At 46.3% G+C, this 570,644-nt stretch overlaps 15 protein-coding genes and 3 long non-coding RNA genes across 49 annotated transcripts in view; 9 read left to right on the top strand and 9 right to left on the bottom strand.

The window, feature by feature from the left end:
• PLEKHG4 (pleckstrin homology and RhoGEF domain containing G4) overlaps positions 1-12,084 on the top strand; it is a 36,550-nt gene extending 24,466 nt beyond the window's left edge. The window contains exons 12-21 of the mRNA XM_081016772.1: positions 4,212-4,984; positions 5,485-5,734; positions 6,223-6,312; positions 6,427-6,651; positions 7,007-7,177; positions 7,721-7,898; positions 8,604-8,720; positions 8,829-9,077; positions 9,644-9,843; positions 10,327-12,084. Of these exons, the coding sequence (XP_080872898.1) occupies positions 4,212-4,984; positions 5,485-5,734; positions 6,223-6,312; positions 6,427-6,651; positions 7,007-7,177; positions 7,721-7,898; positions 8,604-8,720; positions 8,829-9,077; positions 9,644-9,843; positions 10,327-10,332 (2,259 nt within the window). The 3' untranslated portion in view covers positions 10,333-12,084. The remainder of the gene's footprint in view (positions 1-4,211; positions 4,985-5,484; positions 5,735-6,222; positions 6,313-6,426; positions 6,652-7,006; positions 7,178-7,720; positions 7,899-8,603; positions 8,721-8,828; positions 9,078-9,643; positions 9,844-10,326) is intronic.
• Positions 12,085-14,118: 2,034 nt separating this feature from the next.
• KCTD19 (potassium channel tetramerization domain containing 19) lies at positions 14,119-41,260 on the bottom strand (the record flags this gene model as incomplete). The annotated part of the gene is made up of 16 exons (XM_081016886.1): positions 14,119-14,267; positions 16,230-16,331; positions 16,693-16,847; positions 24,026-24,220; positions 26,415-27,015; positions 27,632-27,737; positions 28,999-29,082; positions 29,856-29,998; positions 31,229-31,326; positions 33,329-33,489; positions 34,056-34,278; positions 34,450-34,581; positions 35,020-35,211; positions 37,709-37,859; positions 40,394-40,699; positions 41,069-41,260. The coding sequence occupies 16 exons, from the start codon at positions 41,258-41,260 to the stop codon at positions 14,154-14,156; spliced, it is 2,955 nt and encodes a 984-aa protein (XP_080873012.1). The 3' UTR covers positions 14,119-14,153.
• LRRC36 (leucine rich repeat containing 36) lies at positions 41,220-64,804 on the top strand. Of its 5 annotated transcripts, XM_081016899.1 has the most exons (13): positions 41,220-41,328; positions 42,968-43,090; positions 51,609-51,702; positions 51,809-51,894; positions 54,134-54,258; positions 55,001-55,052; positions 55,892-56,368; positions 58,249-58,472; positions 59,687-59,849; positions 61,507-61,685; positions 62,550-62,661; positions 63,587-63,701; positions 64,511-64,804. In XM_081016899.1, the coding sequence occupies exons 4-13, from the start codon at positions 51,819-51,821 to the stop codon at positions 64,710-64,712; spliced, it is 1,725 nt and encodes a 574-aa protein (XP_080873025.1). In that variant the 5' UTR covers positions 41,220-41,328; positions 42,968-43,090; positions 51,609-51,702; positions 51,809-51,818; the 3' UTR covers positions 64,713-64,804. The 5 variants fall into 5 exon arrangements, with proteins under 5 accessions (XP_080873025.1, XP_080873023.1, XP_080873026.1 ...); XM_081016897.1 differs by lacking the exons at positions 41,220-41,328; positions 42,968-43,090 and adding an exon at positions 48,541-48,682; XM_081016900.1 differs by lacking the exons at positions 41,220-41,328; positions 42,968-43,090 and adding an exon at positions 48,589-48,678.
• A 1,793-nt stretch (positions 64,805-66,597) lies between these two features.
• LOC308483262 (C-signal-like) lies at positions 66,598-73,409 on the bottom strand. The gene is made up of 6 exons (XM_081016944.1): positions 73,168-73,409; positions 71,562-71,613; positions 69,585-69,772; positions 68,831-68,992; positions 68,006-68,116; positions 66,598-66,820 (listed from the first exon to the last, which is right to left on the bottom strand). The coding sequence occupies exons 1-6, from the start codon at positions 73,312-73,314 to the stop codon at positions 66,707-66,709; spliced, it is 774 nt and encodes a 257-aa protein (XP_080873070.1). The 5' UTR covers positions 73,315-73,409; the 3' UTR covers positions 66,598-66,706.
• Positions 73,410-79,808: 6,399 nt separating this feature from the next.
• LOC308483257 (C-signal-like) lies at positions 79,809-105,875 on the bottom strand. 13 transcript variants are annotated; one of them, XM_081016930.1, is made up of 9 exons: positions 105,736-105,875; positions 93,656-93,779; positions 91,210-91,294; positions 89,787-90,625; positions 89,314-89,365; positions 88,568-88,758; positions 81,856-82,014; positions 80,847-80,957; positions 79,809-80,019 (listed from the first exon to the last, which is right to left on the bottom strand). In XM_081016930.1, the coding sequence occupies exons 4-9, from the start codon at positions 90,066-90,068 to the stop codon at positions 79,906-79,908; spliced, it is 909 nt and encodes a 302-aa protein (XP_080873056.1). In that variant the 5' UTR covers positions 90,069-90,625; positions 91,210-91,294; positions 93,656-93,779; positions 105,736-105,875; the 3' UTR covers positions 79,809-79,905. The 13 variants fall into 13 exon arrangements, with proteins under 13 accessions (XP_080873056.1, XP_080873059.1, XP_080873062.1 ...); XM_081016933.1 differs by having other exon boundaries at positions 89,787-89,991; XM_081016936.1 differs by having other exon boundaries at positions 89,787-89,982.
• On the top strand, positions 98,937-110,673 carry LOC308483261 (C-signal-like). Its single transcript, XM_081016943.1, has 6 exons — positions 98,937-99,435; positions 101,410-101,470; positions 105,875-106,062; positions 106,302-106,460; positions 108,662-108,772; positions 110,416-110,673. The coding sequence occupies exons 1-6, from the start codon at positions 99,289-99,291 to the stop codon at positions 110,527-110,529; spliced, it is 780 nt and encodes a 259-aa protein (XP_080873069.1). The 5' UTR covers positions 98,937-99,288; the 3' UTR covers positions 110,530-110,673.
• Positions 110,674-114,083: 3,410 nt separating this feature from the next.
• Positions 114,084-149,160, bottom strand: ST3GAL2 (ST3 beta-galactoside alpha-2,3-sialyltransferase 2). 3 transcript variants are annotated; one of them, XM_081016921.1, is made up of 7 exons: positions 148,885-149,160; positions 129,458-130,728; positions 123,927-124,120; positions 122,007-122,186; positions 121,372-121,417; positions 120,726-120,845; positions 114,084-119,492 (listed from the first exon to the last, which is right to left on the bottom strand). In XM_081016921.1, the coding sequence occupies exons 2-7, from the start codon at positions 129,794-129,796 to the stop codon at positions 119,319-119,321; spliced, it is 1,053 nt and encodes a 350-aa protein (XP_080873047.1). In that variant the 5' UTR covers positions 129,797-130,728; positions 148,885-149,160; the 3' UTR covers positions 114,084-119,318. The 3 variants fall into 3 exon arrangements, with proteins under 3 accessions (XP_080873047.1, XP_080873048.1, XP_080873049.1); XM_081016922.1 differs by lacking the exon at positions 148,885-149,160 and adding an exon at positions 146,931-147,044; XM_081016923.1 differs by lacking the exon at positions 148,885-149,160 and adding an exon at positions 141,200-141,322.
• Positions 149,161-154,777: 5,617 nt separating this feature from the next.
• FCSK (fucose kinase) lies at positions 154,778-177,469 on the top strand. Of its 2 annotated transcripts, XM_081016885.1 has the most exons (24): positions 154,778-154,900; positions 156,752-156,870; positions 157,536-157,687; positions 158,127-158,177; positions 158,408-158,533; positions 158,695-158,767; positions 159,005-159,102; positions 159,710-159,790; positions 160,413-160,532; positions 163,547-163,721; positions 164,352-164,479; positions 164,980-165,081; positions 165,837-166,007; positions 166,260-166,330; positions 167,207-167,583; positions 168,187-168,397; positions 169,585-169,751; positions 170,245-170,472; positions 171,176-171,319; positions 172,259-172,378; positions 174,062-174,249; positions 174,909-175,008; positions 175,981-176,204; positions 176,797-177,469. In XM_081016885.1, the coding sequence occupies exons 2-24, from the start codon at positions 156,792-156,794 to the stop codon at positions 176,881-176,883; spliced, it is 3,273 nt and encodes a 1,090-aa protein (XP_080873011.1). In that variant the 5' UTR covers positions 154,778-154,900; positions 156,752-156,791; the 3' UTR covers positions 176,884-177,469. The 2 variants fall into 2 exon arrangements, 1 of the variants encoding a protein (XP_080873011.1); XR_013989621.1 differs by lacking the exons at positions 175,981-176,204; positions 176,797-177,469 and adding an exon at positions 172,658-172,725.
• COG4 (component of oligomeric golgi complex 4) lies at positions 177,125-196,224 on the bottom strand. 2 transcript variants are annotated; one of them, XM_081016892.1, is made up of 19 exons: positions 195,924-196,220; positions 194,076-194,158; positions 193,810-193,924; positions 190,310-190,484; positions 189,507-189,700; positions 188,997-189,102; positions 188,440-188,597; positions 187,296-187,354; positions 185,908-186,041; positions 184,887-185,005; positions 183,881-184,047; positions 182,974-183,139; positions 182,311-182,373; positions 181,483-181,599; positions 180,656-180,748; positions 179,801-179,884; positions 179,506-179,607; positions 178,722-178,850; positions 177,125-177,895 (listed from the first exon to the last, which is right to left on the bottom strand). In XM_081016892.1, the coding sequence occupies exons 1-19, from the start codon at positions 196,083-196,085 to the stop codon at positions 177,761-177,763; spliced, it is 2,361 nt and encodes a 786-aa protein (XP_080873018.1). In that variant the 5' UTR covers positions 196,086-196,220; the 3' UTR covers positions 177,125-177,760. The 2 variants fall into 2 exon arrangements, with proteins under 2 accessions (XP_080873018.1, XP_080873019.1); XM_081016893.1 differs by lacking the exons at positions 177,125-177,895; positions 178,722-178,850 and having other exon boundaries at positions 179,528-179,650; positions 195,924-196,224.
• A 1,022-nt stretch (positions 196,225-197,246) lies between these two features.
• Positions 197,247-230,716, top strand: SF3B3 (splicing factor 3b subunit 3). 4 transcript variants are annotated; one of them, XM_081016878.1, is made up of 26 exons: positions 197,247-197,369; positions 198,500-198,605; positions 199,173-199,499; positions 200,657-200,829; positions 202,326-202,467; positions 203,392-203,504; positions 205,376-205,513; positions 205,692-205,795; positions 206,584-206,749; positions 208,309-208,404; positions 208,969-209,041; positions 214,888-215,039; positions 215,851-216,006; positions 216,436-216,591; positions 217,998-218,141; positions 218,734-218,856; positions 219,567-219,721; positions 220,659-220,833; positions 221,338-221,543; positions 223,686-223,842; positions 224,644-224,769; positions 225,659-225,871; positions 226,553-226,651; positions 227,763-227,906; positions 229,373-229,477; positions 229,999-230,716. In XM_081016878.1, the coding sequence occupies exons 2-26, from the start codon at positions 198,536-198,538 to the stop codon at positions 230,137-230,139; spliced, it is 3,654 nt and encodes a 1,217-aa protein (XP_080873004.1). In that variant the 5' UTR covers positions 197,247-197,369; positions 198,500-198,535; the 3' UTR covers positions 230,140-230,716. The 4 variants fall into 4 exon arrangements, with proteins under 4 accessions (XP_080873004.1, XP_080873005.1, XP_080873006.1 ...); XM_081016879.1 differs by having other exon boundaries at positions 197,261-197,369; positions 198,503-198,605; XM_081016880.1 differs by lacking the exon at positions 197,247-197,369 and adding an exon at positions 197,412-197,542.
• Positions 230,717-232,744: 2,028 nt separating this feature from the next.
• MTSS2 (MTSS I-BAR domain containing 2) lies at positions 232,745-297,535 on the bottom strand. 5 transcript variants are annotated; one of them, XM_081016887.1, is made up of 16 exons: positions 297,057-297,535; positions 278,762-278,823; positions 270,850-270,923; positions 260,576-260,660; positions 260,163-260,254; positions 259,837-259,911; positions 258,215-258,223; positions 252,825-252,982; positions 251,653-251,760; positions 250,721-250,818; positions 249,636-249,762; positions 241,371-241,445; positions 240,833-240,898; positions 239,375-239,551; positions 238,214-238,379; positions 232,745-237,518 (listed from the first exon to the last, which is right to left on the bottom strand). In XM_081016887.1, exons 1-16 carry the CDS (start codon positions 297,123-297,125, stop codon positions 236,755-236,757), a joined length of 2,205 nt encoding a protein of 734 aa, XP_080873013.1. In that variant the 5' UTR covers positions 297,126-297,535; the 3' UTR covers positions 232,745-236,754. The 5 variants fall into 5 exon arrangements, with proteins under 5 accessions (XP_080873013.1, XP_080873015.1, XP_080873016.1 ...); XM_081016889.1 differs by lacking the exon at positions 240,833-240,898; XM_081016890.1 differs by lacking the exon at positions 241,371-241,445 and having other exon boundaries at positions 297,057-297,534.
• Positions 296,332-304,508, top strand: LOC308483270. Its single transcript, XR_013989628.1, has 2 exons — positions 296,332-296,630; positions 303,728-304,508. It is a non-coding gene; the product is annotated as an uncharacterized lncRNA (long non-coding RNA).
• VAC14 (VAC14 component of PIKFYVE complex) lies at positions 299,175-380,671 on the bottom strand. Its single transcript, XM_081016894.1, has 19 exons — positions 380,427-380,671; positions 379,574-379,724; positions 378,409-378,576; positions 377,822-377,884; positions 375,339-375,446; positions 373,650-373,759; positions 373,054-373,160; positions 372,660-372,794; positions 371,520-371,678; positions 370,741-370,801; positions 367,159-367,303; positions 365,719-365,784; positions 355,744-355,900; positions 337,881-338,013; positions 318,923-319,097; positions 318,385-318,503; positions 316,510-316,589; positions 313,481-313,631; positions 299,175-300,073 (listed from the first exon to the last, which is right to left on the bottom strand). The coding sequence occupies exons 1-19, from the start codon at positions 380,528-380,530 to the stop codon at positions 299,905-299,907; spliced, it is 2,361 nt and encodes a 786-aa protein (XP_080873020.1). The 5' UTR covers positions 380,531-380,671; the 3' UTR covers positions 299,175-299,904.
• A 1,570-nt stretch (positions 380,672-382,241) lies between these two features.
• HYDIN (HYDIN axonemal central pair apparatus protein) lies at positions 382,242-516,106 on the bottom strand. 3 transcript variants are annotated; one of them, XM_081016868.1, is made up of 87 exons: positions 515,963-516,084; positions 514,126-514,212; positions 512,449-512,591; positions 510,659-510,784; positions 509,370-509,489; positions 504,881-505,015; positions 503,518-503,717; positions 502,179-502,303; positions 500,052-500,253; positions 494,931-495,114; positions 490,113-490,212; positions 486,830-486,948; positions 486,234-486,457; positions 485,700-485,767; positions 482,297-482,532; positions 479,983-480,083; positions 478,469-478,604; positions 477,946-478,110; positions 476,096-476,248; positions 470,298-470,536; positions 467,996-468,236; positions 466,331-466,474; positions 464,150-464,293; positions 463,618-463,931; positions 453,745-453,855; positions 452,373-452,481; positions 451,839-451,958; positions 450,792-451,001; positions 446,893-447,030; positions 445,606-445,783; positions 445,388-445,515; positions 444,761-444,894; positions 443,696-443,832; positions 442,747-442,874; positions 441,250-441,441; positions 440,390-440,539; positions 438,728-438,967; positions 438,321-438,471; positions 436,845-437,039; positions 435,540-435,710; positions 434,656-434,829; positions 433,548-433,771; positions 431,808-431,945; positions 430,548-430,731; positions 429,643-429,784; positions 428,509-428,683; positions 427,139-427,780; positions 426,375-426,590; positions 424,761-424,954; positions 424,334-424,516; positions 423,212-423,331; positions 422,596-422,755; positions 422,334-422,506; positions 421,681-421,879; positions 419,930-420,029; positions 418,868-418,967; positions 417,640-417,808; positions 416,378-416,616; positions 415,660-415,780; positions 414,450-414,654; positions 413,965-414,200; positions 412,645-412,796; positions 412,357-412,546; positions 411,197-411,308; positions 410,683-410,934; positions 408,380-408,522; positions 407,754-407,972; positions 406,731-406,891; positions 406,329-406,453; positions 405,128-405,353; positions 404,145-404,357; positions 402,872-403,007; positions 401,697-401,862; positions 401,058-401,205; positions 399,837-400,044; positions 398,120-398,341; positions 397,732-397,901; positions 395,971-396,169; positions 394,803-394,961; positions 392,677-392,957; positions 391,760-391,979; positions 390,375-390,587; positions 389,469-389,632; positions 387,850-388,000; positions 386,793-387,023; positions 385,199-385,423; positions 382,242-383,559 (listed from the first exon to the last, which is right to left on the bottom strand). In XM_081016868.1, the coding sequence occupies exons 3-87, from the start codon at positions 512,566-512,568 to the stop codon at positions 383,071-383,073; spliced, it is 15,357 nt and encodes a 5,118-aa protein (XP_080872994.1). In that variant the 5' UTR covers positions 512,569-512,591; positions 514,126-514,212; positions 515,963-516,084; the 3' UTR covers positions 382,242-383,070. The 3 variants fall into 3 exon arrangements, with proteins under 3 accessions (XP_080872994.1, XP_080872993.1, XP_080872995.1); XM_081016867.1 differs by lacking the exon at positions 514,126-514,212 and having other exon boundaries at positions 515,963-516,106; XM_081016869.1 differs by lacking the exon at positions 514,126-514,212 and having other exon boundaries at positions 515,967-516,081.
• LOC308483267 lies at positions 487,628-504,425 on the top strand. Of its 3 annotated transcripts, none has more exons than XR_013989623.1 (5): positions 487,628-488,207; positions 500,258-500,459; positions 501,725-501,837; positions 502,553-502,710; positions 503,690-504,425. It is a non-coding gene; the product is annotated as an uncharacterized lncRNA (long non-coding RNA). The 3 variants fall into 3 exon arrangements; XR_013989624.1 differs by having other exon boundaries at positions 500,091-500,459; XR_013989625.1 differs by lacking the exon at positions 487,628-488,207 and adding an exon at positions 498,300-498,450 and having other exon boundaries at positions 500,091-500,459.
• A 10,330-nt stretch (positions 516,107-526,436) lies between the features above and the next one.
• On the top strand, positions 526,437-553,377 carry CALB2 (calbindin 2). Its single transcript, XM_081016942.1, has 11 exons — positions 526,437-526,634; positions 542,586-542,662; positions 543,500-543,589; positions 545,110-545,190; positions 546,270-546,326; positions 547,999-548,076; positions 549,355-549,410; positions 550,384-550,423; positions 550,917-550,970; positions 551,415-551,486; positions 552,833-553,377. Exons 1-11 carry the CDS (start codon positions 526,544-526,546, stop codon positions 552,947-552,949), a joined length of 813 nt encoding a protein of 270 aa, XP_080873068.1. The 5' UTR covers positions 526,437-526,543; the 3' UTR covers positions 552,950-553,377.
• Positions 553,378-559,052: 5,675 nt separating this feature from the next.
• On the bottom strand, positions 559,053-563,068 carry LOC308483269. The gene is made up of 2 exons (XR_013989627.1): positions 559,759-563,068; positions 559,053-559,337 (listed from the first exon to the last, which is right to left on the bottom strand). It is a non-coding gene; the product is annotated as an uncharacterized lncRNA (long non-coding RNA).
• On the top strand, positions 559,534-570,382 carry GOT2 (glutamic-oxaloacetic transaminase 2). The gene is made up of 10 exons (XM_081016909.1): positions 559,534-559,708; positions 563,076-563,232; positions 564,028-564,156; positions 565,316-565,375; positions 565,513-565,674; positions 566,518-566,622; positions 566,940-567,090; positions 567,977-568,142; positions 568,603-568,753; positions 569,365-570,382. Exons 1-10 carry the CDS (start codon positions 559,623-559,625, stop codon positions 569,485-569,487), a joined length of 1,290 nt encoding a protein of 429 aa, XP_080873035.1. The 5' UTR covers positions 559,534-559,622; the 3' UTR covers positions 569,488-570,382.
• Positions 570,383-570,644: the final 262 nt, after the last annotated feature.

The following is a 570,644-nucleotide window of genomic DNA, read 5'->3' as shown; positions in this document are numbered from 1 at the left end:
TCTGCACATTGCTGTTTGTTCCAATTTTGTGCGAAAGAGCGGGTTTTCCAGGGGAATGAGGCAGGACAAAGGCAAACAGCTAGGACCTGTACCTAGAAAGCTGAAGACAATCAGAAAATCATTCAGACTTTCTAGACACAGGACAAGCAGAAGTGTGGACGAACCCATACCCATGCCATCTTACTGGCCTTAATACAAGCTTAATACAAGCATCCCAGCACTTCCAACAGGTTCAACAAAAGTCAGGCAGCTGACACCCCTTCCCTGCTTCAAAAGAGATTTGGGACAAGAGGTCATATTCTGTGTCTTGGCAAGTGGCTGGGCGGCGTTGAGGCTGCTCAGAAAACAGTCCTACTTTCTGTACTTAAAAAAGAAAAAGCAAGATTCTTTGCCAAAGAATCACAGGTTACATTCTGTAGTTCCTAATTCCAGTCATGGAAACGCATATGTCACTCAAGGCTGAATGTGTGAACTGCCTTTGTTGAAAATGATGGCATTTGAGTCCTGCCAGTAAAGTTTGATCTGTGACAATTCATTCACCTGTACAAGCCACCACTGGTCAGCAAGTAGTTCAAATGCCTCAGGTTGGGGGTAGGTTATAATAGTAGTCATTCTAATTTCCTGGAAAGAATGGGAGACTGTGTATCTCCTATAAGCAAGGACAAAAGAGCACCAGGCACCCCTGAGAGGAGGTGGGGTGGGGGGGTGTTTGGGTTGTTTTGCTGCCTGTCTCTGTAAGAGCTTTTTTGCTTAGGCACAGTAATGGAGTGCTGTCCCTCACAGGCCCTGGAGCCTCTCCTCCTCCCCGCACTCTTGCGCTGACTCCAACCCTTCTCTCCAGCACCCCCACCTGCCCCCTTCTTCCATCTGGCACTTCAGCAGGGAGCATTTGCCTGTGAATAGGCTGGCTCTTTAGCCGGAGCCCCCTCATTGGTTACTTTTGGGACTGGGTTTGGCTTTGGCTGCAGAGGAGGCAAGAGCGGGATCTCCATTGGGCTTTGCGCTTTTGGTGGTTCACCCTGTGCTACGGAGCCTTTTGGCAGAAGGATGAAGGTATGCTGGAGCTTCTTTCCTTTGTCTTGCAGGGGGTTCATTTCTGAGGGGATACCATTTTTCTCTCTATCTGCTTGCGGGTGTCAGTAGGAGAAGAAAAGAAAGGAGACGCAGCCTCCCATGCAAAGTTAACCCAAACAGGAAGCAGAGGGGCTTGTTGTCTTGGGGGGAGTGTAGAGTTCACCCAGGATGTGGGAAGGCCTCCCCCCACTTTTTTTTCCCAAACTCTTGCCTTTTTTCTTGGCTGGTCAATTTCTTGTCTGTGATGAGGGAAGGCAAAGAGGGAGAGGCAGCTGGCACCCAGGAACAATCATCCCAACTTTGACTGATAGAAAATGCTCTCCCTTGAAATTAGGGGTGGGGAACTTGTGACCTTCCAGATGTTGCATGGCCAATGATCAGAGATGGCGGTGGGGCCTGCAGCCCAACAACTTCTGGAGGTCCACAGGTGTTCCCTCTGTCTCAACATGAAAGGCTCAGGGCAGGCTATCTGCGCTTTCTTTTGCACCAAGTATATAGATACTAAAAATATTTCCTAGCCAAGCATTGTCTTTGTTAATAAGTAAAAATATAAGGAGGCCTTTGGGTGAAGTATCAGTGTGGAACTCTGTTTGCTGGTGTATCTGCATGAGTAAAAGGAGAGGATGGGGACCACAAAAACTTCCTAGGCTGTCCTTGTGCTGACCTGTTGATCCTGCTTCTGTGTTAAACTGCTACTCTAAGGGCTGCTGACCTCACATCCTCTTCACCTTCCTCCTCCCAACTAAACATTAGGAAAAATGGTCTAACAGTAAGAGTTGTCCAACAGAAACAGGCTGCCTCGGATGGTAGACTCTCCTTCACTGGAGCTTTTTAAACAGAGGTTGGGTGGCCGTCTGTCAGGAATTATCTAGCTGTGATTACTGCATTGCAGTGGGTTGGATTTGATGACCCTCAGGATCCCTTCCAACTCTGTGATTCTATCTCTTTTGTGCCACGGAAACTGGAGACAGGGAGCATCAGAGTTGCAGATGCAGCCTGGGCTTGCAGATGATTTTCCAGGCCCAGCCGGAAATGCATGTCTAATGAGGGAGCCTGGACACATCCCCTGCTCAGCCTGCTCTGTTCAAAGTGGCAGACACCAGACTCTTGGCATCTGCTCTTCTTTTCAGCCCACAGGCTGGCCTTGGAGTTCTCTGCATGTCTGCGGTGGGACCAGTATTGTGAGCACAGGACTGGACATACCAAGGATATGCAGAGTTCTTTCATGAAGACACTTTCTCTTGTAGGCCATGTTTTATTAGTCCCTTGTGTGGGATGCTGTCTCAGGCTGTAAAGGCCAGCCACTGGCTGGGAGATTATGGACCCCCCCCTCCCCACTGCATCCTTTAAGCTCTACATTTATGAGCTCTATTGTGTTCAGGGTGGGGGCGGGGCGGTATATACATCACACTTTCAGTGCTGTTTGCTCCTGCTAAAGTTTTGAAGTGGGCAGACTGCTCAGTATGCCCTGTAGCTTCCTGTGGAAATCTTGTGACACAAATGTTCTGGGTGGGGGCGTTTCTGATCTACTTTTGCAGTGCTGCCCTCTAGACAACAATACCAAAGCAACACTTGGGAAAGCGTTACAGAACAATTAATAAAGTGGAATAATACGTGGACTCTCCACATATGCTACAGAATGCACTCCCATCCTCCCAAAATACCCACTACAGTCTGGCAACCAAGATGGCATTCATGAGGACCTAAGCCCTGCTCAGCACTCCTTACTTTGTTTCTGGCAGGCTTTGGCCGCACTGTGCTCTGTTTCCATCTCCCACTTACATTTATTCAGAATCTGGTCCAGACTAGAACCAACCAGGCCTAACCTGGGAGAGGGGGTGAGGAACAACGAAGCCAATCATTTGAATGGACGTGGGAGAGGCCGCACTGAAGCAGAAGAGACAGCCATAGGCTACTGCATTTCTCACCATCATGAGCCTCCAAAAGCCTTTCTTGGAAATTGACAAAAGGGGGTCACTTTTACTGGGATGTGAGGCAATGTTCTGTACTAGCTCTCACTTCGGAGTTGGTTGCAGGAGCAATCTTTGTTCCAATGCAGTTATGTCCAAATTGCGGCGTGCAGGGGGTCATGTTCTGCATTCACAGCTTGCCCACTTGTGCCATTCCTTCAGGCTGCATCCCTCCTTTGGCTTAGCCTTAGCCCTACTCCAGATCTGCCAGAGCTCTCCACATTCCCTCTGGGGACAGTTGTTTTCAGTTTGGGGCTGAGGCAGGGGTAGGCAACCTAAGGCCCATGGGCCAGATGCAGCCCACTCGCCTTCTAAATCTGGCCCGCGGATGATCCAGGAATCAGCATGTTTTGACATGAGTAGAATGTGTGCTTTTATTTAAAATGCATTTCTGGGTTATTTGTGGGGCATAGGAATGCGTTCATCCCCCCCCCCCCATATAGTCTGGCCCACCAGCCCACGGCTGAAAAAGGTTGCTGACCCCTGGGAGGATTCTATACACACAAGGCGCCCTCTGGTGGCTCCCTCTGACTACACCCCCCCAACACATACTGCTTTCTTGGTGGTGGTGGTGGTGGAAGAGGGGGATACCTCTCTGGAATAACTCCCCACAAATCTATTGTTGGGCAGAGTATTGGTGGGTGTGGGGCATTTTGGGACTGATCCCGTCACATTGATCTTCCCACTACAGGCAGCAGGCCAATGCATCCCCAGCACTCTGCTTGAGGGCCTTTTCCAGTCTTGTGTCTTTGCTGTCTACGAGTCAGCCAATGCCCCAGTCCTAGCCGTCCATGTGATACTTGACACACATGATTGTGCACACAAGATTCTAGAGAAAAAGATGAAAATGGAGCAGGAGAGAAAAGGTGGGGTGGGGGGCAAAGGAAGGCACATGGAAAAGCTTGATGTGGCTTGCAGACTGTGGACAAAGGAGAGGAGGGCCTTCCCCAGACAGCTCCAAGCGCCGCCTTTCCTGGGAAGGGCCTGAGCAAGCCAAGCTGCTGCAGCCTCCATCGCAGCCTGGCAGCCGTGCTTGGCAGTCAGTCAGGCTGGTGACAGGGCCTAGCCTCAGATAGAGAGCCTCTTGTTGTGGCCTAGCTGCAGAGGCCTGTGGACCCCACCCACCCTCCCTCCACTGATCGCTTTTTCCTTGTCCCACCCCTACAGGCCTACGAATGGGCCTTGGAGGGCATGCGCCACCTTTCCAGCATCAGCACAGAGGAGGGCAGCTCCCTTGAGGATTGTGCTTCGGCTCTCAGGAGCCTGGAGAGCTACAAGAGACAGCACCCAGAAATCAGTAGTGCCAGATTCCAGGAGATGAAGGAGCTGGCATGCCAGCTGAAGAGCAGCCATGCCCTGAAGCAATGGCAGCTAGCCTGGTCCAAGTGCCAGGAGACCATGCTGAGCTTTGAGATGAAGCTGGAAGCTGCCCTGAGGACCAAGAGTTCTCTGTGCCCTCCTGACTTGAAGCCATCGCCTGAGGGAGAGCTCAGCCAGGAGGGCAGGCTGCCTTTGGAGGGGCCACTCCCCTTCCGTCTCCCTGGGTGGACTGGGGAGCAGGTTGTGCTCCCAAGCCAGGTCATTCCAGAGGCTTCTAAGAAGGAGAAGGTCACCCTGGAGAGCATTGTGGAAGTCCTGGAGGCAGGAACCTCCCGCCCCTCCACCCCAGCCTCTGGCCAGCAGCCATTCCCCAAAAGGCCCCTGAGGAAGGCCCAGAGTTTTGACCTGCCCTGCACAGAGGGACTGCGCTCTGGCTGCCAGCGGACTCTGAGTGAGCCAGCCCGTTACGGCAACACCGGCGTCTTCATCAAGGGGCTGGAAGTGAGCAGTACTGAGCATGTGGCCCGGCAACACCTCGGCCCAACCAGTTGGGCACCTGGCGGCTTGCAAGCGGAGCAGAGGAGCAGCCTCTCCATACCAGAGGCAAAGAGCTTGGGCAGGTAGGTATGGATGAGGTTGGAGTATCACCTGCTAACAAGTGGGGCTGTGGACAGATCCAGTCAGAAGCCTGTTTAACAGCCAGTCCCTTTGGGACTCCTCATTCAGGGAGGTGGGTGTTCTCAGCTTGTCAACAATCTACAGCCAGGCAGTTAAAGTGGAGTAGCACCAGCATATGTTTGTAGTGTAGATGTTACCTGTTATTTAATTCTGGGGAGGGAGAATGGTCCAGCAGGGAGAGTCAGCTGGCAGAGCAGTTGGCAGCTTAAGCATGGAGCACTGTTTAAAAAGGCAAGAAGAAACTGGTGGGGCTGGAGAGACGTCTTTTTGGGCAGTTGCAGATTAAAAATGCTTCAGGGATGTGTTTTTATCTGCAGCTGTTGGGGAAGAGCTTGTTTTTCCAAGCAAGCTGGTAGGCTCTCCCTCTGGCCCCACCGACCTTGAAGAATCAAGGCCTCTTCTCACCATCCTCCAACTTTGCTCCTGGCTTCCTCTCTTGCAGCAAACTGCGGCACATCATTGAGGAGATGGTGATGACTGAGCAGGAGTACGTCCGGTCCTTGCGCTACATCATTGAGAGCTACTTCCCTGAGATGGAGCGGCTGGACCTGCCCCAAGACCTGCGGGGGAAGCGGAGTGTCATTTTTGGGAACCTGGAGAAGCTCTATGACTTCCATAGCCAGTACTTCCTGCGGGAACTGGAGAACTGCTGTAACCACCCGCTGCGAGTCAGCCACTGCTTCCTGAGACATGTAAGGGGCCTGGAGAAACTTGGGCAGGGCTGGGGAGGGGCTGGTTGCAGGGAACTTTGGTAGGTGGGCAGGCAGGCCTCAGGGTAAGGATTAGGGCTCCCGAGGGGAAATGCCCGTCCACAGCACCAGTGTTTCTGGCTCTAGGCCCAAGGACCACTGCAGGAGCGGGAGGGAGAGGTGGTCAGGCAGACAAACAAGGCCTGCTGAGAGGATTTTGCAAAGGGGAACAGGATAAAGGAGAGTCAGCAGGAGCACAAGCTGAAGGCCTCCAGGATGGGGCCTCCACTGTCTTCTCTGGACATGGCCTAGCCTGGGCCTGCCATCACCTTTGGAAGCATGAAGGTCTGCAGGCTTTTGTAGTGGCAGCGCTCTACTCTCCTTGAGGCCCAAGCTCTGTATTTTGTGCCTGTGTGCTTGTGGCCAATCCCTTGACAGAGTCTGTGGCCTCCCTTTGTGGGGGGCCTGTGTGCTTCTAACCCTTTTTGCAGAAAGATCAGTTTGGGATGTATGCTCTCTACAGCAAAAACAAGCCCAAGTCTGACTCGCTCCTGGCCAGCCATGGGAACTCTTTTTTCAGGGTAAGTCCTGCCCCCTCCCAGCAACCCCTTCCAGGCGTTGGACTAGAGTGGAGTGGCCCTTGGTCTTTCTCTGGCTCCAGCCACTCAGCTCCGCTCTCCCGCTCTGGCCTCCAGCTCAAGCAGATGCAGCTGGGGGACAAGATGGACCTGGCCTCCTACCTGCTGAAGCCCATCCAGCGCATGAGCAAGTACGCCCTCCTCCTGAAGGACCTGATCAAGCAGTGTGGGGAGGCTCAGGAGCAGGAGCTGGCCTACCTGCAAGCCGCCGAGGAGATGGTGCGCTTCCAGCTGCGTCACGGCAACGACCTCCTGGCCATGGATGCCATCCGGGACTGTGATGTGAGTGGGCTGGGAGGAGAAGGGGCAGGGGAGGGGAGCGGATTCCTGCCAGGAACAGCACCAGCTGAGCTCCTGGCTGCCTCTGCATCTCCTTGATCCCATGAAAAGGGATCTCGGTGCAGCAGCCTCACATCCTGGAGTGCAAGGCAGGCTAGAAACTGACTGCTCTGGGATGGAGCAAGAGGGACTCTGGCATCAGAGGCCTGTCAGGCTGCCCTTGGCGACAGGGCACCTGCTGCTTGTCCCCGTGGCCCGCAATCCTCTACTCCCGTGTACAACTGACATCATTCCCCACCCCCCAGAATGTTGCCAGTCCAGACCTTTTTGCAAATGAATGAATGGTTTCTGTGCCCAGGTGAACCTCAAGGAGCAGGGGCAGCTCGTGCGCCAGGATGAGTTCAGCGTCTGTCTGGGCCGCAGGAAGTGCCAGCGCCATGTCTTTCTCTTTGAAGACCTGATCCTTTTCAGCAAGCCCAAGCGGGTTGAGGGGGGGCTGGATGTCTACATCTACAAGCGCTCCTTTAAGGTAAGGCTGCCCACTGCTGCTTGCGAGTGCTGCTGCCTCTCCAAGAAGCTAAAATGGCACCAGATAGGGAGGGGGATGCCTTCTTCACAGGCTGTGCAAGAGAAAACTTGGGGGAAGCACGATGTCACACATTCAGGCAGCCAGTTTTATCAGCTGCCTCAGGCAGACCTGCACGATTTTTGATACATCAAGGTGTGTGCATGCATTGCAACCAGATGCTCAGCTAGCCAGTAGGCAGTGGCACTAGGGTTTTTCTGGAGCCCACGTGCGGCTTGTGGGCTGTGTGAGTTGGAGGGCAGGGCTTTCACACCTTCATGTTCCCAAGTGCATCTTACGTCACCTTCCCTGTCAAGCTTACCAAGGCTGAACTTTTCAGAGTGAACCTCTTTCCCATTTGTAAGCACTAAATCACACCACACCACTGAAGTGGATCATCATGGCAGCAGCTCAGGAGCCGCCTCTGCCTCACCATGTATGCCCTCAGCCCAGCATGTGACCCCAATTGCCTCCTGGCTTGCTGACTCACTTGCTCTGTCCCTGCAGACAGCAGACATTGGCCTGACTGAGAACTCCGGCGAGAGTGGGCTGCGCTTTGAGATCTGGTTTAGAAGGCGGAAATCGAGTGACACCTACGTCCTGCAGGCCAGTAGCCCCGAGACCAAGCTGGCCTGGACCAGTGACATTACCAAGATCCTGTGGGAGCAGGCTGCCCGCAATAAAGGTTGGCATCAGTAAAGCCCAGGCACCCTCTTCTCTGTGGGACCATTGAATCCTTTCTGTCAGAATGAGTGGCTCATGGAAGCAACAGCAGGGCGGCACAGGCAGCTTGTTGGATAGGGCCTCCAGGTTGTTCTCTGGGCATGGCAGTTGCAGAAATAAAGTGGGTCATTGGTTCCTGGGATTCTCCATGGAAGCCCCCACTCCCTCTAGAGTGACTGGTCACACGAAATAGAGGTGCTCTGTCTGGTGTCTGAGAGAGAGGGGGCAGTTTGTCGTGCTATATGCAGAAGGGAGGAGAGCTGCAAGTGCCAGCTAGGCAAGGCCCAGGAGCCCTGGACTTCACTGCACCAGGTGACCCTCCCCAATACTACCAGTTGTTTTTTCCCTGGCTAACATGTAATACCTGGGAGATGCCAGCAAGATGACTCTCTTGGGAGAGATTAACTAGAGCATTGACAACTGCCTGGGACAAGCTTCTTGGTCTGGCGGTTGCTTTGTCCTTTAGGACTCCTTGTGCCCAGAGCTGCTTCTCCAGAGGCAGCCAAGCTATGTGACCTGTTCCACCAAGTTTGATCTAAGTTGCCCATTCTACCAGAAATCTGCTTGTCTTGCCAGAGACCGAGGCTGGGCTTGGTGGCCCTGAGAACTCACAGAGCTGCTTTTTTGTGAGGCTAGGCATGTTCCTCATGGTTGTTGTCACCCCCAGAGATCCGCATGCAGGAGATGGTATCCATGGGTGTGGGGAACAAGCCTTTCCTGGACATCAAGCCGAGTGAAGCTGCCATCCATGACCGTGCCATTGATTACATCATGAAAGGCAGGGGTAAGTCTACCCAACCCTCTCACACCCCAGCCCCCCTCAAGGACCCACGCAGCTGCTATCCAGCTCTTCATGACTTGCTCCCCCCCCCCTTTCTTTGCTCTGTGGCAGGAGCCAGGACTCGGGCTTCTATTGCCGTCTCTCTGTTTGACCACGCCAACCCTTACAAGAGGTCGCAAACACCACTGCCTGCGGGCAGCCCATCCTCCTCCTGCACAGTGCTTGGGCCTCTCAACTTGCACATGTACCTGAACCAGTCTCTCCTGCCCAGCATGCTCTCGACCAGCCACTCCTTGGATGCGGGCACATGCGTAGAGGAGGATGAAATGGAGAACGAGACCAGCAGCCAGCCTTCCATGAGTACGTATGACCTGTCTGTCTCAGCCCCAGTTCAGAAACCATCCTTGTTCTCTGGGAGCAGTTTCTAAAACCATTGTGTGTTGCAGATGGCTGCTTGGCTTGGCAGAATGGGGGGAGAGAGATTCTAGACTCTCACTTTCAGTCCATGGCTGCATCACTCACTCAAACTATGAGCAACTTTACTTTCTGGCCCTCTTGCAAGCTATCCTCCCCCTGTGCACTTACTTGCTGTTTTGTGATGGTTCCCCAGTTCCAGCTGCTGTAGTTCCTAAGGACACTGAGCAGAAAGGGAGGGCTCTATAAACCTTAGAAATGGGGGCAAGCAGTCCAAGAGGAGAGCCTGGTATAGATCATAAGCTAGTCATTGAGCATGGGATGGACAGTCAGAATGTGGCCTAAACTAGGACGTGGAAAGGTTGGAAGAGTTTAGAGCATTGCTATGTCTGCTCCCCAGAAGCTGAGTGGGTTCTTTGGGGCTGCAGTTTCTTACACATCTGGCTGGGATATACTTCTACCCCTGATGGACTCTTTTGTCTAGTGGCTGAATTTCTTCTTTTTGTCCCCAGCGACTGAGAGCTCAGAATCCTCCTCCCAATGCATGTCCAGAAGCGGCTCCAGTGGCTCCGACAGTGGCTGCGTATCCAGCGCTCCCCAGGAGAGCTTCTGTGAAGACCTTGGCTCACCCCTCCCCATCCCCGAAGGCTCTGTTTTTCCCTCCCCGACAGAGCAGAAAACCTGTTTTCCCAAAAGCCAGTATGTTTCAGCGGTAAGTGGACAGGACCTTGCCAATGTGCCCAAGGGATCCAGGCCATAGAATCACTAGTCCTCCTTGCCTTGCTCAGGGAACCTCAGCCCTGTCTGTGGCCTTGGCACTCTATTCTTCCAACAGACCATAGGAAGCCAACTCGAGCCATTTCAGTAAAACAAAATGTGTGAGGCCCCACTTTAGAAATCAGCAGCTGGGGTTGGGAGACGGGGAGTTTTCCTTAATGGAATACAGGTGGCCCTTGGGATGGCGCTGAACTACCAGTTCTCATCATTCTTGGCTGGAGTTGATGGGAGGTGGATCCAGCCCCTGGGAAGGGTGGGGTGGGCAGGATCCTTGGTTTGCAGGTGCTTGTGGCACATGCTGCTCCTCTGGCCCACACTAAGCTGGATTTGGTGGGGGGAGAGCCAGTCCTGTCTTTCACCATGGATCTACATTCGAATCTCCCAGAGTCCCCTGATCATGGATGATGCTGTGTTGCAGGTCTAAACGCTGGTTTCCGTGATGTTTCTCAGGAGACAAGAAGAAGAAACCTGTGTATGTCCCCACACAGCACCCAGGAGCCCATAATAGTAGTGGAGAATACTGAGCAGTTAACTAGACTGGGCCACAGCACTGGACATGAAAATGCCTTTGTTTGTGTGACTGAATTGTGGAGTGGGTTGAGTGCCCCCAGTGCAGGTGTGAGTTCCTGCTGCCTTCTGCTGCTGTTTCACAAGGCAGCCCAGGGACTGGGGCTGGGTAGCCACAGTGAGCAGCAGCAGTGAAAGGTTTGGGTGCCATTGTTGAGGGAGGAGGTTTAGGGAGACAGTTGTCAAGTTTTGGTGGTCCTGATGTGGCTATGGATAGTGAAACAGCTGTACGTTGAGGGTATGGATCAGAGAGATAGATGTTGGCTGGTCACTTGTCTTTTTTACAGTTGACTTTGCTTTGTTCCACAAGCTGCACATTTAGGAAAAAAACTTTTTCAAAGGGCAGAATAAAGAAACAAAGTATTTATTTTTTGAAAAAAGAGTAACCTCCTTTGTTATCCAGGCCAGTTCTTTGTATAGGTTTGCCTGGTCTTGAGATAATTTATTTCCTTGTTCTTACCACTAATTGCTTCATTAGCAGATTCCACAGGTGCCTCAGAGCCAAGTTGTCACTAGAAGAGTTGTTTCTTTCTGTTCACTGTTAGGAAACTAAATTAATCCATGGGGCAGCACTTACAGGGGGTGGGGGTATGAATATGCAGTGGAATGAGGGGGTGAAATCCAGAGGCATCAGAATGGGCAATGACATTGCAGAGGGCAAGTAAGAGAAAAACATTTTAACATTTATTGAATTTTGCACAAAAAATAGTCCATGAACATAGAAAGCTAGCACAGCAGATAAGAACCTAATCATAGAGTTTTCTTCCTGGTGTGCTAGTTTTTAACCCACAGGGAGCTTTCCCATTGGGGGAGCATTCTAAAATGGGAGTTCTCATTTGCTATCTGAAGTGTTATATCTTATTCTGCTTCATGTGTAGACCAAGCTGTTAAGCATTTCTGAACCTCCAGCTGGGATTCGACCCAAGGGACAGTGGTCAGCCTCCTTTGACTTCCTAAGGGGAAAGAATGCACTTGAGTTCACAGTGATCTGCCTGCCAAGGCAAGTCAGGAACAGGTTATTGCCAGTAGAGGCAGTTCTGACTCTAAGCCATTTCTGCCAACCTAGCTGAGGAAGTATTGGCAATTTTCTGAACCTCAAGCATCTGGAAGCCAGGCAGTACTGGAATTGTGTGCCATACAGTTCTCTGCTGTTGTGCTTCTGCTTCTGGCTATAGTCCACAAGTGCCTCTCCCTTGCCTCCCATTTACTACCCATATTCCCATTTCATTCTAAAACCCATGAGCTGTAAATATAACCCTTATTTTACATTTATTTAATGAACTGAATTTCTTCAGCCCACTCCCTACAAAGAATGGAATACCAGAGCTCTTTGGTATAATATCACCTGCAGCACAGCTGGAAAGGGATGACTTTAGAAACTTCCAAGTAATGTTTCTTGGTTAATATAACTTTGACTTTTATAAACAAAGCATTTCCCAGAAAACTGGAGGAAGCCTGGGATCAATTTTGGATGAATCAGTATCTGGAATTACTTGTGCTGGGCAGTTTTTTCATTGCTGGAAAAAAATCCTTAATGTATGCCTGCCTGGCACCAATGTTATGTTCAAAGTTTGACTGAATTACTTAATAAAAGTTGTTTCTTCCAGTATATTTTAGCTTGATTGCATGTGATCATTTCTAAGAGCTTTTGACTATTGTCATCACAAGATCTGACTAATTTTGGTTTTGCAATTCCATATGGGTAGAGATGTTTTGACATTATGAAAGCACCTGTACAATAGAGGAAGAACAGCATTTTAAACTTAACTCTTTATTTTTTATGTGAACTGAAAGGAAAGTGAAGTGGCTTTGCTCAAGTTTTAAGTAGTTTTGAGTCTGCTGGCATGTGATATAAAAATTAATTTAGCCCAATAAGGCTGATGGCTGTTCATCAACACACACGAAAGACTGGGCAAAACTATTTCCCCTCCCTAAGTTTTCAAAAACAAAATGGGAAAGAGAGCGAGAGGAAAATATTTTGAAACATCCTTCCCTGCCTTGATCCTGCTCCTCAGTACTTCAAACCCAGGTTGACTGGGCAGCAGCAAAAATAGGCATCACAGGTTGGCTGTAGGGAGGCTTCTCTGAAAATGTAATTATTATTATGAAACATCTTCTTTATTATATTATCATATTTAAACTGCAAATGATAAATGCAGTGTTAAAAAAAATACCATAGCCCTGCCTGGACCGTTCCTTTCAGTTGATTCTCTAATCCCCTTACGAAACCATCTATGGAAATAGCTTATGCAGCAGGAGCCAGGATTTCTGCCAGTGGGTGGCTTGGGTTTGACTGATGTTCAGGGGTGCGGGGAAGAGAGAGAAGAAAAGGCACACCTATCCACTCTGAGAAGAAGCTTCAGCTGCAACCCTTACGTACACACTGGGAGTAAGTCCCATTACAGTCAGCTGAACTTACTTCCGAGTAAGTTCCTTTCACTTCCTTTTCCAACAAGCCTTTCAAGAGAACATTTTTATCCCAGTCTGCATATGCATTGGACCTGAACTTGTTTCTTATATAGGTATTTATGGGTGGTGTTTTTATTGTTCAATCATTTCAGGAGTGATCCATTAACGAAATAAATAAAGACACTGAACACAGCAAGCTAGCAAATTCATTACAAAGCCATGTGTATGCCCTATAAAAGTGAAAGGGAAATTCCAGAGTAAAGCCCTTGCGTGAAAAGTGTGTATGTATCGTCATCAGTCCAGCTAGAAAGACACCCAAACAGGTGGCCAGTTGTGACATCAGGCCAAGTGTGCTGCAGCTCTGCCCTGTAAGACCGTCAAGGGGACAGGCCAGAGCAGGGATGTTGAAAGAGACTCCACCATGAGGCCCTACCTGTGCCTTGGAAGGCTCCCATGAAGCAGGAGAAGCCAGATACAGTGGTGCCCCGCAAGACGAATGCCTCGCAAGACGGAAAACCCGCTAGACGAAAGGGTTTTCCGTTTTGGAGGTGCTTCGCAAAACGAATTTCCTATGGGCTTGCTTCGCAAGACGAAAATGTCTTGCGAGTTCCTGTGGGGTTTTTTTCCTTTTCCTCCCCCCTTTTCCCCAAGCCGCTTATCAGCTGATCCGCTAAGCCGCTTAACAGCTGATCTGTTAAGCCACTAAGCCGCTTATCAGCTGATCCGCTAAGCCGCTTATCAGCTGATCCGCTAAGCCGCTAATAGCGCTAATCCGCTAAACCACTAATGGGCTTGCTTCGCAAGACGAAAAAACCGCAAGACGAAGAGACTCGCGGAACGGATTCTTTTCGTCTTGCGAGGCACCACTGTAGGTGCAGGTGGCCTCTTTGCAGCAGGCTCACCCAGGCAAGAGAGCAAGCTGCCCCTTTTTGAGGAAATATGGGACTTGGGGGCTTGCTGGAGGGATGCTGTCTGCCCTACATCTTGCTGCAAGTAGGAGGGGAGAACTTATACGCTGTCTCTTTTGGGCCCCTTTCACACATTACACAGAGCAACTCACTAAGGTAGAATTCAGAACGGTATCACTTCAGACAGCAGCGCAGGCAAATGAAGGCCCCTGCTCTGTGGGCAGAGAATTTAGCTCTTCTCCCTGTGTGCCACTTTAATACCCCCACTAAGTTTCTACATGGCTCCTGTTGCCAGTTAAATAGATACACATGAAGGGAGCAGCCGATTTATCTGGACGGAGGAAACAGGATTTCAGTTTTATTAAGGTTTCTGTAAATATTTCCCTATGACAAAATGAGAGAGTGATTGAAAGTAACCTTTTTTTATCAGCAGGTCAATGCAGCAACTGTACTTCCAGGCAAATGGCAGAGTAAACTGAAAGGGAAAAACAAATAGGCTAGCAACAGCTCAAGGGGTGGCAATGACATTCTCCCTTCAGGGTTAAGTTGTTGAACCAGCTGCCAAACACTCAGAGCTGAAGCAGAGGTGCTTTTAGGGTAGCACAACCAGTTCATCCATGCTGCAGGGGGCGCCACAACAATGCTGTAGAACAGAGCGTGTGAGGTGGGGGGGGTGTCAGCGATTTTTAGTGTCACACAGGGTGCCACTGAAATTTGAGGGCGCAAAGTCCATCACTGGCTGAAGTGTGTGTGTCCAGATAGAAGGCCACCCAAACGCCTCAGGAGACACATATTTAAAATTTAGAAGTTACTCCCTCCAATGCAGGTCAGGATTAAAGATGGACTCGGGCATGAAAAGGTTGAATGCAATTTAGTAATTGTGCGCAAACATCTTCAAAGAGGCACAAGTCCAAGAGGCACAAATCCCATCCAACTAATCTGATACATTTTGTACCTCAACGTCTGCAAAAATGGGAAATGCTAGAGAGGTTGGAGGGGTGAGGGAGAGGAGTCGATATGCAGTTCTGTTTTGAATTGGGAAACGCTTTTACTGGAGCTATTTTTTACTTCCAATCACAAATGCTGTTGGGAGGGTCACAGAAGAAACAGATCTCAAGCTGTTTCTCTGCTCTTTGTGGCTGGCTTTGGCAGCATTCAAGGGCCCTGTGGCTCCAAGAACAGCTTGAGGATCACAACTAACAGGGAGATGGTGTCCGTCCCCACTTCCTGAACCAATGTCTGCCCTCCACAGCATCTCCCCAGGAACACTGGTTAGTGGACAAGAGAGGTGTACCTAGGATAGCTTGGGCCAGGTCCTCCTGACACCCCTGGATGTGGATGGTCCAGGAGAACACAGCGGCGTAGCGTGGGTTGTCAGCACCCGGGGCAAGGCAAGTAATTTGCGCCCCCTAACCCGGGGCAAGGCAAGTAATTTGCGCCCTCTAATCCCTAACCTGCCGCCGCTGCCAGCTTCTTCTTGCTGCTGCCTGGGCTGGTCTGGTGTGGTTCTCTCCCGCGCTCAGCGCTGCGCTGGGCAGCCGCTGCACTGTCCCTCCCCCAGATAGTCCCTCGCTCTCTCTCCGCACCGCACGCCTGGCACCCACCCCCTCCACAGTGGGCGGCGACCCAGCGGCTCGGATCGGATTCGCACAGCCAGCACTGCAGTGAGAGAGAGTGAGTGAGCCAGGTAGGGGCAGAGAGCTGCGAGTGCGAGCGCGCGCCCCCCAGATGTTGCGCCCGGTGCGGCTGGCCCCCCTGCACCCCCCACGCTACGCCACTGGCAGAACAACAGGCTTACTGGCCACCTTCTCCACCTGTTCCACTAGCTAGTGCACGGTGGTCCAACACGCGGCCCTTGAGGCTTTTTTTGGTGGCCCTCAGCAACATTTGACACACACCCCAGCCCTCATGCCACCTTCCCAAAACCAGGTAAGCAAGGCACTGGGCTTTGAGAAGGAGGTGTGAGGGCCCCATAGGCTAAAGGGATCCTTAAAAAAAGAAACTTTACAGGTTCCCCTTGCCAAAATAAAAAACCCTGCACCCATTTACCTGACATTTAGACTTTCAAATTTCATCCAATTCTTCTAAGAAATAAAAGTGACATACATTTGTTGATGCTGTCTTTTAAAGAACACTCACAGTAGAAAGTAAGCACTCAGTAAAAGTGAAATCCTGAACCAATTTGGCAGAGTTCATACCCTCAGAATGAGCTCCTATGCCCGCAAATTTCACTCAGCTCTGCTCAAACATTAACCTGTTATCCAAGCTGACACTGTGGGTTCTGAGGCTCTCCCTCCTCCCTCCCCCCCCCCACAGCCCTTCTGTTCAATCAAATGGAGGAAGTCACAAAGCAAGCAGCGAGAGCCTGGTCTTTCTGGGTCAGCAGCAGTCCCTGTCCTCCACTACAAAAGGAAGCAAATCAATAGTTCGCACTTACTTCAATCCATTTCAGTAACTTCTCACAAGCATGACTATCTGCTTTAAAGGGCGCCACATTCAGCAAGTCAGCCACAAACTCCTTAGCTGTGATCTCTAGGCTCTGCAAGAAATGAGGGCACACAGCAACCATTTTCCAGAGCCAACTGCGTAGAAGAGCAGTTAGAAGGATTGTGAGGAAGGGGGGGAGGTGAAGGACCAGGACCAGGAAGGCAGGAATGGCTGCAGGATTCTCTTCCGCAGAAGCCTTAGAAGAAGGGAGACATGAGGGTGGGGCAAGGCTTATTGCCTTTTGGTGGTCTCCAAATATTCCCAGAGCTCGCAGTCAAGCTGTTAGACTAGGAAGGAGGTCTCAGCAGGTGATATGCCCTAGGCGAGCAGAGCTTGTGCCAATAGCCCACATGGTTTCGGGATTGGCACCCAAGACCTCTATAAGCCCAAGAGCAGCCATGTTGTATTCTTACCCACAGCCTCTGCACAAGCAGCTCGACTTTGGCAGTCATTTTCTTGGGGTCCTTCTGCCTTATGGAATCCAAGATGATATCGGTGAGAAAGCAGTGGCACTTTCGGGCATAAAAAATCTCCTCTTGTGACAATGGAAAGCTCAGAAAGACAATATCTATAAGCGGAAAGAATTAGGGAGTGCCATCAACACCCATTTCTTTGCCAGACCTTCAGTGTCTCCCTCATCACACTCTCTTGAGTACAAAAATAGCACCGCCTACACTGGATCTTGGTTTGGCTTTGGGGCATTTTGTTTCTGACTTGGTGGCACCACCTCCCATGGTTCCTGCCTGGCCCTGTAACTCAGTGTGGCCAAGGAGTCACATCCTTGGTTCACCACAGGTCCAGCTAGTCACAGCACAACCCACAAGTATCCTAGTGCCATTGCAAAACCACCCAAGGCAAGTTGGAAACATGAGGAAGAGGGGATCCAGTCAATTTTTATTTCTCTCAGTTTCTCAGTTTTCCAGTTTTAAATTTGGTTCTCTATATTTCCTTAGCTGTTTGTAAAAAAATAAAATAAAAATAAAATAAATAGAAATTAAACAGCATTGTAGTTTGAATTTCTCCCAATGCATACATTTCCCCCTAATATTTTTGCAAAGCAATTTTCCCTACGATAAAGCATGTTTCTATATTACTTTCATTTTTAACCAAAATATGCATTTAGGGAGCCATTTCTCGTTTTTTTAGTCAAATCTTTGCATGGTGCTGCTACTGTTGTGTTCCTCCTTAAATCAAACCACAGCTCCTGACCCACTGGTTGAAGACCGTTAATCTAGCATAATCTGCCTGAAGACAAAGCTGTCTTATTCAGCAACCCACACTGCCGACTGATGCCAACAATCCAACCACGTGGGCCTCTAGAAGAGAGCAGCTGCAGCATCATGAGAAGCCTAGCAGAGCAGGTCACGCTCAAGGACTTAAGCAAGATGCAAGTTCCATGACATTCACTAACCAAACTGCCCAAGAAGAAAATCCCAGATACACTGAATAGTCTCACCAAATTGTATTATTGGACACAACTCTATACAGCTCAGAGCTAGTCTCTACTTGTGGCATTATTTGATGTTCAGGAAGCACCATTACCCCACTGAAATACAATAGAAAAGGCCTTCACAATATAACCATTTTTTTCTTGAACTCAACAGGGCAAGATCTTTGTTACGGGAATGGTTACAAGAGGGAGCTTCTTGCCAAAATATACAGTAATTTCTCATTTTGCAGGGAGAAATAGTGAAGATTCTGGGTACAGAATTGGGGGGTTCCGAAAGGAAGCCTTTTTTGAGGCTTCAGAAGGGAGCGGGGGAGAAGCGCGGTGCTGCGAGCGGATCGCTGCTTTCACTGAGCGAAGCCGTGTTGCCGTTGCTGGAGAGTGCTGACTTATTCCTGGGACATTTGGACTTAAAATTTAACCGTGAGTAGAAGAATTGGATAAAAGTGCATTATTTGGATTAATTGGACTATTTGTGAAAAAGCGGAAAAGTTTTAAAACGTCTGAATTGGCTACCGCGGTGGAAGCGTAAACAGGAAGTCCGCTTCCCTGCACTGTATATGGAATAAAGCATAGAGATTTGGAGCTAAACGTGGGAAAACTGAATTGAAATAAGTGTTTCTTTCTGACCTGAGAACTTTGGAGGGATCTACCCTTTGGAGGGATAAGGGAAAGACTCTTGATTCTACCGGACTGTTTAAATTGAAGGATTTAATGAGTGACCTGTCAGTGAGACGTCTCAGCTGTCAAAGCTGTTAAAGCTGCTTGTGGGTTGTAAAGGAGATACATTGTGGCCAACTTCATTGGGAAAAGATTGGAAAGGACTGAAAAGCTACACTGTGTTCTCTATTTTTGCCTTTCTACTTAGTATCTTTCTCCTGTTATTTCAAAAGGACAGTAACTTGCTAGGTGGTAACAGTGTCCATCTAGTGGGACTCCCTGTAATTACAGGAAAGGAAAGGAATTTTCCACTTATAAACAGGAGCATCAGACGTGGGAAAGGAATTTGACCTTCACTTTGTTATGGCTGATGGTCAAAAAGACCAGTCAACTTTGAGATCAGGGAAACCTTGGACACATAGAAGGCAATCATCTGCTGGTTTGCCCGCATCGGCAATACAATCTAAGTCTGGTGGAATGTCTGAGCCAGTGCTCTGACTAAGATTAATGAATCAATACAGCAATTAAGTACAAAAGTGGGAGAGACGAATAGGAAGGTGGAAGAGACGAACCAGAAAGTGGATATTGCAAACAGGAAAATTGACTTAAACACAGAAACATTAGGCAATTTGGAGAAAAAAGTAAATAGCAATACGGAATCTATTCAGAAACTACTGCAAGACTCAAAGTCTATACAGGAAAAAACTGCTGCTGTAGAATTTAAATTGGGGCAATTGGAAACTGAAAAAGTACCAGACTTGCAGAAAGAGACTGCAGAACATAAGTTAACGTTGTCTATGATTGACCTTAAAGACAAACAAACGAATCTTAGAATTAGAGCTGTTCCTGAGTTGGAGAAAGGTACCTTGATAGACTTTTTGACACAAGAATTTTTGGACTTTTGGAAATCGGAATTGAAACAAGAGGATTTTAAGATTGTGAGGGCCTTTCGACTGGGGAAAGGAGGAAGAAAGATCAAAATAAGGGACTGTTTGATTACCCTCCGATCCAAAGAAGAAAGGGACAAAATTTTGGGCTTGCATTACGAAAAACCTTTGACAATTATACAATCAAAAGTGGAAATCTTCAAAGATATACCAAAACATCTTCTTGATTTAAGAAAGGACTTTGGAGATTTGGTGGACTTGTTGAGAAAAAATAAAATCCTTTTTAGGTGGGAATTTCCCCAAGGTCTATCCTTTAGCTTCAAAGGAAGAAAGACCAAGATTAGATCAGTGGAGGAAAAGAACAAGTTTCTGAGTGCATACGAAGAAGATCTACAGAAAGGATTGGGAAAAGACATTGCGATACTGGATAAGGGTCTGCAAAAAAAAGTGAAACCAACGCCACCGGCAGATATAGACAATCTTCTTGGGGCTGTTGGAGGAGAAGGAGAGTAACTACAAAATGACGCTACAAATTTTAAGTTGGAATATTAACGGTCTAAATTCGTCGGCAAAAAGGGGGAGAGTATTTCATACATTGAAAAAAGAACATTTGGACTTGATTTGCCTACAAGAGACTCATGTGACAAGGCTACATCGGAAAATTTTGATAAATAAAAGATTGGGAGAGGAATTTATCTCATCGGATAATGTAAAAAAAAGAGGGGTAGTACTTTATGCGAAGGAAAGCCTGTCACCAAAATTTATATTTAAAGATGATCAAGGAAGATATATAGCAATTGAAATTCAATTTCAAGGACAGAAATTTTTGATAATAGGCGTATATGCACCAAATGAGGGAAAATCAGAATTCTTTAAGAAACTGCATGAAACTCTCCTGGATTATTTGGATTACAACATTATTTTGATGGGAGATATGAATGGAGTAGTGTCTACAAATATGGATAAAGCCCAAAGACAAACAGTGACAAAAGATGGAAGACTGCCAAGGACATTTTTTGAAATGACTGACAATATGGATCTTGTGGATATTTGGCGAATAAAGAACCCCCTGGAAAGAGAAGGAACCTTCTTCTCTGAAGCAAATATGACATGGACAAGAATAGACCACATCTGGATAACTAGAGGACTGGCTCCTAAAATTAAAAAAGCGGTGATTTGCCCGAAAATTTGCTCCGATCACAATCCAGTAAAGATTGAAATGATATCAACGCCAATTGGGGCCTTTAGATGGAGGATGAATGACTCCTTATTTAGGAATGAGGAAATTATTAAAAAGGCTCAGAAGAACTTGAGAGACTACTTTGAAATAAATTTGAATACTACGACAGAAAAAAGAGTGATTTGGGATGCCAGTAAAGCGGTGATGAGAGGATTTTTGATACAACAAAATGCAATTAGGAAAAGATATCAAAATGAGAAGAGAGGAAAAATTTTGGAGAAAATTAAGGATGGAGAAAAAAGACTGAGAGCGAAACCGAACTCACAGGAGATTTTAAATGAGATAAAGCTATACCAAGTACAATATATGAAATTGATGAACCAGGAGATAGAATGGAAGATCAAACAGATGAAACAAAAGACTTTCGAATCGGCAAATAAATGTGGGAAATTATTGGCCTGGCAAATGAAAAAAAGACAAAAGCTGAACACGATTACGAACTTGGTTGTAGAAGGGAAGAATATACAGAATCCTGGAGAGATTCGGAAGTGCTTTCAGAATTATTTTAAACAGTTATATACGCAGGAGACTCAGAAAGAATTAGACATTGACCGATTTTTGGAAAACAATGGATTACAAAAAGTATCTCAAGAGAGTAAATCAATATTAAACTCTACAATATCTGATCAAGAGGTGGAAGGAGCCATTCAGAATATGAAATTGGGCAAATCTCCAGGGCCGGATGGACTAACTGCAAAGTACTACAAAACTTTGAAAGAATGGTTATTGCAACCGTTGAAAGAACTTTGTAATGAAATACTACGGGGAGGAAAAGCACCCGAGTCGTGGAAAGAAGCATACATTACACTTATACCAAAAACCGAAGTGGAGAAGACACAGTTGAAGAACTACCGTCCCATATCCCTATTAAATGTGGATTACAAAATTTTTGCTGAAATTATGGCTAAAAGATTAAAAAATGTATTAGTAAAAGAGATTCATAAAGACCAGGCGGGCTTTCTCCCTGGGAGACATTTGTCAGACAATACTAGGAATATTATTAATATTTTGGAAAAATTGCAAGTTAATATCAATACTAAAGCTGTTTTAATATTTGTAGATGCAGAGAAAGCGTTTGATAATATTTCTTGGAGTTTTATGAAGAAAAATTTGCAGGGGATGGGGGTAGGCCAAAGTTTCGAAAATGGTATAAGTGCAATTTATTCGGAACAAAAAGCTAAGCTTATTGTGAACAATGTAGTTACAGAAGAATTTAAGATAGAGAAAGGAACAAGACAGGGTTGCCCAATCTCCCCATTGCTTTTTATATCGGTCCTGGAGGTTTTGCTCAATATGATTAGAAAAGACCAATTGGTTAAAGGTATACAACTCGGAGCTAAACAGTACAAACTGAAAGCTTTTGCCGATGACTTAGTTTTGACATTACAGGAGCCAGAAGCTAGCACAAAAAGAGTGTTACAATCAATCCAAGAATTTGGTCAAGTAGCAGGTTTTAAATTAAACAAGATGAAAACTAAGGTATTAGAGAAAAATCTTACAGAGATAGAGAAGGAGAGGTTTCAGAAAGAGACAGGATTAACAATTGTTAATAAAGTGAAATATCTAGGGGTGAATATGACTGCCAAAAATGTGAATCTGTTTAAAGATAATTACGAAAAATGTTGGTCAGAGGTGAAGAAGGATTTAGAAATCTGGTCAAAATTGAAGTTATCATTGTTGGGCCGAATTGCAGCGATAAAGATGAATGTATTGCCTAGAATGTTGTTTTTGTTTCAAACATTACAAATTGTGGATAAAATGGACTGTTTCAAGAGGTGGCAAAGAGATATTTCCAAATTTATCTGGCAGGGCAAAAAGCCCAGAATAAAATTTAAGATACTAACAGATGCGAAGGAAAGAGGGGGATTTGCCCTACCAGATCTTAAACTTTACTATGAATCAGCCGCTTTTTGTTGGCTGAAAGATTGGCTACTTCTTGAAAATGTGGACATTTTAGATCTAGAAGGTTTCGATAATGTGTTTGGGTGGCATGCATATTTATGGTATGACAAAGTCAAAGCGCATAAGGCCTTCAAGAATCATATTGTCAGGAAAGCATTATTCAATGTTTGGGTGAGATATAAGGATTTGTTGGAAAGTAAAACACCAAGGTGGCTGTCACCAATGGAGGCTAAGGCTCTGAAAAAAACAAACATGGAGACAAACTGGCCAAAATATTGTGAAATTTTAGAACAAGTTGGAGATAAATTAAAATTGCAGAGCTTTGACAAATTAAAAACTAAAGTTCGAGATTGGCTGCATTACTATCAAATAAGGGAGGTTTTTAACTTAGATAAAAAGATTGGTTTCCAGGAGGAAAAATCTAAACTGGAAACGGAATTGTTAGAACCTAAAACTAAAAATATGTCAAGAATGTATAATCTGCTGTTGAAATGGAATACACAGGATGAAATGGTTAAATCTGCTATGATTAAATGGGCACAAGATGTTGGGCATAATATCATGTTTGCTGACTGGGAACGGTTATGGACCACAGGTATGAAATTTACGGCTTGTAATGCCTTAAGAGAAAACATAATGAAAATGATTTATAGGTGGTACTTAACCCCAGTCAAGCTAGCAAAAATTTATCATTTGCCTGATAATAAATGTTGGAAATGTAAAGAAAATGAAGGTACTTTTTTTCACCTTTGGTGGACGTGCCCAAAGATCAAGGCCTTCTGGGAAATGATATATAATGAACTAAAAAAGGTATTGAAATATACTTTCTTGAAGAAACCAGAGGCCTTCCTCTTGGGCATGGTCGGCCAATTGGTGCGAAGGGAAGACAGGAATTTTTTTATGTATGCGACAGCAGCGGCAAGAATACTTATTGGGAAATACTGGAAGACACAAGAATTGCCTACCCGAGAAGAATGGCAGAGGAAAGTGATAGATTATATGGAACTGGCTGAGATGACCGGCAGAATACGAGATCAGGAAGAAGGGTCGATGGAAGAAGACTGGAAAAAAATTAAAATATATCTTCAAAAATACTGTAATATAAAAGAATGTTAGAAAAGGTTAGAGAAGAATATTAGACCGTATTGGCAGACAGAGTATAATAGAATAAGTAAATATGAAGTGTAAAACAAAGATAGAGGAGAATTAAATACTTTCGAATGTTAAAATAAGTAAATGAAAAGAAGGTTAGAAGGATTTGCTGGAGATACGATTTAAATTAGAATACAAAGCAGAGAGGTGAGAGGAAGTCATGGAAATAAGTAAATGGGAAGATGGTTCTAATGGTTTAATTTGATTTTTTGTTACTTTTTTATTGTGATTTTTTGTTTTTTGTATTTTTCTTTGTACTGTTTGTTTATTTTTGTAAGATGTATGTGATTTGTTTTTCTTTTTCTACTTTTTTCTTTCTCTGTAATTTTAAAACTGCAATAAATATTCTAAAAAAAAACAACACAGAATTGGAGGGTTCTATTTTTTGAGGGTGGAGTCCCTCCCCCCCCTTCCCTTCAGCCCTGCCCTTCTTTATATATGCTTCCCATGCCCAGTACCTTTGGCCATGGGGTGTGCTAGACCACTGGCTACTTTCATGTCCTCCAGGTGTGTGCTGTAGAGAATGCTGCTTTCATGAGATGAGCAGGAACCATCACAAGCCACAATCGGAGGATGCTCCACTTTAATAATCAAGCCAGTGTCCCCATGGGGCTCATCCATGATAGCACTGCTGCTTTGTTCAGGGAATGTCCCTGGGCAGAAATGGGTAAAAATTGTTAACATGATATATGTATTGGCATATAAAGAGTTAGCAGATGTTGCATCCTGACTTGCCTCTATCAATGGAATTTAGGAAGTCGTATGGGACATGGAATGCAAAGAGGCACCATTCTGTGGCCAGTTCTACACCCCATGTATGCCACAGCATGTGCACACCTCTTTTCATTCTGTCTTCTTCACTTTTTCCCAAATTAAAAAGTGCCAGGTGTTGTAACCCTTCTCATAGGACAGTTGCTCCATCCCTTTTACCTTTTTGGTACCTTTCCCAGTGCTTTAATATACTTTTTGAGGTGTGACCAGAACTATACACACTAAACCCATGGTGGTTTCACCATGAAATTGTACAATGGCATTATGATATTTGGTAGTTTTATTCTCAATCCCTTTCCTTATCATCATGGAATTTGCCTTTTTCCACAGCTGCTATACACTGAATCAACACCTTCATCAAGCTGTCCACTACAACCTCAAGGTCTCATTCTTCATCAGTGACCCCCAGTTTTGGTTCTATTTAAGCATAAGTAAAATTAAAGTGGGGGTGTTGATCCCACATGCATCAATTTACATTTGTTTTTAATTTCATTTGCCATTTTACTGCCCATTCACTCAGTTTTAGGGTTAGGCTAAGCTTATTTATGAATTGGTTTCCTTTTACAGCTCCTCTCAATCCTCTTCTATTCTAACCCTTTGAACAATTTGGTATCATCAGCAAACTTGGCAACCTCACTGTTCATCCCTAACTCTAGAGTGAAGAAAGTAAAACACACAACCCCCCGTTACAATCCTTGGTGGAGCCCATTTTCTACATCCCTCCATTGGGAGACCTATCCATTTAGTCTTCCTCTCAGCTTCCTATTTCTTAACCAGTTACTGATCCATAAGAGGAGCTCTCTTTGGGAACAGCTGACTTGAGAGACCATCTTGCCCCTCATAGCGGCCCAGCATAGAGGCACTATGAAGGGTTCCACATGATGTTTTCACAGGGAACTCAGTGTGTCTGCACCTTGGCCTGGAGCTCCTTGCCTATTCATCGTAAGCAGGCATTATCAGTAGTTTCTTTCAATTGCCTACTTAAGGCACACCTGTTCACACAGGCCTTTATTTATGCTTCACCATCCAACTCTTGACTCTTTTTATGCTGTTTGATGGGTGTGTTACGTTCTTCATTGTATGAGATATAAGCCCCTAAAATAAATAAATATGAAGCTATTCAGATATGAATAACCCAGTCCTGAACAATTCAAGCAACTTTTCACGGCAAAGTATCAGCTAAATAAGCCCTCTATAGCAACCGTGGAGTTTGCCTGAACTTGCAGAAGCCTGGGAACAAGCAGAAGAACAACTGATGAAATAACTAACCTTCCTCTTTCTGCATACAAATGCTAGAGACTTAATCCCTTAAAGATCCCTGCAACCAGTTCATGGAACTCCATAAGCAATTAAAGAACAGATCCTGCCCAAGTGGATTTTCGAAACAGCAACATCACAGAGGCAGCTGACTTGCAGCTTCTACCTCTAATTGTTAAACACAGAGCAACAATCATGAAGATTTTCCCCTTAGATGCTCCTTGCAGGAGGAGAAGTTAATCACCGTTTTCCTCTTTCATTTTTTCTTTTTATAGCACTGATTTCTGTCACTTGTATTCCAGTCTTCATCCAGCCTACTTCATCAACCACAGCTCTTCAGTACCAGGGAGTGGTCTCCACGGTGCCAAAGAGGACCTTTTGGAACAATTGTGTCAAAGGCCCCAGTCATCTCACTGTTCCACAATGAAACAAGAGCCTCAATAGGATCACTTGCTCTACCCAATGAAAAATCCCCTAAAGCCATCAACCTCCAAGGGTGGACCAGCAGAGGTCCCCCACCGCTGAAGACAGGAGTAATCATTGCAAGACCAAACTTCACCAGGAAGTGGCCTGATCATGACAATGAGATAATATCCACCCCACCTGCTTCTACACCAACCCCTCTCTATCATGAATAAAGAGGTGATTGATCACTAATCCCACATCTCTGTGAACAAGAAGCCATTATGTATAGGCAGAAGGGGCAAGGAGAAAGGAAAGGTCCCAGCAACCCCTGCTTTGGGGGGGGGGAGAAAAAGAGGAGGGCACTCCTTGTTCCTGACATCCTCAGAGAGCGCAAATTACAAGCAGCAAATTCACCTTTCTCTCTCTCTTTCTGGCCACTCTGTTCCTTGGCTGCAATATTTTCAGCCACTGAAGAAACCTCCTCAGAAATGCTTTGTCTTCCAATCTTGACAAGCCACGCCTCAGATGCCGGGATGCCCAGCAGGCACTGCCCAGCTTTCGGCAGCTGCCCATTACTTGTGAGCTCAGGATTGGTGACCCCAAAGCAAGTGGCTGGTGGGAAATTGCAAGGCACTTTCCTTTCGGGCTCTTCAGCCACTTTGACACCATTGGATGTTGCCACCTGCTGGGCTTCACTGCACCGATAGTTCGCCATATCCCATTCCTGCACTAGGGAAATGAGCTTCTGGATGGGAGTGTCTCTGTTTTCAGGTTTTTTGCTTAAATTGCCTTTTGCTCCTCTTTTCCTTTCAGGCTGTCTGAAACAGCAGGAACTGTCCCACCCATCTGTGGACTGGCTATATCCTTCCCAGTTATTTCTTCGCTTTGATCCCTTGGTTGGGGAAATGTGGGGGGACTTTTCATTCACTTTGTCTCTTTCTTCCAGGTCTTGTGTATTTCTAGATATATTCCAGCTATTGGCACATTGATCTAAATCCACAGCAATATAGGAGTGCTAAAAAAGAAAAGAAAGGGAAAGGGAAAATTTCCATTAAAATTCTAAGACAGAGTGTAATTTGGCAGCGTCAATGTATCCTGTTTTCCAACTGCTTTAAGTTCCCTGCTTTTGAGTTCCCTTAGAAGCAATATAACAGGATTCTGTTATAATTTTATGAGGTGTGGCAGCTGCTTTTGTATCTTTGGAGGGTGAATAATAAATTGGGCTCTTTGAGAAATGCTGAGGATTATAGAACCTTCCAGAAATGATTGGGAGAAAGTTAAGACAGTTAAACATTAGAGGTTTGTAAGGTAGATTCATTCTAAACCACAGGGATGACTGCCAACTTGGACGGCCTTAAAAGAGGGTTAGACATGGAGGGTAAGGCTATCAATGGCTACTAGCCACAATGGTCATGCTCTGCCTCGTGGAGGTAGGTTTGTTTCTGAATGCCAGTTACTGGAAACCATTGGAGGGGCGAGTGCTCTTGTACTTGGGTCCTGCTTGTGGGTTTCTTACAGGCATCTGGTTGGCCACAGTGGGAGCAGGAAGCCAGACTAGATGGGTCAGTGGCCAGATCCAGCAGGCTCTTCTTATGTTCTTAATGATAACATTGAGTGAAGAATAACCTTACATTTTGAGGCTCTTCACCAGACTCTTGTTCTTTCTCTGGCACTGCAATCTCAAGACTTCTAAATGGAAAAGCTGCTCTTTGAGCTTCCTGTTGTTGCACCCATAACCTGTAAATAAAACATTTCACATTACAAGAATCATCTGTGAAGTCAGCCATGGCTCTGGAGGTAGTGTGCCTGCCTCCGTATTTAAGAATATTGCCTGCATCTTCAAAATGTATTAAGATGTATACACTGAAAAAATGGAGGGGGGGGGAGTAGAAATTTCAAGCAGTTTGTGAGCAAAAGCTAGAGGAAGAGGAGGAAGCGTTGGCTGTATCAATTCATGGAAAAATGAGACCTTGAGAACTTAGTGGATAGTTTGATGAAGATGTTGACCTAGTGTGCTTCAGCTGTGAAAAGAATGTATTCCATGCTAGGAATAATCAGGAAAGGATTTGGAAATAAAAGTGCTGATATTTTAATGCCATTATGTAAATCTCAAAATAACCTCAAAAAAGTTATTGCAAAGTTGAGAAAGGGGTGCAGCATTACTCTCCTATGAGGCAAGGTTGTCATGTTTAGGACTTTTTAGTTTAGAGAAAAGGTGAGTAAGAGGCAACATAATAGAAGTTTATAAAATTAAGGCATGTCATGAAAGTACAGTGGTACCTTGGGTTAAGTACTTAATTCGTTCCGGAGGTCCATTCTTAACCTGAAACTGTTCTTAACCTAAAGCACCACTTTAGCTAATGGGGCCTCCTGCTGCCACCGCGCCGTCAGAGCACGATTTCTGTTCTCATCCTGAAGCAAAGTTCTTAACCTGAAGCACTATTTCTGGGTTAGCAGAGTCTGTAACCTGAAGCGTATGTAACCTGAAGCGTATGTAACCCGAAGTACCACTGTATTGTGTCAATGCTGTGTATTTTTAGCAGTATTTGTTTTAATTTGTACTGTGAGCTGCCTTGGGTCCTATACTGCAAAAAGGTAGAATATGAGTTACATAGATAAAGAAATCTCTCCTCCGAAACCTCCTCATTGTACTGATGCCTTCTCATTCTTAAAAGCAGGGTTTTTTGCGCCTGACAGTGCTGATGCCACAAACATCCCATTCAGGAACAAAGGGCAACGAGGTTGGCCAGGGGTGTTGGATAAAAGACTGTTTCCTACCAAACTCCCCACCCCAGCCCTGCTTAAAACTGCCTCCCAGCTGTTTAGCATGAAGAGGGCATTCAGGGACAAACAACTACAGGGGAGGGGCTTGTAGATGTGCTTTGGATTTCTGTAATTCTGGCCTATTGTCCACCCAGAGGGAGTTCTCATGCCCCCTGAACATCACTGGTTGATACGTGATTTTTTAAAAGATAAAGGAGAAAGAAACTGAGGATACCTGTATGTGTCATATTGATGAAGAGCCTCGACAAGAGAAGGGATCTGATACGCGGCCACTTCCTGGCACAGCAGAGACCATTCTCTGACAATTAGAAACAAAACTCAAGGCTTGTTTATGCAAATCAAGTGCGCAGAGAGCCCTGTCAAACTTTGTAAAAACATTATTGGCAATAAACAAGACTGTGCAACTCAAATACAGGTGCTCTAAAAAGCATGTTGAAGCTCATGTCTCATCTTAAAATATCAGGGTGGCACATGTTCCCTCAAGAGCTAACAGGTTTCTCCTCCTTACACTCTGCTGCAAACTCATACCAAATCTTGGGTGTGAGTCAAAATGGAACATTGGCTATATACTGTGAAAGTCTGCACTGGCCCAGTGTGTTGTTATATCTTCCACCCACTATCCAGATCAGGCGGGATCACATGATACAGCTGAAGAGACTTGAGCAAACAGAGGAGGCTCCACCTCAGTTCCTTTGTAGTGCCAAGCTGGAAGCAGAGTAGATGGAAACTGGCACCTCCACAGGACAGCACTACATGTATCCCTCACACAGCACCAGAATATGGACTTTTATGAGAAGTAGCCAGCATTCCACTCTCTGTCTAATAGGAAGGAGGCATCCAGATGGGACATGCCTAGGCCAATTTCCCTTGATGGGTGGCACTGAATAGTGGCTGTGAGTTTAAGATTGCCGGAGGACTTGCTGCAGCCCCTCCACCCAAAGACCACTTCTGCCAAAGCATAAACTTCCAATTGACAAAGCCCATGTGGCTGTCCTGCATTGGTTGAGAAGGCTGCATTAATCATGACCTGACCATGTTAGGAACACAGGAAATGGCAACCATATCACTTACTTAAATTCAGAAGGCAAGAAGAGTTTACCAAATCTAAGGAAGTTAAGGATGTGTCGAAAAATTTGTCCATCTCCATGGATGAGGAGAGCCTGACCATAAGTAATCCAATACACCTTTTTGCTATTTGACAGCAGCTCTGGAAACTGGCAAAAAAACAAACAAACCAATGTCATAAAGAAGCACAACTTGTTTAAAAGAGAAAGCAGCCCTCTTTTGCCCACACTCACCCACAATGAAACAACCCTTACAACTTTTCTACTCCACAAGGAAAATGTATTATTATAGGTTCTGGGTGCCAGAGTTTGTGAGCCACTCATAACTCTTGGATTTAGTAAAAGTTATAATTAATCAAAGTTTGACTAAACTGGGCCAAACACAGGAAACCCTGGATTTAGTTAGGCTAATGAGTCAAGCTGAGCCATTAATCCATTAAGAAGGCCAATAACACACACACTCTGGGCCCGACAGAAAATGGTGAAAGCCTCTCCTTGAGGCGAGATATAGCAGAGACAAAAGTCCAGAGTTTCAGGAGGGAGGGGCAGAAATGCTGTGAGCAATGAGGTAAGTGAACAGGAAAAGTGTCCCTTTTGCAAGCTGAGGCAGCAGGGATGGGTAGGCTAGAGCATGAGGCAAGCAGTCCATTTTATGCTGCAAAGAAGGTCAGACAGGATGTTGGAGTCTCTTGGAATATGCGGCTGCAGCAATGGGAAGAACAGGAACCTCTTGGGATATGAATGTTCTGTGCTCTCTCGGTCTAGACACAGGTTGTATATATGTGTAAATAAAGCATGTACTGTAGAGGTGTGAATTACCTTCAGTTTGTGTGCTAGTCTGTAACACTATTATCAAGTATTCCTGCAAAGTCCCAGGTTTAATCTCCAGCATATCCAGTTAAGGATTATTTGTATGCCATGAAGCTTTCTTCCTTGTAGCTTTCTCTGGCTGTCTCTCCAGAACTATCTCAGGCAGAGAAGAGTCTTCTCTCATCACCAGTTAATTAACCCTTTAAACTGAAGACGGTGGAGACTAAACCTGAAGCACTGGAAAGCTGCTGGGAAAGTAAAGAGCACCAAGCCAAGCAGGCCAATGATCTGACTTGGGATAAGGCAGCTTCAGGTGTTCATATGAACTATTCCACTAGGATGTAGGGAGGGGGACATGTTAAAAGATGCCCATAGAAAGCAAGCGTGTGACAAGGTGAGCTCAGAACCTTTCATGCCAAAACGCTAGCAGAAATGAAGTTTAGTGCCACCTCCCACAAGTATGCTGATACAGTTCAGTGCAAGCACCTCAGTGCTTTTAGGAAATTGGCCTGAAGGTTCAGACTATCAAAAGGCAAGAAAGGCAATGTCACACGTTCTTAAGAACTGTACCTTCAGTAATGTTTGCAAGTAAGTTGCGTACCAGTGACTTCCAACATACACTTTGACAATATGATGGAGTGAAAAGACTGTTAGTCCTGCTGCCCAGCCTGCATGTGAAAGAGAAACAGAATGCAATTTTAAAGGCATTGCTGCTTTTGTCAATGTGGTGAACACCCTTGATCCACAAAATCCCTCCCTATTGCAAGCTCATATACAAATGTTTTGCCCATGCAAGGAGCTGCAGATAATCTACTGAACTCGAAAAGCAAGTTTTCAAGCAAGTTTCCCCACCATTTGCCCTTAGAGCAGGGCAGTTTTCAGCTGGCCCATGGGCAATGACAGCCATACCAACCTACAGCTCAGCATTCATGCACATATTGCCAATTACTCAACATAATGTCATTTTTTGCTCACTTCTATTAATGCTTACAAAGACTCCTTTGCAGTTGCAGGTCAAAATTTGCTCTAGTCTTACTTCAGTACACTGTGGCAGAAAGTTTATAACTAGATTGCGGAATTAGATCTAGCCAGTGGGCCTGATTCCCAATTCTACCACTGTGGACCAATTTTGACAGCAGTAAATCACCTGACATTAGGTGTCTGCCACCTGCCAAAGTTCAAAGAAGGTCACTGTAACCACCAATCAGCTGTGAGAATGCATTCAGAGGGGCTCGCTGTAATCACTGATCAGTAGTTACAGGGAGCCTCTTTGAACAAATCCAAATGGAACATTTTTTCCTCTGCTTGTGGGCTTCCAAGAAGCATCTACTTGCCCATTGCGAGAAAAAGATGTGAGATTATATGCATCTTTGGTCTGATCCAGCAGGGTTCTTATGTGTAGAAAGTTGCTGCATATATATGCAGAATAACTTCAGTTTAATCATCACAGTTGCCAGCTATCACTTACATCACTTGCAGACAGTGGCGGAGCTTCAAGCTCCGGCAAGGCGGGCGGTGGAGAGCAGGTGGGGGGCATGGCTGGCGCGCGACCCGGGGGTATGGCGCCCAGCACAGGGAGGGGGCAGCCACGATGGCACCCTGCCGGGATCGTGCCACCAGGGGTGGTGCACTCCCCCCGCACCCCTGTTCCTCCGCCAGTGCTTACAGACAGTCCACTAAAGTCCCTACTTAGGTTGCTGTTTTTTGCAGATTATCTGAGGTTACTTGTACACTGCAATAATCTGATTATGCTGAAGTGTGCATGTTCTTGGATATAATGCATATTGCTCAGAGAATGTATAATAGCTCTCAAGATATGCACAACGGTTTCTAGCAGTAATGGTTAAAAGAATTGGAAAAATTGGGTTTTAATAGGTAAAAATTTAATGCTATAATACATCAAGATTAAAGATCAGGATTAAAAAGGAGGGAAAGGAATTGCTGGACTAACAAACTGAATTGGAATACAAAAGAGGGAGGTATGAGGAGGTCCGGGAAACAAGTAAACGTAAAAGAAGTGATGAAAAGATGGAATTGTTTTTAACTGTTTTTTCTTTTTCTTTTTCTTTTTTGTATTTTGTATTTTTCTTTTTATTGTTAATTTTCTTATTAATGTGATCTCTTTTCTGTGAAATTTTAATAAATATCATTAAAAAAAAAAGATATGCACAAAACATGCAGTGTACACAATTCTGCTAAAATATGCACTTTCTTTGATGTGTCTTGGAGGTTATGATATCACCTGGAGGATGTGCCAAATGCTGACAAGATACACATATTCCCCGAGGCCTCTTGGAGAATATGCAGTGGTTTATTTTTAAGCATTGGGGTGTGCCTGAGCACACCTGGCAGACTGCCTTCACATCCCTACAGTTACATGCAGTTATATACTTTTGTGTGGAATTCTGATTGAGCTGCTATAATTGTAAATCAGAGTATTATGGACATAAAATGCAACGATATTCCTTATAAAGTAATTTGCAATGTTAGTGACAATAAACACATTGTGGGGAATGACTACTTATTTTGTAACAACCATTGGTTCAAACTTAACGTTTCATATTCTGCTCTTTTATAGCTTTAATATTCCATGTTGTTCATTACTAAAAAGACATTGTTCCCGCCCTTAAAACTCAGTAAGACGGGTCAAATTAGTAACAGCTGACTTACCTTTTCCCACGGTTTCTAAAGGTGCCTTTTGTTTTAGAAAAGTTTTCAAGGCATCCTTCATTGGCTCATATATGATATCCATTTGATCCAAATAGGCACAGAGTTCAGGAAGCTCAGACATCTTCCGTATAAGTGGGAGTCTGCAAGTGCCTAACCAATTCCTTTGGATAAAAGGGGGAATAGACTTAGAAGAAATTACTTTATCTATTTTTGCATTTTTTAAAAAGATATCCATTTGATTTCTTTCCTACTATTTTGGCTACACATGGATTCTTTCCACCACCACCCCAACTCCCAATTTTATTTAAATCAGATTCATTAGACAACTAAGAAAAACTTCAGTGTGCCTAAAACCTTCAATTGCAATTGTGCACCTGAAGAACAGTAATTAAGGCTGGTGGAATGCAAACATGGTCAAGAATCATATAAATTAACCATCAAACAAACAATGCCATCAAAGTACACGAAAGTAAAACCAAATAGGTGTATGGTCAAATGTATTAAGATCAAAGCATTTCCCTACATATTTTGAAGCCACCAATGATTCCCTTTTTTTCTAGGGGCACAGCAATTGCTCAAAGACCCAGTCATGCTCTTTTCAATTTCAATTGAGAAGCTCCTCTCTTTTGAGTTTGAGCATAGTGCAAGGTCAATTATCCCACCTCACCCCAGTGGTCTTAGGCACACTAACAGCTAATTGGTTCTGCTTTGGTGCAAAAAGACATACATGACATGTTGAAAGAGAACTCCGTTCCCGGATATATAGAGCTTGTTCCCATCCAGGGTACTCTCCATGTGAAGCTGCCCCAGAGCAGAGTCAGGATATTTGACCAAGAGACCAAGCGCCATTGGGAACAAAGGGAGACTTGCTGCTTCCTGAACAGCTTGCGGCTTCTTCATGGTGCTTTTCACAACGCCTTGAAGGTCAGCTGTTCCCTCTGAGTAGATTCCTAAAAGGGAAATGTACAAATGAGAAATGAACAATTAAGAATCCTGATTATATTTTATACCTCTCTTGACTTTCTAATCCAGTGAAAGTCCCATGGCCCAATCCCCATTTTATTTTGAAATCTATTAATATAGAGATGAGTTACACTGAAAGATGCAATTAAGAACCACACCAGGGTTCCTCTTGTAGGTCTTCACTGCTTCTGTGACTTCGGGGATCCCCAGTGCCTCAGCCTCAGCCTCCAGAGCATCCATGTTGGAAAAGTTGTCGGGCAAAAGCATCTTCTCTGAGCGAAGAAAATTAGCTAGAAATTATAAAATGAAAAACACAAAGATGAGCCCAGAGTGTAGCAAGACCTCAACCCGATTCTCTGAACCTGCTCCCATAGGTACTAGCAGAACACAGTGCCACCCACCCCAGTTCATAGAGTTGGTCCAGGAGGATACTGTGGCCAACAATAATTGAAAGCCGCTGAAAGTTCTAGCAAAAGCAACAGGGTTGCACTCCCATTCACCACTCTCTTGAAGGTGACCCATCAGGGCACCAAGACCAAAACCAAACCTGAACCCACATCCTACTCCCACATATTCCACTTGCCCCAACATGACCTGTGGTTCTGAAACTGCCTCTGGTAGCATATTAGTAGTAGAAAGGGTGTTATAATAATTTAAAAAATGAAATAGAAGGAAATGTTTATTTGTTGCCTACTGCTGCTGCTGTCTTCCTCAAGGAAAAGGCTTACCTATGAAGCGAAACTCGCTGCCTTCACATTCTATCAGCACAGCATTGTCAGACAGCCACAGCAAGTTGTCATCATTGACCAAGGAAGGATATTTTTCAACCATGTCTAGTGGCACAAAGCAGTAATGCACTTCTTCTTCAGTATCTAGCAACGGAGTGTCCATTAGTCCTAGGGGGACTTTCTCATGTAATCCTAATAGGGAGAAAAAGTGAATGTCAGCAAGGAGCTAGGAAGACCAGAGACAGCAGATAAAGGACTAGAAATCTGAATCCAGAGCCTGGGGTCACACACACCATACACTGAAAGGACATGGCTTCCCCCAAAGAATCCTAGGAATTTTAGGTTACCCTTCATGGAGCTAAAATTCCCAGCACCCTTTAGCAAACGAGTTTCCAGGATTCTTTGGGGGAAGCAATGAGTTTTCAGTGTTTGATGTACCGTAAGTGTGACCCCAGTCTACACACAACATCCCATGCAAATAGCACCAGCTGTTGCAGCTGATAATCACTAGGAATCCCAGCAGGCTAGGAAGCAAGCTTAACCTTTTTTCCTTGCTGTAGTCCTGTGGGAAAATCCTCATCTGGAGCTGGTATTTGTAACTGAGAAGAAATTCTCCACTGGTGCAAGCAGGGGAGCAAAAATTCCAAGCTCATGATCATCTGTGCTGGCTAATGCTATCTGCATTTTTTTTAGACCCGACAAATTAAATACAAAGAAATAGTTGACCTCACATGGTTGTTGATCTTCAGCAAGCTTTGGGATTATCTATGCCAAAAGATTAGCCTGGGTCATTGTTAATTAATTAATTTATTTAATAAAATTTATACACCATTTGATTTAAACAAAATCCATAATACAGTTTACAAATCTGAAGTATATTTAATGGGTATAAACTCAATAAAGGGAATAGTAAAATCTTAGTAAATGTGACAAAGGAATTAAAAATGAAGGGAAATAAAGCTCTGGCACCTCTCAGAAGGGAACCACTGCCATTCTAAGAGAACAAGGCAGAAGTTCATTGTGAGCTCCAGCACCTCTTTTTCTAGAAAAATAGCACTGGTTATTATAATCTCATTCATATATATATATATATATATATATATATATATATATCACACACATTTTCTCTCTCCTTTCTTATTACCAAAGTACCCAGGATGATGTACCCAGCTCGGTAAAATGTAGTAAAAATAATATATAATATATAATATAAAAAAACAGATTGAAAACAATTAAGAAAAGAAAGGCAATTAGTAGTAACAATTCAGCTGAAAAGACATCTGGGTAAATAAAACACTTGACTTTGCTCAATTACAGGAATATGTGCCAGTGACTCTAAGGCAGTATCTGTATAACAGACCCAACTCTCTGTTGTCAATGAGCACCAACTTTCAGTTCAGCCTCCTACCTCTAGGGGACAAAATGAATCTGGTCTTGTGCCTTGCTGCCTTTTATCACGCCTCTGGGACCAAAAGTGACAGGAACTTGGTTTCCGTTTGGTTTCTCAGGGGATGTTTCTCACAAAATTATACAAATTTGTATTAAGAGTTTTCTCACAAACAACTTAGCAGTGTGCATAAGTTCAACTGCTAATTTCTCTCCAGAGGACTTAAAAAACAAACACACCACATTCAGCGCCTTCACGGGCATGCTACTTATCCTGTCATAACCCAGACGAGTGAAAAATAAAGCAAGCCTCATTCTAGAGCAAATGACCCAAGGGGCAGCACTCTAATTAATGTCAGGCAAAAGTTTATTAGGAGGAAGAACAGTGATTTGGAATGCAGCCAAACAATTAAACATCAACATCAACTCGTTTTATAATCCTACTGAGATATGTGATTGTAACTGAAAGTGAATGACTGTAATCTGCTCACCTAGCCACCTGGGGTTGCTTCTGAAGGTTTGGGAATACAGCTGCTAGGCTTAATTGGAATGAGTCATTGCAAGCATCTTGCACCACTAGTCCTCTCCTGTAAAGCCCTTCTTGACGTAGGGCCAGGGTACTTGAATGATGGCCTGTCCCCTCACCTGCCGCTACACTTACATCTGCATTGGAGTTCCTTCACTGGGTTCCCCCATCATCTGAGATATGGCCAGTTGCTATGAGCAAATGGGCTGTTTCAGCAATGGCGCCTGGTTTTGTTTTTAATTTTACTGAAGATTTTCTTGGGTAACAAAAGTACATACAGTGTTTCAGCTTTCAGTTCATAGAGTCCTTTCTATGGATCAGTTACATTCGATGTGAAACACTAATAATGTTATAGACATTATGAACTGGTCTCTCCCCCCCCCCCAGAGGCTCACTTGGTGACCACTCTGAAGTTGTTGTGCCACCAGGCAAAGGCTTCTTTGTTTTCCTAGGTGTTTATGCTTTTTGGCTGATGGTTTTATAGGGCTGCTGCTTTAAGCTTATATTAATGTATTCATGTGATGTGTTATTAAATATTATATTTTAGGTAGTCCTGTTAATGTATCTGAGGGATGGGGAGATATAAATAAGCAATGACTGAGTTTGCTTGGAGTCCACGTCTCCTGGGCTTAACCCGCACTCCATCCATGGCATCATGTGGGCTGAAAGAAGCCAGGGGAAGTTTATAAAAATTATCCAAGATGTTTGCTTATGATCACTACAATTGTCATTTTGGTCCTGTCTAACCTTAAGTAGTTGCTTACAATGGACTTTTACCAGTAAATGCTGGACTTTTAAGAGGAAATTCGGAAGGCTTGCTGATACATTTTCGTGTTCTCCAGTAATTCATAGATGCTCTTTCAGCTATTGGTATATCCGCAGGACGGACACGTAAATTATGTTTTCCTTCCTTCAAATTGTCTAAGGTCTGTTAAGACAGGCAAACATCTCTTAAGCATGCATTTTCATTATATTTAAACAAAATCACAGGAGCGTTAAAAGAGGAGGGCTGCAATACGGCATGGCGCGCATAGGATACTGTCCTTCGGCACTGCCCTCAATGTTGATTGCTTCAGGACAAAGTAAGAGTTCCTAAGCAATGCAAAGCTTAAAGTTTTTAATAAGCCCGTGGTCATCATCATCAATGTAAGCGCTATTCTAAGCTATATGATGCTATTTTCAGGCTCATAAAGATGCTTCCCTTTGGCAAACCTTTTATGTGCTTCTGTTCCCTCATTAAGGAGGGACTAAGGAGGAAGAGGGAAGGTAGCTTCTCTCCCTTTTCCTGAGGTGGCATCTGGAGAGGCTCAGCTAGGGAGGCTTCAGAAAAACACAAGAGCCTTGCAGCTGGCTCAGCCCAGAGGGCTAGCACCCTATTTCCATAGTGGCCAATCAGATGCCCCTATAGGGAGTCTGCAAGCAGAACCTGAGCTCAACAGCACTGCTCTCCCCACTTATGACTCCCAGCAACAACTCAGGTCCTGCTTAGTTGTCCACTCCTCTTGTCATCCAAGTTGGTGGCCATCACCGCATCTTGTGGGAGCGAGTTCCATAGTTTAACAATGCACTGTGTGAAGAAGGGAGTGATTGCAACAAACAGCATAACTGCTTATAGGCTCAGCAATGTAGGCCGTGGAACCAACTTATTTTTCTGTCTTCAGGAGAAGCCTAGGAGGAATCTGCCATAGATGTTTTTAATAAAGGGCAAGTCAGACCTGTGAAACCTAGCAAATAAAACCTGTATCCTATTCAGGAGTGTAAATTACTGTCAACTCAGACAGTTCATGGCTGACCCATTATAACCTGTCATAAGGCTCATCCAGACTTCCTTTTGCACTGTGCATTCCAGGCACAGGTCCACACTTTAAAACACTGTGTCAGAACAGTTTATTTTAGTCCCAGCGCTTTATCTGGGAACACTCGCATTTTACCACTGAATTGGAGCAAATGGCAATACAGTATGTGGAAAACCTGATTGCTGTTTGTTCCAATTCAGCGGTAAAACATGGGTTTTCCTGGGAACAAAAAACAACAGCGCTCAGACATGCAGCTTTAAAGTCCAGACCTGTGCCTAGAAACACAGCACAAAGGCAGTCTGGATGAGTCCTTAATGAGGGTACTGAGTAATTTAAGAAGGTGATGAATCGGTGTTGCTGTCCAATTCATTGTGCCTTGTAGGAAAAAAACAGCTTTAAGTAGCCCTGAAGCTCTTCATCAACCAGCTTGCACCCACATGTCTATGTGACAGGTCCCACCCACACCTGTTGATAGGCATCCTTCCCTCTCTATGTTCTCCGTGATGCCTCATCTGAGAACAAAGCCAACCTTTGGTCTTGGTGCCCTCCGTTTCATTGTCTGAAAGTGAGACAGGCAAGCAGCTGAAGACTGAGATGGGTCTTGTAAATCCTCATCACCTAGGTTTGGTTTAAAACACTGACACAGGAGGCACAATCCACTGAGAACTTTTCCTGCCCAGTCTATCCCCTTGAATGAAATGGAACTTATCTCTTGCTTAGAGGATGTAGAGCTAGAAGTGGAAAACTCAGGATGGGGAGGGATCATGCTCCATAGTACACTTAGGACTTGCAGGGTCCTCTTCAGAGTCAGCAGGAAAGTGGGGAGGGTGATCCCACAACAGTCCCATTAGTGAAGCAGGCATAAAGATGCCTCCAGATGGGCCAAGCCAGGTATAAATAGCTTCTGCTTTGGCTTCTGCCTAGACAAGAGAATAACTCCCAGTTTACTGTTCTCTTGGGCTTTTGTTTCCCTGGACTTCAGGCTCCTCAATCTAATTGCCTTTGCTCCATCTGCCTCAGTGCTTTGATTGCCAGCTTGAATACATAACTCAGATGTAACACTGAACCATGGCTTGGCATGAGGGAGGCCTCTCTCCTCTTGCATGCAGATTCCTTCCTTTGTATTCTGCTTGTCATTCACCACACACTACCCAGACATGCAAATTGGCAAACCCAGTTAACACTAGCCACCTAACCAGGGTGTACAAACTCACATTGGGATTCAAATCATGAATGTGAAGAAAATTATTAGCTGTAGCTTGCCAGTCCAGAAGCCACAGCAGCTTATGGCTGGCAAAAAACAGGTAGTGGGAAAGAACCCAGTTGTAAGATGAAGCTGGGAGCACATGAGTTCTCATGGAGCTCCCACATTCTAAGCCCATGTTTAAGCCTAACTTGAGTTGTTGCCTGCTTTGGCTTCTAATTCTGCCAAGGTTTCTGTACAACTAACACAGGCACTTGCTTTCCCAGCCAGCCAGAGCTGCACAACCATCCCTATAAACTGTTCCACAGTCCAAAAAGGACAGTTCCAGGGGAGCCAGAGAAGAAACTACTGTTGTGAAAGTTGTCCCATTAAACTGGGCTCTAACTTATCAGCCTTTTGACAGCTTACATCTTATTTGGGCAACAGAGCATGTTTTCAACCCACAGCCAGGAAAGGCAGTACCTGCAATAGTGGGGTCAGCTGCAAAAGCATGGCCTGCTCGTACAGCAAATTCAGTTCAGCACAGCTGGAGAAGGACAGCTTGGAGGTGTGCAGGTAATAGTGGACGTGCCTGAAGGTGTAACCATCTCTGTCAATGAACAGACGAACATTTTCATTCTGAGTCAAAGCCGAAACCTCTTTCCAGATCAGAGAGTCTGGAAACTGGGCAATTTTGCTTTTGGGAACTGAGAAGCACCAGCCTCCGACATTCAGGTGAATCAGCTCTTCCTCAGAAGATTCAGCTTCAGAAACGATTTCTGATTCTTCCTAATTGAAAGGTGGGGGAGAAATCAGTACAAGCTCAGAGCAGATCCTAAGCCTTTAAAATAAGCACACCCGGGAATTCCCCTCCCCCACCCACTCTTTTTAAATCTATGTTAAAAAGAAGCCTCTCCGATAATGCTTCGGATCCGAGGATGCTGTCGAGTACGGGGCAAGGAAGGATGCATGCTCCCCAGCTGCACATGCTCAGAGACGCTCTTTCCTGGCGCTGAAAAAAAGGCGGAGAGCGCGCTCCGGGGGGGGGGGGCGTGTGTAGAGGAAGACCTCCCCCGCCCCCGGTTCCAGCCCCGCACAGGGGGCCCATTTGGGGTTTCCGCTCTCTCTGCCCTGCTCTCCTGAGGGGATCCCCTTTACCATGTTGCTGGGCAGGCGGAGGGAGGGGCGGAGGACCATCCTGAGGGGACGGGGCAGAGCGCCCAGCCGGGCAAAGCAAAGGCCGGGCGACGGCGGCCGCTCAACTGCCTCCTTGGCTCGCGGCCTTCCGCCGCCGCCGCCGCCGCCGCGCGGTGTTTGCCCGGGTTGCCAGGCAACGCGCGGCGGCCTCATGGCGGTGGCGGTGCCGCTGAGCGAGGCCTGGATTCGCCGGCAGCCGGCTCTGCGGGGGCTACAGCCAGGTACTGACCGCCAGCTAGCGAGAGGGCTGGCCGGGGGCGCGCGCGAAGGGGCCTCCTCGCTCGGTCTCCCCAAGGAGCGCCCCCCCCCAGCGCCGCCATGGGGCAGCCTCCCCGGCCGGGCGACCACGGCTACTTAGGCCCAGCCAAGCTCAAGCCTACTTCCAAGCCTCGCTGCTTCCAAAGTTAAGGGACCCTTCGGTCACCGGGTGTGGGCATTCTGCACATGCTCAGGGGCGCTCCTTTTCATAGTCTGGCACCGTCCACGACTTCATGAGAGCATTCGGACGTTTCCAGGGAAGGCTGGCCGGTCGGGAGGGTAGTGTGGGGTAGGAGGCATGTGTGAAACAGAACTAATTCCCCTGAACTTTTGTTCCATGCGGAACGGCTCCCTTTTTTCTTCTGGCTTCTTCTCTTGTTCCCCCGCCCTGGCGAAACTACTCGCTATAAGTGCGCGGAGGAGAGGGGCAAGTACTCCGCGGTGGGGCCTCAAGAGGAGGACTCAGAGGGGGACTGAGTGGGGAGGGGCTTCTTTCGGGGACGGTGCTGGTCCTTGGGACAGGGCAGCCAAAGTACCTTGCTGAGTGCATGAGGCCACTTCAGGGATTTTTGCTGCAACTCAGGTGCACTGAAGCAAAACCAGGCTAGGGTGAAGCAATAGCTTTGTTTTGTTGTGAGGGGATCTTACATAAAAAGGGAGATCCCACGAGCCTTCTACAGCTTTCTGCCCTTGGGACCAGGTTGAGGAATTTAATATTGTTAAACCTATAGCAGCAAATTCAGTGCTTCCTTAAGCCCACTCAATGTGTTGGGCAGATTGCCTGCCTCCCTTTTTATGTTTTTAATACTATTTATAACACACTCTTCTCTCTCAAAGCAGCCAGTCAAAGCAGCTAATAAAAGTACAGTATTAAAAAGAAAACAAAGATAAATCGTTTTTTTAAAGAAAGAAACAAAGAAAGAAAGAAAATGCTAGATAGTTTGTGTTTGCACTCAAGAGAGTGGAATGTGATTTGAAAGAATTGCTTCTCATTTTCTAAATGCTCATCAGAGGCAGATTTAGGTGAGTTTGACCAGTTCGTTCACACAGTGCAGAGCCTAGGGGGCGCTGCAACTATTGTTTCAAATGGTGCGGAGGAGGTGCTAAATTAAATATTGAGACCCCAAGGTCCTCCGCTGTTCTCATCCAAACCATCTTTGCCTCTAGATAAACTGGTTCTGCAGGTTTTGAATGGTTACAAAAAGCTGTTTGATTAGAGGCAACAGTGCATAAAAAGAAATGTTAGTACACCATGGGAGCTCTTCTAAAAGTATTTTCTCTATCGTAAGAGATCCTCCTTTGAATGCTGCTTATGACTTGTGTCTCTTGAGAGTTATTTCTTTAATTTTTTTCAGTTTAGTGCCAGTTTGTACTATTGTTTTCTACCACAGTGGGGTTTACGGGTTGCAGCTTACTAGGACTCATACTTGTGGATGACAGCAACATATTTTACATCTAACACACACCCCACACACACAGTCAGAATATACAAAGCTAAAAGAAATCAGATAAACAAATTTTCTGATATGTAAAAAACTGCAGTTTAAGAACTGTAGGAAAGACCAAAACACATTTACAAATTGCCATTTTTTTCCAGAACAGGTGGAGTCCATCTCTCTGCAGGGAACCCATGCAGCCAAAATTGTCTCTCTTGGAGATGGCTTGAAAGCCTTTAAAAACCTTCAGTCTTTAGATTTGTCAAAGAACCTGCTTGCTTGTCTAGAGGTGAGTTCTGCGGCCTTTCATGGTTGCTGCAGGATAGTCTATTGAGAGATTAGATCTTCTTTCCCAAAAGCCAGAGCCTGGGATACTCCTGAACTGCGAAGCCGGTAATTGTGGTGATGAATGATTCTTGTTTCCCAAGTGGAGGAGCTTGGTATTAGTAAGAGGCATCTCACCCATATCCTTTCCTGCCTTCACATGTCTAATATGGTGCGCTAGCAGCTCAGTCTCGGAAGTGATATACACCTAAACTGTAGGCTGCAATCCTAAACCTGCTTACCTGGGAGTAAGACCCAATGAATTTAGTGGGCCTTATGGCTGCATAGACATGGTTAGGATTGTGTTCTTTCTGCCCTGGATGGGCAGCATTTAGACTTATAAAACTTTTTCAATTGCCCTGTGGAAACTCTGGCTCTTCCTCTCTTACCTGTTGCATGGCTGTGGCCATGGAAACAGGGGTTCTCTCCCAGCCATTCTCTCTGAAGATTTTGCAGTCAGGTATGGGATACTGTTATAAAATTAGATAGAAACCTATTTAACATTTAATAAAGTATGTACCTACACCTATCCTCTATATAATGAGTTATGTATCAATGTATGCTTTTATTTCTTTGATATTTTGAGTTCTATGCTATGTGGACTTCTTTGCCCCTTGCCTTTCTTTTTTCTTTTTTAAATTTTATTTATAGTTTTCATTTGTATACATTTCAATAATTTTACAAAAATCCTAACATTTCAAACAATTTGACTTCCTTCTTCTTTCTGCGGTTCCTTAAATTTGTCTTATCATTTCCTGCATATTTTAAATTAACTTAACTTATGCTTTAATTCTATATTCTTTTTAAAACTGCAGGTTATAATAATAATCCTGCCAATGTCTTTACCTGTTTACAAGTTGTTTGTAAATATTCAATCAACCATGTCCATTGTATTTCGACCCCCTGTCTTTCTAAGTGCTGTTTGCATAGTTTAGGAGCAGAATGTTTATGTGCAAGGCATTTTTTACCTTAAATCTAGGAAGCTATAGGGATGGGATGATAAGGACTATTTTGAAGGTCTGGTTGTCAATAAAACAACAGTAAGTAGGTGAAGCAGAAGTCCTGAGGCTCCAGAGTATTGTGGTACACGAGATAATAGAGACAAGAAGATAATGAAGTGGAGCAAGACAGTTTTTAACTCCTTGATCTGTGACCTCCCTTTATTCTATGAGCTAATGCTTGTACAAGAAGATCAAACGTATCCATTCTTAAGGAAATCAGCCCTGAGTGCTCACTGGAAGAACAGATCGTGAAGTTGAGGCTCCAATACTTTGGCCACCTCATGAGAAGAGAAGACTCCCTGGAAAAGACCCTGATGTTGGGAAAGATGGAGGACAAAAGGAGAAGGGGACGACAGAGGATGAGATGGTTGGACAGTGTTCTCGAAGCTACAAACATGAGCCTAATCAAACTGCGGGAGGCAGTGTGGCGGAAATGACTGGCAGAATCCGTGACCAGGGAGAAGAGTCGGTGGAGGAAGATTGGAAGAAATTCAAAGATTATCTTCAGAAACACTGCAAAATTAAAGAATGTTAGAGTGATGTTGGATCGAAAATAAGTGGTTTCCAGTTGTACAGGTTAAAGTTATTGATAGACTAAGATTAAAGATTAGGATTAAAGATGTTTAAGGAAATGGAAATTTGGTACTTAAGAGGTAAAATTTTAATGCTATATTACATTAAGATTAAAGATTAGGATAAAAGAAGTTTAAGTGTTATATATTATATTAAGATTAAAGATTGGGATTAAAAAAGTGGAAAAGAAATTGATGGACAAACAATTTGGACTGGAATACAAAAGAGGGAGGTATGAGGAAGTCCAGAAAATAAGTAAATTCAAAAACGGAAATGGAAAAGTGATATTGTTTTTAATTGTTCTGGTTTTTTTTGGGTTTTTTTTGTATTTTGTTTTCTGTGTTTTCCTTCTCTGTTTGGATTATGTATTGTGTATTTTTCTACTTCTATTTTTATGTTTTTCTGTCTAACTTTTTATTGAAACCTTAATAAAAATCATTTAAAAAAAAAAAAAACCTGCGGGAGGCAGTGGAAGACAGGAGTGCCTGGCGTGCTCTGGTCCATGGGGTCACGAAGAGTCGGACACGACTAAACGACTAAACAACAAAAATGCTTGTACAACTTAAACTCACACAGGGACAAGCAAAGGAGGACGCCTTCACGCCAGTGTGGCTCCCCTTTATCACATATACAGCCCCACAAGACAGTGTCCTATCCCACCACACCCCACAACAACATACAAATCAATATGGCTAATCTGACCCAACAACACCCCCCCACACATGCAAACATACCACATTGCAATCAACAGAACACAACCAACCAAGCTCTGGATCCGCTAATATTTTGTACCACCACCAAAAATAGATATATAAATAAATAACTCACATGACGCTGACACAAAAACCCTAAACAAACACTATGCAACAGAATGAAAAATCATTTTCTCCCCATCTCTCTCTCCCCCCCTTCCCCCCCAGCCACATAATGTCTATGTTAACAGTGTCGCATACTGAATGTAAATGAACTCTGAAAAAGACTCTCTGAATTGAAAGTGGAGACACCATATGTTCTTTTGCGTTGCACAATAAAATCTTTAATAAAAATATAATTTAAGCAAAGAAACAAAAAAAAACTTTGTAAAAATGTGCTTTGGAGCAGTTCTCCTAACTTCTGGTTTGGAGTAACTGTCAGTATGGCAATAGTTTCTTTGAATAAACTGGGTTCCTACCAGGAAGCTCAGCTTGCATATCTGTCTTGGATTTCTTTCTTTAAGGTTTTATTCCCTCACCTGGGCATGAACCATTGGGAGGTGGTTTAGAAGCAAATCTCTAGTACAATGCTAAGAACAGAGATGCAGCTCTATGCTGGCTTCCTTGTGTTTTCCAGCACAATTCACGATTGTACCAACCTTTTACAGTTATTTGAGAATGTTGACAATATGTGGAAATATAAAGGCAATTGTGCAGATATTATATATTTTGAAGGAAGGGCCACCTTCGTGGCAGAGCAGCTGTTTTGCATGCAGAAGGTCTCAGGTTCAATTCATGGCATCTCCAGGTAGGGCTGGGAATGTTCCTTGCCTGAAACCCTGAAACACTTCTGACAAGAGTCTTTCTCTTAAGCCAATTTACCAGTTGCAGAATTGTGTGTTCTCTTATGGATCAATAACTGGTTTAATACCAGGAAGCAGATTGTAGGAAAACGTTTATCTTTTGCACAATAGTGCAATATTTGAAATTTTTTAAGGCAAAAATAATATGCAAATGTTCATAAATAAATAAAAGCATGCAACGTGGCTCCTGAAGGCTGGGGCTGGTGCCTGTGATGAGGCTGGAGTTAAGGCTATAGTTTGGCTGTCCGTGTATTGTGAACTGCCTTCAGATTTTTGGATGAAGGGCAGTATATAAATTTAATAAATAATAAAATAAATTTGGACTGAAAGGTGGGTGTACAGCGGTAGTAGTGGGTTTGCAATAAGAGTTTTCTGAGCCACAGAAAAAGCCAGAGGTGGAGGTGGGTGGGCAAGTCAAGAGAGAAGGCAAAAGACAGGCATCTCCAAGGAAGAGTGTGAGGCACTAATGTGATGGAGGGATAAACCTGCACTGGAGGCTGTTAGGTCCAGGAGCAAGGGACAAAGAGTGGTGCTGAGCCCTGACTGCCCTCTGGCACAAGAGGGGTCTAAGAATACTCTGGAGGGTTTGTTCCTGTGGAGAGTACCACAGGGCTATTTAATTTATTCACAAATAATCTGGAGGTACAGGAGGCTTACTTTCCACATTAAGTGACAGTGTGTATGAGCTCATAGTCATTTAGAATGACGAAAATGCAAGCAGATTGTGAGAAACACCAAAAGAGCTCTCCAAACCAGTGTTTCCCAACCGGGGACATATGGCCCTCTGGGCCCCTCTACGATATTTCAAGGGGCCCACGGGTGAAAATTGCGTAAATGGGGTGGCCACAGAGGGAAGTGAGAAGTGAAGGAATATATATATCTACTTGAACAATCACAAGAGGGTAAGAGGGCATCTCACCAGGGCTTAGCACTCTTTTTTGCCATATGCATTTTCTTGGAGCAGTCCTGGTTTGTTTCCCACAGGAGAGGGCGATCGCTGAGGCTCCTGTTTTGACTGGTAGAGCCAGCGATCCAGAACCCCCAGGTCAGTGCTGGGTTAGGGTGGCAATGGGTAGGGCTGGGAGATCTGGAGCTGCTTGTTGCTGTCACCACTGCTAGGCCCAGTGGCAGTCTGGGCCTGACTCTGCAAGGTGCAGGGTGCAATCAACTCAAGCACCTAGTGGATTAGGGCTTTCAGATGTTGCCAAGAGGCACAGGGCCTGTTGGCAGCATAGGCCCGGCTCTGCAAGGTGTGGGGTGAAATCCACTCAGTGCTTAGGCGAGCAGGGTCATCTGGTGCTGCTGACTTGCATCTAGTAAATAGCTAAGTACGGTATTTACTCAGAAGAAGGCTGCACTGAGTTCAGTGGGCCTTACTTCCAGGTAAGGGTTTGTGGGGGCTGTAGTGTTTTATCTAGGCAGCCAGGGCTCCTTGAGATGACAAGAGCTTTTTTTTTTAATTCTCCCATATATACAGAACTCCCTATGTGCATTTTGGATTGTATTTGTAGGTTTCCCCCTCTGTGTCAAATAATTGGGGTCAAACAAATGTTGTTTACTTTTTTATAATACTTGGAAGATGGCTCTCCCTCTGAAGGTTCTGAACTCTCCTTCCTTGGAGGTTTCTAAGTGAAGGTTGAATGCTGGTCTCGCAGGGCCCACCTTTCTCATTGTTTCCTCACACTGGTCTGGCCTAATATATTGCCCATCTCTAGCACCACACTGGAATGCTGTGTGTCCTTGATAAAGGATAGCAAAGAGTTGGAAAAGATCAACCAATTTTGTTCAGGCAGATAAAGTATATTCTCAAGAGGAAAGCCTTAAGCATTTGGAGCCATTTAGTGTCAAAAAAGGTAACTGTGATAGACCTGATGGAGGTTTATAAAACTATGCATGTTATGGAGAAAATGCACGCTCTCCCCCACTTCCAATGTATTACTCGCTCAGTTGGTGAGATCAAGTTCAGTGCTTAAAGAAACATTTTATTTTCAAATTGCAACCTTGTCTTTTTCTCCATGCAGGGTCTTGAGTATTTACAATTGTTACAACATCTGAATTTGTACTATAATCATGTTTCATCCTTGCTGGAAGTTGCCCGCCTTCAAGCGTTGCCTCTCCTTAGAGAGCTGGACCTGCGTCTCAACCCTGTAACCAGGAAGGAATCTGATTATAGACTGTTCACTGTGTACAGATTACAAGCTCTGGAGATGCTAGGTGAGAGATGAAGCAAGGAGGGACAGTAGAGGTCATTTCTATGATGCTGGCATAAGGGCAAAGCTTGTCACTGTTCCAATTGTTTACTCAAACATTGCAGTCATGGCTTCAGCCAGTAACTACAAGTAGCTCTGTCCCCCAGTCTCATGGGGAGCTACGTCGATGGTCAGGATACCAATCCCAAATTCTCTTTCCTGACCAACAGATGAGGCAGGTGAGAGTGCATTGCCCCCATAAATTTAAAGTAGATGGGGAACTCTCTCTCTCTCTCTCTCACACACACACACACACACACACCGCACCACTGCTTGTGGATCCTATCTGCCTCTAAAACATTGCCTAGACACCCACCCCTCCATGGTCTGACACCATAGTTTGAGAACCTCTGCTTAATATTATTCAGCAGTCCTAGAACTGAGCCTTCCCCCTTTTCTTCATGACCCTGTGCACTGTTTCTAGGGAGTGTGCCCATGAAAGGGCGTGTGTTTGTGGCTGTACTGTGTACTAAGGGCTTTGCCTTCTGTTGCTATGGAGAAGCATATTATGCTGTCACAAATCTTTGCCTCACTGAATCTTCCATTTTACTTGTGCTCACTTTGGATAGCTAGATTAGTCAGTAGTCTGATGTTTTTGAATGAAAACTGCAGGTCCCTAGAGTTTAAGATTAGACTGAACTGCTGCTATAGACCATTTGTTTTCCTCCAGATGCTACCTGTCATGCATGGTGTATCTTCTTGAAGAACAACCAATCTTGATACAAAGACTGGAAGGTGTGGTGGAGTAAGTTTGGAGAGAGAGAACGGGGAAATGGTGACATATAGCCAACTGTTGCTTCTATATAATGAACTTAGAAAGCAAATTGGGAGCATAAACCATATTCTGTACCTTTAACCGTAGCAAAATTCCAGTAAATGTTTGAGTTTTGATTCAGTGAATACCATGCCTTATTTCTAGTTTGCATCCATCTACCTTGAAATTGTCCTGCATCCTTCTTTGCAGTATTCTCAAGCATAGAATAGGGCTGGACAGAGCTGTACCTAGGAGTTGGTGAAACCGGCCTCCGCCGGGGGCGGGGTGTGTGTGGAAGCCGTTTGGGTGTGTGGGAAAAATCACCATTGGAGATTGACTGGGAGATGAAGTGGCACTAGCCCGCTTTTGGATCCTGCAGCACAGGGCAAGAGAGGAGAAGGGAGAGAGGGCTTTCAAAATATGTCTACCCCCACCCTGCAGTAACTGCCTTTCAGTCAAACCTAGTGAGTTGGCAAAGCTCAGCAGTCACAGATCAGGACAGGCTGCTGCAATGATGAGCCCTAACAGCAGCCACTTCCTTTTGCTAGGAAGGTGTCAGACCAACTCTGTGAAATATATATGCCTGAGTAGAGTTGCAAATTTAGGCAGCAATATGAGAGTAAATCCTATTGAACTGAATGGGGCTTATTTCTGAGTAGGCCTGCAGAGAAATGTGCTGCTTGTCAGTTTTTTTGGCATCAGAGATACAAATCTTACTGTATTAAACAACATGTTCAACAACATGCTGAATATATAGATTTGGGCTCATGTTGGGGAGGGACACATTACTTTGTCAGTATTTTGCACTGACGCTCACTGGAACATTTGCTTTTAAAAATAAACTGCACCCCAAAATAGTTCAGTTAGCAAAGGATCTGGCCTGTGCTCCAGTCTATAAGGCTTACCAGGATTTCGAGTACTTGGGCTGTGTAAAATATAGTAATTTCTAATGTGGCTATTGCAGTAAAGTATTTTTTATTCCTGAGGAGGATGTAATACAGCTCCTTGCTGAGGATACAAGGGGCCCTAGGGCATCTCTGTGGTCAGATGCCCTGAGTGTTGTCAATGTATTTCATGAACAATACTAGAATGCCGCTTATGAAAAGAGGCACAGAAGTGAGCAGAGATTGCCCTCGCATGTGGCATTCTAAACGAATGTTAGGCAATATGGTGCCTAAAACTGTGGCCTAGTTCATGTGTAGTGTTTATCCATGGTTTATTAAACTGTGGTTTATTTGATCACCCAAACCCTGGCCAGCAGCGTAACCATGGCTTGTTAACCACAAACCAACCACATTCATAAGCCATGGTTTGTTGTTGGATTACAAACCTTAGTTTATGCTAACTATTGCTTAAACATTGCATGTACGGTAGGAAAGACCTCTATGTCTGTTCAACTTGCACATTTCACATTTGGAAGTTAGCCGTTAGATGGAAAACAACACTCAATTCATCAGGACTGACACAGAGCACAGAACATAAAACATACATAGTTTTATAGTTACATCAAAATAAAAAAAATAGCACATTACAGCAATCTTTCTGCATTTTGGAGGTGTGTGTGTGTGTCAGATATACAGAAACAGTCTTCATTCCATGCTTCTTCCTTCTTCCTTGGAATTGGTGGGTTTATGAGGGGCCTGTTAGAGATTTCTGTATTTACTTGCAAGATCACAACTCCAAGGATTGGGTGAAATATGACTTTCTGGTGTTGTGAGCCAGTAGGGTGTAAAGCAGGGGTGCCCAATTTTTTTTCAAAGAGGGCCAGATTTGATGAAGTGAACATTCGTGAGTTTTTTTTTAGGCTTGGAGGATTGAAGTTTTGAGCTATTTAAAGGATTTAACCCCAAAGTTTTTGAGCTTTTTGGGGGATTGAAGTTGGTGAGCTTTTCTTAGGATTTTAACCCAGGACATATACTGACACGTGGGCCAGATTAAATTGACCATCGGGCCGGATTAGGCCCCCGAAACAGACTTTGGACATGCCAGGTGTAAAGCATAGGGAGACATGAGAGACCCAACTTGGGCATGGTTCATTGCTGATGTGATGCTGTAAAGTGGGATATTAGTATTCTAAACAAATGACACCAAGCCTACAGGCAGAAAAATGGCTGTCTGCCTCCATAATTTCTAGTGCTGCTGCTGCCCTTTATTTCTGACACTTTGGTCCAGGAGTGGAGAATTGTTATGGCTCTGTGGGCCAGATCTTTATCTGGCTCCACCTCTGCAGGCTAATTCTAACAGATTGGTAGGGTAGCCCATCTGTCAATCACATGGCACCATTATGATTTCACATGATTGCTACCGTTCTTTGAAGCCAGTCATTGATCCTGCATTTTTTTTCTTCATAGATGAAAGAACTATTAGGAAGCGTGAGAGAAAAGCTGCCCACCTGCATTTTAACCTCAGGAGCAAAGAGGACCCATTGGAAAAAGACGAGTCAAGGTATGGAAGTGGCCTGCTGAAAAGTAACACTTTGGATGGGAAAGGAGGTGCTTGATAATGAAGGTTACCTTAATTCTAACATCGCTGTTGTTAAATTTACCTCTAGGGAAATTACAATGAGGAGTGAAGTGCTGGACCAAGAGAGCTTTGCAACATCCAGTATGAATACAGAGAGCAACAGGACACGTACTGGTAGGTTTTATGAGACAATCACACTGGGATTGGAAAACCTCAATATGCTTAGCCTGAATATTTGATTGTGCTCATGTACATTGTGTGGTGCTGCCCTTGTATCTGGTCTGGAAGCTGCCATTGTCCCTGACTGTTGACTCTGCCGACCCAGCATGCCCCTCTGCCAGAAGCCACAACAGAAGAGAGCTTTTGCCTCTATGTCCTGCTTCTTCATGGAGGCTGCTGTGGAAAACAGAATGCTGGATTGGATGGGCCACTGGCCTGATCCAGTTGGGCTCTGATGAGTGACTGACTCTCCATGAGACATGCTTGGATATTGGCTGCTTTGAGCTTTACAAGGCATTCTTGCAATTATGAGTGTGTCCACACTTTCCTCTTTCTAGGCACAGTTCTGCGCTCTAAAGCTCAGTGTTTGGGCAGTCTTCTTTTAGCCCCCCAGCTTTCCCTGTGAAAACACATGCTTTAAAGCTGACATGCAACAAATGGCTATTCAGGTTTTCACGGATTGCCAAAAGTAGGTTTTCATAGGGAAAACTCTGGAGTAAAAAAATGGTGCTTGGACAAAGAGCTTTAAAGCGTGGATCATACTTGATCTCTCCTTTCTATAGCTAGTCTGTAAGTCCATATCCAGTGGGACGCGGATGGCGCTGTGGGTTAAACCACAGAGCCTAGGACTTGCCGATCAGGAGGTCGGCGGTTCGAATGCCCACGGTGGGGTGAGCTCCCGTTGCTCGGTCTCTGCTCCTGCCAACCTAGCAGTTCGAAAGCACGTCAAAGTGCAAGTAGATAAATAGGTGGCGGGAAGGTAAACGGCGTTTCTGTGCGCTGCTCTGGTTCGCCAGAAGCGGCTTAGTCATGCTGGCCACATGACCCGGAAGCTGTACGCCGGCTCCCTCGGCCAGTAAAGCGAGATGAGCGCCGCAACCCCAGAGTCAGTCACGACTGGACCTAATGGTCAGGGGTCCCTTTACCTTTTTTAAAACTCCATATCTGACCTTTATTTCACTCAGACTCTTGACTTGCCTTCCCTCCTTCTTTCCTAAGGAGGAAATGTGTGTGGCTGCAATTTGCTGGTGTTTGTTTCACCACAGATCCTAACCATCCCTTTTCCCTGAGGGGCAAAACTGTATATTGCTACAATGCCTTGAAGCAAAGATACCCTCAAGTGGGTAATCCCTTTATGTCATCTTCTCAAAGAAATCCTTTCAAATGCATTTAGGGTCTTCAGATGGGGTTATCAGAAAGCTTTTCTTACAGTGTTGCACAATTTATATTCTGTTTAAAGGTCAGGGAGAAGGGATTTAGATTTCTCACCCAAACTTACTCCCTGGTATTTTAAATCTTCTCATATTGTGTATGATATGGCCCGCCTTCAACTATTTTAACAGCTAGTAAGATACACACACACACACACACACACACACACACACGGTACAAAGGCCCCCATGTGTTTGCCCTACAATCTCCCTGGGTGATGTTGTCACTCCCAGGAGGAACTATGGTAGGATTATAAATGTGTGTGGCAGAGGAGCAGTGTGCATTAGCCACTTCAGATAGCTAGAACCTGTAAAAAAAGGTGGGGAGAGAAGACAGCCCCCAGACTATTTTGTGAGCATTTTAAAGAAGTCCTGCATTCATGTGGATTCTAGAAAATCCTCACAGAAATGGGATGAAACTAATTTCCTGGTCAACACATGTAACATGGAAATGAACTGGTATAATTAAGACTGTTCCATCCATCCCTAATTTGAACCAATGTTTTCTTTGTTTATTCCTTTGACTGTAATACTGTGTGGGGGTTTTTTAAATAACAAAACCTTATATTTGTGGGGTGGTGTTCTGATCTTTGATAGAACCCTTGGTTTTGGGGAATTGGGTTGGCAGATTTTTGAAGCCAGCAGAGTTGTGACACTATTCCCCACTTAGATTTATCTCTCTCCCCAGATTATACTTGATTTTTTTCTCTCTAACTCAGGAAGGTATTGCAGTTATTTATTTTGGGGGTATTTTATGGTACATCTGAGCTCAGTGGTATATCTGGGAGCTATAAATGGGTTTAGTGCCCCACTGGGCTGCCAAGGTAAGGAAATGGATAAATGCCCCCTGAGGAGCTTCCTGTAAGAGCAAAACAAAAGGATGGGCCTCAGCAGTCTGGAACACGTGGGTGTGTTTCATTCTGATTCTTCTGCAAACGAACAGTGGGTGCTCATCATTATTTCTCCTTATGAAACGAAACCAGGTACAAAGTATTCATCTCCTCGCCATATGTCATGCCATGATGAGAGAGACTCATTTCTAAAGACATCGCCTGTTTCTGTGTTGCCAACCAGCAAATTAACTAAAGGAAACAAGGACCAGATCCTGGTAAGTGGGCTTGATGAAGTCAAACAGAGGCAGGCGGCTTCTGCTGCTGTTTTGGGCAGCGCTTTGCTATGTTAAACTTCTGTGTCCTCTAACTGTACAGTTGCATCAGTGTCAGCTGTAGAAAGTTTTTAGGTGTCATATGCATTGAGAGGGAGGCCTTTCCTTTTCAAAATTGTGGCAATCCCCCTGTTTATGTCCTTTCTTATACATAAAGCATGATAATGCCAAACCTACTCTTTTTGTCCATCCCATTTGTATCGGTTCATTAAATGACTAGAACATGTGTTCACATTTTGGGTTATACAGTACAACTAAGTGAAGTCAGTAAACTCCAGGCTAGTTCACAGACTAGAAGGAGAGAAACAGTAGGCCTATATGACAGTTCATTGTCCTACGCCTCATATCACATGGTGCTTCCAGGGACAGTGGCATGATGGTTAGTTTTATGAGTGTTTGCTACCACTTGCCTGTTGAAATGCCTACTGGTAATTCTGCCCCTAGATCCATTTATGGCCTCTTAATTGAAACACTCAGAAACATTTCGTGGGGGGGGGGGGAGGGCCAAAATGAAAACCAGATGTGCTTCCACCCCCAGGCCTGGAGAAAGCAACTGAAATGCAAAATACTTAAAACTCTTATATGGTAAAGCAATGCCAAAAGTTAAGGTAAAAGACTGATTTTTCTGAAACAAATGAGTAACTCTTGCTATTGGACAGAATATTGACTTTGTAATATCTTCCAGCTAGACAATGCAAATGCAAGACAGTTTCTGAGTCACAACTGTTTGGACAGAGGTGAGTGTTTTCCTTTTCCAACCTCATAAAAATCTGTGTGCATTCTCAGCCTTTAGGGGTCAGATGACTCTCCTGATTCTGATGTTTCTCTAAGGCCAGTTCTCACAAAAAAGCAGACAGAAAGTAGTAAAATCTATCCAGATTCTGCTGCTTGAGCCTGAATATTTCATCAGTACGTTAAAAAACACACCTTGCATGTCAAGGTGAAGAAGGCTGCTACCTCTGAGGTCCCCCCCCCCATGGGGACCCATATTCCATCATGTAAGTGTCCACTTGCAGTCTCACGTGGAACAGTCCAAATATGGGCCTACCACCTACCTGCTCTTTCTGAATACTAGGCCTAAATCTAGATGAAAACGTGACTATTTGAAGATATGGGTGTTTCTTACAAGGATTTATTTCAACTTATTGAGATGTTTTTCAGTTTGGTACAAAAATATAATTTACAGGATAAGTTTTGAGTGATTGATGGGTTTTCTTTTTGCAACCATCAATATAAATGGCAGGTATATTGCTAATATGCTTCTCAACCACTAGAGCTCCAGTTTTTTGGCTCACTCAGCCTTTGCCTCAGAGCATGAAATAAACATCTGTCAACCCACATAATTTAATTTATAAATGGAACCTTATCTTAAGTGTGACTAAATTCACATCTTTCTTCCCAGCAAAGTTTATTAACTATGATTATCTTGTGATAAATGGAAACAACTCCTGATAGGAATTTATGTAAACCACATAGAGGGGTTTTTTTGAGCCATCTGTGCTTCTTGTTGAATAAAAATATATTTAATGAATGAACAAGTGAATTGTAATGTCCTCCCTCTGCTTGTTGCTTGCAGAACAGAAACTCCGGTCTCCCACTGCCCTGCAGGCACAGACTTCCCTGCCCTCCCAGATGAAAAGCAGAGCTGTGTCTGGTAAGGGGAAGTTTCACGTGTCCTTTTCTGAAGGCTCATCTCTAGACTTCCTCTGTCCAGCAAAAAGAGAAATGGGAAATAGGAAAGTGGACATTCTTGACCTTGGCCGGGCTGCTTCTCCAACTAGGAGGCTGAGTCTGAGTGATGATGCAGGGAAGACCAACCTCAGGCCAGAGAGTTATGAGCACCTGTACCTCCCATCCTCTGCGAATCGCAGGGAGCTGGTGAAGAGGCTTCATGATGAGAGGAATGAGAAGACGGCAGCCGATGATGTTTGTAATTACACCTCACAGTTTGCTAACGAAGTCCTGGCTCCTGCCCGGTCCTCATGTGGAGATTTCCTGGGACAGCACTCAGAAGCGGATGCAGACCATGCAAGTCCCTTAAAGCTCAGCTCAGGTAAAGGCCGGCTTTATTGTCTTAGTTTTCAAGATGTAACTTCTTCAGTCTTTCCTAACCTTTCTGAATGAGAGGAAATCTTTGTTTGGTTCTCTCCTGGTGACGCAAAATGTCAACTTTCTGCCACTATTAATAATATTTCTTAGCCTTCTCCTTTTGCAAAATACAGGTGGTCAACAGTATAATGAGCAGCCAGCTTCTGTTCACAAATTTCAGCTTCAAAGAAAGAGGCATGAAGGCAAAAACACTGAGCAATGGGCCTTCTCCTAAATTTCAGAATTCAGTGTACAGTGGTACCTCGGGTTAAGTACTTAATTCGTTCCAGAGGTCCGTTCTTAACCTGAAACTGTTCTTAACCTGAAGCACCACTTTAGCTAATGGGGCCTCCTGCTGCCGCCGCGCCGCCGGAGCACGATTTCTGTTCTCATCCTGAAGCAAAGTTCTTAACCCCAGGTACTATTTCTGGGTTAGTGGAGTCTGTTACCTGAAGCATATGTAACCCAAGGTGCCACTGTATTGTCAATAGTCAATAGCCGTAGAAGAGAAGATCATTACTCTATCTCTTCCACTTAGCTTAAAAGAGGCAGGCCTAAAGTGAGACTAGGAATGGGGGAGCAATTTGATTCCATTCTCAAACTTTATAAAGTACATTTTCTTGAAAACTAATAATTACAGCAAAGATTCTTGTTCCTCTATCTATTGAGTACGTAACTGAATGTAGTTATGAGACTGATACTCAAATCTGGGAGTTAGGAGAAATACCCACAAAAGGGCGGAAAAACAGGGCACAAATGAATAGAGAGAACAAAGTTGATCCTCACAACTGTTTCTGCTGTGTTTAGCCCGTTACCATGCTCCATTGGTAAAAGTATCCTGAGCTTCTCCATTGGAAAATGATTTTACAGCTCTTGTCACCACACATGCTTGGATTGAACCCACTCTTCCAAAGAATTTTCACACATGGGTGATGGTGTACTCTTTCTACCTGTAGGAGCATTTGGAAGGACTACTTTGTTACACCAAAGTTGCATGATGAACAGGCCTGTGCACAGCTTGTCTGAGACCTGGAGTGGGAGTCTTGTTAGAATAAAATTATTAGCATGACAGTGTTAAGTCCTAGCAGGGGGCCCCAGCCGGCTTAGCCCTCCGAGGCCCGGGGCAAGTATACTTGGTTGCCCCCTCCCCTGCACAGGTCTGATTGTGAACCATAGAAAGCATGGAGAATTTGGGCATGGCTACCAGAATTTTTGGAATTTGGTTGGCCTAAATTTTACTTTGGTTTCATTTGTTTTCGAGAGTTGGCCACAAGTGTAGAATTGATGGCCGCTTGCTTTCAGTCTTGGGGGGAAATGGAAAAGAGGAGCTCACAGTGGGTGAGAAATAAAATTATGGGCATGCATGCCAGTGAACTTGGCTCAACAGCCTAACTTGCTACCTTGTCCCCAGTGCTTTGGGTAAGCTAATTACCTTTTAAACAAATGCTGGATTAGTATTTATCTATTTGTTTTGACACCTTAAAAAAAGTGTAAACTATCTGAGGAATTATGACACCAAGGGCATCAGTGAAGCAGTACTGTGTACAGTGACCTGCAGACTTGCAGGATTTATTTTTTCAGACATCAACTCTGGAGAGATCATGCATTTAGATCAAGAGTGGGGAAGACAGGGTGTCTTCACTGTTATTCTTTGCTCTGTTACAGTGCTTGGATGCTTAGCCGCTATGAAAATAATTCAGGCCCTTTTTGGGCTGGTGGAGGATAGAACTGGACTAATAGCCCACCTTCAAGATGGCTGGGAATTAAAGATGCCTTGTGACAAGTGTAAGCCTTTCTTTCCCATCTGCTAACCAAACAGTTCCTTTCTTTCATTATTCAATTCAGCTTCTACAAGCTTTGGAGATTTCCTGTCGAAGCATCGTTCTTTGTTAAGTGAGGTGTCTCTTGGGAATTCACAATCGGCTACAGCCTTAACATCCACATCCAGGAAAGGGCGAGACCCGCCAGCCTGCCGATCTCTCAGTCCTTCAAGAATGGAGTTTAAGCATACCAGCAGCCAGCACACTCCAGTAACCCCCAAGCACTGTTTTAAAGAGCCAGTAACGGAGGTGAGTGCTTTGTTCTGGATCCTCTTTGTGGAGCAGGGGAAGGATCATGGGGTGGTATGCTGCCTAATGAAGCATGTGTGGTATCTGTTCTTTAGCATGGCTGTGAGACATTTATGGGCATGCCTCAGATTGTTCTGAGTGACATTCATTTGCCCTTTCATCTGTTCCTCCCAGCCCCATTCTGCAGCAGTTGATTTCTTCAGCACAGTATAAACTTGCCATTGTATCTCAGGGTGTTTCCAGACTCTCAGTATTTTGTGAGAGATATTCAAACTCTTACTGGAACTTTAGGTTTGAGGAGCTAAAATGAGTCAGAATACTCTGTTGCCCTAGCCTAGTGCAACAAACCCACTTTAGAAAAACAACTCTTTCAAAAGTGTGTGGTTAATGAATGTTAAACAAGAAGCTTGCTCCCAGTGCCAGTCAGTTGGTTGGCATGAACAGTGCATCATCAAAGGTAATCACTGCAACCACTGGTCTGCCATTACAGCAACCTCCTTTGATCTTAGACTGGTACCAGTCACCTGACAACATTATGACATCAGGTGATTGACAAGTGAGCAGTTCTGCCAACCTGTCAGAGTTGGCCTGGGAGTGGGAGACTTAGGCATCCAGCCCCGGATCCCGTTCCCCACTCTTACATACCTCATTACGGTATAAGGCCTTTCAAAAGGGACGTCAAACAGTGGTTCCAGTTGTACCTTTCCCTCATCCTCAGGATCATGGGCTGTCAAAGTGATGCTGATCCTGAATTGAACCTTTGCCCTGCTCTTGTGATTTCAAACAAGGACATAGCTCAGTGGCAAAGGATAGACACCAGATTCATATACTGAGGAGAGAGCCTAGATTAGCTAAACTTCAGTTATAAATACTGGGGGCGGGACAAACCCAGTTTGATAAAAATTGGCAATGAGGCACGGCATACAGCTAGTTAGCAAGGCTGAGGGCTAGGCCAGGAGCAGACCAGTATCAGCCTCTTTGTTGTCTATGTTGTGTTAATTACTTAGTAATAATAATATAAAAATTCTAAGCTACAAAAACAACTGAAAAAACCAAGAAATTGCATGATTTATTTGAGAAACAAGTTGTCAGAAATTCTCTCCTACCCTCGAACTTTAATCCACCTCTTTAAATGTGCATAAATAAATTTTAGATGTTTGTCAGAATGCCTCCATATGTCCAGATGTGACAAATGTTACTTATGTGTTTTGTAGCTTCACTCCAGAGAGCATAGCAATATCCCTCTCCAGACAGCAAGTATTGTCAGCAGCACTGAGAAACCATGTCTTCTTGTCACTGTCCTGCAGCAACTCCTGGATTTAGTGGATCGTTATTGGAATGGCTCTGGCTCCCTTTTTATCAATAAGGATTTCCTTGGTATGCTGTTCTAGGCTCAGGCTATGTGCCTAAAACTCCCACCACCCCCTTCTTTTCAGAGAAGGGAAGCAGACCACATGCCAAGCATGTCACCAGGCAATATTCAGTGTCCTTGTTTGCTGTGCACATCACCAGACTATTTGCATCAGGGGTCACAAAGAATTCTATGCAATTCTTGTATTCTATGCAAGGCTGTGATCATGGGGCCTTTGAAACAGGAAGAATACCTCTGAGGATGTGCAGAATGACTTTCCCTCACAACACAGTAATGATAACCAGGTCACATACACCTGGGCATTGGGGTAAACACTTTTAGGTAAACAGGATAACTCCCAGGCTAGCTAAAGGCTCAGCACCTCTTGTCTTTACTACCTCTAACCCTGAACTTGACTGGTGAGTGCCAACAGCATAGTAGCCAAAATTGGACCATGTAGGATCAAACGGAAATTTTGGCTTTGTTTGGCCTGCTTAACTTGTTCTAATCTTCTCTCTTTTTTTGCATTCTTGTGACCATCATACCTCCTATCAGATGGATCTGCTTATTTTTCTTACTGTATTTACTTAAGTCTAATGTGCCATCAAATCTAATGGGCACCTCAATTTTGAGAACCTTGAAACCAAAATAAGTATTTGCTGGCAAATGTAAATGTGCCATTGAATCTAATGTGCACCTTAATTTTTGCAAAATGTGCACCTTAATTTGGCCAAAGAAAGGTGAGCATTAGATTTGAGTAAATAAAGTAATATTTCAAATTTAACTGTAGGGCAGATTCTTTCATCTTTAATGACTCAGCAACTCCTAGCCTAGTTACTAATCTCTAGGCAAGACCAGCTCTGTTGATTTTTCTTTTTGCCCGAAGCAAATCCATGCAAGATGTTACAGCACCCAATGTCTTTCTTACCTAAAGTAAACACTATGTAGATTACAGCAGTAATAGGTAGAGAGCACACCACCCAGATACTTTACTCCACAGAAAAATGCAGCTCTTCATGGTTATGAGATGACCAGCCACTCTTATCTGAAAAACGCTGTGTTATGCAATACTCCCTTTACAGGCAAGTCTGAATTCATTAAAAATATAATGTAATTGCCCTGCATGAAGGACTCTGCAACTTGAAAACAGACACTGAATGTACTTTTGTTACTCATTAAAAATCTTTTAATAAAAATGTACTTTTAAAAAGAAAAACCAGACCTCCAAGCAGATAAAATCCAGACTTATGTCCTCTGGTCACCACTCTGTAAAATACAGTATTGATAAGGCGAGTTAAAACCAATTAATACAAAATTAAAACTAAATTAAAGCTAACTTTAAAAGCTGAAAGCTACAGAGCAACCAGGATATACCAACATATTTTTGGGGATCCTGAAATTTGCAATAGTACAGAAAACCTTTAGAAGGGGAAAAAACACAAATGGAACGACAGCAACAATATCCAAAGCAGGTCACTGGGGACTGAGTATGCGCAGTAGCCAAAGAATGTGAAGGACAGGGTCAGGAGAGATGGGGTGGGGTGGGGCTGACGGGGTTATCCTGAGACAGGGCAGGGCTGGTTGGCTGGAACCCTGATCAGGAGCAATATCCACACTGCAACATTTGGCTGCAGGTCCCACTTACCATGTTTTAATCTGGTTTGTGCTTTTATTGTCCTGCAGCTCCAGCACGCGATTTGCTTGCATACTTGATGGCGGCTGCCCGTTCACAGCAGGACGTTTGCTCAGCCCGCAAAGCCGTGCTAGGCCCTAGCTCCTCGGGGTTCAGTTGCCAGCTTCCCAGGGAACAACCAAAGTATTCTCAGCAGAACTGCAGCAGTGCCATCGACAAGGCTAGGAGGGTACGTGCTGTTCACCATTGCTTCCCTCTTCCTTCCTCAGTAAAGTGGAAGCAAACCTAGTTCTGTTTTATGAGAGAATCTTTAATGTTTTATAATTAAGATAACTTACTGTCCAGGTATCTGATAAGCCATGTGCGCAAGTCCGTGCTGCTGCTCTGAATTATGGAGCCATCCAGCCCAGAGCCTGTGACTTATGTGGATCACCATGTGCCAGTGGTCAGGCAGTGGCTGAGAGCCCCCATGGACTCAGAAGGTCCCCTCCCTGACCCAGCCTGTCTGCGCCAGCACTTGCCACCCTCCATGCCAGCCCCCTCGGCTGCTATGCCACCTCCGAATTACAGAACAAGAAATGTCCACAGACCCCCAACACACTGGGGCCTCCTGCCATCTGACACTGGGCCTGAGCGCTTTGTATTTTTCTTTAAACACCAGAATGTGATGCAAAACCCACACAGCACAGCTTCCCTCTGGGTATCTGGGTAGCCTCCCACGGCCACACACTCTCATAAACAGTACCCTACAGCCTCTGGATTTCTCTCCCAGGAAACACAGGCCCTTACAGCACCTTCTTTGCAACCCAGTATTCTCAAAACCTCTATACTCTCTTCATAGTCATGGGGGTTTTATGTTGCGGTTTCATTACATGCATTGCATCTGAATGCCAAAAAACAAACATTGCTTTATTTAGAAGGTCCTGGGCTGATTGGTGACGGGATGGTGTTGTCTTCAGAAATCTCTAACCCAGCCTAAAGAAGAAACCTTCTTGATCTCACATGTGTGGCCACATATTTATGTCAGACCAACAGAGTCGCCTTTCCCCCTTGTTGAACTACCCTACCAACTCTTTCCTTCCCTCCCCAACAGAAGGTGGAAGAGAGTCAGAGCCCACCTTTCAAAGAACGAGGTGTGGAAGGTGCTGCTGCTGCCGCCGCCACCTCCAGTTCCAGCTCCCACGGAATATATTCTCTCTCTTATGGTAAGTTCACTGGTTAAATACCAGATGGATGTCTGACTGGACTTGTCAATGCTAGGACTTTCATATCTTTTCTACACTTGTGTTGAGGGAGGCTTTCACATAATCAGTCAGCCTAACTGCTGTTTCTACATGCTCCAGATGAATGAGAGATTGACTACCTCTCCTGCTCGAGTCAAGACTTAGGCTGGCATTGAAGATCACAGGCACAAGCCCCAGCCCCAGTAAAAGAAACAATGTCCCCCATAGGATGTTTCATTGTGCCATTTCCACTACCAGTGCCCATTGCTACAGAGCTTGCCTGGGAGAACTTCCTCTCAGCTGGGGAAGGCAGATTTATACCACAACATCCAGCCACGGGGGAGGGGCTTGGGGTGAAGCCAGAGAGATGCAAGATGACATAGAAGGATGGACAGGGTGACAAAGGAGCTGAACCAGATTTTGAACCCTGCTGATAGCCATTAAGTTTACTGCACCTCCTTGGGCCAATCACAAGGATAAAATAGGGGGCAGGAGGAGTGAGGACATGAGTTTATTGGAGGAAGGGCAGGCTATAAATAAAATAGTGGTGTTTTTTAAAAAAAGGTTAAAAGTGTTGATAACAATTTAAGGCAGTTTGCAACAAACTAAGCAGCAGTAGCAGCATCTCAACAATACAAAAGTACATTTGAAGTCTACAATACAGGTGGTAAAACAAAGTCTCTGAAGGGGTGCATGTTCCAGTTCAGTTTTCATACTATCTCTGTTCTTCTGCTGCACCTAGATTCAGAATAAAATGGATACCCCAAAAAGCCATTTGAAAGACTTCAAATGATCATAGTTAGAATAATAGGTGGGGTTCCATGGGTCACTTTGCTCTGTACCTTTTCCCATGCCTTTGATCAAGCACAACTCTAGGTTTGCTCATCTGCTGATATTTTTCTCCTAGATGAGTTGTTAAGTAGAAATGAGCAGCTGAATGCGCAGGTGGACATCTTAACTTTTGAATTAAAGCAGCTTAAAAAGCAACAGGACACCATCAGTTTGCTGAAGGAGAGCCAAAGGTAAATTAAGTTTGGCAGTTTCATTTAGGGGAGGGAACATAGGGCTATCATTCAATTTTTATCCCTCCTTCCTAAAAGTAGCTCACATGGCATTCATGGTGCCCCCCCACACTTTTGTCATCACAACATCGCTGTGAGGTGGGCTAATCTGAAAAAGTGACTAGTTGAAAGAGTCACAGTCCATCTTTATCATGACACATAATTGACAAGCAGGTTGTCCCTCCCACCTGTCAAAAGCTCTTGCATGGGGATTGCAAATTTGATGTAGAGGGGAAGAAGAAAAGAGCATTGATAGCAGATCCTGTCCTTTGCTGATGCTTGTGATAGACACCTTTTGGAGGGGAGAAAGAAAGCTGCTTTTTGTAAGCAAGTGCAGCAGGCACGACTTCTCCTGTGCTCTGCCGATGCTCACAAAAAGCACCTTTTATTTCTTCTTGCCTTGGCTGCTGTGCAGGGAAAACGCAAGAGGCAAAATCCTGGTTTGGCTGCAAGTACCTGTTTGCAAACCCAAGACAGGATTGAACCATGCCCTCCTGTCCATTAACTAATGCCATGAGCAATGTGACCTGGTTTATAGGGGGACATGGGTTATGGGACAATTAAACCCTCTGGTTAGGGTCAGGATTAGTCCCTATGCCACATGTCCAGTGATTGAAAATATCAAGTTGGAGACTTACAGGTTGGCAACTAATGAAACTCCTGTTTGAAGTAGCTTTTCTTGTTGGTTTGAAAGTCCAAGAAAGCTAACTCATTCAGAGATGCTGGGCTCAGTCAAGGGTGGTTCCTCTTCATTGTTTCCTTCTTGCCAGGTCTCTTGTTTCCACAAACAACTTCCTTCTGCAGCAGCTGAATAAAGAACAAGACCCTTCCGTAGGCAAAACAGGCCGTCTTTCGGAGAAGATCCCTGATGCTCCTTGTCATGCCTCTTGCCTTGCGAGGACGTCCCATCGTGCTTCCCTCACCTCTCCCATTGCTTGGAATCCAGAAATGTTAAGCGGCTGTCCTCTCTGACAGAAAGCACAGAATCACTTTCTTCCCATGGTGACTGTCATACAAATTATGCTTCATTTTCACATAACCAATCAATCAATCTCTTTATTACAGGCAGTGACCAGTATTCTTCATTTTCACATAAGTATAGTATGAAAGCCTGTTGGCAGGTGTGCCTACTCTTTACTGCTTTTATTGGTACTATTTCTTTGACTCCTCATGGCCCTAGGAGGGACTCACTGGCGTGTCCAGATGTGCTCTGAGGACATCCCAAAACAGAAGCACCCACAAACATACTTATTTCACACACTCCAAGGCCAGGAAGAGAGTCCACAGCCTCCCTGCTCTACCTTTTTTCCTCAGGGACATTGGCTTCAGCCCCCATCTCCCAGTTTGTCCTCCATGCCTGAACCAAAGTCCAGCTTTCCAGTGGCCATCCTACAGTGCCTATGGTTAACTCCCATCTCCTTTTCCCTATTCAAAAACACCCTTCTGCTGTTCTCTTCCACACATGCCCCTCAGTCCTTTCCCTGGGCCCAGAAGGCTTCCTTTCTTCAGAGCTTTATAGAGTGGCCAAGGCTTCATCGTCTCACAGTATCCAGATGGAAATGGTTTGATGTGGTGGTTTGATGCAGTAACACAATGTATTAATGCTGAGTATAATCCTTAGCTAGTGGGATTACACACCAGAGTGTGCAAAAGGGGAAATTGTAGGTGTTGTTAAAATGATAATTGAATTCAAGATGTACCGTCTCTGATAACAACAGCTTGAAAGTATGTAGCTAACACTAAGCTTGAATTGAGAGGTATCACCCATTTATCCTGGCCCATCATCATGCATTTGTGCAGCTCTAAACTGTGATCTGGACTTGCTGCAAGGCAAACCCACAAAATCATCTTGCAGCCATAGGGAGAGAAGCGGAGGTCTTCTGGCCAATTGCTCTGGTTTTGGCCTGACCTGGCCAACTTCTCTCTCCACCCAACCCAGACGAGTAATAAGATGGAAGCTTATTATGGAATTGGTGCTGCTTGTACAAATAAGCGTTTTTGCAGCATCCATATATTGCATCATCAGAATGACAGGCCACACTTTCTTCTGCACTTTAATCTGAATTTCCCTTTACTGTGGAAAATCTGGCAAGTAGAAAGAGCCCAGGATGCAGCTGCAGGTGCTTCTTTTGTGAAAGGCTCATGGCACATTTCTATGATGAGTGATTTGTGGGGTGTGGTGATGTTTTTAGTGGGCAGCAATTCATGCCACTCCCCTCCTTCCATTTGCTTCCAGCCATGTTGATGACACTCCTGTGCCTATTTTCACCACTTTCTGCACACGGGAGGCATGCAGATTTCAACAATCCACTATGTGTGGAGAATTGCCTTCAAGGCTGTGATAAGAAAAGTACCAACTACAGAGGTCTAGCACAAGATCTCTTTATCACTCGTGCACAAGAAAGACTTCAGTATTTTAAAAAATCTTAACAATTTTGCCAGTGCCATATCTCACATACAAAGTACCTTTTTTATTTCCGATACCTAGTCTTCTTGTGTCACAGCACTTACAGTGCTCAAAAGAGCAGTCCTAGTCTAAAAATTGAGCCCTAAGGACACATGACTGCAGAGGTGGCCAGCTCACTCCAAGTTGCCTCCTAATTTGAGAAACCTTGTGATGTACTGGTGAAGGCAAAACTGCCAGCAGCCTTTTGAGGTTGGGTTCACCAGTGCTCTGTTTTGCCTTAATTATAAATTGGCTTCTGCGAGGGAGAGCAAGTAGGATATAAATGGGTGCATGTTTCATTGAGGGAGGCGTGTCAGTAACCCAGGGCTGGTGAGTGGAAATAGGGCTGGGAATGGAATCCCATTTCTTTACATGTCACATTTTGGGACAGAAGACAAGAGACCCAAGAGATGCCGCTTCAATTTTTATTCAAAAGACTCATGATATAAAGCTTTAGAAAGCCTCAGGCTGCTCCATCCTCATTATGTCTTGGCCCTTCCTTTGGTTCCTTCCGAGGCTCTCACCATGGCAAAACATTCCCTTCCCAAGTCACCAGCACCCCGTGTTGCTTTTCAGAGAGGTTGCAAAGCACTTTCATAATGCCAGACACACTTTCTTCAACAGTCAGGTCAGCCTGCAAGGTACAAACCATGGTTAGATAGTGATTCTGCAGAGGCACAAGAAAATCTGCAGTGATGGATGAGAGCTCAGCCAACCACATGAGTGATGGTTTTGCCTATCTAGCTACCAAAGGATTGGCCAGAAGGGAGGGATGGGATAAGTTTGTCCTTGGTTGTAATTTTAGTGTGGGCCTGACTGAATATTCACTTCTCCAAACAATAAGCAAAACTATATGCAGCTATTCTTGGAAATTGGCACACCCCAAAAATCTGTAATGCAATTCTCCCACCAAAAATGTGATCAGCAGTGTATTTATTACAGGCAAGTGTGAATAAAAATGCATCCATTAGTGAGCTCTTGGCTTCCAGGTTGATGTATATATGAATGAATACCGTGGAAAAAGTGGATAGAGGAAAGTTTTTCTCTTAGCACTAGACTAGAATTCGTGAAAATCCAGTGAAGCAGAATGTTGGGAGATTTAGGACAGACAAAAGAAAGTTAAACATGGAACTCACTTCCACAGGAGGCAGTGATGGCTGCCAACTTAGATGGCTTTAAAAGAGGATTTGACAAATTCGTGGAGAATAAAGCTATCAATGGCTACTAGCCATCATGACAACAGTGCTCTGCTTCCACTGCCAAAGACACCCCAACAACCGGCGGCTTCCTTAACTCAGATTTTAGTGGCCAACTCCTTGGGGTGGGCAAGGAAGGTCAATGCTTGGGTCTGCCAGGAGGAGCCTCTTCCCTTGGGTGTGCACAATATTAGTAAGACCTTCAGCAAGAGAACTGGTGAGGCTTAGGCTCAGCCAGACTTCCTTTTGTGCTACATTTCTAGGCACAGATCCAGGATTTCCAGGTCTGTGTCCTCCGAGTGTGGGGTTTTGTTTTTGTTTTTTTGCCCTGCCACTTTCCCCAGGAAACCCTGTGTTTTACTGCTAAATCAGAGCACATAGCAGTTTGTGGAAAAGCTGATTGCCATTTGCTCCAATTCAGAAGTAAAAACACTGGTTTTTGTGAGGAAAGTGGCAGGGCAATATTCTATCTCTCTCTCTGCCTGGACCTGAAAATCCCAGACACGTGCCCAGAAATGTGGCCCAAAAGGAAGTGTGGATGAGCCATTAGTATGTGTGTATAGTTCTGATTTAGAATGAAGTAATGCAGAGAGTTCTTAAGAAGAAATCCTTAGCTGACTCACCTGCTCACTTCCCAGCTCTGTTTTCACCCAGCCAGGATGAACAGCAGTGCACAGGATCCCATCATCTTTGTAGCCCATTGATTGGCACTTGGTGAGCATGTTCAAAGCAGCCTGGGGATGGACGAAGACATGAGCAGACCCCAATCATAGATGCACAGAGAGCAGAAAGGTCAACTAGGCTACTGGCTCAATATAAATTGAGGTTATAAGACCACTCACTTTGGACCCAAAGTCTCCCTGCTGTTCACATAACCAACATTGATTGGGCAGACACCGAAGCTGAATACTCCTAAATTCTGGGACAGTTTTGCTACTGAGACACGGAATATACTATGCTAAAAAGATGATGATGTCTCTGCCATGGCCATAAGGTGTAGTTGCAGTTGCCACATCACTTGTAACTGGTCCAAAAACTTCCCCCACCAACTCTAACATCTCTAGGAGGTAACAACCACTGGCATGGAAACTGCAACAGGTACCAGAATTATATAATGTAGCCTTACCCAACCTAGTGCCCTCCAGATGTTTTGGACCTCAACTCCCATCAGTCTCAGCCAGCATGGCCACTACATGACTTTTGGAAGAATTCTTACTGTGGAATTCAGGTGCACAAAGCAATTTTATCCACTCGTAAGACAGAACAATTTCAGTATGGACAAAACGTCCAACTTGGAGAGGGAGAAAGCTGGTGGGTGTTACACAAGGCATTTCAGTAGCACATCACTCACTAGGCCAGCCATTGTTGGGTACATAGAAAAACTTTCTCAAGGAAGGCAATGGACAGAAATGCCAGATTTGACCCATGTCCCACAGGAGAAGCCTGACCTTGCTGCAGCGATAGGAGACGACTGGGAAAGCGAAATAATGCTCTGGTGTTTTCTCAATGGATCCTAGAACAGTGGACATGTTGATGATGGCTGCTTTCCCGCAGCTCATGCCTTTCTGATTGGATCCGTGGGCAGCCTTCTTCAGCAACGGCAATAATTCCTAAAGAGAGGCAAAAGCTCTGCAGCTGTACAAAACTGGTCTGCATAAAGATCTGCTAGTAAATGGGCACAAGATTGCAAAGACCAACTACCTCTGGCCTTGTTTCTTACACCTCTCAGTTTCTACCCCACAACATCCTAGTTGGTTTTTTCAAAACGGAAGGTATTAAGACTCAGCTCTGTTTGGGAGTAATGGAGGGTAGATGCTGTCACAGAGCTGGGCTGATCTTGCAGAACTTTCTCTTACCAACTCAGCCTGTGAATTCACCTAGCCAGAGGCTATTCTCCAGGGGCCTTTTGAAGATAGGAGGAGTGACCTCCCTAACTCAAATCCAGGTGTCACCATTTACAGCCCACTGACCAAGCCCACAAGCCCCATTCTTTTCTCTTAATAATTTTGACCCTCAACAATGAAGCAGTCTGCATATGCAAAGAGGAAAGGCTGCTGTATTGCCCTTTGCTGTCTCCGGCCAGCTGTGCTGCCAGGAGCTGGCCTGGGAGGGGCAAGTCCTAATCCACTCTGTGTCAAGGGGGCCTGCTTCCCACCCTGTAGTCCAAGAAGGGGTTGCTCTTCTTGTGCAGAAAAAACTGACCTTGGTCACTAACATTGGGCCCACAAGGTTGATGGTGTAGACGTCCAGCATGTCTTTAGCAGTGGCTGACTCCAAAGTACAGGGCGGCATGACCCCAGCATTGTTGATCACCACGTTCAGCCCAGCGCCTCCCAGGCGGGCCTCAACCTTCTTGGCAGCTGCCTTGACACTTGCCTCATCAGTGGTTTCTACAAAGAAGAAGAGACAAGACTGTTTTGTGTAGGACTTGACTGCATTCTCACCTGTCTTGCTTGTGTCACCTATTCACAATAGGTGGGATTATTGGCATGTTCATTCACGTAGGAGAAATGCAGGGAGAGCAGGATTGCATCTTGTGGCTCTGCTTCCAACTTCAGTGTCTTCATCTGAACACTTGTAAGCTATGTAAGGTCACATGTTTGGATGTGTACATGGAGGTTGGTGGGGGCATCTCTCTCTCTCTCTCTCTCTCTCTCTCTCTCTCTCTCTCACACACACACACACACACACACACACACACCACTCCATCCGAGCCAGGCGGATCTCTGGAGGGAATACCATCCCTAAGAGGGCTTGGCTCTCATTCTCGCTCAGCCATTCATGGCGATAGAGAGGAGGGCATCTGAGGCACAGCTTCAAAGCCTGGGCTAGTTAATACAGGTGCAGATGGCTCTTGAGGTGACCAGGCCCAATACCTTTTAAAGCTCAATTTAAAAAAAAATAAAAATAGTTAAGCGAGGTGATACTGGGGCCCACTGTCAAGAGCACTTTGGAGAAAGCATCCCTTTCAATCATACTTCCTTACTCCTCTGCAAACTTCTGTTTCTTTAAGGGGCAGTCATGCAGTTTTGCTCTGTATAGCCAGGGGGGGAGCTGGGTGGGGCAAGGAGGAGTGAGGATTAGAGTTGAAATGCCATCAAGAGGTGCCTATCTTATTTCCTTCATAAGCAAATAGAAGCTTGCCTTTTGAAAAAGCCTTGGGCACTTGTCAGTATTTGGGAGGGGCATCAAAAGCAAGCAGAACACCTAATCTCTGCTGAGGGATGCCCTCATTCAGCTTTACAGAGGAGCTGCACACACCCATTCCATTGCCATGGCAGCTGGATCCGATCATTGGGGCCTATTGCTATCAAATGTTGCTGGGTGGGGGCCATTTATTGGCTCAGCGCACCACTGCTAATCTCTGCACACATGCCAAGCCTTCCTAGTACCTTATAAGCCATTATCTTTTGGCTACTCTCAGTGATTTCTTGACTTATTACCACATGTTTCGTCTTTCTTTGCAATGCAAGCAGTTACAACAGCAAGGCATGGTCATTTGGTCATTTTGATCTACTGGAAAGTAATTCACGAACCCGGATGGCATTCTCAGCCCTCCAAAACTATGTGTCTAATGCCTGTTATGAAATTAGAGCTAAATGTGCTGCCTCTCTCAAAGGTTTGGGTGGGTATCACAACCCTCCAACATTTCTCTGATGAAAATGATAATGTCTTATAAGGTACTAGGAAGGTTTGTGGGTGACTTAGAACCACAAGGGGAAATGGAGGAGAACAGTTAGAAAACTATTGTGCATGCTTAAAAAGGCTATGAATATTAGTCAAACTGCCCAGTTGGAGCTAGAGCTAATCAGCATGATCATGGGATGTATGTAGCGAAGGGGGTACATATCAAGGGGAAAATATGAAATAAGTGGACCAGGAAGTCTGTAAACTGCAGTCTCCTAACCAATAGGACAATGTAGGAGGGAAATTTGGACGGATTACTTAGGGCAAATTTGTCCAACAGATTCTGACTTGTAGTGCTTGTTTTGGGGCACATTAAGGGAGGGGAGAGGGCTTGTTAAAGATCCTCTATCTAGTACATGGTCTAGAGGAGCATCTAAATACAGCCAGTGCCTTAAGAAATGACCAGATACAACAGGGAGAAGAAGCTGCCAAGGCTCAAATTAAGAAGCAACAGCCTTGCTGCTGTTTGCTGAAAGAGCGGAGAGGGCTTACCGAGTTGCAGAATTGCCAGATTGGGGTGCTTGGATGCCAGGTGCCTCAGCTCCTGTAGGAAACAAAAGAAAACAAGTTATATCATGTTGTAATGTGTCCGAAGTTCCCCCACATACATTACCACAGAGTCGTTATAACTATCTTGTAAGTAGGCCAGTCTTAGCCCCATTGTGCAGGTGGCATCCTGAGGCTTCCATACTATCTCCCACAAGGGCATTGTGGGACTGAACTCGAACAACATCAAGAAAGAACTCAAGAATGGCTGGTGAGAGCCATGTGGTGGAGCTGGAGCAACAAGTTCAAACCTCTTCACATCTAAAGTTCACATGCAGACTGAAGGAGAACAATATACTTAATTACCCATTTCCTCCCAAGGTGAGCTAAACCTGGCAGGACAGCTTACTCTATGGCATTAACCCCTTCATGCATTAATTAGACTTAAGCAGGTTGGTTATATGAGGCAGTTTATCCCACAATAGGTGAGTTCTGGGTCTGAAAAGGTTGGAAATTTATGCCCTATGGGAATAGTCTTGGTGATGCAACTAACTGACCAAAAGAGCCAAGTGAGGGGCCATCTGCCCCTGAGAAATTGTGCAGCTATTCCAAAGTTTTTAAAAAGCTAAATTTTCTGTGCTCAGAAAACAACAGCTGGAAGCTGAAGAGGGGGAGCATTAGAGGGGAATGTTTTCACATTGTGCAGGTGCCTTGAACAAAGGTGTGGTTGTTCCATAGTAAATGCCCAGCTTAACTTTTAACATGCCCTGGAGCTAGTTGAACATGGCTGCTACCACTGTGAAAGCTCCAAAGTATTCAATATAGGCTGACTTCACCATGTTAAAACGAGGTCATGTGCTAAGGAGTTTCTTTGCAAACCACATCAGTAGACTCTTTTTTCTCTTATTGGAACAATAAGTGTCATTCTAATATTCAGCCTCATGTTTATTTCTCTTTGCTACAAACTCAGTTTGCCTCCAGCAACACTCAACTTCCGCATTTGTAAATAAATCCAAGCCTCCCTGTTCTCTCCTCCAAATGGAGAGGCCCCTAAATTAGGGAAGTCTAGAGCATGCAACTCCACAAACAAAAAAATCAACCAACTAACCAGAGTTCTCAAACAAGGCTTTGCAAACTTGCCTATCTCCTGTTTTAAATTCCCTGGCTGAGACGAGCCTCTTGCTTATATAACAACTTGGAAACTTTTTAGCACAGATTCTGAAAAGGGCTCTTGCATGCAACACTGACTTATGGAAGTCAGAGTAACACAATCTGGCAGCAGGGAAGGAGAAGTTCCAGCTGGAAAGGATGGAGTGTGGATGGATGCCTGACAGTTGCTTCAGGGGAGGGAAAAAAGTGGATCTTTCTCTTGCATGCACACCCAGGAATTGAAATCCCTAAACTGGAGGAAAGAAGATATTTCTGCTTATAAACAATGTGCAGGGGTTGGGGAGACAATGGGATTTGCAGAAAGAAGCCTGTCTCAGACACATCAGCTTTGCAGAGAGAAAGTGTTTGTCCTCCTATCGTCGAGGGGAGTGTGTGTGTGTGTGTGTCCTGAGAGGGAGACTTTCTGCCTTCAAAGTCAGCTAAAGAGAGTCTAACAACTCACCTGTGCTCTGGCCCCTTCTGGATCCCGGCAGGTTGCGAACACTACTTGGGGAGGGTTTGGTTTCTCAAGGAAACATTTCACCAGCTGCAGCCCGATGCCTCGGTTGGATCCTGTCACCAAGACACTGCGAATGTGACCTGATGCCATCCTGTTCTCACAGAAGCCGTTACTCCTTTCTGCAGCTCCTCTGTGCCTTGCCCCAAGTTTTCTTTCCAGTGGGCTGGGCGTGTGTCATTTCCTGCCGTGACTGGGGCACCCGCCTTCCTTCCCACTGGCTGGCTGCAGAAGAATATCAGGTTCCGTGTAGGCAAGCTCAGACTGCTCTTTGCTCAGAACCAATGGGCAGAAGGGATATGGTCAAGCATGAGGAAGTTTTTACAAGTTTTGCAGGCTTTTGGACTTAAAAATAAATAAGCCTCCAAGTCCTGTGAAATAAATGGGTGTGTGTGCACCAGTGCTTCTCAAGTATTTTAGATTGAATTGGGACCCACCTGTAAAAATTTCCACTTGACCTATGCTTTCTAGGCATGGGTCTGAGTGGTTCCCCCCCCCCCTTCCAAGGAAAAAACTGTTCTTTAGTGACAGATCAGAAGAAATGGCAATCCAGGGGAAACCCAAATTGCTGTTTGCCCCGGTTGAGCGCTAAAGATTTGTTTTCCCAGGGAAAACAGCAGGGCAATAGGAAGTGTGGATAAGCTGTAAATTCTCCTTTCAAATCCCATCATCCTTCCTGAAACAGTCCATACAAGTAAGGACAAATTCCAATTCCTTCACATCTTCAACAGTATTTACTCATGGCACAGAGCAGAAGTGGGGGACATGTCATGCTCTTTCTGGGGTAGTTTGTCCACCTTTTGTCGCCCCCCCCCACTCAGCTCTTACCTGTGGCTCCTAGAAGCTGTCAGCATGCAACAGTGGCCACACCCTGGGAAACAGCTTCGACTGGCTGGCTAAACCAGGTGAGAGTAGCCGATTACAACCCAGGGAGGTAGACTAGTATTTCCTTTTCCTTTCCTTTCTTTTTTTACAATCAAGTAGTATTTATATTTTAGGGGGGGGGGGAATAAAATAAATAATTTTCAGAAAACTAGAAGGGATGTTGGGAGTGCAGTGGCAGCAACTGTGAGAGGTCTCTGACTTGCACCAAGCTCAGGACTATCAGAAACTAGCCCAGGCCAGAAGAAAACCAGGCTGGCAATAATACTATTAGTAATAGCATGTATGCATAGAGGTGGTAGCCTGTTTCCTTTAGGAGGTATGCTAAAAGAAAAAAAATACCTCTAATTCCCTTATGGGGTATATAGAGCTCGTATAGAGTCCTTAGATGGAGTTCCCTATCGGTCGGAGAGAAAAAGCAGAGGACAAGAAGTGTATATTGAAAAGCAAAGCAGCTTTATTAAAGAGAAAATAAACTGTTGCAACAGGGTCCCCACTCACCACACGCAGGAGGGAGGAGAACCCCAAACAAAAGAAAAACAGAAGTTTATACCTTCCAATCCACAGGTGGACCTTCCCACAACCTATCCAGCCAGAGCGTCAGTCATACATCAGAAATACGTTATAGAAGGGAGGTACATCAGTTACAGATAAGTTTCACAGGATGCAGCTAAGTCTTTGACACCTCACTGAGCACTCAGTACAGTGATACCTCGGGTTACAGACACTTCAGGTTACAGACTCCGCTAACCCAGAAATAGTACTTCGAGTTAAGAACTTTTGCTTCAGGATGAGAACAGAAATCGCACGGAAGACTTCCGGGTTAGTGCCTCTGGCAATGGCGGATTTCCTCTGACCGGGAGGAATCCGCTTCGTGAAACTAGGGTCTGGACCGCCACGGCGAGGTGGAGACCCATTAAAAACCACAGGCGGGAGAAGCCTGTGGACGTGGGATTCGGCCGGCACCTTTAGCGCCTCCCCTACTCGCGGGGAAACCCGGTTTCGGGGATCTGGAGCAACGTGGGGTGAGCGGCACGGTGCTTTGAATCGACTGCTCTTTTCACGGAGTGAAGCCGCATTGCTGTTGCCGGAGAGCGCTGACTTTTTCCTGTGGACAATTGGACTTTAAACAACTACCCGTGAGTAGAACGGAAAATTGGATTATGAAACATCTTAATTTGGCACCGAAGCGGGAAGGTCTAAACAGGAAGTCCGCCTTCCGCTTTTGTAAATAGATTGAAGCAAAGACATTGCAAGCTAAAGTCTGGAAAGTCGCTTCTAAAGGACTAAATTTCCATCAGTTAAAACTACCAAACCCCCCTTGGAAGCAGGAGAAGAGGGGGGAAATCTTAGACTGTTTAAACCTGCAGGAGAGAGAGTAAAGAAAGATAAATTTCCACCGTCTTGAACCTGGGAACAGGGTGTCAGAGACAGACGTTTGGGGGAAGTTCATTGACTGTGAAGAAAACGCTTTTTTGACAGATAGTTAAAAAAGAGAAACATATTGATTCCAATGTTTCCTTTTGCACTTAAAAGGAACAAAATATCTGAAAAACCAAAGGAATTTTGTTGCTGGATCTGCTTTTAAAAGACAGATACAAACAGAAATTGTTTCCTCTAGAGGGAGCTTGTGAAACTGTTGCTGGAGTCGATCTGGGGAATTCTACAGCTGTGGAGATTAAAGATCGTGAGAACCAGACATTTGACCTTGAATAAGAATGTGCCCAGAAGAAGTTTTAGTGCTTGCTTTTTGCAAGACAAGTGCTTTACTGGAACAGCTACATGAGAAGATGGATTTGATGACTGTTGCAGTTAGCAATTTTGGACAAACAGTGAATACCTATATAGAAACCACGCAGGAAACAATCCAGGAATTTGCTTTGACAGGGAAAGTTGTGCAGGAGACAAAGGAGGAGGTTGTGGCTGAACCTCAAGTAACAGAAATGGAGAGAGTCGGGGCCTTGCAGGAACATAAGTTGTTGTCTCTGACGACTGAACCTGGAGAAAGTCAGATTTGGAGAGATGGAGTACTGTTTGGTTTGGAGATGGGAAGCTGGATAGATCCGCCTATGCAGGGATGTTTTCACTTTTGGGATCTGGTTTTGGGCCAGGGGGAGTTTGGAGTTGTGGGGGCCCTTAACCTTGGAGGGACTTTGAAATATGCCTTCAAATATCTTTTGGATTTCAGTGCTGACTATGGAGAATGGGCTGACCTGTCGAGAAGGAATAAAGATACTGTCAAGTTGGAGTCTCCCCGAGATCTACCCCTCAGTGAGAAAGGAAGGAAATTAAGAATAAGATCAGCAGAAGACAAAGTAAAGTGCAGGTATAAATATGAAGAAGACCTGCAGAAGGGACATGGAAAAGACTTAAGAGCCTCAGATAGAAGGTCACCAGGTTGATGGACTAGATGGAAGGGATAGAAAGGACTGACAAAACCCGAGACCAGGAAGAAGAGACGATGGATGAAGATTAGAAGAAAGTTTAAAAATTCATTTAGAAAATTTTTGTAAAATTAATGAGTGTTAGAAAAAATGTTGGAATGAAACTATTTGGCTTTAGTAGAAATGCTTTAAGGAATTATGTATAAATAAGTTTTAAGTTTTAAGCTTTAGGGCTTTTTATGGTAAGATAAGGTTAAAATAAATTAAGGTAATTTAATGACAGAATATAGTGAAAGATGGAAAGGATTTGCTGAGATAATTAATAACTAGAATACAAAAAAGGGAGGCGTGAGGAGGTCGATGAAACAAGTTAATGAAAGATAAAGATTTGGGAATATTGGATTTGGTTTTTAAATTTTTTGTCTGCTTTTGTTTTTGGTTTTGATGTATTGTGTGTTTTGTTTTTTCCCTTTTTTCTTTTTATTGACTTGTATTGTTGAATTCCTTTTTTTTATTCTGTTTTTTATTTTTTTGATGTATTGTAACTCTTTATTGTCTCTTTTTCCCCGCTTTTTTTGTAATTGTTAAACTTTTAATAAATATCATTTAAAAAAAAAGAGAGAACAGAAATCGCACGGCGGCAGCAGGAGGCCCCATTAGCTAAAGTGGTACCTCAGATTAAGAACAGTTTCAGGTTAAGAATGGACCTCCAGAACGAATTAAGTTCTTAACCCGAGGTCCCACTGTATTTAACATTTATATGTGGGGGACACACCCTTAGGAATGTGAAGAGGAAGTATTGAAAGAGCAACAAAGGGAATCTAGTGCTTGGGGTTTTGGCTTAACAGCGTATAGACTTAACTCGTTCCCTTACCCTTTGTCTGAATAATAAACCTTATTGTTTTATCAGTTTTTGTCTCTCTCTATATACAGTGGTGCCTTGCAAGACGAAATTAATCCGTTCCGCGAGTGTCTTTGTCTAGCGGTTTTTTCGTCTTGCGAAGCAACCCTATTAGCGGCTTAGTGGATTAGCGCTATTAGCGGTTTAGCGGCTATTAAAGGCTTAGCGGCTTAGAAAAAGGGGGGGAAGCGAAAAAAAATCTCAAGACTCGCAAGACATTTTCGTCTTGCGAAGCAAGCCCATAGGGAAATTCGTCCTGCGAAGCAACTCAAAAACGGAAAACCCTTTCGTCTAGCGGGTTTTCCGTCTTGCGAGGCATTCGTCTTGCGGGGCACCACTGTACTGTGTAAATCACATAAGGCATTATGTGATGTACCGTATATGGAAAACACTACTTGAAGGTTCCTGAATGAGCTTCCACCATCCATTGAATAAATGGCTTGACATTTGTGGATTGGTGTTATTCATTATAGACAGTTTCTGTATTCTTATAATAGGTGTGAATGCCATTACTTCAACGCAGGGGAGATTTCTGAGCAAGGCTGAACTTCAACCCAGAGGCTAAAACAGCTGTGCCCCCAAAGGACGGCTTGCCCCGGACAGCCTATTCAGGATGAGTGTGCAGTTGCTACTCTTGATGGGTAGAAAATCTGCAGCCACCAAGAGCAGCTGGATGAAGAGAAAGGGAACCCTGTGTTGAATGGTTTCTTTAAATGTAAAGGTTCATCATTGTTCCACCCGATGTGTATGTCTTTAAGGGGCCAGAGCAAAATAACGAGACTGCTGAGTTGAATTGATTAAGCTGTGTCAGCAATTGGGTAGAGTATGTAAGAAGCAGCACCTAGCTCTCCCATCACCCTGGGGGATGGGTTGGTGGTTGGGTCTGGCTTGTTGTTGATGTATTTAGTGTATAAGGAGTTTTTGTTTTTGTAATTAAAACCTTGTCTAAGTTATTTTTGAGTCCCTTTTTAATGCATGGTCTCCCCAGCAAGCTCTCCGCAGCGCTACCATACTGCAAATAGCCAACATCCTGCACCTCCTCTGCGGGACAACAAGGTCTTCTCCTTTGATAATGATGGCTGGCTGGTAACAGTTATGGACCACAGGTATGAAGTTTACGGCATGTAATGCCTTAAGAGAGAATATTATGAAAATGATATACAGGTGGTACATGACCCCAGTCAAGCTTGCAAAAATCTATCATTTGCCCGATAATAAATGTTGGAAATGTAAAGAAACTGAAGGTACATTCTTTCACCTTTGGTGGACATGCCCAAGGATTAAGGCTTTCTGGGATATGATCTATAATGAAATGAAAAAGGTATATAAATATACCTTCCTGAAGAAACCAGAGGCCTTTCTCCTGGGCATGGTCGGCCAATTGGTGCCAAAGAAGGACAGAACTTTCTTTATGTATGCCACAACAGCAGCAAGAATACTTATTGCAAAGTATTGGAAGACACAAGATTTACCCACTCTAGAAGAATGGCAGATGAAGGTGATGGAGAAGAAGAAGAAGAATATCTTTATTGTCATTGCCCCCTTCGGGGACAACGAAATTACTTGACTGCTCCATAAAAACACTAATTAATCAATACAGTATAATACAGCAAGGGAGATTAGATGACTTTCAGAGTCCGGGCTTCCCATTCAGGGCCGAGATCACTCTGGAGAAGAAGCTGTTCTTAAGACGGCTCGTTCTTGTCTTCATCGTCTATATATATGGACTATATATATATGGACTATATGGAACTGGCGGAAATGACTGGCAGAATCCGAGACCAGGGAGAAGAGTTGGTGGAAGAAGATTGGAAGAAATTTAAAGACTATCTACAGAAATACTGCAAAATTAATGAATGTTAGAATGATGTCAGAATGAAGTTAAGTGGTTTTAGCAGCAATGTTATTAAGGTGTATGTAAAAATGGATTGTTAACAGGTGAAAATCTAAAGTTATAATATATTAAGTTAAAGGATTAAGATAAAAACAAAGAGGGAAAGGAATTGCTGAATTAATTAATAGAACTGGAATACAAAAAAGGGAGGTGTGAGGAGGTCAGGGAAGCAAGGAAATGAAATGTAAGGCATGGAAAGATTGATGTGTTTTTTAAGTGTTTTTTATCTTTTTTCTGTATTTTGTATTTTCTTTTCTTTTTTATTTCTTTCTTTTTTCTTTTTTTAATGTAATCTTTTCTTTGAAACTTTAATAAATATCATTTAAAAAAAAACCAAGGTCTTCTCCTTTGAAGAAGGAGCAAGTGGAGGTGGGGCTGTGTTGCCAAGTCGATTCTTTCCCTCCACCAAACTGAAAACCAAAACAACTTGCAAACTTGAAATGGGATCTATCAGTTGGCATCAACAGGCATTTCGGGATACAGCAGAAACAAGCAAGCAAGCGAGAAAGAAATGGAAGCGGGCAACTCAGGAAGTTCACATAGCTTTATCTGTGTTTTATTGCCATCACAGACTTCATGGAGCGGATGGATGGATGGAGGCCCATGATTTGTGACTCGTTTTCTCACCAAGGAACAACACGCCCTTTCCAGTCAATGAAAGACCCTGAGTCTTTGTCAGTGACAGCAGAAAGCACTTTCAAGATCCCACTGCAACTCTCACTCACTGTAGTTGGGACCTATGAAATTGAGAGGGAACAGTTAGAAACGCCACAGGAATTACTAGGGAATCTGCCTTTCCCCTGGTTGACAGGGGTGACTACCTGCTCCCTTCTATCAGTCTCTTACCCTCATGAGCACAGGGACAGACCTTGTCATAATCTGCCACACAACGGAATGCATGAACATGTGCAAGTGAGAAGGCCTTGGCATCTCCTCTCCAATCCCAGAGCTGCTCACCAGCGCCACCTGCTGCTGTGCCTGCTTCCAGCTTTTGTATTATACTATTTTATTGAAATTTTTGTTTTTGTTTTAGATATGTACCAATGACCCCCAATTGTTTGCGCCTCCTATTTACCTCTTTCTCACTTCCTTAAGAAATTATCTATATTTTAAAGTATCATACAGATGTTTCCCAATGCATAGGTTGAATTAACCAAGTTTATACCCTCTCCATCTTTCACAAGGAACATGCTGTTGGGGTTCATTGACTGAGCTGGAGTCCCTCCCCAGGAGCCTGGCCTTTTGCAGTCTAAAAGAGGGCATTCTTCCAATTCAAGGTATTATTATTAATTATTGAATTTATACACACTCGCAGGTCTTAGGGCAGTTTACAGAAGTACAACCAGACTAAGGTGTAGTTGGAGCTCAAAGTGAGTGTTACACCTGCCCAAGAAAGACCTCAGCAGTGGATTTGAGGCTGCTCCTTATGCAGCAAATGTGGAGCCCCCAGGAAGACTCCCTGATACTCCCTGGCCTTCCATTACAGAGACTTCCTCAAAGGGGAAAATCACTAAAATGCCTGACCATCCAAGGCATTTTAATGGGTGGATCTGGCCTCACTTACCAGACATGTCCCCATGGAAGTTTTCACCCAGCCAGGGTGGATGGAGATGCAAAGGATCCCCAACGGACCATACTCCAAGGACTGGCACCTGGTCAGCATGTTCACAGCAGCCTGAGGGCAAGAGGTGCCATGAGAAGAGGGCACATCAGGTGTGAGGTGTTCCAGGCAGAGGGCCCTTAAAGACTCAGGAGCACCAGGGTCCAGTTGCCCTGATAATTACACAAAAAGGTGGTGTCCAAGGTCTGGTTGCCCCCCCAAGTGTTTAGGATTAGGGAGGATGCACACACAGGGCACCTGTGCTGCCTGGAGAAGTTCATAGCATATCCAGCTTAAAAGCAGCACTCAGGCAGCAGCAGCAGCAGCAGCAGCAGGAGAAGGAGGAGCTGGCCACTCTCTGGCAGCCAGAGCACAGAAGGCTGAGTGGTTAAATGCTGAACCTCTGAGTGTGGCCAAGAAGTGGTGAGTTCACCATTCAGAATTATTATTTCATTTATTTAAACAAGGCCATCATTATCAATGACATTGCATTTTTCGTTTGGGTGATGTAATGGTGGTGCAATTGATAACGACTGTATATGATTTTATCATATCACCATTACCATTACGTCACCCAAATAAATAATGAAAGGTAGATGACACGGTATATCTACACAAACATAAATTTTATGCTGTTTCTGGGCATTATAATTCCTGTTGCCACTAAAAATTCAGGCCTTGAGGAGCTACCCCAGTGGACTGTTGTCATGAGGGTGAAGTCGCATGAAAACCCTGGTGCAGAATAAGTTTAAAAGTGGATCTCATCAACGTCACATTTTCCAACACATCCACTAGGCTCTGACGTTTACCCTACATAAGAACTCGAAATTTCATAACTTGGCTAATTCACAAACCACTTGGAATCTGGTGCTTCCTTTAGACTAACTGGTGTGGGCTGCTGTTTTGGACTAGCTGCATCTTCCACATCTTAATCATACTTCAAACATTAGGAGCACACAGCCTTGAGAGGTACCTTGCTGCAGCGGTAGGAGATGACTTGAGAGAGGCCCCATCCAGCCATTTTCTCGAGAGAGCCAAAGTCACTGGCTAAGTTGACGATGCTTGCCTTGCTGCAGCTCAGCCCTTCTTGGAGGCTTCTTTGGGCAGCAACCTTCAGCAAGGGCAAGAAGGCCTGGGAGAAACCAGCACAACTGGGCTCATTAGCTGGAAGGAAGATCCCAGGCGCTGGACAGCCACTCAGAGAAGCCATTTCTAGTGGCAGGAAAGTAGCGAAGTGTTATGTACTGAGTTGCATAGGATCCAAACTGTAGCAGTCTGATTGGTCCTAGAACAATAGGATCCAAAAGGCAGCAGTCTGATTGGTCCTAGAACAATAGGATTCAGAATGCAGCAGTCTGATTGGTCCTAGAACAATGCAGCAGTATGATTGGTTGGCAGGAACCACCCAATCCTGCTCCAGATAGAAGTGAATCCACAACCTGATTGGCTTACAGTAGAATTCCAGAATTAGCCAATCATGTGCAGCCCATTGTGTAAATAATGTATATAAAGCAGATACTGTGAGGGGACATTTATTCATTCCTCCTCACCACTATGAGCTGAATAAAGAGCATGAAATCACTTTGCGACTCTGAGTATATTTCACTGGCGACGAAGGTGGGATCCCGCTGAGCTGACTGCCACACACAGCACCGCAGCACCGCCAACTGCCGCACCGCTGCCTCGCACCGTGTATCCAGGCTTCAGCTCCGGGGCACAAGGAACTCAGAATGGCAGCCAACAGCAGCTTCTCGCCATTCAACCCAGCATCTGGAGACTGGGAAGCGTACGCCTCCCGTTTCACCTTCCTCCTAGAAGCCAAAGGGGTCACCGACGAAGAAGACGCCAAGAAGAGGGCGATATTCTTCAGCGTCTGCGGAGAGGAGACGTTTGAAATCGCCCGGGCTCTCCTTGCGCCTGAAGACGTCGCTACTGTTCCATACAAAACAATAATGGAACAGCTGAAGGGGCACTTTTCGCCGCAGCCCTCAGTGGTGGCTCGTCGAAATGCCTTCTACGCAAAGCGGCAAGCCCCTGGGGAAACCATAACTGGGTTTGTGACCTCTCTCCGCCAAGCCGCCCGGTTCTGCAACTTCTCAGAGCTGGAGAACATGCTTCGTGACCGCCTCGTCGGTGGCCTGAAGGATGAGAAGCTGCAACGGCGCCTCTACGCTAAGAAGGACCTAACGTTCCAGGTCGCTCTGGAGGAGGCCCTGGCAACAGAAGCTGCCGAGAGGTCGACCCAAGAGGCACGGCCGAGCCTGCCATCCCAACCGAGGGTCCACCATGAAGACCTCACCGACGACTCAGGATCCGACAGGGAGGAGGTGCACCGAGTACAGCAGCGCACTCAAGCAGCGCACAGACCACAGCTGCCTCGACGAGAAGGAGGGAACTGCGCAAGCTGCGGGGAGAGTCACGAGAGGAGGACCTGCCGTTTCCGCAACGCAGAGTGCAGGCAGTGCAGAAAATCGGGACACATCGCCCGGGTGTGTCGGGCTCGGCCCACCCGACACCAGGCATCAGATGACCAATCCAAGAGCCCCAGGTCCCGGGGCCCAACGCACCAAGGCAACTCGACGGAGCTCACGGACTTCCAGGTATACCAGTTGCCCCACCCCAACGTAGAGAAAATTTATGTAGAGGTACAGATAGAGGGGGCCCCATGCCGCATGGAGCTTGACACGGGTTCAACTCTATCCATAATCTCGGCAAGGACCTTAAGGAAACTGTGTCCCACTGGGGGTCCCAAACTCAGGCCGGCCCCATTCACCCTCCGGGACTTCCAGAAACGTAAGGTCCCCACAATGGGGGTGGGGACCTTCAGGGTGCAATACCGAGGGCGGACGCGGCAACTGGACTTGCTTGTGGTCAAGGGCCCCTACATAAGCTTACTGGGATTGGCATGGTTTGGACCACTGGGGCTAGCTGTCACCGGGGTGAACCACACTAGCTTACAAGTGGACGTGGACGCCATATGCAAGGAATTTCCAGGGGTTTTCGATGGGAAATTGGGACAGTATACGGGCCCCCCCATTGCGCTACAGCTTGACCCCGCAGTACGACCGGTCAGGCTCAAGGCCCGCCGGGTCCCGTTCGCCTTGAAACCCCGTATAGACGAGGAATTGGACCGACTCGTAGAGCAAGGAGTGCTGGAGCCGGTGCCTAATGCTCCCTGGGAAACCCCAATCGTCACACCCGTCAAGCCTAATGGTTCGGTCCGCATCTGCGCAGACTACAAATGTACCATAAACAAGGCCCTCACGGCCCACGCATACCCAGTGCCAGTGGTCAGCCATGTCCTGGCCACCCTGGCTGGGTCGAAAATTTTTGGCAAGCTGGACTTGGCCCAAGCATATCAACAGCTGCCAGTAGATGAGGCCACAGCAGAGGCACAGACGATTGTGACGCACAGAGGAGCGTTCAGGGTAAAGCGGCTGCAATTCGGTGTCAGCGTGGCACCAGGCATATTCCAGAATATAATGGACTCTCTCCTTAAAGGGATTCCTGGCGTCACCCCCTTCTTCGATGATGTGTTGATTGCCGGCCCCACACCAGAGGAGTTTGAGGACCGCCTCCGCACCGTTCTGCACCGTTTCCAGACGGCGGGTCTCAAGGTGAAGCGGGAAAAATGTCTACTAGGAGTGCCTCAGGTGGACTTTCTGGGATTTATGGTGGACGCAGAAGGGGTCCACCCGACTGGGGACAAGGTACGGGCCATTTGTGATGCCCCAGCGCCCAAGAGCAAGACTGAACTTCAGGCCTTCTTGGGACTATTGAACTTTTACCATTCCTTCCTTCCCCACAAGGCGGCGGTAGCGGAGCCCCTACACAGACTCCTGGACAAGCGGGCCCCTTGGGTGTGGGGCCAGCGCCAGGAGGCCGCATTCCAGGCAGTCAAGGACTTGCTTGTCTCAAACTCGGTCTTGGCACACTTCGACGAGAGGCTGCCGGTGGTGCTAGCATGCGACGCCTCACCCTATGGCATTGGAGCTGTCCTGGGGCACCAACTCCCGGATGGAAGAGAGGTACCGGTGGCGTACTTTTCCCAGACACTCAACACAACCGAGCGGAACTACTCGCAAATCGACAAGGAGGGTCTGGCAATCGTAAAGGGAGTAAAAAAATTCCATGATTTCTTGTACGGGCGGCCCTTCACCGTGGTGACTGACCACAAGCCGTTGCTTGGCTTGTTTGCCCCCGAAAAGCAGACCCCCCAAGTGCTGTCTCCTCGCGTCCTCAGGTGGTCAATTTTCCTTGCCAGCTACCAGTATGCACTGATTCACCGACCTGGGAAGGCGATGGGCCATGCGGACGCCCTCAGCAGGCTACCACTACCGGAAACAGGCCCTGACCCAGCACCTGCACAAGAGGTTATGAGCCTGGAGCTGCTTCCCGACCGCCCCATTCAGGCACAAGAAGTTGCACACCATTCCAAGAAAGATAGGGTCATCTCCCGGGTCCTGGACTGGGTGTGGAGGGGATGGCCCAGCAGCAGCCCCGGGCCAGAATTCGCCGGCTACACAACCCGCAAACATGAACTGTCGGCCCACAAGGGGTGCCTGTTATGGGGAAGCAGAGTCGTTGTTCCCCAGCCCCTCTGCAAAAGGGTCCTCACAGCCCTACACGAGACACATGCAGGGGTAGTAAGAATGAAGGCCCTTGCCAGGAGTTATGTGTGGTGGCCGGGGATCGATGGAGAGATAGAGGCCTGGGTCAAACACTGCCAGGCCTGCCAAGAATCCCGCCCAGATCCCCCAAGGGCCCCAGTCCAGTCCTGGGAGTCCGCCCGAGCACCATGGTCACGCCTGCATGTGGATTTCGCTGGCCCCTTTCAGGGGAAAACATTCTTCATAGTGGTGGACTCCTACACCAAATGGCTGGAAGTCGCACTGGTACCGTCCACTTCCACGTCCGCAGCCATCCGGGTACTACGCAGGCTGTTTGCAACCCACGGGCTCCCTGACACTCTCGTCTCAGACAACGGGACTGCATTTACGTCAGGAGAATTCCAAACCTTCACAGCGCAGAACGCCATCCGCCACATCCGTTCGGCGCCGTTCCACCCTGCCACCAATGGCCAAGCAGAACGCATGGTGCGGACCACCAATGACACCCTTCGCCGCATGACGCAAGGGGACTGGGAGTACCGCCTTGCCACATTCCTTCTAGCACAGCACAGCACCCCCAGCTCAACGACTGGCCGGAGCCCCGCTGAACTACTAATGGGTCGGCGCCTTGCAATCAGATTGGACCGCCTTCACCCCGATAGAGCTCAGGATGAGATAGTGGTGGGGGAAGGCAGGAACCCCCGGACCTTCGAGGCCCAGGACCCAGTGTACGCAAAGAATTTTGGGGCAGGCCCAGCATGGGTACCCGCCACAATCACCAGGGTCACTGGCCCCGTGTCGTACGAGGTGCTAACGGATGAGGGGCAATGCTGGCGCCGCCACTGCGACCAGATACGGCGACGATTCCCGGGAGAAAACCAGGAGGAGGACAGGTCAGAGGAGTCCCAAGGGAACAGCGGGGCAGTGAGGCCCATAGAGCAGGAGGGGCCAGCAGGAGAGGCAGAATCAGTAAATACAGAGAGGACCCGTGAGGCCGAAAGGACACCGGAACCAGAACCACGACTGAGCGAGCCGGTTGCACCAGACCAAACAGCCGCATCACAGCCAGCATCCTTGGAACACGAGCCAGAACCCGGAGCCCGGACCAGGGAACACCCCAGGCCACAACGCACACGTAGGCCGCCGGCATACCTTGAGGACTATGAATGCGACCTCCCGGGCAGGACTGGAACTTAGAGGGGAGGGGTGTTATGTACTGAGTTGAATAGGATCCAAACTGTAGCAGTCTGATTGGTCCTAGAACAATAGGATCCAAAAGGCAGCAGTCTGATTGGTCCTAGAACAATAGGATTCAGAATGCAGCAGTCTGATTGGTCCTAGAACAATGCAGCAGTATGATTGGTTGGCAGGAACCACCCAATCCTGCTCCAGATAGAAGTGAATCCACAACCTGATTGGCTTACAGTAGAATTCCAGAATTAGCCAATCATGTGCAGCCCATTGTGTAAATAATGTATATAAAGCAGATACTGTGAGGGGACATTTATTCATTCCTCCTCACCACTATGAGCTGAATAAAGAGCATGAAATCACTTTGCGACTCTGAGTATATTTCACGAAGGAAGGACTGGAAAGGGGGAAGTGTGGAAATGAATGGGCTAAACTGCAGGAGGAGAAGGGGCAGAACAGCAGCCTTGACATCTCTGAGTTTGGGCTCGTCTTTCTCCTTGCATGCTTTCATCTTCCTGTTTAGGGTCACTGTCAGACAACCCATCACATTGTCGTAACTATTGTCTCATTCACACAAACAGGAACACAGGAAGCTGTCTTCTATTGAGTCAGACCATTGGTTCATCTAACTCAGTACTGTCTACACTGTCTGGCAGCAGTTCTCCAGGGTTTCAGATAGGAGTCTCTCTTTAGCCTTCCCTGGAGATGCCAAATGATTGAACCTGGGAATTCTGCATGCAAGGCAGATACTCCATCACTGAGCTGCAGCCCTTAATGTTAATAATAATAATAATAATAATAATGCCATTAATATATTATATAATTTTAATTTTAACATTATTTGCACACACACATATAGTGTATATGCATATATATTTTCCTTAAAAAAAAACTTATTTAGAAAATAACTCTTTGGTACAAGCCCCTATCTGATGTTTAAAAATGGACCTCATCAATGTCTTTTTTTATTTTATTATTATTATTTTTTTTAATTTTATTTTATAACACCATACAAACAAAGAAGACAAACACAACACATTCACACAAAAAAAACCTAAATAAAGAAAAATATATATATATATATATAAAATATATATATACTCCTGACATAAGACAACAACAAATTAACTACATTAACTACATAGCACACAACACTGACTGACTTCCCTTCATCTCGGTTTCGGAATGTGTTATAAAATTTTTCTATCTGCAGTTTCTTTTCCTCAAAAAAAAATTCTTTACATCACAAGTGTTATATCACACCTACTGTGTTTTTTGGTTTTTTTTACCTCTGTTTCCATGTATGCCATGAATTTATTCCAATCTTTATTAAACTTTGTGTCTTTTTGATTTCTTATTTTCTGTGTCATTTTTGCCAATTCTAGATAGTCGAGTAGTAAAAATGGACCTCATCAATGTCAACAAACTTCCCTTGTCAGATCCTAGGAAGACACTTGCAGGGTTTGAGGGGCGGCGGCGTTGTAATAAAGTACCCTTCTCCAATGATCCATTGAAACCTCACGTTCCCTCAGTCCTTGCCTGGTTGTTTTATCCCCATAGTCCAGAACAGACTTAACCTAAATCAAATCCACCTCAGCACCACTGCCCTATTGCCACCAAAGTCCAAGTGTCTTCCTTGTGACCAGGATCCTGGGCCCATCTGACCTGAGCAGACTCTTGGGGCCATGCTTGCCTTGAGCAGACATGGTCTAAGATGAAGAAGTCTCACATATCTGTCACTAGAACTTCTGTGGCTCTTGGGAGAGGTAACAGCTTCACAGGACCGTTTCCTTCCTGCACCTGCTCTCACTCTCATCATGTAACTTCTGCAAGGTTCCAGAGAAATGAAGAGTTTGCCCCCCCCCCAACCTGACACATCCTCACCTGACTGACTTGCAAGGTTCCCACAGTGTTTGTGTTGTACAGGTTGGACATGTTCTTGGCTGTTTCATTAGCCAAGTGGGTAAACTTGACCAAAATGGCAGCATTGTTAATTAGCAATGTCAGGCCATTTTCTTTGACGTGCTCCTCGACTCTCTGCACAGCAGCCTCAATGCTCTTCAGATCTCGGATATCTGCTTGAAGAAAAGGGATAGCGATGAGCAAGCCCTGTTGATTGATTTAGCTAACTAGCCCTGTGTTAGCAGCAGTGGCTGTCCAAGTTTTAGAAGATACCTGAGACCAACTTGGGACCTTCTGCAGGCAAAGTAGATGTTCTCATCTTGAGCTATGGCTCCTCAGTTTAGCACACTACACTATGCTTTGCCTGCTTGATGAAGCCATCAGATGACCATTTCACCACAAATTCACCACAGGATCAGACTGGCTGGACCAATGGTTGGAGCTGGTAGAAGGAAGTTTCTTAAGTTCCTGTCTTTAAGCTCTCAGCCAATTTCTGGGAGGCTTGCACTCATGCATCAGCCACAAGAGCAGTAGAGCATTCTGGCAAGTTTTTATTTCTGGCTTGTGTTCCACAGTGCCAGTGCTCCCTGGGAACACCTTTATTCAGGTGGGGATGAAACTATATGTGATGCCAACAACAAGATGAAGACAGTAAGTGAGAATTTGCAGGGGAAATGTGTAAAATTTTGCATCCATCAGCAGTGTTAGCAGGATGAAAACATACATACCTAACTGTAGCACCACCAGGTTTGGATGTTGCAGAGCCAGCTTTTTCAACTTCTTAAAAAAGGAAAAAAGGAAAAAAGGAAAAAAGCATTTATGAAACCCCCTTTTTTACACCAAAATGATGAGACCCAGTGGAGGATATTAGTGCAGAAGTGGCCACATCCCAAGCATCCAAAGTTCCCCTTGCTATGTCATCTATTCCTCCATAATCTGCCATCCTAATGTGACCTAATATTTTGGACTACAATTCCCAGATGACAACTGCAGTCCTAAACAGCTGGAATACTCTGGGCAGGGGATGCCTCATTCTGTATCTCTTTGGAGCAATTGCTTCTCCTGTGCAAATGGAATTGCACAGAATTGGAACTATGTGACAGCCCCTGTGAAATTGCGTGAGGCTTCCAGTGGCTTCTTTCCTCTCCTTGATATTACTGCCCCATATTTCTGCTTGTGCAATGGATAGGACCAGCCTTACCTTCCCATTAGGTCCTTCAGGATCCAGACTGGTGGCAAACACCCACTCTGGCGGGTTTGGCTTCATCAGCAACTGGCTGACAAGTCCCAGGCCAATCCCCTGATTGGATCCTGTCACTAGAACACTCTGGACATGAAATTTATCCATGGCTGTTGGTTTGCAGGCTTCAGAATTCTTCTTATATAGCACCTGTGTTCTAGGATGACTCAAAAGAATGCACAACATTTTAACACAGCAGTGTGTACATTTGAACTGCCTTACAAGAAAATTCTCAGGAAGCATCTTCCTCAGTGACTCATGAAAGATGCTTTCCAATTAAATATAACTGGTAGGCTTTGTGAAGAAGCTTTGAAGTTAACCTGAGCAAGGCCCAGCCCGGTGTGTGCAAAGTCCAATATTTATGTGACCTGAGATTTGTAAGACAGATGATACGATACTATACGATGCGATGCGACAATACAATACAATACAATACAATACAATACAATACAATACAATACAATACAATACTCTTTATTGTCATTGTCCCATACAGAACAACGAAATTGAAAAAAAATCTACATAAGACATTAAAAAACCAACAAGCCTGCTACCCCAGCCATCCCAACCCCGTTAGCCCCCTAAAAACTCCGATACCCCATTTTAAAATACAATATACTTCCACAGAGACTCCTTACACAGCGTTTAAAATCAAAATCGCATTTGGATAGAAACTATTTCTCAGGCAGCTAGTCCTAGTCTTTATAACCCTGTACCTTCTTCCAGAAGGCAGAAGCTGAAAGAGATCATTTCCAGGACGTGCACTATCCTGCGCTATCTCTGCAGCTTTCTTATGGCACCTGGAAGCATAGATTTGATCCAATGTAGGAAGAGTGCACCCAATTTATTCTCTCCGCAGTCTTTACAACCCTGGACAGCATTGTTTTTTCTCTGACTGTGCAGCTCCCAAACCACACACACAGACCATAAGTTAATACACTCTCAACAGTACAATGGTAAAATGCCATCAACAGGTCCTTTGAGAGATTGTTTTTCCAGAGGTTTCTCAGAAAATATAACCTCTGCTGTGCTCTCTTCATCAGGTCTTTGCTGTTTTTGCCCCAGGTTAGGTCATCTCTCAACTCCATTCCCAGAAATCGAAACACCAAGACCTGTTCCATGCACTTCCCCTCAATAATAAGTGGCTGAATATTCCATTTACAAAATAATCTCTTTTGTTTTCTTTCAGTTAAGGAGTAAGTTGTTTTTCCTGCACCACTCCCCCAACTGCTCAACTTCCTTCCTATAGGCTGCCTCCCCCTCTCCAGCCATGATTAAACCAACCACCATTGTATCATCTGCAAACTTAATGATCTTATTACTGGGGTATTTGGGGGCACAGTCAGTTGTATAGAGCGTATATAAAAGTGGACTCAACACGCACCTCTGCGGCATCCCCGTATTCATGCTGAGATTGGCAGAGATGCAGGAACCCATCTTGACCCGTTGGGAACGGTTTGATAGAAAATCTAATGAGTAAGACAGATAAGAAAAGGGGCATGTCAAGGAAATGGGGCAGTGTCTACTAAAATGCTATGTTAGGAATGTACGGTAATCACCAATAAGAGCATATGAACTGAACAAGCTCATACTTCTGTGAAATGTAACCAATCAATTTAAAATTCTTTGTCTCAGAGTGCTCAGAAAGGGTATAAAAGATTTTGGTACTGTGCCATTTGCATCTCATGACCCGCACCATACCTTGGAAAGACCAGGGGATCCTAATGCAGCAGTGAAATAAGTATCAACCTCCTGGGTGCTTTTGCTTTATGGAAGTGGTCTCTGTCTATTCGTATTAGTCCCACCTGGAGACGGACAAGGCGGTGTGGAGTTTTTCCACAGCATCAGGTTCCTTCAGTATTCAAGCACAGTTTCTCCAAACACAGTAAGAACTAAGTCAAGGCTGACTACCCAAATAACTTCAAGTTTCTAGGCCACAACTCAAGACCAAACTCTGCAAGTATTCTTAGCTCAGAACTGGAGTGCTTTAGGGACTGAATAATGGAATCCTTTCAAGTCCTTTCCCGACCCTTGGGCTGAGTGGATGTCATCTAATTACCCTGCTAGCCTGCTTAGATGGTTGGTGAGCAATCCAGGGGTTGGCATTGTTTAATTCTGCTCACTGCACAGCTTCCATTGTGAAGGGCAAAACACCAAGCCAGGCATAAAGCCCCAAAATGCTTTTTTTGGTACCATTATTAAGCATCCCTGAAGTTGCATCACTGACTGCCACCCACTTTTATTCACCTTTACTTGGAAATCAACCAATGAGCACAAAGGGAGTTGCCCCAAGTCACTTTGACAGGCAGGACTGGCGCCTTAGTTGGCACCCATTTATTACTCTGCGGCTGCTATAAAGCTTTTAAAAAGGCTATTCTGGTTGCTAGTGAAAAGGACTAAAAGCTTAGAGTTGTGTGTGTGTGTTGTAGGCCATCTAGGAATCCAGCCCCTAGCCTGATGCAGGAAGTCTCCATTGGGTATTTGTCCTCTTCTCTGTGACTGTTCCATTCACCCTTTGGAGAGGACTTTCAGATTCCCCCCTCTGCCTTCTCTTCTCCAGAGAAGAGCATTCCAACTTCCTTCCGCCTCTCCTCATGAGACATGTCTGCAATCTCGTTTGGGGAAAAGGTGACTATTGGAATACAAAACATCCCAAGGGCACAATAAATTCTTCCAGCTGGTGAGTGACTGGCACATGCCCATTATCTAGTATTGATTGGACAACAGATGAGTGAGCTTGCAAATGCAGCAGCTTCACTATCCTGGCTAAAGGATACATGCTCTGGTTACCACTGGCAAGGCAGATAGGATCTCAGCCGCCATACTAGATGGAGCTGGTAGACAGCTGCCCTGTGGCTCCTAGAAGCGGCCACATCCTTGGAATGGCTTCTACTGGCTGGCTAAACCAAGTTAGTGTATAGCCGAGGGGTCTTAAACTCGGTGAGTTAGGGACTTCCTCTGTGTGGAAAGAAAGGCGGACTGAACAGATGAGACTAATAGTGGGTCCACCTACACAATAAACCCTACAGAATCTGGAGTGGAGTCCCTAAGATGGTTGGATGGTACCTTGTACACCTCCTTCTGGCAACTCCTGCAGCCAAGCCAATGCCAAACATATTGCTCTGCTTTCCTTTGGACCACATCAGTGAGACCAAGGACCTCCATACACACTACCCAGGCTTGCTCCTCAGGGAGGTCACTTTGGCGCTGCTAACACAGAGATTTGACTCCACCCCCGGAGGTGCACTCCATTGACTCTCAAGACAGACAAATGTCAACAATCAACAACACCAATATTAGATATCTTACTGGTGCAGGAGATCTCCAGATTAACCAAGAGGCACCAGACTATGGAACAAATGAGGCTCAGACTGCTGAGCCTTTGGTCATTTTGATTTGATTTGATGCTGGGGATTATTACTGGTAACTGATGTGGCGATTTTATAAAGCCTGGGAAGGAAGAGTGAGAAAAGACAAAAGACGAAATACCAGGAAGGTGAGTAAAAACAAACAAACCCAAGAGCCAATGAGCCCAGTTTAAGGGAGTCCCACTCTACTTGGAAATCCTTTGGAAAAAAAGTCCTAAGTAGTTTAAGATACAAGAGGAAAAAGTGGTAAGAGAAAATCTGCCAGTGGCAGGTGATACTTAAATTCAAAACAAAGAGACAGTGAGAACAAAGGAGCAGCGCTGCCTAGTTGTAGGAGAGGAAATGACTTGATATGTGGTTGGGACTTACAACATCTTCCCTTTATGGCTGTATAGACTGTATGTCATTAGCTGCCCTGGCTTCTTTGCAATGGTATTTTTTTAATTACATAAAATTGCTTACCTGCGTTAACTTACTAACCTGGGGCCAGACACTTTGATGCACTAGAGCAGACTGTCTGGGGACAGAGATACAGGCGGGGTGCCCCTAGGTAGGAGGAAGATTGCCCAATGCAGGAGACAAACCCCTGGAGGAACATGGCACAAAAAAGCAGGACTGTCAGCAGCCATGCTGTGTCTCTGGAGCTACAAAATTGATTCCATGCAAGTACAGCGGTTGCAGACCTCAGAAAACACCAAGGTGGCAGTGGAAGGTACAGTGCAGAGAACGATTCCTGCCACTCTCCAGAGAAGGAAAAGACATGTGGTGATGACAGGTGACTCCCTACGGAGGGGGACAGAGGCAGGAGTGGAACTCTAACACTGCCAGGAATGTAAGATCCAACCAATTCCTCCATTGACTCACTGACAATTTCATTTCCCAGAAGGTGGAATAAACAACAAAGGGGTCATCTCTCGTGGATCTGGTCTTCATCAGAAGGGAGAAACTGACGAGGTGAAAGTATAGGGAACCTTGGGAGGAAGTGATCATGCCCTCTTGGGTTTCATTATACACAGGCAAAGGAAAGCTGCTAAAATGTGGGCTGGGTGAGGTAACTGTTAGATGGATTTGTAGCTGGTTGACTGACTGAACCCAAAGTGTACTCATTAATGGTTCCTCATCATCCTGGGGGGAAAGTGACAAGTGGGGTTCTGCCCTGGGACAGTTGTTGTGTCTTTATAAATGACTTGAATGAAGGAATTGAGGGAATGCTTAACAATCATCATCATAATTTATTTATACCCCATCCATCTGGCTGGGTTTCCCCGGTCACTCTGGGCAGCTTCCAACAAAAGATTAAAAATACATTAAAACATCAGACCTTAAAAACTTCCCTAAGCAGGGCTGCCTTCAGATGTCTTTTAAACATCAGATAGTTATTTATTTCTTTGGCATCTGACTGGAGGGCATTCCACAGGGTGGGCGCCACTACTGAGAAGGCCCTCTGCCTGCTTATAAAATTGCAGGTGATGCCAAACTGGAAGGGGTAGCCAATGCCTCAGAAGACAGAAATAGGAGTTAAGATTACCTTAACAGATTGGAAAACTGGGCCTAAACTAACAGAATGAATTTCAGTAGGGTCAAATGTTAGGGTCAAATTCAGTAGGGTCTACACTTAGACAGGAATAACCAGCTGCACAAATATAAGATGGGGAACACCTGCCTTACTAGTAGTACACGTGAAAAGGATCTAGGGATCTTAGTAAATCACAAGTTTAACACAAGTCAATTGTGTGATGCAGCAGCAAAACAAAATCTAATGTTATTCTAGGCTGCATCAACAGATCATACTACACCTGGAATACTGTGTCCTGTTCTGGACACCATAATTTAAGAAGATTATTGACAAGCTGGAACATGTGCAGAGGAGGGCAACAATGATGATTAAGGGTTGGGAAACCAAGCCTTATGAGGAACAGTTTAGGGAGCTGGGTATGTTTAATCTGGAAAAGAGCACACTGAGAGGACATATGATAGCCATCCTCAGATCTGAAGGGCTGTCACATGGAGGATGCAGCAAGCTTGTTTTCTCTTGCTCCAGAATGTAGGACTCTAGCCAATGGCTTCAAGTTACAAGAAAGGAGATTCTAACTGAACATCAGGAAGAACTTTCTGACAGTAAGAGCTGTTTGACAGTGGAACAGACTCGCTCGTGAGGCCATGGACTTCCTTGGATGTTTTTAAGCAGAGACTGGATGGACATCTGTCATAGATACTGTAGTTGAGATTCCAACATTGTAGGGGTTTGGACTAGATGACCCTTAGGATCCCTTCCAGTTCTATGATTCTATGAGCTGCAGCTCCGACCATAATGCTGTCAAGATGGAAATGAAACTAACACCAACTGGCTCCTTTAGATGGAGGATGAATGACACCCTATTTAGAGATGAAGAAGTGCTTAAGAAGGCCCAAAAAACCTTGAGAGACTATTTTGAGATAAATATGAGCACCAATGTGGAAAAAAGAGTAATCTGGGACGCAAGCAAAGCTGTTATGAGAGGGTTCTTGATACAACAGAATGCATTAAAGAAGAGAATCCAAAATGAGAAGAAGGATAAAATATTGGAGAAAATAAAGGAAAGTGAAAAGAAATTGAGAGCAAAACCAAAGTTGCAAGAGATTTTGAGAGAAATAAAGTTATATCAAGTACAATACATGAAAATGATGAATCAGGAGATAGAATGGAAAATTAAACAAATGAGACAAAAGACATTCGAGTCGGCTAATAAATGTGGGAAATTGTTGGCTTGGCAAATGAAAAAAAGACAAAAATTAAATACAGTTACAAATTTAGAAGTGGAAGGAAGGAATATACAGAACCCAGCTGAGATTAGAAATTGTTTCCAGAGGTACTTTAAACAACTATATACACAAGGGCCACTGAAAGAAACTGATCTAGATCAATTTTTGAAAACAAATGGATTACAAAAAATCTCTCAAGAAAATAAATTAATGTTGAACTATAAAATAACTGAACAGGAGATAGAAGGTGCCATTCAAAACATGCAATTGGGTAAATCTCCAGGACCGGATGGATTGACTTCTAGATATTACAGATCCTTGAAAGAATGGCTAGTACAACCTTTGAAAGAGGTCTGTAATGAAATAATGGAGGGGAAAAGGGCACCAGAGTCGTGGAAAGCTTATATTACACTTGTACCGAAAACAGAGTCTGAAAAGACGCAGCTTAAGAACTACCGCCCCATATCATTACTTAATGTGGATTACAAAATTTTTGCAGACATTTTGGCTAAGAGACTGAAAAAAGTGTTGATGGAAGAGATTCATAAAGACCAAGCGGGCTTTCTCCCGGGAAGACACTTGTCTGACAATTTGAGGAATATAATTGATATTTTGGAAAAACTAGAAGTGAACATAAATACTAAAGCAGTTATGATATTTGTGGACGCGGAGAAAGCTTTTGACAATATTTCTTGGAGTTTTATGAAGAAGAACCTACAGGGTATGGGGGTAGGCCAAGGCTTTGAAAACGGTATAAGTGCAATTTATTCCGAACAAAAGGCTAAATTAAATGTAAATAATGTGGTGACGGAAGAATTTAAGATAGAAAAAGGGACACGACAAGGTTGCCCAATTTCCCCACTGCTTTTAATTTCGGTCCTGGAGGTTTTGTTGAACATGATTAGAAGGGACCAGTTGGTTAAAGGTATACAGGTCGGAGCCAAACAGTACAAATTAAGAGCATTTGCAGATGACTTAGTACTGACGTTACAGGAGCCAGAATCTAGTACCAAAAGGGTTTTAGAATTGATTCAAGAATTTGGTCAAGTTGCAGGGTTTAAATTGAATAAGTTAAAAACTAAGGTTTTAGAGAAAAAATTAACACCAATGGAGAGAGAGAGGTTTCAGAATGTGACAGGTTTAACAGTGGTTAAGAAAGTTAAATACCTGGGGATTAACATGACAGCAAAAAATGGGAATTTATTTAAAGATAACTATGAAAAATGTTGGGCTGAAGTGAAAAAAGATTTAGAAATTTGGTCAAATTTGAAGCTTTCACTGCTGGGCCGTATTGCTGCGGTTAAAATGAATGTATTGCCTAGAATGTTGTTTTTGTTTCAAACATTGCAAATTGTGGACAAAATGGACTGTTTCAAGAGGTGGCAGAGAGATATTTCTAGATTTGTCTGGCAGGGCAAGAAGCCCAGAATAAAATTTAAAATACTAACAGATGCAAAGGAAAGAGGTGGATTTGCCCTGCCAGACCTTAAACTTTATTATGAATCAGCAGCTTTTTGCTGGCTGAAAGAATGGCTGCTTCTTGAAAACACTGACATTTTGGATCTAGAAGGTTTTAACAATGTATTTGGATGGCATGCATATCTGTGGTATGATAAGGTCAAAGCACATAAAGCATTTAAAAATCATATTGTCAGGAAAGCTTTGTTTAATGTTTGGATAAGATATAAGGACTTATTGGAAAATAAAACCCCAAGGTGGCTATCACTGATGGAAGTAAAAGCCCTGAAAAAGCTCAATATGGAGGTCAAATGGCCGAAATATTGGGAAATTTTAGAACAAGATGGAGATAGATTGAAACTGCAGAGTTTTGAAAAACTAAAAAATAAAGTGCGAGACTGGCTTCATTATTATCAGATAAGGGAGGCATACAATTTGGACAAGAAAATTGGCTTCCAGGTGGAAAAATCAAAATTAGAAACAGAACTGTTAGAACCCAAAACTAAGAATTTGTCAAGAATGTATAACTTGCTGCTGAAATGGAATACTCAGGATGAAACGGTGAAATCTGCTATGATTAAATGGGCACAAGATGTTGGACATAATATTATGTTTGCTGACTGGGAACAGTTATGGACCACAGGTACGAAGTTTACGGCATGTAATGCCCTAAGAGAGAATATTATGAAAATGATATACAGGTGGTACATAACCCCAGTCAAGCTTGCAAAAATCTGCCATTTGCCCGATAATAAATGTTGGAAATGTAAAGAAACTGAAGGTACATTCTTTCACCTTTGGTGGACGTGCCCAAGGATTAAGGTTTTCTGGGAGATGATTTATAATGAATTAAAAAGGGTATTTAAATATACCTTCTTGAAGAAACCAGAGGCATTCCTCCTGGGCATAGTCGACCAATCGGTGTTAAAGAAGGACAGAACTTTCTTTATGTATGCTATAACAGCAGCAAGAATACTTATTGCAAAGCATTGGAAGACACAAGATCTACCCACACTGGAGGAATGGCAGATGAAAATGATGGACTATATGGAATTGGCGGAAATGACTGGCAGAATCCGAGACCAGGGAGAAGAGTCAGTGGAAGAAGATTGGAATAAATTTAAAGACTATTTACAGAAATATTTCAAAATTAATGAATGTTAGAATGATGTTGGATTGAAGTTAAGTGGTTTCTAGCTGTAATGGTATAAAAGAATATGGAAAAATTGGTTTTTAATATCTAAAAATTTAATGTTATAATATATCAGGATTAAAGATCAGGATTAAAAAGGAGGGAAAGGAATCGCTGGATTAACAAATTGAATTGGAATACAAAAGAGGGAGGTATGAGGAGGTCTGGGAAACAAGTAAATGTAAAAGAAGTGATGAAAAGATGGAATTGTTTTTAATTGGTTTTTCTTTTTTGTATTTTGTATTTTTTCTTTTTACTGTTAATTTTCTTTTTAATGTAATCTTTTCCTTTTGAAATTTTAATAAATATCATTAAAAAAAAAAATGAGCTGCAGCAAGACCTCTCCAAACTGATCATATCGTCATCAACATCATCATCAAACACCCACTGCTAATGCTTTTCAGGGAAGATGGTGTGATCAGACCTGTTTTTCAAATGCCTCAACATCATTCAGGCCACGCCTGATCTTGACACATCTGGGTGATGCATCATTTTAAATAGTTTCTTGTTGCTGAAATTAAAGCTGCTCATGTGTGATTACTCTGGTGCTGAGACAACTTAATTTACATTTTGCAAACTTGCATAACCATGGATATCAGCTGAAGATGGGCAGTGTCTCTTATGGCCCAGATATCTCCACTCCACCCAAGTTCCTCCAGTCAGAGGAGAGAGACACACACAGAGAGACAGACGGACAGACAACATGGAAGGTTTCAGAATTCGGAGCATATTGTTGACAGGAAGCGACCGGGGGATTGGCCTGGGCTTGGTGGAGCAATTTCTCCAGCTGCCATATCCACCTCAGCTCATCTTTGCCACCTGCCGGCATCCAGATGGACCTGAAGGACAGGTAAGCACCTGAAAATTGGGATGAAACAGTTGGACATTGGCCAATCCACTGGCTAAAATATCCATCCATTATACCTCTTGAGTATCTGGGTAAGAATACAGAGAAGGCAAGATGGGAGCCAACCTTACTCCAATTGGCACCAGCTAAAACAGGGAGGGCCAAGAGCCAGGAGATTTCAGAAGGCTCCTTCAATAGATGACTTGTTTACACAGGGGAGGAAATTAATGAAATCAGGGTTCAAGCAGGCAGAGTGTTCCATTATTTGGAACGGCTACACTGAAGGAGCTAATGAGAAATGAGCAACATGGGAAGCTGCCTGACCCTGAAAGACCTATTGATCCATCTAGCTCAGTGCTGTTTACAATGCCAGTAATGGCTCTCCTGAGTTTCAGGCTTGGGAGTCTCTTCCAGCTCTTCCAGGAGATGACATTGGGAACTGAACCTGGGACTTTCTGCATGCAAACCAGTGGCTCTAACCACTGAACTCTGGGCATTTTTGAATGGAATGGTTTTGAAATCTTCCAATGGGTGGGTGTTGCATGTGCATTCTTGAAGATATACCAAATAATCATTTTCCTGCGTTGCATTCATGTTGTACAAGATTACACTGCAACAATAGGGATTCTGTTAATTAATATATACAACATTTATCTGCATTTGGTTCAAAAGCAGTTTGTGCTGGCTAAGCTAAGTACTGAAGTGTTTTGGGTTGTTTTGGTTAAAAGTTAGAAGTTAAAATGGAGCCAGTGATGGGTGCAGTTGTAAAGCAGCAAAGCCACCGTCCCTTTCCATTCCAAAACTCTGCAAATTTGTAGTAGAAAGTGGCTAGTCACAGCTGCCACCTGTGACCCCATGCAGAACCTTCTCTGCGACGGAGTGAGCTCCCGTTGCTCTGTCCCAGCTCCTGCCAACCTAGCAGTTTGAAAGCACGCCAAAAAGTGCAAGTAGATAAATAGGTACCGCTCCAGCGGGAAGGTAATTGGTGTTTCCGTGTGCTGCTGTGCTGGTCCCGGGGGTAAGGTACCGTGAGTGTAGCAGAGTCCACACGAAGAGGGGTGAGGTCCGATGCAGAGAGCCGGGCGGGGAACAGGAACGCTGGAACAGAAGGCCGAGCAGGGAACAGGAGTACCGGATAGTCAGGAACAGGAAGCCGAGCAGGGATCAGGAACACAGGAAGGTCCGAAGCCAACAACGACGTTGCTCCCGCAACCTGGGGCCGGGCTGACTGGGCTTTTATCCTCTTCTAAGGCCAGGGGCGGTCCCGGTCCCCAGGAGCCCCGCCTCCTCTGGCCTTAAGGCGAGCACTCCTCCTGGGGGCAACCAGTTCCCTTCGCCTCTCTGCCCTAAGCCTCTGCAGATCAGGAGAGGCCGAAGGGTTACTGGGCCCTGGAGGAGGCTCACCTGTGGCCACTGAGTCATCAAGCCCCTCTGGGGCCAGAAGGGCTTCACCTGGGGCCAGCTCCTGATGCACTGCCCCAGGTGCAGGCTCTTCAGCATCTAGGCCTTGCCCCAGTTCAGCCGGCCCTGGAGGCGGGGACTCCTGTGCAGGCTGGGATTCCTCTGTTTCATCCTCCGAATCGGAATCCCAGGCCATCACAGCTGCTCTGGTTTCAGTGTTCCATTGCGCCAGAAGCAGCTTAGTCATGCTGGCCACATGACCTGGAAAAACTGTCTGCAGACAAATGCCAGCTCCCTTGGCCTGTAAAGCCAATAAAATAATAATAATAATAATAGTAATAATAATAATAATATGAAAGCTGGGACAAAGGGTAGGAGAAAATGTGACTTTGAAACTGGGCCTGATATAACAGGTGCCTGCTCCACTCCTTACACAAATGGAATGTGTAGGGATTCCATTTATATCTTTCCCCCCCAAGACATAGCCCAGTTGCTTTTGAATTTTGGAGCAAGCACTTACTAGGGACTAGCATGTAAAACTTGCCTGTTTTCTCAAACTGATTTCTCTTTCTCCAGGTATTAAAGGAACTGGCTCGCAGGTATTCAAATGTCTCAACTCTTGTTCTACTTCAACTGGGTATGTACCTACCATGAACTATAATAGTCTTACACTGCCCTTCCCACTGGCAACCCATTTCTTGTTGCTCCTTGTCTTTCCAAACTCCTCCACCTCTTCCAAAGAACGCAGTGAGCAGATAACAATTCTCATCTTTATTCTTCACAATGCTCTGAGGCAGGCTAGCATAAGGTAAAAAAAGGTAAAGGACCGCTGGACGGTTACGTCCAGTCAAAGGCGACAATGGGGTGAGGCGCTCATCTTGCGTTCAGGCCGAGGGAGCTGGCGTTTGTCCACAGACAACTTTCTGGGTCATGCAGCCAGCATGTCTAAACCACTTCTGGCACAACGGAACACTGTGACGGAAGCCAGAGCGCACGGAAATGCCGTTTACCTTCCCACTGCAGCGGCACCCATTTATCTACTTGCACTGGCATGCTTTCAAACTGCTAGGTTGGCAGGAGCTGGGACAGAGCAACGGGAGCTCACCTGGTCACAGGAATTCCGCTTTGCTGGTGAGTCTTGGGGAGGACCGCTCCCCCTTGAAACCCATTTTCCACCTTGGGCTTGGGGGCAGGCCCCATACTCCACCACAGCATATAAGGCTCCAAGGAGGCCTCGGGTGTGTGGGGTGGGTGTTTACTTGGATGTGGGAATTTGTTTACTTTACTTTACTTTAATTTAATTTAATTATGTTGTGTTTGTAACTTTCTCTGTTTTTTGTTTTTATTGTTTTATTGTTCTGTTGGTTTGTTTTTTGTATAGGTTTTATTTTGATTTTAAGGGGTGGGGTCAGGACTGCCTGGGAGTGGGTCCCAGCAATCAAAATGGCTGGGGCAGGTTCCACAGGGGGGATGCACTGGGACAATCGATCTCAGTGATCACGGGTAGGAGGAGGAGTTTCACTAAGACCAGACCATGTCATTACCGAGGAAGCAGGCTTAGTCGTTGCTTGAGGACTATCCCTGCCTCCAGGGCTGGCCCTGACCAGACGGATACTGGAATCAGCAAGGGATACCCACACGACCTGAAGGTGCTGCTGTGCGATGCCAGGTCAATCCACATGCAGCTGCTGGGTGACCTTGGGCCAGTCACACTTCTTTGAAGTCTCTCAGCCCCACTCACCCCACAGAGTGTTTGTTGTGGGGGAGGAAGGGAAAGGAGAATGTTAGCCGCTTTGAGACTCCTTAAAGGGAGTGAAAGGCGGGATATCAAATCCAAACTCTTCTTCTTCTTCTTCTTCTTCAATGATCCATAAAACCACTGTGATCCATGACTTGATTGTGGATGGAGGATTTGACCTGGCATGTGTGACAGAGACTTGGTTGGAGGAAGCAGATGGGCCTGTCCATGCTGCTGCTTGTCCACCAGGTTTCTCTTACGCACAGCAAGCCAGGCCTTGTGGGCAGGGAGGGGGGTTGCAGTGATTTTTAGGAAGTCATTAGTTTGCACCAGGTGTCCTATTGGCAAAACCAAGTTTTCTGAGTGCATGTTCTGGAAGTTGGGCAATAGGGGCAGTACAGGATTCCTATTGGTGTACCGACCTCTCCGCTTCACCAAGGATTCCCTGCCCGAGCTGCTTCAGGTCGTGGCGGATGTTCTCCTGGAGATACCTAGTTTGGTTGTCCTAGGGGATTTTAACATCCATGCCAACACGACCTTACAAGGGGCTGCTCGGGACTTCGTGGAAAGCATGGCCTCCATGGGGCTGTCCCTGAATAAGTCTGGCCCAACCCATAGCCGCGGACATGCCTTGGACCTGGTGTTTACCTCTATGAATGTTGGTGGTCTGACACTAAGTAAAAGCGAAACAAAAGAAGTGCCATGGTCAGATCACTTCCTGATGCAACTGGACTTCTCTGTGACCCTTCCCCTCTGCAGGGAGGTGGGACCGATTCAGATGGTCCGCCCCCGCCACTTAATGGATCCAAATGGTTTCCAGAGAGTGGTAGGGGATGTTTTATCCCATGTTGATGGCCTTTCAGCTGATTCCCTGGTGGCCCGCTGGAATGTGGAGTTAACCAGGGCTATTGACTGTTTGGCTCCGAAGCGCCCTCTCCGATTGCATGGAGCCTGGACAGCCCCGTGGTTTTCCACGGATCTGAGGGCAATGAAACAATCGTTAAGACGGCTAGAGCACCGGTGGCGGATAACCCATTCTGAATCTGACCGGACACGGGTTAGAGCTCAATGTCGAGCCTACCAAGTGGCGATAGCGACGGCGAAGAAGACTTTCTTCACCGCCTCTATTGCATCTGCGGAAAACAGCAGCAGGAGACTCTTTCAGGTGGTTCGCAATTTAGCGGAACCACCTGCTCCATCAGGGCCCAATATGGGCCACATGATCTCCTGCAATGATTTTGCAAAGTTTTTTGCAGATAAAGTCGCTCAGATTCGAGAAGAGGTAGACTCCACCGTGGGAGCAGGGCCGGGGCGGGAGAGTGCTAGAGTCCTGTCTAGTCAAGTTGTGTGGGATCAATTCCAATCTGTTACCCCCGAGGATGTGGACAGGCTGCTTGGACGAGTGAAACCAACCACTTGTCTCCTTGATCCTTGCCCATCCTGGCTTATAAAAGCTAGCCGGGAAGGACTGGGCGATGGGCTTCGTGGGGTGGTGAATGCTTCCCTCCGTGAGGGAGCCTTCCCAGACCCGCTGAAAGAGGCGGTTATTAAACCGCTTCTTAAAAAACCAACTTTAGATGTGGCCACGATAGCCAACTATCGCCCAGTCTCAAATCTTCCATTCTTGGGCAAGGTGATTGAGCGAGTGGTTGCTGAACAACTCCAGGCACACCTGGAAGAAGCGGACCATTTGGATCCCTTCCAGTTGGGATTCAGGCCTCATCATGGGACTGAAACTGCCTTGGTCGCACTGGTTGATGATCTCCGGCGGGCTAGGGACAAAGGTGAGAGCTGTTTCCTAGTTCTGCTGGATCTCTCAGCGGCGTTTGATACCATCGGCCATAACATCCTTCTGGACCGTCTTGAGGGGCTGGGAGCTGGGGGCACTGTCATACAGTGGTTCTGCTCCTTTCTCCTGGGCCGTGTTCAGAAAGTGGTGGTGGGGGATGAGTGTTCAGATCCCTGGGCTCTCACTTGTGGGGTGCCTCAGGGTTCTGTCCTCTCCCCCATGCTTTTTAACATCTATATGCAGCCGCTGGGAGAGATCATCAGGGGGTTTGGGCTGGGTGTTCATCAGTATGCAGATGATACCCAGCTCTACCTCTCTTTCAAATCAGAACCAGTTAAGGGGTGAAGGTCCTGTGTGAGTGCCTGGAGGCGGTTGGAGGTTGGATGGCGGCTAACAGATTGAGGTTGAATCCTCACAAGACAGAAGTACTGTTCTTGGGGGACAGGAGGCGGGCAGGTGTGGAGGATTCCCTGGTCCTGAATGGGGTAACTGTGCCCCTGAAGGACCAGGTGCACAGCCTGGGAGTCATTTTGGACTCGCAGCTGTCCATGGAGGCACAAGTCAAATCTATTTCCAGGGCAGCTGTTTACCAGCTCCATCTCGTACGCAGGCTGAGACCCTATCTGCCTGCGGACTGCCTCGCCAGAGTGGTGCATGCTCTGGTTATCTCCCGCTTGGCCTACTGCAATGCGCTGTACGTGGGGCTACCTTTGAAGGTGACCCGGAAACTACAACTAATCCAGAATGCGGCAGCTAGACTGGTGACTGGGAGCGGCCGCCGAGACCACATAACACCGGTCTTAAAAGACCTACATTGGCTCCCAGTACGTTTCCGAGTACAATTCAAAGTATTGGTGCTGACCTTTAAAGCCCTAAATGGCTTCGGTCCTGTATACCTGAAGGAGCGTCTCCACCCCCATCATTCTACCCGGACACTGAGGTCCAGCTCTGAGGGCCTTCTGGTAGTTCCCTCACTGCGAGAAGCCAAGTTACAGGGAACCAGGCAGAGGGCCTTCTCGGTAGTGGCGCCCTCCCTGTGGAACGCCCTCCCACCAGATGTCAAAGAGAACAACAACTACCAGACTTTTAGAAGACATCTGAAGGCAGCCCTGTTCAGGGAAGCTTTTAATGTTTGATGTATTAGAGTATTTTAAATTATTTTTTTTTTGGAAGCCGCCCAGAGTGGCTTCGGAAGCCCAGCCAGATGGGCGGGGTACAAATAAATTATTATTATTATTATTATTATTATTATTATTATTATTCAAACCATCAACCTTCCAATCAGCAAGCCCAAGAGGCTCAGTGGTCTAGACCACAGCGCCACCTGCTAGGGTAAGAGACAGTGGCCAAAGAGAGATTTGAATTCAGTTCTTACCTTTATACCTTTGCCATTCTCCTTAACCCTATCCTGGTTCTCCACAACTGCAGAATTACTACAGCAATATTTTGCTTTTTGCCACGGGAAGGAGCAGAGTGGCAGCAGCTGGCAAACTTATTAAATTCTGTTGATTTAGATGTCACAGATCCTCACAGCATCAAGGAAGCTACCAAGAAAGTGGAAGAGCGTGTGGCAGGCTGTGGTCTCAACCTGCTCATAAATAATGCTGCCATTGCTTGTGAAACAACTCTGAGCTCTGAGAACGCCCAGAATATGATGTCCCTATACGCCACGAACACGATTGGGCCCATGCTGGTGTGTCAGGTGAGGAAAGAGTTGGCTAAAAGCCTTGCAAGGCCACTGATCCTACCCATAAGCCAGTTCTCCAGCTCTGGGCCTCTTCCCACTCAGAGGAAGCAGCAGGAAGCGGGTCTCCAGCTAATTTGAAAAGAATGGAGGAAAGAATTGAGGCTTCTTAGCAGGAGAGAGAATGAGAGGGGTGGGGGGCTGTAGGGTGAAGCACAACAATGGATGATGGGTGCTGCTTCTCTCTCCCTTTACAGGCCTTCTTGCCTTTGCTCAAAATGGCGGCTCAGCAAAGCAGGCACAGCGGGATGAGCTGCAGCAAAGCCGCCGTGGTCAACATGTCCAGCAGCTACGGCTCCATCTCACTCGTTGACGGGTGGGAGTGGAGGCAAGACGTCAGCTACCGCTGCAGCAAGGTGGGAAAGAAGGGGGAGAGGCTGGACTCCTGCCAAGGAACCTGAAGTACCACTTCTGGAGGATGTGGGGAGGAGAGAGAGAGCGGGGGGGGGGGTGTCTTTAGGCCAAGTGAAAGATGATTGGGGCACAGGGTGAATCTGAGGCACACTGTACTGTCTATGAGGACACATAGGTTTGTTTATTTAATGTATTTATAGGTGCCTAAGGTAGATTACAATTTCAAAACACTAAAGCAAATAAATGATATAAAATGCAGAGAATGGCAGAGGCCTCTCAGGCCGACTGGGAGCTAATGAGATGGGTGCTCCGTGGGCCTGGGATCCATCAGTTCTACCTTTGCTCAGGGCACACAGGGTTTTCTTTAGCAGCCCCATGAGAGGCAAAGAGCTTGCTAGGTTTTATTAGGTAGATGATGGGCTAAAATTAACTATATTTTATCCCTCTACATACCTACAGGGGGCGGTGTTAACAGACAATAGGTTCAGCTTACCACTTGTGCTTAAAAGTGCAGGGCTGAACAGACTTTAAATCCCATCTTATGCCGTTTAATTGAAAGCATTAGGCTGATCTTCCCCCTTTATTATTGGATAGTAAAGATAGAGATTTTTAGTTGCTGCGGTTAGTTCGCCCACTACACGTGTTTCCTTAATTCCCCATTTTCTCTCTCATGCTCACTTCTGCATGCGCTGTTCCTGGCAATCCTGGGATCTCTTGACTGGTTGTTTAAGGCTGGCCCAATCGAGCTTTGCTTCCTCTGGTTAGACCCACTGGAACTCGTTATTTCCGGATCCTGGGATCACTGGAGGACTGGTGACTCCTCTTGGCAAATGGCCTGGTGCGCGCTGGATCACCAGTCCTTCCTCGCCCCCAGAATCTGGGCAACTGAAACTCCTGCCTGGCTCACCAAATTGTTATAAGAAAAAACGGCTCCTTTTTCCTTATGGGGTACCCAAGAGCCCATATAGAGACCTTTTGTAGGTTCTCTATTGGTAGGAGAAAATAACAGAGGCCAACCAGAGACTATTGAGAAGCAAAGCAGCTAGTAAGCCTGATCTTTATTAACTGTTGCAACAGGGTGCTCACAACCACATGCTGGAGGCAGGAGGGACCAAGAACTCCTACTTTTGAAATTCCCCACCCTGGAGCTCAAGACCACCCCCAGAAACATCATAGATACATCACAGGAAGGGTGTAGCCCAAGACCAAACCCAATACGTCATAGAGAAGGTGCCGGCAGGAAACCTGTTGATGGGTTTACCTGGCTGCTAATGGGTTTACCTGGAGAGCCTGGCTATTCTTTTGTGATGATAGCTACTTAATTCCTGAATCCAGGTCACAAGCTCACCCTATTCATGTCTTAAATATGCCCTTAAGAGAGGATTTGTGAGCAAATAGACAATGGGGAGGTTTCCCATTTCCTTTGACCTTGCAGAGAAATATCTGAGGTCAATTTGGGAGGGACAAAATGGTTTCATGACTTTTTCTGTGGGCTTCAGACATGTGGTGTGTGTGTTTGCTTGGTACATTTATGAACATTTATTTTATATATGTAAGACCTTAAAATTCTTATAACAGTTACCACGTTTATCAAAGAAACTGGCTACAGACTGAAAAGGCAGTTTGAAACATATTTTACTCACAGTCAAGCATTCATCCATAGCAGCAAAAGCATTAGAACCAAAGGCAGGTAAAATACTTGTGTTTACAGCCTCAGGAGTGATCAGAGACAGGTCCCCCTTCATGGCTGGTTGAAGAGAGAGTGAGTGGGGAGGGGGAGAGGACAGAAAATACTTCTTTTGCTTCTTCCCTCCTAGGAGAGGAGAGGAAATGACACAACAGAGAGTCTTCTCTACCAATTATGTTTCTATGGTCTGAGTTGGATTATCAGCAATACAGCTCTATGGTCTTAACCCCTCCCCATGCAAACCAGCAAGCATATGTATTATTGGATTTGACTACAAATCTCCTCCAGAGCTGCCCAACCGCCCTTCCAGGCCATGGATGGTTCTGTCAGGCACTGATGGGATAGGCGCTCCATGGCCTGAGAGCCACAAGATGCTTGTAGATGGCTGGAACCAGCCAGGGCATGAAAGCAGGCAACAATGTAACCCCCTCTTGCAGCCTCACACTTGGCTAGGCATCCTTGAACCAATAGGTCCCAACTCTCCTGCCCCAACTGACTGTGCTTCTGCTTCTGCAGGCGGCTCTGAACATGCTGACACGCTGCCAGTCTCTCGGGTATGGCCCCTATGGGATCCTGTGTGTCTCTATCCACCCTGGAGGAGTGAAGACCCACCTTGGAGTAGAGCAGGTAGGCACCAGCCCAAGTGATAATGGAATGGGGGGGGGGCACATGGCACTGTGGATTTCAGCCTGACCACCTCCAAAGAAGAATCCTCAGGGCCCACTTCTGAGCAACGATATAGGGTGGATTTTGATGTGCCTGCAGGGAGGTCAGACCCTCCTGGACTTCGCTACCTTAGTCACATAGAGGATGCACAGAAAGGGGAGGGGAGTGAATTCTACAACCCTCAGGGGAAGCCTTGTGTACCCATGGGATGAAAAAGGCACAAGCTTTCACATACAGACCAGTTAAGCTGTTGTGGGAGCTTGGAAAGAGGCACTTAGGGAATATTAAATAAGCGAGAGCAGCACCCACACATGATCATCCTTACTTTCCTGGACTGCACAGTCACTGGCAGGAGGTCACAGATGAGGTCAGCCTCATCCAGGTCAACGGCAGCAGGGGAAACGCAGTCTGCAAGGTTTTCATGCAGCAGTTCCCTCTGAGCACCTTTTGAGTGGACCTCCCCCCCCCCAATGACAGCGTTTTGGGGCCTGCTGGTCAGATTCCAAGATGCAAATGTCTCCATGGGATGAGGCTGAGGTGAGAGTTGAACAAAAATTCAGGTTCATCATTAATGCAATCAAGGAGCTGGAGCCCCTGGTTTCCTTGGTGTGTTCCTTCACATCATCTGTAGCTGCTGTTGACACCTATGGATGGGCTAAGAAATGCTGCCCAACCAGAAGCATCTGGTTAACACCCATAGGCAGCATAAACCAGGGGAGGGTGGAGGCATCCCATGACTCAGGAAGGAGGCAAGTAGGAGGGGGTTTCCTTGTTGAAGGCCACTTTCCCATAGAGTCATCTGTCAGGAGCCAGTGGGTGGTACTGGGCAGAGCCAGAACCAGGAGTAGGTGGGGCTTTTCCTTTCCACATGAAACAAGGCCAAAAGGGCTGCCGGTTGCCCTCTTCCTCTGCCCCACCAGGAACACAAGCAGGGAACCATGTAGAGTTGGGCTGTTTTGCGAGAGCTCTGGGAGCCATTGTGACCAAGGGGAGCTGGGCTGGGCTGCAGCCCCATGGAAATGTACGGCAGGGTCTCTCCCAGCCCCACTAGGCAAGTTCATGTATCAGAGGAAGGAGCTGTAAGAGCCAAGGGTGAAACATAGCTTCTTCTTTCTGAGAAGCAGTGGTGCGGCACGGCCTCCTACCAGTTCCCAAGCAGAGAGAGGGAGGCTGAAATTGTGAAATTGGGCTCATTTTATACCTTGAAGCAAAGTTTAGCTTGCATTTTTGGGGGGAGGGGGGCACACCACAATTTCCCAAGGCGCCTCCTTCCACCTGTCTCAATAATTCCATGCCCTCCACCCAGGCTGGTGTGGTGCCACACCCCAGCCTTCAGCTCCCCCCCCCAAATCCCATTTGCAGCCCTTCACCCCCACATCCTTTGCCTCGTCCCTTGCCTGGCAAGGCTACTTCAGCATGCACAGGGCAATGGGCTGGCACTCCTGAAGGAAGGCTGCTTTGTCAGATTCTTGCAGCAGGCATGTCCCCAGGAGGTGCCAGCCTTGCTTCTGCGAATGCCAGGAACCTCTGTGGAGCTGCTGGTAGAACAGATGGCAGCTTTTGGCCACTTAATAATGCAGCATGATGTCGCTTTTTTGTTCCAGGGAGTCTTGAGTGTGGCCTCCAGCACAAGAGGGATCATCCAAGTGCTTTCCCGCCTCTCTGACCAGGACAACGGAACCTTTTTAGACTGGGAAGGACAAACTGTCCCTTGGTGAGGAAGAGGATACAAAGGCAGAAGATGAGGGCCTTCCAGAAGTCCTGAGGGGGGTGCCAGATTCACACAGGAGATGGGAAGAGCCACAGTTTGGGGTCTTCAGCTACTCAGGGTGCAAAGCAATAAAAGGAGCTCTTGGATTAGACTTTGGTAGTAGTTTGTTGACCTTCTGGGTGCTGTCTCCTTCACTAGCAAATTGCTAAAGCCAGCTACAAAACTGCCCAACCTCTCATCTATAGAAAGGGTCCCCCCAAAACTGGTAAAATCTTGACCTAGACCAGAGACGGCTGAAGTTCTTAAGCCTTAAAGCCAGGTAACTATATCTAATTCTGAAAACAATTTTTAAAAGTCCCATTCATACATGCTAGAACACCAAGAAGTGCACAATAATGTTAAATACACACCCTAAATAGAATCTTGTGGCACCTGAAACTCAGGAAGATTTATTGTGGTGGAAGAAATGTGTTATTCTTCAAAGGCTCCTCTTTTGTCCAGGGACCTCTCAGAGCATCATTCAAAAATTTCACCTGAGGCAGGAGAAACTAAGCCTAGAAAACCCCCATTGTGTGGAGGGAAAGTGGCACCCCGACTCTCAACGAGAACAGGGGGGTTGTCTCATCAGTGAGACCCTGTCCTTGGCACTGTATGCCCACAGAAGGCCTGAGGTGGTAAATGCATCTATGAAGAATATGCCAATCCTTGGTGGCAACTGTAGGGCTCTCTTGAAGAGGCTGCAGGGTCTTCCCAGGGTGCTCTGGGAACTGTACCTCTGGGAGGGGACTAGGGGTTTCCTTGCAACCGTCAGCGCCCTTAACAAACTCCAGTTCCCAGGATTCTTTGGGGGAAGCTAGGATTGTTTGAAGTGGCAGCATAGTGCTTTAAATGTGTAGTGCAAATGAGGCCCAAGTGTGGGTGGGGGGGGCTCATTATACCAAACCATTGGAGCCAAACAAGAGCTGAGATTGCAGAATTACATTCTGTGTTTCAATATAAAAGTCAGTTCAAATTTAAGGAAAATACATGAAATAAGCCAATTCTAATACTTCTTATATCTCTGGATCCAGCAGTATCTATTAAGAGACAATTTTGGAATGCAGTTCCAAGATTAGGAAATGTGTGGGGGTTTTTTTAATGACTTCTGCTCCACCATCACCACCTTCATCCATGAAGATGAATGTCAGCTCACCAAGTGCAACCTGAGAGGCTGCCTGGCTGCTCCCTACCCCCAGGTGATGGTTGATAACCTGTAGTGGTCACGTGGGATTGCTATGAGGAATTATGAAAAAATGAAGCAAGCCATTGTGTCAGCGATGAAAGCATTGCTTTGACTGGGCTAGAATCAGTTCACATTAAGAAATAATCCGACAAGCCTCTGCATCTCTGCCCCATTTTCTCTAGGCTTGACAAATCTGTACACAGACCAGTTGCTTCACCAGGCGTCCTGGTCATAATGATAAGGAGGCAGCTTTGATATAGCTTTTGTTAATCTTTAGATAGATCTTAATGGCCAGGAACAGAGTATACCTGGGGATGGTAAGGGTTTCCTAAATGCATTCCTCCTTGGTTCTTGTTCATTTAGCTTAACCATGTATGCATGCTCAAGTAGGAAATAATTTCTTTGTAGTTAAAAGGATTTCTCTCATCTGACTTTGTCCCACATGGGGGTTTTTTGAAATGCTCAGAGGAAATCTGATTGGTTCTTACAAATGCTGTGTTAAAAGTTCTTTTGTTAATAAAAGGGACCTGGGCCAGGGTGTGGCAGATTATTATGTGCCTTTCCTCCCAGAGTCTTGCTGGCCAAGTCCTTCCTTTACCTTCAGAATGCAACAATAACCTGGGTTGGGAGATGCTTAGGGGGCCAGAAACACAAACACAGAAAGGAAAAGAAAAAAGCTCCACCCACACAGCCACTGCAGAAATCAGCAGAAGGAAAAAGGTACAGATTTTATTTTGTACAACAGAACACAAAATAAATCCAGTTTCTTCCAACTGTGGCATGTGAAGTCAAAAAGTACAAACGGAGGCAGCAGAAGTGCATGTAATACTGATAAAGTGAAGTGTAGGCTAGAAAAGGAGGGTAAACAGCTTTGGATCCATAATTTCCTTAGTTTATAAGTAGCTGCTTATAAGAGATTTGTCTACAGAGGCAGCCCAAGGCAGAAGGGATGGGGAGGCAGGCAGAACTTTCATTCAGAGGAGGAGAAAGGAAGTCTTGGGGCTTGGACCATGGGCGGGAGCTGATGGTCCAGGCCTCCAAGTCTACCCCAGTCTGTGGAGCTCAGGAAGCAGAAGGGGGAGTTAAGCAGGAGTCCTTCTGATCACTCTGGGGAAAGCACAAGACCTCCTCCAGACTTTTCCTTCCCTTGAGACACATGGGGCACACCTCTCACACCTGCAATCTCTATTCAGACCATTTTGCTGGTTTGAGAAATCGTCCTGGGGTTTGCCAGCAGCCACCGCATACGTCGTCCAACTCAGCCACTGGCAACTCTGAAAGGGCAGAGGTTTGTTCCATGCAGTTCTAAAGTTCCACCCCCCCCAAGTGTGGGTGGGGGGGGCTCATTATACCAAACCATTGGAGCCAAACAAGAGCTGAGATTGCAGAATTACATTCTGTGTTTCAATATAAAAGTCAGTTCAAATTTAAGGAAAATACATGAAATAAGCCAATTCTAATACTTCTTATATCTCTGGATCCAGCAGTATCTATTAAGAGACAATTTTGGAATGCAGTTCCAAGATTAGGAAATGTGTGGGGGTTTTTTTAATGACTTCTGCTCCACCATCACCACCTTCATCCATGAAGATGAATGTCAGCTCACCAAGTGCAACCTGAGAGGCTGCCTGGCTGCTCCCTACCCCCAGGTGATGGTTGATAACCTGTAGTGGTCACGTGGGATTGCTATGAGGAATTATGAAAAAATGAAGCAAGCCATTGTGTCAGCGATGAAAGCATTGCTTTGACTGGGCTAGAATCAGTTCACATTAAGAAATAATCCGACAAGCCTCTGCATCTCTGCCCCATTTTCTCTAGGCTTGACAAATCTGTACACAGACCAGTTGCTTCACCAGGCGTCCTGGTCATAATGATAAGGAGGCAGCTTTGATATAGCTTTTGTTAATCTTTAGATAGATCTTAATGGCCAGGAACAGAGTATACCTGGGGATGGTAAGGGTTTCCTAAATGCATTCCTCCTTGGTTCTTGTTCATTTAGCTTAACCATGTATGCATGCTCAAGTAGGAAATAATTTCTTTGTAGTTAAAAGGATTTCTCTCATCTGACTTTGTCCCACATGGGGGTTTTTTGAAATGCTCAGAGGAAATCTGATTGGTTCTTACAAATGCTGTGTTAAAAGTTCTTTTGTTAATAAAAGGGACCTGGGCCAGGGTGTGGCAGATTATTATGTGCCTTTCCTCCCAGAGTCTTGCTGGCCAAGTCCTTCCTTTACCTTCAGAATGCAACAATAACCTGGGTTGGGAGATGCTTAGGGGGCCAGAAACACAAACACAGAAAGGAAAAGAAAAAAGCTCCACCCACACAGCCACTGCAGAAATCAGCAGAAGGAAAAAGGTACAGATTTTATTTTGTACAACAGAACACAAAATAAATCCAGTTTCTTCCAACTGTGGCATGTGAAGTCAAAAAGTACAAACGGAGGCAGCAGAAGTGCATGTAATACTGATAAAGTGAAGTGTAGGCTAGAAAAGGAGGGTAAACAGCTTTGGATCCATAATTTCCTTAGTTTATAAGTAGCTGCTTATAAGAGATTTGTCTACAGAGGCAGCCCAAGGCAGAAGGGATGGGGAGGCAGGCAGAACTTTCATTCAGAGGAGGAGAAAGGAAGTCTTGGGGCTTGGACCATGGGCGGGAGCTGATGGTCCAGGCCTCCAAGTCTACCCCAGTCTGTGGAGCTCAGGAAGCAGAAGGGGGAGTTAAGCAGGAGTCCTTCTGATCACTCTGGGGAAAGCACAAGACCTCCTCCAGACTTTTCCTTCCCTTGAGACACATGGGGCACACCTCTCACACCTGCAATCTCTATTCAGACCATTTTGCTGGTTTGAGAAATCGTCCTGGGGTTTGCCAGCAGCCACCGCATACGTCGTCCAACTCAGCCACTGGCAACTCTGAAAGGGCAGAGGTTTGTTCCATGCAGTTCTAAAGTTCCACCCCCCCCCCCCCCAGTTATTCAGCAAAATTGCTGGCTGGGGACTGAAGGTCAGCTACTGTGGAGAAAGGAATCATGTCACAGCAGCAGTGAGAAGCTCCCTTGCAAATGATCCACCAGGAACAACCATTTGCCTTATCCTATGGATGGGCTGGCCATGTGTCCAGCTGGCAGCTCATTTGTAGGAGCCAGGGGAGGGTGGCTCAGAGATGCAGGACTCTTTGACCAGGTGGCAAAACCAAAGTCAAGTGGAAATTACCTCACTGAAGGTGTGTGTGTGTGGGGGGGGGAGAAACCTGGGTTCAGCCAACAGAGATGCCCAGCAAGAGCATCTTAAAGAATCTTTGCAAACTGAGAACATTCATTTGGCCACTTACACAACCAGAACTCTGTTCCTGCCAGTCCGCAGCTCACTGTCGGCAATGTAGGATGCAGAGCCCTCCCTAGGGAGGAGCTTTTCTCTTTGGAACAGAGATGGTCCCAAGGAGAAGGCAGGCGGTAAGACAGAATCTGGCCAAGGTTGCACAACATAGCCACTTCCGGCCTGCCCAGGAGGTGGGGTTGCGGGCTTCACGCCCACCCCCTTGTGAGCGGGGGCTGGTTTCAGCCCCCGCGAAAACAGGCGAATCCCGGCCGGGTCTGCTCCCCCAGCCAGCCAATCGGCTGGCTGGGGGGGGGTGGCCTGCCCTATTTAGGGCCGGCGCAGAGGGGGCTCGCCCTCTTTTCGCCGGCTAGCACTCACGTTTTCCCACCCTCCCTCCCTTTAGGTAGGCTTTAGGTAGGTCTTTGACTTTGCTATGGACTTCGGTCTGTCGCCGCAAGGGGCATGGTAGGAATTTTTCCCAATTGGCAACTTGTAGCCTTTTGGTTTTTCGCCTACCTCGTAGCAACTCGTCACAACTCTTCGGCATTGGCGGTAGGCATTGGTAAGAAGGGGTTAAGAGGATGTGTGGGCGGTAGGCATTGGTAAGAAGGGGTTAAGAGGATGTGTGGGCGGTAGGCATTGGTAAGAAGGGGTTAAGAGGATGTGGGGGGGGAGGAACGCCATCACCTCCCCCCAGTGAGCGAAGGGTGGTCCGTTAAAGGACTCCGGGGGGCGTGGCCCTGTCCGAAGCCTATGGAGGTGTGGGCCAAAGGCACACCCCTGAGCGGTGACCTGGGGGAGCTCCTAGTCGACGTGCCTCGGCAGGAGACTCCCCCGATATAGTGTTAACCCTTCCCCGTGTCTCCAGCAAATGGGCTGGAGCCGGATAGTCGATAGGACCAATGCCTAAGCCAATGCCTCTCATTCCTGAATTCAATAAAGTTGTGGCCTAATTTGCCCAATTAACCTTAAATTATGGTGTCTCGTGTCTTTATTTGTCCTGGTGGGGGGCGGGAACTCGCCACACAATTCATGCTCTGCCGTACAAGTTCTACCTGGATATAGTCACCCATCACAACCTACCAGATATGTCTCCTGCAGGCATTAAGTGACCAGGCTGCTGAAGAGGCAGAAGAGATTCTTTCAAGCCATTCAGCAGGAATAATTGCAACCCATTTACAAAAGAGGCAGAGGGGAGGGGTGGGGAAGATTTCCATTTCCAAGTGACAGAGTGAGATAAGGAATATTTGCTGCTCTGAAGGCCCAGGGGTGGAGTGGCCTGGAAAGATTGTCCCATCACCCCCAGCAGAAAGCAGCCATGCAGGTGCTGCTGAGAGCCAGGCAGGGGCCAGCCTTGTTCCAAGCTGGCTCTTTCGCTCAGGCAAAACCTCTCCACACATACACAGAACAGCAGGAAGGGAGAGACAGAGGGAAAAAGGCAAGCACATAGCAGACAAAACCACCAGGGAGTGGAAAGAGTCCAAGGGAGCCAGCAGGGCAAGTCAAGGCACTCTTTGATGCTCAAAATTTATCCCCCACCCCACCTGCCAAAAAAAGTGCCCAGAGATTTTAGGAAAGTATTGGAAAGAAGAAAAAAGAACAGGTGGACCACCTGCTCCTTCAGCCAGCTGGCAGGAGGGAGGCTCCAGATGCCCAACCAGATGTGCCTTCCAGGGGTTTTGGACTCTCAGCCACAGCAGCATGAGGCAGTATTGGCTTGGAGGAGTCTCAAACCCCTAGAGGGTGGTGCTTGGATGGCTGCCCCCTAGAAGTACATGCCTGGTCGATGCTCTTCTAGAGACAGACTCGCTCCCTTCTACTCTGACCATACACAGCAGCTGGGAGGCTGCACAGTGAGCCTGGCCAGTCCTGCTGCCTCTCAGCATCCAGATGGCAGCAGAAGCTCATTAACAGAAAACTTTGCGGTTCAAACAAAGAACATCTCTCTGGTCTCTAATGTGCTCTACTCCCTCAACACACACAACCCTCTAGAGAGGCATGTAAACAGGGTGGGGGAGGTACAGGAGGAAAGAGAAGAAACAGGGTTTTCTAGGCTGTGCAGTTAAGTCACTGTTGCCACAAGGAGTCAGGATTGGTCCCCTTTAGGGCTGCTCCCTCCTACACAATTCATCTTTTTTCTTTTTAAAGAAATACTTATTCAATACTGTTTGGCATGATTGCAGTTTTGAAGGGCAGAGAAAAGGGAGGGCTGGTGCCTGGGGTCTTGGCCTGCATACCCACAAATGCCTGATGCCCAAACAAGAGGGAAGTCCTTTAGCTTTGCCTTCGCCCCTGCTCTCCTCCCTTCCAAGGTCAAGAAATGTAATGTAGCCCAACTTCCTAAGCCTCCTGCCCCCAACTAAAAGGCGAGGCCAGTGCAAACCCATGGACAGTGCGAAGTGAGGATGCCACAGGGCTCGTTTCAAAGGACAAGTCTGCCTGCTCCTTTCAGTGGTTATAAAACATTTCAGCAGAACTCACCCACGGCCCAACAGCAAAACATTAAATAATACCTGTGTGCAATACCTGTGTTGGTTAAATCCTGGAAGCCTTCAGGAATGGAAAACATTAGGTCTAGAGGGCTGACAAGTTGACAGCCAGTCCTCTTCAATTGCCCAAAGGCAGCTGACGCAAACACCAGATTCCTTTCTTGAAGGACATGTTCCTGAGTAGCATGGCTCACCCGCCCCCTGACTTTCTGCTCACCAGCAGGAACCCCTGCTGCATCTGAATATGATTCTGAGAAAAGGGAAACAAACAAACCCTAAAACTAGGCAGCTCTCCACATGCTACATTGCTTTCCACCAGCCTAGCTTCTAGGGCAAGTGAGCAAACTCAACAAGAAGGAAATTAGCTCCTCCTACTCTGCCCTCAGCTAGCTTGCTACCCTCCAACAATGCAGCCTGGTGCTCTTCCACCCTTCCAAACCACCTCTCTCCCTCCCTCCCTCTCTCTGCTGCAAGGGACTTAGGTACACAAATCAGTCCAATGGCAGGGAGACTTGGTGGAGTTTTGGGCAGCAAGCAGTTCTTTCAGTCAAGGTCCGGACTATCTGGAGGCAGCTGGCCAGTCCTTTCAGACTGGGGGCCACCTCCTTGGCTCCCCCCCCCCCCGGTCATTGAAACAATTTGAGTAAAAGGGTGGGGCAGAAAGGTGGAGGTAGAGTAGGCAAACACATGCAGGCACCCTGCTCTGAGATCACAAGAAACGGTTTGCCATGAGAGGGAACCTCCTGCTCACCCAAACCCAAGATGGCGGCCAACTTGATTACAGACATGAATGGTAGAGAAAGGTAGAAGTCACCGGGTCTGAAACTCGGGTGGCTTTGGCATGGGTTCCCCTTAGTTTCTAGCACAAGGGGGCGGTGCCTGTCCCAAGTGGCACCGGCTCCCTGAAAACCGCCTGTGTCCATAACCACCTGCCAGAGTCAGGGTGCTGAACGACAGAGTCTTCCGTAGGCGCCGCACCTCCCAGACTTGGCTTCCGCAAGCAAAATCTTCCAGAGTTTACTTGATTGTAACAACAACAAATACAATCCAGCTGCTCTCTGCATTTTAAACCTGATTGTACAAAATGAAGACACACAAAAAAGGATCTTCCCTGGACAAAAGTGGGAAGCGAGAAGTGCCATTTAGCAAAGGAAAGTTGATTGTTCATTTGCTTTTAAAAAAAATAACAACAGCGGAGTCTCTCTGGATTGTAAAGGCTTCTTCCAGTTGCAGCTTCAAAGGCAGCCTTGCAGTGCCTCGCTCTTAGCAACCAGTCAGTGTCCATGCTTCCCAGCAGACTCAGAAGGGCAGACCTCTGAGAACTGGTCAAAGAGCAACCAAACCTGGCCAGCCACCAGGTAGATTTCCTCCTCCATTGGCTGCTTTTGTGCATCCCTTCCTACTTCATTCAAAGAAAGAAAATGTGCAGCAATGTATCTCCTTTTAGCCACCAGGTGGAAAGCCTGTGCTACATCCTCAAAACTTGATTTGTTCTATTTGAAAATCCTCTTGATTTGAGGGGAGAGGACCAACAAAACACACACACTTCCTTCACTCCCCTTTGAGAGTATCTTTCTGCTGCAATTGCTTTCAGAAACAGTGTACCTCATTTGCTCGCTGGGGCCTCCCTGGGGAAAAGGTTTCCCAAGGTCCATCTTGAGGGGTTCAGGGGAAACCCAGTGCTCTGCCCAGGCCCAACAGGTAGCTGGCCACACTACCTGGCCCATCATCCCCTGCAGGCCAGTGCTGGAACACAGCAGCCTGGAGGGGTCAGTTGCCACGATAAACATCAATCTTGTTTGTCTTCTCCAGAATATCAAGGATATGGGCTTCAAAATCAGCATCATGCACCCCAGTTTTCCGGAACTCTCCTGCATAGCGATTGTTTTCCCAGTAATGGTGCCAGTTGCCACGGCTGTCTGCCCCAAACCCAAAAACGTTCACCTACAGCCAGGGAAAGAAAAGAGAGGGGCCTTGTCAGCAAGGGAAACATCCACTGAAGTGAAACTCAGTGGGATTACCCACTAAGAGACAATGGAATGGCAGGGGGCACTGTAGGTGTAAATGACTACCAGACTTTGCAAAGCTGGCTTCACCGTATCATTATACACCTTTAGGTGCCAGGCAAAGATGTTCCTTTTCAATCAGGCCTTTGGTTAATCTGATTTACATCCTATGCCCTTTTAAAGTGTGGTTTTTTGGGGAGGGGCAATTGGGTTGTTTTCTTGTGTGTGTGTTTTGTGGTTTTATGTTTTGATTTTATTCTGTGAAATGCCCTGAGACCTCCGGGTATAGGGCAGTATATAAATTCAAATAATAATAATACAGTAGTAATAATAATAATGGGAGGAGAGGAAGTGGTAGGCCTTTCATGGGAGAGGCTCCACACACTTGCACAGCTTGGAGCCAAATGGGCACATTCGTTTTTTCACTGCTCTTTTGTGCAAATCTGGCATATTAGGAAACTTGTATTTCAACAATAAATTGATTCCCCCCCCACACTCTTTATGATTACCTGTGCACACGCCCACAATGGGCCTCATGTTTACAGAACATTAGGTGGGAGAGGACTGCAACATGGAGCATAAATACTATCCATCAACATTGTCAACTAGTGTGGATGGGAAATACTAATACAGATTTTGGACACATAAATTTAAATGCGTTCATGTGTGGATGAAGTTGCACAGATGCACACATGGAAAGAGCAACCCACATACACACAGACGTCCCAGTGTGGACACAGCCATAGAAGACACCTGGCATTGTTGGTCCCCATCAGGTTGTTTGGTTATAATCTCTTCTATCTCTCAATTTACAGCATATTTTATTATTATGTCCAAAAGTGTGTGTGTGTGTGTTAATTAATGTACTACCGTATAATTAAGTAAAACTAGCAGACCTGTCCATGGTCCTGCCTTGTGTTGAATCTCTGTGCTGAGTGGTCGGGAACTGTGATCCACCTTTTTACATTCTGTCTCCCTCGCCTCCCCTTTAAAACACACACAGGCACACGTGCGCGCGCACACACACACACACACACACACACACACACTTGCATCCAGCCTGTTAAATCGACTAGAGGAGCCTGCCAAATTCCTAGGTGCTGGCCCTCTCTCTGCAACATGAAATCTCTCTTTACAGGCTGGAAGCCTCTTCAGCTACTTAAGAACCCACCTCATCACAAACGTGCAAGGCAAAGAACAGGACCAGCATCCCCGTGGAAGGGTAGCGTCCGTGGTGCTCTGTCCATCGGTCATGGATGTATTTGAAGAAAGCTGGGTTGTAGATTTGAACCTAAGGACACAAATCACGGAAGACAACATCACAACAGGCAGGGCTTTCTCTGTGGGAAGCCCCTCCACATGGCCATTGAGTATTTCAGTCTCAGTCCACACAGCCCAGAGGAAAAAACTGAGGCTCTGTTAGTGGGTGGTTCCCTGGACCGGGTGGCTGGGAAGTTGCCTGCTCTTGATGGGGTTACACACCCTCTGAAGGAGTGCATAAGCAGCTTGGGGGTAATCCTGGACTCATTGCTGTTGCTTGATGCTCAGTTGCCCTTCATGGTGCAGAGCGACTTCCATTTTAAAAAATGTATCTGATTGCCTTAGGAAACCTGGAGTGTGTATGTTTATAGTAATGCATATAGTATTCAAGAACTGATTGTATTTTTAGCAGAACCAACCAACCCAAAAAAACCAAAAAACTTGCTTCTCAAGTTATCTTAAGAGAGATGAGAATTTAGAAAATAGCCATGCAGATGAAGCCAACATGGTTATTTTCAGAGCATCCCTTCCCTCTCCTCCATGAGGGCCAGACTTACCTTGTCTTTGTCCACCCGAAGGAAAGGCTTCACGGGCGCATAAGTGCTATGAAAGAAGCAGAAGGGAGAAAGAATGAGAATGAGATGCTCCTTGCCCCCCTCTTGCTAAAAAGATGTTCTGCTCAATTGCTCCCTCTGCCCTCCCTTCCCTCTTTCTGTCACTTCTCCCTATTAACTCTTAAAGGAAGAGGGGGGCATGGAGGGGCCAACAGACACAAGGAACACCACCGTGAAAATCTGGGGGCTGGACCAACCTGAAATTGAACCAAGCAGCTCTGGCATTTACCTTTATGTATGTTACACCCCTCATTTTGTGTACAACATTCAAGTGTGGACTGTCTATTCTGCTTACACCCTGGAAGCAACTTTTTGCTTTCAAACATTTAGCCATACACTGAAAAATAATAATGGGTGGGACCAGCATGCTACCCAAGACAGCAATCTTTTGGAAAAGGTCCAGAAAGGGTTGAAGGCACAGGAATGGGAATTACTCATCCCCAGGCAATGACACGGTGCCTGTTGGCCAGGGCTGTCCTTCTTTGCCTCACTGGGTGGGATAGAATCATGGAATTGTGGAGGTGGAAGGTATCCAAAGGGTCTTCCAAGCTTAACCCCCTGCAATGCAGGATACATACAATCGGATCTGGCCCGTCGACAAGGCGCTTGCCATCCACAGCAGGTCCAGGGCTTTGAAGGGCACGAGAACAAAGCTAACGTTGGCCGGCAGGTTCTTGGCACTTTCTGGGTACATGAAGTGATGGGTAGTCCTACTCCCAACATCTGCCTCAAAGCCCACTGTAGGGGCCTGGTTCATTCTGCAAGGAAAGAATAGGGGATCAGGGAGAATCATTTGCTGAAGTTGTGGTCTGGAGCATTTCATTATTACAAAAAGGTGTGTGTGTGTGTGTGTGTGTGTGTGTGTGTGTGTGTGTGTTGCAGCTCAACCTAGCCTCTGAACACAAAAATATTCTTTTGAGGGTGGGGGGTACTTGCACAGTTTTTACACTGCAGTGATAACAGCATACAGTGTAGAATCACAGTGCCTTTATAACTATTTATAACTATAAATGGTGGCTCCTTTGCATCGCCTTGAAGCCCAAATATTCTGCAACAGCAGATGCAGCTACCGGTTATCCTACCCATCCCAATAGCTGCAGCCCTATAGTTTGGGGCAATTCTGATGAAAACAGCCACACTGTTGACTCTAGCTCTCCTCAAATGCAAACAGTGACAGAACTCAGCCTCACCCATTTCCGACAAACACTGGAGGGAGCAAAGTTTTTCAGCTCAGTCCTGGATCACCCACCAGTTGCCAAGTTAGGCAAAATCACAACATTAGGCCCAGTTATAGTAACCAAGAAGCAAGACCCCTGGGTTTTGCTTCACTGAGAAAGGAGAGGCTGCATTGTTTCACAGGAGGCAGCCAAGTCCCATCCAGGATGCGATTCCAGAGCAGGCAGCTGGCAACCCTGTCCATCCAGGAACCTGCAGCATGCTTCACCTCAAGCTGCCTTTTGAGAGATCTGCCACTAGATGGCAGCAAGGTGATGAAGGATGAAGCTCTTATAGTGACAAAAAAGGATCCAGAAAGGGGTGCTGTGGTGGGGCAGACACTGCACAGTCAGCTGGATTCAGAATGAGAACTCTGGTTCCCCACACCACTTATGTGTTATTTGCAAAAGCATCTCATATGTGCTAGGTGCTGTACAAGAACACAAGAGCCCCCTACCTACAGGGCTACAACTGCAGGAAGCCATGAGATGAAAGGAGCGGGGAGTTGGAGGGAAAGCGGGAGAGAAGAGGTGGAGGAACGAATACGATTAAGCAAGTGTCCACTTAACAACACCATCCAAATGCCATATTGACCTGCAGCCAAACACCTGAACTGACTCTGCACTGCAGGCAATCCTGTCAGAGTGATAGAAGGTCATCCCACCTCATGCATTCAAGGGAAAACTACCCAGTTCAGGGGACTCAAGAGCAGCCACCAGAAACAATGACGAGGAGTCAAGACACTAACAAAGTTGGGGTCCAAGCTTGTCCAAGTTCATCAATGTTTATTTTATTTTTTTTGCTTCCAGTTGAAATGCCAACTTTCCAGGCCTTTCTCTGGGACACAGTTTCAGCCACTTTAGGCCTGTTTTGAGCCAACTCAGATACAAGTTCATATTATTTCAAATTGCAAAGCAATGTCTGCAGAGTGACAGACCCCAAATGCCGGCAGAGCTTCTGGAAACTTTCAGGCAGCAGCAACTAAACGCAAGCACAGGTATCTGTTCCTTGGAGAGCTGGTGGGGTAGCTGAAGGTGACCAACAGAGAATCGCCAAGAAGTCAGATGGCAACTTGGCCAGGCAAGAGAGGCTGGGAGTCAAACCTCCTTCCTCAGCAGGGAGAGAAACTGGAGTGGAAGAGGCAGGCAGCGCCAGCTGTTGCTGCTGATTTTTCGTCCCCAATGTTTGCCAGGCTGCTGTTCTCTGATGCAAGAGCCAGCTCAGCAATGATGGAGAGAAGACAGCCCAAGAGACAGAGGGATCTGGCCCTCCCAGTCACTCACCTCATGATGAAGTCATGCCCATTGATTTCCCTGCCATAACCAGAGCCTTGCAAGTTGCCCGAGTTGCCAACCACAGCACAGCGGCGGCACGGCTGAGAGTTCTGGGAGCTGTATGGGTTCTCTCCAGGGACAATCTGGAAGAGCTTCCCCAAGACTTCATTCAGGTTGTGGGACTTGAACTGTGGCTGTAGCATCTGCAGGGAAAAGAGAGGGCAACATGAGGCCAAAGTGAACACCCCACAGACACCAAGCAGCCAGCTGTTAGTTAGTGTGGTATACTAAATCCTTCACACATGGGAGTAGGAGAAGGACATGCTGCTCTTTGTCTACATTTACAGCTTGCTCTGAAACTGGACTCGGACCAGCTTAACACCAAAGCTTCCCCAAAACATATCCTAAGGAGCTGAAGACTTGAGAGAGAGCAGAGATCCCTTTACAATAATATTATTCGCTTCTTGTGATACAAATTGTATTGGATTAGGCAGAGGTGATTGATAGTTTGGCCTGGTATTCAGTGCTGTTATCACTGTGTCCCTGATATGAAATATGCTTCTGTGATTTTCTTTTATGAATTTCAGATATATATTGTATTGCTTTTTTTATTCTGACAAAATGAAATTTGATGGGGCTACGATTGATGTGAGCTGCTGCACTAGCTCAAGCATATTTGGGAAAAAGCAACATACAAATATAACATAAAGATCCAATCCAGGGTATTAACAAGCCTCTTTCCCCAGGAGTCAAGGTGTGTTGCAATATGTGGTGTGAATGCATACCTGTTTTCCAATTATTTTGGAAATTAGTCTTTGAAGAAGTTTCTTCTATTACAGGACAGGTGATACAACCTGATCCAAGGCTATCTGTTTACAGATGACCATAAGAATTAATTATTTAAGAACCTACTACTAATCTTTTTCATGTCTGCAGCTAGAAATACAGTTAGACAATATTAGAAAACAGTTACTAACTTAACTCTGGAGGCATGGTGGTATAGACTATGGGATATAGCCTTCATGGAGAAACATCTTAGAGTGCTCAGGAAGACAAAGACAAGAGGAACTGTAAGGTGGATGTTTAATCCAGTACAGCGGAAAGGACAATGTTGTCCACCCACCACCAGCTACCCATGCCTTACTCTGTAACAATCTGTTAAAACAGAGAGTAGAAGACCCTTAACTGCCATAATCAACCATGAACTATTGTACTAACCTGCTTATTGTTTGACTGTAGCATTTACTTTGTATATTCACGGAATGTTTCTTGGGGGTTATATGGGGATTGCTTGTTATATGTGTTTTTTGAAACTGAAAAATAAAGAAATGGGGAGTGGGGGAGATGTGTTACAAGAGATGGGAGGCTGAAAAGCAGAGTGTGAGATGGCATTTCCTGCTGCTGTATATTCAGAAATATGCAGAAGCCAAAGAAGAATATGAAGCACTGTGTACTTCTTGGTCCTGGGAATTCTGCCCTGCATGTCCACACTCTGCTGGACAAAAGAAACAGTGGGGCGGAATGGTTGGGGGCCAGCCTTTCCTGCAGCAGGCCCTAAGAAAGTTCTCCACTAAATCTTTGGAGAACTGACTTTGGTTAAAAACAAGAAATGAAAGACTATTCCCAGGACTGGCGACATATCTCTGGAGGTCAACAAATGGTGAGATATGGTTTCGACTCCCTTGATGACATAAGAATAGGTTGCGTTGTTGCTCTGTTCTGTTTGGTTGGTTGTTTACCTGCAAAACATTAAATTCAAAAAGAAGAATGTTCTCCTCTGCAGAGGTGGCCGAAGGGGGACAGACCAAACTATACAGCAAGAACCAGCTATCATATTGAGAGCCAGTGTGGTGTAGTGGTTAAGAGCAGTAGACTCGTAATCTGGTGAACCAGGTTCGAGTTTCCGCTCCTCCACATGCAGCTGCTGGGTGACCTTGGGCTAGTCACACTTCTTTGAAGTCTCTAATCCCCACTCACCTCACAGAGTGTTTGTTGTGGGGGAGGAAGGGAAAGGAGAATGTTAGCTGCTTTGAGACTACTTCTGGTAGTGATAAAGCGGGATATCAAATCCAATCTCTTCTAATCTTCTTCATCATATCCTCAGGAAGGCAGAAAGTGGTTCTTGCATATGGCCTCTTCCTCTTCCCAGTGTCAGAGATGCTAAGAGGATGGATGGTGCCTTCCCCCCAGGTATCCTCACCTGGCTCCTCAGAATCCACAGTTAAAAGGTAGCAGGACTAGGAAAAGCCCTTCTCTGCTGAGGACCCTGGAGAGCTACTCCTGGCAGGAGCAAACCAGCCACCTCCAGTCTGGTGCCTCCCCACCCCCACCTAGATGCTTTGGGCTACGTCTCCCATCAGCCTCAGCCAGCAAAGCCATGCTGGTAGAAACTGTAGAACCATAGAATTGTAGAGCTGGAAGGGACCACAAGGGCCATCTAGTCCAACCCCTGCAATGCAGGAATATTTTGCTCAATATGGGGCTCAAACCCATGGCCCTAGCTCCACCGACTGAGCTAGTCTGACAAATGGATGACACTAGGCTGGGGAAGGGTGAAGGAAACATTCCTGGAAGAGATAGATGGCAAGGCAAGAGGCAAGGAACAGCTGGCCTGATGCTTCCTTATTCTTCTTCGCAGTTACACAAAGAGAGCACCAATCTGGGCCTTTTAAGGAAGGTGAGAAGTTCAGCCCCTGCAGCAAATCCAGCCTCAGTCACTCAGCAAAAAACTCTGCAGCTTTCATCAAACAGATGGTGCTGCTGGATGGGCAAAAGGAGAGGAGAGGAGAGGAGAGGAAGAAGCAGGCTATCCCAGGCAGAGGCTGGAGCTGGTTGCTGCTTCCCAACACCCAAACTAAGAACACATCTGGAGAGGCACAAACCTTGGTTCTGCCCAAACAGCAGAGGGAAGCAAAAGCCAAGCAACCTACACATGCATGAGTCATGGCTCTGTTTAGACTGCAGGTTTCTGCTTCTCCTCCCCTTGCACTAAAGGGAAAACTCCTGCAGAGGAGAAAAGCAAACCAAAGCAGCTTTCAATGAAATGGTGCCTGTACCATCTTTGTCACTTGACCCTGTATTGCAGTGGATTAGGCAGAGGTGATTGATAGTTTGGCCTGGTATTCAGTGCTGTTATCACTGTGTCCCTGATATGAAATATGCTTCTGTGATTTTCTTTTATGAATCCACTGTATTGCAAGGCATTGTCTGCAGATGCTGAAGAATAGATATTTAAGATTTGCAGGCAAGATAACAACCCACACGTCTAGGAAGCCCTATTGCCATGTACAACTGACAAAAAGCGCTCTTGGTCAGCTGCTACTTGAGCACACACTATTAGTTCGATTATTCCATTTTTAGCCCACCTTTCCACCCAAAGGAGCCCAAGGCAGCCAACTGCTAGCCACACAATGGCCCTGGTACCAGAAGAAGGGCTTTTGGATGATGTCATGACATGGAAAATGTGGAATGGACAGAATTTGATGGTGCATTAGAGGTGCTTAAAAGGAAGAATCAACAAAAAATCCCAGGATTTTTTATTTTTGGGGTGGTGGAGGGGTGCCGGGAGGTAAATCACTCTTAAAACTTCAGAGATCTAGGGAGAGGCTTTAATGTGACTTTTAGTCATCCCTTCACTAAGACAACCCAGGAACTGCATTCCATCTGGCCTTTGGGGAGAGAAGCCCTGCTATACAGTGATCATATCTAGGCACTTCACCTGGGTTAATCACAGCACTGTAAATTATACCAGTAGTAGTACCAGAGAGCTTGATGGGAACCACTAAGCAACTTGTTAATTTTTTGAACTGCATTATAATCTTTTTTTAAAAAACTCCAAACTGAATTTGGAGTGGAGGGGTATTGTTTTGGCTTGTTATTACAGGTGAAGGGTGGCAAAGAAAAGTTTAATAGTAACAACAAGAACAACAAGAACAAGAACAAGAACAACAACTCATCTCCACTATGGTTCTCAAACAAACATCAAGGATACAATTTGATAATATTTGAACAGCAAAGGGTTATAACCATTCCAAGAATATTTAATTTTGACATAAGATAGAATTCTGATTTTGGGCAATTTGGATTTTGGAAATGAAACAGAATACACACACATAAACTGTGACTTGTTGGGAAGCGATGGAACTCAGTTGTAGATAGATCTACACCACTGAAGCAAATAGAGATTCAGATGCACTTAATTTTATGCTGAACTTGTCCTGTACTCACAGAACATAAAGTCAGAGCCTTGGTTTGTTCAGCCCACTATACTGCATCCACTGACTGGCAATGGTAGCTTTCCAGGGTTTCAGGGCAGGGATCTCTCCCAGACACACCTGGAGGTGGTGGAGATTGAACCTAGGACTTTCTGCATGCAAAGCAGATGCTTTCCCACTGAGCTATGGCCCCTCCTTAACATTTGATATTGAACAAACCACAGGGAGATAAGGAGAAAGAAAAGATTTTGAAAAGACTGAGGAAAACAATAAGCACCTGCTTTTTAATATAGAAAAGATATTGGCACAGTATGAATGCAAAACAAGCAGGTTAAAGAGTTGAAAGCACAACTGGGCTCCAGACCTCAGCAATAAGATTCAAATGCAGGTCTGGGAGTATTTATGGTGAACAGGGGATGACCTTCTCTTGTGCATAAGAGAATTTTGAAATCAGTTTCAAAACAATGGTAAGGTGGTGCAGTAGTGATGGAAACCTCAAAGTAAGAGAAGACTTGTAGTAAAAATGTGAACTATGGGTTGACAAAGGATTTATAAAAATAGAGTTATGAAAGAGATGCGAAGGGGGAAATCATTACATTAAGATCCACAATTTGGGGGGGGGGAGTCAAAAGGGATTATACGTTTATTTAATTCATTCATTCATTTATGTAAAATAGAAAATGCAAAAATAAAATTTATTAAAGAAAAGAAAACCACATTGCCTTGGCAAGCTATAGGATGACAGCTACAAGGATCCTATATGGCAAGGACTGAAAACCTTAGTGGTGCCTACTTTAAAAGAACAGATGAAAAATATGTGGGGGTTTGCTCCAGCCATCCAACTGGCTTGTTATGTTAAGGGTTAAGGAAAACAGGAAAAAACAGAATAGTTTTATGAGCAGCTGGTCATTATTCATACATTAGTGTAAACTTTTAAAGTTTATTTTCAAATCTGCAGCTTTGTTTCAAGATTATGAAAGTCAGCTTATGACTCAAAGATATAAACATGTGTTCAGATCTACATTCATAATATACCAGTAAGTAAAGACAGATTTTGAAGAATGCACACCAAGAGCTGCCAAATTCGTCCAAAAATGCTTAAGAATCATTGTGCAAAATAAGGAACTGTGCCTCATCTAGTTAAGACAGTATCTCCCAGCCTAATTTCCCTTGCCAGGATATAGACTAAGCAGCTTGGAGGCTGGGAGTTTTGTTGTACGGTGCTTAGACTTAGCAGGCTGCCCTGGTCTTGCTGCCCTAAGTGGTTGTAATAGGAGTGGGAATGTCAAACCCCACCCCTCGGTCCCTGGTCCCAAAAAAACTCACCATCCACCACCTCTGGACATCCAGCGGCAAGTCCATGTTCTCTTTGGTCCACACTGGGGAGATGTTACTGTCATAGCGGGTGTCGAACCACTCTGAGTCACTCACGTCCACCATGCACCTGTGACAGGTGCAGCTTCGCACAAAGAGCCCCTCCTTGCTGAGGCGCTGCATACCAGCATAGCCTGGAACAAGCTTCACCCGGTGGATGCCATTCAGCCCATTGGGGTCTAGGTAGGCGATGCTGTGGTGGGAGTAGGTGAAAAGGAGGGACATGATGAAGACGAGCAGGAAAGCTGTGGAGAGGAACCAGAAGCGCAGCGAAAACTTCATGGTGGGCATGGGAGGGGAGGGGAGGCCAGGAAGGGTCACTTGGCCTGTGTCTCTCTTGCAACAGAAAAAAAGGCAGGGGGGAAAGCTGGCAGAGAAAGTGTTTGGCTTCTCAAAAGCTTCCTCTGGGAACCCTCACAGTTCTCCAGGTGCTGCAGAGACCAACTTAGTCATGAAAACGCAGGCAGGTGTTTGGAACAGACCATCCCAGGTAGCCTCTCTTTGGGTTCTTCTTACATCAGTCACAACCTCTATGGCACCGCCCAAGCCTTTTGCATACAGAATTTGGGCCACAGAAGAGCAAAATAAGAGCAACCTGTGCCCTCGTCCACTGCTTGACTCAAGAGAGAGCCGTTTCCACAGGTTATCCCAGCAAACTAGGTCCCCAACTCTGCCTGAGTACTTTTCCTTCCTGACAGGAGGGGGAGAGCCTGTCCTAATACAAAGGAGAACGCCATGGTCCCGTCTGCTCCTGGACACACATTTCAAGGCTCTGCATCCCAGCCGGAGAAAGAGAAAGCAGCTGTTTGCCGAGTATCAGAGCAGCTCCATCCTTGGGGTTAATGAGCCACGTTCCCTCAGCACCACCACTCCAGCAGACGGGAAGCTCCTGCCAGTTCCCATCCCAGGACCTCGCCTCTGAGCTGGCAGCTGCACATCTGGATCAGCGCTGCCTGGGGACAGACACCGCTTGGGTGGCCCAGGCGCTCTCTCCGCCCTCCGCTGCCGCCACACACGCTCAGTCTGCAGACGCAGCTCCCGCTCAGCCCTGCAACTTCCTCTCCAATTTGGCATCTGGCAGACGTGGAAGTGCAGTGTCCCCGTGGCTCATCCTCCTCCTCCTCCTCCTCCTCAGCTGCTTAGGCTTTTAAATAATCCCTTGGCAATCTTTCCCTCTCCACTTGCTGGCCCAGAAAAGGTTCTGCTGCAACGAAGCCCTGAAACTGGAGAGAAAGAGGAGGATTTTAAAATGATACATATGTAAAAGAAGAATTGTCAAAGGTCAGCAAGAGGGAGGAAGCCTCAGGTCAAGGGTGCCTGGTGGAAGGGACCCCCCCTGCCCCCCAATATGCTCCAACAGCCCTCAGAGAAGGCAAATTCTTGGTTGCAACATCTGATCAATGCAAATCCCCTTTCCCTCCTGTAAGAAACAGGGAACTTGTGTGAAATAGTCCTCTCCTGCAGGATAGACAATGAAGGGTCGCTACGCATGGCTCAAGCCAGTCACACCCCAGGGTATCACAATAAGAAAAAGAGCAGACTGCTATCCACGGGCTTCTTCTCTCCCTTTGTATCAATTGTGCCATGAACAGAAATCCACTATAAATCTTTGTAGTCAAAGCCTCAGATTCATAAACATCCCTTTTACAAGGAGGCAGGAAGGAAGCAGTGACTGGTAACCTCAAACTGCCCAATGGCATCCAAAACAATATGACCCACAGCCGTATTCCAAGCCCACCTCCCTGAAACACTTCTCCAAAGAATCACAGAATCCTAGAATCTAGTCCAAATCCCTGCAATGCAGGAATCTCAACTAAAGCATCCATGGCAGACATCCACCCAGTGGCGTAGCGTGGGGGGTGCAGGGGGGGCCGGCCGCACCGGGCGCAACATCTGGGGGTTAGGGTTAGGGGGCGCAAATCCACAGGTTAGGGGGCGCAAATCCACGGGTTAGGGGGCGCAAATTACTTGCCTTGCCCCAGGTGCTAACAACCCACGCTACGCCACTGCATCCACCCTTTCCAAGGTAGTCCATTTCACTGTCAAACAGCTCTTACCATCAGAAAATTCTTCATGATGTTTAGTCAGAATCTCCTTTCTTGTAATTTGAATCCTTTGGTTTGGGTCCTACCTTCTAGAGCAGGAGTAAACAAGCTTGCTCCATCTTCCATGTGACAGCCCTTGAGATATTTGAAGATGCCTATCATATTTCTTCTTAAGTCTCCTCTTTTCCAGGCTAAACATGCCCATCTGCTTCAACATTTCCTCACAAAGCTTGGCTTCCAGACCTTTTACCAGCTTAGTCACCCTCCCTCACACATGTCCCAGCTTGTCCATATCCTTTTTAAATTGTGGTGCCCAGAACTGGACACAGTACAACAGGTGGGATCTGACCAAGACAGAATAGAGCAGTACTATTCCTTAGGGACGTGGGTGGTGCTGTGGTCTAAACCACAGAGCCTAGGACTTGCTGATCAGAAGGTTGGCGATTCGAATCCCTGCGACGGGATGAGCTCCCATTGTTCGGTCGCAGCTCCTGCCAACCTAGCAGTTCGAAAGCATGTCAAAATGCAAGTAGATGCATAGGTACTGCTCTGGCGGGAAGGTAAACGCTGTTTCCGTGCGCTGCTCTGGTTCGCCAGGAGCGCCTAAGTCATGCTGGCCACATGACCCAGAAGCTGTCTGTGGACAAACGCCGGCTCCCTCAGCATACAGAGCGAGATGAATGCACAACCCCAAAGTCTTCCGTGACTGGAGCTAACGGTCAAGTCAGGGGTACCTTTACCTTTTATTCCTTCCCTTGATGTGGACACAATGCTTCTGTTGGTGCAGCCTAGAATAGCTAGGGAGAACCTCTCCAGGCAGATGTGGAAAAACCCAGAAGTTAAGACGCAATGACATTTCCATACTGGGATGAGCACTACATACTCAGCTGATCACCAATTGCACAACAGTCTCCAGAACACAGTTAGCACCTTAAATTTGAGAGGGGGGGGGGGGGAAACCTGAGAACAATTCATTTGAGCAAACATAAATTAGAATTACAAAGTAGTCCTTAAGCTCCAGGTCCCAAGAGGATGCTAACTCCTAAAATCACCCTCCAATGAGGTGCCAATTTATGTTACAAAAGTACCAGTGAGAGGGTCAAATCATCAGGCTGTTATATATGAGGCTGAGAGGCCCCACAACTCTGTTAGGGGAGGAGGGGAGGACTCCTAATAAGAATCTGTTTAATTTACTGCAATAGGAAAAGACACAGATTCTTTTCTTCCCTAAAACAAAGGAAGTCTTCCTCTGGCTAAAACAGAAAACTCACAGAGAGGATTCACTGGCAAGACTTCAAGGCCGACTTTGTCAATAGAAGGACAAGAGCCTCTGCATTGCATTGTCCGCCCCACTTACATGCAAACACACAGTATGTCCATTATTCTGACCAGTGGTCTATTCATTCTGCAGCAAGCATGTTGCTTTTCACAAGATTCAATCCCTGATGAAGCTGCCCCTTACTTAAGTCCGTGAGTGCTCCTGGTGCATTATTTTTAATATAGTCACTGTTATGAGACCAACTTGATTCAAATTATGGCAGCTGAAATTCTAGGCATACAAAGAGATTTGAGCAGCTTGAGTCATAACCATAAGCCTAGTGGAGAAGCATCTACAACACTGTCTCAGCCCCCACACCTGTGGCTCCTTTTGAATTGCTTGTTAAATTGAAAAACCAAGTCCCCCACTTAGAAGCAACAGAAAAGGATGGTTGCAACTCAGGTTGATTTTACCCTTTCTTTTGTTGGACCAAGGCCTTTAACCAAGGAAACAACAATCTCTGAATCCAGGGAGTTTGAGTAGACAGGAAAAAATGGATTGCAAGTCTTTGCTTCTATTTACATCACGAAGCCCTTATCTTGGGCATAAAAACAACTGCTTTTTGCCTCAGCAGCTGGGAACCTTTGGAAAAGAAACCTCACTCATTTCACAAACAACAACATTCTATGTGGAAACCCTTTCTTGTCTCTTCTCAGCCCCACCACCAAGTCGTCATCTTTGCAGAAGTAAGGCAAAAGATAAGGTAAAGGGCCCCTGGATGGTTAAGCCCAGTCCAAGGCAACTATGGGGAGTGGTGCTCATCTCCCATTTGTCCACAGACAGCTTTCCAGGTCATGTGGCCAGCATGACTAAACCGCTTCTGGCGCAATGGGACACTGTGATGAATGCCAGAGTGCATGGACCATTAGCTGGCCAAATTCTATATTTTCCCTCTTGCCTCCAATCTCTCCCCTACAGGACTACCAGCTTTCGCTCACTCTCAGCCCCCCTTTCCCCAATCTTGCTTTCGGAGATCTGCTCTTTGCTTTGCCCTTTTCTCCTTCCTCATCTGCACTTCTGCTTTTTTGCTGGTATATAACTTGCCCATTCGCCAGCCATGCCCCCCAAGTCTCCCACAGCTTTCTTTCCATTCTTGCCCGAACCTTACCTAATGCCTATGCCTCACAAAGTCAATACCCAAAAGCCTTCTTCCTCCTCTGGAAACTTCTGTTTCTCTTCTGGCAGCAAACAGCCCCAGTCACCATCCATTTCATCTCCTCACCTCACCTGTTACTCCTCCTTGCTTCAAGTTTCTTTCTCCAACTTGCCCAATTTTACCCCATCTAGGTCTGGCTTTGCATTTCTGCCTCTGCTTTTAGAACTGGCAAGTTTGGCCTGTAAGCTTCCACACTTTCAAAACTGAGCTACTGCTCTTTATGAAAGTCTGTGTCAATTGTTTCTGTATAAAACACACACGTGCACACAAACACACACAGACACAGACACAGAGGTACCTTGGTTTACAAACTTAATCTGTTCTGGAAGTCCATTCTTAAACCAAAACCATTCTTAAACCAAGGCAAGCTTTCCCTAGTGAGGCCTACCGCCGCTGGTGCCCTTCCACCGTTCGGATTCCGTTCTTAGACCGAGGTAAAGTGCTCAAACCACGACACTATTTCTGGTTTTGTGGAGTTTGTAAACCAAATCGTTCTTAAACCGGACTGTTCTTAAACTGAGGTACCACTGTATATGCGAATTATTTTATAGTACAATAAATTGGTTGAATGATATTCAGTGGCATAAAAGTGACAGCTTCAGGATGCACTCAGGTCTCAAAGTCAAAAGATTCCGAGAGGAGAACCAAAGGTCTCCTATTGTTCACTCTGGACTTCAACTGCAGACCAGCTGCCTTGCTTCCCAGACATTCCTGCGACCTCCGATATTAAAAATTCTTCACCTTGTCTGCCTTCCTCAGATTAACAAATGACCTTTATACAAAATGTGTGCCCTTTGTGATTTGTTGGAAGTGTTGCAAGGGTTGTTTATGTGTTTTGCCTTGTTTTTATCTTGCTTGAGCCCTGCAGCCTCTCACCCCTCCTGATTCCTCCTCTGGCTGTGCAGTTTTGGTTGTTTCAAACAATAAGCTAACATTAACCACAGCGTGCAACCACAGCGTGCCTGTCGAAGACAACAGTTCCTACAGTAAACAGGGCTCATAACTACAAAGGTTATCATACATTTACAGAATGCTAGATGCTAGTCCTGGTAGATCTTAAAGTTAGCTTTAAGACTGAGACACAATTCACAGAACTGTAGAGTTTAGAGGGACCTCTGAGAGTCATCTAGTCCAACCCCCTACAATGCAGGAATCTCAACTAAAGCACCCATTATAGATGGTCATACAACCTCCACTTAAAAGCCTCCAGTGAAGGAGAGTCCTGGCTACAGGTGATAAAATTACTAGCTGAGAAACTGAGGTATTTCATGGAAAACAACTGATTGGTCAGGACTGCTTGGAACTTGCCGTTTCCTGGGATTCATGCTAAGAACCCAGCACTTTGGCCTGATTCAGCAGGGCACTCCTAAAGTTCTTAAGCAACAAGAATGACTTGGGCACTCAGGTTCAATGAACAAAGGTAAGTTATGTCTTCACTCTTAAGAAAGCCCAAACACACAAATTTGCTAAATAGCTTCATACACACCTGGGGTGGGGTGGGGTGGGGTGGGGGAGGTGTCTAAATATGGAAGTGACAGCAATATGTTTTGTAAATTCTGCTAAGATACTTTGATACCTAATAGGAACGGATCCTAGAATTACCTTGTTATCTGAAATAGTCAATGAAATCAATATATTTTAGTTTGGCTAGAAATATTGGCTACCAAAATACCATTGCATGCCTCATAATAGTAGGAAAAAACCACAATTATTTATTTCTTTTTATAGGAATTTATACCTCACCTGTCAATAAAATTTCCAAGGCTGCTTACAATAATTAATACATATCAATTAAAATATACAAAAATATTCTAGGTACAATAAAACCATTATGAGTAACCTGGTCGACTTCCAACCTAGTCCTAGTGTTATGAAAGAGGGAGAAAAACTTAGCTCTATCTGCTTTCTCCAAGCCATGAATAATTTTATGAACTTTCATCATGTTGCCTCTTACTCACCTTTTCCCTAAAACTAAAAAGACTCAAATGCCAAAACATTTCTTCATAGGGGAGTCACGCCCATCCTCTTGATCATTTTGGTTTCCCTTTGCTGAACCTTTTCCCAACCCTACAATATCCTTTTTGAGGTGAGACAACCAGAACCGTACATAGCATTCCAAATGTGATCACACCATAGATTTGTATACTGCAGTGGCATGATGATATTGGCAGTTTAATTTAATGATCCCTAGCATAGAATATGCCTTTTCCACAAATGTTGTACACTGGGGTGACATCTTCATTGAGTTATGTACTGTGACCCCAAGGTTTCATTCCTGGTCAGTCACCACCCTGGGAGCGTAGCTGTGAAATCAATATCTTTTTGCCCCAACGTGCATCACTTCACAGTTGTTACACCGAACTGCACTTGCCATTTTGCTGCTCATTCTCCATCTGGAGCTCCTCACAATCCCTTCTTCTGAGTTGCAGTCCAAAATATCAAGAGGGCATCAGGCTGGGGGAAGCTGCCCTGCCCCACAAAGCTGTATGCTCCCTTTATTTATTCCAACGCAACCCTGCCTGTAATGTATTTAAATGCAAGGTTGTTTTTCTTCTTAAGGACATGTGAGTCAACCACTATGCCCTAGAATCAGGAGGTTTATCAACCAATTCAGCAGACGAACTGGCAAAAAGCACCTCCGGTGGAGTTTCCGTGTGGAGCCAGCACACATTTACCTACACATGCAATAGGCAAAATGGATCCCCTCCCCCACCCAGAGATTTAAATGCTGCAGCGCCTGGAAAGTGATCTGAATCCTAAAGGATGTCAAGCTGGTCAAGCAACTCACTAACTGAATAGCTTAACAAGGCATGGCCAAAAGGCAAAAATAAGCTCAATGATTTAGCTCCACAACAGGAAATAATTGGAATGTATGCAGAAAAAGAGCAAGAGAAAGTATGGTCCAGGATCTGGCCCATAATAGTTTACATGTGCCACCCAAAGAAATGCAGTCCTTAACATGAAAATGCTCTCCTCTCCTGGCTCAGGGGTGTTAGGCTTTTGCTGTTTCCCACTGACCTGTGATGACCCTTCAAGGGCTCCCCTTCACCAGCACATTTTGTATTTCGAGGCTGAAGAGGACAACTCTCAGTTTCCTCTTCTCAGCATCTCATGTCCTCCTGTCCTCCTTCCTCCTCCTCCTCTTCCTCCAGCAGGTCACTCTGATGCTCACCCAACAGCCATCAATTGCTCCAGCTTGTATCAATGACACCCTCTCCCTCCCCCTGCCTGGATTTAGCCCCTCCCCTTACATTATCTGCCAAGAGGCAAAGCAAGCTCTTCTCTCTATGGGCTCTTTCTTAAAACAGCAGCTGGAGGAATCCAGGGTAATCCCTGCAATGGGAGAGAGATTTGCTGCAAAAGCAGCTCTGGCACAGCTGGAAGCAGTTAGGGATTTGCACTTCCCACCCCTCAGCAAAATCCCCAGAGCGGCTTACAAAAGGGGGACTTGGGGCAAGAAAGCTCACTTGAAGCATCTCTCCCCACCCACTCTCTGCACCTCAAAAGCTATGTATGCCGCCACCACCAACCGCATCTGGCTATGGATTATGAATATTTAAATAGCTCAGATAGGCAGCACCTTCTTGAAGTTGGTTCTGCAGTACTGGCAAAGAGACCAAAAACACAACACAGCCACCATGCATATACAAAAGCTAGCATGGCAGGTCATGCCTCAACATGCCAGCTTTCTCTGTGGTGGGAGTTTGTTAAGGCGGCATCAAGTCCTCTAGATCTAGATTGAAGGTGGGCAGAAGGATCTAGGCAATGCTTTTTTACTCCCATATGTTTAACAATATTAGCCATCCCACTCCCACAAAGTATATTGCAGTAATGGAGAACGCTTGTGATCACCACAGTGGATTTTTACATGGAAGGACTGTGCAGTCCATCCAGTTTTAGTACTCAGGAGAAAATCTTGGGCTCATAATTCTTTAATGCTATTTCTTTTGCAACAGTCTGAAGCCTGATTCATATCTTGGGGTTCTTTTAAAAAGAAGATAGCAATGACTGATAGAGAATGTGACTGGCTCCTACGTACAGTCATGGTGGCTAACAGGCTCTTATTCCAGGACTGGAAAGAACAGCCACCCTCTGCCCTGTTCAATAGTGCAATGGCTGGAGGATGTGACTTGACTGTGCTGCATATGAGGAAGCAGCTTTCCAAAAATTAAGACAAGATGGAAAGGTCTCAGGTGTATCAATCTCATATATGGACATGTTTCCTTAAGGCTGTATGAAGGACATTCTGGAAGTCGTGTCAAGTGACTGTGCACACCCTCCTCAACATTTTTTTTTTAATCTGTCCCCCCCAGCACCCAAAGGGTTACCTGTATAAAACATCAAAAAGAAAAACTTGAAATGAATTTTTAAAAAGAGGGCGTTGGCCAAATAGAGTGAGCCCAGAAGAGGAAGACCAGGATGGTGGCCAGGGACCCCTCTGAGGAACAGTGGAAAGAGCTGGGCTATGGTTAGCCTAGCAAAGAGGGGTTTCCGAGGGGGCTGGAGATCCCATGAGAGCTGCCTAGAACCAAGTGGCAGATATTGCATGGAAGCAGGTTTCAGCTATGCTAATGGGAAAAGCTATTTTTCAATAGGGGAACAGGCTGTCTGTGGCTGGCTGGGCCACCTGCCAGGGAGTCTTCACTTGGATCCTGCATTGCAGATCTGGCAAACAGCATGGGGTAGGGCCAGAGAACCTCCAAGGCCGATTCCAACTCTTATTTTATTACCCCAATCTGCTATGAACAACATTCTCTATTTACAAAAGACTTGGTGCTAACAGCAGCGAAAGTGGAGATGCCTAAGTACTGGAAAAGTGCCTTGGGCTACGCAATGCAAAGCTGGATCTTGCAACTTTGGCAGGGTGTGTCAGCTGAAAAACCAAATTAACATGATGTTTCCACAAGCAAGACAATTAAAAAATAATAATGGTTCCAATCCGTCTCATGCATAAATAGCTGGATGCAGAACCTCTTTTCCCCCATCAGCAATCTGTCTTTCGGGAAACTCCTTACATAGCACATAGGATAACCACATTTCTTTTGACACTTCCAAAAGTAACTCCTGATTCCACAGAGCATGTTAAACGACATTCTAAGATTAGCTGAATCCCTTTTGCATGTTTTGTACAGGTGTTGTGTTTGTTTACAAATACTTATTTTCAGTGGAGCAGGCGGAGAACAGAGGAAGATCCAGGAAGCTACTTTGATATTGAGGAAGATCCCCGATAACATCGAGGAACACTGGACCAAGCTAAAAAATCCATTATTGCAGCCTGTGAACAAACTATTGGATACCAAACCAAGAAACTGGTTTGATGAGAATGACAGTAAGAGATTGACAAGAAAAGGAAGGCCTTTCAAATCTGGCAAAGATATAGAAACTGTGCCACTAAGAAAAAAACCCTATGCCAACACTAATGCTGAGGTTCAAAGAAGAACCAGAGAACTAAAGAACACGAAGTTGATTAAAAAAAAAAAAGTTCAAGAAATCCGGCACTTAGATGACACTCATGATGCACAGAGTTTCTTTAAGGCCACAAAGACCTTCTATGGGCCAAAAAATCATGGCATATGCCCCCTACGCTCAACAGACAGTACCACACTTCTAAAAGAAAAGAAGCTATTGCACTGCACTGTAAAGAACATTGTCAGCATCTCCTTAGCTGCAACTCCCCTGTAGCTGCTGAGGTCCTCTCACAAATTCTCAAAAACAAATTAGAGATGAGCTTGCGGTATCTCCAAAACCATTAACCAAATGAAAAACAACAAAGCCAGCAGACCTGATGGGATACCTGCCATAGTCTTCAAAGTGGACAGAATTGTGCTTACACAACAACTTCGCAAGCTCATCAGAAAAATCTGGGAGAAAGAGGAGATCCCAGCAGACTTTAGGCATACCAAAATTATCAATCTCTTTTTTTTTAAAAAAAGGTGATAGAATGGATTGCGGAAACTATAGAGGCATCTTTTTATTAGCTGCAGCTAGCAAAATTCTTGCAAGGATCTTAGCAAACCATCTCCTAACAATATCCAAAGCTACCCTTCCTGAATCCCAAAATGAGTTTTTGACCTTCTAGGGGGACAGGTGGACATAGAATCATAGAATCATAGAATCATAGAGTTGGAAGAGACCACAAGGGCCATCGAGTCCAACCCCCTGCCAAGCAGGAAACACCACCAGAGCACTCCTGACATATGGTTGTCAAGCCTCTGCTTAAAGACCTCCAAAGAAGGAGACTCCACCACACTCCTTGGCAGCAAATTCCACTGTCGAACAGCTCTTACTGTCAGGAAGTTCTTCCTAATGTTTAGGTGGAATCTTCTTTCTTGTAGTTTGGATCCATTGCTCCGTGTCCGCTTCTCTGGAGCAGCAGAAAACAACCTTTCTCCCTCCTCTATGTGACATCCTTTTATATATTTGAACATGGCTATCATATCACCCCTTAACCTCCTCTTCTCCAGGCTAAACATGCCCAGCTCCCTTAGCCGTTCCTCATAAGGCATCGTTTCCAGGCCTTTGACCATTTTGGTTGCCCTCCTCTGGACACGTTCCAGTTTGTCAGTGTCCTTCTTGAACTGTGGTGCCCAGAACTGGACACAGTACTCCAGGTGAGGTCTGACCAGAGCAGAATACAGTGGCACTATTACTTCCCTTGATCTAGATGCTATACTCCTATTGATGCAGCCCAGAATTGCATTGGCTTTTTTAGCTGCCACGTCACACTGTTGGCTCATGTCAAGTTTGTGGTCAACCAAGACTCCTAGATCCTTTTCACATGTACTGCTCTCAAGCCAGGTGTCCCCCATCTTGTATTTGTGCCTCTCATTTTTTTTGCCCAAGTGCAATACTTTACATTTCTCCCTGTTAAAATTCATCTTGTTTGTTTTGGCCCAGTTCTCTAATCTGTCAAGGTCGTTTTGAAGTGTGATCCTGTCCTCTGGGGTGTTAGCCACCCCTCCCAGTTTGGTGTCATCTGCAAATTTGATCAGGATGCCCTTGAGTCCATCATCCAAGTCGTTGATAAAGATGTTGAATAAGACCGGGCCCAAGACAGAACCCTGTGGCACCCCACTAGTCACTCTTCTCCAGGATGAAGAGGAACCATTGATGAGCACCCTTTGGGTTCGGTCAGTCATGATTTTCACAGCTTGACAGCTTCAAGAAGAATGCACCCGTTGTTCCGATTCAGCACTAAACCATGTGTTTTCCTGGGGGAAAGCAGTGGGGCAAACGGAGGTGTAGATGAGCCCAGAGTCTGAGCCTGTTGTCAAGAGAGATGCACTCTTGGTCGCCCTCCATTCAAATGAGAGCTGGAGCAAAAGAAAAGAGGTTAAGAAAGGAAGTGGCCTTCAAAAAAGGAAAAGGAAAAATTGGGCCTGGTCTTACTGCCTTCTAAACAGCCACCTTATCAGACCAACTACAGGCGTTTCCTGCCCTGGAATGCAGGGGTCCTGTTGACGGCTGATGACCAGAGTCAGCTGCACTTGGTACTCTCAGTTCTTTTGCTTCCTGAAGGCTCAATCCAGCCTCCAGCATGGAACAAGCTTATGGTGATTGCAATGCAACTTTTCTGCTCTTCTCCATCACTTTCATGAAGAATCCTGGGGGCTAAAACTTGCTCTTAATGCAATCTGATGCATTCTGGGCCTGCTGCTTCATCAATTTGCCCTGCCTGTCATTCCATATGCTGGACACTAGGTGCAAATGAACTGTCACCTCATGCAGACTGGATGATCTGGCCTCGCTGCCCTGGACTTCCTTCTTCTGTCCAACCAGAACAGAGGGGATGGCTCCTTTGGGGCCAAATAATTTTGCTGGGTGCCAAAAGGGAAGCCCTTCTTCAATTTTCATTTGGAAAACATGTGTTTCCCCAATATAAGCACTGAGCTTGGACATCTGGTAGGGAAGGGGTGGTGGAAGATCACGGAGGGTCGGCAGCCTATAACAGTTTCTGCAGAAATAGTCACCTTCTCCAGAGGGCCCATGCTGCATATTGAATCCATTGTGCCATCACCTAAGAGGATGTTCCTCCTTTTTCTCATAACAGTTGCTGCAGAAAAGCAACACTAGACTTGAGTGTGCATCTGGCACACTTTCTGGGAGGAGGAGGAACCCCACCTCCTTTTCATGGTGCTGCACTGCAGCAAGAAGCAGCTCTGCTGGAGCCGTTGAAACCCTTCCATTGGCTGGATATCGGCCTGCAGACTCCACCAGGTGGAAAGGAAACTGCCAATTGAGGGGGAATTTGAGCCAACCACAGATAAATCCGAGGCAGCTTGGCAAGGCCTTGGCCCAGGGAGAGAGAGAGGGCAAGGTGGGGGGGGGCAGTCAGAAAGAGTGTCTACCAAGAGGGATGGGAGGCTGACCTAGAAGGACCTCTGGTCAAATCCAGCTGCAGGGCTCTTCTTATAGGATGTGATACAATATGCAGATTGGCACAACGATAAAATGGAAGAGATGGAGGGAAGCAAGTTCTTTACCTTCTTAGAGAAAGGGTGAGCTATAGAATAAAATGTATCATTAGGATTATGAGTAATTAATTTTTTTATACTGCCCTTCATCTGTAGATCACAGGGTGGTTTACAACTTAAATAAAGGTTATGCTGAAACAAACCCCGACATTTCATTTGCATGGAGTTCCTACACTGAGTGGGGACCGGCAAACAGATTGAGATGTGGTGCTGGCCAGAAGGAACTTCACACACCAAGTCACTTTAGAATTGGAACAGAGTCATTCTAAGAGAAGATCACACTCTGGTAATGTTTTCAGCTCCCTCTTTACTTAAAACACTCTCTGATTGGGGGCAGGAGTTACAGTGCAAGTAAGGGGTTTGAAGTAACCGCTGGTATTTAAACTTTCCAATGAAGTCACTTTTGCCACATGATTCAGGCTTACTCCACATCCTCCTGTGTAGATGAACAAGGCTTGGCTGCTCACAGGAGCAGGAGGCAGTGGCGGTGGTAGCCAAACAGAGCCAAGAGCCTACTCTCTATCCACAGGAAAATCAGGAGACCGAAGAGAGGCTGCATGAATAGCAAAACCGCAAACCTCACAGTACCTGAAGGAAAGTGGCTGCTAAATGGGCAGGAACCTTTCCCATGTGCCCCCCTCATTCCTCAGTTCTCTGTGCTCTTGAAAGGGCTCCTCTTCCTCTTAAGTCTGTGTGTGCCAATGAAACCAATAATGAAACCCTTTTAAAAGGTATCTGGACAGAGAGTGGGTGCCTGGGGATTTTCATACATATTGAGAAGTTTCAGAAATCTGGGCCATACATAGTAACACTGCCTGAGTATAGATTTCTCCAGCTCATTTTAGATGATGATGATGATAATAATAATGATGATGATGATGATGATGATAATAATAATAATAATAATAATAATAATAGTGTTGTTAAGTGAGTTGAAGTATCCAACTGGATTATCCTTCAAGGTTAACTGTTACAATTATATTTAACTGCCCACTATATCACACTGGGCACCACAGAACAGAGATTCAGTTGTACAGTTTAAAGTACAGTGGTACCTTGGGTTAAGTACTTAATTCGTTCCGGAGGTCTATTCTTAACCTGAAACTGTTCTTAACCTGAAGCACCACTTTAGCTAATGGGGCCTGCTGCTGCTGCTGCGCCGCTGGAGCACGATTTCTGTTCTCATCCTGAAGCAAGTTCTTAACCAGAGGTACTATTTCTGGGTTAGCGGAGTCTGTAACCTGAAGCGTATGTAACCTGAAGCGTATGTAACCCGAGGTACCACTGTACTTTATGCAGGTGGAATGTGTGGCTGCTGCTGTCCAGCGTGAGCCTTTAACATTTTCATTGTCTCCTCCTCTGGAGCTCTGGCACACAGATCTAGAAAAGGATAGGGGGGAAAGGCACCTATACAGTCAGACCTAAAGACCCCCGCAAGAATCTGCTGCTAAAAAACGATGACTTTGTGTTGTGCTGAAGTTAACTAAGATGGCTCTTGTGCCATCCAGCTCTCTACAAAAGCACTGCACATAAACAGATCTGAGTGCAATGCAGATCACACACTTGTCCATCGGGAGCCCTAGAAGCATTGTCTCTCACACACATACAAAGAGCAAGGAGGCCTCTTAACTGCCACAGTTACTGAAAAGACAAAATACGAATTTGGCCATCAACTGTCTTCTCGAGAACCTGACCTCTGGTTTTGCAGGCCACGCTCCAAAGGCTAGAAGTACATTTTGCACTTTTGCTATTGGCTTCCTTGCACTCCGTGCAGATGTAAGATTTGCAATTTAGATGTCACATAGAAAATAAAGAGGCAATTAAAGTGAGGAAAAACTTTGAACTCTTTTCTTTTCTCCTCTCAGGTAAGAACCCTAGGCAAACTTTTACTGCACCTCAGCTAGCCTGTGAAACTGCCTTGGGGCTGGATCTACGAACTTAGCCATCCATGAATGGTTTAAATTGTTTATTTTAAAATATGTATTTACTGCTTTCTGACATGGGTTCAAGGCAACTGCAAACAACTGATGAACCACAATTTTTTTTAAAAAAAAAACCTTAGCTAGAAGATGTTCTCAGCCATTCAGAAAAAACTCCCAAGGAGAAATCCTAGAGCAGCCTTCCCCCATCTGGTGCCCTCCAGATGTTTTAGACCACAACTGCCATCCGCCCCAGCATCATACACCTGTGCTGGTGAGAACTGATGTGAGTTGTAGTCCAAAAGATCCAGAGGGAACCAGACTGGGATAGGCTGTGCTATAAGCAGGCAAGTAAAAGTTGTGACAGTCCTTTCAAATTATAAGAAGAACAAATCCTCAGTTCCAGAGGGAGAGAGTGCCGTCCTAGCAACAGATGCTCTAATGAAGCAGGATCTAGTTGGGTAAACAAAGAAAGCAATAGAGATGACTTGTGTCAGAGGCATCTGCGTACCAGACTATGGGAATCTTTATAGGTTAAGCACAAGCACCTTGAACTGGGCCAATGAGCTGTGGTGCCAACCCCTCCTCTGGAACTGAAGGAGGAAAAGATGCTTCTTCGCTCTGACATTTAACAGATGGGCTGCAGAATTTTGCATCTCCCATGTCATCATCAAGGGCAGCCCCACATGAAGCATACCAAAGCAGTCAAGCTCAGCAGTTGCAAAAGTATGGGTCAAAGTGGCAGGCCCCATCATCTAAGAGGAGGTGCAGTGTGCACAGATGCTCTAGAAACAACAAAAATCCAGAGACAATTCAGAAAATTCCTGAGCAGCCTCAAGCTGGCTGCTGCCCCTCAGTGCAGGTTTGGTTTGCAGCCCTTGGTATCGTCAGGAGCACAGCAGGCTCCAGATGACCCCACGGCTGCCAGTCTATATTGATGGAGCAACAGCCAGCTTGGTGTTACACAGTAACTTTTCTCACACTCTCTAAAATGTCTTTGCCTTTGCCTTTTACATCTTGTAACAGTAGGTTTCAACCAGGACTTTAATTAAAAGAAACCACCAGGCTTGTTACTCTGCCATGTATGCTTTTGTGCCTGGGATCTTGCAGATTTTATCATGCAGTGACTTCAGGGGTTTTGGTAACGTGATGTGTGTTGCATTGCCCACAAACTAAAACAAGTGTGCTCATCAACTTGCTTATTTTCAACTGCAAGTCTGAACTGGCTCCTGAGTCTAAGATGGGAGCCAACTGGGTGCTAATATTTTTTCATTAAAACCCTTCCAGCCCAATCCTTGAACCTGCAGTCCGAGAAACTCGACAAGGTTGGACCCCCAACTCTTTGCAAAGCCACACAAACACAACAAGTGGGAGGCTATGCCAACAGTGCAGATATGTCAATAAAAGAATATTTTATACTGTGGTGTTTTGAAAGCAGTGATGGGCACAGAAGTGTTTCCTTCACTAAGCACTTCTGTTCTGGGCCCACATCCATCACAGAAGCATCACATAAACTATGCTCAGGGATTAGGATGCAGTTGCCTCACAGCTTTGACTCCAACCATCTTATTGGGTGCTATCCGATGCAGCTCCTGGGCAGTCACAGAACCTGCTGTCTTGCACAGAATTTGGCATCCTGGAAAAACCTGAGCTTTAATTTATAGGTCTCCAGCCACATGTTTTATGAAAATATCAGGCCGCTCCCCCTGGACCCTCCTAATTTCATTAACCCTTTCCTTGGTTTCCCTCAATATCCATTTAGGAAATCTGAATCATGGAGCACTACAGGAAACTGTTAAGTGTCAGCACAGGAAAAACTTTCTGGGAGCAGTAGCAAGCACAGCATGATCAAATTCAACATGTCTGCGAGTGAAAGAATATCTAGAAAGTCTTACTCAAGTCGTATTTAATTTCAGGACAGAGAATTACTCAACAATGAAGGATCAGTAAAAGAGATGTTACATGGAAGAATTAAAATCCATTAAGGAAACTTGGAGGTTCTTTTGAAACAATTATAGTAGAGGCTCAGATAGTATGTATCACAGAGGAACAAGAGTTCAGCATACTGCATAATGAAGCATTTTGTCTATATATTCATTTGATTTAAGATCCTCTTCATCAAATAATTCAGTGTTGCTTTTAATTGAACATTAATAATATTATCATGGACTAGATATGCTTCATTCACTCACTTTTTAACTGGTCTTTAACTAACTTATGCAAAGCCTTTGGGGGGGGGGGAAGGAAATATTTGTGCAATACAAATACAAGAAGGTGCAAATTTAAAAATATACAAGCTGCCATTCTACTGCATCTACTTACTGTCAACTGCAACTCTGCCTGGGGTTATGGAAGTCATAAGAATGGGGGGGGGGGGAGTGCAAAGCATATTGCCCCTGAATGAGAACAAAAAGGAACACAAACCCTGAGCAGACAAGTGCATACTGCAAACAGCAAATGAAGACATTTGAAGTGTTATTTCCTAAAGGCATAAAGACAAACAATTTAAATACCTCAGGAAATGGAAGCCAGCCAAGGCCATGATGGCAAAGGGCTGCTGGAGAGCTGAAATTGCAGGGAGAAGCTGTGTCAACTCTTTCTATCCATCTTCACTGTGCAAAATGCTGGAGAGAGAAACCCATCGGAACCAGCTTTAAATAGCAAGCCTAGTCGCTATAGGCAACAAGGAATTCCATGCAGGCAAGTGAGTGGGCTGGTGGGGAGAGAGATCACTGCATGGCTTGGTTTTTGTTGTAGACACAGAGGAGAGGGAAGCCAAAACAGAAACACAACAACAGGCTAGCAGAGGAGCAGATCCAAGCCCACTTGCTTTCTGTGCTGAGCTGTGAAGGAAGGTCAGTTCCCTTGTGGCTACCAGCACAGAAAGCAAATGGATTGGCCCAATGCTCAAGGGCAGCAGAATGATCTCTTCCTCCCTCCTCCCCCAGTCTGCTTACTAGACAGCCGAGAATCCACCAGGGCAGGCTGTTAGCAGTCTCTTAAGCAGACTAGAGACTTTTGTGGGCTCATTTACAAGGCTGACCTGAAACACAGGTTTCGGTGGTGCTCTATATCAAGATGCAAAAATTTGATACATAGGATGTCACACAGTTAAGAAGTCGGAGCTCTTTTAAAAACTAGGCCTCAGGGTCATGCAATGAAGTTTACTGACAACAGATTGTTAAGTAAGGATAAAAGTCCATTCAGTCACGCAAAACAAACCATCAGCTTATGGGCATCCCCTCACCTCAAGGGACAGTGAATGCCACTGACTTAGGCCTTCCCTCTATAGGTTTGTTTAACATCACAGTTAAATGCAACCTCTACATCCAGAGGCAGTCTACATCTGGACAGCAGGTGCTGAGAGCATGCAGTGTTGCCATCATGTCCTGTTTGTGGGGCTTCTCTTTGAGACTCCTGGCTGACCAGTGCTGGGAACCCCCAGTCTGGGTGGACCCCCAGTCTGGTGCCCTCCAGATGTTTCTGACCAAAACTCCTCTCACCCAGCACAGCTGTAGGATGCTGGGGTCAAGTGCAGCCCAAAACCTCTGGAAGGCAGGTAGTTGGGGAAGGCTGCCGTCAGACTATGGATCCATCTTGTCCTGTACTGCCTACACGGACTGGCAGCAGCTCTTCCAGGGCTGGACCCGGGGTCTTCCGCTCCAGCACTCTCTGCCACTGAAGTGCCCTCAGGAGGCAATCCGACCCCTTTTCAAACTCTTGGGCACCAACGCAAAACAACGAGAGAGGTGCTGCCTCTAACTGCTCTCAGCTGCGGCAGGCAGTCCACTCTGCACATGCCCAGAAGCAACCGATTGCAGAGGGAACAGCCGTGGCAAGGTAACACGCCGGTTACAGACCGAACTTTACCGATTTCGGGGCTGAGGAAGACTTCGTAGGGGGCAGCTGGCAAGAGGCCCGGCCGGAGGCAGCCCCTCTTCCAAGCCAGGAGCTGGAGGGATCCCGGAGGCACAAGCCACCCGGCTCTCCGCGTTGGAGAGGCGAGGGACCCAGGATCATCCCCGGCCCCCCTGCCAGAATAGAGATCCCGGCTTGGCTCGGCCTCCCGGCAAAAACAGGTCGGAACCTGGGACCCCTCACAGGCAGCAGCGGCAGAGCTCCGCTGGGCTGCAGAGGGGCGCGCAGAACCCAAGGCGGCGGCGCCCTCCCGAGAGGGAAAAGCCCCTGAAAGCGCGGCGGCGACCGAGCGCCCCTTCGCCTCGCGGAGCAGGAGAAACGAGAAGGGAGCAGTAGTAGCCCCCGACCGGGCCCTCCCTCGGCCTCTGCCACAGCTCAGCAGCCCCTCGCGACGCTGCGGCAGGCAGGCAGGCGGTCCGCCCCACTGGGCTGCGCTGCGGGCCGGGTCCACTCCCCCAGAGGGCCGGAGAGACAAAGGCGGCGGAAGGAGCTGCTCGCTGCCCAGCCCCGCGCAGGCCTCCTCTTCGTCGTCGTCGTCCTGCCCCTTACCTGCTTCTGCGGCCGGCGGCTGCCGCGGGCCCCATCCATGGTGGGCGTTGGGGGGATTCAGCGGCAGCGGGCGGGCGGGCGGGCGGACTAGCGACACCGGGCCCAGCTCAGCTCAGCCCCGCTTCACCAGGCGGCGGCAGCGGCCTCCTCAGCAGCAGCGGCAGCGTCGTTGTCCTGCCGCGGGGCTCCTGGCTGCTGCCTCCGCAGGCGCCCCGCCGCCCCATCCTCAGCGCCGCTCCGCCGGCCGAGCTGCGCGCGGGAAGGAGGGAGCGAGGCCGGCCGTCGGAGGGGAGGGGCGGAGACTCTGCGGAGGGGCGGGGGGCTCCCAGCTGCCTCGGCCCCCCGGGCGGGAAGAAAAGACCGCCTCTTCGGCCTCTCGCCAGCTTCGCCTCGGCGGTGGGAAAGCGGAGGGAGGGGGCTGCCGTTGCCTCTGTGACCGGGTGGGCGCCGCTGCGTAGCTAGTCCTAGCCCTGCGGGACGCGTCCCCGGCGCTTTCCGAGATCTCTGCCCCAAGGCATCTAGCAAGGGCACCGGGAGGAGCGCGCGCTCGTTCAGGGCATCCGCGCGCAGCAGGTCTTGTCGCCTCCGATGCGCTACCCGTGGCCAAGAAAGCCAGGCTGGGAGCTTCCTTGCAAGGCGGCGTAAACCGACCTCCGAAGAGAGCGGATAGAGATAAGGAAACTGGGGTGCGGGGAGCTCGGTGGTTGTGTTTGCTAAAGGGACAGCTCCTCTAAAAGGTGGGGAAGCTTTGAGCCACTATTGGTAAAACTCACCCCCCCACCCCGGGGGTTGGCTGTTTATTGAACTATACTGATTTGTTTGCGAGGAAGAGCATTTTCCCGGCACTTTCCTTAACCCAAAAGTCTCAAAAACCCGAACTCGATCTTGGGGGGGGGGGGATTGGTTTAATGTGCAAAACCTCCTAACCTGCAGCAATTGTGAGGCCCGAATTTGCCAGTGCCTGATTGAGTTAGCGACAGTCTAGAAGCGTACTGCCTTCATCACGTACTGCCAAACTCAGGTGAAGTTGTTGCAAAGCTGCGTGCTTCCCCAAACGAACAGCAATAAAAAGAATGGGGGGGGGGTTTGCAAGCAAATCAATGAGCAGGTTGTTGCCTGGCAGCACCCATAGTTGATCTGGGAGTTCTTGAGCAATCAGCAGACTCCCCCGCCCCCAAATGCCCACTACCCACAAATGTTCAGATTGTCCCATCTTATGGAGCAATAGCCAAGCTTGCTGCCGCGAGGAGGGATGTCATTCATTATTTGTCTCTCAACTCTTTGGACAGCTCCTCCAGCACATGGTTAGCACAAGGGCTTCCGACACTTCTTTCCCCACCTGCACTAACACATCTCCTGTATTACATTTCCTGTTTCCAGAGTGGGTTCAAACATCAATTATTCTTGATGACTTAGTATTGACTTTACAGGAGCCAGAATCAAGTACGAAAAGAGTATTAGAATTGATTCAAGAATTTGGTCAGGTAGCAGGTTTTAAGCTGAATAAGACGAAAACTAAAGTTTTGGAGAAAAATCTAAATGTGATTGAGAGAGAGAAGTTTCAGAAGGAGACAGGTCTGACATTGGTTAAGAAAGTGAAATATTTAGGGGTCTATATGACTGCTAAGAATGTGAATTTATTTAAGGATAACTATGAAAAATGTTGGACTGAAGTGAAAAAAGACTTAGAAATATGGTCAAATTTGAAGCTATCGTTGCTAGGCCGAATTGCTGTGATAAAAATGAATGCATTGCCAAGAATGTTGTTTCTGTTTCAATCACTGCAAATTTTGGACAAAATGGACTGTTTCAAGAAGTGGCAGAGAGATATTTCCAGATTTGTCTGGCAGGGCATATATAAATTTAAGATTTTAACTGATGCTAAAGAAAGAGGTGGATTTGCCCTGCCAGACTTAAAACTTTACTATGAATCAGCCGCTTTTTGTTGGCTGAGAGAATGGATGCTTCTTGAAAATACGGATGTTTTGGATTTGGAAGGCTTCAATAATGTATTTGGTTGGCATGCATATTTGTGGTATGATAAGGTCAAAGCACACAAAGCGTTCAAAAACCATATTGTAAGAAAAGCACTGTTTAATGTCTGGATAAGATATAAGGATTTGTTAGAAAATAAAACCCCAAGATGGCTGTCACCTATGGAGGCAAAGGCCCAGGAAAAACTCAATATGGAGGCCAAATGGCCGAAGTATTGGGAAATTTTGGAACAAGAGAGTGACAGATTAAAATTACAGAGCTTTGAAAAATTAAAAAACAGAGTGCGAGATTGGCTCTATTATTATCAAATAATGGAGGCATATAATCAGGATAAAAAACTAGGTTTTCAGGTGGAAAAATCAAAGCTGGAAACAGAATTGTTAGACCCTAAAGTTAAGAATTTGTCAAGAATGTATAACTTGCTGTTGAAATGGAATACTCAGGATGAAATGGTGAAATCTGCTATGATTAAATGGGCACAGGATGTTGGACATAATATTATGATGGCTGACTGGGAACAGTTATGGACCACTGGTATGAAGTTTATGGCATGCAATGCCTTAAAAGAGAATTTAATGAAAATGATCTACAGGTGGTACATAACACCAGTCAAGCTTGCAAAAATTTATCATTTGCCCGATAATAAATGCTGGAAATGTAATGAAATTGAAGGTACATTTTTTCACCTTTGGTGGACATGCCCAAAGATTAAGGCATTCTGGGAGATGATCTATAATGAAATGAAAAAGGTATTTAAATATACCTTTTTAAAGAAACCAGAGGCCTTTCTCCTGGGCATGGTGGGCCAATTGGTGCTAAAGAAGGACAGAGTTTTTTTCATGTATGCCACAACAGCAGCAAGAATACTCATCGCAAAGCACTGGAAGACACAAGACCTACCTACCAGGGAAGAATGGCAGATGAAGCTGATGGATTACATGGAACTGGCAGAAATGACTGGCAGAATCCGAGACCAGGGAGAAGAGTCGGTGGAAGAAGATTGGAAAAAATTTAAAGTATATTTACAGAAATATTCTAAAATTAATGAATTTTAGAAGGATGCTGGAAAGAAGCTACATGACTTTAGTAGAAATACTATAAAGAATTAAGTATGAATAGATTGACATTGGGTAAAGGTGTAAATTTAAGGCTAAATTGCGTTAAGATAAATTATGGAACTAAATTTGAGAAAGAGGGAAAGAACTTGCTGGAATAATTAATTGAACTAGAATACAAAAAAGGAGGTGTGAGGAAGTCGAGGAAATAAGCAAATGAAAGATAAGGATATGAAAATACGGGGTCCTTTTTATTTTTGTTTGTTCTTTTTTGGGTTTTTTTAAAAATGTTTTTGTTTTTTTCTTTTTGCCTTTTTTGTATTGTTGATGTTTTGTATTACTGTATTTATTTTTGTTTTTGAGGTTTTGTAATTGTTTATTGCTTGTATTTTTCTTTTGTTTTTCTTTTCTTTTCTTTTTTTGGGAATGTTTAAACTTTAATAAATATCTTATAAAAAAACAAACAAAAAAAAAACATCAATTATTCTTCCCAAGGAACTCTGGGAATTGCAGCTCCGGGGAGGGGAGCTCTCCTAACAACTCCCAGTACCTTTATAACACAACAGTTCCCAGAAATCTTTGTGGGAAGCCATGGTTTTCCAAGTAGTGATGTATGGAAGTGAGAGCTGGACCATAAAGAAGGTTGATCGCTGAAGAATTGATGCTTTTGAATTATGGTGCTGGAGGAGACTCTTGAGAGTCCCATTGCCTGCAAGAAGATCAAACCTATCCATTCTGAAGGAAATCAGCCCTGAGTGCTCACTGGAAGGACAGATCCTGAAGCTGAGTCTCCAATACTTTGGCCACCTCATGAGAAGAGAAGGGCACAAGGAGAAGGGCGAGAGGACGAGATGGTTAGACAGTGTTCTCGAAGCTACCAGCATGAGTTTGACCAAACTGCGGGAGGCAGGAGTGCCTGGTGTGCTCTGGTCCATGGGGTCACGAAGAGTCGGAAACAACTAAAGGACTAAACAACAACAATGACCATTTAAAGTAGCAAGATGCTGTTTTAAATGTCCCGTATAGTGCAGATGGGACCTGAGAATCATAGCCCAGAACCTACACACTCCCACAGGTCCACAAACAGTCTGCTCTGTCCCCCTGAGCAAGCTAAGGGGACCCATGAAGAGCACAGGCTTCAGCTCGGTGGCAGAGCACCTGATTTGCAAGTAAAAGGTCCCAGGTGCAACTCCTGGTTCAACTCCTTCAGGCAAGGCTGAGAAAGCCTCCTGGTTGAAGACTTTTGGGCTGTACTACTCAAGGCACAGGGATGGCTGCCAGGAGGGGAACAGAGCATAACACAAAATTAGAACAAGTACAGTCATAGTGAGGCTTTTTAATACCAGAAAAGTCTTAACCTGTTGAAATTCTGCCTGCCATGCAACTGTTTGAGGTACAAAAAAACCGGTTTTCCCTAGCGCCAACCTAAAGCGCAAACCAAAACCTAGGCTGTCATCTTATACTCGCTTACCTGGGAGTAAACCCTCTTAAACACAAAGAGACTTTCTTTTGAATAGACATATATTATGGTGCTGCAAGCTAACAATACAGTAAATTCTTAAGGAGTGCCTGGTGTTCAGCTGCAGCACACCAGGAAACGTGCCTAAGATGTTTTCAAGTTTGCAGAGGGGGCGGGGGAGAGAGGGGCTTTCTCTTTAACATCCGCCTGCACATACTATGTTGTAGCATTTGCAGAAAATGACTTTCTTTAGAGATTACCTAATCTCAGAAGAAGCCTTTTAGGGACCACTTTTCTGAGAAGAAAAATGCATACAGTATTGCTGCCTGGGAGTAAAGTGGAAACGGTGGAGATTCCAAGGTCTAGAAAATGAGGAGGATGCAGGGAAAGCACACTAAATGGGAGGAGGAAACGTCCGCTTTTAAGACTCTGGGGATTATTTTCTCCTGGTGTTGGAACAACATGCTCGTCGTCAATCATAACTCTGACTTTGCTGTTTAGCTAGGAAGAGTGGCAGGCCGCAGGCGGGAAAAGCATTTGGCTCCTTCAGAAAGGCACTCTCACAGTTTGCTTAGAAAGGTACCCTCATTGTTTGCTTCCTAAATTTCTTTCTCGGAGGTCCAGACACTTACTTTTTAATATTTAAGTTGTTAAGTTGTGGGTGAACATATCAGACGACACAGCGATTCTTCAGACAGCTCTTGTTTATTCACAGGCCAGAACTGAACTGAACTGAAGGGTTCAGCCAACCTGCTTATACAGAGGTCCACTACAAAGCATCAGTAGCAACTTTCTGTAACTATCCAATCACTGAACGTCACTTTCAATTCCTTATTTGCATATGTGGACCTGAGTGAAAACTATCTACAGTATCCCCCTGCTGGCCCAGGGTGAGAACTTCAGTACATAACATAAGTGAAAGCTCAGGGTCTGGGGCATCCACCCAAGGGCACCAATGAAGGTCTTAGGGGCTCATTCCTAGTAGCATAGGATCCGGCTGAACATCTAGTTGAGAGTTAACGCCTGCTGAACTCAGAGGGCTTTCCTTCAAAGTAAGGCGTATAGGACCACTGGGTGCGCAAACGCAAGCACACACATACTGTATAAAACTTCCAAGTAATTAGCATTGCAAGGTGGTGCTGACTCAAATCCTGCAATATCGCCGCCGCCGCAAGCGCTGCTTAGGAGGCACCCATGTGAGCGAAGGAGGGCCTGCACCTTTAAATAAGGAAGAGCAGCCCGCCCTCCCGGCTCGAAGCATAACGCCTCCTGGGAAGTGTAGTTCTACGGGCAGATGGACCTTCCCCTGCTTGTGAGTGAATGGATTACATTTCCCAGAGTGCAAATCTCGGGGTGGGGTGGGGATCGGGGGGGGGGGGAGAGGGCTCAGTTAAAGCGCCAGTGCAAGAGGAGGAAGTTGTCGTGGCGTGTTAAGGAGGGGCTGATTAATCCGATATTATTAAGGGGCTTGCAGCCTCAGCGTGCTCTGCTGCACGTCTACTCGGAAGTAAGTCGTTTTGGCTCCCCTGGGACTTACTCCCATGTAAGCGTGTCATGCACTTTCGGGCTGCAGCAGCTTCGCTACCTGCAAAGTGGGCCTCACGGAAGGAAGCCCCGTGAAAGGGCCGAAAAGTGGAGGGGAAGCCTGGCTCCTATGAGGGAGGGAATGTCCGTCCTCCCCCATGGGCAGCCTCAAGGGCAGCTGAATGGCCATGTGGTGTGTAGTGCTGGTCTCCCAAGGGCTTGGCAGACCTGGGTTCAAAACTCCGTTCAGTCATGGCAGTCTCTCTCTCTCTCTCTCTCTCTCTCTCTCAGCTTAACCTACCTCACAGGGTTGATGTGAGGATAAAAATGAGGAGGTGAGGGGAGAACCATCTACACCTCCATGAGCTCTTTGTAGGAAAGGTAGTGGGATAGAAATGTAACAATAATGACAAAAAAGTAAAACATGTAAAAGCTTAGTAAGAATTCTTCAGATGCTGAGTCCTCTGGGGTGAGACTGTGGGGTGGGTTTTTCCCCTCTCTAAACAATGGAACTGGGAAAGGATAAAATTTCAGGGATGCTGTTGGCAGGGAGCCCATTAGGAAGGCCTTGGTGTTGGCACTGGGTGTTGGCTGCACACATGCCTGTCAAAAATGCAAATATTTGAGAGGGGAGGACTATGACAAGTTCCCACAAACTCTTTGTTTCACTGTGGTACAAAATAGGGTCACCTACTTGGGCGGGGGGGGGGGGGGCAGGATGCCAATGCCAAGTAGTCCTGGCGCAATTTGTTTTGTTTTCCCTGCCCAAGTTAATGCCCAGGACTGTTTTTACGCCGGGCTGTGCTGATTAAAACACTTATGTCTATGTTCGGTGGCATTAGAGAAAAACAAATTTTGCAGCTGGTATAAATCATGCTAATTTTGCATGTTTTATATTTATATATTCAGCTTAATTTGTTCAGCTTGTGAAAGAAGGAATGATGCCCAACTCATTTGGGATGGGAGGGCTTCGCAAAAGAGCTGAAAGAGCAGGATCTTCACAACTGCTTTGCTGCCAGAGTGGTGGGAAGTGACCACAAAAGCCAGAGACCCAAAGCTCCCCACAGACCTATCAAGGATCCCTTGCCTTCTGGGGAAGTTTGAGACCAAAAAACTTTATCAGCATAAATAAACTTTATGCAGGAGGAAGTGAACATGAATCAATCTCTTTTTGAGTGAAGTATGATAAATGCAATGCCCTTTGGTGATATGCAGTAACCTTTCTATTATTTATTTTTACATATAACATCATCCATGATGTTCCTGGTGTTTATAGAGTGCACCAGAGGAGAGCTGCCACTGCCCTACCCACCCTTTTTCCCGCAAGGAGCATTCAATGTATATTTGAGATTGCATGGGCAGGAGGAGGGAAGTGGGAAAGAACAGTGTACCCATTAGGGAAGTTATACCCACTTAGGTTTACCTACAGGCAGGCACAGGGTCCAGTGAGACAGCAGGTAGCTCACATTCATCAGCCAGCAAGATTCATAAGGAGACAGTAATTGGAACACTGATCCCCCTGCTCTCTTCACCCACTGCACCCATATGGTGTCCCCCAGAAATTGTTGGATTCCATCTCCCATCAGCAATAGTCAAAAATGACCCAGTGTTCAGTGGTGATAGGAGTTGTAGTCCAACAAAAAAACATGTTGGCTCTTCAGTAGACCCAAGAACTGCATGGCTGGGCTGACATATGCCACCCCCCTTTTCCATGTTCACTAATAGATACTGGAGGGGTCCAACCTTGTGATTTGGCAGGACTTGTGTAATTGTGTCACTCAGATCAGTGGCTTTTAAGCTGAGCTTGATTGGCAGGTGGCTCCCTTATTTGCAGGCTCAGCAGTTCGAAAAGCAGAGAGGCCTGTTTTAAACGCATGGCTGGAGGAGAGGTGGACTGGACCGTCATCGTTTTGACATGTCAGCACAAGGACAGTGTCTTTGCCTTCCAAAAAGGTGAGTGAAGGCCTTCCTGTCCACACAGGGATCCGAGCCAACACGTTGCAGGGCAAGGTTAGGGCTGGAGCTGAATTAAAAATGAGGGGGGTGGGGTGGCACTCAGAACAATGAAGTTGGAGTGGAGCTTGTAGGCCACCTCACTCAACCCTTTGTTGAAAATCCAGAGCTATTTTATGATTTTGTAATTTCATTATGCTTTCATGATTTTGTTGAAGAGCACTGTGGTTTTTTTAAAAAATGAGTTGGCATTATGGTATTAATTTTTTCACTGACTACATCTTGTTGATCTTAGACAATACTTTAACTGCTACTCTCGCCCTTTAGGCTAGATTTGATGTCTTTGCGGAGGTGGCAGGCTTAGCAGCTAATTATGAGCTTTTAATATTCTGTTGCCTAACCAAAAGCAAGCCCAAGCAATGTCCTCGGTCACCGTGAAACCTTTTAGTATTTGGGAATCCACCTGCAGGCGTGGCTGGACCAGCATCAGACAAGGGCTGGCAGGACTGAGGGATGCAGGAAAGGCTGGGACCAGCCAGGGAGCCACTGACCCTTCCACTCCTACCTCTGGGGCTTCTCACAAGCTGCAGGGATCCTTCTTCCTTCACCCTCTCTATGCTGTGACCTGTGTTTACTAACTGAGTCTCTATTCATTTGGCTTCCAGAGCTGGAGATCCGCAGGGATCGGGGCTCCTTGGGGCGACAGCCCATCCTGCTCACGGTTGAAGACCCCAAGGGCCAGGTTGGCAGTGGAGGAGCCACTCTCAACGCGCTCCTGGTGGCAGCTGAGCACTTGAGCGCTCGAGCAGGCTACACGGTGAGCAAGGGAGAACACAAGTGCCAATTGACCTCCGCCAGCAGAATCCCCCAACCCTCATGCCTAAGGGCACCTACTGACTGAGCAGGTATGGGAGGGCAATGTTGTGATATCTGCCCTGGTACCATCACAGCACTGCATCAGGCCGAGGCCCCATCCTAGCCCAGCATCCTGTTCTCACAGTGGCTAGCTAGGTGCCAACACCCCTTCTCTATGCATTTATGACATTTATTTATTTCTCTTTAATTTTTTTTTAATCAAACTAATAGAAGATGTAGACATTTATGAAAGCAGTAATTAGAATGGACTCCTAGGATCCCTGACCCCAGGCTGCCTCCTTCTGCCTCCTCTACCCTGCTCATGGCACCTCTTTTGTCTCTCAGCTTCCAGACCATTGTATTTCCTAATCTAAGAGACCCCCCTCTGATGTTCCTTCCAGGTGGTCACATCTGATGTCTTGCAAAAGGCCTGGATCCTCATTCTGCACATGGTGAGCTCTGTAGTGGGGCTGCACTGACCGTGCTTGGGTGCGATCCTCAGAAGAGCAAGAAGGTGGTGCCTTGTTTCTAGTCAGGCACCAAGGAGAAGAGCTTCCACAGCAGGAGACTTCCCTCCTCTCGGTGGGACGACCTGTTCCTAATCCTCAGCCCAAGTACCTGGAGGCTGTGCCTTCGGCCTGCTCCCTCTGCTGCTCTGCTATTCTGCTTTCCTTCTTGCCAGGGCCGGGACTTCCTATTTGATGACTGCAGCCGAGCATTCACCTGCCTCCCCCTGGAGGAGCCTGCGGCCCCCGCTGAGGCACTCACCTGCAACCTGGACAGCCTCCTTGCAACCCTGATGCACCAGGTCAGTGGGGCGGATCCTTGCAGGCTGTCCTGTTTCAGTGCCTTGCTGGGCTTTGCCCTGGCCCTGCTGAGATTGTGGGCAAGCCTTCCACTCATCTCCTCTCAGAGGTGCTGCTCCTGCTCCTACAGGCTCAGATTCCTCCTCCTTGCCTCCATTTCCAGGTGTGCAGAGGCTCTCCACCAGGGGTCTGGGTTTCCAGCACCGATATGCTTCTCACAGTCCCAACCATGACAGGTAAGGTGTATGGGAGGCCGCAAGGACTGGCTGGGAGAGAGTGGTGGTTCTTTGCAAGCCGGAACAGATTGCGTCCTGAGGAATGGCTGAAAAGTGCCTTCTTTCTCCTCCCCTGATTCATTTTGAGGTGTTCCTTTAATTTTGATTTCTATTTTGGGAGGTTGTGGGTGGGTGTTCCTCAATGGGCAAAACTTACCAAATCTGATGTAAAGCTGCATGCCTCCCCTCTCCTCCCAGAGATCGACTGGCATGGATTCCAGGGGGTGAGAGTCATTGCTGTGCCCGGGAGCATCTCCTATGCCAGGCAGCATGGAGTCTACTTCGCTGACACTCAGGTACCTCACCCAAGCCTCTCCCAGCAGCCACCCAGTTGCCCCTATAACCCCCTGCCTGGGACAGGGAGAGGAGCATCCTGGATGACCCTTTTGGCACTTGGGCTGGAAAGCCTCTACAATTCCCAAAAGTAATGGACAACAAGTTTCAGGTCCAGAGTTCTTTTGGGTGTTTTCCCTTTGATGGCATCCTTCTCCTGGGCTGCTTGCTTTCCTCCAGGCATTGCTAGACTCCCATTCCCATCTCCCCTGGCCATTAACCATGCTGCTTGCAGGGTCTGATGGGAGCTACAAACCCAGCAGCATCTGAAGATGCCTCTCCTCAGTTGCCCCACTACTTTCATGGGTCCCGTAAGAAGACATAGTTGTGTATCTTTCCTTCCAGGGCAGATACTGCAGATGTGGTTTGGCAGATGTAGCCCAGATCAGGACTGTGGAGGAGACAAAGGGTGAAAGCCTCAGTCTCCGGGCTACTATAAAAAAATTTAAAAAGCCAACCAAGTGATTAGCACCATGTCTCGTTAGGCCCTCCTCTCACAGATAATTGCTGCCCAAGTGCATTAGCTGTTGACGCTCCTTGGGGTAACTCTGCTCATTCTTGTCCCTCCAGGGGGTGGTGCAAGACATCTTCTACCAAAGCCCCGAAGACCAAATCCGGCAGTGTGTGGGGCCAGACGGGAAGGTCCCACTGGTGAGTTCTGGGCCTGGGCTGGAGTCACAAGAAGATCCCTGCAGCTGGATCAGACCCATCTAGTGCAGCATCCTATTCTCTGTTGAGTTTCTGGATGTGTGCTCAATGTCTCCAAGACATGAGTCACTATAAATTGTCGGGGAAGGCTGTCGGAACCCCCTAGAGCTGCATGCTGATGGGAGGGACAAGCTGGAAACGTTCCTGTCATTTTCCTGGGGGTCATCCCTGCCCCCGGCTGACCTGACATTCTCACCATAGCCAAGCAGATGCCCCCAAGGAAAGGAAGTCCCCAAGCAGGACCTGAGTGAAACTTCACCTTTCCCATTGTTATTCCCCATCATCTGGTATTCAGAGGTAGACTGAACCAGAACAAATGGCAATCCGTGGAAACCCAAATTGCTATGTATTCTGATTCTGCATCAAAGAGCTGGTTTTCCTGTGGAAATTGGGGGTGGGGAGCATGGACCTGTGGCTAGAAAGTGCAGGGCAAAAATTAAGTGTGGGTGAGCCCTCAGTTGCAGGGCAAGCCTGCTGCAGAACCATCTGCCTAAAACTCTTGAAATCTCACTAGTCTGCAGGGCTGAAAACCCTAGAAAAGCTGAGCTTCTTATTACCCCTGCAGGTGTGTGGGGTTGTCTTCTTCTCCTCTGAAGCAGCAGAGCAGCTTCTGGCCACCCATGTCATCCCACCCCTTGATGCCTGCACCTACCTGGGGCTGGACTCAGGAGCCCCCGCCATCCAGGTGAGGCCCTTAAGAAGAGGCAGGTTATGGAAGAGGAATTCACCTGGGTGGCTGCAGATGAATCTGCCCAGGAGTGAATGCAGCTGGTCTGGGGGAAGTCCCGAGTGGCTGGCAGCAAGCCCCTGGCCAGAGACCCCCACAATGGATGGTCGCAGGGTGAAGGCCAGGTGAGTGAGCTGTGGGGCTTTGGGCCCATTGAGTCAGCCTTCAAAAGGCCAGTACAACCTGAGTTTGAGGTCAAAGTGCTCTTGAAGATTGTGTTAAGAGTTGCCAAGTCAAGCTGGGGGGCAGCTGACATGGCATCCTCTTGGAATACAGCTCCCGCCATCTGCAGCCAACACCTGGAGGGCACCAACTGGGGTCTTCCCAGGCCCAGAATGGGCTGCTGCCTCCAGTCAATGCAAGTGATCCAGAGGATGTCCCCAACACCACCTCCTAGCACATCTTCTCCTGGGCAAAGCATTTCCCCTGTTCTCCAACTGCAGCATTGAGTTGTTGGGAGAATGTGCTCCCCCCTCCACTTCTTCACAGTAACAGCTATTGCAGGAAGCAGTGCTGTGAGGATTGTGGGCACACTAGTGTTCTCAGGTCCTATTGCAGCTTTGCAAGCCCTTCAAGGCTTCCCTGCCATGGTGAATTCACCTCCATTTGAGTTTCCTCTTCCTGGTGGGGTTTTTTTGGAAGCTCAGTGCTCCAGCTGCAAAATGTTGGTACGCCCATGTGCACCAAAATATGCTATAACAGAGCTGCAGTTGTGTTGCCCGCTCCCCATCTTCCCCTATGAGGAGGCAGGTGGCATTGAGGCTGGGCTGGCTTTAGCGTTCCGATTACAGTGATGGTTTCTTGGGTATTGGGAAGAATGCCTCAAGCTGCCAAGGACATCATGATCTGACCCTGAGAGGGCTTTTTTGCATAATCTGTCACAAAAGTGTTTTCTTCATATCTCAAGGGTCAAAGAGCTGCCTTGCACCATAGATGGCTGTCCTGCAACTGCAGCTCCAGAGTACTGCTGGCCCCAGAGGTGTCTTTAGCCTGCATTAGAAACCAGGCTTTTAGTATTGCAGCATAAGCTCTCTGGAATGAGTTTCCAACCAAAAACAGTCAGGCACCCCCTGAGATGATGTTTAAGTGCTTATGGAAGTCCTTTTTGTTTAGAGGAAGGCTTTCCCTGAGGTGTAACCTTACCATTTGTGGAAGATCAATTTTGTACCTGATGAAATGTTTTCTTTAGCGTGTGTGTGTGGAAGATCTGAGTTTGTTTAACTGATCTTATTATTGTTCTCAGAGATTTGTGTCTGCATCTTGTTCTGCTTTCATCTTGTATTCGGTGGAATTTATGCCATGATGCAGTCTCAAATAATAATTGCTTGTGGTCTTCCCCCATCATTTCTTTCTACTCCTGAATCCTGGCAGCTTTTTGCAGGGGTGTGTGTTTGTGTGGTGGAGGAGTGGCCTCCCTCCCTCTTCTTGTGACTTATACAAGTGAGGCTGCCTTTGGCCAAGAAGGAAGCAGCCTAAACAGTATTCAGTGTTTCCCCCTGAAGCAGCTATTCCACTTCTCAGTGGGCATTAACAACGACAATAAATGGTTTTTTTTGGGGGGGGGCACTTTGAGAAGCCCCTTCCCTCTCTCTCTCCTCTCCTTTTCCATATGCAATACCCTTTTGGGGGGCGGAATAACACCTCCCTAAGACAGAGACCTCTGGAGCTTGCACAGCTTCCCTCTTTCTGCACCTTGCAGAACAGTGAGTGAGCTTTCGTCTGAGCCCAGCGATCCTCCGCTACTAGCCATGATGGCTATTCTCTGCCTCAAACATTGGCGGTAGTAGCCTTCTGAATACCAGTTGCTAGAAACTGCAGGAGAGAAATGTGCTCTTAAATTTTTTTTTGTTTTTATTAAAGATTTTCTTGTGTAACAAATAAACAAAGAGAAAAAAAGATGGCGCCGGGTCAAGTCTCAACTGAGTCTCTGCTGCATGAGTAGGAGCTCTAATGATCAAATTACCCTGATAAAAAGGCTCAACCTATGAAAATATCTGCCAACTTTTATCAGTAAAAGACTCCAGGAGCTGTCGGGTGGACTTTTAAACCTCCCCTCCCTTTCAAAGCTACTTAAATCAACTTTGAACCACCTCCCTTGAAAGGCCCATAATGCTGTGGGCTGGATAAAATAGCCCCATTTATTTCTGAGTACGAAGATGGTACTTACAAGATAATGTTGCAAAGAATAAACAAAGAAAAGTACATATAGTGTCTCCACTTTCATTTCATAAGAGTCTTTACCACAGTTTGTTTGCATTCGGTATGAAACACTGTTGTCATCTGCATTATGCACTTCGGAGAAAAGAGAAAGGAGAGAGAGATGGGGCGGGGTGGGGAGAGACGGTAGGGATAATGATTTTCTGTTTCGTAATGTTTGTGCAGGGTGTTTGTGTCAGCATCATGTGCTTCGGTCCTCTATCAGAGCTTGGCTGATTGCAATGTGGTTTGCTTGTATGCGTGAGAATGGGGTCGTTGGGTCAGATTAGTCATATTGATTCATATGTTGTTGGGTTGGATAGGTCATTATCTTCTTGGCCTCTATATGTGATAAAGGGGAGCCACACTGGGGTGAAGGTGTCCTCCTTTGTCTGTCCCTGTGCTACTTTAAGTTTGTTGGTGCTCGGTTCCTGCTTGTGGGTTTCTCCCAAGCATCTGGCTGGCCACTGTGAGAGCAGGAGGCTGGACGAGATGGTCCACCGACCTGATCCTGCAGGCTTTCCTTATGCTCTTAAGCCTGCTTCCTTGCAGATCCCCGCAAGCCCCTCTGGGTAGCTTTTAACTTGAGACAGTGTTCCTTCAATCTCTCCCACCCACCCCATTTGTTCCTCCAGTCAGTCCATTGCACAGCTTGGAAACTGTCCCTCCACTTGTCATGATGTGCAAATGCTTTGCTTGGGTGTCTCCTTGTGGAGCCAGATGTTTCCTTGTCCAGAAGACTCATTCACCCCCTCCTTGTTCTTCCCTCATGCCAGCTCTCTCTCTTCTTCGACATCCTGCTCTGCATGGCCCAGGGAGTCAGCGAAGAGGCCTTTGTGAAGGGTCAGAGACCAGGGATGGGCAGCGGCGACAATGTCCAGACGGCAGGGTCAGAGAGAAGTGCCCGTTCCGTGCTGTGGAAAGCTCTCCATGCCGTGCCTCTCACAATGGGTGAGGTTGTGAACTTGCCTCGTCCAATGCCAGCCAGCCTCTCCAGTCTGATGCTTGGTGCTCTCAAGATGTTTTGAACTTTGACCCATCAGCTGTAGCTAGCACAGCTATACAATGCTGGGGCTGATGCGAGTTGTCAGAAACATCTGGTTGGTGAAATCGGCCTCCCTTCCACCATTTGGCGATGCTGGTTTTCTGGGGCAGCGCATCGCTTTCTGTCCTAGGGTGTGGGCAAGGGTACCCAGCGGGGAGGCAAGGGGCACACTGCACACAAAATCCCAATATCTGCCTCCAGGGAAACAAGCTTGCATATCTCTCCATCTCCTCCTCTGCAGTGGCGGGAGGCTGTTTTCCTCTGGCAGGAGGTAGGAGAGGGGCTGCCATCCTGATCCCTGGGGCAGACAAAACACATTGGCTTGTATAGGCAGCTAAGTTCTACTCAGAGCACACCAGAGTCAGCTGTGTCTATTGATTTCAGTGGGTCTACTCTGTGCAGGACTTGAGCTGGCTACATAACACGTTTCTGGCTTCCCTCTTTTGACCTTCCTTCCTGAGGCCTTTGGAGGCCTTGTTGGTGTGGGATACCCTCTGAGGTGCCAATTGTGGCCTCTGGCTCCTCCCTCTTCACAGCGTACATCCCTGAGGGTTGCTATGACTACATGACCATGTCTGCCAGCGACCACATCCGCCACCTCACGCCCCACCCAGGCAATGCCCGCAGCAAGGCCTTCCGCAAAGTGGCACATTCCCATGTGGCTGTGAGTACCACCCCTGGTTGGGGGATGCCTCAGAGGCTCTTGAGTGCCTTGTTTTGGTGGGAGGGTCCCTCACGCCACCCCAGCAGCCCTTCTCTGCAGCACAGTTGTGTGTGTGCTTGGCAGGGTGGGGCAGCAGGTGTGATATGCAACTGGGTGAAGCTGAAGTCTATGTGCATTCTGCTGATGAGACAACTTTCCACAATTAAGATTCCAAAATTCTGGTTTTCTTGTAATTTAGAAGGCGTGGGCACAAACTGATGACGGAAGAAGCAGCTTTTGCCAAAGGGGAAGGGGCAAAGAGCTGCTATGGGCTCATATGGGGCAGTTCCTTCTGCTAAGCTCTACTCTGGGGCCTTGCATTTCACCTGATGCTGCCCCACTTGATTGCATGTTTTGCTCCCCACCCATAAGGACTAGCAGCTTATGTAGGCAGAGTCTACCAAGACTGCCTGGACTTCCCTGCCTCACCATGACCCCTCCTTCTCTTTCTTCCCATGCAGGAGCCTCAGCTGCTGGCTGAGGGCTGCTCTGTCACCAACAGCCTCTTGGAGGGAGCAGTGAAAGTGGGGCCTGGGAGCGTCATCCAGCACTGCCGCTTGAAGGTGGGCCATGCTGGGGATGGGAGTAAGAAGTTTGGCAACTGCCCTTGTTCTCTGCTGAGCGCCAGAAGTTCTCTCTCTGGTGACACAGGGTCATCTTTGGTGGATTTGGAACAGGAACCAATCCCAGAGCTGATATTTAGGCCAAGCCTTGAGGTTTGGCAGGATCAGGCCCAGGGCAGGAGATGATATGAGGAGGACAAGGACCCAAGGTTCAGTGTGGTGTAGGGGTTAAGAGGGTTGAACTAGGACCTGGGAGACCGGGGTTTGAATCTCCCGCTCAGCCCCGAAGCTAACTGGGTGACCTTGGCCCAGTCAGGGCCTCTCAACCAGACCTACCTGACTGGGCTGCTCTGAGGATAAACTGAAGGGGTGGAGAACCACATCCGTCACCTTGAGCTCCTTGGAGGGAAGGAGGGGGGCAGAAATGCTGTAAACAGGCTGCAGGGAGCCAGAGCTGTTGGTGTTTTGCCTATCCTCGTTTGCTTTGAGAGTTCTACTCTCCCCAGCCAGCTAGTTGCCTGACATGCAGGCAGACAGTGTGACAACTGCAGCAACCTTGAGCCAGGATCTCAGGCCTGCTTTCTCCGGGTGGGCTTTGCCCTGGGGCAGTGGGCAATCAGTCTCCCCTCTCTCCCAGCTGTCCTGCCAACTCTACTCAGAGACTCAAAGAACAAGCCCCATGTGGACACTCTGCAGTGGCAGGAGAGCTGAGTGTGTGTTACAAATGCCCAAGTCCCCTTGGTCTTTTTCTCCAGGGTCCTTTGGAGATCCACACTGGCTGCCTCCTCACTGGGCTGGACGTGGCATCCTCCGTGGCCCTCAGGAGCTACCTGCTTCGGGATGTGGTTGTCCAGGGACACACTGTCAGGCTGAGAGGGATCCCTTGCAAGGTCTTCACCCTGAGTGGGCATCATGATGACTGGCAGGTGTGTAACAGGAGTCTGCTTGGCTTGGTGGGAAGGAGTCTGTACAGGTTTGAGGCATCTTGCAAGTCTCTGGGGAATCCCACTCCCCACAGCAACTCTGCTGCTTCCTTCAGAGAGCTGGGGGCGGCAGTTTGTCTTGAGGCAGGTGACCTCAAGAACCCCAGAACTATCTGCCCCATTCCACCCTGCCTCTGTTCTCTTGGTTATTCCTTCTTCTCTGAGACACTCACACCTGCCCTCTTCTTTCTTTAGAGTATGGCAGAAGAAGGCGGCACCTACCTGAACAGGCCCTGGAGTGAGTTTTTCCTCCGCACTGGAATACGGTACGTGTGCAGGTCCCAGCCCATTCTCTTGAGGGCCCCACACATCAGCCACCCCACCCCCACCCTGTGCTGTGGAGCTGCTGCTCTGCCTCCATTTATTTTATTTATGTACTGCTTATCTACAATTGCCCCTGAACAGTGGATGAAAAGTATAACACAAACCACTGTGCCGCTTGGACTTGCCGATCGAAAGGTCGGCAGTTAGAATCCCAGCAATGGGGTGAGCTCCCGTTGTTCAGTCCCAGCTCCTGCCAACCTAGCAGTTCGAAAGCACACAGTGCAAGTAGATAAATAGGTACTGCTCCGGGGGGAAGGGTAAACAGCGTTTTCATGCACTGCTCTGGTTCTGCCAGAAGCAGCTTAGTCATGCTGGCCACATGACCCGGAAAATTTGTCTGTGGAAGCGGAAAAACGCCGGCTCCTGTGGCCTTTAAAGCGAGATGAGCACTGCAACCCCAGAGTCGTTCGTGACTGGACTTAATTGTCAGGGGTCCCTTTACCTTTACCTGTATAAATTAAAAATGCCTCCTTGGACACGAGTTCTAGGTGCTGGGGCTCATCATTAACTAATTAAGACAAGATTTCAATTTGTGCAACTGATACTCATTCAAGAGACACTTTCAGGGTGTATTTCATATTCAATGTACAATCTGTGTTGCAAGTTTGGATTTTTGTTCCTTACAGTCCCGTTAAAAATGAGGGACAAAGCAGCCTTTTTGTTCATCATTTGAAGTGGGGGACTTTACTGGTTTGTGGCCTTGTAGCGGGGAGGGCTGGCTGGGGGCTGCCACCTTCCTTCCTTGTGGGGTTGAGGCTGCTTTTCCATGCTTGGCTGGGTGGTAGTGACTGACGTGCCACCATCCTTGCCCTGCCCAGGAGTCACGACCTTTGGAGCCCAGACATCCCTTCCAGCCGCCGCTGCCTGCTGAATGCCCGCCTGTTCCCCGTGCTGCATGCCTCCGAGCCCCTGGGAGTCGGGGACGTCCTCTGGCTCTTGGGCTCCCCGCTTTCTCCTCCAGGGGCTGAGCAGCTGCAGCGCTGGCGGACTTCCTGGTGCATGTCCTGGGAGGAGCTGAAGGGGAGCCTGGACCAGGAGGCGGAGCTGGCTGCCCGCAGGGCCACCTTCTTCTTGCAGGCCCAGAGCAAGACCAAGAGGGTCCTGATGGAGCACAGCAACTGCAGCCTCCTACCGCTGATCCGTTCCGCAGCCCTGGAGGGCTACCACAAGGCCATGCTGGAGACACTGGACCAGGGTGAGACATACTGGCAGGGTGTGTGTGTTTGTGTGTCCGGGGCAGCATTTTGCCCTTTTAATTGCAGGGTGCCTATATATGGGAGTGGAAGGAAGGAAGGAAGTGGGGGGCTCCTACCCAATGCCTGCCAACAGCTGGGTGAGAATTCCACCTTGGTTCCTTCTGGCTGCAGCTGGATTGCCTATCCCCCAGTCTGGGGAAGCGGGCAGCTCTGCTTTAGCTATTCCCAGAGTTCCCTGGGAGTCTGGCAGCTCCACCCACCAGCACCTCAGTGAGCAGCTCTGCCATTGCCCAGCCTGGCTGGTTTCAAAGATGGCGGACTGGCCTTGCCCATGTGGGTGAAGGTCTTCCTAGAAAGGGTTCTTTCCCCTCCACTCTTCTTGGCTCCAGGGACACTTGTGTTGTGAATCCACACAGGCTTTGTGGAGACGTTTCCTCCCAGCCCTCCCATGGACCACTGGCTCTGGGGAGTTCTTGCAGACCATTTTGACATCCATTAAAACCTCCCAATGTTCCCAGGTGTAGCCATTCCCAGGACCAGCCCAGTTTCAAGCCAAAGAGCCACTTTTCAGGCTCTGAGGACACTTCTTGTTTGCCTCCTAGTTGCCTCCATGGCCAAAGACCCTGGTGTTGCTGCTCGATCCCTGGCTTGCATTGCTGACCTCCTGGGCTGCCTGGCCAAAGGGGAAGGGGGCTTACGGAGCGGCCCGGCAGCCAACGCAGCTTGGGCCCAGGCCTTCCAGCACCTTGAGAAGGGGGACATCCTTGAGGGTGTCAAGGAGCTGGCCAAGGAGAGGAAGAAGTGGCTGGACAGGTACTGCAAGTGTGTGTTTGTGTGTGTGTAGTGATAAGGCTGTATTCCCGCTGGCCCCACCTGTCCATCTGCCTGGCAAAGGCAAGTTCTCTGTGCAAAGCTCAGTCTGCACATGACCAGGAACACTTTGCCATCACTGCTCAAGGCCATGCTGTTTCCTGCACTCACCGGGAGCATGGAGGGAAGGAACATGCTCAACGTGTCCCCCTTTCAGCTGCTTCAGGTGGGCTGGCGTTGTCTTCTGAGGCCCCAGGGGAAGGGCAGGTGTGCAGTGGCAAAGCACCTGAGCCAAGCTCAAATCCTGGCATCAGATGATGGGAGGCCTTTTTCCACCTGGCCTGGTTGGGCAGGTCCCTGACTGACTCCAGCTACAAAAGCTGAGGCTCTTGAACAGGCTCTTGGGCTGGGATGTTGTTGGGGGGCAGGGACAGTTGTTACCGTTGTTGATAATAATTTTATGTATATTTATTTTTATATCTCGTTATGATTTAATGTGGGAATTGTTAAATTGGTTGTGCAGCTTCTGGTGTGTTCTATTTACTGTTTATGGCTGTTTTTGTTATATTTCTAATTAAGTATGTTTTTCATGTTGTAAGCTGCTTTGAGCATGGTTTTAACTATGGAAAGGGGGCATACAAATAAAACGCTGCATGTATGGGAGGGACCCTCCTCCGCCAAGGTGCTGGAGAGCTGCTGCCAGTCAGAGACCAAGGTTTTGATTCTGCTTCTGATGTCCATGGGGTACTGCAGAGCAGATGCCTTGGCCCATGGGGGCCTTTGGAGTTGTGTAAGGGACAGAGGCTCACAAGTGGCCCTCCAGAGCAAGCCTATGGTGGCAGACAGAGGACGGGAGAAGAATCTGGGGGCCTGCATGAGAGAGCTGCCTCTGTCCTGGAATGCCTCTGAGTGGAACTCACCCCACTGAAAAAATGGGAAGGAGAGTTTCCTTCAGGATGGCCTCTGTGTGGGCAAACATAACTGAGACGGAAAAGCACTTGGCCAATCAAGCAGCCTTCGCCAGCCTGGGACTACAACTCTCATCTGTCCCTGCATAATCTATGACCATGCTGACTCACAGCATCTCATGCTGATGGAAGTATTGGACCACTGCAGGGCACCCAGTTGGAGAAGGCTGTTGGCAGAAGCAGCCCAAGCAACCAGAGACTCCCTTTTCTCCTTCCTTGCAGGCCTGTCCTCCTTGTCCGCGCTGCTCGACACTATGAGGGTGCCGAGCAGATCCTTGTCCGCCAGGCTGTGATGTCCTCCTGCCAGTTCATCAGCCTCAGGCTGGCCACACTGCCTCCCATGGGCCGCTGGCTGAGAGCAGCCTGCCCAGCCAGAATAGACCTCTCTGGTAAATAGACCTCTGGGCCTGGGCTTGTCAAGTTGCCCTTTCTGGAGCCAGGTAGCCGCTTGCCTCTTTTGACCCCAGGTGCCTTGTGCCCAGAGGGCCAAGCTGGCAAGCCTGGGGAGGCTTGGCAGGGGCCCTTGTCCTTCTGCTCCGCAGAACACGACTCAGTGTGGTCTTGAATGGAGGGAGGGAGCTTGTGCAGGGGGGATTTGATAGGGAAGGGGCTGTGAGTGACGCTTGGCTCCTGCCTTGAGTGCCGGGGGATCCTTCCCCTGCAAGGCAGAAGCAAGCCCTGGGTTCACTGAGGAGCAGAAGCATGATGTGCAGGGTCTCATGCAAGGGCACAGAGGATGAGTTGGGTGCAAGCAGCACCCAGCATCCTTTGCAGCATTGCAAGGTCTCCTGGGGAGAGTCCCACTCTTTGGTTATGGGCTTGGGTGGGTGGTTGGGCAGGAGGCGGTTTCTTATGTGACTCCCTTTGGGCTAATTTTTGCAGGAGGCTGGAGCGACACCCCTCCCATCACGTATGAACACGGAGGCGCAGTGGTGGACCTGGCCGTCCTGGTGGATGGGCACAGGCCCATTGGTGCACAGGCCCGGCGCATTGCCGAGCCAGAGCTGCGGCTCATTAGCCGCAGCGGGAGGCTGGAGGGAGAGGTGGTGGTGGAGCTGGTCTGCAGAGACCTGGAAGACCTGCGGGATTACTGCCAGCCTCACGCACCCGGTAAGAGCCCCTTTTCCTGGAGCGGGAAGGGAGCAACTTTACCAAAGCAGCTTACTTGCTTGCTGTGAGGAGACCCTGTGAGAGACTTATCAGGTGGCAGTAGGGAGCCCTGTACTGGCTGGGCTGTAGCTCAGTGGTAGAATAGCTGCTTTGCATGCAGAAGGTTCCTGGTTCAATCCCCGGCAGCATCTCCAGGTAGGACTGCCTGAAATCCTGGAGAACTGCCCCCTGTCAGTGTAGACAATACTGAGCTAAATGGTCCCAACGTTTGATGTTACAAGGAAGCTTCCTATGATTCTAGGCAGAGTTGCATTTGCTATAAAATGTGCCTTTTGTTTTCACATGTCTGTCGGAGGCCTGAGAGTAGCCGGCCTCTTGCTCCTCTTTTAATGGGCCTCAGGACCAGCTACTCACCTGCTAGATCACAGTGCTTTGGAATGAGGCCTGTTTCTCTGCAATGCCATCTTGACTCTTGCTGTGAATTGTGCCCGCCCTCCAGCGTCACTTCTGCTGAATTTTGAAGTGCTTCCCTTCCTGATCTCCCCACCATGGCCTGTTAGGCTTCATTGCATTCCCACTCCCGAGTTCAGATCCTAACTGCAACCCCACCAGCCCCTTCCCGAGTCCAGGTCTCATTTCTTTCCACTGTGGGCCAGAAAGGGGCTGTCCTGGCTTCCACCCCCATCTTTTTTCTTCTTCTTAGGAGCTTTGTTGAAAGCAGCCTTGATTTGCACCCACATTGTGGACCTTGCTTCTCAGAATTCCTTGCGGGACCAGCTGATGGAACACTTTGGAGGCGGCTTTGAGCTCCGCACCTGGTCACGTCTTCCTCACGGATCAGGACTGGGTATGCCTGGCATTGCTCAAGGGGAGCTAGCAAAAACCTCAGGTCCACTCTGGCAGCATTTCTCTTGTTGATGTTAGAGGGGCTTCGTGTATCCTGCCCTGCCCCAAAAGCATGAGATGAGAACCCCATCCACCTCTCCTTCCTTTCCTCCATTCAACTTCAGTACTTTTTTATATACTTCAACAAACACCCCTATTGCCTGAACCATCTTTTGAACACAACACACACGTAACTAGCTGTAAAGTAACATAACGTGATATGTAATAAAACTGTAATTTTAATCATCATATCAAAAAGCACAGTTCCTGATGGCAACATATCTTATCTTCTATATATATTGGTATCGTAAAGTCCAAGGATTGTCAGGTCCAAAGATTACAATGCAGCTCCTGTTGGCAATGCCATTTCATTGCCAACAGGAACTGCATTGTAATCTTTGGACTTGACAATCCTTGGACTAATCCAATATATATAGAAGATATGATGCATTGCCATCAGGAACTGTGCTTTTTGATATGATGATTAAAATTACAGTTTTATTACATATCATGTTACTTTACAGCTAGTTATGTGTGTGGTGTTGTTTTTATATACTTCTGCAGACCTTGTGCTCCTTCCCTTGAGTTTTCCAATACCTCTCTCTTGTTTGCCACTGTTGCTCTTTCGGCTGCAGAAGAACGGAAATAGAAATAGAATATGAGATGTTAGGTGTATGGAACCTCCAGTTTCCAGGCACTCTACCATTGACTAGTACCAGCTACCAGGGAGCAACAGCTGGAGATGGCTGTTGTAGGGCTTCTCAGAGGCATCTACATGGCCAGAGAGGCCTTTGGTCCGGGCCTAGTCTGGCTCTTCTCATGACAAGGTTCTGATCTGGTGCTGTGGCCTCTACCCCCCACCCCCGCTAGCCATGTTGTGCTCACTTGCTCTCTCCTATAGGCACCAGCAGCATCCTTGCAGGGGCTGTGATGGCTTCTTTATACCAGGCATCTGGGCACTCCACCAGCGTTGAGTCCCTCATCCATGCCGTGCTGCATTTGGAGCAGGTTCTCACCACAGGTAAGACCTTTTATTTGTTCCGCTGCACATGCCAAAGAAACCAAAAATCCGCAGAAAGGGAGATGTCTAACTCAGTGCCATCTTGTCCTCCTTTTCTTGAAGTTAGCCTCAAATATAGCATTAGCAGGGCCTTGAAGGCATTTCTTCATCTGCCTTGGTAGCTCAGTCGGTACAGCATGACACTCTTAATCTCAGGGCTGTGTATTTGAGCCCCATGTTGGGCAAAAGATTCCTGCATTGCAGGGGGTTGAACGAGATTACCCTTGTGGTCCCTTCCAGCTCTACAATTCTGTGATCAAGACTTGGCTGAAATCTCTCCAGCTTATTTGACTGCTGTGATTTCAAAGGTGCTGTTGGCTGTTTTCCTCCAGAAGATATTTTGGGGTGTTTCTGTCACTTGCACAAAACTGTTCCCTCTTCTCCACAGTCCTGGCCATGTATGATTCCCATTTCTGTATGTTTCATTGGATGAATGTTTTTCTTCCTTCTATGCTGCTCCCTTTAAAATGTCATATCCTGCCCTTCGGCCAAGCAGCTAAGTCAGTGACGTCCTCCTTGTTTTGCAGACTTTTGCCCTCCACTTGAGTAACACATAAACAGGTCTTACGCCAGTCTGGATTCTGGTGCCTTCCAAGCAACTGGGCCAGTCCAGTAGCTTCTGCCCTTTGGTTGTGTTTTTGACTTTGCCCTGAAGGAATGTGCATAATAAAAGGCAGAGCCCCCACCAACAGCCCTGCCCCAGACTTGTTAGGAAGACAGGAGAACTAGCCTTGTGATGAAAGGATTCTTGTGCAGTGAAAGAGTTTTTCAGAGGCAGCTTTTCAGAGTTGTGATCTGGGCCTGTGCCAAAAGTGATTAGAAGCAAGCAGGGTTCTAGGTCAAAGAGGAAAAGGCAGTGGGTGGGATGCATGAGAGTGAGGGTGAAGGCAGAGCAGCCCTTTCAGGCCAAACGGAAGGGCTAGGTTGATGGCAGGGGGATCCTCATTTGCATCTCTTAGATATGCAATGGAATGCATAGGAGGGGGGTCTTTACCGTTTCTCAGTGTCGTTTTCTTTTGATAATTACATTCAGTGCTGCTTTGCCACTGGGGCAGAGCATTCACATTCAGATAAACCAATGTGGGTGTATCTATATTGGCTGAAGCAAGGATCTATTTTTTGTATTCTGCTTCTTACTCCTACTTCCTAATATTGTTGAGGATGAGACATCATGGAAAGGTGCTCAATCTGACGGGGAAAATCACTTTTGATTAACCCCTCTCCATGGCACGCTTCCTACTCAAAGGGTGCCCAGGATAGCTTACAACATAGAACGGGATAAAACCAACAGCAAAATACAATAATTAAATGGCCATCATCATTCTGCAGGCCTGGACAAATAAAAGGACTTCAAGTGATGTTAATAATGTGAATTCTATCCCATGCTTTATCATGTCTGATTATACATTTTTAAACTATAAAAACATGGTGTAATAATTGAAACCGGATTAAACCAAAGCAGGGTCCTTTTGTCCTTTCCCACATCAGCAATTTTACTGCTTCAGAAAGGAAGAGGGTTCCCAACTATAGATAAGTCTTCTCTCCATTGGATCAGAGACCCCTCCTGCCTCCCACAAGGGATTCACCTGGCAACTGGTAAACAAGCAGGATCTCTTCCTCAACACTTGTTCTTGTTCCTTGCAGGTGGAGGTTGGCAGGACCAAGTGGGTGGGCTGGTGCCAGGCCTCAAGATTGGGCGTTCAAAGCCTCAGCTGCCACTAAAGGTAGAAGTGGAGCAAATCACCGTCCCGGAGGGCTTCATACACACCCTGAATGAGCACCTGCTCCTGCTGTACACAGGCAAGACCCGCCTGGCCCGCAACCTGCTCCAGGTACGGAAGGTGCTTGGAGGTGCCAGTTGTGGCCTGAGGTCCACAGCTCTGACGTACCTTAGAGCAGAGAATTGTACCTGTCCTACAACAGGTGTACCTTTCTCCCTGTGCTGTTGGCATGATGCATTTCACCCTTGAGTTTTGGTCTACACAGGTAGGATGACTCACCTGGTAGGGTTGCATGTATTCTTATTAATAGTTTTCTTATTGTTTTATTACCCCCCCCCCTTTCACCCTAAGGTCCTAGGGTCATGTAAAATGCAATTTATTTTATTATTTCAATTATATCCCACCTTTTCCTCCAAGGAGCTTGAGGTGGCCTACAGGGTTCTCTCCCTCCTCAATTTAATCTCCATTAACAACCCTGTGAAGTAGGTTAGACTGAGGCACTGACTGGCCCCCAAGGTCACTCAGTGAGTTTCATGGTCATGTGGGGATTTGAACCCTGGTCTCCCAGGTTCTAGTCCAGCGTTCTAACCAATGACACCAGGATGGCTCTCAATTAAAACACAATGTTAAAAAGAGTATTTTTACACTGGCACTTTCCCCAAGGTGCAGGAGGGTGGTTGTAGAGGGGGAATTTGCTAAGCCTTTCTTCCTCTAAGCACTCTTGAGCATCAGGAACGGAGGCAATTTTTAATTGCTTCCTTTTCTTTCAGGATGTTCTAAGGAACTGGTATGCCCGGCTACCCACCATTGTGCAGAATGCCAGCGCACTGGTGAACAATGCAGAGGAGTGTGCCCAGGCCCTTCGGCAAGGTACTGCAGTTTGTTCCTTGGGCATCTGTACAGCTCATTACCCAGGGCAGAGGCTACAGTGCCTCTGCTCAAAACTCCTTGCGCAGAAACCATCTCCTATGTTGAACAGGCTCTCATTTTGCAGGAGCTACTAGGATAGTTGTGTGCGTATGTGTGCTTCAGAGCAATTACCCCAGGCAACAACCAATGGGAGTAGGAGGGGGGCATCTTTTAAGATGTCATAATGGACTTTAAAGGTAAAGGTAAAGGTACCCCTGACCATCAGGTCCAGTCGTGACTGACTCTGGGGTTGCGCACTCATCTCGCTTTATTGGCCAAAGGAGCCGGCATACAGCTTCCGGGTCACGTGGCCAGCGTGACTAAGCCGCTTCTGGCGAGCCAGAGCAGCACACGGAAACGCTGTTTACCTTCCCGCCGGGGAGGAGTCCCTATTTATCTACTTGCACTTTGCGGTGCTTTCGAACTGCTAGGTTGACAGGAGCTGGGACCGAGCAACGGGAGCTCACCCCGTCGCGGGGATTCGAACCGCCGACCTTCCGATTGGCAAGTCCTAGGCTCCGTGGTTTAACCCACAGCGCTACCCGCGTCCCCATCATGGACTTTAGCCTTCCCCAAATTGCTGTAGCCCAAAACATCTGGAGGGCAAGCCCCATCAGCCCCAGCCAGCACTCACTGGTTTGGGGAAAGCAATTCTATCTAGCTGGATCTTGTAGCACTCTTCTTGCTAGATTGAAAGCAGCAGAGAAGCAGCAGGGAAGAGCAGCCAGAGCTACTATCTTCCCACTTCTGTGGTGGGCAGCCCAGGTGTCAGATTTCCCCAGAAGGAAGAAGGCTGACATGCACACCATGTGATTGGAGCCAAGAGCACTGTCTGGCTGTATCTGACAGGGAAAGGAGACCTAGCAAATTTGCTCTAAAATGGGCTAATCGTTCAATGCCAGAGTGTCCTGTAACTCCTCCTTCTCACCCCAGGCAACCTGGCTCTCTTGGGCAAGTGTATGAATCATTACTGGCTGCAGAAGAAGAATATGGCCCCTGGGTGTGAGCCTTTGGCTGTCCGGCGCATGATGGAGTTGCTCCAGCCTCATGTTTATGGGCAGAGCATGGCTGGCGCTGGAGGAGGTGGCTTTCTCTATGTCTTAACTAAAGAGCCCAGGAACCAAGAAGCCTTGCAAAGGATCTTGATGGAAACAGAGGTGAGTGGAGCCAGCTCCCAAGTGCCTATCAACTGGTGTCTCCCTGCAGAAATTTCAGCAGGGCACATTTTGCAGGTTTGGGGTCCAGGAGCACACCCTCTCCCAAGGAAATTTGGAGAGGGGAAATTCAGTGATGGGTGGGTACCATGTAGTTGCAGGGAGGGGGAGCCTCACACTTGGTAGCTGAGTTTGGCCCTCCAGGCCTCTCTAACAGGCCCTTGAGATTCTAGCCAGGGTTAGGCCACACCCCTTGCCAAGGCTGCACTTCTCACCAACACTGCTTGGCATAATCTTTGAGTGCTTTGGCTGGGCTGTTCAGTTGTGATGATGCCTCTTTGCTTGGGCAGATGGAGACATGTGGCTGTGTGTAGAAACCTAATTTTTCAGAGCTAGAATGTAGCCTCCTGGCCAAAGAGAAGAGTGGCCTCTGCACTGGCCTGTGACCTTCCAGGGCATGTAGCCCTGATGTCAGGTCAGGAGTTGGAGTCGACCCCCCTGTAGTGTTGAAGTTCCACCAGGCTGCAGAACAAAATATTCTGACTTAAATATTTTGTAGTGAAGATTTCACTCACCCTGCATGCCTTCCTTTCAGGGCCTGGGGAATTTCAGCATCCACACTGTGGAGGTGGACACAGCTGGGTTCCAAATACAGCTTCTGGAGGAGGATTGGGAACCATAGGCACTGCAGGGTTTCCTGCCCACATCCTACAGCTGTGCAAGATCTATGGACGAATGACTCAGTGGCTGAATTTGGTTTAGTATTTCTTTGGAAGATTCATGCACTCCTTCACTGCAGATGGGGCGAAAACAGCACCTGCCCCACCCAAGTGAAAAACAATACTTAGTTGTGAATTAGTAGGGCCTGGCAGTCAGATCTGCAGCATTCTTCAGGAAATTACGTGAAGTAATCAATGAAAAACTTTTTTATTTCCTTGCTGATGTAAATCTCCTTTATTTAAATCAACCCACCCTCCACACAGCATATGATGAACACATTAAGGGATCTTAAATGAATTCAGACCATTGATTGGTGGAGCTCAGCACTGTTGACTCTGACTGGAGGCAGCTATCCAGGGTCACAGTCAGGCATCTTGTCTCTGTTTCTAAAGAGCCTTTTCACTGGAGACACCAAGGACAGAATGCAGAATCTACTGGCATAGAAGACATGTCTACATTCCCCAAAGCACCATCTTGTTCCTATGACTTAGTTGATCTGTGGTCTTAGCCCCACTTGCTAACTAAAATTTACAATAATTGCTTGGCAATTTCAGTTGCTATTTAACTTGAATTTGTGTAGAAATGTTTGTGCATTATGATAAAGATGTAGAAACAGGTGAGCTGTACCAACTTGCAGAAAAACGAGAGAAATCTCTGAAGGAGGAACTAAGGTTTTGAAGTTTACCCAACATTACACTGAGGTGGTTGTTCTTTCAGCTTCAGAGATCCCACTGGGAAAGGGACTCGCATTTCCCTCCGGTCTTAAGAACATAGCAAGGCCTTCTTAGAAGAGGGCACCAGTGATCTCCACTAGCAGGAGTAGGTTGTTGCAAAGACAGCTAGAGGCGAAGCCGCTTGATGTCTTCACTGCGAAAATCCATCCGGAGGGCCAGCACTTGACGGACCTCAGCGGGGGTTAAGCGCCATGTCAGTGGGCCTGAGTTTGGCCCCCAGTAATCCAAAATCTCTGCTACCTGAACGGAAGAGGGAAAGCAAAGTGATTCACCAGGCAGAAGAACAGAGTGACAGTCCATCCAAAAAGCAGTTGGGCAGCTTGGAACACAATAGCTGTGCCTGTCCTCAGCAGTGAGACTGATATGTTGCTGGGTTGGATGCTAAGCTCTATGTGGAGGAAGAGAAGCATGTACCCAACATGGGCCCGCAAGTGCTCTCCTCTCTAGCCAGCGTATGACGTGGGAGAATTCCAGCTGCAAGGCTCAACACCACCACCTGAACAGAAGAGACTGAGGCATACTATTTTTAGTCTATGCTATATTTGCTCTAGTCATCAGTTTTCTGAACTTCTAAAGGTGAGACTAAGCAAATCAAGTGAGTCAGCCATCCAGCCCTCTGCTCCTGTCTGTGCATCTGCTCTGCCTGCCTTGCTCTCCTGCTGCTGATTGCCCTTTACCCAGTGGGGGAGGGGAGAGACATTCTGCACTTGTTCAAAGGAGCCTGTTTTGAACGCTGGGAGCCTGGCCAGGCATCTTGGACCCTTTCTATAAAGCCAGGTGGAAGAAGCAGCAGTAGCTTTCATATGCCTGTGCTCTCCACAGTCCTGAGTGGATGGGATGCTGCTAGAGTGAGAAAGCAAGGCCTGTGACTTGCTGTCTACTGCACTGTCTTGTTGCCAGCTGGGAACATTAATAACAATTACTCTGATCCTGACTCAGAGCACAGCAAATCCAAGGAGAGCTGGTGGGTTGTGGTGAGTGGAACAAATGGGTCAGAGCCCACCCTGGAACATACATATCTTGTCATTGCTTCCTGCTCCCTCCCCACTCCCAAAAGCCTGCTCACCCTTTCCAAGTTGAGGATGGTTGCCATCTGGGAGAGCCGGGCAAACTTGTCACGGATGGTCCAGGTGGTCACTGTGGTGAGGTAGGCAATTAGGGAGCGCAGCTCTTTGTCAAACTGCAGCCCACCCAGCTGAAGAAGCCAAAGGAGAGCAATAAAATTCGTTAATTTTATAACGAATGATTTTAGACTGTTGTTTATGCTGTACTTTTGTACTGTTTTATTGTTGTTAGCCGCCCTGAGCCCGGCTTCAGCTGGGGAGGGCGGGATATAAATAAAATTTATTATTATTATTATTATTACAGGGTGATGGAGAACATTCGGTCTCAGGTAATAAAGCCAAACCAAAGTGAAAATAAACAACACTGATAAAGCCCAGATGAGGCATGGCTTGGTGCAGCATAAATGGGCAGGGTCCCAGAAAGAAGGGGGCAGCTGCTTTGCTCTTCTTTTGATTCTGCTGCTGTGGGCTATTTTGAAGGTGAAGCCATAGACTATACCTCAAACCATGGCTTAGTCCACAGCAGCAGGACCAGAAGAGAAGCAAAGCAGATGCAATCTTCTCTCCAGGAATCTGCAATAGTTTAGATTCACATTGCCATGTCTCTTGTCAGCATTTGCTTTGCTTACAAGATTCAGCTTCTCAGACTGAAGCTGCTGCCTTTCACTGTGAGAAACCCAGCTCCAACGAGAGAAGAGCAATGGGTCAAGAATTCTGAGGAGTGGCAAGAAGGGAGCAGTCGGCCTGCTTGCTCTTTGGCCCTTCCTGCTTAAGGTCTCTCCTTACCCTACTGAAAGTAGACTTGAGAACAACCTTCTCCAGTTCAACAGCAATGAGGGTGGTCATCAGGCTGGTCAGGCTGTCGTAGATCACCGGTGACAATCCTGCCTACAGACAGAAAACAAGGGCTGCATCTCACAGGGCAATGTTACTGGAAAACAAATGAGAGGGAAGAGTTGAGGAGGCCACTAATGGCCCCCTCTGTGGTGGTACATCCACTTGCTTGTGATGTATCGTCAGGGCCACAGGCAAGCTGGGTTACAAAAGAGTACATAACACCTGCTCAGGGCCCCAAACACACCTTGAACTCTGCCATCTGCTGCTCCAGATTGAGGATGAATTGCTGGACCCAGGGGTCGTTGGCCTCATAGTCATTGAACTCTTCCTACAATGGGAGAAGGATACAGATTGGGCCTCCCATCATTCCAGCACAAGCCCATGAATTTTTTAAAAGCTTCCCCCCCCCCAATATACCAAAGAAAAAAAAGGAGGGAAACCCATATTAGTTTCAGTTAACAAGAATAATCCATCAAAAAGGATAAGAATAACCTATCGAATTTAATTTAAACATATACATTAAAGCAAGCTATCCATATGCCCAAATAGGTGTTCAAGCAATATTGTAAGATATATATTCAAATGTGAAAAGGGCAGTAAGATCTTCAAACCCCCGAATCTCAGGTGGGCATTTATCCTTCCAACCTCTTTGTAGCTAGAAGGGCTCACAGGATCCCCTTCAACTGCCCTGGCATTTTTAACCAAAGCATCTTAATCAGCACCTGGCAGGTTTCCCTGCAGTGTCACATGCAATTCTTCACTTCCTTTTAAGAGGGTGTTGCTTCAGCAGGCCTGAAGGCTTGAGGATACACCCCCTGAGGATGGATTTTTAAAATACGTATCCTGCCGCTCTCCAAGTGCTTGAGATGGTGCAAGATATAGTAAAAATAACATTGAAGGTTATTTTCTTTAAAACCCACAAGAGTACTTAAAACTAACAGCAGCATAAAAGAGAGCTGTACCAGTCGGTTTTAGCCCAGCCATTCTCTAGCTTACAGTTTTGGTTGTATTTCTCTGGTGGAAAGTAGGAGGAGTTCGTTCCAACAGCCCCTTCTCTGTACCATCTGAGCAGTTCAAATGGGCAGGCGGTAGGACTCACCTCTTCAATGTTATGGGAGACTGACAGGAAGAGGTTGATCCAAGGTTTCACCTGTGGCTTGATAGCTGAGTTAGTGAGCTCATTCAACCCTTCCTGTGGGGAAGCAGGTGGAGAAAAAGAGAAAACCTCTGTCAATCTACTAACATATTAAAAAAACCAGGTACCAGAGAGCTGTTCTTAGTCATTGCTGGCCTATACCAACTTTGCTCAGGAGAGCAGCTCCTGACAAAGGTGCAAATGAAACACGGGACTCCTCTGCCTCCAAAAGACAGAGGGAGATTGCTTGCAGTTGCAGCAACCAAGGAGTGTGATAACACTGGGTAGCAGGCTTATGGCCACAGGTATATATGCCTGAGTCTGAGTGACTCCTGCAGTGGATGAAGGGGTTGCCTCCCAACCATGGAGCCACAGCATGGCCACCTGCAATTTGAAGTGGCAAAGTCCTGGGAAGCCCCAGAGACAAGACACAGGTGCTTAAGGATGGGAAGGGGTGTCACAGCAACCTGTCAGGTACTGGCCTGGTCTTATATTGCTCTAGGTAGGTGCTGCCCCAGGCAGTCCCTCAAAAGGCTTCCCACTCTGTAACATCATAGCCCGTGTTCTGGATTCCACTTTAAGCATCAGCCAAAAAGATGTCTCTCCCTTTACAGTGAAGGTTCTCATGCCTCAGAGGCTGAATGCCTCATGCAGGGCCCAGGCTTGTTGATTTCTGGAAATCAGAGGCAGCCTGCTGAGCAAACCATCACTAGGCAATTTTGTAAGACAGTCCTTGGGATTTATCTGCTGAACGGAGCTAAGAGGCCATGTTCAAACATTGGAAAGCTTACCTGCAACAGATCTCGAAACTTGTTGGACATGGCAGCCATGTCTGAAAGACAGCTGTCAATCTTGGGTTGTGCTTGTTCACCCCCAAACCCCTGGCTAAGCAGTTTGGCACAGTCACTCTGTGTGAAAGCACAAAAGAACCTGAGGCACAGGAAGAGCCTTGTTTGTTACCAGGAGCAAAGGAGAAATATGACTGGTGATTGTGAGAGAGAACATAGTTAAAGAGAAGTCAAAGAAATGGCCTTTGAAGCTAGACTGGCAAGCAGGAAACAGTGGGCTCATACATTAGTGTAAATAAACACAGAAGAATCCTCTGCTCACTAACCCTCAGGAAGAAAACAATTGGGGGAGGGGGCTGGCCTTAGAAATAGGTGGGAAGACACGCTGCCACAACCCCCTGTTTTGTGGGCTCAACACAGTATGCAAAGGGTAACATTTTAAAGGGCAAAGGAAAAAGGCAAGAGCTGAGGTGGGAGAGGACTTCACTGACAGCCTCTACCTCTTCACACCATGCAAACCATCACAGCTAGGGCTAAGCAGGCAGTGGGCAGTTTAAACCCAGTAGCTTATTTTAACAGACATCTTATTGAGAAGTTTTATTAGTCTGATTTAAGTGTGTTTACCACCCTAAACAGCTGGGATGAGCCAGTTAAAAAGTTTAAGAAAATGAATCAATCTAGATAAAAGCTCCCAACTGCAGATTTGAGTCAGGCCAACAGGCAGCCTCCCAAGAGCAAAGAGTGTAGACTAACAACGCTAACAACAGATAAGAGAAAGATGCCCTAAAGACCTTTCTTGGTAATCAGTGGTGGAAGGTCTGCTGACAGTACCTCCAGGGTCTTCTTTAGTGTCATGATGTTTTCACTGCAGATCTCCACATTGTTTAATGTCACCTAAAGAATGGGAGGAGGCAGAGAGGAAAGGGGGATCAGAATCTTGTGAAATTTGCTACTCCTGGGAAGATCCTTGCTGTGGGCACAATTAGGATTGGGCACGAAGAAGGACATAGCCAGATGCTCTCTTGAGACTTGCCACTGCTTGCTTGGCTAGTGGGTTAAGACAACCCACCTGTTTGTTTGGTTGGCTGCCTCCCTCCCTCCCTCTGGACAGAGAATACAGAACACCGTGACCGACCTCACCACTCCCTCTCCATCCTATTCACCTGGATGTAAGTACAACTCTCTTCATTGCAAATACAAAACCTTATTATACTTGACATTCATTCTTGGAGCCCATCACACTGACTTCTACTTGGTGACATCCATCCTTTCTCACCCAGTTGCACTGCTCTGACACCATAGCTTAATCTTCCAGATCCTGGCTAATGCTTTAATAATAATAATAATAATAATAATAATAATAATAATAGAATTTATATACCGCCCTATACACAGAGGTCTCAGGGCGGTTCATAGAAAAGATCACAATGCTTGCTCCTATTCCTTCCCTATGTCTCCCACCTGTATTGCAGGTGTTTAAAGCTGCACACCCACCAGAAAGGACTGCTTGGCCTCATCTGTACTTTCAATGCCTTTGGTGTCAAACTTGCCCTGCTGAAGGCTGCTGTGCATGATGCTCACTGCGCTGGTCACACCTCTCTGGAAGTCCTGGAATGTGGTGGCTGGGAAACCCATCTTGAGTTTGTTGCACAAGACCTCCCTGGAAAGGGCAAGAGAGGAGATGGTAGTTGCCAAGATGTCCTGTGAGATCTGACCGCTTCCAAGTCACTGTCATACCACGCTGGGCAAAGGGGACAAAGGCAGTGAACTCCAAGGATTTCCTTCCTCCCAATTCTTCCAATCATTGCCTGCCACCCTCCTACTCACCACCTTTATTTAGAACCAGCTTCTATTTCAGCTGCTCATCAGCACATGGAAGTGACATACACAGTTCTCAAGAGGGCTTAGATAATAAATATTCTGCTCTCTTGCCCAGGAATATTCACTGCATGCCAATGAAGTGCCCCTAAAGTCACAGCCCTTCTTGTGCGCAATAATGGCCAGGAATCTGGAAGGCTGCAGTATGAAGAAGCCAAGGAATTTTGCATGTAACATTTGCCATTGTGGAACTAGACATGATGTGACCCCTGTGTCAAATTCAGAATTTCACTCTCTGCTCAAAGAAGAAGCTAGCCTGCTCCTCTCTGCTGATCCTCTTGAAGCCTTTCACAAAAAAGAGGCTGGAAGTTGACTACCCTTTCAAAGGGGGAGACAAAAGCTTAGGAATCTTGGAGCAGATACCTACAAGGCAGGTAGGAACCTGCACCTCATGGCGCCATCTGGTGGAGACCAAGGAGGCCAAAAACCTATGTGCTGAAAATCTGTAACCGTAAGTGCTATATTAGGTGAACTGCCTGGACCACTGCAGTCTAGGAGGGCCAAAAAGCTTCACACCACACACCTGAAATCTGACTCCAGCTCCGTGATGGAGTGATTGATCATAGCACAGAGACAGTCAATGCTGGAGCTGGAAAGAGCCCGCCCAATGCACTTCTTCACGATATAGAAGACATCATCCACCATACTGGAGGTCAGCTGACCCTTCTCACATGTGTCCATAGCAACAGCCTGGCAAAGAAATCAACACAACATCAATGACTTCCACAGAACACCTATATTGGTGCAGCTGCACTGGCTACCTGCATGTTTCCTGGCCTAATTCAAAGTGCCTGTTTTCACCTATATGATTCAGGACCTCGCTGGAGTCATTGATCTTCATCTGAGCCATTCTCTGGGTGCACTCTTTGAGGGAGATTCAGAGAGAAGGAACAAGGGAGAGCATGGCTTTTCAGCTCTGGTTCCCAGTCTGTGGAAGGCTGTCCCCAGTGAGGTCTGTCTGGCACGGTCAACAACATCCTTCAGGTGCCAGGTTAAAACTTGTCTCTTCTACCAGGGATATGACCTAGTATGACACCTATTTGATTGCATGCTCTTCTTGCTGATGTTTTTGGTTTTTCTGCTGGACTTGATTACAGGTTAGTGGAAAGGTTTTACTGAAATGTATTGCCTTATATGTTATGTCGTTCAACCTTTAGTAAGTCACTTAGAGTAAGACAAGTAAATAAGGAGGGCCAACAAGACTCTTCACAACCTGCAAAGCCAGCTGATCATGAACTGCTCTGGCAGGCAGGTGCGCCCTCCAGACATGGGCCTTCCAGAATTTGCTGTGCCTGAAGAATAGAGGATATTTTTTAATTTATGAAGAGAATTTCAAAGGGGTCTCAAAACCGTAACAGTCCTTTCTGGTGCTCACACTATAGGCAATTCAGAAATCCCCAACATTACACCCCACAGGAATTTTCAGAGCTCAGTCAATCAGAAGGGCCTCAATCCACTATGATGCACTCAGTACCCTAAGATTCAACTCAATATCCCCCCATCCTGAAAAGGAGGGCAGCTTCCCCTACCTTGTTGACAGTCTCCCTCATGAAATACTCCTCCATGGTAATATAATAGCCAATCAGCTCCTGCATGGCGCAGCTCAGTAAGCAGTTGTTCAGCAGCTTGTCCAGGCACTTCTGATGCTCTGTGGAGTACAAGCAGAGAAGCAGGCCATGGGCTGCAGTAACAGGACACCAGTCCAACTCCTTCTGAGCAACTGCAATTTCCTGCACACAACATTCCCCATCCCTGGTAAGTCACCCACTTTGTATTGCAATCAATAGCCTATTTAGGAGGAAAACAAGAACAGTGGAATGATGCTCACACAAGACTTGGGCCAGGGGGAAAAATGCACTCAGAATGAATTAGGCAGCAGGTTTTTGGAAGGCTTCCTTAGATCCTGAGGCAGGAGTAGGAGCTATGGACTGCAAGCTCTGACTCTTTCCCAATATCAACACCAAGCAGCTTGTAAGCCATTTCCACACCCTCCTTGGTAACCACAGCGCAAGGGAACACAACCTTCTTGGCAGGACTGAAGTTGCAGAGGTGAGGGGGTGGGGTGAGCAATTCCTTAGTCCTGCTCTGTACCTTCCTAAAATGTTAATGCCTCTTGCCTGCCTGGATGGAGGCTTGAGACAGATATGTCTGAGTGTGTGCCTGGAGACATCTTGCGCTGTTTGTTGCATGGCTGGAATTCAGCCAGATGTACAAAGGTGAGAGTCATTGTTACTCTGCCCACTTCCATCCCAACCCTACCCACATTGGCACATGAATCTTGGGAAATCCTGCCTGATCCAGAGCCCACAAAGCATGGCCAAGGAATCCTAATAGTGCAATCTTAACCATACCTACTCAGAAGCAAGTCCAACTGAATTCAATGGGGCTTACTCCCAGTAAGTGGAGTTAGTAATGCAGCATAATTTGTTAACTTATTATTTCTGTTGTGAAATCTTGCCCATTACACAAGTTCATCTGGTAAGCCAAACCAGCCACAAGTTAAAGAGCATCTCAGATTTGGTTTTGTGCAAGGAGCACTTAAGTTTTCACCTTGCTTCACATCCTCTGAAGCCATGGAATCTCCCACCTCAAAGTCGGAGATGATGCGCCTTCTAATGAATCTCAGATACAGCTCACTCCGTGCATTCATCAAGGTAACCTCTGTTAAAATGGGGTCAAGTTCCCTGTGAGAAGAAAAGTGACAGTCAATAGCAGAACCACTGAGAAAGCAGGCATTTCACAACAAGATGAGGTGGTAGAACAAAGTCCTAAGACAGCTCTGGACAGCCAGCAAGCTCATGTTGGAATCCTGAAATTGCCACATGTGAAACAATGCTTCCAGTCAACAAACAAATGTTTGCAGATGTAGAAATGTAGTGCCATGAGCCATTCTGGGACCATAAGGCCGGCTTTGCCATTTCCTGTCATGCCAATGATTTGTGGTTTTTGTTTACCAGTGCTGTGAAAACCTGTTCCTCATAGCAGAGGAACAAGCTTAAGGGGAGGCCTTGCTGTTCCTGCAAGGAAATTTGTTATTAACTGTGCATTTGGGTTTGGCAGGAACAAGAATCCCTAGACACCTCAGTGTAGTCATCAGCTGGGTGGCTAAAACTTGAGCTTAGCAATGACCAGAGACAAACTCATAAGGTAGGTAAAACTTGCCACAGTAGCTCTGGAGAGTGGGTTTTAAACTGGTGCATGTACACACTCTCTCTCTCTCTCTCTCTTCCTTTCCAGAGAGAGATGCAAACCTCTGGCTGCTGCAAATTGCCTTCAATCCTATAAATTCACCCAGCTAATTGAACAATGCAAGCAGAGAAATGTAATACCAGCCAGGCCTGAACCTAGATTGGAACTGGGTCCAGTTAATGGCCAGTCTTCAACAGAGCCAGCAACTGCCACAACCCTCTTGAGTACCTTCCTGAGAAAGCATTAGCAACCAAGTGGTAGTTGTCATAATCATTTGCTCCAGGGTGTAAGTCACCTCATAAGTCCCTGGCCTGCTCATCCTCACCACTTTACATTCTTACCTATTCTAATCCACTCTTCCCCCTTTTCCATTCCAATTTGCAGCTTATATGATCACTCTCTGATGCAAATGGTTCCATCAAACATACAAATACTGTACAACACAATTCCATCTCGTGCAGTCTTCCATTGTGAGACAGGTCAGGGGAGAAAGCAGGTGACCCCCCCTAATCTATGAAAGAGCCCCTGCCTCCTAGTGGACAGATGTCTGGCCCATTGGGTGGTGACAAAGGAGAGCACACTGGATGGCATCACAGAGGGAGAACACACTAGTTTCGTAAGACTGGGCCTGGTCCTTTCCAGGATACCCTTGGACATTTAAGTGCCAGATCAAACCACAATTTCCCACAATGAAAAGAGTTGTGGCTGAAAAGCAGGAAGGAAAGAGGGGGAGATTTTGGCCAGTTTACCTTGGCTCAATCTTCTCCGCAACTGAACTCCTCATCATGCTGTTCTGAACATGCTGAAACTGCAAGCGTAAGAAGTAGAGAGCTGTTAGAAACCTCTTTTCTGCTTGACTCCTAAATTACCAGTCTCCTCCCGCTGGAGCAGTAATAAGGCAACAGGTAGAGGGAAGGAGAGCTAAGGATGACCTCTTCATTCCACACCCAAGGGGAATTTACATAGGGGTTACAGAGAGATCAGAAACAGAAGGATGCTGCTGCAGCTTTTGAAAGAAGCATTAAAAAGAAAAGAAAAAACACACTAATAAGCAAACCCCAGAAGTATTTGCTATGTTGGACAACAGGAGTCTACAGAGAAATCACCACCAAGCCTTAGAGCATGACTCAGTACAGAGAGACAGAGAGAGAGAGAGAGAGAGAGAGACAGGAACAGAAACAGCAACAGTGAGCAAGCTCATTTATTTGCTGGGCCCTGAAGCTCATTGGGTGGCCTTGGACAAGCCAGCTAAACTGACACACAGGAGAGTTGGAAGGCAATGGGTAGCACTGTTACCCATTGGTTTACATGGCACATTGCAGAGTTAATAACTTAGGGACTACAGGAAAAGTCACTCACCTTCTGACATGCCTTGAGTGAGAGGGAAGGGGAGGGTGTGGGCTGTGGCTGCAGAGAGCTGCAAAAATTTGGGGGCACTTTTCTGTGTGGAACCTCAAGACCCTTTAGGCACATCGGTCTGGGTGCACTGGATGGCCACACTCTGCCCCGATTCTGCCCCATTTTGCAGATGGGACCGAAACAGTGACAGCCACCACTGGGATGTTGTAAAAATTGAACCAACAGGGATTGAAGGTATACAGCAGGCAGGACGGGGTGTGTGGGTGAGAGTCACTGGGGCCACTAGTAATTAGAGCATTTGTGTTCCCTAACCAGCCAAGAGACTAGCCTTCTGCACTGGCATGCCACCACCAGTAAGAAAACACAGGTGACCCCAGCAGCAGCCCACAATGTGAGGTCTGCATGTGCTGTCCCCATTGTTACAAGCCACATAAAGGGCTCTCTTGCACCAGCAAACTCAAGAGAAGCCTCATGGAACTGGCTCAAAGTGGGTTCCTCCATGTCTTCCTCAGGCCACACTGGCAAGTCTCTCACCTGTCTGTGATAGGATCTCTGCTGGATAAACTTGTCCACAACCTTTTCTACCTGTCGATCACATTCTGTCTGTAGGTGCTTAATCAGTGTATAAAGCCTGCCTGGTCCATAGTAGGTCTCCACAATGGGCTGGTGGGTCTCCACAATACGGGCAATCCCTAGAAGAAGAAAAAACAGGTGATATGAGACTGTTGTACAGTGCTCCAGAAAAAGCTGCCACCCCATCCTGTGAGGACAAAAGGATCATTCCAAACAGAAGCCCAAGACTTTCCTTCAACACTTCACTGCTTGTGCAATGCTGTCAAGACAGCATCCTGTTTCTAGTAATATGGGGAAGGGCCACAGCTCGGTGGTAGAGCATCTGCTGGGCATGCAGATGCTTCCAGAGTCAGTCCTTAACGGCATCTCCTAGTAGCTCTGGGAACACGCCCCAACTGAAATCATGAAAAGTCCTTGGCGGTCAGTATAGGCAGTACTGAATTAGATGGACCAATGGTTTGACTTAGCATAAGGCAGATATTCTCAATGAGGTATTCTCAATGGTGGCAGGGGGTTACCTTCAAAAAGTAGGGTCAGAGTGTCTGCAAAGATAGCTGCAGCTCTACGGTCACTCATGTCTGTCTTCATCACCAACTGCAGGTTCTCCTCCGCTTTATTTGCAACCTGAAAAGAATGGAGACTTTTAGCCTATGTTATCCCACAGCCTCAGTCAAAACTCATGCAAGGACAATCCTCCTCGAGGAGCCTTTTTTAAAAATTAATATTTTGTTAATCAATCAATCAATCAATCAATCAATCAAATCTTTACAGCAGTCCAAGCTGGTGGCCATCACTTTAACCTGTTGCAGATAGTTCCATAGTTGAATTATGTGTTACGTGATGGATATGAGGCTGCTTGTAACTGTGCACACATCTACTGTGTTCCATCCTTACCCATCTTTTTTCTAAACTAAAAAGTCCCAGTTTCTATATGACTGACCCACTAGAACAGGAGCAATGGCTCAACCCCAAGAAGCTCAGAATGCATCTCAGTTGCAAATGAGCAGCAGCTCTCAAGCTACACTTACCTGTTTGCACAGGTACTCGGAGAATTTACTTAGTCCTTCTTCATGCAAGCCCAGCAGAGGAAATATCTTGAAAAAGCGCTCCACTTGGGGCAGGTCTTCCTGTTTTGTGGCAATGTCAAATTTCTCAGTCACAATCACCTTCAGGCGCTGCTCTGCCTCCTGCAGAAGCTTCAAGTTGGCCTCAATTATGCTGCCTGCCCAGAAAGGAGAGTCTCAATATCATTTCTCTGAAATGGCTCCATACATAAGGAAGGACCTCCCCTCAGAGGTGGGTCACACATCAATATTATCACTTTAAAAAATGCTCCTTTTTGTTCAGACCTTGGAAGGGCACCGTGATTTGCTTCTGCTGGTTATCTTTTTATTTCATCCCTGTTGACATTTAATCTTACTTTTAATTAGGATTTATGATGGTTCTGTATTTATATACTGTTTATTGTGTTTTTAAAACATGCGTCATGCCCTGCCCTGAGACCCTTGTGTGAACCGCTAGGGTGTTATAAATATGTGAAATAAAAAAAGTGGAATGAAAGTAGTAGAAGTTTAGGCAGCATTTGTTCCTAGTGACGAAGTTGGCTTTTGTTCATTTTTACTAGTAACAACAGAAATCATCACAGAAACAGAGAATTGAAAGATGACTCTGGGTGTATTCTGTAAAACCAAATGACACTTAATGTACTTCACAACAATCAGGTGCATCTTTGGCTATTGTTAATATATTAGAATCCACCCCAAATATTGTTTTTACAGTGTAGGGTGGGATATTAGATACAATTAAATAAACCAATAAACATAATGAATACCTTCCCGGCCCTGCCTGCTGAGCTCAATGACAGATTTGTCCAAAGAAAGGTAGCGATGAATATGCGCAGCAGCCTGTTCATAATCTTCATTCCTCAGGGCTGTCTGGACTCCATCCATGCAGAACTTCAAGTCCAGAATGTCATCTGCTCTCTGGATGGCTTGATAGAGGCGATTCTGCCAAGAAGGGCCCCAATTAATTCCCCTCCAAAATTGGCAAGGCAGGAGCAGAAGAGGCTAATGGAGACCACAACAGCTGAGGAAGCTACATATAATGATTTCCCAGCTATGGGTGCTCCGCGCCAATCCCACCAGCCAGATTGCTGCTCTGTGAGCATGCATTCAAGATACGATAAGCAGGGCCCCCAAGATCCAGCACAGCAGGGAAGAGTTCTCCAGGATGCAACTAGCCTGGCCATGATCACACACATTTGTCTCATCAAGGCTGGGCCAAAGCAGCACATGCTGCATCAGGATGTCTTTGAAAAACATTTGGAAACTTAAGCTGAAGTTTTGACTGCGGCAAGCTTTTTTGCAGCTTGCTATTGCTATATCAGGTGTCATGGCTTCCAATGACTTCTTCTAAAGTCCTAAACAGCTTGGAGGCAGACCATCTCTTCCCACAAGGATCCTGCCCATCTATACAGGGGAGGCTCTGCTCCCAGCACCGAAAGGGTGCCTGGTGGGAATGTGGGGGACAACCATTGTCATGGAACTGTATGTGAGGCATTCCATGCCCTGGGAGATGAGATGGTCTCCCTTCCTAACAGTTTTCAGATGCCAAGCAATGACATTTTTGTCCCAGCATGCCTACAATGCACCCTTTCCTTGCCTATCCCTGTGGTAACTAATATATTTGAATACCTTAGACCTTGGCCTGTTGTCTCTTCGCTCTTTCCCCTTTCTGTGATCATAGCCCACTTTAACTCCAGGTTAAAAGATCCCAACATGTCTCTTGATTATGCATATGAAGGGATATGCCCATGTAAATGGAGAATGTGTGGGAACAGTCGTATTTGAAACAAGTGCGTCTGAAACATTTCTGCAACCCTTGACAACTCAAATAAAGACCACATCTCAAAAACAGATGAGTAAAATGGGACAGCCTTGTATTCTTATCTTTTATTTAATTTCTATACTGCCCTACTTATGAAGATCACGCGGTGGTTCACAATATAAAAACACAAAAATACATACCATGATAACAAACCAAAACAATAACTTCCGGGGTGGCGCCATCGGCAATGGCGGACTCCCTCTGATCTGGAGGGACTAGCTCCGCGCGAAACGGGTCTTTTCCGCTACGGCAAAGCGGGGACCCTTTTAAAAATCACAGGCGGATGAAGCCTGTGACCATGGGACTCGGCGGGCACCCTTAGCGCCCCCCCAACCCGCAAAGGAACCCACTAACGGGCTCCGAAACGAAGAGGGGGAAGTGGCGCGGTGCTGAGAGTCAGCTGCTTTTTCCGTGGAGCGAAGCCGCATAGCCGTTGCCGGAGAGCGCTGCCTTTTTCCTGGGACAATTTGGTTTCTAAAATAATCACCCGTGAGTACTTAAATTTCGGACAATTGGACTTTAAATAAGGACTTGCGAGCAGAAAGGAATTGGACTTAAAAATTTACTTCAATTTGGCACTGAAACGGGAAGGTCTAAACAGGAAGTCAGCCTTCCGTTTCTTTGTAGACAGAATAAAGCAAAGACAACGTAAACTAGAGCTCAGAAAATAGCTTCTAAAAGATTAACTTTCATCATTTTAAAATTGTTGAACCCCCCTTCGGAAGCAGGAGAAGAAGGGGGGATCTTTTTCGGACTGTTTAAACCTGCAGAAGTGAGTTTAAAGTAAAGTAACTTTCCACCGCCCTGATCCTGGAGCGGGGTGTCAGGACTGACGTTTGAAGCTCATTGACCAGAGACAACGTTTTTGACAGATAGCTATAAGAAGAGAAACTTTGACTCCATTGTTCCCCTTCGCTTCTTAAAGGAACAAATATTGACAAAATATCTGAAAAAGGAAACTTTTGTTGCTAGACTTGTCTTTAAAAGAAAGAACAAATAGAAGGTTTCCCCCTAGAGGGAGACTGTGAAACTGTAACCAACTCCGGGGAGCTGGCAGCTGTTACAGATTACAATCGTGGGAATAGACATCTGACCTTGCAGGACAATGTATTCAGAAGCTCTGTTGTGTGCTTTCTATAAAACAAATGCCCTACTGGAACAGCTACATGAGAAGACGAATTTGATGGCTGATTCGATTAGAAATTTTGAACAGGCAGTGGGAAATTTTGAACAGGCAGTGGGAAAATATGTGGAGCCCACCCAGGAATTAAATCAGGAGTGTGCCTTGACAGAACAGGCCCAACAGGAACATGAGCTTTCGGATTTGACAAATGAACTTGGAAAAAGCCAGATTTGGAAAGAAAAAGTTTGGTTTGGTTTGGAAATGGGGGGCTGGATAGACCCCCCCTATGCAGGGATGTTTGGACTTTTCAAGTCTGGCAATGGGCCGTGAGATGTCTGGGATTGCGGGGGCTCCTAATTTTGGAGGGATTTTGAAATATGTTCTTAAATACCACATGGAATTTAGTGTGGATTATGGAAAAGGGGCTGATCTGTTGAGAAGGGTCAAAAATATTGTTAAGTTGGAGTTCCCACGAGTGAAACGAGCAGGAGACAAGGGAAAATACAGTTACAAATATGAAGAAGAGCTGCGGAAGGGACATGGAAGAGACTTAAGGGCCTCGGATATAAGGTTACCAGGTTAATGCGCTAAATCGATGGGATAATAAGGACTGACAAAACCCGGGACCAGGAGGAAGGGACGCTGGATGAAGATTGGATTGTTTTTATTTCTTTTTCTACTACTAGGATTGTTTTATAAAATTGATGAATGTTAGGAAAATGTTGGAATGAAATTACTTGGCTTTAGTAAAAATGTTTAAAGAATTATGTAAGAATATTATGGTTATGAGAAGTTGGTAAAAATAAGATTTAAGTTTTAAGTTTCAAGGTTTTTTATAGTAAGATAAGATTAAAATAGCTTAAGGTAATGTAATGACAGAATTTTATGAAATATGGAAAGGATTTGCTGCAACAATTAACAACTAGGATACAAAAAAAGGGAGGAGGAGGAGGTCAAAGAAAGAAGGTAATGACAGTTGAGGATTTGAGAATAATGGATTTGTTTTTAAATGTTTGCGGTGTATTTTTTTTTTCTTTTTTTTCTTTTTGAATTTGTATTGTTGGATGTGGTTTGTGTTTTTCTTTGTTCTTTTATTACTTTGTTTTCTTTTGTAACTTTAAAAAAAATTCTAATAAATATCATTTAAAAAAAAACCAAAACCAAAACAATACTCCCACAATATTATTATTACTGTACAGGTATGAAAGGACCAGTGATGGGGGAGGGAAAGAAAAATTCCTCCTTAAATGTCGACAATCACACACAGCCATGTCATGACAACCCAATTGGACTCAAAGCTCAGTATGGCTTTATCTAGTTACCTTGGCAAGGTCGAGCTGTCGGACTTTGCTGCTGACATTCTCAGCCAGATTGCAGGTGAAAGTGATCATTCCAGCTAGCTGCTTCGCATCGCCTTCAATGAGCTGCAGGTTAGGACTGAAAACAAAGAAACAAGGGAAAGTAGGATGTCTATTTTGGGAAAAACAGCATCCACAAGGGTAATGACAATCGGCCTGACCCTCATCTGGCTCTATTTGTTCCGGCAACGATGCAGCACTGCACATACCGTACTACGACTGCTACTCACCCCATGCGATGAAGGGTAGCCATCTTGCTCTCCATGGAGCTCTGCTGTTCCAGAAGCATCTCCAACTCTTCTTCCACGGCTTTCTGAAAAACAGAAATATAATGCTGCAGGCATAATCAATGCCCAATTTGCAGCATGTCCCTTTCAAGATCAATGGTAACGGCATGACTTAAGAACTCAATGTGACATCAGATCAGAGATTCAAGCAAAAGGTTGCTAATAGGGGTTGGGTACATCACATGCTCTATTCTGCATCAGTTTATCCTTTCCATGAAAGAGGGTATGCTTCCTCTCAAACAACAATGGAGTCCATTACTAGATAAATGGGATATTCATCACTATCATATCCTCCTCCTGGGCTTCCACAGGCAGATACTGCCCTGGAATGATCCATCAAGGCTCTTTTGTCTCCTTGGGTTCAGGACCTTTGCACACATGACCAATATTTGTTGCACATCACTAGCTCTGATTCTACCCAATCATATGGTACAATCCACATTATGCTGGATTTGGGGTCCCCAACATAACGCCCACGGCCACTCCCTGTGGTGCACTCTGAGGACAACTGCACCTGCCCATGCATGCTTAACACTGTGTGGTTCTGCCAAGCAAACTGCAGGCATTCATGTGCCGTACCCTCTTCCCTTTCTTGGCCCAGAGAAATTCCTCTTTGGAAAGGAAGGTGGGGGAGCTGGAGGCTCATGCCTTTCTTTGTCTTGCCGCCTTTTCAGGAAAGAAAAAGGCAGGATCCTGTTACTACTACCTTTAAAGTGATATGGGTGTGTTCCTGGCTGTTTTTATATATATGTTACTTTTACTGGCTTTTATGTTGAGTGGGTTGGAATGTTTTGCCTGTATTTGAGTGGGTGGTGGTGGCAGCAGGCTTAGTGGGACTGTTTTGCCTTCTTTGTGGGGGGTGTTTGGATTGCCTGCGTTTGAGGTTGCATACCTTTTGGCTGTTTGTTTTGGTAGGTTTGCTGATACCTCTTTTGCTTGTTTGGGGGGAGGTTGCCTCCCCTTTGACTTGCTTATGATAGTGTTTTCCCTGTAGTTTAGTTAGGATGAGATATTCTGTGTATCACTAGTTTTTGGGTCTTTGCACACAACACTTTATTAGATTGCCAAATGTGTCCCAGGCCACAAAAGGTTTGGGACTAGAGTACTGATGGTTGTTACCACATCTATCCAGAAACCGAACAGACACTTGCTCAGATGCACCCAGGAATTTTACCTGTGGAATATTTGTGGCCCTATGATATGACATTTTAGGTTTTCATCATTCTACCTTGTTTTAAGTTTTGTGAGGGAGAGTCATGAGCATCTATTTAACCCACCCTTTGCCAACTATGCAGCCCTGACATCATTTGATCACATCTGGTGGGCAACAGGTTGGCGAAAGCTGGTCTCCCATCTTGAAGGAAGGAGAACCTAAGAGGGGTTTGATGGCTCAGGCCAAAGGCAGCCCACAGAGTCCAGCATCCTTTCCTCACCATGGCCAACCAAATGCCCCAAAGGGAAACCCACAAACAGGATATGGGTGCGACAGCAACTCTCCCCTTTGCAATTCCAGAAGCCACTATTCAGAAGCATCGCTGCCTCTGACCATGGAAGCAACACATAGCCATCCTGGATAATAGCCACTGCAAACCTCCTCTTCCTCCACGAATTTGCCCAATACTCTTTTAATGCCCTCTAATTTAGTGTTCACGGGGGCGACACTAATGCCCTCTAATTTAGCGCGGGGGGGGCACCCTCCACAGGAGCGAGGTCCGAAGGGATACCGAGGCAGCCTAGATCCGAAGTGACGGGGGCTGGGAGGGGAGGGAGAGAATATAATCGAAGCCGCACCTCCTCCCCGCACAGGCGGCTGTAGGCGGCCTCCAGCTCCGGCAGGTCAGTGAGCGCCCGGATTTGCTCCATGGATAGCGAGGAGGATGAGGAAACAGAAGGTCCGGAGCCGCTGCCATCGCTCCCTCCTCTCAGGCCTGAACCGGCCGCCGACGCCGCCATTTTGGCCCCACGTCGTTCTAGAGATAAGAAAATTGAAGAGTCGCGCTCGATTAGCCAGGAAATGGCGCTTCAGGGCTCCTGAGGACGCTTTTTTTTTAATGGTACCCCACCTCCCGCCCGGGCCCTAAGCGTAAACTGACCACAGAAGCCGCGGGATGGGGGCTTTTGTTACTGATCTGTAATTAGATTTCTGCGCCCTCTTTCGCCCAGGAAGCTCACGGCTCTCCTCCCACATTTTATTCTCACAACCACCCTGCGAGGTAGCCCTACAAGCCGAGAGGCAGCGATTAGCCTAAGGGCAGCCTCTGACTTCTAAGGCTGAGCGGGAGCGTTGAAGCCGTGTCTCCCGCGTCTCCCCTGGCTCTTGATGGCTGCAACGCCTGTTTTACTTCATTTCACTTTGTCTCTCATTGCCTTTCCTCCAAGGGGCTCAAAGCGCTGGACGCAATCTCCATGCTCCACGGGGGCTGCTTTATCCTCACAAAACCCCTGCGAGAGAGACGGGGACATGCCCGAGACCTCCCAAGTCCTGATCTAACACGGTCACCAGGACCCCGCACCGGCTCAGTGCATTTCAGCCCAAGCGTTTCAACATAACAACAACAATTTTATTATTTATACCCTGCCCATCTGGCTGGGTTTCCCCAGCCACTCTGAGCGGCTTACAGCATATATATATATATAAACATCGTCAAACACCAAGCGTTAAAAACTTCCCGATACAGGGCTGCCTTCAGATGTCTTCTAAAGAATACAAGCGGAGAATAAAACCCGCGAGGCAACGGAGCACAGGCAGACAAAGGCTAGCAGGAGAATGGACAGAAAAGACAGTGAAGCTCCTAGAAAGCGGGGAAAGCACAGCGTCCAAAAGTGAATTCGGTTTCCGGCGTCCGTGTATACGTCTATCCAAAATAGACTATAGCAGACAAATCGTCACATCCGGGAACATTAATATAGGTGCCTAAGCTATTGCCTGTGTCTCGGGGTGGGGGTGGGGAAACAACCACCAACAGCGGCGTTTCTATTTCAAAATAAAATAGTGAGATTATTTCCAGAGCAAAACAACAACAACTCCAGGCTAAAACGGGTAAATTGGAACAGTCCAAGCCGCGCGGGGGTTGCTTCTGGCACGCGGTGGCCAGCCCAATCGCTCAGTTCCGCGCTACTTACGTGGAAGGACCCAAGGAGCGCGGGAGGCCGCTGAGGCAATGGCGGTGCTTGACTGCGGGCTGTGGAGGAAGTGAAGCAGCGGCAGGATCCGCCGTCATCCGCGCTTCTCCTGCGGTAAACGCTGCCAGATCCCTTTCAGAATTAGGCTGCAACTTCTCTAATCCCCGGCGGGAGGAGGCCATAGCGTATTTGTAGGCTGCCACACGCGCGGTGTTACCGAGGCCCTTGAGTGGACCGTTGCTGGGCGACGCCGGTGCGGGCGGGAAAGAGCTCTGTACAAGCAGGCGGTGAGGGCGCCGCGCTTTTTACACTTCTCTGGACAATCTTGGCCGCATTTTCACTTTGCTCACTTATGGGAGGGGGGCGCCTAGCAGCAGCGGTAGGACGCGCGCTGCTTTTTCGCAAACCACGAGGGAGTTTTTCGTGCAGGGTTTAAGCTCGACCCTCCATTGTTTTAGCCCACATAACTTGCAATACCAAGGCAGGTTTATTGTGGAGGTGGAAGCCGCATTGAGCGGGGTGGCACTTACGTTTGAGTCAACGTGGAGAGGACGGTGTTGCTCTTTATTTGTAAGAGACTTATTTTTCTCCGCCCATCCTACTGCACGTGTACTCGAAAGTGAATGTGGTCAGGATTCATGCAGCCGTGCAGTCCTGTGCATGTCTACTCAGAAATAAGGCCTGCTAAAATTGTTCTCCCTGACCATGCCATACATCTTTTAAGTTGTCTAATACTTTTTAAAATAACTTTGGTGAGCTGGACTTTAGTCCATAAAATCTTATATCATAAAAATGTTTAAGTTTTTAACATGCCACAAGATATTTAGTTGTTTTAGCTGCAGCAGATTTAATGGCTGCTACTCTGGGAATGTCTGCTCCATTGTAATATGTGAATTTATTAAGTAACAAATTGTAAAAAGTGTTTGTATCCCCTCCAGTGAAACTGCAAGTTGATGTTGATTCATCATTAAAATTAGGAAACAAATATTTTCAGGGTGCCCGTTACTTTCAGTTTTAACACTTGCTTCCTTCATAAGAACATTTTGCTTTGTGGAAAGTTAGGAAGGAAAAACCACCTCATTGAGGTTTTTCAGTCTGTGAAGTGTTCATATGAAGCATCTCTCAAATGGGTTTAACGTTCAAGTTTTCTCCACCAATTGGCATTTATGTTAATGTGTGGTCAGAATTGAACAAGTTTAAAAAAGCATGCATAGTGTATTAACTGCTTGGTTTCATTTTCTCAGCAGGTGAACTGAAGTGAAGTGATATCAATCGACACCATGTTCCTTTATAACCTAACTCTGCAGCGAGCCACTGGGATCAGTTATGCCATCCATGGCAACTTTTCAGGTACTCCGTTATGACTGAAAGCTTAGATGAAAGGTGAAAGCAAAGTCTGATATTAGACATAGCATGTATTTCTGCTGAAGTTGTATACCTGCAATTTTGTTTAGAATGGCAGCGATACTATTTCAGGATTCTTGTAGAATATGGGATCTCAACTTTGTCATATTTTTCTGGGCCAAATAAACTAAGTTTTCTGAACCTCTTCAGACATCAGGCAGTGGTTAGGCTTGCAACATTCACTTTTCTCCTTGGCTTATCAAAAGGCAAGGAAGGGCAGGGTTAAGTGGCCACACATCATAGCAGAGCAATATGCTTTTGAAAAGTAAGCAACTTGTCTGTTGACCTCTAATTCTGATTCAAGATTTGGCGTTCTGATTTCTGGTCTGCATCACAATTTCAGAATGACTACTTATGTGTTCTCTCTGTAAAAAGTGGTCACAACTCAGGTAGGGAAAACAAACCTACAAGGCACTTTTGAATTTGTAAGCAGCAATGGGAGGTTTGATAGAGAAGTGCTGATGCTTTGGCCATCTTCCTCTTCGACTGATCAGGTTTTTCTTTTCTTTTTAGGTACCAAACAACAAGAAATTGTTGTTTCTCGAGGCAAAATCTTGGAGTTGCTTCGTCCTGATCCGAACACAGGAAAAGTTCATACTTTGCTGACAGTGGAAGTCTTTGGAATCATTCGTTCTCTCATGGCCTTCAGATTAACTGGTGGAACCAAAGACTACATTGTGGTGGGCAGTGATTCAGGTCGCATTGTTATCTTGGAATATCAGCCCTCAAAAAATGTGTTTGAGAAGATTCACCAGGAAACCTTTGGCAAGAGTGGCTGTCGCAGAATTGTTCCTGGACAGTATTTGGCTGTGGATCCTAAGGGGCGAGCTGTCATGATCAGTAAGTTGGGATGGTTGTTTTCAGTGGTAGCTGTATAAAAATGTTGAATAACTGAATGGGAGAAATGATTTGGATAAGAAACATTGGTTGGTTTTTCTATCCTTGGTTTAGGTTTTGAAACTGCTCCAATCAAAAGTGCTTTTATTGGCGATCCCAGTGCAACTAGATCTGTGTTGCAATTGGGAACTGAGAAGTTGTGAGTTTCCTTAGGCTATCTAAGTGAGTTTGTGGTTGAGTTGATATTTAGACCAGGGATTCCCAGTTTATACTCTTAGCCACTCCAGCTAGATTTACTCAGCCAATCAGGGTGATTCCATGTTACGAAGAATTTGTTGGAATGTAGTATAATTCAAAATACTTTCCTGCTACCCATTTGGTACTTGATGTGGTTATGTGTGTGACTGCAGAAAACTGAACTAGAAACTGAATTAGAAAACTGAACTAGCTAAGTTTGCTTAATGGGGTGTAAGTGGAGCCTTCTGTGGGTGTCAGTTTGAAGAAAAGCACTTGAGCCCTATATATCTGGTGCAACAGTTTTCTCTTCCCTGAAGTGATGATTAGGAATTCATGTCTCTTCTCTGACATAAGACATGGAGACATTTGGATCCAATTCTGATCAGGTTCTCATCATAAATGCCCATTTTCTTTTGCATGCATCATGCCATTTTTTTTAAAGCTGAAATGTAATTTTGGGGTTTGATACAAATCTTAGTAGCTAAAGTGGATCTGTAAAAACATTGAATGTTGAACATGGTTTTCTAATTGTTTACCATCCTGTGATGAGAAAAAAGGTGTCTTCAGGTGAGCCTCCACTGCCATGGTTATAAGAGCGTATGCAGCTACCTTAATGCCACCTTTCCTTTATATGGGGCTGCACTATGACAATGGCAGTTATGGCTCTTGTAGTCCAGAAGAGGATGGATGTGCGAAACCCAATTCTGCTGTGGTTCAACTTCTAGTGTTAAACTGGTTTAGTGTTACATCTGAATGCAACTACTGGTTCTTCCAACAGGAAAGTAGCAGGGGAAAACTGCTGTGCTTTGAGAGGGCTGCAAGGGCTGCTTATGCAAGGGTAGGGATTGGGCACCTTAAGCATTAAAGTGCAGACATCTTCTGCTTCTGTATTCCTAATGTTCTCTCTGTCTATCTCTTCATAGGTGCCATTGAGAAGCAGAAGCTAGTGTACATTCTGAACAGGGATGCCGCAGCCCGACTCACAATTTCTTCCCCATTAGAAGCGCATAAAGCCAACACCTTGGTTTACCATGTAGTTGGAGTAGATGTGGGGTTTGAAAATCCCATGTTTGCCTGTCTGGAAATGGATTATGAGGTATTGAGGAATTCGTCTCTCTGGTGACTCTTCCCTGCTCAACTGTTTGTGTGTCTCTTAAAAAAAATGCAACTAACACCTTGTTGACTCCTTTGTCAACAAAGTCAACTGTCCATCTTCAAGTTCTCCAATATGCTTAGTATGCCCTTCTTATAAATAAGCTGTTTTTCATTGTATTCTCCATAATACAGCAAAATAGAGATTTCTCTGGATGGCGTGGAGGAGGCCTCCAGTGCAACCATGGGTTAGGTCCCCACTATCAGAGTTAGGCAAGTCACATGACTGAGTACATAAACAGATCAGAAGGGCAAGGAGGGAAACAGGCCTTGGTGGGCAAGCAAGTGATTGCAGAGAGCAAGTGCTCTCCAAAGGTGCCCAAGTCCTTGACTTTGGGCTTAGAGAGAACACTGCCTAAGATCAGAGGGCACCTCACCTGAATTTGTACTAGTAGTTTGTTCTTAAGGTAAAGGTAAAGGGACCCCTGACCATTAGGTCCAGTCATGACCGACTCTGGGGTTGCAGTGCTCATTTCGCTTTATTGGCCGAGGGAGCCGGCGTACAGCTTCCGGGTCATGTGGCCAGCATGACTAAGCCGCTTCTGGCGAACCAGAGCAGCGCACGGAAACACCGTTTACCTTCCCGCCGGAGCAGTACCTATTTATCTACTTGCACTTCGATGTGCTTTCGAACTGCTAGGTTGGCAGGAGCAGGGACCGCAACCTTCTGATTGGCAAGTCCTAGGCTCTGTGGTTTAACCCACAGCGCCACCCGCGTCCCTTGTTCTTAGTGGCATATTAATAACAACAACAGTATTACTATTTGTTGTGTATATAGTGTCATTTATGCACCGGTATGATATATTCCTGTAACTGAAGAGATTTCCATTCTAAAACAGACACAGGGAAACAGTAGAGGAATTGGGGAGGAAGGTGGAGAATGTGTGTTTGTTATTTAAGTTATGTCAGCTCTGGATACATGTGGGACAGGCACTGTAAGACAGGAGTTGTATGGATGTCTCTTGAAGTGCTTTGAGGTGTTTTTATTGGTTAGTTTGATTATAAGTTTATATTAGAGGTCTCTGTACTTCCCTTCACCAAAATGGTCACAGGGTGGTTTACAAAGAACAAAACATAATTTTATTTTTTATAAGTAATTCTTATATATTACGTTCCATTGATTTTGTGGCAATAGGGTCAGTTGCTGCACCAGATAAACAGGCAGGTGGCAGACTGAATAATCAGTTTCTGAACTATTGGATATTTAAATTTTTTATTCATGGCAGTTTTTCTTTCGGGACCTTCACTTACAGTGCAGGCAAACCTTTTCAGTCTGCTATATTAGTCTTAATTTTTTCACTTTATTATGAACAGTTATGTAGTATTCTTCAGTTGAAATTTCCAGGACAGCTTACGTTAAAAATGCATCCAAATGTATGTTTTCTTACGAGGCAGAGTATGACACTAATTTATTGTTGGTACATGTATTGTTTTCCACAGGAAGCTGACAATGACCCCACAGGAGAAGCGGCAGCCAACACCCAGCAAACCTTGACATTTTATGAGTTAGATCTGGGTTTGAACCATGTTGTCAGGAAATACAGTGAACCCTTGGAAGAACATGGCAACTTCCTCATTACAGGTACTGCTACCATTTCCAGTCCTTTTAGGGAAAAGGCATTATCCTAAGATGTCAGAAAGAGAACTGCTTGAGACAAATGCACATTTTCTGTAGGCTCAAGCTATACGATACTTGATGAATGAAAAGTACATATCCTTGATAGTTGCTTTTGTGCCATGCTTTACAAAAGTGCAACAAGTATTTCCACTCTATGCTCTACATTGGAAACCTAAAGCAGGTTAAAAAGTGGAGACCTCAGAAACCATCAGATTCATGAAAGCTCACCATATGTAACCCTCTCACTCCTGTGCTTTTCTTTGCTACCCTGATGATTGTTTGCACCTTAGCCCAAACCTTGACATTGTCTTATTGCAGCAGACATTCAAACACGAATACATTACTACCAAGTAGTCTGGGAGCCAGGCCAATACTGGACAGGGCAGGATTGGCAGAGGGGCAGCCAGAGTAGGAGAGCTGGCTTGCCACCCAGTTGGGTCATGCTGTTGAAAGAAACACTGGATATTTGCAAGTCCCTTCTTGCTTTCACTTCCTCTGCTTGAACACAAGAAGGAAGATTCCACCTAAACATTAGGAAGAACTTCCTGACAGTAAGAGCTGTTCGACAGTGGAATTTGCTGCCAAGGAGTGTGGTGGAGTCTCCTTCTTTGGAGGTCTTTAAGCAGAGGCTTGACAACCATATGTCAGGAGTGCTCTGATGGTGTTTCCTGCTTGGCAGGGGGTTGGACTCGATGGCCCTTGTGGTCTCTTCCAACTCTATGATTCTATGATTCTAACACAGACTCCTCTTCAGCCTGAAAATGGTGGCAAACGTGCAGTTTTTTCTCAAGTGTACCTTGGGTAAATCAGTTCCACAAGAACCAGACGAAACTATAGCTGCAGCTGCTCTTCTTCAGCTTCTTACAACATGTTTCTTTTATTCGTCAGTCCCTGGAGGTTCTGATGGTCCCAGTGGAGTGCTGATTTGTTCTGAAAACTACATCACCTACAAAAACTTTGGTGACCAACCAGATATCCGATGTCCCATTCCCAGAAGAAGGGTAAGGATCTTGTAGCTTTTTTCACCCTAAAGGAGTATCCCAGTAGCATTCTTTGGGCAGCTGAAAAAATGGTTCACCTTTCAGGTTTGGCCAGAAAACGCAGCATTTGTATGAAGATGAATGCATTATTAACAAAGCTATGTAGGCTTCATTGAGGTCCTTAGTGAACTTGGGCTTCCATAGAGTGGGGAGTGGGTCTTCCCATGCCACACCTTACTTGTTAACTCCTTTTCCATATCAGCTAGTAAGAGCTGGCAGCAAAAGGTTGACTTATGATTTTGCAAAATTCCCAAAATTCTCTCAATGCTCATTATCTTGCTAAGACTTTTAGGGACCATTAGGAATTTGAATCTATGTAACAATATATCTGAAGAGTCCACAAGGGACTGTGCTGCCTGAGCTAGGCAGGCAGGCCACCATTGCCACCTCCAGCAGCTGTACTGGTAGACTTTGCAATAATTGTGGATGAGGTTGCTCTAGAAAGTTCATACTCCATCACCACTTTGTCATAACTGTGGAAAATACTCTTAAACAGTATTTACTTTCATCACAGCAAAACGCAGCAACGCATGCACTTGGCAGGGTGATCTTGCCCACTGTGCCTTATTCTGAGCAAGGTGTGAGATAGGCACCAAGGAGAGCATTTGGGTTATCCTTGCTTTATGGGAGGAAGGACCCAGTTGGATGGCTAGCAGTAGTAGCAGCTGGTGATGGAGGCAGGTCATTTGAGGGTAGGGGTGCCTAGTCTTCAGCCTGAGCTATGTGAATCAGAAGAGTAGAAGAGTTTGGATTTGATATCCCGCCTTTCACTCCCTTTAAGGAGTCTCAAAGCGGCTAACATTCTCCTTTCCCTTCCTCCCCCACAACAAACACTCTGTGAGGTGAGTGGGGCTGAGAGACTTCAGAGAAGTGTGACTGGCCCAAGGTCACCCAGCAGCTGCATGTGGAGGAGCAGAGATGCGAACCCGGGTGTAGAGTGGCTCATTATAGGACCAGCCACAAAAATATTAATTTCCTAGTAGCTGAAACTATTATGATAGAAATTATTACTTAAGTATGGAAGTACTGCTAATTGTAAACTGAAAGTGAAAACGCTGTTGTGGCTTGATGTGATGAGTTGATGTCTCTTCTCTGATGCTTATTGTGGAGATGGCATTTCTTTCTGATCAAGCATTGTTGGTGATTACGTACTTGGTGCTGTGCAGGACACAGAAGACGCTGTCTAGAGGTTTTTAAATTGCAAATCTATATTAGACAGTCAGAGACATTACTGAGAGAGGGCTGTACCTCCCGTCTGGTGGAGTTGGGGTACAGTCTCCTTTGTTGCTTTAGCCTTCAGGCAGCAACTACAAATGGTCCTCTTTCAGAGGGTGTTTGAGACCCTTGAGCTGCAGTTTTAAGGTTCATGTTTTTGTTCCACTGCAAACCATTGCTTTGTCTGTTCTTTTTGTTGGTAGTTTAATTTTATGTTTTAATGTTTACTTGTAAGGTCTCTTGAGGTGCTTTGACAAGAGTTGGGATATATAATTAATTTAATAAATAGATCATGTTGGAAATTGATATGTGAGGGTGGGGGGGAGGGAGAGCTGGACCCAGGGATCTTTAGTTTTATAGCTCCTGCAAGGCCCAGCGAAAGAAGCGAGGGAAGTGGCTTGATGGAGGGATCGGGAGCAGCATCCCAGAAGGGCCCAGGAAGGAGGATTAGCAGGAGAAGAACTTCCCCAGAATGGAAGGAAGCAGTGAGGGAAAGCTGCTATAAAGAGGGGTGATATTTGCAGTAGGGGGGAAGCCATTAACAAAGGTGATTTCTAGCTATGATTCCATTAGGGCAGCTTCTGCCTTTGAGTCTGACTTGCTGTTCTTTCTGGCAGAATGACTTGGATGACCCTGAAAGAGGCATGATTTTTGTCTGCTCTGCTACACACAAGACCAAGTCTATGTTCTTCTTCTTGGCTCAGACTGAGCAGGGTGACATCTTCAAAATCACCTTGGAGACTGATGAGGACATGGTACGTCTCCCGCTGTGTTCATGAATGTTTGCTTGTGTGTGTGTGTGTGTGTGTGAGAGAGAGAGAGAGAGAGAGAGAAATGTTTGCTTGTGTGTGAGGGGGAGGGAGGGAGGGAGAATGGGTGATGTGTGAACTTTCACATCCAGCTCAAGCAGTAACTCATTTGTGGTGGTTTCAGGTAACAGAAATTCGACTCAAGTACTTTGATACAGTTCCTGTTGCTGCTGCCATGTGTGTTCTGAAAACTGGGTTCCTTTTTGTGGCTTCTGAGTTTGGAAACCAGTAAGTGAAATCTCCGACTTATTTCTGAAGGGTTGCTGAATTTTTATGCTTGGTACTGCTGTTGATGTTCTGCAAAGCACACATGCAGTTCTGACTGCCTTTCCTTCTCTAAATCTGGAAATTGTTCAAGTTGTGGCCGAATCTCAGACCCTTGCGACCAGCCACAGGTATGGCCTGCCTGGTTGGTTTCATCTTGCTAATTTCATCAAGGAGTGTGTCAATGTCCTGTTTTCAGAATCTTACAGCAAGCATGGGTGTTGTGGGTTATTATGTTGGGATAAAATTTTGGATTTGTTTAGCCAGTGAGGCCCAAACACGTCTATACACATATAGCTCATGGTGTGACATTTTAGTCACAGAAAGAGAGAAAGGATCTGGGGCAGAGAGCATATTGTATTGTTTGCCCTTTCTACAGATAGACCAGGGGTAGTCAGCCTTTTTATACCTACCGCCCACGAATGCATCTTTCTTGATGGTAAAATTTCCTCACCGCCCACCAGTGCTTGATGGAGGGAGGATTCAGTTTGTGCTGTAGAACCCCCTATCGCCCACCTAGAATCCTGAAACGCCCACTAGTGGGCGGTAGGGACCAGGTTGACAACTCCTGAGATAGACAAATAAGGAAGTGAAGATGTGTCTTAAACTTGGCCCCTCATCTACTCTCCTTTGTCCTCAAAGTGTTTTCTTCAGCAAGCAGCCCTACATCTTGGACATAATTGAAATAGCAAAGCCTGGAGTGGGGAGGAAACGGTCCAGTTTCATCAGAAGTGGCCCTCTTCTCTTTGCAGCTACCTCTATCAGATTGCTCATCTGGGGGATGATGATGAGGAGCCAGAGTTCTCCTCTGCCATGCCGTTGGAGGAAGGAGACACATTCTTTTTCCAGCCTCGGCCTCTCAAGAACTTGGTGCTGGTGGATGAACTGGACAGCCTGTCTCCCATCTTGTGTTGTCAGGTACGCTGTGTGCTTTGTCCCATAGCTTGTGACAAGCTGCTGGGTTCTGTGCTGACCTCTGATGCTGGACATTGCATAGCCCACTAGATCTTGAGAATAATTCCAAAAATGGTATAAGTCTCCAAAACTCCTTTAGATCAGAAACGCAAAGCAGGTGAGTTAGTTCTTTGTCCTGTTTGTATTTCACTTTTCCTCAGAGTTGCTTAGCGCAACATGCCTGTCCCTCCTCTTCCCACCATTTATTTTCACAGCTGCTGCTTTGGGTTGTAAGTTAGGAGGTGCTACCCCTATGAGAGAGTGTCTGACTTGGTGGGAGTTGTATCCAGTGCACTGCACTCTTCTGAATTTTGCCACTTTTAATTTTGCACAGGATTTGTTAGGGGCCCAGGACTTAACACTTTATGCGCCCCCAATAGTTTGCAAAGTGGACTAGCATAATATTTTCTTAAATTGTGCCAGCTGTAGGTCATTTTGCAGCATTTTTACAGAAGTGACTATCTGAAGGGAGGGAATTTTGTCAGGAGAGAGTCCACTCCCAGTGGGAGCAGTCAGAATTTATTTTTTTAAAAAAGGTGAAATTTGGGAGAGGGATGGCTTGAAGGCCACATTTTTTTTTGCCAATCCTGCATGACAGTGGGGGATCTATGGAAGCAGTAGGTTTTTTTAAAAAAAGCCTAAAATATTGGAGGTCTTGAGTGGAAACAAAAACCCTTTGGGGGAGCCACTTGCGGCGCCTGATTTATAAAAAGGTAATTTTATACAAAACACCAAAATGTAAATTAATACTTTAAAATACCTCACAAAACTTCAAGCCTTTCAAAAAACCTACATAATTGGCAAACCAAAGTTAATGGACTATGCTGAAATGTAAAACTAACTGGAAAGCTCAGAAATCAAGACAACAAGAAATTTAAAAAAGAATGGGAAATGTTTATTATGTATTTGCAAAAGTATTGTAAACAGGTTAATACATTGGCAGGATTTTAAAAATACTTGAAATTAAAGAAATAGTACAGGAAATCTGAGGTAAAAAATAATAATTTGGAGTAGAAATGATAATGCAGCTGAAAAGAAAACTAAAGGAACGGGGTGGGAGAGTCATGGGTTCAGAGAATCCCACTTTATGGATTTGATATTGTTTATATTTTCTTTGTGGTTGTTATTGTGTTGTTGTTGTTTGTTATTTTTGTTGAAAATTTAATGAATATATATATTAAAAAAGCCTAGATATAATTTTGAAGGGAAATCCGAAAAGTTGAAATCTGAAAAACATGGAGTAAAAGGTTGGAAGATGAGCTCTTCCATAAAAGTTTGCTCCAACCGTGAGACTAATTCAGGGGAATATCTTCCCCACTTGATGTCATTTGCCATTAGTTATTAACGCAGATTACCAGTTTATCAAGTGGCAAATGTGGGAACCTTTGCCGCAATCACATATGCAAATGGGAGTAAAATGTTGTAGCTCTATTTATGATGCTTTGAAAGTGATAACTGATCTTATTCAAACAACCTGTCACTTTTCCTCTCTTTCCCCTGCATCTTGGCTGCTTTCTGTGCAGATAGCTGATCTGGCTAATGAAGACACCCCTCAGTTATATGTGGCTTGTGGGAGGGGGCCTCGGTCTTCACTGAGGGTCCTTAGACATGGACTTGAGGTAAGAAGGGCAGGACATGAAGAGCAAAGCCATTCTAGATCTTCCTCTTGGGTGAAACCTTTTTTATTAGATGAGAATGGATTCACTGGTGTATTCTGAAGCTGAGTAGAGCTAGAAGAGGCATAGGCAAACACTGCCCTCCAGATGTTTTGAGACTACAATTCCCATCATCCCTGACCACTGGTCCTGTTAGCTAGGTATGATGGGAGTTGTAGTCCCAAAACATCTGGAGGGCCGAGTTTGTCTATGCCTGGGCTAGAATGTCAGCCTAACTGATCTCACAGTTTGTTTGGATTTTAGAGCCAGGTGGGTGAATCACCTTTGCTGCACTGTGAGAATATCATAAGAAGTCATAAATAGCATGTGCATTGGGGATTTTGGAGAAATATACTGAGCTAGATTTTCCAGTGGTTGGGTTCAGTGTAAAGCATTTTTATAGTGGTTGAAGGACGGAATAATTCTTTTGTTTTCTCCTGTGTAATAGTAATAACTAGGTCCTTTTTATTTGGTGGAGAAAAGCTCTGTTTTAAGCTTTTTAGCATTAATAAATATGTCTTTCTCTAGGTATCTGAAATGGCCGTCTCAGAGTTGCCTGGTAACCCCAATGCTGTATGGACAGTGAGGAGGCATGTTGAAGGTAGGAGTTCTTCTGTGATGCAAATGCAGCGGTAAATGACGCATTTAATTTCATTGTTCATCTACAAGTCACCTTTCTTGGTTCAGCTGTCTTTGCCTGGAGAGCATCTACCGCCTCAGGATTATGACTTTCATTCTTAAACTGGAGTAAGCACAAATGTTGCGTGAAAATTGCACATACAAGCTAGGAGAGAAAATCTGCCTGTTTGTAGGTTTTTAGGAGCCCCTCCCTGCTGAGAGCAGGAGCACTGACAGTGCTGTTGCTCCTCTTGCTATGGATGTGGTGCATTCTGTTCAGTGCTCTCTTGGCAGTGTTGCCTTTAAGCTCACTGTCGTGGCCTTTCTTGGTGTCTCTTAGTATATGATCATGATCATTACCACTCATGGTGTTCCTTCAGCCTCCACCCCCGCCTTTCACTGAAATTGTCTTTGCCATACAGCCTTTGGTATCTTATGTGCTACTACACCTTCTGTGTATTCCTGGAATCTCTGCTGGCGCAATGAACCTGGGCGGCTGTCCTGGGACATTCTGTCTTGGGGTGTATTATTGCAATAGAACCTGACCTGTCTGTGGAAGAAGAAGAGGCCTTAATGCACAATCCTAGGTTTATGGTGGTAACATGATTATTTTGCTCAAAAGCTCCATGTGCAGCACAGTTATGACTCTTTATACTACATCATTTGCTTAATCATGAAAGAGTATTGTGCTTTTTTGGAATTAGGGGAAGTTGTAATGCCCTTCCCTGAAGGCATGTCTGAGAAATAACCAGGTACTCCTCTTGACTTGCTTTTGCCATTTGCTGAAGGCCCTTGTTCCTCATTTTGTGTGTGTGTGTGTGTGTGTGTTTGTTTTTGTTCATCTATTAATCCGTCCTCTGTGATGGAGTAAAAAGTGTATATGGTCTTCAGACAGGACATCGTGCTGTTCTCAGCTGTCCAGCTAGCACAGAACTCTGGAAAGCCAGGACCTGTTTTGATCAGCCTTTGTGTATTTTCAGCAGTTCAAGATTTGCTCTGAAAATGCTTTCCTGACCTGCAAGGGTTGCTTGTCATTCACATGGCTGGTGGTCAGAAAAAAAAAAATGCCCCTGTGAGACTTTTCCCAGACAGCAGCTGGTTTTTCATGGAGTGAAACTTAGAATCTTAGAGTTGGAAGGGACCCAAGGGCCATCTAGTCTAACCCCCTGCAATGTAGGAATCTCAGCTAAAGCATCCATGACAGATGGCCATCCAACTTGTTCCATGTGTGAAAATAAATTTATTATATGTGGACTTCAGTGCCTCATAAATGTTTGGGTGACCCAAGTGAGTCCCAGCTCTCACATTACAGTGTAGTTGAGTAGAATACATTGGTCAGGAGGAGAGCTTTACTGGTTCAGTTTTGTATCATGCACAAGGTTGTTTGATGCACTTAGTATTTATTAATGGCTCCCTCTAACCAGGTGTGTGCCAGTTTTCACCATGTAATGTGTTAATGCAGTGGCTTGGTGTCCAAAAAATGCCAAGCTATGGTTTCTTAAACCATGGTTGGGTTGTACCCTGCCCAGTGGCTTAACTATGGTTTGTTTACTGCCAACAAACCACAATTTGAAGCTGTGGGTTCTTGTTGGCTTTGGAGCCTTGTTTAGTTTTTAATTATGGCTTGCCATTATGTATGAATCCACCACATTTCCTCAATTACTGTTTCTTTGGTCGCCTCACCACCTCCTCAGTAAGCTACTAAGCTACAAAGACATGCGGCAAGATCAGCTTGAAAAGAAACCAAACTTGGGAAAAGAAAGCCATGGTTTGTTTTATTATCTGTGGTACAACTTGTGCCATATACATGGTCAAACAAGCAATGGCTTCACTTTCTGTTCAAACCAGGCCAGTAGTACAAAACTGACTTGGTCATAATGTGGTAATCCTGCCTGTGTCTGGCTTGTGCTTCTAAATTCTGCATTCTCTCATGTTACATGTGTACCATATGAACCCCTTCCAAGCAAAAACTAACCTTGGCTGGTATGTGGTTCCTGCTACTACCAATACCAAGCCTTCTTTTTTCTTCCACAGGTGGCTGGTGGTGGAGGTGCTGATCCCCTCCCACAGGTGTGTACCTACAGCCAGGGGCTGTAACTGGAGGGGGGGAGGAAGAGGCACAACCTTGAGGCTCTTTTTAAATTACTTTTCTTGCAAACACCTCTTTCAGCAAACTATGTAAGAAGTCAGTATCCAAGTACCATCTGAGTCCTCAGCCCTCTCCTGAGCTGGGATAAGAACTGGCTTTTACTGTCCAATTGCTTTCCACATCCTTGGGGTCTTTCTCAAGATAAAGTTAAGCTGCACATGCCTGTAACTATAAGGAACTGCCATCTGTTCTTGCCCACTGGTCCTGGGCACTCCAGTATTTGAATGGGGGTGGTGAGACCAAGTTCACGTTTAGAGATGTTAAAGTCTAGATATTCATTATACCATATCCTTCTACACCCCAGAGTTATGGGTTTAGTGACTGTTGTTCCTTACCAGAGTTCCCACTCTGGGTACAAAATGAACAATACAGGCAGCTGTCTCTGATGCACTGTTGACATATGATGGACCTTGTCTTCTCACTCACCCTGTTGGCCTCACCTTGCTCTGTGCTGAGAAGGAGAAAAGAGGTGCTGCTTGCCTGTCTTGATTCCTCTCTGTCTTGACTTCTTTCCCCTGCCTTTCACAGGAAGTTGGTGGTGGTGTTATCATTTCACTGCTGCTCACAGAATGACTTACAAGACAATTTAAATACAGCAGTTTATGCAGCAGTTAAAATCCATGTGCAAAGTTAAGAGGCATGAGATCACGGGCATAATCTGCAACTTTTAAACAGCGATCTTCAAGTACTGCTGTGATCACTCCCTCCCTCACTCAAAACTTTGCTGATGCTGTCTTTTATGGAGCAGCCAGACACTGGGCATAAGTTTCATTGAATTTTTCCAAGAGAGTTTGGGCTAGGAAAGCCATGTATGCACTTTATTAGATCTAACACATTACTTCTGCAACCAGAAGAAAGGAATCTCAACAAAAAATAATGTTTGTGAATGAATTCCTAGTGCTAATGAAACTGTTAACAATCTAGTCCATGATGAACTTCTGACTATTCGGACACTATGATTTTCCAAAAAATGGATTTGTTTCTTGTGTTTAAAAGGGGTAAATTGAATTGTGTAGATAAAAAGAGTGGGGGAAGCAGGGATGAAGCTTCGTGGGAACCCTGATAGTTGTCCAGGAATGCCCTCTTCCCCAAAAGCTAGCATCTGTCGGGTGCCAGCAGACTGAGGACAGAGGGGGTGTTTTGTGAATAAGGAAGCCTTGCTGCCTGTGTTGCTGAACCCTGTGGATCCATTACAGTCAAGTCCAGCTTATGACATGGGTGAATCAGAACACCTGAGTGTCTTGATCTGGAACTGTGTTAGGAGTCTGTGGAGGACTTGGGTGGCGGCTTTAGGCTTTATTGTGACAGAGAGGAGCACATGTCATGGACTTCTGCACTGAGGTGGGAGTGAGTTCCACTCAGGTCAGCAAGTAAAAGTGTGAATGGCTTTGCTTTTGCCAACCTTAGGGCCCTCTCATCTGTTTTGGACCATCAGCTTTCCCCAGCAGAGCTGATGGGAGCTGCAATCCAAAACAGCTGGATAGGCACCAGTTTGGTGAAGGCTATACAGTAAGCCTGGAATTTATGCGGGGTGTGTGTGTTTACAATCTGGGGATAGCACCGAAAGTCAAAATCACATATAGTCAAAACACGTTGGAGGATATTGTGAAAGTGCCCCCCCTCCGATGCCTGCCCCCCCCCTAATTTATTTGCCAAGCACATAAAGCTGAATTCGCACAAATTAAATATATGTAAGTTACAAGTATACTGTGTCTAGTTTCTGAAGCTGAACTAATTAGAGCCCTCCTATATGAGTTGCTCAGTTGCTTGTTCCTTTGCCTGTTGCCTCCACAGGATTGGCTGTGAGCTTGGTGGGCCAGTCCGCTGTTGGTATTTAATTCTTTAGAATGGCTGTTTTCCATATCTGAGTTCTTTGAAGCTGCTGGTCTACAGATGAAAAGAAATACGCAGCTTAAGATCCTGATTTGTGTGCTGCCCCTGTAAAAGGCCAAGCTGGAGAGTGCTTAACTTGGCAAGCATAGGTGACAGGAACACTGAAGCAGCCCTGTATCCATTCAGACCATTGGGCCACTGGCTCAGTATTTTCTACCCTAACTGGCCGTGTCCCTGCAGGGCTTTTGGGGGGGGTATTTGCAGCACTACTAGGGATTGCACCAGCAGGGGAAATGTTTTCTGCTATAGTGGTAATTTCTAAATGGTTTCATTGGCAGAGTGAATGTGAGGAAACTGAACAGTGAAGTGTTTGTTAAAATGTTACATATTTATTTGTTTATTATTAAATTTGTTAGTCACTTTATATTTCCCAAGGCAACCCAAAGCGACTTACAGCCAATTACAATTCATATTAACGTATCTATGCATTGTCTAAATCCTTTGTAATCTCTGGCACTATATTTAAAACATGTGAATAAGCTATTTTGTTTCTATGGATAGAAGACAACTGGAAAGTGTTCATATACCCATTTCCAAGCTGAGTGGACACTATGTTAGTTAACATTACAGTCTCTTCTTCAGCCCCAATTTTTTTTTTTTACTTCAGTTGAATCCATGTTGCCCCCCGGTATCTCCATCCTTGGCAGTATTGCTGTTTAATTCTTCCTTTTTGCCCCCATTCATTTCAATAAAACTGCAGCCAAATTCTTTCCCTTCTGCCCCTTGAACAAGAAATCCCCTTGGTCTTTTTGCTGGTAACGAAACCGGACTTGCTACTTAGCATCTGTTGTGGAAGCCTGAACTCTAGGGAGGACAACTGCTTGACCTGGAGTTCCTGTAGGGCTCCATTGTGGGAAGATGCAAAGAGATGAGCATCTTGATGCAAAAGTGGGGATCTTGCCACCATGGGCATATCTCTTTCTAGTGGCTTCTAATCTTGCATTTTGATGGTTCAATGCAATTTATACCTGTGAAGCCATAGAAGTTTCTCTAGCTCTGCAAAAGCCTGCTCTGACTCGGATTCCTCAATCTGGCGCTTAATAGATCAGTGGCATTCTGGGTTTATTTCTTTCTGGAATGTGGAAAGAAGGTGTGTGACTTCTTACTATTAACTTCTGGTGGAAAGATCTAAAAGCTGTGAGAGGTTGCTAACCATTTGTTCTCTGAGCTTCTATCTGCTTCATTAGTTCATTGTTTTCATAATACTGTTTTGTTATCCCTCCTGCCAACTCCATTTTTTTTATAAAAGAACTAAATTAGCTGCATCTCATATGTTTTAGTTAAGTTACATTGTCTGGGTTGGTGTATTTTATTAACCTGTGGGATTTATTTTGATCTGCATCACAATTTTTGTTTTACAGATATGCTGTGTTCGTGTGTGTAATTTAGAGAGAGCAAATGAGAATAAACTGTTTTGTTGGCTGGCTGCAGGCATAAACGTCTTGTCTGATCATTTTCTTGTGGTTAGGAGGAGAGAAAAACTGTTTTTACTCCAGTTGTACACTGACCCAGATGTGATTATGATATAAATGGGAGGGGGAGGCTCTCAAAGAAGGTCCACACTTCTCGCACAGCTGTAGCTTCCTTGTGCCTTGAGTGTTCTTCTCCTTTTACCACGGTCCAAGTGTCTGAAGGCCATGCTGCCCCCTGTCATGAACTTGTGTGTGATAGTGATGATGGAAATAACTGTAGTCTTTTTGAAGAGTTTCTGTTGTCCATAGTTGTTCTACAAACCTCTTTCTTGACCTTCTAAATATTGGCACCTGTCTTCTTTCTTCTGTAATTAGATGAATTTGATGCCTATATCATTGTGTCCTTCGTCAATGCCACCCTGGTACTGTCTATCGGAGAAACTGTAGAGGAGGTTACAGACTCAGGATTCCTTGGTACTACGCCCACCTTGTCTTGCTCATTGTTGGGAGATGATGCTTTGGTGCAGGTAAGGGGGCTTTTACCTCTTCGTGTTCTGCTTGCCTTTTACAGCCAGGCCCCTTGGCCTTCTCAAGAGATGCAAGGAGAGAGGGTTTGGTTGTGGTGCTCTCCTGGCATGGATGGGGTGGTGGTAGCTAATTTAATAGCTGTGACCTGCAAACTGGCTAGAGGATAAGGTCACCTTTAAGGTTGGGAAAGGGTTGCTTCCAGAGCCTTTCAAAGTAAGATTCCCTTGGTGTTCCGCTCTTACTAAAAACATTTAGTCTTCTACTGCATTATTTTAACTGGTTGCATAGACTAATATTCCCTGTGATTTTTGTTTTGTTTTGTTTTAAAGGTAGATAGGAGCTTGTGGAATCTTAATCATTTACCTTGGTGGCACTTTTCAAGTTGCTGTTTGTTGACCTTGCCCTCTCTCAGCTAGATATAATGAGAGCGCTTGATGGTGAACAGCAGAAATTAGTTGTGTGAATGAGATAAAGATTATAGATCACTTTGCAAACTAAAAAGCTGTATAGGTAGGCATGGAAATCTTGCCACGTGCTTGTGGCAAATGGGCTACAGATGAGCAGGCTTAGTAAGCTTTTGTAAACCAGATAAGAGGTGCTGGTTCTTCTACTTCCCTTGTTGACCTCTGGTGTGTCCAAATGACAGTAAAAAACTGTATGTGAGCAAGCAGTTTAGGAAAAAATTAAAAAAAGGCTAGGCTGATAACTTCTGTGAACTGACTTGCAAGACTAGCTTAATAATGGAAAGAACAGCAAAGGCAGTTCCTGTCAGATGGACTCACACAGCATCTTATTTCTGTATTTGTTTAGGTTTATCCTGATGGCATCCGGCACATCAGAGCAGATAAAAGAGTTAATGAGTGGAAAACACCAGGGAAGAAAACCATCGTCAAATGTGCTGTGAATCAGAGACAAGTGGTGATCGCACTGACAGGGGGAGAGCTGGTCTACTTTGAGATGGACCCGGTACGTGAGCTTAGCTGGAGGGAGGTGTGGCTTTCATGAGGGTTTGCAGACTAGGCTTGCAGTGGAAACAAATGAGAACTGCACCACAGCATTATTGGGCTCCTTATGTCACATTCCTTCATTTCAGGGGTTCTTGTGCAGGATAACATTCAGGTGATTTGTGCCATTTGGGTGGGGTGGGTGTTTAGGGGTTGCTTTGGTGGGCCGTTGCAGAGACTGGCATATTTTTTAAGACCAGCTTATCTCTGATAAACTTGGTGTTCTTCAAAGTGCTCCAGGCTTCCTACCTCAAAAGGTCAAACAAGCAAGGTCACCTGTCATCATACATGGTTCAAAGAATTTATTGCACAGCTCTTGATCTGAAATGAGTCTGGTTCTGCTAATCCAGGTGTGACTTCCTTCCTCCATTGTGCCTTTTTTCCACACCAGTCAGGACAGCTGAATGAATACACAGAGAGGAAGGAGATGTCTGCTGACGTGGTGTGCATGAGCTTGGCCAACGTTCCCCCAGGAGAGCAGCGCTCCCGGTTCCTTGCTGTTGGGCTGGTGGACAACACTGTGCGCATCATTTCCCTCGACCCCTCTGTAAGTGCTTCCTGAGAGTCGCTTGCCTGTAGCTAAGCCTTTGCTGACCCGAATTAAAGTATTGTAACCAAAACTGCCCCCCTCCAAAAAAAACTGAGTGAGAGGAAGTTCCAGGGGTGGTTAGCAGGGCTTTCCTTTCTTTGGATGTGAGAATGCACTAGACTGACTTTGGTTTGTTATCTAATACGAAAGGAGAGCATATTGGAAGCAAGCAGACTCATAAAGTGGGCAATACAACTTCTGGTGCTTTGTCAGAAACCCAAAGACATGGCTTACTCCTCCAGTACCCCAATATGTCTTCCAGTTTTAGCTGACTCCAGCTGAACTCTAGCATGCTCTTTTCCAAACCCAAACTGCAGTTGCTTTCTCTCCCCTCCCCTTCTTTTTTTGATACCCCTGCGTTCAGGCATTCCAAAGGGCTTGATGCCAGTAAGGAGCATCAAGCCTCTGGTCATGCTTCAGTGGCCATATAATAGGTCAATTCACAATAATCAAGGTGTATGTTGTACATGAGCTTTCTCCAACCTGGTGACTTTCAGATGGTTTGAACTACAGCTCACCCCAGCCCTAGCCAGTTTGGCTGAGGATTATGGGAGTTGTATTCCAAACTTTTGGAAGATACTGGGTTGCCTAAAAGAAGGCCAGAGCTAAAAATGATTCTTTAAAGACTTCCTCAGATGAAATGAATCCTCCCACAGATTGCTCCAAATGGAGAAACACTTTGAGCAGGTTGGCATAATCAACATTGCCATGTGCTTCTTCAGTCTTATCTCTTCAGAGTGCTGGGGTGTGTGGTTGAATGCCCTCCTACATAGAAAATTGGCAGGTCAGCCTAGTCTTCTCCTTCAAATGTGCCAGGCATTTTTGTACAAAGGAGAATCCAGCCATTTACAGTTCCTCACCTGATGTCTGAATAATAATAATAATAATAAATTTTATTTATATCCCGCCCTCCCCAGCCGAAGCCAGGCTCAGGGCGGCTAACAACAATAAAATAATACAACATTCTAAAATCATTTCATTATAAAATTAATTCAAATCAAATTGATGGCAACCATTGGGCTAGAGTTCTGTGAGGATTGCCAAAGGAGAGAGTCAGGCAGTGCCCTGGCCAAAGGCCTGGTGAAACAGCTCTGTCTTGCAGGTCCTGTGGAAAGATGTCAAGTCCCACAGGGCCCTAGTCTCTTGTGACAGAGCATTCCACCAGATCGGAGCCGCAGCCGAAAAAGCCCTGGCTCTAGTTGAGGCCAGCCTAACCTCTCTGTGGCCTGGGACCTTCAAGATGTTTTGTTTAATAGTAATAAATTTTATTATTCAGGGTTCAGGGTAGCAACAAAGACCTTATGTGTTATGCTTTGTTCTTTCTCTCTGCTTTAGTAATGGTGTCTTCCTTCTCCATCCCTTAGGACTGTCTTCAGCCGCTGAGTATGCAAGCTCTCCCTGCCCAACCAGAATCACTGTGCATTGTGGAAATGGGTGGAGCTGAGAAGCAAGATGAGCTGGGAGAGCGGGGCTCGATTGGCTTCTTGTACCTGAACATTGGCTTGCAGGTGAGCAGTTACTGCCCAGAACCTTTGCTAGATCCTTGATATATGGGATTGGACCAGGTCTTGCTGCATTTGACTGGACTGTGTGGGAAGCCATATTCTTGAGTTCGTACAACCCTATAGAGACGCATTCCACACACCCTCCCAGAAGGGAGCACTGCGTCCCTCCTGCCACCTTCTTCACTCTTCCAGAGCTCCCGAGGAACGGAGCCCTCTCCCGCTTGATTAAGGCAGACTCTAATCCCATTGTGAAGGATACCTTCTGTCTGCCAGGGAGGAGGGTGGAAGTGTTAGAGCTCATCTTCCAGCAGGTCACGGGTCTTTGTATTTAGTTGGGAAGTGGGAGTAGCCTACACTTTAAGCTGTTTCACAAAAAAGCCTTTTCTTAGTTTGTTAAAGGAGGAAACAGCACCTTTGTAGCAGTGTTGTGCTTAATTTTGTACATGCCAGAGAGAACCTGGAAATAGTAAGACTTCTGGAGTCAGGAGCTGAAGATACATTGGTATTCTGAGTTCATCTGGTGCCTCTTTTTCTCTCTGCCTTCCCTTGTCCCTCTCCCCCCACCTTGCTTTGCTCATCTGCCCTTGTAACCCAGAACGGTGTACTTCTCCGAACTGTCCTTGATCCAGTTACTGGTGACCTCTCTGACACAAGGACCAGGTATCTGGGCTCGCGCCCTGTGAAGCTCTTCCGAGTCCGGATGCAAGGCCAAGAAGCGGTGAGTGAGCGGGGAATCAGAGGAGTGCACTCATGAAAAGCTGAAGGGGGAGGAGCAAAAACTTCAGGAGGACTGTGAATGTGGTGACTAAGATCTTTTAGAAATTTGGGGTGGGATGAGTTCACAACTAAATTCCTTGTTTACCGTCTGGTACAGAGGGAAAATACATGCTATTGGATGGGGAGGGTGAGTGAGGGAGAAAACAAGAGTGTTGATGAGGCCAGGGGAAAGGAAATATCTTGGCCTTCTTCTGGGTCCTGCTCATTTTAGCTGCTTGTGGGAAAGGGAGGGGGACATTAAAGAAGGAGGAAGTACTCAATGTCCTTTGTTTACCTGGCTCTTGCTGCTGTAGTCATTGCACCTGATTTACAGAGTGCAAGGTGTTTTTGAAAGTTGGTGATAAAGTAGCCAGGCTTGTGGCCTTCAGGATCATATTGTTGTAGAGCTGGAAGGGACCCTGTGGGTCATCTAGTCCAACACTGTGCAATGCAGGAATCTCAGTTTGGCCCCCTCACAACTTCTCTTATGCTGCTGGCTTGGGGACTCCTAGAGCCTGTAATTAGTTCTGCCCTGCCCTGCCAACAGAGCCTTTGATTGTGGACTGCTAGGAGGAGAAGGCAGCCAGCTGGGTTCCCAGAGGTGTGAGCTGCTCTGTCCCATTTGCTGTTCTCTCCCTGAATTTTCTCTCTCTTCTTTTCTTCCTGCTCCAGGTGCTGGCCATGTCAAGCCGTTCTTGGCTGAGTTACTCCTATCAGTCCCGCTTCCACTTAACACCCCTCTCATATGAAACGTTGGAGTTTGCCTCTGGCTTTGCTTCCGAGCAGTGTCCAGAGGGCATAGTAGCCATCTCAACAAACACACTGAGGTTCGTATCAAAATGCCAGCGGTGGGAAAGGAAACAAATAATGGAACCTGTTTGCCTTCTCTCTTGGCACACAGGACCGTCTGTCTGTCTTGCTTGTCTGTCCCAAGCTCCTTCCTGCACAAAGCAGGGGCAGCTGGTGCCCAAAAGGGTTGCCCTGAATGCCTCCTTTCTACATGACCTTGCATGGGTAAGGTGGCTTACCCACTCTGCATTGAGTAGCTTGATCTGGCCTCCTTCCTAGTTGCTCAATATGGGAGGGAGAGCTGTACATGGCAGCCACCCACCCCCTGCAACCCACCCGAAGCATGACTGGTTGTTGGGAGGAGATTATTCCTTGGTGGTAGCCAGTCTGTGGAGTGTTCACTTCAGAGGCTGCTCTACTTTTTCACAAAGCATCAGGTGGTTCTGAAATAGCAGCCATGTTGGTTTTGTTGTAGGTCTACTTGATCTCTCTTCAGGGGCAGGAGGCAGCTGTCTCTCCTGATCTTGAATACTAAAGGAGGTTGCCTGGCATGCTGATATCCACAGGCTTTCCTGCATGAAGCTCCATAGACTACAAAGTACTGTGAACTGGGTGTCGGGTGGCCATTGTAAATAAGCCTGCAAAAGTAACTAGTCTCTAGCCATCATGCAAGTGCAGGTGAATATACAACACTCTTCCTTCCACTAAGCAGACTGAAGGAGGAGGGGCACAAGGACCCTTTCCTCCTGTGCCTTTCACTCACACACTCATGGAGCTCCCCATCACTGATGGCTACCAGGCAAGTTGTCAGTTTTCAGGTTGAAAATGTCCTGCGTCTGCTTGATGGAAGGTAGTTCATGCCATAGATGCCGGCCCACCAGGGAGGCTCCATTGTTCGGCTTGGATGTCCTTTTAGTTCCTTTAAGGTGGCTCACTGGGATAATCTTAATGTCTGCAACTTTTTGGCTCCCACAGGATTTTGGCCCTGGAGAAGCTTGGAGCTGTCTTCAACCAGGTTGCCTTCCCGTTGCAGTACACTCCTAGGAAGTTTGTCATCCACCCTGAGAGCAACAACCTAATCATCATTGAGACGGACCACAATGCTTATACTGAGGCCACTAAAGCCCAAAGGAAGCAGCAGATGGCGGAGGTAACATGCCTGGCTTCTGCCGGGGGCCCAGCTCTCACCAAAGAAGGGCAGGGACAGGATTCTATGAGCTGGAGCTTCTTTTGAGGCTGCTGCACTTGGTGGGGAAGTTGTTGCAACACAATGCAGAGCAGTGACCACTTTCCTTTCTAGAGAGGAGGCTAGTCTGCTTTTGTAACCCATGGAAAAGCTCACTTATTTTCTGCACCTCAGTTAGGACTGCCTAATCATCATAATCACAAGAAGCAGTGATGGCCACCAACTTTGATGGCTTTAAAAGAGCATTAAACAAACTCATGGAGTAGTAGATTATCAGTTGCCTACTAACCATGATGACTATATTCTGTCTCTATTGCCAAAAGCAGCATGCCTCTAAATGCCAGTTGTTGGGAATGACTTAGGTCCTGCTTGGGCTTCCAAGAGGCATCTGCTTTGGCCACTGTGAGAACAGGATGCTGCACTAGAGATAGGCATTACAGTCCTTTTTTGCCCCCTTGTGCTTTGCAGGAAATGGTGGAAGCTGCAGGGGAAGATGAGAGGGAACTAGCTGCAGAGATGGCAGCAGCGTTTCTGAACGAGAACCTTCCTGAGTCCATCTTTGGTGCCCCAAAGGCAGGAAATGGACAATGGGCGTCTGTTGTCCGGGTGATGAACCCCATCCAAGGAAACACTTTAGATCTAGTCCAGCTGGAGCAAAATGAAGCTGCCTTCAGGTAAGGAACAGTGTGCACCTCTGAAGCAAGTTACCCTTTTGAATGCTGCCCTTTCTGCTAAATAATGGAAATACTCTTTATACTGGGTCATACTTTGGGCATACTTGAAGTACACCAGTCAAACCAAATATTTACTTATGCTATTGTTGCCAGATGACTCTAGGATCTAATTAAATAAAGCAAAAATGTGGTCTACCTGAAGTTGTTTGGGGTCTTGAGACCAATGCTTGGCAGTCATTTACCATGATCTGCTCAGCTGACAATGGCCCTAATTACCGTAATTTTCGCTCCAAAACACGCACTTTTTTGCTCCTAGAAAGTAAGGGGAAATGCCTTTGCGTGTTACGGAGCGAATGCACTGGATCGGAGTCAGTCAAGCAAAGCGGGAGTCGCTTGCAGGGCTCTGCACGGCTCTCGCTTTGCTTGCTTTACAGCCAGGAGGAGGGGCTCTCTGAAAGTAAGCAAAGCGAGAGCCGCTTACACGCTCTACGAGGCTCTCGCTTTGCTTGCTTTAAAGCGACCTACGGCTCGGAGGAGCCGGGGAGGAGGGAGGGAAGGAGAGCCATGGCAGCAAAGCGGGCAACAGCCGCTTACACGGGAGGAGGGACAGACGGGAGCCATAGCGAGCTGGGAGGAGGCAGGCGGCTCGAAGCCAGCAGGCGCTTTTAAAGTAGCCAGCAACAGCTGCTGCAGCCTCAGCTAGCAAAGGTCCGCGCGCTCTCTAAACGGAGCAATGAGGCTGCAGAGGGACAGCAGGGCACAGGAGGGCTTGGATCAGGAAGGATAAAATTTAAGCAACCAGCAGCAAAAAACAACAACAACCTGGAGCTCTCAGCAAGGAGCGCGGTGAAAACCAGGAAGTAAAAAAAAGGCTGGGGAGGGCACAGGATGAGGGAGAGGGGAAAAATAGGCAAATCCCCCTGCTTCTCAGCTGTTTACAGGCAGGATAGATTTGAGCACTGTCTGGGTCCTAGTGCCCCTATCGCTTTTTTGTGCTCCATTCTATTGCTGCTGGCTGCTTATCACTGATACCAGTAGCCACGTGTACAAACAAAGTAGAAGGCTGCAAGGAGGGGCGCTTTTACACAGCTAATGGCGAATCCCTGCAATCCAAGTCCTCCTCACTTGCTCAAATCTATTCTGCCTCAAAACAAGGAGTGGAAGGAACAGGCTGGAAACTGTTAAATGGAAAAAACCCCAGGCACAGGGCAAATACCTTAAGTATACCTTTAAAGCAACAGTGCTCTTTTCCTCCCCACTCAGCTCCCCGAAAAGCTCCTTCTACACACACCCCACACATGCTCCTTGTCCTTGAGTGCTTTTCCTTCCTCCCCACTTAAAACGTGGTTACAAAGCACGGATCCACATGGATCCTCAGGATTTTTGCACTGGGTCACCCCAAATTCACCATCGGATCACATAGCATGTCCATGGCTACAGCCTGCACCAAAACACACACACGCACCCACTGTTTCATGGGGCCGCAGTGGCGCAAAAACGTGGTTACAAAGCATGGATCCACATGGATCCTCAGGATTTTTGCACTGGGCTACCCCAAACTCACTGTCAGATCACCTGTGACCACAGCATGAACCACAAAAATCATACATCCACTGTTTCATTTAGAATATTTTTTTCTTGTTTTCCTCCTCTAAAAACTACGTGCGTGTTACGGTCAGATGCTTGTTATAGAGCGAAAAATACGGTAAATCTCATTCAGTTTGCCTATTGCCAGACAGAGGGCCTTCTCAGTAGTGGCACCCAACCTGTGGAACGCCTTCCCATCAGATGTCAAGAAAATAAGCAACTATCCTATTTTTAAAAGACATCTGAAGGCAGCCCTGTTTAGGGAAGTTTTTAATATTTAATGCTGTATTGTTTTTAATACTCGATTGGGAGCCACCCAGAGTGGCTGGGGAAACTCAGCCAGATGGGTGGGGTATAAATAATAAATTATTATTATTATTATTATTGCATTTCTATGCTGCCTTAGCACAAGCAAATGGTACAACATACTTTTCACTGCTGCCTTCCCCCAAAGAGTTCTCTCTTGCTCTTTGTTGCTGTGAAGCAACTGCTTCTTTTGCCTTCCCAGTCTTCCCTTGTCTTGTCAAGTAACGTTATCGTTCTGGCTCTCTACAGTGTGGCAGTGTGCCGATTTGCCAATGGTGGTGACGACTGGCATGTTCTAGTGGGCGTAGCCAAGGACCTTATCCTGAACCCACGCTCTGTGGCTGGAGGCTTTGTCTACACCTATAAGTTGATAAACAGTGGGGAGAAGCTTGAGTTCTTGCACAAGGTGAGAATTCCCTCCACAAGTGGGTTGGAGGGGGAGGAATCTGGGAAGATGAACATGGATGGGGCTTGCCATGAGGTTGCTAAAATGTACTGATGAGACCCAACTCTTTGGGATGGAAATCTCTTGGTTGGGAACAGAAGACCATCACTGTTAGTAACTACTCCACAAATGGTTTTCCTTCTGTCCACAAACAGCAGCCAGATCAAAAATCACATTGGATTTTGCCTGTGATTGCCATGCAAAATGTATGCACATTGCTTGCTGCCAGGGAAATTTGAGCAATTATAATAATGATGTGACAGTTGCAGTTATCTAATGGACATTTGAAGCAAAACAAGCATAGACCTGTGAATGGGTCATTTATAGGTGATCTGATTTGAGCTTTTGCAGCACCTGATGGTGGTTGCTGAATACTTTGGCTTCTGCTGGCGTGGAGAAAACCAACAAAGTACAGAGCACTGTAAAAGTTGAATTCTCCCTCCTTGTTGATACCTAGCAGCCTGGACCTGAGTGGAGGCACGTTCTTTTGTTGGGCAGGAGCTGGACTAGGAGACCCCTTCCTAGAGGCAGTTTGTCCTCGTTGGCTTGCAGTGTCAATCTCTTCCCCAGTAGATGCAAATGGGTATTTGATTCAAGTGAGCCCCAAAACTCACTGGAGGTGGATCTGTATCCTTTGCCATGGCTGAAACTTGCCCATCCTTGTAGTCGTGGGGCGTCATCTATGCAGTGAGGGTACTATTAATGATCTTTGTTTGGTCTTCTTGACAAAGGCTTCTTCTCTTTCATTTCCTTTCTGTTCAGACCCCAGTAGAGGAGGTACCAGCTGCTATTGCCCCCTTCCAAGGCAGAGTGCTCATTGGCGTGGGGAAACTCTTGCGGGTATATGACTTGGGCAAGAAGAAGCTGCTCCGGAAGTGTGAGAATAAGGTATTTAGAACATTGTGTGTGTGTTTGTGTGCACAGATCTCCTGGAAGCTGCATTTCCTAAGGCAGACATACCCTGTTGCTTTTAACAAATTTGGTTGAAACCTTTGAACTTTTTTCAAGTTGCAGGGAAACATTCTCTTGCCCAGAGCTTTGGCTTCCTTCAAATTGCTTAAGGGGCAAGTCTTCAGGGCTGTTTACACCCTTATTATATTTCACTGGATAGATAATCATTTTCTTTCCCTTGGGAATAGAATTGAGAATCTGAGGCTCAAAGGTGTGGTCTTGTGTTTATGAAGCTATGGCCTGTGGTTCACATAAGGTGATAGTTGAAAGTTTTGGATTTTTTCATAGTCGTTCCTGACACCAACTTTATAATGGTGTAGTGAAGCATCTGCACAAAAGGGCACAGTGCAGCCTGGAGCCCTCCAAATGTTTTGGACTGCAACTCTCATCAGCTTCTGGCAGCGTGGCCAGTGGTCAAGGATGATGGGATTTGTAGTCCCAAACACCTGGCAGGTGCTGGGTTATAGAAAGTAGAAATAGGAAGATTTTCATATTTCACATATTTGCTTTTCCCTTGTTTGTTTGGCCTTCTGAGTATTTCTAGAATCAAGAGAGCTACCTAGAATGATGTTAGCACTGGTTCTCGGTGCACATTCAGATATAGAAAGTGATCACAGATAAGCAATGTCCCACCTCCCCTTTTCTCTCTTAGTTTTAGAAGGCTACAGCTGTTGCACTATAAATGATCATAGCCTTGCAGAGAGATGCCAGTGATGTTCAGATTTCATGTGCATAGTGGCTTAGGAAGGGATTTGGGAGCTTGCCTTGAACAGCCTCCCTTTTTTTGCCTTTTGAACTGCTTTTCTGAATTGCTGTCGCTTCCCAGCACATTGCCAACTACATCTGTGGGATCCAGACCATTGGGCACCGAGTGATTGTCTCAGATGTCCAGGAGAGCTTCATCTGGGTGCGCTACAAGAGGAACGAGAACCAGCTGATCATTTTTGCAGATGACACCCACCCCCGCTGGGTCACCACTGCCTGCCTCCTCGACTATGACACAGTGGCTGGGGCTGACAAGTTTGGCAACATCTGTGTGGTGAGTCAGCCTGAAGGCAGCCAGGAAACTCCTGGGGCTCATTTGAGAACTGTCCTGCTATTTTGATTCCCTGATGCGGGAGACGCAGTGAAACCCCTGCCTTTTGCTTTTGCTAAGCACCATTTAGCTGGTGGCCCGTGAGACCTTTCTCCCACACTCACACGCTGCTGTCATGGGCGGTGGCAACTTCCTCTGGACTCTTCTGCCAAAGTGCACACCTTGTGACTGTTCTGTTAATGGAGATATATGCTTTGTTGCTCTCCTTTTGTGGCCTGGATTACACACCACAGTCAGCCCACAGCTAAAAACAGGCTGCGGATTTATGTGGTTGTGTTGGTGCATGCTGCTGAAAAGTTCTTGCTCTGCTCCTCTCCTGCTGCTGCTGCTGCTGCTGCTGCTGCGACGGCTTGTTGTGACTTCCAGATCTCATCCTGTTGGTTTGTTTGCTTCCAACAAGCACAGGCAATGAGTCAAGAACAAACCTTGGTTAACTCTCATGGTTTGTTGGGGGAGAAACATGCTGTGAACCCAGGTTGGGGCACTCACTGTGGTTTGATGTGACAATCAGAGTGTTTGCTTGTTTGGGCTTTTCTGAATTCATGCTTACAACACCTTCTAGTTATTCCCATTTGCCACTGAGGCCACGCGTGAGTTTGACTCTCTTGATGCCTCCTCCTGTAGGTGCGGCTGCCGCCCAACACAAATGATGAGGTAGATGAGGACCCAACTGGAAACAAGGCGTTGTGGGATAGAGGCCTTCTTAATGGGGCTTCTCAAAAGGTAACTTTGGTGTAGGGAAGGAGGTGCTTCCTCAGGTGAGAAACTGGAGGCTCTTTCTAGTTCTCTGGTTATTTATTAACTTCATTACCTGCCTTTTTCTGGAACCAGCAACTTCCTTTTTAAGAATATATAAATCTATGCATAAATCTACTGATAAAAAACATGTTACGGTGAATTGGTTTTTAAAAGCCAGAGTATCCGTATGGAATTAATAACATGTCTGTCTGCCGGTTGAAGCCTGAAAGGGCTTTTGAAATTAACTTCTGTGTCTACATAAATGCAATGTGGAGCAGAGTTAAACCCCTGCATAGAGTGAAATTGTACTCCTGTGGTCAAGCAGGTGCCTTTGGAGCTTTGTAATTAGGGTTGTTTGTAGTTGTTTTTTTTGTGCACAAAGGAATAGAGATTTTTTAAAAGTTCACAGAAAAATCTCTTCCGTGTTCTTGAAATGCTGTAACATGATACAGGCAAAACTTTTGTGATTTCCCCCTACTCTGTTTTGAGGTTCCTGGGGATAGGAGGGACAGTTTTCCTTTCCAATAGGGGAACATTGGACCCCTGTTAGTTAAATGAAACTTGAAACAGTATGGGGGAGAAACAACCCAGGACAACTGACCCCATGTAATTGTTGAGCCAGTATAGGGAGTATGAAGTGATTCAGGTTTGCTTAATTTGTTATTTTATTTGCAATGTCTTCTGGGGTTCATAGCACCCCTGTTACTGTAGGAGAGGTAACCCTCCTACACAATTTTATTTTTTACACTTAGCTAGCAGGAAGTAAATTTTAAGACATATTTCAACAGTCATCCTGTTTTAGGGGGGGATAATTTAATTGACACTGCATTTTAGAAATGTGAAATACAGTCCTAATGAAATACTGTGCTCATAATGGAAGGGGTCCAGTGTACTCCAGTAGCCTAATAGCACCTCCTTCCCCAAGCATTACACACAGGAAATCACTGTTGCAAGTTTGCATTATAAGTGTGTTTAGAAATGTCCTCACCAACCACTGGAAGTGATAAATGTAGGTTTTCTTTGATGAAAATGAGATTGTCTGATTTAATGCATTATCTTAGGTCACCTGCTGAACTCTTGCTTGTCTTCCTTTCAGGCAGAGGTGATTATGAACTACCATGTAGGGGAAACAGTCCTCTCCCTGCAGAAGACGACTCTAATCCCCGGAGGCTCTGAATCTCTTGTCTACACGACCTTATCTGGGGGCATTGGCATTCTGGTCCCATTTACGTCACATGAGGTAGGAAGTTCTTGTATGATGAAAATATTAAGAGTTGTTCATCTACATAGTGCAGCAGGAGCACTTAATGCCCTGCAGTAGTGACAGTGAGTTATGGGAGGATGGAAGACAAAGTTGAAAGGGTGGGGAAGCTATGCCACTCCCTGCCCACAGTTGGCCTCTTGGCTCTTCCTTGTGTGGATGAGAAATGGATCTGCTTTAATGCACGTACTGAGCTTGGCTGCTGTTGGACCTCCTGAGCTGCCTATGGCTCTCTTTGCTCTCTGTATGTCTCCCCCCTCCCCAATGCATACACTGATACCTGGCAATAGAATGTACTCTAAAAACCTTTGCTGACACAGGTGACACCCACATTTGCCAGTTGGCTCTGCCCATGAGGCATGACTGAAATTTTATCGCATGACAGAATGAAGCAGAGCTAAAAAGGACTCAGGGAAATTTTGGCATTTGGTTGCCCAAGGTACAAATGGGCTGGGCTACTTGTTAGAAGCATCTGTCCAAGGAAAGGACTGGGTGACATATTTTACAGGAATGTATGGCCCCCGCTCTGACTCACCCTCACAAGTTTACTATACTCAGTTATTATAACTGCCAGAATGGCCAGACATCACCCCCCAATCAGATTAAGAGGCTAATCATAAGCCAACTAGCCAATAAAGGTCCAGGAGAAGACATGAGCCCAGTAGAGATTTATAAGATAAATCTCTGGATTTCTGGTCCCCATTTTTGCAAAACTGTTTTCATATATTAACAGCTCAGGTCACATACCGGAAGGGTGGAAGCTGAGTATAATTGCCCCAATATATAAAAAGGTTGATAAGAAAAATCCTGCCAGTTATAGACCCATTAGTTTGTTAGATGTAGCCTCTAAACTATATGCCAGGCTCCTTCTTGGGAGACTGGAAGAATGGGCAGATACAAATAAGGTGATATCTGAAGTCCAGGCAGGTTTCTAAAGAGGGAAATCCACATTGGACCAGTGCTTTGTGATGAACTTCCTGCTATGTATATACATCCTTCCCCAAAATGATGCATGCCTGCCTGCAGAGGACTCACTCTCTCTAGGACAGGGGTTAGCAACCTTTTTCAGCCGTGGGCTGGTTCACTATCCCTCAGACCATCTGGTGGGCTGGACTATATTTTGAAAAAAGGATATTGAATGAATTCCTATGCCCCACAAATAACCCAGAGAGGCATTTTAAATAAAAGCACACAGTCTACTCATGTAAAAACACACTGATTCCCAGACCGTCCGCGGACCGGATTTAGAAGGCAATTGGGCCGCATCCGGCCCCCGGGCCTTAGGTTGCCTACCCCTGCTCTAGGAAATTTGTTCAGGTGGTGTGTTGTCAACTAGTGTACCAATCACAGCCGCTCCTCTTCTCAATGCTGGCACTGGGTGTGGCCTGACACTGCTGCTTCCAGCTGTTTTCCTTTCCCTTTGATGGCGCTCTCTCTCTTTTCAGGATCATGACTTCTTCCAACACGTTGAGATGCATCTGAGGTCTGAACACCCTCCTCTCTGTGGACGAGACCACCTCAGCTTCCGCTCCTATTACTTCCCAGTGAAGGTAGGCTGAGTTTGTGGGTCTTCTACGTGTCCATCATATGCTAGTAAACACTTGAGCTCTGCTCATGGGTAAAAGTTGCCAATGTGAAGGCCAAATTTCCCCCTGCATTTTATGCTTTGGTCAGAGCATCTGCTTAGGTTGCTGGAATGGCTTTTCCAGGACAGGATTCTGCTTGCTAAGAAAGGTAATCAGCAATGGGGCATATATGTCTACGTGATTCTCTGACTTTTTCTTTTTCACCATCTGGGTGGTTTGTCTGAATGGACGTTTATCTTTTCCAAGTGATATGTATAGATTTCAAGCCCCCTCCCCGCGATTCCCTATTGCAGTTCTCCCTGGTGATGGTAGCATCCTGTTAGAACTGACCTAGGTATCAAGGTGGGTCTTCTTTTTTCTTGGGAAACCATAGCCTCTTTTTCTGTATGCTTTGGGTCTGCTTTCTGTGCTTGAGCCCATTCCCTCCTTCGTTCCGTGGGCTGCAGCTTCTAAAATAGCCCCCCACCCTTTCTTTCTCTTGCTAGAATGTCATTGATGGGGATCTGTGTGAGCAGTTCAACTCCATGGAGCCCAACAAGCAGAAGAACGTGTCTGAAGAGCTGGACAGGACCCCACCAGAGGTGTCCAAGAAGCTAGAGGACATCCGCACCCGCTATGCTTTCTGAGAGGCGCTTTTTCAGGGACGTGGCTGGGATTCCTGTTCCAAAGATGTTTTGAAGGGTATGAGCTTTTTTGGCCAGTTGCTCCCACTTTGGTACTCTTGTTTTCTTCCAGTGACTTGAAAGTCCAACCATGTCATCAACCTGTTCTGTCCATGCTGTTCCAGAAGTCAGTCAGGTTCTCCCAAGTGGCGAGGCCTCCCCTTTCAGGTGTGTTTCTGGCTCCACCCTTTTTACAGACAGTTTGGGTGCTGCACCCACTACCGACCTGCCCTTGGACAAGGCCCTGGTGCCCTTTCCTTGTCAAGTGAGCTAGCTAGATGAAGTCCGCTTTTCTGAGTTGGTAAGATATGAGCACAGGGACGTTAGGGCTCCTCCTCTTCCATTGGCCAGTGTCTGGGAAGCCTTGTGGGCGTGGCTGGTGTAATTTTTCCATCCTGCAGTTTTTATCTCTGTGTTTGTAAATAGAGTCTTGTACCAAGTTAGCTTTTTGTCTGCTGAAGAGATGGCCTGTGTGAATCTGGCCATAGATTTTTCTTTAATAAAACCCAGCATCTGGATTAAAGGTTGGCTGATAAACCTGTTTGGTGACTTCTCTCATGAATTTTACCTGTTCCTGGGAACATGAGCTAGGGAGGAGCTCTGCCAATGGCACATTAAATTCATGGGAGGATCAATCTTGTCATTCATTTTAAAATGATGCACTTCTTACCCTTTGGGCTGCAGAGGAAAGCCACGTTTCCCTGCACTTGCAGTGTCCAGTATTAGGCTCTGTATTTCTCTAGAGATCTTACTCTCCATTTACTCTGCTGTGGAAGACTTGTTCAGCCCTCTCAGCTGTCCTAAGGAGGTTTATACTTAAGTCCTGGAATTGTCTCCCAACCTACCCTAGCCTACCCCTTCAGAGAAGATAACATTGCTGTTATGTTTACTTTCCTCAAAAGCAAACCTTTTGCACTTGCTCCCTCGAAGCCATTCTTCGGGCTGCATTACATGTGAATGACAGATCTCTTTGTTCCTGTGGTGGGCTGACTACTTGTTTTAAATGTAATACAGGGGTTTGATTCATCCGAGTCAGCCTGGCCCAATAGTCAGGGATAATGGGAGCTGTAGCAAATATTTGGAGGGCACAGGTTCCTGACCTCTGGAGGACAGTGCAGGTGTCTATGGAACTTGTGACTGGCTGCAGCTCCTAAACACAGATACTTGCTTGAAGAGATACAAATGCCCTTCAGATATTATGGGGACCAGATGTTTAGTTCAAAATGTGCTGGCTGCTGAGAGACCAGTGTCTGGTTTTAATAGTCGTGAGCTCACCTTTAGTTGAGGTCCAGCTAGAAATACAGTGGAACTGGCAGTACAGCCCCTTGGTGGAATGGGCACTTGCCGGATCAGGCTACAGAGAACAGTATTTTATTTAAGCCCAAAGCCAGGTGATTTCAGATCTAGAATTGGGCCAGGCTTTCTGGGCCTCTTTCAAGACTTTCCTGGTGCTTCAGGTTGCTTTTGTTTCAAATGTCTTCGCTGAACAATTACTTTAAAGTGCTATTTCTCCTTCCATGTATGGATGTGGGAGTTGTGGATTGGATATCATCCATTTCAGAAGTAGAACTAAGCAAATTGTCTTGTCAGCTGAAAATCTCTATATTTCGGCTTTGGGTAGGCGCTGACATGCTGTGTCAAACTGCCACACTGGACCTTTTCTGACTCCAAGAAAAGGAGAGCCCATCAGAAGGGAGCCAGTAGCCAGTGAGGGATTGCGGAAAAGGGAGCAATCTGTGTCTGGTTGGGAAGTCTCTTGCCCTCTTAGACAAGGCCAGAGTGGAGCAGTGTGTAGCCTTTGAGGACTGCTGCTGCCCAGCTGCCTCACTAAGGTTGGGGCTGGTGGAGAGGCCTAACACAGCCCAGCCTTGAAATGGTTCAGTGATTAGGGGTGGGGATTGATGTGAAGGGCAACTGTCAGTGACAAAGACTGTGGTAAAGCTTGCTGTGGGGAAGAACTATCTTCTATGCTGCTATAGTGGAAGCTACAGAAATAATACCCCTCAGACTTCACCCCTGTTACTTCTCCACATACACAAGCAGGCACACTTGGATACTAAGCAGCTCTTCAGATTCTATGGGCATGGAAATGCTGGTTTCTTGCTACAAGGTGCTGGAATTATGCAAATGGCTGTGAGAAGAGGGAGGGTTGGGGATTGATGCACTGGCTGGAACTGAAATCAGCAACGCCCAGCTCCTTTCTCCTAGTCCAGGGGCTGCGGCTTTAGAGCAACAGCATTAGAAAAAGAAAGGCCCCAGAAGGCTAAAAAACAACAACACATGCTTTTTGCTTTCCATTTGAGAAGATACAGAGAGAGGCAGCTATTGATTGCTACCTCCACTGTTGGAGGCAGTGTGCTTCTGAATGCCAGTTGCTGGGAATCACATAAGGAGTTTCTATTGTGCTTTGCCCTTTGAGTTTCCTACAGGCATCTGGTTTGTCTCTGCCAGAGCGCGATGGGTCCTACAATCCAGCAGGCTCTTATGCTCATCTGAAATACACCTTAAGACATCTCTCTAAGAACCCCTACTAGGCTAGAACTATAGAAGCTGGTGCTTTGTTTTTAAAAAATACACTTACCTTTCCATTTCTGTAACCATAAATTCAGAATTGGAATGGCTGGGACAAATGTGTGTTAGCATTTGTGTTGTGATTCCAGGAGGGTTACAGGTAGGAAAACCACCTGTGGATGTTGTGTGCCTGGCCTGAAGAAACAACTGCTTTGTTCCTCTTATGCGTAGGAGAGTAAGAATGGGTGGGATGGGGTGGGAGGAACCAATTTGCGTTAATTACAGTACAACTTTTATTAATACTGGAATCTTCACAGTGCATTCGTTACTTGTAGCAGTGACTATTTTAAATGAAGGGAGAAGGGAAGGATAATTAACTTTAAGAATGAAAGAGGGCGGGTGGGTAAGGCCAGGGCTGCTAGCAAAAGGGGGGGTAGGGTAAATAAATTAGAAAAAAAGAACAAGTTAACAGCACCAGAATAGTTAACATCAGTTGAGAGAGACATTTTAAAGGGTTTTTTTTCCTCTGTACAAAAAAAATAAAAAATAAAAAGCAAAATGCAAACATTTCTCACGCATTGTCACTGTTGTCATTTCTGGCCATGACAGGGAGGAGGGGGGGCACCCACAGGAAGGTTGGTTGGTTAGAAACTAAACTGTTATTACTACGACAGTATAAGAGTTAAGGAGGCTACAACGTGACACCCACGCAAGCGCACATAAGACGTCTGGGCTGTGGGGAGGGTGGAGGGGACTGCTGTGGCTCTATGTACAACAACGACAACACCAGGCCCTGCTGTGCCTTGCAGGGGCTAAGGATGGGGAGACGGGGGGGATCCAGCAAGAGGGAGCAGGCGCAGTTGTGCTTTCTCAGAGGCTTCTAGGCTCCCCAGCCCTTGCAAGGGGCCTTGAGTTGGCTGCTTTGGCCACCTCGTGTATTCACCACCACTGTGCTTTGCTCGTGCCTCACCACACAACACAACACAACACTCAACGCTGTCCACAGCTGTGCTCTCTCTCTACTTTAGAAAGGGTTGTTGACCACCATGCTGCTGCTATGAGAAATGTGGTGGCATCTCTCTTGGAATAATTGTCACAAGCCCATCTTTCATTTTTTTCTTTGCATGGGTAAGCTCTGTACTCGAATGCCTGGCCAATCCAAAGACAAAGGAAGCCCCCTAATGTCTAGCATGGGCTCTGCCTCCCCCACTTTAGCAACCCCATATGTGCTACATCTGTGCTGTTCAGTGATCCTTGGATACTCGACAGTCCCAGGACAGAAAAGCAAGACATGCTCATTCTTGAGCCCAACAAACACAAAAGGTGGAGGTTATGCAGCAGGGGCCGTTTAATGGACCCTCATTTGTTGAGGAAGCTTGATCTGTAAAGCATGAGACTCTTAACCCAGGACCAGGCCCCATGTTGGACAAGATTTCTGCATTGCAGAGGGTTGGACTAGATGACCCTCATGGTTCCTTCCAACTCTACAATTCTCCGATTCTTTCCTAGTCAAGCACAGGGAAAGGCCTCTCCCTCTTTCTCCCTCATCTTAGACCACCTTAATTCCCAGCCACTGACTTTCCCCATCACTTTCTCTTTCTTTCAAGACTGTCCCCTTTCCCAACATCACTTTCCATTTGCCAACACAGCCGATTTCTAGACTTTCTGGGACAATATCAGGGTGAGCACAAGGTAGATTCAAGTCTCTTGCACTCTCCAGATCTGGGTATAAGCAGTTGTTAAAACAGTTGCATTACATAACTAATATAAATAAACTCAATGAATTTATCCAAACCCTTAACAAGTTGTTTCTGTGGGGCAGAATAGGCAGGTAAGTTCCAAATTTGGGGGGCAGGTGGAAGCAAGCAAAACAGCTTAAAAAGGTGATGGGCACAATTTGTATTCCTTCTGACTACCTGGCTTGCGTGCCCTAAGCTTCAGCCCTGCTGAACTCTTAACTCCCATCAGGCCCAGAAACCGGCCTAGCCCATGGTCAGCATTGATGGGAGTCTTAATAACATTGGAAGGTGAAAAGTTCTCCATCCCTGGCCTAAAACAGTGAGAAATGTGGATATTCTTACAGCAGCTGCATGGCCCAAGCTGGAGCTTCTGGCTGGGAGCTGCAATCCAACTCATGCTCCTTCAGCTCCAAGCACAGAGGAAGAAGCTGTGCTGAATATTCATCTGGTTATAAATCTGGAGGCCAAAACCAGAACAAGGGAGCTGGCCTGTTTCTGTAAATCTGCCCCCATTTTTAAAGCCTGCTTGTGGCAATTCTTTCCTCACTTTCTGCTGGGGCACTTTTTTATTATTAAATTACAGCAGTGGACTCTAATTTCAAGAGCAGGTCAGGGTGAATCGGGGAATCGTACCATGAATGGGATGTGCAGCAGCAACATCGCCAAAGGTAAACAAACCAATCGAGGGTTGGTTCAGCTATTTCCTTCTCTGCAGATATCTTTTTACCCCTTTCAAAGTATCCACCCAATACTGACAAAATGGGGCCCCTTTTGATGCTGTTAGAAGAGGCACCCTGCCACACACTCACAGGTTTAGTCATAACCATACCCATACCTGGCCAAAACCGGCTCACACTGGAAAAGGCAGAGGACACTGCCCCAGACCCAGTACTCCACCTAACACAGCCTTGCCTAACACTGCTTGGCAGCAGCCTCCCACAACAAAGATCTTTCCTACTCTTATCTGGAGATGCCAACAGTTGAACCTGGGACCTTCTGCATGCCAAGCAGGTGCTCTACCCCTCTGCTACAGCCTTTCCAGTGACACCAGAACCTGTGAGCATCAGTTTGACAACCTTTGGCCTTGCCAGATGGTTGTAGCAGAATTCAAGAGCAGACACCCTCGGTCTTTGCACACACCCTGGTTCCAAAACCCTCTAAGGCCCTCAGTTACCAAAGTCCTCCACTAACATCCACAAAAAGGCTTCTTTTGCCCCTATATCCACTTTAGCTACAGCTATTCCAGAGCAACAGCTGTCCACCTTCACCTTTCCATCACTGCCAATTCTGTTCCCTCCCACCCACCTTCAAGGGAGAACCATGGCCACTGCTCTTACCAAAAGGTTCAAGCCCGGTCCTGAAGTGGCACTGAGGGCAGGTCAACAGCAGCCCAACCCTTGGCCTCTCAGATTACAGAGCTCCTACCCCACTTGGGACGAGAGCACAATCCTCTTCCTGAATATAACCAACCTGCCCATTCCTCTCCCAGTAGAGCCATGGAGGAAAGAGAGGCCGATAAGTCTGTGGCTGTGACTCAGCCTCTTGTTGGGGGGGATTGGGCCCTCCTGCCTGGTGACATGCCTGCAGGTTGTCCACTCCCTGCCCCTTGCACCCTCTCCTCCAGCTGCGCATTTGGGATCCACCAGGGAACACGAGAGGCTTCCGGGATTGTTCACGGGGGTGTTAACTGCTGCTTGTAAAGTCTTTCTTGAAGTAGCTGATACAAACAGATGGCAAACAGAAAATAACTGGAAAGACAGACAAACAGACAGACAGACAGAGAGCTGTGAAGGAAGGATTCAGCACAGGACTAACAGTGCATTTTTTTGTCCGGAGGAGGTGGGTGCTCTCTAGGAATGGCAGCCTCCATTTCTTTGCCATGTGCAAGTGTGTCGGGGTGTGTGTGTAGTTTATACTAAGAACACTGTAGTTGCTAGATCCAGTTCAGGTTTTCACTCCTCCCTGACAATCATGGAGCAAGGGAATGGCCTCCCTCCTTGTGGCGGCAGCAGCAACCGGTCTCTCTGCAGGCCAGGATGAAGGAAGGTGCAGGAGGGGAAAGGAAACCTGGGCAGGGCAGCAGATGGAAAAACAATGTGTATAAAAGAGGCTCCAAAACCAGTTCAGTGCCAGGCTGTGCCTGTGCAGGTTTGTTAGCAAAGGCATATAGATTAGTCTCCTTTATATCTAGACTCTGACACGATCTCCATAAAGTGGCTTTGCCTTTTGTGGTTCGTTTACTTCTCTTCCATTTCCCCTGGTTTAGTCCTGACTCTGGTTGCTCTCCAGCCACAGGGTGGGCACTGAGCAGGCGCTGGGGAAGAGTCCATCACAAAAACCGGGGCGCCGACCTGTCATTGGTGATGGTCCTGCGAAGGCGCACCCCACGCCGGATGGCCACCAGCATGTCTTCCGCCGGAGGGTCGCTGGAGGCTGCCGGGGGAGGAGTGGGTGTCTCTTCCCCGGGACCGAGGGCAGAGACCCCCGTGGGGAAGGGAAACTGGCCCTCGCCAAGGGCATGGGCACTGGCCACCAGCTCCCCAATCTTCTCCACCAGGCTGTGCCGGTTGGCTGCCAGCTGCTGCTCCTCCTCCTCAGTGGAGAGGTGCTTCCCGGCGTACACAGAGATCTCCATCACGTTGCTGCCCCAGGCGGTGTTTGGCAGGCTCAGCCTCTTGGGTGAGGCTTTGGCGAAGTCCATGGCGCTTGGTGAGGCATCGTCAGTGTAGAACACACATTCCTCGCTGCCCACCCGGGTGGGGCCGGTGTACCCAGGGGAGTCAGGCACTGTTGGCGTCTTGACAGGGACGATGGGGGGTCTGATGGGAATGGGGCCGGCGTTGGAGAGGGTTCGGCGTACCGTGGGCTTGGTGGAAGGTGTGCGGCGGATGGTGGCCACCCCTGGCGTGGCACCGGTGGGCAGGGCAGTGCCGGTGGGCAGGCCAGCAGTAGAAGCAGGCCGCTTGGTCTGGATCATGCGCCGGTAATTCTGGGCAATGTTGCTGTTGCGAGGGATAGTCGAGGATTTGTCGAATTCGCTCTGGCTCTCCCCTTCCATGTCACCATTCACGGAATAGCAGTCGTAATCTGAGCCTGTGGAGGCGACAGATGGACAGAGTAGGTGTCAGCCTTCTCAGCTGGCAGGTGCAGCACAGCCAAGCAGCCACTGCTGCACCCCATGCACAACACTCTCCACTATATGAGATCTTTCATACGTATATATTTTGATTCCGTTAATATATATAACTTGTGCCTACAGTGGTGCCCCGCAAGACGAATGCCTCGCAAGACGGAAAACCCGCTAGACGAAAGGGTTTCCCGTTTTTCGATGCGCTTCGCAGGACGAATTTCCCTATGGGCTTGCTTCGCTAGACGAAAAAGTCTTGCGAGTCTTGAGATTTTTTTTCGCTCCCCCCCCCTTTTTCTAAGCCGCTAAGCTGCTAATAGCCTTTTAGCAGCTAATCCGATAAGCCGATAAGCCTTTAATAGCCACTAAACTGCTAATAGCGCTAATCCGCTAAGCCGCTAATAGGGTTGCTTCGCAAGACGAAAAAACCGCTAGACGAAGACACTCGCGGAACGGATTAATTTCGTCTTGCGAGGCACCACTGTATTTTAGTTGTAAGCTGCCTTGAATCCCATGGGTGGGGGGGAAGGCAAGATATAGATAAATATAATAACCATGTATGCCACCCTAAAAATATTTATCGTTAAACTGGGCAACCACATTAAGTAAAACGCCACCCCACCCCTCCCCAGGGTGCCAAGAAGCCCATTGGCAGAGATACCTTGCGAGGGGATGGTGTCCTCAGAGCAGGAAGGAGTGGTGGTTTGTGTGCTGTAGCCACTGGAGTACTGCAGGGAGTCCCGGCTACTCTTCTGGTGCTCAAGACTCAGGCCTCGGGTCAGCACCATGGCCAGGTCACTTGCGGCTGGGGACACTTCCTCCCCATGCTTATGGAGAAACAAAATGGGGTGGGGTGGGGAGTGAGAGGTGTGATGAGCTGGTCTCAAAGCAAATGGCACCCTGAGCTGTAGGAGATGATACCATGTGTGTGCCAGGGCCAGGCCACCTACACCCAAAGGTCAGAAAACATTAATGGGAAGCAAGTGGAGATGGGGAGATAGGAGAATGATCAAGTTATCTCATTCCCCAAAACTATGTTGGCCGTGAACACAACACCCCTAGTGGGCAAGCAGCTGGTGCCATGAGGGTGGTTAGCCTGGATCTCTCCCAGGCTAACATGCGTGCCCCAATTCCACATGCACCCCATGAGCCCCTCATCATTGCAGCTCTGCTCAAGACAGGATGTGCAAAGAATTCCCATTTCTTTTGTGTGCACTGGGGGGGGGGCTGAAGTGAGGGGGCTTTGTGGGGCAGAGGCAAGGTGGAAGTAAGAGGAGGAAAGTGGTGCCTAAAGGCAGTGGTCAGCCCTCCCTCTCTCCCTCCCATGGCTATTCCCCAGTGACTCACATACAGCAGCTGGCGAGAGTAGGCATCACGTCTGCCAGGGTCACTCAAGCAGGTCCCTCACCAAACATATGAAGTATAAGCAACAGACATGCATCATTCAATTCCTCCAGGGCTCCACAGCCCCATCAGGGCAAAGGGCTACACAGGAAGCTGCTGGCATGCGATGGCATGCTGGGGGTGGCAATTTTTCACAATTCATATGAGCAAAACCCATCAACTGCAAAACACTTCCCCGAGAGAACTTCCTCTGCTGCCCTGAAATTCCCTTCTGCACTCAGCTCAAGGATGCCATTTGCTATTTGGGTAAATCTTCTGGAACAAGACATGCAGAAGAGGCCCGGGTCTTCTCCTCCAGGGAGTTGCCTCTCTGCTAGCTAAGGTTTGGGACAAGTAAGTGCTCCAACACCTGGGTACCAAACCTATTCCAAGTTCCTGTCCCCCCGGTCTCCCATTTTGACCCTGAAGCTGGCTATACCTTGGCAGCAATGGAGGCCGGGGACATGCGGGGCCTGGAGCCTTCCTCCAAGCTGATTCCTGGGTATACCAGGCTGGTGGAGCCCAGCTCAGCTTCACGGAGATGCTCTACGCGGTCCTTCCTTCGCTGCAGTGTGCTTGCCACCGGCTGTTCATAGAGGCTAGCCTTGGACCAATCCTGCAAAATCCAAGAGGAGATGGGTAGGACGGCACAGCTGGGGCCCCAACATCAGGCACAGCAGTGCAAAGTCAGGTGGGTATGGAATAGGGCAGAAATGGGAGATGAGACTGGATGGAGAGGGATTGGGCAAGGGGGTGGGGAGAGAGGAATTGGCAAAAGGGCCACCCCAGGGCAAAGAGCAGGGGTTGTGGCAATCACAAAATGGCTCTGCCACCATTTTGCTCTGTTGGGCTGGTGACGGAGAAATCCCCTCTTGGCTTAAAAAGGGTTTCAACAAAGACAGGAAAGGTGGAGGCACCAGGCCAGGAGGGTGCCTGCTTCCTTTTAAAAGTGTGGGTTGCTTCCCCAAGAGCTTGAAGCAGCTGACAGTCATGATACCTCCAACAATATGTGTCCCCCATCCCACTGGAATCCCAATTCTCTCACTCTCCTCAAACACATTTTCTGGAAAAAGTCAGGTGAGTGCATCTTCCCTCTTACAGAAAGTGCTATATAAATACTGAGTGTTCAAAACACAGCACATTCAGTTCTGCACGATCCATACAGTGGTCCTGAAAGGCAGACTGCTGTCTAAAAGCACTCAGTGAGCTCATGGCTGATCTGAGAATGGAAGGACTTCCAGGCAGGGGCTGTTCTCAGCCCCCCCACACTACTTCACTCCACTCACACCAAACCCTACATGGTGTTTGTTTATGGGAAGCAGTTCCTGCCCCAACTCAGAGAGATGGCAGCACAGGGACATTACAGAGACTTGGGGGGGGGGGCAGGTGGGTCAGCTGAGGGGAAATAGTTCATATTCTGCCATCCCAAAGCTGTCCTGATGCAGGCTTCCTGTGTTCAGGAAGAAGGAAGCAGCACTTCCTGTTTCCAGAGCATTTTGATGTGCTCACAATGCCAGTGTGCAAGAGGAAAGAACGACTGCTTCAGACAGCCTGATGGGTTTGATCTGGGGCCACATGGGAGCCTTTGCTACCTGCACCTAAAAATGCTGGGGTGGGAGCCTGGCTGGGTTCAACCATTGAGCATATTAAATGATGCAGAAAAAACCCCAAACAGAACGGAACTTGTGCAGAGCAGAGGCTCTTGCTCTTGAGTGACCTCTGCAGCATCACCTCCATTGCTTTCCAGAGGGGAATCCCTAGGCTGCTGCTGGAAGATTAGGCTTGGAGCTACATGTTTCCAGAGCCAACAGAGCCACAGAAGGCTCCTGTTGCAGCTCTGGAGCAGCTGACTCCCCTGGTCAAGATCTCGGAAACGGACACACCACAATATACACACCAGGCTAAGGCTTCTTCTGGAGCTTCCTTCAGTCCTGGCCACATGAGCTACATTCAGGGGTTTCCACTGAAACACAGTAAGAAACCACGGTGAAGAGAACCCAGAGCACACGCATGACCGCTGCACACCCAGCCAACCTGCAGGGGGTGGGAAGGGGGCGGCCCGTGGCAACCGGCTGGGCAGAGCTGCAGAGGAAGCCAGAATCACACCGGAATCATCAAGCCAGGACCAAAAAAACAACAACCATCAAAAAGCCAAGAGCCAAAAGCCAGCCAACAAGGTGGGACCGGGAACAGAAATGGTGGAGGAAGAAGAGGAGAGGGAGACGGCAACCAGAGGAGCAGGAGGAGGTGTCCATTTCCCCAAAGGTTTGTGACATGCTAAAGCCCTGCAGTGCATCAGCCACTGGGTGGGGTGCGTATCCCTGGATCCTGGGTGTGTGATGGGTGGGTTGGTGGGTGGGTGGGAAGGATGTTGCCGATTTGCGCGTCACCTTCCGGCCGCCTGACCATGCCCCGGGGGCAGAGCTAGAACTGACCGAGGTCGGGGAGTTGCATTCGCTAACAGACTGGCAGGTTTCTGAGGCCTCGGACGATGCGGAGCTGGAGGACTTCTGCCATGCCCAAAGTCCAAAGGTCAGCAGGAGCAAAACAGACATATGGGAGAGAAGGGAGAGAAGAGACCTGGTTAAGCAGCTGGTGGAGGGAAAGCAGCAGGCAGAGAGAGAGAGAGAGAGAGAGAGAGAGAGAGAGAGACCCGAGGAGGCAGATGCAAGCGCAGGGCAGCCAGCCTTGACACTCAAGAGCCAGGTGTTAGATCACAGCAGGCAGTGCAAGCACCGGAGGAGCCACACACGCTCACGGGAAGCCCATGAGAGGCCTCACATGGATTTTGCACAGGCACTTCCAGGCCCTCTGCAATAACTCTTCAGCAGGGGAAGCGATGAGGAAGGAGCTGGGAGGAAGGAAGGCCGCCTTCCTCTGCAAGGGCAAGAGGAAAGGGCCAGCTGCAGGAAGCAGAGAGGCAGGAGGGGAAAGCCTCCTCTCGCCCAGGGTGTGGAAACAAGGCACACAGGAGGCCAGAGGGACGTCCCAAGCTTCCTGCACCTTCCTCACAGGTGCACACTCGGCAGCTGCCCTCTTCCTGCCCGCAGGCCAGCCATTCTGCTTGCACCTCCATGAGACACTTTACAAAAACACAACATTATTCATAAATATCTTAACTTGCTTTTCTTGGAGTCGCCCTCGGCTCAGGGTAGCTTGATAAACCTTTGCTCTGCAAGTCTTGGATAAAATCCCTCTGGACCATCTGTTGCAGAAGCCCCAGAGAAAGAGCTGCTGGCTCTTTACACTTAAAAGAAATGGGGACGTGAGAACCTTTGAGTGGCTGTAACCCTTCACGGCTGTGGGATTCAGAAATCCATGCTTTAGTGCCACCTTCACAGGCCTGGAGCCCTCCAGATGTTCTGGGCTCTTAATTCACACTGGAATGGCCACACTGGGCCAGGCATCTTAATAGGCAGCAGGCTGGCAAAAGCTACTTGAGTGGGTGGGGGGATTGTTACATTCCCTGCAGCACTAAGCCCCTTCCCCAGTCACAGAGAAGCCATTATGTGCACCTGGCTATTCAGCTGGATGGATGAGAGAGATTTTTTTTCCCTTCAAGGGAAGCTCCGAGCTGCAGGTCCCCCAAATCTGAAGCCTTGACACCTATTGTCAGGGGTTCAGGAGCAGAGGCAAGGGCAAGGGAGGAAACAGAGAGCGAGGGAGAGGAGGCAGAAGAAAAGATGAGTGATGACGACGACCCGAGATCTCCGAGTCTTTCCAGTGAATCAGAAGATTCACAGAAAGGAGCACCAGTGGCCAGGGCAAGGGGGGAGCCTAGGGGGACACCCCAGGAAGATAGAGCCAGAGGGGACTCAGAGGGGAGCAGTTGGAAATCAGGACCAGCGTCACCGCCAGAGAGCAGGGAAGAGGAAGGGCGCCAGGGATCAAGCGCTGGCAGCTCACAACAGGGGGGAGGGCACGAGTCAGGAGTGGCCACACCTCCATCGGGGAGCGAAGAAACGGTCAGACGGAAGGTGGAAGGTTGGGCGCGCGTGCCAAGTTCAAATGCACAGGAAGGTGGCGCAGTAGGCAGCCCGGAAAGGGAGCCAGGTCCTAAAGCCCGCCGAAAGGAGGGAGAAGAGTCAGGGGGGTCAGCGTCAGCGTCAGAGGAATCCCGGAAGGAAGAGACCCCGGGGGGCAGAGGGACCCAGAGAAGAACAGTCAGGCGGAAAAGGTGGAGCAAGGCTAGGATATTAAGTTGGTGTACAAGGGGCGGAGACTCAGATGGAGCTTCGCCGATCTAACCATTAGACGTAGGGTTGCACGCAGCAGCTTGAGAATGGAAACTGTAACTCAATAAAGACTTTTATTTAATGATCGCTGGCTAGCGTGATCCTCTGTGAGCTAGGATCTGGAAGCAGCTCTGACAGTAAGCTCCATCTCCAGATTGTGGGCATCTACGTCCTCGCGGAGAGGAGAGAAAGCGGGTGCCTACTAGCGAGCTCACGAACGGCAGACAACATGACGGCCGAACAGCAGATAGTGGAACTCAGAGAAGCAGTGACACGACTGAATGCCGAGGCTCTTGCATCCAGGAAGAGAGAGGAGGACGCAGCTGCCGCCTACAGGGATCTCCAGGTCAGGTTGGAAGTGCTTACGAAGCAAGGGCAACTGACACCCAAACCGGAGGGGATTGGGTTGGGGAGACGAACAGGCGGTCTGGTCTCTCACTTCGATGGGAATTTGCAACAGTACCCCAACTTTAGAGCAGATGTAATGTGTGCACTGCAACTGCTGAACAAAGACTTTAGAGATGAGCAAGAGAAGGTGGGATTCATCATGTCCCATTTGCATGGAGATGCTAAAGCATGGCTGCGCAATTTGTGGAGAGATAAGGATCCGGCGCTCCAAAATGCGGATGCCTTTATTAAAGCGATGGATGGGTGCTTTTTATCAAGCATTGACGTGGATCTTGCTCGGCAGGAGATACATGGACTGAAGCAAGGGAGGGCCAGCGTAAGGCAGTACCATGCCCGCTTTTTCGCTTTGGTCAGTGCCCTGGAATGGGACAGAGATTCGGCTCCTGTAAGAGACCTGTTTTGGGAGGGATTGCACGGCTCGGTTAAAGATGAAATTGCGAGGGGGGAGAGACCCCGGACCACGCAGGAGATCGTTCAGAGGGCGCTGGCGGTGGGGGTGCGGCTGGAAGGATGTCCGTGGAGCAGGGACGAAGGGCGTGGAGGGCGCGAACCAGCCAGGGGCTCCTCCTTCCTTCCCAGAGAAGCAGCGCGTGCGCAATCCACGCCTCCGCCAGGAGGAGGAGCGGAACCTATGGAGGTTGGGGGTGCAAGGGCTCAGTCAGCAGCCAGAGCCCTAGCACCGGCAGCAGTGAAAGCGAAGCCTCCTAGAGGGAACAGGAAGTGTTACATCTGCGATGATCCACAGCATATGGCGAAAGAGTGTCCCCAGAGGCTCCACAAGCACACTGCAGCCTCAGCAATGGTAACTGCAGCAACGCAGCAAGGACAACCACAGCAGGGAAACGAAGGAGTCTGGTTGGAGGAAGAGGCACTGGGGCCCAGCCAGACGTGTCAGTGAAGCAGTCCCCAGAAATTTTACAGCCCATGGACCCCCTCCCGCCCAAACCGGTAGTGAGGCTCACCGCGTCGCTCCAGCTGCCCAATGGAATCACCATGGACGTGCCAATCACCATTGACTCCGGAAGCAATGCGGACTTTATAGGGCAGGACTTTGTCGACCGGCACGCTATACAGTTGCTGCCTGCCACGCTGCCCCTGCAGGTTGTCACGGTGGATGGCAGGGAGCTGCTAGGGGGGCAAGTGGTGAAGCAGACGCCACCAATGGTGATGCGACTTGGGAATCACAGGGAAATCATCAGCTTCAATGTCACTCAACTATCGGACACGCCCATTGTATTGGGCATGAGTTGGCTGGACAAGCACAGCCCGACGCTGGCTTGGTACCAGAGGCAGCTGACCTTCGGCTCTTCCTTTTGCGCTGAACACTGCATCGTGCCCAGGCAGGAAGGAGGGGAAGAGGAGTCACAGCTGCAGCTAGGCACGCTGCAAGCGGTTCCCCACAAGTACGCAGAATTTTTGGAGGTTTTCTGCGAGAAAGAGGCAGACAGGCTACCCCCCCACAGACCATATGACTGCAAAATTGACCTGCTGCCGGGGGCAGGTTTGCCCAAAGGGAAGCTGTATTCCATGTCTGAGGACGAACTGCAGGAACTCAAAGAGTTCATAGATCATAATTTGAAGCGCGGTTTCATCCGAGAGTCCAAGGCAGCGGGGGGCAGTCCGGTATTCTTTGTTAAGAAGCGGGACACGCCCCAAAAAAGACTTGTAGTGGACTTTCGCATCTTGAACAGTGTGACCAAGCCATCGGACTTCCCCATGCCCCGAATCGACGACCTCCTCGCAAAGGTACGGAAGGGCAGAGTGTTCACCAAGTTGGACCTGCGAGGGGCATACAACCTCATTCGCATGCGGGAGGGAGATGAGTGGAAGACAGCCATGTTCACGCCTCTGGGCACCTACGAATATAGAGTTATGCCTTTTGGATTGCAAAATGGCTCCCACGTTTTTCAAGCTTTCATGCATCACGTGTTGGCGGGGCTCCTCTACAAGACGTGCGTCTGTTTCTTGGATGACATCCTGATCTTTTCGGAATCGCAGCAGGAGCATGACAGACACGTCAAGGAAGTGCTGAGCAGGCTACAGCAACATAGGCTTTACGCCAAGCTGGAGAAGTGCCAATTCGACGTGACCGAGGTGGATTTCCTGGGCTACAAGTTGTCTGATAAAGGGCTCGCCATGGACAGCGCCAAGGTCCGAGCAGTGTTGGATTGGAAAAGCCCACGCAACCGGAAGGAGGTCCAACGGTTTGTCGGCTTCGCGAACTTCTATCGCAAGTTTATCAAAGGCTTTGCGATGCAGACAGCGGCCATCACGGACACGCTCAGCTCCAAGAAAAAGAAGTTCATCTGGACAGAGCAGGCGGAGCAGTCCTTTCAGGCACTCAAGCGTCTCTTCGCGTCGGAAGAGCAGCTGCTTCATGTCAACCCCAGCAGGCCGATGAGGGTGGAGACAGACGCTTCGGACAGAGCCGTGGGAGCAGTCCTGCTGCAGAAAGACCCGCAGGGGGTTTGGAGGCCGGGAGCGTTTTACTCAAGGAAGCTCAGCAAGTCCGAACAGAACTACACCATCTGGGACAGGGAGTTGCTGGCCATTCATGCAGCGTTCAAAGCGTGGAGGCACTTCCTGATCGGCGCCAAGCACACGGTGCAGGTCTGCACGGACCACAAGAATCTAGAGCACTGGCGCACGGCACAGTTCCTGAACCAGAGGCAGATACGTTGGGCTGAGTTCTTTGCGAATTTCGACTTCCGAATAGAGTATGTCCCGGGGGACACCAACATCATGGCGGATGCTCTCTCCCGTAAGCCACAGTATCTGGAGGAGGCAACGCCAGCGGCCGCCATGCACATCTTCGCACCGACAGTGTGGGCGTGCGCGGCGGCGACAGTTGACCTGGATGCGGTGCGACGAGCGTTGCAGGATGACTCCTTCGCGCAAGCAAAGATGGCAGAGGTGCACAGGGGCACGGCAGCGACCGACGAGTTCCAGCTGCGAGATGGTTTGCTCATCCGTAAAGGGGCCATCTACGTGCCGGGAGACGAACTTCGCGCCAAGGTACTGCAGCAGCTGCACGACGCGCCCACTGCCGGGCACTTTGGCAAGGAGAAGACGGTGGAATTAGTAGCCAGAGACTTCTGGTGGCCCGGAATGAGAGGGGAAGTCGCGGACTACGTGGCGAGGTGTGACACCTGCCAGAGGTCCAAACCAGTGCACAGACCGCCGGCCGGACTGCTGGAACCGCTGCAAACTCCGTTCGAGCCATGGGAGAGAGTGGCCCTGGACTTTGTCACGGATCTGCCCAGCTCGAGGGGCAAGACGGCTGTGCTGGTGGTGGTGGATTTGTTCTCCAAGATGGCACATTTCATTCCGTGTGCGAAGGTGGCCACGGCGGAACAAACCGCCAAACTGTTCATAGACCACGTGTTCAAGGTTCACGGTCTGCCGCGGTCTATTCTGTCCGACCGAGGGCGACAGTTCATCTCAAACTTCTGGCAGAGGCTGATGGGCTTCCTGAACGTCAAGATCAACCTGGCGTCGGCTAGACACCCGCAGACCAACGGGCAAGCGGAGCGGGTCAATGCCATCATGCAGCAGTACCTGAGATGTTATGCGAATCAACAGCCTGCGACGTGGGTGGATTACCTGCCTCTCGCCGAGTTCGCCTACAACAACACGAAGCACGTGTCCACGGGGGTCACGCCGTTCTTCGCCAACAACGGGAGGCACCCTAGAACCTTCCCGGGACTGGAAAGAATGGGGGAGGGGGAGCCGCAGACAGCAGATGCGTTCGCGTCGGAGTTGCAGGAGGTACACGATCAGCTGCGGCGGCACCTGGAGCTGGCTAAACACGCATACAAGGTACAAGCGGACAAACACAGAAGGGTTGGCGAAGAGATCCATGTGGGAGACTGGGTCTGGTTAGCAGCCCACGCAGTGCCGGCCAGGTCGTTGGCGAAGAAGAAACTAGGGCATAAACAACTGGGGCCCTACCAAGTCGACGAACAGGTCAACCCGGTGGCTTTCAGGCTGGCTCTTCCGGAGGGTTCCAGAATGCATCCGGTGTTCCACAGATCGGTGCTCACTCCCTACAAGGCACCTCACAGGTTTCAGGAACCAGGAACGGCACCGGGTCCGCTCCGAGAGAGAACCGGGCAAGGGGGAGTGGCACAGGAGGAGCGCATCAACGAAGTCACGGAGATTTTGGACTCCAGATGGGGGGAAGAGGGGGTAGAATACCTTCTCGCCAAGGAGGGCACCCCGGCCAGTGCCAACAGCTGGGTGCCGGGCTACGCTTTAGACGAACCTCTGCTCAAAGAAGAGTTTCATGCCCTCTTCCCACATAGGCCAATGCCAGCAGACTTTTTCGACGACTGGCTTTTCACGCCCACGCTTTCAGCCAGCACGTTCCGGGGGTTCGACTCGGACGAGGAACCGACACGAGACGCCCGTTCCCCAGAGGGGTCACCCTCGGGATCTGCTTCAGAACCCTCGTATTGGTGGGATGATCGACCAGAGGAGCAGTTCCGCAGAAGGTGGCTGGAGGGTCCAGGACGAGCAACGTCTCCAGAAGGCAACGAGGGAGAGACGGACATGGACGTTTTCGGGGACGACCCGGGTTTCGAGCACGGCGGCACAGAGATGGAAGCGGAGGTGACCGTCGTCAACGAGAGCAGGGAGGAAGAACCGGAAGACTTCGGAAGGCGGCCCGCCACGGGAAGCGAACTGTATCCGACATTCGTCCCCCTGACACGGCAGCACCCAGATCCCGCACCGGAAGGAGGGGAGGGGGGAAGAGGGGGCTTCGAGGGGGGGATGGATGTCAGGGGTTCAGGAGCAGAGGCAAGGGCAAGGGAGGAAACAGAGAGCGAGGGAGAGGAGGCAGAAGAAAAGATGAGTGATGACGACGACCCGAGATCTCCGAGTCTTTCCAGTGAATCAGAAGATTCACAGAAAGGAGCACCAGTGGCCAGGGCAAGGGGGGAGCCTAGGGGGACACCCCAGGAAGATAGAGCCAGAGGGGACTCAGAGGGGAGCAGTTGGAAATCAGGACCAGCGTCACCGCCAGAGAGCAGGGAAGAGGAAGGGCGCCAGGGATCAAGCGCTGGCAGCTCACAACAGGGGGGAGGGCACGAGTCAGGAGTGGCCACACCTCCATCGGGGAGCGAAGAAACGGTCAGACGGAAGGTGGAAGGTTGGGCGCGCGTGCCAAGTTCAAATGCACAGGAAGGTGGCGCAGTAGGCAGCCCGGAAAGGGAGCCAGGTCCTAAAGCCCGCCGAAAGGAGGGAGAAGAGTCAGGGGGGTCAGCGTCAGCGTCAGAGGAATCCCGGAAGGAAGAGACCCCGGGGGGCAGAGGGACCCAGAGAAGAACAGTCAGGCGGAAAAGGTGGAGCAAGGCTAGGATATTAAGTTGGTGTACAAGGGGCGGAGACTCAGATGGAGCTTCGCCGATCTAACCATTAGACGTAGGGTTGCACGCAGCAGCTTGAGAATGGAAACTGTAACTCAATAAAGACTTTTATTTAATGATCGCTGGCTAGCGTGATCCTCTGTGAGCTAGGATCTGGAAGCAGCTCTGACACCTATGTAGGAGTTCTTCATCACCCCTGGAGAGCTGAGGCTGTCAGTTCCTCGGGCTCAACAACCACCGGGTGGCCAAGGAGAGAAGCAGGCTTCTTTTCCTCACAGATTTCTGGGCCTACTCCCTTCCCAGGCAAAAAAGAGACATGGCTGCCAACACCTCACCTGGAGCCAGCTAAAATGGGGACTGGCACACCCATCCGTTCCACAGCCCATGTAGTGCTGGGAACTTACCCCACCTAAATAGTCAGCCAGCCTGGTTTATAAAAAGGAAGGACCGAGGGCAGAGGAATCTGATTAAACTGGAGGGGTGGGGGATGGCAGCTCATTCAAGGGGCCTGTCACCTGTCCTATGGCCACCAGCACCCTTGACTTCCCCTAAGAGGCTGCGCATGCACAACCAGATTGGGCTTGCCTGCAGCAGAGTAACAGCAAGAAGAGTGTTGATAGTTGCCATGTTTGCCCAGGGCTTCCCCTTTACATTCTGTGGCCTTTGGTGGCTGCCCCGCTGAGCTTACCTGACTGGTGAGGTCCGAGGGCATTGGCGAAGGTGGCTTGGAGAACATGGCGTCCTGGGAGATGAAGCCAGAGTCATGCGATGAGACGCTGGAGAGGCGGGTGTTGGCATTGACGGGCTGTGCCAGGCTGCGGTAGCGACATATGGAAGTTGGTGAGTATGTTTGAGAACCCGTGAGCCACAGGGGGCCACCCTGAGCACTGCTAGCGCCGCTAAAGGGTAGCAGGATGAGACGGCATGGTGGGCAGGAGGGGGGCAGGACGAGGCGCGCAGGAGAGACAAAGCGCATCATCAAAGCGCATCATCAAAGCGCATTGATGGGGTAGGAGTGAGAATAGCAGGGGGTGCAAAGGAAGGAAGAGAGAGTTTTGTTTTCATTTATTAAAAAAACAAAAACCCAGTCCAACCCACACAAACTGAGGAATTAAGTGGCATTACAGACAGGAAAGGAGCATATGGGGGAAAGTGACACATTCTTCTCTCCCAGCTAAGAGACAGAAGTGGTGCTGAGGGCCTGACAATGATCACACACACACACACACACACACACACACACACATATACACACACACAATCCCAGGGTGTTTCTGCACTAGGCCCACTGCTCTGGAAGTGCCATGTTCCCCCACTTCTTAGTCCACATGGCATGCCAGAGTTTCCTGAGGGAGCCCGAGACACAGTCGCAGCATGAGCAGGCAACATGTGCTTAAAGCACCTCTGGGCTCCTGTGCCTTTAAACATGTCTCCTTTGCAAGTTCAGGTGACTGACTCCATTGCTTCCTGTTGATCCAAGCTAGGGGACTGTTGATCAACAGAGCTTTGAATTGCTAGTTTCTCTTCCCACAGGGATGGGGAGAGGTTTGCATTAGTTATTTGAACTTGGGATTTTTTTAACAAAATACCACAAAAAGAACTATTAAAAAAAGAAAAGAGTCACTCAAGAATTATAGCACCTCACTTGCTACCTCCGTGGGATCCTACAAGTGGCGACAGGCCCACTTAGAGAAAGGCAGGTCATGCTATGCTCCTCTTGGCAGTCATGCCCTTGAGCTGGGAGATTCCTCCAGCTGCGCCAAACACACCTACCTGCACATGCTGGATTTGCGGGACCCAGAGCTGCTGGGAGAGGACGGCGGGGTCTGGTAAGACCAGCTATAATCAGAGCCCTTCAAATCTTTGATCACCTGCAAAATATTTGGCATTAAAAGGTAGCTTCATGACACTTCTCAGGGTGCAAAACGTTCTTCCAATTGTGTCTCATTTGTCATCCCAATTAGAGCAGAGTCCAGGGGGTTACTCTGCTTTCTCAGAAAAGGAGGACATGTCACCAGTGGCCACTCAACAATCCCACACAGGCAGGCACACATTCTGACAATGCCCCATTAAGACCACCTTTAGCTGCCTCGAGACCACTGGTCCATCTAACCACTTCAATTCCACCTTATAAGCCTGCACTTCTTTTCTTTGTTTAATTCTCAAAAGACATATGTTTGCACATAAGGCCCATAAGTCATTACTGGGTTTGGCTAAGCTCCTGTATCCATCACTGTGGGTGTGAAGGAATAATGAGTTTCCGTTATATAAAGGTATTTTGAACCTAGCAAGTATTTTCCAATTCCTTCCTTTCGGATTACCTCCTCCCCGGTTTCAGTTAGAGACTCTGCCACTGCTAGAAGTTTGATGCTGGGCTATCTGGGCACCTGTCACAATTAAATTCTGAAAGCTGGAGCTTGGGCTGGACTAGTTCCATATTTCCCAAACTGCATGATGCAATAAATTAACTGAGAATTTAATCAAGGGCCTTCTAGGATTTGTTCTGATTTAGGGAAGCTGCTACTCTGTTCTCATTATTGTCGCTTTTAAATTGTTAATGTTTTATCTTTTGTACTGGAAGCCACTCTGAGAATTTGACTTGAAGAATCACATACAGATTTGGTATATAAATTCAAATAACCCCCACATAGCTACACATCCTTTTCTAAAACCTCCCCAGCACTCCATCCTTTTGGTTCTCCCACCTGTTCACTGGCTGATGGCAATTTGTGGGGGTCAGCTGTCAGGACCACCAGGTCGTCAATGATGCCCTGCAGGTGGGTGATCTCTCCCAGCATGGTGATCTCTCCATTCTGCAAAAGAGACAAGAGGAGAGAATCGGGCATTTGCCGCGTTTGGGAGAAAGACAACTCAATATTCCTGCATTGCAGTGGGCTGGACTAGAGGGCCTTGTGGTCCCTTCCGATTCTATGATAAGTATCCTTGCATCACAAATGGACCCTTTGCAAGTCCTGGTTCTGTCTGATGAAGGTTATGTGGGTTAACCTGGGCAGGGCCCAGCCATATGGTTCCCTAGCCTTGGAGATAGAAGTATGGATTTTTGGATGAAGAGCCAAAGGCAACTTAGCAGTTCAGCCTGGGAGATACTACCACAAGCACAGCCCACCTCTGGGGCTGATGGGAGTTGTAGTCCAAAATAACTAGAAGGCACCAGGTTGAGAAAGGCTGATCTAATATGTAGTCGTCAAGAACCACATACACGACCCTGAGCTCCTGGGAGGAAAAGATGAGGTATAAATGCAATAAATAAATAAATCAGCAGCATCTCAAGGGAAGGGCTTGACCAAAGTTTCATTAATTGTTGGCGCACACAGCCTCCTTAACCTTAACTTAGCAAGCCCACCTAAATCCACAATAGGACTGGCTCCCATGCACAGGGCTGAAGCCTTGGAAAGGAATGGATAGATAAAGACAGGATGTAGATTACCCATATGAACGGGGCAAGTCCTTTTAAAGCATTGCTTCAGGTGGGAGCAGAGGTGTGTGCAGGTGTGTGACAGACAGTGTTGGGTGCAATGCAACCCTGTTGACACCCCATAGCTCAGAGTAAGTCTAGGAGGAGCCGGAGTTTGTTTTTCTCCGCAAGTTGCCTAAATTTGCATCTATATGTATAAATCACCACATACAAAATTGAGGCACATTTTTCTCCAATGGGCCCGTGCACCAAATATTTTAAGTCCCTACCAATACCCAAGATGTATACTGTCACTATGGGAGGGGTGGTGGTGGCTGCCAGAATTTTGTTTGCAAATTAAAATACACTATAAGTAAGGGACTTGTTTTCTCAGTTTACTCAACCCATGAAACAAATGTGGGCAGCTGAATATTGGGTAAGGTAGGGGTGGGGGGCACCTACCACCACAGGTTGCAAATAAGCGATGAAGGTGCAGAACCGCCCTCGCTCCTCAATGAGTGCCTTGCGGACAGCCTGTTTCTCCGTTTCTTCCAAAAGAAGGTACATGTCATTGACATCTTGGAGTGCATTGTCCAGTTGAGGCTGCAGGTCCCCTTTACCTGCAAGAAGGACAGGGAGACAGAGACATCACCTCCTCTTCACCCACCAGCCCCCAGGTCCAGCCTCAAAGCTCTGGCCTACTTCTGGAGGTAGCCCCTAAACAGATGTGGCGTCTCAAATCTGTATATTTCCTGACTATGGTGAAACTGGGTAACCTAAACTGGAGCACTGAGAGGTCCTCTAGGTAGAGAAAATGCCAGTCTAGAAACAAGCAAACCTTCCTAGATTTTACTGCTGCAAGTGATGTCTCCCGATATCTTCAGTGACTGGTGGTCTCTGCTGAATAAACACTACCTGGCCATAGAGCAGACTCCAACCTGGTGTCACAGATTTCTATCAAAGAGCCTGTCATGTCCTCAATAAACGGCAATTCCTCATCTTCTATTGCTCAGACACGAAATTAAATTCTGTTTAAACCAGTTTGTTTATAGCATAATGCAACCGTATCCAGACTTACTGAATAGCTCCCAAGAACCAAAAGCAACCATTTTGTGAGTCCTCTGACCTGTACGAGAGAAGTTTAAAATACTCAGAAGGTTGTGAAGAAACACACCCAAGTTGGTTTGCCAAATGCTATGAGGGGCTATTTTTTGTTCAATCTACAAGCTATTTTTGGAGCCTTTTTGCCTGAAGAGCAGGTTAAATGACTTTTTAAATAAGTAAACACTGGTCTTTGACGCTGTTGTCCAGGATTTGTCATTCTGATGAACTATGATGTTGGCTCTGAAGCTCTCAGTCCCTATTGTTATGATAGAGGGAAGCTCAGTTTCATGCTTGCTTAATTTTTATGGATGTTCACATGTGATAAAATTGATGATTTCAGACAAGTAGCACCATGATTGCATATATTGCAAAGGTCTATAAAAGTGTGAGGGCCACTGTTAATATCTGTGGCCGGCCCTCCAGGAGCCACTGAGCCTACATCAGCCCTGGTGACATTTCTGTCCATGTCTGCATTCCGAAAGCAGTGATATTGGCCAGATATGTCATATCACTGGTCACTGTGGAAAGCAACAAACTGTATTTATGTCTTTTCTGGTCTGCATGTTGTGCACTGAATGCCTTATACTTTGTATACCACTTTGGAATTTTTAGATATTAAGCAGCTTACAAGTAATTTAAACTCAATCTATCAATAATAACTACATTTGTAAACAGGGCTAAGCCAAAACCTTCATTGTTTTTCAGGATCATCTTCCGCATAACTTAACATGCCCACCATGCTATTTCAAGATTGCTTGCAATAATGCCCCCCCCTTCTCTTTGTACTGCCCTTCCCTGCCTACTCCCTCAACTGACTTCATTTGACTTCGCAGATGTCATCATGGAACCGAGCCTTATTTCACCCCATAGTCCCCAACTGCTACCAATTCATGAAGTAGTATGAGGCAATAAAGTGGGTGGAGGATGTCACAACTGTCCCCATCTCCACTCCAAGGAGCATCTCACTCCTTTCCTTAAGCGCCTGTGTTGGCTCCCACCAAGGATGCAAGCTCTCCATCCACTTCTCTTCACTTCCTATGAAATATTCCTCTTTTTGACCTCTTAGTCCAAGTTCTCCTTTACCTCTGCCTTCTTCTCCCTACTCTGCCTTTGCAGCTTTGACTATGCCATTCTACAGCATCTGTAACAGCAGCCTCCTCACTCTCAATCTGTGAAGTCACCTTCCTACCTTCTGGCCCATCGTGACCTCTGCAAAGCACAATCGCTCCACCATTCCTGCTCCTCCTGTTACCACTCCCTCCACCTCCATGATTCACACAAGTCCTTTGCCAAGCCTCTACTTTCTAGCCTGACTCTCTAGACTGGGAGAGGAGCCATCGTACTGTTAGCAATAACTAGATGTTACATGAGATGCAGGTTGTCCTTCTCATATAGGGTTGCAGGGAGAAGAAAGCCCCATTGGCCCACACGAGTCTGAAGGGGTCATGGTCAAAGCAGTGGGATGCCTTCTCCTGCTATGCAGAGTTTTCATTTTCTGGGTGTAGCAGTAAAATTGGGCAAGAGGCCCATGTTGGCTTCTGGCTCTTCAACTCTCCAAAGGTGGGCAGGTGTGTCTAGATCCATCCTTTTCTGCTTCTTTGAATTCACCCCACAGGATTTTTTCAATTGCCCACTGGCAAGAGGAGTCCCAGCAGTTGGCCCAGCAGTAGATCTGTGTATCACTAGCCAGATACAGAGCACAGTGGTCCTTTGGCACTCCTAGAGTCACAGAGAGGGCTGCCCTGCACCCATGATGCACCTTGCCTTTCCCCCCTCCATCCCAGTTTGTGCTGGATTCATCACTCTCTCCTTCCCACACAAACCCATTCACAATTCCAACACTGTAATTCAAAAGCAGAAGTTCAAATTCATTCCAAGTTCAGACCTTAGTTTCGCAGCGGTGCTGAAATTTGTGTGACTCAGTTGCTTGGAAGGCTGCGCTGTGAGAATCTGGGGTGGGGTGGGTGGGTATTGCTACTCATACAAATACTCAAGGACACACAAAGGGAGACACAGACACATGGACTTCAAAAGCTCGTTGGAAGCACAGACACCAAGAGAGCCCTTAGGATCAAGGCTCCCCTGGAGCTGGCCATGCTCACAACCACCCATTGATCACAGGCTATGCAAAACAGAGGTGCCAGAAAGCAATTCACAATGTGTGCAGAACCAACCATGAAATGCTTGGCTTGATGGACAGCAATGAAGACCACCCTTGTGCAACCGCAGCCCTGCTGTCACTCAGATATGTTGCCTCCCACCACCACCACCACCACCAGCCCACATGCAAAGAAGGTAAAGCAAGATGACTGAGCAGCCAGGCGGGTGGAAAACCAGTGTGGGGAGGAACAGGGAAGACTGGAAGAATGGCTGATTACTGAGAAAAAGTCAAGAAACAGCCAAGCTGTTTAGGCAGTGGGCCCCAGGATATTGGAGGGCTAAGGCTGAGATCCTGATGTTTGGGCTTGGCAGCCAAAAGACCCAGGGAAAAGGAGCTATAAAGTTGAGGGGAACCTGCAAGACCTATATAACGCTTGCTGAATTTAATAATGCTTGGGGAAAGCCAGAACTGGCCTTTTGAAAATGGAAGCCAAGGCACCAACCCACCCTTCTGATGAGCTGTTGCTGAAGGGTGCATTCTCTGTCCAATTCCACTTTTTAAAGTGGCTCTTTCCCCATCCCTAATCTCAAGGCTGTCACTCTCTGGGGCGGATCTGGGCCCAAGGTGGGTGGATCTCAGCATTTGCCCCAGAGCCATTCTGGAGCGGTGCAGCAGAGCCAGAGAAAGAGGAGTGTCCAGATGGGAATAATGAGGCCCTGTGGTGATGCTGATAAGGCCTGAAATGAAAGCCAACTTAAAAAGCGCCCACTGACTATGTCTTGTTGCTTATGCCTTTGTGGTTCACAAGGGTGAGGATACTAAGAGGGCTCATAGGGACGCTCTTGTGAGTGTCTCACAGCAAAAGACAAGAAGGCCTCCTCTTTGCTTTGGCCTAAGGGGGAAGGGATGGTTACTCCAACCTGCACCAATCATTTTAACCAGGCCTTTGGTCCCTAACTGAAAGCACCTGGGGCCCTTAAGTGCCCAGACAAAATGGTGGCACTCTGCTGCAGGTGGAAAATGTGGTCTCCCTCTGAAGGAGACCTAGCCACCTTCCAGAACAGCCTTCCCTGAAGCTGGTGCTCTCCAGTTGTTTTGGGTTACAAATCCCATAAGCCAGTGGTGTCCAAACTTTTTAAAAAGAGGGCCAGATTTGATGAAGTGAAGGGCCATGGGGACTGACCAAAGGGCCAACCAATGTTGTTGACCTTTTTAGGATTGAAGTTGTTGAGGGTTTTTTTAGGCTTTTGCCCCAGGAAATAAACTGCCACAGGGGATGGATTAAACCAGCCGGCGGGCCACAGGCCCCCGAAATGGACTTTGGACATGCCTGCCATAAGCATTACCAAGGAGGATTTCCTCCAGAGAAGGCTGAGGCTGATGGGAGTTGTGGTCCAAAACACCAGGTTGGAGAAGATGGCCCCAGAGTGAGAGACTGAGCCAGTCTGGATCTGTGAGAATTCAAGCTGTTTTCCCATTTTGTGTTCAACTGATGAAATCAAAGTGTATGTGCTTTGTATGTGCCCTTTGTTTTCCCGCTTCTCAAAGTGGCAATAGGGCATATGAAGCAGCCTTGCACTGAGGCAGACCCCTGCCCAGAGGAGTGGCTCTGCAGGGTCTCAGGCAGGTGGAGAGGGTAGGACCCCTTCTTCCTCCTTCACATTGCTTGCTGCTACCCAACTGAACCCAATACATCAGGCAGAGACAAACTCAGCCCTCCAGATGTTTTAAGACTGCAGTTCCCATCATCCCTGACTACTGGTCCTGTTAGCTAGGGATGATGGGAGCTGTAGTCCCAAAACATCTGGAGGTCTGAGTTTGCCTATGCCTGCAATACATTCTGTAAAATAACCCAGTTTTTTGCAGCCCCAGGAAGGTGGGGCCTGAATGCAACTCTTCCAAATCAAACTAAGGGTTTTCATGTATGCTAGGCTTCTTTTAAGACACACAGAACACTGTCTTTAGAAAACAGCTTCACAACAACCTTGTAAGGGTTGTAAGGGGTGGAGATTACTTTAAACAGAGGCAAGGCAAGAGCCCCAGGGATTTTGGCATCTCAGGTGCTTAGCTAGTTTGTGGATGGGCTAGTCTGGGGGTTGGCGTAGTAGGGGAGGCGCACACCCATTTCCCATGGGGTCTTGCTTGCCAGCAGGCCAAAATAAGATGGCTTTGGAACAATCTCCCAAGTCTCCAATTTGGCCTGAGGTAAGCTGCTCTTCTTCAGCCTCAGCCTGGCCATCTGTAACATGGGGGGCAGTGATGCTGGCCTGCCTTACAGGGTCGTTGCAAGGTTCACTGAGAATAATGAAGCAACTTTGAACTTAGCATTTCCGTTCTTGCCATGTGGTCTGTCAGCACCTTACACCTCAGGTTCCTGTGTTCATCACAGAGCAAGGACCACCTCCTCTCTGCCTCCAGCAAAGCTGGGCTGAGCCTCAGGCGGCCCCATCAGCTTAAGCTGCTCCCAACCCTCAATGCACCACTTGCGTCAGCATGGCCTCCGGAGGTTTCATTTCATTTCAAGCCCAACCGAAACAGAGTGGAGGGAGGGAGGGAGGGAGGAGAGGATTACAGGTAGTGAAGCCAAGAGCATGGAGGAAGGGTGAGGGATGCCTGGATGAAGCTGAGATGGCAACGTTTGACTTACCAAGTAGCTCTACAGGAAGGATGTGGAAAGGAGGGAAGAGAAAAGAGAGAGGGAGGAAGAGAGAAAGAAGAATGTGTGAAAGACAGGCTGATGTATAGAGCCATCTTCTCACCCGGAACAGGACCCCACAGAACCACCACCCAACTCAGTCACATCACCAGGTACAGAACTGCCCTCCCGCCATAAAATGACAGCAGGGGACAGCTGCGTCTGGTCAGGTCTTCTCCACTGGCACAAGGAGCAAAAGTGGGAGCCACAGGACTCTGGTAACCTCCCCCAGGTGGGGGGCAGTGGCAGGTCCAGGGGTGGGGTGGGGATTCCCCAAGGCAGAATGCAAATGCCCCAGACCCAAGCCAAATGCCACAGGTCCCCAATCCACCTTGCGTGGAGCAGCCAAACAGAAGGAGGAAGGCACAGAGACATTTGAACCCTGCACCTTGTATTTCCCAAGGAGTTATTGGTGACCACGTGCACACGCAACATCTGGATTGGGCCTCAGAGGGTCCGCTGCAGGAGCCAGGAAGACCCCTCTCAATACCTAGAAGGACTGAGAATGGTATGAGACGCCACACTGAGAACACCAACACAGTTCTCTTCCCATGATAGTGTGCATAAAGGGGAGGGAGTGGCACTTTGACAGGCAATTATCCTTGAGCCCCCCCCCCCCCCCCCGGTTTGCAGTCAGACCAGCATACACACATGGTAACTTCAAGGAGCAACAACCTGGATCAACACACTGGCCTGATTTTAGGGCAATAAGAACTTAGCAAGGCTCTGAAAGCAACCCTCCCCTGGCAATCGCGTGTTCACAAGATGGGAAGGCAAACCAAAAGTGCGGAAACTTAAAGCACCGGCTGTACAACGCCCCCTGCAGAAACTGCCACTCTCACCCAGACCCATTCAGACACACAAGCGAACCAGAGGCAGGCAAGCTCCCTTCTCCCCTTGGAATCTGCTACCACAACTCTGCAGACAGCTGGGCCTTCTTTCTCCTCGGGGGTTAAAATGCCTCGCAGCTTTGAAGAGGATCAATAGCTGAGAGGCATGTGTGTTCTTCTGCACTTAAAACAAATAAATCCAAGATTCCTGAACTGAGCAAAGGTGAATGCTGTGAGCCTAATCAGCAGACCTCTCACTCGGCCATCTCCTCTGGTTTCTGAGGCCTCAGCCAGCATTGCCCACCCACACTGTCAAGTCACAGGGGCCAGAAACTTGCTTTAACACGCCCCCCCCCCATAAATTCAGGAAGCTGAATTCAAGACTTAATTCTCTTTTCTGTCACTGCCTAACACAAAGCTCCATCTCACCTGCAAAGCATACAACCCACTAAGGGATTTGGAGAGCCTCTGGGCCCCAGGACATTATGCCGCAAGGAGGCCTCCACCCTAGTTTAACCAGGATCTTACACAGCAATGCATTTAACTGAAGAATTAAACCAAGGTCCTTGCTCCATCCATGCCATTACCTGTGCAGGGAAACGTTCACTGCTAAGGCAGAAGCAATTTAGTTTATCCAAGGGCAGCCCAGCAAATCCAGTCCCCCTCTTCAATCAGGGGTTGGAGGCCAACATCACTAGCCAAACTGAGCTGCCCTTTGGCCAGAAACACCCTGGCAGATCTTACCTTTGCGGGCTTTCTTCTGAAGCTTGAGTGTGTCAGAGGACTTCTTCTTTATCTCATGGCGGGCTCGTTTGTATTCTAAGGAGACAGGAATCGGGAGACACGATTCCAAGTGACCAGAAGGCAAACAGCTTGGCAGGTGGACCCCGAGGTCCCCCACATGGCGTGGGCAGACAAGGGAGGCCACTGCTCTCTATGGGACTCAACTCCTGGCTTTCATCTCCTCCCACCCTAAGCCCCACAGTCACATCCTTGCCACAGCTTTCCTCTGAGCATCAGACACTGCCTCACAGGCTATGAGGCAGCCAAGGTGCCTCCTGCCCTTTTACCTTTCGCGTGATCTTTGTCAAGCTGGTTAGCTGTCTTCTTCCAGTCCTCTATCCGATCTTGCAGGGGGTTAATCAGGCTCTCCATCAGGGCGCTGTGGGAGGGGGGGGAAAGGCACCCAGAGAGAGGCAGGTTAGCAGGGCCAAGGGACGTGGAGAAGGGTTTGCAACGAAATCCCCATAAATGTGCCAAGGTGATCCAAATGGCTCAATAACTCGTTCTCTGGACTAGAGTATGGAAGTGGCTCGAGTTTCTAAAACCCTGAGCCTCCTTCTGCATGCCTTGCCTATTTCAGCACCCCTCCAATCCCGTTTTCAAGGCCACTGAGCCTCTCCCTCTTCTTTGTCTTCGGAAAAGGAGCCTGGGGCTGGCCCACACACATGACAAGCACGCGAGTCTAACCAAAGGCACTTACTTGGTAAACTGCCTCAGCTTGGTCTCAATACTGCGGTGCCGCATACACATCCGGGTTAGTGCGGAGCCGATGTCCCTCGTGGCTCCTGAGGTGAAAAACCAGCCCTCATGTTAATGGACAACAGTCAAGAGGTACTGCAGAAAAATTCAATACGAAATTTCTTTTCTTTCCTTCTCTCTTGTTCAGTCAGAGAGAAAGAAAATGGAGAGGGCAAGGAATTGAGATGTCACCACAGGCTGAAGGAAAGCCTGACATTGGGGCTGGGTGAGGGAGTGAGATCACATGGGCTGGGAAACCGAGTTGCCTGAGAGTCTGAGGAAGGAGCACCTTGTTTCAGAAATAGCAAAGCAGAGCTATCAGGGTTCTCTCCTGACTTTCCTCCTGAGGGGGCATACAGAAAGGCATCATATGTTACTCTCACAAGAGCCCTGCAAGTTTCTTCAGCCTCTACTTGAGACTCAGTTCCTCCTCTCTGGACATCCATTTTCCCTCAGAGAAGGTGGCGGCAGAGCAGGGATCTCCTGAACACTGTCCCAGGTCTGGCTTTCTATCCAGTCTCCTCAGAAGTCAGAATAATAGAAGCTCTTATGAAACATTACTTTGGGGCAACATCTTCCCCTCCAGGATTTCACAGGTGAAAATGGACCCTCCAATGGGCTTGTAACACTCCCCGCACCCAATTCATCTCACAAACACTTCTTCCCCTTGCCAAAGGTTGTTCCAGGATTCCATTCATGCTAGAGTGACTCACTTGGCAATAGCCTATCTTACACAAATTAGAAAAATGTTCACAAGTTTCCATTAAAAAGAGAGGATTTTTTCCTCTTACACAGTGGAGCTAGAAGCTGTGTTTGCAACTTAAAGAGCATCAGAAGGATCCTTCCAAACTGGGAGATTAGGAAACAAATGCATTTTGATGTAAGAAGGTGTGTGGAGGGGAATGCATTTGGGGCACACACCCTAACTTCACCCATAAATACACCATGATGAGGTCTGAGCTGCATTGTAGTGTTGTAACCTTTCTGCAAAGTGGGGTTGATTAGTCCAGCCCCTTTGATAATTTTGGTTGCTCCTTTCTGCCTTTTCCTCCCAGCTCTAGAATATCCTTTGAGTTAAAGGCTATCACTATCAAAGGCTAACAATTGGCTCCAAGTCTAGATTGAGGGCCCTGCCTGATGGAGAACAGAGCAATTCAGATTTTGTCCATTGGGGGTAGCAATAACCACACTGACACTGACCCCTCTCTCTCTCTCTCTCTCTCTCTCTCTCTCTCTCTCTGCGCCTTGAACATGAGGATATGAATGGATGGAACAGTCTTTCATAGGAACCGCCCATCAAACTGCATCCCTCACAAAGCATGGATTATGGGGCATTCTGCTGCTTGATGGAGAGAAAAATGCCCACATACACTAATTCACATGGAAGCCCAATCAACTGAGAAGTTATCTAGTACAAGCCTCATTGAAATGACCATGAACATGCATTTTTAGGGGCCTTTACACAAGATGAGATGGCACCCTGTGGGTCGCAGCTAAATGCCCTTGATAGCACCAGAAACTAACAGCCAGAGGTGATTTCAGTCTCTTTCTGCTCATTTCCATTTCAACTTGCTCCTGGTCACACGTGCCACAATTGCTGTGAGTGCTCCAGTTGGAGAACAGCCTCTACTAAAGGTGTAATTGACCTTAAAGAAGCACGAACTCAGGACGAAAGGGAGAAACGGGCTAAGAGGGAGGCAGCTTTGACAAATCCTCACCATGATCAACTCCCACCCAGAAACCTATGTCCCCACTGTGGAAGGACGTGTGGATCCAGAATTGGCCTCCACAGTCACTTACGGACTCACTGTTAAGACCGTGGTCATAGAAGACAATCTTACTTGGCTATGAGTGATCACCAAAGAGGAAGAAGAATTGCTGCTCTAGAGCAGTGTTTCCCAACCTTGGGCCTCCAGCTGTTTTCGAACTACAATTCCCATCATCCCTGACCACTGGTCTTGTTAGCTGAGGATTCTGGGAGTTGTAGTCCAAAAACAGCTGGAGGCCCAAGGTTGGGAAATGCTGCTCTAGAGGAGCCTTCTCCAATCTGTTGCTCCCCATATGCTTTGGACTACAATACCTGTGCTGACTGGGGCTGTTGGGAACTTCCCAAAACATGAATGGCACCAGCTTGGCAAAGGTGGCTCCAGGATCTAGACTACCTTCTGTTTTCCTTGAGATATACATAAAAAGTGCCCCCCAAAGGATGTGTCTTCCTCTCAATCCTGCCTTTTAAGCACTTCCTAGGAAGAACACACTGCGTACTCCCACAACACTGAAGCAGAATGACTGTGAAAGATTAATGAGGCAAAGGCACGCAATCGTGCCAGGAAAGACGAATGCACAGAAATCACACGTCAGAGGAACCCAGTGTCACCTGGGAATGGCAGATCCACCCCTCAAAGGTACTGGGAGGGAGGAAGTTAAGAGTGGATGCAACAGACCATGATCAACTCAGCCGGCATGATGAATCCAGGTTAATGAGGGATCTGCACGCACACCAGTATGCAGCACTGTGCGAGCTGAAGAGAGAAATTTGCCCCTCTTCAAAGCAGAATATAAGGCATTGCAAAACAGTTCACCTTCTGCTGGCCAGCCTGAGCCAGCCAGGAAGTGGCAAAAGTTGTAGGGAGTCTCCAAGACACAGCCTTCAGGAAGGGATCTTTGGAGGCTGCCCCAGAGCACTGGACATGCATTCTCTAACCCTACTCCTTAAAACAGCCCTTTAAAGCAGGCCAGCCACCACACTGTTTGGAAAGACATCTTTCATCCAGCTCTGGGTGAGGCACCTGATGCTCATTCAGTCCATGAGTTGGCCTGACCTGTCAGCTACCACTTGGGGGGGGGGAGGGAATGGGACAAGCTGCAAAGTTTTTAATCAAACAGAGATTAATCAATTTTAAACTTTTGATCAAAAAGGTGCTCTTAAAGGTAGGGTACCTGTGAGGGCCAGGTGTCCTACCAGTGACCCAGTTCCTTTTACGAGTCTTGGATTACTAGGCAATGATTTGCCAAGTGGCCTTGCTCAATGCTAAGCATGATCACTGCGCTTTAGTCATCTCTCTCATACATTCCAAGAGCCCAAGACCATTTCCTTCTTGACCTCAGATGAGGCCAGCTAATTCTCCGCAAGTCTGCTTGTGCTTATGGTTCTGGTCCTGCAGTCTGTTGAGCCTGACCTTCCAGAGCAACACTCTTTACTGTTGGGGAATCAGAAGGTGACATTGTTGTGATTGACCCTCTGTTGCTTTTTGGAATTTGCTCCCAACCATGGAGGATGGAAAGACACCAGCACTACCTCCATAAGAGTGGTGCACTTCACACACCCCTTCTTACTGGGGGTGGGGGGTCATCATGGCTCCAGAGCCACCGCTGTGCAGCTGCAGCAATAGACAGAGGAGGATGACTCACTTCCTTTGCTTGTTTCCTTAGTTTGCTGAACGGGGCTTCTGCTGCAGATCACAGCCATTGACAGGGAGAAATCATTTCCTCCTGTTCCCCCTTTCCCGGTTCTGACCAGGAGTGCTGCTTCCTCTTAAGAGTTGCTCCCTCTTGGCCAAGACATTTTATTTTACCCCCAGCCCCCAACCCTATGGCTGTAATCACTTGACACAAAATACATCCTTAGTATCTCTTTCAGAAAAAAATCTCCCAGCATTTTCTGCATACGTTGAGATCTTGTGGTTCACATTCTGAATTGCACTTGGCAACTTCACTAGCAACACCCCCCCCCCGAGCAATGTCCACACATGTGCAATCAGAGCAACCCCCCAGTTTCCCTTGTCCTCTTCCGCCACCCCACTAACAACTCAGGGGATAAAACCATGCAGTCCCAGAGGTCCTTCTGCCTCTTTCCAGAGGACCGCCTGGGGAATTTTGTTGCCATAAACACAAAAGTTAATTTGATGCAGCACCTCCTACTCACCCACCCATCAACCTTCTTGGACAACAGCGAAACATTAAAGAGGAAAGACAGACAAGAAAATTTAAATTGGGGTGGGGGTGGGGAGTCAATGCATTCAAAAGTCATCAATGTCAAGATGGGAGGGCCGGGCCAAGTTGATTTTTTTCTCTCCTTCAGTTACTGAGCTCAAATTCGACTACTTACTGGGGCTGGAAGCTTGGAGCTTCAATAGCTGTGGTGTGTTTCTGAGACCATTTAGTGCACTGGTGCTGACATGTAAAGCCTTGCTCTGCTTAGAAGCTGGTACCTGAAGAACTGCCTGCTCCCACATCCCTTGGTGGGAAGGTGCCTCTCCTGCCTGTGATTGTTTTGCACTTCAGTGTTTTCGCCTTCCTTTGAATTGTGAGCTGAATAATATTGTGATCACTTCCAGCTCCAGGACACCTTATGTTTGCAATTATTTATACCTTGCCTTTCCAAGGGAGCTTATACACATCTGTTAGAATAGCACCGAGGACAAAATATGAACTAAAACAGGCTAAAATGCAACAAGCAAATAGCTTCATTTCCTTCATTTGTGCACCCCAGAGTGGTTGACATAATAAAAGCCATAAAACATAGTCATAAGCAAATGAGTCCACAAACACAACTAAAAGCAAAACATAACCAGCACTAATAACCAGTTAAAGCCAAAAACCTGTCCTTAATGGTGTCCCACTAGGGTAATAGGGTAGCTTTCACTTGGCCCTGAAGGAGAAAAAACTGGGCAGTGCATGATCCCCCACTGCAGCAAAGGTCCTATTGCTACCCTGCAATGGGAGTGGTGTGTGTGTGTGTGTGTGTGTTACCAAGAGTTTAGCATACAAGTTCATATGGGAGTTGTCCAGCCCTATCTCCAAATGTGTTAGAGAGCACCCACTTGGGAAAAGCAAGGTTAGACAGCCCTTCAAAAGCCATGATTCCAAATCACTTGGGGCATTATAGGTAGAAAACAAACAAACAACATGAGCTGAGCCTGGTAGAGAACTGGAGAAGCCAGTGAACGTCTTTCAACCACTGGTCAAATATTATCAGCACAGCAGATCTTAGTCCATATGCATGTCTACCACACTTTGAATCTACTGCACTGAAGTTTCTCAACACTTTTTATTGGCAGCCCCACATATAACATTGCCCTAGATATTACTAAGGTATGAGGAAATGTGGCAAAATTATTATTTTTCCAGACAAGCCCACAGTGCTAGTAAAAGTCACTCTGGAGCCACAGACTGCTTTATTGCATTGTTGACCATTTTAACTCTGCATGTAAATTTCCTTGGCAAATTTCCTGCAACGTCGAAGCATTAGACAGCTTTAGAATACCAAGATGATACAGGCTTGTGGGCACAATGGCTTCCTTCCCATGGACTAGCTGCTTGTTTACTCCAGGAAACTCGGGGAAATGAAGCCAGCCTTGATTAAGGACAGCCAAGTGGTACAAGCACATGCACCAGGCGTTCAAACACACAGGGAACCTGTAAAGGGAGCTGGACATCCAACAGAGACAACCATGACTTCCCCAACCATCAAATTATGGTGAACCAAGGACCCACAAGCAAATATTCTGGACATTTCTTTTGCCTTTAGAATCAAAAAAGCTGTCGCCATGAAAGTGTTTTCACACATGAAAGTGTTTTCACACTAACACAGTGAGCAGGGCAAGGCATTGTGAGTTAAAGAGCAAACGCTACAAGCAAAGGGGTGTATTTAAAATTGTTTCACCTTCTATTTTTTCTTTACTTTGTAAAAAAAGCTCTCAATGTCCCTTTCTGTCCTGAATGCGCAAAAGGCAAAATAAACTCAATCATAGCAGCAGAAGAATGCAAATAACAGCTGAGCTGCAAGTCTGCCTTACAACTATTCAAAGTCTCAAACTTCAAATTTCAATGGCAACCTCAAAACTGCATGCACGCAATTAAAGAAATGCATGAATGACTTTTTGCATATTCGTACAGAACATAAGTCTACCACCTGAGACATCCCTGCCTCCGCTTTGATCTTCCTACAGAGGAAAGAACCACAATTGCACACTTTGCACATCATCAAAGTCTTCCCTCTCAGCTGCTCTCTGCTGAACAGCTGGACAGAAGGAGACCCAAAGAGAAGGATGATATCTAGCTGCCAACAGGCTCTGGGTGATTACCTATCATGTCCCACTCTATATAATTCAGTTCCTTTTAGTTTCATGCCATAACCAAGACATCTAACCTCCAGAGGCAGAAACTGCCCACCCACACAAAATACCTGGATGGTGAAAAATTGGATTCAGCCATTCTTTCAGTAAACAGCTATGGGTGAATTGGCAGTTCTAGTCTGCAGGAAAATTTGAGAGTATGGAACTGGGTGATGTCCTATGCATGTGGTTCAAGCATAGAGGCCATGTTCCTAAGATAGATCCAGATGCATCAGATGGGACATTCACTATGGTCTGAGTCAGCAGTGCAGCCCACAGGCTAGGCAGGCAACAAGGATGTCAAAAAGAATTACAGAGCAAAGCAACTCTCATTCACAGCCTGAGACTCACATATAGAAAGCTGGGGGTGGGGGTGGGGTAAGGAATAGTTTTCTATGCTCATATGCTCGTTGTTGTTGTTTAATCATTTACTCGTGTCCTACTCTTCGTGACCCCATGGACCAGAGCACGCCATTATTAGCTCATATGCTAATAACATGCTAATATTTAATTTGTTGGAAGCTGCCCAGATAATTATAATTATAATTACTACTACTACTATTGAGAAGCATGTTTCCCACTTGTGATCTGAAATGGCACAGATGAAAAGTTTTACCACCTCATTTTCCATTTGCATGATCTATGCCTCAGTTTTCCCTCTTGTGGAATTCTCCAAAGGGCCACAAACTCCAAGCTACCCTACCAGGCAGCCCAGAAGCCCCTCCTCCTAAAGGACTCCCTTTCCCCTCCCCTGACCTCCTTTCCAAATCGCAGCCGTGGCTGAATTTTCTATTACCTGTGGCTCCCTCCTTTAGTAATCACCCTGCACATCTGTCCACTAAGGCTTCCCTTAATTCCCTAGACCTAAAGAACAGGGAATTCTGTGGACTTGGGGGAGGTGGCAGACTGGGCGAAGCCAGGCATGGACCTCTTCATTAAACATGTGTTGCTCACTGGTTTGGAAGAGGGGGGTTACTTCTAAAACTAAAAGTAAGCACACAAGGGTAGGTGGGTTTGAACCTCGCTCCCTTTCCCTACTCCTTTAGGACATTTCCCACATGCCATGTGGTCCGTTTTGCGTTAAAAGGGAAACTCCCTCCCATGATTTATAACCAAACCGATGAGCATGTGTTTGCTAGGCATACACACTCCTGGCCTGGCACAGGTTGCTGGCATTGCCACATCTTCCCAAAACATCATCTCAGCAGCAAACACAAATCTCTACATGGGTTTGAATAGTAGGTGCAGAAAGCCTGTGCAAGTAAATATGGAGGTCTACCCTTGTTTCCTCGTCACAGCCCTTCCCTAGATGTTTACAGATAACAAGCTGTGGCTTCTTGTCTAAAAGCCGGAGTGAACCAGCCATAATAGAATGTCAGGAAACCGCTCCATAGCCCTTCTGCCCTCATACAAAGAGTCACGTTCAAAGGAAGAACCCTTCCCACACCAAACTTTTCCTGAAAAAAGGAAATAACTAGGTTCATAAGAATGTATAAAGAGCCTGCTGGGTCAGGCCAATGATCCATCTGGTTCTTTCAACGCTTTGTAGGTTTTTTTTTGTTTTACATTTCATTTCTTAGGTTTCTATCCCACCTTTCTGTGACCTTAGAATCCACGGGAGCATTCCTGTGGTTCCCAGGTGGTTTCCCATCCAGGAGTCAGACCAGGCCCAGGGTTGCTTAGCTATAGCAAAGTGGTGAGTTCTTGTGTCTTCAGACCTTATTCTGGGATTAACTCACATTCCAAATCAGTTCTTTCATTCTGCTTCAGGTGAGAGGTGTTATTTACATTTTGCTTCCCTTCCAAGCTCCATTCGGTGCTCCCTATATCTCTCCAGAATACATCAGCCCTCCCTCCATCTCCTTATTTTGTACCAGCCTCGTCAGCTTTCCTTTATCGCCTGCTGCATCCTACCCAATTCTCTGCTCGCTTTCAGAGATTTATCCCAGTAACTGATGGCTCAACACAAATGCTGCCCACATACATTATTCTGTCAATTGTTGTCAAACAACAAACTAACCTGCACAGTCAATTCCTTCCAACTCTGGCTTACTGCTGATTCTCCTTCTTTAGATAACCCAGTTTTTACTGTGGCATACCATGGCCCTTGTTTTAATTGTAACCTACCCTGGGCCTTAGGGGTGAAGGGCGAGAATGAATATATATATATATGATTCCAATGCCAGTTCTGAGAAGGGGTAGGCGGGCTCTTTACACGTGTACACAAGGAGGCGTGGTTACACCTGGTCTTTTTAAGGCTCAGAGGAGATTACTTTTTTTAAAAGCTGTGTTTTCCCTCTGCTCTTTTTTGAAGAAGTTCAGGGCAGTGAAAATGGGTTATGTAGGTCAGCTCAAGGTTAAGGCTTGATCAAGACCATCTCGTGAGCTTCCTGGCTGATTTGTGCTTGGGTGGTGCCCATATCCAAGCACAATCTGAGGGGCCACAAGGAAGACTGGTCCTCAGGTGCAGACCTCTGCCATCTACATTCCACAAGGTGCCCAGAATAGGTCACTTCACCCTGCTACACCCCTACATGGAGGGAAAAGAGGCACACTCTGAAACTCTTCTTTCTTTCACAACATTTCTATACTGCTTGATAAAATCTCAAAGCAGTTTAAAGGTAAAGGTAAAGGGACCCCGACCATTATGTCCAGTCGTGGCCGACTCTGGGGTTGCGGCGCTCATCTCGCTTTATTGGCCAAGGGAGCCGGTGTACAGCTTCCGGGTCATGTGGCCAGCATGACTAAGCAGCTGCTGGCGAAGCAGAGCAGCACACCGAAATGCCGTTTACCTTCCCGCCGGAGTGGTACCTATTTATCTACTTGCACTTTTGACGTGCTTTTGAACTGCTAGGTTGGCAGGAGCAAGGACTGAGCAACGGGAGCTCACCCCGTTGCGGGGATTCGAACCGCCAACCTTCTGATTGGCAAGTCCTAGCCTCTGGTTTAACCCACAGCGCCACCCACGTCCCTTCAAAGCAGTTTAGAAACATAATAGAATGATCAGTAATAACAACAACAACAGGTAAAAGCAAATATTTAAAACATTCAAAAATAATAAATATCAACAATAAACTAAACCAGATTAAAACACATGACAGCTTCTACATGTCTGGAAAGACTGCCACTTGCCTGAACAAAAACATTCTTAGCAGGGAACCAAAAGGTGCACTGATGGCCCCTGCCCAATGTCAGTGAAACTCATTTATAGGTAACTTTTAAGGGCTCCTGCCTCGCTGCCTTCAGAAGCCCATTTCCCCCGCAACTGTAACACCCACCCAGAAATGAAGGAAGTGCCACTTAAAAGAGGGCCCTATTTATCACAGGGCCTTCGAATGAGCATTGCTAGAAAAGCAGGATGATTGCTCTTCCCCTCATGGTGATCCCACAAGCATGTCTGGATTAGCAGAGATCAGCAGGGGGATTGCCAATGACCACGTAAGACCCCACCATGAAATTAATCTCTCTCTCTAAGCACCACAAGCTCAGGGTTTCCCAGATGCTGACTGGAACTTGGTTCAGAATGCAACACATATTTTATCTGCTGCTTCCACCCCACCTCTTGTTTGGCTGTTTTATTACTACTGTTTATTACCAATGTGACCTGCCTCAAATGCTTCCTCAGAAGTGAGAAGGCGACATAACAAATACTCTAATATATTTTTCCTCAGGAAAACATATTTATTGCTAAAAAATTAAAAGCCTTTGCAACTCACTGCCACAAGATGTGGCGATAGCCACTAAACTTAGTACCGCAGTAGGGTCACCCATGGGAATGCCACAGAAACAGAAAGAAACACACACAGCAATTCTTGGTCCATCTCTGATGTTTGAACGTGTCCCTCTTGAATGTTTCCCAGAGGCACCTGTTTGGCTGTTGCAGGTGGAAACCAAGCACAGGGCTAGATTGAGTGTGAGTATAAAGAGGGATTAAAAGTATGTTGTGGGGTAACTGCAGCACTGTAAGGGATCCTGAGTAAACAGAAAGGGGCCATGGGCCTGCCAGTTTGGTGGTGAGGTTTTTTATCATAGGCATTGTTCTGCTCTCTGCCACTGGCTGTGCGACATGGCCGGTTTTGCAGTCAGCTAGTTTTTAGTCCATAAAGCTCCCACAACATACCTCGTGTGTTGGTGGCCATGTCTGCCACTTTCTGGAAGGCATCCAGGAAGGCCACTGCAGCCAGGACAGTAGTCCTAAAACATAAGGACAGAGAGAGAGAGAGAGAGATCAGAGGGTTGGCGGTCTTCACGCAGGAACAGCACAAGCCATTTTGCCATCTCAAAGGGCTGGATGGGTGCAACAAGTGAGTAGGCCTCATCTCATCCCTTCACGGCCGGACCTGCATTATTAGCACTTAGGCCTAAACCTGCAATGCTGCCAAGACTCAGGTAATCAGAGGTCAAAAGTACAACTGGGCTAATAATTCTGAGAAAACCGAATCTTGTTTGCTTCTAAAATCTTGAGGACATCCAGTGCCTCTTGCACAACTCTCCTCAGTTACCCTATTTAACAAATGATTTAAAGCTCGCACTGTCAGCCCGTGGTCTGGAGAACTCTTGAAATTCCTCTGAAGCTTATCAGGGTCCCTGAGCGGCAGAGCGGTCCAGAAAGACTACGGGCTGACCACAGCTGACCTTCTACTGACATCGCACCCCCCCCTTACACGTACCCACCTTGCAAAGAGCACATGGTGTGTTTCAGTGCACACTGTGTGTTTCAGCGCATACTCTGGGCTCTGTGGACACAGGCTGGCTGCAAGGCCAAGACAGCCAAGCTAGCAACCTGGGGATTCCATGTGCCAAACGGCTCAGAGGCATGGAGAGAGTCCCATGACACATCCACGTGCACTGATGTTAAAAAGCCTACATGTGACGGATCCTTACCCTAACTTCTAGGCCAAGCCAAACACCAGACACCTGTCTTAGGTAGATCTTAAAGAACCAATCACAGCAATCACTCTCAGGTGCCCTGCCCCCGGGAAATTGGGAGGGTAGGTGGAAAACCTACAATTTTCTTTTTGTGGGGGATGGACAGCATTTCTCACAAGAATGAACTTAACCAGCTCAAATAGACTCCATGCCAGCACCAATGTTTCCTCAGCTTTCCAGTTTTCTTGGAACTATATTGCCTGCCCTGTTTTTGTTTCAGCTTCCTTCCTTCCCTCCTTATTCTTGTCTTTCCCCCTTAGGCCTCCCTTTCCCTGAGTTTCTCTCTCTGACGTCCTGCTGCCTTTGGCCACCTCAGGGCTGGCTCCTTGCCCTGCAGTCTGCCAACCTCTTCTTTACACATCATCTGGCCTCTGTGTTTAGCAGCAGCACTTGGAAACCGGGTGGGCTGTTCATGGCTGGCCCAAGCTTCTGTGAGGACTTTGCACTCCCTGCTCTCCCCTGTCTGAGCAACATAGGAAGCTGCCTCAATACCGAATCAGACTGCTAGGTCTATCTAGTGCAGCATTATGAACACTGTCTGGCAGCCAAGGCTTTCCAGGGTTTCAGACACAGACCATTCCCAGCTCTACCTAGAGCTGCCAGTAGAAATTGAGCCTCAAACAGTTTACATGCCAAGTAACTGGGATAGTGACAGGGCCTTTTCAGTGGTGGTTCCCTGGCTGTGGAGTAGCTAACAAAATACTGTTTCAAGTAACTCTAAGATCACTGGATGGAATAATGTTTTTAGCTGCTTCTAGAATTTTTTTTATAATTAACTGCAACTGATTTTAGATGTTTTTAATTGTAGTTGTTTTTACAATGTTTAAACCAATTTAAAATGTTTTCTTTCTTTTTGTTTCTTTATTTTAAATGATACATGTGTTTGCTGCCCTGGGTTTCTTGGAGAGGAAGGGAGGGATATAAATCCAATCAATCAATCAATCAATCAATCAATCAATCAAAGCAGAGGAGGCTCTTCCCAAAGAAAGGCTTTAAGCGCCAAGTTTGTCCAGCCTCCCCTTCTACTTATGGGTTGGCCGACACTCCTCGTTAGGCAGAGCCCAGAGCTTCAATCTCTCCCTCCCCAAACTAGCTCTGAGCCGATGTGGAGTTACTCTGTGTGCGGAGAAAGCGGAGGAAATAGAGAGCACTCTCTCCAGATAGGCAATGAGCACAAAAGGCGCTTTGGGAGAGTGGAAGGGGAACACAGTGCGCAAACAGCTGAGGAGATGCTGAGCGGAACACAAGAGGCTCTTTCAGCTCCACGGAGGGCTGAGAAACACCAGCGAAGCCAGGGGGGCTATTAATAGGGCAGCCGCACAAGGCATATCCGGCGACGGCAAAGCCAGGGTGGACGGGCTGAAAGGGCCCCTTCATAGAAGCCTTTGATATGCCAGAGGAGGTGGCTGGCAAGCAGAAAGGGGGAGGATTCCAAAAACTCTTGGGGAAAAGCAAAGCAAGGGGGTGACCCTGGGAACAAGGCTGGGGGGGGGGAGAGGAAGGCTCCTTTTGGGAACTCTGGGGAGGAAACCTTCTTACTCAGCGTTGATTGGAAGCTGCTCACAGGCAAGGCAGTTGAGGCAACTTTCAACCTCTTGGGATCTCAACTGCATCGGGATCCTGAGGCCGTGATATGTGGGGAGGGGGCTCTGCAGCTTCCCTCTGGATGCTGCAACTGCCTTGCCACTCTCAAAACCAGCCCCTTTGCTTCTGTGTTGCTGCACGGGAAGGAGCAACATGGCTCAAAGAGAGACTTCACATATCACAATTTTGGCACATTTACCTGGGATTTAGGAGAGCCAGGGCTTGCCTTCTTAACTGCTGGAAGGAGCTGGTAATGAATCAAAGCCACACTAGGCATTATGATGCTCATATGTGGACTTCTTTTATTTCACTGCAACAGGGAGGCAGGGCTCCAACTTCAGCTGGAGTAGTGGGACAAAAGGAGGTGGGGCTTAGCTAATACCCTGATCATGTGACTCTGTAAGTCACAAGTGGCTTAAGTGGTGCCCTGTATTGTTGGGACTACAGTACAACTTATCATCCTTGGCCACTAGCCATGCCGGATGGCACTAATGGTTTGGGGGAAAGCAGGGATTTTTATTGGGGAAAGGGCAATGGAGAAAGTCCATTAGCACCTCTTGCTTGCTCCCTCCCCCCCCCCCGCCAGCACAAAAGGAAGCCTTGTCCATATTGTGTCATCAATACAAAGAATTTACAGATTGAATTAATAATCTTTCATTAATTAACAACTTCTGTGCTGTTAAATTGTGCATAATAACTCATTGGGGTTATATATGTTTCTATACTTTCCAATTCCAAAAAATCTTACTCAACTCTCAACTGAGTAACTTTCCAATTTACTCTGCTTTCTTGTCTGAGTAAAATTAGTAAGCTTCATCATACTAAAATCCCAGACATTTTCACAGCCATTGAAAGCTTGTTGTAACCTCCTATTTCTTGTTATACGTGAAATACATATTCCGGCAGCCATTAAAACCATTTCCTGATCTTCCTTAGAGAGTATTATTTCTGTATGATCAAAAAGAACGACTAACGGATGTAGTGGGAGTTTATGGCCTGTCTTGTCTTCTGTATCATTGTTCCTAAAATTCCTTTATTTTAAGGCAAGATCCACTGGTGTGGATGTCAAGCAGCAGAATATCAGTGACTATTAAGACAGGGGGGAAATGGGATTGCGTGGAAGGTAGTGTGCCAAAAGTGCACACAGAAAAATTGAATATGCAGGACTTGTTTGCAGCTTAAGAGCTGCTGTCCGGAAGCATCCTCAGTCTCTGTGGAGAGAAACATCATCTGCACAATCACTTGTAAAACTTCTTAAGGTTTGTGCTCATATTCATTTGAGTTGCAGAGTTCCATATGCATTTCCAGCTGTCTAAAGCAATATTTATCTGTAGATCTCGCTCCCATTTACCTTGCTAGGGATAAGGGCAAATATCTGATTCTGGCAATACTTTATATTATGTACTCTTTAGTATCTGGAGAACTTATGCCTTTCTCAAAATATACACATTCCTTTAGGGGCCTGTGTTTCCAGATTAATGGCTGGACCAGGTGGCAAGTACCTGGAAGCACTGGAACCATCACAGAAGGTGAGCCTGTGAAAATATCCCCAAGGCTTCTGAGCAAGACAACATGTCTCCTTGGCACAGTACATTTTCTTACTTTCACTGGATTATCTTGCTCCCGAAAATGTCCTCATTTTTTACTGCAATATTATAGCACATCAGAGTAAGAGGTGGCAATCCTGGAGATGGTTTATTATTATTATAATTTTATTATTACCCAAAGAATCCTTCAGTTCCTTGTGCCACCTCAACCAAAGCAACCTATACTCTCTCTGTTGCAAAGACGTGACACAATGGACCCCTAGCTCATTATTATCCAGCATAGATACCCAAGAAGTGCTCACAAGGGTTCAGCATTAACATGGAAGGGAGGTCTCACAGGGTCCCCAGGGCTCTGTCTTAGGCCCTCTGCTGTTTTATAAAAGACTTGGAGGAGAACACAGAGAGTGCTTATCAAAACTGCAGATAATGCAAAACTGAGGGGTAGCTAACACTACAGAAGACAAAATTGAGGGTTAAAACTGCCTTGACAGGCTGGAAAGCTGGGCTGAAACCACCAATGTAAATTCAATAGAAATGAATGTAAAATCCTCCATTTAAGTACATAAGGGCCAAAGATAGGATGCAGAGCCACCTAGCTTGGCATCCAGATGACATCTTTCCACTGATTACTAAAACCTACCAGCTCTTAGCTGATTGCATCAGATCTGCAATTAATTTCACACACCAACCCCTGAATTCCCTTTTCTCTGTAAAACACATACAAGACTGTTGTCATGGTGTAATTCACAAGGCCACTGACAGATGGCACTAGCCCTGCAAACTACAGCAGTGATGACAATTAGGAGGAGAGGAAGGTGGAAACTGGAGGACAGGAGGTTAAAGCTCAAGCAAAGGAGGAGGGAAAGGGACTGAAGGAGGAGATAAGGCAGAGGAGAAAGGGTGCGCAGCTGAGGAAGAGCCTCCTGAGAAAGGGAGGAGGACTTTTGGGGGGTGGGGTGGACCAAAGGTGATAGCCCTGTCTGCCAATTTTATTTCAATTGCTTACAAAGAGCTCCATTTGGCCATTCCTTCTGGGAACAGGCCAAACAGATGCGCCAAACTGCCCCTGACATCTCCACCCATCAGCTGATGCAAAGGGAGATCAAGTTAGCTTGACCTGGGTTCATGAGAGAGCTCCCTGCTCCATTTTGCTGGGCTTTGGAGTCTTGAAGTTTGGACTTCAAAGTACCTCACAAGCAGCAATGTGGTACTAAAAGGAAATCAAAAGCCTTCTTTTTAGCAGCATGCAGCTGCCTGAGAGGCGATTTAATGTCCAGGCTTAGAAGCACGATGCCATTTGCGACATCACTTGACTGGCAGGTGGATGGACTTGCCCACCTGTCAATTTTGGACCACAAGGCAGATCCTGATAAGGATCTAGCTTGCAGAGCCAAAATGGTTCCCCACCTTGGGCTAAAGGTGGTGTTGCAAGTGGAGGAAATAGGGGCACAGTCCCTAGTTCTTAGTTTTTTTAATCCCAGGATAACACCGTTCTATACGCTATCCTTCCTCCAGCAAAACGTCAAGAAACTCAGGTATGAAATAACACTAGCATAAGAAAACAGTGTTTTCCATAAATTTTTGAACTGTGATCATAGTGATTTGTACAGGATTTTTTTCTGATGCCCTACATAATATTCTCATTTATCATGTTTATTTTACATTTGATTAGTAAACAAGATTAAAAACTTTGAAACTGCCAAGGTTGCCCGATATTGTACTTACAATTGGCATCCACTCATTGCAACTAGCACACTCATAAAATAGTGTGTGTGTGTAAAAGAAAGCATTAGAAAAAATTATGCCCAAGGTAACTGTTAGAAAAAACAACTGCCACAGATGCTATTAGCAGACTAACTGAATATAGTCAAATATGCAAAACTGATGCAGGCTCTACTCAAATACTGGGTTGGGCCACAAGGTAGTGTTTGGAAAGGTGCTTTTCCCTAGAGAATACCAGGAAAATGCTATATTCTTCACTTGAACCCTTTAGGGCTGCTGAGGCACTCACTTTGTTCAATTAACTAAAAAAAATTTGAAAATAGAGGTTCCACACAATGGCTTAAAATGGCACTGTATTATCTATTATTCTCAAGATCCTTCTATAACATTAACTCACAAGAAAATCCTGTTCATGAAAGGTTTTCAGAAGCTTTAATTAAAAGTTTACTCCTTATAGAATGATCCCATTTTATGTTACCTGGCATCAATTATGAACAGCCTATTAATTGCCCCTTGAATGGATTTGGTTAATTGCCGGCCTAGGGTCAGTTTCTGTTCCCATGGGGTGGGGGCTTGGATTATAGATTTCCTTGTGTAAGTGTGACTCCGCACCCACCCACCCTCATTTTTATATAGCCAAAAATGTATTGTGCTATTTTTTAAAATCATTTTTTAAAATGATTTAAAAGCTATTTTTTAAATAGCAGCTATTTAAATAGCAGCTATTTTTTTAATACAAAAAAAAAAAAAAAGATAAATGGAGCTTTCCCCTCCCCATGGGAACCACAACCAATATTAAGCCAATTAAGAAAGGCTATTCAGGAGGATATTAAAAGCTACTCACCACTAATCTTGAACCAGTGCTAATCACACAGCTATGAGTTAAATCTGCAAACAGGAACTGTTTAATTAAAAAGGCAAAGGAGCCATTAAAAGACTCAATAACACTTTGCCTGTAGATGGGCTGGTACTTCAATTTTGTTTTGTTACAAAAAGAAAAAGAGCCACAAGGTCTGAAAAATATTGAGAGAAAATAAAAATCCCTAGGATACAAAGAACTAACAACAAGATCACAGTGATGATCTATCAAAAGGGAGAGAAGGAAGAATGGCAGTTCCAGAGAAAAGAGCAGGCACACTTGTCTGAGAGAAAGCGGCTGACATGGGGAGGCTGGGACTTTGGCACATGCTTTTCTGTGATAGCTGGAAGGGGATGGAAAGGAGGATCAGAACGTGCACACCAGATCATGCTAAGAAATGGTACCTTCTTGTGGAGAGGGACATTCAGGTAAGAAATGGCAGGTGAAAGGAACTCGGGGGCCAACTATGGTGTTTCTGAGCAGCCATATGGGTGGGACCTCTCATTACTGGCAGCAAAGCTACTAGGATGCTGCCTTCCCCATTGCTTCTAAAACTTAACTTAAAGAAGTGAGTTATTTTATTTTTGCATTGAACCGGGGCTTCCCCAGCTCATTATGTGGTAGTCACAGCCTCCAGGGATGCCAGCAGAATTTCCTGGGCCCATTTCATTGTATGTGGATTGAGCCCTATGACACAGGGCTCAGGACACAGATCTGCACAGGTTTTGTTTCCCCACAAAGAAATGATGCAGGGCGGTTTTTAAAAAATAGACTCAGACTGCATTTCATCTGAGAGAAGACCTCCACCCAGCTTTTGGATCCAATGATCTCCAAGGTAGCTTGCAGCAGATTACAATCATCCCCCCCAAAAACCCACCCATTAGCTCTCATTCCTCTGGCCAGTGTCATTCAACTCCTAGAGCAGCTGCCAGCTGGAAAATATACACCACTTGGGGATATTTGCCCAGCTTGCACTGCTGTTTGGCTAAGAGCGCCTGATGAAACTGTAATCTGCCATGCAAAATCTACCCCATCACCTGGCACCCTCCAGCTGTTTTGGACTACAACTCCCATCAGCTACAGCTAGCATGACTAGGTGATTTTGGGTCTGATGGGAGTTGTAGTCCAAAGCAGCTGGAGGGCAGCTGGTTGGTGAAGCTTGGTCTACGTTCTCACTATGTGCAGTGCTACTGCCTGTGGGGTTTCAAAAGAACCTGAACCAGCTGGGGACACATCGTTTATTTTCTAAAGAAAGGAGGGTGTGGGGAGAGGAAGCTGAGAGCATAGAAGAAATCAAGAGTCTCTTTTCATGACACACATGGCGAGAAGACCAAGCTGGGGGACAAATGGCAGCTGTGTTGTTGCTGTGCCAGTTCTGTCGAGAAACTCACCGCAGTTGGGAGTGGAGTTTAGTTGCCTTGGAGTTGAAATCTTCCCAGATGGGGTAGGAACTCTGGAACAGAGAAGGGAGGGGGAAAGAGTTGAGCAAACAGGTGACTGCTCTGCGTTCACTGCCTGAGCTACCCCAGCCCCACAAACAGGACACAACAAACAGCCAATCTTGAATCCAGAGGGCTCCTGTGAAAAGATCAACCGTCATCTCCTTGTACATTTTCAGCATCATTCGTAAATGTGAGCAGACATCTCTGGCTGAGGATTGTTGCCTCTCTTTGAGAAGAAAACTGTTAAAGGCGGCCATTTTTAAATGACTGATTGTTGAAGCTGAACTAAAGAGGCCTCAGCTGTTTAGCAAACCCTGGTGGGAACCTGCCTGGTTTACTTTAACCATAGTTACCATCTGGTGCTGGTGTTTACATTGTTAAGGGGTGTTGTGCTTGGGAGGGGAAGTGGGCACCCCCCCCCCCCGGCTCAGTCCAGCCCTAAAATCTTGGCAAGGGTGAAAATATCACCACCACTGCATCTGCTGTCCCAGCAGTCTCTTGTCCCCTATGTTGGAGAGGCAGAGATGCCACCAGGTGGCTGCCAGGTCCAATGACCAACAGCAGAGGCCCAGCTGTTTCTGCCGGGTCATGAATGAGGAAAAAATATTTCACTGTTGCAAGGAAGAAATGCAGCTGTCCACATTCTCCTGCCCCAGTTTGGAAACTGACAGGCCTGCGAGAGGCCTAAAGGCAACTCAGCAACAAACTTAGCTCTTAACAGGAACTGCCTATAATTTCTTCTTCTGCAAATCCTATCATGGGAGACGGCAGGGAGAAAGGGAAAGATGCCAAAACGGATTCGCCTTCGCCTCCCCCTCCCCCCCCCCCCGCCGCCTTGCACTTTGTGGCAACTTTGTGCTTATGCAGTGCTGCACTGCCACATCAAAATCCGGGCTTAACATATAATTTTCTTTAAAGATTCTAGGCCGAACATGTGTCCTCAGATGTAGAAGCAGGACCAGCAGAAGTGCCAATCAGAAACAGTATGGAGAGCAGTGCATTTCATGTCCATAGCTTTGCATACTGCTCATGGAGGGTGCTGTGCCTTCCCAGGTCTTTGGGGAGCAACAGCTTGGACTGAATTGCCCAAAGGCAGCTGGAGGTGCCATTTTCTGCCTTTATTTGGAGAACCGGTTGTTTCCACAGAGAGTTTATGCCCACTACAGTTACCACAATACCACATGACCAAAAAAAGGCCCAATCTGCCCACAGTGCCTTTATTAGCATTTTAGTCTAAAGAATCCAAAATGTACTTTATTACTGGTTAATGTCTGCTGAGACAGAAAAGCTGGCAACCCTAATGATTTACCCCAAATTTATTGACCCTTATTGTTATGAATCAACATAATTTGATCTTCTACATGGGCTCTCTGTGTGGTACAAATTGTGTCTGTGAAATTGAGTGTGTTCTATGCAGGAAGAAAGAATAAATGAAATAACCAAACCTATGCTAATTGATTGAAAAAGCAGATGAGAGGAAAAAATGACCCCTCATTTTTTTACTGTGAAGGATGGGTCTTTTTATTGTTCATGCTGAAGTTTGTCTTTAAAATAGAAATAACAGTACCAGAACTCCCTCTCCACTCTTAGACAGATTTTTGAAATCTTTATTTTTCCACAGCTTGTGGCACTAGTAGTATTAACACTATTAATAATCAGATTTGCTATTTGCTTGCTACCTGAAGGTCTCCAAGTAACTTACAACACTGTTAAAAGAACAAATAAATATACTATAGCATGGAACCAAAACAAAAAGTAACCCCCTTAAGAGCCGCAGGAAGCTTTGGCAGCACACTAACAACAAAAGCGTCATCTTTCATCTGTCAAAAGGCTGGGGGGAAACATAGGCTTTCTCCTGGTATCAGTCAATGAAGGCATTAGGCGGGCAATGCTGAGGAGCACATTCCATAGATGGGAGCCACAACTGAAAAGCCCTCTTCCCTTGTCACCACCCTCAGAACCGGAATCTGCAGAAGGGCCTCAACAAAGCTCTAAAGGTTCATATTGGAGATCCTGAGCTCTAAAGGTCAAAACCAGCACTTTGAATTGGGCTTGGAGGCATACAGGCAACCAGTGTTGTTGGAACAGAACTGGTGTTATATGATCTGTTTGTCTTGAAGCTGTCAACAGCTGGGCAGCCACACTCTGCACTAATTGAGGCTTCCAAAGTTTTTAAAAGGCAGCCCCATATAAATTGCTCTGCAGTAATCCAACCTCGAGGTTATCAGAGAAAAGATTGTTGCAGCCAAGTTATCCTTGTGCATGTAGGGTCATAACTGAACTGACAGCAATGAGTCTTGGAGGAACGCCCAAACTATGAACCCGCTGTTTCGGAGGGAGTGTAATCCCCACCTAGAACAGGCCAAACGCCACTCAGCAGGTCAGAGGAACCACCTACCAACATTTCAGTCTCTTATCCAGTCCATTATTGCAACCAAGCACTGATTCAGAACACTGCCTGCCTCACCTGCAGAAGATGAAAAGGAGGGCTAGAACTGTGTCATCAGCATACTGATAACAACACACTCCAGAAATCAGTATGAACCCACTCAGCTGTTTCATCTAGATATTAAAGAGCATGGGAAACAGAACTGACTCTGTGATTCATGCAGGATCCCATACTAGATAAAACACAAGAGTTGAGCAATGCTCCCCAAGAACCACCTTCTGGAGCCATCCATCCAAGGAGGAGTGGAACCTCCACAATGCAGTGCCCCCAATACCCAACTCAGACAGTCGCCTCAGAAGGATACCATGGCTGATGATACTGAAAGTCGCCAAGCGATCAATGAGGATCAACATAGTCACAATCCCCCTGCCTTGTTCCCAACACAGGTCATTGTACAGGGTAACTAAGGCAGTTTCAGTACTAAAATCAGGCTTCAGTCCAAATTGAAATGGATCCAGAAAACCTGTCTCTTCCAAGAGCACCTGAATCTGTTTGGCAACCACCCTCTCAAGAACCTTGCCTAAAATGGGGACATTTGATACTTGTCAAAAATTATTCAGATCTTCCAGGTCTAGGGAAGGCTTATTCAGGAATGGTCTTGTGATGACTACTACTGATAATAATGGTCTTATTTAATGCTTGATCTCTCCTCTCCTCTTTCTAACATAGAATTAAACCAAATAAAGAATGATAATACAGTACCCTCTGCCCAACTTAAGCCATACTAAAATGCGTTTCCTCTCTGAACTGCAAGGAATACCCACCTTTGAAGGGGTTGGCATGAACCACCCCTGTTGGCACTAAACAGCAAGTAAATGGCTCTCTCAATTTGAGACGCTGTTCTTTTTCTGGAGCACCCTTTAATACATGCAAAGCAGGCAAGTGCCACATTCTCTGTCTCTAGGAACTCCAGGAAAGGCTCCAGGTTTCTCCCAGTCCTGCAGTTGTGGAAAACACGGTAGCCTCCTCCACCACTTTCTCAAAACAGAGCTAGAGAGGGGAAGCCCACCCCTTTCAGACATGGCAGAACACCTCCCACTGCAGTGCTCTTACCCACGACAGGATTGCAAACAGCAACAGCTCTAGCCAGGCAGTTCTTCAAGGAACCCAGGAGTCCTGCCGGTTCTGATCTAGGGGCTACTTTGAAGAAATTCAGCTCTATCAGGCACAGGGCACCCAAAGTGGCACCAAAGTGTTTTTTGTGAGGGAGAAGGAGGTCAAAGCACGCGCCCTGGTGACACCTTTCGTCTCACATCTATCATGCACGCCCCTCTCCAAGCCACTGCTGGGAACACGCCAAACTGACACCAAGTATCTGCATCGCAACCAGCTGAGCCTCTTCCCCTTCTGCTGTAAACTGCCTGAACCCTTTGCACTAAAATATGACTTCCTTGCAAGTAATTTTGAAAATCCTGAAAACTATTGTGGGAACTGGACCACATGTCAAACTGGGCTGGGGGGGGGGAGATGGGGCGGGAAGAGAAAATAGCTTTGGAATGCCTCGTTGGCAAAACATGTACTTCTTGAGATGGAAGGTAGGTGGACATCTTGAAAGCAAGTTTTCCAGACAGAAAGAAATGTTTGACCGGGGCAGCAAAACGTCTGGGGGTACCACTGAAGCTGGCAGCACCAAGGGGTGGGGGACTGCAAGTGATGCTAGAGCTCCTCCCCCAGATTGCTGAGCGGGGCAGATGAAGATGCTAAATACAGAGTCAGACTATTCGCCCGTCTAGCACAGTGCCAGCAGCTCTGACTGGTAGGATCTCTCCAGCATCTCTCCTTAGACAAGAATTCTTTCTGGCCCTACTTGTAGGGCTAGCAGGGGGGATGTAAAGGGGGCCTCCTGTATGCACAGCATGTATTCTACTCCTGAACTTATGAAGAGCCTGCTGGATGAGCTACACAAGTCAGGTAGAACAACATGCTTTGTGGAAACATTCCTGCCTCCAACTTGGGAGGGCTGTTTGCTGCCTCCTGCTCCTCTCATAGCCCAGGAAGAGCTCCCTTGCCTGGCTAGAGAGAGCTTGCCTGAACTCTTCCCCGGGTGCTGTGCTCTCCTGATCCCTGGCTGCCAGATGGGGCTGCCTGCTACCACTGCCATGGCTCTGGTTTTGATTTAACTGTACTCCGCTCTCCCACATCCAACTGCCAATAGAAGCCAAGCCGCACATAAACACAGAGACAAAAAAACAAAACAAAAAACCCAGCAAGAGCTGGAGTTCTCCTTCTACTCCAGATCTCTATGCACAATCTTCCCCAGCAGCACCAGTCAGATTAAACATGAAGGAAGAGACTATGGAGACTTGCAGAACCAAGAGGAGAGGGGATGTCCCAAGGAGCTGGACATCTGGACTGCAAGGACCAGTGTTCGAAACTCCCATTGTTCTAGGCACATTTTGCGACAGGGAATTTCATTAGCGCAAGCAGTTTCTGAGTTCTGGGCGCAGTACTGCACCTAAGATTTCAGATTAAAACTGCAGAGTGGAAGGAAAGGAGGACCTTTTTCTGCCTCCCCACTTCCAGCTACTCTCTGAAGACTGGAGAAGAGACCCTCTTAAGAATATTGGGGGGTGGGCAAGGGAAGGAGTAGACCATGTGAAAAATGAACATAATATTTTAGCTGCAGTTGAATGAATTTTCAGCTTTGAATTCTTGTTATAAAAAAGCGCACCTAGACATTCTGTTGTTGCACCCATAACCTAGATTTAAGGTGCAATTTAGCTCCTAGCTTTTATATCTCAGTTTCTAATACTGGTCAGAAGGAGGCAATTCCTACGAATATATTCCAGGTGGCAAGATGTGGTATTTGCTAAGCCTCTCTTATGGAAATGATGAAAGTAACATTCCGCATATGACATCATGCAAAACCACCTCAGGATAACTTGGCTACAGTGCACCTCAATACTGCCACAGATACACTTGATGAGCAAAATCCAATAATCAACAAGGAGAGAATGCAATCAGGACTCTTTCCCAGGATGAACAACAACAACAACAACATTCCCTGGCCAGACTGCCCAATGCAGAAGGCATTTGTAAGTGTAGAAAAAGCATGCACCCATTTTCTGCTGGATTCTAGAATGTCACAAATGGAGAGGACAAAGCATCTAGACCACCAGGCTTGAAACTCAACTTGGCTTCAAAGAAATTGCAGCACAACCCTCCTTGGTCCAAAATGCTCAGGTAGACATGCTCTATCAAAAATCAAAACCACAACCTGGGGAACTCCCTCCCTGCCCCCTTTTAAAATTATGTTCACATCCATTTTGTGCTGTAAAATAAATTTATGACATATACGACAAGCTAGTCAGAAAGTCTGCCTTGGAGACTTCCCTGTGATCTTTGCCCATGCATGATGCAGAGGGAATCTCACCCTGCTTCTCAAAATCATCCGTTCACCATGCCTTTGACAACCTGGCACCCTCCATCTGCCCTGTACTACAATTCCCACCTGCCTTTGCCAGCGCACCTTTGGTACTCCAAAAGATCTGAAGGGCACCAGGTTGGCAAAGGATAGGTTAGCTAGCTAGTATCCCCCACTTGCTATGTTTATTGTGAGTCCCTCCAGTTATTCTCTCAAAATGGTTTATCTGAAAAGTGACAGTTCAGTTGTTCAGGAAATAGGATGATGGCAACTACTTACATGGCTTCTTTGCCTCCTTGATAATTTGTCTTTGTCCCTGCCAGCTGGCTCTAGCCACTTGCCCACTCTACTTTGGCATGTGTTAAAGTCATCATGGGTAAGGTGCCCCACAAGGCCCATTAATAACACCTACCCAGGGCCCACTGCTTTGAGCAGCACTGGGGGGTGGTGGGGGAGGCTGGGTCGAGTTACTATTTTAATTTTCCCCAATGCCCCCAGTACAGAATTACCCCAGGGCATTGTGGGAATCAGACCCAGTTGCCCGCCACTGCTTGCAGCAAGGACTGCAGCAACTAAGTAAGACTCCCAGGGCTCCTGGGGAGAGGACAAGGCCCACCAATCAGATGGAGCTGGTGCTGGCCACACAGGCTGTTGTGTAGATCCCCATAATCTATGTGCTGCCTAATCTTCTGCAGTTCTAAATAAATTAGCATTGTTGTATTATATTGCCAAGGCACTCTAGGGAAGTACCATTTAAATGAAAAAGCACAGCCAGAAAAGCATTAGTACTAAATAAAATACAAAAAGGTGTTAAAAATGGTGCCCATCACAAAAGTTATAGTGAACATGTGCTGAGATTCAAGCCCACTGGGGTGCATGGAACATAGTTGAATGACCACATAGAAAAAATGCAGCAGTTATCAGGAGTCAATCCATGGCAATTCTGCTTGTAGATTACAGCTGAAGTATAGTGACTATGAACACTAGAAGCCCCCCGACTCCATCAGAAAACAGCCCAAGGCAATGCACAACATTTTGCCGAAAACCATCAACCTATTGCTGAAAAACGTGCCACGAAAACCATAAGCAGTACTGTCCTTTGACAAATTTGGAATGCAACTGCTGACTGGAGTCTGGCATCCTATGGCAACAGCAGAGCCAATGCAGACCCAAGCAGGTCAGCCAATGAATGTGGAAGAGAAGAGAAGAGAAGCAGGGCAGGTGTCAAGTGTATGTTAACTCTCAGGGTTGGACTGATAGCAAGGCATGTTGCCTAGCAGCCAGAGGAGAAGGAAGACACTCAGTGCAGCCATGTGGGTTTTCAAAAAAAATTTAAAGTGGAAAAATTTCAGATGCAAATTAAGGTAATTTGCATTGAAAAAATTCAGTTTGCATCGGAAAATTATCTTCTACCCAGGAGTGATCTCATTTCGGATGTTTACTGTATTACTCAGCAGATATTCTCCCAGCTGCTTGCAGTGCGGTTTGCAGGGCATCATCTCTCCCTCCCTGGCAAAACTGACTCGCAGTGGAAACCCCTGGAGTGCCTGTGGTTATACAAAGCCCTAGTCACCGGGCTGGGTCAGTGGCCTGCGTGGCGTCCAGAGGAACCTGGGCCTTCAGAGGCACAGTTGTCCTAGCCACAGAGGCCTCTGTCTCTCTGCCAGGGAAAAGCTCAAGCAGTCAACTGCAGTGCCTTTCATTTCTCACCCAGCTCATCTTCCTCCGCCTGCCCTGTGCCAGACGGACGGGTTGCCATGTCTGCAGCTAAGCCTCTCGGGGAAGTCTTTTTTTGTAAAAAAATAATAATTGTGTGTTGCCTACCCAAGGGAGAGAAAATGAAGATGTCGGCTCAGTGTGCAGCACCTGTGAAAGAGGTAAATTCCATACTAGGGATCATTAGGAAAGGAATTTAAAATAAAACTGCCGATACCATAATGCTGTTAAACAAATCTATGCTGCAACTGCTCTTGGGATATTGTGTACAGTCCAGGTCCCCTCACCCCAAAAAGGATATTGTAGACCTGGAAAAGGTTTAGAAAAAGGCAGCCAAAAGGATCAAGGTGAAGAAAGGCTGCAGCATTTGAGGCTTTTTAGTTTAGAGAAAAAGGATGTACGAAGCAACAAGACAGAAGTTTATAATAGCTATGCTCTACCTTCACTATCAGAGGCAGTATGCGTCTGAATACCAGTTGCTGGAGGGGAGAGTGCTGATGAGCTCAGGTCCAGCTTGAAGGCTCCCCATAAGGTCATTTGACAGGCCACTACTGGATGCTGAACTAGATGTGCCGTTGGCAAGTGGCACAGTCACAGCATGTGCCAAGTGGCACAGTCACAGCATGCCAAAATGATGGCAATAGCATGAAGCCACCGTGCGCAATGGGAAGCTTCTCTCTTTTGCAGTATTTCTTGTTGCACTTCCTCATTCAACACTGCTATTCCTGTCAGGCCCAATGCCTAAAGGGATCCTGGCACTCAAGCCCAGCAAGCCCAAAGGCTGACACTTAATCCTTGAATGACAAGACATTCTCAGGAAGGCTCAGTGTCATGCCACCAGGAAGTTCCTGGGTTGAAATGGACCTGAACCATCTTGTTTGGCCCCATGGAACCTCCAGCTGCAGAAGCAGCGTGCACCCCTCAAACTCCAGTGGCTATGGGGCCTCCAACTCCACTTGTAGGCTTCTCAGAGGCATCTCTGACTGACCACTGCAGGGAGTAGAGGGGCCTGTGGGTGGTGTGACAAGGTAAGGTGCTTAACAACAGTGGGGCCCTTGTTCTGTTTAACTCAAATGCCCCTTTCCTCTATGCTGCAGGGTCAAGCTGTGAAAATGCTAGGTCTCTGCAAGTCCACAGCAGAAGGGCTGCTTGTGAATGGTGCTGACTGATGGCATCAACTGTGATGCTAAGAAACTGCTTCCCTTCCCAGCTCCAGAAGAGTATTTTAAAAAAGCAACAGAGGAATGTTTCAAATATATATATATCTAAAAGCAGGTAGCCCAACGTAGCGATTGAGGCAGGGCAAGTCCAATGGCAACCCAGCCAGATGGGCAGGGTATAAATAATAAAATTATTATGAATATTATGTGTGACAATTCCTCCCCCATTTCCTCTCCACTTCTTCTGTTGTTTCCTGTGTACCATATTCTACACTGCAAGCTCCAGAGCCAAGGCATCCTCTCACTCTTCCTAAAGCACCATTTTCATGGATAGTCCTAGATCAGTAATAAAGGGGTAGTTGTCAATTCAAGCTGAGAAGTCAGGAGGGAAGTAGGATTTCCGTTTGTCATTGAGGGGCCCACCAAGAGTTATTTTCTGTATTATATCCACCTTCACCCCATTTCCACCTCCTCTCTGACACTTTAGGCAGGAGAGCTACAGGACGAGGCCCAAGCATCTCCTTTCAGGGGTTGCCACCACCTGGCCCTCACAGCCAAACAATCTGCTGCTCCTCTGAAGCCAGACAAAACTCTGCAGCTGCTCATCTTCTGCTCAAAGCGCGGAGCCAACTGTCACTTTGCTGCTTCTGGCACACCTGTCATGGATGGTCCCCACTGCAGGGAGGCAGCCACTGCAGACCCCAGAGCTATTTTCAGAATGCTTTGGAGAGATGGTTTTGGAAGTGTTGCCAGTCTCCACACCACATATACTCCCTATCACACACACGCTATTTTAATCCTTAAGTTGTACTTTTGCAGGGTAGCCTAAATATCAATCATCATTGCAGACAACAGATTCAGAGATGGATGTTTATAGAGAAAGGGATAATATTAAGATGGCAGTGAGCAGGGCAGAAGAAAAAGTTTTGTACGAATGTTGTGCACATGAAGGGGGAGGATTAAGCATTGCCTACCACAGAGAACTAATGAATCAGAAGCGTGTCATCAGCAATAAAACACCACCCCCATATTATCCACCATATTGCCTATACTTCTGCACCAAGTAGCATGGGATGCCAGTATGAAATTAATGTAAAATTAAGCCGTTGTGCATATGGTGCCCATTACATGGAATGACCAAGTCCACATCTGCTAATCTGGGAGAGAGACAATGAGTTCCCCACAGCACCTGCTCAGACATGCCATCAAGAGAGGGAGGGTTGCCTCCTGTGCCTATATTTGGTTACTCACTTCCTCGCTTGGCCCAGCCAACGTGGTCCAGAGAGAGGCTTGTGGGCCAATATCATTATCCTCCTTTACGTCTGGCTCCTCCAGGACAAACATACCTGCTGGCTGGGATAAATTGGCTGTAATATACAAGTAATATACAAGAGGACCGAAATATGAAAAGAACTTTGATCTGCAGTCACCCTTCATCACATTGTACAAAAGAAAAGACTAAGAATCCTGCTGCAATGGAGTCCTCCAAGAAGTTCATGACAACAAACAGAATTGACCAGGGAGCTGCAGAGAGGAGAGATAATAACAGCCCTATGGTTTCATTATGAGTAATGTTAACAATGTGTGATCCCTAGCCCACCTTTTTATATATAAGCTAAAACCTGAAGTGAAGAATAGAGAAGCCCAACAGCAGGATTCAAAAATAACAAGGGGCTCTAGGGGTTTCCGTAAATCATAAGCTAAAGCAGGTCAACTCTGATGTGGTGGCGAAAAAGACAAATGCAATTCTAGGCTACATTAGCAGAAAAAAGGCATCTAGAAGATGTTATTGTAACAGCATCACCCATCTCTGCTTAGGTCGCACTACACCTGGACTGCCATGCCCACTTCTGTGTGCCACAGTTTAACAAGGATATGGATAGACTGGAAAATGTCCAGAGAGGGCAGGAGGCCAAGTCCTAAGAGGAGGAGAGGCCTACAGTGCTTTGAATGTGTAGCCTGGGTAAGAGGATTAAGAGGTGAGACGATAGCCATCTTCAAAGAACTGAAAGGCTGTCACAAAGATGATGGACCAAACTTCCTTTGGTCCAATTAGCTCAGAAAGGACTGCTCTGGCAGAAGCAGCCCCTCTGAGGGTCTCTGTCAGAGAGAAAAGTCTTTCTCAGCCTGCTTTTGAGGATTCTTTAACCAAAGTAGCTGGAGATTGAACCTGGAACCTTCTGCATGCAAAGCATCCGTTCTGCCATGAAGAACATCGGAATAGCCCTTCAGCAGCTGGATCAGACCAAAGGGGGCTCATCTAGTCATGCATCCTGTTTGCACAGCAGCCAACTAGATGCCCAGTGGGAAACCCACAAGCTGGACCTGAGCACAAGAGGGTCCTCCCCTCCTATGGTTTCCAGCAACTGGGATTCAGATGGATAGTCAGACCTGCTAGGAAAGACTGATGCAGCTGTACAGGTCCAGGATGGAGAGGGAACAGTTTTAGAGGTGAAATGATAGCCGTCTGCAAATACCTGAAGGGCTGGTGTAGATGACAGGGCAAATTTATTTTCTGTTCTTCCAGGATGCAGGATCAACAAGTTCATATTACAAGAAGTGAGATTTTTGAGCAAACATTAGGAAAAATGTCCAACGTACGTGCTGCTTTGACAGTGGGACAAACTGCCTCAGAAGGTGGCCACCTCTCCTTTGTTAGAGCCACCTCAGCAAGGGCTGGATGGAAGCTGTGACTTCCTGCAGAGGTTTCCTGCAGGGGGAGTTTTGACCAGATGTCCTTTGAGATCCCCTTCCCACATGTCAAACTCCAATGTTACAGGTCGGACTCCAGTCAGCTCCTCATCTGATCTTGTTTGAGAGTTGGGCAGCAGCTGGAGCTATGCGTTCTGTGTGACCTTATCCTGCCCCTTCCTTGGCCTGCACACCAAGCAGTGGACCCTGCTCAGTCCACATAGACAAAAAATAAAAATCACTCATTAACAGAGGAGTGAAACCCTTACTGCTTCTGCCCAAGGACAGGAGGCCCAACAGTTCTCATAACCACGAGCCCTCCAAGAGACACCTTGCAGGTTAAGGGTCTGTGGAGCAGGCATGGCCCCCTGGATCCAATGCTGAGGATCCGCTTGAGGAGCCCTGTAGGTTGATCCCTGGTGAAGAACCCCTACAACTGTCAGAGGAGGCTTCTCGTTTGACCTTCCCTGCACAGTCCTCAAGAATGCCAGCACCCAAACCTGGGGTCCAGGCCAAAAACGACCTAGTATGTGCCTATGGATACAGTCACAGGTCTACTCATGAGTATGCAATCTCTGATACTCATTCATTTTCACTGCCAGCAGCTGTGGTTTCAGAGACCAGAGGGTATAAGGCCTCCCAGGTAAGCCCCCCAGTAGCTGTAAATAAAAATGGGCTTCTGTCTCCTTGTTGAACTCCCTATGAGCCAAACCATGTTTCCAGATTACATTTTGGATCTAGAGTGGTTGTCTCTGCTTGACTTCAACTTGTTGAGACTATGCTACACCTTGAACCCTGTGTTTTGGTAAAAGGGTTTGTCCTTATTGGGATAAGAGCCTAGCCTGGTCCCCAAGGGCACCCACTGAAGCACAGCATAGCCCAGACTACAGACTAGAGCTACAAACAGCTGCACACAGGATGTTCCTGGTGGTCCCTGCACTTTAGGGTTCTCATTTGGGGATGCAATGTGTCTTCAGCCACCAGCAATGTGGATGCTGGCTGCTTTGTGAATTCAGCAGGAAAGAAATGAATGACTCAAACAAGCAAGAAGGAAATGAATGAAGCAAACAGCTGGAAAATCCAGGGCAGGCAAGTTGCCTCTTCTTCCCCCTAAAATGGCGATAAATGCTTTCACCAACTTGGTGTCCTCCAGATTATTTAAACAGAAGGTGATAAATCATGCTGACTGTGGTTGATAGATGGTTGTGGTCCAAAACATATGAAAAGCACCAAGCTGGTGAAGGCTGGCATTGGCCAGGGCCTCCTGGCTCTCCCCTAGGTCCAGCTGCATTGGCACTATCTGTCCAGGCCCTCCATGGGGTACCCCTTGTTCTGAGAGTGGGAGGCTTCCTTCTCCCTGCCCCCACAAGGATCCAGGCCTCAAGAACTCACTGCAACCTTTTTTGTCCTCTCCCTGGCTCTGAAGGGCTCTAGAGCAGAAAATGGCTTCCCCACCCGCCTCTTGCCCCTGGGGCAAAGCTCCTGGAAACAGGGCGGCATCAAAGCTGGAGGTTAGCCCATAGCTGGGCTTCCTGAGAGTTGCAGCTTCAATGTGAGAAAATTTTGTAAATGGTATACAAGCAGGTCTAGGATGAGGCATCCAGTTTTTTGAGTTCCACTGAACCACCCAGGGCATCTCTCCCTTTTCATTCCTCAGAAGAAGATATGGGAAGGGAATCAACAGACTTGAGGAAGTCTTAAACCCCTCACTTGCATGCTTCCTTTTGTCTGAAAAATCAGAAGCCCCTGCTAACTTTATCCACATGTATACATAAAGGCCTCCAGCCCCTGCATCTAGTTTTGGCTTTACTAACTTTTCATTGCTAACCTGGCCTGCACCTGTGTACAATTAACATCTGGAAGGGGAGATGGAAGCCTGCAGTATCCACACACTTAAAGTGTTTTGTGCACGGAGCCTGAGTGTCATCAGTGGCAGAAAATGATGCTCAATCCACACCAGGGGAATTTAAAATTATGGAACATGGTGGTCTGTCTGTGCTTCGGAGATGGTCAAAGTTTATCCCAATATTTAAGAGCACCTAGAAAGGCCCATCCCCCATGAAAGGCTTGTTCAATAAAACGAGACCGAGTGCCTGGCTACATTCTCCTTGCATTCCTGAAGCTCAACCTGCGACCTCATCATCCTCCCATTCATTCAAGGCTTAACCTTTGAGCTGTGCTTTCCCCTACTTCCACTTCATTTGTAAATTCTAAATGAAATGGCAACAATTATTTTAGCTCTGTTAGATTAATTAACAGCCACATCCTATCCTCCAGTGATGCCGACTGGGCAGTCCAGGACTACCTCTCAGTCACTTAGTGCTGGCATCACATGATGAGACAATGACCTCGTGACTCATCCTATGTATGTCCACCATCCACTCTGTGGAGAAAGGGGCACAGAGGAAGAAGTGGAGGCATGGCCCCTTGCAACACACACACACACACACACACACACACACACACAGAGGCATCTTAACTCCTCTAAGAACCATCTGCTGTTCTACAGATGCCAAACCGTGCTTCTCTGGATGGCAGGAGGCTGATAAACTCAGCAGCCAACTGGAAGATTAGTAGCCATGGCAAGGAAGTCAACTCACCTGCAGCAGTGCAACTCTGCCTGAAGCCATGGCAGAAGAAGCAAGGAGGTGGTGTGTGACTGAGAACTTGGTCCAGCTCACAAGCCTCCAGCAGCCAAGGGCAACAGAAATGCGGAAGCCAGTGCAAGCTGGCTTAATGCTTGCAGCCTCAGAAACTGGGCATTAAGACCAACCACAAAGCCACAGGGGAAACAGCCAGCCAGGCCAAAGCAGTCCTCACCGACACACAGAACAGCGGGCTAGGAAGAAGAGAAAGGCCACTGGCCAGGCACCCACACCTCATGAAACACTCTCAGAACAGAGGGAGGAGTGCAAGGTGTCCCTTGACGCAGCAGGTCAGAGTCTCCTGCAAAACCGACACTTCAGCATGACTTGTATGTAAGTGGAGACTCACGTGGGCAACAAACCCCACCAAGGCCAGGAAAGCTCCAACAATACACTGAGGAAGGAAATGGGGAGTCCAGGCAGTCAGGGAACACTGGCAGAACTGCAAGCCAAACACTTGGTTCTGTGGAGCCTTTCTTGCAGGAATCCAAACAGATAACAGGGGCCATGGAAGCAAGACCTACTGAGGAGGCCTACGCGATGCCTAACATCACCATCACCTCTCTTGGCAGGTGAGCCTGTTGGCAAAGGCATTAAGAGGACCAGGTGAGCGCACCTTAGTGACATAGTGGTAGGTGTGTTTGAACTGTGTCTTCCATCTGCCCCAGCTAGCATGGCCAATGGGACTTGTAGTCCTACAACATCTGGAGGAAACCATGCTGGCTACCCCTGTGTACATGAAGGGCGGCAGAGAGAATGCCCCCCATGGGCCTCAAGAGATGGCAGCAGTGCACCCAGCACAAAGCCAAGGAGCACCTGACTGGATACAGAAGGCTCTATTGCCAGGCATCTCCTTGGGATGAGGGTCTACTTGGCTGAGAGAAGATCCAGCTGCAAACAATGACTCAGCAGATGATAAGGAAGAAGAGGAGCAGCAGGCAGGAAGGGCTTAAGGGCCTTCCTCTCAGGCCCTTGCTGGCTTAACAGTTTTCCAGCTCCGACACCAGGTGCTCATCATGAACAAAACTGCCCTTGCTGCTGTCCCAGGGCGTGTTTCTGGCCTGTTAAGAAACCAAAGCATACAAAAAAGCAGGGACAGAAAAGTAGAACTGAGGGAGGGGAGAAATGAGGAGAAAATTTAAACGTGCACTGCAGGTTATAGTGGTATAAAACGAGTTTGAGGTCTGAAGGGGTTAAATGGTTGTTTTTAATGATGCAACCTGCCCTGGGACCTTTGGGTGAAGGACAGGTAATTAATCAAACAATGACGCGGTTTTCCTAAAATGTTGGGAGGGGTTTCTGAATGAATGGGAATGACTCCCCCACTGCTTGGAAGAGAATGCTTCTGAAGAACTCTGCTGCCTTATCTCAGAGCAAAGCTGCTGGCTTTAGCCCAGGCTGGGGCTGACTCCATCATCCTTCATCATTGGCCATGATGGCTGGGGCTGATGGGACATGATGAAGGGCACAGGCTCCCCAGTCCACAGAATTATTTGGGAAACTTCAATGAAAAACCACCATGCAGGTGCTTGGGGCGGCTTCTGATGCAGCTGGTCAGAGTAAAGGAAAGGGAAAGTAGAGGCCCTGGAGAAGGCAGGTGGGGGGGAACCCTTCTCACTTGCAATTGGAGGGCCATCCTGGGCCCAGGAATAGACTCAGGGGGCTCTTCAAACATCCATGGGCTTCTAAGGATTGTATGCCAGTTTTAAGAGGAAGCCTGGTGTTTTAGGAACACCCTTGGGTGTTCAGTGGTCATAAGAGGACAGGGGAAGAGAAAGGGAGGCAACTCATCAAACTGGGCATTGAATGCAGGATCCCAGCAGCCACAGGAGCTTCCATCACCTTCATGAATTATTTACTATTATTTAAAAGATGCAAGATCCGAGCCAGTTCATTTGAAGGGAGTTTACGCTCCCAGGTTTTTGCTGGTGCTTCATTCTGGTAATTACTATGATTATAATTTTAAGTCTGTCTCAGATTATTTGTTGCATTCTATTCTGCATTACGATTTTAATTGTTCCAATGATTACTTTTCAAATGGTCGTCTACTGCCGTGGGAAGTGGCTCCTCCAGGATCTAGCTACCCACAGTTCCTGAAGCACTAACAGTATCTAACAACACGGCCCCCCTCAACAATCTCTGCGAGGAAAACCCACACATGTGTGAGCACACGCCGCTCCCTCCTCACTTGGTATAGCCAGAAATGGGGGGGGGGTTAAGTGCATATTAAGCAAGTGAGTGACATCTGCAGCACGCTGCATTTTAATGCAAAACTAATTTTGCTGAAGCAGGGCCAGCCTTTGAATGGGTTGCCTTCCTCCCTTCTACTTTGTTGCACCAGTTACAACTCAGGTTAAGTGGGACACACAGCTTTCAGAATTGAGGCCATCTTGAGTCCCCCTTGAGAGAAGAGAAACTGGAAATCAAACTTAGCAGTAGGGGGAAAACTGGTGAGTGGGTGGGATCTGTCCAGCTCCATGATTTGATGCAGCAAGGAGAAACATGGCACTTTGTGCCTGTGCCCAACTTTGACAATGAAATGTGGCTCGGAACAAGGTATCCAGGAAACTGCTTCATGCCTCAGGAGCCAGTGCCAGAACTGGAACCAGAAATAGAACCAGGGGTCTGGCTAGAACAGCTAATGGGAGTTGTAGTCCAAAACACCTGGAGTGAGCCAGGCTGAGGAAGACTGATCTAGGAGAACCAACCCAAAGCTTCACTCTACCGTGTCTAGCAATCTCCTCCCAAAGGCTTCACCCGCTGGATTTTAACAGCCTCCCCATTCGTGGCCAATTTCTGCAGTGGGAATTCAGGTGCATGAGGTTGTCCACAAGGTAATCTGATGCTCAATAAACTCAGCCGCCATCAATTTCAGCTGGCCAGATTTTCCACCTTGTCTGGGATGTGGCTCAAGATGAAGTTCAAGACAAGAGAGATTCTTTCTGTCTTGATAATTCCCCAGATCCTTAGCATGGGGCAGATGCCAGAGCCGCCAGGGCTCACTGGTGAAAAACTGGTTGTTTGAATCCTCAAAGGTTGTTGAGCCTGCTAATTTGATTCTTCCAGGTTAAATTGCCATTCTAATGTTCATTCTCCAAGAGGGTTGGCCACTTTCTCTTGTAAAGCCAGTTAGGTTGCTGATCCTCACAACTCCTGGTTGCAGTCACCCTCCTAGGGCACACATTTTTCTAGGGTGTGTGGATTTCTTCCATGTGGCATTTTCACTTTCCTTACAAGCCATGTAAGAGAAGTAATCTTGACAGGATTGCATAAGGGGTGGTGGTGGAGGTGGTAGAAGAGGCTCCTGCAGGCCAGGCCAAGGGGCAACTACCGCCATGCTGAATCTGGCAAGGCAGTGAGCGCCACTCGCCTCTGCTTTTTGCTCTCCAGGCCCAGCACCAACAACTTCCCCGCCCCCTTCCTCCATCTGCCACTGATCCACTCATTTCTCTCTAAGTCCCCCTCCCGCCCCTTCCTTGGTATTTAGATAAATTATCACTATGCAGAGCTTTACGGCGCTTCTACTGCGTAGGAACTAGACTAGACTAGATATAGATAGTAAATGGTGGCGAAAGGGCCCTCTGCCCATGCTCGGAGGTATCGTCTCCGCGACCGTCCAGGCTAGAACTGCTACTATGCTCAGCTCTTTCCGAAACAGCGCCTGGCCATTTTGAAGAAGGAAAACCGTCTGATGGAGGAAGCCGAGCAGCCGGGATGGAGGGAAGCACAAGGCAGACGCCGCCGCGCTTGAGGGAGCCTCGGCAACCCGATTTACAGCTTCGGCGCCGAATAAGTTAAGGCGGCAGCAGCTCCGCTCCCCCCCGTCATCCCAATGGTTTTATTCCCCCCCCCCCCGAAATCGCTCCTCCTGCAATGACAGCATTGTCTGGGCTGGGGGGCGGCGGCGGCAGGCCAGCCTCGAGACACCCCCCCCCACTCCGCCCGCCGTCGCGCGTGCCCATCCTCCGCGCGCTGCCTCGGGCGTCCGGCGGGCCAGGGAGCCAAGGGCGCGACGGGCTCCCCGGGAAGGGAGGCAGAGGCAAGCCCCCTTGCCTTGCGCGCCCCTCCCCGCCAGGCTTGTTTACGGGTTTCGGCCTCCCGCAGTAGCAGCAGCAGCAGCAACTCCAGCCTCCGCCCCCCGTCCCCGCATCCTCCCCATTCTGTGCAGACGGGGCGCGGCGGCGGCGGCCGGTCCCTTCCTTCTTCCGAAGCGGCTCACCTTCATGTCGTTGACGATGGCTTGGAAGAGGCCGCCCAGCGCCCCGCACTCCTTCTCCGCCGTCTCCATGGCCGAGCGGCGGCAGCCCGTCGAGGGGGGCCAGTCCCGACACAGCCCCGCGAAGGCGAAGGCGGCGTCTCCTCCTCCTCCCTCTGCCTCGCCGCAGCCTCTCTCTCTGTCTCTCGCGCTCGCTCGCTCGCTCGCTCGCTCGGCTCGCCTCCCTCGGTCACTTCCCGCCACGGGCGGCCCTCCGCGCTGCCGCAGCCGGGAGCGAAGGCGATGAAGAGGCGCTCCGAGCAGTGGCCATCCTCTGGCCCGGAGCAGCAGCAGCGACGACGAGAACGGCGGCGAGCACCCCGCCGGCCGGGGAGGGGGAGGAAAAGAGCGTCGCCGCGCGCAAAAGGGGAGCCGGGCGGACGCCTCGGAGCGACGGGGCGCAGGCGAAGGCAGCCGGAATCCGAGGGGAAGGAGGGGGGGGGAGAGGGATCCAGTCACGTGGGCGATGCGGGGAGGGGGCGGGCCGGGAGGAGGGGGAGGGGCCGCCCACGCTAGGGGCTTTGCAGGGAGAGCAGTGGAGCCGCCGCCGCCACTCGTGGAGAGCCCGCGGGTGACCCACAACTCCGCGCTCCGCCTGGGCAGCTTCGATGCAGCGGCTTCTTCCTCTCGCCCACCGAAGCCTGGAGCTGCCGAGGGGGCCCTCGGAGACGCTCCCCTCGCCACTGACAGAAGGAGGCTGGCCCCTTGGGGACAGGAGACACCCCTCCTGTCGGACCCGAGGGGAGTGGGCGGGAGGGAGGCCCGGTGGATCTCGGCTACACATGGGGGACGGGGTGCAGAGCAGTTGCGTTTTCTAGCTGTTGCCTCGAAGCTCCACGCTGCGTGGACGGGCTGGACTTTCCCCAGCCCCCGTCTGTAAAATGGGAGCAACCCTGCCCAACCTCGCCAGGGGAAGCAGGGTGGCACCACGTCACCCAAGCTTGCCTCCACTGCTTGGCAGCCGCTCTCCAGGACCTCAGACCTGGCTCGACTGCTGCCGGGGATTGAACCTGCGGCATTCTGCCGGCCAAGCAGCAGCCCTCCCGCTGAGCCAAGGCCTTCTTAATTGCAGGGGCTTCTTGGGCCTAAAGCTAGAAACGAGGTCAAGGTCAAAGGCAACCCTGAGCCCAAGTCCACCTGCAGCATCTCCACGGAGTTACTACTTAGGCCTTGCCTCCACCTAGGTAGTAAGAGATTGCGGGTGGGGAGGTACTGGTATCATTGCATTGCTGCTGCTGCAGCTGCTGCATGATTATCTCCTCTAGAAGAGGCTGCCTGTTGCATCACTGCTTGAGGCCCTGCTGTCCTAAGTAGGAGGCACAGCCAGATATGCAAGAGAATCAGCTTCTCAAAAGGCAGGCAGATTTTCCTGTCACAATTAGTAAACCTTTTCAACCAGAAGGCTACAAAGTGAGGTTCCAGATTTAATGCAGGTACACAGAAGGAACTGCAGAAGCCCCTGCAAGTGAGAGCTCGCAAAGAGAAGTGTGGCTAAAAAGGGAGCTTTGTCTGTGGAAATGACACTCATTGATCCAGGAGAAGCCTTTATTTTTTTTTAAAAAAAACTTTATTCATACAGGACACCAAAGGTTAAATAAAATGTCAGGGTTCAGATTACTAGGGCAAAGGACGTCCCCACTCTGTAATGGAAGAAAATGCCATGTCTGTTCACAGAAATGAAAGCAACCAGACCTACTTCTGAGTATAACGTGCAGGATCAGGGAGCACTTTTTGCAGAGTGGATGGCAGCAGAAAGAAGGTCCAGCACCTGCTGTGGTACCTTCAGACTGGCACACAGGATAGATTCACCTTCCAACCTGCTTTCCTCCAGCTGTTTTTGACTAGAATTCCCATCAGACCCAAAATCACATCGTCGTGTTGGCTGGGGCTGACAGAGGATCCTTTCCAGCTCTACAGTTCCATGAATTGTAGTCCAAAACAGCTGGGGGAAAAGGCTGGGTAAGTCTTGGGCAGCAAACTGAGGTTTCAACAGGCCCCCCTGGCCAAACAGCAGTGCAAACTGGGCAACCCCTTTGATCTCTCTCATGGCAGGGAGGATGTAGCCAAAGGAAGTGAAGTCCATTCTGCCATCAATCATTTTATTTGCCATACCTTTTATTGCAAGGAGTGTTTTACAATAGTACAAAGAAATCCAGGCTAGAAATACAGTTGGTCTATAGAGATCTATATATACACATACACACAGGTTAGCTGTAAGCTAAGACTGTGCAGTCCAAACACATGGTTTTTGGGGGGCTGGGTGGGAAAGCAGGCAAGGGAGGTGATCCTGCTGGGAGTTCATAGCAGTTGACCAACCCACACATGGGGACCAGTGTGCAAGCCCACAGGGTTGCTGAGAGGGGTCAAGGCGCTGTGGATTTGGCAACTGCGTCCCCAAATCAGTGGGGAGGAAGGGCTGCACCAGGGTTTCCCACACACCCTCCCCCCTCTCAGGATGGAAGTGGGAAGTCCTCCCATTTCTTTTCCTCCCTCTGGCAGTAGCAAAAGCACGGCTACGACCATCAGATGACCATCACAAGGGAAGGCGAGGGCTCTTGCACCACTGCCAGAGAGGAAAAGCACATCCCAAAGTAGACAGCAGCTTCTTGTTCCACCTCACAAGCAAATCCTGCCTGGGAGGATCAGAAAAGGCCCCCCAGAACATGCTGGCTCGTCCTCACAGCCAGGTGGCATCTCTTCAATGTGTAGCTAGCAGCAATATCCAGCCAAGGTCTCTTCCCAACTCCAAGCCATGGAGTTAAGCTACTCCGGCTGCTTGGCTGCTTCCTCTGTGTCCCTTGGGTTCCGGCCTTCAGAAGACAGTTCTCCGATCCAGGTTCTCGCCCCGGTTGGCTCGCTGGTGCCGGACCTGGAGGTGTTTGCTCTGGACCTTCTCAAAGTGTTGCAGCAACTCTGCGTAGTCTATGGCAGGGGTGGTGACAGAGGTCTTCTTGGAGGTGAGGCTGGCCTTTGGGCCATCCCTGGGGAGAGGGAAGAGAGAGCATCAGGGGCTGGGGACTGTTGCCAACAGCCTTGTGGCCAGAAAGAGGAGCTGGGCACTGGAAGACACATGCACTCTTGAGATAGTCACCACTCAGGTGCCCATGGGTGCAACAGTAAAAAAGAAGGGCAATGCTGTGACCCCCTCTACTCCATCTCCCTGCAGTCATATGCAGGTACAGCAGGACCATTTTGTGCTCAGCCAATCCCTTTGAGGAAGGGGAAATGTTCTTGAAGTTGCACAAGACCTCCTAGTATTCTTGCTCACTACAGACTATCTCTGATAATAGAATCATAGTATCACAGAGTTGGAAGGGATCTCAAGTGTTATCTAGCCCAATCCTCTGCAATGCAGGGATCTCTGTTAAAGCATCCATAACATTTGGCAATCCATAAGTTTACAAATAAAAGAATTGTTGTTTCAGAGAAAATATGATACTGTTTTAATATTCAGGATTTCTCTTCCCAATCTCATAGAAGGGTAAGCTAAAACACAAATATTAAAACCACAGAAATCCAGCCCAGGTGCAACGAATCTGAGTCAGCCACAAGAGCTTTGCTCCACCTGAAGTTCAACACAGTTGGCCTTCAGAATTGGCAGGCAAGTGGCTGCCCAAGGCGATGCCTCCCACCTCTGACCCCCATTTCCTGAATATGCAGCTTGAGACTGATCTTGATTCTCATGCAGAGACCTCAAGGGCAACAAGGAATAATGCCTGCCAAGCTCTTCAGTGCTCTTGAGCCATCCCCATTTATCTCAAAGCGGTGTCTGCCTGCAACTTCCTTCATTCAAAGCCAATCATGTTCTTGAAAAAGATTGGTTTTATGAACCAGAAATGTACAAGGGCTGTTTTCTACATGGAGGTCTCCAAGATCCTCCCAACTGACTTGTATTTTGCTTTGTTTTCGTTCACGACATTTGTGGACTGCCCTTCATAATATTTATCTTCATAATATTTATCCCAGGGCAGCATGCTGAGGAACCTCTCCTTGTGCTCTGTAGATTGTTCTGGGGCATGCAATCAGTTCATGTGGCATGAACTAGTTTACTGCAAACCACATACACCCAAAAACTCCCCTGTGGTTGCAGATTGCAGGGGAAGATGGAAGCAGACATGTGAGCAGTGTCCTGTCTGCCTTCACTCATCTTCTCACTGAGGAAGCCCTTAAAAGCTACCATTACAACCTAGACAGTTTGAAAAAGGACCTTGGCTGGATCACCCATCACAGCCTCAAGCAGAGAAATTTGCAGCCAACCAACCCTCCTTCCCTATCAAGAGGGAGGGGAGCAAAGAGGTTTCCCTCCATGGCTCCCTACAAATGCCATGAATGACATATACATGCAAGGATGATGTGTTTCCTCATAGGACAATTGTGTAGTTCTCACAGTCAAGACAAGATGCCAACTCTGTATCTGGCCTGGGCAGTTTGAATCTCGTCCTCTCTGCTTCCTACAAGCTCCCAACATTCATAATGGGGCAAGAAGGGCTCTTTATCCTAGCCTGCCCTTTTGGTGTGACTAATCCAGGGTGTATTTGGAGACAAAGCCCAGTGCCTGAGCTCTGCTCAAACTGCAAAGAATTTCCTGTTTGCGCGCCTCTCCCTTTGGTAAGCGGACAGCCCAGCGGTTGGTGCTCTGTGGCTCAGCACCCTGGAACTGCAAGTGGGATGGGAAGGCAGGCAAGACGGGGGGTGGGTGGGGGGTAGATGCAGGAACAACAGCTGGAATCAGCGGCAGCAGCAACAGGGCTGCTTGATCTGCCAACCAGATTCCAGGAATGGCAGGCCTTCATCAGGGAGCAATATCACAAGATCTCCCTCCATTTGCCAGCTCAAAGGCAGCTGTCTCTGGGAAGGCTCACAGCAGAGATACAAGCTAGCACACTCATGTCCGCAGCTCTGTTCCCATAGTAGGTTGGCTTAATAGTGGTGAAATCGTTCTAAGTAAGCATGCTTAGGATTGCACTGTAAAGCAAATGGCTGAATCTGTGTTTGGTGACAAACACCGAACTGAGCACAGAATTGAGCCCACTCTGAGCTCACACCCTCCTGCTTTCTCAAAAATTGCAGGGGAATGTGAAACATAGGACTGATGTAAACCAAAACTGGTGTAGATGCAGACAGGTGCTTCTACAAAGGGGAAGGAAAGGAGGCTGCACCTTCTCAGATATCTCAAATACATTATAGGCTAAAAACCAGCTGTTAGTAGACACCTGTCTCCAATCACCGGCTGATTAGCTGTGATGTTACAGAATATTCATAAACATTACCAAGTGTCAGAACCTTGGTGAACTGCAGTTGCTAAGAGGAAAGTAGGAGGACAGTTTGACAAAGGCAAACCTCATTTAGGGCCTAAAGGCAAATGTGATGGGATGGAGGAAGCGGGGGGTTGCATCATACATTAAAATAGGCAGATACACCTTGCAATGAAGCTCATGTACTTAATTATGCAAAAGACACTGGACTAAATAAGAGTCCTTGCAATGTTATAATACTCTGCAACTCCTTGCATATACAGTGGTACCTCGGGTTAAGTACTTAATTCGTTCCGGAGGTCCGTACTTAACCTGAAACTGTTCTTAACCTGAAGCACCACTTTAGCTAATGAGGCCTCCTGCTGCCGCCGCGCCACCCGATTTCTGTTTTTATCCTGAAGCAAAGTTCTTAACCTGAAGCACTATTTCTAGATTAGCGGAGTGTGTAACCTGAAGTGTATGTAACCCGAGGTACCACTGTAATATTGTAACAAAATCTTACACTTATAACAACTATATGCCCCAAGTTTAAAAGTATCTTTTTTGTAAACCACTCTGAGGTGTTTTGTTTTTTACAATCAAGCAGCACATAAATTTCATGGAATAAATAAATATTTGTGATTAGGCAACTGAACTAAATTATTGGAAATACTAGTGTTTCTATCTAATATTTGGTAAATGATATAACTGGAGAGGGGCAGTCTAATTTAATGCATGTTTGGAAGTGCAGCTGAATTCTATGGCCTGGATGTGCCCAGGACCACAGCCGTAGTTTCAGAGAGAGTTAAAGAGAGATTTCTATAGCAAAATGCAATTGGGAAACGAATTGGGGTTTTTCATCAGCTCTCTCCTCCTCCATGGGAGGCAGCCAGCACCTTCCTTGTTCTGGAGCACTGACTCTAGTCAGTAGGACCACAATGGGCTCCAGATGGGGCCTACTTGTCCCTAGAATTGCTGGGCAAGAGCAGAACCTGGCAAAAATGTGGCATCTCTTGTCTCCAGTCCTTGCTCTACAGCCTGCAGAGGAAAACACTCCAAAGCCTGTTGGGGATACTTTGCTGTAATCTCAAAAGTTGCAAGGGAGTTTAAGAGAAGTGTCGTTGGTCAGTGGCCACCTTCCTGCTCCTCCTGCACAACAGTTCAAAGCACTCTGCCCTCTTCCCCGGCTAATCTGTCACTGATCAACCCTTCCTTTACATGAGCCTTTGCCCACCGCCCCCAAAGAAAGCACAAGCAAACTGGTCAGATTTGCCTAATCTGCTATGATTTCAGGGTGAGGATGCTTTTGATTCAGATCTGGCTTTCTCTCTCTCTCTCTCTCTCTCTCTCTGTGTGTGTGTGTGTGCGTGCATGTGCTGTGCACACCCATAGCGTATACAGGGCCAGCTCCAAACAAAACAAAACCTGCTGTTAACAGTTATCAACTTCGCAAATCCCCACCAGACACTCTCTTTCAGCAAGTCAAAAGAGACCTCCAAACTGCTGCTGACCTAAGAAAGAGAGCACTTCTCCAGTTCTATCCTCCTCTTTCCCTGCATTCAATGGAGCAGCAGCAGCAGCAACTGCCTTGGAAATTCATTTTCCACAAGGAAAGAAGTGAAATGTCATGATGGAAGAGTTTAGGCCTTGGCAACCAGGAGAAGGATGTTGCAAGAAGTGGGAGGTGGAGAGGATGGGGTTCCAAAGGGATGGAAAGACTTGGAGGATGCCAGACATTGCAACCCCTATGGTTGTCGCCAATTGAAACTATTACAGTTAAAAGAATAAACATGGATAGGTGGTGGGTGACCTATAGAGATTTGTTGGACTTTTCGAGGAACAAACACGGACTGAAACCACTGGAAGAAGTAAGGAGCCAAGTTACTGATTGGCTTCAGTATCACCAATTACATGATATGTTTAAATTAGATAAGAAAAATTGTGGGGTTTTTTAAAAGCTCTCAGTTTGAAAAAAGAGTTATTGACAAACAAGGAAAAATTATTGTCCAAAATGTATACACTATTATTGGAATGGGAAACAAAAGATGAGCTGATTAAAGACTCAATGACTCACTGGGCAATGGATATAGGATATAATATAGACATAAACCTCTGGGAGAAACTTTGGGAAAAGCTATCTGAAATTTACTGCATGCTACACACTGAAAGAGAATTATATGAAAATGATCCATAGATGGTATTTAACTCCGAGTAGATTGGCTATGATGTATAAGGTGGAATCGGACTTATGTTGGAAATGCAAAGAAGTAGAAGAAACTCTTTTCCATATGTGGTGGATATGCAAAAAAGTTAAAGTATACTGGGAAATGATATATAATGAGATGAAAATGATGTTTAAAACAACTTTCAAAAAAAAAAAAGGTAGCGTCATTTCTGTTAGAAATTATTCAGAAAGAGGTTTCCAGGAGTCAGAAGAACTTATTCATGTACGCAACAACAGCGGCTCGGATCTTGTTAGCCCAAAAATGGAAAGTGAGAGAAGTCCCTAGTAAGAAAGACTGGCAACTTAAGATGATAGAATATGCAGAATTAGCAGGCCTAACAAGTAGAATATGAGAACAAGAAGAACAGGTATTTAAAGAGGAGTGGAATTTTTTTCTCACGCAGGAATTTTTGGACTTTTGGGATCCAGAATTGGTAAAAGACAGTTTCAGAATAGTAAATGCCTTCAGACTCGGGAGAAGAGGAGAGAAGAAGGTGAGAGACTGTCTGATTACTTTTCGAACAAAAGAAGAGAGGGATAAGATTTTGGGCCTACATTTTAAGAAGACACTGGAAATCCATCGGACAAGGGTGGAAATATTCAAAGATATTCCGAAATATCTTCTGGATCTCAGATCAAAATATAAAGACTTGGTTACCCTGCTGAGAAGGAACAATATCAATTTCAGGTGGGAACTTCCTCAAGGCCTGTCTTTTAGCTACAAAGGAAAGAAGAGGAAAATAAGATCGGAAGACGACAAAGACAAATTTTGTAGAGACCACGGAGAAGACCTACAAAAAGAACTATCTCCGGAACCAAAAGACCTTTCGAAAGAAGGGATACCACCGACGGATGAGGAACAGGCACTAGGTGCAGTAGGAGGAGAACTAAAACAATAACATCATGGCCCTGCAACTTTTAACATGGAACTGTCGGGGTTTGAATTCCCCTCAGAAGAGGAAGTCAGTATTTCATATATTAAAAAAGGAACAATTGGACCTAATTTGTTTACAAGAAACACATATAACAAGATTACACAGGAAATTGTTGATAAATAAAAGACTTGGTCAGGAATTTATTTCGTCAGATAAAGTTAAAAAGAGAGGGGTTGTGATTTACGCAAAAGACAATTTATCACCAAAATTTGTTTTTAAGGATGACCAAGGAAGATTTGTGGCAATTGAAATTCAAACACAAGGAGAAAAATTTTTGATTGTAGGAGTTTACGCACCAAATGATGGGAAATCTGATTTTTTTAAGAAGTTGCATGAGACCTTGATGGACCATATGGATTACAACATGATTTTGATGGGAGATATGAATGGAGTGGTATCTACTTATATGGACAAGGCACAAAGACAGGTAGTCACCAAATATGGTAGACTACCGAAAACCTTTTTTGACATGACAGACAACTTGGACTTAGTGGATATTTGGAGAATTAGAAACCCCTTGGCAAAAGAGGGAACTTTCTTTTCTGAAGCCAAAATGACTTGGACAAGAATTGACCAAATTTGGATAACTAGAGGAATGGCACCAAAGACAAGAAAGGTGGAAATCTGCCCGAAAATTTGCTCCGACCATAATGCTGTTAAGATGGAAATGAGACTAACACATCTTCCATCCTTCAGATGGAAGATGAATGACACCTTATTTAGAGATGAAGAATTTCTTAAGAAGGCCCCAAAAACTCTAAGAGATTACTTCGAGATAAATCTTAGTTCCAACGTGGAGAAAAGAGTAATCTGGGACGCAAGTAAAGCTGTTATGAGAGGGTTCCTAATACAACAGAATGCGATAAAGAAAAAAACTCAAAATGAAAAGAAGGATAAAATTATGAACAAAATGAATGAATGTGAAAAAAGACTGCGAGTAAATCCCAAATCTCAAGAGATTCTGAGAGAGTTAAAGTTATATCAAGTACAATATATGAAAATAATGAATCAGGAAATAGAATGGAAGATTAAACAAATGAGACAAAAGACTTTTGAATCGGCCAATAAATGTGGTAAATTGTTGGCATGGCAAATGAAAAAGAGACAAAAATTAAATACGATTACGAATTTAGAAGTGGAAGGAAGGAATATACAGAACCCTGCAGAGATTAGAAGTTGTTTCCAGAAGTATTTTAAAAGACTATATACTCAAGGGCCAGTGAAAGAAACAGATTTAGACCAATTTTTGAAAACAAATGGACTACAAAAAATATCTCAAGAAAAGAGACTAATTTTGAATGACAGAATAACTGAACAGGAAATAGAAGGTGCCATTCAAAATATGCAACTGGGTAAATCTCCAGGACCAGACGGCTTGACATCTAGATACTACAGATCTTTAAAAGAATGGTTAATTCAACCATTGAAAGAGGTCTGTAACGAAATTATGGAGGGGAAGAGGGCACCAGAGTCGTGGAAAGTAGCATATATTACACTTGTACCAAAAACAGAGACTGAAAAGACACAACTTAAGAACTACCGCCCTATATCATTACTTAATGTGGATTATAAAATTTTTGCAGATATTTTGGCAAAGAGATTTAAAAAAGTGCTGTTGGAAGAGATTCATAAAGACCAAGCGGGCTTTCTCCCAGGAAGACATTTGTCTGATAATTTGAGGAATATAATTGATATTTTGGAAAAATTAGAAGTGAATATAAACACTAAAGCAGTGTTGATATTTGTAGATGCGGAGAAAGCCTTTGACAATATTTCTTGGAATTTTATGAAGAAGAATCTTCAGGGTATGGGGGTAGGCCAAGGTTTTGAGAATGGTATAAGTGCAATTTATTCAGAACAAAAGGCTAAACTAATTGTAAATAATGTTGTGACGGAAGAACTTAAAATTGAAAAAGGGACACGACAAGGTTCCCCAATTTCCCCACTTCTTTTTATTTCGGTCCTGGAGGTTCTGCTGAATATGATTAGAAGGGACCAGACGGTTAAAGGTATACAGGTCGGAATTAAACATTATAAATTGAGAGCATTTGCAGATGACTTAGTATTGACGTTACAGGAGCCAGAATCTAGTACAAAAAGGGTTTTAGAACTGATTCAAGAATTTGGTCAAGTGGCAGGATTTAAATTGAACAAGTCAAAAACCAAGGTTCTAGAGAAAAATTTAACATCATTTGAAAAAGAGAGGTTTCAGAATGAGACAGGTTTAACAGTGGTTAAGAAAGTTAAATACCTGGGGATTAACATGACAGCAAAAAATGGGAATTTATTTAAAGATAATTATGAAAAATGTTGGTCAGAAGTGAAAAAAGATTTAGAAATTTGGTCAAATTTGAAGCTTTCACTGCTAGGCCGTATTGCTGCGATAAAAATGAATGTATTGCCTAGAATGTTGTTCTTGTTTCAAACTTTGCAGATCGTGGACAAAATGGATTGTTTCAAGAGGTGGCAGAAAGATATCTCTAAATTTGTCTGGCAGGGCAAGAAGCCTAGAATAAAATTTAAAATACTAACAGATGCAAAGGAAAGAGGTGGATTTGCCCTGCCAGACCTCAAACTTTATTATGAATCAGCAGCCTTTTGCTGGTTGAAAGAATGGCTACTTCTTGAAAACACTGACATTTTGGACTTGGAAGGTTTCAATAATGTATTTGGATGGCATGCATATTTATGGTATGATAAGGTCAAAGCACATAAAGCATTTAAAAACCACATTGTCAGGAAAGCGCTATTTAATGTTTGGTCAAGATATAAGGATTTGTTAGAAAATAAAACCCCAAGGTGGCTGTCACCAATGGAAGCGAAAGCCTTGAAAAAGGTCAATATGGAGGTCAAATGGCCGAAATATTGGGAAATTTTGGAACAAGACGGAGATAGACTGAAATTGCAGAGTTTTGAAAAACTAAAAAACAAAGTGCGAGACTGGCTTCATTATTATCAGATAATGGAGGCATTTAAATTGGACAGGAAAATTGGCTTCCAGGTGGAAAGATCCAAATTAGAAACAGAATTGTTAGAACCCAAAACTAAGAATCTGTCAAGAATGTATAACTTGCTGCTGAAATGGAATACTCAGGATGAAACGGTAAAATCGGCTATGATTAAATGGGCACAGGACGTTGGACATAACATTATGTTTGCTGACTGGGAACAGTTATGGACCACAGGTATGAAATTTACGGCATGTAATGCCTTAAGAGAGAATATTATGAAAATGATATACAGGTGGTACATAACCCCAGTCAAGCTTGCGAAAATCTATCACTTGCCCGATAACAAATGTTGGAAATGTAAAGAAACTGAAGGTACATTTTTTCACCTTTGGTGGACGTGCCCAAAGATTAAGGTTTTCTGGGAAATGATATATAATGAATTAAAAAAGGTATTTAAGTATACCTTCCCCAAGAAACCAGAGGCCTTTCTCCTGGGCATAGTGGGCCAAATGGTGTTAAAAAAGGAAAGAACTTTCTTTATGTATGCAACAACAGCAGCAAGAATACTCATCGCAAAGTATTGGAAGACACAAGAACTTCCCACGCTGGAGGAATGGCAGATGAAACTTATGGACTATATGGAATTGGCGGAAATGACTGGCAGAATCCGTGACCAGGGAGAAGAGTCGATGGAGGAAGACTGGAAGAAATTCAAAGACTATCTTCAGAAACACTGCAAAATTAAGGAATGTTAGAGTGATGTTGGATTGAAAATAAGCGGTTTCCAGCTGTACAGGTTAAAGTTAAAGATAGATTAAGACTAAAGGTTAAGATTAAAGATGTATAAAGAAATGGAAATTTGATAATAAAAGGGAAAATTTAAAGTTATATGACATTAAGAGTAAGGATTAGGTTTAAAAAAGTTGAAGTTATATATTTTAACATTTTAGTAAATTAAAGATTGGGATTAAAAAAGTGGAAAAGAAACTGCTGGACAAATAATGTGGATTGGAATACAAAAAAAGGAGGTATGAGGAAGTCCAGAAAATAAGTAATTTAAAATTGGAAATGGAAAAGAGAGTTTGTTTTTAATTGTTATGTTCTGTTTTTATTGTTAAGTTTTGTATTGTTTTCTGTGTGTGTTGTTTTTCTTTTTTCTTTGTTTAAAACCTTAATAAAAAATTATTAAAATAAAATAAAATAAAGAGGAGTGGAATTTTTTTGTCAAGTATATTGAAAATAATTGTGCACAGTTAAAAATGCTGGCAGTATTAAAGTAATTCAACAATATAACATATTTTGAACTGATGTAAGATAGGAAAATTAAATTAGTTGGATATATTAAAATATGCAGGAATGGTGGATAAGTTAAATGAACCTTGGAAAGGGAGGGAGGGAAGTAAATGAATGTATGGTATAATAAAACAAGTTTAATTTGAAATGTAAAATTTGAAAATTTAATAAAAAATATTAATAATTAAAAAGAGAGTCCCCAACCTCCCAAGGGAGTCTGTTCCACCGTCAAACAGTGGCTACTGTCAGAAAATTCTTTCTGATGTTTAGTTGGAATCTTCTTTCTTGTAACTGGAATCCATTGGTTCAAGTCCTAGCCTCCGGAGTAGGAGAAAACAAGCTTGCTCCATCTTCCATGTGACGGCCTTTTAGATATTTGATGATGGCTATCATATCTCCCTTCAGTCTCCTCTTTTCCAGGCCAAACATAATAATTCAAATATCGCTTTAGAAGGGGGAGGGGGTGAAACCACAAAATAGCTGCATTCTGTACTAGCTACAGCAGCTGACCCATCTTCAAGGGCAGCCCCACATGTAGGGCACAGCACTAGTCTAAACAGAAGATTACAGGAGCATAAATATCTCTGGCTAGACTCTTTGTCAGGAGAGGCTGGCACACAAAGCTGGCAAAAGACAACGTGTGCCACTGAGGTCCCTTGTGCTTCTATAGTGGCAGCAGCTAGATCAATAAGCTCCAACAATCTGCACACACGATTCCTCAAGAGGAGTGTGAACCCACCCAGAAGATCTGGAACACCATCTCCTCAAACAGCCTCTGTCTTGGTGATTCAATTAGGGCTTCTAATGATATCAAGCGATTGACTAGTGGGTGGTCACCTTTGCCAACTGGGGGTGTGGGGAGATAATGAACTTGCCCTCTGGGTCAAAAAGGTCCCCCTTCCCTCCCCTCTCCCATTCAGTGCAGAACTTTTCTTTCTGCAAAAGGAGAATTTGGGAAGAGATCTGCTACCTGATCCCTGCAATGAAATGGAAAAACCACCAGGGAAGGGTTGGGGGTCAGTAGGAAGGCTAGTTAATGCTGCCCATCTCCAGCTAATTCGGGGAGGGGATGCTTTTCAGCTGCATTTGTTATGAAAGTCACTGCCAATGTTTAATGGAATGTAGGTCACAGTTAATCAGATGTTCAGTCTGTCTGACAGCTCCGAATATTCAGCAGTCATGGGAGAAAAACGGCATAGAAAATACACAGAAGAGAACAGCTCACACGCAAAGTGACCCTCCAGGACCCCCAAGCCTGGGGGCGGAATGGGGCTGTGTCACAGTGACACCAATCTGGGACAGGAGCTGACATTAAAGAAATGGGGGAGGGGCAGACATCTCCCCACCCCCTACCCTGGTAAAATCCACACAGCAACTCTCACTTTCCCTGTTACTTAAATGGCTTGCTATTTTCCTACAGGTCTCCCCTACACACAACTGACAAGGAAGGCCCTCGTGGTCATTTACAGGCTAAAGAAGACTGACCACCCCTCACTCTCATCTTTGCCCCAGTGCCAGAGCTCCTTCCTCCCACCCCACCCTTTCTTGGCCAGCTCAGGAGACTCTGATACAAGGGCCTTCCAGGAAGCAAGAGCCCTTCCTGCTGCAGCCTTCATAGAGCCGGGGTGGGGGGTGGGGGGAAGGGCCCCATCAGTTGTCACTACTCTTGGCCCAAAGCCCACACAAAGAGGGTCAGTGACCTGCATTCACAGCAGCCGCACAGCAGCAACTTGCCCATGAAACAGAGCAGATTTTTAAGATATGAAGAGTGCAGCCCCTCCTGGAGCCATTTCCAGAACGTACCATTTCCAGGTGGTATTGCTGGACTCCCAACTCCCATCATTCCTGGCTATGTGATGCCATGCTGGCTGTTGGGGCTGATGGGATTTGGAGTCCAACACCTGGCTCCCCGGTTTAGGCAAATTTTTTTTTAATGGATCTTTGGACATGGACTCCATTCCCCAGTGCATGCACTGGGCCTCTTTGAAAAACAGCAGCACAAAAAGCTGCTGCCCTTATGTGCAAGAATCCCGGCAAAGAGAAAGCTCTCCTGAAAGGGAAGGAGCCTTCCAAATGCAGCTGCTGTACCCGAAGGGAAGAGGAGAAAAGGGGAGGAGACAGCTGGTGGCTCACCCTGCTTTGCCCTGCCGGACAACAGCCTCAACAGCAGGCACACTGCGCCTGGAGAAGGAGGAGGAGGAGAGAGCTGGCTTCTTGCTGCCTGTGGTTCATGCAGGATCCCCAAGGAGACCTAAACAAGCTCCCCTGGCATGCTGATGGGAACGGGCTCCTTCCCATCTCCTCCATGGCTCTGCTTGTTTCCATGGCAATACCACAAGGGAAAGTTTCCATCCCAGATGCCAAATGCCTGTGGATGAGGCACAGCCCTCCGAGGCTGACCAAATATAGACAAAACTCAAAAAGTGCTTCACTGTGCAGGGCAAGGAGGATGGACCTGAAGTCCTCCCCCCTCTCACAAAACAGCTCCAGGAACGGCTCTCGGCACACCCTTGGGGGCCTTGCCTGCTGAGAGTTGCAGCCCCCCACCCAACTCAAAGACTACAGCCCCTGGAGCAGAAGAGCCACAGAAGAAAACTGGACGGTTCAGATCGCTGCTCCCTTATAGCCTCTCTGCCATGGGGGAAAGAGAGGCAAGAGGCCAGTCACCACCACCACACAGAGGGACTCTGCAAGAAGTCTGAAGGGCAACAGATGTGGGCCTCAGCTGGGCCTGAAGGTGACAAGCTCAAGGGGCAGGAAAGGCCAGCAGCGGAGCTTCAACTTAAGGCAGAGCCCAGGCTAGAAAACCCATGCAAATTATGTTTGCCTGGGGGCGGGGTGAGGCATGGCTGGCTGGCAGGATCTGGGCCATGCACAGGGATCCTTCCCCTTCCCGCTGTGCTGAAGTCAGAGCTGGGCACTGTCGGCACACACAGGAATGCCCAGTAGTGGTGCCAGGCCAGGCGGACGCTCCATCATTGCTGTTGAAAACGAACTACTGTTCCTTCTCTTACTCCAGCCAGCTTACATGAGTCACGGGGCCAACAGACACTCCTTCTGCTAACAAACAGAAACTGTCATGGGAAGTGCTGTCTACTCAAAACACAGGCCCTGACTGAGTGCATCCACACAACCAAGTCCACAGGCAGATCTGCACCTAATGATCACCTGCCCCCACCATCAACGAGCACCACCAACCAACCAGAACTCCAGTCGTCTACAACCAGCACTTGGCAGATGCAGAGAGCTCTGAAAGTCCTGCCAAAACCACCATGAGGTGTACTAGAAGGAAAGGAAGGCCAATGTGATGGCGGAGAACTAGCAAGTGGGGCCAGCTCCTGACCCAACATAAAGCTCTGGGATTAATGCAGTAGCTGCATAGGAGAGAGGGTGAGGGGCATAGACAGACATGGCTTCTCTCCTCATGGTACCACAACAAGGCAGCGTGCTGGATAAGTCCACACCTTCCTGCCTCGTGTACTGGACAGAAAAATCATAGCATTATTATTATTGTCGCCTTAGTGTTATTATCTTGAAAATGTGCACCCTGCCCTTAGTGCTAACAACAAATAGCATTTTATACGTGCTCTCCTGTGCCCAGGGAGTCCTCCCCACCCCTTTGTTGCTGGACAGTCCTGCAGCAAGACAGCCTCTGCAGAAGCCCTGCCTCTTTGTAGGGCAGGCGGCAAAGGAAGTGGGGCAAGTCACAGGTTGCTCTGAAGGATGCCCCAGAGAGGCGTTGGCAACTTACGCTGTTTGCAGGAGTTCTGGGTTGGGCACGCACTGTAGGCGGTGGGAGAGGAGCTGGAAGGCATTGCTCTGGGGCAGGAGCATCAGAAGCCCGTACAGAGCCTTGATGAGGTAAGGGTTGTTCTTCACGTCCAGCAGCTGCAAGCGGAGATCTGCAAGCAAAGAAGGGAAGGGTAAGCAGGGCTGTGAAAGCTGCTGACCTTTGTCCAAAGAGGGGGAAGGAGGGAGGGGGGAGAGGCAGGGTGCACAGAACCTCTGAGTCCTTCTCTTCCATCCATCTTCTTGCCTTTTGCATGCATGCTTGCAGCCACATGCCATCACACCATTTGTGTCTCCCTGGTGGAAAATGGGGAGCTTTCTGCCATGGAAAGCACAGAGATGCTGCCATCCACTCAGCAAACAGACCCAGAAATAGGAGAGGGACACTGGACAGTGAAATGGTAATGAATCTCGGAGGGTCGGGGTGGGGGGTGGGGAGAGTCTCAGTGGGACTGCCTTTGTGCAAGAAGGAGTGTTGTGTGCATGCATGTCTCTTTGGTAGCATAGGCAAAGGGATTTGACGAGTTTAACACCTGCTCTATGGGGTATCATAGGAACAGGAAAGCCAGCTCAAGGAGAAAGGTTTGCCACTGAAGCAGCAGGTTCAGGAGACAGTGTGAGGTCCAGGCAGGGATGTGAGCCCAAGGGCTGACTCAGAAGGTCACACGACAGCCTGATCAATGGCTCAATAGTCTGCATGGGAACAAGCTTCTTGGCTTCCTTTTCCCACATCAACTGGCACTGTTACCTTGGGACTACCAAGCTGAGTTCTGGTCAACAGGAAAAACAACCAATTGCCATCTTGCCAGAAAGGGAGAAAGGGGACATTAAAGTTCTGAGTAGTAGAGCTCACGAAGGAGGTTGACAAGGGAAGAGGAGATCAGAGGAGAGGCTTGAAAGCTGGAGAAGGCAACACAGTCAAGGACAGGCTGGACATAAGTTTAGGTTGAGCCACCTGAAAGGCTCACCTCACAGTAGCCAAGTGTATCCATAGCAAAAAAGTCACAGGGTGTGAAGGGTTTAAAGGACATGGAGGTGGTTGTTCTAGCAGGACAATGCAAGGGCGTTTCGAGCTGCCAAGGGAAGCTGTGGTGTCACCTTCCTTGAAGGCAGCTGGAGGGTGGAAGCGGACAGGGAGATCTTTTTCTTCCTCTCCCATAATACTAGAACTGATCCAATGAGGCTGAGCCAATGAGGGAGATTCAGGAGAGGCAAAGAAAAGTTCTTCTTCACCATGTGTACAGTTCAACTATGGAATCTGCTCCACATGATGTTGTGAAGGCCACCAACTTGGATGGCTTTAAAAGATTAGACAAATTCACAGAGGAGGATAGGGCCATCAATGGCCCCGAGCCACAATGGCTGCTTACTAGCTCCAGAATCAGAAGCAGCCTGCTTTTGAATACCAGTTGCTGGGAATCACATGGAAAGAGTGCAGCTGTGGATTTTCCACTGAAGCAACTTGATGGCTGCTGTGAGAACAGAATGCTGGACTAGATGGGCCTCCTTTGGCCTGATCCAGCTGCAGAGCTCTTCTTATGAGGGGCAGCAGGCAGGAGAGGCTTTATTTGGAAAAGGGGACCTTGGTGTAGGCCAGGGTGCTGCTCCAGATTGCCTTGCAGGTCCCCTCCAGAGTGAGATAGTTGCCCTGCAACAGCCCAGTTGGGCAGGCATGGGTGGGAGACAGCAGTGCCCCACCCCCAGTGAAGATCCCAGCAATTCAAAAGAACGAGGAGGGCTTCTGCATGGAACAGAAGCTCCTTGCAACCATCACCGCAAGTGGCTCCTGTGTTGACATCCACTACACTGGTGGCTACTGCAGCTGTATGGAAAGGAAGACTCTGGAGGGCATGGTACAAGGTCACACGGTTCAGCAGGAATGGGAGAAATCGTTGTTTCTGCTGCTGAGGCTCTCTCTTCTGTAGCAACAGGTAACTCAGAAGCACATTCCAAAGTGGAACTTGCCACCTGGGTTTCCACACCCACCCTCCAACGCAAAGGCCAGAGCCTAGACTCAAAAAGGGTCTTTTTTTGTGGGGGACTATAGGCCACCTGGTAGTCCAACCCCTTGCCTGCTCAATGCAGGAGATTGAGAGCTGGAGCCTCCATCCCCAGCAGATCAAAGAGGGATTTGTCCAGCCTCTGAGAACATAAGAAGAGCCTGTTGGATCAGGGAAATGGCCTGTCTAGTTCAGCATCCTGTTCTCACCATGGCCACCCAGATGCCTATAGGAAAACTGCAAGCAGGACCTGAGCACAAGAGCACTCTCATCTCTTGTGGTTCCCAGCAAACCAGAAGCATGACAGCCTCCAGCTGTGGAAGGCAGAGCGTGGCCATCGTGGCTAGTAGCCTTTGCTTGAAGGAAGATAGCTAAGGAGGGCCTCCACCCCACCCTGCTATTGCCTTGTCCAACAGCTCTTCCCAGCAAGCCTCTTAATGTTCAGCTAACAGCTACCCACCTATTACTTAAGCCCATGTGATCAAGTCTCTGTCCTCTCTGGGGTAGCAGCGGCAGCAGTGAAGAAGCCTCTCCACTTCTCTTATGCAGGGGGCCCTCGGGGACTTGAAGTATGTTATCCTTTTCTTCTCCAGAGCAGACCCACTCAGCTCCTCCCACCTTCTCCCCCAGGGCTGGATTTTCATCCCCTGTTTCCCTTGGTCTCCCCTGAGCAAACGCAGTTTGTGTCCCTAACCTACATTCTGCTTCCTATCCACTGCAACGCCGCTGCTGCTTTTGGATGGCCCTAATGGGCACATGAGCCAGAAGGTCTCACAGCAAAGAGGCTCATAACTTCTGCTCTATTTATTTGGGCCACGTCGCCAGTTGCAATGAGGGAGTGGGGGAGGAGAGGGGCCTCGGGTATGCGTGTCAATGCTAATGCACCACAAAGTGCAAAGCCCCCCAAACCCTCCTGCCAATGCGAGCGCACGCGCGCGCGCGCACACACACACACACACACACAATTCTGCAAGAGTGAAAGAGAGCTTACATGTAAAAATCGGACACTCGATCAACTGGACCAGCTTGTCAACCTCAATCAGGAAATCCACTGTGACCTCCAGGTCACCACTGAGCACGGCTGTTAAGGAGCCTAATCTGCCCATGCTGGCAGGGGCTGATGGGATTTGTAGTCCAAAACATCTGGAAGGCACTAGGCACTAGGGTGAGGGGTGGGCAGAAGCCACACAGCCTAACACCACGCTGCCCTACAAAGCCAAAGACCAGAGAGAGGATGAACAAGCTTCTTCTCTTAAGCTCCTGGCTTTGAAGATGGCATGATGAAGGCGCTTGCAAAACACCACTGCCTTTTGATGGGGCTTGTGCAGAGACACAGAGAGGCCTTCCTGGAAGAACCCCCCCACTCTTGCCTATCCGCAGGCCACTTTTCCAATGCTAAGCACAAAATGTGGATTATTCTGCCAGATCTGACTGTTCCCGCTTTCTCAACATGGAAACATGAGCTAAAAACAGAGAAGCTGTTTAATCCTCATTGTTGGAAAAAAAATCCTGGGAACGGGCAGTTTCTGCTACGCAGGCCCATGTTCAAAATTTTTGTGGCAGAAGCAGGTCAGTGGTAACAGCAAAAATCTAAATGTACACAGTCTAGTGTAGCCTTCGCCAACCTGGTGCTGTCTGGGGAGCTGATGGGAGTTGCAGTCCAAAATGTCTGGAGTGCCCTAGGTAGGCGAAGGCTGCTCTAGCGGATTAAAAGTTAATGGTGGTGATAAACTTAGTAAGATTAAAATTATTGTAATTTTAATAGACTCCAAGTGCTCTTAAAAGAGAATCTGAACTTGTGTGTACCTAAGAGATTGGTCATGCACATACAGCCTGTAGTACTCTGTTTATGCCCAATAATATAATTTTTAGAAGTCTGAAGATGAGTTCACCATGGATTTTAAAACATGGTTCAAAGCACATAGGAGAGACTTCAGACAAAAAGCAGCGCCATGTAACGGGGCCCGGCGGTTTGCACCCCCAGCACCCCCCAGCAGCATTGGCCATGAAACTGGCCTTAGCAGATAACTGTGCGAATGCTACAAATAGGCTCTTCTCAAACCTCCCCTTTTCCTGGAAGTCCTAACCAGCAAGTTGTGCCATGTGCTCAGTGGTCAGTGCTTTGCATGGCTGGGAGCTTTAGGTTTCTCTCTGTGTTACTGCAATCTATTGTAAGCTGCTTTGAGGATCAATCCAAGGCAGGATATAAATCTCCAAAATAATATCCTACTGCAGCTAAGCCAAAGGATGTGTAATTGAAACGATGCTCTGCTGTCTCTTCTGCCCCCATTCACCCTCTGCTTTCCTCCGTTTCTGCACTATGCCCATTTTAAGATGACCAAGCGGATCTCACATAATTTAGTGCAATGTTTCTCAAATTGGGGTCCCCAGCTGTTGTTGGACTACAACTCCCATCACCCCCAGCTAGCAGGACCAGTGGTCAGGGATGATGGGAGTTGCAGTCCAACAACAGCAGAGGACCCCAGTTTGAGAAACATTGCACTAAATTATGTGAGATCCGTCTGGTGAGGGAGAGAGGCAGGGAGCACATCCAGTCCTGTACATCATCCACCATCTCCCAACATCCTTACGACTTTTGAGCTCTTTTATCTGAGAGACTTTTCCAGCCACAGGAGCCGTTCTGGTCTCTGCTGCTATCATGATGTGCAATGGTGAATGTCAGAAAATGAAGATGCCTTCCGCAGTGTAAAGGACCTTGGGGCTGACCACTTCTAATTGGCAGCCCGAGTTCACTGCCGTATTTTATGGGCCAAGAGGCAGCAGCTTCTGAGGCCTGCTTAGACTCCACAGTGCAGACAGCCACCATCTCATGTGCCTTCCCTCCCTCCCCGTGCTAGAAGGATACAACTTTTGGATGAGGTCATAGGCATGCTTGTAGTTCTGAGTGAGGAAGCAGAGGGAGACGGTGGTCACTGGGTTGTGGCACCAGGAACGGTACAGGCAGCAGAACAGGTTGCGGCTCTCCTGGGGAGACAAAAAAGTAAGAGGAGTTGACTTGCACCTCCACACACCACTCCCAAGTCTGCTCTTGGGAACCAAAGGCAACTCCAGCAAAACAGAGCCCCAAAAACTAGGTAGCAGGGTGGGACGAGGGGTCACCTCCTGCAACAATGCAGAGCCAGATGTACTGGTGGCAGGACTTCAGCACTGCCAAGCACAGCAGGACCGCCATGCGTGCCACTTATGGTAGATAGCGACACAAGCACAAGACACAAGACAGTGGCGACAACCAACCTGGACAGCTTTAAAAAACAGGGTGGGTGGGTGTGTTGATGGCCGCCTGAGCTCCAGCATGCAGTGCCCAAGTCACTTCAAGGGTGGGTGGAGAAAGAGGCTGCACAGCCCAGCAAAGTCACAGACACATCTTCTCAGGTGCAACATACCGCCGTCTTCAGATCCTTGAGTTGGTTCCTCAGCTGGAAGAGCTCAGAAGAAGTCAGAAGGATGGTGTTGAGGGTGTGGACCATCGTTGAGGCAAACTTGAGGTCTTCCTCCCGGAGCAGGATGTCAGCCATCGAGTGAAAGATGTTCTCAGCATTCAGGAGCAGACAGAGTTGCCTGCATGGGACCAAAAAATGGAGATTAGGAGTTGACCAACAAAGGGGGTTTCTGTGAATTTGGAGGGTGGGTGGGTGGGATACCACCACCACAATCCCCAAATATCAAAGACAATCATCTTGGGTGAGAATCTAGGATGCAACAAGTGCCTGGTCCCGTCCTCTGCAGCAAGCCTTTACAAAAGTGTTCTCCTTCCTATCAGCACTGTCACCATTTCCCCCAGTAGGCCAAGACTGAACTTGCCCCTTAGGGAAGAAGCCCCATCGCTCCTTCTAACAGCGAACTCAGCTGGTAAGTGCAAATGGGGTTTTAGCAAACAGGGTCACTGAGGAACAAAGGAGGAATTAAAATGCTCTGGGGAATACCCCTAGGTCTTGCAAAGGTATAACACATATTATGAAGGAAAAAACACTTAGGGGAGAAGAGAAAGAATGACCCCCAACAGCCCAATGATGTAAGCTCACTCAGAGGCCATGGAATACTAGGTTGCCTGTTGGAAAGGGGAAACCAGAATGGAAGAGAGAAAAAAATGAGTATCCTAAGAGAGCAGTGCTCCATATTGCAGCTTTTTTATTACAGGCCCCATTCACACACACACATAGCAGCAGCAGCAACAGCTGCCTCACCTAGTTTCTCTTCCTTCCAACTCGCTCTCTGGGACACATCAGGCAGTGCCCCCACCCTCACCCCAGACCAATCTGTTCTGGATTAACACAAGCAATTTCAAGCTTTCCAGACAGAGTGGGGGGCTGAGGTCAAACCCTTGTTCTTTCACAAATGACCTTGAGTTCAAAGCAAGTGTAAGGTAGGAAAATGCAAACAAACAAACAAACAAATCTTGCATGTGGCATTATCTTCATCCTTCGTTTCCCTTCTATCAGTTTTTTTAAAAATTTGAATAAATATTTATTCCCCACGATTCCAGTAAAGGCTCCCTGTGGTGGCAGTAATGATATATCTGGAAGGTGTGCTAGGTGATTGCAAAGTTATTTGTGCAGGGAGGGAAATGCCCCCGCTTTCAAAGCAGAAAGCCAGCAGAGGTTCACCTGTGTTGCACCCTGTCTCCAATTCCCAAAGATGTGCTGCAAGTCTGGTGGTTCTGCTCATTTACCAATATATCTGCTCAGAGTCCACCCAGCCCCAGCCTTGCTGACCTTTTCTGGAGCTTTTTCACAGGGACTCAGCGAGTCGCAGCAGGAATGCTCTGCTTAACCTCTCCAGGAACCCCCAAGGTCTTCTGCATTGGAAACCGAGCGCCAGATTTCCCTCCGTGTTTGTTTTGATTCTATGGGCTCCCTCTTTCTCCCTGCCAAGCCTGCGGTGGTGGCACTGTAGGGTTTGCCTGAGGACGCCTGACACAAAGCCCAGTGCTAATGCCGCTACCGCTGCTGCCTCCTTTAACAAGCTTGGCTTCACAGCTCTGTGCATTCAAAGGACATGGGAAACGGCAACCCGAGTTACCCCAGGCGAGGGAGACTTGATCAATTTTCTCTTTCAGCCCTTCTAAAGGCTCTAAGCTCTGGTTTTGATCTATTTCCAGCACAGAATAATAATTCATTTCAAGGCCTCTGCTCAAGTCCAAGAATAGTCATTCAATCAGTCCCAAACAGAAACTCTGGAGAAATCACCCCCACCCCGCTCCCCTAGTGCATTGACACTCATTAAGATTTTCTTGTCAAAGACCATTTAAATTGCAGAGACATGCTTTGAAAAAGTAGGCCTCCAACTTTGGGATACAGCTCCAGAGAGTTGGGAAGGGAGCCAACTCAAGGGGGCTTTGCCTCTCCAAGCTCATCGCTAAGCAAGGCTTCGCCCCCTCCCAGGCCCCCATCGCCATCAGAGGGTTCCACTCCACTAGCAGCAGCTTGCAAGAGTCTTGTTGTCAGCTGCTTCCTTGGGAGGCAGGGGCGGGATTCTCAGAATCAGCACCCAATGGGCTCTTACTGCAGGAACAGCTTCCAGGTCTGAAAGAGGGTGATTCAGCAAGAGATTGTAGAACACAAGCACCAAGGTTTGCATATGCAGCTCCCTTTAATCTCTCTCAGAGAGACTTGGAGAGAAATGTGAGCAGGTGCTGATGGGGCTCTGAGTCCTATCGAGACCAACACCCAGCAAACATGATTAGGGCATGTTCTTGAGATCGGGGAAACTATTCCCTAGGAAACGAAGATATGGTATATGCTCAGATGTTTAAATCACCTGAAGCTGCAGCATTCTGCTTGTGCCACAGTGGCAAGTGTGCACAGGCCACAGTTCAGTGGAACAATCCAAAACAAGATACATGGCTCAAGTATGTGCCTCCTACCTCCCATCAAAGGGATGGAATGCATAAGCTGGCCCCAGTCAGAGCTGGACTGAGCATGAAGCACAAAAACCTTACCCAGCATTATCAGGGATGACCATGCGTTCTGGAATGGAGAGGCAATTCTTACCTGAACTCCATTTTATTATATATTTCTCAGCTCATTTTTCAGATAAAGATGGTTCTCTGAAAACACAGACCCTGCTCTCAGGCTTACAAACTAAAAACACAGGGCACCTGAGTGTGGGTGGAGGGAAAAGCATGAGAAAGACCAGACTGATACTGGCCAGAACTAAGTGGTGAGTTGTAAGCCAGGCCAGACTAACCTTCCTTGCTGGTGGTGCCCTCCTCATCCTGTGCCCACCCGCTCATGGCTGCTATTCCTCTGGCCAGTTCAGAGACCAGCCTCCTTTCTTCTCATGTTCGCTAGGCAATTCCATTAGCAACTGTGAGGTCAAAAAGAGCATTGCTGCAAATCAGTCCAGAATTTGCTGACGTTGTGTTGAGAAGGTACACCGTTCTGTTTCTCCTTTTCATTAGCTTCCCTGAGAAGTTGTTGTGGGCCAAAACAGGGCAAACCAACTCTACCCAGAAGAGAAGCTGTAGGAAGGGGGGCACTCTACTAAGCATGGGGGTTAGGGGCAAAGAAAAGGGCTGCCTGGGGTCCAGATGAACAGTTGGGATAAATGCTCTTTGATTTAGCTGTGCCTCAAGGCAGCCTTGGTGGCTGGATGTGGCTTTGCAAATGTGCTCTTTCCTATTTTTCTCAGTTTCATACATCCTCTGGCAACTTCTTCTTTCGACTCTAATGCATTGTGTGCAGGGCTGTCTTTGAAGAATATCTGGAAACTTCAGCTCTCAATGGATGCCAATTGGAAGAAGCCCATCACCCTGACACAGATGGACTTGCTCTAACTATTAAAGCCCTAAAGGTTCCAACTCCAGGTTTCTTCAGGGATCAGATCCTCCCATATGTTAACAGCTCACCAGACAAAAGTCCTGCTCTCTGAGCGCCCATCCAGGCCTTCTGGATCAAGAAGCGCCCACTCAGCACGCTCCCTTATTCTGTGGAATTCACTACCTAGAACGTGCTTTTTGTATGGCAAGCTGATTTGCTTTTTTGATCTGCGCTTCTGATATGCTACTGACTGGAACTGGAGCACCTGTGGACTTTAACCTTGTTTTTATTTCATTTTTTTGTGTGTGCATAACTTGAGGGCCCCATTAGGATTAGTCTGGCAACATATAAATCTGAACAATAAAGGTGCTCCTTGTGAACACCACTTTAGAACGGGAGTGCAAATTCCTGACACTTCTTTGCTCCCTACTCCACACAGAGACAGATGTGAGGATCTCCCCTTTCCTCTACAGAGAGGACTGAAGGGCCTCTGCACACCCATCACAAGCTGTCCTTCGCTCCTGCACCGACAAAACACTTTGCCATCAAATAATCAGAAGTGGCATCTGTAAATACTGCCTGAGGGCATCCGACACTCTCCTGAAGGAAAATACAGCCGCCCCATCTTCCCCGCTAACAGGAAGGGGGCTCAAAATAGCAGCGCTGTCAACCTGCTGGTGAGACCAGGCACATGTTTAATGGCAATCAAATCAGGGAGCAGATCTATCTCCAACAGAGCAGAAGGAAGGGGGTAGCAGCTTTCTGATGGCCCTGCCTGCTTTGTCGGCATGCTGATTGTTAACAACCTATGCTGAAGATTCTTGATCTCAGCAGGAGATGCCACCTGATTAATTTTTAAGAGGCCCAGCGGAGGACAGGGGCACAAACTTCATCCACAGTCTCCACCTGGGCAATCCTAACACGTTGCATCTATTGACCAAACTGGGCAAGGGGTGGCCATAAAGCCAGAAATTCTGTGAGCAAGATGTGCCACTCCAAAATGCAGCCCCAACTTGCCATCTGCAAAGTGCAAGACTCGCCCACTTTGAAAATGACAGCCAGACCCAGTAATTTTAAGGAGATTCTACACATTTTTCCTATCACAAGACAATCCATTAGGAAGATCTTCACAGACCTTTCCCGTACTTCTGAGGAGACATTCCAAGTCTCTGCAAGAAGGCTAAGGGGTCAGGAGGTAGATATGTCCATGGCTTAAAACCATCATGCCAGTGACTGGAGTCTCTGAACAAAATAAACAGTATGTGGATTCTGGTGCTGGACTTGGATTCAAGAAAATCTTGTTGGTGCGGAGGAATATTTACTTTATGGTAAATCCTGCTGCTCTAGTAGCCTGGAGGACAGTCTTTGTATCTGAGACAGCATCATGTTCTGGTTGGGTGTGGTCTTCCAACCTGACCAAGAGAAGGCAAGCTCCCTCCTCTCCCAGAATGAAAGGGAGGGAAACTCTGACCTGGCTTGTGTGACTTTTATCAACAGGGTTCCTTAAAAAACTGCTCTGTGTTTAGCAGATCAGGAGTGAAGATCAATACTATAAAAAGCAGACACAGTCTGGAAAGTTTTCTAGGAAAAGAAGCAGCAGCAGCCAGGAAGAAAGAGATGTATCAAGGAAGAGAGTGAGGGAAGAGCCCACCAGTGACTACCTGCCCCCAAACACACACACTTTACAACAGCAGGGAGGGAGAGAGAGAGAGAGAGAGAGAGAGAGAGAGAGAGAGAGAGAGAGAGAGACACGCGTCTGGCTCCCTTGACCAAAAAGGAGGAAGGAGGAGCCATTTTCCAGAAATAGAAGCCCTGACATCTCACTGGCTCATGCCTGACTCCTCTCATGCAGGAGTCCAAAAGGAAACGGCTGGCTACTAGCAGGCCTGCTTTCGATTAGCCTGGCAAGGTAGCTTGGGTTTTCTTTTCATTTTGTTTCTTTGTGGCCTGGGGAAATCTGAAAAAGAGCTTGCATGAAAGGAATGTCACACAGACGGCACACCAGCGGCTGCTGCAGCCATATCGATGCTGCCCTTTTCGGCTACTTCCTGGGCTGCATTTCAGATTCTGGTTCTCAATTAGGTGGGTGAAGACAACAAGAACAAAGCCAGGCCCACCCAGATGCCCCTTCTTGCCAAGGCCACTGCTCAAAGCACAACACTAAGGAAGGGCGACAACTCAAGGCCCCCCTCAGAAAGGAGGAAAAGGGAGAGGAAGAGGAAGAGGGAAAGGCCTCTTCCATTCTCTCTCTCTCTCCCCCACCCCCACTCACCAAGTAGCTTTTTGACATGTCAAATTCTGGAGAAGAGGCTGAAAAGGCCCTGATGGAGACAGCAAACTGCGCTCCCTGGCGAGCGAACGATACAAGATTGAATGCGAAGATTCTACATACTGAGACACAACAGGCAATTCTTTCCATGCCACACACCCACACCTGTCACATATGCTTCATGGTGATGACACTCAGTGTTTTGTGGCACTTTAGTTACTACCTTGAAGCAACAGCCACGCTGCCTCTAGGTTTGGGGCAGTGAGAGGGGGGAAGGCTACTAAGAAGACTTATTCTGTGTTCTTGTTTCAAACCAAGAACTTCTTTTCTGCCCTGCTGCACCTCTGGGAAGTTTATAGAGGCTCTCCACAGAAGGTGAAGGGCAGAGGGGTGGGGAGAGAGAACAGGAGCAGCAGGAACCAACAAGGGCGATGCTGCAGCTGGCGTCCTCTGTGATCCCAACCGACAGCTGAAGCATTCCACATGGAAACTCCCTTATGTCATCTCAGTAACGTGGGAAATGTGGAGCACATACATTTCTGACGGGTGAATTCCATCTCATTAAAAGCCAGCCTCTATCCCCTCCTCCCTCCCTCCCGGCATCCTTGGGACAGGCGGCTTGAGGGGGATTATGGCACATGGGCAATGGGAAGGCTGCAGAGAGGCACCCTAGCAAACCGCAGTGGGTGGCACTATCTGCTGCACAAGCCCCAAGCGTGCAAGGTTGGCGGCGGCATCATCACCATCATGCAGGGCATACCAACAAGGGTTCACAGCAGGCAGGGCTAGGCAATATCAGGCTTTCAACACTGTGACATATCACCAGGTGTACATTGCAATTTAGTGATATATCATGATGTTGAAAAGGAAGGAGCACCGGCCCTGCAAGGCACTTGGGTGAAGCTGCCCCTGCCCCTGCCCGGCACAGGGAGGAAGGAGGCAGCCTGCCCATTTGGCTGGAGAAGGGAGTTAAGGTGCCAGCCCCACCCACAATATATGGCCGGGTCAAAACGCCATCACAATCTGGACCTCAAGATGATGTACCAATACATCACTCAGGCCTAATGGCAGGAATACCCCAGAGGACACATTACATATGTGTCCTCTGGGGTATTCCTGCCATAGATTACTGATCTAGGCATAGCAAAAGTCAGCTGGGTGCCCCTCTCTGCCTAAGTGGGTCAAAAAAGCCAAAAAGGCCTTGCAGGTTCTGGCCCTGATGAGGAGATCATTTTCCAAGGTACTGTCTCAGGCATTCTGGCTCCATGTTCAGGCTCCAACCTGCTTGAAGAGAGGCCACGGGGCGGGGGGGCAGGTGGGTACAGTAATCTAAAAGAGAGAGCCTCTCTGCTGCTGCCTCTCACACTACACAACCTCTCTATCAATAGGAGCTGGCAAAACACAGACATTTGCACAGATTTCCATTCAGCTATTTATTATTTGCATTCCCTGGCTACAGGCCAGCCCCCTCATTCAGCCTGCCATGGATTTGCTTGCTTTGAAATGGGAAACTGTGTTGCGATGACGAGAGCAGGCATTTGTCTCACACCTCTGCAGTCTCTGTGCCCACAGTCTGAAATGTGCCTTTGCAGGCTGCAATAGTGCTTTGCCAGCTCAAACAGCTTGTTCTAAGGGGCTGAGAGCACACAAGACTTTTCCCTGCAGGTCACACAGGAAACTGCCCAACACCAAGTCAGGCCGCTGGTCCATTGAGCTCAGCATGGTCTATACCCAGGGGATCAGGACCTGCGGCCCTCCAGATGTTGTTGGACTACTACTACCATCATTGCTGGCCAAGTTGGCTGAGGCTGATGGGAAATGGAGTCCAACAACATCTGAAGAGCCGCAAGTTCCCTTCCCCTGGTTGGCACTGACTGACAGCGACTCTTCAGACTGCCAGTATTTTGGAGGGATTCAATAACACACTGGAAATTTGGGTTTGTGCAATTAAAGTGGATTAAAGTGATCTGACGCAACAAATTCATTTTTTTAAATAAAAAAATGACTTTTTAAACTAAAAAATTGTGGGACAAATGGTCGATGGGAAGATGTATAGCCTCCACACAAGCAGGTCAAGAGGGATGCTCATCTCGTATAATCTCCACCAAAACAAATCAGAGTGAACGGTCAGTTTAGAGGAGACACTGTGTAACCTCTTCATACAGGAGCATTTTCAAGCCCTAGTTGTAGGTGCCGGAGGCTGAACCTGATACCTTCTGCATGCAAAGTGTGTGCTCTACTCACTGACCTAGTAACCAGCAAGGCCGCAACCCACACTCATATCTAGATGGAGCCTCTTTTGCGCCATCTGTGATTTCCAGGGAAGCAGGAATAGGGTGACAAAGATCCCTCGGAGTCCAGACACACCCAGAGGTACCTTTGGCTTTCATAAGCAACATTTGCTAGATAGGACTGAAAATGCTCTAACAGAAAGAGGAAGGTTGCCCAAACCTCATAGGGTAGTTTCAAGGTCTGAATCTGGTTTTCCACATCTGCGGGTAGCTGTTCTACCTTTGAGTTTGGCATTTGCACATTTCTCCTTGTGTCCATGCGGCCAGGGCAAAACCTGCTACGTAGAGGTGCAAGGGGAAGTTGCTGCTTCCAGGTTACTAAACTCCAAAGCTTGCTGTGAAGCATCTGGAGACTCCAGGGAAGAGATTGCCACGGCTGAAAGATGGGCTTGATGGCCAAGCAGAATCACACCCCAGGCACCCCTCAGCCGTTCAGGCGCAGTGAGGCACACAGAGCCCTCTATGAGAAGCAGGAGCAAGGCAAAGGCCATTAACCATTCACACTTGAAAGTCAATAACACTCCAAGGACCACAGGCAGGAAAGAGCAGAAGCAGGTTTGGCCTGCTTTGGAATTATACAAGCCGGAGAACAACATAGAGAGGGCACACTGTTTGAAGTGTTAATAAAATCCAGAAGATTTAACCAAGCATGGAAGATCCATTAAATCCAGCCAGACCTGTTGAAAAATGGCAGTTTACTTAAAACGCCCCACTTTTATCAATTGTGTGTTGCTGGTAGCCATTTTTGCACAGGTACAGCATACAGCAGGAGGCTTTCATGCCCTTTTAATTGCAGCCAGACGTTCAAAGGAACAGCAGAGGGTCTGCCCTTCCTATTCTGAAAAAAACCTGTTGTGTTATACATTTTCAAGTCTCTTTGTAAATCAATGGATTATCATTAATGGAAGAGCACAAATGACTTGTCTGGGCAGAGATTCTTCCCTAAACCAAGATGGCTACTACAGGAATGAGATGGTTGGAGGAGCTGGTGTTTGTGAGTGACTGGAGGACAGAAGGAAAAACAAGCTAGGGGTGTGTGTCTATGCAGGTCATCCGTGTGTTGTGGCTGAAAGAGGTGAAAGCCTCCTAGCATGACCAGACATAGGATGTAAAGCCTGAGCTTCTGCAACAGGCATGTAAGGAGCCAAAATGTGAAAAGATGAAAAAAAAACCTGCCGTCCTGACTCCATCATGGACAGGACACAGCCTTTTCCTGAAAGCTGGCTGGTGTGCAATTCCCAAGATCCTGTAGAGATCACAGCCATTATTTTTGGCTTGTTGAAATATGACCTGTGGTTCTGCCCCTTGCTCAAGCATTGGAGCAGAAACAATTCCACATGAACAACCTTGTTGCATTTTTAGAATGCCCTGATACCAACAAAGCAGAAGGAAGGAGAGATACTCCAAGTTCTTGCCTTCCTCTAGTAAACCTTCTCACTCTGGAGGGGCCAAAGCAATGGCAGAAGAAGAACCTAACACTGCCTTTCCCCTTGCTGAAACCACAGGATGGGGCTATCCATCTTGCCAGCCCTGCCTTTATTAAAGCTCCAGAGCAGGGAACTAAGGAAAGGAATCGTAGAGGATGAGGAAAGATAGTGGAGCCAGAGGGAAAGGGAGCGTGAGTGAGCAAGCATCTACCAAGCCATTGTGTTCAAGGCTATCATAAGCCACACAGGAAAATATGAACAGGAAGGAAACACTCTGGAGGGAGGCTCTGTCCTGCAATTGCCCAGATTTCACCCACCCTGCTGGGCTCTCTGCAGAGCTAAAGGATCACACCGCAAAGAGCTACTCTGACTCCTGACTCCAGGCCTCTACGGAAAAGCATGTTGGCCGAGCCTATAACAAGAGGAGAATCGCTGAAAAACTGAGCAGCTGCCACATGGCCGCTCCAGCTCCACTGCCCCCATCCGCTACACATGAAGATCTGTGTCCAGGCCGCAGCAATGCAGCAGCAGCTGCTGAGCGGTGAGGGAACCCTTTTGGAAAGTGCAAACACAAGAGGATCAAAGCAGCACCCTCATGGCGGAGTTTGGTGGCGCGAGGCTCTGCCGGGCCTGGTAAGAAGCCCCAACTTCTCCTGGCTAAAAGGGACACCCCCTGGCACAACACTTCTGACTGCCCAGAATTAAGACAGCCAACTTCCCAACAGACCATGCAAAATGACAAAAAATAAAAGGTGGAAAATTCCGCAACCCATATTTTGAAGCAGCCTTCCTCTGCCAGTATGACAGAGCAAGCATCAAAGAGGCACTTGCAGCAAACGCCATCCCAAAACTCCTGCTTATCTCTGCTCTCAGAAAGATCAAGAGAAGCCATGGAGCATGACTGAGCTCTTATGGCCAAGGACTCCCACAGAGCCCAACGGTGAGCCCTGGGGGTGTGTGCGTGTGTGTGAAATGGGCTTGCGCACCATTCCCCAAAGGCTCAGGATTGACAGATATAGCAGAGAATCAGCAGGCAAGGACTGTATCGCAAGAACGCCACTACTTAAACTGCTTCCAAGGGGTCTACAGGGAACACTTTTAATGTACCATGTAGATGGCATCTGACCCTGTGCAAACAAATTAAATATAAACATGAGCTTGAGGCATTGACTATTTGAAAATTAAATCCACATGGAAGAACGAGTTCGAACTTGTTTTCTGTTGCTTCAGGGAGCAGCATCGGAATCAACGGGTTCAAAGGACAAGAAAAAGGACCTCCAGTAAACTTAAGCCGAAGGCACAAGCTTTTTCTGCACTGGAACAGACCTACCTTGGAAGGTGGCTGCAGCCTCTCCTTCGCTACAGGCCTCTTGGCAAAGGCTGGACGGTCACCTATTAGGGAAGCTGTGGCGACAGATTTTCTGTACCAGCAAGGGGGTCAGATTCACTGACCTTTGAGTGGAACAACACAAAGACAGTGACACTTAAGTCACTTTGTAATACACACAATTTCCCCCAAGTGTTTATTAAACACTGCAGAGGTTTTAGACTGCAATTCCCATCAGCCCCAGCCAGCAAGGCCATGCTAAGGGAAGACTACACAGCAGGGCTGTCTGGGGCTGATGGGAGTTGTAGCCCAAAGCCTCTGGAGGAGGGCACCAGGTTAGGGAAGGCTGAACTGGACCAAAGCTCCAAAGACCCACAGCGAAAGGAAGATCTCTGCCCTCGCTCTATGGAGGAGGAATCATGTTCCATTCCCTGCCTCTCTCTGGCTGCTTTCCCCAGCTTGCTTCAAGGCACCAGGAGTTTTGTTTTTGTTTTTTCATCTCGGTTTAAAAGGGGGTTAATCAGCAGCGGATTCTGCCAGCATCTTCCTCAGAGATGCATGTTTTGCTTTCAGGCTGACAGCTGTGGCCTAATTTCCGAGGCAGCTCAAGCTCCTTATTTCTAACCATTCAATTTCTTCATTAGAAACGCAATAGATGAAGACGCTTCAGGAGGGCTAACAAGAGCAAATGCTCACAGGCTTATCCAATTTTGAGGAATATACAGCGATAAGGCTGCACCTTCCTTTTACACAGCATGAGAAAGGTGAATAAATGTTATTAAGGATTTCCACAGAGGGAGGAGGAGTGTTGAAGGCAGATGGCACCTTCAGATACCTTCACTGCATTCAGAAATGCATAGGGAATCGGGTGAATAGTTTACACACAAATGATTACTGTACTGACTTAATGGCAGCCAATTAGCATCTTCTGCTACAGAGAACCATGGCTCACTTCAGATGTAACAGGAGACCATGGTTTCCTGATACTACATTAGCTAGACATCGCAAGTCTTAGGCTTCTGTATTCCTACTTCTCAATTGTGCCTGCAAGGAGGCCAGAAGCTTCTGCTTTCAATTTTAGAACAGCTACACTTCTCGAGGACATTGAAATTCAAGGAAGTGTGGTTTGTTTAAAAGCATAGTTACTGAGAATACTCGCTCCTGTCACGGCCCTTCTATTAATCCCCATGCTGAAATGGTGGGTGCCCTTTGTCTAGTTGGACCTGGACATCATGGGGGCAAAACAAACTGATAACTAAGCTACCCAAGTGAATAACCTAAGCAGGGTTTTCAAAAACAGAGTGTCCAACCCCTTCTTCCCAGGTGTGGGACTAACAGACCGGAGGAAAGAGCGAGGAGTGCTAAGATCACAGCCGGCTGTAATGAACTGAATGCATCCTCCAGTCACAAGACTCCACTTGGCAGGAAGAAGGCAAACCCACAAGAAGCCCAGGGGAAGGCAAACACAGTGGTTCCCAAATGCCACCCTCTTCCCAGAGAGGCACCTGCACTCTGAAGTGGCTCCCTTCTGCACACCACTGACTGTGCAGCCTCCCACGCCAAGGGCATTCATTCCCCTACTGGCCAAATGCCCACTGGGCGCAGAAGCTCCGTCTTCATATTTAAGGCTGCTGATGGCACCGGAACAGCAAGGACAAAGAGGAGAAGCGTTTTGCTTTGCTTCGGGTCTTCTTTCTCAGGGACACGTGGGCCCCCCTGAAAGCAGGACGTGTCCCTCTTCTTAGGGTTCTCCAAAAGGGTCTGGTTTAAACTAATCAGCTGCTGCTATGAGGAAAGGGAAGGGGCCGTGTCTCTGTGGGGAAATAAAGGAGGTTGGGAAATTATTCTCCTTTCCCCCATGTTTCTGCCCTGGAAAAATTCTGAACATTTTCAATCCAGGCCAAGGAGAGCTGCCTATCTCTAGCAGGAAGCTACCAAATCGAAACAGACTGGCTTCGGTTTTACAAGTTGCTCCAACGCCCAAGAAACCCTTCGGAAAAGCTACTCACCCCCCCATGCAAAGGTTTTTTAAAAAGCAAAAATCACTCCCTGTCATTCTGGTTCTTCTGAAAGCAGAGTTGCCACCTGCCCCATACTGCAGATATATGCCACTTCTGCATCTACATCTAGTGTAGATGGGGGGGGGGGGCCTTCCACATCACAAGCACTGGCATGCTCAATTTGACCACCTACCTAACTAGGCAGCCTGCCTCCCACTCTCAGAATCTGAAGCCATTAGGCTGCAGATGTGAAGCTTAATGTCAATCAATTACTAAAAATGAGCACTGAGACCAAACACGGATGATCCCTGCGTATTTGAAAAGCATCCTCTTATTTATCGGGGATGCTAATAGCGCCAAAGGAGCCATTACCATCTCTGAAATGAATGGTCTTTGGCCAATATGCCTTCTCCCCACAGAATGGACCAGCTGTTTCCCAAGTAGTTATGCTTAGCCACATGTCAGCAATGAGGGGTCCTATCCAGCGCAGATAGACCAATTAAGATTTAATTGCAGCAATGGCTACTTAGAGATTGCTTAACTAGTCAATTGTTACCTTGCGATAATCTCAACACCGCCAAGAATGCTTTCTACCTTACAAACATCATGCATGCTTTGGGGGAAGGAAAGAAGGAGAGGAAGTCGCTTTGTGCACAGGGCCACCTCGACCACTTTGCTCTTGGAGCCACGAGGAAAGTACATTGCCTTCGATGAATGGAAAAGGAAGGAGATGCGTGAATTAATACATCAATGAGAAAAATAAATTGGATATTTGCCCAACCAAAGGGTCTCCCACACAGACGCAAGATGCCTCAACATATTGATAGAGTGTGGTATCATACATTAGCTTAATTTTGTAAATAATCCTATTGCTGTACTGCAAGAATCTATTGAACAAATCAATCTATTAACTTTAAAAAAATAAAGCCTGGGCTTGCAGTTTTAGGCAGTTTGCTCAGATGTATTGAGAGCTGGAGGGAACCATGTGGAGTTCCTGGAAGCCCAGTCCACACACACACACACACACACACACGCCAATCCCCACTATAGCTTGATGCAGGAAAGCCAGAGATCTGGAGCACCCCGGGTAGACAGATGGCTGTCCAGCCCCTGCTTGCTTGAAGGCATCCAGCACAGGAGAACCCACCACTCCCCTTCAGCTAAATCAGCTCCACTCTCAAACTGCTCTCGTCATCAAATCTTTTGCTTCATGTTCAACAGAAACCTACCCTTCAAAAGGAGAAGGGGAAAGATTAGGGCACCACAGGCATACAGATAAATGTGGCATCGTACACAGGAAGCTGCCAGATACTGAATCAGGCCCTCAGTCCATCTAGCTCAGTACTGTATGCTCTGACTGGCAGAACCTCTCCAGGGTTTCAGGCAAGGAGCCTTTCCTAGCCCTATTTGGAGATGCCGTTGGGGATTGAATAAGGGACCTTCTGCAGGCAAAGCAGATGCCCTCCCACTGAGCTACAACCCTGCCCCATTAGCAGCACTGAGAGGCACCCATGTTGTGCTCTGGCTCCCCTTGCCCTGTGGCCTTCTCTTATCATGCAAGAGGGACTTGAATACTGTGGCTTCCATTCCACTGGTTTATAACCCAACAAGCCACCTACTCCTCTCCCATCCTCCGAGAAACCCACTGCCAAAGTGCATTGAGCAAAGCAGGAAAATCCAGGCCTCCTATATCTAAAAACAATGCAAGACCCAAAGACTTCCAGCTTCTAAGAACAGGGGGAGCCCAGCGTCACCCCCTGCAATCCTCAGGATGAGGATTCCCTGGCCATGCGAATGGGGAAGAGAATGTCAACAGGCTGCTGCTGCTGGGATTCTGAAAGCCATGGATAGTGGCTGTTTGCAGCTGACACATACTGCTTTGCAAAATTTTAGTAGCTTTCTAAGACTCAGTGGTATTTTTTAAAAAATTGGAATCTCAAGAAATCTGAAAAAACCTGACTGGGGTGAATTGTAAGGGCAGAGGTGGGTTGTCTTGAAAGCACCTGGCATAGGATTCAGTGCAAGTTATCAGCTTTATTATTATTTTTAAATAAAATAAAAGGTATCCAACTGCTGTGCAGGGGCCAAAATTCAGCTATATCTCAGAAGCCAATAGAGGGGAAAACATTTTGGGGGGGGACATGTGGCCCCCCTGCAGTTCCCTGGTCCTCTGCACTGACTACGCTGAGTTGGTGCCTTCCTCTCCACCTGTCTATCATGCTCTCAACTCCTCCCTCTTTCTTAGTCTTTGTAGAAGCAGGCACATTTGTGGCACCTGTTCAACTCAATGAAAAACATTTGTTTGCAGAAAGAATCTTAACACTGATTTCCAGAACTTCCAACTACCTTGACATACCCACAGAGCACAGCCATGGATAACACAAGAGGCCCATTTCCAACTGGGCAAGTGAAGCCAACTCCACCCTCTTCCACATTCAGCTGTGGACTGCAGTAAACTACTACTTCAAGTGCAGAATGAACGCTGCGGTACCAGTGGTCTTTTCCAAAAAGTGCAGGCTGTGTCCCAGAATTCAGTGACAAGCTTAGAATGGCAAAGTAATCAAATGACAAAAGGCCTGGAGAACGACCTGCTTCTTGTTGCCCTCAGATTCTCACCAGGACTATGCCCACAAGAGCCTCACACAAGGTGCACTCAAGTCTCCTGAACAGCAAAACAGAATGATGCAACCAGAGGTGCTTCTTTCCTTATCCAGCAAAACAGCAAGAGGAGGTACAAGTGATTGTTACAAAGCTTCACACTGGCAGCTAGGTAGAACATGTTATGAAGAAGGCCCACTAAATACCCTTAGGATCTAAGCAGAGATCGCTGCCACTTCCACTGGATGGGTGGTGTCTTCTAGGGCAGTGGTTCCCAAATTTCTTGTTTCATTTATTTTTGTTTATTATATTCATATACTGCTCTTCACCCAAAGATATCAGGGCATTTCACAGGATAAAAATACACTGACCCCTTGGTTCCATAAACTCACCCCCAGTGCCCCCTACCCTATGCTATGAAAAGCACTATTCAGAATAGTGGGTTGCATAACCCACTAAGGAGAATAATAACATAATAAAATTCAAACAGGTAACAATTTCATGTTTATTCAAAATCCAATCAAAACTGTTCAGTTTAATTAATTCAACAAAGCTGGTGAACTTGATCCAGTGATACCAGCTTTTCAAAGTCTGATAATCATTTGCACCTCCAGTACTCTCCTATCACCACGCCTCCTTGCCTCTTAAAGGTTCCTTTAGTAAGCTTAGTACTGCTCACTTTGGGAACCACTGACGTAGAGCATTCTTCCTGCATCGGGATATCAATGTAGAGTGAGTTGTGGTGATTGATTTCATCATTTTGACACACCCGAGTCTTCCTCTCTGAGGAAACTCAAGGGAAGGGATGTCAAGGCAAGCCCCAGGAGCACAGCCAGAATAGCGAGAGGGAGGCATTGTGAAGCCAACAAAAATATTGGCCAGTGGCTCCCAATCTTAACAATTTGGACGTGTCGAAGACAACAACAGCAGCGAACAAGAACAGCCCTTCATGTTCAGGACATGCCAACCAAAAAACAAGGGCAACCTTCACAAAAGGGCGGGTTCTTTGTGCCTCTTGCCACAGAGCAATTAAAAATGAATCGAAGTTCTAGCTACAGCAAAGTAACGCTCCGATTGCCACCAACCTTGCAAGCCAAATGGTCAACGGCCACAGAGTGGGCTGCCGTGCATCCTAATGACTCTTATGTAAGTGCAGTTATGAGAGTTTGTGTCCTACTCAAAACCAAAATGTGGAAGGAAGGAGGGAGGGGAGGACGGCTTGAAAGGTTTGCTGGCCTGACCTAGAAATGAACCTGGACTTGCTGATCAGATGCTTCATGGGCTACTGATGCATTTGGGGTTTACATTTGGCAGCCAAACCCCAGAATTTGTCTTGAGGGCCTTTAGGAAAGAAGCCTGTCAGGAAAATCCTGTGGCTCTTAATATTTTGAAAAAGTGCCCTTTTACCCACGTTCTCCACTCAGCCCTGCATCTTTGCATTTGAGAGACAGAGGAAAACAGAAGCACTCCCTCCTTCTCCTCACCCATCTGCCTTTCTTCCCTTCCTCCCTCCCAATAGCCAAAATGTGGTTTATAAGCTCCCAGGAGCAACCGCTTCTCTTTTGGGCGTGATGCATTACTTGGAAAAGAGCTGCAGACATGGATAAAAATAGACATAAATAATAAAAAATAATTTGTTCTCAAGGTGATCCACTCTTGCAGTATGAGAGTGCCACAGTTTAGGAATTATATTGACAAGCTTGAACACACGCAGAGGAGGGTGACCAAGATGATCAAGGGTCTGGGAAACCAAGCCTTATGAGGAACAGTTGAGGGAGCTGAGTATATTTAGCCTGGAGAAGAGAATACTGAGAGGTGACACGAAAGCCATCTTCTAATATCTGAAGGGCTGCCACATGGAAGATGGAGCAAGCTTGTTTTCTGCTGCTCCAGAGGGAGAGGACGTGAACCGATGGATTCAAATTACAAGAAAGGAGATTCCAACTAAATATTGGGAAGAACTTTCTGACAGTAAAGAGCTGGTGGACAGTAGAATGGACTCTCCTTCATTGGAGGTTTTTAAACATGTGGCTGGGTGGCCATCTGTCAGGGATTCTTTAGCTCTGATTCCTGCATTGCAGGGGATTGGACTGGATGGGATCCCTTCCAACTCTACTATTCTGATTCTATGAGTGGGTTTGTGGACACACTGCTTTCCCTTTGCCATCATCTGGCTTCCCACAAGCCCATGGCAAGAGTGAGGCCTGCCGGCACAGCTGCCCTTGCATCCTCTGACCCACAATTGGAGAGATTTAAGAAGTGTTCTCTCTGCTTGACACACACAGAGGCACATCCTAATGGTGCCAAAGTCTGTAGGCTCTCGTTCTGAACAGAATCCTTTCGTTTCTCATTCAGGAATGCATCCTCAAAATCTAGGGTAGCCAAAAGCAGGCCTGGCTCTGTGACACACAGGAAACCCAAGGCTTGAAACCTGTGGCTGCTGCCTCCCCTCACATGGGCTGCTGCATGCAGTTCACTTGGACTAAAAGGCATTCATGAACAACAGTTGGCCTCTCATGAGCTGCTCCTTTCCATAAAGCAAATGAGCTGGCGGCAGCCGAGTGGGGGGGGGGGGAGAGAGAGACACTCTGATGAAAGAGGGCGACCGGCCAGCCTAGTTTTGCCCCAGCTGAGCAGAGCATTGTCCCAGGCAAGCCTGCAGCCCACCACAGAAGTACAGCTCACAGCTGCTTGGCCTCCATTGTATCTCCGTTTATCAAAGAGCCAGAGGCTCTGCTCTCCCCTCCCCTGACTTTGGTGAGGAAAAGCTGAACAAACATGGAGAAAGTGGAGAGAGAAAAGTTTCTCTCCCGCTCTTCTAAACACTAGAACTCATGGACGTCCAATTTAGCTGAACGTTGAAGGATTCAGGACAGACAAAAGAAAGTGCTTCTTCATGCACCACATAATTAAACTATGGAACTCATTCCCACAGGAGGAAGTGGTGGCCACCAACTTGAATGGCTTTAAAAGAGAATTAGACAAATTCTTGGAGGAGAGGGCTATCAATAGCTAGTAGCCATGATGGCTCTGCTCTGCCTCTGCAGTTGCGAGGCAGCAATGCTTCTGAATACCAGCTGCTGGACTTTGTAGAAGGGGAGCTTGATCTTGAGCTCGGATCCTTCTTGCAGGTTTCCCACAGGCATCTGGATGACCACTGTGAGATCAGGATGCTGGATTAGATGGGCCATTGTCTTGATCCAGTGGGCTATTTTTATGTTCACATGTTAAGTTCAAAGGAATAATAATAATATAATGATTTATTATTTATATGCCGCCCCTCTGACTGGGTTGCCCCAGCCACTCTGGGCAGTTTCCAACAAATTAAAACATCCAACACGGTAAAACAGCAAACATTAAAAGCTTCCCTATACAGGGCTGCCTTCAGATGTCTTCTAAAAGTCAGACAGTTGTTTATTTCCTTGACATCTGACGGGAGGGTGTTCCACAGGGCAGGTGCCACTACCGACAGCCCATAGACAGCCTGTCTCCTGACCTCACACCAATAGAAGGGTCTTGAGGGAGCTGAGAGGAAGACACCACTGGTTGCAGGAAGAGAACTGTCCCCCCACCCCAGCACTCGAGGCAGGCTCCAAACTGTACACAGGAACACACAGAAACCAGAAAGGCATTTGGAAGCACAGAGGCGGCAAGGTGGGATGTGGCCTCACCTGATGATGAAAGCTCCCCGCAACTCCAGGAGCTTCCGCTCACTGCTGAATCTCTTGAGCAAGTTGATCATGAACTTATAGAAGTACGAGTTCATGGTGGGTGTCGAGGGAGAGCACTCCATGCCTTTGGTACCTGGAAGAAGGAGGAGAGAGGAAGTTAACTCTGTTTAAGGAAGAAGCGCCTGTAGAAGTGCAGGTGGGTTTCCAAGCTCTGCTTGTCACCCGTGATCACAGCAGGCAATCCTAGCTCTGATTTGAAGTGGCAGCTTTACTCTCTCCAGCTACATGAAGTTGTGTTATACCAAGCAGCTCCTGTTGTCCACAATGACTGGCAGCAGTTCTCCAGACTTTCAAGCAAGGATCTCCCAACCCTACATGGAGATGCCATGGGGGATTGAACCTGGGACCTCCTGCATGCAAGGTAGATGCTCTGCCACTGAGCTACCGTGGCCCTTCCCCTGCAATACATAGTGAAGGCACACTACCATTTGTTTTAGCCTGTCCTTTGTTTTACAGTCATAAAAGAGATCAGGAACTCTGGTCCTCCTCTGAGTCATAGGGAGAGGAAAGGTGTGGAGATGCCTCTGAACTGAAAAGGCATAAAAATGCATTTCCTATATGCAGACATTGGCACAAACCTGGCACAGCAATAGAAAACCAAAGCTGACAGATAAAGGTGAAAACTTGATTATTAGGCAGTCATTCCAAAGAGCATTTAAAGTAACCCAGTTAAGCACAGCTATAGAGCAGGCTGGGTTATGGGAAAATGGAAATCGAAACATCCTATGGAAATGAAACATCTCAGGAGAGATGCTCTATGAACCCACAAGACTACCTTGCACAACAGGACTCTCAATATGTCCAAGAAACAGCCTTTGCTAACTTGATGCCCTCCAGATGTTTCAGACTACAACTTCCATCAGCCCCAGCCAGCATAGATAAACTGTGATTCAAGTCCGTCACTAGGCCATGGAGAACAGAGGCAAAAGACAACCCCAAAGCCAAACTTCTTTTGAAGGGGAAAGTGTGTCCTCTTGCTAGAAAGGGTGGTGGTCATGGTAGGCACTGGCAATAAAGATCAACCTTAATACTTGTTTAAACCTTCAATCAAACAGCATAATGTTAAAAAGGTGCAGAATGGGCAGGCAAATATCATTCTCAAAGCCTCTCCTCAAACTTAGGGTATAACTCTTTGGATGTAGGAAACAAAATATGCACTTCTTTCTTTCTCTCTCTCTCTCTCTCTCTCTCTCTCTCTCCCCCCCCCCCCCGCCCTTCTTCACGAGCACCCAGTTCCTTTGTTTTTGTAAGGTTTTGGAGAGTCTGGAGGCACTTAAGTGCCCAAGCCACTTGTTTCCTGGCTCTTACAAAGGCTTACTATCCTGTCCAAATATATGGAAAACAACAGAAAGACAAGGGGTGGGTGGGAACTGATACTCAAGGCTGAACAGGGCCTTCTTCAAAGGAAGTTATCTGCAAGGGTCAGACCTGATGTAATTGGGCAGAATGTCCAGGTCACAGGAAAAGCTTCAAGGATTGCCCCCTAACATAGGTCTCTTTTTCCCCTTATACAATCAGATGCTGATCATGCCTTTTCAAGAGGAAAAAAAGTTGCAGGTCAGACAGTTCCACGAATCGTCTGTCGATGGGGAAGTCAATGCTTGGCTCTTCAGTCAGCACTCCTGGGCTCCACACTCATGAACGACAAGTAAAGAAGATGTGCACCACTGCAGAACGGACCAGAAAAGCCACTCTGGCAGCCTCTCTCCCTGCCTGCCAGGCAGCTTGTAAAATCACAGGCGTCTCATTTGGGGTCAGGAGTTGGCAAATATTGCTGCACAATGCACAACACAAGCAGGAAACAGGCTGCAGCTTCACTATTTCAATCTGCTGCTGGTTCAGCAGCAAAATTTGTTGAATTTGGATACTCTGAACAAGCGGCAGTCAGTGTGAGGCATGCAGAGAGGAGACCCACTTGCTGCTATGAAGGTACATCCATAGCAAGACCTCAGCTTTGTATTCCTGTGCCCACCATCTCATAGCTCCTAATCTCTGCCCAGCCAGTTTTCAATTAATCTGCACAGTTACAACATAGAAACAGTCAAGCAGCAGAGAGGCTTCCAAGAGTCCCACCCACGCCTCCCAGATCCCTTTAACTTCCTCTGTTCCAGCTTCTGCCACCGATGGGTGGCTCGCCCACGATGGCATAGCAAGAAGATACAATTAAACCTGCCTTACTATTTATAGGAGCAGAAATACTAGAAAGGCAGGAGGAGGTGTTAAGAAAACACAGTTGAACCGATTCATTCATGCTGATACTCACAAATCAGAGGAATCACAGATACGCAACACACCAGACTGGCTGTTAGTACACATAAAGAGAAGCCTAAGCCCACGAGTGTTGTGTTGAGACACCTCAGCTGCCCACAGTGAGCACAAGGGTGAGTTGCAACTGAGTAGGGTTGTCTCAGGGGAATTGCTCAGGGAGAAGCTGCAGAGGTTTCCTGGAAAGCAACTATGATGGTGTTAACTCTCACTGCCAAGGTGAGCAGCACATGCCTTCTCTAGTCATCATCATGTTTCCGTGGCCTGCCACAGCAGACTGCACTCTAGCGGGAAGCTCAGAAAGAAGACAGCTTGAATTTCTCCTCAACTCCACCACCTGGTCAGCCATACAGCTTGATCAAGCGGGAAAATGCTACATGTGCCCAAATTCAACTTCTCTATCACACACATCATCACCTGGTATTAAACAAGTGCCTGCGCTCCCCCTTCCCTTAAGGTTTCTCTTCTCTCCCTCTACTTCCTCAGAGGTGAAGATAATGGCGAGTTCTGCCCAGCAGCCCAGCAGTCTGCAGGCTTAGCCTGTGTTCATTACTTCTGCAGAAATTGTCCGGAAGCAGTTTTACTTCTCTGGCATCTGCAAACGCTGGGTGTATGGGAGGATTCTGCAAAGATTCCCTAAAAGGATAAGCAGTTCAAGGAAACTGTGTGATACGCATGGGCCTACTCAGGTAGCTCACCATCCGTCAGAAACACTAGTTGTTTTGGACTAGGGCTGGTGGGAGCAGTATTCCAAAACAAGCTGGTTGGGCAAGTCTCCTAAAGGAAATCTTCTTTCTTTAGACCAGCTCTACACCGTGTAACTGTATGATATGCTTTTGCCCAGGAAAATTCCCTACAAGCCCAGCTTTATTCCTTGCAGAAAGGCAACAGGAGGACTACACACTCTTAACTTGCTCTCCTCTCCCGCAGTTCCATACAGATGGTCAACACCACAGAAGACTGCAATTTGGCACTGCCCTGCAGAGTCATCCCTCTTGTGGCAGGACAATTGTCTCTCAGCACTGCATCATGGTAGCTTTTTGTAAAACAGAAGCAGCCCTAGCTCAACACTGTGCCCTCCACTGTCAACGGAGAAAGGTTCTGAGGAGGCCAAAAGTTCTAAATGCTAATGAGGGGCCCAGGAGATGCAGCAAGACTCCCTCCCGCCACCTCTCTCCCTCTTCCGTCACCACAACAGAAGTCTGCCAGCCCAACCATGGCAGCTTCAGTCCCCAAACTAGGTGTCATTACTGTCTGTAAAGGTCAACAGAGAGTTTTGGATTTACATCGGCCCCTAATTTGCTTGCTTGCCCTTTGTTATTCAAGCTCTTTTCCAAGTTCCCCCCTGAAATGTTTCAGACTATTCCCCACCCCCCAACAGAAAACTCCTCTGAGAGCCTCTACAAACCCCTTCCTCTAGTCTAAAGCATTTTGCTCAGTATCTCTTGCCTGCGACTCTGGGGCAGAGCAAGATGGAAGAAATTCTGTGTCATTCACAGAGCAACTATTTTTCTGTCTCTTGGCTCTTCTGCAGGAACGGAGGGGGGCTGGAGGGGGGCCACTGGAAAGTTCCTGGAGTGCCTTGAGACCAATGAACTTCCAGTCCTCATCCCCCTCCCCCAGCTGTCCGCCAGGCAGATGGGGCTGTGAAAGGGCTTCAGAGAGCTGCAGCTCCACCAATCCTATGGAACCACTTAGGAACCACTCAGGAGGCAGAAGCTGCCTTTTGACCATCAAGCTCCTATGAGCGGGTGCAAGAGCAGATCCCCACACCCTTCTCCATCCCCAAACATGCACTAGGATTGCTGCTGCTGCTGCTGCTGCTGCCACCACCACCACCAGGGAAGGCAAGCAGATTATCTTAAGTGAAACCTGATGTGCAGGAGAGACTTTCCAGCCGGTTAATACTACTACAGGATGTTTTGTATTTCAACTTGGTAAATATGATGTAAAGGAACATCACATGGGAAGATAAAAATAGAGCAGCTCAAAGAACAAAAACAGAACCGCCCCAAGACATTTGCCTCTCAATTCATCACCAAAACAGATGTTGCTAAGATGTAGGCTCCCCCTTCCCAAGCTCATGGAGACACAAGCCAGTCTTCATTCCTTCCCTCCCCAACTACAGGGCACCTGGGTGTGTGCCTGTCCCTCCTCCCTGTTGCCACACACCCTTGACTGCCCTGCCCATTTCCAGAGGCACATGGCAGCAGAAAGACCCCTCTCCGGAGTAAGCTCTTGTTTGACTGAAACAAGGCAGAAGTGGAAAGTGTGGAGGTCACAGGGAGGGCGGTCGTGGTGGTGAAGAGGTGGAGAAGCACAAAGGGGAGGCATTCCTGCAATCCAGAAAGCCAATTAGGACCCAAAGAGATGGCTGCCCTGCCTAAGGCAGTCAGTTCTGCATATTGGGCACAAGACCTGGGATCTTCTTCTTTTTTTTATAAGATATTTATTGAGATTTTCCAAATGTTACAATATAAAAATGACAAAAAGGTAAAAAGAAAAAGAAAAAAAAGAAAAAATACAAAATACAAAATAAAAATGATTAAAAACCACTCAATTTTTCCATTACTTATTTTTCCTTAGCTTGTTTCCCGGACCTCCTCATACCTCCCTTTTTTGTATTCCAGTTCAATTTGTTGGTTCAGCAAATCCTTACCCTCTTTGTTTATCCTAATCTTTGGTCTTAAAATAGTAACATTAGATTTTTACCTATTAACAACCCATTTTTCATATTCCCTTAAAGCATTACAGCTGGAAACCACTTAATTTCTATCCAACATCATTCTAACATTCATTAATTTTACAATATTTCTGTAGGTAGTCTTTGAATTTCTTCCAATCTTCTTCCACCGACTCTTCTCCCTGGTCTCGGATTCTGCCAGTCATTTCTGCCAGTTCCATATAGTCCATCAGCTTCATCTGCCATTCTTCCAGAGTGGGTAGATCTTGTGTCTTCCAATACTTTGCAATGAGTATTCTTGCTGCTGTTGTGGCATACATAAAAAAAGTTCTGTCCTTCTTTGGCACCAATTGGCCGACTATGCCTAGGAGAAAGGCCTCTGGTTTCTTCAAGAAGGTATATTTAAATACCTTTTTCAATTCATTATATATCATCTCCCAGAAAGCCTTAATCCTTGGGCACGTCCACCAAAGGTGAAAGAATGTACCTTCAGTTTCTTTACATTTCCAGCATTTATTATCCGGCAAATGATAAATTTTTGCAAGCTTGACTGGGGTCATGTACCACCTGTATATCATTTTCATAATATTCTCTCTTAAGGCATTAAATGCCGTAAACTTCATACCTGTGGTCCATAACTGCTCCCAGTCAGCCATCATTATGTTATGTCCAACATCTTGTGCCCATTTAATCATAGCAGGTTTCACCGTTTCATCCTGAGTATTCCATCTCAACAGCAAGTTATACATTTTTGACAAAATCTTAGTTTTGGGTTCTAAGAGTTCTGTTTCTAATTTTGATTTTTCCACCTGGAAGCCAATTTTCTTGTCCAAATTGTATGCCTCCATTATCTGATAATAATGAAGCCAGTCTCGCACTTTGTTTTTTAATTTCTCAAAACTCTGCAATTTCAGTCTATCTCCATCTTGTTCCAGAATTTCCCAATATTTCGGCCATTTGGCCTCCATATTGAGCTTTTTCACAGCTTTTGCTTCCATCGGTGACAACCACCTTGGGGTTTTATTTTCCAATAAGTCCTTGTATCTTATCCAGACATTAAACAATGCTTTCCTGACAATATGGTTTTTAAATGCTTTATGTGCTTTGACCTTATCATACCACAGATATGCATGCCATCCAAATACATTGTTAAAACCTTCTAGATCCAAAATGTCAGTGTTTTCAAGAAGCAACCATTCTTTCAACCAGCAAAAAGCTGCTGATTCATAGTAAAGTTTAAAGTCTGGCAGGGCAAATCCACCTCTTTCCTTTGCATCTGTTAATATTTTACATTTTATTCTGGGCTTCTTGCCCTGCCAGACAAATCTAGAAATATCTCTCTGCCACCTCTTGAAACAGTCCATTTTGTCCACAATTTGCAATGTTTGAAACAAAAACAACATTCTAGGCAATACATTCATTTTTACCGCAGCAATACGGCCCAGCAGTGAAAGCTTCAAATTTGACCAAATTTCTAAATCTTTTTTCACTTCAGCCCAGCATTTTTCATAGTTGTCTTTAAATAAATTCCCATTTTTTGCTGTCATGTTAATCCCCAAGTATTTAACTTTCTTAACCACTGTTAAACCTGTCTCATTCTGAAACCTCTCTCTCTCCATTGGTGTTAAATTTTTCTCTAGAACCTTGGTCTTTAACTTATTCAATTTAAACCCTGCAACTTGACCAAATTCTTGAATCAGTTCTAAAACTCTTTTAGTACTAGATTCTGGCTCCTGTAACGTCAATACTAAGTCATCTGCAAATGCTCTCAATTTGTACTGTTTGGCTCCGACCTGTATACCTTTAACCAACCGGTCCCTTCTAATCATATTCAGCAGAACCTCCAGGACCGATATAAAAAGCAATGGGGAAATTGGGCAACCTTGTCTTGTCCCTTTTTCTATCCTAAATTCTTCCGTCACCACATTATTTACTATTAGTTTAGCCTTTTGTTCTGAATAAATTGCACTTATACCGTTTTCAAAACCTTGGCCTACCCCCATCCCCTGTAGGTTCTTCTTCATAAAACTCCAAGAGATATTATCAAAAGCTTTCTCCGCGTCCACAAATATCAAAACTGCTTTAGTATTTATGTTCACTTCTAGTTTTTCCAAAATATCAATTATATTCCTCAAATTATCGGACAAGTGTCTTCCCGGGAGAAAGCCCGCTTGGTCTTTATGAATCTCTTCCATCAATACTTTTTTCAATCTCTTGGCCAAAATGTCTGCAAAAATTTTGTAATCCACATTAAGTAACGATATGGGGCGGTAGTTCTTAAGCTGAGTCTTTTCAGTCTCTGTCTTCGGTATAAGTGTAATGTACGCCTCTTTCCACGACTCTGGTGCCCTTTTCCCTTCCAATATTTCATTGCAGACTTCCTTTAAAGGTTGTAATAACCACTCTTTCAAAGATCTATAATATCTAGAAGTCAGCCCATCCGGTCCTGGAGATTTGCCTAATTGCATGTTTTGAATGGCACCTTCTACTTCCTGTTCAGATATTTTATAGTTCAACATTAGTTTACTTTCTTGGGAGATTTTTTGTAGTCCATTTGTCTTCAGAAATCGGTCTATTTCTTTCTGTGGCCCTTGTGTATATAGTTGTTTAAAATACCAGTTGGGTTGTGTATATTCTTTCCTTCCACTTCTAAATTTGTAATAGTGTTTAATTTTTGTCTTTTTTTCATTTGCCAGGCCAGCAATTTCCCACATTTGTTAGCAGATTCAAATGTTTTTTGTCTCATTTGTTTGATTTTCCATTCTATTTCCTGGTTCATCATTTCCATATATTGTACTTGATATAACTTTATTTCTCTCAAAATCTCCTGCGACTTTGGTTTTGCTCTCAATTTCTTCTCACTTTCTTTTATTTTCCCCAAAATTTTATCTTTCTTCTCATTTTGACTTCTCTTCTTTATTGCATTCTGTTGTATCAGAAACCCTCTCATGACAGCTTTGCTTGTGTCCCAGATTACTCTTTTTTCTACATTAGTGTTCATATTTATTTCAAAATAGTCTCTCAAGGTTTTTTGGGCCTTTTTATACACTTCTTCATCTCTGAATAAGGTGTCATTCATCCTCCATCTGAAGGAGCCAGTTGATATTAGTTTCAACTCCATCCTTACAGCATTATGGTCGGAGCAGGTTCTTGGGCAGATTTCCACTTTCTTTATCTTTGGTGCCATTCCTCTAGTTACCCATATTTGGTCAATTCTAGTCCATGTCATCTTGGCTTCAGAAAAGAAGGTTCCCTCTCTTCCCAAGGGGTTCTTTGTTCTCCAAGTATCAACTAAGTCCAAATTATCTGTCATCTCGAAGAATGTTTTCGGTAGTCTACCATCCTTGGTAACTACCTGTCTTTGTGCCTTGTCCATGTTTGTAGATACTACTCCATTCATATCCATCAAAATCAGATTGTAATCCAAATAGTCCATTAAGGTCTCATGCAACTTTTTAAAGAATTCAGATTTCCCCTCATTCGGTGCATAAATTCCTACTATCAAAAATTTCTCTCCTTGAACTTGAATTTCAATTGCCAGAAATCTTCCTTGGTCGTCTTTAAAAATAAATTTCGGTAATAGTCTCTCCTTTGCATAAATCACAACTCCTCTTTTTTTAACTTTGTCAGATGAAATAAACTGCTGTCCCAATCTCTTGTTAATCAGTAGTTTCCTGTGTAACCTTGTTACATGTGTTTCTTGTAGACAAATCAAGTCCAATTGTTCCTTTTTTAGTAAATGAAAAACACTTTTTCTCTTCCGAGGAGAGTTTAGACCATTACAATTCCAACTAAACAGTTGCAAAGCCATGATGGGGTTGCTTCGATTTACCCCCAACTGTGCCAAGTGTCTGTTCTTGTTCTGTCAGTGGTGTCACTTTCTCTGGACCATGCAATCCAAAAGATAGGTTTGCAATATCTAGTATTCCTTTTTCCAGTGCTTTTGGCTCTTCTCCAGATTCCACTTCTTTCTGTAGATCTTCTCCGTGATCCTTCAAAAACCTATCCTTGTCATTGACTGATCTTATTTTTATCTTTCTTCCTTTATATTTAAAAGACAGGCCTTGAGGGAATTCCCACCTAAAGATAATTCTGTTACTTCTCAACAGGGCAACCAGATCTCCGTAATTAAGCCTTAAATCCAAAAGATGTTTTGGAATATCCTTAAATATCTCCACACTTGAGTCGTAAATTTCTAGAGTCTTTTGGTAATGCAGATTCAAGATTTTGTCTCTCTCCTCTTTTGTTCGAAGGGTGATCAAGCAGTCTCTCGCCTTGTTCCTCCTTCCTCCTCTTCCAAGTCTAAATGCACTCACTATCTTAAATTCTTCCTTCCCCAAATCCTGTTGCCAGAAATCTGCAAATTCCTGCGTAAGAAAATCAGCCAAATTATCTTTCTCACGTTCTGGTACAGCCCTGATTCTTAAATTTCTTTGTTTCTCCTTCAATTCAATCACAGACAACGTCAAACCGTGGTCCTCCAATTGCCTATATATCGGTGGTATCTTCTCTTGAGTAGCAGTTGCTATATCTTTTGCTTCTTCAGCTGTCTTTCGGGTCGAAGCAGATTCCTGTAGTAATTTTTCAATAGACTCTGTGTTGGTATTTACCTTCTGTCCCAAATTATTAATGCTTGTAGTATTTTGGTCAATTTTAACTGATGCTTCGGCTACTTGTTTATTTGTTTCAGCTACTTGTTTAGCTAAATTTTCCAAAGATTCATTAATTTTACCAAGTGCCTGAGCCAAAACGCCTTCGGACGACATAACTTTTGGTTTAACTTGTGGAGGTGCAGCCCCTGGTATTCCAGATGGTCCAGAAGGACCAGATGTTGAAGCCCTTCGCTGCAACGCAGTATCTGTCCGATAGGGTCTGCCAGACCTAGTAGTTTTTTCCTGCGTCAACTCTAACTTTCCTCTTCCATCTGCCATAACACTCTCATGAGAGTCCAAGGTCAATCCCACGGCTGGAATTTGTTTTGAAATGGAAAATTCCTCTAGCCCAGTTGTTATTGTAGCAATGTCAAGCCTCCTCTAGGGGGACACAGTAACAGCCAAGGCTTGCAACTTTAAGGGGAAAAAAAATCCTTATAAGTCCCCCAATTCACATAAAAACAACAGTTTCAGTTGCACTTAATCAGTTACTTTAAAGCCAGGAGAAGTTCAGAAACACTGTATCTCTTTTGCAGAGTTAGCTGTCAAAAGTCCTCTGCTTACCAATAGGCTTTCCACAGAGCGGCATTTCTTATCTCGGGGCAGTCCGTTACCAGGTTTTAGGCGGTGGATTTTAGCTCTCCCCCCCCCTTTTTTTGCAGATAAATACAGTTCAAACCTTTCCCCCCTCCTCTCCTGCAATCCGGAGGGGAGATCACTTTCCTGATGTTGAGATTTAGATCTTTTTTCAAACGTCTTTCGGAGTTTCCACTTACAGTCTCTTTGCTTTGATCTATTTACAAGAAAGGAAGGCAGACTTCCTGTTTATACCTTCCCACTTCGGTGCCGAATTAACTTGTTTTTCCCTTTAAATCCAATTTAATCCTACTCACGGGTAGTTGCTTTCAAAGTCAGATTGTCCCAGGAAAAAGTCAGCGCTCTCCGATAACGGCTATGCGGCTTCACTCCGCGGAAGAAGCAGTCGACTCTCAGCACCACGCCTTTCGCCCCGTCTCGCTCCGGAGCCCTTAAAAGGGTCCCTTCGCAATTTGGGGGGGCGCAAAAGGTGCCCGCTGAGTCCCCACGTTCACAGGCTTCACCCGCCTGTGATTTTTAAAGGGTCCCCGCTTCGCCGCAGCGGTCAGACCTGATCCCGCGGAGCTGGTCCCTCAGAAACTCAGAGGGAGTCCGCCATTATCGATGGCGCCAACCCGGAAGTCCAAGACCTGGGATCTTCACAGGGATGCTTCATACCTCTGCAGGGTTTTATAGCAAGAGAGGTGCACAGTGAAAAAGTGGGTGGGTGGAATGTACACACATTTAGAAACATCTTAGGTTTATTGGGTGAATCCACTGACAGAGATGCTCTCCCAGGCCAGAACACAAAGCAAAACAGTCGCCTACAAAATGTCAACATCTGATGGGGCAAATCAGCTTTTCCCCAGCCTGCTGCCCTCCAGATGTTTTGGACTATAGCGCCCATCAGCCCCAGGCCAGGGAAGGCTGATGCACACATTTCTCCGCATGGGAAAAGTTGCCAATTAAGGGGGTTTCAAGGTCAACACATGCAGTATGCGAGACTTCACCACAGCCGGACGCTAGGAACTTCCCTCCAGAAATGAAATCTGAATGCCAGGATGGAAATGGGTGATGCCCAAGCAAGACTCCAGGAAGGCCATGTCTGGCTCTAAGCCCAGCATCCTCCTGTCCTCTTGCTCTGTGGGTCCCTGACTCAGGCCCTGCTCTGAGTGCCTAATCCCCAAAGCCTATTTCGCAAGCCAGCTCAGATTAGCACAAGTGGCTGGCTTTGTGACATCTGCTGCCTCCCTGACCTCTCTTCCCAGAGAACACTGCTGACTTCTTTCATGGGCTGGGATACACTGGGAGGAGCATAAGTCAAGGCATTTGACACTGTAAAGATCAAAATCCTTTGCTTCACGTGCCCCCCCCCCCAGCCCATCACAACGGGAGGGGAAAGCAACTTGCTTCTCGATCAAGCAGTTTGAGGTGAAGAAACACTGGGGGGGGGGGCGTTGATTCCAGCCCACTACTAGGATCTCTGAGGTCCAGCCCACTTTAACATGTTCCATGAAGTGCTAGCCAAGCAATTCGAAGACAGAGGGGGCAACCCACCTCTGTGGGTGGTTTTGTGTCTGACAGAGCTACAGATTCAGAGCCAGCATTTTGGCAAGGGGATTAGCTAGCACACCAGAGCAAGTCATTTACTCACAGCAGAGCTTTCTGCTTCCCCTTTGGCTGGGCCCTCACATGACAAGGCAGCTGATCTGCTGGTTCTGAGAGCCTGCCCAAGTATTTCAAGATCACAAGCCAGGCCTTCTCCTCATTAAAACAGAAGTCACGAGTCCGGGGAAGCTAATAGTTATTATCCTGGCTCCCTGCCCCCTTTAAAATTGTTGTTTCTGTCTGGGGCAGTGGGGCACAATCCACTTACTCTTACAAATTTATCCCTCATTTGAGGCTTAGATGTTCAGCCTGTTTCTGACAAGGTTGCACTCCCCCAGAAGAACCCACTGGGCGGTGGAAAGGTGGGGTACAAGCAAATATTTGAGGAGCCACATGTTCATATTGGGCTATGAACAGAACAGGATACTTCCAGACCAAGAAAGCACTTATCATCTTTGTGAAGCCCTGTGAAAGCGAGGGCATGTACCAATGCAGTCACAGAAATATTGCCAAATAAAAGAAAGGGCAGCTTGAAAAAAGTACGAAGACTTTCCTCAAGCATGAAGACAACTCAGCACACCTCGCTGCAGCTTTCTCAAAGGAGAAATAAGGGGGAAGCAAAGCAGGGAGCAGATCTGCTCAGCAAGCAGAGCAAATACACCCCGCCAGGAAAAGCAAACAGCAGCATTTGCATAAACAGATTCTGAGGAAAGTGTGAGGATGAAATGGAACTGGCCCTCTCTTCCACCCTGGGGAGCCAATCTGGTGGTTCGCCATTTGAGCAGGCAAACATATAATGGAAACCAGCAGGGAGGGCGAGATGGGGGCTTGCAAAGGTGCCATTTAGCACAGCATGCCTAGGAGTCTACTTGGAAGAACAGTCCAGCTTCTGATCCTCCTATCTTTGCCATCCTCCCCCAGCTCTGCCTTTGCCCAGAAAGAGTCTGGGCAGCTTGCCACATCATCTTCTTGGCCCTGAAGCCCACTGTGCAACTGGAGAAACGCCTTGTTGAATGTACAGAATTTGCTGGCGGCCTCAGACTGGAATAACCCTCCCCCCAAAGGAAAAAAAACTCCGGCACAAGCATGTTTGTCAAAAGCTGCTGGACTTTCCCCCACATCACCAAATTCTTCTCTTCTCTCAGAAGAAAGAACTTAAGAAGTCCCGCGCAGGATCATTCCCGCAAACCGGTCCATCTGCCTTAACGGTTATGATGGAGCCGCACCTACTTGTTTCTGGCCCTGAGATGATGGGGGGTTCGCATCTCATGACATTCGGCAAACCTCTTTGTGTTCCTAGTCTCTAGCCAGTAGACACTTCTACTGGCAATCAGCTGCAGATATTATGGTCCTGGGCACAAAAACCAGAGCCATGTCCTTAAAAGGGCTGCACAGATATGGATGTTTTAAGTAGTAAGAAAGCTGGGAGACACAGCTTCTTGGACATCTTCTTTCCAAATTATTATGTGACATAAAAGGCTTGGACTGGAATGGAGTTAAAGGGGCCACGGCAGCCTTTAGGATGGATGCCACAACTGCAAGGCTATTTTTAGATAATCTACAGGGGAGGGAAGAGAAAGCCATCCACTTGATCTAAAGCACAGCTCTGCAGCCGCCTAGCCAGCTCCTCCCCCCACCCGTCTCCCGCACAGACAGAGGATCAATAGCACACTTGAGGCCCTGCGCATTTGCTCCCAGCTGTGCTCAGCACAAGCCAACAGTGGGACAAGCAGCATGAGCTCATCGTGCTTCCTAGCCAGGGCATTACAGGCTGGACCAAATGCTTCCAAGAAGCGGGCCTCCGAGATAGCAGCACCAGGGCACTGTGCAAAGGTAGAACCAGCCACAACTTCAGGTAACCTGGAACCCTCTCATGAAGAAGTAGGGAGCCTCTAGCCAGATGGTGAACTATAAGCGAACAACCAGGAAGGCTATGGTTGGTGTTTACCCTATTATCCCTTTCCACCGCCTGTCATGATCTGTCCCTTTGCCCTTCCTGCTCATCATCCATGCACCAGATGGGAAATCAGTGCAGGGTGGTGGGCTGAGCATTAGACAGGGAAGAGAGACCAGGATAAGCCCCTGCTCAGGGATGAAGCTTGCTGTGTGACTCACTTCTCTTACACAGTTGCTTTGGGAGAAATGCACATGTGAGTGAGCTCCCAGGGGGACAGGGGGAGGGAGGAAATACATAGGCTATATCCACTCCATACATTTAAAGTACACTATCCCCCCCCCGAAACCTGGGAATTGTAGTTTACCCCTCACAAAGCTACAGTTCCCAGCACCCTTAACAAACTTGTCCCTGGCACTCTTAGGGGGAAGCAATGTGCTTTAAATATATGGCATGTACATAGGCACGACGTGATAAGCCTAACAAAACCTTCCTTTCCCTCATGCCCTAACCTTGCCAAACACATTTTAAGCATTCTGGAACGTGAGTCAATCAAGGCAAGTAAAGGGCTGCCTGCATAGATGCTTCCTGCATGCAAAATTCACATTTCCATGGTGCTGATGAAATCTGTAATCTTCCCTGTGATTTTTTAATCTTCCCTTCTCAGTGGGGCCTTGATTAGTAGTTGAGAGGGTCTCTTTGACAGCAGGCAAGGGCTGGTTCAGTGGCCCCTCTGCCCAACAGAGGCTAAGAGGATTAGGGATGACTTGGGAGGGCATGCAATTCTCCCATAGATGTCATAAACCCAGTCCTGAGGACCTTGGCCATCTCCAAGATGTTGCACTCTGTGCATCCTTCAGCAACCTAGCAGTCAGGCCTCTGCCTTACATGTGCGATCTGGGTGGGTGATGAACTTTTATGGATTCTTTCCAGCTCTGAACCTGAAGGAAGCACCCTGTGGGTGCCTCTCCTGGAGATCTGTACTGGACTGCTGCCTGGGATCCTTTGGCAGACTGGAAGATTTGAAGTCACGAAAGAATGTGTTTGGACTTCCACTCTTCGTCTTTTGAATGGACAAGGCTCAACAAGTTCTTAAGAGTTCGCAAAGAACTCAAGTGTGAAAATGCTGATCTTCTAACAAAAGTACGTAACTCACCCTGAAGATCAGCCTCCATATTTGAGGACTGGAAAGGGGCCAATATAATACCAGTTTTTAAAAGGGCATCTTGAGAGGATTTGAGACATTACAGGCTCATTAGCTTAACATCTGTTCCAGGAAAGCTGGTGGGAAGCATAGTTAAAGATAGAATTACCAAGCATAGAGAAGAACAAGCCTTGCTGAAGCAGAACTAGCATGGCATTTGCTCCCACAAAAGCAGACTTGGACAGCTTTAGAAAAAATTCATGGAGGAGAGGGCTACTAGCCATTATGGCTATGTTGCCTCTCCACTATTGGAGGCAGTATGTCTGGGAATGCCAGTTGCTGGGAATCACAGGTGGGGAGAGTGTTGCTGCTGCACTCTGGTCCCGCATGCTGGGTTTGTTAAGGAATGCGGTTAATGGGTTAATAATTCTTCATGAGTCAGCAGAGACAACTCATTCACCACGATGCACCTGCAGGCATCTTGTTACTCTCTTATCTGTGTTACTGGGCAGATTTGGCAATAGCAACAGGGTTCCCATTATGAGAACTGTTTGGCCGGTGTAGAACAAGATGCAAGACCTTTGGCCTGATCCAGTTGCAACTTCAGGTTTCATCTGATGTTCTCACACTGCCTTTAGTCTCCACCAAGATGGTATTTGAAGAACTTGGAACCTTGGAAGGAAACACTGGCAAGGCAGGAGCGGGAACCACCCAAAATGAACTCCCAATTGGGCAACCACTTCTTTCTGTGGGCCACATTTGTTGCTACAGAATTGGCCACAGATTGAAGAGAGATAAGAAGAGTCAACTAGGTATTCTACCAATAAGGAAATCCTAAGTGAGTTGTCATTTCTTCGAAGAAACCAGCCTCCACTGGTGCCATGTTACCTACCCAAATACACATTTTGATACGTTCTTGTGTCTTTGATCTTTAAATTTATTTCCCACCTTTCCACCAAATGGTCTCCAGGTTGCTAAATGCAACAACACAAGTACAACAAGATATAATGAAACAGCAATAAAATACAGAGTGAGGAAGAACAGAAAAATAAGGCAGATAAATCAATAAAATCAAAACCAACAGAAAAAAACCAATTTCAACATATTCTAAAGTCAGCTTATCTGTCTAAATAAAAATGTTTTTGCCAACTAGTGTGTGGTCAAAAATTGGGCAAGCTCGTCCCCCTTGGCAATGAGTCCCGGAGACTGGGAGCAGCCACCAAGAAGCCCCTGCTTGGGGTTTCTGCCAAATGTGCATCAGATGTAAGCATATTGAAACTGCTCCTCTAAGGAGAACCATTGAAAAGGGGTGCAAAGCTCTCCAGAACGACAGCCCATGGCCAATGATAATGGAAGCCCCTGTAAAATCAGCAGAACCAACAGGTACCCAATCCCCTGTCCAAGTTCCTTGTGTTCAAAGGCAACCAAACAAGTCACCAAGCCTTTGCTATGTCTCACATTACCATAAGAAACATTACAAATAAATTCAACATTATTACAATCCAAAAAAGAAAGATCCAAAAGTAACTAAAGTAAGAAACAGCAGTTTAGCACGACAGTAAAAAGGTGTTTGTTTTTGGGGGGGTGGCGTGGGAAACAGTGCAAAGGATAAGCAGATTAATACAGCACTCACACACACATAAGAGCCCAAATTAATTGACCTGGATGAAGAAAACTACTTGAAGATTGTTAACTATTCTTGCAAGGTGGACAGCGAAGAGGAAGACAGTGCAGTCTGGCACGTGGAAAGTGGAGGCACTGATCCTTAAGCTCCATGGGGGGAGGGGGTGGACCTGGAGGGCCTCCCCTGATGACTTGGAAGAGTGGGCAGCCAGTCCCTGATAATGAAAAAGCCCTTCCAGCCCTTTGAGCTGGGCCTGGAAACCCCAGGGGAGGTGGCGCTGTTTCAGTGCTTTTGACCTGTGTTCCAAATGCCACAGTCCCCCAGCACTGTGGTTGGCTGTTCACTTGTGTGTGTGCGCGCTCTCTCTCTCTCTCTCTATCCTCATTTGTCTTTCCCCTCCCCTCTATTACCTTCACCCCTCTGTATAGCGGCTTTGTTGCTATGTATGTTGATTAATGCTAACATTCATCAAGTTTCACCCATCTGGGCTGAAAAGGGTGCCTGTGCTCTGAGATGTCCCCATTCATAAAACCTCACTTGCCCTAAGACAAAATCAGAAGCAGTCCTCGGCGTAGGCAAGGACTCCCACTATTCACAAATGGCAGAAATTAGGCACACTGCGCAACTATAATGTACATCCCTTAAAAGCTTTGGGATTGATTTGCGTGGAAATATAGATTCCCTGTTAAAACTTTAGCCATTGTTTCCTTTCCCACTGACACAAACTCTATTGAAGACCAGCCTGATGAATTGCTATGGCTTGCTCCAGAGGGGCTGCCCTGCAGTCTGTCCCAACGACAGAAGGGCGCAGGCACAGCATTTCAAAAGCAGAGGAATAGGATGGGATGAAGGAGACTGGCCAGCAATAGGGAAGAGCAGGAAATGGAGTCTAGGTCTCACCCTCAAACTTCTTCTAAGCTCTTACCTGGCTCAGTTCTACTCTGCAGGCATGAGGACTCAAGGCAGGGACACAGCAAAACATTTTTGATTCCCAAACTGCCTCCTTGTTGGTGTCACAACTGCTGCTTCTCTTCTCACCTCCCACCCTCCTTCTGCATCAGTCTGGAGGTGTATAATTATCAACACAAATGCTTCCGTTCGCTCTCCCCACCCACCAGCCGTTACTACAAGCAGAAGCTGCACAGAAGTCTTCAGGCTCCAGCTGTAGCTGGAACCACACTCTGCGGCCCTCCTCTGTGGCAAACACATTCCCCTCAAATACTGGTGCCGATTCTGCCAGGGAATCACTTGCCTTCGCCTGTCTAAATCTGCCCCGTGCCACTTTGCAGCAGGAGAAAAAAATATCCAGAGGCTGCTCAGAGCGTGTGAGATCTTTGCCAGAGACAGGAGCACTTACCAGAGGAGCCAACTTGGGAAGGTTTAGTTGGAGCAGGAATGTGCAGTTCCAGTTGCCCAGGTCGTAAACTGGGGCCGTCAGGTGCCCCTTGTCCTTCTGTCTGACCTGCTGGAGAGGATGCAATCTCGGCCAAGACTTCAAGGTCCTTGAGGATAACCTGGAATCAAGGAATAAAAGGAGATCAAGGGGTGGCTGACAAGGCAGGCAGAGAAGACAAGGACTCCCTGTGCTCTTTTCCTGTGCACTTTCCCCAGCTCCACAATATCCATTTTTGAGATACGGTAACCAGAACTGAAACCAGTATTCCAAATGCAGAGGCTCTAAAGGTTTGTACAAGGCCACTTTAATATTGGCAGTTTTATTTTCAGTTCCTTTCTTAACGATCCTGAATATGGAATACTCCATTGCAAACTAATGTTTTATCAGTCATAGCTATAGTGTGCGCTCTTGAAATGCATGGATTTAAAATAATGGGAAAGTGTTTAAATCAAATGAATGGAGCTTAAGCCAAATACAGGATTTGAGGTAGGAGTGTGGAAGCCAAGCGATACCCAGCTGTTATTAACCTGCAATGGGTACACCCCAAACACAACGACGGCTTCTAGTAAAACTAGCCCATGGCAACCACAAAGATCAAACTGGCAAGCAGGCAGGCATGGTGTCTTTTGAACAGGTTCTGCCTTGCCCTTATGATCTGACATTCAATCCCTGATTGATCTTCTGATTTCTATGAGACTTATGAACTCACTTCCATCCCTGCACTTGAAAGAATATGGACAAGCTTGATGGTGCAGCTCCCACATCTCCTGCCCTGCATCCCATAATTTCTAGATATCCAAACTGTGCAGTATAATACTTCCATGCTGCATGTCTATCCACACACACACACAAATGTCCCTTACCGGCCACCATTTATGATGGTGGGGAAACTTGCGACGCAATGATGGAAGGTCTCACTTTCCTCTTAAGTGCCTTGGGCAAGGGAAGGTGGTGTAGGGATGTCACTCAGAGCATAAGCAGGACATCCCAGCAAATCTAGTTCTGAAGTAAGAGCAAATTCAAACATCCAAAGGGAAATTTCTTCACTGGCTCCATGATGAGGACTCAGTGCAGAGGGTCCTCTGCATAGGCATTTTAGAGGTTGTCGTGGGCATGGCAAGTCACTGTTGCCATTGTCAGCAGGAACTGAGGCTTTCGGGAGGATAAGGACCTGTTTTCATGCATCTCACCAGGGATGCTTTTCCAAGAGATGATTACCTGTCAAGCCAACACCCCCAGTCAATGGGATCAGGTAAGGTGAGCTTGCAAAAATGAAGAAAGAAAAAGGAAATATATTTATTACCCCTCCATTTTTCCTCCAAGGAGCTCAGGGTAGCCTCCATAGTTCTCACCACTAATTTTATCTTCACAACCACCCTGAGCAGTAGGCTGGCCCGAGAGCTATAGTGACTGACCCCCAAGGCCAGTTTCATGGCTGACTGAGAATTTGAATCTGGATCTCCTCAGTCCTAACCCAGCCTCTGCCAACTTGGGTGTCCTCCAGGTGTTTTGGACTACAACTCCTATTAGCCTCATGGCTGTGCTGGCTGGGGCTGATGGGAGTTGTAGAAGAAACCTCTGGAGGGCTGGGAAGACTGCCCTTGCCCCTACTATGATGCTGCCTGACACATGAAGCATTAGGCCCACAGTGTTGTCTGCTCAGACTGGCAACAGGATTTTCACGGTCTTGGGCAAAGATGTCCCCAAGTGCCAGAGGCTGGGCCTGGGACCTTTCACCAGCTTCAGCCCCTGCCCAAGGTCCACTAAAGGGGGAAAAAAAACAAAGCACCAAACCAGGCATGTGTACAGCACCAAGCTTGCCATCTGTCCTGTATTGTGCCATGTTGCATGTTTTAGCATGTCGCCCAACCACCTGTCAAGCTGCCACAAGTATCACTAACTTGCTTCACAGCCGTGGCATCACCACCACTGCACTGGTAGCACAATCTGCCCGCAGGAGCCCAGGAAGGCATTGTGCTCCACTGCCAAAACAGAGGCAGCACACATGGTTTTATTCTGGTGACTCAGTATAGGCCTCTCACTTTTGCAATGTGTCCACTCTAACCCACCTTCCCTAATCACACCACACATTTGAAGCACTTTAATACCACTCTGAACAGTCATTACTTCCCCCAAAGAACTCTGGGAGTTGCAGTTTGTTAAAGGTGCTGAGAGTCGTTAGAGCTATAAAATCCTCCGAGTGGTTTAACAGTCAATCCCTCTTCAAAGGGAACTTGGGACATGGTAGCTCTGTGAGAGGAATAACTCTCCGCAACTCTCTGCACCCATAGCCAACGGCAGTTCCCAGAATTACTTGGGGGAAGTCACTGACTATTTGCAGTGCTTTAAATGTATGGTGTGAAGGTGACCTCAGTGGGTGAGCTCTGCTTCTTGCCCAGGGTCTCCTCACCTGATCCTTCCCCTGGGTTGGGACAAGTGAGGCTCAGTTATTCTGCTGCACAGCCTGGCCTTGGAAGAGGAAGAGCGTTTGGTATATGGTAGCCCCTGATCGTGAACTTTGAGCACTCTCTGCAAGCAAGCAAGGAAGGCTCCACAGGAGCAGCGTGAAGTTTTCTGCTCTGGCCAAGGCCCAGCACCTACATGAAGGCAAGAGGCCTCCCGCTACTACCTCTCCTCAGCAATGGCTGGTGTCCCATCACACCCTAGTGCTGAACCTATATAGACAACGTGGAACCACCTGCGAATGGCATTGAGCAGCAAGCAGCTGTGGCACCAGGAGGCTGTCAGGAGAAAGCACCACATCTTGGCCACTGCTGCCCTGGAAGAGGAACGAGCAAACGAGTTTGCACATATCCATTTTTGATGTGAACTGCTTTGCCTTGTGAAGTTAGCTGGACCCCCCTGGACCCTATTCAGCCTGGCGGTTTCCACATGCAAGGCTGCCTTTGAATGAACTGAAATGGTGCATCCCACCAAGAGGAGCTCAACCAGGATGGCGGGGAGAGGGAGGGAGAGTGTTTTGCATGCGCGAGGCATCTTTCCACTAAGCAAGCCTCCAGCAGGCAGCTTCTCTCTCTCTCTCTCCCTCTCTTTTGTGCGAGCGAAAGAATGAAACTGGAAGGGTGTAAGAAAAGCAATATCCTGCAGGAACACAAATGCCTAACGTTGCCACGGCAACAGGCCAGGTGCCAGAAAGGCGCATCAGCTGGGTCCCATCATCTGAGAGCAGCAGAAGCAGAAGCAGCCGAGGCAGCAGCTCTTTAAGCTCCCATTATTGGACATGAAAGGGCTGAGGCCACAGAGGCCCTTCCCCTCCCCCACGGACAAGGCAGAGCATGGGGGGGGGCTTCCTGGTGGGGGAAGGGGTGCAGCCCAGAAGCACAGCCACCCGCCCCCAGCATTAAGAGCCACCAGATCAGCTGGCAGAGATTATTTTTAAAAATGGGAAGGTGAGATTACTTTTTTAGGATTTAGGCTCAAAGAAAGAAAAGCCCTAGATAAAGCCGGCAGTGAGAGATGCTCCTATTCTCCGAAGGTGGGGAAAAATAATAGCATGCATCCGGGCAAATATTAATCTGGTTAGCACAGGTCGCTGCAGCTTTTGCCCAAGTTCTACGTAATCTGGAAATCTGTTTCTATTTCTTCTCAGATGCTGGATCTGGTCAGATGTGCCTTATGGAAAAGATGAGAGCAGAGACACGCCAAAGGGGGAGGATGGAAGGAGGAACAGCCTTATTGGGAATGGCAATGAATGCATGTGTATCACAGTATAAAGCTGAGCTTTTTTGACATGTTTTCATGTATTTGTCCATAACCACAACGATTAGGAAACAGCACTGCAAGGAGGTTTGGGGATTTTGCATCTAATATGTTTACTACCACTGCGGAATGGCTGAGAGTGACGGAAAATGGAAAAAACACAGCTCAGCCTTCCACATGACACTAGCTTTGCTGAGTGGAGAGCAAAAGCATTTCAAGGAGGCGTTTTCTAGTAATGAAAATCCTGCTGCTGCTGCTGCTGCTACTGCCTTCCCCCAATGCATGTCTACGAGACTTCCTCTGCTAACCAGATCTAGGTCAAGTTAATGTGCCTCATGTTCCAATTGAACCAATCTGATGTTCGCTCCACTGGCTCATGTGCAAGCTGCCCCAGTCTTGCTGAAGAGGCAGTGCATGAAAGCACACAACACACACTCCTCCTCCCAAGACTCGAATACTCAGGAGTGCCAGGCCTCAGCACCTTGGGAGTGCATCCTGCTGCCTCTTTAAGGATGGGAACACAAAATGACACCATGGCTGGAAAGTGGTCTGTGGGGAATGACGTATCTGTCTCAGGATCACCAGTGCAGGAACTGGTGCTGCGTGTTGGAATCGGCTCCCTGAAAATCTCTCATACCCACTGCTGCGAAAGGGGGCAATGCTGGGTCTGGGCTTTGAGCCAGAATTCCCGTAGCCTCCAGGGCTTCAGCACCCTGTGCCTGCCCTGGTCCTTCCGCACCCCTAGCATCAGAGCTACACGATACAGGTGCATTACGAGCATTGCGTAAATGGGTCACCTCTTTCCATAAAATGAAGACAGCTTTGCAGTAAGTGCACATAGCTTATGCAGGGGGAGGGAATGCCATTATTCAGGAGATAACTTTGCCACAACATCGAAAAGAGAACCTCACGGCTTGATATTAGCCTCCTGAGATCCCAGGAACACCATTTCACACAGAATCTACACACAGAAATTATTTAGCACTATTCATTGGTGCTCTTGCATCCTCTTGCAACCTACTTTTGTGCAAAGCTATCCTCTGCTGCTTACTAACAAAGGGCTCTTTCTCTCTCTCACACACACATACAAGTCCAAAAGTCAGCATCCTGAGCAGAAACATCTGCCTGACACTGCTGTCACATCCCATCCACTCGTCCCACCACCACCACTGGTGGGCAGGTTTCTGGTTACCAAAGGAGTCACCCTGAGCTCTCTGCCTTGCTTCCCTCGCCTCTCTGCTGCCTTCTGAAGAGGCGCACGGTCAAGGGAGCAGAGCTGGCAAAGATAACTGGAGCTAAAGGAAATGAAGCTGGCCTCTGGCAGACCTCCAGCGCACAGGCAGACGTGACACATTCGACAGCAACTGAGAAGCATCTTCCCTTCACGAAAAAGGAGCTGCTGCTGCTGCTGCTGCTGCTGCTTCCCCCTCACTTCCTACCATCCGCAGAGAGCAGGATCTCAAAGGATAGAGGCCTCCTTATACTTGGGATAGGCAGGGTGATGATGCAACTTGTGAGTTAGCCCCAACCACAGAAAAGCCAGTGGGGGAAGCTCCAGATCCTCCTCCAGAAAGAATAGGAAAAGGTGGTGCTGCTGCCCCAATCCGATGCCACGTGGCTCAGTTCCCCAACTACTAGCATGTCTATTTGTTTAAGTATTTATAGGCACACAAAAATATGGCAATAAAATCAACAGAAACATCAACAGAATCAATAAATACTGGCTAGCGAAAAAAAGAAAAAAGAATTCAAGTTTCAAAAGCCTGTCTAAATAACACAGTTTTCCGAAGACGACTACAAGAGGGCAGGGATTGTTTTTGCCGAGCCCTCTATTGGCAGTGAGTTCCACAAGCCAGCCAAGCCCACCAGAAACACCCCATTACAGGATCTCAGTGATGGAGGTGGAGAGAAACAGACCAGGCAAGTCCTTGAGTTACTTTTGGTCCAGGTTGTTTACGACTAACACAAGAACCCTGAATTGGCAACCAGTGCCGCTCTCTCTCAGGGCCAAGTAACAGGCTGCCAGTAAATCTGCTCCTGTGAGCAGCTTTGCCGCCTCATTCTGGGCAACCCAGCCGGATGGGCGAGTAGAAATAATAAAATTATTATTATTATTCTGCACTAGTTGCAGCTTCCAGAGCAGCTACAAGGCAGCCCCACACAATGTGTGTTACAGCGATCAAGTCCCGAGGTTAGCAATGCATGGGCCATTGTGGCGAGGCCATCCTGGCCACAGAAGTCACCTGGGCATCTAGGTGACAAACACAGACCGAAGAATGTCCTCCAGCTCAATGTTCAGATCAACTGCCCCTGGGCTGATGGATGAACCAGTGGAACACAACCTGCCAAGTGCAAATAGTACCGTGCTACCAGAAGCTCTTCCGCACAGGTTTCTGAATGGCAGGGGACCAGGCAACAGAAAATGAAGAGGCTGCTGCAGACTCTGAGGCCCCCTAGTGGCCAGTGCCTGACAGAACACTTGATGCTCCCAACTGTAGAGAAATCTAAGACCCCAAGCCGCTCAGCCCCACTGGGAGGTGGGAGGGCTGAAGGGGCCCCATCCATCTCATAGGAAGGGGGCCTGGGCCCTGAACGCAACTCCCCTTCTGCAAGGGCAGGCAGCAAGCTCTCTCTCTCTCTCTGTCGCCTCAAAGGGCTCCTCTACTTAATTTTCTTTTTGTACAACCATCAGAGAAAGAAGAAACCCGGTCAAGAACAAGATCTCCCCTATTTGGCAGACCCCCACCCAAAAAAAGAGTGCAATGTGAAGACTAAGCTTGAGCCCTCTTCCCCATTTCCAAGAGAAACCAATCAATCTTCCAGTGACAACTTAACTAGCCCCCTTTTCCGTGGGGGAAAGGGATGGTGAACTTTGCCCCTTGGTCTCTGAACCAGAAAATTTCACAGTCCCCATCCGGCTTCTGTTCAATCTGGAACTGACATTGCCCGAAAGCAGGAAAGTCCCTCCCTTCTCCCCACACTTATTTAAGCTATTGTGGCTTAACACAAATGCTGGCAAGGCCCCAAAGCAGCAGCAGCCATCATTAGAAGCCACAATCCACTGGGGAATTTATCCCATGCAAGCCCCACTGAAACAAAATGGGATATGCCCAGATGCGCCAACACCATTCTCAATGAGCCATCCACCACAACCCCAAGATCTTCCCGATTAGTCCCCTCCAGTTCAGACCACATAGGAGAGGTTAGGAATTTTGATGACCCAACGTGCACCTTTTATTCATTCAATATTTTCTAAAGTCCAATTCATAACCTCTGACTACCCGAATGTTTTCCCTGAGTCTAGAGTGTACACAAACTAAAAGGAGGGGTGGCAGAGGAGCTTGCCTCTCCCATGGCACCAGCTCACACATCTGAATAAGTTGCCTGCCTCACCCCTGGGCTGCCCAGTCCCTAAAAGTGCTCTCCCACACCCACATTGTCCCTGGAGGCTGCCACATTCGCCTGCAAATCCGCTGGCCTGCAAATGAAACAGTGACTCCAGGACTACAGTGAAAACAAGGAGAAGGAAGCACATCCGAGGTCACGTCAAGCTCACCCTCCTTGTTCTTTGTAACACACCAAAGTCCCAAATTTCAGCCTTGGCAAGCTGGGAGCTGGGAGCTGGGAAACCGGGGGAACTGCGGGCCGAAATCCAACCAAGCACAAATAAAAGCATAAACGGATAAAGGCAGCCATTCACTTTGGCACAAGCTTTTGTTAAGCTTCATTGTACTTGGGATCTGCATCACATGGAGAAAAGCCCCATGGGACTCAGTGTGAAAAAGTCCATTCCGCAGGAAAGGCTGGGGCAAGAGGGCTTGCAGCTCTGGGCGATAACGGAGCGAGGAAGGGGAGTGCAGGAAAGCCCCTCCCTCAGGAAAGCCCTGCAGCAGAGGGGGACACAGGAATGTGGGGGAGAGCATGAAGATCTTCAGAAGCATTGGCGATTTGTCTCCCCACCACCTAAATAGTTTCAGGACAACCACATGGATGTCTCAGTACCCTGAGCAAATGCCAGTCTCTTCCCTGCCAAACGTCTCAGTGAGCGCCCCCCCAAACAAGCACCTCTCCTTCCTTCCTTCCTTCCTTCCTTCCTTCCTTCCTTCCTTTCACTCACCCAGTGGCACCAGGCTCGCTGTTCCCATGGGATCCCACATTGTGGGTAAGGAGCTCAGCCTCACAGTGGTCTCAAGGATGCTCCCAGGTATCTTGACTCTGAAATCTCTGGCTTGCTGGGCAAGCAAGACACAGTGTGCCCTTGCATTAATCAATCAATCAATCAATCAACAGGTGGGACTCTTGCCAGTCAAGCATCGTAGTGCCTTATTTTCTGCCCAACCTCTAATCTGATCAATCCACCCAAGGTACAACTTGATCTGGTTTACTATTGGAGAACAACCCATGCCCAAGACAATGCAATCCCCTGACAAACACATCCTAGGTACCTGAACACCCATTAGCATCCATTGAGGTTAGGATCCTCCATGCAAAACATGCACCTCCATGCAAAGTATGCAGCTGGAACCCCTTCTTGCGCATCATGCATTTTGGCTCTCAATACGCCCAGTGGGAAAGCTCAGATCCAACTAGTACTCCAGCTCCCCTTTGTTGCAGGGGGAAACCCTTCCTTGAGTAGCCAGAAAAAAAATTCTGCTTCTAAATGTTAGTGGTCTATTCAAGCCCATTCAATTCAATTCAATTCAAGCCCATTCCAGCTTTGTCTGCTCAAGGCTGGCTTTTGGGCAACCTCAGTTGTTCCACTCCTTGTTAGCGTTGCCCCCCTTTCTACTTGCCTTTCCTCCCTCCTGTCTTTTTAAATCTGCTTAGGGAGGGCTCCAGGAGAGGCACAAAACACACAGACATCTTTCAAAGCGATACAGATGCAATACAGAGCTCAAGAAAACCTTCAGGGGCTCAGCCTACCACCACTCTCCCAAACTACCTTTTCTCTGGTTGTTTGCTGGCAGCAATACATATTATCAATGAAGAGGCAGAGGTCCAGGCAGCTTAAGTAACTCCAGGGGTCCAAGTGCCAAGACAAACTCCTGATTAACTGCAACCCACCCACCCAGCCGAAGAAGAATCACTCCCCATCTGGGAATAGGTTATATCTGAGCTTTTCTCTCACACAGGTACTGATGCTGCTTTGCAGAGATATGTGTTTGCATCCTTCTTTCCCCTCGAATGCAATTCAACTCCACACCTGTCTACCTGGCTCCAGCAAATCTTTACTGTCTATATTTGCTATTAGATCCCTCACATCTGTACTGTGTCCTAGATTTAACTTCCAGGCTGCCAGTCCAAACCAAATACTATGTAAATAATCATGGCCTCTATTTGTAATAAACAGCGTATTTCCAAACTTTGATCTGCTATCTAGTTGCTCATTCCTTTCAGTGTAATTTGCATCATGGTATGTGACTCCAAGATGCATGTACTTCCCAAATTGTGGACAAGGACACATGGCACTAACTTCTAACAAAGGATGCCCTGGACCACAATGATTGCTTACTAAGGACCTGCGTGCAGGGCCTCTGCTGCGAAGTGTATCCAGCTTCATATATCTTCAGTATCCCAACAATATCTCAGCCTCTTTGCAACAAAGAAAGTAGCAGAGAAGTCAAAGCCAGATGATAGAAAGGGTCTCGTCCTGGCGCAAGATCCACCAAGCGGGAATACTTCAGCAGGCAGCTTCCTTCTTGTGAAAGTGAAGCTGAACTTGCCATGGATTTTTATTCTAGGAGATCGCAGGAGGACATTCCTGAGAACCATCCCCTCCGAGTCATGAGGCAGAATCAAATTAGAAGCTTCACCAGAGCCAGCAGCCTCTCAGCTTCCAGGCAAATGCGACTAGTACAATTGCTTCCATTATTCAACAGCTCAAACTGCCATGACCTCCAAGGGAAGCACCATCTGAAGTTCCACGCTGAGAATCTGTGGCTGAGGAAGGGAAACTCTGAAAGCCACTTCTTTCAATCCCCTCTTAACATGTGGGTGGTTTGATAGTGCTTCACTCTGTTTACAACCTAACCCGCTAAATAGAGCTGCCCAAGAGCATCAGTGCTGAGGAGACAATGAATTTGATGAACTTTTCACCTGTGGTCTGAGTAGCCTACTAGCCACTTTTACTTTCTCAGTACACAGGTTGTTGTTGTTTTAAAAAACACAAATAAAATAAATGGAGGTAAATGTTTCCAGTGCAGGATTTATGCTCACCTCGTCAGACTCATCAGATAATGTCTTTAACAAGATGGGAAACAGGCTGTCTGTATGCCGGAACATCTGAAAGGCAAAAGAAATCCAAAACAGTCACAGAAGTCACCATGTCTGGTGCTCTGCCGGAGGCTGCCACCACAACAGCAAAGGCTGCCTCCAGGTTTAAGAGCATCCCAGTCCTTGTGCTGGAAAGATGCCCTCCTTTCCCGCAAGCTTACCAAACAAACTCTGCAGCTCAGGCCAGAGTCACCAACTAGAGGAAGGGCTTCTTCCTTTGAAAAGTATTCTATTGCTTTTTGATATATTGAACTAGTTTGCACGTAACACTCAGCAAAACTGTGTTTTAACATGAACACGCAGAGAGGAGACAAACCATGCAGCCAAGGCTTTTCTTGATTTACAGCTCATGGTTTGTCTGCAGTGAGACAGGTCCCAGGTTCAGAGCACTTTCCATGCCAAACCACAGCTTAGGTCAGGGCAGCGCAGCAGCACTGGAGGGAGAGAAAAGCAGCTGTGATCTCCTCTCGGGAAGCCTGTGTGTTCACACTGAAGCATGGCTCCCAAATTTCTCTGACTCAACAACTGTGCCTCACTTAATAAAAAAAATTAGTTCCTTCTGGGTTGAAAAAGCACATGTATCCTGAGTGCAATGCTGTACAGTGGTACCTCAGTTTTCGAACAGCTTAGTCCCCAAACAACTTGGAACTTGAACGCTGCAAACCCAGAAGCCAGTGTTCCGGTTTGCGAACTTTGCTTTAGTAGCCGAATGTGGTCCTGAGCTTCCATTTTCACTGTTGCACTGCTAATTTGCACCCCCCCCCCCATTGTAATCAAAGCCTTCCATTTCCGATTGCAGTGTTCCAAGGTGATATTTGGAGCTTATTTTTGGTGCTTTTGTTTTTGCTATTTTTTGCGTTTTTGTTTGTGTGGCTTTTTCGTTTTTGTGACAGTGGCTTGTTCTTCGTTTTAAGATGGATTGATTGTATGACTGCAGAAATGGATAAAAGCCCCCATCCAAACAATGACTATCATCAGTGCAGGTACGAAAAGAATTTAATTTTAATTTTTATCATCTACAATACTGTCTTATTTATTTTATTTTATTGTACAGTACATTGATTATTGCTTTCCTCTTAAGGATCAATGGTCTCATTAGATAAAAAAATTCATGTTAAATTACTGTTTTAGGGGTTGTTTTTAAAAGTCTGGAACAGATTAATCCATTTTGCATTACTTTCTATGGGAAAGCATGCCTCGGTTTTGGAACGCTTTGGTTTTGGAACAGACTTCTGGAACAGATTCAGTTTGAGAACCAAGGTACCACTATATTCTTAAGAGGCAAGCTTGCTTTCCAAAGCTTTAAGAATAGCATCTTAGCTGCTCTTCAAGGAAGAGTCAGGAGGAAAAGAAACTCTAACTCTAATCAATGAGCAGACTTGCCTTGCGAGGCGTCTTGATGTACAAGTGATACAGCCACTTCAGGACTGCTATCCGTGTCATCATCCCAATGGTTGAATCGTGAAGGTGACAGTCCAATACTTGGACAATTCCATCGAGGTTCAGGGTCACCTGGATTCTCTCAGTGCTAAAGGTAAAAGGAGACAGAAGTTAAGATCAGGCAGGAACATGGTTTCATTCATTCACTCAATGAATTCCTATACCGCCCTTCAACATAAATAACCTCAGAGCAACTTGTACCATTTGGTTTCCCTATTGTCAATGGCATTTGCTGAATGACTTCTTCTCAATACTTAGCTGCCTATATTGAGTCCATATAAAAACAGCACACAGAAAATCACAATGCAACAGGCTCCTTGGTTCATCATTTCACCTCAACAAACACTTCCCATATATACAGCTTTCACCTTGCAAAGAGACAAAGTTTATCTCCCATAAATCACTAAAATATTGCTCCTTTGCTTGCTTTCCTAAGCTGCCAGCTGAATGAAAGCAAAGTCATTCTCTATTCCAGTAATGCTGGCAGCTATTTTCCAGCAACTGCTCCCATCCTTTGTCTGTAGATTGAATACTTTTTTCCATTTTGCTTCCACCATTCCATTTTGTATGCTTAAGAACAAACCCTTAAAAATCTGTGGCAACTAAAGCAACTGCTGTTGACTGAGTACCGTCTCATGGATCTGTGTGGCTGCATGTTGCTGAAAAAAATTATTCTCTTTGGCTTTCGGAAGAAGGAAAGCAACATATTGACATTCCATCCCATTATGAAAGATGCACACATAACCAAGAGGATGTAACTTATTTCCTCCCTGCTCCTGGTGTTGCCCTGCATGCTGCAAATCCCCTTCTGTGATTTGTTTTGTTACTAATAATAGCTTGTGCTTATTGATTTGGTCCCGGGGGCATGTGATGTAGCCACTTTGCAAAAGCCACACAGGTTTGCGTCTTGTCAGTGCACGGATGTGCAGGCCACTTGGAAGCGCCATGTGCATAGTCTTGAACAGTGGGATGTCAATATATTACTCCAATTCCAAGGAAGTACAAAGGCTCCTGCTACTCCCAAGGGCAGATCACGCCTCCCTTCCAAGCAGATCTGGAAGGAAGGGAAGAAAATTGGTAGCCTCACAGTTAGCAACCAATTCGGTTCCATACAGAGAATGGCTGGAAGGAATGCATGCTGCCCCTTTTAGGAGGTATTAGGAAGCATGCGTAGAACAGAGAAAAAAGCAGGTTTATATTACATCTATAAAACATATTTTTTTTATTTTTAAAAAGTCACAGGGGATATTATGGAATATTCAATATTCCAGAAGACACAGGGAGCAAGCCCACCAGGTACTGCTGACTCTGCACCTTAATTTTACTGGGGGTTGCATGGGACCCACTGCCCTGCAAAAGCACCACAGAAAAGCAGCCCTTGAGCTCGCCTCCTTTCCTGGTCACAAAGCCTCCAGGATGAGAGGTGGAAGATGATTCCAAGTGCCAGTCACTGGGCAACAAAAGGGACAGGAGGGAGATGTGCCCTCCCATGTCCTGCTTGTGGGAAACACTTGCCTGCGAGTGTTCCAATTGGAGAACAGCCTTTACCAAAGGTGTCATGGGCTTTGAAGACACTCGAACTCAGGATGAAAAGGAGAAACGTGCTAAGAGGAAGGCACACTTGGCAGACCATCACCATGATCAACTCCTGCCCAGAAATCTATGTCCCCACTGTGGAAGGATGTGTGGATCCAGAATTTGCTTCCACAGTCACTTATGGACTCATTGTTAAAACCGTGTTTATGGAAGACAATCTTACTTGGCTATGAGGGATCGCCAAAGAAGAAGAAGAAGCAGCAGCAGCTTGTGGGGTTCTCACTGAGGTGTCTGGTGGGAAAGAGGTGGCCTGGGTGGTTAGATCCAGCATCAGGCCTCCAGTGCTCTAAGGCACTTCTCTTTCTCCAGCTCTTATGCAGCCCCTTATCTGTGAGTCCACAGCTAACTGTGTTGACTGCTTGCCTCCAAATCACCACATCCACTTTTGACTCCTCGTTTTCATTGCTCCTTCTCCAAGAATTTTTCCTTCCTCCTGACCATTCTCAGCATATTGATCAACTATCGTTTGTAACTATTGTAGTTAAAAGTTGTGATGCTGTTATTGTTAAAAGTCAAATCTATAATTACTTCATATAAACCTGTATGTGGAATACAATGCACGAACAGAACGTTATGTATGGATCACTTTCCCCACAAAAGCCTACTTGTGCCCCAAGGTTACCCTCAGGGAGGAACTTTGAGTGCCCCCATTTCCCCAAAGCAGCAAGTAACCACCAGGAGAAAGGTCCGTCACAGTGCCAATGCCTTGCCCTGGCACCGATGCTCAATAGCCTGTCAGCACTGAGCAAAGAAAAGTTTTACTCTCCAAGGCATTCCAGCCATGAGTTCCATTCCCAAGGCTTGGCCTTTGTGTTGCTCTGCCATCTCCTGGTCTAGACTGTTTTATTGTAACATAACATTTCTAAAAAAATGAATACATACAGTTCTGGTTGTTACCTCATCTAAAAAAGGGCACCTGAGAGCTGGAAAAGGAGTATGTGGTGGGGGGAGGTTGGGTTGAGAACTTTCCCTGCAAGGCAAACTGCAAAACTAAGATGACTGGGGGGGAGAAGGGAGACTTGAGGAGCTGCAGAATTATGCATGCTGCAGCACAGCCTTTGCCAACCTGGTGCCCTCCATGTGTTTTGGACTACCCATCAGCCCCAGCAACCTTACAGATATGCTAGCTTCCAGGTATACAAGAAACCCAAGGCTGCTGAGAGGGCCACACTCAGGTTCCATGCTTCCTTTATATACACAAACAGACTGTCATCGCCTGTTCATTTTATGGGGTAAAGGCAAGCTAACTGTCTGGGGCAAATGCCACTCAATTATCACCTCCTCTGCTTCAGCAAAGTTTTTATCCCACAGGATTCAGCTGCTTTGCTCTTTCTGCTCAGTGGACAATGCCCATCCCAAATGCCTGGAAGGGATCCTGCAAAACTGCTGAGTGCCCAAAGGCAGAACACCTGCCACTCACCAGCTTCTGCTGCCATTTGAAATCAGATGTTTTGCACAAACTCAAATACTGCCCCTAGAGACAGCCAAAAGCAAGTTTCATAGCTATTCACAGAATTCAAGTCTAAACAGCGTTTGGGTTTGTAAGCTACACTTTGTGGGTTAGAAGGAGGTGGTTTACTATCCCAAGCACAGGTGTGCTCTGACCCACATCACCTCACTGTGGGGGGAATGCATGCAGAAACATGCTCGCTTCATCTGAATGCACCCCCCCCAGTTACTAGCAGGAAAGAACCTCACATCATTGAGAGGTGCCTCATAGTTCACCAGCTGCTCTGAATTCCTTCTAAGCAGCATCCTCTGCCACCAAAGCCCATGCAGTACTCTGTAAACCATGGTTTGCAGCAACTCAATGGCACTATCCAGTCCAGCGCAAGATCCAAGCATAGGAATGCACAGCAGAATCTCCCCCTCTGTAAAATGCTACAGAGGACCCCCCAGTTTCATTAACAAGAGGCAGTTGTTTTTTACCTGGCTGGTATAAAGACACTGGTGTTGCTGAAATTGGAATCGCCGGAGGCATCCAGGCAGCCTGCAGGGAGACAGGTGTCAGTTAGCGTGAACATGGCACAACACTGTCAGAGGAACACAAAGGGCTGGCACTTGCAAGGACTGCTCCCCAAACAAAATAGTGATGTGGCCCCAGGTAAGAATGTTCTGAAAACATCAAGACAGTGAGGTAGTCAGGTCTGTAGATAACATTCAGGATGATGAAAAACAAGCAGCCTCGTTGCTGAGGTCCATGGTGTAGCCGACACTCTGAGCAACTGCCCAAACGTCTCTGTGGAAGACCTGGCTTCATTTCCAACTGACCCTGCCCTCACCGGGAACCTGATCAACAGTTGGTGTTTGCTTCTCTCTCAAGGACAGCATCCTCCACCCTTTTTTTACACACAGAACTGCTTGAGAACAATGCCTTTTAAAACCCAGCCAATATAAGACAGGCTAAGTGACTGGAGATACAATTTTCCCACTATGGAGTGATTGGGTGGCCTTGGAACACAGTATCTTGATTGCCTCATCTTTTCCCAGTCATTCCGTGGTGAGAAACTTGTACTGTCCTATCTCCACTTGTTTAGCACATTATCCTGCCACTCCCCATGCCTCGTATTTTTCTTCTCTCCAGCCCGACAGAAAGCACATTGCAATACTCCAAAGTCCAGGTCACGAGAGCAGGGATAAGTATCTGTACAAAAAGCCATACAGAAAGACAGTTTGCTTGGCGGGGGGGGGGGGGGATAAGGACTTACCGCCCGAGGTCACCTCCTGCTTGGAGAGAGATTCATCCTGATCACCCTCCATTATCTGGGGGGCTGTTGTGGGCTGCTTGGTCTCATCAACCTCATCATCTTCTGGAATAACCAGCTTCATGAGGCTCTGGTTGCACACATTGGCCACCTCTTTGATGCCTGCACCCCATGGATGTAAGGAACATTCATTCCCAAGTCATGTTCCCAATCACCATTGTAGAAGGCTCATACAGAACAGGCCCTATGGCAAGAGTCTAGCCTCAAGATCTTTCACAGGGGCCCATAGGCACTAGAACCACAGACAGGGGAGAGGGAGGGGAGGGGGTGCTGGGCCAAGCCAGAAGGGGCCCATCAAGTCCAGCATCTTGTTCTGACCATGGCCAACAAGATGCCTCACTGGGAACCCCACAAGCAGGACCTGAGCACAAGAGCATCTTTCCCTACTTGAGATTCCTAGCAGCTTGTATTCAGAGGCACACTGCCCCTGACGGTGAAGGAAGAACATTGCCATCATGGCTGGTAGGCACTGATAGCCTACTCCATGAATTTGTCTGGTCTTCTTTTAAAGCCATCCAAGTTGGTGGCTATCACTATTTCTTTTAGGAGTGAGTTCCATAGCCTTTTAAGTGCTAGAAAACTGGTTTCAGGCTGATATTTTTAGGCTGGCAAAGGTTGCATCAGATATCAGATTTGGCACATGTTTAGAGAACATTACAGCACAAACCCTCTATAAGAAAAAAATAGGGAAGATTCTCAACTCATGGGCCAAAAGGAATACTGAAGTATGTTTGATTCCTTCTCATGGCCCAGCCTGAGCGATGCTACATCTTTCAGTAAAGATACCCACAAAAAATGGCTCTTCTACTGAAGCCAACCCTTTGCTTAAGCATCCCAGGGAAAACAATTGTGGGGCTGCTCTGATGTCAAGGAAAGCACAGAAAGCAGAGCTGCTTACGGGGCTGCCCCCCAGTGCTTTTCATGATCCACAGGCTCACAAGGAAGCTGCAGCAGCAAAATCCTCCAACGGCATAAACCAGGGCTGCTGACTTAGCCTGACCCTCCTCCCTCCTTTCTGCCAGATGCTGATGGACATTTCTGAAGGAAGGGATGGGAGGAGGACAGCCTCTGCTGGAAGGATACTCTTCTTCCGGTCATCATAGGACAGGCACGGCAGGACAGCTGTCAGGATCCCCGAGGAATATGGCAGCATCACCCGGCCAGCCAGCTGGATGAATTCGCGCATCCAGCACATGGCAGTCAACTGGATTAGGTCATCTGCAGTCAAAGTGATCAGGAAACAAAAAGGTGGTTTAGCAGAATGTCTGGAAAGGGGTGGGTGAGGTGCCTCTCTTTCCCCAGGAAGCCTTCCCTCCTCTTCCCTCCATCACTGCTGAACAATGCTGCTTCTGTTCTGCTCCTGTGCTTTGTTTGTCTTGTGGTTTAATTTTAATAATATTTGTTTCAGTTGTGATGGTTCTGGAACACACACAAGGATCATACGGTGAAGGGTGGGCTGGAAATACAAATAACTTACCAGAAGCCTGGCAGTGAATCACCAAGATGTTGGCCATCTCAGCAAACTTGACACTGGAAGGGTTTTTCTTGATCTCTTTCAAAAATTCACCAAGGGCCACTTCACACCTGTTTGCAAGGGGGGAAAGGCAGGGGGTTTAGAAACAGGTCTTCTGCTATAGGGGAAACAACATGAAAAGGTGTAAAGGGAAGCAGATGCCCCTTTCTGTTCACTCTTTCTCCTCACACAGACACGAGGACAGGAGTCTGCTTGCTGGGCATCCAGCACAGGTTCCAGCCTAGAAACTTTGATTTCTACCAAGACACTTGAACATAGAGCCCTGAAGCTGGATCACACCGAGATGGGCCCATCTCACCCAGCATCCTATTCTTCAAGTGGCCGAGCAGACTTCCCTGTGGGAAGCCCTTGAGCAGGACACACAAGGCAACAGCCCCCTCCTCTCACCCAAAGCTGCTGCTTCCTGTTTAAGAGTGTCAACTGGGTTGAAGCCAAAGGAAATGGTGATGCAACTTATGGAGCACTGCCCTGGAAACAAGGGGGCAAAGCCTGCGTATCAACAGCCAAGCAGTTATCCCCAGATCCAGCTCTGCACTCACATTTTACGTATCTCCTTGCTGTTGTCACCCAGGATCTGGAAGAGGCCATCTAGAATCTCTGGCAGGTAATCCAGAAGGTTGATATCTGGAACTGACTCCAGAACCAAGATCTAACTCAAGGGGAAAAGACAAACAAAAGGAAGATGATACAGAAGTGCAGTGGCAAGTAGTAGCATGTGTCTCTTTAGACCTAAACTGGATTTGCCACAAGATGTCAAGTGGTGCTTTTCGGGTCCTAGAAGCAGCTTGCATAATGGGAGAGGAGGAAGGGGACAGAGAGTGGGGGTAACACCATTTAAGGGGCAACCTTCAGCCAGCCCAGTCTGGCCTTTAGCAAGTGAGTTTCTAAAGGAGATGGGTTGTGTTCTGGAAAATTAGATTATGTGCCAGTGGCGGACCTACATTTTGGGGGCCCTGAAGATTGAACTGTCATGGGAGCAACCAGAAACAAGATCTAGGTAGCCACTGTTATCTTCTTCAATGGGGTTGTTCCCATGACAGATCCCCACACATTCACATCTGTGCTACTGACTCTCAAACTACGGGATTGTTGAAATATATACAATAAAGCTCAACTCAAATTGGGTCTACTAGGAGCTAGGGATGCGGGTGGTGCTGTGGTCAGTGGTTCGAATCAGCGCAACAGGGTGAGCTCCTGTTGCTTTGTCCCAGCTTCTGCCAACCTAGCAGTTTGAAGCACATCAGTGCAAGTAGATAAATAGGTACCGCTGCGGTGGGAAGTAAATGGCATTTCTATGAGCTCTGGCTTTCATCACAGTGTTCTGTTGTGCCAGAAGCGGTTTAGTCATGCTGGCCACATGACCCAGTAAGCTGTCTGTGGACAAATGCTGGCTCCCTTGGCCTGAAAAGTGAGATGAGTGCTGCACCCCATAGTCGCCTTTGACTGGACTTAACTGTCCAGTGGCCCTTTACCTTACCTTACTGCTAGAACTAAAAATTTTAAGCAGTGTGGACTAAATTCACTTTTGTGGCCCCTCCAGGATTAAGGGCACTGCAGCTTAAGCTTCATTTATTTAATAGTAGATCTCCCCGTTATGTACATTCACTCAAAAGAAACAAGACCCAAAAAGTCTTTGAGACACATGGAAGATTTGCCTGACTAATCATTTAAAATTTTAGCCAGCTCCAGGTTAAAATATGCTCCCCAAAGTATTTGAGACTGACAAGGTGGAAATCAGCCTTTCCCACTCTGGTAGGTCATTTTAGGCTACTAAGAGGCACCTCACATAGAAGAGAGCTGGTGCCTTCAGCATCAGCAAGTCTTCACTGGTCAGGAATTCCACACCTGTAGAAAGTCTCTCAAAGGCCCTTTGACAGGTGGTCAGAGCAAGGGACTCCCTTCTGCTAAACCTGCAACAGGGCTTGGAAGGAAGGTATCAGGAAGTCAGCAGCTACTGGTGACAAACTGCAAACAATTGCCAAGGAAAAACAAGAAAGGCCTTTCCACAAAAGAACTATGCATCACCTGTTACCATCAGTTTCTAAAAGAGCCATCAAGAGCAACAATATACACAGCAGCTCCAAGCAGGTAACAAGCACCCCCATGCTGCTGTTTATACCACCATCCATTCCAAAGTATCAGAAAACATTGAGCTAACAGTTATAAAACACACTGCTCACTTGAGATGCCAGAGAAACAAATCCCAGCAGCAGACCAAAAACACTTACCCAGGAAATGATAAACTGTCGAGCATACTGGTTGTTGGAGTAGATTCTCTCACGCAGCAGTGGAATAAAGCTCACCAGATCAAAGTTGTTGCTCTCAGTCACAATGTCCTAGAAAGTCAGAGCAATGAGCATGAGAATGAGCCTTGACTCCCTTCCCATCACTGCTTAAACCCTACATAAAGTCCAGGACCTCTACCACTCTAGAAAGGAAAGAGAGCCTTCCAGCCATGCATAAGCTCAGCCTTCACCAGCCAGGAATCTTCCAGATGTTCCGGACAACATTGTGGTGCTTTAAGGGCTGCTGTCCAGTCTTTTCCTAACAGAGATGTGGGTTCTGGCTGATGCTGTCCTACAATCTGCTTCATATGCTTGCTGAACACACCATGATAGCCAACACTTGCCTTTATATTCCAGTGTGAATGTATGACCTCAGCATTTGTAAGAGGATGATCCCTGAACACCCCCCATATCCAAGCATTCTGCAGAGATTTAATGTCCTTAATTTTCCTTTTGAACTACCGTATTTTTCGCTCTATAACACGCACCAGACCATAACACGCACGTAGTTTTTAGAGGAGGAAAACAAGAAAAAAAAATTCTAAACGAAATAGTGGATATATGATTTTTGTGGTTCATGCTGTGGCCACAGACATGTGATCTGACAGTGAGTTTGGAGTAGCCCAATGCAAAAATCCTGAGGATCCATGTGGATCCATGCTTTGTAACCACGGAGGAGGGAAGGAAGGGGAACCATGGATCCTCTGCTCACGACTGCAGCAGATCCCCCCCCCCGCCACCCGCGTGCATTCGCTCCATAACACGCACAGACATTTCCCCTTACTTTCTAGGAGGAAAAAAGTGAGTGCTATGGTGCAAAAAATACGGTAATTTCCTTCTTATTGAAAAAAATCCATTTTTGAAACCAAATGCAACTACAGTTAACTTAGTTGGCAAATCTCCAGCCACCATATGTATACAAAAGTGAAACATCGCCAACTAAATTAAACATAGTCCCATCTGGTTTCAAAAGAGGAATCCATATGCACACAAACACACTTGGTAACGTTGTGTTCTTGATCAGTCAACAACACTTGTATCAGGGGCACAGGTCCTGGGGGTTAATTATTAAAACCAGCATTAAGTTCCTGGTTGCTGCACTCTCGGAGGCTCCATGACCAGAACCCTTCTAAGGCACAGCGGCTTCGTAAACCTAGACCTTCAGGTAATTTACTGTGTTCCAAATATGTTTTTACTCTGTTGATGTGAATGTGGTTGAAATCATGCTCATTACAACACTCTCCCCCCACTTTTCTCCACTTCCAGTTGATCCTCAGAGTTCTGGTCATGAGGGCAATGCCCTCCGTGCTAAATTAGTTTTCATGTTTGGTATTATGACCAACAGGGATTCTGTGGAAGAGCTGGTTCCTCTTTCATTTTCTAGTTTTTTGGACTCTATGCCTTCTTTCAGAGAACAATCACACCCTGTCCGTTTTCTATAGAGGTTGTGAAGAACCAAATCTTCACAATCTTTTATTTTTTTAAAACCCTGTTTGTTTCCCTTGTCCTAGATGACCAAAGCCTCACACCACTTTAAATATCTGCTCTTTGTTCTCTGGAGTGCTTGAGAAATCCTCTGGTGGCTCAGCCAGATGCCCAGGCAAAGGCCAAAGCTGCTTCAGAGGTTTTACTGTATAGCTTTCTCTTCCCCTTTCCTAGGGAACTCAGATACTCTGTTTCTTCTAGAAGAGGAAGCTCGCTTTTGTGTAATTCTGCTTGCTCTTCAGGGAACAACCAATCTCAGAGGACAGTGGGAACAAGGAAGGTGACCTTTGATCTCTAAAGAAAAAGGCTGGTCAGCAGCATCTGCCTTGCCTCTAGAACAAGATGGCTTGTTTCTTAGCAATCTAGGATCCAGTGCCAGTAGCTAGAGCATCCAGCCAGAGGTGCATTATGCATGCTCAGTTTGCTTTATGAACCTGGTTTCAGTTTCCCATCTTTCAAACTCCCATAAATTTCTGATTCCCTTAGAAAAATTAACAGAAGCGTTTGTCTGTGGGAGTTGGGTCCACATTCCAGTGCTACTTAGTTCCAACACAGTCTCCAGCCTTCTCAGGTGCCTCATATACAGCATGAATGGCAGGGCTGCTGAGAACATGGTCTCTCTCCTGGCCTGGGACTCTGGCAGACACCCAAACTCACCACTTTCTGCAAAATTACCTTTCATATTACTCATCACTTGTATCACACCCAGAAGAACATTCTCACTTTTTTAGCACCTTTCTATATTTAAAAATTGAAAACCATGATAGTGGATTCTACATGAGATCACAAATACCACAATTTGATACCTGAAATCAGCCAAGCAAATTCCTAGGTTCTTTGCCTTATTCAACACCCCAAGACTAATGCAGGAAATATGCATCCCTCCATCTGTAACCTATCCCCAGCACATCATGAGCTGCTGTCAGCAGGAAGGACTGTACCTTCAGAAGCCGGTCCAGGAGTTCAGATCCACTTTTGACATTTGGGTCTGGATCTGCAGCAAGCTAGGAAAAACAGAGAGAGTATGTGGTGTGGCTGAGCCATGTGCATAAGACACTAGTAGTGACTTGACCAAGAGACAACTATTTTCTGTTGGCTATTGACTCCCAGCAATCGGACAGTGACACCACCTCCTGTCTGACAATAAACTGAGCTCCAGAAATGCCCAGAAAGTGTGCAAAGCCAGAGGCAAGCCCCACCCACAGGTGCACACCACCATCCAAGCTATGGTTGCCATGAGCGATCTGGAAAGCACATTCATGGACCCCTGGACCAGACTCTCTGCCAGGTTCCCAGAGCTCTTCTGCAGCCATGTTAGTATTAGGAGGATGAACTGGAGTGAAGGCAACAATGTAGGAGGAACATTTTCCTCTAGGGGATGCTTATGGAGATCCTCAGTGCCATATCTCAGCCCCAGTTGTCCAGAATCAGCACCCACACCTCCAAAGAGCCCCAGAGCAGGAATATACAGGACATCAGAGACCTTACATGTGTGAGACATTATTGGCCTGTCAAGAAAACCCATTACCTTGCTCAAGCCATCAAACAGCACTTTGAAGTGGGGGAGTACAGAGCCTCTGGCCACCTTCACAATGTTGTACAGGGCCTCACAGGCGTAGTACCGCAAGCGGCTGTCAGCATCATTGAAGCATGTCAGCACAGGCTCAATGAGCTCCTTCAAGTACAGCCCAGAGTCCTACAAATCAAAACACAAGGATAAGGGGGGGGGGAGCCATGGACTTAAGCAGTGGCTACACCAGAGTGGAGCCCCTGCTTTCTTGCAAGTGCACCGGGGTGGGGGTGGGGGTGGGGGCTTAGAATAGGGCCAGCAAACCTGGCTAAGAACAGAATGCCCAGGCACTGACTATAGCTGGAGTCACCAACATCATGCTTGTGGGCAACACAGATTCCTCAGGCACACAGGTGCTAAAGTCTCCATCACTTGTCCATTTTTTAAAAATGAGATGGGAGAGAGTTGTTGTGGAGAGTTGTGTTCTGGGAAATGAACATTTGTTGGTCCCACAACAGTTTCTTAAGTTTCCAAATGTGTCCTCAAATCCAGAAAATATGGGCACCCCAAACCTAGAGCAAAAGCTCCTTACTATGCAGCAAAGGCAAGAAAGTCCATTTTAAACAGTGAGAGGAGATGGGCCAGAATTCAGCCTCTTTTCAGGAATGTAGGAAGAGTCGTCACTCTGCTAACAAGAAGTCCCATCTCCCTTGCCTTTTCTGGCCACTGATGGGAGGGCAGGGAACCTGTTCCCTTCTGACAATGCCAAAACATCCAAAGGTGGCTCAAAACTTGGAGTTCCTTATTAGCCAAGTAATGTGTGAATAAGCCTAAATTTTGCCAGGGAAAATGGAAGGAAATTGGTCAAAGGCAGCTGGAAGCAGCACACAGCTTGACTAAATGCTTCTCTACATATGAAGATGTTATTTGGAGATATTTCTTAACATTGCACCAAATCAGCATTAGAGCTTAATTATTCATAAAACTTTTTTTTGGAGATTGTGATAAATAATTTTGTAACTAATTTGGAATCCATTTTTTAGATTTCCAAAGTCATCCATCACAGAATGTCTTCCTCCTCTGGAACAAATGTGAGGTTAGAACAGACAGCCTCTCTCCCTTCTAACAGAGGACAAGGGCTCATGTCCTCCTATGGGGTCAAAGAAACAGCAACACCACCTACCTTCCCAAGAGCAATGGAGCAGGCTGCCAGGCCAATAAGCCCCCCTTTTCGACTATGTGGGTGCTGGGAAAGTGCAAACTCCTGAGAAAGAATCTGAATCACATGCTTGATCTGAGCTGTGCTGTTCTGAGCCACAAATTCTCGCACCAGCCTAAAAACAGGAGAATAAGAAGGCTGTATCATGTCTCACCAGGTCCATGTCTGGCTCCAGTTTAACATGAGGAATATATTTCTTTTAATTTAGCTGGCCATTAGCAACCTTGTATGCCCACAAATGAATCATCTATGAACAAATGGAATGGAGCCAGAAAACTGGTCCACCCTGCCCAGTTTTGCCCACTCAAGCTGACAAGTAGTTTTGCAAGGTGCGTGCAGAGAGAAAGGCTTGGTCTACTCTGTGGCTGGATAAGGCCCTTCAACCATACAAACAGCAGCCTGTCTCTGTGTCAAGCCCTATTTCAGGGCTTGATCTTTATGCCTGGTATGTGGTGAGAGCGGAGAAATTCAGGATTGAGAGAAGAGGTGCAACTTCCTCAGAGCTGCTGTTTGTAGATCCCGCTCTAAACCAGCACTCCCGCCCCCGCTCAGGCCTGCTCCAAGAGAAAGAAGAGGCCCTTCGGTGACAGGATGAGCAGGAGCAGCCAACGGGCCAGCCCTTCAGCAAGGGGAGGCGGGCGCTGAGGAAAGGGCTTTGGCTCAGCGGCTGAAGCCCCGCCAATGGCACCTCAAAGCAGGGCGGTGAAAGACCCTGCCGGGCACTATTAATGCGGCTGCTGCTGCCAGTGCGGTGCGAGAAGGGCCCCCTCAGCGGCCCAAGAGCGTGAATGGAAGGCAGCCCGCCCCCCTCGCTCACTTCTCGATTTCCAGCGCCGCCACCTTCCGCTTCTCGTAGAGTTTGTCGTTCAGGGCCCGCACGATGCTCGGCGTCAGCGGAGAGAAGTCCTTCTCCGGGTTCATCGTGCCGGTCGTCCCGCCTTGCCCCGGCCTCAAGGAAGGAAGGAAGGAAGGAGGGAGTGGAGAAAGGGACGAGCGGCTCCCGAGCGCAGGAGCAGGTGGGCGGGAAGGAGGCACTGGCGCTGCTGTAGCGGAGGAGGCGCTTCCCCCCTCTCTCTCCGGCTACCAGGCGGCGGCCATCTTGGTTCAGTCACGTGAGATGTCAGGTGCTTCCTGCTTCCCCCCCCCCTTCCCGGCGGTCTCACGTGACAAATTCCCCTGAGCAGCTTTCCTTCGTTCATGCGGTCCTCGAACCGGCTCCCGCGCGTCGCCAGCGATCAAGGCGCAGTCAGGGCGGCGCAGTCCACCTTGAAGCTTGGGGAGGCTTGTCGCCCAGCGCCTTCGAGCGACGCCTCATCCGGATCGGCAGACGCCCCTCTGGGGCGGTGGCGCGGGATCGCCCACCTCCAAGGGCCAGCAGCTCTCGCTGGTGGCCTGACCTAGTATAAATCATTTTCCTGCCTTTCTGGGCTGCCTCCAACTCAATGCTGCTCATAGACCCACTGATACGGATGGCTTAAGTTAGTCGCCTTCATTCATGTCAGCGGGTCTCGTAGACCCAGCATTGGCCACAGCACCGTTTCCCTCACTCTACTGTATAAAGTGATTGCCTTCAACAGTTTGACACTCGAATCCCACCTTTCGTCCAAATAGACATTTGGGGAACCCTTTAATTTTATTTTTTTTACCATCTGGCAAATAATGCCATTGCCCCAACCCTCTGTTGCTGAGCATTGCTGTAAAGGAGGGGTGGCGAACCTGCAGCCATCCAGCTGAGGAGACTTGAGTCCCACACCTTCTGGAAAGTGCCCACATTAGCCACCCCTGCTTAAAGCATTTCAGTCTGAAGGAACTTAAATGATGGCATGTTGAGTGAGAAACAGTCAAAATCATACTTATCCCACATGTCCCTAAGTTTCACTTGAAAGACTGGCAGCACAACCCCCTCTACCTGTTTATTTAAAAGAAAGCCTGACACTAGCACAATTGTGAGCAGTGGCAGAGATTGCGCTGCTTAATTAGGAATCAGCCGCTTCTGGAAATGGCTCACTTTTCTCTATTTGGCCCTAGTATGTTGTCAGAACCAACACTGGGGGAGGGCAGTCCTGAAGAGAGGCATGCTGGCAAATAGCACCTTGTTGGAAAGCATCTGGGTCATAAGCAAGGAGGCCCTGGTCTCCATCACTATCACCCAGAGAAGTCCTGTTATCCCATCTGGAGTCAAATATTTCACTGGATATTTTGCCCATGCCCTTATATGTTTCTCTGCAGCCAGAAGTTCCAGAAACAGATTCTCAGGATGCCAGCTGTTCCTCTCAGCCTAACCTGCGCATTTGCACAGCTGAGTCTACAGACAGGTATGTGACATTATGCACAACCCTGATGTCGCAGGTCATGGTTGTTCTGCCTCTCCTACTTTCTACCATGGAGGGAACTGACAGCTGATTATTGCCATCCAAATCATCTAACTGTTTCCAGGCAACCTGAGCAGACATAATAATAATAATGATAATAATTTATTATTTGTACCCCGCCCATCTGGCTGGGTTTCCCCAGCCACTCTGGGCGGCTTCCATAGAAACAAAAAATACACTAAAATATCACACATTAAAAACTTCCCTGAACAGGGCTGCCTTAAGATGTCTTCTGAATGTCAGGTAGTTGTTTATCGCTTTGACATCTGATGGGAGGGCGTTCCACAGGGCAGGGGCCACTACCGAGAAGGCCCTCTGCCTGGTTCCCTGTAGCTTTGCTTCTCGCAATGAGGGAACCGCCAGAAGGCCCTCGGCGCTGGACCTCAGCGTCCGGGCAGAACGATGGGGGTGGAGACGCTCCTTCAGGTATACTGGGCCGAGGCCGTTTAGGGCTTTAAATGTCAACACCAGCACTTTGAATTGTGCTCGGAAACGTACTGGGAGCCATTAAGCTTTTGGTATGGCTCTCTCCCTACCAGATCCCAGAATCCTGCCCGCAGCCTTGTCCTGACAAACTTTCAAGCACTTTCTTGTTTTGTTTAATAACCTTTATTCCAAAATAAAATCTTATGTAACAAGACATTCTTATCATGAATATAAGGCAGCATCTCATTTTGCACATTTCCAGGTGATGTTTTATGCTGCTGCATTAACTTATTCAGCAGATTGAACACTGGAGGAATGTTAAGGGCAGAAGGACATTCCTGGTATGGTGTGTGCTGCCCTCCTTACACAAGGAGACACTTGGTTTGTTCTGACAGAAATCTTGCATGTGGAAGCCCTGTATAACACACCCTGCTGTCCTCCGTGCCTGCCGCAAGGACAATCACAGAGGGCTTTCCTCCCCTCTCCTTCCAAAAGGTACAGAGGCATTGCCAACTTTCCCTTCTCCTAAGAAAAGCAAGGAAGATGCTTGACACAGGGGCTCAAATACCAAAAAGCAAGACAATGTGCTGACTGTCTAGCTCTCTCTCCCTCCTTATGGCAATGCTTAAATGAAACAAGACAACACAGTGGCTCTCCACAGTTTCATTTCTCAGGTGTGATACCCTTTAGATAATAAACCCAGGAGACGCCTGAGCCCAGCCCAGCTGCACGAGGACAAGAGACAACCAGCTTGCTGGTGACAGCGGCTTTGGTGCCGCTTGGGTTCCCTTCAAAGGAAACTAGGATGGTAGCTGATTTCTTAGCCTTAATAGTCTCAGTGGCCTTCACAGTGAAGGCAGAATTCTCCACAATGTAGGAGAAAGCCATGGGATGCAGGAAGACATTCTTAAAGGGAATGGATGTGCTGGTGCCAGCCCTGATCTGAATAGGCCCCTGTGGTTTAGGAGGGATTGATGTGCCACTGAGAGGGATGACGTAGTCACCTCCTATGGCTGAGGAAAGGACAAGTGTTCCCTTGCATTCACCCAACTGGCATGGCTCAAAGATTACTTCCACGCTGACCTCAGTGCCTCCTAGAGATCCTGCAGGTGCATTGATGACTTTATCCACGTGGAAGTCAGGGCAGTCAAGCTGGAAAGAGAGAAATCACAGTCTGGTTGGTCTGGTGGCTGCAGTTGTACCACAGAGCAGACAAACGTAACATTTCTTATTGACTCAAGTCTTGTCCAGAGGGTCAGAACAAACTCCAGTAAAACAGAACAAACAAACTGGGTTGCATTATTGTTGTGCTCAGGCTCAGTTACTGCTTCCTCTCCCTGGCAAAACTCCTCCTGCAATGCCTTTGTCCTTTGGAGCAATGAAGCAATCAGCCACTAACCCCAGACAGAAGAGCACAACCCATTGTACTGGTGTGTTCTGAAAACAAGGAGTCTCCCTGGAGAGGGGAGGGAGGGATAGAGGCGGGGGTAGGTCCCATGCACCTAGAGGCATTTCACCCTGGCAGCCTCTGAAAACTAACACAGGCATCATAAGGCAGATCTCCTTTTACCCAGAATCCTTCCTTGTGAGAAGAATCCCAACTTGGGCACAGAAGGAAACAATCTGGAGCCTGGCAGCAGCTATTTTTATTTATAATATCCTGGAGGATGAGATATATGTCAGAACCCAAAAGGTGAGTAGGTTCTCCACAGTAGTTTGGCCTAAATGACACAGCCTGAAGTGTAGGATGGACTCTCAAAAGTGATGAGGCTTCATGTGCAACATCAGGAAAGGCAGTAATGTACCACAGCAGGTGGGCAGCCAGGCTTTCTGCCATTTTTTGTTTCAAGACCAGAGGCCTCTTGCTTTCTCAGTTGCAAATTTGCACTGCACTGCATTGTCACATCCACCCTTGCCTTTGTGCTGCCTCAAACTTTTTTCACTTCCTCTGCAATTTTCATTTGCTTGGCAGCAAGGGGGAGACTGATAGAACTCCTTGCATCTTCTGCAAAGGAAAGTCAAAGTTTCCTCGTGGAGAACTCCTCACCTCATCCCAGTCACACACATAAACAACCATTTGACTGCTCAAGTCAGTCTGGGTTAAACCTATTGAGCAGGGAGAGGGACCCACAACCAGCTAGCACAGATTTCAGCTGTGTCATAGCCAAAGTCCAGATAAATTTAACAGCCCTTCCCCACCCTTGCCACTGTCTGCTGGAAGTGGGTGGCACACGCAACAGGAGGGTCACAGCTCAGGACAGCAGAGCAAATGCTTTGCAAAGAGTCAAAGAGACTTGAGAATCTCACTTCAAACCCCCACTCAGCTAGTCACTGCCTCTCACAAGTAGGATTGTTGGAATGGGATGGGAAAGAACCGTGTATGCTACCTTGAGCTGCTTGGAGGAAGGCAGGGTATAAACATCATAAAGTAAGATATGCACGTGGTCCCTGCTTCAGTCCCAGGCTGGGAAATACCTTTCTCTGCCTGCAAAAGCAGGTGTTAACAGGACTGACTCAGCAGAAAGCAGCTCCAGAGGGATGTTCACATGCTTTCCAGCTAGTTGGGAAGAGAAGCTTGTTGGCACTGTGGCCAAGATGGGGTGGGAGGAAGCATTTTGCTTCTGCAGGGCCTGTAGCAAGAGCTACAATGCCACAAAGGTGTGGCAGTATCATAAGCTAGTGGAGCAGGATGATGGGAAAGTTGATTTGCCTACAAGCAAAGGCTACCGTGGGTGAAAGCTCTGTGTCTGTCAACTTGGATCAGAAGTGGCATCACGGCAACTGGAATCACCTTGGTGGTGTACTCGGTCTTCTGACGGGTGTAGTTGACAAACTTGGCAAAGACGATCTGGCTGCTGCCCAGCATGGCGCAGAAGGAGAGGGCTTTCTCTGGCCGGGCTGGGGTGGCTTTCAGGATCAAGTCGTACTGGAAGGAGCCCAGCTCATTGCTATAGAGGGAGAGGCGCCCAGTAACTTCTCCAGGCCTCATTGGTTGGAACTCAAACACAAGCACCCCCTGAGAAAAGAGGGGAGGGGGCAGAACAAGCAACCGGTCAAGACGTGGAGGGGGATTTGACAGTCACTGACTGACTGGCTCCACCCAACTCCCTTTCTCTGCAAGAATGAATGTTCAGCATCCATGGCCAACACTGGGCAGCAGCAGAGAAGGGAGAGCATGTGGAAGAGCAAATTCTGGCAGGTTCAAGAGCAGGGTTGGGATAGAGGCGCCACAGCCAGTGGGTCAACCTGGAGACAGCTGAGCAGCAGGCAAGTTGATGAGGGTGGCAGGCTGGGAGGGCAGCATGGAAGGCAGGCAAGGAATGGGCAAGAGAATAGGCAGGCATAGAGAGCTAGAGAGTTAGTATGGCATAGTGGTTAAAAGTGTCAGACTAGGACCTGGGAGAGAGCAGGTCTCCCCACTTGGCCATGAAACTCACTGAGTGGCCTTGGGCCACTCACAGTCTCTCAGTCTAACCTACCTCAAATAGTTATTGTGGGGATTAAATGAGGGGGAGAACCATGTATACCACCCTAGGCTCCTTGGAGGGTAAGGTGATAATAGAGAAATCACATCTCTAGAGGCCAAATGTTCCCATTTTCAGTTGGGCTGGGTCACTTTCTGTTCTACAGAACAGTATGGACTGTTGAACAATCCTAGTAAATCCCTTTTGACAATCTAGCCAGTGACAGCCAGACCAATGCCAAGGGTCCTGGCTGCCTGATGACTCTGGGAGGGGCAGGGGACAGGAGGGCGTTCCACACCTTGGAGGTGTTGGAAGCAGCAGCAGAAGCAGCAGTGACATTTCCCTTCCTGTGAGGAGCTTGTTTTCATCTGACAGTAACTCGTGAATTGCCTCCCCTTCTGCTTTCAAAATGTGAAAAGAAAGTCAACCAGTCCTTCCTGCAGGCAGAATGCACACATGGGGAAGGAGGGAGCATCTCCACAGGAGAACGCCGGAGGGAAGGTGAAAGGGTTTTTTAGAGGCCTGCCATAAGGAAACAGTGGGAGGAAAAAGAGGGTGTGTGAGGGAGCAGGAGAGAAATGGAAAAAGAGAAAGAAATCCTGGATTCATCAGTGAAGAAGGACGTATGAGGGTGAGAAGATTTGTTCCTTCAGCAACTTAAGGGAAGGACTAAAGTTATCCCAGGGATTGTGTCAGGTCTGAGCCAGGCTCCAGGCCAGACTGCAGCAGGTGGGAAATCCAGATTTACTATTATATTATTATATTTACATACAAAGTGGAACCAAAACATTTTAGGGAAAGGAAACAATCACCCAGATGTAGTTCTGCTGACTGCCGAATGACAGCAGAGCCGTCTTGGCCATTGCTGGCTGAGGCAGTTGCAAGACCAGGCTCTTGGCCACTTCAAAGGCAAAGTCATACCTCCGACTGAGCTGGGACAATGAACTGGGGGGGAATGTTGATGTCTGGCACTTTGCAGTCAGTGTTGAAGGTCACTGGGACATGGAGAGGGTTTTCAACCTTCACAGAAGATGAGGTGCTTTGCCGCACAGGGGTCATCAGCTCAATGGTGCCAAGTGGGCCACATGGGATGACCTTAAAAGTCACCAAATAGAACAGGAACTCCTGAGTCGTTTCATTGCGGAAGGTCACCTGCAGAGGTAAGGAAGTGTCAGGGTCAGGAGCTGCCATGGTGGTGACTCCATTGAAGGATGGAAATCCATTCAGGTCAGCTTTATCCTACCCACCTTTTACCAAAACACTGCACAAAACTGAGCACCCTTGCTTTTTCCAGAAGCACTGAGCATTCAGACTGCCTAGTGCAGGGCAACTGAACTAGTGTTGGAGCTCAGCATCACTGAAACTATGATGAATTGCAGTTCTTGCCAGCAGTGGCTGGGCTGCTCTCAGAAAAGGAGAAATGCAAAATGGTCAGGTGACTGGAAAGGATGGCAATGAATTCTCAGCCCACACAAGACAGCAGATGTAGAGCCTGAGGGAAAATGATTCCAAAGCATTTGATATCGGAAACTTTTTCCTTTTCAGCTGTGCACCAGGGATAACCAATGTGGTACCCTCTAGATGTTTTGGAACACAACACTCATCAGCCCTAGACAGCAAAGCCAGCAGTCAGATATACTGGAAGCTACAGCTGTTTGGCACTCTTTGGAAGGAAGGGCAGGGTATAAATGTAATAAATAAAACAATAAATGGTCCACAACACCTGGGGGCACCATGTGAGCTGCCCTTCACACATTTGATACAAAATGCCTAAAAAAACCCTGCAGAACAGCCTCTTGTATGGAAATCCCTGCAGCCCAGAAAGGGGCTGATGGTGGATTAGCTGCACCCCCAAATGCTCTGCTGAGCTGGCTGTCCTTAAATCTCCACTGATGTGGTCCCTATGAACGGGAGGGATCATTCTACTTCAGGCGCCCTCAGAAGGGCAAAGGGGATGGTGTTCGGGCTGGGTATTTACCTTGGCACTGTACATGCCTTCCCTGTAAGAGAAGAAGGTGAGCTTGTGGTCCTTCTTGGCAGCAGTAGGCACATCCACATAGTCCAGGGTCTTCAGTGTGGTGGTTAGTTCCAGCCTTTCGGGCTTCAGCATATCCACTGTCACACGGAATCTGTCAGAGGAAGGAGAGTCACCACATTCACCCTCTAAATGCTCCACAGGGACTAGATGTGGAATGTTGGCTGTGGCTGTGCAGACAAAGAGAGGCCACTTTCTCCCCAGCTTTATCCACTGAAGAAAAACACCCACAAGCAAATAACTGTCTTCTGTATAATTTGCAGCTTTTCAACTTTTATTCAAGCAAGTTAAAAAATAAATAGCTTAGCCTCTTCAACTGGGTCATGGGCAGGGCCAAGTATGCAGACATTCAGCAGGAAATCATATTTATTCCAATGATATGAAAAGTTTCACTTGCTTGTTTCTACAGATTCAGCTGGTGTTAAAGGCACAGGGCAGCCATTACTACTACTACTACTACTACTACTACTACTACTACTATTGAAATTTGTATTCTGCCCTATACCCAAGATTCTTGTCCGATTCCATAGCATCCTAAGGCTTTAGTTTGGGTTTTCTTGGCAGAGAAATATAATATGGACTTGCTGGAGCAATATTCAAAGGTGGGATTTGATTGATGTGACCACAGAAAGTAAAAGAGAAGGAAAAGATGAAAGGAGCCTGAAAGTCCATTTGGGGGCAAGGTGTTGACTTCCAACTTGGAGAAGCACTGGAGAAACACCACCCCCCACTGCAATTGTGAAAGGAATATATTCATTTTGCTCCTGTGGCCCATCACAAGCAGTATAGTCTTGATGGGGGCTCACCAACCTGACTCAAAAGAGTCACATTTCATTGCACAGCTGGACCATCAATCTCACCCATTTCATCGTCCTTCAATATATTTCTGCTTAGATATATCATCATCAGGCATGAAACTGGTGTGGTTAGGGGGTAGGAAGAGTTTGAGCAACATTTGGGGGTGCTCAGAACCACCTCTATGGAGACAATGTTCATTTTATGTGGACCTCAAAGTGTCTAAGGTTAAGAAAAGCAACTGCTGGGAGCTCTGGGATGTATTGCAGTTTCCTCACATAAAATAGAAGAAAGACAGGTGGAGACTCACTCAGAGCTATACTGTTGCCCTGGATTTAGGAGGAGGAGGATGTAACAAAAGTGAAAATTATTGTGCCATACAGTGCAACCAAACTGCAAGACCTAGACCACAGACTAGCCTAGCTGCTGCATCCTTCACCAGTGTTGCCCAGGTTTTTGAGGTATGCCTGGCTATAGATCCTTCCTTCCTTCCCACTTCCTGCTGTGGGAATAAGTCATAGCCTCATGGAGCTCAACACTGGTCACTGCAGAAGTCTCAAGTCTTTCCTTGGACTGCAACCAAAGCTCACCCAACAGAGTGCAACTCTCAGCCACTGGAACTGCAGAATCCTGGGACCATGGCCTGTAACAGGTTACTGACAATGGATGCCAAGGCACACCTTGAACTGTAGAATCCTGCTTGGCACTGGATGGAACAGAAGCTGCCAGTCCCAACCCTATGACCCCCCCTCCCCCATCCCATTTACCTTTGTGGCTTGTTTAGCCAATTGGAGATGGGGAGAAGTTCTGTGTAGAATGTTTTGCATGGAACTTCTCTTATGATGTTCCCAGCAGACTTTGGAGGCTCTGCAGTGCCTTGCAGGAGGTACAGCAGCCCCGTCCCATCCGGGAGGGGGAAGAAGATGGACCCCTAACAGGCAAGAGGAGAAATGAGAACCTCAAGATACACACATGACCTGACCAGATTTCTCCTGTGAAATGTGGCTGCTTTGAAAGATACTAGGAAAAGAAGATGGTCCTCAGGCCACCTGGCATTTGCAACAGAAAAACAAAACAGCTGCCTTCTGGAAATGCCACTCTCTGGAGTAAGCCCATCATGCTTAATGCAACATAGCAGAGCATCAAATGAAGCTGCAGAGGTGCTTCTACAGCTAAAATACTTTTAGCTCACCTAAAGTAATGAACCGAAGTTAGTCAGATCCATTAACTTCAATGGTTTCATTGAGTATGACTAGCATTGGATCCAACTCTTAGTTTTGTGTTCTTTTAGTTTAATGTTATTTTATCTTTAATTTTTTAAAAAAATAATTGTAATCCTTGGCCATGAAAATCACTGGGTGACCTTAGGCCAGTCACTTCCTCTCAGCCTGACCCACTTCAAAGGACTGTTGCGAGGATTAAATGAGGAAGGAGAGAACCAAGTATGCTACCTTGAGCTCCTTGGAGAAGTAATGTGTGATATATTACTTTAAAATAATTATTTTAAAACAATTGGCTGATAAAGGTACATGGAAACTTTGGGCTGCCAATAGTAAGTCTCCATAGAGAGAAGCCCGCAAATCTAGTCCAATTCTCTAGCAATTCTGATCTGAGACCCAAAATATCCTCTCTGCCCCCCCCCCCCGGCATCTTTGCCCTTTGTTGTGAAATACCTGGTCCTTCTTGTTGTCTGAATTCATGGCAAGGGGTTTATAGGTGACTTCATATGGCTTGTTTTGCTGGTGGGCTTCTACTCTAATGAACTCTGGACCCTTCCATTGCTCCCCTTCAATGATTGGCCGCAGGGTCCATGCCTGATTGGTCTTGTTGGATAACATAATAGTCTGTGTGTGCTTTGCCCGCACCTGACATGTGAAATTCACCACCTGAAGAGTGAAAGGAGGGGACGGAGAGTGTCATAGTTTTTTCCTATATGGTCAACACACTTGAATTCTGAACATGTTCTGGGTGGTTTTAGCACATTCAAAACTAGGCTGTCCAAGCCTCCTTTTCTTCAGAGCTGTTTCGGTACTGGTTTTCTGAATTTCACCTTGCTAAATAATTTCCCTTCACAAAGAGGAAAAAGCTCTCCAGGGCAGCTGACTGAAGATGGGAATTACACTGGGGAAGCAAGAGTTCCAGTGCACCATCTCAAAGAAAAAAATAAATGGGTGGGACTGGAGGTGGTGGGGTTGTTGCCAGTCCTTCATAGTCTGGAGTCACTTAACCTTGGGCCCTCAGATGTTCCTGGACTCTACCTCCAATCAGCTGTAGTCAGTAGAGCCATAAGTCGAAAGATGATGTGAGTTGTAGTTCAACAGCATCTAGAGGGCACCCAGTTGGGGAAGGCTGGCTTAGAGCTCAAGAGCCCACAAAGCACATCTTCCCCCAAGCACAAAAAGCATTTGCAACTGGTATTTTATCACTGGGGGACATTTTGAAGACATTTGAGTTGCTACATCTGTATTACTCCTTATTTGGTAATTCAGGGATAGCTACAACATGGTGTCCTCCAAATACTGCTACAATTTCCATTACCCCTGGCCATCAGCTATGCCCTCCAGATGTTTTGGGACTACAACTCCCATCACCCCTAGCTAACAGGACCAGTGGTCAGGGATGATGGGAATTGTATTCCCAAAACATCTGGAGGGCCGAGTTTGCCTATGCCTGAGCTATGCCTACTGAAGCTAAAAGGTCTCTGTAGGTTGGATACAAACAGTTTCCCCAAATAAAAAGTGCATGTTGCAGGTTATTGTGGCAAGGATGGAGATACCCACATCCAACCTTTATTTTTTAATAAACACAAAAGAACAACTAAAAGGAGAGTGCTGGGACATGGCCAAATGGGGGGAAGGGGATGGAAGGATAACTGTATTTCAGTTTTGCATGGTAGTTCAGGGAGTGCAAATCTCAGAGGTTTCACATCCAAGTCTGATCCAAACACATTAATCCTCTGTCCAAATATGCAAATACAGCTGCAGAGAGTGTTCCACAGGCTAGTCACATGTGAGACCTGCCATCCCACGAAAACAGTCCTGTTGAGGAGGTTTTGTACCTCTTTGACCTGGGGGACTCCCACACAGCATCCGGTGAGCATGAGCTTGAGCGGTTCTCTGCCTTGGATGTGACACTGGAGGTTCTCATAGCAGATGTCCTGGCTCTGCTCACAGGGGTGGAAAGTCACTTCAAAGAAGACGTCCGTTCCTGGGGAAATGTAGCCTTCCACTGGCCTAATGGAGAAGTCTGGCTTGAAGCGCTTGGCATCCCATTTAAATCTTTTCACGAAAAGAAAAAGAAGCATTTCAGCAGGAGGGTGAAGGACAACCCAGAAAGCCCCTTTGCTCTTGTTTCCTCCATGCTTCCTTTCTTAAGCCATTTCAAGAGGCACATTTGGAAGAGAAAGACAGGAGGCTGACCTGGGAAACCTGGGAAGACCAAACCCACTGGCTTCAGATTGCTGATCTCTAGTGCTGAGAGTTGCTGCCATGCAGGGAATTGGAGGTATTGTAATAGACACAATCTATTAAAGATACCTCCATTGGGGTTGGAAAAACACACATTTTGGATTAGCCCTTCTGAAGATGGTTGGTGCTCCACGGAAGGGCTACAGAGAGGAATTACTGAAAAGGAGTTGATGCAGCCACAACCCCCTAGTGACAAAGACAGTGGGAGGTGATGGGGGAAGGATAACAGGATTGGAAGGAGACTCAGGTGAGTGGCATTGCCCTAACAGAATCCTGGGTTACTCAAAAACGTGCAAAAGTTTTTACCACCTGAAGCTGGCCCAGTGGACATGGATTTACTGTCCTGTTTCTTCTCTGTTTTGTTTTGCCTTTGACACCTCTGGAACAAGTGAATGGCCACTTAAGCCAGGACTTGAAGGGAGGAAGACCAGCCTTGTGGAGCATAAAGGATGGTGGAGTGGGGTGGGGAGGGGAGGGAAACTCATCCAGAAGGACTTTCTCTGTTTACCCCACACCGATGTCTCCTGTGTTCTGCATCATGATGCGGCGGGAAGCCTGGCTCCGTAACACCACTGCTCCAAAAGGGACATGATCCTGGTCCAGACTGACTTCGATGCCCTGGCTGCAGCCTTGCACCACAAAGAGGGAGCGCAGGATCCCGTGGCACTCAAGCAGGACCTCCTCTTTGAACGGCAGGATGCGGCTCTTCGGGGCAAAAGTCAACTCCACTTGGCATGTGCCTTCTTTGGGCTTCAGGGTTATTTCATTGCATGGAGTCATGGAAAGAACCTGCCCAAGAGAGATGGGACTGAACACTCCCTGGACCAGACATTGCCCCAGATAACTCCAAGGGGCTGCTTTTCTCCAGCAAGTCTGGTAGGTTTGGTGGCTAAGGTTGCCACTTTTTTCACTGGCAGAACAGCTGCATAACAGGCATATGTATGGCTTTTGCACCATGAAAATGTAATTAGTGAAGGGCAAGCTCTTCCTGGATTGATTTAGAATGGACCTACCCCAAACAAATTAAACTTGGGTCCCATTCTGAGGTAACACCCTCTCATGCTCCTGATAAACAGGCCTGGAATCCCCACCTCAATGCTTCACTTTTTTCCAAACTCACTTGCAAAATGTTGCAATTAGGAGGACTTAACCTTATTCCCAGTGCAAAGATTCATGGGAGATGTAGTTCCATGGCTCTTGGTGCCCTAGTAGACCCATCAGGATCCATGGATACTACATACTTCACAGAACACTAGGATGTCTTTTCAACAACTGTTAATTGTCTGTGCTTTTCTGTAATTCATTTCCCTTTAACCTCCCTGCACTTCCTCCACATGTCAAACATATACTGTACCTGTAACTCAGGATAACACTTCACACATCTGATGAAGTGGACTGTAGTTCACCTCAGTTTAAGCCATAATAAATGTGTCAGTCTTGAAGATTACACAATACTCTTTGTTCTTTTCACTGCAGCAATCTAGCATGGCTACCCCTCTGGAACTGGGAAAAGTAGCTCCCATGGATCCTGATGATGCTAATGGGACATCTTTGGGAACTAAAGCTCCCAGGGGCCCTTATGCCTAGGATACTGCTATAGCTATATCCAAAGTCTAAAGGACCAATGAAATCTTCCTGATGCAAACATAGCCATTTGGTGATCTTGGATTGGAGGCAGTTGTGTCAAGGAGGGTCAACACTGGGCTGAACTTCAGAGGGGAGATGGATTCTATCTAAAATGGGTATGAATTTTCAGAACTGTGAAATGTGATATCCAAACAAACATCTCAGTTATAAACTTTGACACTCTTACTAGGTAGGACAGACAGTGCTTCGTATTTCTCCTTATGCAGTTGTTAAAGGTCCTGCCAGATAAATGGGAAGCAATTCAATTGCCCCAGTAGAGACCAGGCTACCTGGTCTGCTAGCCAACCATTTTTAGAAATAACCAAACCACTCATATTTCTCATTTTCCTTGCTTTCCACCAGCATATGGTACTGCTTGAACATGGAGGTTCCATTTAGATCACAAGGCTAATAGAACCAGTCATAATTTCACAGGAGTGCAGTTGAAGAAAAAAATAAGTTATAACATTAGTCTGCATAAAATATACCTGAAGTTGTTCAAACCCAGTTCAAAGTGCCCAAACTGGAGCAGAATCCAAGTTTTGCCAGAGTTCTCCCCTCCTAAGGTAACCAACTACAAAAGCCCTCCAGGCTTCCCATGTGTTGTCAAAAGGAGAGGAAAGCCAGAAAATACATTATGTTTGGGAGGGCCCTCTTTGGTGAGAGTTTGCCTGGTTTAGCTTTGGCAGTGTTCCAGAAGCCAAATTTGACTGGTAAGACATTTTTGGTTAATGATTCTGCTATGCAATAGCATTTCTTCCTTCACTCAAAATAGAGTCAGGTGAACAATATCCAAGTCTTAACTTTTCTGAGCTAATAATGGATTGTAGCCTTACTTATTAATCTGAATTCTTTCTCAGCAATTTCGCATATGCAATCCTACAAGGGGGGGGGAGTGTTTAAGCCACTGAATATAGAAATGCATCACAGTATTAAGAACACAATCCCTTATGTTAGAATGACCAGTGGTGCAGGGGGCCCATGGCAGGAGAGTGGGGGGGCCCTTACCTTCTGTTCCTGCAACTCTGATGCAGAGTACATGAAATTTAGGTTGAAGGTGACAAAAGTGACACTGCGGTTCACTATCGTCACCATCTTCTTCACACTGTGCCCTGGAGGGACAGCTCCAAATTTCAGCACTTTGTTGTGAGGTTCTGCAACCTCTATCTGTGGGCAAAGAAAACACACAGTAGGGACAACTGAAATGGAGCAGGAAAAAGAGGTAAGAAAATGGCGCAGGCTAGTGTGATAAAGGGTCTATAAAACAATTAGACATGAGGAGAAAAGGACACCAAGAGAGTGCATGAATGGCTCAAGGTTGAGAAAACAACATTGTCTTTTAGGAAAAAACAGCAGGTGAGTGATTATGCTGAAAGCAGAAAAAACTCAAAAAAATTGTGCCTTCATGATGTCTGGATTGCCCTGAAGAAGGTGCTGATGCTCCCTTTCAGATGCCTCAGTCCCCCTGTCTCCTTCCAAGATCTCCAGATTTTCTTCAGTGATGGAAAGTCAAACTCCTCACCATTTCCCTCTGGCCTAGCATGTCACCAAGCAGAGGTGGAGAACGTACTGGGCAACAGCTCCTGCAGTCCTTGAGCACTGGTCCTGCTGGCTGCTGGAAGTTGGGGCACAGATGATCCCCATCCCTGTCGTGAACATCTATCCTCCTTCCATTGTGAGCTTTGGATATCCCTGACTGTGATGCAATGTTGTTTCAGAAGTGCCTAATTCAACAATCTCATATTCAGCCCAGGGAGGAGACTTTCAACAGTTCTAACCATGTTGCTTTGCTCCTACCCTGTCTGCAACCACTTTCATGTCACTGTGTATTTGCAAGAACTTAGTAGGCTCTGCCCCACTCTGCACACCTCAGTTAATGACCATGTCAGTGCTAACTCTTCTATCTCAATGTAAAAATTTAGAAGCAGCCTCTGCTCGTTTGGAGGATCTTTTCCTTGCTTTCAACTTAGATTTGACTGTAGAAACCCAACAAATGCAAGGCTGAAGGAAGCCAATTCAATAAAGATAAATAAGATACAGCTCCTAAAAAAATATCCCACTTGCCTAAAGAATAACGTATTTGAGCTGCATCTTATAAGAGGCACAAAAGCTGAAGTCTTAATTTGGCCTCTCTGGCTGTGGAGCCCAGAGGTCCAGGACACTCACTCAGTCTCACCTTCATCTCAATGCCCTTCCCGAAGACCTCAATATTACGCTGCAAGACCCCATTGATTTCAAAAGTGATGACCTCATGGTAGGAAATGGCCTCTCGGGGATAGAAGGTGATTGGAATCTCTGCCTTTCCTCCAGCACCCAGCACTTCAGCATGGAAGCCAACCTCGAGGTAAGCTGTGTTGGTGAACAAGCATTCCAGGCTATGAAGAGGCAGAAGAGACTATCATCAGCCTTACAGAGTGGTGGTCATTCTCTCCAGCCACAAAGCCTGCCTGAGCCCCTACTAGGTTCTAGACTTAGGTGGCACTGATACCACATTTTGAAACAGAAAGATTCTTTCTCCAAAAAGGTGCCTCTGACTCTGAAAGATGAGCAGCTTTCCAACAGTTTGACGTGTGGACCACAAATATGACTGAAAAAAGGGATTTTTGGAATAAATATCAAGGAGTGCCAGGTTATAACTCTTTTCCTGTTTTGTAAGAGTTCTATATGTTGCTCAGAAGAAACTTATATTTAAGGTTTAGGTTAATCTTTATGTATACAATGTGACAATTTATACTTTTTACAGCACATTTTAATTGATTTACATGTGACTGATATGTTGTGTGCTGATTTGCCTACCCAGTTAACTTTTTACTTAATCATTTACTTAATTATTTATTAACCTGCCTCATCATTTTATTTAATTATTTAACTTGGGTTTATAATTATTTGTATACTGTATTATTTGCTTTCTGGTTATAATATCTGTATCACTGACAGCTAAAAGTAGCAGGGTTGCCATATAGATGGTAAAACTAATTAATTCTGTATCAACTGCCCTGTGTCATGCCGCCTATTTAATCCATGCCACTTATTTGGAATTATTAAGCTACATTTTCAAAAAGCAAATGAGTGTGACAGGGGTTGAACTTCACTCCTCTCCTTTTTACCCTCTCACAGTCTCCACAATCTTCCTCCCCCCCCCCCCTCTCCATACAGTGATCAGCTCTAATGTCTGTTCCAACTCTCTGTGCTTCTGCTATGTGCATTTTTTCTTGGGCTAATAGCTGCTCTCAGTGGAGAGATGCACAGTGCTTTGGGCTTTTGACAAACCAACGCTGTCGCCTCCACTGACAATGTTGAGGCAAGGCACTAGAGCACAAGGAGCCCCTCCCAGGGCAGAGTTGGAGCAGGCAAAGAGAGAGAAGACATGATACAAAGTGTTGTGTCACACATTCATCCCTTCCTGACTGCTAATGTGCCTGTGCAAATGGGGCATCACACATTTGTCAACTACCACATCAGGGGTGAGGTTTATACTTTCCAAAATTGCCTTCTGCCTTCAACAAGTGAGGCAGAAAATGGAGGTTGGGACTACTAATGATACCAGCTAGCTCATCCGAAAAAGCCCATCTAAGCAGTTGGAGATCTTCTAATTGCAACCCCAACAGATGCTGCAGATTGAAAGGTTGACAGGGCTGTGATGCCTCTTAAGGAGAGTCCGCTGATCCAGGTAGCGTATTGATTTGCCCTTTGCTGATAGGGCTATATAAATTCCCAAGGCAGGCATGGGACTTTGCCTGAGCAATGGTCAATTTGACCTTCCCTGCCTGTGATTCTTGGTTCTGATTCTCCCAGCTTTTGCCCTCCACCCTGCTAGCTCTTTGCTCTGCCTGTAGCCCAACATCACACCACTCCTGGTGCTGTGCACCTGAATTTACCTCCTGCACATCTGGCATGGTGCTCTGTGTCTGCGAGGCACATCATTGGTCCAGCTTACCTTGCATCCTTGGCATCCTTATTCGTGACAGTCAGGATTCGTTTGGAAACGGTCATTCCACCTTGGTAGATGAAGCAGCTTCCAAACTCTACTTTGGTGAGGGAGAAATGGATGCTGGGATTCACAGCTGAGCCTTCCAGCAAACAAGTAAATGTTGGTCCATGGCTGATCTGTGAGCACAGAGAGAGGCTGCCTCAGAACTGGTCAGATTAGTTGTCAGACTAATATATACTTGGCTAATTTTATTTTTAAGACAATATCTGATTGTGCTGGGAGTTCTAAGCTTTATTTTTTTATATCCTTGGTGTAACTATTAAGTGGGTGATTTGAAACCTTCTCGTCAGACAACAGAAGAAACCCACCACCACCGACCCTGGGTCTTCCTTACCTGCAGCTTCAGCTCCACATCTTTTAAGGTGCATGGCTTCAGCGGGTGGAAGGACAGCAGGACCTCTGTCCGATCCCCTGCTTCTACTACTTCGTTATTTGGAGAGATGGCAAAATATTGCTGCACTGCTTTGGCAAGGTCAAGTTCCCATGAGAAGTTGAAGTTAAATTTGCCAGTATTCAGAATATAGAAATGGCACTGAGCATAATCACTGACTTGCATCTGTCCAGAGCAAAGAGAATATGCAGCATTAATACTGTTGCAGAGCCACTGCTTGTTATAGGCTTGTCTTCCTTTGAGCTAGTGGTGCCACCCACAAAGTGGTGCCACCCACCCCTAGTTTGGATAGTCACTCCAGAAGGATACCATGGTCGATGGTATCAAAAGCTGCTGAGAGGTCAAGAATAATTAACAGGGACATGTTTCCCTTGTGTCTCTCTGGATAGAGGTCATCATACAGGGCATCCAAAGACATTTCTGTGCCAAAATCGGGCCTAAACCCCGATTGAAATGGATCCAGAAAATCAGTTTTTTTCCAAAAGTGCCTGAATCTGGTCTGCAACCACTCGCTCCAGAACCTTGTTCAGGAAAGGGAGATTAGCAACTGGCCGGTAGTTAGGTTTTCCGAATCCAGGGAAGGTTTCTTAAGGAATGGTTTTACCATTGCCTCCTTCAAACAGGCAGGGACCACCCCCTCTCATAAAGAGGCATAGATCACCTCCCTGGTCCAGCCAACAGTTCTCTCCCTGTTGGTTTTTATCAGCCAAGAGGAGCAAGGATCTAGAGTGCAAGTGGTTGCCCTGACCGATCCGAGCACCTTGTCCACATCCTCAAACCTTACCAACTGAAACTCATCCAACACAACAGGACTAGACAGTGCTCTGGACATCCCATGAGATTCATCTGCTATAACAGCAGAGTCAAGGTCTTGGTCGATGCAAGTGATTTTATCCTCAAAATGCTTTGCAAACAAGTCACAGCGAGCTACCGTTGGTTCTCCAACCTCCTTTGGGCCAGCCTGTAAAAGGCCCTGTACAACCTGGAAAAGCTCTGCAGGAGGACATAATGAGGGTGCAATGGAGGCAGCAAAGTATGCTTTCTTTGCTGCCTTCACAACCACTAGGTAGGCTTGATAATGAGCCCTTACCAGTGTTCAGTTGCATTCATTCAGATCTTTCCTCCACTTGCGTTCAAGATGTCTCCCAGCTTGTTTCCTTGCCCTAAGCTCTGTAGTATACCAGGGGGCCAAACAGGCTCCATGAAGTGGGAGAGGGCAGTCAGTAACTATGTCAGTAACCCAAGCCATTCAGGTGTTAAGAGTCCAATGGCACCCGTGCCCCACCTCTGCACTAGGGTCTAAGCTCCACTGAGCTCAGTTTGATTTTTTTCTCAAGTTGCATGCATAATACGAGCCTTCTGAAGTGGGAGAGAGAAGGGAATTTGTCACCACCTGGAGTGTTGCCAAAGAGGATCAGAATACATTTCTGCAAGGACCGCTCTCAGTTTGTGACCCTACCTTTCCTACAAATGAATCCACAATGTTGATGCTTAGGGATCGGCCTAGCCAATCTGCTTGGAAATGTTTCCATCAACACAGCTTGCTGTTAAAGACACTGTTTCTCAAGCCATCACTATGGAGGAACTGACAGAGGAAAATTCTGCAAATTGTTGATGCTTGTTGGAGTCAAGTAGCGATAAGATAATCCTGGGCTCTCACCTCTTGAAAGCTGATCCGGTGTGGCTGGTCAGGGTCCAGCTCAGTAAGCAAACCACTACTTTCCTGACACTTCACAGACACATTCATGGTGTGGCCAGTGGCTTTGATGTTCAAACAGAGGGGCTGGCTCTTTCTTTTGACATCACAGATCAAGTTGAAGTTTACCTCGCCCTCCAGGTTAGGCATGAATAAGATGCTAATAGGAAGCCTGGTGAGAAAACACCACACATTTGGTTGGGGTTGGTTGCACTGAGAAAACTAGTCACAAGGATAACTGCATCCTGTAGGATGCTGAGCCCTTTCAGCACTGAGGGCTTTTCAAGACCAGTTAACCCCTCATAAACCTGCGGAAAATTGCATGTATGTCAATGCATGCTTTGTGCTAAGCCTGTAGCCAAAATCCTTCCCTGCAATGCAGAATGTGAAGTTGCAGGGGAGAAAGGGGCCAAAGAACAAGTGCTTTACAGATGATGCCATGGGACCAGAAACACAAGAATCTTACGAAGGGAATGTCTGGCTCGCTCCCAATCTAAAAAAGCCAATGCAATTCTGGGCTGCATCAATAGGAGTATAGCATCTAGATCAAGGGAAGTAATAGTGCCACTGTATTCTGCTCTGGTCAGACCTCACCTGGAGTACTGTGTCCAGTTCTGGGCACCACAGTTCAAGAAGGACACTGACAAACTGGAACGTGTCCAGAGGAGGGCAACCAAAATGGTCAAAGGCCTGGAAACGATGCCTTATGAGGAACGGCTAAGGGAGCTGGGCATGTTTAGCCTGGAGAAGAGGAGGTTAAGGGGTGATATGATAGCCATGTTCAAATATATAAAAGGATGTCATATAGAGGAGGGAGAAAGGTTGTTTTCTGCTGCTCCAGAGAAGCGGACATGGAGCAATGGATCCAAACTACAAGAAAGAAGATTCCACCTAAACATTAGGAAGAACTTCCTGACAGTAAGAGCTGTTCGACAGTGGAATTTGCTGCCAAGGAGTGTGGTGGAGTCTCCTTCTTTGGAGGTCTTTATGCAGAGGCTTGACATCCATATGTCAGGAGTGCTCTGATGGTGTTTCCTGCTTGGCAGGGGGTTGGACTTGATGGCCCTTGTGGTCTATTCCAACTCTATGATTCTATGATTCTATGATTCAATCAACAGGGACACCCTGAGTACCAAGAATGTGCCATTCAAGGCACTTGTTATCTAGCTCCACATCCTCCTTTACCTGGAACGAGGTGGGATTGAGCCTTCCATGGGCTGCAGTTTTAGACAGCTGATTCGCCCCTCTGAAAAACGAGAGCCTTCTCTGAAGGAAAAATTGTAGGTCTCATTCTCATTGTTGATAATGTCGATGCTCTCACGAGCCTCGTGTCCTTAGCAAGAGAGGAATAGCAACAGATTGCTAGGGTTTGAGTCAGTTTGCTAGAGAGAACTCACCGCCTTCCCAATTATATTTACTCAGAATCTTTACTGCCTAAGAGTAAATTGTATTTTTCCCCAATAAAAACTTACACAAAATGAAACACATTTATCCTTTAAAATTCACATGTCTCTGAATTTTGCAATTCAACTATAATATATAAACTATATTATATTCAACTATAATATATAAACAAAAATGTATATATTAAAGGGAAAGACCATTTGGTTCTTACCTTGCAAAGTTGATTTCTTTGTGCACCAAAATACTAAAGAATTTTTATGAATATTCGTTTTAAGATTAAATTGCAGAATATGATTAGATTGCACCATACATTTATACAAATTGTGTGAAATATGGCAAATAGATATTCAGACTGAGAAAATAAGAAACTGAAATGGACAGATCCCCCCCCCCCCCGCTGCCTCCCATGTCTATCCTTACCAATAAGGAGCGAGCGGAAGTTCAGGTGGGATCTCTCCAGAGACACAGCAGGATCCGTGGTGTGGCCAACCAAGAGGAATGGGACAGAAAGGTTGTGTTCAGGGATTAAGAAAGTCCAAAAGGATTCTGTGGTGTCCAGATGTTGAGGGATGAATTCAAATATGACCTACAGGTAAAAAGGCAACTGGAAACCTCTGGCACAGCCCTGTTCTTGCTAGTGGCAGTTTTCTACCTCCTTCCCCCTGCCTTTTACTACAATGCTTTCAAAAGTATTTCCACACACACACCATCACTAAGGACTTCCCCAGTTTTGCAGCCAGCATCTTCCTTCTCTACTAGGAGGCATTGACTAAAAATATTATTAAAACCCCAGGTTTTCCAATAGTCAATAGCTATCATAGCTCCATTGAGGAACTCTCTTTCTCAGCACTCTCAAGGAACAGCACAGGCCTGCTTCACTTTATAAGCAGTTGCTTTGTCCCTGTTTCCACAGTTATGTAGGTCAATAAAGGTTCTTGCTGTTATCGCTGTGTCTTGCTTCATGAAAACCCACCTACACCAGATATATTCTTCCCTTTCCATTTCTTGCTCTTAGTGTGGGTCTTGCTGGCAAAATTGTCATACCCATGTTTCCATAGGCTTTTTAAAACAGGGACTCTTTCACTCTTCAGGTCAAGGGCAGTGTGCACTGTAGTAGTTGCTGCCTGCTTAACTTGTAATTTTGCTGTCTGAAGCAACATTTATATATTCTGTCACTTGTGTTTCCTATAATAAACCAAGCTTTCTTTATTCCTTGGGGTGATAAGTTATTGTGGGCATGAGGTTAAGGGTCAACACATAACAAGCACATGTCATAACTCCAGCAAAAGATCCTAAACCTATCTTTAGTGTGTGTGTGAATACACATGGGTGCTAGACATGCATGTGGGTTCAAAACACATACTGTTACCAGAATAGATGTGCTTCTGTGTTGGCTTGCTGGAATAAGAACTACCAGAAGTGGCACATGGAAAAGGTACATGTATATGACACATCCATATATGTCTCGCCCTTTGTTTGTCTGAATTCCATACTTGCAAGAGGAACAGGCAACCAGGAGCGGCCACAACCTTGCCAAGGAAGACTCAGAGGCAAGAAATGGTGGCCCTAACTTGGCATTCCCTCTGCCAACTCACCTCCACTTTTTTCTCTGGCCGGAGCTGGCCTCGCTCCGTAAAGCAGATGAAGGCAGCATAATCTTTGTTCTCCTGCTGCTCACAGACCCACTGGAAAGAGTAGGTGGCATTGGTGGGGTTCATGATGGCAAAGCTCCTACCCAAGACATGGAAGAAGTGACATCGGAGACATGCTAGGCTGTCAGCTAATGGGGGGGGGGAAGTCTAGTTGATTGTTCATCTCTCTTTTAAGAAACCAGTTCAGTAACAAATTGCATTTATGCACTTTTGCATAGGTCTAGTGCAAGGATATGTGCTTGGTTTTTGTTTTTTTTGTGGTGAAGTACAACACAATTTATTTCTTAAAGCTATCACTCATTTTAGAGAGAAAGACTATTTTTAACATTTGATTTTCTTTCCCTTTACAGTAACAAGCCTATCACAAAGCCACATAAAAAATAAGCAAGTGTGCCTTCATTTTCAGAGTGCTACTGATTAAAAGTCAGCCCCCACCAGTGAATCAAATAAACTTTAGTTGATTAATCGACTGATCGCATCAATAAAAGCTTGAAGCCTGGATGCAAATAAAAGTGCCTGATTCACTAATTCAGCATGTGGGTCACTGTCAGCCAGAACTCAAGTTACTGGGTGAAGTTATGAAATTCACAAGCTTGAATCCCTGCCTCCTGACTTTTATTAGATAAGTGACATGCTTTATATGAAGAAAAACAATGGTAAAGGTTCCCAGAAGCCAAAGCATAAACAATAACAAGACCGATTTATTACATCAATAAAGATACAGCAAAACAGCCCAAATAATATTAATCAGAAGAGGGAACACCAGTTGAATAATCCATTTTGACAAATCTTTTTCAATAGCATCTATTTCCTCTACGGTCCTTGGAGGCAGTGATAACATCCAGCTACTGAGGATATATCCTTATTCCTCTTGTGCTTTTCTGCTGATAAACATTCTTTTTTCTATGTAGGTGCTTTTGCACTGATGCAAAACTTTCAGATGTTAGCAAATGCTTCCAAGGTAGCTGCTTCAGACCCTCTCCAGAGTCATGACTGGCGCTGGTGTGCCACGCAGGAAGGAGAAATAGCAAAAACGCAGCCGTGGAATAAACTGCTGCACCAGCAGCCCCACCATCCTGGGCATGCAACACTGCCAAAGGGAAAGCAGCTCTCTCGGCTGAAAGCCCAAGTCCAAGGGATGTTCCCAGTCACTGCTTAGAACACCTATGAGTGTTTGAATGAAGCAGTCAATGCAAAGAACTGACTGGATACTCACCGGGTGTTCCTGACGTACACTCCTATAGAGGTAAATTCAATCACTTTGGTGTTGGCATCCAGGCTCATCCCACCAGGCCCTCGCAAGTCTTGGTTGCGTCTGTGCGCAGTGATGTAATTGGAATCTTCCAGCTCAAAATGACAGTAGGGCAGGAGGCTCTTTGCCTTCACAGCCACAACTGGGCCTTCCTCATCAGGCTTCAGGTTAGAAATACTGAAAGAAAAAAAGACCCAGGTTGACAGGGAATATGAAAATTAATTTCTGGGACTCCCTACCCCACACATGGCATGTGATCCATCTTTTCCCTACAAGGAAACTCTCTTGCTATTTTTCTGCCTCTTTGGCAGTGATCACCACCCTTTCTGGACTAACAAATCCCCATTTTACTCAGTTTCTCACCAAGCATTATGCGGTTAATACACATTTGCATCTGCTGGCATTCTAAGGCATGAGCAAAAGCTTCACCCGCATTTTGTCCCACTGAGCAGATATATATATACTATTCAGATAAGTTCAGCATTTGACTGGTGTAGGCCTCCACTGCATAAGGCTCAACTACTTGTGGCACTGTCAGGGAGAGTCAAAACTCTGTTGTTGGAGGCCTTTCCCCCCTATTTATGGGAACACTTGAGCCGCCACCATCCCAAGTCCATCAAAAGAGGGCAATGAAGTAAGAGGAAACCTGTGTTGCTGCCTCTGCACCGCTCCTCCTCCCCTGGATTCAGAGAGACAGTGTTGATGCCAGAAAGATAGTGATTATAATTTCTGTGCAGTCATACAGAACAAAGTTCAGAGCCTTCTAAACCTAGGTAATAGCCATTTTGTTAGGAAGTCACAGACCATGCTGCCTGCCTCCCACCGAACACGACAGCAGCTGTGTAAGGAAGCACTCAAGGTGAGAGCAAGATGTAACAACATCTGCAGTGTCGGGAAGATTTGCTCTCTCAGGACTTGCGGATGGCATTTGTGGGAAGTCTCCTTACCTGCAGAGTAGGCGGCCCTCAAACTCTCCCACTTCCTGAGGACAGAATTTCACCTGGAGGGTCTGGGAGCTCTTAGGAAGGATGGTACCACAGTTGGGCTCCATGAAGAAGGGGGCTCCAGTGGCTGCTGGGGACACGTAGGAAGAAAGGCTGTCCACCATACTCTCAAAATGACTGAACCGTCGGCTGGACCCGGTCTTGATGGAAGCAACAGATGGAACTTCCGCTGAGTTGAAGGAAGAATTTGCTGAGACAACTGCTTCTTCTCAATGCATTATTCAAAGCAGCATTTTGTGACCTTCCATTTATTTTCCACATCTGGACATTATGGCTTGTTATGAACTCAGCTACCAGGGCAAACATCTCTGGGACTTGGTGTGCAAGTTTGCCCTGGCCAGTGTCGTTCATGCTCCAGAGAATGTTATGGGGAAGAGGTGATGGCAACAGCAAGCACTTGAGACATAGAGCAAAAATGCCACGTTTAGGGTTGGCCTGGAAGCTGCAGCTTGCACAGAAGGCAGTGAAATGGCACAACTGAGTGGAGTGGTCAACTGTGAGCAAGAAGCACCACTTTTAAAAGAACTGTGCTGCCTGTGTGTTTGCTTCTGGGCCAAGTCCTTAGCAAGCTTGGCCTAGGTTATGTGGAGGAAAGCCTTCTTGCAGATAGACCTGTTTCTCTGCTTAGATATTCAAATGAAGTTGCATTGCAGCTGTTGAGATCCATATTGTGATAGCTGGGGAGGGGTGGTGTGCTGCTTTTCTGTTGTGATGCTGTTGTAAAAATTGTCTTGCTTAATCTGGATGCATTTATTGCATTTTAATGTTGTAGTGAAGTTAGGAAAGACTTTACTACAAATGTGCTGGGTTTTTTAAATAGAAAATGTATTTATATGCTTGTGAACTGCCAAAGAAATGTTTTAAATAAGCATACAGACAAGCTAAAAGTTCCCCATTAACTCTCTAGAAAGCATCCCCTGGCAAGTAACTCCCTTCTGGCTGATACAGCCTACCTGTTGCAACCTGCCCTGAATGTCCCAGGCAAATATAGAACAGTCTTGAAAGATCCAAAAAGATGAGAGGAAAGGGCCAACAGGCAGGGGTGTGTGATGTTCCACAAGCTAGAAGGGAAGGATCTGAGGATGTTCTCAAGGCACCTGAGAAGTGGTGGAAAGTAGAGCCTGAGAAGCCCACTAAGGCTTACCTGTTGCACCTTCTGGGCTGGCTGCCAAAGCCTCAGTAGCAAAGTTGACTGCCCTCCCGGTCTCCTCCATGACCACATTCCAGGTGTATTCTAGCTGCACGTTCCCTGTATTAGAGAGCTCCACACTGGTAGAACAAGAGGGCAAAGAGAAAAGGAGGAAATTGGGAGGTCTGGCTCAGAACAAAGGAAATAGACGAGTCACTGTGCTCTGGTCACATATACTCAATCCTCTTCATCTCTGAGTTTGGGGAAAGCAAGGTGGCCTGAAGCATGAATCATCCATGGGAATGCAGGTATATGTGTCCAGCACACTGTAAGGTAGGAGAAGCTGGGCTCCACAAAAAGGGGGTCCCAAAAATAGAAGGCAGCCTCTGAACAAGATTCTGCATATTTGTTACTCACTCGTACACCCTCGTCTGGAACAGCAAAGTGTCCTTGAAGTTCACTGTCTCCACTTCCATTTTGTATTGTGCGTAGTCCACAGTGGCACTCACCCAGAGCTCCAGTTCTCGGCCACTGTCTTCCACAGTCGTGTGAGCAGGTTCCGGATCTGTCTCAATCACCTACACCAACAGCAGAACAATAGGAAGCAGCCACAATAGGAAGCAACCACAAGGTGGCTCGTTTCCAACCTTAAGAACGTAAGAACAGCTCTTCAGGATCAGGTCAGTTGCTCATCTAACCCAGCATCCTGTTCTCACAGTGGTCAATAGGAAGCCTGCAAGCAGGAACCAAGTGCCGCAGCACTCTCTTCCTCCTGTGGTTTCCAGTAACTGGTATTTAGGGGCATTACTACCGCCAGCAAGTGGATGGAGGCACAAGGAGAGGCCACTTTGCCAGTGAGATTCAGCAAAGGAAACATAGCGATGGGTGTCCCCATTAGAAGCGATGAGTGTGAAAAAGATAAATATGAGTAAAAATTGGGTTACATATGAAAAACTAATACAAAAGGAAGGAAGTAAATGGAAAATGGAACCTTATGAAGAAGTTAAACAAATTAGGACAACATCACGGGTCAGGTGATAAGGAAGTAACTCAGTCCAAGCAATATGTAAATCCCAAAAGGACAGGCTTCATTTTCATCACCCATTAGATCTGGGAAGAAAATAGCATTTGTTTCCTTTGACATCTCCAGATGAGAGTATAGCTCCTGAACCCAGAGCCCAACAAGTGCCAGGTGAGGTTCATATCTGGCAAAGCAGCAAGCAAAAGAATAAAACAGCAGAGGAATCTCCTGGACAGCAAAAGGCTACAGCAGGTCATGTAACAAATCCTGAGCTGTGCAACATGCAGCAACTCCCCTGTTTCAATTTGTCTTGGACCTAGAAGCCTCATTCCCTTGCAGAATTTAGCCTTGTTCAATTCAGCTCCATCAGTGCCTGCATGAGACCTCTCTGAGCACCTCTTCGCTCCCTTGTTTCTTACCTTCTTCTTAGTTGGGCGTGTTGTCGTGATACTTTTTGAGATGTCCACCCATTTGACAGTGTGGAGGCGATCGTCCCAATCAGGCACTTGGTCAGCTGGCAGCTGGAAGGCAATCTTGGTCACCTTGCACTTGATGGCCTGTTCTTTCAGTGTGACGGGGAGGCTAGATTTCAAGGTTACTGTGATGTTTTTGGTGCACCCGCTGTGGAGATGGCCAACCTAGGGGAGGGGTGTGGAGAACCAGAGAGTCAGATGTTGGCAAGATAACCAAGGAGAAATAGCAGGATCATAAAAGACCTGCATTGATCACTGGGCAGCCCTGAAAGTAAACTGAGTGCACGCTGATGGTGACCTGCACTTTTCTCCTTAGGGATTAATTCAGCACTGGTGAAAAGCACAATGGCAGCTTCAGGCTGCAGCCTCCCCTGCATGATCTTCAACATGCTGAAACATATTTTCATTCCAGTTGTGACTACATGTGGCAATTCCACACTAAACAATTGTGGAAGCCTGCCCCCACCTTTGGTAACAATGGAGCCTGCAAGAGATAAGTGGGGTGCAAAGCCTTGGGCCTCTGGGAGCTTTGGCAGCAAAGGAGAATTGAGGACAGGGGTGCCTCCACCTACCTGTGGGGAGAAGTGAAGTGGACCCGAAGTCGGCCATTCAAATCTCATCACATCTGACTTGCTGTGGTTGGTTATGGTACATGATGCCTGATAGGACCTGCCAATGTGACAGTCCCCAAACTGGACGCAATCTATTCGGGGAGCTGTGGGGAAAGAGGCCAGGTGTTCTGAACAAGGGCAGCTTTTGTTGCCTCCCAGTGATAAAGACATTGTCATAAGGCGTAGCTTCTTACTTCCCACTTGCCTTCTTGATCCTTGAAGCCCCTTTGCCCATTAGCTCAATTCCACACTCAATGCCACACTCAACCATGGTATGCACTGAACGTTAAGAACCCACATCATGGTTTGAAGGTCCATATGCATAGCTGCCAAACTACAGTTTGGAGCTGCTTGCCTGCTTTTGTTTTCCATCTGCTCAGAACTCAGGTTTCTAAGTTCACAAGTTTGCTTCCATCTCCTCAGTGCATCACCAACCTTTCAAAGTGATCTGCTGGGGGAGAAGGGGCTCAGGATCTGGCCCACCATGGGATACTACTAAAAAAAAGCTGCCTATGTTTTGTTTTTTAACAATGTAGTAATACGTATGAAGAAGTATTGCTGCAAATAGATATAAATCTACTTTCTTTATCTTAGGAAATATAGAAATCAACTTCTGTAGCAAAGGTGTCGATGAATTTAAAATTGTGTCTTATACTACAAAATATAATATTTAGAATTTATTGGACTCTAATGTTTGTATAGAAAGGGACTATCTATGACAACCTGTTGTAGATGTAATAATGCTTCTTTGAAAAGTATGTTCATGCAATGTCCAATGCTTATGAAATTTTGGAAGAAAGTGCTAGAGTGTATAAATATTAATTTGGGAGGAAAGCTAGTATTGTCAGAGGACGGTATTATTTTAATATCTACCTACTATATTTGACAACTGGTTAGCATAAATGGATTATTTTCACCTTCACTACGGCTAAAAGACTGATATTGATCCACTGGAACCCAGTGGCAGAGCTTCATGCTCCGGCACCGGGGGGCGGACAGCAGGCAGGGGTGTGGTATGCCGCCTGTGGGGACGTGGCGCCCAGCACGGGCGGGGGGGCAGCTGCGATGGCACCCCACCGGGATCACGCTGCCGGGGGTGGTGCGCTTGCCCCGCACTCCTCTTCCTCCGCCACTGCTGGAACCATAAATCTATGGCCCCCTTTAATCAATGGATAGAATATATGACAACTCTTGCAACATACAAACAAATAGCTTATAGACATAGACTGTTTATGGATCACTATTATGACATTTGGAAGCCATTAATGAAAAATATAGTAGATTATAAATAATCGTGTATGTATTAGAATATTAATTTCATTTATATGCCTTTGTATTAGATAAGTATGTATGTCATTATAGTGAGTTTCCCCCCTTTTTATGCACCATTTGTTTCATTTTTCTTGTTTTCCACTTTATTTTGTTTAATTGAAATATTTTCAATAAAAAATGAATAATATTATAGCCTTCATATCATGAATGTTTACCACATTAGTTGGGTCTACTTATGTGTCAGGGAACTGCCATCAGTGCCGGAGGGAGAGAGCAAGATCCAGAGGGATTCCAGAGAGCGTCCCGGGATTGGGAGAGGCAGCCCATCTTCTGGGGAAGAGAATCAGCGTAGCACCAGTGGAGAAGGGGGGCAGATGGGGGAAGCGGCGAGGCGGTCCCATGACTCTTTGCCGGGGACCAGTGGGGAGAGTAGGGGTCCTCCGCTGCCTACGCCCTCCTTGCGCAGAAGGCTTTCGCGCAGAGAGAGTAGAGGAGACTAGGCGTCAAAGAGCTTCTTTGCTGGAAGAAGTTTAAGAAATGCCCACTGACGGATTCTGCCAGCGATTGAGACAGCCACGGGTGAGTGGCTGTCCGGATAGAAAAGGTTCACTCAGGCAACCCTGCCAGGTGTTGGCACCGGCTTACGCACGAGCAACCCCTAGAACCACTACATTATGCATCAGATGTGAATACAGTTACTAGTTTTTATTCTGTAATAGAATTATATTCTTGAGACATAAAAAAAATAAAGTTGGCCTCGAGAGCTGTCCATGCAAGAAGAATTATTGTTTGTCTTATTATCCCAGCATAGAATCTTCAAGTTCTGGGTAAGATTTACTCTGAGGAAATCCATTGCCTCAATTAACTGTTAATCTGCGATCAGCTAGGTATGGCCAGGACATTTTGGGAGGATCTCTAAACAAGGCAACATTTGTCACCCATTGCTAGCGGTCCCACCCCCAGTTCACTGAAGCACCTCCCCTTTCTCTCACCCTCGGCTGTGTTCTCTTCCAGATGTCTTTCAGAATCAGTCTCCGTAATTAAGCTGTGGATGTTGTCCAGCACGACATCATCCTGGTAGCCCTCGCCCACCATTTGGATGGTGGTCTCCTCGTACTGATTGTCCACAATAGAGAGGTGGATCAGTCCTTCAATGCGCTGGGCCAAGGTGGGTTGGAAAACCACATCAAACTCAGCAGACTCCCCATTGTGCAGGACAAGAGAGGCTGTGTGAGGTTTCCTGACTATGAAAGGACAAAGGAAATAGGAGACCAAAATATCAGAATCCCTCCTCCACAATGCCCAGAGATCTCAGGGAGAAAGAAAAGGCCCTTCCTTTGCTTTTTCTTTACGAGACCTTCAGCTGCACTCTGCAGACGTTTTGTTCAGGCAGCCATCTCAGCGCTCTGGATAAGGGGCTAAAAGGCAGCCAGTGCCACAGGGAGCCCCACCCACCTTTCCACAGCTACTGCGCCCTTGCCATGGTAGCAGGTATGTGTCATTTACCTCCCTCGCTGGGTTCATTCTCCTCATTCTGAGCGGTCATATAAATGCACTTGGTAGTGGGTTTGTGTTTCAAAGTGAAAGCACAATTTTCATCTGAGATGTTGAGGAACAGCTGGGGAAAGGGACAAAACAAGAACAGCAACAAAGCCATGAGTCCTGGGAGACCATTTAGATCCAGACAGCACCTTGGAATACTATCAAATAGACAGAACTTTGCCTGACAGCCTTTTCTGTAAATTCTTAACATCCAGATGTTTAAGGTAACCAATTCAGCCTATGCTGCTATGAAACCCTTTAATTCATTAAACTACAGATAGGAAACTGCTGACCTCCAGGCCAGATCTTGTTCCCAGGATATTTAAGTCAATCCTGCACCGCCCTCTCCCCCTTGGCTCTGGCATGGTCTGCTGTCCCGGCAGATACTCATGAAAGCTTCCTGGAGGCAGCTTTTGAGCCCTTTGAAGAATGAACCCTGGGTAGCTTGAAAAACACATGGAAGAAGAATGCAGCTGGGAAAAAGTGGAGAGCTACTTGGACAACAGTGGAGGGGAGGCACCCTGGGGAGGGACACCATCCACCCATTTTCCTGGGCAGCCTCACTCAGCAGCACTCCCCAGTGGCAGCAATGGTGGCCAAGGGCTCCTTGCTCAAGGGCTAGCCCTCAGATGGGATGTGTGGCAGAGGCAGAATGGGAAAAAGAACAAGAAATAAGAACAGGAGGATCAGGTGATGGCTGCTCCTCTCTCTCTCTCTCTCTCTTATATATATGGTCCCAAAGATCTCAGAAGCACCAAATCAGAGCAGGGTATTTAGAGTGGCTGTCGCTGTGCCTGGGGCGGTGGGAAGAAAGTGAAAAGCTCTCCCCGCATGTATAAAAAAAAGCCCATGGCTTCCCCTTCCATGCTGACTTTTAAATGCCTGCTGAAAACCTTCCTATTTCCCCAGGAGTATGCAGGCAATACATTCTTCCACAATGGTTAACTGATGCCTCTTTTTCACTTTTCATATGGTTTTTCATTTAATTTTTTTTGTTTTATTGCTGTAAACCACTTTAATATATTTTTAACAACATATGTATTATTTATTTATTTAGAAAAATATTTATAAGTGCACTTTCTGGACCACATAAGAGCAACATTGCCATGCCCAAAGCTGCCTACCTGGACTAGGATGCTGCCACAGTTCTTAAAGACCAGAGGAAGGATCTCTGTGTGGCCCAACAGGAGCCTCCTGAAGAGTAGGAGTGGGTTCCCTTTCTTATTGCGGAGCACAGGGCGCATGATGGTGACCTGAGGGAGGTTGCCATCCCCAGTGACCTCAAAGGATAAATTCCTTGACTTTGCAACCACACTGAAAGTAAGAGACAAGGGAACACATTGCCCTTGGGTGCATGTCTAGAAGATGGCCCAAAGGAGCCACCACCTTCCCATCAGCCATGACTGGGATACCTGGGCGGTGCATCAACAGCAGCCTCAAAAATGCACTGGTAGTTTTGCATGCTCTGCGGTGAGAAGGTCAGGCTTGTGAAGGCATGTGAACGGCTGGCAATGCACATCCGCACTGGTTGGAGCTCAAAGATGTCACTGATCCGGAAACTGGACTGTGGAAACATCATACAGCTGGTGAAGCTTCAAAAACCACTCACAGAAAGCCCCCTCCCTGAATAAGAGGATGTGGAGAATGACAGGACACTTCTAGGACTAATAATAATAATAATAATAATTATTATTATTATTATTATTATTTTATTATTTATACCCCGTACATCTGGCTGGGTTTTCCCAGCCACTCTGAGCGGCTTACAGCACATATAAAATTGTAAAACATTAGACATTAAAAATTTCCCAAATGTCTTCTAAGAGTCAGATAGTTGTTTATTTCCTTGAAATCTGATGGGAGGGCATTCTACAGGGCAGGCACCACTACCAAGAAGGCCCTCTGCCTGGTTCCTTGTAACCTCACTGCCAGATGTCCCTCAGAGCTGGACCTCAGTGTCTGGGCTGAATGATGGAGGTGAAGACACTCTTTCAGGTACACTGGGCTAAGACCATTTACGGCTTTAAAGGTCAGCACAAACACTTTGAATTGTGCTCAGAAACATACCAGGAATCAATGTAGGTCTTTCAGGACCAGTGTTAGCCTGCTTCCTTCCAAGCTGCCGCCAGCTCAGCCAATGCAGCAAATGCTGCCATGACTGATTTATCAATGGACCCAGTTTGCTGTGATAGGGGCAAAGATATAAGCCTTCCCTGTATTTCTATAACAAGCTTCCACATGAAATTCCTAGACCATTAATTTTATTCTGTTTCAGCTATGTACATGGTGATTTCTTGGGTTAAATAGAGATGGGCAAACTCTGAGGACCATATGCAGCCACATATGGTGGAGCGCATGATGGTGGGCATGGCCATTCATTCCTATGTACACTCTTGCAGGGAGAATATAGATGGGGAAAGCGAATCCTCCCCATGCTCCAGTCTTCGCATCGCAGTCATGTAACTTACATGCCCTAGCCAACCCTTGCAGGGAACTGGCTACAGGAAGCACAAGGAAGGGAATCTGTTTTGTGGTAGGCAGTCAGGCAGGGGGAAATAAAAACATGGTATCAAAGCTAGCAGTGGAGGAATATTAGGAAGATTGCAAGAGAGACCCATGATGGCCACCTGGAGCCGTGTTAAATAAAAACAATCTTAACTCCCAATATAAGGGGCGGTGGCAGCAGCAGCAGCTACCACACAAAACCACCACAGCACAGCAGATGCTCTCACCTTGGAAGAGATGGACTTTACGCTAAAAACCACATCACAGGGGATTCGGCCAGTGTTGCAGATCTTGAACCGGGCAACTGCCTGGTGCCCAACCAAAACGTTATTGAAGATGAACTTGTTTTCATCAGTCACAAACACACACTCGCATCCTATGGTCTTCAGAACCTGGCTGAGGTTGCTGCTGTTGCAGATTCGATGCTCCTCAAAAATGCTCGCCATGTCATCCATCACAAAACCTTGGGGAAATACAGTGAGGACAACTTAATTACAGATTGAAGTTGAGAAGTTGAGAATTACTCTTCCAAAAGTAATTATTTATCATTCCTTTCACAGGGCTTCAGGGGAAGGAGGGCTACTCCCTAGAATAATATCACAGGACAAAATAAATCCCTCCCTCCCTGCAGATGGCAGGCAAAATGAAAGAGACTCAAGAGATTAGTTCTCCTTCCAGCTGTGATGGTTCCAGAGCTGCTACCATCACCTACCTGGGACACATGATTCTGCAAGCAGACTGTACTGAATGCCACCAGGGTTGTCGTCGGGGTCTCGGTCAGTGATCTCTATGTTCATGTACTCCTCAAATTTCCCTACTGCATCTGCAATGCAGTCCACAGTGATGGTCTGATGGCCTCCCGGAGGAATGGTTCCAAATCCAGGGGAGACGGTGAATATGCCAAGGGAGAAGCGAGCCTATGGAGAGAGCCCAAGCAGGAGGCAGCCTTCACTACAGCTGCCACTGAACCAATGCAGGTAGTGCTGCACCAGCTATTTTGGGTCTGCTTCCTATAGAAGTAGGTGAAAGAGACAGTTGGCAACGTAAGGAAGCTGCACTTGGCAAACCTTACACAGGTGCAGCAGTGTGCCCAATGCTGAGGATGCTGAAAGCTGAGGACCAAATCAGAGCATCCAACCCTACTTGCTCTTCCTTCCTGGAGTCCATTAATGTGGAACACCTGGGGAGGGAGAGGTTGTTCCCAAGGAATGCTGTTCTCTGCCTCCTCTCCCTGGTTTCCTTCCCTGAGCACAGCACCTGCCAAGATGGCACACATGTGCTTGTTTAGATACTTCATTTAATTCATTCATTAGTCTCTAACAAAGCATCTCAAAGCAACTAACAACAGTAATGTCCATACAGACGCAATTCACAAAGTTACAACATTGAAAACCAGCAAGGTATTGGAAGACTCTATATGACTCTGGGACTTAATGAACAAATTGGCAACCCACATCCAAGAGAGTCGAACAGACAAAAAAAAAAACCCTTTCAATCAACCCGGCATAGTTTTATTACATGGGCAACATCAACAGAACATGGGTATAGGCCTCCAAAAACACACAGCGACTTGTGGAATGATACCGTTTCTTAAAAACTGAAGTGACTTAAACATTAAATGTAACTAAATAGACATTTGGTGCTTAGGGGGGACAGACAATTGCTGAATATTGATTGTTGCTGCTTGTATAAATAAGTGAAAACAATAACATATTTGACAATACCATTCCCACCCAACCTCCCCAAAACAGTAAGATGTCTCACATTTGCCCAATAGGAAACACTATCCCTGCATGGCCAGAAGGTCTGAAGGAGAAAGAATGAGGAAAGAATAGCTCCCAAGGAGCCTAGAAAGAGCACCAGAGACCCAGACGCCAGACCCAGAGCTCATGGGGATGAAGGGGAAGCAGGCCCCTGCCTACCTGCACCACCATGGTCACATCCTTTTGCATGGATTCTGTGCGCTTGCTTTGCCTTCCCAGCTGAGCAGTCTGCCGGCCAAGGTAGACATCACTAGTGCGGGAGGTCTTCTCATGAGAGGGTCTGCAAGAGAAAGTGGAAACAAAATACTTCTGGATGGGGGTGTAGACTCCAGCCACCACTCCAGAGCCTGACTTTGCTACAGTTGGGAAGAACTGAAATATGCATCTTATTGGGGATAAACTCATGAACAAACACATGTCAGAGGCTCCCAAAGTCTGAGTCACCAGCAGACAGGCACCTCCAAAAGGGCCACAAGTCCGTGGCTGGCTGGCATGGGGCCAGTGATCTCAGGCTGATGAGGAAGTGGTGAAACCAGAGGGGCAAATGACTTCATGTCGCAGCTAGACGGTGTGTGTCAGGTGATGAATGGAGGGTGAAAAGGAGAGCATGGAGTCTTCTAGGCTGGGAGGCGGGGGAACTGCAGCAAACCTTCAGGGTAGTTTCATTACACTGGAAACATGCTGCCTTATTGCAGTGGCTGGATTTTATGACACTTCTTTGGAACCTAATTAGGTTTTGAAAGGAAAAGGAAGGTTGAACATGTGGATTCTGCATGGCCACACTGGCCTTGCCTGAGAACACACTCCAAATTGCAATCAAGTTCAGAGCCCAAATCCATGCTCTCTCTCAAGAAAACATCCCCCGTTGCCTGCTCACCCTTTCCTCAGTGGGATCACCACATCTCGGATTTGCCTGCAGATGCCATACTTGAAGTCGAGGATCCCTTTGTTCTCAATGGTGAAGCTGTTGGTCTTCCGGGAATTGAGTACCACAGGCCCAAAGTTTATGAGTGATGGAGGGGTGATGCTGTATTTGGTAAACATGCAATGCACTGACACCTTGATGGGAATGGTGGCAATGATCTCTCCTCCTTCACAGAGGTTGGGCTCAACAACCTAGACAGAGGACAAGAGATTAGGCTGGCAGAAGGATGAGCTCCAGCTTGTGGCGATAAAGCACCACAATCCAAATCCTTGCCCTGGTGACCCTCTTGTTCTTCTCTTCCCACCTGGAAGCTGCAGAGGGAGAGGTGGGAAACACGCCCCCCCGCCCAGCACAGACTCTGCTGAGAGATTGGTTTTCTTTGGCTCCTCCTATCACAGAACTGTTCCAATGCATGTAGGTCATCATAAGGAATGGCAGTCAGAGACCAGCGCTCCAAGAATAAGCCACCTGGGCACAAGAGCAGACTCCCTGCCAGGAGGCACTCTTTATTCAAAGAAACTAAAACAGTGCAGGCCTAGTGATCACAGCAGTAGATCTTGCCCCAATGAGGCAATTGCAAGGACCAAAGGTCCCCACCTTCCCACCTCTCTCTCTTGCTCCTCCCCCAGTTCCTTCCTCAGCAGTCTACGCCTCCTCCATCTTGGCTCTCTTTGCTCTGCTCTCTTCATTTATCTATGTGTTCTGGGAGACAAGTGGCAGGGAAGCTGGTCACAGCAGGAAGGGGAGATTGCCTAGTTTCTTCAGCAGCCTGCCTTCACTCTGCCTTTTGACACCCCTCCCCCCCCCCCGCTTCTGCCTCTGAGTCTGGATTGCTCTCTGCCATAGCCTCTCTCTGCTCATTAAACCCTGTCACCTTTTCAGCTTCTAACACCTCCTCCTCCCAGTCTGCTCCCTCTTCTCCCTTTGACCATTCATCATCCTACCATCACCAGTCCCCTGGCTCTGAGCCTTCTTTCCCTGTTTTGTCTCTTTGGTAGGTAGAAAGGCTGACTCCTAAGGCTTCTCCGCTCATATGGTGATTTCTGGAGAGACCACCTAAGCAAAGAAGGATCCTGTAACAGCAGCAGCTATGCATTGAAGGCACTGCTTAGCCACCAAGTCCATGTGCCATGTACAAACACACACATACTCAAGTATACACAGTGAAGGCATTTCAAGGCCTCTTTACTGCCAGCTCTTGCCAGCTCTCTTACGTGGCACTGCAGAATAGGCTTCTCCTCAATTTTCACTTCCCTCCCAGAGCGAAAAAGTATCAGGACTGAAGTGGGACGGTCATTGGGACCCAAATTCCCTTTCTGGGGTGTGATGGTGAAGAGTGGGGTCACATTGGGCATCCCATGATCTGTGGATTCCACAACAAAGCTAGAGAGCAAGGACAAAACAAAGACTCCTCAGCACTGGACCAGAATCATGACAGACACTAAAGCTAGAGGCGGTAAGAAAATGAAGATATACTGAAACAATCTCCCTAAAGGTGGTGGCCAGCTGTGTTCATTTTAAACTAATATAATGACCCCTGAAAAATGTGAGCTGTGCTGCACACAATGAGCCTGTGTCAATGAGCCTGTGGGTTGAAGAGCCCATTTTTCCACGTATGCTTTTGTGCACTTTCATCTACACATGATCAATTTCAATAGAACTCTATCTCAATGTTTCCCATCAACATTAGTGGGTGGTGCTTGAGAGGATGTTGTGCTGTCTACTCCCCTCAACTGGAACTTCTCCATCCTCCCTGGGTACTGGAAACCTGAGATTCATTGTAGGCCATGCACTCAGGTATTGGTGTGCCTGTGCACAGCCATTTTTAAATTTATTTTTCAGTTACACATTTTCCAGTTTATCAAACTTGCACAAAACAGCATAAAAGAGAGAGAGAGTGCCATGTCTGACTCCATCAGCAGCCCACCAGGGATCAGTTTGCCAATGGAAGTGGAGGGGTGGTAGACAACACTCAGCAAAATGTTACCACTCACTCACACACAAAAACCCTGCCCACACAACATACTTCAGTACATCCACAGTTGAGTAACAGAGGATTTTATGTAGGAGGTTTTCCTTACTGCAGATCAGGAAAAACCAAATTAAAGTGTGGATGGGAAGTGTAGGCTGCCACTTGGATGAAGGAATGCCACTTACTCTGCTCCTGCCTCCAGAATACCTAGACCATAAGGAAAGTCCTCGGCCAAGATATTGGAAACACAAATAATTTACTTAAACCAAAGCCCTGAATGCAGAATGACCTGCATCTGGGTTACAATTAGGGTAAAGCCAAGCTCAATAACTAATCTCAGAAGGACTGAGGAGGAAGAGGGTGGTGTTTGATGGCAGTAGTGTTTGTGCACCATCTTCAGTCCATGCTAATAAAGCCAACAGGAGACAAAGGGCACAACAGAAGGTGCCTTCAGAGTAAATGGAGCTCACCTGTACCCAATCTCATATTTTCCCTTGTTCTTCAAGGACAGCACTTGTTTAGCTTCATCCATGACTTTAATATTCCCAAGCTCCACACCACCATTTGTACCTGCAGCAGCCAAAAGTCATTGTCATGAGTGGTCTGGATTTCACTGCTATTTTCCCACCCTTAGGAGTAGAAGTCATAGGCAGGACCAGGTAGATTACAACCCTTACAATGGCAGCAGTGGGGGTGGGGGAGGGAAGCAGCAGCAATTGTTGTAGAGTACTAAGGAAGGAGTGATGCAGGATGCCAGAGCACATCTCACAGAGGGCAGTTTCTGCCTTGAAGTTCTTTATATCTTTCTTCGAGAAGCTTTGTTATCCATGATGCAGCCAGAAGAGCAAGGCTCTTTTTTATCTGCCTTTTAAAACCAATTAAACTCCTCCTTTGAGAGCAAAGGGGAGGTGCATATGTCTGGATGAAGCAGGTTAAGCATAAAGAAAGGCGGAAAGAAAGATGGGGAACACGCGCGCACACACACTCCCAAAGTGACTTATCTACATTGTGTAGGAGCTCCTACACCTGTCAGGATCTGCTTCTCTGAAAGGGGAGGGTCACAAGAAGCAATAACATATGACCATGTTGAAAGAACTATCTACTGAGAAATGCCCCTGCAGTGCTGGCTGCTCTCATGGTGGCTATATGTTACTCCTCCAGCATGCCTCTGAACACCCCCAGCTGCTGGAAGAGCAGGGGCTATTGTGCTTTGCCGTGTTCATGGGCTTCTCAGTGGCCTTTGGTTGGCTGCTATGGGAACAGAATGCTGCACCAGATGGGCTTTTGGTCTGATCCTGCTGCAGGGCTCTTCTCATGGGTTGCATAGCTTAATTTGTAGGAAAGGGACATAGGGAAGTCTTGTCTTGGGAGGCCAGGAATTAGGTTTCTTGTCCTTTGGTTTTTTTATTAGTTTTCCAATATTGGTTCATTGTCCTTTTGGTTCTTTACTCTTGACTGCCCACCCTTACTTAGCATTCTTTCCAGTAAGCAATCAGTTCAGAATGGTTTTGGCTGGGAAGCGCTGAACCCACCTTTGGGAAAGCTGATGTCCAGGGCAACATCATAGGCCTCAGCAATGATTTGGATGTTTTCAATCTGGACAATCCCCAGAATATTTTCCACATCTGAAACCTGAAATGACAGCAAGCAACAGTCCTGTTGAGCTCCCTTAGGATCACTCTTTGCTGGGTGAAATTTGTAGCCGATACAGACATATTTTCAGGACCAGAATTCAGTGAGAATGATGCTAGACCTTGTGGCTGATATAAGAGCCTAGGAGATGTTTTAAAAAGTGCAATAAATAAATCCCTCAGCCACGTCATATTCTGTCATGTTTGGTAAGCCACTGCTACTCCAACCCCCAACAATAGGAACAATTCCCTGCCCCCTTTTCACAGGGAACAAATAGTTTTGTGAAAATGGAGCAGGAGGGAAGCCATGCCTTATCCCAGCAGTAGAACGTATGTGTGGTAAGGATGGGAGAGGCAGCTGGCTGTAATTAAGCTCAGGTGGTGGCCTATAGGAGGAGTGGTGGTGGAAAGCAGAGCTGCAGAACAAGCAGGAGTGGCCAGCTCTGCTTTATAAGCAGCAGAGAATCCTGAGGAAGAAAGAGAAGAGAAGGGCTGATGAAAGGACAGAGGGAGATTTTGATGGAAGAAATCCTGCAGAAGCAAGATTAGAGAAGGCTCTAGTGATAGTTAAGATACCTCACAGATATCTCATAGAATCATAGATTTAGAAGGGACTCTGAGGATCATCTAGTCCAGGCATGGCCAAACTTGGCCCTCCAGATGTTTTGGGACTACCACTCCCATCATCCCTAGTTAACAGGACCAGTGGTCAGGGATGATGGGAATTGTAGTCCCAAAACATCTGGAGGGCTGAGTTTGGCCGTGCCTGACTAGTCCAACCATTTGCAATGCAGGAATATGCAGCTGTCCCTTACAGGATCGAAACAGAAACCTTGGCACTGTCAGCACCACACTCTAACCAAATGAGCTATCCAAATTTAACTCGTCTGCACAGAAGAATATGAGAGGGGGATGAGAACCCTTTTAGGGCTTGTGGCTTGGTGAAGAGTTCCACAACTGGCTTTGCCCAGAACAAACACACACATTCTTATCTGCACACACATTCTTGTTGCCATAACCCGCAATTATCTGGTCTCAAATAAAAGTATGACTGATACTTGCAGCACTCAGAAGCAATCAGAAAAAAACATTATTTCCATCAATGTTTTACTACAGTTTAGGATGAAAAATTATATTCTGCAAGTGAGCAGAGTGTAACTTTTAAGTTGATTCTGGTCTTAGTTCAAGCCCTAGACACCAAATGATACACAGAGCTAAAGAAGTGCCCAGAGCCTGGCCAATATTTTATGCTGCTTCAGGCAAAGGACAAAATGGGGTCCTCACCTTTCTACATGTAGAGGCTGACCAGAGTATCCCCTGGAATGAACTTCAACGTGGGTGACTGATGGGACAGTATGCCAAGTGAGGGGCTGCAAAGAAGACAATGTAGCACACACAGCTCTGTCCTCCAACACCTCACTGCTGCCCCACGGGATTTGCCAACTGAGGCAGGTGCCCCATCCTGCCACCTGATAGGGCTGTTCCTGTAAGCGCCACCCTGATATTTTTACAGCCCCAAGGACCAGAGACACTCCCAAGCTTTTGAAAAAACAACAACAAAAAAAACAAACACAAAACCCACACACACCAGGAAAAGTGGCAGCATGCAAGACCCAACCAACTGCCAAGGAATGCTGCCAAGGAATGCTCACCTCTAGGCGAATGGCCTTCTTAATGTTGAGTGTCTTTGTGGCCCTAAAGTTCACTAGCAGGCAGTACTCCGAGTAGGGTTCAATCACACCCATATCAACGGCAAGAGAGAAATCATCACCAATGTTCTCCATGCCACTGACCCTCCATGCAACGGGCAGAGGAGTGAAGTTCTTGAGGTAGAGTGGCTTTGTCTCCTTTCTGCAGAAACAAGAGAAGCCAAAGCAGCATCGTTTTCTGGGGGCTACAAGAGTTTTGCCGTGCCTCTTTATGCTGGGCAGGTGAGATCATGTTCACCCAACTGGGAAAGTGGCCATGACTCATATGGCAAAAGGAAGGGAACATCTCTTGGAGAATGACACCCAGTTGAGTTCCATGCTGTAGCTCGCATAATGGCTGAGCAGAGGATTCATTTGCACACAGCCTCAACTGAATAAACAAGGCCAGCAACTTCAGTTTTACATGCTCACAGTTTACATGCCCTTCAAACCTCACTCAATGCAGAGAAATACACTGTATGCTACCCTGGAAAGCTCAGAGGTCAATGGTGAAAGTTCATGTCTCAAACTCCTGCTGCATCCAAAGCACCCAAAAACGTTCAAGGAACTTAAAGCAGAGGAAGCAACTGGAGATTGGTCAAAGCAGCGGGATCTACCTGTGCAATAGGAGCTTTTCAAAATGCACCAGCCGACGATCTAGCTCCAGCTCTGGGCGAACTCCTTGGCAGCTGACCCGGAAGATTACAGGCTCTGGATTCTCTTTAATGCAACAGACAATGTTGTCCTCAAATATACCACTGGCTGTTGGATAAGCCCAAATTGTCAGCTCCTGGGGAGTCAGAATGACACACATTCAGCTGGAAAGCCTTGACTTGCGTGAAATGCACACTACAGACAATGGTCGCCTCATGTCATTACCTGCTTCTCGTTGGGCTTGAGTGTCATGGTAGGGGGGTCAAAGAGGTATGTGACTGCCTTGGAGTCATACTGGAAGAAGAAATGAACTTCTGCATCCAAAGGAGATATGTTGAGGATGGTGAGCTTTTCATAATGATTGGGGTATCGCAGGGCCTTGTACCTGTAGGCATGAATAGCTTACATTGGGAGTTGCAGGAGAGAGCAGGGCTACACTTGCCTCTCATGACAAGGCACTGCCTAACACTGAAGCACTTCCCATGTTCCCTGGCTCAGATATGTTTGCCTGGAGCAGGCAACATCCTGTGCGGACTGAGCAATTTGCACTCAGGGGAGACCTGCATCATGGAATCACGCCTTCTTTTACAGCCAGGATAAAGAACACAAAAGTGGAGGATTGTTTGGCAGAATTTGAAGAATCATTTCATGACCCCGGAAAGCTTGTTTTTGCACTGAAAATGTTCTCCACTGATCATGGGGCTTGGACCCAGCATTCAGGTTTCTAGCTCATGTGGGGGCACTTCAACAATTCTGGTATATTGTCAACCAGTGAGTTCAATACCACTGAAGTTCTGGGGTAACTGCTTGTCCTTTTATGCTGAACACAACTGGCACTTACTTCTCCCTTGACTTCCCACACAGCAAGGGGCCAAAGTGAAAGACCCCCAAATTCATGATGTACTTTTTGGATATAATGTCATCGGCTTTGACGCTCTTTACACGGTGCGGGAAGACAATCCTGGAGGAAAGAAGCAGAAATGCATCAGGAGGTGTGCAATGGGGGAAAGATCAACAAGACTGCAACAGTGGAACTTCAGGTGGTCCCTTGGGGAAGGGACGAATATCCCTTTTGGAAGGAGATCCATACTATGGCCATACTGGAGGTTTGTCCTCCTTGGACGAAAGCAAGAAATGCATTGGGTGAGGAGGACAGGAAGTAGTAATAGTCTCAAGTTTGAACATTTCCTGCCTTGGACACCAGGTGGCAACATCAACCCATGTGATGGCATAGCATCCATGGGTGGGGGGGCAATACAAACATGCCCCTCAAATAAATAGCCTGTGAACTACTGAGTCATTTCCCTTGGCCTCGGTGCCAAGATGAGACAGATCTTACACTGTCAACTAATGTCAATGATATTCAAGAGAAATCCAATTCTAAATTTCTTTGACTATGAGGAAAATAGGTATAATCTTTACCCCCATGGTAGTGTAATCTCTATGTATCTTTTAGTTGGAAAATTCACCTGCTCAGGACAAGCATCCACATCTCCTTATTTGCCTGGATGTAGAGGTGCTTCAGCAAATAATCTGACTGCACAGTGTCTTGGCAGGTATCATACAAGAGGGGCAAGGAATGAGGTTCACTCTCATTATAACTGCTTTATACAGATGTCTGATTTCCGTATCAGCCTTTGGCAGCATTTTTCCTTACTGTCTTCAGAAAGAAAACAGAATTCACCATAAAGGGAAGCAAGAGACCCATAGATTCACGGGGCAGTCAAGGGCACAGCCCTCAGCCAGTGTCTGCAACCGCATCAGCAGGAGACATGTTATCTGCTTGGAGCATCCTCTCTCTTCTGTTGTTGTGCCAGGACCTCATATTTGCAGAATACCTTTCTGCTGGGTACTAGACGCAGCTTTATTTTAAGGAGGTGAAGGTACACATCTCTCAGGCCAGCTCTGGATCCTAGCCCAGAAGGCTTATATAACTAGGCAGTGCCCTTTTCCTAGCACTTACGTAGGATCTTGGCAAATGGATGGATATATGCAGACACCCCTGCAGAAAACTTGATACTGTCGCTGGGTCCCCAGGATCTCAAAGTTTAGGACCTGATCAAAGTACCCTGTCGTGGTGGAAGAGAAATGGAGGCGCATTGTAACCTCTCCATTAGCAGGGACCGTCCAACGAAAGCAGGTCAACCTGTGGAATTCAAAGCACAAAGAGTCTACCTCAAACAACTGGGGTGGGGTATATGGGTATGCAAGGATCATAGGAGCAGAGTTCTGCCCACCCCCACCCCCACCAGATCAGCATGCAAGGCTCGCTTTCTGCTTCTGCTCAGCCAATGTTTCAAGGAGCACCCCAGCCCTGGCTAGTCAGAGGCACACAAGTGCTTTCTGTCTGCTGTGAGACATGCCCCAGGCCCTATTTCTTGCTCCCTTACCGGCTGAGCTTCTCAGTAGATGGTTCCCCTGTGAGGCCACCCTGATCTAGCTCTGACGGAGTTGTTACTGCACCAGGGATAGGATGAGTACCCTTTCTGCCACGAGAGCTGCCTTTCTTATCCTTTGAAGAATCACGGGTTATGTCGGTTTTCTCCTTCTTGCCCTTGCCTCGGGTTGGGGTTGTCTGTTCCTCCTAAGACCCAGAAGAAACACAGGAGGAAAGAGAGAAGCAGGCAGCTTATTGTAGATATACTGCTGCTGCTTCTTGCAGGTTTTCATGGCACACACACAGTTGTCCTCATCAAAATGCTGTCCCCCCATTTCTCCTTCCCACCCCTCATTTAATCCAGATTTACTATTACTACTAGAAATCTTTAGGCTTTCTAACACCATGGACATAAATACCTATTTTACATATCTAATCTATATGTGTGATTCCTCCAGGAGTTCCATTTCCCCTTATGGATCTTGTGGATGGTTCTGGAGCCATAGAAAAAGGTAGCAAATGGTGACAAAGGGGCATCCCTGCCTAGTATTCTTCACAAGCAAATATTTTTTCTGAAAGGGAGTCAATCCAGATCATTGCATGATATTTATTTTATTTATAAGTTAAACATCCCAAGCAGCTTTAACAAAAATGGCTACTCCATTATCAAAAAGAAAGAAAGAAAGAAAGAAAGAAAGAAAGAAAGAAAGAAAGAAATTTAGTAGAACCTTATTTAACATTAGGTTACTCAATCTTAACAATTATTGATCATGGATCATAAAAGATCAGTAATTATTAGACCACAAAACCTATTACGTAAACCAACTGCTACATTTTTACCAGTTATAAATCTTGTTTAGTCTGCAGAGATTCAGTTCCCACTACACTATTTACAGTACAATCCTGAATATATCTACTCTGAAGTAAGCCCACTGAGTTCCATATTATTTACTTTCAGGTAAGCGAGTATGCGATTGCAACTTAAGTCTAGTAGTTAGAACTGTTGTCTAGTTTAAAATCTTAGTATTTTTTATGAGTGAAAAGATTTTTGCTTTCTTAAGTCTCATTCCGGATCAACATCATCTTTGTCTTCCCCAAATGCTGGCATCTCTCCCTTGGTCAACGACAGTTGGGGGTGCTCCTTTCCATTCAATGTGATGTGTTTCACACGCCTGGCAATTAAGGCAGCCTTACCTCTGATTTAGTCAGCATGCTGACCTGGTCAGTGTATGTAACAGAGGGCTCACGCATACTTCTGTTTGCCCCACCGCTTTCCCCCAGGAAAATCCATGATTTAGTGCTCAGTTGGAACAAACAGCAATCAGGTTTTCCGTGGATTGACATTTGCTCTGATTCAGCACTGAAGAGCAGGTTTTCTGGGGAAAAGCGGTAGGGTAAAGGCTAGAAAGCATGGGTCAAGCAGAAAACAAGCATACGTATAGAGGAACCCAAAGACCTGACTGGATAGAGAAGGAGTTCATTTTTTTAGTTTTGCCTCCCAGGCAACAAACCCAGCTTCCCTGATCACGATGGCGTTTGTCAATCCTCCTTATTGTGCAACTTTATTGGCAGACTTTCCCCTTCTCAGGTTCTGTTTTTCCCATGAAGGAGCAAAGAGGCCCTCTACCTTTACTGTAGGAAGATTCACTGGAGTCTCCAAGTTATTCTCAGTCTCCTTCTTGTCCTCCTCCAGACTCGGATCTTCAGGTAAGAGGAAGGTGAAATGCTTGAGAGCTTCTCCAGGAACTGGTGCTGCCCGCTTCTCTGGATACGGGATCACAGAGAAACAGGCAGTGGGAGGAATGGGTGGCCCAGAAGGACCCAGTCCCAAGCCATTCAAGATCTACAGCAAGAGAGAAGGCTATATTAAGGCCGCATTGCAATGCTGCTATTGTAAAATGCAAATGAAATGACCTGCCTCTTTCTTTATACCAGTGGGCATATTGTTCTTCCTAGTAGTGGCCACGGGGGACTAGAGGCATCTAGGTGGAACTGCATCCTTCCCACACATAGAATGGGGATTTAAAAGACCAGCTGCCCACAGCACCATAGCTGTTGAAGGATGGAATGAAAGGATGTCTGGATCTGTTGGCCATTCATTTCTCGAGACTATGAGCCATTTGCCTGTCTCAAACTGCCATTGCCTGCCTGAAGACCTGCCTGTGCTGTGCATAAACAATTAAACCAATATTCTATGAGAGCTAGAATCATGCTTATTCTCTAAATGAAAACTGATGTCTTCAGGATTCCATCACATCTGTAAGGCTCCCTCAAGCTAAATTTCTACATTCTTGCTAATATTGGAGAGGTTCCTTTCCACTAGAATAATCCCCATTTCTCTGGTGTGTGGAGGCTAGCCCACATTCTGTGAAAATCACTGAGGGTCCCCACCTGGACGATATCTGGCAGCTTGCCACTCTCCAGGATCCTCTTGCCACTGGAGTCCTCAGAACTGAGCACCTGGAACTCCAAGCATGGGATCCCCACATCTGGTTCTCCCCCTTCTCCCTCCTGCCCTCCAGCTCTGTTGTCCTCCATCGCTTTGAGCCTCTCTAGGCGCTCTCTCTCCACTCTCTCTTTCTCCAGGCGCTCCTTCTCTGCTCTCTCCTTCTCCAGTCTCTCCTGGCGCTCTCTCTCCCTGTCCTTCCTGCCCTTGCGGCCCGAGGGTGCTTGCCGCTGGTCTTCTGCTTCCTCCTGCTTCTCTTCAGAGCCTGGTGGCAGCAGCTGCACCAACTGAACTCTGTCCCAGAAGGTCAGGATCTGGACTATGTCTTTCTGGTTGGCATCATAGAGCTTGAACCTCAGAGCCAAGTTCTTCTCACTCTCGCTCATCATTTCCTTCTCGGCTTCCTCATCTTCCTGGGCTACGGGTGGGGCAGCTCCTGGCTGACCATTCTGTGGGCCTGTCTTACTTTTCCTCTTCTTCTCATCTTTGTCATTGACATTAAACTCTGGGCGCTCCTTGGTGGATGCTTTCCGCTCAATCCCTTCATTCAGCCTCCCATCAGATTTCAAAGCAGGCACTGGGGCGTTCTGGAAGAGCAGAACCAAGGAAAAAAGGAGAGCCTGTCAAGTACGTAGCTTCAGCCTTGCAGCAAGGAGCCCAGATAGCCACCCTTTCAAGCATTCTAAAGGATCCAAGTGTCCCAACAGCACGATGATGATGATGTTGAGAGCCACCTGGGACTTGGCTTATTCCTAAAAAATGCAGGCCACTTCCCCACAACCTGGTCACTAGTACAAAAGCTTCAGGAAACAAAGCCACTCAAACTGTCCAATGCTGCCAAGTGGAGATAAGTGCCCTGGCATGAGCTGATGCATCACTTAGCCATAGGAATCTTATCTCTTTTCTCCATCAGCCACGTGCCCCTAGATTAGTGCTTCCCAAACTTTTTGGGGCTCCTACCTCCTTGGTTCCGTAAACTCATTCCCAGTGCCCCCTACCCTACCCTATAAAAAGCATTATTCAGAATAGCAGTTTGCATGACACACTAAGGAACGAAAAAACACAATACAATTCAGAATAGTAACACTATACTGCACATTTTTTCAAAACTAAATGAAATTTGGTTTAACTACTTCAACAAAACTGATTAACTTGGTCCAGTGAGACCAGGTTTTCAAAATCTGATAGTCGTTTATACCTCCAGTACTGCCCTGCCACCCCCTTGCCTCTAGGTAATCCCACTGTCCCCTGGGGGGAGGGGCAAGTACCACGCATTGGGGGGAACCACTGGGTTCAAGGGCTGCTTGGGACTTACTTGCTTGCCTCCTTGCTGGGCCTTCTTTGCTGCAGCCTCCTCTTTCTCCTTGGCCACTGCTGCCTCCCTCTTGTAGCGCTTGCTCTTCCTCTTCATCTCCTCCTCCTCCCGCAGGCGCTCCAGTTCCTGCTGGTGCTTCTTCTCCTCCAGCTCCCGAGCCAGCTTCTCCTGCTCCCTTCAATGCATGGCACACAGGAAAATCAGGAACTTAATTCATTTCCCAGGTGCCTGAAAAACTCCCCCAAATCAAGCTTTTCTCCCCCTCCCCCCCCGGATCAAGTATGAATCAGCTCAGCCTCTTCAGCCACCAAACCCCATCTCAGAGTACTCAAAAGGGCCCAGAGGCTTTCCCACCCCTGCTTCTGGCTAAAAAGGCAGCAGGTGGCTGCAGTTGGGAGGCTCCGATGCCAGGCAAATGCAACCCAGGTAACTAGGCATGGGGAGAAGTATGGCTTCCAGGATGACCAGCAATTTAGGATGCCCCAACCACGAGCAAGAATGTCCTTGTGAAACCTCTTGCCCTCTTCTCCCACTCCCTCCTCAGCTATCAGTAAGAAGTACAAAGTGTGTGTGTGTGTGTGTGTGTGTGTTCTTCAGCTAGGAAGACTATATAGGGAGGCTGTTTGAGCAGTTCATTATGTCATCAGGTGCACCATGGGCCAGCCAACCTTTGGCAGGTCAGAGTCATTTTGGCCCTTTGAAGCCTATTTTGGAGCCTGGAGTCAACAGGGCTCTGATATGGAGGATGAGGTGGAATCTGAACTCTTAGTTCCAGAAACTGGAACTACAGGGATTTGGTGCCATCACCACATTCTGGTTGCAGTGTGTTGGGCTGTCTGAATGTTGGCTCAGCATTTAGGGTCTCCTTCTTGAACCTTTCAAAGTATGCTTATTTGCCCTCATCTCCCCCAGTTTACATGCTTAAACACCCTCGGGGACATGTGCTTCTCACAGCTCAGGGATCAAGCCTGAGGAAAGAAGCCACAATGAGAGGATGAAGAGCAGCAAATATTATAATGGAAATGACCAGCGAACTACATCCATTCCTAAGGATAACTCTACAATCACTGTCCACAGTGACAATGTCCTCCCCGCTCTTTGAGGGACAGAGTATATTCCCAGGCCTGCTCTGACCTCTTTTTTCTCTCACGCAGGGCCAGCAACAGTTCATGATCAAACTGGACTTTTTGTTCTTCGGTGAGGGCATCATACTCCTCTTCATCCATCTCCTGAAGACGAACCTTCTCTCTTGCAATGGCCTCCTGCTGTTCCCGTTCTTCCAAGCAGACAAAGGAGAAAGAAAGACACCAGAAACTTACCAGGAGAGCCACACCCAAGGCAAGTGGCAATACCTCATGCCACCCATGCCCCCAACCCATTAAATTTATTGCAGAGCAAATATCAGGGAGTGGGGACAGCAAAACAGGGGAGTTGCAAATCAAACTGAGTAGTAGCATTAAGCTAAAATCCTGGGAGAGAATGATTGGGTTCTATATACAGTAGGGAGGGGTGCATCTCTCCATTTCCATTTCTCATCTTTCCACTCTTCAGTTTGTTTTCCACATTTCCAAATGAGTTTGCATTTTTAAAAAATAAAAATAAAAAACAAATCCTCATGAAAATTCATCAACATTTGACCGCTAATTTTTCCTAATATACGTAAGTTTGTATGCAGTTTTGCCTAAAACACATTTCTGAAAAGAAACGTTCCCTTATATTTGCATTTTTATGCACACTTGGGGTTGCCATATTCCACAAAGTTAATTTCCTAGCACCCACATAGTTGTTGAGCAAGACCCCAAGATTTTTGTGTTTTTAAAGGAAACCACCTTTTTGTGGGAACAAACCCAAATTGTTGAAAACCGGGGCAAGTGAAGATTTTTCCTAATATATGGAAAGCCTGTAAACCAAATATACAAAAGTGAATTTCTCCCCCCCATCCCTGATTCTCAGCAACTGGAAGCAAAGCAAAGAGGAACAGCTGAGCTAAGCAAAGGGCCACCACCTTCCCAACTCCTCCTCCTCCTCCTCCTCCTTACCTTCCTGCTCTTGCTTGGCCTTCTCTCTGGCTTTCATAGCAACAAAGTCCTGGAACAGGTTCACAAAATAGATGTGGCGCCTGTTGTTGATAGCTTTGAGTAGACAGGTAAGCGCCGATGCCATGCTGCGGGCAAACAAGGTATCCAGCCCATCAAACACCATGCCACGATAGCAGTCACTCAGCTGTTGGAAAATGAAAGCACATCCCCGTTAGGCTCAGGCAAGGCTTTGGCCACTGCCAGGCACAGATCCTGTTGCAGCAGGAGTCACCTGGCAGCAGTCACTCTGCTGATAGGCTGCCTGCATGAGAGAGGTGGGAAGCAGGAGGCTCATCCCATCAGCTTTGCCAAAAAAACCCAGCTCCATAAGGCACCTCTGGCCCCTGAACTGTTCATATGACAGCTGGTCATGCTGAGAACTAATATTTAAGAAGTGATGCCTGAGTTTGCTTTTCCCCTCTTCTCACTCTATCCATTTTTCCTTGTGTGTTGTGTTTCTTAGATTGTAAGCCTGTGTGGGCAGGGACTGTTTCACAACCATCTTTGCAAATGACATTTTAATGGGAATCCTCCTAGTCCACGGGATCTAGATTATAACTACTGCTCCACATTTTTGGAGCTCATTCAAAGTAGAAGTGATCCATAGTTCTTAGCACTGTAGGAAACCCTAATTCTTGTTTGCCAGCTACAAGAGAGCCTAAGTGCAAGTAACTTTACCTGCTCACACTCATCTCTTCAATTCTTTGCTCTCCCCATTCCCTTGGCAGTCTTCACAACTGCCAACATATGATCTATAAACTCCTTGTGACAAAAACCTAACTTTTTTAGTTTACAATATTTCATAAAGCACTACATAGAATGATGGAACAAGAATTGATAATACGATAGTAGAGATAAAATTGTCTGCAATCAATGTGTCATTAGTACTCTCATTTTAGAGAATGGAAAACTGAGATTGACAGGTGCTCATGGTCCCTCCGTTTCTTTATTGTGATTGGCCAGGAATTGTGATTTGGCAATGGGTATTTGATAGCCAAGTGCACAGGACTCTGGGCCACACTGGCTCTCCACTGGAATCACACCAGAAAAAGGGACCCTAGAAAGCCATCTGCAACTCTGCCATGGTCCTTTATGCAGGAAGGGACAGGATACTCCTGACTTGGCAGGCAGACATTTTGCAGACCCAGGCCCAGGATTCCAGATGGAACCACTGTGAGACCCCCAGGCTGCATGGCTAGTGTCTCCCTTTGCTGCTGTTACCTGCATCCTCTCTGAAAGAATCTCCACCAATAGCTCCTCTGGAAGCACACAGCTCAACAGGCCATAATCTCCTGCCACACTGCCACAGAGGCTAAGGCGCCGCTGGATCGGAGCACTGGGAATAGGGCTGGATGGAATCTGTAAATTGGGGATAAGGCAGAAAGTTCCTACGAGAAACTTGTTGAGCTAGAAGGCACCTGCTTCTCCCTTCAACTCAGCCACCCCTGGGTCACCACTTTCCCTCCCAGCTTAGGGAGATGAAATAAAGCATGGTCAATTGCCAAGAAGACAAGGGAGGGGAGTCTGAGGCAGGGGAGAGGCAGAAAGAGAAACACATATACAAACTAATAAATACACAACACTTTGAAAATTGAACTCTCCACAAAATATGGCTCTCTGGGCCAGTCTCTCAAAGCTGAGGTCTTTTTGTGCCTCCCATTAAGATGTGTCTTTTGCCCTTGGCCATCTGGGCTGCCCTCTGTGAGAGCAGGAACAGAGTGGGGTCAGATGCCAAATTCTAAGGGACTAAGGGAAGCTTTAAATGCAAATGGCACCGTTTAACTTTAAAACCAGCAGGATGTCTTTCCAAGGAAGGTGCTTCAGAGGCCTGATGTATGCATTGCTCTCTCCAAGCTTCAGCACCTGGTTATCAAAGGGCAGAGGGGCAGTTCCAACCAAGTGTCAAGACAAGTGGACCAGCCACAAGTGGCTCCTCTTCCCAAGGGGAGCTGCATCAGCACCTATTTTTTTTCCAGTGGCTCCATGGCAAGGCCAACAAGAGAGCCTGGTAAGAACTGCCCTCAAGGCATGAAAACAGGAATGTTTAAGCAAAGGCCACTCTAGACAGGTAGTGTATTGCTTTGGGGGTATTCTGCAAGACATTCCTGACACAGTAATACTGTATCAGCAATGGGTTTATTCTGCTTTATTAGTTGTTCTACAATGCTACCATGTAATTGCTGGCTGGAGGAGTTGCAGTGCAATAAAACCAGGACAAATATAAGCCAGAACATTAGTGCTATAATTTTGGGGGGAATTTCAGCAGGAAGTTACAGGGTGTGAACTGACTGGAAATGAAGCAGTGTAACTGCCCCAGAACTTTTGAAGGCACAAGCAGTATTGCAAGTGGGATCATGTGTGACCAACTTGACAGCATCATGAGCACAAAGCATTGTGAATCTGCACTAAAAAGTATGTCTGCAGGGGCCCAAGCACCTCAACAGCATAAGAAAAGGAATCCACGGAATGGTTTGAGGACCTGATGTTGCTGCAGCATTCTTGAAGCAAAGCAAATACAAACTAATCAATTCCTGGATGGGTGACCATTGGGAGACCCACCTGAGAGAAAGGTGGGTGTATCAGAAGTATTTACAGAATGGCATTACAAGGGGCACTAGGCCTCAGCATTGGGACACCATACTATTTCCCTCAGGAAGGGGCAAGAGGGTGGCAGGAGTTTTTGGCAAATCTTAAGAAGCTGCCTTACAGTGAGTTGGAGCATTGGTCTATCTTGCTCAGTATGGTTTACACCAACCTGGTGGGTTGATGGGAGTTGTAGTCCAACACCTGGAGGGCACCAGGTTGGTGGAGGCCTGTCTACACTGACTGACAGAGGCTCTCCAGGGTTTTAAACAAAGTTTCCCATTTCATCCTAGGAATGTCAAGGATTGAACCTTTGACCTTCTGCATGCCAAGCATATGCTCTACCACTGGGTCATTGCTCTTCCTCAGTTCTCTCACCTGGGATCCAGGTTGATCAGATTGTTGATGCTGCTGCTGCTTTTGTGATGTGTGACCTTCAGACTTGCCCTTTGCCGTCGCCGTGCTTCCCCTATAGCCTCTAGAGACAGCTGAGAGGGGTCCTGTTTTGGACTCTGAACTATGGCTGCCTTCTGAGGTGTGCTTACCCAAAGCCTCTGTACTGAGCCTGTTATTCAGAGGCAGGGTGAGCTGCCCTTCAGTTCCTTGATGGGAAAGACAGACAGACACAAATAGTTCCTTGATGTTTTACAAGTCAGAGAAGTGAACACTACTTCAGCATCCAAACTTGGCAAGGCATAGTGATGAGATCTCAGTGGGTGAATTGGGAAAGGTTAGCCTCAGCCAACTATGTCTGCCTGGCTACCCATTGCAGTGTCAGCATAAGCAAAGGGCAGGAGCACTGTGCTCTCTTCCACTAGGCCTCTTTACCCAGAGCCAGGTTTTGAGGGCCTGTATCTAGTTTTGGGCCAAAAGGTCAGACTGGGCATGTAGTTACTGCAGCTCACAACAGCCTCCCTGACTGAGCTGCTAGAGACCCTCTCAGATGCAGGGTTGCAGAACATTCACACTGAGGTCACTGTTGGGTCAGCTCAGGCCTCCACAGCCTTCATGATAACATTAGGAAAACCTTAATGTTATTTGTCCCTAGGCAAGACATACCTTCAAGTAGTTTCCCTATGGGAGAGCATTTGCTATTTAATTGTTACATTTCTATCCCATCTTTTCCTCCAAAGAATTCAATATGGCATACGTGGTTCTTCCCCATCTCATTTAATTACCACAACAACCCTGTGAGGTAGGTTAGGCTGAGAGACCATGACTGGCCCAAGGTCATCACTCAGTGAGCTGAGGCTAAGTGGGGATTTAAGTGGCCGAGTGTGGATTTGAACCCTTGTTTCCCAAGTCCTATTCCAATGCTCTAACTACTCTCCCACCACTGGATATACCGTACTGGAGTGAGAGTTAAGCTGGTCCTGAGAAGAGAGTAAATGTTCACTGAGGATGGACTATGGGGAGGACAGGCAAAGGCTATATGGGTACTTGCCATGATGTTGAAGACTCCCACAACCCCCCCATCCCCATTTACCCGCCTCTTCATTTTCCCGTTGTGCCAGTTCAATGGCGGCTCGGATGCAGAGTTCACGAGCACGAAGCCCTGCTGAAGTGTTCCCATCAGAGATGGCTTCCAAGACCACAGAATCAATGGATAAGCAAGCAGCACTGTAGTGTTTGGCAAGGGTGATGGCCGCACTGGACTTTCCTAGAGGAATCAGAGACAAAGGTATTGCTAAACACACACACACTTTCACCATCCATCATTTATTGACATCCCTTTATATCTGGGATGGAGGGGCTTTTTCAGTCTAAGGGCCACATGCTCTTCTGGACAACTTTCTGAGGGCCACATGGCAGTGGGGGGTAGGGCCGGAAGCAAAAGTGGGTGGAACAATGAATGTGAACAGTAAGCCAGTTTCTACATACTCTCTCACTTACCCCTCTCTTCCAGAGAAGCAATAATTCAAGGACATAGTCCAGTAAGACAAAAACGTGGGGGGGGGGGGGAGTGAATCAGAAGGGCCAGCAGTGATGGATGGGTGGGGTCTGGGGAGAGTTCTAAGGGGAACTCTCAACAGACTCTCGTAAAACAGGAACATGGTTGCCTTCCCAGGGCAAATCCCCTCTCCCGGGCACCCGCCATTCATCAAGGAAGAACAAGGCAGGTCACTCTGCCTGCTCTGCATTAAGCACACCTCTAGCTTAGCCCACAGTTAGCATCAGCCTTGACAAGAAAATGCCTTGAGTCCTTCAGCCCCCAAAAAAGTTGTTCACAAACTAAAAAATATTCAGAAGAGAGCTGCAAAAAACAGAGGATGTCAGTGAGATCTCAGAGCACATGGTGGTACTCAGATGCCATCTGAGAGTATACAGTCACCACAGATGTAGCCCTGCTCTCCGAGGTGGTCTCTGTACCTGTAAGGGGAGCACCATGGATGATGATGGCAATGCCCCTGCGGTTCCTGGCAGCCCGTCCTTCTGGAGATATATCAATGCCAAGGTGACGCGCAATGGCTTTTGAGACAGGGTTGTTGTCTAGCTCTCCAACAGCTTCCTTATTCTTGATCACACTTTGCTGACTCCCTCCTGAAAAGGAATCAGGGCTATAGACAGCTTGCTCAAAGGCCATATCCTTCAAAGGGCTTCAGAAAGGAAAGATGTCAGGTACAAATAGTACATCTTCAGAAATTGCACAGACCCTTTTATTTTCAAGGAGGAACAGAGGGTTGGCCAAATGGGAGAAGTCCTTAAGCCCAGTAAGGAACGCCACTCTCTCATCTTTGCTGCTGCAGATGGCAGGGGTGTCCGTGGCTTTTTTAATCCTTTACTGCAACAGACAGTATATATCTATACATTTGCTCTGGGATTAAAAATAAATAAATCTAACTCCAGAACCTGTAATCTGTTTGAATGAGCTTATTTTGAACAATTTATACTGATCCTGTCAGGCAGGGCAAGAAATGTTTTTGTTTTAATTTATCACATTATTAATGTACTTGTAGCTCTCTTCTTTCTGTCGCTCTGTCCCTCCAGCCTCAACACCCTTTATGTGACTTCTTACCAATGCTGTCATGTGCATTAATCAAACACTGTGCATTGGAATTTCACCACAGACCCCTGAACATAATATGCAAAAAAGATCAGCAATATCAGGGGAGACAAGCCAAGAGTGAAGCCTCATTCCTCTGTTAACATAGTGAGGGCCTGTGCACAAGCAATGGGTGGACGGGGCTTAAGCCTTTGTCCAATGGGAAAAGTCAAGATTATGTATTTCCACTACAACTTCTGCAGTTGCTTCATGCTGGAGAACAAAGTTTGCAGGAGATGGCATGCAACACAATTATGGGTCAAAAGGATTTTGTCAAGCCAGGTATTTTCGAGATTTGGAAAACATACACTGGTCCACAATTCCAACACATGTGGAACCTAAACTCTCCTGATCTAGATTCAGGTAGGTAGTGGTGTTGGTCTGATGCAGTCGAAATATATAAAAAAAATTTTAAAATGTCCAGTAGCACCTTAGAGACCAACTAAGTTTGTTCTTGGTGTAAGCTTTCTCCTGATCTAGTTCCTTATAGATTTTCACCATGAGGTGGCAGCAAAATGTCACTATGTGGATGTCTAAATCTTTCCCCATTACATCACATACATTTTCTTTTTTCAGTGGTGATGATGACATGCTCTTTTCACTGTCCCAGCAGACCAGAAGCTCTCACTCACCTTGTCCTCTGTCTGTCCCCTCCTCTTCCTCTTCTTCCTCCTGATCAAATTTCGATTCCACCCTGAAAGTTCTGGTATCCTCATTAAGGGAAAGAGAAGGATGAGCAGAGGCCGCCGTGGATGTTGTTTGCCCAGCACTGGAAGGGAGGAGCTTCATCCCATGATCAGAAAGTAAAGCATTTTCTTCATCTTCCACTAAAGAGGAAAGGAGAGCAGATGTCACAGTGCATACAAGAGACATCAAGTAATGTACTGGCGGCACTTTCAGAAGTTCCCCAAACTCGGTCTTAACCAAAGCAAACCAGTGAAGGACATGCCATTCTCTATAGACCAACCTTTGCCAACTTGGCACCTTCCAGATGTTTTTGCCACTAGCACCAATCAGCTCTTGGAAATAGGCTCAAAAACACAGAAGACTAGCTTCTAGCCTTCAGATTGTGTTGCCTGGACAAATAACTGCATTTATGTATGGCTCACCTTAACCAACTGTAAAATAAAATGGGCAGAGGCTGCTTTTGAAAGACACCATGGCTTTGGAATGAAGGGATAATGATTTATACCACCCACCCAGTTCATGCTCTATGTAGTCCATCCTGTGAAGGTGTGGTGATGTAGGGATTAGCACTGGGCGGGGGTGTTGGTAAAAGGAGAGGGAATTCAGTCACAGCAGCCAAGTCTGTGTGGGGAAGCAAGTCACAAGTCCTGTCAATGGGAAGCATCCAGATGTGCCAAGGTGGGAGAAGGGATTCCCCTGGCCTGGCACTTAGACCATACCCTTGGGCTGCAAATCTTTAAGGAACATGCCCCACCCCCAATTCAATAATCCTGGGGACTGTAGTTTGTAAACTACTATTCCCAGGATTCTTTGGGGAACCCATGTGTTTCAAATGTGCTTTAAATGAATGGTGTGTATGCAGCCCCAGAATTTTGGGGCTGCAGGGGGAAGGCAGTTGTGAATCAGGTAGGGCCTCCTTTAATACTGGAATAGGTGTAGTCAGATGATATGGAAGCAGTGTGTCAGACCTGACATCACTTTGGGTTCCCGCTTTAGGCAATGCTCCTGGATAGTTTGAGTAATACTTACAGAACTCTTTTGTCACATTAAATAATGAAAGTTGCAGGCACATGGTTGTATCCAACTAATTCCTACTCAGAGTACACATTGGCCAAAAGATTCCTGCGTTGTAGGAGGTTACACTAGGTGACTCTCATGGTCCCTTCCAACTCTACAATTCTCCCCCCCCCCCTGAAATTAATGAACCTAAATTAGTCATGTCCATTAACCTCAATGGGTCTACCGTGAGAATGACTAGCAAGGCATTATCCCACCTTTTCATTCCAGGAGTAGATGCAAAATCTAGAAATGAGCACAGCAGGTAGCTGGAATTAGTCAGTCCCCTTACACCCTCTCTGATGTCCAAAAATAGCCACCCCATGCAGCTGGACTCTCCAAAAAGCCCAGTCTCCTCAGCTCACCATTTTCCTGATTAACTGTCTCCTGGTCACCTTGAAACTTCTTCTGCTCCTCATAATATTCCAGGACTTCAAAAGGCAGCTTCTCCCCAGGGATGCGAGGAGGCAACAGAAGCATGTTATGGGTGTCATAGCCCTTCAACATCCGCAGAATCTAAAACCAAGCAGATATATAAGGATACAAAGAACTGTCTCATGTGGAGTCTGGCCAGTGCTCCATTAAGGCCAGTATGAATGACCCTGAATTGCTGCAGTGTTCGACTTGTAGAAGTCAATTTGCCCATAACCTGTTAGACTTGAGCCCACCATCTGTTGTTGACACTGTACCACACTTTGAACAGTGTGATTAGCAGAGTATGCACAGCTAGAGTTTGCAGCCTCAGATGGGAGGAAGTGTGCTTGGTTCTTACCCGCTCTTCCAACAGATACTGCTGGTCAAATTCCAAGGAGTAGAATTCAATGGGGAAGCTGCAAGGGTTCTTCACCACCACTTCGGCCTCATCCCCAATGGCGTAAGGCAAGAGGGGCCCAAGTTCCAGAATGGAAGGAGTGAACTCTAGACGTGGCTCCAGACCTTGCCCAGAGACATTCAGCTGCAGCTGCTGGGTGCTCTGGGAAATGCTCAGAATCAGGTAGTGGCGGTAGGATTTCTAAGATAACAAAAGTTGGAGAGATTATTTCACAGAACTGTAGAGATGGAAGGGACACCAAGATTCATCTCGTCCAGGGGTAGGCAACCCAATCGCCTTCTCAATCCGGCCCACCGATGGTCCGGGAATCAGCGTGTTTTTACATGAGTAGAATGTGTCCTTTTATTTAAAATGCATCTCTGGGTTATTTGTGGGGCATAGGAATTCGTTCAGTTTTTTCCTTCAAAATATAGTCTGGCCCACCATATGGTCTGAGGGATGGTGGACCAGCCCATGGCTGAAAAAGGTTGCTGACCCCTGCTTGTCCAACTCTCTGCAATGCAGGATTCACAGCTAAAGAATCCCTGACAGATGACCATCCAACCTCTTTTTATATAAGAAAGAAAGAAAGAAAGAAAGAAAGAAAGAAAGAAAGAAAGAAAGAAAGAATATAGAAAGGCCCAAGTTTAGCTCTTGCCTAGCAGTCGTAAGAAAACTATGCCCATGGATTCATACTTGTTGCATTGTCTTGCTCTACATTTGTGCTCAGCATAGTAATGTCAACTACCCATCTATTATAATGCTGGGAGTTCTGGCCTCACTCTGTTATAACATTCTCTTCCACCACCCATGCTGATATAAATACACCTGCCAGCAGAAGGCAGCACTTGATGTTTGATAACGCGGGCTCTCTCTAGCCCATGAAACCTCCTGCCATGAAATATATATTAGCCTGGAAGGTGCCACAAGATTTTTGATTGTTTTGCTGGACCAGACCAAGATTCCTCTCATCCCTCATGGCCTGTCATCAGCACTTTTCTTTCACCCTCTAAACTGGAAAAGCCCTCTTGGCTATCAAGGCTAAAGCTGTTGATACCTTATTTATTTATTATTTGTCATTTGCAAAATTTCTTACCCATCTTTCACAACAATACAACATGTCGTTATTAAAAAACAGATAAAAACATTCCATTTATAAAAACAAGTTAAAGCGCTCCAAATGGAACAGAATAGTCACTTTCTCCCCAACTTGTTCTGGACCTAGCCTATTCTCGACAGCTTTTATTAACCTCATGTGCTCTTATTAACCTCATGTGCTCTATGTTCAATGAGGCCAAGTTCCTTCCCATGTTCTGATCCTTAAGGACTCTGGGTGAACACACCGCTGACCTAGCCTTCCATTCCAAAACATAATCGCTTTCAATGTTATCAATAGCAGGGCTATCAATGCTGTGGTTCAACTCTAAGAGACTCGTTGACCTGTCTGCCAACATTTAAAAAGCTAAAATAATTCACGCTAACTGTCACCAAATGAATCATTTAAATCATCACTCCCCCCCCCTCCAAATACTGACTAGAGGACTCTCATGTGCTACCATTGAACCCTCTTTGCAACGAGAGTTGCGACTGTTCAATAGCATGAACAGCATCCTGACCTCCTACCTCTTCTCTGGGTGCAAACTTGACTTGCACATTGAGCCTCTCCCCCGGAGCCAGAATCCCATAGGGAGGGATCATCTCAAAGACATTGGGCTTGTGTTTTAACTCACGGCGCATCTTCCGACGTAAGGCCATTGGCATGTGCTTGTCCACCTAAACATACAACAAACAATGACATCACTGAGCAATGGATCTCTGTGCTATTGTGAACAGACCTGTTCCCACCCTAACTGCATCTGAAATTCAGGTGCCTGCTGTCTTGTTACATGCAACAACCTGCTAGCCAGGTAGATGGATCAATGTTTCTTGGCAATTCAGTGCACCCTGGGTGGTGGTGCCCTCCATCCATAGGCACAAGAATAAAAGGTTTCCCCAGTTTAGGGTGACGGGGAAGGAAAAAGATGCTTTCCTCTTTGCAGCAGCAATGCTCTCTGAGGAGAGTGTTTTACCTCACTGTTTTATTTTCTTTTGCATTCTTCAGTGGCTCAAGTGAGTCTGAAGCTGAATTGCCTGTTGTGGGCTTAACCAGCTACAGGGCCTGCCTCTGAGTACTTGCCTTTCTGAACCTCTGGAGACCTTGCCTCAGTGCTTTATGGATCAAAAGGACTCAGCCTCAAGAGTAGAAAAAGGAGGGCAGATTCTGTCAGCTTTTCAGCTATCATCTGTAGCTACACCTTTAAGTACAACTTAATCTCTATCCAGTGCAAAGCTTCACTGGTCAGTTTCTGGAGATTGAGCTGCTGTTCAAGGCACAGGAGAGGCTGACTCATTTCTGATGAGGTGGCAACCCTCGTGGAAAGAGCAGGGTGGAACCTGATGGTCAGAAAAGGGGAAAGAGAAGCCTGCGGCCAGGTCTACTTTACCTTTTTTATTTGCTCGCTGCTGGTGGCAAACCACTCACAGGTGACCTGGAGCTGGTTGTGAAGCTGGATTGTCTCGACTTGGCACTGGCCGCACTGAGTGGCAGCAAACTCCAAATTGTCATTGGACATGCAGAGAGATGGCATAATCACCATGGCACGTAGAGAGATGTTGAATGTGGGTCCGGTCAGGACCTGGAGAAAAACAACAAACAGGACCTAAGCACCATGTGCAGGAAATGGGAACCTCTAACACACATACAGTGGTACCTCAGTTTAAGAACAGTCCTGTTTACAAACTATTTGGTTTACGAACTCCGCAAAACCAGAAGTAGTATCCCGGTTTGCAAACTTTACCTCGGTCTAAAAACGGAATCCAAACGGTGAGGAGGTGTCATTAGGGAAAGCACACCTCAGTTTAAGAACGGTTTCGGTTTAAGAATAGACTTCTGGAATGGATTAAGTTTGTAAACCGAGGTACCACTGTACGCTTAATGGCACTTGGGGCACCATGCAGGTATCAAATGGCGGAGAAATCATATATATGTGCTGCAGATCAAGCCTGGAGCTGCAGGATCGGTCTCTCCCCCACCACTCACAGGCCAGGTTTGACAAGTGGGCAGAGCCACAGTGGCAGATATGGGGCTCTCAAATTTCAGCACTGCCCTCTCAAATTTCAGCATGGCCCCACCTCTCACACTCCATTCTACAGCATTGTTGTGTCCCAAAGGAGTCTTATACTCCAGGCCAGAGCACTTTTAAGGAGCCTGGTCTGACCAAAGAGAGCTGGGCTCAGTTCAGACAGAAGGAATTGCTCTAGTTATAAGGGCTCAGTTTGCCTATGGCACTTCTTGGAGCACACTGTCTGCCTTGGAGTCAGATGTGGCCTTCCTAAGCCGTTCTTAGGAACACAGAAAGCTGCCATATACTGAGTCAGACTATGGGTCCATATAGGCCAGCACAGTCAACACTGACAGGGATCGACTCTCCAGGGTTTCAGATAGGAAATCTTATCCCATCCCTATGTGGAGATGCTGCTAGAGATTGAGCTTGGGACAGTCTACATGCCAGGCAAGTGCTCTACCACACAGCTATGTCCCTTCCCCTTTACTATGGCCTATACAGCTGCCCTCCATAAATTCCCATGCAGTTGTCCAGTTGCTGGTCTCCCCTGCCCACCCATGTGGCTCCATAATTCATGGCAGGCTTTGTCTTAACTCCAAGGACTTCAAAGTGGATCATGGGAGGCCAGCTGTAGCTACAACTGAAGTGGGTGTTCATGGCTCTGCTGATGACTGCATTTCTTTCTGAAAGTTACATCCTAGCTGTGATGCATCATAAACTTTGCCTGCCTTGTAGGACATGTCAACTAGGAGGGCTGAACCCACTTGTTCCTTGCAGTGTCCCATTTTTCCAATTTCCCAAATTCCTTCCCCATCCCCAGCCTCAGCCAAGGGCCCCAAGGCAGTGCAGCATGGCGGGCTGCGAAATGAAAGGCACCTTGACTGGCAGGATCACTTCCACCTCTCCCAGGGGCTGGTTGGCACTCTGGGGATCAAATCGTACTCCAAATGTCTCCGTCTCGCAGTAGGGCAGGTTCTTCACTCTGTCCAGCTCTGTGTCGAAACCTGGCTCAAAAGAGCAAGAATGTCATTCCTTGCCAATTCAGGTGTGCAGGGAGGAATCAGCCATTGGTTGGTTTGTTTTCAATTACACTGACATGACACCCTTCCACCAAGGAGCTTAGAATGGCTGCACAAGGTTCTCTCTCCACCCTTTTTATCCCCCATACCCAGGGAGTAGGTTAGGCTGAGGAAGCCCCTGGGGTTGGAAAACTGGAGGCAGTGCAGCCATGTCAGGCTTGCCTGCTTGGTACAATTCCCTCTGAGAGAAACTGAATGTGGGAAATTAGCTGCTAAACCTAACAAATGCATATTCTTGCTAATTAGCATGAGAAGGGACTACGTCCACATAGCTGTATTGCTGATAGGCAAATCTCAGACCATAGAAATACAATTGTAGGGAGGGCTCTGTGTAGTGTTATTTCAAGAATTTGGGGCTGAGGGAACCACTGACCACCTTCACAGCAGTCAGATGAGCAGCCATTCCAACCATAATAATCTTCCCAGCACAGGGCAAACTGAGCAGGATCAGATGTGAATCCTGACAGGGCCATCAGTCTGCAGATGACACACATCTCCTTCTCTCTTTGGTCTTTGTGCTTACCCATACTCTGCCCATAGTGGGCAACTGGACGCGGAAGAAAACCTTATTTGGAAAAAAGTGTTCAGTGTCTGAGAGTAAAACAATTGGGGAAGGGCTTGTACTGGTGGCAAATTCATTGGGTTTTTAATATATTTATATATGCTTTTCCCATTCAATTACTGATCAATCATGTTTTCAGGATAGGCTGAGATAGAAATGAAAAGGAACCAGATCTCCTTATTACCTGAGTCCCGCAAGTTCCGCCTATCGGCATAGAAGGACACAGGAAACTGGCCAGTGTTGGTGATTTTGATAATGTGGGTCCGGACGGTGCCCAGGATGATGTAGCCAAAGTCTAAGATGTACTCAGGGAGTTGTGCTCTGAAAAAGTAGCAACGGCTGGTTGTAAATAGATGTTTGATGCTCAGCTGGATAGCGAGGGCTGCATTTTCAACAGGACTTTGAGGATTTAAGCATTTCACTTAAGTGCCAGAGCATACTTATGGCAGAGGGAAGCAGAGTGGAAAGTAACATTGTGCCAATCACAGAAATGGCACTGCAGCCCTTTGGGAGGGGATTACTTTTATTATCCAATTGAATGTTGAATGTTGGAAGATACAGGAAAGGTAAAAGAAAATGCTTCTTCATGCAGCACTATTAAAATATGGAACTTGTTCCCACAGGTGACAGTGATGGACATGAACCTGGATGGTTTTCAAAGAGGACTAGACAACTTCATGAAGAAGAAAGGTTATCAGTTGCTACCAACCATGAAGGCTATGCTCTGCCTCCACAGCTGGAGGCAGAAATACTCCTGAATGCCAGTTACTAGAGACCACAGGAAGGGAAAGTGATTTTGTGCTCAGATTCTGCTTCAAGGATTCCCACAGGCATCTGCTGTGAAAATAGGATGATGGACTAGATGGGCTGTTGGCTGATCTAGTAGGCTCCCCTTATATTATTATTATTATAGTTCAAATGTAGGTAGATTCAAAACAGCATTCAGCTAAGAAGACCTGGACAAGCCATGGGTTGACTCCCCATGCATCTCTGACAGGATTCTATGCATCAGAGTCTGGTGGCTTGCTACAGATTGCAGACTGTCCAAATAGAGATTGCCAGCGAAGCCAAGAAACTTCACATGGTGAAAGCTTCCCCACTTCCCAGAGGCAGAGGAAACTGGGTGGATTGGGAGGACCAGGCAGTTTCCTGAGATTCTCCACTGATTTCCAAGTACTCAGGTGCTGGGAGCCCCCTTCATAACCCTGAAGTCTGGGGAAGTGGCCATAGGGAGGAGATCTGCACCCACTTGACAAATCTGCGGCGAATTCGCTGGCTGATGGCAGGGTCCTCCTTTGGGTCACAGGAAAGCTGCTTCTGCTGCTCCAAGGCATGTTCTCGAACAAGGAGCCTCTCCACCTCCAACTGCACTTGCATGGCAAGCTGTCAAGACCAAGGAGACAGTCAGCCAACCTGACCCCAATCCTGCATAGTCCTTCCTGCTTCCCCTACAGCATCAGCACCAGAAAGCTCCCTTTTCTGTCGGTTGCTTTTGATCTACTGGCCTCCTACACCTCCATGGTTGCCAATGCCCACTTTTGCCCTTCTGAAGAAGCCATCTGCCATTTTGTGCTCCTGCTCAGCCCTTCCTTCTGCATGTCAGAACTGTGTGGCTTGCATGGCTCTTCCAGTTTAGGGAAGCTTTTAATGTTTAATAGACTATTGTATTTTAATATTCTATTGGAAGCCGCCCAGAGTGGCTGGGGAAACCCAGCCAGATGGGCAGGGTATAAAATAATAATAATAATAATAATAATAATAATAATAATAATAATAATTCCAGTTCCCCCTGCCAATGTGTCCCAGGTTAACTCCAGCCCTCACCCAGCCCAGCCCAGCCTAGCTCACAAGCAAGCAAAGGAGCTTTTAATCTTACTACAGAGTTGGATTCCTCCATGGTTGGGTCTGTGCCCACTGCCTCCGAGTTACTGATGGAATCTTTGTGTGAATCCTGCTCCATGCGTTCCTTGACTTCTCTTAGGAGGATGCTGTACTGGTCATTTCCTACAGCAAGCACAAAGGGGTGAGAGTTTGGACCAGGGATGGAGCTGCACTTTCCAAGGAAGGTGGAAGCTCTAGGATACTAACCCCTACCTTTAACATTTATGGGTAGATCCACGCAAATTCTGGGGAAGATTCCTTCTCCTTTCAGGGTGATAAGTTCTGGATCCATGTGGGCCACCTGGATCTGGAAGGTTCTTTGGAAGACCTCCGGAATGCCAGGCAAATAATATACCTTCAACACCTGCTCCTTCCCAGATTCAATATAACTCTAGGAGAGACAAGTGGGAGAATCCTGAATAGGTAACGCTGCTCCTTGCCAAATAGAGGGTTGATCAATCTTGCCTTCATAGAATGGTTTAAGTGGACAGCCTGGCATCTTCTTTGTCTTGGGCACAGACTGGATCAGTGAGAAACATTATGTTAGTCTGTTACACAGATGGTTGTGTAAACTCTTGCACTGTTTTTTAAATTTAGATTTCCCACCAAATAAAAGCCAGGTTTAGTTACCAGAGACATCATGCAAATTAAGCACATTTGCTTTTGTCATTTAAATATACAGAAGGATTTGAGCTTTCAAAGAAATTCCTAAGTAAGGATTAAAGGAATGGAAAGAGATGATGGCATGGATAGTGTGGCATCTTCACAGACCCAGTCCCAGATTGATGGACTGTGCCAGTGTCTCCAGTGTCTCGAGTCTAGGGGCAGGGTTGCCATCTCCCCACCTTTTTGAATTTTATTGTTGCTGGAAATTTTACTTCTTCCCACCCAAGATGAGCAGGGACAGGATTTGGTGGGCATCTCACAGGCCTGTGCTAAGAAAAGTACAGGCTTTCTTGGTGAGGCACCAAATAACTAAACACTTAAGGGGCATTTCCCTCCAGTTAGGAAAATGGTCAGTGCTCCCCTCTCTTGTTGTGAAATAGCAACCGGCTCAATGTTGACCCACCTACAAGAAAGGAACCTAGAGCAGGTAGCAAAAGAGGAAGGCTCTCCACACCAAAAACCTCCCTTCTGACATCTATAGGATGGACTTCACCTCGCACAGAGGGGCGGGGGGGGGGTGCTGCTCAGACTGAGTCTTTGTGAAATGAATGAGTTATCTTAAAGGAAAGCTCTTTCCAGAGAACAGACAGAGAGAGAGGCCAAGGAAGGAAGGAAGGAAGGAAGGAAGGAAGGAAGGAAGGAAGGAAGGAAAGGAAGGAAGCCTTAACTTAAAAAGGGTTCATGCTTGAAGGCAGATTCCACCTGAATTCTAATGACACATTTGCAAGAGCCTGCCTTGCTTTGCACAATCTGCACAATAATTCAAAAGTCAAAATGCATAAAGAAGTGACCCTTAAACACAACAGCATCTATCCGGCTTCTGCTCTTACTCACAGAAACAGGCAGAGTCAGTGGCACACCAGGTGCAGGGTTGTTGGCTGAAGCTGCAATGGCGTTAGTCACAAAGTACTCAAATCCAACTTTTCCTGTATTTTTCAGCGTAATCTCAGTCACACATATCTGATCAAAAGGCTTAGGGAGAGAAAAGAGAGTGATGCCAATATGAACATGCAAACCTTTTGCTGCAATGCTGAAAGCATCTTGCCCTGAGCCCCTCTTTCCATCCCTCCTCTGATTCAACACCAACCAGCTATTTGGGAGGAGATCATGTAATATTTCCAGCACCACATCATACGTGATGCTCAACACATGTGTAAAGTTGTCCAACCAGCACTAGTCTGCTGTATTTTGATGATCTTGTCAGCAGCAAAATATCTCCAGATGTTTCCAGATGTTGAGCAGGACCCTCCTAAGTCACCAGAAATCTTATTTTAAGAAAGATTTGGTAAGGTCGCTGTGTATCCTCAGATCATGTGAATGCAATATCTATGTCGCCTTGCATCCCTGAACCTGAACCCCCATCCCCCTACAAAACACACAAAGAAAAAGAAAAAAAAGAAAATAAAAAAAAGAAAATACATAGTAAAAATATTTAAAAACAATTCTTTCCTTCCATTACTTAACCTTCATTTACTTATTTCCAGGACCGCCTCACACCTTCCTTTTTTGTATTCCAGTTCAATTTATTTTGTTCAGCAAATCCCTCCCCTCTTTTAATATCCTAATCATTAATCATAAAGATGTTGTAATTTTGGATTTTTACATATTACATAATAAACCCTTTTTTCATCTTCCCTTATAACCGTTCAGCTAGAGACCACTTAGTTTCTATCCAGCATCATTCTAACATTCATTAATTTTACAATATTTCTGTAAATAATCTTTAAACTTTTTCCAATCTTCCTCCATCGACTCTTCTCCCTGGTCTCAGATTCTGCCAGTCATTTCCGCCAGTTCCATACAGTCCATCACCTTCATCTGCCATTCTTCCAAGGTGGGTAGATCTTGTGTCTTCCAATATTTTGCAGTAAGAATTCTTGCTGCTGTTGTAGCATACATGAAGAAAGTTCTATCCCTCTTTGGCACCAATTGGCCGACTATGCCCAAGAGAAAGGCCTCTGGTTTCTTCAAGAAGGTATATTTAAATACCTTTTTCAATTCATTATATATCATTTCCCAGAAAGCCTTAATCTTTGGGCACGTCCACCAAAGGTGGAAAAAAGTACCTTCATTTTCCTTACATTTCCAACATTTATTATCGGGCACATGGTAGATTTTTGCAAGCTTGACTGGTGTCATGTACCACCTGTATATCATTTTCATAATATTCTCTCTTAAGGCATTACATGCCGTAAATTTCATACCTGTGGTCCACAACTGTTCCCAGTCAGCAAACATGATATTATGTCCTAGATCTTGTGCCCATTTAGTCATAGCAGATTTCACAGTTTCATCCTGAGTATTCCATTTCAACAACAAGTTATACATTCTTGACAAAGTCTTAGTATTGGGTTCTAACAATTCTGTTTCCAATTTTGATTTTTCCACCTGGAAGCCAATTTTCTTATCCAAATTATATGCCTCCATTATCTGATAGTAATGAAGCCAATCTCGCACTTTGTTTTTTAATTTCTCGAAACTCTGCAATTTCAGTTTGTCTCCTTCCTGTTCCAAAATTTCCCAATATTTTGACCATTTGGCCTCCATATTGAGCCTTTTCTGAGCCTTTGCTTCCATCGGTGACAACCACCTAGGGGTTTTGTTTTCCAGTAAGTCCTTGTATTTTATCCAGACATTTAACAATGCTTTTCTGACAATATGGTTTTTAAATGCTTTGTGTGCTTTAACCTTGTCATACCACAAATATGCGTGCCAACCAAAAACATTGTTGAAACCTTCTAAATCCAAAATGTCTGTGTTTTCAAGAAGCAGCCATTCTTTCAACCAGCAGAATGCTGCTGATTCATAATAGAGTCTAAAGTCTGGCAGGGCAAATCCACCTCTATCCTTTGCATCAGTTAATATTTTAAATTTTATTCTGGGCTTTTTGCCCTGCCAGACAAATTTTGAAATATCTCTCTGCCACTTCTTGAAACAGTCCATTTTGTCCACAATTTGCAATGATTGAAAGAGAAATAACATTCTTGGCAATACATTCATCTTTATAACAGCAATTCGGCCTAACAAGGAAAGCTTCAAGTTTGACCATATCTCTAAATCCTTTTTCACTTCTAACCAACATTTCTCATAATTGTCTTTAAATAGGTTTAGATTCTTAGCAGTCATATTAACCCCCAAGTATTTTACTTTCTTAACCAATGTTAAACCTGTCTCCTTCTGAAACCTCTCTTTCTCAATCGGTGTTAAATTTTTCTCAAGCACCTTAGTTTTTAACTTGTTCAATAGTCTGCTGTATTTTGATGATCTTGTCAGCAGCAAAATATCTCCAGATGTTTCCAGATGTTGAGCAGGACCCTCCTAAGTCACCAGAAATCTTATTTTAAGAAAGATTTGGTAACGTCGCTGTGTATCCTCAGATCATGTGAATGCAATATCTATGTCGCCTTGCATCCCTGAACCTGAACCCCCACCCCCCTAATCCTAACACCCTAACCTTAACCCGGTGGGGAATCTTTTTGGCCTGGCAAGCCAGATCTTTTAATCCTACCATGGGGGCCAACTTTGGCAGGGGAGAAGAATCACCTGCCTCTCGGTCATTTGATGCCAGGTGATGAACAGATGAGTTGTTTCAGTCACCTGCCAAAGTTGGCAGTGGGGTGGGGATAATGACCAAGCAGGATTGAACTCCCTGCACATCAGCTGATGTGTGGAGAATTCAATCCTGCTTTCGGCAGGGGTCAGCTGCACAAGGTGTAGGGCAGGTGGAGAGAGTGGCCTTGTGGATCAAACCCTGCTGTGAAATTGGCTATGCTCAACCCTGAGAGAAGGTAATCTTCTGGGATGACTTCTGCTTGGAGGGGTGCATGTATTAGAGGCATAAGGACCTGACAGAGGCCACCTGAGAATGGCTAGGTTAATCAGAGAGCAGATATCTAGGGAAAGAGTCTTCCCTACCGCCACCTCGGTTCTTGGGCTCAGCAAGCCTCTCAGGAGTATAAAGGCAGTGGAGTTGCACTGCAGGATTTGCTGTGGTGGGGAGGAGGAAGTAGAAAGCCAAGGAGGACCCAAATTCTCTCCCTGAATATCACTTTAGGCAAGGTTAAGGCAGGCTTAGTAGGTGTTGTTGAGCTCTTTCAATGGGGCCCAATGAAGAGGGAAAAGCAGTCCTTTTCAGCAGGGTCCTTGTGGGGAGGGGGACAGACAGCATGGTTCTTACATAGAATGTGCAATTCAAGAAAGAAGCATGTAGAGTGGAAGTTTGAAGGGTATAAGCAGAAGCAACACCTGGAGCCTGAGAGTCCATTTTCTGAGGTATAAGAAATCCAGTGGACTTGACAGACACTCTTCCAGCTGAGGAGTATTGTGGGGTGGGATGTCATGTGGAGGGGAAGCATATATAAAGGCAAAGAAGTTGGGCTCCCTTTTGGGAAGTGGGTATGAACTAGGTGTAAACAAGAAATGGGTGGGAGCTGAGGAAGAGGAAGCTTAGGCACAGCTTCCAGTGGTCTACTGTGATCAGAAGCATTTTTGTGTTCTCTTGCATATAATAAGTACTTCAGAGGCAATTAGGAAACCCATTCTACAAGTTCAGGCTTGAAAAAAGTCCCCATAAGACTCAACCCACCATAAACTTCTGCAAAACATTTTCATCACAGGATGGTGGATTGGAGGAAAGCACAGGGGGAGATTTCAGCAAGGCATGTTTATTGGGAAAATAACTGAAGTAACCTGCCGGAGGCCTGCAGAGTCAAGTGTGTGCAGCTTTCACTTACCTGGAGTCCATAGTCAATCTCCTTCCTGTCAAATGCATAACTCACAAGGGAGGCCTCACCCCTGAGTAGGATCTCGTAGGTGGGGCCCCCTTCCACCTCACAGATGGCTTTGACACGAGCAACGATGTCAGCATGGCCATAGAATGTGAACGTCATCCGCTGGATCTCACTCGGCTCCAGCATCCCATACAGCGGCATGATGTCAAATACCTGATCAGGAAGAGAGAGGGGCAGAGGCTGCATGTCAGCAAATGCCAAGATCCAGTTCAGGATGAGGGCAGCCAATGCAGCTGTGGGGAAAGCATGGTGGCTGCAGGATTGGCACCAAAAAGATGGATCTCCATACATTCTGACCTTTACTCAGGCTCTTCCTGTGCAAAACCCCATGTACTGCACATTTCCATAGGATGATTACAGTCTTGATCCTCTTCCCAGTATCTTAGCCAATCCAAGTGTGATAACCAAGGTCTGAAACTGTTGTGCCTCCCTGCATGGGAAGGGTCTGGCTGCTGCTGCTGATCAGGCTTGTCTCCTGCCTCAGGCTGAGGAGGAAGACCTAGCTTCTTTGGGAGCAGAGGTCATCATCAAACACAAACATCTGAGGCACACACTGGAGAGAGGGACTTTGGTGGGCTTCAGCCAGCATGAAGTGGCATAGCCACACATGGCTCCAGCTCTTTAGTCCAGCTTGGCCCAGCCTTGAATGATCAGCAGATGGAGACTGGGGTAAAGGTTTGGAGAACTGGACCATCATTAGGAGTAGAGCATTTAGTTATGATGATACTATGGCATCCCCTCCCCTTGTATATTAAGCAAGTGGCTATTTTATTTTACAAGCACTTGAATGCTCTTGTTTGCCCTGAAGTGTGACCACCTTTGGCTTATCCGATTGATCGCTGGACTGTTTTCAGTGTTGTGGTTTCTTAACATATTGTCTTATATTATTTTATTTTCACAGCTTAGAGAAAATTATTTCTGAGTAAGTGATATACACATATATTACATGAATAAATATAATAATAATGATAAAAACAAATTCCTGCTCACTTCTTCCACGCCTGTCAGATGATGATCCTCTGCTTCTGCACACCACAGGACTTCCTTGGTCTCCACCTCGCTCTTCTTTGGAAGCTCCTCTTCCCCTTGATCAGCAGCTGGCAATGGGGACTAGAAAAAAGAGCATCGGGAATGGGTGCAAGAGGCAGTGGAGGTAGGTTGGCTTGAAGGTTTTCAGATAACCAGATGTATAGCACCCCAGACCTTGACAAGAAAAATATCAGACAGGCCAAGGCACTGGAATGTTTTGCACAGCTGGGAGAAAATGTCAAGGATAGAACTAAGGGAAAACCTTCTAACATCCAGATGTTCTCTTTGTAGTAAGAACAGCCCCAAGTCCTCCTGCCCCATGAAACTTTTCGCAGATACACACTGAGTGCTCTAGCAGCCTCAAGACAGTCATAGAGAGCAACCCACTGAGCCCGTTCACATCAGTGGTACTTGTGCAAAATCACCCACAGGTGCTACCTGTATCCTAACCAAGCCACGTCTCCAAGCTAAAGGTAAGGTGAGATGAACAATTACCCTGGAGGCTGCCTTGGCTTCTGGGCTACTTTCTGCAGTGTCTGGAAGTTCCTTAGGGACAGTCTCTTCTCCATTGACATAGTTGAGGTTTTCTTCTGTAGCTGCTTCTCTGGAGTCATAATATCGGGACAGAAATTTTACTTAATGGTGCTCAGGAAATCTGGGTATGGGTAACATTAATAGGGACACAAACGTGGTTTTGTATAAATATGAGTGAGAGGGTAATCTTTGGGGGCAGGCAAATGTGAATAATTGTGGGGAGCATTCTTACCTTTAAAGTCTTGTGGACTAAGGGTTTTGTGTTGATTTTTAACACACCCACCCTCGCCCCACAAGAAAAGGCTCATTGCTGCTTCTGTGGCTCTTATTGAATATTTGTTTGGAACAATGCTGGGGGGGGGGTAGGGGTGTGCTCCTGCATGTTCTGTTTCCTCGCCTTGAACACAAAGGTTGTGTGCACATACCATACATTCAAATCAAGAATCCTGGGAACTGCAGTTTGTACTGGGTGCTGGGAATGCTAGGTCTGTGGGAGGTAACCCTCTGTTCCCAGGATTCTGTGGGGAGAATACTTTGAATGTATGTGTAATGGTTCTAAGGGGTTGCTCGTGCGTAAGCAGGTGCCTATCTCCCTGGCTGGGTGCAAACACCTGGCTGGGCTGCCAAAGTGAACCTCCTCTGTCCGGACAGCCACTGACCCGTGGTTACTCAGTCGCTGGCAGAATCCGTGAGTGGGCGTTTCTTAAACTTCTTCCAGCAAAGAAGCTCTTTGACGCCTAGTCTCCGCCTACCCTCTCTGCGCGAAAGCCTTCTGCGCAGGGAGGGCGTGGGCAACGGAGGACCCCTACTCTCCCCGCTGGTCCCAGGCAAGGAGTCATGGGACCGCCTCGCCACTTCCCCCACCTGCCCCCCTTCTCCACTGGTGCTACGCTGATTCTCTTCCCCAGAAGATGGGCTGCTTCTCCCGATCCCTGGACGCTCTCTGGAATCCCTCTGGCTTTTGCGCTCCCCCTCCAGTACTGATGGCAGTTCCCTGACAGTATGTAAGCAGTGTAAGAAGCCACAGTTGCACTGCAGGGAGGTATGGTTACAGATGAAGCTGCTGCACTTGGGTCAGAAAAGACCAGAGCATAACTCTGGATTGGAGTGGCAAGAGGAGCTTTGCTGTATTTCACTTACAGCCACAGCCGATACATTAAGGAATTAACTGCTCAAGCTAAATCCCTGGGATAGCAGAGAGCAAGAGCCCCCTAATCTGTCATCTGCTCTCATTCTCAAAGTGTGGCATAGCAGGCAGAGTGATGGGCATGGGCCACCTAGTTGTGCAGGGCCAAGACACAGACTATGCATTTCTGAGGCCTAGTGTACAAACCTCTCAAAATCTTTGGTGTCATTGTGACTCGTAGTTTCTTGTGGCTCTGGGACCTCCTGCTCAGTGGCTGCTTCCTGTTTAGGAAGGGCTGTAACATCTCTGGGGCTGAATCTGAAAAACACAATGCCATTTTGATTTGATTTGCTTGTACAGTGGTACCTCGGGTTAAGTACTTAATTCATTCCGGAGGTCTGTACTTAACCTGAAACTGTTCTTAACCTGAAGCACCACTTTAGCTAATGGGGCCTCCCGCTGCCGCCGCACCGCCGGAGCACAATTTCTGTTCTCATCCTGAAGCAAAGTTCTTAACCCGAGGTAATATTTCTGGGTTAGTGGAGTCTGTAACCTGAAGCGTATGTAACCTGAAGCGTATGTAACCTGAGGTACCACTGTATTTACTAGTTGTATTTCACTTTCCCAACAACCACACTGAGCTCAAAGCAGTTCACAACAACAGCATGAAAAACTTAACATTACGATCACTATAATATATATAAAAATACCAACAGCAGGTAAAATAAGGTAGAAAACAAAAAAATTGTCAGATTACTAATATGATTCACTACCAACTCACGGTGATTCAAAATAGCTTCTGAGCACCAGCACTGTGCCAGTTGATAGACTCTCTCTAGGAAGCGGCTTCTTCATTCTGTGCAGCAGCAATGCTGTCCTGGCCCCTCCTTGATGCAGAACTCAAACTCAGGTTGCAGTTTGTACCCAAATCTTTAATGCTCAGATTGGTGCAATACATAGGCAAAACACTGTTCAAAGGCACAGTAGTTGCTACACATGAATAAACAAGCAAAGATGTTGACTCAGCAACAACACCCCCTTACACCACAACCATGTTGTAAGAAAAAGGGGTGGAGACAACATATCATGGCAAGTGGATTTGGTCCTTAGTCTGGGCAAGCAACCTAGCACTTCCCCAAGAAAGTTGAACCAGCCTGTCTGCTTATGCCTGAGTTGGCATCTCCATGACCTAGGCAAGATATTACTGCCTCCTCAGAGGTGGATGTGACAGCTGGGACTGGACATGATTTCTGGTAACTCCAGAGGCACAGCAGCCAGAGTGATAGGCAAGGTGAAGGAGCTAGAACCAGCTTCTGGCCAGGAGCCTCTTCCTCTGGCTCTCCCAATCCAGGTAGAGACCTTTCCAGCCCACTGGATCCCACCCTGGAGTCATGTCAGCCACTTCTCTTCTCTGTCCTGGCCCAGCCAGCCCCCTCCCACAGGGCTCATGACAAACACATTCCCAAAACAGCTAACAACACAACCTCAAAAATCCACATCAACACTTCATTCCAATTAGCAGTATAATAGCAACCAATTTCAGATAACAATCGGTTCTGACAGTACTATAGTAACATTGCAACATTTTTAATGCATAATATAATAGGCAACATCCATCAATAAAACACAGTATGAGCTGTTATTATTAATGGTAAAATATTAAACCAGAGTCCGATATGATTTATATGCCTCTAAATAACATGAGCAAGAGAGGACTGAGCTCCTCATGTCCTACTTGTGGGATCCCCACAAATATTTGGTTGGCTGGACTAGACAGATCTTTGGTCTAATTGAGCTGAGGTCTTATGTTATCAAGAAGCAGGGAAGCACCTGGTGAGAGTCAGGTTCCACAACACCTGGAACATTTTCCTAGGACAGCACACATCCTGCCTCTTCCTTGCCACCCTATCCTGCAGTTCAATCTCATCTGATGTCACTTGAACATCCCTGCTTTCTTTACCCCTCCTAGCAACTCTTAAAGGGGCTGGAAGGAAGAAGAGGCTTCTGGCAGATTGGTCAAGAGGTTCTGCTCAGGGCTCTTCAGCTTAGCCTTAAACTAGCCTTCCAATTTTTTGGCTTGCTCTCCCTGTATCCTCAATTTAATGCAATGTGACCTCATGCAACATGACTGAGTCAAACATCAAAGCCTCACTGCAGGCATGAGGAGGCCCCAAATGCATCTACAAAACTGCTCATCCTATCTCCACTACAGGGCTGCAATGCACAAAGCAGAAGGATGGAGATGCGAGGGAGCTGGGAAGGGTCCAGAAAAATACAGATAACTTCACTGTAATTGTTTCACAGGGTGTCAAACAGAAATAAAGAAATGCTGAGTATAATCACAGAAATCCCATCAGACGGAAACAAGAGCAGACACAGAGTTGGCAATGATTTCTATATTGATGGGGCTGGCTTAGCCAGCCAGGGCACACATGCCTCAAACATCTGAAATCAAAGGCTCATCAACAGCCAATAACATCAGAATATGCCCTCCTATCCTGCTAGTTCCCAGGCCAATTATGTAAACAGCATGGAATCAGTTTTGTTTTGTGCATAAGGTCAGGAATATCAGAAAATTCTGCCTTAAGTCAAGTCAAGATCTCCATCCACCTAGCCAGCTCTGCACAATCTTGAGCAGGGAAGGGTGTTTCTCATTACTTGTTATGGGATTCTATTAACTGGAGATGCCAGGAGTGGATCCAGAGATCTTCTGTATACAAAGCACATGTTCTGCCAGGGATCTGTGCCTTTTATGCCTGAAGACTGGATGAGACATCAAGCTGAGGAAAGAGTATAATTGTCAGATGCTCAACAGCAGGGGTAGAAAACCATTTTTGGCTACAGGCGCCTGTTGCTGGGATCCAGTTCCTAACCCATGGAGTAAGACAATGGTGGGAAACGTGCAGCCCTCCAAGTGTTGTTGGACTCCAAACCCTACCAGCCCCTGCCAGACAGCATGGCAAATGGTTAGAGATGATGGAAGTTATACATGGAGCAATTTAGCTGTGTGGCCCTGGAGCCTGTTTCTTATGAGGCAAAAACCCATCACCACCCAACGGTATCCTCTCAAGACCCGTGATTCTCCTTCCCAGAAATGCCTATAAATCCACCTTGTTTTCTGCAATTGACATTCATGCTATTTGGCCTGGGATGTCAGAAGCAAGCCCCAGGGGAGCTGGCTATACAAAGCTCTATCCCCTATCAAAGAAGCTATCAGCCTTCAGCTCATCAAACTGTTCTCCAGTGATGGGAGAAACAAAGAGAAAAGTGTTGTGGTATCTACTTGGCTGCTCTTCCTTCTTGTTACTTCCATTACATTTGGAAGGGTCAAGGTCTCCATGAGACTTTTGGACAATGAACATCCTTGCCTCAAGGAGCACACAACCCAATGGCTAACACAGACAGTAACACTGATTGACATGAGGGTCTGGGATGGGAACAAATTGGTGCTAAAGAACTCTGAGGCCAGCGGGGGTGTTAGAGCAGAGGCTTGGTCTCAGACTCCTGCACAGCCTCGGATAATATTTCTTTCACTGTCAGCAATTTAAGAGTTCTAGAGAGCTGGAGGATGCATGGGGAATTGGGAATGGGGAGCTATTTATTTTAAAATGCAAAGACTCCAGATATTCCAAGGTAACTAGCCAACTTTAATAAAACATGTATAATCCCCTCACTCCAACACACACACACGGACACACACAATCACAAGATTTGCCCTGGGTCCCTTTGCTATGCCACAGAAGATGTGGTCTGCCTGCAATCCCATTAAATCCCTGCATTCTCTTACCACATTGCAAGAGAGTACAATGCAGCCACCTGGAACAGAAAAATGTATTGACTGGGCTGTGGGAGGGAAGAATAATTTTCAGAATCCTACAGGCATGTGGAGCGGAGGCGTAGGGGACAGAACACATGTATATTGAGGTCTACAGTCCAAACCGTGCCCCATGTAAGCAGCCTTGATAACTAATCTTGTCTGGAATCTCTCTTTGAGAAGTTATTGGTTCTGCTCTTGAACTCCTGTTAAGTATGCCTGCTTTGAACTGAGTCAGGCAATCAGTCCGAGAAAGATGGTGATGTCTAATACGACTAAAAGTAGCTTTCCAAGTCAGAAGAAAGGCTCCCCCCCACCCGGTTATGCAGATATCCTTATTGTAATGTGAAAGCGCTAATAAGACATCAACTTCTTTTTAAAAATGGAGATGCCAGGCAGCGATTAACTTGGAAGCTTCCATGTGCACAGCATGTCCCCTGCCATTTGGTGAAGGCCATTCCAGGGTCTAACTGCAACATCCCTTTAAGATGTTTTGTGGGAAAGAGGATCAGCTTGTTTCTCCATAGGACAGACCTTCTAGGCTCTTCAGTATTTATATTTGTCTGTTACCTATGTGGGGATGTCATCCCCTGGCCTTTGCTATGTAAACCTTGATTGACTGGGATCCCAAAGGCGGAGCAAGAGGAGGAGGGGGAGCAAAGGACAGTAAAAATGGGGTATGTTAGTATTTCTGAGTCCCTGAAAATGTTTATTTATCTAATTTATTTGGATCCTTATAAAATGGGGAACAGTAATCCATCAGAACTCAGAGGTGCTGGGCTTACTGAGCATGCTTCACATATGGTGTATGTGTATATACAGACAGACAGACAGACATCATTTTAGAGATTTACACAAATTGTAATATTTCCCAGATTCATATATCAATAATTTACAAAGTATGGCCACCTCTGAACTAACTTTGTTTTATAGACCAAACTGGTCCGCTATTTCTGCTAATTCAAAGCACTTCAGATGCCATTCCCATATAGATTTGTAGATTTGTACTACTCTGGCTGCAATTACCAAGACTTTTGCTCAATACATCTGTTCCACAGACACATCACCCTAAATCCAATTAAATATTACCAACAGTGTAGAAAGTTTCAAATGTGCTCCTATCATCAAACCTATTGCATAGTTTGTCTCCCAAAATCATAGGCATGCTGATGTTCCCATCACATATGACAAGTGATCATTTGCTACACATGTGGTATTTTGTTAATGCTGCATGCCATGCAGAATGGCATTTGCCCCTTTTTGCAGCATGACTCTCCCACTCTGCATGTTAGCATGAGGAGAGTGTGGGGAATAATTCCAGAGTACTGTAATGCAGAAAAACGGAGTGCTTTCATGTGAACTCTCCTAAGGCGGGTAGGGGGAAATGAAAGGTTAAGACTGAATAATTAGATGAAAACCATAAAAGTCACTGCCCTAATTATAAGGTCCAGAAATAAAACTAAATAAGTCACATTCTTCACCCCTAGCTGAAAAACAGATGTTAATCTGAATGACAATTAGTTACTGTGATGAAAGGCACAGAGTGGATAGAATAGCAGTGACCTGTTTTTTAGCTACCAAACTGTCAGGCTGCATTAGCTGGATGTAATTATACACATGGTAGCAAAAGAGAAATAATATCTGACAAGCTGTGCTTTCTTCCTGGCCACTTCATGGCCAAGTGAAGGTGCTAACAGCTTGGAGGCTCCCTTCAGGCCCAGCTGTCCTCCGGATAGTCAGGTGGTGCCGACACAAGGACCCCGTGAAACAGCCGGGAAGCCTAATTAATACACAAAGAGAGAGATGAAAAGAAAGGGGTCAACCAGCATCACATCCGGAAGGTTAATGAGGAGCCTTGCAGAATGAAGGGTCTAATCCTGTGAGATGCTGGTGATGCCCCTGAGCACCGCATGTGGCAATTTCACCTTCGCACAGTCTTCTGAAATGCCAACATGCCATAGCATGGCTAGAGAGTCTGAAGGTGTGTGTAATAGTAAATAATGGAGGATTGGCTGGGGAAGCCAGAAAGGAGACCAAAAGCCTGGTTCCATGATGGTGGGTTGCAGTGATATAAAATATTTAAGCAACTTCACAGGAGGTGGAGATGTGTAGTGATATGTGGGGTGTATGCACCATGTGTCCTGGCTCCTATCCCCAAACACAGAAAGAGATACCCTTACTTGTAAGTAAGATCTCTCACTTACCATTATTCAAGTATTGGTACAGGCCCAGCAGAAGACAAAAGGCTCAGGAGCCATAGTTCAAGAGCAGGGCAAGAAGTTCAGAACCAGACAAAAGCATCAAAGATGTCCCAACAAGTTTCCATGACCTGTCACACCCAGGTGTGGTGCACTCATTCACAAGAATCTGCTGTCTTCAGAGAATGTCAGAATTGCAAAAATGTGCTTCTAAAGGGTGGGTGGGCCTGCTCCCATCTACAAAGGCAGAGCCTGGTTTGAAGCAACAAGACTGCACCCTCCTGTTGAGGCTCCTGTTAAGTAATTTCCACTTCCAGTAGTTCCTCCCACCTTGGCAGCTCCGAGCCCTCCCGAATTCTTGGCAATACCTGATATCCCTGCTCTTTCCCCCCAAGCAATAGAACCTGGGGTAGAAAAGGGAGGTCCTCCCTCATCTTACTCAGGTACTACTCATTCAGCACCCCCTACTTCTTCCGCCACATATGTCAGAGCTTGCCAACCCAAGTCCAATATTGATAGAGCTGTGGGGCTTACAACACCCAGCTCCATGTGCCTCTCCTGTGACCTTCAAGCCGAAGGGAACCTCCATGGCCTCTCTGACCTATCCCAAGGGTGCAGATACTACTAAATATTAGACCTATGAGATTACCTAGATAAGAAGCAGTTCTACCTAATGCTGGGGGCACTGATCATATTTTGAGACTCAGAATTTCACCACACCTAGGAAGGAGGTGGGCTACAGCCTCATATCTATCATGGCTGACAAGAGCAGATTGCAAATGGGAGCAAGGGAGGGGGCTGTGGACTGCTAGAAATGGCCCAGCTTTTCTACAATCCAGTAAGAGCAAAGCCAGAGGTTGCGCTATAAGAAAGTAACAGTAAAAGAAGGAGATGGACAACCAAGACTCCTACCTGCCTTCTAAGGCTTTCACTTCACAACCGTTCTGATTTTACATTGCAGGCAAAGCACTACCAAATCAAGCTAATAATATTGGGAATGCTGTGTCTAGTTCTTTATATATACTTATATGGAATCCCAGAGTACAGGTCAGGTGTAGGGAACCTTTGACCCTGCACATGTTGCTGAACTATAGCTCCCATTATCACTGGACATTAGCCATGCTTGCTGGGGCTGATAGGACTTGCAGTTCAGCAACAGCTGACGGGCCAAAGGTTCCCCATACTCAATAAAGATACAACACTGGCAAAGACTCCCTAGTGCACCTAGGAAGCTAGCAAGGGAGAATCATACACAGGTTTGAGGAGAGCAGACAAGCCCAGTGTGTGCTGGGAAAACAAAATATTCCTACTTTCCCTGAAGGAAAGTCCTCCGGTTCCCCTGAAACAAATTTGTAAAAAATGTGCATTTACTATGTAGGAAACTAGCAAGATGGCTTATGTGGAAAAGTCCTTGGGATCCTGTAGATCACCTGATGTTGCAAGGACCACCTGGAGCCACCACAGAACAATGTCATGGTTCGTCCTCTTCCCTTCCCATAGCTGACTTAAGGGATGCTGTCAACCTCAAGTAAAATAGAAGTTTGCTGAAATGGAAACTAGAGCATGGCTCCAACAGCATGCCCTCATCTTGCCTGTCTGCCTTGACAAACTTCCTCCCCACATCTTTTCTGCCTGGGGTACTTGGCTTGCTCCTTTATCCCACAGAGTCTTTGGCCAAGCCTTGGAGTTAAATGCAGCTTCTAAGCCCCACTGCCCTCCAACCATCCTCCTCCTGCCACTAGGGTCCCACACCTGCATTTGTTTGCTTGCTGAAACACTGAAGATGAGAAAGGAAAGTCTCTTATGAGCAGCCACAGTAAAAATGTGGCCTGGGACTCTTAGTGACAAAACCACCAGCCTCAGACCCAGAAATGCTTTGGGTTGGGGTTGCATTTACAGTACTTTAAATCTATCTATCTATCTATCTATCTATCTATCTATCTATCTATCTATCTTGCTTTCTCATCCTTCAGACTCTACTGTTTCCCAAACAGCTACAAACTGCATTGAAGGGACGACAGCACTCAGTGTCTGACAGAAAACACTTGGCACAGACCAGGATCAGACTCCTTAATGAGCTCACGAGGAGGAGTGCCTCTCAGTGGCTCCCCCCACCCACCCTCCGCCAGCCAAAAAGGCCTTTCCACTGGGTTGGCTTATGTTTTCCTCGGGAAATTGTTTATTGATGTTATTCAGAATGGCAGACCATCAATGCAGTTGTTATGTTTACTGGACTTCCTGGGGCACTGTGGAAAATCCGTTTGCTGCTGTAATTAAAATAACTGCACGAAGGCCAAGTTTGAGAAAGCAGCAGCACTGCTGGTTCATATTTGCAAGGAAGAAGGTTTGCAGGCAGCTTGACAAAAGCTATTCCTGTTTGCAATCATTTCTACCATTTGCACTCTCTCTCCTACTTTCAGAAGAAGAATTAAACCACTGGCCAGATCCTTTTCTCCCCCAATCTCTGCAGACCAACTTTGACACCCAGTTGTCATTCAACTGCCATAATAATGATGCTTGATGATTGACAAGTGGATTATCCACAGGGGTAAGGAGAGATAACAAAAACAACCAGGCTTCAGCTCCCCACCCATCAGTTAGTGGGAAGTGAATTGAAGCCTGCCTTTTGTAGGGATCTACTGCACAAATGCGTTTCCCATGGGGAACTCACTCATGCAATTGAACCAAGCAGAACTGAACTGCCCACTGATCAGCTGACATCACCCAATTCATAGGTGTATGTGATTTTGGGGAAAAAGGCCATGAGAACCTAATTGGAACCTCTAGTAGGCCAAGACTGAAGGAAAAGCCACATCCTCAGGATAAGGCAGTGTGGAAGGGGGAGCTGAGGGCTTCCTCTCAAGTTGGGTGATTTCCGGCTTTGAAGATGGAGGAGTAGCACGCTCCCTGTGTGAGAACATTTTATTGAACTATATACCTGCAGTATGGAAATTATCAACGGGATAACAGAAATAGATTTTCCATGCCCTAATGGTGGCCAAGAGATTGATATTGAGGAATTGGAAAAATAAGGAAATGATACCGTTTAATCAATAGACTGACAATATGACATCACTGGCAATTTATGAACGGATTGCTTACAGGCAGACACAGACTCTATGGATATTGATATGATTAACATTTGGAATGAGTTTATACAAAATGCAGTAGGCTATTAACATTTACATAAGAACTAGGACAATAACACTATACCAATTTATACAAGAATGTATGGGAATATTGTATATTTTTTTGCGGGTTTTTTTTTCATATTTTCGCTTTTATGTGTATCTTTGTTGTTGTTTTTCTCCCTCTCACTTTTCCTTCTTTTTTTCTGTATCACTTTATTTCTTTTAACTGAAATCACCTTAATAAAATATAAATATCAGGGGGGAAAGTTGGGTGGCTGGCGCATCATCCAAATCAGAGTCATCCACAGGCTGACATTGGGAACCATATGTTGGTTTCAAGAGATTATAAACAATGTAAATAGCATATAATTGATACATTTTGATCCAGCCTTTACTTCATCATTGTCAGGGAACTGGGGGCTGAGAAGGGGGAAATGCTGGGAAAATACAGAGATAAGCCTCCGATCATTAGTAGTGGTACCTCATCAGGGGAGGACGACGACGAAGGGTTGTCAGGAAGCAATGAAGCAGAGAGGGGGGAGCAATTTCCGGGGCTTAGCTCTTCACGTAACAGAGGAAGGAAAAGGGGAGGGCTCTGGAAGTGGTTATGCTGGGGGAAACGAAAGCAGCAACCAGTTGCTGCATCTGATTCCAATGAGCCGGATGTGCTCTGAGAGCTCTGAGTGTAAATAGAAGAATGAACCAAATAAAACCTATAAAACTGGCTGGAGGCCCGGACTCTTATCTCTTCTAGCACCCACCAATCATTCCTGACAATCATGGGTCTCAGGGTGGTATCCATTAAGTTCCCAAGTATCTCCCATTGAGTCCCAGACCTGCTTAACCACTTAGTAGGGTGACTGTGTCATGTACCCATAGACAATGTCTTGGGAACATCAGACAAAATCCCAAAGGGAGGACTTATGATTGCTCTTACCTGATCAGGGTCTCATGATCCTCTGTCATGAAGGACCAGCGGTATTTTACAAGAAGGGGGCTGCAGTTGGTCATATTGATCTCACGGACAACTTCTGTGTCATTCAAGATGCAGCCAAAATTCAAATCCATCGTCTCAAAGTGTAGGTTAGGGAAACGCACTTCTCCCCGTAGGTTGATGTGGTCTACATGGGGATGCTCCAGGTAACGGAAAGTCAAGACTTCTTCTGCCACTCGGTTGTACAAGTCATCTCTGTAGAGAGGGTCAAACCTGATACAGAGGTCATGCATCTCCCCAACGTTCATAGTTAAGGCCTAAATCAGGAAAGAAATAAGTTTATTTTAAATAAATAAATAACTGATTGGTATCTGCCTACCACTGTAGTTCTTTGAAAATGACTTCTGCGTTTTCAGTCACTGGAGACTGTTTGCAGTGCTGTCTAGGACTGGACAGGTCACAACCAGCAGCCTGAACTGTACCCTGCAAAGGGCCTCTTACTTAGAGGCCTGAGGTGAAAAGAGACTCCTCATACCTGACAAGGTACTGGCAGCATTTCATGATCAGTATCACAGAGGGAAAAAGGTTCTTGCAAAGAGAGGAGAACATTGATTGGCAAAGACGAAACGTTTTTCAAAGTCAGAGGTTCGTACTGGGGATTCAGGCTATCATTGGGGTCCTGGCAGGGGAAAACAAAAACATTTGAGATGTATTAAAGAACAGAAAAAATATATATCCTGGTGTACATCACAGCACCAAGTGATCAACCAGAGGATCACCTTCCATCCCATCCTATCAAGCTCTTCCATATTCCATGATGAGAAATGACCTCCTCACAGGGATAGCGTTATGCTTTTAATAGCCAGCTACTTGGTACTAGAGGACACCAATTGTTCCCATTCACTGGGGGGTGGGGTAGAAGCTGATGTGATTCCATTCCCATTTATTTATTTATTTATTTATTCATTCATTCCATGAAATTTATACACTGCTTGATTGCAAAAAAACAAAACCCTCCAGGCGATTTACAAATAGATATATCAATAAAATTATCAATAAGAAAAGTTAAAATAACAATAGATTAAAACATATTAAAACTCACATCAGTTTTCTAAACATCTGGGTAGGCTTGTCTAAACAAAAATGTTTTTAGCAGGTGCTGGAAAGAGTACAACGAAGATGCCTGCCTGATATCGATAGGCAAGAATTTCCAAAGTTTAGGTAATAACAATTATTTTTATTATTTTATTATTTATACCCCGCCCAGCTGACTGGGTTGTCCCAGCCACTCGGGGCAGCTTCCAACATATATAAAATTTTTTTTTTTAAATTACACATTAAAAAGCTTCCCTATACAGGGCTGCCTTCAGATGTCTTCTGAAGGTTATATAGTTACTCATGTCCTTGACATCTGATGGGAGGGTGTTCCACAGGCTAGGTGCCACTACTGAGAAGGTACCATCACACTAAAAGATTGAGTTCTTACAAATGCAAAATGGGCACCTGTAACTATGCCAGTTCTATTGATCAAAGCAGTCAAGAGAACCATGTGTTAATTTTCAAAAGTTATATCTTCCACATTTCTAAAGCACCGTCAAAAACTCCTATTTTTTTCATATAATAATGTCTCTCGGAGGATCTGAATCACACAAGACAGGTATTAGCAATTTAAATCACTGGACTATCTAGTCCATAATATTGTCATATTCTGCCCCTTCCACAAAACTCCTCAGATGAAAATTGACCCTTTAAGTTTGTTTTGAAAATCTTACAGCTTTGATTTTATATTCATATTCACTTGAAGAATTTTTAAAGGGTTTTTTAATGTTGTAAGCTTAAATCTATTGCTGCTGATGCAGTTTCCACAATTCCTTCTAATTCCTTTGACATTGCATTTGCCTTATTTCTGAGATGAACCATCAGTTCCTTCCACGTTTCTGTAATAATTTCTTTAATTTAATGAGGATACCTTGAGCTGCAAATTCCTCTCAGCACTGCATTTGTATCTTTTTCTACCATGGCTTCGGCAGTCTTAATTGGGCCAAGCGCCATGCTGTCTCTCTGTTGGCTCATTGCCCTGGCTTCTCTGCAATGTTCTTGTGGCTTGAGAAAGTTTGTTAAACTGCCTTGTTTCGATTTCAGCATATTTATTGACATTCCCCCTTCTGAGCGGGGGTAAAAGCTTTCCAATTTTCTGAATTGATCAGCTGCTTTGAAGAGAAATTATATACCCAAGGGCAGGAGCTCCAGGTTACTCAGACATCTTGATTGCTGCTGATCATGGCCCTTTCTGTTCCTTCTTAGTAAATAATTTCTGTTATGAAGCCACATTTCAGCCCTGAGTTGGAGGAAGCTAAACAAGTTGCAAAATGACCTTTTGGCAAGCATTTTTTTGCAGGAGTGAAGGAAGGGCCTCTTTGAGCCTAGGAGTTGGGCTGATCTCTTTGGCAATCATGGTTTTGATGTGTTACGAGGTTGCCCATCTCTGCCTGCACAAACCTTCTATCAAAATGGAGGTGGCTGTCATTTTAGCTCCTGATGATGCCCAGAACATCTGAGCCTCTTTTGAACTAAAATGTGATTGATTGATTGAGTGTGTGTTTGCAGTTTCTGATCACAGCCCCACCCCCCTTTCCACGACCCACTCCATCCTCCATTCATTCCACTAAGCCCTTTGTAACATGCCAGTAAGCAGCCTGATGGCCAAAGCACTAACCTTCTCCACTTGGAATGTGATCTCTTTAGGGAAAATGTGTAGAATGGGTGCAATGAATTCACATATGACATCAACCTTCATGATAAGCTCCTTCCCAGATTGCTTCCCTATGATGGCATGACAGAGCAGCCTTTCCTTTACGACCTGTATGTGGAAAGAAGAGCACAGTTTTTTGCCAGAATAAAAGTGGTTGGGCCACTATGCCTGTGGTGCTTTCAGTGGACCCCTGGCCATGGGGCTCCCCGAAAACTATGCCTTGGCTACCATTTGGTTCCAGGCAAAAGAAGCATGAATTGCCAAATATGTAATTCTCTTTTGTAGAAGTTTGATTCCTGACAATTCCATATATCCTGAATTCTGCACCAGTTGGTGCCTAAGATGCCTGACCTTTAAAAGCAAATCATGGAAAGGTGATGATCATACCATCCTTCCACAAAAAGGTCGTATTGGTATCCAGTTGCAACATAACATTTCCCACAGAATTTTTTTTAAAAAAAACACCTTCTATATAGTAATAAATTAAATGGCTGTGAGAATCAAGGACATAATCAGCCATTTGTGTAAATGGTAGAGATGTACAAGCATGTCTCAATCTGTTCCAACATTCATCCATAATTTCATCTGATATTTTCTGTTCCACTGTGATTGGTTTATTGTGCACAAGTCTCACTACTGTTTCAATGTAACTTTTTACATATATTGCACAATAGATATGCATATCTCAGCCATCAACAGATATTTACAATGCAGCTGTGTTCCCTTTGAAAATTAATCAATTTCCAAAGGTGTAACTGTCAAACCTTTGCTTCAGAAAACCCAATAAAGAGTCTTGTGGCACTGTAAAGACAAAGCTAATGGCCAATCATTCTTCTTATTTCTTCTTTGGCGATCACTCGTAGCCAAGTAAGATTGTCTTCCATAAAAACGGTTTTAACAATGAGTCCGTAAGTGACTGTGGAGGCCAATTCTGGATCCACTGCAAACCTAGCCATGTCTACTCAAAAGTAAGTCTCATTGAATTCAGTGTGGCTTACTTCCATGTAAATGGATTAGGATTGCAGCCTTGCTGTGTTGATTTTAAAATTCAGTACTGTATAACCTTAATCCTGTCTCATTTTTCTCCTGCAGGCATTAGGGAAGGCATCAATACCCTGTTGATATTTTGCTCTTTGTGCCCTGGATTATATTAATTCCTGTGGGCATATTAGACATTTCACTCTAATGCCACTTATATTAGTCCTTTTTGTAATGTAACATTTTATTTCATGAATATGTATTTTATACAGAAAATGGTCTCTTGCTGTGATTTTACTCTCTCTCACACACACATAGGATGTAGGTTGAACATGGGTCAAGGTGGCCCTCAGCCTGAAAAAGGTTCGTCTCTCCTGGATTAAGCACTCTTGACAAAATAATTGAAAATTGAGCTTTGATCAGGCCTTGTAGAACTCTTCTTACATCAGTTATAAAAACCCATATATGATGTTTTGAGATTGACTATATGGTAGCTACAGTAACCCTTGGCAACAAGTAGTTGAAATGCAGCTGCTGCTACTATGGCAACTTGTGACATGGCAGCAATCCTTGAAAGAAGTTGGTTCATTTCCAAAAATAAGTAACTGAGAGCCCAAAATGCCCCCAACAAAGAGGTGAAAGTCTCTCTACCTTGGGAACATCAGAACAGCCTTCCAGCATCATGTCCATGCTTTTTCCTGGGGTCAGCTCCATCCTCAGTGGTTGAAGCTTAAAGAGCGGAAGTTCAGAGGACTTCTTCTTTGTGTTAGCACTGATGGGAGGGAGGGTGTTGCGCTGGCGGAATGGGGGGAAGCCTTCTGTCATCCAGTAGAGCTGATGCGTGCGGCGCCCGCGGTTAGTGATCTTGAAGCGATAGCAGCAGGAATCCAAGCTAGGAAAGGAGGGGCAGAGAGGGGCTAAATCTCAGGGCAGCAAATAAGAATGGTCTTTACTATATTTTGCGGAATATTTATTTAAGGGATTTAGATGCAACCCTTCAATATCAATATTTCCAGGGCAGCTGACAAGTTGAAGCAAACCATTTAAAACACCACACAAAACAAGATTAAAAACTAGAGGTGTACACTGCTCCCAAGATTTGATGCTCCCAAGCATCTCAGTTTGTTTGAGAGTTGCTCTATGTTTTTCCAAGGACCAAACTAGTAAGATCTGTTGAAAAGAAAGTTTCTCTATAATGGGGAATCTAAAAACGGCTCAAAATTATTTTTCTTTTCATTGAAGTGAAATTAAATTTGTTGGCATAGGGGTCCCTCCAGAGTAGATTACACCTATTACAGGTCGTATACTGATACACCCAGAAAGTTTTTGTTGTTAAAAGAAAAACTATTGTTTTCTGCCAGAACTGAAAACCATTTGCAGCTAAGGAGAAGAAGCCTGCCAAATGTCAGAATAATAGGTGTCGTGCTTTCCTGTCACAGAAGACTTTACCATTTTTTGAGTGGATATGATAGCAATCATAGTGGGGCAAAGGGTGAGGGTCCCAGGAAAGACAGCGGTATGTGAAATGTCACCTCCCAAGGAAGGACTGTTACCCCAAGAATCACTGGTGGGGATAGGTTTGTGATTTCCAGCAGGAATTTTTGGGGATACAACCTCATCTCTCTGGGAAAGAATTTTCTCTCCATTGACTGTCATGGGGGAAGGGGGTGATTGTGGAAACAACAGCATAGATGCATGTGAAAAATAACACCTTAAAATATTTACTTCAACATCCCTCTCACAGATCAGTGTTTAATCCCAGGCATCAGAAAATAAGAGGCTGGGATTAGGAGATAGACGCGTCTGTCAAAATGAAAAAATCCCCCATCCCTCCACCACTGCTTCCCACTTCAATGGAGGGCATTTCCCTAATTAGCTTGATTTTGCTTTTTATAAAATGAAGCCATCACTCTAAGGGCACCCATGTCCATAGAGCAACTTGTGATAATCGGAGGTCTCTAACCCAGCTCAATCCTGCTCATGTGAAAACCTCACCCAAATCACTCCCACTTGCCTCATAAAATAATTCAGAAAGCAACCCTCATAGAAACAAGAGGGAGAGAGCAGATAAAGCAGCATAATAAGGCAAAGATGGCCTCAAGGATGAAAAGGCAGCAAGGTTTCCAGACACACCTCCTTGAGAAGAGCATCCTACAGTGGTTTACCACCAGTGATAAAGCCTTTTCTCCGTCACCACCCATCTTACTTGACAGGGTAAAGGAACCTGCAGAATTACATCTAAAGTTTATCTCAGGGTATAGTGAGGTTCATGTTGCAGGAGGCAGTGCTCCACATAGCAAGCCATGAAGGACTTCAAAGGTAAGCATCAGTATTTTGAATTGTGCATGGAAATGGGTTCAAGAGTTGTTAAGTACTAGTGAATATTTTCCCACCACCTGGTCCAAGTTGAAAGCCTAGCAGTAATACTTGGAACTACTTGCAGTTTCCAAATAGTCTCCAAAAGCATCCCAACACACAGTGCACTGCAGTGACATAATATAGGGCTGAGTACAAAGCCCAAGGGAGCAGGTCATGCCAACTCCTAAGATTGTAAGTGCTTCTAGATCAACCTGGTCATCATGCCATGTTTACCTCAGTGGCAGCTACAAAATGTGAGATTAGTCATTATTTCAAGTATATCTACAGTTGTGAAGAGCTGTGCATACATTTTAGAGATGTTACTACCCATGCACTTTCCACAGTCAGTCATTTACAATGCATGCAGTGTAAGTGGGCACAGGACTGCCCAAGAATGAGTTATTTTTGCTTTCACAAAATGGAATTTGCTCTATGGTATTGAAGTATACATTGCCTTTACTTGTAGGTTGCCAAGGCATCATGACAAGAGCTCAAGGTTTCCATTTGCTTGTACTGCCCTATGAGAATTAAACGACTCATATCCTTTCATCCAAAAACAGAATACTATTTCCCACAAGCCACAAAGCCAGCCTACCTGAAGTGGGGTCCCAGGTCAATGGCTGGAGCAAAGGGTTTGTCTGTGACAATGGTGGTACCAATGCCAGTGGCCTGGATTGGGATGATGTAAGAATTGCTGTTCTCTATGCTCAGGTTAACTTTGTCCTGGAACAGCACGGTGTCATCCAGGTTAGCTATTAGCATTAGCGATATCTCATTCTCTGGAGGGACAATTCCTTTATTAGGCTCAATTCTCCACAGGGAATTACTTCGGGCCTGAAACACAATCCAAAAGCCAGTCTTAGCATCTATGTCTCACATGGCAAGGCATAAACTTATTTTTAAAAAGAAAGAAAGAAAGAAAGAAAGAAAGAGCGAGCCACTCAGATATACAGTAGTACTTAAAGCAGGAAACATTTTTCAAGAAATTCCACATATGTAAACCCAGATCAGAAGCCACCAAAAAGCATGTGACCATGGCTGCAAACTAGTGAGCTCACTTAGCAGAATTTGTGTTCTGTAGAGCAATGCATAGACTGTGAAACCAAACAAATATTAAGCTATTTATTAAAATAATTAAATGAGGATCACAACAGCACAAGCTTGGCACACATTTTAGAGACCTGGGGTGCTTTTCAAAAACTAGGAGGCTGTTAGAAGAGCTGAATTGTTATTGCATCAAGTAGAATTAATTCTCTTGATTCTCAGAACTTCAGACCATCAGAGCAAAGCCTCCCATTCTGTAGGACAGGCAGGAAGGTAGAAAAATGTTACAACAGGAAATAGAAAAATCACACAGCAAACAGATTATTCAGATTTGTTTATCAGTGTTTCTATTTATTGGTCACTTTCCTGCAAAACATAAATCACAATCAATAAAATAAAAGTCAACTATAAAAATCATCCTACATCTCATAAATAGCAGCAAAATTCTAGATGCAAAATCTTTGTATCTGCCCATCAACAGCTTGGAAGGAAGGCATTCCACTAAAGGGAAACCTTCACCTGACACCAAGAGGTAGCCCACCAGAGCCCAGGAATTATTGTGAGTGGGCACCACAATGAAGGTGGCCTTGCTCTTTCATCACCCAGGCATGCAAAATGGGCCTTTTCTCTCCTTGTGAGCAGATCTCAAGGGATGGGGAAGAAATATGCAGGAAAGTGTTTCAGCAAGCACAGCAGAGCCAAGCCATTTACAGGGCTTGAAAGGCAAATGCTAGAACTTTTAGTTCAGAAACCATGTAGCTGAACTACAGTAGTGGACACATTCTCTACATCTTGCTCTCACCAGCTGGGCAGGAACATTCTGTACTAGCTGCAGTTTCCATCTGCAGACGCAGCGCCACAGAGAGCCCCACATGCTCATTGCTGCAAAAGCCCCACATGCCATTCAGGAAGACTGAAGCATGGAGTGACTCCCCCAACCTTGAGGCAGCTCAGGTGGGGAATTGCTTACAGAGACCCTGGAGGCACCAGTCAGGCCCTGGCACTCAGTCAGGCCCTGATCCACATGCAGAAGATATAACAACAACAACAACAATAACAATTTATTATTTATACCCCACCCATCTGGCTGGGTTTCCTCAGCCACTCTGGGCAGCTTCCAACAAAATATTAAAATACAATAGTCTATTAAACATTAAAAGCTTATTTTTGTTTAATGTTTAATAGTCTAATGTTTAATAGACTATTGTATTAAAATACAATAGACTATTAAACATTAAAAGCTACAAATCTCTACAGTGCTCACCAGGTTACCTCCTATTCACAAAATCTTTGGTGGATCCCTTTCATTATGAGCAGAAGGTTGCCATGGGCAGAACAATACAACGGTGTGTGGATCTCAAACCTCCTCCTTGGAAGGCCTAGAAGCAGACCCCTTCCAAATTCTGTGCCATGTTTAATTATTATTATTATTATTCATTAAACTTGCATGCCATCCTTCACCCAAAGATCACAGGGCAGTTCACAACATAAAAATACAAAATAGGAACACAAAATACATAATAAAAAACAAAAACCAATAATCCCCCCTCCCACAAACACATTTAAAAGGACATTGAATGTGAATCAGCTGAAGGCCTGGTTAAAGAGAAACATTTTCACCTGGTGCCTTAAAGTATGTAATGAAGGTAACAGGTGAGCCTCCAAGGGAAGAGCATTCCACAAACAGAGAGCTACTACAGAAAAGTCCCATTCTTGTGTTGTCACTTTGCTCCAGTTGCTTCCCACCAGGGAAGGGCAGCCTGCCTCTGCCCACTGATGCACTAAACCATTCTTACTCTTGGGTTGATGGCTTCACTGGGTTTTGAAGCAGCATCCCAACCTGCTCTCTGTAGTTAGGTCAAACAAGTCTGTGACCATATTCTTCAGATAACTGCAGGACCATCCCAACTCTGCCAGATACAGTTTACATTTCCCGACCAATTCATATACACGGTTCTAGACCTTTACAGTTCACACTGGCAGTATCAGATAATAAAACACCTGGCTATCAAGTCCACCATCTTTGTGAAAATATAAAACCATTCCAAAAGTGGGCTGGTCTTCTGTGACCGCTTCACTGGCTGCACAACTGCTCTTCTGGTTAAATGTTGACAGTAATTAATAGAGAGGGAATGATCACTTCTGAAATTGCTCAGCAGTGCACTTGGCAGAGGAGGCACAGAGGCTGCCACACAGCTGTTAAGAGCACAGCTGGAGATGCCTCTCTCACTCCAAACAACACCCTCCCCTGACACCAATTCTTATGCTTGTGAAATTCGACAGGATTCAAGTGACTCTCTGCCCAGATGGCTAACAGCCTCAGTGACAGGTCATAGGAAGAAGGGCAGAGGATTAGGGAAGAGGTTGGTTTTTATTTCAGCCTTCTCTCTTTTTTTTTTTAAATGATATTTATTAAAAATTTTAGAATTACAGAAAGAAAAGAAAAAAGAAAAAGAAAAAGAAAAAAAACAAAGGAAAAACAAACCACAATCCAACACTACACATTGATAAAAGTCAAAATCAAAAAATAACACAACACAATCAAAAGACAAAAATAAGCCACAAACATTTTAAAAACAAATCCAATCTTCTCAAATCCTTAACTGTCATTACCTTCTTTCTTTGACCTCCTCACTCCTCCCTTTTTTTGTATCCTAGTTGTTAATTGTCACAGCAAATCCTTTCCATTTTTCATAATATTCTGTCATTACATTACCGTAGTCTATTTTAATCTTATCTTACTATAAAAGACCTTAAAACTTGAAACTTAGATCTTATTTATACCAATTTCTCATAACCATAATATTCTTACATAATTCTTTAAACATTTTTACTAAAGCCAAATAATTTCGTTCCAACATTTTTCTAGCATTCATCAATTTTATAAAACAATCCTAATAATTTTTTTTCCCTTCCAATCTTCATCCAGCGTCTCTTCCTCCTAGTCCCGGGTTTTGTCAGTCCTTTCTATCACACCAATCTAGCGCATTAACCTGGTAATCTAATGTCCGAGGCCCTTAAGTCTCTTCCATGTCCCTTCCACGGCTCTTCTTCATATTTATACCTGTACTTTACTTTGTCTCCTGCTCCTTTCACTCGTGGGAACTCCCACTTAACAGTGTTTTTGACCCTTCTCAACAAATCAGCCCCTTTTCCGTAGTCCACATTGAACTCCATTTGGTATTTAAAAACATGTTTCAAAGTCCCTCCAGAATTAAGAGCCCCCACAACCCCAAACATCTCACGGCCCATTGCCAGACTTGAAAAGTCCAAACATCCCTGCATGGGGGGGGGGTCTATCCAACCCCCCATTTCCAAACCAAACCAAACTTTATCTTTCCAAATCTGGCTTTTTCCAAGTTCATTTGTCAGATCTAAGAACTCATGTTCCTGCTGGGCCACAGCTCCCTCCATCTCTGGTGCCCAAGATTCAGCAACATCCTCTTCCCTCATCTGTTCTGTCAGAGCACACTCCTGATTTGATTCCTGGGTGGGCTCTATATAGTTTCCCACTACCTGTCCAAAATTTCTGATCACAGCAGTCATCACATCCGTCTTCTCATATAGCTGTTCCAGTAGGGCACTTGTTTTGCAGAAAGCATGCATCAGAGCTTCTGAATACATTGTTCTGCAAGGTCAGAAGTCTATTCCCACGATCGTAATCTGTTGCAGCTGCAAGCTCCCCGATTCAAAATTGGTAACAGTTTCACAGGCTCCCTCTAGGGGAAGAACTTCTATTTGTTCTTTTCTTTTAAAAGCAGATCTAACAACAAAGTTTCCTTTTTCAGATATTTTGTCAATATTTGTTCCTTTAAACAATATTTGTTCCTTTAAAATGCTAAGGGGAGCAGTGGAATCACTATGTTTCTCTTCTTTTAACTATCTGTCAAAAACGTTTGTCTCTGGTCAATGAGCTTCAAAGAATGTCAGTCCTGGCACCCCGCTCCCAGGATCAAGACGGCGGAAATTACTTTGCTTTACACTCTTTTCTGCAGGTTTAAACAGTCCGGGGAAAAAATCCCCCCTCTTCTCCTGCTTCCGAAGGGGGTTCAACAATTTTAAATGATGAAAGTTAATCCTTTACAAGCGATTTTCTGAACTCCAGTTTGCCATGTCTTTGCTTTAATCTATCTACAAGAAACGGAAGGCTGACTTCCTGTTTAGACCTTCCCGTTTCAGTGCCAAATTGAGATAAATTTCTTAGTCCAATTTTCCTTTCTACTCGCTGGTCATTATTTAAAGTCCAATTGTCCGAAATTTAAGTACTCACGGGTAATTGTTTTAAAAGCCAAATTGTCCCAGGAAAAAGGCAGCGCTCTCCGGCAATGGCTGTGCGGCTTCGCTCCACGGAAGAAGCAGTTGACTCTCAGCACCGCGCCACTTCCCCCTCTTCGCTCCGGAGCCCGTAAGTGGGTCCCTTTACGGGTTGGGGGGGCACTAAAGGTGCCCGCCGAGTCCCATGGTCACAGGCTTCATCCGCCTGTGATTTTTGTAAGGGTCCCCGCTTCGCCGTAGCGGGAAAGACCCATTTTCCGTGGAGCTGGTCCCTCCGGATCAGAAGGAATCCGCCATTACCGATGGCGCCACCCCAGAAGTTTTTTATTTCAGCCTTCTCAACAACATCCTTGGCTAAAGAAACATTTTTTGGAAGAGTGATAAAATTGTACTTCACACACATGACCTCTGTAATCCTTACAACCACCTGGTTAAGGCAACTGTAATTATTATCCCCAAATTACAGATAGGAGACTGATGGCATTATCTTGTTTAAGGGCACCTTGTAAGGTGAGGCTAAGATTTGCACCAAGAACTTCCAGCTCATAGCTTATCCTTTTAGTACAGTATGTATCTGTCACGTGCAAAATTCTCTGTACAAAACACTCTGTAGGTGGTTCCTTCCTTCTTCACCACTTACTTTAACTCATTTTTTTTCTGAAGGAAAGTGAGAAGGGACCTATCCAAGCTTCCCAGCTTTACATCCAACATCCTTATCCCCTGGGCCACTTGCAGACTCTCAGCAGAAAGGCTTGTAGAGAATGCCTTGCTTCTGCTTACCAAGGGATGTAAATCACACCAGCAGAGCTCAGTGACCATCCCTACTATAAGGAAGAAAGGGGAAATGGCAAGAAGGTATGGTCGGGAGACAATAGGAGCATCAAGTTATATCAGTGAAGGTCTCATGCATTTGGAGGCCACCCAGAAACACAAGAGTGCAACCACATCCAATGACCTTTCAGCTCAAGATGGTTTAATGAGACGCCTTCACATAAAACCAGACCACAGGCTATTATAGATACAATTCCTTTCCGTTCACAGTTTTCATTAGAAACCATGCCACACTCTGCTTACCATCTGTGCCTCAAATGGTGCAGGAATAACAGATTGATTGGAAAGATAGAGCACCCGAGAAACATCCTTTAAAACCTGGATGGAGCCGAAGTCTAGTTTAGCAGGATGCACATAAACGACAGGGCCTTCTCCAAAGGACACAAGCTGGATCGTCTGTCACAGAGAATAATAGGAAACAGGAAACAAAGATGAAAAGTCAGCATCAGGCTCTGGCTGTTGAAAGGGAGATGGGACTGTACTAAGGCCTTGGGTAGCCAATGTGGTGCCCTTCAGAAGTGGTTGGGCTCAATCCCCCATCACCCCTGGCCATGAGTCATGCTGGCTGGGGATGCTGGACTCCCAACAACATCTGGAAGGCATCTCATTGTCTGCCTCTATTCAAAGAGATCTTCAGGCTGATAAGATTTGGCTCAGTTAGAGGTCCCCACCTAAGCTGAGTACAGACCTTGGCCCTGCATTTTCAACCCTAAGGCCTCAGTTCAAAATAAATACTGCTGCTGGACTCCACTTGAGAGTCTGACTGCTCTTGCCCTTCACATGCTCACCAATATAATATAGGCAGACAGTCCTTTTGCACATTAAAAGCCCACCTGACGTGAATAAAAAGGATTGATTTTGCAGACTCCAAAATGCATTTGCACAGGACTTTGTTTGCTAGCTGCTTGATAAGAAAAAGGAAGTTTGCTATCAGTCTCAATGATCTTGTTAACTGGTCCACAGTGACAATAAAAGGCCAATTCTGCCAGAGGCAAGCCCTACTTGGGCTGGTTTATCCTCTAATCTTGACCTATCCCAGTGCCAAGCAGCCTGCCCCAAAGTGTGATCTGCTAGTGTTTTAATGTATTTTTAGTATTTTGTTTGAAGCCACCCAGAGTGGCGGGGAAACCCAGCCAGATGGGCCGATGATGATGATGATGATGATGATTAAATAAATAATAACTATTATTACTAGCAGTGAAATGACAAAGCCCAGAGCATGAACAGAACATGCAACAAAGAAGGCAGTTTATGAAAAGCAGGAGGAAGATTTTGCATGCACCAGCCAGATGTGATACAGAAGGATACTGCAGTTCAATAATCTCTATTTAAAAGGCACTCATAAAAATGAAACAAATTAGTAAGCTGAAAAGACTCCATAATGGGAGCAAGAACTGTATACCCTACTTTGTCATAAATTTGTCTCTGCTTATCATGTGTTTCCATTATATCATAATGCTGAACTCTGTCCTGCTCCAGCACCAACAAACATTTCTTTTGTGCTTAACTCACATTTCAGGTCTGGAGGAAAAATACTTTCCCATTCATGTTTCCATTTAGAATAGGAGAAAGCAGGGGCGGGGGCCTGCAGTCACTTCTTTTTAACTTAAAGAGCCAGACTTTCAGTCTCTTCCTCGTTCCTGATGGGAATGGACATTTGCTGCCAAGGGCTATAGGCACATGACTGCCCCTCAAAGGCCTTCCTTTCTGAATCTGGTAAGGTGTGGATGTCCTAGACTTAGAGAATTTGGCATCTCTCTCAAATATATTGTTTAGATTTCTGGCTAGGAAGAGCATAAATAAATGGCTTGGCTGGCCTTGATGAACTGTGGCTTTTAACAGTGCAAAATCACCTGGGGCAACTGTTGCTTCTCAATTTCATGTTCAAAAATAGCTCAAGAATTGTGGATTGTGGCCAGAAATCCTCATTTCTGCAATATACAAATATCCCAGAGACATACTAGTTCTGAGCATGCACACATTACAAAGAAGTGGACTTGTTACCATATACAACCCATTTCCCTGAGCATTTTTAGAGTGCAAAGGGGTGGGAGTAGGCAGGGGAGAAGACCTCCTTCATTTAGTTCACTCACCAGTGGAAAGACTTCATTCCCAAAGACAGCAATGAAGGCTACTGCCTCCTGCTGCCCTTTCTCCTGGACTTCCAAGGCCAAGGGGATCTCAACAGTGGAATGAGGCTGAATGATACCACAAGGCAAAGGACTGGAATGCAAGACGGTGAGGGACTTCTCATATTCCTGGATGGAGATAAAAGCATCACACCAAACCTTCAGAGAGAGCTGCTTCATACTTTTCACTAGCTAAGCTGTCAACATCTTCTCAGTGAAGAAACCTATTTATTTCATCTGTTTGGACATCTTTTTTGTTTTTTAAAGATCTTGATAACAAAACACTCAGTTTCAGACCGTTGGTGTCATGTCAGGGCTCTTCATGATTTTGGGTAGCTTAACAGCTCCAACTAAGAAGATTCAAATATTCTAAAATCAAATAAAATCATCCAGGAACTGTGATAACTGGACATTTCCTCTCTACTCCCAGCTTTATCTGTAGGCTTCCTCAGGGCCTTTAAAATACAATAGAAACAACTGAACTAACCTGGGGAAGAACACCATAGCACCCTGGAAGATCACTTTCATTAACAAGTTTCACCATCTGCTGGTATGGGAACTTCAAGAAACAACGTCCAAAATTCAGGATGGGATTAGCCACATGCAGTGGAGGTGTGCTGCATCTAGTCAGTTACATGAGCAAATAAACAGAGAGGAAAGCTTGCTTAGATCTGACCCATACTGAGGAGGCAGAGAATAACAACTACTCATCTATCATTACAAAGAAGATGCTCATCATCAGCCATGTGGCCACTAGAATTCAGAAAGGCCAAGTTCCTAGTACACCATCTCAAAGCAGATCCAAAGTGAAGACGATAGACACAGACCCTCACTTGGCAATAAGAGGGATCGAGAGGGATCTTGCCCTGCACAATTTGTTAACAGCCTGGCTTTCCTGGCCTTTTGAGTGTTAAGTGTCCTGCTGCACAGAATGTCAGATATGGCCTGGAAAATGTGGGATAACCAACCTCATATTACCAACATACTTATGTCTAATTAATACATGAAGGGTTTAATACCATAGAGTAAGCTGTCCTGCCATGCTTAGCTATATCCACTCCCCTCACCTTGGAAGGGACTAGGTAATTAAGACTTTGTTTGCCTTCCGGTCTATCTGAGAAGCTCAGCATGTAAAGAGATCTGAGCTGGTTGCTCCAAGCTCAGACCACATGGCTCCAACAGGCCATTGTTCTGTTCCTATACTAATAATTTAGGAACTTTCACCGCTGTAACTAAGTCAGGTTTTACTGCCTGTGCAACTTTTTCTGAATGCTGTATAGAAAAGCATATGAACCTGGCCTTTGGAGAGTTTGTATGTTAACCATTTTTAACTCACCAAAAGTATGGTCTTTTTCTATGCTGGGGGAAAAGGGGACTATTTTGGAACTCATAAGGGCACATTTTAAAGGTCTAATGGTCTATATGTCCACACTTTACTTTGCTGCAGTCTGAAGATGCATTTGGCTGGTAGCTTATCCTAATATATGAACAACTTTGTTTTAAACACTTGGAAGGGGACAGGAGACTCAGATGCGGGGTCCTGGTGACATCATGCAGTACTGCTGACTTGTTCAAGATATTGGCCTTGGAGGAGCTGCTCTAGCAGGGATCTTTTTGCCTTTCACTTTTCTGCTGAAAGAAAGCCAGGTTGTTTTCCTCAAGATCCTGTTGGAATTTTTAGCACTGTCCATTTCTGTACATCCAGGGCTGACTTACCAGAGGCAGTGTGAAAGTGCTTTTTGAAACCAGGACTTAAAGTGCACAGAGGGAAGAGAAAGCAAAGAAATAAAGCAAGACAGAGGTGACAGGTCTTGCAATTTTCAGGTTGCTCTTACTGAAGCAGTCACAAACTCCTTCTTATGTTGCATCTTGCTGTACCCAGATACTCAAACAATGGCAATTATGCTGTTGCAATACCCATCTCATTCAGAATTGGCACAAAGGATGGGGTCAGCACAACACACATGATTCCAGCAAAGACAGCAATCAAAGTAGCAATACCTCGCTGTGATTGGGAGAGCCAGTACATCTTCTCCACTCCCCTTCACATCCACTACTAGTGCTGTTTCATACGTCTTCACAGTGTTGGAACATAAGGTCACCTGCCATGGGAAAAGGAAGAAAGAATTCAGGTTACAGGAACAAGGTTCATAACCTTGTGATTGACCAGCCCAAATCCCAACCCCCCCAAAGGCAGGCATGTAAAAAAAATATAAGAAGAGTAGCCCTGGGATGTTGGGGCACAGAAAAAAGGGGTAAGGATTGCGACAAAATGTTTCTGATGGCGACATGCCCTAACAATCTTCAAAGCACTGTGGGCCAGTTCTCACCCAGCACAACCAATGTAAGATGTTTCACTAGCATTGTTTCTTTGATGCCTTCAGCAGCCAAAGGTGAATGAACATCAAAGTGGGAGAAACAATGAAGCCAGCAGTGAATAGAAGAAACTGAGCATTACCTATTGATCATACTGGTGAGCATATAAAATGTATTTGGGTGAATTTTGGTTGGGGAAGAGGGCTCTGAAAGGCTGATAATAAACAGAATTAAGTGGTCATGCCCAATTTTCTGTCCTGGCCACATCCATTTTACCATGTGGTCTTCAGAGGCTTGAAAATCTCCCCCTCAAATTTTCAGGGGCTGATTTTGCTCAACATATTTTGGGGGCTGTGGGCTCATTTGCAAAACAAAGAAAGAGGCAGGGGTACCATCATCATCACCCACAAACAAGCACACAAGACAACCTATTTTATTGATTACAATGAAATGCTTCTTTCAAGTTTAATTTCAGTGGGGGGAGTGTATCCTGTGGGCACCAGGGAAAGTCTCAGCAGCTGCATGTGTGTCTATGGGTTCCACACTGGTAACCCCTGATTTGGGGAGACAGGTGCACAGCAGAAATAAGCTGTATCTTTAAAAGTTTGGTCACCTTAATATCGATACCTACCAGTTTGGTTTTTTAAACAACCCTAACCTCCATGTGAGGGCAGATACTTCCCTTGAATGAATGGGGATTAGTCACCCTGTGAGATGTGTGCTCTTAGCTGATGCACTACTTAGAAAGATGAATGTATAGCTTCCTAGCCAACTATCTGCATGGAGTGTGAATGGGTGAGAGAACTGTGTCCTCTGATGATCCCATTATATGATGGCTATCCTCTGTGAACTGTCATCTCTGATTGATTGACTCAGGTTGATCCCATCTTCTCCCAACTATATTGTTCTATTAAAAGGGGGCTGTGAGTTCTCAGTGCTGTATAGGTAATAGATATGGAAATGTGAAAATCAGTAAGAGAGACACAACTTCTACCTTTGAGACCTAGAGTGCACTCAATCAACAGACTTATTATTATTCTCCTTCTCCTATCCAGCCCCCTCTGTACTCACACAGGCAACATGAACTCACAGAGGCAACATGAACTATTTTTCTGCCCTCTTCCTGACCATCATTGGGGACACAGGAAGCAAGATATTTACACTGTCATTCTTTGTTCTTTTCTTTGTTCATGTTTCTCTCTAAATGTCTGTAAACTCTGATTTCCTCAATAAAACTATTTTACTTCATAATTATAATTCTGTGCCAGGGGTAAATTCATACTCAACCCTACTCACATTGCTACTGGTTCCCAGTAGCTACTGGTTCTTGCACCTCCCTCAATTAAAGGGAGTTCTTTTGAAAGGAGTGTTGGACAGACACATCTTAAATATTGGCGACCTGTTTACTTCAATTGTAAGAAGAGCAAGACAGTGGCAGCTTTATGAGGAAAGATTTTTGTGCTCCTTAAAATGGTTGGAGGTCCCAAGTAACCCCAGCTTTTGCCCCCCAAGCCATGAGGGGTGATGCAACCTTAATACAGTGATGGCAGAGAAAAAGGAGTTTAACATAAATGGGGGCAAAGATGGCACGAGAGACATTCTGTAAGGAGCATCATTATGTGGCCTCAAACAGCACAGAGCAGAGTTTGAACATGCATTATTTTTGCAGGACGAAAAGACAGAAAAGGCCAAGTCCTGAAGATGCTACAAATGAAGCAGGAGTTGGCAGCCCTTTGGATATAGGAGGGGAATTCTCTCTCTTTTCATTTGAGGTCACTGGCCAGTTTCTCCAAGCTTTTCCACTGAGAACAGTATGAACATTACTGTAACTTAAATTGACTTTCAAGTGAGTGATTCTGCAACTCAATAATTGCCTCATAGCTTAGTAAGCCTTTATAATACAATCTATCCTCAGCACAAGTCCTATAATCAATTTGCTGTACTTCAAGATCCACCTGCTCCTCACTGAGGACAAACAGCAGCATAAGTGGCACTGTACCTGGATGTCCATGAGTCCTTGTGAGCGGATGGTGCCTCGGTTGGGAGTGATGGTAAATTCTTTGGGCTTTGCCCCTCCACTGCGTGCCTTCCTCCACGTTGGCCTTGATATGTCAGAGGCTTGATGCTCACTCATGACACTTGGCTCCCCAGTGCCATCTCCTGGGACACGAAGGTCAAAGGTCATGGGCACCAAAGAGGTGTTGATGAGACAGCAGGACAGGGTGTGAGGGAAACCTGCAAGAGAATGTTTTCACCCAACAGGAATTGTGAAGGAGCTTCATGAAGGCACTGAAAGTGACCCAAAAGGACAGTCATTTGGACTCCTCCACACAGTCAACTTTTCTTTTAGGAAAAGGAGTTTGTGCCAACGGCCCACACAGCAAGTGAACAGGCCCATGTCATATAGCAACAGTCCCTCCTCAATGCGTAGAAACAACTCTTCATCTAGAGGTATAGGTGTTCTGAAGGAATAACCATACATGGTTTGCAAGGACAGTGGGGTTCCTAAATGACACTCCAAGCCATATGCTAGAAGGGAAGGCAACCCTCCACCCACTTCTCAAAGCTAATTTCCAATCTACACAGTTGTCAATCTAAAAGTAATTCCTAAGCCCATATATAGTAGTGAGTCAAGATCTGCTCAGTAGAAGTTCAATGAAATCCTTAGCAAGGCGTTCTAGAACCTAGAAGCAGCCAGTGATAAGGTCCTCTCTTGAGTTCCTGCCAAATGTGCTTCAGAGGTTGGTGGGACAGAGCAAAAGGCTCCTGAGGGTCTTAAAAGCTGGGCAAGCTCAAGTGGGAGAAAAGGAGACTACCTGGTCCCAAGTCGTGTGTGTGGAACACTTTGAATTGTTCGTGGAAATTGATTATTAGCAAACAAAGTTGGTATAGCCTAGGAGCCACATGCTCTGAATTACTCTTAACCCAAGACAACTCCAGGATAAGCATAAATGGGCACAAAAGGTAGATCAATACAAATAGGTACAATAGGCATAAGTAAAAAAATATTCATACTAACAGTTTAACATAAGAGATTAACAAAATGTCATGAAACATAGAAATAGAACTATAAAAACTACCATGCAAACTATGTCACGCATCACAAAAAAAGATTGTCTTGTTGGTGCCACTTGAAGTATGTTGTCCACAGGCATACCTCATTTTATTGCATTTCACTTTATTGTGCTTTGCAGATACTGCTCCTTATGAGGATGTGGGTACAGCTGCAGGCAACCCAGCCACTTCCAGAGGAAGGAAGGCCACCCCCCACCTGCCACTACCCCTCTCCTGGGCATGGCAGTGGAGCTGGCAAGGGCTATATCCGGGTTTCCTCCCTCCAACCTCTGCAGCTAGGTGGGCCTGGATTAGTATACAGTATGGTGTAAACATAATTTTTATATGCACTGGGAAACAAAATAAATTGTGTGACTCATTTTATTGCAATATTACTTTAGTGTGGTGTTCTGGAAAAGAACCTTCAGTATCTCCAAGATGTGTCTGTATTTGCAAATGAGAGCACCCCGCTCAACTTTGGAATGCCCTCCCCACTCAGGGCTTTTTCTTTTAAAATACATCACATACTTCCACTACAGATGGCACTCAGAGCAGGGCCTTGATCAAAGATCTTAAGACATGGGAAGAGGAACTCCGCCATGTATTTGGGTCTCAGGCTTTCTAAGGTTTTAAAAGGGCCAGCACTCGGAATTGGGCTCGGAAGCAAAGAAGCAGCCAATGCAGTTCTTTCAAAATTGATTCAATGAACCTACCTGGTTCTTCAAAATTCTGGGATTTGAGTTCTGCACTAATGGAAGCTTCCAAGTCATCTTTAAGGGAAGCCTCATATATAAAGCCTTTACAAATGATCCAGACATGAGGTTATCAATGTACTGATCACCATGACCATTCCTGTCTGGCTACAACATTCTGAACCAGCTGGAATTTCCAAACACTCTTCAAAGGCAGCTCTCTAGGTAGGCCAGCCAGCAGCCAAGGCATCAAAAAGGACTCGATTGGATTTTTATTTTTAATTTATTCATAAAAAACAAAGAGGTGAGAGCTAAAATGAAATGGTGTTGAGTGCTGGAAAATGTGCAGAAAAAGTAATGAGTTCTCTTGAATAACAGGAATATGGGGCAGGATGGGGCAGGTTATGGTGGATATCAAGCACCAATTATGCCTTCAGCCACACCACTATTGATTTCACATTTAAACGTCAGATTGCCTTTAATGAGGCTGGGACAGAGGAGCCAGGATCAACACTGGAATGGAAATTATCTGAAATAACGAGTTAAGAATATATTGGGGAAGATGAGTTTGCAGCAGGAAGAAGGAAACAAATACAGGCCTACAAGGAGAACAGGGGGGGTTGAATAGCTACATTAGCAATGGGAACATAACAAGAGGATCAGACCAACAGTCCACCTAGTCCAGTCACAGTGGTCAGGCAGATGCCCCTGGAAGTCCATAAGATGGAAAGACAGCTGTCCTTTCCTAATTGATTTGATGGTTTTTAGAGCTGGAACCCCCAAGGTTCAGAGGCAGTCCATTTAGCTATCATATTAATCGGTTTTGAAAAACATTAATTGGTCTTTTTTATTATTCAAAGCCAGTGACCGTCATTTGTTCGTGCAATAATGAATTCCACAAGGAAATTATGCATTGCCTGAAGTGGTACTTTATTTGGTCTTTCCTGAAACTAATCCCAGTCAACCCTAATCCTTCCTAAAGATTATCATACATATATATATATATATATATATATATATATATATATATAATTTCCCTAGCTCTTGGTTCTTCACCACCCCCATCTCATTGACTTTTGTTAGGCTCTCTTAGAACAGCTTCCACCTCTTTCTTCAAAACCCACCTTAAAACTCACTTCGCAATCACCATTTCCTGGAGAAGAACCAATGCCTCACTTTGAGCACACTCTCAGCTGCCCTTACCTAGCCCTCCCCATCCTATTATTTCTACTCCTGCCATATGCATGCTCTAAGGCTGGTACTCCCTACAGTAGGTGGCCATGCTGGCTAGGGCTGATGGGAGTACTGGTCCAAAACAGCTGGAAGGCCACAAAAGTTGGCGAAGGCTACTCTAAGTCATCTGGGTATGAAGGGACAAACCCATCACGATTTCCATGCACTGCTCTTTGTGAGCACCTGGGTGGTGGCCCTTAGTAGGAAACAGAACACTGGAGTATTAGATGGATGTTGGTCTGATTGAGCAACACATTTATTATGACCTTAAAGCCAGTCTCGCCTACAAGTAGGATTCACAACTGGCCTTGTTTTTAAAGAAATCTAACTAATAATTATAATTTATTATTATACAACTACTACTACTACTGCTACTACTACTACTACTACTACTACAAAAATCCAGAAATAGTGCAAACTTACCAAAGGAGACATCCCCAAAATCGAGGGATGGGACATTGAAATGAAATGTCGGTCCAATGACGCAGCCCCTGAAAGAGAAAACAGAGACTCCTTTGTAACAGGACTCAAAGAAAAGTCACCTTTAGTTGAAGTAGTTAGCAGAACTTTTAGGGCCAAAGGCTCCCATCCTGCCTTTGCAACACAGAAGTGTGGTTGTCAGGGGACCAAGGGAGAGAGTTATGCTTGAATTGTTGTGGAATACAGAATCTAACGTCAGATGCATTTGGATATACATGCACATGTGCACATATGTGCACACACACTCATCTGTGTCCCAGACTACAGCTCAAGACAGCAGTAGAGAACTGGGACCTCCACTGTCTGCATAACCTCCTTCTTGAGTTATGAATGTGATGGACCTCAGAAAGTGAGTTGTCTGTATAGCTTTGTGTGTCTGTATCTCTACAAAAATGTTTTCTTTTTAAACATCAGTTTTACCTCGAAACTTCCCTAAGGATATGCTTGAAACTCATTGACATCGTTTCTCCAGCTTACCTAATCACTAAGATCACAGGCTGGGGAGATCCATTCACACTGAATTTGAACTCTTCAAAGAACTGTCCCAGGATAGTACAGCTGAAGGTGACCTGAATGGCCTGGTGGCCTCCTGGCTCAATTATTCCTTCACTGGGCTGAAATGTGAAACAGGCACCCAGGGCCGTGGATGGCCATATCAGGCTGAAGAGGGCATCAATAGCTCCTTTGTTAGAAAGGATGGCCTGCAGCAAGGGAGAGGAGAAGATGAAAACAATCTTAATTCTCAAAGAAGCAACTCATTTACATTTCTGTTAAAACTGGTGCTGCTGTCTCCAACTTCCATTCTATTGTTACCGTCATCACAGATGTATAGATTACATAATCCTTGGCTAGGAATGTGGGAGGTTGGCTTCTGTGAACCAAAGGTAGATAAGTGTTGGACTTTAGACAGGGAGATCTGAGTTCAAAACCTCACTCAGCTATGACTCTGACTGGATGGCCTTGGATGGCCCTGTTTCTCTTAGCCTAAGTGACCTCAAAGCATAAAACAATGTGAATGCCCTAAGCTCATGGAAGGAAGGCAGAGCACAGCTCTGATGAATAACAGGACTCACCTCATAACTGTGGGCTGAGCCAACAAAAATTTTCCCAACATCCAGCTGGTCAAAGTTGAAAAGCAGCTTGGGGGCCATGGCTTCTCCTTTGATGCGCAGAGGGAGCCGGGTCTCTCGCCCTGAGAAGATGAGACTCTACCTTTAGGATATGAACTCAAAAGATACTGAGTGGAAGGAAGCACTAAAGCAAAAAAGTGAAACTGGACTGACAGAAATAGTTGAAATAACAGCTAGGGTCTTGTCTGACCATCAGGACTGTTTTGCACAAGTTGTAATTTCAAAGTTACATCAATTTCTGAAAAAGCATGAAAATGTAATGTTGGGATATTCTAATGAATGCATCAAACTCAAGAGAAATGGTGCAGAGAGGACTAAAACTCAGAAGCAGGTCCATACTTTGAGCACCTGAATAGACAGATATATAGCCAGAAAGCCAACTCAAGCAAGGCAAGTTCTGATTTACTTGGAGTCCTGAATCCATCATGTTGCCTATACCTTCAGTGTTACTACATACTCTAATGTTACTACTTTGGTTTGAGCCCAACACAGTAGGAGGAAGAGCTCTGCTCAAAAGGCAAAGCTCCTGGTTAATAATAACTGAGTCTTTCTGGTGGGCTTTCCAGGGAAGTATCACTCCCCCTGGTCTTTAGATGAAAGTATATATACTTTATAGAAGAAGAAAAAACACACTGTGTAAGTGGATGCTTTAATTTGTAGTCTGTGTGGCACATCCATTTGTTGAATCCTCTGCTTTAGCCCTTAAAAAGTTCCTGTTCTCTCTCTCTCTCTCTCTCTCTCTCTCTCTCTCTCTCTCTCTCTCATCACTGCATGGGGTTTGCTTGGCAACAACCACACATGGTAATTAGCACAAATGTGTACTAACACACTGCATTTGTGTCTGGCAGCTAAAACGGCTGTCCCTGTTTTGCTTCCAGCCAAGGGAGTTGTTTTAATTCTTTCCTCCTTATAATTCCATATCGTGGGACTGTCACAGATTTACAGGGTTAGGCCTGCAAATGATCCATGGGAAGGGACAGCGGTGATGGCATAGGTATGTCAGGGAGAAGCCAAAGTCCAGAGCAGCAAATAAAAATAAGAGCAGCCAGGGGCAAGAACATAGTCATGGTCATATGGGGTGGTCAGGTTCCGAAAGGCAACAGAGTGAGGTGCAGCATGGGAATTTCTAGAGCAGTTACTCCCTCAGGAGGGACAGTTATATAAGCCTGGCAGTCAAGTTCCTATTGGCTCCCAAGATCACTTGGTCCAGCTAGGCAGATCAATAGTTCCTTCTGCCTGACAGCTGTCCTGGCAGCACAGAAGGGCAGATGCCAGGGCCTCGTGTTGCCACATCCCCTGCAAGACAGAAATAAAGTACAAGGCAAGGAACCCTTATTCCTTACATTAGGTCCCTTCATTTCTGCATATCCTTCTGTTCTGATTTTTTTGTTATCCTCTCTAGTTTTCTAGTGACTTCCTGCGTTCCAACTCTCTTCCCCTATTCTGTATCTTTGTACATTTTCTCTCATATCTTCTTATTTACAGAATACATTACTAGCCCACATTAATTCATTCAATTGAATCTTTTTCTTTTTAAATAATAGGATGTTGAGGTTCCTTTATTTCAGCTGGCCTATTTCTAATTACAGTTGGCTTTCATGCACTCAAGTTCTTAGTTTTGTTTCTAATATTTTGTTGTCAAAATAAGGTTGTCAACCTCTATTGTGATGCATGTTCTTATAGCACCTAAAGTTAGTTTAAGCACTTCAAAAATTATTTTTACTACTGTTGTTATTAAAGCTGAAGAAAATTGTGTAGTTTTCTGCTGTACTTGTATTTGAAGTGCTATCCATCCTTCCAGATGTTTTTACCACTGAAGCTAAGCAGGCTAGCTCTGATCAGCAGCTGGGTAGGACACTGCCTGAAAATCAGTCTGCTCCACTCCCATGTATGTCACCTTGGGTTCCAAGATGCAAGAAAGGCAGAATATAAACCATACTAAAAAGAAAAAGACCCAGTTAAGGCTGTTCCCTTAACTGTCCCACCAACCTTGGTCTGCCATCAGCCAGTCCCCACCTGTCTGCTTTCGTACATCTGTTCCAGGGGCTGCTGGCACTGGCTGTCAGCTTTTTCCTCCTCAATCTTTGTGTTGTCATTAAGTAGAGAGGAGGATAGGGGCAAAACTTGAATTAGTTGGCTCTGCCTGTCTTTGGCTCTAGCTTCACTTCCTACTGGCCTCTCTGCCTTCCACCAGCCACCACTGATTAGACCTTCCCAGTCCTATACTGGGGATCAGCAGTCAAGTTCTTCAAGGAATAGCTAGCAAGTTGTCAACAAATATAAATTTCTTTTCCCCTCTCCATGGAATCCTGGTGGATCAATGTGGCTTATTGTGAGTGGCTGATCATAATACCATTTCTACGTGCTCTTGCAAAGCCCACAAGGATATGGTTGTTTTCTTGAAAGATTACAAAGTACCACAGAAGTGGACTTAAGGTCTTTTCCCTATCTACTGTTTCTCTACTCCAAATATGTCCTCCTCCCAGCAATATTTTTCCCTCCCATTGCATTTGATACCCATGTTCAGTGTTCCAAATGTTTGTGGTGCGAACATCTGAAACAACGTGGAGAGAAACTAAGTTTGGGTGAGATGATATGGAACAAAAAAGTGGCTGTGGAGAAAGGGTTACACACTCCTTCCCTCCCCCAACCACTCCTCCATTCAAGATTTCCACACACAGAGAGAGGGGAATGTGTCAGGAGCTGCTATGGCTGTGCTGGAGATAAGCACCTCCTTCTGCTGCTGCCTGGGCCGGGGAAGTGGCAGGAGCAATGCTACCCTGGTCTCAGCCTCTGGCTAGGTTGGGGGTGGCAAAACATGGAAGGAGCGAGGGAGGAATGGAGGAAAGATTCACATGGCCCTTCTGCCCACACACACACTCACTAGCAGCACAATTTCCATGCCCCCTTGGGCCTGCATCCTTGGCAGGGGCCAACCTCACCAATAGCTAGGTATGCTCCTGTCCAGAGCCTGCAACAACACACTGCATTTCTGCAAAGGGCAAACAAACATGCTCAGGGCTGGTTTCTTTCCTCTTGTCAAGCAGAGCAGAATAGAACATGTGCTTCAGACTGTGCTAGGCATCTCCCAATCAAGCTGGCAGGCATCTGATGTAACTGGGAGGCCTACTGATCTCTGGCTCACCAGAGTGCGAGACCAGACTTCAGGAATTCTGAAAGCACCTACTGTATCCCATAATGACAGTGTGAGGTGGGAATATCATACCTGAGATATCACAGTATACAGTTCGGTGATAAACCCCAGCTTCTTGTGGCCTGAAGATTACACTGATTTCGGTTGTGGAATTGGGCCAAACTTCTCCCTCCTAAAGATGGAAGGGAAGTGATATGTGAGGTCATTCAAAAACGCTTTAAGCACCACCCTTCCAGCCCTGCCTTCTCAACATAAGCAGGTCTAAAGAATCCTTTCATCCTGGGGAGCTGGAAGTGCAGCATTTGCTGGACTGTCTTCTATGGCCAAAGATTCCAACAAGATCCAGCAAGGCAATTTCCCAACCCAAAATTAGGGGCACCTGGGGCCTCTAAAAAGTCCCCTTCCCCTTGCTAAGCTCTCCCATACCATCTTTACTCAGTTTCACACATTCAAGTCTCATCCTCCCTACTTCTGTCTGTGCATAGAGCTCCACTAGCTTAATAGGACCTCCATCTTCAAAAACAGTGTCCCTCCAAGTGGCAGGTGCCAGCAGCAAACATGTGTTTGTGGCTATTTGCTTTATGCTCTGCTTGTAAGCTTTCCAGAGGCATTTGACAGGCCTCCATTGGAAACAGAATTCTGGAGTAGGTGACACAAAGGCAGAAGTGGGAGCTGAGCCCCTAATGCTAAATGACTCAATGGAGCACCTCACTTTTTCCTCCAAGACATCTGAAGCACCCCTAAGAGCCCAACCCTTCCTTCAAGGAAGAAGATACCACCTTCTTGCCCAAGCAGGTTCTTTAATTGCTCTGTTGACTAACCAACCAGTCCTCAATGGAGCAGCACTATCCTTTCCCAAGACTTGGGCATTATGGTCTTGACAGTGACCTTTTGAGCCACTGAAACAACACACCTGACTCATGCTCAGTGTGTCATCCAGCAACTCTCTCTGCTAAACCTTTTGCAGTAATCTTTGGCTGCCTTCCTTCCATTTTATATTTGTACCTTTCTTTTTTTTAACCGTATGTATGTAACACTTTACATTGAAAATTAGGAAACTGTCATACACATAGTGAGCCCTCTGGTCCATCTAGCTCAGTATTGTCTACTATTATAATAATTAAATTAAATTAAATTAAATTAAATTAAATTAAATTAAATTTGTATACTCCCCTACATCCGTAGATCTCAGGGCAGTTCACAACATAAAATTACAATATAAAACACACACAATACATAATGAAAATAAGAACAAAAACAGAACAAAAATCCCCCTCCCAGTCTACACTGACTGGCAGCAACTCTACAGGGTTTCAGTCAGGGGGCATATTGTATTGTTGACAAATCTGAAGATCATAGTTGCTACTCCCACGTCAAATATTTGACTAAGGCACCAGAACAGGAACACTGAACTCTGTGTATCACAGGATATGGCTTTCCAATCAAATGTTGGTCTGATTATTACTTTACCTTGCTTTCTTTCAAACCTCATACAATAAAGTCACACAGACCTCTGACAGAAGCCTAGCAGAGGTCAAGATATATTGGTTGGATCAAGTGCTTAGAACTTTATCCACAAAATCCATTAAGTTATCAAAAAAGACCTGGTATGGCTTGTTTTTTATAAAAACATATTGATTATCAGAACTAATGCTATTTTCCTCTTACTGCTTACAACCAAACACATGAGCTAGTTTGTCCGCACATGGGCTGGGAAGCAGAGGTGTATAGCTGTGTGTGCTGGATGGTCAGTGCACACAAATGAGTGGGCATTTCATTTCAGGGGTCTTGTAGCTCTTACCAAGAGCCTGCAAAATAACAGCCCACATTGAAGGGTCAGTGAGCAGGACAGATTCAGAGAGGTTGGCTGCATAGCCCTCATTTCATGCCACAATCAGCAAGACCAAGGATGCCCTTACAGATGGAGCTAGCTTACCAGGCTCCTTCCTACCTGACCTCTCAGAGATTCGGATGCAGCCCAATAAGGTTGTAAGAATTGCATCACTGGAATTGCTGTTTGTTCCCAGCATCCTGTTCTCAAGATGAATTTTACTCTATGACTTCCCCAGGGAACCAGAAAGCCAGACACACCCAGGTAAAACCACCCTGTTAAGAATGGAGCCATCAGAAGCTCATTGCCTTAGTGTTGCCTCCTTGGCACACATTCCCAGACAGTCCTTCCCCTATTGGCTGGAGTCATCACCAGAATATCTAAGCTTGCAGGCCTACCTCAAAATATTATGGGCTTATTCATGACAAATGCAATACATCACCAGCTAATTAAAAGGAGCTCGCTCTGGTAAATATGCATTTGCCAAGTGGCTTTCTAGGCGGTTGAGTATAGCTGTGTTTCAGCTTTTATTTGCTGCTGCAACAATCTGATAAGAGGGTATAAAAAGTTAAATTTCCTGACAGAGCAGCATATTTAAAGGGGAGGGCAGTGATGTCCTGTCAAGGGCAGTGCAATAGCAGCACACACCTTACCTCCCTTTGCTTCTGGTTTCCATTTCCAAGGAGTCAGCTTGCACATGTTCACAATGTGACTTGCAGCTAATAGATGTTGCAAATGGAATCAAAGCTATTCAGCAGTTAGAAGAGCAAAAGCCACCTGGGCTTCCCCCAGAGCTTTTTTGCTGACAGATCATGCTTCTTTGCAAAACCAAATCAAGCTAAATTTGAGATGTACTCTGAAAGTCAGAGTTGCATAACCATTTATTTCCCATGGGCTTGGAAAGATGCTCAGATCGTTTGGCTTTTTACTTTCCACAAACATATTCTTTTTTTTAAGTTGGGTTCCTTTATTTTTCCATAACCCTTTAGTTTCAGAATCTGTCCTCAAGTTGCTTTGTTCAAGCATCAAGATTAGACCAGACCACAAAGAGCTTAGATTTGCAGCCCAGAAACAACTCTTTACTAACACCACTTACTGACTAGGTGGCTCTGACTCACCAGTGGTTTTCTGGAGTATTGCCTGCAGACTAGTGAAAACAACAAATCATCTTGGATATAGCCTCGTTGGCTTTTGTCATTTACTGGTTCCCTGCTGGAGATCTTGCTCTTCACATACAGTTTGACCAGTGGGAGATCTTCAGTTCCAGATTTCCTGCCTTAAGTAGCAGGTTGGACTAGGTAGCCTACAAGGACCTCAGTCCCACAGGAGTCAGTAACAGCCACCCAACTAGGTGGCTTTAAATTCATGGAGAGGACTTATGAATACCATTTGCTGAAAACCACAGGAAGGGATAGTGCTCTTGTGCTCTGCTCCTGCTTGTGGGTTTGCCACTGTGAGAACAGGATGCTGGACCAGATGGGCCACTGGCCTGATCTAGCAAGTTCTTCAGGATCTTATGACTCCCTTTCCAGCTCTAAGTTTCTATGACAACATCATCCAAGTTGTTTTGGAAAAACACAGATAACAATAATTACAAGCTTTCCTGCATGCAAGCAAGGTTTTAATTGGTGCCAGCAGAAGGGAAAGCTGAATCTCCCAACATCCAGCTTCACTGAATGACCCCCAGTGAGGTCTAGTTTCAAGAGAGAGGGAGAAATTTATCTGTCTACTTTCTCCACACTACAAATAATTTTATACAACTCTCATGTCATCCCCCTACTCAAGAGCACAGCAACAAAGTTTGTGAGAACAGTTGAAGGAGCTGCACATGCTTAGCCTGGAGAAGAGCAAATTAACGGGAGGCATGATAGGGGTCTTCAAATATCCAAAGGGCTGTCAGTCATGCAGAAGATGGAAAAGGATTGTTTCCTGTTGCTCCAGACTACAGGAAAGGGTAAGAAAGCAGGTGGCAAGAGTTGTTCAACTGTGGAACAGGCTCCCTTAGCTAGTGGGATGCTTTCTTCCTCTGGAGGTATTTAAGCAGAGACTGGATGTCCAACTGCCAGGGATGCTGTAGCTGCACACCTTGCCCTGCAGAGATGACCTCCCTCATCCCTTTCAATGCTATGATTTAATGGGAGGGAATGTCCTAGTGCTGGGTCCAAGGATGGTGAACAGCTCCACTATTGATGGAGGTGCTCTCATGATTTTAAGAAGTGTTAAATATGACTTCTGCCCAATGCTACCCCCATCCTTTCAATGACTCTGCACTTTTTAAACCATGCTCTGCTGGCATATATTTAGTGGCAGAACAGCTGCAATGGCAGAGCATTCTGCTGGCATACCTGTGGTGTTCCATTGGCCTTATCTGTCCTGGTGGTAGTCATGGGTGCAATCAGGATTTTGGGGGGCAGGTTTTTTGGGGGGGCAGAACCTCAAATTTGTATTGATTTGTATTTAGGGGGACAGATGTCTACCACCCTGCCAGGGCTACACCCATGGTGGAAGTGCATCTTGCATTCTGCCAAATCCAGGAGCCCCTCAGCCAGCATAGCTCAAAAACAGGATTGCTTGGTCAGCCTTCCATCTCCAGCGTGAGGAGAATAACAGGTACAGTGGTACCTTGGTTCTCGAATGTAATCCATTCCAGAAGTCCGTTCGACTTCCGAAACATTTGAACACCAAGGTGCGGTTTCCAATTGGTGCTGGCACCCCAGAAACAATAGCTGACAACCACATTGGATGTTCGGCTTCCAAAAAATTTTCGAAAACCGGAACACTTTCTTCCGGGTTTTCGGTGTTCAGGAGCCAAAATGTTCGAGTACCAAGGCATTCAAAAACCAAGGTTCCACTGTATATGCAATTTGACACTGTTCTATTTTAATAGGAAGGAAGGAAGGAAGGAAGGAAGGAAGGAAGGAAGGAAGGAAGGAAGGAAATTTCCCTCACAAAGTTTGGGTGAGGATTACTGAGAATACCCCAAAGCTTTTTTAGAACACAGCATACAAATAGCATAGACACGCCTATGCTTGTCATAATTTCTAGGCACAGTTTCTTACCAGAGGCTCAACAGTAAAAACGTGATTGTTGAAGAGCATGGAGTCTTCCTGCACCCTGGCCTGGCGGTTCTGAAAGGTACGGGTGACAATGGAGAGATGCTCACGAAGATCAGGATGCATATTACACTCAGCCAGGAGCTGATCCAGCACACCCTCTTCCTCGGCCTGCAGTGTATGGCATAGCCTGGAGCCGCAGGGGGAAAAAAGGAGGAAATGGATCATGTAATAGGCAACTTGGAGCCAAGAGGAGAGCAAATGAGGATGGCTGGAACTCTCAGGCTACAACTGGCATTTGCTTACAGGATAAACAGCAGGTTTTCAAGATTTGGGGGAATTTTGAGACCCATCCCTCTGGCTCTGACAGCCAACACATCAAGCAGCAGTCTTGTGATCCTATGCAACTTTTGAATTTAGCAAGGCCTTAGGGCAGGCTAGGGGAGTCTGCCCTAGCCTGCCCTAACCTCCCCTCCAGATATTTTGGACTTCAACTCCCATCAGCCTGAGCCATCATGGCCAAGGGTTAGACATGATAGGAGCTGTAGTCCAAAACATCTGGAGGGCACCAGCTTGAGGAAAGCTGCTCTAGGCTATGCCCCTCTAGGACCTTCTCTCTTCCCTTAGCTGCTCTCTCATTCTGACTATGCTGAGAGGGCAAGAGAATGAAACATACGTGTGTGTGTGTGTGTGTGTGTGTGTGTGTGTATGTGTATGAGAGAGAGAGAGAGCGCGCGCACACACAACAGCAACAACTCAGTGCAGGCATGTTTAGTACTCCACATTCTAAAAGGTTATGAGGTACCCATCTTGCAAGTTAAGAAATGCCAAACCAATGAAGGTGGCCTAGTAAAATCAGCCTCAGCTCAAATACGCAGTCCTCTTTTCCCCCTTCAACAACCAAGACCATCTTACTCAAGTAAAGCCTGGTTTAGCATTCTAATAGGAAAGTGTAGGGGATGAGGCTGAGTCCTCCTCAACAATGGATAATTTTTTCATCTATGCAGCAGCCATGGCTAACTTCTTTCTAATATAGTTTTATTGATTTCCAATATATAACAATTACAAAAAAAGAAAGAAAAGAATACAAAAACAAAATCCCAACTCACCCCTCTTTCCCCTCCAGGACAGATCAATCTAGTTAAGTTTGCCAAAGTCCAATCTGTGGTTTCAGTAGTTGCCATTCTTCAGGTTGCTCAGTAAAGTATTTTATAAAAGCCATGGCTAACTTTAATTAGTTGAAAATATGGAGTAAGATGGTGCTTATTCTGAAAATTCTCACTGGCAAAGCAGTCAAGCAAAAAATAGAGTATGACCATGACAAACAGATGGCCTTATGCCATTTAGCATCGTGAGCAAAACATCCCTCTCATAACCACTCCTTGTCAGGAACCCTTCCTTCATTAGCCAGTTACACACCTCCAAAGTGTTATCACAGAAGCTGTGTAAATTTAATAGCCTCACTGCTATGCTTTTTAAAAAGTCCCTCTGAATTATTATCCTCCTTGGTGCTCCCAGAATGAAGAATGACTCCCTGATGTCTTCATGGGATGTCAAGAGCAGAAGGGGGCCTGCTGCACCCTTTGTCAGGTGGACCAGACTTTTGTCACACTTCAGGTCTGGCTGTTCTCCAGCCATTATTAATTCTCATGATAAGGTAAAAGTGTCCAGAAATGAAGAGTCTGCTCTGCATTCAGCCCTGAAATTCACCTTCCCATGAAGAGCTTAGGTCAGACCAGCAAAATGTGGAAAACACCCACATTGAACATGGCCCACCAGATGTACCTTGGAGCCTGTCAAGGGTTCAACAACTCCCCCCCCCCCATTATTGCAGTCCCAAGCAAGCTACCAAAAAAACCCAGGAAGTTGTTGGACCTTCTGGTGGGCACTTGCCTTTGGCTTAGTGGGACACAAGTTGTGCATACACGGCCTAGAACCCTTACTAAAGATGCCCCAACAGCACCACAAAAGGTCCTAAGTTGTGGCCTGGACGTTTCAGTGCTTAACAGGTAGGGCCAGCCCAAGGCATTTCATTGCCTGAGGCAAAGGACAAGACACCAACTCTCTCTCCCAATTCCAAGTACAAGAGCCAACCAACTGGCAGCTGGATCTTATTTTAACACTAGTGAGGGGACAGCATCCTCTTCCACTGCACCTGGGGGCAGGGTTTACAGGGATGCTACATGACTCACACACCTCTTTCTGCTCCCTACCCCTCAGCAGCTGCCACCAGAGATGACTCTTTCACTCTGCCTAACAGTAGGGCCAGCCTGTTTACAATTCGAAATCCAGGCAACTAGTCCTACATGTGGATCCTGTGGTGAAGGACCTCTCTTTCAGCCCCAAATCCCATTACTTGCTCAGATCTGGGTCCCCATAGGAACAAAAATCACCCTCTCACTTCTTCCCAATTGTGCAGTTATGGAGGGGCTGTGTTAGCCACAGAGATCCAGAGGGGTGGAAGCAGGGAAAGGAAGGGGCTGAACTCATCCTCACTTCAGCCCCACTGGAGACGGAGGGCAAACATCATGCTTCCTCTGGGCAACAGCACTGAGACTTAGCAGCAGGGGCTAGAGTCTGAGAAGGCCTCCCCTCGCTCTCAGCACCCTGCACCTATCCTTGAGGATTCCCCTTTTATTGAGGGAGAAGGGAAGAAACCCTGGAAGCTCCTGGCTTGTAACTCTGAGCCCCCTTCCCCCAAGTTGTTTCTCTTTCTCCTTGGGGCATATAGCCCATGCACTCACTGGCCTCAAGTCTCACTCTGACCAAGGAGGAAGGTTACAGCTAGTGTTGCCTGCAGCCTGGTCCTTTAGGGAAGCCACAGGTGCCTTCAAGTCCACAGCAAGGCAAGGACCAGCCCACCAACTCAGCCAAGCCATCCTGCCACATTCTCGTAGCAACACCTGCCACACACACACACACACACACACACACACCCCTTTCCTCACTTGTTCTGTGCCTCTCAGAGAGCTCTAGACTCTGGTGGCAGCAGAGTCTGCTGCTAGAGATGAATGAGTCTGGCAGTTTCAGTTTCTTTCCATTTCTCATTTTCCCAATCTTCAGGTCACAACATTTCCACATCTGCTAGCATTAGTTGTCGTTTTTAACTCATCATAAAATTTATCAGTACTTTAGTGCATGTTTCTCCTAATGGCCACATTTTTGCAAGCAATTTTCCTTAATGGCATGCATTTTTAGATGTTGCTTTCACCAACACAGGGCTTATAATGCATACTTTTCCTTAACATAAACATTTTTAACAGATTTTGGGTTGGAGAACAGGAACTGCAAAATTCAGAAAGTGCAAAGTTGGAAGGGTCCAACAGATTGCCCATTTTTCACCTCTCCTGCTGCTTGAATTCCTTCTCTGTTACCCAGTTACTCCACACACACTCTGCTGCCACGGCCCAGTAGCTGAACTTTGTATTTCCCCCGTGCAGAAGCAACATTAGCATCAAGGAATCTACTGTCCATGCTAAAGTTGGTGCAAGTTGGAAACCGAACTCTGGGAGACTGGACATGTGAGGTAAAACAGCAGGCACATGCATGTTGTGCTGAGGGGATCATGCAAAGTTGTGCACTGATAGGTAGCCACAAGAAACCAGCTCATTGATTGGTGCCTGTTAAGTTCCAGCTTTGGTCCACACTGAGAGCACTGTTAGAGCCACAGGAACCAGCAGAATCAACAGAGCAATAGAGTTACACAAATGTAGCTGGTCTAGAAATGTTGTAAGATGTTCTGGAGTTTAATATTGTTGTGAGATTTTTTTCTGGGTGTGGAGGGGAGAGGTTAGGCTGACTGCCTGAGACCCTTCTAATTCCTGGATCCAGCAAGGATTCAATTGTTGAACTAGCCAGTAAGAGCCATAATGGCCTAAGTATGGGTGGTTAAAATGGGTGGTGGGCCCTCCCTCAACTAGCAGTTAGTTAGAAGGACAAAAGCCATAGTGGTGGTGTGTGTGAGAGAAAGCTAAAGGTTAGAGGCAGGCTGAGCAGCTGAGTGAAAGAGCCATGCCTGATTTCTGCTGGAATCCAAGGTATGGCTATTGGAAGAAGACCTTCTTATGGGTTTAATGTTGTAAGTCCCTCCATTGTAGGCTCAGGTTTTATATATGTATAAATAAACCATGTATCGTAGAGTCACCATAGTCTCGGCCGTCCCTTATTCTGAGGAAACCAAACCCAGTGTAAGTGCCTGGAACCCCTGCAATCTTGCACCACTCAGAGACTGGGGTGGCATGCAATAATATAATAGGCATTGACCAAGATCAGGGTGGCCCAAGATGTGGCCTGATGGCCACATGAGACCCTCAATACATCCTCTGGCAGCCCTCAGTAACATTTCACACACACACACACACACACACACACACACACACGAGAGAGGAGGGAGAGAGAGAGAGAGAGAGAGAGAGAGCCCTCATGCTGCATTCCCAAAGTCAAGTAAGTGAGGTGCTGGGCTTTGGGAAGGAGGTATGAGGGCTCTGACAGGGACCTAGAGTCCTCCTGCCTCATTCCCAAAGCCAAGTTCGCACTTCCCCAGCTTTGGGAAGGAGAAAGGAGGACACTAGGACCCTGCCAGAGCCTCACATTTCCTTCTTAAAGCCCAGCACTTTACTTAGCCAGCTTTGGGAAGGCAGCATGAAGGCATCAAATTTTGGCCTCACTTGTCTCACCCCACCCCACCCCTGTGCACCACAAGGCAGTGTATGGTCTGCAAGATCCATGTCAATGTACCCTTGCAGCCCACTTGGTTGAACAGCCCTGACCTTGATAAACACACATTTTGGTTTCACACTAGGAGGGTTCAGAAAATACTTACCATAAGTACCCTGTTTTTCAAATTATGTGACACCTTAAACTTCTTAAAAACCATGCATACTTTCTCTGTAACGTGAAGATAAAACACTACAAGCTGATAGGGATTTCTTTTTAAATATATATTTTATTTGGAAACAGTTGGCCACTTTATTTGTATTTATATGTTATATTAAATACATTGTATAATTATATGAAACTATGGTGTAATAAAATTTGAAAGTGAGGATTGTGAATATGTTTCACTATAATACTGAATTAAAAAATTTGGGGCGGGGAACCCAACAAATCCAGAGCCCTCAAGTTTACCTTTGCTTTTTTTGCTCCTCCTCTTCTTGCGTTGCAAAGATCTTCCACTGGAAACGCGCAATGATATCACTCCGATTGTGAATAACCACAGACCTCTGGCTCACTAAAGTGATATATGTTTTTTCAACTATCAAGGAGTTCTTGTCCAGTCTCACATTGACGTCTGTAGCTGCTCCATATAAGCCTACATGAATATCTTCCCCTAGGAGAGACAGCAAATGAGAAATGGAGAAGGACTTACAGAACTGAGAAGGCCTGCATTTTTTGAGAAGTGCTTTCTTTCAACAAGCTCCACAAAACACAGATGCTTGGAATGGAACTGTCTAGGCCTCAGCCAGTGTTGCCATTGTCTCAGCAGTAATACTTGTGGCTTGTGAAAATAGTGGAAGAGCAGCGCAATCTCCACAGGTAATAGGCTTAGCATTTGTCTCCCATCCTTTCAAAAGGTGTGATGTTGACATGGGCAATAATAAAGCTTTCTGGCAAGCATTTACCATGCATTTACTTTGGCGTACCATCCCTATTATCTTTCTCCAGTGGAGCCCTTTTATCAACATGCTTATTTTTCAAAGAAGAGTTTATAATTTGTGTAAACTATGCAATAGCACTTAAACAAGCAACTGTTTTAGGGCAAATTCAATATTGGATTGTTGTTTTAGCATGCTGCCATTTCTAGTCTTTCTAGCTGGCAACCATTTTATCATCATGCTTTTCCACCCAACCTTCTAATTCACCCTAAAACAACTTTAAAGATATTTTCAAAGTTATGCATAATAGAGCTTAAATTTAAATACTGCTTTAGCACAAATTAAACACTGATTTAAAAACTGATTGTTCAAAGTGGTTTTAAAAAATTGTGAGTTTGAGTGCATTGTCTTTTTCCTGCACACATGGTTATATCACACCCACAAGTGTGGATGGGATATAACAGGTTGGATACACACCAACAGTGCCATATTCCCTTCCCTACCACAACCCCTCCCCCCCAAAAAACCCTGTGTAAGTGCCGAGAACCCCTGCAATCTTGTTCTGGACCTACTGTGGTTCTCAACTATGTGTGTGTGTGCCTTCTCAGCATAACTGATGCAGACAATTGACTGAGCGTATAACAATATTGATTTGTTGTTTTGTCAGCATAGAAGTCTGAAAAACCTGAATCAGGCACCTATTTATCTTTTTGGGTAACATGCTTCAGAAAGGGTAAGACATGCCATCATCAATCATGTTGGTATCCTGCTATGCAGGCCAGGTAGTCTGCAGTCTGGATTGAAGGGGACTCAGTGGCACAAAGCCTTCTGTGAAGAGAAGCCAGGCTGTTAATGCACAGGTGCCATGTGCTGCACACAGGGGTTGGTTCTAGTGAAAAGGCAAAGGTATTTCTCTCTCTGAGTAAGTCAGGATCATCTTAACATTGGAATCATGGCTGTGCAGTGATAGCAGAGTGGGATTTTCCACATTGTGATGGAACCTTTCAAATATAGGCTCCGGCATAAACAGCATCTTTGGCAGGACAACTGCAAACAGCTGGTACTATTGCTGCATCAGATGCTTGGGTGAAGATCTTCTCTTGAGCTGGAGCCAAGGTCTGAGCGCCAAATCAGATGTAACCTTCAATTTAGGTACCTCTTGACATGACTGAACGAACTCATTCACATTTTCATTCACATTCACAGCATTGTCCTAGCAGTTCTGAAAACGTCATCCAACAGAAGAGATTTCTGCCATTTAGTGCCTGTGGAAGTATCACACCCATATGCTGCTTTGGCATAATTACAGCAGCTAGCAGGTAACAAAAAAAAAAGGTTACTGAGCACTGTTGCTTCAGAAACTGTGTTGAACTGGGAGGAATCGGCGAGAAAGCAAAGCAGGGTTAGGTGAAGCATGTTGCAGAAAAGTCTGCAAACAATCCTGTTAGGCAGCCACAGTTCATTTCAGCAGGGCTCTTTGACAACTCTCATGCCAAACACCTGGAAGTGACTTCAGTTCAGACAGCAGAGCAGCCCCATGGAAGTAGCAAGGCATCTGTAGTAGAGGTTCCTAGATGACATTGGATTGATTCTATGTACCCTTTTATTCCACAACAAGAAAGCTAAAAGAAAATGATACATCCTTTTATTTTGCACTCACCTGTGTCATAATGCACTACAAGGTCCTCACAGTGGTTGCCACTCTTTTGAGGATGGAAATCAATGGTGAATTGTGTGGTTTCTTGGATTCCAAGGGTCCCAATGGAGGGCTCGATAGAGAATGGTCTGAAATGCAAAGGAGAAATCTGGAATCAATGGGACAAATTAATCTGAAGCCCATAGATTTCAATGGGAACTAATTGCAATTACCTTGGTCAGGTCAGGATCAAGCTCATATTTTTTTTTACTAGGGCCACCTATTCAAGCCTGGTTAACATGGTTTAGTGATCTTGTAACACTTTTCAACTGGGCTTTTGTACTCCCAGCCAGAGGGCTAAAGAGATCTAAAAGGTGTATTTATCACTCTCTTTCAAGGCATGTCAATGAGCAGCACTGACCATTCTCAACTATCTTCATATCAGAGACAGCCTCTGGATTCAAGTGGACCAACTGCTGCAGTTGCCCTCAGGTACTGCTTGAGGGCTTCTCAGATGCATGTTTTTGGCCACTGTGAGAACAAGATGCCTGAAGAGGTGAGTCTTTGATCTTAACTAGCAGCCAGGGTCATCTTCTTATGTCCTTAGGCTGCAGGTACAAAACCGAGACTGGATATTCCAGACCCACTCATGTGGAGTACAAGGGCATAAGCAGGGAGCTCTTTTCAATGCAGAGCTCACCTAGATAAGACAAAGTGAAAGCTAGGGAGCAGTTAAAGCCATCGGTAGCCAATGATATCTTAAGTCTAAGCCACACCCACAGAACCAGCACTCCAGCCTTCTTAGCTCTCACTTACGCAGAGCTGTGTTAGACCCAAACCATGTCAGTGGTCTATTTCAAAGGTGTGGCTGGCCCAAATTCCCCTAGGTTAAAGCACAAGAAATATTTCCTGTAGCCTATGACAACCTGCTCAGTAACTTTAAACATGTTTGACTGAAGTCATTGTCTCCTTTATTATACAGAAAAATGAAAATACAGTGGTACCTCGGGTTAAGAACGTAATTCGTTCTGGAGGTTCGTTCTTAACCTGAAACTGTTCTTAACCTGAAGCACCACTTTAGCTAATGGGGCCTCCCGCTGCTGCCGTGCCGCTGCTGCGCAATTTCTGATCTCATCCTGAAGCAAAGTTCTTAACCCGAGGTACTATTTCTGGGTTAGCGGAGTCTGTAACCTGAAGCATCTGCAACCTGAAGCATCTGTAACCCGAGGTACCACTGTACATACAATAAAGGTTTATTTAAATGGGGGGGGGGGGGAGTCATTGTCTCATGCTCTGACTATTACTGATGTCACATTCCATAATCTGAAACCTTCTAACCCAGACAGAAATCTCAAGGTTTTACCTCTGTGTAGTGATTTGATAGCGGGCCTCTCGGTTGCCAATGTTACGAACAAGCAGTGTTTTCTGTGTGTTGTACTTGACTGGGCAGGTGGAGAAATTCAGCTTGTCTGGGAAATCCAAAATGCCTCTGGCACCAATGGCTCGAATAGGGACAATAAACTTTTCCCTTTCAGTAATGCAGGTTACTTCATGGAAATAATCCTGGAGAGAAAGAATAATATGCAAGTGAGAAGCCTTGCTTCTGGGGGCTCAGCATCCCTCCACCACAGCAGATGCCAGAAAAGATCTTCAAGGTGAACAGCATAGTATTGTAGGATCTACTGAAACACGCAATCGCCCTAGAAAAATGACACCTGAACTCACTTCAACCTCCGATTAGGGTCTCGCTGCAAACACCTGCAATGACTCTACAGGAGCCATTTTACAAAAGGAGCTGATTTGTCTCTCTGGACAAACCAGGAGCTGCAAACAAGTATTGTTATTGGCTTACAGTTTTGATTTCTCTGGAGGAGACAAACCATGAACCTGAGTTCAGACAACAGACTAAGCCAAACCATGTCTTAGTGCACAGCAGGAGAAATAGTGAAGCAAAGCAGTTGCAAGCTGCTCTCTGGGAGCCCATGAACTGTGCTAAGCCATAGTTTGGCTTCCTGTTACGTGTGAACGGATCCATGTGAATATGTGTAGAAACTAACCCACTGTACAAACATAAAAGTTATATTCATTGCCCTACCCACGCTTGCCTCAGGCTCCACCCACCACTGGCACATGGTCCCTGAATAGTTACCCAGATGTATCCCTCAGGCTGAGACAGGTTCCTGATCCTTGTGCAAGATGATAAAAGGCAAAGGATCAAGGCAGCCTTGTCCATATCCTTGGGCCTCAATAAATGAATTTTTTATTCATCTCTTTAATGTTTCCATTTGTTCAAGTTAGACAAGATTCATGGGTATCTGAGGCCAGCCACCTGTGTCCTTGGTCCTTGCCCATACTAGCTCATTAAGAGAGCCAGAGATAGAATGAGCAAATGGATGGCAGAATGCAGCATTAGCATATCAGCTCCTATACATTGTGTTCCTCTTCAAACATCCCGAGTGCACATGCCCAACTACCAACTTCTCTTTCTCTGATTTATTCCTTTTGTTTGAGAAGTCCTTCTGCCAACTGTGTGTTCAAGGAGGGTGACGCTGACAATAGGAGGAAATGAGAAATTCCACAAAGGGTGAGCCTGAACTGCAGGGCTATGTGCAAAGGCCTGCTAGTCTCAGGCTTAGGCTCTTTGGCTCCCAGTCTCTGCATCTTTCTTTGCCATGCAGCCTTAAACAGAAACACAGATTTCCCAGCAGGAGAGGCGATGGTCTTACCTTGTTCTCTTCAGGAGTGAAGAGGATGCGGAATGTCGAATGCATGCCAGGCGCAACTTTGTTACACACATCATTGGGGCTTATGACTCTGAAGTAAGGTGAACTCTCCAGAACAACTTTCACCAGCCGAGGGATCTATAAGAAATGCAGAAAAAATATTTTGCCATGATTCAAACAGCTGAATGAAATTAACCAGCCTTGCCGTGAGAAATATATTCTGTATTCTAGCAGCCTAGACGGGCTGATCCTCTGGTCCAGCTACATCAGTATAGTGGTGGTAAAGTAATCCTATGCACTTACAGCAGTAAGCACAAGTGAGGCAGCACAAGAATTACTGGAGAAATAAGTGCTAAGCTGCAGCCTTGAGAACATCCCTGGTAACTCTGCTGCTCCTCACCAAACAAGATGTTGTGCACCAAGACAGCCCACCCTTATCCATGCATATGTCAAGGAGCTGTCAATGATCCAGGTCAACCACAGGACAGGCACACACATGGAAGGCACAGAAGGCAATTAACTTTTTCTTAACAGAAAATAACAACACAGCAGAGTCCTCTGGTTTGCCTTAATCCAGCTAAGACGTTGCTGAAACTGACCACTAGCTCCGCCATTCCCCCTCTAGCCTTTCATTCTAGATTCCTCCCAAGCAGGCAAAGGCTGCAGCAAGGGGGCAAGCTCCTCCTCTGGGCCTGTCTGGCCTGTTGCTCAGCAACTTGCATGACTCTCCTTGAGCAGGGTGTCAGAGCAGGAGGCAAGCCAGCAGGGCTGAGACTGTCCCCTCGGTCTGAATCTGTGCTCACACTGTGACTCTCAGCCTCTAACCCTGTCCTGGAAGGCCCTCCTTCTCCTGACCCCTCTTGATCACTCAACCCCCTTGCTTCTAGCACCTCCCAGCTTGTCCCTTCTGTAGACTGCTCTTTAGTGTCCCACCACCAGGATCCAGTATCTAAGTTGTCATTTTCTGTGCCCTCCCGGGGGGGGGGGAGCTATTGGACAGGTGACTCCCACCAATCTTCCTTATCCAGCCAGTCTCTGACAGCATACATGGTACCAACAAATGTGCAGCAATGGCAGCAAAACCACAATGACATCAGTAAGGGAAGTATTAGTACTGCTCTAGTCTGCCTTGGAGTGCTGTGTCCACTTGTGGGCACCACAGTTTTAGAAATATATTGATAAACTGGAACGTGTGCAGAGGAGGGTGACCAAGATGATAAAGAGTCTTGAAACCAAGCCTTATGAGGAACAATTAAGAGAGTTTGGTATGTTTAGTGTGGAGAACACTGAGAGGTGATATAATAGCCATCTTCATATACCTAAATGGCTGCCACATGGAACATGGAGCAAGCTTGTTTTCTCCTGCTCAGGAGGGTAGGACTCGAACCAATGGATTTGAGTTACAATAAAGGAGATTCTGACGAAACAGCTGGAAGAAATTTCTGACAGTAAGAGCAGAGGTTGGATAGCCATCTGTCAGGGATTCTTTACCGTGATTCCTGCACTACAGGAGTTGGGCCAGATGACCCTTTGGGTCCCTTCCACACACAGTTCACAACCATGCAATCAAGAGGAGCTCACAGCACCACCCTTGTCAAAGGCCTGCTGCAATGGAGCAGTAAGGAGGACAATGACTAGTATATGCACAAACATCACGGTAAAAGGCTCAGATATCTCTAATCCTAACCCAAATACCAGCAGCAGCAGTCTCCCAAAAGCCAGGAAAAACACCAGAGCCAGATGGGAAAGGAAGGACCGCCATTTGTATTCAACCTTATATGTAGCGGCGGGAAGTGTGTGTATTTATTTTTAACACTTGTCTGTTTGCAAGCATTAATAAGATTTAATTACACTGCAGCCTGATTCACCACAACTCGGCTTTAGAATGATTTCATCCTACTGAAACCAATAGGGCTAAATAAATTCACACCCAAATATATCACCTGAACTGAGGTGTGGATGAAAGAAACTTGCAAAATTATCTCCCCTAGGCTCTTTGGTATTGTGAAAAAACATCATCTCTCTTAGTCTTATTTCCAATATTCTTCTATTACTAACATTCAGTGTTGTGCCCTCTGGACATAGACACTGTGCTCTTTAGTTGAGGCTGCAGATAAAAACCCTGTCATAATAAAATTACCCAAGATGTATTAGCAAAACCACATTGCATCCACTTTGGGCTTCTGCATCAGTGATCTCCCTATTAGCTATTCTCCCAGTAAAGTATTCATTTGTCTCCAAATCATATTTCCTTATATTTGGGGCTGCACATGTTTGCATTGCTATTATGCTGCTGCATTTCTAAACTTTTCACCATCTTCGTGCAGTATTTAATCACAAAACTGTAGGGCTTTGATTACTTTTACACTTCCTTGTTTGTTCATGCTGCCCTTCTGTTCATTCCTAGCGCATTTATTGCAAAGTATCAAGGAAAACATTCAGACCTTCAATATTCTCCTTTAGTATGTTTTCTGCTTCATCTCCATCAATGTAACTTTCCTGGTGACAATTCCCACTGGATTCCTCTTTTAGCAAGTGTTCCCCCACCCCACCCCCCAGACCTTTCCAGTTTCCTGTAAACTATTTTTGTGGGCCAAGAGAGATGCAGCAAAGTCAGGGTCAGGTGGGGTGGAGCTGGTAAACTGTCAAAGCCAATCATGAACAAGCACTACACTGCCCCACATGGAATTCCACAAGTTGCCAAATTTAGAAGTTTGGGGGTAGAGAGACAGGCAACCGAAGAAGGCGTACAGTGTGGATATGCGTTATCTGTGCAGTGTAATGCTCCTCTAAGCAGCATTTGTTTAATCAAAACTGGCTCCATTCTCAGCCCAAAGAAAATGGGGAATTCATTGGGTCCTGCCCATGACATGGACCAATGGCAGGAGGAAGCTCTCAGCGTGGTGGTGTCCCACATTCTCCATGCAGGATTGGAAAAAGAAAAGCATAATTATGGTGGCACTAAGGGGGAAAGACAGTCAGCAGCCACCGACAAGACAACAACTGATACAACCCCATATTCTAAATGAGATGTAAATGTTTTTGGCCTATCAGGTTTTTCCTCCTTTCATTGACACAGCACAGCTTGAAAACCTTACTTCAAGAAAGCAGCTTCCAGGAAAGCAAAGACTGACACTGAAGTGCCCTCCCAGGACTAGGTGAAATGCCCCACCAGCTCACATTTGGGAACAATTTCAGAACAGAGGCAAAGCGTTTATTTCAGAATGGGTGGATGTGTTTTTCAACCAGTCCATAAACATGCTACATGACATTATAATTAAATGCCAAATTATTCAACACATTATTCCTTTCCTTAGCAAAGTTAGAAATGACAGCAAATTTAACACTGATTGAACACTAGAACAAATATGTAAGTCATACTTTTGCTAATTTGGGGCAAACTCTGCACAAACAACCACTAAAGGGCCAGCTGTTCCTTTCAACAGCAGCTTAAAGCCAAGTGCTGGAAGGAAACTAGCTAAATGGATGCTGGCAGCTGAGGGGCAGGGAAGCCATTTCTGACAGTTGGAGGCAATCTATTACTTGATGGACAAAGCATAAGGGATGCAGTGTGCATGTAATCTGATCATGATTGCTCAGTTAAGCAAAGAGTACACAGGCTGCAGGCAGCAGCACAGGACTTTTGGTGAAATCACAGTCCTGAAGGAGCCATGAAGGAGCCTTTGAGCCATGAAGGGAAAAAATGGCCAGTTGAGAAGCTGTGGGCTACTCTACTTTCAGTGTTCAACAAGCTCCTTCCTTCTGTGGTGGAACTCACAGCAGCATTCCTAGGAATCCCAGGCACTGAGCAGACTTCAGTTTCATGACTATGCCATCTCAGAATGGTCATAATCAATAAGAAAGATCAAGCAAGCCTTGTACAGTATATATTTGTGAGAATGAGATCTGAAAAGATTATGACATTCGGAGGGAGCACAAAAAAACAAATCTTCACTAAGGAATCTGGTTGCCCTTTTGGAAAGGACTTACATCATTTAACTTCACAACATTTAATAAAACGTGCAATCAAAAATACAGGTGTATCCTGCCTTTAAATCCTTTGCATTTAAAGAAAAAGCAGCTCTGTAGATAAATATATCATTTCCACCGACAGTTTGTTTACTTTGGTTCTTGTTAAGACCCATAGATCACAGATATGTGAATTGTGAGCCCAGTTGCAGTAAGCCTGGAGTAACCATGGTAGGGGCATAGGAAACAATAAATGACATTGCAACCTTTTTTGGTATCAAAATGGCCACCACTTTTATTGAAACCTCAGTAAAGCCTCACCAGGCCATCCTCTCAGTCCTTAGATCAACTAGATAGCAAACAACAATGGCTAAAGAGGAAGTTAAAATGGGACATAGGCACTGAAACGTTTGCCAGGAGAGTTATTTCACTGGGAAGAAGAGAAAGAATGCTCCAGCCATCGTGCTTTCTCTCACTGCATCCCACCTCAAAACTACTTTACAGTTTCACTGACATGTCATACCTTGTCATTGTTCCTCAGAATTAGTGGCACTTCATACATCTCACAAGGGGCATAATTCTGGAAAATCACTTCTGACGGGAATGGTTGAAACAGAGACTGGTCCAGATCAACAGAAGAGAACTGAAGAAGACACAAAGGGATGCATGTAAATGCTGCCTGGCAGTTGCAGGACTGGGAAGCAGGACAGGCCAGTGCCACTCAGAGTGGAGCCATCCTGCTCCAAAGGAAAGGTACAACTTCAGGCATTCAGGAAAGTGTAGCATGCCATTCTAGTAGTATTCCAACAGACCTATTACATGGGTTGGTTAGTCCTGTTTTCTCTGGTTATGCCTCAGTGCCGTTGTGTACCACTATCTCCTGCTTAGCCTTCATAGGTTCGTCTCTTCCAGGCTGTTTAACCAGGCAACATATAATCAGTCTGCTGCTGCTGGCAAATTACCAACTTCAGAACCAAAGCCCACACATGTTCACTCAGCACCAAGTCACCCTGTGTTCAATACTATAATAATAATAGTAATAATAATAATAATAATAATAATAATAATAATAATAATAATATATTTATACCCTGCCCAGCTGGCTGGGTTTCCCCAGCAGCTCTGGGCAGCTCCCAACAGAACACCAAAAACAGAATAAAACTTCAAACATTAAAAACTTCCCTAAACAGGGCTGCCTTCAGAGGAAAGTGTGCATAGGATTGCACACTTTCATGATTCAGCTCTAGGACTTATGGGAGTAAATGATAATAATTACCTTAAATAAACAGTAATTGGAGATATACATTGGACAGTAATTTAAGAAACTAGCCCATAATATTTATCCTAGGCCACAACAAGCATAGTTTGTTGTGGCTGCCTCTCTTAATGAAAGCACATAAAGGCATTCCATGGGTCTCTTTCAGCATCATGTCAGAGACATGAGAAAAAAGAACTACCAGTCTTGTTGATGGTAGCGAATAGGAAGGTTGTGGCAATTATTTGGAAGGAGCAAGCGCAACTGAGATTAAATCAAACGTACAAGAATGTGTGGACTACCAGTTTTTAACATATAGCGTTAAAAATAGATAACAAAGGCACTGGACATCCATAGCAAACTTTGGTCAGACATTTTTGGATGATGGCACTAGAACCCTCTTGGGACTGCAAATCTACAGGCTGAACAACTAGATCAGCATTCCTCAACTTGGTGCCCCCAGATGTTTGGGCCTGCAACTCCCATCAGCCAGCAAGTATATAATTATGTTAATGTGTTATGTCACAAATAAATAGGGATGAATGTGGAAGAGATACCTTCTGGTGTGAGGTTTCGCTCATGTCCAGAAGCTGCACAATTCGAGGCCGGCGCACCTCATGGGTGTTTGCCAGCATCTGCTCCGTCGTCAGAGTCATTGCTTTCAGGAAGGCAGATGGAGTCAACTGCAGTTGAAAACAAAGACCACATAAATGCCTGAGTTAAGAAAGGCTTTACTTGTTAAGCACTTCTGATTAATATGTGTTCACTGCTGAATCCTAGACCTCCATTAATTTTCCTGCTGAAACATTTAAAATTCAGGATGCAGGACTTCCATTCAACCTATCTTAAAGGAACTCTTGCTGGAAATGGCACCTGCTTGCAAGATTTTCAGATGTCTGCATGGTTTCTCTCTTGTGCTGAACAAAGTCAGCAGTTAAGGCACAAAGTAATTAAATTCCATTGCTATTTTAGAGAGAGATTGTGGGATTTTGGTAGAGCTAATTTCTCTAGATGCTTAAAGGGCGAGGGGCACAATAAAAGACTTAGGCTCATGTACAGAATGACAAATAAACTGGCTAAGAGTTGCAGCCAGAGACAGGGTGGGAATATTTGAAAAGCATAAGCTCGTTTTCCACTTTGTGTCTCACAAACTAATAAGGAAAGTGGGACAGCAATTATATAATAATAATTTATCAAACTGTGTGCATCTTTGTCTCAGTGATTACCCCAAAACTGCGGAACTCCCTTCCTATTGACTTCTGCCATGCCTCTTTACTACAAGTGGTTTTGACAAGTGTTGATAACCTTGTCTTCTTGCTCCTATGTAGGGAGCAAAAGAACAAGCAAAGGGAACCAGCGGAAGCTCTCTTCCTCAAACTTATAGACTTAACAACACACACACACAATCCATCATATACTGGTGAATCATTGTCTCTCTCCGCCTCAATGAGTCTCCTTCTGGTCTTCAGTACACACTAAGGGGTATTTTAATCAGTGACAGGTTTTTCTGTTTTTAGAACATAAAGCCTAAACATCACCAAAAACAGGAGTGGACAGATGTCCAGATTGCAGGATCTGCTGTTCTTATTCTACTAGAACCCTGAGATCTACCAGCCTGGTGCAAACGTCATAGTCTTAGAAAGAAACAATTTTGAGCCCAGGAATTAATTTTGAACACTAGAAGTAAACTGAGCCCACAGTTGTTATGCACAGAAATGCACTCCTGGTCACCTCAGACTATTTCTGCAATCAGTCTAATTTGGGGGGCAGGGCAGGAAGAGACATTTTTTTCTCTCCTAGCACTAAACAGCTGGAAGTTAGAAGCCCTCCTTGCCAGTCTACTGCAAACTCACCCAGAAGATGCTCATCTACTTTCTGTCCATCCTGATCTAAAATGGACATTGTATTTAAAATGCACTGTCTTTTGCTTACTGTCTCACATTAAGGGTTTATTCAGACTTACTTTTTGTCCTGCTTTTTCCGAGCATGTTGCGCACTTTAAAGCTCAATGTTCAAGGACTTCCCCACCCCCTGAGCTTTCTGTGCAAGAGCCCAGTCTTAAAAGCCGAAGCACAACAAATGGCAATGTGGATTTTCCACGGATTGCCATTTGCTCCAATTCAGGTTTAAAGAGCAGTTTTTTGAGGGGAAAGCTCCAGAGAGAAAAAGGGGGGTGTCTGAACACGGTGCTTTAAAGTGTTCACCATGCCTGGAAAGCATGGAGGAAAGGTAAATGTGGATAAGCTCTAAGGCATGACAAAATAAAAGGTGTTCAGGAGTCATTATCACAAAGGCAGATTCAATGACTTGGCCAGGTATTAGATCAGCTGAGCGCAAGCAAACATACTGGGGCATGCTTCTTTTCTTCTTTGACCAGTTTTGGGATGTGAGGTACCACCACCTTGCTTTGAAATTCTTCTGAGAACTTGTGGGGACCCAAGGATTTCTGGACTCGGTCTGTTAGCATCTTTGATTAATCTGTCAGAACCTCTGGAATAAGAACAACAACAAACTTGGTTTAAACAGTGAGAAAAAAGTCTCCAGGAATTCACAATTCTGCTTGAGTTTCAGTCCTGACTATCACTGAACTGAGAATGGCTGCCAATTATTTCCCTTCAAAAATATATCAATATGAAACTCAAAGTGAAAATTAGTAGAGAAGCAGTCTCAAGATCTGATATTCTCATTTACATGGATTTTTGTTTGTCTGTATTCCAATAACAAGAGAATTGTCAGCCTTCCATTACCCAGTTATCACTCCCTTTTTTGTGTGATGTGTAACGGGTGCCTTGAGCCCCCCTTTCCAATTAGCAGATGACACGGTGTGGCTGCATCTCTCACTCCAGCTGAGTCGCTGCTGCATACTGAGATAGAGAGGGGAGACCACAAGGTTGGTGCTGTGCAAATGTGCTAGTAGGAGTGTCAGAACGGTTCTACCAGCACATTAGCATCACGCTGACCTTGTCGTCACTGCTCCCATCTCCCTCTTCATCCTGGTATGCAGTGGCAACTTCATTGGAGGGAGGTCAGATGACCCGCCCAGTCCCACCTTGCTATCTGCTAATGGCCAGGACTGTTTATTTGGATCAGAACAGAACCTGGTTGTTTGAAGATGCAGCAGACAATGCACCACCCTTGCAAGTTTCTATCTGAATGTAGGAGCATCTTACTTGAAAGGGATCATGGGCTCTTAACTGAGCTCTTAATGGCAAGGAAGGCTTACTGGAAAGGTCTTGTGGACCTCTCCTTAGCTGGACTGTAATTTCCTGCCACAATTCATAGGAGTTACAGTTTTCTAGGCCTCCCAATTCAATGAATAAACCAAAAAGCCTAGAAAACAAGTTCACTGCACCCAAGCAGGAACTAAGTACATCCTCAAGGTTGTTCAAAAAGATGCTTGTTGGAACAGGGAGCGGGCAGGCTTGAAACGGAGTGATCTCTGGTTTTTTTAAGCTTTCTCCTAGAAAGCTGGGGGGGGGGGAGAGCAATCCAAGGCAAGCTGGGGAAGCTCACTCATCATCATTACTATTGGTGCACTGAATCAGCATGCCAAACTCCTGAGAAATATTCCGCCTGGAAGTATCTGTACAGTAATCTGCTACGAAAAACTGGCTTCCATGAGTTATTTGCTGCCCTTGTACAGATAATGTAACCAATTTCATCTCAATGGCCAATATATAAGAATCTACTGTCCTGTCTTCATATTTCCCCCCCTACAAATTATCAAACACAGACTGGAAATACTTTACACTATGTAAAAAATTGCTTATTATTCACTGCATAATCTTAAATATTATATTTCTGGAAGCACAGATTCCAAAGCACACTTGCAAATTACAGTGTGGGGAGGCCCCTTTAAAGACAACTACCGGTAAATGGAGCCCTGGAGAAGAATCCAGTTGAAGTTGGCATGGTTGAAAGTGAATTCAGAGCAGGACTGGGAAGTCCTGAGTTCACAACCCCCTTAAGCTATGAAGCTCACTAAGTGACCTTGGGCCAATCGTTATCTCTCAGCTTAACCAACCTGATAGGGTTGTTGTAAGGGCAGGGAGGAGGGAGTAGAGAACTGTGTAGGCCACTCTAAGCTCATTTCAGGAAGGATGGGATATAACTACATAATAAAAAATACATAGGAAAAGAAATGCTATTTTTAGTGAGTAGGCTCATTTGGGAGGAAGGCATATGGTTATCTATGGCAGCTGACAATTTAAAAGGCAAACAGCAAGCTTCTTACCTGCCTGCTTTTGACACTTTCTCTTTCCTGTCAGTAAGAACTGAAACACTGTGATCTATCTGAGGGCTCTATAGGAACTTGAAAGCATAGCAGATGGCATTTCAAAAAGGCATTGGTAGCAATATTCCACTGTAGCACCTTTGCCTCCTGCTATATGCAATAATACAGATGTTCAACTGCGTGTGACCCTGAAATGTGCATCCCAGCTCCAACAGATCTCTCCTTTCATGTTCTGCTTCCATTTCAAATCTTTCAACATGAAGGTATCAGTGCTTACATCTCCTCTGTCCCCAGCCTCTTTATATGGTAGAAGGCTCAGAAATGAGACACAGGGAGGTAGGGTGGAGATAAATGAACTCCAACCTAGAGGCACTTAAGAAGCTATAAGAAGACCTGCCTCCTTCATGGCCTGAGTGAGATCCAGCTACACAGCCCTGCTCCCTTGTGTGCCTCAGGGCTGTTGCACAATAGATAAGGAGCAAAAGTGCAGCAGAGAGGAGGAGGCAGGCAGAACACTTAGCACCAGAGGGACACCATGTAATTTTTGCTCCTGATATTAAACCTGAATATGATTTATTCTGGGAAACTTCTGTAAGCTGCTTTGAAAGTCTCTTGTAACATATACATAAGAACTGGATGAGCTAATGGTCCATCCAGTCCAGCATTCTGTTCTCACAGTTGCCTGTGAAGCTTGCAAGTAGGACCTGAGCACAAGAGTCCTTTCCCCATCTGTGGTTTCCAGCAACTGGGCTTCAGAAGCATTAATGCCTCTGACTATGGAGGTAGAGCATAACCATCATAGCTAGTAGCCATTCATAGCCCCATGTTGAGTCCCATGTTGGGCAAGTTTCCGGCATTGCAGGGGGTTGGACTAGATGACCCTTGAGCCCCTTCCAACTCTAAATTCTACGATTCTATGATTCTTAAGCCATCCAAATTGGTGGCCATCACTGCCTCCTGTGGAAGGGAGTTCCATAGTTCAACTATGCCCTGTGTGAGGCTAAAGAGCAGTCTACAGGTATTCTTAATAAATAATAGCTTATAGCCTTGTGCTTTCAAATCCAGAATAACTCCCTATAACAACCTGTCTGGATTCAAAAGCGTGCTAGCACCTTAGTGAGCAATTGGTTTCTCATAAGAACATAGGAAGCTGCCTTATACCGAGTCAAACCGTTGGGTCTATCTAGCTCTGCAATCTCTACTTACTGGCAGCCGGGCTCTGCAGGGTTTCAGGCAGGGGCCATTGCTAGCCCTACCTGCAGATGCTGTGGGGACGTGGGATCTACTGCATGCAAAGCACACCCTCTCGTGATGCTACCCCATCTTTCCGAGGCAGCTGCCTCCTCCATCGCTACTTCCTAGAGCCCAGTAGGCCACCCCTCACTGTGGCCCTTCCCTGTAACACTGAGGCTTTTCGTCCCTGCCCCATGCATGCATTCAAAGGCTGGGCCTAATCAACCCTCTCCCCACACCACAAGTTCCTTGAGTGCAAATGCCAGGTACCAGTCCAAGCAAGGACATGAGCAAGGAGGTCTCCAAGGACGTTGAGCAGGTGCCCCAGGGCCCAGCAGCCCATCCTCAGCCATTCCAGACCAAGAGAGCAGACAAAGGCTGGCTGAGCACTTACTTGCCTGGTCCTCCTGCTACTGCTGCTACGACTGCTGCTGCTGCCTCCAGAGCAGCTCCACAACTTCTAGGCCTTCTTTCTCCCTGCCGGCCTGTGGCTGTTACTCTGGTTCCCATAGCAACAGGGCCTTCCCTCTGGCAGGGCGCATACACAGAAGGCTGCAGGCCTTCCAGCGCCATGGCAACTGCTGGCTGGCAGGCAAGCCTTAGCCATTAGCCCCAGGGAGTGAGAGGAGGAAGACTAGAAGCGCCTTAAAGCAACATTGGACTAGCTGGGGTTTCTAATTTCTTTTTGAACTGTTATTTGTTGTTCTTGCTCCGACAAGGATACCAGTATTGATTGGGGAAGTTGGGCCACAGCAAGCCTGCAAAGACACTGTGATTTCCCTGCTCTCCACACCAATCCAGCATAGTGTGCTACAAGGGTGACCTCGCCAGTTTTGGCAGTGGCTAAAAGGAAAGAACAAAATAAACTAAACTAAAATAAAATAAAATACATTGTACTGGTGAGGATGCAAACTAATTCCCCCTCCCACAACCTACCTCAATGCTGCCCCTGGTGTACTGCAGCACTAGAAGGTATCTATAGGTGAAAGACATTTCTGACAAAGGTGATGATGAGTCCAATATGCCAGAAATACAAGTTTTTGCTGGATTAGGAGCAGCCTGTGAGCAAAACCTTCTGGAGGCCAACACAGTCTGCCATTGTCTCAAGTGTAATGGCCAGTCAAACTCTCTGTTCTAGTCCTCTCTAGAGGCTTTCACATCAAATTTCCCACTACCCAATAGGGTCCTATAAAGGTAGATTGTGGGTTTTGGATAGTGTATTGAGGCCATCAGATCCTCTAATAAGGCTGTCAGATCCTTTCAGAGACACTTGGAGCCTGTGGAGCATAAAGAGAAACAAAGAAGTACCACAACTGAAATTTCCTTGAGAGCCAGTGTGGTGTAGTGGTTAAGAGCGGTAGTCTCGTAATCTGGGGAACCGGGTTCGCGTCTCCGCTCCTCCACATGCAGCTGCTGGGTGACCTTGGGCCAGTCATACTTCTTTGAAGTCTCTCAGCCCCACTCACCTCACAGAGTGTTTGTTGTGGGGGAGGAAGGGAAAAGGAGATTGTTAGCCGCTTTGAGACTCCTTAAAGGGAGTGAAAGGCGGGATATCAAATCCAAACTCTTCTTCTTCTACTGTCATTTTGCTACAGAGAGGAGGTTGAACTGATCTCTATACTGTAATGCAGTATTCAGGAATTCACAGGCCTGTGCAGAGCTTGTCTGAGGCCTGAGAAGATCCATAATAGAGAAGATCCATTTTGGTGTACCAAATTTTGATCTTGCACAGGGCACCATATTATGAAAGATTACCAAAGTCCACCCCTGCCAAATGACTCAGGCTAATCTCCAAAGCAATGGGGAGGAGGGGCTACACATACGCAGCCCAACAACATCATAGTACTCTCCACAATAGGAGGGTCCCTGAGAAGGTGTTCTCAGTTTTCACACAAGGCAACGGGGGCTTCAGATTGTGTTGTAAAAATGTAATATGGCTTATAACCATTCTACCAAAAGGTGCTTTCAGAACACCAAATAATTTACCAACAATATAAAGACAACAATGTCTGTACACTGACCCAAAAAAAAAAAAAAAAAAAATCTGCAGAAGACAATGAATGTACTTTATGGCTGTGTGTGAGAGAGAGACAGAGACAGAGACAGAAAGTGCATGCACGCCTAGACAATCTTGGCAGAAGGAACGAATAACTTCTCAACACTTGTTGTTTAGTTGTTTAGTCGTGTCTGACTCTTTGTGACCCCATGGACCAGAGCACGCCAGGCACTTCTCAACACTACCACACTTCATTTGTGACTTTGGTTCAGTAGCAGACAAGCAAATTGACCTCTTCCTTATCTGACTAGAGTAGCATTAGCAGCATACTATTAATTCCATGGTAAAAATCTCACACTGAGCACAGTGATTTAAAAAACGGTGTTCGAATGAAAAAGTAAAGAGATTAAGGTGAGAATATTTTAGTCTAGCAACATCAAGGATAACATTTTCAACTTTTGGGAAAACATAGGAGCCAACAATGTTTTTGTGTCTCGGGAGAGAGAAAGAGAGAGGTGGGGACTTGGGTGTCACTCATCTAGCTCAGTATAGTCTACACTGACTGGCAGCAGCTCGCTAGGCTTTCAGACAGGGGTCTCTGTCAGCCCTACATGGAGATACCAGGGATTAAACCTGGGACTTTTTGCATGCAAAAGATGCTCTACTCTTGCAATGTTCATTGACTGCATTATTAAGATTAGTAGTAGCAGCAGCAACAACAACAGTTGTAACGGGGGATAAAATAACAGTTTTGAGTCCCAGGAATGATTATTCTAACCTAGGTCCTTGTGGCTTAACTTGAATATTTCACCAGGCTTAAGGTTCTTGCTCCAGTGTATTGGCTTTCCACTCCTTCGTATTTGCAAATGTTGTTAAGGTGATGGTTTACAAACACGGTTTCAGGTTCTCCAGTCTGGAGCATTTCTGTGTGGCACAAGGGATATGCAATCTGCTCCCAGGAAATGATATTACATAGTAGGTCACTGACAGAGTTCACAGTAAGCATTTTAGAGTTACAAGAGCAAGAACATTGTCTTTGTGCACCCTGTTTAGTCAGATCAAGCTTCCTGGATCACAATATGAACTGTGGGCTAAACGCAGGAGTGCCATTACCCCTGCATGTCAGGCCGCTGGTCTTTATGTCACTGGTCAGCTCTGGAAGTAATGTTGCCAAGGTCAAAATGCCTCCTAGGTCAACTGCTCCTACTGAGATCAATGTATGGAAACGCTTTTGGGTGTTGCAGTGGTAATTATACCAGCTTCACTTATGCTGAACAGGTTATACGTGAAAGCATTATCTGATGAATGTTTCAGGATATACTGTCTATCACAGCTAGCCACATATAACTTTGGCCTTGTCTGTATCATTTGTACATTGTGCATTTGACCTGCCATCCTGTTTTGCACTGAAATTTTTGGGAAATTGGTACAAATATGGCACAACACATAACAATGGTTACAGCTGCTCTTTGGTCTACCTCTTGAGCCCATAGTTGTTGTGGCCAACCCTGTCACTAAAGAATGTACATGTTCACAGCTTTGAGATTACACCATGCAACAAAATGAAAGCACAAAATATATAATAAAACAAAAAGTTGGATGGCAGAGTGTATTCTCAGACTCAACTCCCACCTAGCATGATAGAAACCATTCTGGAGCTGTCAAGCAACCTTTTAGAGCAAAACTGTGTTTGCCCCAGGCTGTCTAAAATAATTTTTGTTTCGTGAAACCAAACCTTACCAGATAGTGACCCAAATCCACATGCTTTTCTCAAAGAGTGAATGTCTTTGCTAATAAAAGATGAGCAAAAATGCATTGTTAAGTGCTTCCCCACTTATCCGAGCAGCGAGAATTCCAGGGCAGCATTAAAGGCTTTCATTTCCTTTGGATGGGAGGACATAGGAGACTTAAGAGATGGTATACAATGCTATTTCTACTCAGAGTAGACCAGCTGAAGTTAATAGACATCAGTAGCTTAGGTTCCTTAATTTCAATGGGGCTGCTCTGAATAGACTTAGTTAAACACTCCCATGTCTTTGTAATATTTATTTTATGGAAAAATATATACAGTGGAGCATAGTGAAGTAAAACGAGTACTACAGCAGGCAGCACTATGGCTAATCCTTCTTCATGTTTCCAATGCAACAGTGTGGACTCCCATAGACTTCTCCCATTGCCGACTTACATAAGCACAGTCAGAGCAGGTCCACAATAACTCATGGACACTTGGCTGAACTTTCAGCATGTTTAAAGAAAATGTTCCCTAACTCGTTTTGGATTATAAGAGGAAATATGTTTGGGAAAAATTAACAAAGACCAGTTTAGTTCCCGGATAGCAAATGGACAGTTTATAGCCTTTTCAATTGTTTACTTCTGGATTTTTAATCTTTCCAGGGGAGAAAAAAGAGTGGTCTTTCATTTTTTTTATTCATTTTTTAAAAAAACTTTTTGTAAAATGCTTTGGGTTTTTTTTACCATAAAGTAAAAAAGATTTTACTATCAAGTGTATAAATTTTAGGAATTAAAAAATAAATTAATAACAATAAAATTAATATGTATAAAGCAGTGTCCCAACTAGCTAAACAGATATTAAGACATTATTATTATTATTATTATTATTATTATTATTATTATTATTCTACATAATCGAAATCATTTTAGTTCTAGGTACCGTATGTGATATTGGCTCTGCTTTCCCTCAGGGGTGTAGCCTGACACCCTTCTTGAGCCATCTCTCTGCCTGGCAAGCTCCAATGGGAACTTGCTCTGAGGGCTGACCAGGGAACTGGGGAGCAGGTGTCCTGCCCTCCGGATACAATGCAGGCAGGTGGAACTTTCTGCCTCCATGATTCAATGGAGCAGCTCCTCCTTCCTGGAGCTTGTTATCCTGGTGTTTTCACTGTAAAACAGACCAGTGAACTGAAGAGACCACTTTGAGAGCCAGTGCAGTACAGTGGTTAGAGTGTCCAGCTAGGACCTGGGAGAACAGGGTTCAAATCCCCACTCAACCATGAATGCCTGTGAGTGACCTTGGGCCAGTCACTATCTCTCAGCCTAACCTACTTCACAGGGTTGTTGTGAGGATAAAATGGAGGAGGAGAGAAGTGTGCACCCCACCTCAAGCTCGTTGGAGAAGAGATGGAATATAAATGTAATACTATAATGATGATGGTAATAATGTTAAAAGGCCTCACTTCTTCCTTTAGATCATCGCTGCCCTGTCAGAAAGGCACTGAACTGGAAAGAGTGAAATATTTATATCCATGCAGCCATATCATTCCCTTAATAATTAATATAGACATTCAGCTGCTTGCAAAGGCCTCCCTCCTTTCCCCCTCTTCCTAGCTATCATTTGAAGCTCTCAGAGCAAAGAATGCACCTGTCTATCTTTCTGACTTCAGGCAATACTGTATCTGAGACCCAAAACAGAGGAGAGGCGAAATGCAGGGATGGGTTTCATGTGGCTCTTTCCCCACTTTAAGAATAGTGTCTTGCAGGAGGAGGCGGACTCTAGCTTATGGCAAGTGGTTTAATACTTTCCTCCTGTGCATCTGTCCCACCAAAAATCATCACCGCTCGCCATCCCTGCTATCAGCCTGAGAAGAGAAGCTTGCACTGTCATCTGTAGGAGGGAGTTTCTGAATCCCTTTCCCTCAGGACCCTTTCCTCTACCCCAGCTCTAGGAAAAAATATAAACAAAGAGGAAAGTTTTATGTTCTCAAAACCCGTAACTTTCTTCTGCTTTTTTGGCAGAACCTTGGGAACTAGCATTAGAACACAAACATGTAGCTGAGCCATACTATTTTAGCACAATGGGGAAAGTTTTAGTGACAGCTCTATTCTGAGATGGGCCATTCGGCCTAATCATGAAATCTGCTCCATCTCTGATACTGAGAGGTTAGTTCCAGCTCCCTGATCACTCTGAGCATACATTTCAAAAGGTCTGCCCAGCTGAGACCAGTTGATCCACTGTTTTGAAGAGCTCAGCTGGAAGATATTTATTCAGAGACTGTACATTATAGTAAATAGCTGTCCATTCAAGGTTAACTTCAGGCGTAAGAATCCCAGACACTCTAGGTGGCACCACTAAGCTACATCAGACCTAGTCCCTCCTGTATTCCGCCCCCCCCAACAAACAACTCCATCGAAGTGTGCCACACAGAGACACTTAGTGCTACCTGTACAGCCTGAGCGGCTATTCAGTGTTCACCCCAGGAGACAGAGAGCTCTTTCTTTCCACCCCTGAGCACTCTAGAACCATTCAGTGTTCCTTTAATCTTTAATTAACCATTTATGTCTGACAAACATTTTCTTTTGGAACCTGCCTTCTTTTCCCTCTGGTATCCATGGCAATGCACTTTCCCTCCAGATGAGAGCAGTTGTCAGAGCAGGTGATGGAAAAGAAGGAAGATCTTGCTTAGGGTCTGGATATTTTGTAAGTGGCAGGAAATGTCAGAAAGCAGATTTTGCAAACAATCCAAACGATAACTGGCACTGCAGGAAACCTCTATGGAAACCTCACTCTCTTCTCCTGAAATGGGACCATCTTCTAGGTGGGGTTTTAAAAAGAGAGAACAGTTCTGTGAAGCACATTAGCTGGACATTAGCCATACAACAGCAGGATCCAAAACTTGAGGAAGAGGATCTTGCACCCAGTATTTGCGGGTGAGGTGGTGTGGGTAGGGCACTGTTGCTCTCCCAGATTCCCAACACAAAGGGCCCCTGGCACTTACCGAAAGGGGAAAGGTGCAGAGAGTATGATGCAGTGTGGCACAAGATGGTGGGAGTGTCAGATTGGCTCCATCACCATATGCAGCACTGTGCCATACTCTCTGCATCTCACTCGCTCGCTCGCTCCCCTCTCCCTCTTGCTAAGTGCTAGCGACCTCTTGTGTTGGGAAGCCAGGAGAGCAACAGTGCCCCATGTGCCACCTAACAGGCCGCTACTGCATGTACCATCTGCCAGTGGGACTTTATTCTTTCCCTCTACTAGGTAAAGCTATCCAGTGTAGCTTCTATTGCCTCTATTGCCTTTTTCGCCCCTTTGCACCCCACCTAAAATTCACCACAGCTTTGTTAATAAAGAGGACCATCTGGTTTCTCTTTATTCCTATCTGCCACCTACAAAGAAAACCTGTATTTCCCCCTAAGGATGGAGGCAGAGCTGAGTAACAGTTACAAAGTACCGCTAACATCCAGCTTTTGCTATAAGAAAGGTAGCCTGCACCTGAGGAGGGAAGCCCTATTTCGGCCTTGTGAGGGAAGAATGGAACATCCCTTCTATTAATTTGGCAAGGCATGTTAACACAAGCAATGGTGTGTGCGTGTGTGTGTGAGAGAGAGAGAGAGAGAGAGAGAGAGAGTTTGAGAAGCTGTAATACTTACCAAATCCATGGATTACTGTCTCCTTTTCCTGTAAATCTTTGCCATCTTCCCCAATCACTTATAAATTCAAAGTTAAACAAAGGAACACCAGACGCTTTCTGGGAGTATTAAGCTGGGAGATATGCTAAAAGTTACTCACTCCTTTATTTGCTCACCTCCCCACAACCCAGAAGATAGGCTCATCTCCCCACCACCACTGTTGCCCCCAGCCACCTGGAAAGCAGGAGGAAAATGCACTTTTGAAGCCATCTCTCACAATACTTGTGGTGCTTCCAGGTGGTTGCCAGTGGATTCAATCACTTACAGGCAAATTCAGATTGTCAGTTAAAGTTGGTTTGGTGTTCTTCCACAAACAACCCATCCCCCCCCCCCAAAAAAAGACTTTTTGCAATAAGCAGAGTGATGGGGAAATGCACTGCAAAGTTGAGAGATAACAATTGCTTGATGCAACACCATATAACCTCCCGGCAAACAAATCAGAATTGATGTTCAACAGTTGAGGTCATCCTCACAAACTTTGTGCAAACAAATCAGGATGAATTCTCAGTAAGCAGGTCTGTGTGAGTGACCTTAGAACAAATTCTTCTGCATGGCATCATTTAAAAACATTAACAAAGGCAAGATTTTTAGTCTTTGTTTTTATTCGAACACCCACCCTCTTGCAGTTGCCAGGAATAATGGTTTCTTCTTCGCATAAAAGCTTGTCTGCCCTTTCCAGGAACCGGACATTCCTCCAAGCTTGGGTTACTGCAATGCACTCTATGAGGGACAGTCCCTTGAACTGACCTGGTAGCCCAGCTAGGACAGAATGCAGCAGCGGGAACATGGCTGCGGGGGCTGAAAGGGGACAGCATCTCACACCACACCTGTGCTGAGAGAGCTGCATTGGTGCTGCTCACCTGTGCTCTGGTGATGCATGTATTCTGGATTGTTTCATTAACGTAATATTACTGTTGATTTTATGTTGTTCCTACACAGCAGTATTAATGTAGGCAGTATAGAAAACTTTGCCTATCATCATCATCAACATCATCAAATACAGGGTGATTGCAATTGACACGAGGGTTATGGTCCTATTGGTTGTGCATAAAGGCAAAATTGTGCAAAATCAGAATGACCTTCTCCAAACCAACCCCTCTGTTCTCTTGAGATCTTGCAAGGCCAAGGCTGTCCAAGATCTCATGAGAGCCTCTCAGAGACCTTGCACAACCATCCCAGAACCCTGGGACATTGTTGACCGTAGATCATTCTTTATCCTTTTTAGTCTAGAACATGATCTTTCGCTAGTACAGTTTGTAACCATTAAACTCAGGAACAATCTGAAAATTGTTTCCACATTTGCAAAAGCTGTTTGAATTTTCTCCTGGGATGTTATTTGATACATATCTTGGTGGCTGAAATTTTCTTTTTCATCGTGACCTAGTTTGACATACAGGTGGAAATGCAAAGTTCATTGACTAGACTAAGGTCAACATCCTTTGGATACTCTTGCATCAATAATCTCAATGCCATTGTGAATCTGCTCCTCGGTTGCTTGCAGGTTCACCCAAAATGAAAAATAGCTAGCCGTACTCCTGTACACTCCTATACCCCCTTGCTCTTCTGTCTAGGTTGGCTTCAAGAGCATGCATGACAGGGATAAATGAATTTACCCTAAACTTGCCTCTCAGAGAAAGTTCATCTAAGGCTAAGGCTTCAGGTGCTGTCCCATCATAGGGGTGTGTGTGTACTCTCTGCCTTCTTTTGACAGTTTTGTACTCTGCATCCGGCAGAGTAAATTTTGCTTATTGTTCAATTTCATCAAAATTGGTACCCATGACATAATGTAGGGATGGGATGGGGAACTTAGAAGGAGAAGGAGCAGAACCGGAAGAGTTCTGCTTTGCTTTGCTTTGCTGTGCCCTCTCTCTCTCTCTCTCTCTCTCTCTGTCTGTCTGAAGGCTGCTTGCACATGCCAGTTTTTGCTCTGGTGCATAATGCAAAGCTTATGGCCAGAGTTGCCCTATGCCTCTTCCTCTAGCTCTGTTTCCAGAGATTTAGGTGAATCCTACTGCACTAATGGGACACCTTCGGCAAGAGGATGGTGTGATCCCAGCATCCTCCAGCGACCTCTGAGTTAGCGGAAGCAGGGACTCTTCTCTGTGAAAAATGAGCCAGCTGGCAGGGCTGGTGGGGTCAAGTGATGCTTAGTGTGCGTGAGAAAGAGAGGAGGCAGTGCAATTAGAGGGAGGGAGGGAGGAGGAGCAGGGACCTTTCCTGCAATGTGCCATTGTCACAAGGACTGGCTGTCTGGCTGAGTGACTAGCCAGCAGAAAATGGATGACCCCGGAAAAGAGGGAGCCCGGGGGGGGGGGAGCCAATGGCCTCTGTTGCCACAATATTGTGAAAAGCTGGATAAACTGCAGTTGGGGTGATTGACTGAGCCCATTGACCAAATCCTGGTACTGCAAAGGACTGGATAGGAGCAGCTGGCCCTTGGAGGTTAGAGGGGGCTACGGCAATGTCCTCCTCAGTGAGCAGGTGCCAGTTGAGGAGCCCTTTCCCAGGAGAAGTTAGGGTGCCTCTTGCAGTTGCTTTCCCCTTGCAAGACTGAGTCATGATGCAGTCCAGCATTCACCAACCTGGCGCCCTCCAGATGCCCAGGAAACGTGCCCTCAATTTGCTGCCTCACCAGTTTTACGGCAAAGTCTCCCACTGATTAACCGTATTGCATGCCACCCCCCAAACTACCCCATGTATATCATTGGATGTCAAGGGAGCAGTAGCCACATTCCCAGTCAGATAAGGTCATGGCAAGAGTCTGAAATACTTGGGATCTCCTCTGTCCAAAATGCTGAATGTGCCAAACTCTGGGGTGAACAATCTTATAGAACTAATTGCAGTTTGGTTCAGATATCCTCTGTTGGTAGTGGAAGGTGTCCAAAGGTTCCAGTTGTGTGGCTGCAGGGGAAGAGAGGCAGAGAAGGAATCACTTCTCAGGAGCAGCTACACCTGCTCCTGTTTTTTGGCCCTCTCCATTCCCGGAAAATGCTACAAATCCCTATGCCAATCCTGCCATCTGCTGCCACTGTCCCAAGACAAATGACATGGCTTTTCTTCATTATTTTCAGTGGGTTTTGTTGGGGGCAGACCATGCATGGTCTGTCTGATAACTATGAAGACTGTCTCAGATGATTAGCTGCCCTGTTCAGAAACCAGGAGTTGCACATGTTTAACGGATGTAACTCAGATATTTCATGCAGACTTCCCTCCCTGTCATCTGTCATGCACCCAAGTACTTTGCTTTCATTAGGTTGTAGAACTTCCAGATTAGAACACACACTGGCACAGACCTACGTCTCTCTCTCTCTCTCTCTCTCTCTCTCTCTCTCTCTCTCTCTCACACACACACACACACACACACTCTTTCCGTTGCTGCTGCCGCCGCCGCCTCCTCAACAGCCTGTGTGCCCTCTAGTGGACGTTGCCTCCTTCTGCAAGCTTTGAAAGGCTTATAAAGGCAGAGAGGGCAGCGAGGGAGCTGGAGAGGCAGCTGGACAGTTCCTGGTGCTGAACACAGACAAGAGAGCAACACGGTTGAGGACCAGTTCGCTCATGGCAGGGAAGCAGCAGCCCCCTTATCTGCACCTGGCAGAGCTCACCGCCTCCCAGTTCTTGGACATCTGGAAACATTATGATGCTGATGGTCAGTGAGAATGAAAAGAGGGACACAAACTTCTGTTCATTTAACCTTTAGGGACAACTGATGTTTTATTGCTTGGTGCCAACATGTGGCTGGAGGAGATTGATCAGTGGCTTAAAATGGCCAGTGCTAATCAGTAGGCATGCTAAGTTTCTTTCTACTTTGCCTGAATTTTTATTTAAAAGGCTGCAATAAGGTGGTTTTTAAGACAGAATTCAGAAAGGTAGTTTCTGTTGCTTGTTCTTTTTACTGTTGGGTTGCTGTTGGTTTTTAAGTGTCTACGTTTTATAAATTGTTCACTTTTGTTAGCTGTAGTAAATGAGAGTTGGAAATAGTGAGACAAAGAGTGAGCAGAGATGTGCTCGCTTCGGCAGCACATATACTAAAAAAAAACAAAGAGTGAGCAGAGAGGAGTGGAAATGTTTCTGATGAGAGTGGGCACAATGGGTGTGGGCAAGTTGAAAAGTGTTTCATTTGGTAGAATTCAATATGTTTTAGAGTAGTATAGTCTCAGTCTTCTGTTTTAGATTTCCTGGTGTTTATTTTCTTAAACTTTGGAGGCTCATAAACTTTTTGCCACTATAAGTAAGTCTGGTTAGAGATCCTGTCCTATGTTAGGAAGAGTTGAGGCGGCTTTTCCTGTTGGGTTGTGTGTGCCTGTGCAGCTAAACATGTGCTCCTGTAGAGAAGGGCAATGATTGCAGTATGATGGGAGTTTGCCTTATTGTAAAGGGTCCTGTGACCATGTCTTGATAACACCCCCTGCGGGTGTCCATTATCATTTAGAAACCTTTGATCTGAGCTCTGGAGAATTCTGTGTACAATATGTTTTCCCCACTAGTCACTGTGTCAAGACGGCATAGCAGGATTTTACTCTAGATAGCTGCAAACCTGCCTCTAAGCACCGCTTACAAGTAATTCACATGAGGTAAGCCACTGGGTGCCTGAGGTGGTGGCTGTTAACATCTAACACAACACAGGAACAGATGGCTGCTATTCAGAATGCTAATCCAAAAAGGTTTTTATTTGTGGGAGAGGGGCAGTAACAGATACATGCATATCCTGAAACTCTTTAAGCCCTTTGCTGCACCTCCTCTCCCAGCCATGATGGGATATGCTCAGAAAAAGCAGAACTTGGAAGAAGGTGGTCTTTAAGAATTTCAGCTGTAGGGGTGAAACAGTCTCCCTGATACTGTTGCAGGAGGCAAGAGGTTCACATGGTTTGGGGCCATATGGATATATCTAATCAGGTCCTTTTCTGACTCTTTTTGTCCTATGAAATGAAAGAGAACCAAAAATTTCATAAATTAAATTCCCCCACCCTATATATGTGCATGTTTTGACTACACCAGTTGCCACACCGGTGACAGGGAAGAGAATTTCCTCTGAGATGAACTGGCTGAAGGCACACCCCAGTATGCGGTAGGGTGTGCATGATGCTCCCCTGTGGTGTGCTACTGGGTGGGTTTCTTGCTGGAGCCACTTAAGTGGAGCATGTGCTTTCAAAACAATGAGTTTCTGTGGCATATTGTGCATGGCGTGGATGATCAAAGGGCTGGGAAGGTGAAGCATGTGGGTGGGTGGGCCAGTTGCATAACAATGGACCGGTCTCTGTGACTGCTTGACTACTTTATGATTCTCCATGGTTGCAGCAGCCTCAGGACAAACAAGGAGCAGAAATCCAGGGGTGGAGTTTTATTGCATTTGTATATCACTTTTCCTTAGAAGAGTGGACAACCTGCAGGACAACCCGCAGGACAACCTGCAGCCCCCGGCTTAGTTTCAAGTGGCCCTCCAGGAACTGCAGGCCCACTTTTCCTTGCTCTGTCTGTGTGTAAGAAAGAGAGGGGGGGCACTGTGTAATCCTGCAGTGCTGTAAACTCCAGCCAATTTTGACCATGGCCTCAGCTGTCAGCATGCAGTTCCGCCCCACCTGATTGCCTCTGAGGTTATGCAGTCCCTGATAGAAAAGACGTTCCCCAGCCCTAACTCAGAAACTCAAAGCAGCTGAAACAAAAAATCCTAGCAAAATGGTCAGACCATAGTCTGTACGTCAGAAGGAACTGAGCAACATTCACCTTGGGCAGATGCTGACGGGAGAGGAGCGAAAAGTGGGGTGGTGTTTTCAGCTCACTCGAGTCCGTGATCTCCTATGGGGCGAGGCAAGCTTAAGCCTACAGAAACTGATTGGGGATAAGCTCACATAACTCACTGCTGGATTGTGGCTAAAGTGCACCGAGCAAGTCCTCTTCCAGATGGCTTGTTTATTGATTATTCACCCTGATTTGTTTGCAGGGAAATTAAGCAGTGTTGACTATTTAATGAGCATTTATTCTGACAATGGTGCATCAAGCAAATGCTAGTCTACACTTGCTGGTGCATTTCCCCATCACTTCCCGAATCTCAGAATGTCTGATCTTTTCAGGGACGAGGGGTTTTATTTTTGCATGACATTCTCCCAAGCACAACCTGAATTGGCCAGTATATGAACCGAATCCCACCCCAAAATAGCAACAGCCTGGAAGCTCTCAAAAAAGGAGGAAGCTGACCTCGTTGCCCCTCCTAGAGAAGGAAGGCATGCTGGCATCTTTTATTTAGTTTATTTATGGCAGCCTAATAACATATGTTCTCTGGGAGGCTTCCACTAAAAATTAAAGCAAATAAATATAAAGCCGGATAATAAAACCATAAAAGCACCACAAAATCTAATAGAGCAGAAAACTACCAGCAAAATACAAAATCAATACGACAGAGCTCACAGCTGCACCAAAATGTCATCAGTCTTAAAACTCCAAGAATATACCAAAGATCTGAATGTCACTAAAATATATTAAGACTGAAAACCCAGGAAACATAAAAAGGGGGCTCTATAAGCAATGAAAGTCACCACAGAGATCCTCTCCCTATAAACTAGCTGCATTACCTTATTTGTTGGGGAGACCCTGAGAAGGACCTCAGAAGATATTGATGTCCAGGTAAGTATATATGGAAGAGACAGTCCTTCAGGTCACCTTGTCCCAAGCTGTTAAAGGTGAATGGATTAATGGTGGCTCTTTGAACTGGGCCCGGAAATGGACTGGAAGACAGAGCAGAGCAAAAAAGACTGGTGTAACATTACCATGCCATGCAGTCCTAGTTAACAAACTTGCCTGCCGTATTTTGGACCAGAGGAAATTTCCAGACTGCTTTCAAAGGCAGCCCTTTGGGACCATGATCCCACCCAGACATTAATCAATTGATTCAAATATTTCTAGATCACTCTTCATCAAGAATTGATTCCAGGACTGTTCACAAAGTGTTCAAGACTTTGTGGCTCTATCTGTCTATTTGGCCCTGTAGGCAGGAAAGGTAACATTTTAAAAATTGCTGCCTTCATGTGTCCTGGGCTTTAATTTGCTAACTGTGAACCACATTTCCCAAAAAATCAGTACTATGACTGCAGACCCTCTCTTGAGTTCCAGCAACCTTTCTAGATAACGCATGACATCTGCAATATTTTGCACCAGATACCCAGTTTGCATTTGTCAACTGTACTTCACAAGTCCATCTGTTTCTCTTGCAATCTCACATTTGGAAGACCCCTGTACCTTCCCCACTTAACCCCTGGAGGTATGGTTGGTTAGTTGGTTTAAGCTGCTGTGATCGTATTTCCTTGCGTTGTTCAAAAAGCTCAACCTCTTGCTCCTTCCGTGAGATTAAGAGCCACTCCGTGAAATGCATTTAGTAAAAGAAAGACTTCCCTTGCTCTCCCTCAGGGGGGTCTCTCTCTCTTTGAGGGCACAGGGGATTCTGACTTTCCAGCAGCAACACAATCCCACCCCTGGGATGCGACTAGAGCATGGCAATAATATTACAAGGCTCACTCTTTAAAGGCAGCAAGACATAGCCCTGTTCAGGCATCCTAAAGAAGGAGAGGGAGGACCTCTCCCCACCACCTCATCATTACCCCCCATGCATTAGAGGGATAATTTTTGAAGTGGGGAGCCTGCTCTCCTTGGGTAAACAGCCTCCTTCCCTGATTTCTGTACCATGCAGAAAGGCTGCATTGACAGAAAAAGACTGCCTGCTTCAGGCACTATCCTTCAGCTCATGAAGGATGATTGATGGTGGGGGGCGGGCAGGGCAGAGCATACTTATTCTCACTCACTCTGAACAGAATGTCTGAGTATGGCTAGACCTTGTTAGCATTGTGGATTATATACCTTGTTGTCAAAGCGGTGCCATGTGGGGCCTTATCCTAAATGCCTGATTGGTAGAGGAGGCAGCAAAGCAAGACCCCCCTCCTGACTTTCTGTAAGGCAACAAGGGTGTCTCCTGCAGCCACTTTGCAGCAGCTTGCCTCCTGTACCACCAGGACTTCAGCCCATCAGCAAAGCTGGTAAATGAGGCTCAGTGGACTCAGGGCACCCTAGACTATCCTTCCAACCTGAACACTGTCAGCTGACCTCACTGGCCAAGGAGGACACACCAAGGAAGAAAAAGCCAGTCTAAGTAGTGCTAGCCTGATCTCATTGAGTCTCCAGGCCTTGCCTCACTTCTGGTGAGCAAGCAGGAGCAAGCTGGAGTCCCTCTCAGTCCCTCCTATTGGTAAGATTCGTAAGGCAGTTTTACTTGTGGCACCAGGATGGTGCCCCCAAGATTTTTCAACCACAGTTCTCATCAACACCCAACCAGCCCCACAACCATCTGAGGCTGGGGGTGATGGGAACATGGATGTGCTGGCTGGGGTGGATGGATGTTGCAGTCCAGAACTCCTGGACAGCACCAAGTTGGAGAAGGCAGGTATGAGGAATACAAGAGGGGGGGGGGAGAAAGAGAAAGACGGAGTGCCCAAAAGAACTGCATTTCAGATTGGCCCCTGTAATTCCTATGTACCCCTCCTCACCCCTCCAACCATGGTTGGCCTCCTTCTAAATTTGAGCAGGATACATAGCTAAAGGGTGAATGCAACCAAGACACCTTTTGTCAATTCAAGTAAGCACAGCTTAAAAACAAACACGACACCCCCACCCCGCAAACAAACACACATACACAGACATAAATGATATGTTGTTGCCGTGTAATTTGAGGGTGATTCAATGTGTGGAGGGGGGTCTTCCCAGGGGAGCTAAGGAGATCTAACCTGTTATTAATATAATCATTTTGGCAACTTATCATTAAGCACAGCTTTTCAGTTACATCACCTCACTTGCAATGATCAGAGCAGAAACCAAGGACTTGGCATCAGTATGAAATTACACTGTCCCTGCTTAGTAATCCCATTATTATATCGGAGGACCCCTGCAATTTCTATCTTATCTATCTTTCTGATGAATCAAGCCATGTACAATATACTCAGGGTGCTCAAAGCATCACCATCATTTTCATTGCATCAACAGCTGATGTCGCAGAGGATGCAAAATCTGGAGATCCTAATAATGGTGGATTCTCACCCAGTTATGTCCTACCTCAACCTTGGTGCTTCCTGAAGCCCCTTGAGGTGGTCAGCCACTTCCTCCTTGTCTCCCTCTTGGTTCAGAGGCATGCAGGACAACCCAGGGGCAAGAATGGCATCAGCAAAGCTGGATGGGGGTGGTGCTCACAACCAAACTACAGGATGGTAAACCACTCACAAGCTAGAAAACTGCACATAACTTTGGAATACAGTCCTGCAGAGTCCTGCATTTCATTAGTGTACTTCTGAGTAATTTCCCACATGTAGAAGCCAAGCACAGGAGGCCAAACCCTGATACACTAGTTTTCTATCTGCAGCAAGTTTCCCCCTCCCCACCACGTTCATAAGGACACATGCAAAAGTAGCAACTACTTGTGTGTTCTGAACTGGTACTCACTTTGCTTCATGTGTAAGGCAGGCCTCCAGAATCATGGGTTAAAGTACAGTGGTACCTCGGGTTACGAACTTAATTCGTTCTGGAGGTCCATTCTTAACCTGAAACCATTCTTAACCTGAGGTACCACTTTAGCTAATGGGGCCTCCTGCTGCTGCTGCCGCACCGCTGACCGACACGCCATTTCTGTTCTCATCCTGAGGTAAAGTTCTTAATCTGAGGTACTACTTCTGGGTTAGCAGAGTTTGTAACCCGAAGTGTTTGTAACCAGAGATGTTTGTAAATGTTTGTAACCCGAGGTACCACTGTAATTACTTTACATATAACAAGTGTTGGAGGTGGGGGTACATTAATTTAACTATGTTGACTGTGTTTCACTCAAAGTTGTGTGAATGTGGTTTATTAGTTTCCGACTGCTCTTGTGAACATGCAAGGTCTCTTTCTAGCGTCCTCCATCTTCTCATTGCTCACACTTTCTCCTTTCCAAAGCCATGGCTTAACCTTCCCTGTTTGCAGGCTTGCTCTGTGTCACCCTATCCCACACTCTTTCACTGGCTGCTCACCCCACAGGGATGTGCCAGTAAAACCTCCCCTGATTAAAGGTTCTCCCTTGGGGGCCCATCAGAGATCAATTACACAATGCCACCTGCTTTAAGAAAACACTTGCCTCACCCATCTCAGACTTTCCAGCAGGACTCATCTTCAGGACTGCTGAGATTCCCAGAGCCCATGATGGCCCTGTGTACAAAATTGCTTAGGGCCAATGCGAGCATAGACTCAGCAAGCATCTGGTCCCAAACTCACACTGGACAAAATAGAGTGCCAAGGCCAGCTCAAGACATTTTGCTGCCTAAGGCCAAGATGCTGCCCCTATTCTACATGCAGAGGCCAACTGGACTGGTGTGTGAATCCTGCTTCCACACTGGCTGGTGGGACAGTGTCTTCCTCTGCACCTGAGGGCTTTTTGGGTGGCTGGGTGGACTGCATGGTATAGGTGGTTCTGTCTGATCCATAGCCCTCAGCATCTGCTGCCTGAGGTCTCCTGCCTCACTCTGCCTAATGGTAGAGCTGGTCCTTGATGCTGGCCCCATACTTGTGGAATCCCATCTGAAGGGATATAGGGCTGGCTCTATCATCACTAGCTTTTGAACCAGCCTTGAAAACCCACTTGCTTCCATCTGCTTTCAGCTGAAACATTGAGTTGAGTTTTTAGCATCCTATTGTTTAAACAGCATTTGACTTCCTTGCAATTGTTTTAAATGTTACAGGATGTACGTGTGTGCCCGCTGGGGCTGCCTAATGCCTTTAGATGGCTATTTTAGTTTATATAAGTTAGTTAATATAAGTGGATGGTTTTCGTTTTGATATTTTCAAGTATGTATGTGGGCCGCATTGGATTGAGAGGCTTTTACCCTGAGGGGGCAATCTAGAAATATTCAAAATAAATTAATAAAATGAATATGGCAGGAAAGGGAAGAAGACTCATTCCTTTCCCCTTCAGCTACCCTACAACTGAGTCCACGTCTCCCCCCAAAAGCCCCACCCCTCGGCTGGCCTCACTTCCAGCTCTGGAACCCAATGAGGGAGGGGAGACATTTTAAAATAACCAAGGGGATCTGCAAGGATGACCCAGGGCTAAGGAAGGAGTAAGTGCCTCCTCATAGCCACCAATCCCTCTCAAACCCCACCCCCACCCCACCCCAGGTACTGTCACTGGAAACCCATTGTTTCCTTCGCATGCTTATAGTTGTGTGATATATTTGGTTGGGAGCCTTATAACTTTCATTGTGCAGGTGAAAAAGATTCTGGGGGGATATTTTGTACTGGAAAACAACAGGAGGGGGAAGGGGGAAGCTGCTGCCTCTCCCTGCCTGCCCTCCTTCTGCTTAGACACAGCCTCCTCCTGCCCTGGCTCCTTGGGTTGAAAAACAAAATGGAGGAGAAATGGATCACTAGAGCCTCTGTCTGGCAGGGGTAACTGCCCTGTGGCCCTCCAGAAGTCATTGGACTCCAATTTCCGTTAGCCCCTGCAGCCTGCATTGCCAGTTGGCTGGGATGATGAGAGCCAAACATATCTGGAGCGCCACAGGGTGCCCTCCGCTTTCCACCCCACCCCACTGCCCACTCTATAGTTCACAAGCTGAGAAACAGCAGGCCTCAGTGCTGGTCTATCAAAACACCAAACAGCAGGTGTCTGTTTCTTCCATATTGTCAAGTGTGCCAAAAGCACATTTTGCCTCAGGATATTCTGAAGGGAGTCTGTTACACATTCAGTTTTCTTCTGATGGAGGAGCAGACCACCGACAACCCAGTTTATTTAAGTGCTATTTCTTGTTAAATCCAAGTAAACATTTGAAAGGCATTTTACATATACAGTGGTACCTCGGGTTACATACACTTCAGGTTACAGACGCTTCAGGTTACAGACTCTGCTAACCCAGAAATAGTACCTCGGGTTAAGAACTTTGCTTCAGGATGAGAACAGAAATCACACGGTGGTGGCGCGGCAGCCGCGGGAGGCCCCATTAGCTAAAGTGGTGCTTCAGGTTAAGAACAGTTTCATGTTGGAGTGAGACTGAGTTGAGAAATAAGACTAAGAGCACATATTGATATAGGAATGTATTAGATAATATGTAAAGAAATTTACAGTGGTACCTCGAGTTAAGTACTTAATTCATTCCGGAGGTCCGTTCTTAACCTGAAGCACCACTTTAGCTAACGGAGCCTCCCGCTGCCGCCGCGCCACCGGAGCACAATTTCTGTTCTCATCCTGAAGCAAAGTTCTTAACCTGAAGCACTATTTCTGGGTTAGGAGAGTCTGTAACCTGAAGCATATGTAACCTGAAGCATATGTAACCCGAGGTACCACTGTATAATAAGAAGAGTACATTCATTTGTAAAAAAGGAATATACAATGGGAAAGACAGGAAGTCTAGTATGTTGGTATATATATGATTTTTGGAAAAATTTGTTTTTTCTTTGTTCTTTCTTTTTTTGTTTGTTTAATTTTCTTTTTAGGTACCGGTATATAAAATTTGTATATAACTTTTGTATACATGTTGGAAATTATATTATAGTAAGTCCTGTAATATAATATGACAATGTTTACTGATGTAATATAAGAATGTTAATAAATAAATAAAATGCAAAAAAAAGAGAACAGCTTCAGGTTAAGAACGGACCTCCGGAACGAATTAAGTACGTAACCAGAGGTACCACTGTATTTCTTAAAAAAATAAAAATAAAGCCTGTATCTCCACAATTAGATAGATTGGGCCACAATAAAAAATCCAAAATCCACAGTTCGATGATGCCATTAATAGGACCAATCAAAATGTCCACAAAAGAGTCTGCAAGGCTTTTGAGTTATCCAAACTCTTCATAGATAGTTAAAAAAAAAAATGCAGGCAGGCAACAGGAAGGTAAGATGGTTTGTGGTGAAGCTCTCTAAATCTGGTAGGAGTCAAGGTGGAGCAGATGCTGAAATGAAGTTCTGTTTGCTTTGCCTAGGAATGTTGACTGCTGGGAAGGAGAAGCATATCAGGGCAGATTCCCTACTTCTGGCTATGCAACAACCCATTCTGCAGTGGCGGTTAGAGAATTGGACTCAGACTGGGGGGAAACCTTGGTTCAAATTGCCACTTAGCCATGAAACTCTTGCAGCCTAACCTACCTCACAGGATTGTTGTGAGGGAAAGAGAACCGCATACACCACTCAGCTCCTTGGAGGAAGAGTTGCAATACTGATATCAACAGCAAAAGCCCTGAAAATTGCAAGGCATGATCAGAGTTCTAATGTGTAAAGGGGTTTGAGTAAGGGATTTAAAAAGTGCTATGTATTTCAAGTTTGCATATAAAATCCCAGCTTGGTTTATACTGCAATTCAGAGCCAAGGACAGCATTTTTGAAAAGCTGAGGTTTACGGCTGTGCAGCAGGCCAGAACAAGGCAAAAGAATAATTAACTACCACATTATTTTGATTTATTGCCTTTGTTACAGGCTCCATTTTGAATGGGCTCCAATAGTTCATCTATTACTGGCTGAATGATGGCATTGATGGAGCTTATCAATTTTGGTTTTATAAAATGCTGTGTCTATCTATTATCCTTCTCGCTGCACTCCCAAATAGAATGCTGATATTGGATTTCAGCCCAGGAGTCAGAATGATGACTGGGCTGCCCACTGTGCAAACAGGACAGCCAACAGCCAGCCCTCCTGCCTACCCAGGTGCCCATTGGAGGAGAAATGGGCGAAGCACTGCCAGCTGCTTTGCTTCTCCTGGACCTGGGAAAAGGGGGTCCAGCAGTTGCCCATGCAGGCTGTTTTCTTGTGCCACAAGTAGCTGGAAAAGGTCAGGGTGGAAGAGGGAGTGCCAGGGGAGTTCAGGGCTGGCCAAATTGCGTTTTTATTTTGACAATTAATATACTGCTTAATTACAACTGTCTTTAGGTAGTTAATGGGTAACTCGAAACAAAACAAAAAGAAGAACAAGACAGTTTACCCAGCATGATCAGGATCGTCTTTTCATTAATTGATCTGTGTTGCATTTATGGGAGGGGACAATAAATTGTTCGCAAGGGTATTGGGGGAATTAAAGAAAACCATGCTCTCCACCCATCCCAGCTCCTCTCATACTACCGTGTCCTGCAACATTGCATCATCTCAAGGACCACAGATGCATATTTGGGTGATAGGCAGCTTTTTAACTCCCAGGCAAATCTTGTGAAGGTGTCCTTTCTGAGGGCTACATGCCTACAAAGGACTGGAGGGTCACAAAGTGTATACCAGGGCTGCTAGTAGTGTTCCCATCGGATGCTCAGGAGGCGTCCAGTGAACTCCTCTGGCAACCACTCTTCTGAGTCCTAAAGGAAACAGACATGCTTATTAATGAAAGCAATCCACAGTCTGAAAGCAGAACAAATTAGAACCCTTACACCTCCATCGTGAGATAAGCTAGGGATGCCCACATAAAAGCCATGGGAGAGGTTGCCAGGGATTCAGAGCGTAAGGCAGGCATAGGCAAATTCGGCCTTCCAGATGTTTTGGGACTACAACTCCCATCATCCCTAGCTAACAGGACCAGTGGTCAGGGATGATGGGAATTGTAGTCTCAAAAAACATCTAGAGGGCTGAGTTTGCCTATGCCTGGTGTAAGGTCACCAGTACAAGGAAAGCATCCAGCTCTTTCTCTCTCTCTCTGCTTTCCATCTTGCTCCCGAAAGCCTCTTGGGGCTCTGAACCAGCTGTGTGGCCTAGGGGGAGTCCAAAGGGCTAATTTTGGCTCTCCAGCCTGAGGCTGTTTCTCCTTTGAAGCTGGTGGCTGAAGTCCAAAGGCTTAGAAAGAGACACATTGAACATTCAGACCCTCCTGTTTATAAATGTTGATAACTGTGCATGTCTGGTGTTATGAAACTTTAGTGTTGCAGTTTCCCCTAACACCTCATGAAAAGCCATCCTGCACCCGGTAATACTGTACATCGAAGTAAGGCTTGGTACCTTCCCAAAATGACAGTTCTCCAATGGCACTCTATTGGAAGGAGCCATCACAGTTTGTGTTGATGGTGCAGAAGACATTATGTGCCCTTCTGCCTTCCTGGCTGACTTGTATGAGACCCTCTTTTGAGAGGCTAATCAGGTCCCCGGATGGCCTGCAGGGCATTAGCATAGCAGAACTTTTTGCAAGGAATTAAAAAATGCATTGACTGTTTTAGTAAGTCAGGTCTTATAAGAGCCTTGCTTCAGCTGACCTAATTTGGTGAGACTTCTCTAGGAGTATGAATAAATGCATATTAAGCCTCCTTGTCTATTCATGAGAAATACCATTAAAAGATGTTTTTCAGAACACTCATTTCCATCCTGCTTGGGATCCCCAGAGTTGGAAGGGACACTTGCAGGCCTTCTGGAGCAAGATTCTGGGTTCAAAGTGTAGCTCTGTAGAAGACGGAGCCTCCACAGACACTCCTTCTCACTGCTGGAGGATTCAGCCAAATTCCGCTCTTCAGTGTGCCTATTAAAGATTCACGAGCCCGTCCCACACCCTTGGGCATGAGGGCTACGCTCTGCCGCCATGGTTGGAGGCAGTAATGCTTGGAATACTCAAGTCCTGCTTGCCAGTTTCCCCATAAGCCATTGGCCTGATCCAGCAGGCTCTTCTTATGTTCTATATCGTGAGAGGAATAATCTAACCAAATCATAATCAATTGCTTCTTGTGTTACCTTTGCTGGTTACAGGTGTTTAGCTGTTCTTCTTCTTACCCTGCTTTAATTATCTTCAAATCAGAAAGAGTGTTTTCAGACCTTCTTAACGACTCATGCTTTTCACATGGACCAGTTGACTTGCCACAGCTCCATGCAAGCAGCTGTGGTGTTGCATATGCATCTGCCATACCTGGGTTCAAGTAGCCACTGAGCTGCATATTCTGAGGCAGCTTCAAGCAAGTTGTCTCAGTTCCCCTTTCTTAAAATGGGTTCCTTAGCAACTTCCCTCACAGGGTTCTTATTAGAGTGAAGGTTTGTCGTGTATTTTCCCCAGTTAACCGAAAGGTTTAACAATAGAGAGGTTTGTAAAACTGACTGCAACCTGGTAGGTAGCCCCTAAGGAAGAGACTTTAACAATCTAGACTAAGCCATTGTTATCTGGAATGTCCTTAGTCTCATTCAAGATAAGAAGTGAAGAGGGCCTCTGTCCTTCAAAAAGAAGCTTGCCAAGCCAAGCAGCAGCAACTGTAGAGAAATCAGAGTGAGCTCTGTGCCATTTAATAAGGGCTTTGCTGGGCAGCTTGTTTCTATATGAAAGAGTTTTCTGCTGCTTTGAAAAACCCTCGTCCAAATGATTTTTAAGGGATGCCATATGAAAACCAGAATTTTTTGGACTCCCTGCAGAATGAGGCCCAGTAGGTATAACCATGCCTTTCCTTTTAATTCTTTGATATTTGAGCCTCTACCATTAAATTCTTTTAAACAATATTTGAAAGTGTACTCAAAGAAAAGCACAAAAGAGAAATGTTCAAGTCAGAAAGGCGGAAACTTTAATAGAGAAAAGAGGGAATTAGAAAGCCTTTGGCCTGCTGAGCCAGCTTTCTATTGGCAGAGTGTTTGCAACACAGGGAGCAGACAGATATGTCAGCCATTGAGACAGAAATTAGCAACTAATTGGACAAGCTGCTTGATGGTGACCAAACCAGCTCCTCCCAAATTCATTCATTGTCAGCTAGGAGTGTGGAGGGGGGTACCTCAGTTCCTTACTGGAGAATCTGGCCTCTCACTGAGAGTCAGGTGTGGATTCTTAGTTCTGCTGAAACAGATGAAATATTGTGCTGCATAAAAGGTGGTGATTTCTGTATTTAAATGAATTTATATAACTGGGAAGTTAACCTCCCCTCCCTCATTGGGCCGCACTGTCAATTCTTGGTTAGTCTCCCTTGGCTAAATGTTGCCAGCCATGAAGGATCCAGGGTCCAGCGGGCATATGGGAGGCTACACCCCCCTCCAAGCACCTGGTCCACATACTCAGGTTGCAATAACTGAAATGTATTCTACAAATTTAAGTGACACAACTGCAGAATTCTTGATACCCAAGTCATGGCAGATCCAAAAGGGTGTGGGTGTGTTTGGCCTCAGTGTCTTACAAATGTGCCACCACTTACTTCCAGGAGCTCTCTTGCATCTTCTTGTGGGCCAAGATGGAGCATAGACCCTGAACCACTCAGAAAAAATGGTGTTGGGTTTACTTATTTAATTAAACTTATACCCTACTTTTCACTACATCTGGGTCTCAAAGGGGCCTTATAGAATGACACATCTCACAGGCTTCAGCGGGAGCACCCACAGCATCAGCCAGAAACTTCCCTAGTAGGGCTCTCAGAAATACCTCAGAAATCAACCTCAGAGCAGAGTGGTGTCCTTTAATGCCCAGCACTAAGTCCCAATACTTAAAAACTGCATCCTACCATAAGGGAGATGGAGATGTAATCCCTGTTAGTGACAGCTACTCCCTCTCTGCAACCCCACAAGCCTACATTAGTGCTGCGCAGAGAACTCAGGAGGCTAAGTCTGAGAAGGATCCACTCTTTCTAGCCCATCCACTTTGGTCTTATTATTGAATGCCAGGTTGGCTCCTACATTAGTGATTCAATCCTGGGTGGCAGAGGCTGTCTACACAAGGTAATTTAAGATGGACTCAAGGCATTTCGTGTGTGCATGTTTTCCACATTGTCCAACACAATATTTTCCTCATTCAAGCAGCAGCCCACACTCCCCCTCCCTCATTTAATTCAAGTTTTCCTGATTAGCAGACAAATTGGTAAGCAAAAAAAATCCAACATATAATTGCTTGTTACTCAACTGCGGACATACGAAAGAGCATTGTGTGGGTGGTTTGTTTTGGGGGTTTTTACATGTGTGTTGACATTTTGCTGTGTGCCATCAGGGCTGCCAACAGTTGGCAGAAAGGGTCAGATCTGGGGGGACCTCAAGGCCAGCAGAGCCCCTGGTTGCTTAGCCTTGGGTTTTTTTTAAAAGTAACTTCCTCCATTCTCTAGATCAGAAGATATGAGCCAATCCATTAACACCTCCACCCCTGTGTCACAGTTTCTGTGAACTGAGCTAGTCTTTTTGGTGGACTCTACTTTGCAGGGTTCTTGCTAATGAATGGCAAGTGACCTTTTTGGACATCATCAGGAGGAACTAGGAAATCTTAGAGCTGCCTGTTCCTGCTTCTGTATCCTTGCTGCCCAGATACTGCATAGAATGGGGAAGGGGGTGCACACATCACGGGCGTTGAGTGAGTTATTGGCTTTCAGCAGTGGCACCACATGTGCCTGCCCTCCCACTGTGTACTCTCTGTGTACATCCAGTAGGAGTTCCAGAAAATCAAAGAACACATATAGGCAGCATCTTGGTAGGCACATACATTTAACAATTTCTGTGGTGGTTATAACAAAAATGTACACACACACACTTTTTTCTTATTTGCAATCATGTTTTTTGAAGAGAAATATAAAAGTGTAAATGCAGCTTATGATGCCTTTAAAATGTGTTGATATTTTCTTCTTCTAAACATAATGAGCTATACAAGTTTAATTTTTCCTGGGCTGCTGAATAGGGCAGTTTATTTGTCTATTTCATAGCCTGTTTTTAATCTAGTCCTGGCATCCTGTATTAACTTTTCTGGGAGTAAGTCTGCAATCCTCATTCCATTTACCTGGGAGTAAACACTATTAGATTCAACAGGATTTACTTTTGAGCAGACATGATTAGGATTCTGCTGTACTTTTGAGTAGATCTAGGATTATGTTGTTAATCTCTCCCTTTCTCCCTCCAATCCTAAATTTTAAAACAATTACGCAGGGATTACTTAGGTGTCACTGATGTCACTTGGCAAGAAACTAATACTAATTTTTAAATAATTATTCTGCAGTGACCAACTGGTTTTGACAGTAAATATGTGGTGCATGTATTTTACATTTCCAATGTTGGAAAGCTTTTTGTTTTGTTTTTGGCATTTTGCTGTAAAATATCAGGGCTATGAAATGGTGCCACTAAAGCAAGGGAGAGGCTGTTTTTCTGGCTTTGTGAAGGTGTGTATTTCTTGACATGAACGGCAGTACATGTTTGTATCTTGATTAGCCTGCTGTTTTGTGCAAGTCTGGCATTTCAGAAAACTTGTAGCTCAAAAAAATAAAATAATTGTGCCCCCCAAAAAACTAATGCCTCTAGGCATGCCCTCAATGGACCTCAAGCTTCCAGAACTCAGGGAGGGCAGAGGAAGTACTAACTGAGGGGAGGGGAAAACATACCCCATCAAGCACAACCCACTAGTGTGGATAGGAAAAACTGAGGCAGAGTTCAACTGAAAGCTCGCATTTGTGAATGAATGTGCACAAAAGTACACATGGAAGGCTCTGATCTGTGGCACTCGTGTGCATGGACACTGGTGTGTACAGAGCCTGACCTGGCATGTCAGTGTGGAAACATCTTTGGTGGGGAAGTGAAGCCATGGCTGGATGAAAGGGGTAGCACAGGCCACGTTGATTTGTTACTCAAAGCAAGATGAGAGATGCCTTCTGCTATCCCTTTTTCCAGCTTTGGATGCTCCTTATTGCTCCCTTTGTGCTTCTTCTTTCAGGAAACGGCTACATTGAAGGCAAAGAACTGGAAAGCTTCTTCCAAGAGCTAGAGAGCGCCAGGAAGGGAGCAGGAATGGTAATGACCTGTGCATTTTCTTTCTCCTGTCCATTAACTTCTGCTTCTATTCCTGTTTTCAGCTTAAAGAGGCTGTCCTGTGCTCATTTACTTGGGAGTAAGCATCTAGCTTGACCCCTGAAAGAAAGGGCTAAACTGGGCTTTAAAGTTTGCATTGCTGTAATTTTTGCCTTTGGGTTAATCAAAATGTCTTATTCTTATTATTCAACACTGTTGCTTTATTGCAAAGGTTGGGGGAACCTGTGGCCCCCAGAGGTGTTTCTGAGTGACAACTTCTGTTCCATCTGTGTTTTGGGGATTTTAAAAGCAAAGCCTGCCGGGGACGGGGCTGCACTAAGGTGTATGGATCCCAAGTGGGACGCAGGTGGCGCTGTGATCTAAACCACTGAGCCTTGGGCTTGACGATCAGAAGGTTGGTGGTTCAAATCCCCGTGACGGGGTGAGCTCCTGTTGCTCTGTCTCTGCTCCTGCCAACCTAGCAGTTCGAAAACACGTCAAAGGGCAAGCAGATAAATAGGTACCGCTCCGGTGGGAAGGTAAATGGCGTTTCTGTGTGCTGCTCTGGTTTGCCACATGACCCAGAAGTTGTCTGAGGACAAACGCCGGCTCCCTCAGCCTATAGAGCGAGATGAGCGCCACAACCCCAGAGTCATCCGCAACTGGACGTAACGGTCAGGGGTACCTTTACCTTTATGGATCCCGAATGCCATTTCTCCTTGAAATGCACCTCGCCTGCTGGTCTGGGAACAGAACAGAGCCCAGAAGTGGCTTTGTTTCTCCCCACCCACCAAGCTGAGCCTGCATCAGAGGAGTGAGCCGTGCCCCCTCTTTTCTCAGGAATCGAAAAATGTCAATGTTGCAGAGAAGATGCAGGAGTTCATGCGGAAATACGACAAGAACGCCGATGGGAAAATTGAAATGTCTGAGGTGAGCTGTGTGACACCCTCCCCCCTGCAGAAGTCCAGAAGCCCCCTGCCCTGAAGAGGGTGTGAGCCTGTGCATTCGCCAGAATCCTCACCCCTCTCTGCATGATGACTGCTCTGAGTCTGCCTATATGCAGGCAGGGACAAACTCAGCAAAGGGGAAATGCTGCAGATCTCCTGACGGGAAGAAGATTGCCCCTCTTGCCACTGCCATGTCTCCTTGCTGCTCTTGTGTGTGGTGTAGTGGTTAAGAGCGATAGACTCATAATCTGGGGAACCGGGTTCAAGTCTCCGCTCCTCCACATGCAGCTGCTGGGTGACCTTGGGCTAGTCACACTGCTCTGAAGTCTCTCAGCCTCACTCACCTCACAGAGTGTTTGTTGTGGGGGAGGAAGGGAAAGGAGAATGTTAGCCGCTTTGAGACTCCTTCGGGTAGTGATAAAGCGGGATATCAAATCCAAACTCTTCTTCTTCTCCTCTTACTCTCTGGGCCAAATCCTCACCTTTCCACAGGAGGGCAAGAGGAGGTGGCTGATCTCCACACTGTTGTTGCTGTTTGCCTCAACCCTGCTAGAGCTGCCTTCCCCCAGCTGGTGCCTTCCAGTGGTTCTGAGCTACAACTCCTATCAGTCCTCATCAGCATGGTTATGCTCCCCTAAGTCCCAGGATCCTATGGCTGGGACTGGCAGGAGTTGTAGTCCAAGACATCTGGAGGGCACCAGCTTGGGGAAGGCTGTACTAAAGCCTTGGAGAATGCAGAACAGCAGGCAGCAAGAGCCAGAGGAAGCCCATCTAGCATAATACCAAGCGGCCACCATGGCTTTCCAGGGTGAATCAGAGGGGATATTCCCAGCCCCACCTAGAGTTGCCACTGGAATTTGAATACGGGACCTTCTGCAGGCCATGCAGGTGCTGTATCCCTAAGCTTTTCCCTCCAGAGGCTGTTCAAGCTTCCCTGCAACTGCTACATAAATAACAAAAATGTGTGTGTTAAGTGCATTCGTACAATGGACATCATATCCATAGTTTTGGAGATGTAGTTTGGAGACACGGAGCAATGGATCCAAACTACAAGAAAGAAGATTCCACCTAAACATTAGGAAGAACTTCCTGACAGTAAGAGCTGTTCGACAGTGGAATTTGCTGCCAAGGAGTGTGGTGGAGTCTCCTTCTTTGGAGGTCTTTAAGCAGAGGCTTGACAACCATGTGTCAGGAGTGCTCTGATGGTGTTTCCTGCTTGGCGGGGGGTTGGACTCGATGGCCCTTGTGGTCTCTTCCAACTCTATGATTCTATGATTCTATGATTTCAGTGATCTAAAGTGGGCTTGCTCCAAAACTGTCCAAGTTGAACTTCTCCCTATATTCTTTCCTAGAAAAATGGCAAGACAGAAGGTCAGGGGAAAGGAGACCAGGAACATACTTTTAAGCAGTTGTTGTTGATATCGTCTACTGTTCTCAACCAGTTTCTCTCTCTGAAGTTGACTTGCCTTTCTTGTCTCTTTCTCCTCCCCCACCCCCACCCAGCTGGCACAGATTTTGCCCACAGAGGAGAACTTCCTGCTGTGTTTCCGGCAGCACGTTGGCTCCAGTGCCGAATTCATGGAGGTAAGAAGAACTTGGCTCCTGCTATCTCATTTGGGGCTCCTCCAGACTGTGGTGGGTTTTGTTCTTAGCAGGTGAATTTTGCAAGATGCTGCTGACGCTGTAAGAGTGATTGGTAGTGGATTTGTACTGGGCCATCCACACCAATCTGCTTCGTTAGTTATTCTGTGTTGCTTCCCCAGTGTTATTACATTATTGCCATCTGGAAAGGCCTTCTTGCACTGCAGAGCACCGAGAGCAGGACAAAAAATACACAATAACATTTGTCATATGAAAAGTTACATGATTTCAGCTCTGAGATAGGCACCAACTGGAAACGGGCCAGCCTGTTCGCCCCAGAACTTTTGCTACAGGGCTACGGCCCACTTAGTGAAGCAGAGGAGGCCAGGCCAGCAGGGCTGTCATAAGGTTGGCATTGGGCAACTTCTCCCTGGAAGCAAATAGGTGCTGTCTGCCCTAGAGGCACATAAATAAATAAAAATGCTACTGATATGTCGTCATCTTGAGACATACATCCAACAGCTGTGAAACAGCGATCCATCCAAGCAATTAAAATGAATAATAGGAAATGAATACCGTGTTGGGAAATGAAACTGGAGTCCATCTGTTGTTAGCTAATGGGCAAATTAAGTTGTGTGACAGGCACAGGCAATTAAATATTAAAATTGAGCTGCTTATAATAATTTGTGCTTAAAATATTCATTCTTTCAATAATGAAGGTGAACCCTTGACACAGCGTTTTCCACTGTGCTGGCCTTTCTCCAGACGAAAACAATATTGAGAATCCTTTCCCACTGATACTGAAGATTTGGAAAGCGGTTGCTCTGTGACACAGGATGGCTCCAAAGACCATTTCTTAATTGATTGAACTGCTCTCTGATGGATTTTCAGTTACCGGCTCATTATTGCTTTTTCCTAATCTGCTGATTCATTTGTTATTTTCTTCATTATTGGTGCTGCTGCTGCTGCTGTTCTTAGCCACCTTGGGGCATTTTGTGAGAAGGTGGGTTATAAATCCCAAAATGTATAAAAATCAATATAAATGCAATTGTTGTGACAAATCTGTGCTCTTTCCATTGCAGGCTTGGCGGAAGTATGATACCGATCGCAGTGGCTACATCGAAGCCAATGAGCTCAAGGTGGGCTGAGCTGAGGTCAGGGCTAGGAGAAGATAGAACCAGATGCCAAATGGCTCACAGGGATAAACATCTTTTAAAAGTTAATGCCAATTGCATACTTGCATGCACACACACACATTTTCTAATGCACAAATAGCCTCTATGCAATATCAGTGCTCCCTTCTCTTCATAGCAAAGCACTTCTCTTCATAGTTGTCAATTTTCCCCTTTTCTTGCGAGGAATCCTATTAGGAATAAGGGAATTTCCCTTTAAAAAAGGGAAACGTTGACAGCTATGCTTCTCTTTGGTTTTCAGTACTCTTTGTAATAGCCCTGTAGGGTTGGCTGGTGTTAAGATGGCCACATTATAGGTGGGAGCTGAGGTCGAGAGAGGCTTTCCTGTGCAAGAACAATGATGAAGTGAGATTTGACTCTCCCAGGTATTTTGTGGCTGGCAATTCACTCTTTGAAGCACTATTCTATAACAACGACCCCCCCTCCCCTGCTCTTCACAAAGCATCCATTGATCACGGCTCTGATACTGCTGTTGTCCTTAGCACTTGAGGCGTGGCGGAGTGGGAGGAAGAGCAGCAGCACTAAGAGGTGGCTTCAACAAGGATCCAAACAGTGGCAACAACATCTTTTGTTTGTGCTGAAAATGGCCTCCCTATCCATCACGTTGCCATGCTCTTACGTGTTTCCCCAGCTGCATCCAAATCTCTGCATGGAGCAGGCAAGAGCTGTAGACTCTGCAGCATCTCATTGCTGTGGACTGAAGGAATGGAGGGGAATGGAGCTCCTCCTCATAGGGAACTCCAAGGACAAAAGAAAGGATCCGGCAGCTGGATCAGGCCAAAGTGCCCCTCTCTAGTCTGGCATGCTGCTCCCACCATGACCAGCCTGATGCCTCAATAGGAAGCCCACCAGCCAGACCTGAGCACAGCAGCAGCTCTCTCCCTGCTTGTGATTCCCAGCAACTGACATTCAGATGCATACTGCTTCCAACTGTGGAGGAAGAAAATAGCCTTAGTGGGTAGTAGCCACTGATCTCCTCCTCTTCCGCCTCCTCCTCCTCCTCCTCCTCCTCCTCCTCCTCCATGGGTTTGTCTGACCCTCTTCAAAAGCCACCCCCTGCCTGTGGGGTCCCTTCCAACTCTACAGTTCTATGATTGTATGTCACACTGAAAGGCACACTTATTTACAGTTTCTAGAGCACTTCTCGTGTGCAAATGCTTCTTGCTCTTTATTGTCACCACAGCATTTGCCTCTTACCCCCATTTTACAAATCGAGACTCTAAACCAAACAGAAGTCACTTTTGGTCAAGGGAAGAGTCTCTTGTTAAAAGGCAGCGCTGCAGCTTTTATGCACAGCTCATTCCACTTCTTACTGTAATGTCCTGCTAGGAGATGTCTGGCCTTACTGTGGTGGGATTCTCTTTGCCTGCTTCCCCTACAGTGTCACGGGGGACTGGGGTCAGTGGTGGTGGTGTTTATGCAGGAAGGACAGTTGTAGCTGCCTTTTTCAGCAACAGTTGAGTCCTCCCCAGGATGCCTCATTTCTTCTGCATTTCTGTGCTTGCTTCCTAGGACATCAAGGCCTGTTGAGCTTATGGTTGAGCTTAGTTCTGAGTGGGCATGTTTACGATGGGGCTGTAAATCAATCTGCGCCTTCTCATGCCTTCTCTTTTTGTAGGGATTTCTTTCGGACTTGCTTGAAAAAGCCAACCGGCCCTACGACGAACCAAAGCTGCAAGAATATACACAGACCATCGTAAGTGCAAGAAGCCCCCTGGGAGTAGGAAGGTCTCCTGTGGGGATGGAGAGGTCCATTGCTCAACTCCAGAACTGCCTGCAGGCTTCCTCTGTTCCCCATAGGCTGTATCCCCCAAAAGCTCCTGCCACAACTAATTAGTTAGGCTTTAAAAGTGCCCTCTCTGGCTGCAGTCCACATCAGCTTTCTTCAACCTGGTGCCCTCCAGATGTTTTAGACTACAACTCCTAACCTTGGAAACTTTGTTTTGTTTTTCCAAAGACACCAGAAGTGTCTTCCGTTTTCTTTTTTCCAAGGAAATCTGGAGAAGAGGAAGCAAGTAGGCTTCTTCAGGGACTGCTGTGCTACCTCTGCCGATTTCAGCAGAGGCTGTGTTCACACTCTGATTGACTGTGCACTCCCATCAGATCCAGTTCTGGGTTTTTAATCTGTGGTCGTTATCCCAAATGCATGTGTATTCTGTCCTTCATTATAAAATGCTACTGTTTGATGCCATTGTTTCGCAAACAGCTTCATACTGACTGGGGTCCTTGAGCCGCAGCCAAGGTGCAAAAACACCTTTGCATGGGGTAGAGACATCCCTGCCCTGTCAATGCCCACTAGTGTGTACACAAACAGAAACAAGTCTGACACAAATGAAGCTGTGCTGATTTGAACAGCTAAAGGAGAAAGAGCTGTGAAATGCAGCTTCACTGCACTTTAAGGTGGTAATATGAATACACTTCGCATTGCATTGCATTGCATTGCATTGCATTGCATTGCATTGCATTGCAGAGGGGCAATGAAAAGAGGCCACCTGGTAGGAGCCACCCAGAGTCAGGGGTGGAGGAAGGAGGGTGCAGTGGGTGCAGTCTGCCCTGGGTGTCACCACTGAGGGGGGTGACGAAATGCCGGGCGGCACTCACCGCAGGGCCTGCAACACGCCCAAGCCACGCCTCTCTCCTGGGAGAGATGTGGTGGCTTGGGTGCACGTAGGCTCCGCGCTGCCCAAATGGTCCGCCCACTGCCTCCCCCCCAGCTGTAGGGCAGCTGAGTGGGAGGAGGCAGGCAGACTCCGGAGGCCCTGTGGTGCCCCCCGCCCTCGCCCCCGCTCCTATAGGTGCGCCCCAGGCACCCGAGCGGCTTCCTCCACCGCTGCCCAGAATGGCTGGGACAACCCAACCAGATGGGTGGCATATAAATAATAAAATTATTGTTACTATCATTAGGAGTGTCTTGTTGCAGGCCAAACCTTTAACTTAGGAGCCACTCACAGACTGTCGCTTTCTGACCCCACAGCTCCGAATGTTTGACTTGAATGGGGATGGGAAGCTCTGCCTGTCGGAGATGTCACGGTAAGATTCATAGAATCCATAGGGTTGGAGGGGATCCCAAGGGTCATCTCGGTCACCCCATGAAATGCAGGAATCACACCTGACGGATGGCCGTCCAACCTCTGTTTAAAAATCTCTAGTGAATGGGAGTCCACCACTTTCCAAGGGAGTCCATTGATCCATCACATTGTTATAAGCCCCAAAAAGCCAAACATATTTCTTTGGTTGTCACTTTTCTGGCAGGGAAAACTCTGATTTTGACTGAGAGTTTGCTGCTCCTGCCCTTCCCAAACAATGCTCTCATGCCCTCAGACCTCCCTACACCCCTCCATATGGCAGGAATAATATAAGTGTAGAATCTCTTTTTCTCTGGGCGCAATCTCCAATGTACCCTTCCAGTGTGAATAGTTGAGTTTCTTCCTGAGTAATCCCCAACCTGGTGCTTTCCCTCTGTTTTGGACTACTATAGCTCTCCTCACCCTCAGCCAGCACAGCCAATGGGGGCTGCAGTCCAAAAGAATGAGGTGGTAGGCATTTTCCAGGTTGCGCAAGGCTGGATCAGTGTGGAATAGTGGTTAGTGTGTCAGACTAAGATCCAGGAGACCAGAGTTCAAATCCTGACTCGCACACGAAGCACGCTGGGTGACATTGGCCCAGTTAAATTTGGCCCGCAGCCTCACCTACCTCACGGTCACACCCATTTAACCCACATCTTGAGCAGAGGGGTTTCTTGCCACTTGTCCCTGTAAGATGACCTTGTTTCAAAAGGACTTCTGAGGCAAATGTCTCCAATCCCAGTAAGGCACGGTCCAGTTTCCAACTATCATCCCAGCTCCAGAAATCCACATTCCATCTAAAAGTTTGCCCCAAGCAAAATGCATCTGGAACTGACAGACAAAACTCATCTATTCAGAGGTGGTGCTGATCCCTTTTCTTCCTGGCAAAAGTCACGCTGTACCTTCTTTTGTCTGACATTATCCCATTCATGTTTCAGACTATTGCCTGTGCAAGAGAACTTCCTTCTTAAGTTTCAGGTAAAAAAAAGTGGTAGTGGGATGTTGGTGGGGTTGCTTTCCTACAGTTTATCTTAATCCATGAGTAGGCAAACTAAGGCCCAGGGGCCGGATCCGGCCCAATCGCCTTCTAAATCTGGCCCGCAGACAGTTTCAGAATCAGCGTATTTTTACATGGGTAGAATGTGTCCTTTTATTTAAAATGCATCTCTGGGTTATTTGTGGAGCCTGCCTAGTATTTTTACATAGAATAGAATCATAGAATCATAGAGTTGGAAGAGACCACAAGGGCCATCGAGTCCAACCCCCTGCCAAGCAGGAAACATGAGTAGAATGTGTGCTTTTATTTAAAATGCATCTCTGGGTTATTTGTGGGGCATAGGAATTGGTTCATCCCCCCCAAAAAAATATAAAGTCCAGCCCCCCACAAGGTCTGAGGGACAGTGGACCGGCCCCCTGCTGAAAAGGTTTGCTGACCCCTGTCTTAATCAATTTCTCTTTCTCATTTATTCAGGGAATGAAGCTAGATTCCGATGAATTCAATGCTATCTTTGCATTTTATGACAAGGTACAATATCTAGATCTTCACTCACCCCTTCTTCCCTGGCCGGGGGGGGCTCAGGGGCCAAAATGTCTTGGGCTGGCCATGCATGGAACTCTCTTCTGGCCCAAAGGAGCCTCAGCTTGGTCTGTTCTCCTTGGGGCAATGAGTAGGCGTGTGAAGAAAGCCATTCAGCTGATATTGTTTCAACAGTTTGCCAAGTTGACCACTTTGTTCGAATAAAGTACGGTTTTCCTTTGATGATGCTTATATTTCCAGGGTTGCAAACAAGAAAGCAGCTATAAAGCAGAAAATTTTCAAACAGCTGGGATGGAGAGTAAGGCTGGTGTGGCTGCAGATTACAAGTGAAGGAAGAGAAGACTTACAGGGGTGGGGAATAGTGTGCCTTGATCTTTTGCGTTGAAAGAATAGTCTAATCTTTCTCTATTACCTCCTACCATTAATATCCAGGATGGAAACGGCTTCATTGATGAGAATGAATTAGATGCTCTTCTGAAAGATCTCTATGAGAAGAACAAGAAAGTGAGTGCATAAGGTGGTGTGTGTGTGTGTGTGTGAGAGAGAGAGAGAGAGAGAGAGGGAGGGAGAGAGAGAGAGAGAGAGAGAGAGAGAGAGAGAGAGAGAGAGAAGAACACACAAGATTGGGTGGGGGCAGGGTCTCCTCACCCCAGAGCACACATTATGAGGAATGTCCAAGCACTTACTGTGAAGATTATAGCCAGATGCACAAACATCAAGTGAGAAAATTTCTTTGCAAATCTGTCCCAAAAACGATGTCTGAAAGATTGCACCTTTGCACCCTGTCTTGAGGCATCTAGTACCCTTTCCTTATTGGTGCAAATGCACTGCTAGCAATTGGAGGCTTAATTCAAAATGGAGCCTCAGGAAGAATTCTGGTTTTAAAATTCATACACTTAAAACTGCATGTGAAAAACTTTTCATTCCCCATAGTCAGAACTTGGAATTTTTAAGTGTAAGATTTGATACTTCAGTGTAGTTGGCTTTCAGCTTTTATTAAACATTTACTTTTTGTATCCAGCTTTGTAGGAGTGAAAGAGGAATGATTGTTGAGTTCTGGGCTCATGATATTAGGTGTGTGTGTGTGTGTTGGTCTCTGTGTGTTTTGAGACAAATCACCTTTCGTCCACAGCAGCTTGGAGCGATATACAACAGGTATGAACTGCATAACACAGACATCAATAAAACAGTAACTAAAATAAAAGTGTTAATGCAAAACTAAGAAGTTATTAAAATATTCATTCACATATTGTTGCTGCGGGTGAAAATCCCATAAATAAACTACAGAAGCCTGGATAAAAGAGTCCTCATTTGCCCTCTGAAGACCAGCAATGAGGGTGACAATCCTACCTTAAGGGGGAGACGATATCAAAGCTGGGAGCTTCACCACAGAATTCCCTTTCTGCATATTCCCTTTCCCAAATACTGTTTGGGACCATAAGCAGACCACCCTGGGGTTTTTTTACATTAAATTAGGAGGCTAAGAAGTGCATTATATGATTCCTGCATTGCAGGAGGTTAAACCAGATGGTCCTTTGGGCCCCTTTCAATGCTACAGTTTGTAGAATCATATAATTGTAGAGCTGGAAGGGACCCCAAGGGTCATCTAGTCCAACCCCCTGCAATTCAGGAGTCTCAGCTAAAGTATCCATGACAGATGGCCATCCAACCTCTGCTTAAAAACCTCCAAGGAAGGAGTGTCCACAACCTCCCGAGGGAGACCATTTGCTAAGTATTCCATTCTATGCCATTTGCTGGACATTCCAGTTCTCTAAAGCCTTGCTCTGAACTTTGCTCCCCTCTCCAGTGAAATTTCATTGCTCCCTCCCCTGTTCTTTTCCCTTTGCCAGGAAATGGGCATCCAGCAGCTGACCAACTACAGAAAGAGCATCATGAATCTGTCCGATGGGGGGAAACTTTACCGCAAGGAACTGGAGATCGTTCTCTGCAGCGAGCCCCCTCTGTAAAGATGAGCCGCCCCCTCCACGACTCAACCCGCCGCCCCCCGCCCTGCCACAACCAACCACAAAGGCAAAGGAAAAAGGGAAAAAAGACCACGAGGAGCAACGGGAGGCCGACTGTCCAACCTGTACCTGGGCAATCCACTTGACCCCGCAAGGCTTGGCTTGCTGATCTGCTTGCTGACTTTGGGCACACAATTGCTGCCGGATGGTGGCGCCTCCTCTCCCAGAGGGGGCTCTGATCCAAATCATCAGTTTCCTCTTCCTGCTTGTTTCTCTCTCTCTGTGTTGGTTACCATAGTTTGTGTCCTGTACATCCTCAGATCTGGAGTGTATTTTATTTTTGCTCTTAATTTTTATCTTTTGCTTTCTTTTCACACTAAGTCTTCTTGATTACCAAAGAAGAGTTTACAAATAAAACTGATCTTCTGCTACGGGAATTGTGTAGTTGCATCTTTTCATTCCCTAAATGTTGCAAGGCTCTGCAAGGATGGGCCAGATTTTCAAGAGGGCAGACTTGGCACCCATTCAAATCCCTCTTTGACTGAAACTGTAAGAATCTAATATGCCCAGATCTTGGCAATGCAAAAGTGCAGCTGGCCTTCCCTTCTCATTGTAGACACTCTTTGGGGTGGGAAGAATCAGTGACTTACTGAAGTTAGCAATTTGTGACTTGGCTCATTATGGCTGTCTACACACAGCAATTTAAAGTGGATTTGATGCATCTGAGGTGTGTGTCATCCGCATGACATTCTCATCCAATTAGCAGCCCACACTCCCCCCCCCTTTAATCTGGATTTCCTGATCTGCAGATAATGTGGCAAGGGGGGAAGGTTGGGAATTCAACATGTTACCCAATTCTGGACGTACTGAAATGTTTTTAAGCAGAGGTTGGATGGCCATCTGCCATGGATGCTTTAGCTGAGATTCCTGCTATTGGGGGGGTTGGACTAGATGACCCTTGGATCCCTTCCAGCTATAAGATTCTGTGAAGCACCTTGTCGGGGCAGGATTGGGCTTTTAAAATGTGTTTAGTGACGTTTTTCTGCGTGCTACCCCCTACATTCCTACTTCCATTGATGGATTCCTGCTGGGAGTGGCACAACACATTAAAATAAAGAAAATTAATGTGCTGTTTTATGCAAGTCTGGTATATCAGAAAACTTGTATTTAATTTTTTTTTTTTTAGATGACCACACACACACACGTAAACCAATGTCTGTAAGCTTGCTCACAATGAATCTCAGGCTTCCAGAACTCAGGGTGGGTGGAGGAAGTACTAATAGATGGGAGGGGACAACAGAACTCATCAAGCACCACCCACTAGTGTGGGTAGGAAAGATTGAGGCAGAGTTCAATTGAAAGCTGGCATGTGTGAATGAATGTGCATAAAAGCACACATGGAAAAATCTAATCTGTGACACCCACATGTGCATGGACACTCTGGGATGACCTGACATACCAATATGGAACAACACTTGGTGGGGAAGTGAAAGCATGGCTGGATAAGCACACTGGATCATTTCCTTCCTTCCCCCAAATGTGGGGTTTAGACCCCAATCCATTTCACCCATTCCGCCTGTGTGCATATATTTCTAACTTAGGGACGGGGGTGGCACTGTGGTCTAAACCACTGAGCCTGTTGGATTGCCGATCAGAAGGGCGGTGGTTCGAATCCCTGCAACTGGGTGAGCTCCCGTTGCTCAGTCCCAGCTCCTGCCAACCTAGCAGCTCAAAAGCACACCAGTGCAAGTAGATAAATAGGTACCACTGCGGCAGGAAGGTAAATGGAGTCACGGTGTTCTGTTGCACCAGAAGCAGTTTAGTTATGCTGGCCACATGACCCGGAAAGCTATCTGTGGACAAACGCCAGCTCCCTCGGCCTGAAAGTGAGATGAGCGCCGCAACCCCATAGTCACCTTTGACTGTACTTAACGGTCCAGGGGTCCTTTACCATTTTTACCTTATATGTTTCTAACTACTAATAAGAACAAACTGGATTTTTTAGTATTGTGAATTGTTATAACTGGAAACAAGGAACAGGAACAGATGTGAGTGAAGCCCTCCCCACTACGCCCTGAGCCCTCTACAGACGGGGCATGGACAGTGAAGGCTTTCATAGAAACTCTCTGTACATATTCAATAGTCTTTCCAAAGCTAGTGGAAGGGGGTGGGGAGGGAAACATGCTTGGTAATGAATGTCATATTTTTAAAGAGCAGCTGACATTTTCATCTTGATAAGATCGAAGTTCAGGGCACTCAGCATTGTTTCCTCTAATTGCCAAGTTAGCCAGCAGATGGCTTCTAGCAAAAATTCTGTGGAACACAAGGAGGCTCTGATGTCCAATGGGAGACAAAACAAGATCAGACAGGCAACATCTGCTGGGCTAGTCTTAATTGCAGCAAATTGCAATCTATGCTGAGGCTAAATTAGGACAGGTGTGAACAGGCGCACCAAGACCACCTGACTGTTCCACAGTACAGGGTGCATTGAATCCACCCAGAAGCACCAACAATAGATGTTTTCCCTTGGCGCATCTCTGAATGCAGCTGGAATTTTGTTGTTGTTCTTGAAACTAGAGCATTCGCCCCCATTAGTGCTGGACCTCTTAATTAGTGGGCTCTGGGATTCGCCCCCAGGGCCTGTCTCTTTTGAGAGGCTATTAAACAAATCTTAAAAGGCAGGGAGCCTTTGGTAGCCTCTCATTGGGCTCAGCCTTGATTGACCACAGTGGAAGATTTGTGCTTTTGGGGGAAGAATGCGATGCGGTCTTCATTATCCTGTGTGGCAGCCAAAAAGATAGTCTTAAAGCAGCTGAGAGCTACAATAAGGGTTGCTCTAAATAAACATCAATAAAGAGTTCAAACAAAACAGATGCCAACCATTTAGGTCTGCTATACACATTTTTCTTATGTGTATAGTTAATAAATGTTAACCACATTTTTTTCTAAAAGTATGAATATATCTGAGATTTATACACATGACTGGGCCAAGACATTTTACAGCCTGAGGCAAGGACAAGGTGGTCTCTTCACTTCCTCCACACCACACACACATCCACAGAGAAACGGGAAGCTGCTTTATATTAAGGTTACCAGACATCCATCCCCAGATTTACAAATCAGTCCCCTGACAAAATCCATTGAAGTTGAAAAGTGTCCCCAGATTCATTGAAAAAAATCTGGTAACCTTACTTTCTACTGAGTCAGACCATTGGACCATCTAGCTCAGTATAGTCTGCACTGACTGGCAGCAGCTCTTCATTCTTTCAGCCAGAGAAAAGTCTTGTCCAGCCCTGTGTGGAGATGCCAGTGGGGATTGAACCTGGGAGCTTCTGAATTCAAAGAATATGCTCTGCCACTGAGCTATATGCCCCCCCCCAAGAAAAATACAAAGTCAGAAATTAAGCCAGATTATTCAACTGCTGCAGGTAACAGGGCAGGATCCTAAGGGCAGTAGACTTGCTCAGAGGTGCAGGTCTGGTCCCATGACACACACACAGGTCTGCCCTATAACAACTGCCCTCTGAGGCTGCGTCTTCCTACTCTGCCTCACAGTGAATAATTCCTTTGGTGTTTATACTTCTTTTGATTTGTGTAGCAACCTTTTATCAAGAACTAACATTTCCCATAACTGACTGAACCATTCTAGCATAGATGTGCATTTGGTTTCTATATTTATCTGGTTGCTATTAAATATTTAGCTGCCGCTACTAAATGTAAAATGAATTCCTTCCACAACTGGGGAGCAGAGCACCTAAAAGTACATCTGCTGATCACACACTTAACAATCGTTTTCATCAATGCAGTTTGAGGACGTGACTTTGGTAGCTGAGGGATTGGGCCAGTGACTCCATATTTACACCAGAGTCAGTGGAGTATGAGACTGAATTTCAGAGTCGTGGGTTTGAGTCCATTGGGCTAAAGATTCCTGCATTGCAGGGGGTGGACCGCATGACTCTCGTGCATGGGCATAGCCAGGATTTTTGTTGGAGGGTGCAGGCTTTTGTTAGTGTGGCAGAACCTCAGATTTGCATGATTTAGGGGGTACAGCTACCCCCCTTGGCTACGCCCATGCCCTCATAGTTCCTTCCAATTTGACAGTTCAGTGATTCTATATCTGATGCAACAAAGCTAGTGTACAATGCCACCTAGCGACAAATTTGAGAGCTACGGTAATTCTTCAATGCTTTCAGAGCAAAAAGGAAATGAACTTAAGATGACTAAATATTGGTAGAAGTTTTGGGATCAATTGTCACTCTTCAATGCATCTCCTTGACCACTTATTAATATACAGGAGGTCCTTTGACCAAATGATGAAAAACCAAATGATTATAGACATATGATGCTTACGCTTTAAAATGAAGAGGTATTCAAAGCAGGTGGGATTGCTGGACACCTGGCAGCTAACATGTGATTTGTTGTTGTTGTTGTTTAGTCGTTTAGTCATGTCCGACTCTTTGTGACTCCATGGACCAGAGCACGCCAGGCGCTCCTATCTTCCACTGTCTCCCGCAGTTTGGTCAGACTCATGTTTGTAGCTTCGAGAACGCTGTCTAACCATCTTGTTCTCTGTCGTCCCCTTCTTCTTGTGCCCTCAATCTTTCCCAACATCAGGGTCTTTTCCAGGGAGTCTTCTCTTCTCATGAGGTGGCCAAAGTATTGGAGCCTCAGCTTCACGATCTGTCCTTCCAGTGAGCACTCAGGGCTGATTTCCTTAAGAATGGATACGTTTGATCTTCTTGCAGTCCATGGGACTCTCAAGAGTCTCCTCCAGCACCACAGTTCAAAAACATCAATTCTTCGGCGATCAGCCTTCTTTATGGTCCAGCTCTCACTTCCATACATCACTACTGGGAAAACCATGGCTTTTACTATACGGACCTTTGTTGGCAAGGTGATGTCTCTGCTTTTTAAGATGTTGTCTAGGTTTGCCATCGCCTTTCTCCCAAGGAGCAGGCGTCTTTTAATTTCGTGACTGCTGTCACCATCTGCAGTGATCATGGAGCCCAAGAAAGTAAAATCTCTCACTGCCTCCATTTCTTCCCCTTCTATTTGCCAGGAGGTGATGGGCCCAGTGGCCATGATCTTCGTTTTTTTGATGTTGAGCTTCAGACCATATTTTGCGCTCTCCTCTTTCACCCTCATTAAAAGGTTCTTTAATTCCTCCTTACTTTCTGCCATCAAGGTTGTGTCATCTGCATCTCTGAGGTTGTTGATATTTCTTCCGGCAATCTTAATTCCGACTTGGGATTCATCCAGCCCAGCCTTTCGCATGATGAATTCTGCATATAAGTTAAATAAGCAGGGAGACAATATACAGCCTTGCCGTACTCCTTTCCCAATTTTGAACCAATCAGTTCTTCCATATCCAGTTCTAACTGTAGCTTCTTGTCCCACATAGAGATTTCTCAGGAGACATATGAGGTGATCAGGCACTCCCATTTCTTTAAGGACTTGCCATAGTTTGCTGTGGTCAACACAGTCAAAGGCTTTTGCATAGTCAATGAAGCAGAAGTAGATGTCTTTCTGGAACTCTCTAGCTTTCTCCATAATCCAGCGCATGTTTGCAATTTGGTCTCTGGTTCCTCTGCCCCTTCGAAATCCAGCTTGCACTTCTGGGAGTTCTTGGTCCACATACTGCTTAAGCCTGCCTTGTAGAATTTTAAGCATAACCTTGCTAGCGTGTGAAATGAGTGCAATTGTGCGGTAGTTGGAGCATTCTTTGGCACTTCCCTTCTTTGGGATTGGGATGTAGACTGATCTTCTCCAATCCTCTGGCCACTGCTGAGTTTTCCAAATTTGCTGGCATATTGAGTGTAGCACATATGATAGTCATAACCAAAGACAACCACCCACAACCTAGGTCACTCCCAACCTCTCTCACCATCAAGGAAATACAGCAAGCAAATAATAACTCATACAAGTTATGTTGACACAAAACTCCACACATACACTAAGTAGAAGAAACATAACCACCCAACCCCACCCTACTCGCCATTCCCCTCTTTCCCCCCTAACCTAATACTACATGCAATGCAAATGTCTCACAACAAATGAAACGGATCTGTAGAAAACGCAATTGGGGGAAAAAGAGACAATGCACGTATTTTTGAAAACTAAGAAATCTTTAATAAAAAATTATTTTTAAAAATACACCATTGGACTGGTCCATCTGAACTTGTCGCTGTATTTTAGAGAGTAGTTTACCCTGTCCCTGGAATAGACTCCCATAGAAATGTCATCATTGATAGAAACTCCCACTTGGATGACATAGGAGAAATAGTTTGGGAAGGAAAAATATTGTGTGAACATCATGTGCCAGTTGGCATAAGTCTGTGCGATCTGTTTTCCACTCCTGCAGTGCCTGTCTCATGAAGCCCACCAACTACATCTGTAAAATAATAAAATATTTTGTTGTCGGCGAGCTGGCTGCCCTTCCCTGCGGCTCCTCTTTCCGGCTCAAGGCGGGGCCAAGCAAAGCGGCCATCCCTTTCCCTGAGTCTCGAGGCCGAGGCCCGCCCCACAGCCAGCTAGCGCCGCCCTCCTTCCTTCCCTCGATCGGTGCGGCCTGTGGGAAGCGCGGCGTTGACTCCGCCTCCTTCCGGCTTCCTCCAGGCCAAGGCAACAGCTGCAGCCGCCACCGCCGCAGGTTCCTCTCCATTCCGCCCGCTCCGCCATGGCGCTCCTTCACTCCGCCGCCGCCGGCAGCCGCCTCCTGCTCCTCCCGCCGCCCTGCGTGGCCTCCCTCGCCGCCCGAGCCAGGTAACGCGCGCCGCGGGGCGGGAAGGCCTCGACCGGCTACATCCATGCACCTCTCCGACTCGACACGTGTCGCGCTCGCGCCGCCAGAGCGCCTTCGAAGGCAGCTCGAGCCTCCGTCGCGTGCGGACGCTCTCGACTCGTGTCAGGACGGGGACGTGTGTGAATGGGGCCTGAGGGCCGGAAACCCCGGCGTGTTGGACGAGAGAGGGAGTTGGCGGGTCAGGACACCGGCCCGGCCAATGCTGAATGCGCGAAAAGGCGATTCGGTGGGGAGAGCACCCCTCCACCTTTATGTCCTTTGGCAGGGCCCGTCGCTCGCGTTTGGTGCACGCGGCCGGCTGGGGAGATGGTCGGCGGCCTTGATTGGCTGCGATGAAGGGCGGGAACACAGGGGCTTCCTCGGATTGGCTGGAAGACGGTGGCGTTGGCCTTGGACTTGAGTGCCCTTGGAGAGGTTTTGGAGGGCGGTGGGAAGGGACAGAGACTGCAAAAAAACCGCAACCCTCCAGGCCTGTGTGTATGTAATACACGAGCTATAATTCTGCCCACATTTACCTGGGAGTAAACCCCATTGGATATACTGGGACGTCCCTGCTTAGGAATGTGCTTTGGTTGCCTTATCCCATGCAGTCAAAGTTCCAAGTTCATCTGGCCTGGAGAGATTCTGGCAACTGAAACTGCATTAACTCCTCTCTTCCCACCCACCCCTTTGAAGTTTTCAATTGACTCTGCACTTTTGATTTCAACACGTGTATATTATTATCTTATTTATGGCCATGCAGTTGGAAATCTTTCTTCTCTCATGACCCTTTTACTGGTATAGATGATATTGTTAGTAATGATACCTGATGGTTCAGGGTGGTAAAAAGAAAGGGAGGGTTCTGAGGAGCTCCAGAAGGGTGAATAGGTGTTAAAATGGCAGCCTAAGCAAGCTTAAAGTGATGCACTCAGGGGCAGAAAAGAAAATCCCAGCTTCACTTTGGGAACTTTCACCCTTGACACTTATACCACCATGATAGCAACATAATCTTTACCTATTTGTCCTTTAACATCCTTAAGAAGATTTGGCTGTAACTCATAGCCAGTGATACCTTTAATTCCTGAAATTATCTTTTAAGATGCTTGCGACTGAGGTACATCTTCCTTTCTGTTTAATAGAACAGCAGCAGGGGTATGTGTATGTTCAAGCTGTGGCATGGCTGTCTAGTCAGTAATCTCACCCTTTTAAAAACACACATACCTCTTGCAACAGGCATGTTCCCTCCCACAGCAATAGTTTTATGGTTTCACTCAAAGCAAGAAAATAAAAATATCCCAGCTGAAACACTTATGCATTTACACTTACTGCTTGTAGAAGGGCTGCAGCCACACCACTGAGGCTATTTCTAGTGGCCTTCACTTGGACATCACATAAGAATAGCCTGCTGGATCAGGCCAATGGCCCATCTAGTCCAGCAACCTGTTTGTGCAGCATCAAACCATGGCTCTCAAGTGGATTTGTCTTTGCTCTGCCACTTCCCCCCAGAAAATCAGAACAAACGATAGTCCGCTGAAAACCTTATTGCCGTTTGTTCCAGTTTAGCGCTAGATCCTGGGAAAGCGGTGGGGCAAACAGAAGTACAGTATGGGTGAGCCCTTAGTTACTACAGGAAGATCAGGAATATATGCATGCCAGGAAAGCAGTAACAGCCGTTTTGTTCTCATGGGTCTAAATGACAGTCTTCTTAACACTGTGCTATGACACAGAATCATAGAGTTGGAAGGGACCCCAAGGGTCATCTAGTCCAACCCCCTGCAATACAGGAATCTTGCCCAACATGGGGCTCAACCAGGGGACAATGAAGAAGATGAACAGGAGGGAGCTGTGGGGAGTGAAAAGGGGTCAGGTAGTAGGCAAGAGAGGCCTGAAGGGGGGCTGCTTGGGTGTCCCCCACAGAAAAAGGTTAGGGGCTGTGAAGGGGAGGGTCAAGGGCTGCCAAATGTGGGCCATGGGCTACAGGCCCAGAAGCATGGCAGTTGTAAAGGAGTATTAGTGAACAGGAGGCTTCTTCAGCGCTAAAGGACACCTACTTAATAATGTGAGACTAAGGCACAGATACTCAATGCAATGAAAACTGAAGCCCTCTACACTTTTAAAAAATGTGTATCCCTCATGAATTACTAAAATCATTTACATAATACCTTTACAAAGTTATCAAGTTGGCATACAACATGATAACTTATGATAATCCATTAAAATACATTAAACACCATTATAAAAAACTATAGCTGCCGTATCCAAGAAACAGTAAAATCTGGTATAATTTATCAAAGGCCCTGAAAGGCCTGAGTGAACAGGTATGTTATTCAGTTACTAGCAGTTACTAGTGAAGTTTGTGCCTTATGCTCAGCATGTGCTTAGACACACCTTTCATACTCTCCTATTACAACATATAATTGCAACTGTTCTCACCAACAAGGACAGCTTTGCCCAGTTCTGCATGCCAGGCTTGCTTTGGGGTTTGATTTTTTTCTCACAACCAGCTGCCCACAATTTTGGGCTGAGGGGGGGGGGGCGCTCTCAGGCAGCAGCAGTTGGAATGTACAATGAAATACATCTCTCTGAGCAAGCGCTTCAGGTGAAGAGCAGATACCAGGAGCAGCACAGCTGAAGAGTCAGCCTAATCCTAAATAGCAGCAACCAGGACAAGGAACATCTGGACCAAGGCTCTGAGCGTGCCAGTTGGCAAGAGGTCAGGAGCATCTATTCAGAGCAAATCCCAGCAGAGCAGCCTCACATTAATGCCTTAACATGCCTCCATTTTGTGTGAGGCGTCTCCATTTTTCACAATGAAATTCAGACAGAGAGGAACATGTCACAACACATCATCCTGCATCAACCTGTCCTGCACAAGGAGGGCATCTTAGCAACACCCTTCTTCAATCACTAGCAGAAAAAAAATCAATTATTCACCTAGGCTTTTAAAAACATTTTTACTACCTTAAAAAAATACTTTCAAAGACTTAATTGAGCTTTTATCCGCTAGTTGTTCTGAGTATATTTTGTTTGTTTATGTAAACTGCCTTGAAATATTTGATAAATGTAATACAGAAATAGGTTAGCATACTCATACAATGTAAATGAGGCACAAGAGCTGAAGTGTGTGAATTTGGTTGGGTCTCATCCAAAACAGCTTATATGTAGAGTCATTTTTACATGGTAAAAAGAACAAGAAATCAGTTTCATGGAAGACATTTGAAACACAGTATGGCTGCAAATGTCTTCTAGTCTGCAGCTAAATGGACAGACGTTGACTGACCATGCCTCATTTCCTTGTAAGGGAATGGAGCTCTGAACAGAAACAAACACTTTGCATTGATGTTGCAGCTCCTGGTGGGCTAATGTGGAGATGGGACCCCCTGATCCTATTCTGGGAGTGACTGAAGCCTTCAAGCGAGACACCAGCAGCAAGAAGATGAACCTGGGAGTCGGGGCTTACCGAGATGACAATGGGAAGCCATACGTTTTGAACTGTGTCCGCAAAGTAAGCAAAAGCGCCAGCTCCCACACATTAAGAGCATGTGTGGGATTGTGTAGATGTGGCTGTGTGTGGCAGCCAGACATGCCTATGGGCAGTCATGGGATCCAGGTTCTAGCCGCTAGGGTTGTGTGAGTGGCTTAGCTGCTTCCTACTCATTTCAGATGTCTGAACAAAACAAAGAGCCAGATCTCTTCTCCATCCAGTAGCTGCCTGAGATGCATTTGGAACCATCCCAGTGTGGCCAAGTGTCTTCATGGTGGTGGGGAGACACAAAATTTTGGCTTTGTGAAGTAGCTGGAGGGTGGCAATAGGCGAACTGAACTATTTAGGTAGGAATTGAGTCTTGTGCAGGCCGAGAGGCCATATAGCTGCCACAAGCATAAAAGGGAAGGGTTGAGACTGAAGAGGGGGGTTGGAGAGAATTTGCAGCTGCTTGGCCTTTTCTGCATTGGGAATCTAAGGAGCAAGCAAGCAGTGGCAGCTGGGAGGTGTGAAGGCACCATCTGCAAAGATATTGAAGGAGCAACAAAGGCAGGTCTGAGTAGATGAATGAGGAATGGGTTGGGGGCTCTTGATGCTAGATGTTGAGTAGCTTTGCTAAAGCTCCTGGGTTCCCACTTAACTCACTTGTCAGTTCTTTCTGTGAAACAAGGATAATCCTGCAAAGGGATGTGCGCTCGCGTCCCTTTAGTTATTTGGGTGTGTAATCTAGGAGTGATAAATGAGGTGAATGGAAGTTGCCTCTCCTCTTAACCTATGGAGGAAACAAAATAAGAAAATGCAATCTGTTCTCTCTAGGCAGAAGCCGAGATAGCTGCAAAGAAGTTGGACAAGGAATACTTGCCAATTGCTGGCCTGGCAGAGTTCAACAAGGCGTCAGCTGAGCTGGCTTTGGGAGAGACACATGAGGTTATTCAGAGTGGCCGGGTAAGGAGCCAAGGTTATCAAGTGCATTCATTAATACTGTATTCAAGTAATGGATTCCTGCACTGGGGGCCTTGACACTTTTCACCCATAGGGAACCTTTTCCAGATTGACATATGCTGAGTACCCACTGAATGCTGCGCAGGATTCCAAGATGGGCAGTTTGTTAAGGTAGAACACTGGCTGGGCCACACCATCCCCCTTGCAAATGTAGTGTTCTCATGGATCATAGCCCAATTCCATCCTGTTTCACTTCTGACCTTTCTCATTGAGGAATGCCCAGTAACATTCTGGGGAACTGCAGGGTTCCTCAAAATACGGTTTGAAAAGTCAGTGCCAAAGAAACTTGTAGCACATGAGAACAGATGTCCCCTGTGATTAGGTCAGTGGGGGCAGTGGGATTCGTTTTAGAGTTGCTGTAAGGATCTGGAAATGCAAGCAACACCCCATTTTATTCTAGAGCCTATGATGGATCCTAGTCCAGAATTTGACTCCTTCCTTTAAAGCAAGATTCTAATCTCATGGTTGTGAACATGTTAGATGTGTGTTGTGTCTTCTGAAACCAAAAAGAGAGCCAGTCTGTGCCAAAAATTCCTTGCCTAGGATCCATATTTCTGTGGGTCCTCTGTGTTGTTTTGGCCCCAACTTATCTTTTTCTTTGGATATGCCAAAGGAGTCCAAATTCTTAAAGAATTTTAAAAAAATGCTATTGGAATAAATAATAAAAACTGGGTCACTTTTATATGCTTAGTTATGAACAGAGTTTGAACTTCCTTGTTGCTGGGAAAAACCAGCTAAGAGGAAGGCTCTTTTGAGTATATCATTCAGATGAGCCACTGGAATAAATGTTTTCTCGTTGTTCAAGTGTTGACATGCGCTTCAATCTTAACAAATAGTGTTGCCTTTGCAAGCATTGAGAAAAGCTTTATTCCTCCTTGTTACTCTTTCTCTTTCAGTTCTTGGGCAGGTAGAATTGTTGACCAGTATTGCACACAGCTGTCTTTTCCTCTTGCCCTTACAGTCATGTTTCAAGGGCTTCACCTGTAAAATAGGCAGATTATGAGGCACACTGAGCTCCAGCTATCATTGGAGTGTTTACCTGTTGTATTTTGTGGGCGTGTCGTCTGGAGATGTCTCACGTGCCTGTTCATTGCTCTTTCAGTATGTCACTGTGCAGACAATTTCTGGAACAGGATCTTTAAGAGTTGGTGCCAACTTCTTGGTAAGTGCTTCTGTAATCTAACAACATAAACATGAGGAGATGGTGGGATACAGTTTTTTCACATCTCTTGAAGGAGCTGTGGTCTCTGGCGTTGAAACTATGATTCAAACACACCCTATCTCCTATTCTTCATACAGCAACGGTTCTTCAAGTCCAGCCGCGACGTGTACCTCCCCAAACCATCCTGGGGGAATCACACCCCCATCTTCAGAGATGCTGGGTTGCAACTGCAAAGCTATCGGTACTATGAGCCCAAAACCTGTGGCTTTGACTTCGCTGGAGCTTTGGATGACATCTCTGTAAGTTGACAGTTGAGGGTGAGCTAATGGGGATGTGTAGGTCATGGAGAGTTTGGGCGTGGCTTGTTTAAATGGTGAGCAAGGAAAGATACAGCCAGGAGGGTTTAGATACTAGGCCCCGTATGATGTTTTGGAGTAACAGGTCTTGGGAATCTAAACTTAAGAGAATAACCGCGTTGGTTGCAAATGTAAGTCTTGCAGTACCTTTAAAACCCAATACCATCATGGAAGGAGCTGTTATAGGAGAGGACCTGTTTAATCAGGATCATGAAAAGAGTGGACATGCAAACATGGGTTGGAGAGAGACACTTGCCCACTTTCTGTCTTGTGAAGTGGAACTGGCAATTCTTGCCATCCATTACAGATGAAGATTCTTCTGGTCACGCTGTATGTGATGGAACACGTCTTCTCATACCAGCCAGCCCAAGCTCTGAGACTGGGCTGGAGACAGGGCTGCTTGTGGTACCACCAATGGATGTAGCTCACTGTATAGTGATTGGCCTTCTCTCTAGAGGCATCTCAGCTGTGGAGTTCCCTTCCTCTGGAGGCATGGATGGTCATGAATTTAAGGAGTTCAGCCACTTAGTGAAATCTTGCTGCATTTCTCTGCCTTTTGGAGGCTCTTGTTAGATGGGTTTTGAGCCTTGAGTCTGTTTATTATTATTCTGTTGGTGTGCGTGTGTGTTGTCTGTGGAGTTTTATTATTGATAGTTCATTGTTTTGTGGCATGTGGCTTTTAATGATGGCTCCATTCGCGATGGAAATTGCTTTGAGGTCACTTGGTATATAAATGGACTAAGCAAAGAGTAACGGCTCATTTTTCTCACACCCTTTTTATTAAAGAAAATCCCGGAAAAGAGTATTGTTCTCTTCCATGCCTGCGCTCACAACCCAACTGGAGTAGACCCTCGGCCAGAGCAGTGGAAGGAGCTGGCAGCAGTAGTGAAGGTGAGGAGGGCCGTGGTACCAAGAGAGCAGGCGGCTGAGGGATGAACTTCCCTGTGTGGAGAAGGAGCAGGTCTGCTTGCCTGTTTGGAAGACACACCCTGGGAGGAGATCTCAGCTGGGCAAGAGATGTGTGTAACTCCTGTGAAAACCAAAAAACTGTCTGAATGGGCACTGCCGCCTCCCAATTATTGTTGTTACCACATTGTTTCTGTATGATGTGATGCTCCTCTGCTGTGTGACCTGTTCCATTTACCATAGCTGCCCTTAGGAAGAAGTGTTGTCATTTTTAAGCTGAGCTGGCCTCTGTTCTTTCGCAGAAAAGGAACCTCTTTACCTTTTTCGACATGGCCTACCAAGGCTTTGCCAGCGGTGACATAAACAAAGACGCCTGGGCTGTCCGCCACTTCATTGAACAAGGCATTAATGTTGTGCTGTCCCAGTCATATGCAAAGAACATGGGCCTGTATGGTAAGCCCCTAAGTCCAGGGTCTGTTGCCATCTCCGTGGGTGGGAAAAGCTGCTCAAGGGATTAAGCAATTTGCTAGCTGCTTTCACTTTCCAGTATATGGGTGAAAGGTCTACGCAGGACTAGAGGCAAGAGAAAGCCCTGCTGTTCGGTTGAGTTTGCATTTTGGACCACATTCCTGTTTTAGAGATGGTCCCAGGTTAGAAATGGAAAGGCAGTGGCACTGGGGAAATGCTTGTGAGGCTCTTAATAGAGAAAGCAAGCCAAGAACTCTGTTTATGATTGAAGAGAGGTGGCTGTGATGTGGAGTCACAATTCTGTCACAGGAGAACATGAATTTCTGTAATCATCCAATTTGTATAAAGATGCATTCTTTGTGCAACCACACAGTGTCTTTGGGGACTCCACATGATAGGAGCATCAAGGAGGGCAGTTCTAGGGGCTGATAATTGTTTGGGGAGGGCAGATCTGCTCCTTGCCTGGCTAGAAGCCCCTTTAGCCTTGAATCTACTTTCTGAGTGCCTCTCTATTGAGTCACAAGGGGTTAACCCTACCCCTTTAAAAAGTAAATCTAGGGATAAAGAAATCCCCATTCCTTCCAGTTACAGGTATGGTGCTATAAAATCAGATTGTACTGCTCTAGTTTCTTAGTCTGCGTTTGAGCTAGCTGCCATCCAGAGAGCTGATGATTTCTTCTTTCAGGCAGAGGAGACAGGGCTGGAAGGAAGGACTGAGGCTGATAAAAGGAAGGGGATAGAAGGAGAGCTCCAGGTGGCATTTGTGTGCCTCTTCCAAACAACAGCACCAAGTGCACAGCCAGACCAATGTGGCTGAGCAGAGCCACAGAGGGAGACACAACTGCACTGCATTCTGGTCTTTGTTTTCCAGGGGAGCGTGTGGGGGCCTTCACGGTGGTTTGCCATGACTCCAATGAGGCCAAGAGAGTGGAATCGCAGCTGAAGATTCTGATCCGCCCCATGTACTCCAACCCTCCCCTTAATGGGGCTCGGATAGCCTCCACCATCCTGAATAACCCTGGCCTGCGAAAGGAATGGTAAGGCTGACTATGTGCAGTCAGCAGATGAACAGAAAAGGGCAGGGGGACAGCCAACCCTGGATGGCTTTTAAGGACAGTTGATTGTGGGGCTGCAACAACAAACCAGAGGAGTCCTTCAAATTGGAGGGCAACACTTTAAGCAAGTTTAGTCTGCTCAACCTTGTTCTTGGTTGATGCCAAATCTGCACCAAAGGCAGAAGGGCTGTGGCTGTTCCTTTCTGTAGCAGGCATGTGGCTGGGTTAAAAAAACAAACAAAAAATCAACCTGGGGTTTCTTAAAGCTGTTTTGGAGACAGGACTGTGCAAACTTATTATGCTTTTCCATGCACATAAACTCCATCAGGGCACAAGGCATGGTGGAGCCTCATATATTATTCCTTTGGCTGCTCCCCCACCCCCATCTCCCTCTGTCTCTCGCCTTGTATTGACTCCACATTTGCCTCCTTCCCTGGCACAGGCTGGTAGAGGTGAAGGGTATGGCTGACCGAATCATTGGCATGCGCACCCAGCTAGTGGCAAACCTGAAGAAAGAAGGCTCCCCTCATAACTGGCAGCACATCACTGACCAGATCGGCATGTTCTGCTTCACAGGACTGAAACCCGAACAGGTGGGTGAAGGAATGAGCCTGAATCAAACTTGCTAACCATTTTGTACTGGCATTTGATTTGCTTGGTGTCCTCCCCCCCCCCCCCATAGATGGGCTCAAAGTGCCTCAAACACCAGAACAGCTGTATAGAATTAGTCTTTGATGCACACCAGGAAAAGGACAGAACGTGATTAGTGTGGCTGCATTTTAATTCTCTGAAGAATTTAGAATGTCTTCCATTATTTAATTGGTGGCTGAGGGAAGTGGGAGCTGTGTAGGAAGCCGGCAGCTGCTACTAATTTGGGAATGGCAGCATGTGGATCCCCCATTGATGATAAAAGCGCTCTGCTGGGCTGGTCGTGTGGAAAGGGATTGTTAAAAAACATGAAGCACAGTGTTAGTTGCATTGAAGTGAGATGTGGCAGCAGCCGACTTGAGTAGGTATCAAGCAGCCTGGCTGGGCTGCTGTTTGCTGAAGAGCGTTCACTTGAAGATCTACGAAGTTGCTTCGCTGTCCTCCAGGTTGCAAGTTGGCCCTGGTAGGTGGTAGCAAACAGACGTGCCTGGCCTTGGGAAGCTGCCTGAGTCGATCCCTTCCTGAAGTAGAATCTTTCCTGTGCTTTACTTTCCAGGTGGAGCGGCTCACCAAGGAGTTCTCTGTCTACATGACCAAGGATGGCCGCATCTCTGTCGCCGGAGTCACTTCTGGCAATGTGGCTTACCTGGCTCATGCCATCCACCAAGTCTCCAAGTAAAGCAAAGACAGAAATGGGTGGACTGACCGGCCTTCCCTTCCGTTTTCTCCGGACATTTTGACTCAGCAGAGGGCGGGTGAGAGAGGAGGAGATGGCGGCAGCATCAGCAAGCAAAACGGTTCTTTCCACAACACTTCAACGTCATTTGAATGTATCTCTGTAGCGGCAAGGCCTCCTCAGCCCTCCCTACTCACACTGCTTGGCTCTAGGCAGAGCTGTTGATGTGTGTTCTGCTCCTCCCTTCAGAAGTAGCCACTTTACCAAAAATGGATCCTTGAATCCTTCAAGAGTTTGTGGCGGATTTGATGCAAATGCTTTAGTGAATGTTTGCCTGCCAGCATTTTGTGTGTGGTGGCCTCATCATATGAGTGTCAGGGCATGGTTGGACTACAACTCCCACCATCCTTGTCCATTGGCTGTGCTGGCTAGGGCTGATGGGTGTTGAAGGGCTGCAGCTTCCCTGCCCCTGAGCCAGGGTTCTGGATGATGAGCCGTTCCTTGTCTGCCCTTTTGGACTTGGATCGGGGAGTTCTGCAGAGCCCACCTCTGGCTTCACAAGAGGCCTTCTCCCCAGGGATCCTCTTCTTGCCCAGTTCTTCCAAGGAAAGGCAAGCAGGGGTATTCCGGAGTCAGCATTTCTTTCCATTGGCTCTTGGCTTTCTAGTTCTGCTTTTTCTCAAAAAATAAATAAAAATCACTTGAAATCAGCCTGCTTTAAATGGACCCCAAGTCCCTGGCACACTCCGGGAATTTGTGTAATGAAGCTTGAAAGAGAAATTACTTCCTCTTTTTTTTCTTCCTCGCTAAAAAGCTCATTGTTTCCATGCATAGACAGTTTATAAAGCTGACTCATAAGTTTGTTTCACTATCAAATAAAAGGCAGATAATAGAACAATCTTTTAACTCTTCTCTGGCATCTTTGATCAGCAATAAGGGCAACAAATTAAACTGTGTTTCTTTTAATTTTTGGTCATCTGAAGCCCTGCTGGGCCCTTGCTCATTCTCTCCAAAATCCTTTCTCACACAATGCTTTGTAATCCTTTTCAATCCTTTGTAATCCTTAAATGGGACTAAAGCTCTATTACGAATTTGGAATAGCTTCCCCCACCCCAACCCAGGAAATGTAACTGCTCTTTAAGTGCAACTTACGGTAATTT

The sequence above is a fragment of the Podarcis pityusensis genome (genome assembly GCF_964106645.2).
Source record: "Podarcis pityusensis genome assembly, chromosome: 8".
Taxonomy (NCBI): Eukaryota; Metazoa; Chordata; class Lepidosauria; order Squamata; family Lacertidae; genus Podarcis; species Podarcis pityusensis.
This window is presented reverse-complemented; position numbering and strand designations above follow the sequence as displayed.

Excerpts from the sequence above, each read along its gene's own strand:
- LRRC36 (XM_081016896.1), top strand. The coding sequence starts at position 49,190 with ATGGTGTATCTTCTTGAAGAACAACCAATCTTGATACAAAGACTGGAA. Across the intron at positions 54,259-55,000 it reads GAAACAAGGACCAGATCCTG|CTAGACAATGCAAATGCAAG; the intron begins GTAAGTGGGCTT and ends AATATCTTCCAG. Across the intron at positions 58,473-59,686 it reads TTAAAGAGCCAGTAACGGAG|CTTCACTCCAGAGAGCATAG; the intron begins GTGAGTGCTTTG and ends TGTGTTTTGTAG.
- HYDIN (XM_081016867.1), bottom strand. The coding sequence starts at position 512,568 with ATGCTAACAGACCGAGTCCAGAAATCCTTGGGTCCCCACAAGTTCTCA. Across the intron at positions 463,932-464,149 it reads TGCTGCCAGTACCTTGTCAG|GCCTTAACTATGAACGTTGG; the intron begins GTATGAGGAGTC and ends TTCCTGATTTAG. Across the intron at positions 445,516-445,605 it reads TCTACCCATAAATGTTAAAG|GAAATGACCAGTACAGCATC; the intron begins GTAGGGGTTAGT and ends TGCTTGCTGTAG.
- ST3GAL2 (XM_081016921.1), bottom strand. The coding sequence starts at position 129,796 with ATGCCCACCATGAAGTTTTCGCTGCGCTTCTGGTTCCTCTCCACAGCT. Across the intron at positions 124,121-129,457 it reads ATGTCCAGAGGTGGTGGATG|ATGCTACAGCCACAGTTCAA; the intron begins GTGAGTTTTTTT and ends TTTTCCCTGCAG. Across the intron at positions 122,187-123,926 it reads GGGCATGACTTCATCATGAG|AATGAACCAGGCCCCTACAG; the intron begins GTGAGTGACTGG and ends CTTTCCTTGCAG.
- SF3B3 (XM_081016878.1), top strand. The coding sequence starts at position 198,536 with ATGTTCCTTTATAACCTAACTCTGCAGCGAGCCACTGGGATCAGTTAT. Across the intron at positions 205,514-205,691 it reads TGGAGACTGATGAGGACATG|GTAACAGAAATTCGACTCAA; the intron begins GTACGTCTCCCG and ends TGGTGGTTTCAG. Across the intron at positions 216,592-217,997 it reads TCATTTCCCTCGACCCCTCT|GACTGTCTTCAGCCGCTGAG; the intron begins GTAAGTGCTTCC and ends TCCATCCCTTAG.
- VAC14 (XM_081016894.1), bottom strand. The coding sequence starts at position 380,530 with ATGAACCCGGAGAAGGACTTCTCTCCGCTGACGCCGAGCATCGTGCGG. Across the intron at positions 370,802-371,519 it reads GCAGGAGGTGACCTCGGGCG|GCTGCCTGGATGCCTCCGGC; the intron begins GTAAGTCCTTAT and ends GTCTCCCTGCAG. Across the intron at positions 365,785-367,158 it reads ACATCAAGACGCCTCGCAAG|ATGTTCCGGCATACAGACAG; the intron begins GCAAGTCTGCTC and ends TTTGCCTTTCAG.
- LOC308483257 (XM_081016924.1), bottom strand. The coding sequence starts at position 90,068 with ATGCTTCCTGAGAATTTTCTTGTAAGGCAGTTCAAATGTACACACTGC. Across the intron at positions 89,366-89,786 it reads CTGAAGGACCTAATGGGAAG|AAGTTGAAAAAGCTGGCTCT; the intron begins GTAAGGCTGGTC and ends TCCTTTTTTAAG. Across the intron at positions 80,958-81,855 it reads TCTCCTACCGCTGCAGCAAG|GCTGCTGTGAACATGCTGAC; the intron begins GTACCTCTCAAG and ends TCTTGCCCTCAG.
- CALB2 (XM_081016942.1), top strand. The coding sequence starts at position 526,544 with ATGGCAGGGAAGCAGCAGCCCCCTTATCTGCACCTGGCAGAGCTCACC. Across the intron at positions 542,663-543,499 it reads CCAGGAAGGGAGCAGGAATG|GAATCGAAAAATGTCAATGT; the intron begins GTAATGACCTGT and ends CTCTTTTCTCAG. Across the intron at positions 551,487-552,832 it reads TCTATGAGAAGAACAAGAAA|GAAATGGGCATCCAGCAGCT; the intron begins GTGAGTGCATAA and ends TCCCTTTGCCAG.
- LOC308483261 (XM_081016943.1), top strand. The coding sequence starts at position 99,289 with ATGGAAGGTTTCAGAATTCGGAGCATATTGTTGACAGGAAGCGACCGG. Across the intron at positions 99,436-101,409 it reads CAGATGGACCTGAAGGACAG|GTATTAAAGGAACTGGCTCG; the intron begins GTAAGCACCTGA and ends CTCTTTCTCCAG. Across the intron at positions 101,471-105,874 it reads TCTTGTTCTACTTCAACTGG|ATGTCACAGATCCTCACAGC; the intron begins GTATGTACCTAC and ends CTGTTGATTTAG.
- LOC308483262 (XM_081016944.1), bottom strand. The coding sequence starts at position 73,314 with ATGGCATCAGGTCACATTCGCAGTGTCTTGGTGACAGGATCCAACCGA. Across the intron at positions 71,614-73,167 it reads CAGAAGGGGCCAGAGCACAG|GAGCTGAGGCACCTGGCATC; the intron begins GTGAGTTGTTAG and ends TGTTTCCTACAG. Across the intron at positions 66,821-68,005 it reads CAGAGCTGGGAAGTGAGCAG|GCTGACCTGACTGTTGAAGA; the intron begins GTGAGTCAGCTA and ends TGTACCTTGCAG.
- COG4 (XM_081016892.1), bottom strand. The coding sequence starts at position 196,085 with ATGGCGGCGTCGGCGGCCGGTTCAGGCCTGAGAGGAGGGAGCGATGGC. Across the intron at positions 189,701-190,309 it reads CAGCAGGCAGGGCCGGGAAG|GCAGCATAATTGAGGCCAAC; the intron begins GTATTCATTATG and ends CTTTCTGGGCAG. Across the intron at positions 187,355-188,439 it reads AGAGATCCTATCACAGACAG|TTTCAGCATGTTCAGAACAG; the intron begins GTGAGAGACTTG and ends TTACGCTTGCAG.
- MTSS2 (XM_081016887.1), bottom strand. The coding sequence starts at position 297,125 with ATGGAGACGGCGGAGAAGGAGTGCGGGGCGCTGGGCGGCCTCTTCCAA. Across the intron at positions 241,446-249,635 it reads CCTCGGACCTCACCAGTCAG|AAGTCCTCCAGCTCCGCATC; the intron begins GTAAGCTCAGCG and ends TGGGCATGGCAG. Across the intron at positions 239,552-240,832 it reads CCAGAAGAAGCCTTAGCCTG|GATTGGTCCAAGGCTAGCCT; the intron begins GTGTGTATATTG and ends TGGATTTTGCAG.
- GOT2 (XM_081016909.1), top strand. The coding sequence starts at position 559,623 with ATGGCGCTCCTTCACTCCGCCGCCGCCGGCAGCCGCCTCCTGCTCCTC. Across the intron at positions 564,157-565,315 it reads AGGTTATTCAGAGTGGCCGG|TATGTCACTGTGCAGACAAT; the intron begins GTAAGGAGCCAA and ends TTGCTCTTTCAG. Across the intron at positions 566,623-566,939 it reads AGCTGGCAGCAGTAGTGAAG|AAAAGGAACCTCTTTACCTT; the intron begins GTGAGGAGGGCC and ends GTTCTTTCGCAG.
- FCSK (XM_081016885.1), top strand. The coding sequence starts at position 156,792 with ATGGCTGGAGGAGAGGTGGACTGGACCGTCATCGTTTTGACATGTCAG. Across the intron at positions 160,533-163,546 it reads CAGGAGCCCCCGCCATCCAG|CTCTCTCTCTTCTTCGACAT; the intron begins GTGAGGCCCTTA and ends CCCTCATGCCAG. Across the intron at positions 167,584-168,186 it reads GCTGGAGACACTGGACCAGG|TTGCCTCCATGGCCAAAGAC; the intron begins GTGAGACATACT and ends TTTGCCTCCTAG.